This window comes from Rousettus aegyptiacus, unplaced genomic scaffold (assembly GCF_014176215.1).
Source record: "Rousettus aegyptiacus isolate mRouAeg1 unplaced genomic scaffold, mRouAeg1.p scaffold_m13_p_10, whole genome shotgun sequence".
In the NCBI taxonomy this organism is placed as follows: domain Eukaryota; kingdom Metazoa; phylum Chordata; class Mammalia; order Chiroptera; family Pteropodidae; genus Rousettus; species Rousettus aegyptiacus.
The window spans coordinates 10,054,807-10,563,922 of NW_023416285.1; the positions used below are offsets into that span (position 1 = coordinate 10,054,807).

The 509,116-nt window shown below is 37.1% G+C and overlaps 1 protein-coding gene and 3 pseudogenes across 6 annotated transcripts; 2 read left to right on the forward strand and 2 right to left on the reverse strand.

Moving 5' to 3' along the window:
* The first annotated feature begins 104,372 nt into the window (after positions 1-104,372).
* LOC118609101 lies at positions 104,373-104,491 on the forward strand (annotated as a pseudogene).
* A 49,582-nt stretch (positions 104,492-154,073) lies between these two features.
* On the forward strand, positions 154,074-475,659 carry SLIT2 (slit guidance ligand 2). 6 transcript variants are annotated; one of them, XM_016121248.2, is made up of 38 exons: positions 154,074-154,611; positions 157,321-157,392; positions 158,596-158,667; positions 169,468-169,539; positions 345,645-345,716; positions 357,062-357,133; positions 363,045-363,116; positions 365,673-365,836; positions 367,693-367,704; positions 368,594-368,732; positions 379,938-380,009; positions 380,496-380,567; positions 386,729-386,800; positions 390,088-390,231; positions 390,345-390,508; positions 391,491-391,514; positions 395,086-395,236; positions 399,178-399,252; positions 400,744-400,887; positions 403,779-403,922; positions 405,488-405,654; positions 406,556-406,688; positions 409,788-409,856; positions 412,511-412,582; positions 413,094-413,165; positions 414,649-414,720; positions 417,536-417,699; positions 429,342-429,466; positions 429,589-429,686; positions 430,977-431,116; positions 448,269-448,362; positions 453,426-453,563; positions 453,673-453,913; positions 455,465-455,595; positions 466,208-466,362; positions 472,247-472,538; positions 472,789-473,000; positions 474,174-475,659. In XM_016121248.2, exons 1-38 carry the CDS (start codon positions 154,433-154,435, stop codon positions 474,413-474,415), a joined length of 4,605 nt encoding a protein of 1,534 aa, XP_015976734.1. In that variant the 5' UTR covers positions 154,074-154,432; the 3' UTR covers positions 474,416-475,659. The 6 variants fall into 6 exon arrangements, with proteins under 6 accessions (XP_015976734.1, XP_015976736.1, XP_015976738.1 ...); XM_016121254.2 differs by lacking the exon at positions 154,074-154,611 and adding an exon at positions 154,633-155,020; XM_016121250.2 differs by lacking the exon at positions 391,491-391,514.
* LOC118608842 lies at positions 191,589-191,707 on the reverse strand (annotated as a pseudogene).
* On the reverse strand, positions 265,277-265,699 carry LOC118607832 (annotated as a pseudogene).
* Positions 475,660-509,116: the final 33,457 nt, after the last annotated feature.

The following is a 509,116-nucleotide window of genomic DNA, read 5'->3' on the forward strand; positions in this document are numbered from 1 at the left end:
AAGAGGAGATAACTATTATCTTGAGCTGTTGCCTTGTTACACATTTGTGTTCATGGCCCTGTCTATTGCTGACAGTGAGCCGTTCTTGCAAACAAATGATAGTAAGTCTGCATTTGTTGAATACTTTATACAATTCCTATGAGTACTGTTCCAAGAAATAACATGTTTAGGAAGCAAAATACTTGTTTTGATTAGTAATTTCAATGTATGAGTCTGTGTTGTGCTGTTAACCTTGATGGGAAATCTGAATGTTATGTTATTCAAATACTGCCCATTAACCTTCGCTTGCATCTGCAGTGTTTGGATATTAGCTATAGGCTACAATTCCTGGTAAACACTTTAACAGAATTAATGCAAGAAAAAAAATGTGAATGTTGTAGTGGAATACTTTGACATGAAATCAGAAATTGCTCTAAAGCCAGTTTTAATATTGCAAAGCGATATTAATTTCAACAGCAAATAAAAATCAGGGCAAGCAGACAAAAGCCTTTTTTTTATTGCTAAACAATGAATAAGCTCATTATATGAAGCATTATCTACCAATCTAAAGATGTTTTTGAATATGCTTTTAAAAATATGATCAAAATAAATTCAAAAGGAAATAATCTTTCCTATATCTGTAATATCCGTCACAAAACAAAGATCAAATTCTATTGAATAGAGTGGTTAATGCTTTGGTGTTTTAAAATTTCATTTTAGAAATGATAATTTATAAACATTAAATATTCTATATTGTCTTTCTATTTGTATTTATTTTATTTGGCATTTATTTTTGTGTTAGCTCTCCTTTAGCATTTTTTATTATGGACTACGTACATCAAGTTGAGAGCATTTGCACATATTATCGAAATATACTATCTTGTGACAATATATTAATAATAAACCGTGCACTTATTAATATATCAATTTTATTTTACAGAAAATGATAGTCAATGAAAATGTACTGCAGAAGGAGTTCCATCATTTGTATTTATGGTCATTCGTTATTACTAAAAACACATAGAGTGATACGAAAAATACAAAATAACATGATTTTGAGAATTCTTACAAATTCCCAGAAATTCCAAATTCTCATTCCCTTACAAAGACTAATATCTATCAGGAATTTGGAAATAGTATATTCAGGACAATAAGAGTCAAGCATTCTGAATTTTCAAGTTTCCCAAAATAACAAGCATATGAAACTTAGCCACACTTCGAGGCTATGGAACTGCTGTTTCTTCTGCCTGGAACATTTTTCCTAGGTATGTCCTTTGCTCACTCAGCTCATCAATGAGAACAAGTTTCTCTCGCACAAAATTGGCTGGACAACACCGGGGAGCACATGTTTGTATAGTGAGCAGTAAACTCCTCTGTCACACATTCCTTCTCTTTATTATAGTTGTTGTGTCTCTTGGGAATAAATCATGGTCTCTCAGTCACCTTTTTTCCCCCAATTTAAGCAATTTATTATATTGCCTGTGGCCCAGCATCTGATTGTTAGGACAGAATTTTTAAAAAGAGTCATTTGGTGTATGTCCCTGCACACACACACATACACACACACACACAAAACACCAAACTTTCCTGGTTTACTTGAGTCTCTGAGCCTTTTTAAAAAAAAAAAAAAATTTGTCTATTATGCTGTGTTATAGGCTCAACCGTGTCCTCCAAAGACTCATATTGAAGGGGGTTAAAGTCCTAACCCTCAGTACTTCAGAACAAGACTAAAGATAGCACCTTCAAAGAGGTAATTCAAATGAGATCTTTAGTATGGGCCCTAATCCAGTTTAACTTGTGTCCCTAGAAGTAAAGGAGGTTAGAACACAGACATGTAAAGAGAGAAGACCACATGAAGACACTAGGAGAAAACAGCCATCCACAAGCCGACAAGAGAGTTCTCAGAAGAAACCAACCTGCTAACACCTTGATCTGGGGCTTCTACACTCTAGGACTGTCAGGAAGTAAATTTCTATTGTTTAAGTCTCCCGGTATGTGGAACTTTGTTATGGGAGCACTAACAAAGTAATCCACGCTGTAAAATGCCTCTGACGTCTAAGTATATTCTCACATATTATGAGTTAGGAAACCCAGAGATTAAAATGGTTACTATAGCAGATAAAGATTTCCATTGGGAGCATAAGCAAGATCTGTTTTGCTTAGCAGGATGATCATTAGCGTTGTTCTCTAAGAGCGTCCAGTCCTCCTTATAGAAATGTGGGAGGGATGCATTGTGTGCTTCCTTAAAGGAAGAGGCAGCCATGTAACTTGTTTTGGCCGGTAGACTATCACAGAAGTGATACCACCCATCATTTCCAGGCTGAAGTTTTAATAGTCAATTGTGATCTGTAGAGTTTGCTCTTCTTCCTGCTCTGGCAACTGTAAAGCATAAACATGGAGGATCCCGCATTGTGAGTTCATTAGGGAGGGCGATGTAGAACGGAGCTGCCAAGCTGGTGTGTGATGGTCACAGGGAAGGGATCAGAAATAAGCTTGTGTTATTTTGCAGCATTGAGTTTAGGTGGCTATTTCATACTGCAAAACGACTTATCTTGACTTAGACACCTGATCCATTTTTGGCTACACTCTAGATATATAAGCAATTATTATAGTCTACAATTTTCAGGGTTTTTTCTTACTGTTTCTGAGTAAGAATTCCAAGAGCAATGAAGGAGCCGAATTCTGAACAAAGCATTCAGCGCATTGCTTTCAGGCTTCTTGTAGTCGTTTTGATAATTCTGAATACTGGCTGGACAAACAGATCCACAGAGCAATATATCTGTACAGTGATGGGAATTCCTGCAATACTGGCAAAATGTTCATGTCTTAGACATATAAATCAAACTCTCCTGCGTTTAACAGACGATTCCTTCAGGTTCCTCAACTGGCTCTCCGCAGCCTGGGTGCCCATTTCTGGTGGGTTAGAATCCACAAGGAAACCTTTCTCCACCCTACTTCCTCAAGGTAGGGTGCTTCAAAGGACAGAAGAGCCATAAACACTCCAGGGTATAATCACAATCCAAACACTCCCCCCTGAGAGCTGGGACAGACAGAATCTAGAGGCATCTCACCCAATTTCCTAGACTTTTACACATTCTGACTTAAAAATCCACACCAGTCTGGATGGATAGGTACGAATGCCATTTATTTATTTTTTATTTTATTTTTTTGCAGAAGAATATTCAGGAACCACTTCTTCCTTTCTCCCGTGTCCTCTGTCTTATCATTTGGAGGCTACAGAGGTATTAAAACCATCTTAAAAGAGTGTTTATGAATTAAGTTGTGACTAGTACTTAAATGATTAAATACATAAAAGAAATAACCGAATTCAGAGACCATGTCACCAGAGGGAACCGTGCTTATCGTCAATTACTGTTCATTTTCCATAAACATGGTTGTGAGCCAACCTTAGGGGGAAAAGTTGAAGTTGGTAAATGATGTATTTGGCATCTCCATCTGTTTCTTTCTTTACCCCTTCAGCACTTGTTCTGGATTCGTTATACTTCTTAGGGCACTGAAACCTCTATTAGATTTAAGATTTTATTTCCAGCCTAAATCCCTCAAACTCCCTCCCCCTTCAGAAACACGGTCCTGTGTTTCCATCATACTGGGGCATCATTATACAGCTAAAGTCAGGGTGCTATGGAATTCTTATTTTTGAAAGGAAGTCTAGTTTCCGGGCAAAGTCCAGCAGAGGCTTTGAGATAGTAAGTAGATTCCATAACTTCACATAGCTTCAGGTGAACAAAGCATATCATTTTAACAGGCTACTTGTTACACACAGATTGCAAGGATTAGTGTAGTGGATCATAAAGAACTTTTTGGGCTTAGAGCTATTGGAGCTTGTTTCTAATTGATATTGTAATTGACTCCACCACATGGTGTTTATTCTGCCCACCCTGTATTGAATTCATGCAGCTTGAGGAATCGACCTCAGCTCTAGGGGTGGGGCCTGCAGAGTCTAAACCCCAGGGATGAGTCTATTAGCATAAGAATCTATTCAGGAGTACACAAGTGACCTCATTTGGGGCAAGGGATGGGAGAAGACATTTGTTTGGGGCTTCTGGGAAAGAAGCTCCCTACTTTTTTAAGAAAGATCTTTTGGAAGTAACCCATGTTCTCTTCTCTAGAGCAGATAAGGAAGAAAGCGCCCTGAGCTATAACACTCCTCTTTGGATCACATCAGAAATCAGAAAACAGGAGGCAAAAGTGTCCTTGGCAACTTCATTAACACTGAACCAAACCCACCCGTGACCCATGTTTCTTCTGCATTTTCTTCCAATTACTAGAAATTTTTAAGTTCTCTTTATTGTTGAACAATTTGAGTTTTTTTTTTTTAACTTGCAATCAAAGCATTCCTTCACTGTTAAACTCTTTTAGAATATAGCTTTCCTGATACTTTTTAAAATATCCAAACATGCCTAATGCCCAGGTAATACATAGACTGATATTAAGGGTAGAAAATTTTCGAATGGCCAACTTCTGCTTCCATTGTTTAATGTTAAACAGGGTGTAGTTCTAGGAGATATTCTGTGCAAAGATATGCTAATTTTAAGGGTGTCATTATCCTGTGTTAAGATATGTTAATGGCCAGTCTCAGCTTCTGTAAACCTGCTTGCTTGCTAGAGGGGGTTTGGGGGCTTTTTAAACTATTCCTTCTAGAGGCTCGGGGCTGATTCTCTAGTGGGGAGTCAGTCACCGGTTGGCTAATAAAGGCTCATAACTAATCTCAATTGGCTCCGTGGGTCTTAAATTTGACCGTGCCACAACACTCTAAGAAAAGGGTTTATTATAATATAGTTTACTTTTAATTGTTTTTTGTTGGACAGTTATACTTTACAATTTTTTAAAATTTGTTTTACTACTATAAAAAACTATGTAGGGAATATCCTCACTTATGCATATTTGCATACATACACCCTCTTATTTTCATAGGCTCCAGTCTTAGAATCAGATCACTTGATGAAAGGATCTATCCCTATAAGACAGGTCCTCCAAAATATTTCATGGTCTCTTCTATGTTTCCATCCTTGCAGTTGGCTGGGGCCTAGTTTTGGCCAATGGGCCCTGGCTAATGGGATGTGTGGACTAAAGTATCACTTCCAGGTCAAAGGTTTAATTGCCAGGGTAAGAACTTAGGGTGTTTTGTTTTCTCTGTTTTAGTGATTCACTGGGCTTCTATATGAAGGATAGTAGACCAGAGAGACTTTGGACCTAGAACAGACTTACATGAGTGAGAAGCAAAAAATTCTGTAATTAGGAACAGACGTGGGACCTCTTTGCTACTGCAGAAATGCAGAAATGTTAGTGTAATGACTGCGCAGCTGGGTGGCAGGAGCTGAGGAAATTGGTATTAGAGTTTAGCAGGATTTGATCCATTTTATGGCACTGACAAAATAATTGGAAAAACTACTATATATTCAATGTACGTGTGGATTTCTGTGAAGAGGTTGGAAAATAGGACACCGATAGTGTACATTGATTGTTATTGGGTGCTACTGACAAGTTATTATAAGAAAAACTCAGGAAAGAATTGGCCAATTTGCAAGCAAAACTGAAAAGGGAAAAGATAAAGTTTAGACATTCAAAACTTTGCAGAGTTGGAAAAAGCACCTGCTTATTCCCTCCAAACAATAAAATGAGAGCAAAAACTGCCAGAGTCAGAAATGCCCAGTAACAGTTTTGACTCTTTCAATACTCTTAGGGCAAAGATCAGACTAAGGGTATGGAGACTTTATTTACATAAATTAACTTAATTCGAAGATTTGATTCTGGGGGAGGTCTTGCTACAGAAGCTCTTCAATCACAAAATGATCTATAGGAAATCCAAAGGGAGAGGGCTATAATTGAGAAAACGAGGAAATATAGCTGATATGAAAACTATGTCTCGAAATAAACTGTGTTCCTGGTTAATGGCCCAAGGGGCTGACTTGAATCAAATAGACAAGAAGCCTACTAAGATTTTTAGAAAGTTGTACTGCCAGCAAAACCCCAAGCAAAGACGGAAATAGTCCATGTTGTCAATGTAATAAACATCCAAAGCTGTAGAGGATTTTTAAGGAGTTTATTTGAGCCAAACTGATGACAATTACTGGGAAACAAAATCTCAACAGATGGAGAAGACGCTTTGGAGAATGGCAGGCAGTTTTGCAGGTTATTTTATATATTAGAATAAAAGGAGGAAACATGAAGAGGGTTACAAGAAATCCACTGGTGGTAGACTAAGGGAGCAGGACAAAAGCCAAGTGGGAGAAGTCTCTGAGATTGGATAAAAAGGCAAAATAGAGAAACACATATTTCTTTTAGATTGGTAGGTATAGGATAGTTAATAACTAACATTTATAGCACAAAGAGATGGGATGTAGTAGGCAGGAGGCAAGATAACAAAGAGGGGTCTGTGGTCTCTGTTCTGGTGCAATGGCTGTGCTCTGGGGGGTCTGGAAAAGTAGATGACTTTGACATTTCAGAGGTATGTTATCTTAGATGCAAAAAGACAACAGACGGGTTCATTTAAGGTATAAAGATTGACCCCTGTCAAAGAAGCTACAGACCTAGGACATGACTACCTGCTGTGACTCACTTTTCGTTACGACTTTTTATATTCAGACCATCCTATATGGTTACTTTGTCTCTGGGTTTGTGAAGCCCTCCATGCTGACCTCCCTGTGTAGCGTCCTTTTTATCCACAATGTTTATTCACGCTCTATAATTACATATGAAAGCGAAACTTTCTACACTAGGAAAGAGAAAGGTACAATGCCCCTAAGGATGTCTTTCCCCATAATCCACTCCTCAGAGGCTAAGGAAGAGAACAGAAAGGAAAGACTACCTAGGGGGCAGAGCCAGATGTCACCGGTGAATAAGGCATCTGGGAGCTCTTCCAGACTGCAGAAGGAGGAAGGAATCAAAGAACACTGCATAGCACCAGAGGAGGGTTCTAAACACCTTTCCAGTGAAGCAGAATTCTATGAGTTAGTGATGAGTATCTTCTGTTCTTCCCTTCTCTGAATGTGAATGTTTATTACTGTCATCCTGTCTTTGCTCCACTAATGGACACTGCCTGTGTGGTAGCGAGGGTTATATGAGGCGACCAAGATGAGTCACATTTAAGTCTGATATAAAAACGTATTGTCAGCACCCAGAGATCTTGGAACTGAGTTGGCTGGAGTACTGGAGAGAACACTTGGGTTAGAGTTGACTGTGTTCTTTACGTAAGAAAAGTACAAAGGTATATTTTGCACGCAGATGGGAAGACTCCGGCAAGGACCATAAAGCTCACCAAATATTTTATGAGTTTCCCTACACTGTCCCAGGCCCACTGCAGTGAGGGGAGGTCCTATAACTTGCTCCGCTCATGTGAGGAATGTATTTATTTCATTTCCGAGATAAAGGAGTTAATTGCTAGACTGAGATGAGATAGTTTTATCTTCTTATAAACTAAGAAGGCCTCACCTTTGACAAGGTAGAGCTGTAAGAGAACCAGTCACCACATAGACGACAGTTGCTATAAAAGGCATCACGAAGTCATCAGAATCTAGCGTAATTTTCACATAAGCTTAAAGCAATCTGTCATTAAGCCACTGAAGTTCAGACTTTGTTGTTCTTGTTTCCTCTCATTTATTTTTTTTAATTTAAAATAGCATTTACCATACCTAACCCTGTACCATAGAGTAACCCAGCACTATCTAACAAAAATATAATATGAGCCTCTTTAGTAGTCACATTAAAAAAAAGTAAAAACTCCTACCTCTAAGGAGAAGGCATTCTGGCATTGGTGTTTGTGAGCTGGTGGAGGGGTCTGTGGGGCTGGGGGAAAAAGTAAAAGCATTAGGTGAGTTTAATTTTAATATACTACTAACGCGACATCTCTAACATATAATCAACATACAAGTTATTAATGAGATGTTTTCTATGTTTTGTACAAGTCTTCAAAATCACATCTCAGTTTGAACTGGGCACATTTTCACTGCTCAATGGCCACACTTAGTTGGGGGCTACTATATTAGATAGCACAGGTATAGCTTATCAAATTAATGCAGCTCTATATTATGAATCAGTACATTTAGTAATGAAAAGAACACCGTTTTGTCCTGATGCCTAAGATTAGAGAATGTGATGGTTAATTTTACGTGTCAACTTGGAAGATATTTTTGGATGAGATTAACCTTCGAACTGGTAAACTTTCCATAAAGCAGATTTCCCTCCATGATGTGAGTGAGCCTCATCCAATCAGTTGAAGGCCTAAATAAAACAAAAAGACCAGGTTCCCTGAGCAAGAGAGAATTTTATAGCAGATCGCCTTCAGACATTCTCTGCGACACCAGCTCTCTGGTCCCTAGATCACCACACCGCTGACTGTGGACTTGCTAACGTCCATAATCATATGAGGGAGTATTCTCTCTCTGTTTCCCTCTCAGTTTCTATCTCTAATACGGAGATCAATTACATTAACTAAAGTTATCCATTCTGTTGCTGTACAAAACATCCAAACCTGTAGAAAATTTTTATGAGAGATTATTTGAGCCAAACGGGTGACATATGCTGAGGAGCAAGATTTCAAATGCTCCAGAGAATAACACTTTTGCAGCTTCTTTTGTGCATTTGAAATTAAGGGGGGGGATGTGGGGAAGACGACAGGAAAGAGAGAGAAAGCGAGGGGGGGACTGGGTCACAGGAGAGTTGACAAGATCATGTGCTCTCTTGAAGACAGTTATTTCAAAGGCGTGTTAACCTAGATGCACGGAAACAATGCACGGGGCTTGTTTAAGGGAAAGATGAGCCTTTTCCTGAAGAAGGTATATGCCTGGGACCTGACTACCCACTGCCTTCTGCCCCGTTAGGAATTTACGGTTAGATCAGTCTGTGAGGTCCCTTTCTGTAGAACCCCTTCTTTTCATCCACAATTCCCACCTTCTATGTTTTCTCCTATCACAGGACTAGGGAGTCAAAAACTATATTTGCCCAAAATACTTATATAACTAAGGACTTGGGTGCATGGGAAATTCCATTAATGAGTTGCGCTTGTACGATTTTTGGAAGAAAGAAGTGAGAAAAATTTTTCCTTCAAATAAAGTCCAACAGACCTGTGACCTTTCACTTGCTAAATTCTGCTTTCAGTGACAGTGTCTGGTAACTGAAGCGGCTGTCATGGTAGCAGGCATTCTAGTGGCACCAATGAACTTTTTCCTGTTCTCTGTATCACGGCTACGGCGATATGACCCTAAAGCTAAAAGTCCAGCTTTTCAATAATTTTCTAAGTACCTACTTCCATCCTGCTTGAGACACCTACAGAGTTTTCTGTTTCCCACAGATTTTTTTTGGAAAAGGGGTTCTGTCAAACATAGAATGTAACACATACTCCCATGCCAGGCTATATTATTAGCCAGAACTATTTTGGCTGCAAATTTTGGAAACCCAAATTAATTAGACTCCAAGGAATTTGTTGGATCACAAAGTTAAAAATGCCAAAGGAAAGATTGGGCTTTAGGTAAATCTGGGTCTAGGATCTCAAATACTGTCATCAGGACTCAGTTTTTCTTTCTTTCCATTTCAGTTGTATTATTCTCTTTTGAGTTCATATTAAGTCAATATCTCCTGAGATGGTAGTATGGTGACAGAAAGCAATTATACCTCCTCAACTAGAAAAAGGGACAAACTTTTCTTTTTCAAAGAAGTCCCAGAACTTAAGCTCACAGGGAATTGATATGAAAAAGGTCAAGTACTCATCCTCGAATCATATCCTGGGCAAGGGTACAGCACTTTGATTTGGTGATATTTCTATTTTGAAGAAGAGGGTAAAATCATCTTTAATAAAACATGTAGAATGACTTTGGGCAAGTAAATTATTTTCCAGTGAAAGTTAATATGTTCTTACTAGAAGCCGGCACTATGCATATGAAGCAGGTAATTGTTTTTAAGTCCATCTCCAGCCAATCGCTACATTTAAAATATATACACTATTTACTTATAAGTTAGAACGTGTGACTATATGTTTTGTTGTTGTTGTTGTTGTTTAATTTTAACATTAAATAATCTTATTGGAGAAAAACTTTCCTATACCAAATGTAGAAAACAGCATATGATGGGTGCATGAGAAACATTTGAGGCATAAACAAATGGATATACATTCATTGGTTCATTTATCAGATATATATATATATATATATATATATATATATATATATATATTCAAGTAAAAATATCCCACTACATTAAATCTTAAAACAACAGCAATTTATTTACTCATAATTCTGTCGGTAAAGATTCGGTCAGAGCTGATGTGGGACATCTCACCTCGGTTGTCAGTTGGGCTCACTCATGAATTTGTAGTCAGTTCTCAACTCGTAGGTAAGTTTCAAGAAATGTGAATTTTTCTGGCTTGTCCCAGAAGACCTTACTCACATACTTGGATTTTCTGTGGAGAAATAAGGGATGACTCTTTATCCTGCAGACTGGTACAGGCTTTCCCTTTCCGGTGAGTGGTTAGAAAGCATCAAAACAAGGACAGCTCTAATGCGCAAACACTTTCAACCCTCTGCCTCTATAATGTTTGCCACTCCCCCATTGGCTAATGTGAATCACAAGGAGCAGAGAAATAGACTTTGCCTCTTGATAAGAGCTAGAAAAATATTATGACCTTTTTATTTTTCAGTTTATCACAGTCCAACCTATAACCACAACGATTTGCATTTCTCCCATTTGCAAAGTAACTCGCCCTTTCCAAAGACTCAAGAAAAAAAAAAATCTCAAAACATTTTGGCCTCAAGCCCAAAATCTAGAGTCTCATGATATGTATGTGGTCTAAGATGGATATGGCTCCTAAAATTCCCCTCGCATTAATTCAGAGACATGCAAACTAAAAAGAGAAGTTATATACCCTGTACGTGGGCAGAATAACCACAATAGATACTGCCATTTAAAAAAAAAAAAAAAATAGAGGACTCTGGTCCATGGCAATTATGAAATTCAGCCAGTCACATGGTATCAGGTCACATGACCTTGGAGACAACATTCTTCTTGCTTGGCGCTGGCACTAGTTCCCTACAGGAATTCACGAGTCTACTTTTCTCCATGGTTCTCAGCTTTGCCTTTGGAGTCATTTTTCCTTTTAGAAAAAATAAAATATCCAAATAGCCTGTTCAGCTGCTTCCTAACTCTGGAAATTTGAGAATCCAAAAACATGTTCCAATTTTAATTCTTTCACTCTTTGTATAAGTGGTAATGCTTTCATTATTACTATCCTCTTTGAAATTCCATAGGTTTAATATGAATTCACAAAAGCCATATCTACATTTGCTAATGTCACATTAGCTAAGGCAAGTCACATGGCCAAATCCAGAATTAAAAAGTGGAGAAAGAGTTCCTGACTCTTGATGAAAGGAATTGCAAATTTTTATGAGCTTTTCATTAAATCTACCACAAAATAGCCTTAAAGATTTACTAGGAAATGCTTATACTTATTTACCACAAATAAAAATGCCATTTTGTGATATCAAACCCCTAATTTTTTATGATCATTGACTTTTCCCCAAACTTACTGCCAAATAGCATGTGAATTAAACTAAATCAAGTAAACGATGGGGGGAAAAATAGATTGGGGGTATGTTAAAAGTTTAGGCAGAAGAATCCTCTTCCCTAGACATAATCTCTAAATATCCTCAGAATAAGATTCCAGAGCATAGAAATCTGAAGTGAGCATTAATACTGATCTCAATTTTTGAGTCTAAAATGAAGAATTCTACGCATCTGCAAACTAATCCAAAGATATTCTTGCAAACTTTACCAGTATCATTAGAAGGTGATAAGTTACTCCTTGGGTAAAAGGGAATATTTATTTTTAAAAGTCTGTCTTGGTATTACAATGCACTTAATTTAGAATACTGAAATTCACTGTCATGAAGCAGAAAGAACAGTGAACATTTCTTCAAACCAATAAATGTTCTCGAGTCTATCTTTAAGGGTCAGTGTACTTATACAGTTTCTATAGAAACCACATTTCAATAACTTGATATCTGAAATAAAATCACCTTGAAGCAAACTAAAAATATTCTATGTATTTCATTATAGGATACAAGCTTTACAACAATCATTTCATGAAATAAAAAATATAAAATGCCTCATTTTTTCTTAAACTTGTTACTGAATCATATAGAATACAAGAGTTTTAAAAAGAGAGAGTGCTTGTTAAATATCACAATAACCTTCAATTCTATTCCTTCAAGACTTTTTGTATTTTCTACCTTAAAGTGTGAGGTGGGAGGGGAGGTGTGGGGCTAACAGGAATGGAGGAGTAGCTGGACATGAAAATTGATCTGCCTTCTGGAAATTCATATTCAAAGGAAGAAATCGAGATACAATAATTTGGAGGAAAAAAAAAAACTATAACATAAATATGCCAAATTTTACTGAGAACAGATTCACTTCAAAAACCAGGAACCTAATTCCTACTTACTCATTGTTAGGACCTGTACTAGGTTCTGGGAATGATGTTATAATACCACTATGAAACAGTATTATAAAAAAAATTAAATGGCTGATAAAAAAAATAAAGCTAGGAACAAAGGCCTGCATGCAAATGTTTATAGCAGCTTTATTCATAATTACTGAAACTTGGCAGCAACCAAGAGTTTCCTTCGGGAGGTAAACAGATAAATAAATTCTGGTGCATCCAGACAGTGGAATATTATTCAGCACTAAAAAGAAATGAGCTATAAAGTCATGAAAAGACACAAGGGCACTTTAAATGCATATTACTGAATGAAAGAAGCCAATCTGAAAAGACCGTATACTGTATGATTCCAACTATATGACATTCTAGAAAAGGTAAAACTATGGAGTCAGTAAATAGATTAACCAGGGGGTGGGGACAGATGGCCAGGGAAGAAAGAATAAGAGCAACACAGAGAATGTTTAGAGCAGTGAAAATAATCTTGATGATACCATAGTGATAAATGCACGCCATTTTATATTTGTCCAAACTCACAGAATGTACAACAAAAGTGAACCATAATGTAAACTATAGACTTTGAGCATTATGATATATCAATAGAAGTTACTCCCTTGTAACAAATATACCATTCTAATAGGGAATGATGGAGAGGCTATACATGTCTGGGGGCAGGGAAATTCCTGTACATTCTCCTCCATTGTCTGTGAATTTAACATTGCTCTGAAAAAATAAAGTCTAAGGAGGGAGGGAGCAGGGAAGGAAGGGGAGAGAGAAGAAGGAAATGTGAAGTGGGTAAAGGGGATCGATTACATGGCAGCTGAAGGAAACTGGACGCTGGGTGGTAATCACACAATAGAATATACAGATGTCAAATGATAACGCGCACCTGAAAATTATATAATTGTATTAACTGATGTTACTCCAATAAACTTAAAAATTCAAAAAAAAGAATTATGCTTACTTTGCAAATGTTTTTCCAAAAAAATAACCAGATATGAAACTGATTTTATTGGGGGAAAAAAGTGATTTCAATTAGGTGATAATTAAAATTTAAATGTCTGTCTTCTTTGAAAAAATAAAATATTTAAAACCTTCTGGTAAAATGTTTATTATCATTGAAACAAAAAAATTATTAAGACTATGAGGAACGAAGTTCTATTTCAATTTAGAGAATCTGGGAAGATGTGTGTAAGGATTAGGCATGTGTTGAACCTTTGGGTGTGCATACAAAAATGTGATATTCATAACCGGATATATTTCTTATAGTCTTCCTTGTCTATCTATAGTATATCTTTACATTTTCGACCACCTTAAGATGAGTTCTTCCATATCCACATAGCTTAACTACTAGGATAAAGAACTGATACCACCTGTGTTGACATGACAATCATTTCTTCCATGAAATTCTTCTCCAGGAAGATTAAACTGTAAATCAACAAATAACTTTATTATTTATTTGAGGAAATTCCTATAAACAAATTTTCTGGATAAAGCTTTCTCATGTGGGCAATTATTTCTTGTATTAATGCAATAGAATACTCACTTGGGTAAAGAGCTTACTTAACAATCAACAAAATCTCATCTAACATTAATTAATTTCCTCACCAATCCTATGCTATTATCTCATAAACTCTGTCCAATTGCAATCAGTACCTATAATGGTTAATTTTGTGTCAAGATGCCTGGGCTAAGGGACACTCGATTAGTAAACAATTATTTCTGAGTGTGTCTCTGAGACTTTTGAGAAAAGATAAGCATTTGAATCAGTAGACCAAGGAAAGATCGCCCTCACCAATATGCTTGGGCATCATCCAATCCACCGAGGCCTAAATAGAACCAAAAGGTGAATGAAGGTGAATTTTCTCTTTTTTCTTGAGCTGTACTGTCCTCTTCTCCTGCCCTCAGCCATTGGAGCTCCTGATTTTCTGGCCTCTGACTCTGGGACTTACATCTCCTTCTCAGGACTATGACCTCTTAATGAATTGTACCACTGGTCTTTCTGAGTTTCTCATTTATAGACAGGTTATCATGAAGTTGTCCCATTTCCATAATCACATGGGTCAATTCCTAGAATAAATTTTAAATAAATATATATTTCCTATTGGTTCTGTTTCTCTGGAGAAGGTAAAACAGTCTCTCACCCTGAAAGATCCACTTTAAGTTACTCGTTCCCAGACCCTGAAGCCTATAAATCTCTTCCTTTGAATTCCCAATTTGGGACATTACTAAGATTCCATCAGATTGGTGCTCACCCTAATTGGAGCAGGTTAATAATTCCAGCTTTGGTTAATCAACAGGTTACTCTAGTGGGCTTATGGAAGAATCCACTTCTAATAGTCTAGAGTGTCCACCAAAATCCTGTCAAGACACACTTGCCCTCGTGGCTCAATATCCTTGACTCAGAGACAGCCCATCCCTCTGAGAACCTGGAGCCTTCCACTCTTCATGACCAAGAGGTGTTCTCCCACATGAAGAAGGTCAAACAAACTTAGCTTTGCTTGATCAACAAGTTGTCCTGATGATCTGTCCTTTGCATATCTGACCATCAACAGTATGAGTATTTTTCTCATAGAGGACTACACGATTTCATATACCTTACTTGAGGTTCATCTATAGGCATATATTATTCCTAAAAATTTCCCACTGAGAATAGTAAATACCACATAAGATGAATGTCTGTCCAGAGGTTGCCAGTTATTAAGAAATAGAGACAGAATTTTAGTTAAAGTCTAGCTGACTCCAAAGCCACTATTGCTACTGCTAAATACTATTGGTTAAAACCTAATTATACAAAAGAACTGTGCCCCCAGAAAGATGGAATAAATGCACTTTTCCCCTTTCCTCTTGTTAAGCACAGCTATAACCCTGAGTGCTACATATAAAGCAATTATAAGAAGTCTCTGACAGGTGGAGAGAAGAAAATAGAATAGCTAGGGACCTTGGGATCCAAGGAACATTACAGCAGTGTGTATCCTGGGTTTTCTTCTTATCTCATACATCCCAGACATGGTGCAGGAGGAAGATAGCCTCAATAGATGATAGATGATTAAACAGATAGCTAGATGACTGATAGATGATATATAGAGATAGACAGATAGATGATTGATAGATGATATGTATGTATGTATGTGTATGTGTGTGTGTGTATACATATGTGTGTGTGTGTGTGTGTGTATATAGAGAGAGATGATACATATATACATACATACATCAATACACAGACACATAGACAGATGCATAGATAGACAGAGAGATAACTGTGGGATACATATTAAACATCAAGCACTTGTCTAGATGTGTGAGATTCTAAGATAAATAAAAATATATTCTTCAATATGGGCAATTCTCAAGTGGTTAGCAACCTCAGAAGGCAGACAAGTGAACAAATTGTCTTGTTTAATCAGATTTAACTAAGTATTGCTGGGCTAAAGCTAAAATCTCTTTAATCTTCACAATCCTATGAACTAGATTCTCTTATCTTCATTTTATGAAAAAGATAACTGAAGCACAGAAAACTCAAATAAAATGCTTAAAATTGCATAATGAGCAAGTAGCAGAACCAGGATTTGAACATAGTTTTGCATGACTCCCAAGTCAGAGGTTTTAATCTCATTCTATATAGCTTCCTATAAATGTTCACATAATCAGGGAACAGTAGGAAAATGCAATAATTGTATTTCTTGTTTAAAAAAAGGATTAGAAGTCACCATATTTATTTTCCATGACATCCAGCAAAGGGCCAGGTAAACATAGGTCTTTGATATTCACCGAATTGTCTACTTGAATTTAAAAGAGCCAAATAAAGTAAAAGGTATATTCTAGTTTCTAATTTTATTTGTTTAGTGTCTATAGAGTATCTTTAAAGCATAGCACATAGAGTAATTTATTTACATTCTCATCCTAACATGCTACCTACTACGTTTTTCTTTGGAATACATAATGTAGCTGATTGTCCTCTCTCACTGGCCCCAATTCACAAGTCCTCTATTCTTCCTAAATAATCTGTGATCTAATAGTTCAATATTCTGGTCACTTACATATGGTATTAATTGCTGTTTTGTGAACAAAATACATCCAATTGAACCTATTTGTATTTTATATGTGTTTTCAAATATCTCATGTCCCATTATGTCAACACATATTTTTTATTTTCCCCTTTCGGCATTTTTGAAATTAATAATAATGTGTTGGCAATTAGTTTAATTTAATATTTAAAATACCTGCTGGATTTTTTTTATGCTTTTTATGGTTTCAGAGAGAAGGGGTTAGCATATGTGCAATACGGGAAGGTTTTTATTTCTTCGCTCTTGCTCTCTTTTCTAAAAAAGTTTATTGCCACATCAAATTTATACCATATATTTCTGCGCTATAAAAATGCCTACTTTCCAAACAATTGCATATGTGGTTTTATAAGGTGCACCAAGGGTATTCCCCTTTCTGCATCATTTTGATAATCACTCTGCTTAATGCATGAAGGGGTTCTTTTGGATAATGGATGTCGGAATGTGTTGATAACTTTAACAGACAGTTGTTAAATTGAGCATACATTTAGATAGCAATTTGTACCCGCTCTAACTACAATACCTAGTGCGCTTGCTGAAGAAACTGACATATTTCAGGAAGGATGATCACTTGTAATTCATCAGATATTAAATGACAAGATTGGTTTAACACATTCTGTATATCTCATCCTGGTTGACACGCAACTATTTTACTTGTCCAAAAGTGCACATCAAAATGGCATCTACCACTGTGCTCACATTTCAGATCATCGAGGCCTACAATAATGAAACAAATATTGTTAAATGTGCATTATTACAGCATTTACTTTCATTTTCATCACCATCATTAAATTAGCTGAAAGCATGGGCTGGGATCATGACATGCTACTAAGTGCCTCATGCCTTTTAGGAAACTATACTAACATCTGCACATTGAGAAGTAACAACAATTAATTTGAACAACCCGCTGCATCAACATCCACCATTCAACCTGCTTGGACAAATATGCAATGGGCGTCCTTAAGCATAGAGTTATGCTGTCTGTTTTCTACCTTACAACATAGGGATACCCCTCCAAAGATGAAAGTGAGAAAAAGGCAAGAGTGCCGAAAGCCATGACATGTCAAATGATGCAGTCTATTGCTCATAAGATCGTGGGCAGCTTGGGGCATCAAAACCAACACCAACATTGCGTTCGCATGTTTGAAGAAACTGTCTCTGACACTTATCTTTATCGGAGGCTGTTTTGTCTTTGTTCACTCATATTTCATTGCTTAGAATTGTTTCCTCACTGCCCCCCTTTCTCTACCTGGTAAGAAACTACTCATTCTTTAAGTACTGTCCATGGAAAACAGTAAATGACTTAAAAGCACAAAATTATCCGACCTCTTCTTACAGCCCCAGTTCTTAGAGGATGGTGTATACAGCATGCAGATAGCAAACATTTGCTGAATGAATAATCCGAATCAGGAGGACATGCACTTGAATTCTGGCCCCAACTTTCACAAACTGTGAGAGACTGCGGAAGTGAGTTAAAATTTCTGAGCCTGAATCGCCTCATCTGTACAACCAAAGAACAAAATTTATCTTGATGCTTTATAATTTTATGAGATGTTCCATAAACACAGCCTAAACACAGCCTAAAAATGGGATTCATTTTCTTTTGGATTGTTCCTCCTCCATTTCTCTTCTTGTTTGTTCATTGTTTCTCTTCTTCCCTGTTTCCTCTTGAGTTTTCTTTCTTCCTTCAAATTCCCAGAATCAGAGTCAAGCTTACCTCACACCAAAATATGTGGTTGGCACCCCAGATATACAGTATAGTTGACCCTTGAACAACAACACAGGTTTGAACTGCATGTGGATTTTTTTTCTTCAATAAATATGGAGGATCCTCCTATTCATGGTTTCACATCCAGAGATTCAACCATTCTGAGATTGAAACTATTTTTGTATTCCCAACTACAGTTTCCAATGGCGGATTGCCAACCTGGATGAAAACTATTGGTTGGTGGAATTTGGGGATGTGAAGGGCCACTGTAGAGCCAAAAGTTATACTCGAATTTTAGATTGTTGGGCACACGTAGCTACTCTGCATTGTTCAAGGGCCAACCGTATATGGCCTTCATCACACCCTGGGCCTACCAACTGGTAACCCTTATTATCAGAGGTGGATTTTAGGTGAAAAAAATCCTTGCATGACACAATTTATTGAAAACTTAGTGGAGGACAAACCTGTAACAGTAATATAAACAATTTGATGTTATGAGTGCATATTTGCATATTTTATACATTTTAACACTCTAAAAAAAAAGGATTGTTTTCATAGCCAGTCTACGGGGAATCTGAATTATGTCAGTTTCCTTTAAGATAATTTTCCAGAATTATTATCATATAGAAAAGGAACTAGAAAGTATACAGCAAAGAAATGAAAAAAAAAAATTAAGGGATAGTTAGCATTGTGTTGGCATTTATTTAATAAATGTAGTATGCTATTTTTATGGATTTTGTTGTATTTGTGGCATGTCATTTCTTTTAAATTTCCAATTTGTTGCCTTTTTTTTGTCTTTCAAAAAAGTATTCATTTTCATACTTAGTTTTAATTTTTTATAAAGGATGCAAAATTACATAAGCTTGAGTCTGCCTGTAAAACCTGCATCTAATCTTAAACACTTTAAATTATTCATTTATTGTCTGTCTTTTTACCTAGATGGAAGTTTCATGTGTATAAGAGTCACATCTTTCCTGTTAGCTTCTGTATTTCAGCATCTATGCTTGAGTTCAAACCTCAGATGTCCAGAGATAATATTTTCCACCTCTTAACATGACTATGAGGTATCTTGTTACATGATAGTCCAATTGAGTAGCTCTCTCAAGCTCTACTTCACATGAGACGCCAAGAACGGACAAAAAATTCTAAAATACAATTGGTCTGTTGGGATGGTATTTACGCTTGCTTGCTAGGAATTAGTAGTTTGGGAGAGGTTGCTGCAAGATATCCAAGTATCTGCTACTCGAGGTTGTGTGGTACAGTTGGAAATGTCCCATGTACACTGAGACATAACTTCAAAGATGTTTCTCTGGCTGTGGATTCCTGGGAAACAATGCGAGCCGACAGACAGCATTGTGTAGAGTAATTAAGAACAGAGTGACTCGTTTTGAGATGGTCCTCAGGAAATTATTGCAAACTGGAAGGCACGCCCAAAAACGTTCCTCTGAACCTCTCTGTCTGCAGAGAGGCAACAGAGGACAGCATTACTGGCCGAGCTACTTGAGTCTGCACCAACTTCATTAAAGAGTAAAATATTCACACTCTCTTGCTAGAAGAAGTTACTCAGACTTAAACCTGAAAAGCCATTGCTAACCTTCGTAATGAACTTCTAAATAAGGTAGAAAGAATGAACACATTTTATAGATAAAGAAATCTGGATATACAGGTGATTTTGTTCAAGGTCAGAAGTCTGAAAAATAAAAATGTTATTTTTAATAAATTAAGTTTTTGTCATGGTTTCCTTACAACCCAATCCTCTGCCTGCTATAAGAGAGTATTTTTTTTCTGCCTAATGATATTTCTAGCAGAAATAAATACTTTATAAATCCATGCCTTTTGAAACTTGCCTTCAAGTAGAGTCAATCTTATTTTTAGAACATTTATGCATTCCTATTCTAAAAAATCACTTAAAGTTCTACTTATAAAGATCATATTTCTTCTTTACTGCCAAAAGATCACAAATGCCTACAAGGCAGAAAACTTCCTGTCGAACAAGGGAGATTAGATGAGGCTTTCAAGAAAAGATTAATTTGTCTATTGAAATACAGTTGGTTTTGCTTAAGCTGATGATTTTCTTAGCGACCATCGCAACGAAAACAATATGACTTACCGTCACCAGTTTAAATAAATGAACACTTTGGTACTACCAAAATGCATTAGGCACAGTTTTAAATAAAGCAACCATTTAGTACAAGCTTAGATAAAAAGCAAATGATCTATAAAATAATGTAACAGAAACAGAGAATATGGAGAATTGAAAGAGTGCTGCTACATTTTTGAAAGTCAAATTCTCAAATAAAATCATCAGAGCTTCTTCAAATTGCTGATATGGGCACTGCCTTGTAATTATCCATCCAATTACAAAGATTCCGTTGACCAAACCACATAAACAGAGGAGCATTTGTCCTTATTTAAGAGGCTACACGAACCACAAATTGCTCTGTAGGACTACTGAATATAGATAAGCTCAAAACTGCTTCATTTAGTCTTCATACACACACATCAAAATAGATGACCTTTGCATGTTTAAACATTTTAGACCCAATCTTGTTTCAGCGGGTTCTAGCTTACAATGTGATTATAATTACATAGATTCATAAAACCTCAAATATCTCCAGTTATCGCTTGAGATTTTTTTCTTCCCTGTTTTTTTTTTTCATGTACTTAACCAGTACTCAGATAATCACGTAAGTTATGAAATGTCTTTCCTGTTTCTCAATTTCATAAATCATTCAAGTCCCCTAAATTAAAACACCACCATGTCCACTAAACTTCCCACTCTTCCATTTTCTCTACCGCCACTATCCCCAACAGAATTGATTTCTCTTGAAAAATGAACTTTGGTTGATAGCCCCAACTGTTGTCCTTCCAACATCCCACTGAAATGCCGATAACCTGAACATTTGAATGCACATAAACAGAAATACTCACAAAAATATACAAAACTCATTTTGACTGACACAAAATACTCTCAAAATCTGAGCACTATTTTCACAAAATTTAAGACAGATGGCACCAAGTTAAGAAAAATCTATCACAGGCTGGCTCATGATGTACCTTTTTAAGCTAGAGTAGCCCTATCTACCTGAAAGAACATAAAAATAAACTGTATTACTCATGCATTTATTGTTTTTTTAGCTCACCTGTTCATAAAGAGGTCTGTAATATAACAAGAAAGATGATTTGACAGACTTCTGGGTGGGGAGAGAAGGCAGGCTGGCTTGATCTTTTAGTTCCTCATGAGAGAAACATAAAAACCGGGATGACATTTCTCCTGTCAGAAAAGTGTAAGGAGGATGATAATTCATCAGGAGCATGGGCTTTCAGAACTCAGTGGAGCAGAAGGGATGGAGGCAGAGAGAAAAGGGCTGAAGGTCACAGAGGGGAGGTACAAACTTGAAGAGGAAAGCCTCCATTTGGACCGCACTGATGGAGGGGAAGAGGCAGGATGTGAGGAACTGGTTCCCAGTAAGGATGGTTCTGTGGCATCCCTTAAACAACAGAGAGCATTATGAACAGGCCGAACAATTAAAACCTATTACAACATCATCAGTGAGAGGCAAGAATCCATGTTCTCCGTGAAAAGACCAGAAATCACAGGCCTAAAGAGGAATAACAGGATGGTATAAAAGGTAAGCGTGATAAAGTAATTAGGTGACACACGTAGACAAGGAGCTGATGTAATCAGGGAGTAAAGTGGGAAGGGTACGGTTCAGAAAAGTAAAATATCAAAATAGCAATTTACGTAGAAAATTAAATGGTGAAAATAGACACAGGAAAATTGAATCAGTGGGAGTGGTTTGTCTGTCAGCTGGGTGGGGGAGGGGAGAGAAGGATAGTGCGGATGAAATCCTGGAAGAGACGTCGACAGATGTGGGGAAAAGAAAAAAACTCCCGACACCAATATGCAGCCCCCACCCCCGCCCCAAAGAGAACCTGGACAGAGGACGAAGCCATGATATATTCAAAGACAAGTTCCTTGCAAGTCAGATATGTCCAAAGATGGTAGATAAAGATCGGACCATTTGAGTCAAGATGTAAAAAGAATAAGACATCTAGATATTTCATATGGAGAAATTCTAATTATAAAAATATAGAAAAAAAAAAGCCTATACTCGAATACGCAGAAAAGCAACAGAAAGATGTGTAAAAAGGGACAACACGGAGCTGTCCTCAGACTTTCTTACAACACTAAATACCAGAATATATGGAAGGAACATTCGCAAAACTGCAACGAGAGGAAAATTCTGTGATCCATTTTATAATCCCCTGCGAGTTTCTATTGGTATATAAAGTCAAAAGAAAGGAATTCTAAAATAATACAAAGTCTCAGAAAAGGTAACCACCCGCATGGCTGCACAAGGGAAAAAGAGCTGAGGACTTTCTCTAGCTAACACTGAAGTGAGCCAAAACCAAGGGATCCCTAACAGGAAAAGCATTTTTGTAAAACGGTTGGCAGTTAGCACAGAAACTGGTAAAGGATGATGTTGGATCTCTGTCATAAATAGTGCTAACACAAAGAAAACAGGCATCAGACATCATTGTTGACAGACAATGTAAAAGTAATTGATAGCAATAAATGATATCCAAATTCAATTATTATCATAACTACATGATAGAAGGCAGCAAAATGTGCTAAATTTTGTTTCATACAAAAGGTAGAAAAAACACTCTTTTCCTCTTTGCTTTAATAATCATAAAAATAAAATCTTAAAACATATTTTAAAAGACATAAAAATAACCCCTAGTATAAACCAACAATTTAAAATGGGATGTATATTTTCCAGATCTCTACAAAAGAAAAAAAGGCAAAGAATCACAGTCCATAGAGTTAAAGAATGAAAATAAAGAGAATACGATTATTTTAAAATGTTAAGTAAAATTAAAGAAACCATCAAAATTCACTCTAATAATAATGAAAAAGGATTAAAATTATTAATTAAAGGACAAGGATCTTCATGGATCCTTATCAAGGTAAAATATAAGAAATGAGCAAATGTCTCATCCAAAGTAATAGCGGCAAGCATTTATTGACTCCAGGCCTGTTGCAAACACTTAATAGGTTATTCATTCGTGCAGCCTCCACTTAAAACCTCTCAGACAGAACTACTTTTGTTCCCATTTTATGGATAAAGAAACGAAGATGTAAAGAGAATAACTTCTTGAGCTATACCCAAACTTTATAAGAAAGTTTAATTAAAAAGTGAACAAATATTTACCAAAGTCAAACAGAAATATAGGAGAGACAGCAATATTGATTTCAACAGTTCCAAGCATTGTCACATGATCGAAAATTAAGATGAACAATCTTTTTTTTTTTTTTTAACTCTAGATATCACAAAGTTTTTAGACATACTGGAAAAATCTTAGAACTACGATTATTGCAAGAGGCTTTAATATACCTCTCTTAACCTTTGACAAATCAAATAGTCAAGAAATAAACGTTAGGAATGTTTTGATGATTATAATGCGAACTATTACATCTAAGGAAGCCCTAGCTTTTCCTTGAGAATATCACATTTTTCTTAGAATATTTTGAAAAGGGAGAGTATCTTCTTTATGTTCCTGGGGCACTGTTTTTTTGTTTTGTTTTGTTTTGCATTTTATAGTTAACCATATGTATATACCGAAAAAATATCTACAATAACAGGAATTAAATGCTATACATTTTGATTTTGCTTGTCGGGGTTTGAGTAGATTTTAATAGTCTTCATTTCGTTTCATATTCTCTAAACTTTTAATATGTTCTTAAAGGACTTCTGTAATCAGAAAATATATCCATCTAATATTTACGCATCCAAAGACTGCTTATTGAACACTTAATTAAGTGTCTGAATCGGTACTAGTAAGTGGTGGCTGTCCCTGCGGGAAAATATTAACTAGCAAAGGAAAAGAATACAAGTTCCTTTATTGTCAGTAAAGGATTCATGAACTTGACTCTCTGAACACAGCTGTACAAACCAGCAGGCTGAGTGGAATAAGCTTTATAGGAAGGACAAACATCCCTAATCACCAATTCCCATGAAGATATCCCACTGCAATCACCACTGCCTGAGTAGGGTGAGAATTTCATCAGGTGCTTTGAGGAGCTCCATTTGCCATTCCCATGGGATTTTTTTGGTGCCCTCTTGGCCTCTCCCGACTGCTCTGTAGACTCTGGCTGTGTGCCTATCTGGTGACAGTAACTGTCAACAGCCTCACAATTCCCTGAGTGCTTACTGTGAAAGGTATAATAAAGGAGATCTTTGGGGTTGTTGCTGATGTCTGCGTTACCCCGGCAGGCCCAGGCTGAAGACCTTTATGAAATCTGTTTCTAAAACTAGGTGCTGGTAATGAACAGAGAAAAAAATGCACATACCCCTGCCTTCCTGGAATTCATATTTTAGAAGAGAAACAGACATTGGATAAGTCACGACCATTATGATGAATGAAACCAAAAAACAGGGGCTGGATGCCACAAGAATCTGTTTCCTTTCCCTGCTTTCCCCTTTTGCATTGCTTATTAAGCCAATATGGTGCTTGCTACCTTCTGTTTAGTTCTGTGACTCTCTGTGAGCACATCTGTTTTTCCAAATAGTCAGTTTCTTGCTTGCATCTGCATCGTGCCTGCCTCAAATTAAATGGTCAGTAATGTCTTGCTTAAGTGAATAAAGGGAAAGTCTTAGGTCTCTCAGTATACTTTCCTTTATCAATATTTTCCATTTGGACACAATTTCAAGACACCAGGAACCATGTTTATTGAATTACTTTAAATCTTGCACCAGACAATTCTTTACTTTTTTTTTTTTTTTGCTTATTATTACCTAACCTTGAGAAATAATGAAGTGCGAGTATTTAAACTTAGAGTAAAGTGAACCTTGTACTATCAAAAATATGTACTAGCTGTTAGTGACACATTGCACTGTACCAAAAAGATTGAAGTATTTACTGCTTTTGTTGTAAGAAGTTTGGGAGAGAAGGGTCCACGGCAAGTAGTTTCTGATCTGAAAGGGGACGGTATGACTGTACGGTGAAAAAGTCACACCGTTGTCAGTGATAAGGAACATATTCTGTTTCCTTGCGTATAACTTAAAGACCTAATGAACTTTTCAGCTCTCCCACGGGGTTACTCCCACCACCTACTCCACAGGTAAGAGGAAACACCCTCCTCCGGTCCACACACCTGGACGCTGAAAACGTGCTACCTTTGGAACAAACCGTGAGACATTAGGGTCACTGGAGAGTTTTGGTGCCACTTCTTTTTTGACTAAGAGTAAGAGCCTGTGTGTTCATTAACTACATCGTACTGCTGAAGAATCAGTCATGTTTTTCCCTCCAGTGCCTAATGTAAGGATTATGCAATGATGAGATATCTTGTGGAGACAAAGCTACGGAGGCTTGAGCTGATAAAATCCTCTAAGACTTTGACACTGATACCTATTATATCAGACAACAAGCAGAAAGCCTTTCCGGATCTTCTGTGGCACGTCTTCAGGCTTCCCCAACAGGTCCTCTGTAGCCTGCTCTGGTTTTATGTCTTCTGTCCTCTAACTCATTTTTCTAACTAACTCAGGGGACGTATGGTATATAGCTGCATCCTGAACATCCCCATATTCATGGGAGGGCTTCGAAAGTAATGCTTGGTGATAACTGTAGTTAAGGTTGAGTTTCCATCCTAGCAGGCTTTAAATTGGAAATCAGGTAAGGCTACATTTGAAAACCTTTTTAATCCCCTAACATACCATCCTTTTTTCAGTTGGATGAGAACAACCTAAATCATCGATAACCAGATCCTGGACCCAGAATACTTTCAAGACTAAAATAAAGTCTCTGGTCCTTGTATATGTGGATTATTCCCACACCGCCGGACTTACAGGAGGGTATGCAATCATCAGTACCAAGAAATACATCTATATAGATCTATATCTATCTATCTATCTATCTATCTATCTATCTATCTATCTATACATATATATATCTATATATATACATATATATATAAATACATCTATATAGATCTATATCTATCTATATATATACATATACCTATATATATACATATATATACACACACACATATATATATATTCCCACACCACCGGACTTACAGGAGGGTATGCAATCATCAGTACCAAGAAATACATCTATATAGATCTATATCTATCTATCTATCTATCTATATATATACATATATATATATACATGTGTATATATATACATGTATATATACATATATACATATATGTGTGTGTATATATATATAATTTATATATATATATTATATATATATATAATTTCATGATTCATTTCCATGTGTGCAATCAGAAATTTATCCTATACATCAACCTCAGCTATCACTACTGTGTGAGAGAGATGGTCAGCCTTTTCCCCTTGTCCACACTTATGATGCCTGCTTTTCAAAAGCCTGTAAAAGTTGAAAATCATAGCCAACATTTATTGAAGAACGGTCCAGGGCACATGCCAAGCACCATGCTTGAGTTATCTCATTTATCTTCATTTATCACACAGTATGAAAGAGATGGTATTATCCACTTTTTGGATGATGAAACTCAAGCTTGCTATAAGTATCAAACCCAAGTCTACACAACTATAAATGACATATAAAAAAGCATGTTAGAATTAGAAATAGTGGATCGGAGGAGAAAGTTACCACTTCTGGTTTGAATGTTACTGAAAGCTTAAGAATGGGGCTCATTTGTGAACTTGAGCTTGAAGTAAACGAGAAGTAGACAATTTACCATCTAGTAAAAGAATTGGCATGTACCCGACACTTGTTCATTCAAACGTATTCATTTATCAAACATGTATTTGTATTTACTATGTGCAAAACACTGCTCTTTGCATTGAAATCCAGCTTGTATTAACTGTTTATATTAACAGTCTAAATTAGTATCCTAAAAATGCTTATATTCTCTTGAGTGGAAGGAATGAAACAATGTGCAAATAAACACAGCTCATCGGCTCAACTGTGGGGACAATGAGTGATGGGTGGAGCAGGGCTTCCGTGTTTTATACGATTGTCAGAGAAAATATTTTATCATGAGAATAATGTAAATGGAACATTGGATGAGTTGAAAGGATTATTCTGGCTGTCTCTTAAGTGATAAGCCCAGTACTACAATTTGGTCCTAAAAAGATTAGAAAACATAACTCCTTCACGATGATGCATTCACGCAGGCCGGTCGCAACAGATCATGGAATCCTGATCAGCATCTTATTTTTAAAACAAACCTGGTAGTTGACAGAGAAACCCGTTAGATTCATTGCAAAACTCACAGAGAGTCTATGAATTATCACATAGTCCTGCCAGGAGGTCTAAGTTGGAAACAAAGGAGAAAAAAGTAAATCTAGTAAAAAAAAAAAATTAAAAAAAAAAGGAAAAAGGAAAAAGAAAATGACCTCAGCAACTGAAGTAAGAGGGCCGCACATAGACCCGTGCCTCTATTAACTTCAGCTGGGAGTCAGACAGCACCAAGTCTAGGAACTTGAGATATCACCAGGAAATTTCTAGCTCTACATCGAATTTGAGTCTTGTGCAGAGACAGTGAGGATCGTGCTGTTAGTAATAACCGTTCCCACTTGAAACCCCTTTGCAGAGCTCAACTCTCCTTTTGTAAACCAAATTTCAAGACCTCTGATCTGCACCTCCTACTTCACGTTTGCGCTTGCATTTTGGATGACTCAAATTAGATGTTCATTTTTACTCCCAGTTTCAGTAAGACCACGAGTGATCTCCCAAAGGCATCTGTTTTTGCTCCAGCTTCCCCTTACTAAAACTAACACTGTCATTTACCCAAATCTCCAAGACTAGACAATTTGTTATCTTCAACTACTCACTCTTCTTCAGATTCAGTATGTAATGTAAAAAGAAAAAAAATAATTCAATTAGTTCATTCTTTTAAAATGCTTTGCTAGGACCTCCATTCCTACTTTATTCAAGTTTTCATCCGTTTATATTTTAATACCAAGGAAGAGTCTTCTCTCCTCTAACTAAACCCAATCCTCCTTTATTCCAATCCATCTCTATTCCAATCCATCTGACACACTACTGCTGAACTCAACTCAGGAGGTGATTTGTGTTGTGACATTCCTTAATCAAGCACCTATAACAACTATTTCACCTAGCAAATTAAGTGAAATTCTATTATCTAGGTTTAGAGACCAACCTCGGCTTGATGGTTTTCAAGTGCCATCAAAGAAATCCAGAGCTGGACAGTAGTTAAAGCAGTGGAAAAAATATTTTATTGAGGAACTCTTTTAATAGGGGGAAAGAGACTTCAGGATGGAACTAGATACAAATCTAAAATCAGCAAAGACAAATGGGGATTTACATTCAAGAAGCAGTTTGGGGGTTTAGGGTGGGGGGATGGAGAATTACTAAGAAGAAATAGGGACAGGGGTGAGTGTGGGGGGTTTCTGATTTAACAGATCCAAAAAGATTCTTGCTGTAGGCAGGTTGGGACGATCAGATATTACCTTGGGGAAGATGGAGCATGCGGAATTTGATAAGATACTGAGAGAGATCAGATATCGAGGGTCGGGATACTGCATAAACAGACTTAGCAGAATTCTTGCAAAATGTGGGCAATGCAAAAACAGAAACAAAATCTCAAAGGTCAAGGCTTAGCTGAGAAGTAGGCTCAGAGGAGCCTGACTAAACTGTGGTCAAGAAGAACATCTTGTCAATATCTTATCCTACTCCATACAATTGCCAGAACTTAATTAAGTTCCCTTCTCTACACACCGTCCTCACATATAACACACTTACACCCACCCCTGCCTTTCCTTGTAAGAAACTCCAGCATGAATTGCCTACCCCTCCTCTTCACCCACCCAAATCTCATCTTCAGAGACCAGTGAAAAAACCTACATCTTCATGAAAACATTAGAAAGTCAACAGTCCCTCATGATTTTCTTACATCTTAAGATGTATTTCCCTCCCTTGATGACTTTCACTAAGCACAAACGTTATATCAAGCCCTGTGTCATACGCTGAGAGATAGCAAATAAATGCGACGAGATCTCTTTAAGTAGTGACTGCCTGGTGTCCTGCTACATCCAGTTTCTCCTTTTAGGATAAAATCTCTGAACTTTAACTAATTAGATGTGAAGAAAGAGACCTGTACAATCTCTAGGTTATATTGTAGAAAAGGGATGCGCCTTCTACTTTCCCTACCCCTCTTTGCTGTTTGAATGCAGCATAGACATGATGTTGAAGCTGGAAAACTCATCTTGGCCCGTGAGGTGGAAACCGTGTGAGGAAGGAATTGGTTTCTCGATTATTGTGCAACTCGTTTTCTCACGGATGTGAGGTAATGCATGTGAAAGAGAGCCTGGTGGCTTTCACAAAGCAAATGATAAAACAAGTGCATGACGGTGATTATGATGATAAAAACGAGGACGCCGATGTCTGTGGTGGTGACAACCATGATGTTGACCGTGATGCTTTCATTAACGACATACACTGGGGAGTTGGAGTCCTCATGACTTCTGGCTCTGAAAATAAGGCGGCAGGTTTAACAAGCAAAAGTAACCTAGATCATACTGAATCCTCCTTACCATTGGGGACAGAAAAATTAATGTCATGCTGCTTTAGCTTTTTGCTAACGTCATATATATATATATACACACACACACATTATATATATATGTATATATGTATAAAATTTTTTTTAAAACTAGAATCTAAAGAACTGGTAGATAAAGACTGCCCAGCAGGAGAAAAGAGGACAGGACAGAGCCAGATAAATCAACTTGATCTAAATTACAGGGAATTCCACGTTTGGGTATCAGCCTGAATGAATAAGCAAGGCCTGACGAGGTCAGAGACTAGAGGCTCCTTTAGTGAATCCTTCTGAGGCAAACTTGAAAGTCGTCAGGGTTTAAAATGAATGCCCGAAAAAAATAAGTAAATAAAATAAAATGAAAGGCAGAATGGAGGAGAAGACTTACAAGTTTGCTGCAGGGTATGAATCGCATCTTCTTTAATGTCTTTTGTGAGACTAAAGAAAGATGAGAATTTATTTTTAATTGCTATTAAGTGTTTAGACTGGGGTTGTTTAAACTTGACTCCATGCAGAAACTAGATCATAAGGGGCCACAATTTTTATTAAGATTGTAGTAGTTTAAAAATATGGATGTTTTAAAATGGCAATCTTTAGATTTTATGTTTCTGTCACCATATTTCAGTATAAAATAGCATTAAGCATGCCTATACGTTTTTCAAGATTTTCCTAAGTAAAAAGCAAATTGAATAACACTATTCTGAATAAAATGAGATAACTGAAGGATTTAGAAAGACCTATAATAGGATTTGACTTGTGTTTTATCAAGGTATTTTTACTTCAGTGTGAAAGAAGGAGATGGCATATACTAGAATTACACAGAATTACTGTAATTCTGAGTAATTATAAGATATTATACAGTAAGAAGCATAATTTATACACCTCTTAATCACCCCATCCAGCAACTATAATTGTGAAAGACACATAGATTCTCACTATATACGAACTGATTGGTCTGATATCTAAAACTGAAATACCGTCATGCATTTACATACTCACCTCACAGTTGAAAAACTCTGTACGGGTTATTGCGTTTTGCCCCTGCCTCCTTGAAAATACTGCTAATGTCAGTATTGTACCAGAGACCCCAAAAATGTCAAACATTCTGTTTTCTTAGTTTTCCTGACTCCTTCTTGAATGGTTTTGCATAAGTACAAACTGACTTACAGATAATTTATTATTTAAAAAAGTGTGTGTGTGTGTGCGTGTGTACATATGTATGTACTAGGAGCTGGGAGTGATTACACGCTCTTTATAAACAATACTGTCTTCATCCTCATAACAATATAATAAGGTAAGACAAATGATAAACCGATTTAATAAATTGGAAAATCGAAACGGAGAAAGGTGAAGTCATTTGCCCGAGGTCACACCATCAGAACATCACACGGCTGAGATTTGAACCATGATAGTCGATTTCACGATCCTTGTAACTGCTTTTTATTCTCTGCTGGAAATGGAACTAGAATCCCAGTCTTCCAGGAACTAATGCTGGGCACAAACATGTTAGCAGGTGTCTCAATTACATACAAGACCAAGCAGACAACATAGCCTAGTGAAGCAGATATGTGAAGAAAAAATGCTAGAAAGACCCGGGAGAAATACAAGGACGACTGTCAACCCGAGAGCCGGCGTCTGCCCCGAAGTGAAGACCAATCTGTTTTGAAGGCTGCGGGTTCACTTTTGCTAGATCTCCTAATGTTTCAATTTTTAAATAGCGGCTTGAAAAACCTTTAAACATTCTGGGGCCAAACAAAACACCTCCTCTTCTGTTGTATCAAGCACATAACGCAATGGTCTTTAATCTCCACCGTGCACACATTTGTCACACATTTTGCAAAACAAATATCATGGACAGGAAAAGAAGACTCAGGCCTGAATCCTGGCTCCAGGGTTTACTAACTCTGCCCTCAACATGCTATTTAACCTCTTTGAACCTCGGTTTCTTCATCTCCAGTTAGAAATCATACCAACCTCACTAAATTACTGTGACAATCAAATGAAACAATGCCTGTAACTCAATTAGCGGTGTCTCATACCTAAGACATGCATCCATAAAAGTTCATAGTTCTATAATTTGTATTGTTACCCCATGTTGCCTTCATTTAATTATTCATCATTTCCTTGATTAGCGTAAATTGTGGGTCAAAGATGGACTTACATCTAAGTTGCTAACTAGTTAATGCCATTCTTTGGGTCAAATAAAATACCACAGAATTTAAACACTCTTTTCCATGACCGATGCCAACAATTTTTTTCCTTTGTGCTTTATTACTTTAAACTTAAGGTGTTAATGTCTATTAAATGCAGATTTGCTTTAGAGACAACATTCTAAGGAAAATATTTAGTCACTTCTGCTAAGCTCTGTTTGGCTGACTTTGAGATTTTTTCCTGGGAAGAAAGGTTAGGTAAGACCAAGGAGTAAGGGCCTCGAAACCACTGGGCATGGGACAGAGAGTTGGCAGAAGAGGAGGTGAGCATAAAGGAAGCGAAAATCAACTTCTCTCCCATTTGCAAATGGTCGCTCTGTCACCAGTTGTAGTAGCCAGAACCTAACCAAGGACAGAGGAGCCACCTGGGCTTATGAAAAGGGTGGGGAATTTGTTACACCTGGACTGAAGAACTGAGAAGTCAAACAGGGGTCTGCGTGGCCACGGAGACCCTACAATAACCAAAGAAGCACCATTACTTCCCTGGGCAAGACGGGCAGAGGGGTTCCAGAGCTCAGGGCCAGTGGTGACCTGGAGGAAGCGAGAACCAGGTGAGCCTGCCTGGCCAGATACGGGCCACAGAGGAAATGCAGCTGAGGCCTAGAGGACACCTGAGGCAAGACAGAGAAGGAGAAATACCTTGGCTTCTCCCTCTTCCCTTTCTGCAATCCTTTCTGCAATCGGCTCCCAGGGCCTCAAACCCAACCAGAAAGCCTGAACATCCAGCCCGAGGAACTAGCATCCCTCATTCTTTGATTCGACCAGGAGCACCTGAAGTGCCAGATATGGTGGCTCTGAGGGCAAATAGGCTACAGGGCAATTTTTTTTTTTTTAATGGTTATTTAAGCTATTTGTGTGTGGTGGTAATGGTGGGACATCTGTTTAAATATGCACACTATTTTAATTAATGTAATTGTTTTGTGGGTGAGTCATCTTTTGAAAATATTACATGATAGCTTATGTTCTACTTTTACAACCTGCTTCATAAGTTGATATGTTGTCCTCTGTAATTGCCACATTTCGTATTTATACCTTTCTATTCATTCTAAAACCAATTCATGGAAAGTAGAAATATTTTATACTCCCGCCCCCCAAAATTAAAAGCATAGTCCATGTATGTCTCTTAGGTTCTGTCCTATAATAGGTAATTGTCGGTTTGTTATCACTACATAGCCCTAGTGTGAGCACCTTACACTACTGCATTTAAGGAAGAATTGCAAGGGAACGCAGTGATAACCTGAAAATTGGAGTAAAAAAAAAAAAAAAAAGACTGGCTCCAGTCAAAGCCCTGCTTCACACCAGCCAGACAATCCTTCAAAGACTTTCTTGTATTGTTCGAGCTTCCGTTTCTTCTTTTCTTAACATGGAATAATGATTTCTGCCTTATTGGGTTGAGTGAAAAAATAATTAAGACAATACCTGCCAAGTACCAGGCACAGAGTCTGGGTCAGGATCAGGACACAATAAATGCTCTGTCTTTTCCCCTTCCCTTTAAAAAGTCATTTTATATTCCTTTGGATTTGAAAGATTAATTTTTAATAGCTGTCTTCTCGGTTTCCAACCATGAGAAGTTCCCGTTGTGACAGAGAGAAAAATGCAACATAGTACCACGCTCTGGGGGCCCTTTCCCACGGTCTCCTGAGCTGATGCTTACACCGGTCCTCAAAACCTCTCATTTCTGTGCTTTCTGTCACTTATACCCTCAACCACTTTAAGTATCTTTCCTGCTGTCATTTAAATTATCTTATCACTTAGCTGTCTTGCTTCCCCTTAGTGAGACCATTTTCACAGAAAGAAAGCACCAAGCTTTTTCCCTGGCATGCCTCAATGACAACCACAGTAAAAAATGTGGGCGTTTTCCTGGGAAAGGAGTGAAGGAGCAAGGTGTCAGCACCAGTATTTTTTTTCCCCCTTTCTGGGAAAAAAAAAAAAAAAGTGCACAAATGCATTTTAACGTTTTTTTTTTTCTTTTGAAGACAAAGAGTTGTTTATAAACAAAAGAGCAGGCAAAGATGCATTTCCTTCGCTCTCTAGATTCTCTGGCAAAGAAAATCCTACAGGAACCATTTCTTCTATAAAATTACGGACTGTGGAACCCCAGTCCCTTCTCATCAGTGTCTGTCCATCATTTCCCAGGACTGAATGGCACAAGCCGTTTTCTCAGACAGTAAGTCGCGGGCTGATATTCTCTATTCCCAGCCTGCCTTCATTTCATGCAAGAGATATCCCACTGAGGACAGAGAACAGGCATTTGCAAGATCTTTCTTTTATTAAAACAAATCCGTTTCTAGAAATCGACCCTTTTCCATATTTGCGTGTTTTTCTCTTCCTTCTTTTTGAACGGTTTGTGTTTGTTTTGTTTCTGTCGTTTTTTTTTATTTTTGGTTTCGGATTTTGTTTTGTTTTTGGTTTTGAATTTTGAATTTTTCTTCAGTCCGCCTTGAGTGTAAAAATTATTGGGAGGGCTGCTTACAGGGCCCATTCCCAGTGATTTCATTGAGTACAGGGAGCCTAACAGAGACCGGAGGAGCAGATGCTGCCAGGGGCTCTCAGGTGTAAGGCCTTCGCCTACACGTTTGACTTCACCCCCAACACTTACTCCCATCGCCACTCCTCAGATCCACAAGCCTCATTATCGCTTCCTCATACAAGCTAAGCTTCCTCCAAAGCTGAGACTTCTGCCCATGCTACTCCCTCTGCTGGGAATGTATCTCCCTTGTAGTTTGGTACGCTGTCCCACCTTTTCATCAAATGCAACCTCCTCAGAGACGCTTTTCTGAGCACGCGATCTAAAATAATCCCTTCGCACACACCCGTGGTCCGATCTATCATTCTATTATATCATCTTCAGATCAGTCGTCTAGGGCCATCTTGTTCATTCATTCGTTTGGTGGCAGTTACTGGAATATAAATCCCTGGTAGCCAAGAGAGTATCTCTATTGTTCAACCCCTGTATTCCCAGGTGGCACGTGGCACACAGGAGATGCTCATTACATGGCCGTAGAATGAATGAATGAGCAAAGAATCACCTGTAGTGATTCTTTAGGCAGCAAATGTGATGCCATCTGTAGGCAGCAAATGTGAACTCATGGAGGCTGTCCCTGGGTCTTGTTCATTAAACTTCCCTAGGGCCCATCACAGAACTTCACATAACAATTAGCAACTAGCTATCTGCTATGCATCAGGTACCATGCTGGGTGAGAGAGACATACAATTCAGAAACTAAAGTAGAAACCTTACTCTAGCAGAACACATCTTGCTTAGGAGAAGCCAGGCAATTCAACAAGAGTTACATTACCCCATGTTGAGTGCTCTGCTGTAGAAAGCAGAGGGTCTTTTTAGATGTTGCAGCAGGAGAAGCTGATAGTCTGACAGCTGAGAGTTGGCAGGAAAAGATGGAATAAAGGGAGGGAAGGACAGAGGGAAGCGGAAAGGGAGAGAGGAAATAAAAGGGGAGTAAAAGAAAAAAGGAAGACAAGTCCCTCTGTGTACTCCCTACGTGGATGCAGGGTTGAAGGCTTCATTCCAGCTCAGAGTGCCTCTATGATAATGATCATTGCCCAGTTCACAGATGAGGAAAGTGAGGCTCTCACCAGTTAAATCCCTCACCCATGGGCCACAAGTCTACTCACAGAGCCAAGACCAGCACCAGACTTCCCAGATTTCTGTTCATTTTCTATATCTCATGACTTCCTGGCCATAAGGCCTCAGTACACAGTCTGGCTATTGTAAAGGTAAGGATTCCTGGGCTCAGAGCACTGCCGGGGCCCTCAGAGAGCATTCAGTTATAGAAAAGATCTCAAGATGAGTGCTTTTGCAAAAATGATATGACCAGGTAAAAGGCTCAGTTCTTGTACTGGTGCCCTTTTATTGGTACCAGTACAAAAGAAAATTCATCATGACCAGAGCAGGCATTGCCCTCGGGCAGAGTAAATGTCTGTAAGGAACTATTACAGGGGAGAGAAGACCGCTCTGCTCCTAATGCGACCTTACTCAACGCTGATCACCTTTGAAGGCTGCTGATCCCTCCTAACGTGACTGGGCGACTCCTTTAACCCATTAATCACAGCAAGCAACATTTCTTGGAACTTGAGTGAGCCAGGCACTCCTCGACACGCTTCACAGGCCACTGCAAGAGTTATCTTCTCAACGACCCTATGTGGTCAGTTCTCCAATTATCCTCATTCCTCAGGGAAGACGACTAATGCTTCAGAATATTATCTCTTAAAATTTACCAGCTGATAAACAGTAAATTTGAAATTCAAACACAAGTCTTTCTCAACCCAAAACCCATACCCCAAATCCCTTGCCTACTGCCACCCTGCTATAATAAATGAATGCTAAGGTAGATTTTAGCATGATTTGAGCATCTAGGTAAGGAGCAGAAGATATGTACCACTAAGTAGCAGAAAAGGCCAAGGATTTGTATTCTCTACACATTCCACATACTGGGCATTTTGACTGAGTGATTTTTAAAAAATATTACAAAGACCAACTTGGGTTCTAGATTTACTTACAATTTTAATTTCTGTGTTAATCATGATGGCCTCACATTGGAAATATTTTCCAAATAATAGTCTCTAAGATAAGATGATCGGTACAACCATCAGTCACAATTAATATTTACATTGGACTCTGCAGGCAACAAAGTCTTTCAGGGGTTTCCCTCCCTGGGAGTGGGTAGGAGGCGGCGGGGTGGGGGTACAGGGTGCGGGGGGAGTCGCTCATTTTGCAGTGAAGGGAACAGGAGTTGAGAGAAGCTGAGTGACCGCCCAGAGCATCATCTCTGAAGTCAGACTGTCATGAATTCAAACGACAGCCGAGCTATCCACGTTTCACAGGCAACTCAATTTCTTTGAATTTCAACTCTTTCAATGAAAAGCACATGACTGTGCAAGGTATTCTGTTGACTGAGTACTTGAGAAATGACCCATACACAGAAGTGTCAATTTATTTTAATATCTCTCTCTCTCTCTCTCTCTCTCACACACACACACACACACACACACACACACACACACGCATGCACACTCAGGACAGATCTAGGCTTCAAAGCCAGATCTTATACTTTACCATTGCTCCATTCTTTCTTTAAATCAAGAAACTTCCCAATATTCATTTTTATACAAAGGAAATGGTTCTGAAAAAAAAATGTATGCATGTGTGTGTGTGTGTATGTATGTGTGTATGTGTGTATATATATATATATATATATATATATATATGCCATATTTCTTTGTTACTTCTTTAATAGTTTCTCCATAAGTTTCAATTGGGAGAAAAGCTCTTATCTACAAATTTTAGCTTTTGAAAAACATTCATAGTTTCTTGGATCTTAGAGCTGACAGAGACCTCAAAGAAAAATCCAAACACCTCATCTTAACAGAACTAAAATCCAGAAAGATGGAGTGACTTGACTAGACTTCAGTTATGTGTTTTGAAATACATAATTAAATTGTGTAAAATTTCTAGGTTATTGTCACATGTATTAAATTTACCATTTTTTTTCTTTTTTTTTCTGGCATTACTTATAAAATTCAACTGTGATAAATATGCTTTGGTTTCATTATACCTCCACATATTAATGCATCTGAATGAAATTTTATATTCAGACCCTATTAGTGCACAATGTAAATTGAAAACAGACTCTAAATGGCCAGCTACTAAATTTTTTAAAAACATGATAGGCCCAGTGGAAGCAGGCAGCTGCGCTGACGTTCTTCCTAGGGCAAAGAAAAAAAAAAAAACAACTACTAAGAAAAAAACGCAGACACTTGGTTTGGTGTTCCTCCATCGCCAGATTTATTGACCTGCAAGAGAAGTCAGTGGCTGTTTTGCCCCAGTCAATACTAATTTCTAGGGTCAATAAATCCTGGTAATGAATGGAGAATGTGAGTCGATGTAGGCTCATTAGACGTGTTCACAAAATGTGCCATGTGTAAAATAAGAAAATAATAATCAATCAGCCTTATCAATGTTTAAATATTATTTCTGACAACTTTTCAAGTCATTTTTTTCTTTCTTTGTTTTTCTATTGGAAGCAACTTTAGATAGGGGAAAAAAAAAAAAAAGATCACCTTGAAAAGTTAAAGCCACTCCCATCATAATGGTTGCCTCTGACTTCCACTGGTCCACCCATTAACGTTCCTGTCCTGTCCCCAAGACGGGCCAGCAGTTTGTGGGAGGAGGATAATCACCTTCTCTGCAAAGGGACTTTGCTGCCATGGAGCCTGCTAACCTAGTGGCCTCTACCCTCTTCAGTCACAGTGGAGATGGCAAGTGGCCACCAAGAACAGATAACGGTGCCCCTGGGGTATTGATCCAAAGGAAACGAAAGCTGGATCCGGAACAGACCTCTGCACCCCGTGTTCACTGCAGCATAGTTCACAATGGCCAAGGGATGAAAACAACCCAAGGGCCCCAGGGCAGATGAATGGATAAAGGACATGCCGTGCATACACGGAGTGGAATATTAAACAGCCTTACAAAAGAAGGAAACCTCGTCATTTGCAACCACACAGATGAACCTGAAGGTCATTCTGCTAAGTAAAATAAACCAGACACAGAAAGACAAATGCTGCACAATATCATTTATAGGTTGAATCTAAAAAGTTCAAACTCATAGAAACAAAGAGCAGAATGGTGGTTGGCAGGGGTGTGGGGGGGTGGAATTGAAGAGATATTGGTCAGACGGTACACACTTTCAGTTATAAGATGAATAAGGTTCGGGGATCTAATGTACAGCATAATGGTGACAGTTAACCACTAATAGTTAATACTGTGTTGTATACTTAAAATTTGCTAAGAGGATAGTTATCAAATTAAATCTACCGTGCACATGCGCACACACACATACGCATACACAATGCTAACCATGCAGAGGTGATGGATAAGTTATTTAGCTTACGTGTGGTGATCTTTTCACAATGTATACATGTCTCAAAACATCAACTCATTTACCTTAAATATATACAATTTTATGTGTCAAAAACATCTTAACAAAATTTTTTTTTTTTTAAAGATAACAATGAACCTGTTTGGTATATATTCTCATGTAAAGGAGCACACACAAATCCTTTGTCAGCATATACCTAAGAGGTATGTAGAAAACTTGGTGGAAAACAAGAATTAAAGGATACTACATTTACTGAGAACTTACAAGTTCAAACACTATGAGCCAGGAGCCATGCTAGACATTTTTCATAGATTATTTCTAATCTTTAAAAACAATTTAGGGTACCTCTATTTTTCCCAATCAGAAAATTACATCTAAGCAAATTTAATAACTATTTTCAGAATTGCTATCCCATGGAATTCCAAAGTCCTGGTTCTTTTCATAATAACCTGCTGCTTTCTTATAGCAACGCTCAAGTTCAGAGACAGCAAAATCCTCGAAAAGGGGAAAGCATGCTGTAAGCTTAGTTGTATTCATCAACAGAAATAGCTATATCACCATGGGATTTTTATAGCTTTATCAATTTAACTTTTTAAATTACTAAAATACCATGTTGCTGACTACATTAAAAAATATTTTTTAAACAGTTGGATCTTTAAACATGTTGTCGGTTAACATCATTCTGAAATACAAACCTCTTTAATAAACAAACCAATGAAGTTCACATTTCATCCAAATCATTGAATAAATAAATGCCTAATGATATTTGAGGGATGGATGGAGATTAGCGAGGAGGAAAAGAAATCATTTTTGCTACGTCAGTTCCAGTAAACTATATAAAAGAATGCACTTATAAAAATTGGTGTGTCTCTTCAGACCAATCACGATCACGTTAAATAAATATGGCACGCATTTTGTGATAATGTTCAAAACCATGTTTCAAAGCGAGTTGTGAAGGATGATTTCCTGAGGCCTACACACAATATAAAACAGGTTTTGCGCACATGCTTCCAAAAAAGCTGACAAAACTAATGAGCTCAGCCACATGAAATGAGCCCAAAGAAGCTGCATTCAAGGTGCAGTGATGTCGCTAAATCATCTCAGCTAGTCAGCAAATGAGCTCAGCCATCCAAAACCCTGCACGTCTACTAAATGGTCTTTATCTTCTGTGCACAAGTGTTATTTCATGTGGTTCTAATGTAGGACTGGCTGGTGAGAAAGCAATCGTTCTGAGTGAGTTCTGTCTTACATTCATTCTCATTTATGAATCTGACCATTGCAAAAAAAGTGTACGAGAGAAAGAGGGGAGGAAAAAAAGTGTGAAAGAAAGAAAATCAGACACCAGATCACCAAACTGTTTTCTCAAGGAAGGAGGAGATCAGACAAGGATTTGTGAAGATAAGACGTGTGGGTTCATTTCCTCTTTTTTGCTTCATACACCCAGAGCTCTGTTTCAACACGTTAACTTACAGTGGGTTCCCTAGTGCTAACTCCGACCTTGAATTGTCCTGAGAAATGAGAAGGAAGCCAGGGAGGGTCACCTGCTCATATGAGCCATTTGGGACAGGTCGGGCTCCTAAGGGGGCTGACTTCTCTATTAACAAGGGCTTCTGGGTGGCCTTCTGAGTGTCTCTGAGGAGATCGTGTTGCAGTAATTCAGTCCTTTACTGTTTATGCTTTGGACCAACTCCCAAATTCAATAACCTGGTGAGAAAAAAATGCTACAACTTGTAGGCATGAGTGCTCGAATTCCAACCCTGTGGTGGCCAATTTTGGATACATGTTACTTTAACTGAGATTCTCATTCATTTTCAATTAGCTTCTCTGTGTCCATGTATCTATATCTCTAACTAAGGAGGTGCATGAAGCTGAATATACACACGTGGAGGGTTTTTCATTGATCTGGTATTTACATATGTAGTCATATACACTGATTAGTATCAGGATGCTGTAAAGCACAAACACATGCACATAATTACCATACTCGCTTTCTCTGATTGCAGCAAGGAATATGGTTCCTTTCCCGCCTCTGCCTCTTAACCTGCTATGTCCTTTCTGGCGGCCAATTCATAAGCTGTAAGGTTTTATGTCTAACCTTGGAATCTATTATCCATCCCTTGACCTGCTTTAGAATTTATATCTTAATTTCTCATGATCTTCCTGCTTTACTCTGCTATTCTTCATTTCATTAACAGCCAGTCAGACTTCATTCTGCCTTACAAATGCATTATATATTTCTAAAAGCTAAAGATAAGTTAAAGAAAGTATATTAAAATCTCTCCTATATCTGCGGTTAGTTTATCCCCACATAGAACAACGATCAAAAAAATGAGTCAGCTACAAAGCAATCTGATCTCATCGGATTCATCTTTTTTTTTTTTTTTTCATATTTGATTAGTCTGAGTTTCCTAAATTTTAGGAAATTTAATATGAAAAACACAAGAGAAAGTTCTTTGTAACAGCCCCAATCCAAATTGTTTTCTGTTCCATACACTACCTAGTAAATCTGAATTTCAGCCTTTTCAAGATACCACTTTTATTTAGAGAGTGAACATAGAGAACATATTAAATTAAGCAGGGCCCCAAAATGTGTTATGAATAATATAGCAGCACATATGTGAACTGAGTGCAAACGGGAACCTCTCTTCTTTCCATATTTATTTTTGTTGTTGTTACTGTTAAGTGTACTAGACCAAAAAGATGTTGTAAATCACAAAGATTCAACGAAATATTGGTTAATTTAGCAGTTTGGGATGTGCCCAAGAATTTGAATTGGACTTTTTTTTTTTTTTTTTTTTTTTTGGTCTAAGGAGTTGGGAGTAAATTAACCAAATCGGAACTACCGAATAATTTTTGAAGTCTTATAAAATCAACAATGTCAACTATGAACTTGGTCAAACAGGGTGCAACGTACTCAGTCACGTGAACAGGTAGATCTCTCCTCTGTCAGTTGCTGTGCCCGCACCCATGACACCCTGTGCTATGCTCAGCTGACGTGGCCTTCCACGTGCCACCATTTATGCTGTCTGACCTGATTCCTCCCTTCTGTGTTTTCCATTTAAATGTTTTACTGTCATTCTTTCGGTTGGAATAGTTAAAGAGCGGTATGCAGATGGAGTAGAAACAGCAGTTACAGAAAACCCTGAATTTTAATTCGAATTCAGCAACTTGTTCATCCAGTGGCTTGAGATAAGATTTTTAACTTCTAAGGGTCAAGGTTTTTCATCAGTATAAAGAAGATATTAATTTTCCAACTAGAATCTCTGAAGCAATGACTAGTAGCTTTTCTAGAACTCACTAGAGCTATATTCTTTGCAACTAGAAAGTGTTATGAGCTGAACTGTGTCCCCGCCAAAATACAAATGTATACCTCAGAATGTGACTGCTATATGGAGAGAGGGCCTTTGAAGGGGTGATTGGAGTAAAATGAGGTCAAACATGGAAACCCTAATCTGGTATGACTGGTGTCCTTATTAGAGGAAGAACTCAGGACACAGACAAGAGACAAAGGAACCACCATGTAAGAATGCAGCGAGAAGGCAGCTGTCTGAAACTTAAAGAGAGAGGCCTCAGAAGAAGGGAGGAAGCCTGCCGACACCTTGAACTTCCAGGCTCCAGAACCATGAGAAAATAAATTTGTTTTTTTAAGTCACTCAGTCTATGGAATTTTGTTACAGCAGCCCTACCAAACTAGTACTGAAAGGACAACCAAAAGCGAAATGATTATTCTCAGTATCGGCCCTACCTCTTTTAGCCATCATTCTATTCCGCAGCCACCTCGATCAACCGAAGCTCAGCCCAGAATTCAAATAAACAACAATAAAAAACATGCACACACACATGCGTATACTCCTCAGAGCAAAATAAATGTTACTCCCTCTCGTTATGTACAGGTAAGGATCATTCTTCTATCTGAATGTCCCAGTTAGAAGATGAGTTCAAACTATAGTCAAATTTTTAGTTATATCGCCAATCCGATTTTAAGAGCGGCTATTTAAGAACATGGTCGTGATTCTCTAGCAGTAGTACAAAACTACATGCCAGCTCTGATCTAGCCATTAGAAAATAAACAAACAGTTCATAGAAGAGATTCTGGTAACGACTGGGAAAAATTCCACAATGTATTTTGGAAGAATTCCAAACGGCCACAACTATTTCTTGCTTAAACCTTTTTGAGGAGGTAATTTCTACTATTTTTGTTAACAGTAATTTCTATTATTAATGGAGGTGCAGTAATTTCACATTTTTACACAAAGGACAATAATCTAAGAGGTCACTTTCTATCTGCCCTCCTATTCCCTTCCCAAATGTGAAGGTCTGTAAAACTGTCTTTAATTTCAATTTTTAAAAATATTTTTAATGTTTCATTTCTTTGAAAAAAAATGCAAGTAAAAATGTGCTCAAGAGACTAAGCAAATTAAGCTTTTTGGTAGATTCATAAGGCACCCGTGGGAAGCCTCTATTACTTAACCGTACATATTAATTGTTAAACACTTTCATGACACAGGAAATGACATGCCTGAGGTTCAATATTATAATCCTTGCCATGAGACTATCATAATTGAGAACTGTGAGCAATTCATGCGAATAAGGAAAGAAGAAATGCTTGTAAGTGACTCGCTCATTCATCCAACTTTCGGTGGGTAATTACTAAGTACTATTGTAGCGTAGACTGTTGTGGTGGGCGGGTGGATGGGTGGGTGTGTGTGGGTGTGTGGGTGTGTGTGTGTGTGAGAGAGAGAGAGAGAGAGAGAGAGAGAGAAACTGAGACTGAGACTGACTTGTGACTGACCAAACCCTTCCCCTGATGTGAGGGACCCAGGTCCGGCCTTTGAGAACACCAAATTAATTTAATCTTAATGAATGCTACAGGAATGAAAAAGTTGAGTCAATAATAGACCCCTGCTTATTCTAGAATTGGTTTTCAAGAAGAACGTAAACCTAAAACTGCTGGACATCTTGAACTTCAGGTGGGGATAGTATGCCTGAGAATTCTTCTCCCAAAGAAAAAAAAGAGCCAAGACTTGGAATTCACTGATACCTCTTTTATGTCCTCCTTGATCTAGCTAGAGCTGATGTTAACTTTCATTTAGCGAGCCAATACAGTAATTTAGTTTGTTCCTTTTTAAAAAAATATTTATCTTTTTATGACCGATATTTTAGATGAGCAGAACTTGTGGAGTAAAATTATAAAGCTATTTCTTTTTTTCCACCGTACCTTAAAAGTGAATCAATATGGAAACTCATTCCTTTGTGACTGGAAGATAATTCAGGTTATCTCATGACTTCTTTGATCATTCTTAGATAATAACAAGTTCATTTGAAGTGAACAAAGGCATTCTCTGTTCAGTAATATAATAATCAAAAACCCAAAATTGGTTAAAATTTATATGTTCTTTCCTCCTTCAGCTAGAGCCTTCTGCAGCCTGGAAGGCAGGGAGAGGAGCCGAAGTCTTCTCCCAACAGTGAGACACCTCTGTGCCCTCTGTGTATGGCAGGTGTGTACAGCTCTCTCTTGTGGAAATTTTCGTAGGTGACGCATAGCCCCTTCCATCCCTCTTACCTTTGCTTCCTTAATCCTGGTGATTTACTTTCTTGGAGCCTTTTATCAACCTCTTCTTTGTCACTACATCTAGCAATTCCTTCATCTCTCTCTGCCGCAGTCCATTTGCCCATCGAAGAAGTTCTGTTGGACAGGACCTAACATGACCCTAATATGTCCCCTACTGGCCCTCTCACGTGTGCTCTCATCTTGTCCACAGGAAACTCTACTGCATCCTTCACCATAACTCTGGGCATACGGGCTGATCCCAGTCTGCCGCCTCCCCTTTGGCATGTCCATTGGCAGCTACGCAGGCTTCCTCTTACTCCTTAGTATTCTCAGAATGGAGTTCTACACAAGACCTCTGTGGCCTCGACTACAGATATCTCTCAAGCTCTCCAAATGCTCTTATTAGGCTTGACATGAAGGCTCACAAGTAGGGTGACCAACCAATCATGTTTACCCAGGACCATCCAGGTTTTAGCACCAAAGCTCCCCCATATGTGAGGCAAACCTGGAGATATGGTCCCAGGAGAACAGGTACCCCTACTTTCCCCTTAGAAATGGTCATTAGGTCCTATAGCATAGCTCTCTCTAAAAAATATATTATATATATAATAATATTATATATAATTATAATATATATTATAGATATACACATACATGTATGTGTGTGTGTGTATAAATCTTTTTTCAGTCTTTTTACTCTAAATGTAGCAAAGGATTTAAGAGTTATACAATTGTTTCATAATCATCTTTTTCAAGTTCAAGGTGGTCACTGTCTTTGGCAAATGTCGCTTGAAATTCAGCAGAAACTTTTTTTTAACATATTCTGTTACAATTTTTTTCTTTTTTGATTTTATATATTTTTTCAACCTATTAAAATATATACAATTACTGTAGCTAGGTCCTGTAAGTTTTCCAAGTCAGTCGATACAGCATTAGGTACAAGTGTGACACCTGGCCAGCATCATCTGGCATCGCCTGGAAATCTGCTAGATATATAAATTCTTGGAACTCATCAAAGATCCACTGAATCAAAAACTCTTGGGTTGAGACCCAGCAGTCTGTATTTTAACAAGCCTTCCAAGTGAAATAAGATAAGCTAATGTATGAGAACCATTGGTCTATAATTTTGGTTCTCAGTTCTGTCTAATCATTAGAATCACCTGGGCAGCTTTTGACACCAAATTCTGGGGCTCAGAAACAGGTTTGCCCCACTATCTGAAAGTAGTTTATTCCTATAAATCCTTTCATAAACCGAAATGGTGTGGAGCTAAGAAGCAATTAGTACTGTTAATTTAAAAGGGAAAACCCTCTTTGGATTTCTTTTGGTTACTGTAAACAAGTACTAATGTAGGCCTTTTATAAAAGCAAAGTGACATAATGCAAACTTTCAAAAAACAATGGATATCTGTATTCAATTCCATCAGTATCTGTTGGGGCTCAGACACCAGCGGAATTTTAAAAGCTCCCCAGGTGTATCCAACAAGTAGCCAAAATTTTGAACCAATTGTCTACAATATTGCTTGTTAAATCTCTTCTTTGGAGGGTAGAATTTCAGCTGTTTCAGAGCAGTAGGACCCAAGGACTATATATATGGTTATTGGAGTCTTCACTTCAAGACACCAATTATGTATAACTATATGTAAACAAAGTGTTCTGGTTCATTCAATCTGTTTCCTCCATACTGAATTTCACTGTCTAGTCCATTTTTAAAATATTTATTTGCTTACATTTTGTGAAATTTCAAATTGAAGAGAATGCCATCAAAATCTGGAATTACACTTCATTTAAATTTGTGTGTGGCCTTTGCCTCTACTGCCCGTGGAGACGCAAAGATACGCGTCCGTGAGCAGTAAAATTTGAAAAGGAATTCACATATGTTTGCCTGATGCTATGACAATATGCTTTGAGGTTTAAAAGCGGATGCTATTTATTTCACTACACTGCAAATCTTGTAACAACCTGCAGTGTATATGTTACAAATGATATGTAGAAATATGATCATTTGCAAATAGACACATTCATGAGCAAATGGCCACATCAACCCAGGACCAGTTAAGGCTCTTCAAACCCATTAAGACTGTTAGTTCTGACCAGAGATAAGCAGAATAAACAAACCCTTGAAGGGCTGGAATCAATCCTGCTGCTTTTCAAAGCCCTCCAAAGGATGTGAGGAAGCCCAAAGGTTTCACTGTTTTCCTTTTTTATTGTTTTGCTTACTCTTCTCTTTCCCTGTTAGAGGAACTTAACATTTGCATTGCTAAGGAAGCTTTTTTTTTTTGCTGAGACCACCCCTCCTCTGGTTGTCTTTGGAAAAAAAAAAAAAAAGAATTTAAAAGATTCTTGCGATCTGGCCTGTGATAATTTAGCCTTGTATAAAGACATAAACCAAATTTTAGCTGGAGGCAATTTAGATTAAAACAAACTCAGAATAAAAGTATTTAAATTATTCAAACAAATGGGAAAGTTAACTGTATTCTTCAATCTAAGCATGTCTGAGAGACTTGGCCTGCCCTAAAATACAATTTAAAATATATCTAATAAGAAACGCTGAGTTAGCTTTGACTGAAAGATACATACCAGAGTAGAATGGGGATGGGAAGGGGGAGGGAGTCCTCCCGGGGCGGGGGGTGGGGAACTGATGTCTGTATTTCCCTTAGAACTACCAAATTTTGGTGGTTTTGATTTGCTTGTTTTAAGTATGTGAAGGTGTAGAAAGATGTCATAATGACTCTGCGTGATAGGGATATCTTTCAAATTAAAACTGATTTTAAATGAGTTCACAAGCTAAAAGGAGGATGTGTATTTGACGGGTTTAAAGAATTTAATCTAACACAGCATATAAAGCCCCCTGGTGATTCTTTATGACCCTCTTTTGCTTAGTTCCACAGATCTATACTATGGCTTTCCAAATAAGTCACTGAAGGGCTCAGGGCCATGGCTTATATTAATTTTCTTCATGAAACTTGACCAAGTCCATTCTCCACCATCGCTAGCACCGGGAAGAAACAATTGAGTAGAAACTTTATGCAAACTGAAATGCATTTATTTTATCAAAAGCAAAATAATTATTTGGCAGAATATTTCGCCCATACTGCTAAGTAATATTCCAAATGAGTAACTCACTGAAATGACACCATAAAATGACCCGAAAGGTAAAAGCCATTTCCAAATGTTAATATAGAGTTATGTGACTCCTCCTACGGCATCTTGAAGGGCAAGGCAGTTAGAGCAGAGAATGTGCAATAACTTTCAAGAATAAATGAAGGCATGTGGCCTGATCTTCTACCCTATGGGCTGGAAGTTAAAGCCCATAAATCTCATGCAGGATGAAAGAAAAAGAAGTAGTCTTTTTATTAGGAGGCAAATGGGAAAGAGTTGTCTCTCAGAATCCAGAAGCTCTGTGGAAATGCCCTTCAGAGCCAGACTGGGCCTAATGAGGCTATTTACATGAAACTCATGATGGAGCATGATATTTAATCACATCATTTTGACAAATAATTAGAAGATAAATCACTCAAACGACAGTGCTACTGTACCTTAAAAATACACTGCGAATACTGTTGACAGCATTTACAATTGCACCTATTCACTTAATTTTTCATTTAACAGAAAGGGAAGCAGAAGGCAGATTTGTGCACCAGCCAATCTGGCCTTCGCATTCTGGCAAGGGTTGAGCTTGGGCACACACCAATCTTGCATGAAATAGGACTCTGCTTCTCATTTATAGTGAGCATTGAAAAGTTATAAAATATAATATGTGGTTTGGGGTCTTTTCTTGTTAACTGATGGTAAATACTAGCCTTTGGGTTATGTGGGAAATACCAATACATGTTTATGGTCTTCAAAGGGATGCCCAAGAATTGCTGTGGAGGCACTCTGAAGATTTCTCATCCCCCTCCAAGGGGTTTCAGCGTTTAGAGAAAGCCTCTTTATGCATTCGGTCTTATTTAAAAGCATTTATCTTTGAATAAAAGCGAAATGAAAATACCAGAGAAATGGCCTAAGCCCCTGTCTGCTATTCTGGAATGTCCTGTTCCCTGGCATTTATAAAAGGAACTAGGAGAAGAATCAGGTAGAACATAAAACTTAATTTTAATTAAATCCTAAAGAGTTTAAATTAATGCTTTCATAGTGGCAAGGTCATTTCATGTTTCGTTTCAAGCCAAAACTAGACAGCACCAGATCTCTTCTTTACTTTTTGATTTCAAACCAAATTAATATACATATATGAATTTGTGTGTGCCTGTCAACAAGTTTATTTCATAAAATTGGTTTTGTACAGACTCAAGCGATAGCATAGGTGTGTGAAAGTGCATGTGATCTGATCTGGCTGTTGAAAGAAGTCTTGAAGGATTGTTCTGTATTATTAAATAAGCAAGAAATTCAGCAGCAGCAGTTTTCATGGTATTGCTGGTTATAACTTAAACTAGTTCTAGAGAAAGATCAAATTACACAAACCTTTCTTACTGATTATTATACTTTATTTTGAGGAGATCTAATATACCAGCCTCCTTTCCCTCTGGATATTGCTTTCCTAAAGAGTGATTCCCCTCCCCCCCCCCCAAGATTTTTACTAGTTAACTATCAATCATGTTATATCATGTTTGGCCAAGAAATTTAATGATTTTTCACACAGTCTTACACTCAAAAGACTATAAATGCTAAAATGATTAAACCTTATTATTTCCTGGTATGATTCAATGAGCATGATTTCTTTAGGATTCTAAATGCTGGTGATAAGATTGGGACCGGAAATGGAAACTGAGTCTTAAAAAGATTAGACAACTTGTCTCCCCTCAAGGACTGAACTGGATATCCAACACAAAGCAAGATAAGAACAGACACAGTATTGTGAAGGCTCGATTAGATCTAAAAATTCATCACGTATAATTTTTAGGGAGGAGGCAAAAGAACTAAACTGTTAAGTCAAGGGACATTCAGAGACTGCAATATGCTGATCAGCTCTGCAGTCAAGCCACAAAAACACCTGCAAAATGAGGGAAGATTTCTGCTGGGCTTGCTAAGGACCCATTCCCCACACCTGTGAGGGGGAAACAGGAAAAACAGTCTGTAGGTGACCACGCTAGTAAAATAAAGTCGTTAACTCCCTATGGCCAATGAGTGAAATAGGGAAGAGAAAGTAAGAGACCTACTGTTTAGAAAGAAAGGACTTTAAAGTGTGTGTGTGTGTTTAAATCAAGGACTATTTAAACTTTATTTTAAAAAAAGTTTCTGGATTCTGGTGCCCCTCAAAAAATTAAAAAGGAAGTAGGCTGGTTAAAGTTTGTTTTTGTTTTTCTGGCACATACCACTATCATGGCCCCATTATAGCAGAACTGCTATTTTCCTAGAATTTTACAATCAATTTTAAATTGACTGTTAAGTTTCGATGAGAAAAAAAAAAGTGAGTAATGTTGCTGAGTCACCAAACTTTTTGTTCCAATTTAGCATGGCTGTCCCCCCATCTGTTAGAATAGATTACAGAAGCATCTCTTGGTATCTATGCCACAGGAGTGGTCACTTTTTATTCAATCTGAAAACTACTAAGACTACTGAATTGTACTTTTTTTTTTTTTTTTTTTTTTTTAAATAATGGCGAACTAGTTGGAAGGAGGACTGGCTGGTTGAGGACCCCTCCAGTAACAACTGCTGCTTAAAATCCTCCAGCACATACTCGCCATACTATTTCAGATGCTTCCAATAAAGTAGAAGACGTTTGGATTAAAACCTATGCCTTTCCATGTTGAAGAGTCCAGAGTGGGATGGAGTGAGAGACATCGTTCGTGTTCACCATGAAGTCAAGCGTTAGTACCTAGAAGTGGCTGTCAGTGGTGGAGATTGGATGGGGGAGGACTCAGCTCATGAACAATATGGTGGCGTAAGATGTGAACAGGGAGGAAGGCAAAACTGAGCACAGAGAATATTAGTAAAGAGGGCAAAGACTACATTTACAAGAGGGGGAAGAGGGTCCAAAGACTGATAGGAGCAGAGAACCTGAGTTGCAGAAGGGACCTACAGGCATTGAGTACATTACCCAGCTGAAAAAAGTATTCCTTCTTCATCATATCAAGCAGAGGGTCAGCTTCCTCTTGATACCTCATATGACAGGGCAGCCTAAAATCACACAAGGCACCTTCTTTCTCTTTCTCTCTCTCACTCCCTTTGACCCTTGAAGAGCCCTAATTCTACTGAATCTCATTATCTCTCAGCAAATTCCTGCCAGTCTTCCAGAATTCAGCCCAAGTGCCAGCTCGTTGCTGAAGCCTCATCTGTCCTGTCAGTCTGACAGAGAGGTCTCTCTCCTATTTTTCCATCACATGTTGGACAAATGCATGTTTCTCACTCACGAAAGACAGTGAGCTCCATAAGAACAGAATCATACCCTCCTTGATTTTTCCCTTCCTCGGACTTAGCAAAGGGCCATGTCCACAGATGGAATTCAATAACTGTTTCCCAAATCGTGAGTCAGAGTCTGCCATGCTGTTACTTTCAATTACTGTGGCTCATGATTCCCTCAGAAGATATCCAAAATTAGTCTTGTCCTCCCACAATAGGTTTATTCTTCAATTGTACCCCACCCCCAATTTCCTTTCCTTAGCATAACTTCTTCAGTTTTTTTTAAGCCACTGGTTCTCCTAGTGAATGTCAGAATACCTGGATGATTTCTTAAAATGCTCATTGCTGGGTCCTCCCTCCCAAGCTCTGATTTAGTACATCTGGGATGGCGATCAAGAATCTGGACTTCCAGCAAGTTGCCAGGTGTTGATGCTACTGCTGGTCCAGGGTCACACTCTGAGAAGCACTACTTTCAAACATTCTTCATCTAGCTGGATTCATGGCTCCTTTATTCTCCTGCTATTCTCACTCTAGGATATCTCCTCTTAATCAGAACGGAACATAAAACTGGAAATGGAAATGGTCTAAGACTACATTTAGAGAAACAATGCCCTAGATCTTGCTTTGTTTAATTTGTTTTGTTTTTCAATTACACTTGACATTCAATACTATATTAGTTTCAGGCATATAGCATAGTGGTTAGACAGTTTCATAGCTTATCAAGTGATCATCCTGATTAGTCTAGTACCCATCTGGCACAATACATAGTTACTACGATATTAATTATATTCACTGTTTCGTACATAAACTTACATCAATCCAAATCACTTTAAGAGTATTTAATAACCTGAGCCAATAAACGATTCCCAAGTTTTATTGAACCCAGTGTTGAACAGACTTGTCAATGGGTTTTAGCATCCGCCCATTAACATTTTATAATAATTATAAGATGATAAATTATAAAAATGTTCAGAGGTGCTACTTGCAGTCAGTAATCATTCGGTTAATATTTATTAAATACCTTTTCTGCGTTGTATTAGGCCCTGAAGATTCAGCAGTGAATGAAGGTAATGTCTGTCCTGAAGAAGTTTAAGTTCTCCTTATTTGCCATATTAACCTGTAAAATAATTAGAAAAATGCTTTGTTACTGAATGTACTGTTTGCTCTACTTTTAGATTTTTATTTTTGGAGGAGGACAACTTTAATTTCTGACTTTCAATATTGTAGTTCTTGGTTTATAAATAAATAGCCTGATGATAATCAAACTGCTCTTACCCAAGCCTATCACCTACATTATCTTTTTTGAACCTCTATGTGATGATGGAATGGGACTGAAAAATGAACCAAACATTAAAAAATATATATATATATGTAAACATTAAATATACATATATATACATATATATGCATATATATGTATATATATAGAAAACGCTTTAAGATAAATTCCATTTCCTCTCAATCTATTTGGAAAACATATTTAGGGATAGAGAGAACACCTTTCCTCAGACACTTTGAAAATAATTGAAAAGTATTACTCAAAAGTTAAGAGGAAGGAACTGTAATGTGTTCATTTACTTGCTATATATTTTTTTCATATACACAAACATTTTATGTTGAACATAAAGTGTATTAATCAGCATGTTGAGTTCCACAGACTTCTTTGTACATACAATAGTAATATTAGCACAGAGTCTTGTTTAAGATAATATTTGGACAATTACATTGTCAGGAAATGTTTTTATCAAATAATGTCCTTCATACGGGATTTGATATCATACAATTTACAGAAGACTATAAAATTAGTAAAAAGTATATGATGCTTGAACGAACAAATTGATAAATGGACTACATCATAATCTCAAACACGTGAACATTACTGTTAAAATGTCAGAATTTTTGTAATTGCATTTAATCTTCTATAAATTAGTAAAAGCTAAAAATACAAGCAAAGATTTATATAAACTGAAATCTTAGTGCTGGGAAATACCTAATAGTAAATAGGCTGCCATAAGAAGAAATTCTTTAAAAAATCCTTTATGAAAGAAAACAAAAGGTTATTACCTTTGCTCATAGGTTAAAACAGCTCTTCAGGGTGCTGACTTTATGTTTGGAAAAACATACTGTGTTCTAAGGTTCTGTTTCCAGTTTCTGACCTAGCCTGACCACTAGGTCTCACCTCTAAGAATGACGGGAAGGACAAAACTGAGAATACTGAGAAGACACTCTGGGCTCTCGGTGGTGGTTTGGAATTGGTGCTGGGAGAGGATGTACTCTTTGAGGCAAGAGGCAACGAGGCTGGGTGTGGAGGGATGAAGAGGGAAGAACGCGTTGGAGTTGTGTTTACGCTTCTCCCCTCCATTGTCTAGACCAGAGTAGCCCACGCCTGGTCCAATCATGGGCTGAAGGAAAATGAATTACTAAACATGGGGTGGGGGATGAAAAGTTTGTGCCTGAAGACAAGAGAAAACAGAAGAAGTCACAAACCTGAATGCTTACAGGGTTCAGGCAATTACTATGAGTTAAGAAATAGACCTGTCAGGGATAAAATGAGAGGTGAGCGGGTAAGGTGAACTGCCTTTTCAAGAAAGGCAGGGGCTGTTTGGCATTAACAGGTAGTTGCCACTTTGTGAGCCTACGAATGCCAGATCTTCAACTATTTCAATGGAAGCCAGAAAATCTATTACAAATTTCCCAATATGTGAGTGTTGCTTCATTTTTTAACTCAGTGCAAGCCAAATGAAACACATCTGTGAGCGTCTGTGGTCTGTCTGGTCCACCTACACTCCATTCGCCACACAGACAGAATGACTTTCTTAACATACAAATCAGATGGCTTAAAATCCTCCCATGTCTTCCCCCGTCACCCGGAATAAAATTAAGCCTAACTAATTTCATGGCCTATATGATCTGTCTCATCCCTACACGTCCAGACGCATTTTCTCTGGGCCAGGACGCTGTCTTTGCTGACTCAGAGTCTTAGCTTTTCCTTCTGCAAGGAATGCTGTCACGCCATCTTTGTAAATGGGGTCCGACTGTTCTTTGCTCAGACCTCCTTTCTAATTTAGCCTTCCTCCCCTACCCCACAAGTTATTTTCAGGATTACATATATATTTTTTCCTTTTATTTTCTTTCAGATTATGTGACTATCTGCAATATTATTATTATTTTTTTATTACTGTTCCTAGAATAGAAGCTCTGTGAAAGAAGAGCTATGTCTTTGGCATGATTTATTATTATTATTTCAGTTCTAAATCTACCCTTCTAATTCTACTTCATGAGACTGGAACTTGGCAAACTACATTTCTCCATTGCCGACTGGGTTCCTCTTAGGTTTTGCTAATCAGGGGCACACGGGAGATACTGGGAGGCAGAAAGATGGAGAACCGACCCGCTTCTTCCTGTTTTCCTGCTGTTCTGGTGGCAGCAGCTGGTGCCAGTTTCCAGCTGTTTTTCCACATTTCCACAACCAGCTTCACAGAGCCTCATTGGAGATACCAGCACCGGCCACACAGCAGCCCTTCCAAAAAGGACACCCTGCCTCTGCAAGGCCCATCCTTGCTCCTAGGGCTGCATCTCCACCTGGCAACACTGTCTCCTGAGACGCCTGGGTCTCGTCCACATCTACCCGGCAGCCCTTGAAGCGTCTAGTTTCTCACAACCCAAGACTCTTCCCCTTGATCTCCCAACCCAAAGCCATCTACAAAAATTCTCTCAGTGTAAATCTTCTTTCCTTACTTGGCTCAGACCAGTACTGTAGGCATTTAATCAGTATTTAACATATTTATGAATGAAAGGATGTGACAAGCAGACAGCCTATTTGTCAGATGTGCCCTAAAGATCCTACTCACAATTTTTTTTGTGACAATGAACCATTCTGACACAACACAGCTGTGTCATTTGTTCCCTTTGAGCCCCTCGAATGACTTGGTAAGGTGCGATGTGTTCCATCCGTGTGTGCTGGACCTCCAGGGCCAGAATACAATCTTTACAGACTCTTAGACATTGAGAAGATTATGGCATCTTGATTGGGTAATTCAAAATAAAATATCTATATATAAGGAGATATTGGCATAAACATAGCTGTTTGTAAGATAAATGTATGACTAGCAATGAGCTTATTTTTCTCATACTGACTACCGCGATGCTTTTTAAAAATTCTTTTAATAACCGTATGCTTCCACAAAAATATACACTACTCGTTTCATCGTGTCCCTCTTTCCTGGATCCTAATCATGTGTTCTCTCTATTGCATAATGCAGAACTCGATTTATTAAGACTCTTAAAATCAGTATATAAAGAAAATGTTCAAAGGCATAAATTTCGGGAATGATTCAAGTACATACTGGACTCTCCCTTCATTTCTTGACCTTCTGGAGAACTTCAACTCATCCTTAGATCGGCTCCTCTGTAATTTCCTGAAGCCCTCACATTTATTAAGTATTCATTATGAGCTAATGCCCATGCCAGACACTTTATATATATTGTCTCATTTTAGCCTGACAAAATTACCATAAATTAGGAATTACCCTTATTTATGCACTGACAGACCTAATAGACTGTTGAGTCCCTGCCAGGTACTTCATAAAATATGATTGTGTCTCTCTTAACATTTTTAAGAGCATACAATGTGCCAGGAATTCTTCAAGTAATTTCCCATATATCAACTCATTTAATCATTAAAGCAATATTTCTTACCAAATTTTACAGATGAGAATGCTAATAAACAGAAAGTACCTCACTCAAATTCACCCAAAGAATAAAGAGCAGAAATAGGATTCAAAACCCATCGGTGTGGGTCCTCCTTTAACCACTAACATGTGTCATCCTGGACAATAATACGTAAATACCGTTACTGAATTTGCCAGATCTAAAATAGTTTAATGCTCTGTGAATAACTGTGCTCAGATAAAGCCTGCATCACCATGTTTAGCCCGTTATGGATTATCCACGATAATGGCCCCAAAATATTTAGACGTGAGCACTCCTTTCAGTGTCAATGATAGTGGTCCCACTTTTAATTTCTTAGTTGATGACATAAATGACAAAATTGTCGTGATTAAGCCAGCACTTTGCAGATCTTGCTGGAAATTTTTTAATGTCGTCCACGGTTCATAAGACAAAATCTGAAATTCATAGCTTAGCCCTGCCTGCTCAGCCCCAGCCTTCCACTCTAGTCTTGGTTTTAACTACTTTCCCCCAGTGATTACAGTTGAGCCACAGGAATCTTCTTTCAGGTCCTCCAGCAGCTCCAGAGCCTTCACATGTAAGCGCTATCCCTCTGCTAGAAATGTTCTTCCCCTCCCATCTATGAGGAAATTCCCACTCATGCTTTAGATCTCAAGTGTTACTTCACCCGAGAAGTCTTCCTTAATCTTCTGATCTTGGCCATGTCCCCTGAGAGACACCTCAGCCGTTCCCCAAACTTCTCCATCAGAGCGCTTACTATTGCATTCCACAATTCAGTGTGTATTTAGTTGTGAGGCACCTATGTCCCACAACGCACGGACATCTGAGAGCAGAGATCATGTCTGTTTCATTCACGCCTGTATCCCTATTACAGTGCTAAACCAGGAAGAAGGTCTTACATTTCTGCGATATAGATGGCTCTTTCGATCCTTACCTAAGAAAATGGACCAAAATTCTTATTGACTCTTCAGTTTTTGAAACAAAGACTAACATTAATGATAATGATAATACTTAACGTTTAATGAGAAGTTTCTACTTTCTAGACACTATTTTAAGAGCTTTGAGGTTTGAATTCAATTAATTCCCACAACACCATGAGGTTGGTACTGTGAGAATGCTCAATACAGCGATGCTTCACCTCAGCCGGGGGGTCAGATTTGATGAAGAATTGCTACTGTCCCCTTTGACCTGGACTAAGACCTGAGGCCGTCACTTACTTCAAAACAATCCTTAAAAATATTTTGCTTGCAGAAATACTGTCCTTGCAGTTAAATTTCCCAGGGGTTCCAAACCATAGGACAGTGGTCCCCAGTGTCTGAACGGTGATCACCAGGATGAGAAGTTATGGCTGCTAAGATCCACACATCAAACATATCCAAAACCCTGCCCAGACTCTCAATGAGTAGCACAATACAGACATAAGTGTCACGATTTTTTTGAATATGAGTGAATGTGTCATAATTAGCAAACCTCAAATTCACTTGAAACGGTTCCTTGGTTATTTGTGACTCTTATTTTCTCAACACTAAGGAAGGGCTACTATTGTTACTATTGATCAGGTTGGGACCTACTGCTCCAGATAATCTATGAAGGGTTACAGACCATTACAACAGTTGTATTTGAACATCTACACCCACACAGCTTAGATATAACAAATGCAATAAATCTACCTGCATGTCACAATTGGTCGATAGAAATTTAGATAAACTACATATCAATCTTACGACATCCTTGCCTAGGGCAGTTAGTTATCCTTCGGGACTCTTTCCACCCAGAAAAAGACATCTGGTCTCCTTAGATTAATAAAACATAAATGAAGACTTTGTGGAATCCTCAAGATAAAAATCACTTTCCCATGTTTTAGGTTCAAGATATTGTCATCATCATGCCCCTATATTTAGAAATTAAAATTAGGTTAATTACTACAGAATGGCTTATTTTTTTTAATTAAGAATCTCAAATTCTTTTTGATAAGAATGTATCAAAATCACAACTCGAAGTCACATACATGTTCCTCAAATGAGAATATGCTACAAAATGGACTATAATCCACTTGCTCTTTGGGGCACATACAAAACAATTTCACACTGAAAATAATCATGATTTATTTCCAGTAAAAAAAAAAAAATAGTAATGCCTTTGGGTTATATGCAAAGAAAGAACCATAGGCTTCCAGCTTTAACTCTGGAAAATTTAGAAAAAAGGGATTACAGGAAGGGAAGCGAGAAAGGTCATGAATGATAGGAAGATAACTATGTTGAAAAGGAAGTTTATCGATTTCTGAGGTCCAGAAGAAAACTGTCAAGGTTTATCTGACTTAACTCTTAAAAAACAATAGATGCAGATTCCTAATGCACCTTGAATTTTTGAACCAATGAATAATAACATTAATTATAACTAAAAGGAGAGATGGTAAACGATAAAGTAAATTAATAAATAGTATATGAGTGGAGAAAAGTAATGCAGAAAAGAAGGAGAAAGAAACATGGGCACGTTGCAATCACGCTGTTGGCACTGTAAGGACAGTTTTAACTAAAGTGATCCAGGAAGGTCTCAGGGATTGTGATGTTTGAGCAAAGACCTGAATGTGCTGAGAACTGAAGCCATGAGAATCTGACTTTCCTGTCAGTGAGAACAAGTTTGGAAAATTTATGACTTATAAATAAATACGGAGAAAAATTTGAATAATACACGTTTTTTTGTCCTCACATTAGTGGATTTCAGAATATGTGGGTTTCTCTCTTTTGTGCTTAGTACTGATATAATTATAAAAACTGAGAATGGAAATAGAGAAGGAAAAATTACACCTGCTTTCAACTAATTTGTTTTTTCATGTTATATTGCATATTTCATCTATTTAAGTATCAGTTTTTCAGCTGTAGCCCTAAAGAGCCCCTCTGGAAATGACGTAGTGCATCTCTGTGGGATATATTTCCTGCATTTAAAAAGTACACAATGAAAAAGTAACTCCATAGTATCTGTGTTCCATCAACCATAGCCTATTTTTGAACTACAACGCATGCATGCTCCAAAATTTAAAGTTGATTTTCTCTATATATAAACATCTCAACAGACTTTATTTTTAGATCTTTGTTTAGCTTAATTTAATTCCATTTAGAAGAATGGCATTTTGGTTTTTCAGAAAAGTTTGTATGTTTATGATTAACTATCAAATACATAACTATTTAAAATTCTATATGTGTATGTATGTGTGTGTGTGTGTATTTTTTTTTAATGGCCAAAAAATTCATTTCCATAAACTCAGTTTGAAGAAGATAAACTTTTAATTCTAAATTTACAAGCATCTACAATGTGCTTGGCATTTTATATAGAAAAAAAAAAAAGTCCGAGATGTTACATTGGTAATAAGTTAACTAAGCAAGCATGTTAAATTATTAAATTTGGAGAATACATTGTGCTTATTATGTTACTTACCCTTGCAGTGAACTAGAAAATGAATGTGGTCATTCCAGACTGGTTAAATTGGAAATATATTTTATACAGATGTGTCTAATGCAGTTTCCTGGCAGAGGAATAATGCACACAACTTATATTTATAAGTACACAAATCTGGTTTCATATTATAATGCCGTTCTGTAAAATCAGATTTCCCCTCTGCACTTTGGTTTTCACTTTCAGGATATATTTACCTCCTTTTATCATTTAAAGTATCTTTATTAAAACACTATTTTTTCAGACCCTTCATAGTTTGTTTCATTATGGGTAGGATGGGGGTTGGGTAGTAGAATAGGAGAAAATTTAAGAATAACAGTGAGCAACCTATTTAAAACCAAGGGATTCACCCTCCTTAATTAGTGGTAAATTGATTTTTACAAAATCCTATTTCCGCTGCCAACTTAGTTGAAATTCAGGTTCCTTTTTTTTTGTTGTTTTGGATCTTTTTTTTTTTTTTTAATGTTAACTAGTTGTACTTCCATCTGTTGAGATGGGTAGACAGTATTAAAATGCCCATTTCAGTTCTTTTGGCAATGTTCACCAGATGAATACAGCCCTCAAGACAATGAAAAATTGACCCAGACTAAATATTCATTAACATTTCTGATATCTTAGATTTTATGATTAGGTATGTGTACATATTATAATTGTTTAGCTAGTTTTTAGTGCATGCATTTCAAGGGAAATTTCAGCAAACTGGATTTAGAAGAGAAATAACAGACATTTTTGTTACATGTACTTTTCAGTTACTGAATAATAGTTATTACTCACTGCTGCATCATCCTTAATAGAATGGCTCCAAAATTTTTCCACTCGAAGACTTGGCGTTTTCATGTGAGACCAATACAAAGGTAGCACGGAAAGGCATAAGCAGGTTAGAATGAAATCATTGTGTGTCAGTGTAAAGGCCAAGGGACTGCTATTCTGCTGCTGAAGATGACCAACACTTATGTTCCTTCTCTGGGTACTCTGTGAAAAAGGATTAGTCGATTAGTAACCTTCTCCAACCAGGACACAGGAAGTCCAGGTGCCAGATAGATAATAGTAATTGCTAACTAACAGTGATGCTTAGCAGATATTCGATTCTGTTCAAAACATCCATGGAGACATTTGCTCCACGGTGACCCCATGTGCTGCTATCAGCTAGGCTACTAAGGTAAGAAGGGTTATTGTTGGCGATACAGCCACAACACAATTATTGGACCGATAAAACATGATGGCATTTTTTAATGTGTTAATCCTATAAACCAAAAGTAGAAATAAACTGTATGGGCTGTTTAAACTCAAGGGCATTTCCTAAGAGTGGCCATCTTTGATGGGACCAAATATCAATGACCAGTTGGCATAGACCAAATATGCTCATGAACAATTAAGACAGGACCGAATTCCTAGGATTTTTTTTTTTTTTTTTTTTTAGCATGGACCAGAAAGATACACACATCTGTGAACACTTTGGACAGAACCAAATGTCTGTCCATCAATTCATGTGTTGTTTTCTCTACAATAAGAGGTAAAAGAAGAACGATGTGGGGAAAACAAGGGATAGGAACTTTCTCACTTGATTAGAATTTGAATCTGATGGCTCTGAAGAGTTTTAGATGCCTAAAACTCTCCCTCTGATATATGTATCCCTAGGTTTTTCAGACTCCTTTGCTGTGCTTTCAAATTCCAGCTCCTCTGACAGAAGCACTGCCTCTTCTTCTCTTGGCTGTAGCTCACCACCCCGTATCTTCTGCTCTTGCCAGTACATCCCACGGACCCCCACTGTGGGGTCCCCTCACTCCGGCAGGGAGCCCTCCTAGAAAGGACATGTTCTGAGAGGACATCTTCTAAAAGGACTCCAGACAAACAGTCTCACCACCATGCAGAATGTATGTCAGGGTTAATTCTTAGAAGTCCCTTTTGCCAACTTGAAGTCGGAAAAAAACATCGCCTCTCCCACAGGAGATGAAACCCACAGTCCAGCTCTGTGTTAAGCAATTCTCCTCACACCCTCTCTCGAGGTCCATTCTCTCAATCGTCTTCCCTATGAATGGGCAGGTTCTCAACGTTTCTTTGGCGCTTCTGCATCTTTCTGTGGCAAGTGTCTGCCAAATGTCACATCTGTTGTACTCTTGAGTCTAACATTTTGTCACATCCTATGAACATATACATACTGAATGCCACAGTCCTTTTGTCCATTTAGTGAAGGACACACATACTAAATAGTTACTTAGAACTGACATTATTTAATTCCAGCTGTGATTCAATACTACAAGGAAGAAGTCTGGGTGACCAAGAGTGTGTTAATGAAAAACAAAAAAAATAGTCTTGGGCATCAGGAAAGTTAATTCTTTGGTAGTTGTTTTTAAGTTGAGCACTGAAAAATAACTACAAATTAACTAAGCAAAGGATGCAGAAGAAAAGAATGTTCCAAGAAGAGAAAAAGCACTTGCAAAACTCTAAAATTTAATAAACCTATATCAAAATGACCATCTCAATGACACAATAATTAACTATGTGACTTTATGCCAGAACTTCAATTAAAAGGGGAGGAAAAATCTCATAGCACTTGACAATTACATTCTATTCTAACATTTCCAAGTTATTTTATTACTTTGTTCACCTGTCAAATATGAATTGAAACTAAACTTTGTATAAACTTTGTATACATCAAAGGTGATACAAATATTTATATGCTTTATCTGCTCTGATACCCAGTGGGATCTATAATACCCAAGGTAACAAACCATAATGAAACAAGATTAAGAACTAAAGGATGAGAGCTTAAATAGAAGGGAATATCTTATTCATTCATTCATTCATTTTTAAAATGAAGTGTAACCAATATACAATAAACTGTACACATTTAATGTGTACAAATTAATAACCTTTGACAAATGCACACTCTCATGATATCATCAGCACAATGAACAAAATGAACGTATACATCATTCCTCAAGTTTCCTTTTGAACGTTATGGAATACAGTTATGACAACTATAATATCCTTGACTGCTAAATGTTACATCTGTGTCAATTCTGTATCAACTTCAATTGATTGATTTTTCTTCTCATTGGAAGGTATTATTTTTCTCCTTTTTTACGTGGTTGGTAATTTTTGATGCACGCCAGAAATCATGAATGTTAACTTTTTGGTTGCTGGATATTTCTAAAAGTGTTTCTGGTTTTTTTTTTTTCTGAGTTGCATTTCAGTTACTTGGAAACAGTCTGATTTTTTTTTTTCAAGTCTTGCTTTTGAGATGCATTAGTTGGACCACATCCACGCTGAGTTTAAGGCTAATTTTGCTTCACTGCTAAGGGAATCTTTTCTGTATTCTACCTCGTGCCCTGGGAGGCTCTCCGACTTGGCTTATGTGAGCAGGTATTATTCTCAGATATTTGTGAGTCCTGGACACTCTTACCTATTGTCCTTTGGGAGTGATTCTTTCCTTGGCCTCAGATAGCTGTCTCACATGCATGTGCTGGTTGGTACCTCAGTCTAAGCGCCAACGTTCAGCTTTTAATTGCCAAGGCACCCATTTCAAAAGTCATCCATCTTGAATAAACATGCCCTCTCCTCGCTGGAACCTATGAGTAATAAATCGTGCTCCTCAAAGTTCCCCGATGGTTTCGTGCTGAAGTTCATCCCATGATCATGATAAGAACCACGAGAGCAAGCCCAGACAGTCAGTGGGGTGCCCCGTGGGAGAAATGGCTGTGGGGCTCACTAAGAGTGATGTATGCCCTGGAGAGAGCCACCGGCATTCCTAAGCGAGGGCACTACCAGAAACAGGCTGAGGACCGACTGGGCGGTGCACAGATAAACACCTGAGGGGACCTCTCAGCAACCTCTGGCGTTCTCTATACGTGCTTCCCACTACCTCAGGTACCCTGTCTTGAAAATTCTGGCTTCCTTGTTCTTCCTGAGCTCTCAGCTCCATCCTGAATCTCAAAAGAGTTCACCAGCTCCATTTATACTTCTCTTTCCTGCAGCATGCCTGAAGACTGTGAAGGCAATAAATTGGGGGAAACTGTAAGACATAACTTGCTGTTTCCTGTCTCTAAGGGATTCCTGTCCTTTGTTACTGCTATCCAGTAAAGTGCTTTTTCATATCTCTTTATGTTTTATTGTTGTTTCAGCTAGGAGAGTAAATACAATCCCTATTACTTCATCTTGGCTGGGAAAAAATATCCTATTCATTCACTCTTCTACTAAATTTCTAATCTGGGGCATGGATCAATGTGCACAGGAGAAAAAGCAGTGAAGAAAGTAGACAAAAACTGCTGTCTTCAGGTGGCTCACATTTTACTTGGGAGAGCCGAGCACACACACATACGATAGATATTTATTACAGTGTGATAAGTATCGTGAAGAACAATAAGGTGGGGAAGGAAGGTAAGAAGACCTGATGGGAGATGCATTTCAAACAAGGAGGTCAGAGAAGGCCATACTAACGAGTCACACAGGCAAACGAGCAAACCGGGGGACCCCGGCAGGGGCTAAGCGTTTTAGGTGGAGGGAGCAAGTGCACAGGCTCCGAGGTGGGAGCATGTCCAAACGCCTGAGGAACAGAGTGGATGACTGGAACTGGACCGGACTGCGCAAGGGAAAGTGGTTTGCAAGATGAACTCCGACAGACGTGAGCGAGAACCAAGGATTCCAGCGCCTTGTCAGCTATCTTAAACATTGTGGACTTCCAGGGAGCGGAGGAGTGGGAGGATGAGCCACACACCTGGACATAATTATGCTGGCGGCTCAATTCCTGGTAGACTGAAGGGGACCCGTTATGCGGCTGGCTTTGGAAATGCAGGTGAGAGAGAATGATACAGTGGATCAGAAGAAAAGTCGAAGTACTGAAAAAGTGTAGCTTTCTGGAAATATTCTGAAAAGTAAAGCCAATCAGATATATGCTAATGGATTCGATATGAATGAGAGAAAAAGCAAAGGGACTCCAGAGTGTTAGGCCTGAGCCATGAGACACATAAGGATACATTCCACAAACAGAGGGAGAAGCCTGTCGCAGTGGGAATGATGAGAAGCCCGTGCGCATAGAGAAAGGCAAAGGGTAAGAAAGTCCACGGCATGTGTGCGAAAGGGCCAGGAGCTGTTATCTGAATGGCACAAAGGTCAGTTGTGGTGGGTCAGGTCACAGGAAGCCTCGAATGCCACCCGCAAAGGAGTTTGTAATTTGCAGAGTTTATGAGGGAAGCGAGGTAAAAATTTTTGAGGAACTTGAGTGAAAAACTGAAGGTTACCAGAAGCTTTGCCCCGCACTTCCAGATCTCTGCAGATACCACTGCAGAGCTAAAAGTCACAGCTAAAACGACGTCTATGGTAAGAGCCTCTCTGTGAGTTTCAGAAACCCGGAGTCGGCCAGTGTGGCATAGTTGTAAAATGCTGAGGAATGTGGCTGCGGGCCAAGTTGGTGTAATCAATGATGCAGTGACTCGTTTTGAGCAAAGGTGTCATACAGACTGTGATACACCAAGACTTAAGTCACAGATGGCAGATGACACGTCGAAGAACATACAAACATTAATAGACTCACAGCTCTGTGAGGGAAAGTAACAGAGAGTAGGGAAAGCCCTGGAGGAAGGACGGACGTGGTGGCTTAGTCCTGATTTCTCTGTGGCCAGCTACGGTCTAGGTAAGGCACACAGCCTCTCAGTGATGTAAATGTTTTATCACTAGAGTTTAAAAAATATCTCACCTACACTGAGAATTATGTGGATTCCACAAAAAGGCAAATGTCTCTTCCTACCTCTTCCTTCTTTATGTAATGGTTCATTTTATGTGAAAACTTGAGTGAGTCACCGGTGCCCAGAATAAACACTGTTTTGGGGTGTGTCAGCGAGGGTGTTACCAGGTGAGAATAGCATTTGAATCAGGGGACTCAGTAAGCAGGCTGCCCCGCCCAGTGGGGTGGATATCACCCAGGAGGCATCCTCCCACGCTGAGGACCTGCATAAGAGAGAGGCAGAGGCAGGAGGAATTTGTCCCTGTTTCCCCTGCCTCACAGACTCAAGGATGGAACTGGAACATCTCATCTAATCTGGTCCTGTCCTTGGGACTAGAATTTACATCATCTTCTCCCCTGGTTCTTGGGCCTTGGGATTTGGGCTGAATTACATCGCCAGCTTTCCTGGCTCTCCATATTGCAAAAAGCAGATCATGGGAGATCTTTCCTTCTTCCTTCCTTCCTTCTTCATTTCTCCTTCCTTCCTTCTTCCTTCCTTTCTTCCTTTTTCTATCTATCTATCATTTATCTATCTATCTGTCCACCTACCTACCTACCTATCATCTATCATCTATCTATCTATCTATCTATCTATCTATCTATCTATCTATCATCTATCTTTCTATCTACTATCCAGCTTCTTAGGAATTATGCATCTTAAGTAGTATTGACAATGTATACTCAGTGAAAATACACACATGGCCACTAATTTACTATCTTTTCATGGGCCAAGATATGAGCTATATCACCTGTCACGGCATGATTGCTCCTGGAGGTTGGAATACACAGGGACAGACTGGATGTTCTCTCAAAACGATTGTCTCACAGGGCGAAGGCAACGTTTGCACTATTTGAGTGGAAGAATATGGTGGCCACAGTCAGTGAAAACCAAACCTAAGGGTTTAAATTGTTTTCATAAACTAATTATATGGAGGAGAAAAAGGGACTAAGTCTATTCAGTAACTCATTTATTCTGAACATTCCATACTCTTTGCCACTTCTGTGCACTTATTTTTACTATTCCTCTGTGCTGTGTCTGCCGTTCTTTGCCCGGAAAACCCCTCATCTCCATTCGCCCTCCTATAAAAAGCCATTCACCCAGAGAATGGAGCTGTCTCCTGCACGGGACTGCCACATCGCTGAGAGATAGATACGTTTTGCTCCGTCCCTCTTTCCTAGATGGCACTTTCGTGGCACTGGAAGAATCCACCCTTCGGTCCTAGCACCATGCTGTGATTCTTACCTCACACATCTCTTTCCCACCCCCTGCTTATCCTGAGGGTTCCGAGATCCGATAACTTGATATTCCTCTGTCGTTTTATCTTTCTGGATTCCCAAGAACCCAGTGCAAGCCGAGTGTGTTCAGTAGAGATATCCTGATGGAAATCGCTTGGATATCCCTGAATATTTTGTTTGTCTTCTGCTAACACAGGGCTTCAGAGAGCCTAGATACTATGGAAACAGATTTACATAAATACTTCTATATGAAATGTGCTCTGCCAAAGCTCTCAACTACTTATAGAGTGAATGTCTTCAAACTAAAATCTCTTGAAATAATTGTGCTGGAAACCTGTGCAGTCAGGCCATGCTTTTTAAAAATGCTTTCTCTCGATTAGATACATTAACCACCTACATACTGTGGGAAATGTCACTTTGGTAGAGCCTGGTTGGCTTGATTTCCCTTGCTAGATCACATCTCATCTTAAATAGTTAGCTTCACCACTGTTTGCGATAGATAAGTCTGGGTAAGAGTTTTTACTTTTTTAAATGTTATTTTATTCTGTCATAGCCTAAAACATCCAGGAAGCATAAAAATCACCCGTGTGAGGCAGAAGAAAGCTTTCTGCTTTGACATTTTATGCTTTTAGACATATGCGTATCCAGATATATCTATTGATTCATTCAATAACAAATTGTATAACTATTTAATGCGCATGTACTATGTACTAGGCAAATTATTAAGGCAGAGAGGGAAGAATACAGTAGTGAACAGAAACCATATGGCACCTACCTTCATGGATTTATAACATGTATTTTTAAATAGGATGCAGTGGCACTCTAAAACTAATATACTCCGTAAGCATCTAATAGTGTGATTTTGATCCAGATTCCATAAGTTTCTGCTCCCAGTGATGTTCACTGGTTTAAACAGCCTCCTGAAGAGTGACAATTAAAATGAAATTGACACATAGCTTTCACTAATGGCAAAACCTAACGTGCTGAAATTTATTTCAGACGGAATTAGAAATATTAAATAATTAGAATTTTTTTTTTCTTGCCAGAAAATGAAAAATGGGGATAACGAGAGCTACCGCCCGGGCTAGAAAGCCAGGAGGGATGGCACCGCGGGCGAACTGCCCAGGAGCCACGCAAGCTGAGGATCCGGCTCACTGTTCTCGGCGGGAACAGTGATTCGATACTACTGTGTTTTCATTATCTCCCAAGCCCATGAGAATTTCCTTCAAAAGTTCAGATTTTTAAATCTCCAGAAAGGGTTGATGATTTAAAAAGAAATATGTAAGCAGGAGTGGGGGGGAGTATTTCTTAAACCACTGCTTCATTTCCAGGGAACAGAAAACTACCATTGATTTACTTGACAGGCTGCTTCCAGACAGTTTTCACCATCTCAGATGTAAGTAGTGGCAAAATATAAATAGGATATATAATAACTGAGGGGTGGGAGGGATTGCTTAGCCTCAAAGTTCTAACTGTGTTCACTGTTCTAGAATGAAACATCTCAACCTGTAGGGGGACAACAGAGTCTGCAGGGAGTGCCTGCAGGAGAAAGGACTCTCTGCCTGGATAATAGATCTTTATCAAACCAATAAAACTCCACAAGATTTTACACTAATGCCTTCAAGAGAGTAGCGAACACAGCTGAATACCAATTTCCAGGCAGGGAAGAAAGCAAGCATCTCATGTCTCTTTGGTGAACATGAAAAGAATCTACACATAACCACATTAGGAGTAGATATGAAAAGAATTAATAAATTGCTTAGCAGACACTCAAATATTTCCAGACTGAAAAGGTCAGCCAGTACTCCATTTTATTTCTATGCAAGCACCTCAAACAGGATTACTGCCTCAACTCTTTCTAGGATTTGAAACTACTCTTCAATGACCAAGCCAAATGTAGTTTTCCACCATGATTTCTTTCCAACTAATTTCCTTTCAGGGTCAAAATAACATTTTCCAAAATTAAGACAAAAGCAACACTTACTCTGTCAACACTAGCTCTTTGTCTTGACAAGAAACTAAAATTCCCTTAAACTTTAATTGGGTTTGTTTTCTCCCTATTGACATAACTTCCTACTAAAGGCCTGCAGTTGTCTCCTTACATTACAAAGTTAAGTTGTGTATGTTTGAATCTCTTTTGCAAAGTAAAAACGTACAAGGATAAAATGCCATTAGTGACCATGTAATAGCTAGGAAGAGCTAGCATTCTGTGCAGATCTTCAGAGATTATAATTTTTCACATATAATAGCTCACATCATTTTCTTGTATTTCTTCTCTATTTATTATTTATCCATATTTATACATTGTATTCCTTCTCCACATGTAGAAAAACTAAGGCTCAGAGATGCTCGATCTTTGTACATGTTGTTGAGACAGTAAGTACCAAAATTGGAGCTACCTTTCTCCTCTGCTTACATCTCAGGCCTCATGTAGTTTAGCATGATGCCCCTTCTTCCTCATCTCCAGAATAAGGCATCATTGCAAGCACAATCCCATAAAAGTAATTCCATAGGTAATAATTATTTATGCCAATTTCTAGACCTTTAAGTTAATCTTCCATCTCTTGAGTTCTCTTTCATTCTCCTCCGCTTCACAATCATTACCTACTCAGCAAACTGATATATTATTTTCTTCCATTACAGCCATTATCAAAATTCTTCCTAGGAAAGATTATGGGTTTTTAGTGATTTCTCAGACACAAATAATACAGTCCCATTCATTTAAAACTTGTACATCTCAATTGCCCAACCATTCCTCTCTCCCTGTGAGTCCTGTATCCGAAACGCCTGTGTTTTCTGCATAATATACATATCAAGATACTTTTACTATATCCATTTGAGAAATATTCTACTCAATTCTTATGAAGAAAGTTATGGTTTTAGCACTCACACATTATCGTTTTTCCCTCCTTCCGTATAAACACAACCTATGCATGTGATGTGCGCACACACTCACGCACACACATTCATGTCCACCTCTCTGTCCCTGCAGTATAAATGTAGTATATAAATATAGATTCTGGTGGAACTAATATTCATATCTACACTATTGATTAAGTAGTAAACTGTGATTACTTCTTGCTTTATGTTCTTCTTGCTTAGGAATAATAATGGCTTTATTTTGTCATTTACCACATTTAATCCTTTGTAACACAGCAGCAAAAATTCTTTTATACACTATATTTCATATGAGTGAACACATAACCTGACATTTTCATTATTTGTCTGTGTGTTTACTATTTATTTTTGATCAGACCTTCTGGAACCCCATTACGACAGCTCCAATTTGGTCTGACTGCTAATTACTGTATATTTGTTATCCTGAAATTTCCTCTTTTTTGTCCTGAGAATGGGTGCCTCGGACTTCCATTTCTGGAAATACTATAGACAATATATCCTAAAAATCCTCCATCTGAAAAAAGACCTAGAAGTATCACACACATATAATATAAACTTCAATTTAAATCCATAGTTGAGCTCATAATGAAATAAATTGAGATCAATACCTAGGAACATTACATTGAAAATGCAGAACACCAAAGACAATGAGATCTGAAAAGCAGCCAGAAAAGCAAACAACAAATTACTGCAAAAGAATAACGGCGGAGCCCGAAGATCACCAAGAGCAGTGGAACATACTCTAAATGATGAGAGAAAATCACTGTCAATCTAGAATTTTATGCCCTCTAATCTATTAAGCTGGCAAAAAGATATATTCAGAATTCTCCCTCCTCCACGTCCCCCACAAAAAAAAACTGAAATAGCCATCATCATAACTTAATTAAAAAATTAATGTATAACATGATAAGAAAAAGTATCCCACATTTGGAAGTAAAGCACAAGATGACTCTCTGGGCTGTTAAACGTAGGGCATGTGAGGGCATTTTCTAATCAGCTTCCCTAAGGGGTCAGCTGATTCTCTAGAATAAGTTAATACTGTTTGCAAAAATTAAGGTTCAGCCATTTTACAATCCTGTAAAACTGGTAAGACGGGATGAATTTTTGTTGTTGTTCTTTAAAGAAAACATCACAAAGGTTATGATTCATTGTCCTGAGGCATAGTAAATAACTCTGCATCTAACACAGCAGTCTGACCTCAGCATTCCTTTCGCCCTCAGAGTCCATGTACCCCACTTTCTAAAACTCTCTCTCGAACTGGCCATGTGATTCTGTTGTTTAATAAAACTTTGCCACATGCTCACTATTTTCTAGGAATTTTTTAAATTATTTTTTGAGCAATGCTTTGATAGGAGTGTACTTCAAAATGAAAGAAACTAAACCCAGAAAACAAACAAACAAAAAATTTATAAGAAAAAAAGTTATAAAATTAAATGCTTATATATGGGTAAATTTAAATAAGTATCCATCAATTTCGATTGCAACATAATACATAATTTGGAGGAAATTTTTAAAAATGGAACTAAAAATGAACAAGATTAAGAGTAAGTTGATCATAATTAATGTACTTTATGTTTCTTACATTATTCAGGAGTAGGCCAGAGGTATTAATTAACCAAAGATTTTATTATGCAAATTTATTATAATTAAGGGAACCATAAAAATAGAAAAAGTTGAAAAGGTCCAACTAGTTGAGAAAAATATTGAATTAATAAAAACTTTAACATTCATAGAAATAAAAAGTAATGATAGAGAAGCATTAAAATATGCTTCAGAGCCATTAGAAAGTATAATAATAGAAATAGATCAGTAATTAAAATAAAAATGAATAGACTGTTTTTTCTAGCGGCAAAGGCTGAATTTTCAAATGTGTTTCTATTTACAAAGTACGTGCTTAAAACATAAGGACACTGAAAGCACACAGAAAAGTCAAAGACTGAAAAAACGTATCAGATAAATGCTAACCGAAAGACAGCTGCTATACCTCTATTTGTCACAGATAAAATAGTTAAAGTACATTATTATGGATATGAGCATTTCTGAATGTATAATCACAAGGAAAATATTTTCAATATATACTCATCTAATATTATCAATATATATAAATAAAATATTGACAGGATCAACTTCATAATGGGAGATTTGAACATGAAAATCTGAATAATTAATAAATATATCAATAATATGTAAATTTGAGTCTCTTTCTTGTGAAATCAGAGTACTAATTGGAAATGGTGAAACAAACCATTTTTAAAAGGGAGAAAAATTCTTCACCAAATGTTACATGTGTAAACATTGTCCTCTGACAGGCGTTTATGCCAAACATCACGTGAATGTTTCACAAGACTTTACTGATATACTGATTTCTGTTTTGCATTGCAGTAGCGTAATCAGGCATAATAAGAATTACTTTTGCATTCACCATCTTCACATACACACGGACTGATAGGTACTGAGGACCACTACTATCAAGCCACATTTAAGAGATCTGAGAGAGGACCTGGAGTGTAGAGAGTGGGAAGGCTGAGTTGGCAGGAGCTGGCTGGCAGCTTCCAAGGCAGACAGAGATGGGGATTCGGTGCTTGCCTGTCTGTGCATTTTCGTGGTGGTGAGAGCTGGGTAGGCATCAGGTGGCAGAGATCCATGCCACCCTAAAGCCTCTGACAGGCTGGCCTACAGACACTGAGAGTCACGGTGCCCAAGGGCCGTGCTGCTGGAGGATACAGAAAAGACTCCTTGCTCCGATTTGGCAAAGGGGCAGATGGGGTGGACTGGACCACAGGGTACCTCAGAACCAAGAACAATGAAGTGAAGACTGAAGCCCTCTCTTATCTTCTAAACACCACAAGCACTCACGCTGAATGTAACATAAAAGGAGGTGAAAGGAGAGGTCAAGAGGCCCCCCCTAAACACAAAGCAGGTTAAATAGCTCCCCCTTCTAGCAAGCTAGAGCTGAGAGTATGATTTAATTTGATTTTTGAAAGCATTACCACATTTTTATTCGCCAGAGAATTGAAGAGTACAATTCATATTTAATACATACCATGAAAAGTTTTCCTGTAAAAGATTTTATTTCCAATGTGCATATGTTTGACATTCTCCAGAGGACTAGATTTGAGGCTTCCAGGTCTTATAAAAATCCTTTGTTCCAATTAAGATCGATTCCATGTTTTGCAATCTATGTTTTGCTAAATCTGTTTTTCTTTTTCTTTTTTTCTTCTTTTTTGGTCAAATCATGAAACTAATGCAGCCCATTCATCAATGGAAAGCATCTCTGATAAACATCAATTATCTTGATGCCCCTCAGTATTTGAAAAGGATCCCGCACATATCGGATGCTCTGTAAATCGTTATTGAACGAGCCCATGCCATCGCCAATTCCATTTCTCCTCTGATGAAACTGAGGCAACACAGTTAAATGAGTGTCGCAGATTTATAGATAACGTCCAAGTCAGAATTAAATTTCAGAGCTAATTCAAATGTCTTTTTCTTGGCACCAGACCACTACATTTCCGACTTTGGACCATGATCCATTAGCGGGTCTCAAAGTCAATGTAATTGGTCCGGATTGGCATTTAAAAATGAACTAGAAGAGAAGAAAGGCCAGAAGAGCATGCACGCCTCAGCCAGCACAGCACAGAGTAACAGAGACTGGATAACAAAACAAAGCGAGGCAAAACAAACGAAAGGAAATGTAGTGTGTGTGGCAAAGGAAGGCTGAGCAGCGTTTCGTAAAACTATTTAAGGTCAATAGGTAAAATGCCATCTTTGCTGTGAGGCTTGACCTAAGGTATTAAAAAGCCAGCAAAATAGGCCTTTTGTCTTTCCTAATGGCTCTTTCATATTCGCAACAAGAAAATATCAGCTTCTACTTGTCCTTTCTAACTCTGTCCTCTTTAATTCACTTAAACTTTTTTTTTAATTATGAAATTTTCTACATTTACAAATACAAAACAATAATGTTGCCTATGCACTAAGAGACATTTCCCCTGTCCTCCCATGCCCTCTCCTCCTCCTCCTCCCTTCCTTCCTTCCTCTATCCCACAAATTTCTCTCAAAACATTATAAATACAGCTAAGATTCCACCCCGTCCATATTATAACCTGCATTTTTTCCTAGAGGGAACCATTTTTTTGAAATTGGCTTGCATTGTCCCCGTATATCATTATGTGGTTTTACCACATATTTATTTACCGGTGATTCAATTAAGCATTGTTTTACATGTGGGAATCTCTTAGTTACACAGATTTTTCCCAGCCCGTTTTTTGAGATGTATCCACTGTTCACACGGAAGACTGTTACATTACTTTCACAAGTAGTATTACAATGAACATCTGTACACGTATTCTGTTGTGCACATGTGCTGTGAGACTTTCTCTACCTCAGATTTCTAGAAGTGAAATTGGTCTGCTGTAGTAGCTTATGGGCACCTTCAAAGTTCCTAAGTTTGAATAAAGTGATTGTACCAATTTATACTTGCACGAGAAGATATCATAGCTTTTGTGTGTTTACATATTTGACAACATTTAAAATGAACAGACATTAATTTTTACCATCTATTGGGTAACACATGATTCATTTAATTTGGATTTTATTCATGATTAGTAATGTTGAGCATCTTTCTATGTTCAAGAATGATTTATTGGCCTTTTTTTTTTCCTTTGCATATTACTTGCTGCTTCCTTTTATGTGGGGCTTGGGAGAGAACGGAAAAGAATGCTATTTTTCTTACTGATGAAATTTTTTATATATTGTGGTTACTAAACTGACCTACACACATTACAAGACTCCTCTGCAGTCTGTGGCATTTTTTAAACTTCATGATATGTTTCATTGTGTGGCAGCTTATTATCATTGTTGTTAGTTTAATGAAATCAAAATTATCAATCTATTACTTTATAAATTATAATTTATTTTTTCTTAGAAAATATTTCTCATTCTAATAACATAAAGATAGCTTCTGTATTGTATTCTAAAGGTTTTATCATTTTGATTCCCTCATCATCTTTAATTCATATAAAATATACTTCCGTTTCTGGAGCGATGTAAGAATTAGGTTTAATTTTCCATTGGGGTAGTCAATTGTCTTAGTGCTATATATAAATTGGCAATCCCTTCTGACATGATGTCCGATACTATTTTTAATTCATGTACCAAGCACTCATACAAATTTGGGTATTTTCAAACTATTTTGTTTATTTGTTTTGTTTTTCTTACACATATATAGCAATTTGCTTTAATTATTACGTTTTAATAATTTAGAAACTGGTGAACCGTATCTTTCCACCTCTTCCTTAGGGATTTCTTATCTATTTTTAGGCTCATATTCTTATATTTGAGCTTTATAATCAGTTTTTCAGGTTTCAAAAAAAACTCTGAGGTTTTGATTAAAATGCTTCATAGTTTGTATTTCATGAGTAATTCCAGATACAGGATAGCTGGGCCCTCTGCTCAGGGCTTACCAGGCAGAAATCGAGGTGTTAGTCAGAGCTGTGATCTCAGCAGAGGCTTGGGGCCATCAAGCAACCTCACTGGTTGTTGGCAGAATTTCATTTTATGTGGTTATATAACTGATCCCCCATTTTTCCCTCTATCAATTGGCTGGGGCTAGTTTCAACTCTTAGAAATTAACTTACTCTAAGCCAGCAGGAGACTCTCACATAAAAGCTCACCTGAGACAGGTGATATAGAGACAGAAATTGTAGATGTAGTAGAATTTGAAATAAGAAAGATGAAATTATTTGCAAACAATATGATTGTTAACATCAGAAATCCACCTAGAATGATTTGTCTTTATTTAGTTAATTCAAAGTAAACTGATCAGGGACTTCAGTTATATCTGTGAAATTCTTATCACTATTCTATGTTGTTACATAAGTATGGAAGTGATATTCCACGACATTCACAGAATCACTTAAAAGGAAAATTAAAACAAGATGAAACTCCTGGGGCCATTTAAAAATTCTGCTTACCACAGTTTCCTAACTTTATTTAGGAATTTTCTTACGAGGTTCCTAAGTGAAACTGGCATCTGTTTGGAGTATGAACTTAGTCCTAATCATTATTGTGTTGCAGAGTACTACCCTTTGTTTTAGCCTCTGGATATATACTTTAATATATGCATTAATGTTTAACATTTTCAAAGTACTCTTTTAGCTGCAATTAACCACTTCTTTCATTGGTACGCCGTTTAGTTTCCATTATATTTCGTTTCCATTATATTGCGTCCAAATGGGAAGGAATATCAGAAATATTATTCCAAAACTCTGTTTCATCAGTCACTGATACGCTCTGCGTCTTAGATGAACATACAATACATGTGTGATATACTGTCTAGGTAATGGGATTGGTAGTGGGAAGACGAGATTTTCGTTTCAAATTCACCATTGGCCACCATAATATTGATGTCTCTTAAATAACTTTCTAATTCCTGTTGAAAGGTAATTTCCAACGAATAATCTCATGTTTCTACATGCTGCAGAACTTCTGAGCAAAAAAGGCTTGGCAACCTTGGCTTAACGAAGTTTATTTAACAAATATGCTTTGGAAGTTATAGGTAGTATATTGCTCCAGAGAGATTTAGAGACTCATCTGGCCCAGAATCATTTGCCTCTGGGCCAGGACAGAGGTCTTTTCCTCTCCCTACTCAGAGAGGATTTCTTTACTTTCTAGAATAAAGGCCTCTCTCTGTAGGGAAGGAGGTGCAGCCTTCTCATTTAAGTCCTGAGTCTCATAGTTTGAGGGATTGGGGGTTCCTCTTATGTGGTACAATCCTAGCACACACAGAGATGAGCATCTTGCCCTTATCCTGTGGGGAGTAGGGGCATAAGGAGTAGGTGCTGAGATGTCCTGCGTAATGAATGGATGGACAAATGGTCTGTTCTTTAATCCAGAGATCCTGTGTTTGCTGTCAGAGCATGAATAAATACATAACTTAAGAATTACCAGGCCCTTTTGGTGCTAGAGATGCTGTTACAGTCGAATCTAACCCACAGAGTTTTCTTGATGAGACAGATGAGATTGTGTTTATGAATATAAATGAATTTTTTTACAAAGTAAGACTGATATGCAACTCAGAGATATGAAAAGGTGATTTTTTTTATATGGCAAGAAGCTAAACAACATCTAATGTGGTGGATGTCAACTGCCCAAATGTGTTTACTTTTATACTTTCTTTGCTTTTAGAATAATGCATATCCACTTAAACCATTATATGCCTATAGGATTGTTTTCTTAACAGAGTAAAACAGAAAGAAGTCCCTTAGTTCTCTTCAGTGTATGGTCTTGTCATGAAGGTCAAACCTACATGGTAGGAGCAGAAAAAGGGAAATTCCTGCAAACCTCAACAACGAAAACAAGTGAAGGAAAAAAAAAAAAAAAGCCTAAACGAAGTTAAGGTCAAAGTTTGCCATTTACTCCACAAGCCAAAGAGTTTCAGAAGAGAAGGGCATGGATAAAGAATAACTCATAATTTGAATATTGTTTTCTAGGATCTCGTCCCTACTTCTTTCCTACCCCCCCACACACACACACGCACGGATACCCCAAAACTGTGGTACTTTGATGCCATTTTACCAATTTCTTTAATTGCTTATGTTCATCAAATGACTATAAAGTTCTTAAAAATAGGGACTATGTCTCTCCTAATCACTCAGTACCCAATCCTGTGATTGGTCTTTTATAACTGCGGAAAGAAAGGAAGACAATGAAGAAGGAAAACAGAAAGAGAGAGAAAGGAAGAAAAGAACAAAAGAAGGTTCACTTTCAGTCACCGAGACCAAGATGCCAGCAGGAAAGGGAACCATAGATGTGAATACTGAAGTTCACACAAGAGCTCTTGAATTTTTAAAAAAGGACTTTCAAACATTATTCTGCTTATTTTCTCACTTGCTTTGCCTACACATCTCTTTCTCCTGAGATTATCCGTTTTCAAAGTTCTGTCTCTGAAGCCTGCCTTATGAAACACTGTTAGAGATGCACATTCTTTTCTTCTTTGTCATTTCAACAAAACTCTGTCACTTTAGGAGTAGAAATTTATTACTTACATATCCCATGTTCTCTTCAAAGTCTCGTTTGACATTGAAAATGTGAAAAAAAAAATGGCTAATTTGAAGGCTTAAAGATGCAGCAGAAATAGAACTACCGATAAGCATTTTGGAGTCTGAGCGATGGGTAAAACACATTTCTCGTGTTTCTAATATCACGCTACCCATCCACCACCTTTAACTCCCAGAACTGAGCACAATTTTTTAAAACATTCCTATTTGATAGTTATAGCTGAACTAAATCAAAGTGTAATACTTAGAGACATTAGCTTACATTTTTCTTTTTCTACTTTTTTCCTCCTGAACATCTTAGCCTAAATATATAGTTTTAGTCTGACATAAAGCTTATTTTGTTCCTTGTTATTACATAGGATTGAGCTTTGCAGTTTGGTTTGCTAAACCTATGGTTGAAAACTAAACATTTCTGGAAAAAAAAATGGATAAGAATATCTTATATTTATTGAACATAGCCAAGAAATTTATTTTTAATAAGTGAACCACAGATGGGATGCCATCTGTCAGCATATGGCATTGGCTCTTAAAGCAATGTTTACATCTGGGGTATATGACGCTTTCTTTGAGAGAACAAGAGGTATTATTGAACTAAACATGAAGAGGAATGATTTTAGGTTCATGAATATTGTAAGTTTGCTAAAGATAGAATCGGCATGTTTATATGCATACAGTTTTCATATATTTGGGTGGATAAAAAGAAAGAAAATCTGTCCATTGAAATTCTGATATGATAATAGAAAATAATTATAATTTTTAAACTATTGAATTTTTTTCTCCCATGACATGAAAATTATTGGTATGAAATAATCAGATTACCAGATTTGAGTTTTTTAATATATATTTGATCTTACTGCATAAAGTTTCCTGTAAGAATACTAAAATAGGATTTTAATTTATTGAAATCCAAACTATAAGCTTTATTTAACTCAAAAGCATATACAAAAGACATAATTTGTTCTATAAGTTTCAATAACTTTAAAAATGTTATCTGGTATATTTTTGTCTGTTTTACTATGTGTACACATTCTTATTTTTAATCATCTTTCTGTTTTAAAACTTAATTATAAATATATTATTTTTTACTATAAAAGAACTTAATTGATATTTTTTAATTACCATACATTGGTATGGGAATTGTATTAGGCTTATTTGCATTTAACTCTTTGATCACAAACAATTTGAATAAATTCTGATTAATATTAACTTCTTTCTATTGTTAGTTCAAAACTAATTCGAAGCAGACTTTCTCTGGTCTTCCACCTAATATAGCAAAGATTCTGTATCTACAATACATACAAAATTATGCAAATTGTAAAAATCCAGTGAGTAGAGGTTATGAGCAAATATTCAATAACAATAATAATGATAATGTAGACTACTATTCTAGAGAATTCTCTTTGGGGATTTACAAGCATTCTCTTGAATATTGAAAATAACCCTCCCAAATTATAATTTTACCCTAGTTAAAATTGAGAAAATGGGTTTAATGAAGTTAAATAATAGGGCTAAGATCCCAGAACATAATCAGCAGTATCTGCTTAAAAGTCCATATTCTTTCTACTATACAGCACTGCCTCCTTTCATGAGAAAATACTATTGGTAAGCAAACATGAAATATTTATTAATTGTTGAAAGGGATAAAAGACCAACTGTCGCAGTAATTACAATAAATTGGAATCATAATGAGGTAGTGATTTCTCAAGCTGTATTTTTTTTTTGTCAAAAATTAGAGAAATGACTATAATCAAATACTTCAGATCTGATTATTCATGCATAATGTATTTTGGAAATACTAATCAAGATCTCCAAAAGGTTCCTAATTTTTTATCTATTTTCCCATCTTCTAAAGGTTTTAATAATTTAAAATATTAAGGAAGTTAAGTTGATATAGTATTTCTCTGCAGCAGAAAGCATCTGGGAAGACAGATGTGATAAGACAAACCATCTATAACACAAACACTGTTGAATGTTATTATATAATACACATGTAACACTTTTCTTGATGTAATACGTATATTTAAAAGATGATTACATAAATACAGCAAAAAGGATGACACTTGATATCATAGACTTCTGAATCTCTGCTTTCCTGGAAAAGTTCCTTATTTAACTTTTCAGTCTCCCCAATTGTAAGATCAAGATTGTAACAGAAATATTCCGATAGATTGATGTGAATAATTTAATATATCTAAAATACTTAGATCATTACCTAGAATGTAATAAACATCCATTAAATGAGATGTTTTATTTAATAGAATTAAGAAAAAACAAAGAAAATGTTTTCATTGCTGTAATCAAAGGTATTATAGTAATACATGAGCAAGTAGGCAAAAATAAAAAAATTTATTTTTTCAATAATTATTTTATGGTGAATGTTTATATTCTTTTCCTTATATTTATAGTAACATCTATAATTATGACTGAATTTTTAAATTTATAAATTATAATCTAAAAAGCTACTCTGGAAAGAAAATATTTAGGGTAGAGTATTTTGATGGTCCAAAAGACAAAAACCTAAAATCATTAATTTTTTAAGCATAGTCTTTTTGATGAGAAGATGAAATCTCTATAGTAGGAAAATAAAACAAAAACCTCCCTTTCCATTACCTATAGGCTCAGCACATTCAGTTCCATCTTCAAAACAAAAGCTGAATATAGATACTAATTACCCTAAATCATAGTTTTTTAAAATCCAGAATACTAATGTCATCTCAAAATGAAATATTAAATGGTATCTGGGATATGTATGAGAGCATGCAGGCGCTTATGTTGTCAATGAGTTGGGAATTAACTATGCTTATAACAGCAGAGATTTGGAAAGTGTGAATAAATGATTCTTCTTCACTTACAAATGTACCTAACCCACACCACAGGATAATGGTAGGTGCAGTTTTAATATCGAATTTCCTTAAGACCTCTGAATAATTTCTCTGAATCAAGGGATACCTCTGGGAATTGGCTATATCCAAATCATAGAGGGTGTCTGCTAAAAATAGAGACTCCTTGGTCCCTTCTGTGTCAGTCAGAGAACGTGTCTCAGGAACATTTTTCTAGCGTAGACTGAATCTGATTATGATGTGTAGGGCACTCAGTGGTCAGATCAAGTCTGTGACCTTATAAGGTTATTTCTCTGTTTCCATAGGGGTTCTGTTGCAGAAAACAGAATCCATTCTATCTAGTTTGAACAGACAGAGGTTACTGGATGTTGAATGACTTTCAACATTCTTGGGAAGCAAAATAAAACAGACCAGGGGAGCAACTCTCAGAGTAACAATAAATTTAGAACAACATGGTGGTTTCTGCCTCTCCTAACATCATGAGCCGTGAGAGAAGCTGATAGATCAGGACGTGACAGCCCCCAGCTCCAGAACCATGCCACCTTTGCTGCGACCCACACAAGCCCGATGGATGCCCTGCCACCCACTCCTCTCAGCACTTCTCCTCAGTGCTGTATTCAGATCTTGGGTGATTGCTTTGGGTTAGTGGATCCTTAATCATATCCAGAAACTTCGTGAAATGAGACTGCGGAAATTTGAGTTTTCTAGCCTCCTGAATCCAAGAAGAAACACTGGAGAGAAGTGGGAAAAAACAACGAACTAGTCTAATTTATTGTAACTGCTACAATCTCTAAATTCTCTAATCAAATCCAATTATATTGGCTTGAAACAAGATAATTCAGAAACTGTTTAAATTTCATCCCATGAAGCAGTTAATCATTCTGCCATTCTGTCCATCTGTCTGTGTCTGTCTGTGTCTGTCTGTGTCTGTCTGTCTCTCTCTCTCTGATTGATAACTCCTTTCCCATTGAGGTAATTTCTTATTCCTCTGCACCATCAGATCATTTGGCCATCTGTATGTCCTCTTTGGAGAAAGGTCTATCCAGGTTCTCTGCCCGGGTTGGGCTGTTGGGTGAAACAGGTGAAGGGATTAAGAAGTACAAAGTGACAGCTACAGAATAGTCACAAACAGCATAAGGAACATAGTCATAATACTGCAACAACCATGTAGGGTGTTGGGGGTCCTAGACTTATCGGGGGACCATCCCATAAATTATATAAATGTCTAACCACTATGCTGTACATCTGAAACTAATATAACATTGAATGTCAACTGTAATTGAAAAAAAAATAAAAAAATAAAAAAAACACTTGACCCAGCTGCTCACTCCCATCCTCCAAATGGTTTTTCTTTATTTAGACTCTTGGATACCACACTTTCTTGTTTATCTTTCTACCCGACGAGCCAGTCCTTCTTAGTACCTTTGTCTATTCCTTCTCGTCAACTTGCATTCTTACTGTTAGCTTCCAGCTCCTGTTCGTCCTCTCTCTCCTACCTATATTCACTGTATAAGGGATCTTACCCAGTCTCCTGGCTTAACTGACATCTATATGCTGCAATCCATAAACTTTTAACTCCACCTAGCACCCTGCCTTGCGGTTTGGATCAATATTCAACAACCTACTTGATATCTCCAGTTGACTGATATTAGCATTTGAAAATTATTCTGTCTAAAACTAGGTTTCTGATATTCTCCCAAAGCCTGCCTTTCCTACAATATGGCCCATCTCAGTAAAAAAGCAATTCCATTTCTTTCCACTTGATTAGGGGGGAAAAAAACATGGAATCATCCATAACTCCTCTTTTTACTCACACACCTCATATCTGTCAGCAAGTCCTTGCGAGCATGGCTTTCAAAATATATCCCATATCAGACTACTTTTCCACACGTCTACCGATAACACTCTAGGCAAAGGTGTTATTTGTCAAGATGATCTCTTGCCTGGATTATGTTAGAACTCTCTAAATTGATTCACCTATTCCTTTATCCATCTTCAGTCTATGATTTACACAAATGCCAAGAATTATTTTTTTTAAATCAGATTAAAGCACATCATCCCTTTCCCCAAACTCTGCTGGTTCACAAAGAGAAAAGCCAACATCTTTATTTCAGCCTATAAGATCCTAATTTGTCTTTTCTCCACCAGATCTGATATCATCCCTTACCTCTTTATTGTTCATTCTGCGCCAAGCCCACAGACTGCCCTTCTTTCTTCAAACACAGCAAACATGCTCCCAGGTTAGGGCCTTGATATTCTGTCTGGACGGCTCTTTTTCAATCAAATAGCTACATAAAAGGACCTTCACTTCAGGTCTCCTTATTAGAGCATTCATTACTAGCTATTCTGTTGAACAGCAAACCCTCTGTCCAACACCACTGTACTCCATGTACCTCTTGACCATCTTTATTTTTCTCTATAACATTGACGTCTATCTGGTATGCTACATTTTTGCATATGTATGTACTAATTTGTTTATCACTGTCTGCCTCCCCTAGAATACAAGATTCATGAGATCAAAGATTCTGTTTGGGTCCCCGCTGTCTCCCCAGCACCAAGAATGGATCCTGAGCATAACAGGTGCTCAGTTACTACCTGTGGGATGGATGGATGAACAATTTCTGCAGTTTTCATTTGGGTTTCGATGTGTCCCCATTTTCAGCCCTTGTGGGTTGAACGGGCACCTGGGAACTAACTGCGTTAGTTCATCACATGGCCGTGGCTAGAGTGATTAGTTTAGTGGCAGACAGAATCTTGAGCTCATTCGTAAGAATAATCTGATATTTGTGCTGGTTCTATAAAGAAGGGCCTCTCTTTTCCTCTGAACTTGTGAATGAGCGTGCGAGCCTGAAGCTGCTGCTGCCAGAATCTACCGTCTGAAGCCTGAGAGAGAAACTAACACATAGGCAAGAACTGAGCCAGCCAAAGACATGGACAGAAATTTAGGACTGATCATATTTTTCAGTCTTGAATTCAACTGTGTTTAAAAGCACTGTAATCCTGGACTTTTCGAATACCGAACTAAATAAGTCTATATTTCTTAAAAGCCAGTTCTGGGTTGGTATATGTTCCAAATTGGGTCAGGTAGTCTCTATATGTGCTACTATGATATCATATAATTCCTATTTTATCAGCATTTAAAAAACATAGATGTATTTTCCTCTTCACTTCTCTGTTTTCCTCATCTACAAAATATAAATTTTAAAAGAAAGAAAGGTAAAATACTTATGCCCAGGGTCTGATCTGATCTAGTATCTGGTACACGATAGATAATAAAAACTTATTAAATAAATGCCGAAACTATCCAACTTCCCATAAAGAGCATTTATAATTAAAAAAAAAAAAACTCTTTACAATAAATATGTTTGTTAGAATAAAATACAGTGAAAAAATGGTAAATTGATGTTCTTTCCGTTTTTCCCCAGCCATGTACATGGCTCAATTATCAAGATATATTCTCTCTCCCTCTTTCTCTCTCTCTCTCTCTCTCTCTCTCTCTCTCTCTCTCTCTCACACACACACACACACACACACACACATAATCACAGGAATATATAGTCACATACTCAGAAAGGGCTAAGAGGAGAAAAGCCCGGGAAGCAAGGAGGGCACGCAGTAGGGAACGCTGACATGGCTGGGGAGTTGGCACTGAGAAAGCAACATTGCCACTGAGAATTAAAAAATAACAGAGCTAACTCAATTACTTAAGCGGCAGGGGCCATGAGAAGGGAAGAAACAGCTTGTTCAGAGGCAGCCAAATCCACTGGAGGAAGTGAATAAAAACACACGTGGCCCTTTTAGCACATATGAAAAATAGGGGGCGGAGTCAAAGCAGTGCTAGGCTCTGTGGGCCATATTAAGACCATCCTAAGAACAGCAAGAATCTCTTTAAGGAGACAGTCTAATGAAGGAATAATAGTTCTACTAGAGGCGAAGCTAGAGGTGAACTTTTTAATACTCCAAATGAGTGGACAGGTATACATGACAGACCACTTCTGGTGTATTGCTTCAGATATATTTGGCTTCAAGAAACAGAAACCATGAAATATATTATGTCACTCATAAAACAAGAGATCCAAAGAGAGAGTGAGCAATAAGATGGACCAATTCAGTGGTTTAAAAATTTGAGGTACAAAGGTTTGCTCTATCATTCTGCTCTGCTACTTTCAGCATTAGTTTCATCATTAAACTGGCAATAAAAAAAAAAAAAATGACTGCTGGCCTCGAATTCAGCAAAGACACTATGCAGCTGTTTTCTATTTGGAATCAACTATTATGGACTGAACTGTGTCCCTTGAAAATTCACATATTGAAGGCCCAACACCCAATGTGAGTGTATTTGGAGATCGAACTTTTATGAAAGTATTTAAGGTTATATGAGGTCATAAAGGTGGGGCCCTAATCTAATAAGGTTGGTGGTCTTATAAGATACAGAGCTCAAGCTCTCTTTCAGGGTTCACACAAAAGAAAGGCCATATGAGGACACAGCAAGAAGGTAGCCATCTACAAGCCAGGAAGAGAGTTCTTACTACAAATCAAATTTTCCACACTTCGAACATGGACTTCCAGCCTCCAGAAAAATGAGAAAATAAATTTCTGTTGTTCAAGCCATTGTTTTGTGGTATTTTGTTATGGCAGCCCAAGTTGACTAATATACCAACCTTCGAACAAACAACTGAAGAAAAATCAAGTTGTTTTGCCAGCTTTAAATTTAATGTCTACAGGCTTCAATTACTTCAGGAAACAAGTCTCATTACAAAGCTTCATTTGCCTAAAGGATTCCAGAAAGTGTGTTTTTTGATTCCCGTACTAAAATAAAGCATTTTACTTACTAGAGAAACATAAAAGTTGTATTCTACTTTTTTTTTTTAAGATGGTATTGATGTATTATTGTAAATGTGTTTTTTTGTGTGTGTGGAAGAAAGGAAAGAGAAAGAATTAATTAGATAAAACATATTAGCAGATCATTGGAGAAACCCAGGAAATAAATAATAGTAAAGAGTTTCCCTTCTGATTAAGATACAGAAGAACAAGGAAGACTATAGCCTCAGCATTAACAACAACAACAACAAGAACTTAATAAAATAGAAGAGCTGTTGATTCAAAGTGCCATAATTAATTAATATCAAAGAGGGATGAAATTTTCATGAGTGGACCAAGAAGTACAGATGCTTTGTCACCTAGAGACAAGTAAGTATCTGGAGAGAGTGCGAATGTGCACAGGACAGGCATACCTTAGGTAGAGTGACTTTACAAGGAGGAATCAGGTAAATTTTAAATGACTTCATAGGCGGCAAAAGAGATTGTCACCTCCAATGTAAAAATAAATGTTTCATCTTGACAATCTCTTCCTCCAGAAATGTTTACGAGGGAATGGCAGAAAAAGTAGCAAAACTAGCAATGGCTGTGGCCTGGAAAACAGTGTTCACAGAGTTTACAGTACTCAGATTCCAGGGCTTGCTAAAGTACAATACGACATGAACAAAAACCAATTCAGGCTAGAACCCAAACTATCACACCTTAAATTCTGAAAAGGTCTGGGATTAAGCCCTCAAGGCTGTTCTGAAAATAATTAAATCCTTTTAAAAAAAAAAGTCCGTCCAGATCTTGGTGGAATCTGATCAGTCAGCCCCTCATCATAACTGCCTGATGAAAGGTATTGTACTTTCTCAAAGCTAGAGATAGAGATATAACAATTTACTACCCATTATCCTCTTAGACATCCCACGTGCCAGGCTGCTAGGTGAAAAGATATGGAGAAGTATGAAAATATGGCCCATAATCGAGAGCAAAATTAATCAATAGAAGCAAAATCTCAGATGATTCAGGTGGCATAATTAGTCACTATAAAAGTTTTAAATAATTTATAGTAGAAGATGGAAAGATGGTTCAAGATATGAATGATTCTAGAAGAGTTATCAAACAGATAATGGAGATTTGAATAGACATTTTTGAACTGAAAAATACAGTATACGAAATAAAAATGTGTTAGATTGTTTTTAACAGCACGTAGAATAAAAGCAGAAGAAAAATAGGTGAACATAAAGATATGCCATAGTAATTATTCACACAAAAGCACATAAGGAATATGATAGGGAAAAAAAACTAAACAAGGTATCAGAGTCCAATGAGAAATAGTAAATTAGTACACATATGTCTAACATGAGTCCTAGAGTAAGATGATACAAAGAATTTGGGAGAAAATATTTAAAGAAATAATAGCCCAAACCTTAAAATTTGATGAAAAAATTAAACTTAGAAACCCAAAGAACACAGAAAACACCAAGGAAAATAAGAAAAAAAGAAGTTCATGCCTTGGCACAGTATAGTGAATGATTTATATTATGGTTGCTAGAGCTATTATTAATATAATATAGATACATATTTTTATAAACATATGTATTTTATAGATAAATGTACAAAATAATATGGCCTCAAAGCTAATACATAAAAAAACTGAAAGTATCAAAGAAGGCTGTGATGTTGGGTACATGACAAAATGCATTTGTCAAAATCCAGAGAATATTGCAACACAAAAGCACATGCAGGTTTAAAGAAACATCATCTAGAAAGCTGAGGGTTCCCAGGATAGAATGTAGAATGTAACAACAACAGCAAAAACCCTAATTATATTACAAATGTCTGAAATGACTTTACTGAAGTGAGTAAGGGGAAGAGGTGCTGACCTTATAACTCTGGAAATGAATGAAATCCCTAAGACTAAATCTGTAAGTCAAAAGGAACTGCACATTTGCATTATACTCTAGCTGATAAAGTCATTTCCCCGCAGGGGTACATATTAAGAATTCTGATACTGCCACATATGTACATTAGAATGAAACAATTAAGTGAGCATAAACAAATGTTGGGAGCCTCTTTTCTCACTGTTGGAGTAGGAGCTTACAAATAAGACACTACAACATTACATATGTAATGGATTAGAAATAGAGACATAAGTGAAAACTCATGTTTAGCTTACCATAGATGTAGATTGTTCCATATATAAATATTAATATAGATGTATACACGGGTTAGTACATACACACTTCACAGAGCATAGCGGTATCAACACCCAATAGAAACAAGTTTATCCAGTAACCAGATCTTGGATTCTAATCCCATTCTTTAAAAAAGAATTCCTTGGAGAAATGGCCAAAACTAACCTTGCATCAGAGACTATACCAAAGGAGCCTGGAGCATTTTGCAGTGCCGATAATTTTCTTTCTCTCTCTCTTTCTCTCTGTCTCTCTGTCTCTCTCTTTTCTTTCTTTCTTTCTCTCTCTCTCTCTTTCTCTCTCTCTCTTTCACACACACACGTACATGTATATGTATATATACACATTAAGTATTCAGAAGATTTGAATTTGAAATTTTGAAGTATTTATAAAACACTATACCCAAATTTGGGCAACACGTTCTTTTCGGATACACATGAAACAGTCACCAAGATAAAGTAAATGCTTGTTTATAAAGCAAATCTTATTAATTTTTAAACTCATATAATCTTAATATACACAGAAAAATGATTTGAAAAAATTTAACATCGGCTCAAGATAAAAAGAAAAAAAATTCTCAAAAAACTAAGAATGGAAGAAAATTTACTTAATCTCATAAAAGGTATCTCTAAAGTGCCTATAGCTCCTATCATAGTTAATGAAGAAAACTGAATAATCTCATCCAAAGATTAGGAATATACGAAATATCCATATTCATACTCTGTATTCTATACAATACTGGAGGTTCTACATAGTACAACAAAGAAATTAGTTAAATAGAAAAGCAAAAGACATGTAAGTAAAGAAATAAGACTGTTATAATTCACAGAAGACATGAGTGGGTATATAGAAAATGTGAAGGATTTATAAAAAGCTATTAGAACTTATAAACGAATTTATCAAGTTTGAAGTATACAAGAATGATATAAAAATCAATTGTTTTTATACACTGACAATAGACAAATGAAAACTGAAATATAAAATACTATTTACAATAGTATCAAAACTATAACATACTTAGCCAAAAATTTATTGAAAGGCAACTAAAATCTCTACAATGAAAACTACAAACGTTGCTGAGATAAATTTTAAAATATATAAGTGAACAGATATATCAACTTCATAGTTTAGAAAACTTAATGTTGTTAAGATGGAAATTCTCTGCAAATTGATCTATAAATTCATGCAACCTCTGTCAAGGCTTTTTTTTTTTTTTTTGGTAGAAATTGATGAGACAATTCTAACAATGACATGGATGCACAAGGAATTCAAAATAGCCACCGAAAATATAGAAAACAAAGAATAGTCAAGAGACTTGTATTACCAGATTTTATGACTTAAAGTTGCATTAAATTTAGAGAAGGTGGCATTGGTATAAATATAAAAATGAATGAAAACAATGTGCTATTGGACTTTCATTTACAGCAAAGGTACAGTAATAGAGACTAGATTTACTTTCCTACCGAAAACAATGAAAACTGGGGAAACCTATGAAACACTCATTTTAAATTCATGAGACATCAGGTAGTGAACTCTAAGAGACAGGAAAAACTGAATTAAGCCTCGCTGTTGCCCATTTACTTACTGGAGAAAGCTTCCAGACTACGGCACATTAAGGATGAACTCAGTAGAGCCCGGGAGTCTCCCTGAGCCGAAAAGACTAAGACTGGAGACAGAGAGGGATTCCGAGACAGCTAGAGTTTTCAGGACACTGTAAGGGAGAGAAAATGCTTGCACATGCAGAGGTTTCCAGAGATCTACAGAGGGTCACCCCTTAGTCGTCAGCTAAGTACTAATTATCAAATGTATATGAGGCCAGGAAAAGAAGAGCCCTAAAGTCTAGTGGGAACAATACCTGAAGTTTGCACGGAGCAGAGACTACAGTCATTCATCACAGAATGATGTGTCCATCAAGGGCAGACTGCACGTACAAACATGGTCTCATCGGATTATAATGGCGTTCACAAATTCCTATTGGACATAGTGACGGAGCCTAGTGATAACGTAGCTGTCCTAAGGTAAGGTCCTAGTGCAACCCATAGTCATGTGATTGTGGTGATGCTGCTGTAAACAAACCTATTGCGCTGCCAGTTGTACCAAAGTATAGCACATACAATTCTGTACAGTACAGAACACTTGATAATGATAATAAATGACTACAGTACTGGTTTATGTATTTATACACTTTTTTACTATTATTTTAGACTCTACTCTTTCTACTCATTGAAAAAAAAAAAAGTTTGTTGTAAAACAGTAGGCTATGGTACCCTGGCGGCAGCTCTATACAGCTCCTGTTTACATCTGTCGATTGCATCATTTTCTCTTGTACTTGATTTAGTCTCATTTTGTTTAGCACAGTAACATGCTGAACAGGCTTGTAGCCTAATAGCAATAGGCTAGACCATACAGCCGAGGTGTGTAGTAAGCTACACCATTGAGGTTTGTGTAAGCGTACTCTGTGATATTCGCCAATGAAGCAATCACCAAGGACAAATATCTCCGAGTGCTGTTAAGCAGTACATGACTGTAGTTCCAGTTCCCACCAGCCACACTGGAAAACCTCATAATTCATGGGACATTGGGTAAAGTACACAGAATAGTAAGGGGATCTCAGAAGTGGGACAAAATTAGCCCTAGAGTAAATGTCACTTAAAATCAAACCTGAAAGGATCGAACTGTTTTCAAATTATTTAAATGGATCTCAGGGAGGGGGGAAAAAAGGCCAAGAATATTAAACCAATATAAAAATAACCAGCATCCAAAAAAGGTAAACTTCGTGTTATCTGCCATTTAATAAAAAATTAACAGACATACAAAGAAGCAGGAAAATACAACACATGATGAGAAGAAAGATGAGTCCTTCCAAGCTGACCACTAAATACTACAAATTATTGATTTAGTTAACAAGGACATTAAAAGTTATTATAAACATATAATATATATATATATATTCCATATATACAAGAAGCCAAAAAAATTGAACATGGTTAAGTGGAAATAAGATCTAGATCTAGAAACAAAATCTAGAAACAAAAACTACTATGTTTAAGATTTCTTTAAAAACTACACTGAATGGGTTTGACAACAGATGAGACTTTATAGAAGAAATGATGAATGAATTTAAGGCAATAGTAATAGAAACTGTCCAAAATGAAATACAAAAAGAAAAATATTGAGAAAAAAAATGAAAAAAGGGTCAGTGAGCTGTAGGGCAACTTGAACCAGCCTTATATACATTAATTAAAGTCCCTGGAATAAAGTAGTGAGAGGCAAAAAAAAAGAAAAGGTTAAAATTGTCTAAATTTAATGAAAAATATGAACCCTCAGATCTATGAATCCCAGTGGAATATAACATAAGAAGCATAAACTAAACTACATCAAATTACCTAAAATTTATTACCTATAAAGCAGTGATAGAGAACTTTAAATTCAGCCAATGAAAAAAGATACAGAGAAAAATGAAGAATGACAAAACATCTTAACTTGAAAAAAAATTCAAGCAAGGTGATGGTGCAAGAAGTTTTAAATACTGAAATAAAAATAACTTTTAGTCTGGAAGTCTATGCCTAGTAAAAATATCTCTCAACAATAAAGACAAAGTAAAAATTTTCTCAGACACACAAAAGCTGAATTTACAACCAACAGATCTCCACTATACAAAACATGAAAGAAAATCCTTTAGAAAGACTATTATGTCAGATTAAAATATAAATTTATACAAAGAACTAAAGTGACTCACAAATGATAACCATGTGATTGCAAAATGATTTTTTCTGTGATTTAAATAGCTTTTAAAGATATTTAGCAGTTTAAAGCGAAGTGAATATCAATGTAGAGATATATACTAAAAGCACTAGAGCAAACACTCAAGATACAAAAAGTTATAGATATCAAAGCCACGAGTAAGATAAAATTAAATCACACAAATATATAATTAATGCCAAGGAAGGCAGGAAAAAAAAGGAGCATTAAGAACACATGTGACAAAAGGAAAATAAATTTATGCTCAAACATAATCGTCATCACCTTAAATATAAATGGTCTGAACAACTCTATTAAAAGGTGAAGTACTTCATATCAAATATAAAAGCAAGACCCAACTATAGGCTACATATTATTCACACACACAAAAAAAAAACTACTTTAAAAATAAAAACACAAACAGTTTAAGAGTAAAATCAACAAATTAGATAATTTAAACAAGATGGAAAATTCCTAGAAAGACATAAAAATGATTTGAAAAGAAATAATCTGAATAGATCTATGGCAAGCAAATATATTAACTTAATAATTTCAAAACTTTCAACGAAGAAAAGTCCAGGCTCAGATGGCTTTCTTGGTGAATTTTCTGAAATATTTAAAGAAGAATTGACTCAAATGCATCACTACTTCTTCCTACAAAATGAAAAGGGATCATTTCCCAATTTTTTGGCACTATGCACTGATACCAAAACCAAACAATAGCATCATAAGAAAAGAAAAATAGAACCAGTTTCCTTAGACAAAATACTAGCAAACCAAATCTGGCAACATATAAAAAAAAATACTGTGTATCATCAGAAAATGGGGTGTAATCCAGTAATAACAGTTGCAAATAACAAGTTAGCACGCATCCAGGTTCCCAGACTCCCCAGCATTCTGTTGCACAAGTGCATTCAGGAGCCTTATAAGAATAGTCCTGCTTCTGCTACCAAGTTCAAGAGAAGTAAGTATCCTTACCATCTGCTTTCTCCTTAAGATCAGGAGCAAGATAAGGATATATATCTTTGCCACTTCTATTCAACATTGCATGGGAGATTCCAGCTAAAAATATTAAACAAAAATTAAAATTAAAAGACATCCATATTGGAAAAGAAAAAGTAAAACTATCTCTCCTTGCAGGCGACAAATACTTATATACAGAAATATTAAGGAATCCACGCACAGTAAAAGAAAGCCATTAAAATACATGAGTATAGCCAGGTTGCCGAATACAAGATCGATGTACAAAAATCAACTGTGTTCCTATACATTAGCAATGGACAATGCAAAACTGCAAATATAAGAACAATTCTATTCACAATATAATCAATAATAGTAAAATACTTAGGAATAAATTTAACAAAAGAGCACAAGACTTGTACCTTGAAAACTAGAAAATACGAAAAGAAATTAAAGAAGACCCGAATAAATGGAAAGACAGCCTATAATAATCAGGGATCAGAAGACCTAATATTGTTAAGATGGCAAACTCCCAAAACTGATTTAGGAATTCAGTACAATCCTTGTCAAAATCCCATCTGGCTTCTTCGCAGAAAATGACAAGCTGATCGGAGAATTCATAACGAAATGCAAGGGGCCCGGAATAACCAAACAATGCTGGGAAGAAAGAACAAAGATGGTGGACTCACTCCTCCTGATTTCAAAGTTACTACAACGCTAAGAGTAATCAAGATATCGTGGTGTTTGCTTGAGGAGGACATATCGATAAATGGAACTAAATTTAAAGTGTAGAAATAAACCTTTAAGTTTATGGTCAATTTGTTTCCCACGATGGTGATGAAATAGTCAATGGAGAAAGAATAGTCCTTTCAAAAAGGTGCCCTAGAAAAAGGCAACAGAAGAATGGCAGCCCTGCAAACCTATAGCCAGAAAGGAAGGAAGTCAGAGGAATTCAACTTACATCTCGCCCTCTAGTACCAATAGGACACTATGATACCTCAAGCCTAACCACAGCAATCACCCAGAAGTCAAGCAGCACAGCTGGTGCATGTCATGAACAGCTTCCTCTGGACATCCAGAATGAGGAGGCAGAAACAGGGTAAATCAAGAGGAACAGATAGAGAAAATTGAGAGATTAGATGAGATATGGCCCACCCTGATAAACCAGGATATGCTTCCCCACCTCGACATCCTTAACCTTAGTTACATTTGTTAAGTCGTTTTTGCCATGTATAGTAACATATTCGTAGATTCTGGTGATTAAGGTACAGACATATTTGCAGGGCTATCATTTCCCTACCACTCTCTGTCAAATCATTTTTTCGAAATTATCTAAGTTAAACAATAATTGTGCCATGTGCAAAATAATTTGTAAATAAATGTTCATGGCGGCTTTATTCATGATAGCCAAAAGTGAAAATAACCCAAATGTCCATCAACTGATAAATTAATCAATAAAATGTAATATATCCATATAATGCAATATTATTAGACAATAAGAAAAAGCAAATTACTAATATATGCTGCGGTGTGGTTGAATCTGGAAAACATGCTAAGCAAAAGAAACTATTCACAAAGCTCCACATGTTACGTGATCATACGTCTATTCTATGAAATATCCAGAATGGGTAAATGGAGGCAGACAGTAGATTACTGGTTGCCTAGGACTCTGGGATGGGGAGTCTTGGGAAAGTGGAGAGTGACTCTTAATGTATAGAGAGTTTCTTTTTGGGGTGACAGCTTTCTTGCTGGCAGGCAGATTTCCTTTTCAACAGCAAGTAGACTGAATTTATGTGGGTAACAATTGATATGTGTTTCAATATATTGGGCCTGAGATGTCTTTGAGACATCTGATTGATGATGTAAATGTGAGCTTCACGTACGTGCTGGAGCTCTGAGGAGACATTCAACCTGGACATTCTGCTGGACTTCGGCTGTTTGTCCCTAGGTCTATCCTATGTCACTCTCTTCTCTCTGTATGTCCCAAAAAGGTTATCCTTTAAGAGAGTCACCAGCTGTGTGATCTCTGGTCTGGGTGGTGTTATCCTGAATGAGTTTGTCCAGTGGGAGGGATCAGAAGACCAGAAGATGAAAGGAAAGTTCACATCTGAGGTGGCTACCCAGGCTGCTTTACCATCTCTTTTTGGGTTTGGGTTTCTCTTGTCCTTATGGACACTTCTGTATATAGTCTTTTATTAAACTTTCTTTCATTGGTCCATTTGAATGTACCATCTGTTCCCTATCAGGATCCTGAGTGATTCAGTAATTAGCACAAGAAGTGGCCCCAGGAAACACCCTTAAAATAGGTTTCTGGGCCTGGAAGGTTAGCATATTTGAGAAGCTCACAGATAGCGCTTATTTCAGGAAATGGAACACTGATAATCTCTGGCAAGCTATACATTGTGATTAGTCAAATAATCATTGCTGGTGGCATAAGATGAAGTACAGACACAAGGAACACATCAGGAGATCAAGTGGCTGTGGCACTTAGTCTCTATGGCAACAATGGTTAATTCAAAGACTGTAGCAAGAGAAAAGAAAAAATTAAAGGTCCGTTTTAGAACACGAATGAAAAATCAGAAAGCTTCTATGGAAACTTAAGAGGGTCCCTTATCTCCAGTAGCCATAGAAAAGATAGGAATGAAATCTAAGGACTGAACGTAAGTCTAAGGGCTGAATTTAATTGCACAGTAGTAGGCCAACTAATGAAAAGAAAAACAGCTAAAATAAATGCACTTGTGGAAAAAGAAGAAGACCCTAAGACATTTGGGCAGACAAGCGAAAGGATAAGAATTTCTAATTTCCAAATTCCAGGTATACTCACATGAGATATGAAAGGTAGTAAGTTGAGATTAAGTACTCAATAAATGGTGTTCATACCAAAAAGCCGGTATGGGCGCTGGGTTTTCTGCAGCAGGAGAAAGAGACTCAAGGGGAACATCTCATGAACAGCTTTCTACCGCCTGTCTCTTTCGAACATGCGGCCTGAGTTGAAAACCAATGATGATAAAGGAGGAATCTGAAATTTCAGAGATGTGGGAATATCAGAGTAGATTTATTATTATGTGTAATCTGCTAAATTCCCTTCTATCGATCACCCTGAAAAGTCCTGCAGGACACTCTCCCTACCAAAGCATCTTTGAAAATCACTGTGGTGAATGTGTCCTGTAGGCCAACTGTGACCGGTGCTGGGAGATGCTTCAGTAGAAATGTCTTCATATTTCAGTGGGAATAATGGTATGCCAGTCGAGTCAAGCCCAGATCAAAGGCCATAACTATCACATTAATAAAGCAAGGGTTGAATTGGCAATAATGTTCTGATCGGCATTAACCTGTGTCAGTAACTTACTTATCATTAAGTTCCTCAGAATAAAATAGATGGGCAGCCTACTGAGGTATGGTTTAACATAAAAAGCAGAAAATTTCTAAGTCTAGTGTTAAAAATCTATCTTATGTTATCATAACGGGGATTAATAGCCTTTTATTGAGTTCTAAGACCTAAGACAATACATAGGCCTGGAGGCCACTCACTGATGGCGACATTGGTTCCCTTTGAGATAGGATCTGCAACACAGCCTTTAATGAACACTTAGTATATTCCCCAATCCTTCTCTATGTGACCTAGAGCCATGTACCAGGATAGCTGTGCACTGGCAAAAAGGGAATACTCTGAACTTCTTGGGGATTATTAAGCAAAGGCCCTGAACTCCTGCTAATCACTAGAGTCTACATGCGGCCTGGTACACTAAGACTGGGCATTTACTGAGGTCAGGTCATAGATGCAATCTTCTCTCAGTTCATCTCAGAGTGAGTCTAACAGGACCACTGGCTTTTCCAATGGGTCATTAGTGGGTTATTATATTAATATAAAGCAAGTGGAAGCTTCTAAAGCTACATACACTGCCAAAAGAACAAATTGAAAACCATGCCCCATTGTCCCTTGAGGTCCACTGTCAGCCCTCCTCCTCCCTGATTCATGTCCTGGGCTGCATCAACAAACTCTGTTAAGCCCTAGCTATTGGGATTCAGTCGATGGCAGGCACCAGCCAAAGATCAGATGGCAGAATAAGAGTGTTGTTGGGGTATTTATTCCTCCAGTTCCCTCTCTTCCAGACCACAGATTGACATTAGTTGAGGAAGATAAAGAACAGAAAATATGAAAAGCATTCAGAAATAGGCTCATATAATGAAAGGGTTTTTCCTTTTTTTCTGTTTATAGGAGATACAGTCATTTTAAGGTAAACAAATTATGTCATTCAGTATCCCAGGGAAAACGGATGTACCCTTCCAAAGGTTTTAGCTGAAGTTTAATGAAAGGACTACTTACAGAGCTGTGGGCAGAAATAACAAAACCAATAAGGGATGGGGCAGTGTCCAGACATCAGCAATAGTGGGGCGCCATTGCTATCCCTAGGGCCAAAGGAAAGGGAGCTATATAATTAGCACCCAGTGAGAGCTGATTCCACGGAAGAGGGGCCAAGCCACTGGGAGGTGTCTCTGCAGCACAGAAACTGACAGAGCCCGGATGCAGAAGGAAAGGGGTGCAAGGAGGAGAATGGAGGCTGAATATCTTAACCTCTCTCTATCACCTTTCCACGCCATGTTGTACCGCTTTGGCCAAATACAACTAAACACCAAAGGACTAAAGAATCAAATGATACAGTCTATAGAAGTCAGAATTCCAGAGCAGACACCAGCAGAGGGGAGAGAGCTGGTGAGCATGTGACTGGGATGGAGGAATAGGATGTGTGAGTAGGAGGGCAAACAGATAAAAATCGGCACACCAAGGAATCGTTTTCAACTGTTCTGTTAATGAGCAAAATTGAAAACAAAAGACTGAATGAAAGTATATTAAAAAAAATTAACATGTTTCAAAAAAATGCTTTGAGTCAAAAATCATCATAAAAGCAAGACTATAAAAAACATTCTGGGATTTAACATATTTATAACAGTTGCGAGAAGCTGGATTAAATGGTACAGCTTTGGTTCTTGTTTCCTCTTGATCCTGTATTAAATGTTACTTTTAAGGTTCGGAATAATGAATTCTACTGTGGATTCCCTTGTATCTCTGCAATAATGCCTTTGAAAAAGGTAATTACTATAAATAGCCTCATTTCTGCTAAAAATTATAATATGAATTTTTTATGTAAGAACAATAAATCAACCCAAACAGCTGCTTCACTATTATTCATCATAACAAAGTTATGATGTAGCCAATTGGAAAAAAATGCAATTTTCCTAAAGTGCTTCTTTGAATTATTCAAAGTTTCTGTTGCGGCTAATTAATTTAGTGCACATTACCAAAATGAATCTGAAAATAAACAAAATACTGGCCAAAATAGAAGTACAGATTCTAGGAGGATTCCATTGTTTGATACTGTGCTTTATACATCTGCCCTAAATAAGTAGAAGTTAATGTAGTAAACTGATATTCTTTAATGCATTCTACATATAGCCAAATACATATCAGCAATGATGATTTAATATGCATTCCATATAATACTCAATGTGGATAACTGTGCGATCCTTTTGGAGAAGGGTGTTTGTCCCTATCAAAAAATGAAGTGAGAAGTGGGTCTACATTAAACATACTATCATTTCAAATGCCGCTTTCTTTCATTTAGTTTTTACTTACAAGAGGAAGCCTGCTTCTCATATTAGGTTATTTACATCTCTGACATCTAACATTAGATTTCCTCTTGGTCAGATCATCACAAAAGACATTATGAGCAGTGATGAAGAAATTCATGTCAGAATGGAAGATAAATGTATTTTTAAAATCACACCCACTAAATCTGCAAAATTGCCATTCCTCAGGCTCTAGCCACATACCTCTTCTTCGAAACTTCTTTCTTAAGGCAACATTTAGCTCAGATCCATCTGGTTTATAAAAGCGGAGACAATGAAGACTGAGAATTCTAACCACGACTCTATCATTAATGCATTATGGAATCTTGGGTAATCTCTCAAACCTCACCTCTTTCACCTAAAAGAGGTTCTCAACTCAGTAGTAACTTCGCAGTCTTGTTCAAAAGAATAACGAGCATTTCGGCCAGGTATCTTGAAAACATTAAGAACCAGATACATATTTAATTACGAGATGGAACATTTATGACATTAAAGGATCGGCTGCAGAAAAAGAAAACAAAATAAATCATGTACTGGGAAGCAGAATCAGAGCAATTAGAAATTGTTCTCTTAGGCTAATTAGAAATTTGTGCGTAGGATTTAAAAAAAAAAAACTTTCTCATGGGAAGGGTCTATTCAGGCATCTGTAACAAAAACAGTATAGGCCAGGTGACTTAAAAAAAAATTATTTCTCACTATTCTGGAGGCTGTGAAGTCCAAGACCAAAATGCCAGCAGATGTGGTGCCTGGCGAGAGCCCACTTCATGATTTATAGACAACCATCTTCTCACTGCGTCCTCACGAGGCCTGGGGGAACAAGAGCACTCTTTGAGGTCCTCTTTATAAGAATTCTAATCCCATTTATCAGGTTTTCACCTACATTATCTAATTGTCTCCCAAAGGCCCTATCTTCAAATACAGTCCCTTGGGGGATTAGGTTTTAGCTTTTCAATTTTGGGGGGAAACAAATGTTTGAGCCATACCTATACTTGTTGTAAAAATAAATCAACTAAGCTAGGTTTACAATAGTCCTTTTCAGGACAACGGACTCCATGCCCCAACAAGATTTATGCTGAGGCAGAAATTTAACTAACATTGTATGAAATTCAAGAACATCTGTCTGTGCTAATTCAAGTAAATGTGCTGTAGACTGAGAAAACCTTTAGAATCTGCAGAGGCCTGAGAAAGAATCGGATGTGAAGTGCAAAACTACTTGCCATAGTTTCTTGTTACTTCTTCTGCATGGAAGGGTGAATGGAACAAATATAATAAAGATGAGTCTTACTCTATGGAAAGATGACAGTAACATTTCCAAACAAACAAACAAACAGATGACTCCCAGAAAATCAATGAAAACAAAGTTAGTTCTCTAAAAAGATCAATAAAATAAAGAAGCCTCTAAAAAGGCTAAATAGGAAAAGAATGAGGCTACGAATTACTAATTTTGGAAATGAAAAAAGGGACATCATTACACATCTTATGGACATTATAAAGATAGTAAAGGAATACTATAAATAACTCTATACCCACAAATGTGATAAGTGATCAGATGGACCAATTCCTTAAAACAAACTATTTCAAAATTCACACTAGAAGAAAAATACAATCTAAATAGGCCTCCATTTATAAATTAAATAGTTTATTAAAGAAACTTGATCCATATAAATAATCTTTCAGACCAGAAAGCAGCAGGCCCACGTGGACTTGCTGGTGAATTCAACCAAACATGAAAGAAAGAAATTATACCAATTTGCTAAATTTTCCTGCAGAGGACAGAAGCACAAAAAATACTTCCTAACTCATTATCTAAGGCTACCATTACCCTAACACTAAAACCACACAAAGCTTTACAAGAAAAGAAAAATATAGACCAATATCTCTCACGAATATAGATGCAAAAACCTCAACAAAATATCAATATTTTTAATCCAGTAATATGTAAAAAAGAATTATACACCACAATCAAGTGGGACTTATCCCAAGTATGCAACTCTGGTTCAACATTTGAAAATCAATCAACATAAACTATCACTTCAATGAAATAAAAAAGAAAAGTCACATAAACGTATCAATAGATAAAGGAAAAACATTTGATAAAATCCAACACCCTTTCATGATAAAAACTCTCAGTGAATTAGTAATAGAGGGGAACTTGAAGGTGATAAAGATCATCTAACCAACTCCCCCACAAAAAAAAAAAATCTACAACTAACATCACACTTAATGGTGACAAACTTGAAGCTTTTTCACTAAGATTAGGTATAAGGATAAGGAAAGAATATTCTTCTCATCACTCTTTTAGCACTGAACTGGAAGGTCTAGCTCATGCAATAAGACAGGGGGAAAAAGGTATATAGATTAGGAAAGAAGAAATAAAACTGCTTCATTTGCAAATGACATGATCATCTATGTAGGAAATCCAAAAGATCTGATTAAAAGAAAAAAGAAGAAAAAACAAATAGGCAATTGAGCAAGGTTGCAGGATACAAGGTAAATATACAAAAGTCAATTGCTTTCCTATATTCCAGCAATAAACCAATGGAATCTGAAATTAAAAACACTATACCATTCATACTAATACTGCCCAAAATAAAATAGTTAAGTATAAATCTAACAAAATAGGTTCAATGTCTATATAAGGAAAACTACAAAACTGTGATGAATGAAATCAAATCACAGAACACCCTTCACAAAAATTAACACCAAATGGATCACAGATCTAGATGTAAAATGCAAAACTCCTAGAAAATAACCGATCACCTTGGGCATGGCATCAGTTTTTAGATACAAGACCAAAGCCATGATCCGTAAAAGAAATAATTGGGAGACTTGAATAAAATTAAAAACAAAACAAAATTCTGCTCTTTGAAAAATAATGTGAATGGAATGAGAAGATAAGCCAAAGACTGAGAGAAAATATTTGCAAAGACATATAGGCTAAAGGACAGTTATTCGAAATATACAACGAACTCTTCAGACTTACCAATAAGAAAACAAACAACACAATTTAAAAATGAGCCGAAGATCTTAACAAATACTTCATCAAAGAAGACAATACAGGTGGCAAGTAAGTTTATGAAAAGATATTGCACAGTACATGGGGAAATGCAAATTAAAAAGGCAAAGAGATACCCCTGCAAACTTACCGAAGTGGCCAAAATCCAAAACACTGACCACATCAAGTGCTGATGAGGATGTGAACCAACAGGAAGGCTCATGAATGCATAGTGAGAATGCAAATGGTACAGCCACTTTGGAAGACAGTTTGGCAGGTTCTCAGAAAACTAAACGTACTCTTACCCTTTGGTCCCATAATCATGCTCCTTGGTATTTACTGAAAGCAGTTGAAAAATTTTGTCCATATAGAAACCTTTACATGGATGTTCATAGCTTTAATCGTAATTGCCAAACCTTGGAAGCAACCAAAGTGTCTTTCAGTAGATGAATAAATTGGAACATCCAGACAATGGAATATTATTCATCACTAAAAAGAAATGAGCTTCAGCCTTAACAGGACATAGAGGAAATTTAAACACATTCTTCTAAGTGAAAGAAGCCAATCTGAAAAGGCTACCTACTGTGTGATGTCAACTATTTCCCATTATGAGTAAAGCAAAACTAAAGATCAGGGAGGAATCAGTGGTTACCAGTGGTTTGAACAAATATTTTAATAAGAGAATATTCAGATTCTGCAAAATTGACTAATGGTTTGTGTGTGTGTGTGTTTTGTTTTTATTATTTAATTCCCATAGGTAGTCGCTGGTTGAAGAGATAGAAGAATTCTTTTTGTTTGTTTGTTTTTATTCTTATTATAATATACTTAAGAAGACAATATTAATTCCATTCAGGGCCAGTATCTCACTAAGTATATAATTTCATGTGAATAGATGGAATGGGAAAGTAGAAACACTTAACCAAATTTCTTTGAATGTTGATTTAAAAAAAAACACACACACACAAATGAATCTAACGTGCTCCTCTCTTGGATTTTATGAACACTCCTTGCTAAAACTCTCAATAGTTGCAGAGTAAGAACCAAGATACAAAGCAAAACTAGGAAAACCAGGCGAAGAACGATTAAAGAATACTTAAGATCGAAGTATAGAGGAGGGAAATTTGGATGAAAAACGGAATGTAGAGGAGGGCAGGTTGGAGAATTATAGTGACTAGAGTGGCATTTTATGAGATTATCGTAAAAGGAGTTGAAACTGATAGTATATTAGTTAATTACCACTGGGTAGCATATCATCTTAAAACTTGGTGGCTTAAAACAAGTATTTATTATCCTTCAAATTTCTGTGGGTTCAGTGGGAAGTTCCTCTCCTTTATACAGTATTGGTAGGGGTCACTCACTGAATCTAGATGCTCACCTGGGGCCCTAGGCCCTCTCTTCGTGTGCTGTTTGATCCTGAAGCACCTCTTCTGTGTCTTCTCCCTCCAGCAAGGTAGCTTAGAAATCTTTAAGCATGGTGCCTGGGTTCTAAGGCAGAATTTCAATTACACTAACGTGTAAGTGTGAATCAAGTCTTGGTTGCATCACACTTGCTAATGCCCTGTTGGCCTAGATGCAATGTGGGAGCAGGCTGGCTATGCAAGGATCTGAATGCTGGCAGGAACAGTCCCCTGGGTGCACTACAGCGACAATCTACCACATCCACTGAGGTCGAAATACTCTACTGGGCACCACAATGGGTACCACGAATATCGTTCAGGTATTTCCATGCTTCGGCAGGTTTTTTTAAATATACATAATTTATGATTTTTAAAATTAATTTTTAGAGTAGTTTAAGATGCATAGCGAAATTAAGCAGAAGATATAGAGATCCCTCCTATTCTCCCTGCTGACACATGCACAGCCTTCCCCGTTATCAATACAGCCCACCACCGGAGTGGTACCTTTGTTGCAATTAATGAAGCTACATTGACACATCGCTATCTCCTAAAGTGTATAGTTTACATTACGGTGCACTCCTGGAGTTGTACAGTCTGTGGGTTTGGACAAATGAATATTGACATGTATCCATCATTATGAGACCATACCTGGCTTTTTCACTGCCCTTAAAATCCTCTGTAAATTCTGTCCTTTACGTATATTGGAAGAAGAATGAAAACTGAAATAACTGTTCCATTCCCTTTGAATGTGTTCCTGGCTGACGATCTTATATTCTTTCAGGACATCACTTACTGAACCTGCCCACCTTGTCATCACATTAGGATTGGAGCAGTAAGCTCCTCCCTGCACCCTCAGCCAGCAACTATCTATGAGAATTAGGTAATAAAAACAAAATGCAAACAAAAATAAGCCGTTAATTGCTGTTTGAAAACTCTAAATATTATCTCATGGAAAGCTTTACTCAAAAATTATTTTTCTTTCTGGACCATTACACCACTATCATTTCTATATCCTTCCACAGCTACGTCATATAAATGGGAACTGAAAACAAATTCCCAAAGTGAAGTAAAGGCAAGGAAAGAGAGAGGGGATTTCTGGGTTTGGATATTTCGATTTTTCTTAAGATCGAAATGGTAAATAGAAAGTTGTTCATTTGGTAAGTGAGCAAAGGAGCATATAGTAACACAATGTTTTTAATAAGCAGATGTCGAACATTAATATAAAGGTTATGTCCTTATATCCGATTCCATTGTTGCAATGGTCATATATTTATTGTAATAAACTATCATCAAAGTTTTCACCAGATCTAACTAAATTTTTTAAATACAGTTTCTTTCAAGTTGTCAAATATTGAATGTGACTATGAATTGATTTGGCCAGAAAGGGAAGAAGATGAGATGAGGTATTGAGAATGAAAAGCAACATATTTCAACACACTTACTATAATCTATTGACTTAATTAAAATGCATGTTTTCCTTATATTACCATGAAAAGTGAGATCTGGAGTCCAAAAAACGTTCAGACTACACTGCTTTGTAAAGTGAATTTGACAACGTAGAAATGCACATGGAAAGTAGATAAACACCTGTGGAGTTCGCTAAAAATTTGGTGTCTGATTAATCTAATTTAACCATGTTGAAGATTGCTAAGCATGAAAGATTTAGGGGGGGAAAAAGAGTTTTAAATTACCTTGATTTAAGAAAGACATTTTATTTTGTCATACAGCATTATATATCATACAATACATACTAATTAATGAGGAAAATTGGAGTTGGCTATCATATATTCATTAGGCTGATACGCAACTGATTGACTAATAATGTTCACAAAATTTTCTCATCATTGACTTGAAGATAGAAAAGATAACTAACAGGATTTCAAAGAAGCTGACATTGAAATCTTAGTTGCACTTTTATCTATAATCTAAAGCATATCTTCAAACAATCTCAGAATTTCCTGTAACTGGATAAATTAGGCTTAATGATGATAATAAGATTTAAGAGAGAGATACAGGAAAAAATTACTTCAATGAGAAAGCTACAGAGAACAGTATCGAGACTAAATGGCAATACATCTGAATGAATTCAAGGCCATCTTTTCTTTGAATTTTTATACTTATTGTATGAAAGACCTAATCTATTATGTTATTAATCAAGAAGCTTTTCATGCACTTATCACTGAAGTCTTCGAGAATATTTTAACTCCATGGTGGCAGTAATAATTTTTTAAATTGTTATCTTATATTTGATATTATACTAATTTTAAAGAGTCAACATAATGTTCTGGTGATTATGGCCAGTGAGCAGTTGTCAAAAAAAAAAAAAAAAAGATGGACTTAAGGTACTGATAAGAAAATATAAAATAAATAGCTGATATTACAGGAATATAAAAACACAATGTGTTTTGCAAAAAAAAAAAAAAAAAGAGAGAGAGAGAGAGAGAGACACACACAGAGAACCAAAGATAAAACTTGCTGAGAACTGCAATACAGAAAAAGCACCCCTAATAAAATGTCTGAGGAAATACAGTTAAAGAGGTAAAAAAAAGGAGAACTAAAGTCCAGAGTTTATGAGTCAAGAGTGGAGACGGTACCATAAAATATTGACCGACATTGTAGCAGAGAATAAGAGAATAATGAGTAATCATCAGTGAAGTTTCTGAAACAAGAATGAGCCATAGTTAGAACAAATTTAGTGCAAGGCACATAGAAAAGTTCTAGAAGAAATTATGAACTCTTAGCTTCACTGATGAATGTTCTTTAATGAAGAGAAAGTAGAGATTATTATAGATTGTTAATATTAAAAGCATAATTAATAAAAACACTTTAAAACTGAACTTCCAGAGAAAATTTTTACAAATCACACCTCAATAAAAATAGGAGATAATGTATGTATATATGTGTGTATAAAACAATTAAATGGATGTGGTTTCATAGTGTAGCAGTTAGCACGTCTGCTTTACACGCAGAAGGTCCTGGGTTCATGCCCCTGGGGAGCCACGGTCCATGGTATAAGGCTATGCCACCCTGAACAAGCCCGATCCCATCTGATCTCAGAAGCTAAGTAGGGTTGGGCCTACTTAGTAGTTGGATGAGAGATCACCTAGGAAGACCAGGTGCCATAGGCATAAATAATAAACAAACAATTAAATACATCAAATATATGGAGAATTTAAAATAGCGTCCTAAAAAATGACAAACAAAAAACTTCTAATAAAACTGTTACTAAAAAGTTACAAAACAATTACAATGATAACAAGCCACATCAATCTAAGATGTGACCTTTACAGGATCAGAGGCAAATGCAACACTGAATGCATTTCTTATTAAACGAGATTGTTTGGAAGTAAATACACTAAGCATTCTATTTAAGAACTCAGAAAAGAAAAAGAAAGCAATTCTAGAGAAAGGAGCTGAAAGATGAGGTAGAAATTAAAAAATTTGAAATGAGAAAAACTAAATTAGAATTAATAAATAAATCCAAGAGTTGAACCTTTGAAAAATAAGAGTAAAATACACAAATTTCTAAGTAATCTAATCGAGTCAAAAGTAATGACATTATTATTTAGAAATAAAATATATATACAACTCCAAGACCAGGTAAGATTTTAAAAATTATAATACTATGAATAATTCTCTGCTACACATGACAATTTCAATGAAATGGATACTTTTTCTAGAAAAGTCGAAATTGCCAAAATTGACTTAATAAAAGTAGAAAAACTAAATAGACCAATAAGTTTATCATACATTGAAATATTCATAAAAGAACTATTCTCTGAAAAGGCATGAAGCTCAGATAAGAAACTGAGAAGAAACTGATCTGTTTAAACTGTTACAAGGCACAGGAGAAATGGAAAGTGTCACAATTCATGTTATCAAATTGCGTTACTGTTCAGATCCACTCCCCCGCTCAGCCCCAAGCAGTTATGATATGTAATCTGTTGCCTAAAGAATTTTTGAACCATTCTCTCTCCTCTTTTACAAAAACTCCATTGAAGAGATTAAGTTAAGTAATTTCAGGGTGGAGATTAACTTTGACTTGGAAGAAAAAAAGACATGTCTCAAGCTGGTGAGAAAGGAGAGATTTATGATTCCCTAAAACCTCAGAGACCTGCACTCTGCCCTTGATGGTCTAAGAAGCAGTAAAACCTCAGAGGAAAACGGCAGATTGGGACTCCAGGTCTGAATAATTGGTGGCATGGGAGCGACTGAGAAGCAGAGATGACTGATGACAAGGGTTTCTCCAGTGTCTTGGTACTTCGTAAGACCCTAGAAACTATACTACCTCGACAATGGGAAAGAGACCCAAGAGTAGCTGACATTGAATTCCTTGCCAACCCAGGGGTATAAGAGCTTGCAGTTGGAATTGACCTAAAGGTAATAAAAACTGTGATATTTCTTTCACGATTGAGTCTGTGCATCAAAATTGTACCCACTACACACACATTAAAAAAAAATTTTAAATACATTTCTGGTTATTTAAATCGAGAATAACAATAAATATAATAATAATACCTAAATCAGTCAGGGTCAATTCTACATATATAACAATGGTTAAATGTTAAAAAAATATTTGTAATTGATCAAATGCATGACTACATTTAAAAATTATGGTTCAAATTCTAGTTTCTTAAGAGAAATTTGAAAAATTCAGCATTCTTGAGTTTAAAAATTCTTGATTAAAAAAAGTTCCAATGAAATTAAAAAGGAAAAGCCACTCTTATGCTACATTCTTCTACATAGTTATCTTGTTTTAATTTCATAACAATCTTATTTTTCCTTTTAGACATAAAATCTTTACCCTCGAAAGATTAAATAACTGGCCCAAAGTCATATCGATGAAGTGATGAGGTTAGAATGTAGGTTATCGGTTTCCTTCTATAAATTGCCTGATCAAAAAGATAATAAATGATAAAGCAAAGAATTACTCTAACAAACCTGACTCAGTCTAATACTTCCTTCATTCGAAGTTGCAAGTGTCTGTCTCTCCTACGAAACTACACAGTCTCAGACTACGACCTTGCCTCCTTACTCATCTTCCTTTCCTCTTATATCAGTATTGTGCTTATAGCCTACTACAAACTCCAAGAATATGTTCTGCATGCATCAGTGAGCATTTTGAGTTGAACCTGTGGGCAGGAGTGACATTGAAAATGTTTAACTTACATGGCAGAGGCACCAGCTAATCAGAACAGGCATCAGCCAGAAACAACCACCATGATCTTATCAGCGTATTCTGATAATTATCAGCCCTGGCCAACAGTGGTGAACTCAATCCTAATTTCTCCCATTCACATCAAAGTGCCTTTGGAATCTCAGCTGTCATTCTGTTCAATTTAGCCCTGCCTGGCGGGCACCAGAGAAAGCTCGAGACCTTCCATAGAGCCTGCCTCCCCAGAAAGGGTGATTGCTCCCCGCTGGAGTATATGATTCAGATGTTTTCAATAGAATCTGTTTCCTAAGAATTCAGAATTTGTCAGGAGAGGAAGATAGTGAATAAAGGAATTAGTGTCTCTTCGGGTAGTTGGACATGTAAGTGATTTTCCGGATGTGCACAGGAAAACGGCATAAAGAGAGAGAGAGACTTGAAGCTAGCTGAGGGAGGACAGAAATGGAGAGCAGTCTGGATTTCTAACCCTAATTCGTGAGCTCCGGGTCTGTTCCCTACATGCAGCAGGCAGAGTTCAGACAGGGAAGCAGAAGCCCTAGGATATTGTGGAAATTAATAAACAGAAACTCGTCTAAAATGGAGTCAGGAGGCTAAAAGAGAGTACTGTCACTCACGTGCTACTCCACGCAGAGACGGCGCCTCGCATCTCAGCATCTCCGACAGGAAGCGACACGGCAGCACTGCCTCGGCAGGTGCAAGAAGGGTTCTGCTCGGCGGGGAAGAGCTCAGCCAATGGGCGACTGCGGCGACTCAGCCAATGAGAAGTCACTATACTTCAAACTTCCAGTTTCCTCTAATAGGCTCCCGGGTTACTACAGCCCCTAGCGCGCAAGCGCCGTTTCTCGGGTGGTTCGCCGTCAATTAGCACGTTTTGAAACGCAGTTCTTGGTTGTTTCTGAATATTCGATTTTGATGGAGAACTATCCGGCTGTTTATTAAAGGTCAAAAATATACGGGTATATATTAAGGAACTTATCGCTGGTTATTTGCTTACCTAGTTATGGCAACTGGCTAAGAAGGCTGCACAGGCTGCCTCCACATTTAATGCTCGAGCCCAACTTTCCCAGGGCAGAAGGTCTGGAAGGGATCACCAGCAGACCAGAACCCCAGAAGAACTGGTTGCAAGTCCACAGGGATGGACTGAAGCCTGTGTCCATTCTTCTTGGCGCTGACCTAACTGCTAATGAGTATATTGCAGAAGCTGGACCCTTCTTCAAGTTGCTGAACACACGCATGCTTGCGCATGCACGCACAAACACACACACCCACCTAGGTTCAGAAGTCAGAGAACTTGAAAGAAGATCCACCAGAAACGGAGGTAAGTCAGCAGATCAGCAACAGCATATGTATCCTACAAAATAGCTTCTGCCTTCCTTCCTCTCTCCAGCTCTGGAGAGAATCTTATGAAACATGCCATTAAAAGCATTCTGGGAAACGTAATCTGGCCTAGCCACATTGACACATTATAAAGCCATTCGTTACATTGTGGCGCTAATTCAGGTGAGTCTTCGTTGTTCGTAACAACAAATTCCTAAGTCATGCAGGAGAGAAATAGAACCTAGAAAATAGAAAATAGTTAACGAGCAGATGTATGGAGGCCCAAGAATAAAATGACAAATGACAATACAAAAATAATAACAAAATGGCTTATATTTAATGGTGTTTTATAGTTTAATTTGCAACAAAAGATATTCAAATAACTCCACAATACTAAGAACTACCAGAGGGCAGAATTTACTTGGTGGCCTGTATTAATATTTCCTAAATTGTCTTGAAAACAGAACAGATACTCATTTGTTGGGCGATAGAGGGCAGTTTGGTGGTTTTTTTTTTTTTTTCCTAAACACAGGAATCGAAGTAAGCGACTTTTCAAGATTCTTTCCAACTGCATGATTATATTATAAACCAAAATGCTTTCATTGCACGTATCTCCATGGCTTTAATTAGCTTATTCATATTAAGGATCCTTTTGGTCTAAGTAAACATCCATAGCTTGTTGGCTAGAGCAAATGTTTTCCATGAAATGCCACAGGGGGGAAAAAAACTTTCTAGAAGAATACCTGCTTCCAAAATTTGACTTGGAACAGATATGTAATACCTCTGCTGCTTATGAAAAGCATACATGGTCTGACCCTAAAAATAGATTCTTGATTTAGGTAAAATAATTCAAGGTTAAACTTGAAAAATGAATAAAAGCCAAGCATATCAAACTTCTCCCAACTGCCCTAGACAGTGCTTGTCATGGGATTTGAATGTAGGATGGATGTCTTTGTTGGGTACAGTTTGCGTCTGTTTTCTGAGATATTCTGCCTCCACTCTCGATTCTCAGTTCACAATCAACCACAGATCACATTAATTGCTACTAATTATATTTTAAAAATACCGTTTTGACAAACACTTATGCAGCCTTGCTCTGGCCTTAATTTGGTCTTCTCAGGAGAATGTACATGTACATATGTATATTGTAAAGCAAGAAAGGGAACACAATACAAAGAAACTAATTTGTGGACTTATTGCCACTGTGTTAATTATATTATGTCCATTGGGAAAATACAGATAGAAATAAAATAATTAAAAACACCAAAAATTGAACAATCACATTTTAGTGTCTATCTTTTCAAATATTCATATATTTTATGTTATTTATGTATATAGATATAGAGATAGTCATGATCCATATGTATATAGATATAGGTATTTATATATGTATAAATGTGTATGATATATGTGTATATTGTATATGTAATATAATATATACTTATATGTAATTTAATGAATCATATCAGTCAAGCCACTGTTTTGGAGTATGGAGCACGCAAAACTTTTCGGTGCCAAAGGATTTTGGAAAAGGAAATTGAGCACTCCTCTCGCTCTCCTCCAGCTACTCTCTTTCCTTCTCATTTAAGAAGATGGGGTGGATTAGTTAAATTCTACAATGTTTTACAGGGGCCTAGGTTCCAGAGACTCGTGAATTCACTGGGCATGTTGTGGAACCTGTAAGACTTGCTAGCTTCTCAGAGCTGGAGAAATAAAAACTCTCCCTGGCTCTTACCTGTTCTATCCTGAGAATTCTCTGCCTTCTGAATGTATGATGAAGTAAGAAAAGCCCCTAAACACCACCTGTGTCTGATCTAAGAAGGCCTGAGATGGGTGACTGGGACCATCTTTGCCTATTCATTGCCACAAACAAAGTCTTGGGTTCTTTCTGAAAAGAGAAAAGACTTCCTCTGCAGTTGGTGGTGAAATCTGACACTCAGGTATTGTTAAAGGAAGCAGAAGGGCTATGGCTTGTTTTGGTTCAAGACCATTTTCACGAATAGCAGCAACCATTTCCTGACCTCTGACTCTGCACACGTAGATTACTTCCCTATTTCTCACATCAACCATACAAGGTGGCGTTATGACTGGAATAAGCTAGTTTGGTAATTCAGAACTTTTTGTGGTAGATAATGTCCACAGTAGCAGTTTGGGATTGTGTGAGTTAGCAACTTTGTCACAATCTCTCAACCAAGTTATAAAGAAAGCACATCTTAGATCAAAATATGTGCCACACATTAAAAAGGTCAATAATTAAAGATTATTAGTACAAGCAGATACAGAACAGTTTTACAACCCATTTTGTAGGTTTGATGAATGCTGAGTCTGTCCTTTTAATTTCTCCAACCTCTAACCTGAAGGAATAAGTTCTTTAAGAAAGGTGATGACTAGAGCAAAGTTTCATTAACATTAAAGTCATCATCAATTAAAGAAACCTCCCAAACCAATTAGGGACCATGTGGACACTCACCCCCTAGGGCAAAGCCTCTCTAGATTCTTCTATCTTGTTTTATAAAGATGGAGAGCATTGGTAGTATTTTAAAAATATTTAAGTCAATCCACATATCTTGAAAAATTTAAATTTTACTATGTAAAGCCATTTCTAAGATTCATCATTCTAATTATCAAGCCACCAATTTTGCAAAGAACTTATTCCTGACATTCACCACGCTAATTAACAAAGTATATTCTATTGACTGAGCTACCAACAGAAGAATTCACTTAGCCACTTTTCAATCTGGATTCCTGGTGTGTATCATTTCTGAATATACTACTGATTGCTCCTATATTAAAATATTCAAAGATAAGTTACAGACATAACAAGCAGAAACCATGATCATCCCTATGTTATAGGTAAAGAATTTGAGGTCTTCAGGAGATTACATAAGTCAAGATCACAGAGTTAGTAAATAGTAGAGTTAAAATTCAAACCCAACAAATTTGACCCAGAGTCCATGCATTATTTGGTCACAGTTTTACGTTGGAATTAGGGACCAAAGTTTAATACTCAAATAGACCGATCCTTTGCTCCCTACAATTCTGGATAATGTTTTCCATAGGGACCACTCAGAGAAGAGCTGCTGGTTAAAGGAAAGACCTTGTAGACATCAAATAGTTCTTATGAAGCATTTGGATGGGCCAAATACAAAAGAATCAAAAACATAAGGATTAAATTTCCCTCGACATCCACTTAAGTTATAAAATTAAGAAACAGTGATTGGCAAAACAGTTTTGGAAATTTTGTAACATTTCTAAAGGCATTCAAGATGTTTGTCAGAACTTAAAACAGGCTAGGTTCTTCCATTCCCAATAAAAAATATAATAAATATATACGTATGTGGAGTGAAAATGTATATGTGTATACACGCATACACAATCATTTACTTTCTTAATTTTATAATTTTAAGTGGAAAATTTACACTCAATTTTTCCACTCTGGTGTGAGTCCCTTTCACCCCCCCCCCCCACAAAAATTAAGTTTCAAATTTGCTTCTATGAACACATTGTTCTCTTATCTTTTGTATGAATTTTTATCTGTGGTTATATCCCCTCTCATTGCAATGATGTCTTTTTCCCCTTAAAAGGTTTGTTTATTTTATTATTATTTTTAAATCAGTAGCTTGTTATTCTGTTTTTCTATCATTTATCTATTTTTCTAACTTTATCAATCCCATTATTTTACTATTTTTTCTAGCTTCTTAAGTTACATACTTTATCTTTTCTTTATTGTTTACTATAAAATAAGCTGAAGTCCATTTCCTTTCTTCTGAGTATAGTTTTAACCACTTCCTTCATGTTTAGGCATCAGTGATATTATTATCATTTTGATATAACTTAATATCTTGACATATATATGTAAACATGTGTATTTAAATGTATATATACATATATGTGATATTATCTCTTTGATTAAAAAAAAAATCCCTTTAAGAAACTCTTGCTTTGTTTCCAGATGTTCTTATTTGTGAAAGTGTGTTTATGCTTTTATTATTAGTGTCAATTTTATTGTATTTTAGGAAGAAAAAACATGGGTTATGCAACTTGTAATTTGGTAGATTTATTGTAAAAATATCTCAAGATCTAAAATGCAATTTTTCTTTGTAAATGTTTAATATATATTTTAATAGTGTGTATTTTCTATTTGCAGTATATTAAGTCAAGTTTATGCATTATGAAATTCAGCTTTTTTATTCATACTTTGCCTACTTTATCTGTTGGAGATCAAGAAAGAAGCTTCAAAGATTTTATTAAATTATAGTTTTGTCAAATTTTTTGTTGTAAGTACTTTTATAATCACAGATTATGCTATTCAACATGTAAACATTTTAAACTACTATAAGTCAGAGGTTTTGCCTTTATTTTATGAATATAATTCCTCTTTTACTAATTAAATCATTTTAGCCTTAAATTCAGGTTTTTTATATATAGTAGTATTACTTTCCTTTTATTTGAACTTATTCAAAACATACTTACCCACTTTTTTTTGTAAAATACTGTGTTTCATTCTTTTAGTGCATTCGTTACATATATAGTAAATACTTGAATGTTATTTTTGACCACGTCCAGACTTTTTAGGTTTCTTTTTTGGGGAGAAGTTTATAAATTGCAAAGAGAGGACAGAAGAGATGAAAAGTAACAGATTCCTCATCTGAGAACGGGCAGTAGGGATTTTTGGATTCCTGGGCTCTTTTGAAACGTGAAGTAGTAAATTCTGCACTTTGGTTTAAACAAATCTTAACTGTGTTTCTGAATTTGAAGTCAAATTAGTCTCAGCTGCACCCCAAATAATTCTGACTAATGAAGTCTTCTATAGCCTTGTAATAGACGTCTAGCTATTTATACCACCTGACTGTTTTCTCGTTCCTTTTCCTATCTCTTGCTATATCTCTAATGATCCTATTACTTTACGTTGTCTCCGAAGGAATAAAGATTTGATTTATTTTCATTCTATTAGTGGATGTCTATATATTTAAAAATTTGAACCTCAATTTCTCTTGCAATGTAAGGATTTATTTTAGAACGAGTCATTGAGTCCGCCTCATTGGATGAGCAATTCGTATGTTGTATTTCCTTTCCTTCACATCCCACAGTTCTCACATTTTGCAGAATCTTCTTGAGTTTTACAACCAGATGATAGGTATTAATTTAATTGTTACATTATGCATTTAACATCTGTATTATATCTATTTTAACAATTGTTTGGAAATCAACTCTCAAGTTTTACTGTTCCTATGGCCACAACTCTTACAGATCTGAGATCATTATATTCATTTGTTTCTCAGATGGCCTGAGTATTTTCTAATTTTTTTTTTCCAGAAAAGATATTCAGATTATTTATTTTATGACTCCTCAGAAGCATGTGAATATTTTTCTCTCTCTTATATATCATACTTGTTAGTATCAAATTTGGTTACATCAAAGAGGAAACCCCAAATGAAAAATGGCTTTAAATATATCAAAAGATATTTCTCACATGAACTCTGAGCATAGGAAGTCCAGGCCTCATCTGGTAGCACTGTCGATTTTGTTGGTGGTCTAGTTTTTATGCTTTTACCCTGAAGCATTCATCATATCCTTGATCCAAGATGCTTGCTCAAGTGCCAGTCATCACATCCACTTTCTAAACAGGAGAATGAAGAGAAAAGAGATTTTAAAAATGATGTCGCGCTTCCCTTTCTAGGAGAATTCCTGGAAGTTTACACACTTTCCGTCTCATCTCATTGGGCCAATAGGAAGAAAATAGTCACATGGGCACACGCAATTGCACGGTAGGTAAAGAAATGTGCCTGACTAAAAGTGAAGAAGAGAATGAAAATTTGAAGGTATAAACACATTTTGATCATATATATAACAGCAATATATTTAGTGAATATATACAATTTGGGGGTTGCAAGCATTCTAAAATTTCAGTATTGTGTCATTTAAGTAGAAGAAATTATCCATATTCTTTTTCTTTTGGAGGTAATATCATCTTCTCCATAGTGGATGCTTGTTGAATTTGTTATCAATCTTTGAAAAGATAATGAAAAATACATGTATGTATATATTCTTTTTTTATTCATTATTTAGTCTTCAGTGGTCCCTTTAAATGTTAAGATAATAGCCTTTTTTTTCTCTCAGAAAACTTTCTTCTATCATTTTCTTGGTTTTTATTTCTTTCATTTACACCAGGTTTACCCACTGACATTTGTATTATGAATATACTAGCTTTGTTAGAGCTCTATTCTCATTAACTTATCTATTCTCCCTTATCTTTTTTATTTACCTCTGCAAGAATTTCTTTAGCTTATTTCCTAAGTCCCTTATTGAGATTGTCACTTACATTTCCTCATTTGTATGAGGTTTGCTTTAAAAAAATTTAGTAGCGATGTTTTTTTCCCTAAGAAAAAGTTCCTAAATCGCATATTGTTCTATGCTGCTACTTGCAGTGTTTCTCAAATTTTATTGTGAATAAAACATAGAAGAACTTTTGGGTTTTCTTTCCTGTTTTATGTTTAAGTCAGTTTCACAGGATTCTATTTGTACTGATTCTTCTGCACTACCCTCTGTTAGACTACTGAGTCTTTTCATGTACCTGGTGATTTTTCTCTGTCTGCATATTCTTAAACAAGAGGTCAGTATTTGCCTAGTAGTATGTCTTGTGGTTTATTTTTCAGAGATTGTGTTTAAGTTTTCATCCCCTGTGAAAGAGGAGGAGACTGTTTATATTTTCTGTGGTTTGATTGTGCTAGACTAGAGATCCAGATGGTCGTAAGACATAGGAAAGGATATGTTTCTGCTTTTCCGGCAGGTCCTGTCCAGCCACTAAAGCAGGTGGCCGATTTCTGGCCCACTCTAGCCTGTAAGGTAGCCAAGAATTAGTTCTGAAATGCATTTTCAAACGGAAAGGTAAGAGTTACCTTTATATTAAGGAAAACTCGTCACCGTTGCAAGTGGTAGTGGTGGTTTGTCTATGTTTGTTGCATGTCAAGAGAGGTTTGAGGAAATCTGCGCTAGTCACTTGAGCGCAGAGAACTCTCACGTACAGCATTCACCTCCAGGTTATCCAGCTGGCCATCACCTCCGATCCTCACTATTCCAAACCTAGGCTTTTATTTTCCAAGTCTTGCAACGAGAAGACCTGCCCACCTACCTGATAGACGTTTTCTGTGCTTCTGTCTGCTTGATATTTTCCATTATATTTTTTCAAAGATTCTCAATCTTTGATGGAAACCCTGTGCTTCCAATGCCATGATATATTCTTATTTTTAGATTCCTTGTGTGATTTCAGTGATATTTGATGAGTGAGAAGTAAATGCATGAGCACAAATAACCATCTTGATAGTTAAAATCTGAAAATGTGCTTTTTGAGCCAAACTGTTGTAGAAAGGCTGATTTTCCAAACCATAAATATGGTTTGAAATGTTTCCATTGCCTGCAGTGTGTGTTCATGTAGGGTAAAATATTTTAATTATTTTAAGAGCAATAAACTAGTTTTATTTTTTACTGTTGGTGAACCTTACACATACACGAATATTATAAGGCTGAAAATATGCTAACTTAATCTAAAAACCAGATTGAGTGCAATTTAGGTAGGGCTAAATTGATAAACAGAATACGACTTTAATATTTCGGGTTTTGTATATGTGCTTGGTATTTTTTCCATGGTCTATCTACATAGTCGACGAACTAAGGCACTCAAAATGTCAGTGGTCTTCCAGACTCTAAGGCTCATGGGGCAAATTTTCATCTTTAAGTAAATGTTGGTAGTAGCTACTTGACAGATTTAAAACTCTTTTTTATCTGGTTACCTTGATTAACCATATCATAATATGTTGTTTTCTTTTTTTTTTTTTTTAAGAGAAAAATACTAAGTCTGCTCACAATCTTCCATAACAGGCCACTGTCATATGTAACATTCTCTTACAGAGGTAAAATTGGCCTGATCAATCTGCTGTCTTCACTGTAATCTGTGGAGCTGCTGAAATCTGCCAAACCTGGCCACCAGAATCCCATCTGTCGTCATTGGGTGGATTCATCTGGTTCTAGTTAGCAATAACGGATAGGATTCTTTAACCTAGAACTTTCAAAAAGTTAAAAATTACTTTTTAAAAAAAATCATCATGAAGAACTTAACCCTATATTTTAAAAAGAGCTACATAGATGGTTTGCTAAATTGTTAACCTAAAATAAAAATAAACACAAAATGATGCAATACACAATCGTTAAATACTATGCCTTTCTCCCATCACTGGTAAAAGTAATAGTGATGATGGTGATGATGCTAGAAGTTATTATGGTCCCCCCTCTAATGTGAAAACATATTTTTTCCTTCCAGAATTCATTCATTCTGTGTCCCTTAACACATCTAGATTTTTCTGTTTGAACATCTCTGACCTGTTCTGCTTGGGCATTTCTCCCTTATTCTTAGTCCGCTCCCTGGTCTCAGATATAATAAGTTGCCTGACCAAAGTCCAGGCCACAGAACCAATTCCTGGTGATTTTTGTAGGGGTGAGTGTAGATAGAAATCAGTCAAATTACAGAGAAGGGGTTCTGCAGGTGCTGCTAGGAAGAGGGTGACTGCCTTTGCAGTGAATCCCAGATGCCTGGAGCTAGCTGCAGAAGTATCTAGACGCCATAAGGAGGAAGACTGAATGAGAATGGAACCAGAAAGAAGGAAGTAGAGCGAAGAGCCAGACGCAAAGGAAACAAGTTTGAGCGACATCAGTTAGGCTTAGAACCAAGTCCTTTCTGAAGCCGTTCCTACTCCTGGACTTCTCCGCTCGTTGCCCCAGCTCATGGCTTGCTTCCTTCTCCCCGGCTCAGTCCTCCGCAGCAACAAATTTGCCTTGAAGAGGCCAAACTTCATTTTCACCCAGGCCGTTGCATCTGCTGTTCCCTCCACCTGGAATCATATCCCCCCCCCCCGCCCCCACCCCCGCACACACACATTCACACCCAGCTATTCTCATTATTCCGTCTTAACTCTCTTCAATTTCTCCTCTAATAAGCCCCACCTGACATTCTCCTAAAGACACGCTTTCTCTCTCTCGTCAGCCCTTTCATCTGCCTAAGTTTCCTCATTAAACCACATGTGCCACTTTATAATATAGCTGTTGTTTACGTGTCGGATTTCGGCCTCTCCCACGGAGGACTGAGCTTCTCGTGGGCTGCAGGTTTGAGTACGTTTTCGCCGCTGCGGCATGCCAGCATCAAGAACCTTGCCTATCGATAGTGGGCACTCAGCGATTATTGGCCGAATGATGAGTAAATGAATCAATAAATCCCTTTGCTGTTATTTTGGCTTAATTCAGCAGTAAATATTCTGTCACAGCCAAAAACATTGTAACCGTTAGAACATTATTGTTAACTTTTTTATGCTACATAAATTAAGGCTTAAATGGTTAAGTGAAAAATAAATAGAGGAAGAGATTTCAAAGTCAGGTTCTGCCTGGCTCAGGAACTCGTAAAAGCTAGTCTCCACTACTTTCCCAAGTGCTGAGTTTAGCCAGAAAGGCTTAAAAAATGTTTCTCCCACGATAATGTTTAGGTTTTTTTTTCTTCTAATGGATAATAAAATAATTTAATAAAACTCTCACATTATTTTATAGTCAATGATGAAAACAAATAGCTAATAAACTCTTGCCAAGCACAGATTCTGTCAGAGGTACGTTAAGTAGAAAGAATTGGGTTGCTACACATTTAAAGTTAATAGCAAGCTATGGATATATACTTAGTATGCAGTGGATATATACTTAGTAGGAATAGTATGAACGTACATCCATATTTTGCCTGAGACAGACCAGATTTACTCCTGTTGTTGGGAATAGAAATGAATAGCACCCCCTTATGCATCCATCTATCTACCCCTTCCTAGAGTTAGTTCATTGTAACCTTCTAAACAACCTCTTGGTATGGTTTTTGAAGATCTGGAATTGTCATTCTGCTTCATTCATAAAACGGAAACACTACATTTCTGAAGCATGCCAGCAATTCCTATAGACAGGGCATTCACAGTTAAATAGGCAAGCATATAAATAAACAATAACAGTGCACATGGGGAAAAAAAAAACTAGAAGAGAAGAGGAAGTTAGATCTCAAACTTTTTTAACTTATTTTCATTTCTACAGCTGGCATTCTTTTCCAAACCACCATCATCTTTCAAGGGGACCATCTCTATAAATTCCTAAGTAGGTCACCCACTTCTCATCCTTCTGTCAGCACACTGCCACCAAGATGAACATTGAAGACACAAACCGAATCTTATCCTCCCATTGTGAGGGTTAAATAAATGTCAAAACCCAGGTGGTCTTGAAAACAGAGCCTAAGGCAAAAGCTGATATACTAAGACTATATTGAGGAGTTCAATTCCAGGAAAGCCAGAGTGATGGAAATGGGGAGCAAAGCAGGAAAGGAGAAAGGAAATGAGAGGAGACATGTAACTGACCCCCAGCCTCTTCCGAGTATCATGTTGACTGCTCAATCTCATGGGACCAGCTGAAGGCTTGAAAGAGAAGACTAAAGAAGGAATTCTGTCTCCACAAGGTCTTTGGACTGGGGAATGCAACATCACCTCTTGTCTGGATCTCTGGACTACTGGCTTGCTCTGCAGATTACAGACTTTCCTGCCCCCCCCCCCCCACACACACCCCATCACACATAAATAAGCCTATTCTTTAAAATCAGTCTCTTTCTTCTCTCTCTTTCTTCTCTCTCTCTCTCTCTCTCTCTCCCCCCCGCCCCCTCCTGGATTATCTATCAATAAACACAACACAGTGATTCCAATTAAGGACGGAAAGAAGAAGAGGCAACTCTTCTATTTTAATTCTTTCTAGAACCATCACCTCTCCTTTTTCAAATGGTAATACTCCTTATAATTAATTCTGACAGAATCTCTCTATTCCTGGGATAATAACAATTCATTTGTCCTTGATCCAGTCATCAAATATTTACTTTTGGAGATGTGACTATGTTTTCGGATCACAGTAATTAGAACAGCCTTACAGTCTCAAAACAGAAAATGACATCTGTGGCAAGGTGTGTGGTCTGCCTACTTCTGGAGTTCTCTATTAGGAAGTCCACCAGTCCACAGATATTAAACATAGTCTTCAATATCAGATCCTTCTGTAACAAATACTGTAGGTTCCAGCTGCTTCACTCCTTTGGCCCATTTCTAGGAGGTGAGGAAGAGGATTTCTGATTTCGTTCTCTCAAAGAATCCCAAATGCCTGAAAGCTAGCCATTATTATGTGGAAGAAAGACGATCACATATTAGCATTTGAGGAGAAATACACAACATAGGCAATAGTTGAAGGGATCGGGTAGAAATGTTCCTAAATTGGTTTGGGGAGGCCTCACAAGAGGAGGTTACATTTGAACAGAAGGGGTTTCAAGTGAATATGTTAAAGGAAACACGAAAATACCTTAGATCCAGTTATTTCGTTACGTTGGGAGACGGGTGAGGTGACATCCAGTATGGGTACACTGGGGGCGGAGAGGGCAAAGACTGTTCGAAGACTACATCTCAGTAGGTATAAATTATTTACTATGGATTACGCTCACACCGTATGCATGAAGCTGCCTTCTTTACTCAGCTGCCCTGAAGTTTGGACATTCTTACTGTCACTTAGATGTTTAACTGATGAGTCAACTGAGGCTCAATTTGGGTAAGTATTTTCCCAAGTTTATAATTAAACCAGGTGTCACAGCCAGGATGCAGAATGACACCATTCAACCCTTGGGTCTTGACAGCGACCCCACAGTGTCTCCAGTAGCAGCCAATAGACAGAGACTTCCTGGGTGGAGTTCCTAAAAGATGAAAAAACAATGCAGGCAGCAGTACAGACTAGTGAGGTTCAGAGAAAGATGAAGGCACGGGATCTGGCAATCAAAACCAGCCACGTTGCCTCAGGCTGGGGCAGCACTAGAAACTCAAAGCTTTACCTTCCCAGGACACACCCTGAGGTGATTTGGCTTCTCAAGAGTGATAGCCAAGGAGGGCAGGCTTAGCCAGCACCCCTGATAGCTGTGGCACTAGGGTGCCTGTCAACTTCCCGTCAACTTCCCTGTCTAGATGAAACACAAAACCGCCTTGCTGGATGAGAGAAAAGTCCCCAAGAGGAACTCTTTTAAAATCTCTTGGATTTCAACAAAATTTTCCCATTGATAAATTTCAGCTGTTTTTCCAAATTGAGATCCAATTCTCACCGTTTAAATTTGTCCTTAGGGCTATAAAGTACATTTGGAAAGCAATATTAATTTGGGAGGAATTGCTTCTTGTGGGGCTAAAGAAATACCGTGTGGATCATTTTATTGTCTTGTCAGTACAACATTAAAACCTTGATGGTATATTTACTTTAAAATATTCTAGACTTTCCAGTTTTGGTGATTCCATAATTTGAATATGGGATTTTCTGATTTATGAATTAGTTTGTATAGGTTGAAGGGACATATTTAAACAGAGCAAACATTACCCCGTCTATTTATGGAATTTTTAAGTTCTTTAAAATGATATAAGTAATATTAGCTTTTCAATGACAGTTTAATGTTATTTTTTCTGATCTCAAATGTTAGTTCGGAAATCTCCTTGATCACAGCTATGACTAATTTATTTTTAATTATATAAACTCATTGCTTAACTTCCTCTAAATCTGGCAGTTTCTACCATTTAATGCAGTAATCTTTTTGTGAGGAAAAAATATTTACTCCAAAGTGAAAACAGGTTTCTCTGTGGGTGTTCTAATACATTTGTCACTTTCTTGTTCTAGAATATTTTGGCATTGAAAGTGTCTGTTTGACCTTCATAGAAGGTTTTGAAACAGTGAGTTTTAGCGTTATTTTTCAACATCTTTAAGTTAAACTTTAGAATTTTGCTTTCTGCACGTACTAATATAAGGAAACAGTATCAAGTTCAATTGTAAATACATATTTAGATTGTGAATGTATTTACACAGGTTAGTAGCTTATATATATGGAAATATAATAATGCTAGGCTCTGAAGGGACAGATTAGACTGAGTATATAGATTAGATATTAATATCTCCATTTTTTAAAATGAAGAGATTCAGACTCAGAGAGGTTAAGTGATATGTCCAGGTTCACACAGTTAGGGGTAAATAAAACCTGCTGTTTCATTCTACTACACATTTTCTTGATGCATTTTGGCATTTCTGAAAGAATTCCAGACATTGAGAGGAATATGAGGGGGAGAAAATAGGAATGGAACAGCGATGAAATATTTCTGTGGCTTTGAGACAATGAACAAATTATGCATCAGTCAACTATTTTCCTACTTCTTCCCACCCAGCTTAGAAAATTTGATCAAACCACAAAGTATCTTTTTTGTTCCAGTAATTTTACAAATTGTTCTAAGACATAAAGGACAAATAGAAAAGAAATAAAAGACTTGATCCCTGATCTGAGGCCATTTACAATGTAGATAGGGAACAAAAAAAAAAACCATAAAATAAGGAAAAAAATGATTTTATAAAGCTACATATGTGCAAATTAGCATGCAAATGTTCAAAGATAGTGATGTGATTAGCTTGGAGAAAACAGAAAAAGCAGAAACATTTGGGACTGGTAAAAATCATTGAATTCTGGACTTAAAAGTTTAAAAATTTGATCATGAAGTCTTCAAAAGCAGTGAATGAATGAAGACTCCTTAAGAGTTTATCCTTTGGGGGCCCGAAATGCAAAATGTCTTAAATCAAACACATGACCTCCCATCCCTTGAGTCCCCTCAGCCTTAGTTTCACAATCCAGGAACCTGAGTCACCCCTAACTGCTCTCTCTTCCTCCCCCTCCCTCCCCCGATACAGTTTATTCCCAGCTCTGGCAATTTTACTTCCTAGATATCTCTTGAATGCATTCACTTCTCTCCATTTCTGTCACCACAATCCTAATGCCAAGTTCCCATTGTCTTTCTCCTAAAGTAGATTATTAAAATGTCCCGATGTGTCTACTGTCAGCCAGTCAGGCCCATCTGCAATCCAATATCTCATCACATTAAATCTGACAAAGTGGCCAGCTGCTCACCGCTTCCGTAAACTGTCCTGTGAAGCCCTTTATCAGCTGTCCTCCATCCATCTATCTCTCCAACCTCACCTTGCTGTCTTCGTACTAGAATCACCGAACTGCCACCTCTGTTTGTACTCACCCTGACTCTCAACACATGGCCTAGGTTTTTAATGTTCTCTTCTTTTTGAACAAGCTGATATGAACTCATTCTCTTGCTTTCCTCTTTAACAGCACACCTGGCATCCTCCCCTGACTTACCTGACTAGGTTAGATCCCTGTTTTAAGCTCTCATGGCACCATTTATCTCCCCTCGAAGCACTTAACACCATTGCTAAATTATACCTTTTAATTCTCAAAATAACTCCATGAAGTTTTCTTAATTATTTTTATGTTCTATCAATGAGGAAGCTGAAGAATAAAGAGATTGAATAAATTGTTCAGGCTCATAGGGTTAATAAGATACAGAACCAGGAAATACACCTAAGCAGTCAGATGTCCAAGCCTGTTTATGCTATAGGTGCCTCTGCATATTTGTCAAATGGTCGGATGGAAAGACCACCAAACAGGCAAATGAATTAATGTTCGCAGATGGTTTTTATTATTATTATTATTTATGTATTTGAAAGAAATAAGAGGATGAAGAAAGGCTACCTATAGAGTTGCACTGACAATAAGGTGTTTTTTTTGGTTTTGCTTTAATTTTCAATTAAATTTGTTAGGGTGACATTGATTAATACAATTGAATAGGCTTCAAGCGTACGATTCTTTGCTACAGCATCTGTATATTGCATTGTGTGTTTACCACTTAAAGTCACAGGTGTTTCGATCATGGGTGAGACTGGTAATGGAAAAAGGTCTGAAGAGCATCTCTGCAAGACAGCGAGAAAACGACAGGTGACGGCTGATTTATCACGGTCAGAACTGAAAGAGAAGTCGACGGCAATGATAAGAGCAGGACCTGTGGAATTGGGAAAGTACTGCTGAGAGCCTTTTGTAAAGTCTGTGAGACCCCCCAGTTTCAGAGATTGCGTGTTATAGTCTTCAAATGAGTTTCACAAAACTTCCTCCATCATCTCCTTCCATGGCTAGAAATACCTATTCTAATTTGTAAATCCCTCTGAAACATATGATTTTCATACCTCATTACTGGGCTGATACACCATAGTATGGTTGTCTCAAGTAGACCTCATTCGTACTCTTTTATAGCAACTAGCTATTTATTGATCATTGAGGTTTCAGCAATTTCACTTTATTACGGATTTCTACTCCACGCAAAACCCAGCATTACTAATTATGCAGAATGCAGATTTAGAAAATAATTGCTGCAAGGATAAACGTCTCTGCCCATCACTTATTAGCAATTTTACAGTGCTTTTGACAGTAGCTATTTTTTTTTCCTGGATATTTTCTGAGCTGACATTTTTTCAAAGCATTGTAGGACTTTTGAGAGATTTCACTAAGACGAACAGCATGTTTAAATAATAATGTAAATTAAATACAAAAAATAGAGCATCTCTAAGAAAGTCATGTCAAAACAAAACTTTTCAGCACCACTTTAAAAGATTGTATAAAGTCTGTTCTTACAGTTTTATTTTTAAGCACACACCTGTCCTCTGAGAAACACGAGTGACTGTATAGATACGCCAATGAAATGGTTTAACTCGAGCCCTGGGCACAGAGTCAGAAGCTCTTGTATCACACAGAATCAGACAGTATCGGTTTGTTTTTGCCCTCCCCCCGCACCCTCCATTATTAACATAGCTATGACAATCAGAACTTCTATGACTTTGATGATTTCTCAAATAAGTTTAATGCCGAGGCTGTCCCTGTTGTACTCTATGGAAGTTCTGGAGAGGAAAATGATCTTGGAAAAAAAAAGAGGTTTTGGAAAAAAATCTTGTTGTAACAGATTTATTTGTTTGGTGTCTGTCGTTCCTGTTTGGTTTGGTAAGGAATGATAGATGAGAATGAGTCTGCGCTACTGCAAATATAAATTAATGGTGAAGTCCGTGAACTCTGCAGTCATGTTGACACTTTTCAGGAAGGTAACTTGATTCTGCTTTGTCTCTCTTTCCCCATATGTAGAACAGGGGAGAGTAATACCAACTACGTGGAGTTCTACACAGGTTTTATGGATTACAAAGTGGTTGGAAGAGTTCCTGGCATACAACAAGGACATAACCAATGTTTTTATCCTTATTTAACATTAATTTGTCACTTGTTCAAAGTCGTTCACGGCTTCTGTAATTTTCACATTGAACCAAATTTCCTTTCTGTGTTTCAAGGAAATTTATAATCAGTTCTTACCCTTCCCATCTAATCCTTTACTCTCTATGAATATAAGCCACCTGCCCTAAGAAGGCTGTCTCTTCACTGACCTCTAAATACCTCTTTAAAATTTTAGTGCATTTCCTTTATTCATTAATTAACTAATATCACCTTATTAAATCAATTAGCATCCCCCCTTGATGGATACAAGCATTGTGCCTATTTCTTTTTTATTTTATTAATAATATAGTGCACATAATTATAAATAAATAACATTTTCATCCCAATTTTATCATTTTATAATTTGCCAAATAATAATAATAATTTGAAACTTATGTGGAAGTTTAAACTGTAGAGAATTATTGTGAATAATTTGATTCAGAAGATGAATGGCAATTTATCGCCCACATAATAAAATATCCTCTAAAGTTATAATGATCCAAAAAGTGAATTATTGCACAAGAACCAAATCCAGTTAATGAAACAAAACAGATATAGGAATTATTATTAAAACCCACACCAAAGGCAAACTAAAAAGGAGAAAACACATTGTAGACAAGAATGACACATAAAAAGTACATATTATTAATGTATAAAAATCCCTAAAAGGCCAATAAAGAAAATCAAACACTAAATGGAAAATTTTAAATATAACATTTGAATATATCAAATTAGCATATTTTTTCTAGCAAAGCTGTTTATATATATTGATGGTAGAAATAAATTTAAATTGGCAAAAAGAAAAAACTGAAAAGAACTTTTTTATCAAAGATGTCAAGGATTCATAATTTTTGTTGCAGTAATCACATTTCTATGATTCTAACCTTAGTAAAAATAAAAGATGAAAATTAAATGCGTCCGTAAGTATGTGCACTATATCATTAAAATAGTAAAAAAAGAAAGTCTCAATTCCTGGTCCATCAATGTGAAAGATTAATTAATTAATATAGGGATTTTATTTTCAAATAATAGCTAATGAGAAGAAAAAAATGCTTGCAAATTAGAATTATACGACAAAAGCCAGGTAACTTACAAATACGAAAGCTTAAATGCCAACTTCAAACCCTATGTCACCCTCTCAAGAAACTAAACAGAAAGACCAAAGACAGTACAGGTGTAGGACATTTTAATCAGCAGTGGAACAGCATCATACGCAAATGTCAAGGAATTTTGACTAGCATGTTACAGATGGAGACAGATTGAAAGACAGACTCAGACTACCCTGTCCAAGAAAATGATGCAGAATGGCAGGAAGTATTAAAAAATTCTGGCATAACATCATAGCCATCCCTATTTCGAAGACAAGGTTTACAGTCAAGAGTTTTCTGCATGAGTAATGAAGACCTCTACTTGGGGTTCCTTTATTTGCACTGGATTAAACATAATCAGATGCAGCATCTGTGGCTTTTTGAAACACTTGAGGAAAGAACGCCAGGGACTGCATGTCTTTCTTTTGACTCATCTCTCAGCAGAAGACCGGCCCTGATGTAGTATATGAAAACAAACAAACTGTTTATCCTATTCAAGTCTCTGTTTCCTCACCTGTGAGTCAGGATTCATAACAGTGCCTACCTCCCGGAGAAGTGGATAAAGTAATATAATGCCAAGCAAATACAAACATGTGGGACTGTCTCACTGGGTCTTGGAGATCATTACAATTACACCCAACAATCTGGAAGTGTGAATTTTGAAAGTGCAGCAGACCATTAGCGAATTGGTATCTTAGGGCACATCGGGATGCAGATTCTCAAACCGAGATTTGCCTGCACCAAGAGCACCCTATGGGGAAATGAGAGCGGTACAACCAGGCAGAAGGAGAAGTTGAAATTCAATACATATGTAACAAGGGTTTCAGCCTATGCCATGTGAAGCTGTGAAGAGGGAAGTTCAAAAATCAGAGACCAGACATTGGATAGGTAAGTACTGTCCTTGGAGTGGGGTCTGTCTCTGGGGACCGGGAAGCTACTTTTGGTCCAGGGCAATTCCCAACAGAGGCCTCTACTCTGAGCCTCCTGCATCAAGAAATGCACCCACCAGCTGGAGCGCTCATACCTCAGTCCAACAGGAGGCTGGTCTGGGCCCCAGAGCACTCACTCCAGAAGATGCTTAGAGCCCTTTGGTCACTGCAGACCAGCTGTCCAAGGGAGAAGCTCATGACCCTACTGAAGATGAGATCTGCAGGCGGTTGTGGGGAGAGGAGGGGATTCCTAGCCTGATTTTTCATCCCCAACACGAGATAGCCTCTTGAATGTATTGTACACCCTCTCAAAGAAGCGTACCCAAACTCAGGAGGCAAAAAGTACAGAAGGGAGAACAGCCTTGGTTGTAACCGAGACTTGGAATACCTGAAGGTCAGGTGTCCAAAATTAAGGCGCAGAGCAAAGTGTCAGTAACTTCACAGGAAGAAACATGTGCACGCACGCGCACACACACACACACACACACACACAGGCAATTCCTCTGGACTCTTATCAGAAGTGCATTTGACAACACCCAGGTACATAAAACAAAGGAACGTAACACATTGAAAGAAAGAAAGAGAGCTGCTTCTTTGCTTGTTTCCAAAAATTGATGTCTTATGAAAGCAGAGAGCCATCCTAGGAAAAAAGACATCTTCCTCTTCCTTAAAATCATTAAGCTTCCCCTGGCCTGAGCTGGGGTAGAGGTGTCATTATGTTCAGGGTGTGATGAGAATTCTGCCACTGGAGGGTTCTAGGGGGGTCCCCCCACGGTGTGATCAGAGCAGAACTTAATGCAAGGCTATGAACTCGGAGGAAGAGGGACCTCGCTGGGTGACCTGGCTAGATAGAGCCTGGAGAAGCTAAACCCCCAGAGCTGTGTGGTTGCCCACACAGATAGACTTTAAACCCTCTCATTAATGAATCCCCTGTTGCATAGTGGCCTGAAAGAACTGAGTGAATCCCTACCTGCTTTGTTTTAGAATTGGAGGACATTATTTCATCTGTTGTATTGTCAGAATGAGTTTGGTGTTTAATATCAAATAGTAATTTGAATTGTAGGTCAACCTAGTGAATGGCAGTGTGTGATATTAGTTTTTAACTAAACTAATGGAAAACTAAACTAAATCAAAAAATATTGTAAAGTAAAGATGGATGGATATCTATACATAAGAGAAAACATTTGTCTTATTTTCTGTTTCATACCGCTACTGCACACACATACAAAATGGTTAGATGAATTTTTATAAATTTATTGAAATAGGTCATGTCGATTAAAAGTAGGACCATGAGAAAGAGAAAACAGCGATTTCTAGGGAACCCCTATAAGTAAGAAAGACCCCAGCTTCAAAAGGTGATTAGCAAATGAACTATTTCTTCTATTTGGATGGTGGTTTATTTGTATAATGTTAGGTAGGATAGCTATTTGTTAAATGTTTTCATAATCAAGATAAACAATTCTCAACAAAAGAGCCAATCCAATTTCATGGATGTTATATAAATTTCCCTAAACTAAAATTAAAGCCATTTTGCCTGAGTAAACACGATTTTAGACAAGTATCATTTATATCTAACTTTATTTATAATGTTATTTTTTTAAAGAATCTTGATGTGAAGAAGAAAACTGTAAATTTTTTTAAGTTGGATTCTCAGAATACCTAACTTTAAATAGAGATGAGAACATGTTTTGCAAAAGTAAATTTTCAGCAAGACACTTTGAGAGAGATTAGACAATAATGCCTTCAATGGTTTTTTGGTATTCCCCCCCCACCCCCTCCCCCCAAAACATCAGTTCTCCTTTTAATACATAAAATTAGCTTAGTACATAAGTGGATCATGGACACTAAAATTATCTACTCTGTATGTCTGCAAAAGTCTGAAAATATGACCGTAACCAAAGAAGTAGGAAATTTTAACCATATCCAGGGCGCCCTTCTAGGTGTTGGGAATATAGAATAAAGTGAATAAATCAGAAGTCCAGAGTTCATGAAGCTTACATTCTAGGTGGAAGAAATATACAACAAACGATCTTTAAAAAATTAAGAAATTTCTAGGGCTTGTATTTACAGAAAGTGAACCAATGTGTTTTGAGGACCTGTGGTAGGCAAAGCACTGTGATAATCTGATTCAAAAAGGTGAATCTACTTATTGACCTTTCACATAGACGGTAGCATGATGAACATGTTAGAAATTGCTTGCATGTTTAGGAGCACGGAACACTGCCAAAATTCAGATATACAGTATCAGGCAGCTTGGGAGGGAAGTTCTATGCCAATTTCATAACAATTGATTATATACACAATAAAGCATGAGTGATTTTCTAGGGAAATCTGTAAAACTATGAAATCCTGACCCACTTGTGGGAGCAAGTCACCGTTTATACATTTATTCTATGGCTGTATCCTGATATAAGAGAGTTCAGCCTTCATTATGTCACGGCCCAGTAATATACCACTGAAACTGGATGAAAGATGCTTGTCACAATGATCCAAACACACGCGAAGAAAAATTCCAGTGCTTCGAACTCCGTGCCAAGAAACCACACATTATAAGAAAGTGCTTGATTCCATAATATACCAATTTCTCTTACTAATCAGATATTCAAATGCCAGTTTAGTCAACATAAAGAACGAAGGGAAAGTTCTCAATGCAATAAAGTAATTTCTCTGAAGGGCTCTTACTCTGAACTTAATAAAAGTTCGGACAGTATAGTTTCCAAATGCGTAGTAAATTTCTCAGGCCGGTTCTTTTTCAAATTGAAGGATGGATGTTCCATCTTCAGCTCTCTTTCTTTCCTACAATGCTTTTGCATCACTGCTCGTTTTTAGAAAACCAGAATTGACCATGAAATTTGGGCGAAAAATAACATAGAAAGAGGCAGTTCAACATTGCTACCAGTTAGCCTTTTCTGACTTAATTGTGGAAATATGAGATGTTACCGAAAAATGATCAGCATTCTTAAAGTCATTGTATAAGAACTTACACCTTCAGTACTACAAACTTCATTGTTGTTCCCTTGGAAGGAGTCAATGGCACAAACCCCGCTGTCACTGTTCCATGATTTTTTTCATGTTCTCAGTCAGTAGTAACTCAAATGGATTTGAGTCCATGTCTTTCTACGCTGCTATGTATCAGTCTGTCTTTTAGGCAGGTAGTTCTTGTAGCATAAGTTCCCTTTCTGTTTTTCTATTCATATCCTTTTCATCAGTATCATGCTCAGCTTGACCTTCAAGTCATCCCATAAGCTTATTGGAGAGAGCTTGAGTTATTTCGTTAATTTCTACTCCGTGATTAATTTATACACTCTTAAATTCAATAAATATTTTCTGAGTGGCTACCATATTCAAGATGTTCTTCTAGGTTCTGGGGATATAGAATAAAATGAATCAACTGGAATTCCAGCTTGCATGAAGCTTACATTCTAGTGGGAAGATATATAAACAAATAAGTATAATTTATAGGACGTCAAATGATAAGTGCTCCAGAGAAAAATAAATCCAAGAAGGGAGAATGTATGCAGTAGTAGGTGAGAGGAGGTTTGCCATATTGAAAATAGTTACAGAAGGCATCAGAAATACTTGATATTTGAGCAAAGACTGTAAAGACGTGAAGGGATAGAGTATGCAGGTCTCTGGGCGAAGAAGTTTCTATACCCAGGTAACAAACACGAAGACTCAGCAGTAGGAGTATGCCTGGGGTGTTTAAGGAACTGCAAGAAATATTTAGCCTGAGTAACTTGGACAGTAGATTTTCTACTTACTGATAGAATGGATACTAGAGGAGGATAGGGTTTGGGGTGGGGATGGGCATCAGAATTTCAGGTTTAGAAGCATTTGTCTTGAAATATATATTAGAAATTCAAGTGGGGATATCAAATATCAAGTTGTGTGTGTCCATCTGCAGGTAAGTAAGAGAGATGTCTAGAGACACAGAAATGGGAGACCTCAGTGCGTGTGTGTAATACTTAAAAGTCATGTCATCATGTCATGAGATTAGATAAGTGAATATAATAAGAAAGAGAAATAGTTTCAGGATAAAACCCTAAGAACTCTAATGTGTAAATTGGGGATTTTTAACTGGATTCTGTGTATCCTGGGAAGATACCTAAGACTTTCTAAGGAGTTTGCAGACTGATAGTTTTCGGGAAGTCGATTCTCATGTTCTCAACATTGATACAAGTAGTCATGACTAGAATTAATTGGCCCGAAACCCTTCAGTTGTGCATTCTATGCATATCTTATCTCTCCTTTCAATATACTTTATCTTTATACACTTTACAAACAAATGATATACTTTTTCATGCATCGTGACCTCCCTGTGATGCATTGCTCAGGTGTTCATAACTCTGGACTTCAAAAAAGAGGGAATGTGAAAGTATTAATGTCTAACTGGGATCTAATAACTGAGGATGAGTTTTTCTGGATAGCACTATCTGGTTTCCAGTTCTTCTATTGCCACAAAATTGGATAAGACTCTAATGTAGTTATTACCCAAAATATTATTGAAAATGATTTGTGATGATGGATAATTTAATTTGGGGGCATCTAGCTTGAAAGAACTAAGTGACATAAGGAAACATATCCTCATCTAGTTCCTCAGGGAGTTCACATATACCAGTGAAAACAAGGACTAGACACGAAGCAGAGTAATAACACATAATATCCACTGATGGATACATGGATTAATAAAGGAAGAAAGCTTCATATGAGGCATAAAGAAATACAGATGGTTATATGGGAGAGGGAGAAAAAATGTGTGATTGGGAAAGAGAAGGCTTCTATGTTGCTGTGAATGTTCTCTGCCCTGAATAGTGGTTGCATGATTCTGCACTGGATAAAGTAGGATGCTGTCCATCTTCATTTGGTGAATTTTTCTAAAGGTGTATTTCACAATGGAATGGCTTAAAATTACACCAGGATAAAATTCTGTGATGGGAATCCAGTAGAAATAATAGTCTAAGGAGAAAGGGAATGGCTTGGAATTTCCTGCTGCTAAAGAAAACTATGTTTGCGTACTTTAAAATGCATCAATCTACTATAGTTTTAAGATTTCACTCGATACATTTATAAGTGCGATGTCATAGTTGTCAACTAAAAAAAAAAATGGAAAGGGAAGTATATGAATAAAAAATTCAAAGACCCTTGGCTTAGAGATCAGGGTTTTAAGGAAGTACAGCACAGATTCCTGACATTGAATTGCCAATAGTACAGAAGGAAAACTGGAAGCAATGTATGAAAGGTGTTTCTATGAGGAGAGTATGATCAACTCTGAGCAATACATAATACTGATGAGAATTTAGCTAAGATGAGGACAGAGAATTCATCACTGGATTTAGCAACGAGTGGCCATAGGTAATCTTGACAAGAGCTTTTTTGAGAGAGTTATTGAGGAAAAACTAACTGGACTGTGTTTGAGAGAAAATAGGAGGAGAACTGGAGACCGCATTCATAGACTAATCTTTCAAGGAGTTTTGCTTTACAGTGGGATAACTGGAGGTGATATAAGGTCAAACAAGATTTTTAGCTTCCTTTTATTGGTTTAGATGAGAGAAATTACAACAGGTTTGTGGCTGGTGGTGATGTTCCAGTTAAAAGGAAATAAAATGATAATGCTAGAAAGAGAGAGAGACTCTACTGGAGTTCTATTCTTGAGTAGATTCAAAGAGATGATATTTAGACTATAAGTGGAGGGATTGGCTTTGCTTAAAAGTAGATCTTTTATGGTAAAAACAAGGAAAACAGATTATGTGGGTGGGGCTGGAAGTTGGGTAGACATGGTTTCAGGGTCATGTGGCAGTTTTCTCTGATCATTTTTATTTATCTATTTTTTTAATGTAATTGGAACAAGATCATCATCTTAAGAGTGAGAAATGGCGGAAGTACATTGGGAGTTGAAGAAGGAAGAGAAACTGTGAGAAGTCATCTAGAAGAATGAGAAACTAAACAGAACATGAGCGTTTAGTAGGATCACTTGAGGTTAGTGGTCACAAATTTAAAGTGATGCCCCAGTAAACATGGTTTGTTTGTTTGTTTGTTTGTTTTCCCCACTAGCATGTTCACCTTTTTTCTCTAGCTACAGATAGAGCCATGGATTTAATCAGCGTCTGGCCTTGCTAAGTTAGTAGGGCACAATGAGAAAGTTGCAAGTGAGTGATTACAATGATGATCCTGAATTTCATGTCAGTAGTGAGAAAGATGAGGGTGTGAGGAAGGTCAGGACAGCAAAAAACTCGTGTAACCAAAGGATAATGCACTGGAGGTTCCAGCGAAATCAAAGTATTGCTGATACCCCCCTTCCCTGCCTTCTTTTATTTTTTGTTCTTTTTTCCCACCTCTAAATGGCCTTGAACAAGTTACTTAATCTCTCTGTGCTTCAATTTCCTTATCTTTAAAATAGAACTGACCTTATTATTGTGTCGTAAAGATAAACGATTTTTGTATTTCATTATAAAATATATGTAAAACGACTGGAAGTGTACTTGGCATCTAGTAAATATTCTATAAATGTTAACTACCAATCTTATGATAATCCTTTCTTAATACTTTTCCTTCTTCAAATGTTAGTTAAACTTCTACCATGTTCTGATACTGTGAAAGATACCAGGTTACAAGGGTAAATTGCATAGGTCCCCTGTCGCCAACGAACTCACAAATGTTGATAGTACAGAGAGAGGTAACTAACTAGGGTGCTCTGGGACCCTAAGGAAATAAACACCTAACAATGCCTGAGTCGATTTCTTATGGATGAGAAGGAATTAGCCAAATGCAGGATGTTTGATGGGGACAGGAAGGGAATGCCAGGAAGAGACAAGGGTGATATCTAAAGTAGTGAGTCTGAAGACAATGATGTTGGAAGGCATGAGAATCCTATCTGGTGAGCTGAGCATGTTCTCAAAATGGCAAATGATTTCTAGGGTTTTATATGTGAACAGCACATGCTTCAGAACTTATTAGTAACCTAATGAGTGAATTATTAAACACAGATGCAATCTGTCTTATAGCTAGAATTAGCTCGTTTCAAAGAGTTTTCTGAAATACTCGTATATGGTCTTACATTAAGAAATGTGGCTTCTTCTAGGAATTGCTTGACAGTTTCTGAGCGTCTACTGCATAAACATGTGGGTAGAATATTTCTGAACAACTCAGGGAAGACACTTTGGAATCAGTGCATCATAGTGTTACTTGATTTGGCTGCGGTATTCTTCTGCTGCTATTCCTACAAAAATTTATGTTGGTTTGGCTTTATGGGTATCAGTTTTGTTGCAGATGTTCAGCCAACTCTATGGCAGCTCATATTTATATGTTTGGGGATTGTGCTTTTCTAATAAGTAAACCTTAAAAGTTGTATGCACTAAAACTCAAATATCAATCATTCATAGTTCTATCACTAATATAGATGCATACTTAACTCCCATCGGGTCCTCGTAATTAACTTTTACTTGGTGATATGCTACTTCACAGTGAATATTACTCAAAAATGTTGCAACTTATTGTCAAGATAAGTTATAGAAAAAATGCTGTGTAATTTTTAAATTTATAGCATGTTTATAAACCACTCTTTGCTAGCAACAGGTTTCTGCAAACTTGATTATTATTTTCTCTTCAAATATATATATTTTTAGTTAACAGTTGGATGGAGATTTTATGATACTTAGAGTCTTGGTCCTTATGGTAGACAAAATAATGTCACCCCAAAGATGTCCATATCCTAATCATCGGAACCTGTGAATAGGTTTCTTTATATGTCAAAATTGACTTTGCAAATACGATTATTATAGGAATCCTATTATGGGGCTATTATTCTGGATTATCTGAGTGTATCCAATGTAACTGTAAAAGTTCTTATAAGGCAGGAGAGTTGAGTTACAGAAAGAGATACGACAATGGAAGAAGTCAGAAAGAGATTTTAAAATGAGACCCTACTAGCTTTGCATATAGAGGAAGAAACTACAAGCCAACAAATGCGAGTGGCCTCTGGAAACTTGAGAAGTCATAGAAACATTTTTCTAGAGCCTCTGGAAGGAATACAGCCCCATCTACAATTTGTTATAGGATTTCTGACCTCTAGAACAACAAGGTAATAAATCGTGTTTTTTAAGTGACCAAGTTTCCAAGTTTGTGATGATTTGCTACAGTAGCAAGAGGAAATTAATACAGTCCTACTTAGAGCACTGCCATCATTATAAAAATTGAGAACAGTCATGACAAGCATAATTGAAAGTAGCCAGCAGTGAGCACCTCTTTTGTACCTACTGGACACAGAGACAATTTGAAGACCACTTTGAACCCATCTCTGAGGCTCAGCAATGATCTGCTTTCTCTGGGAGATAATATCAGATCTAATTTTAGACTTTGATTCTTCAAATATAGTAAACACATGAGTAAAGAAATATGGAATTGTGGGTTAATAAATATTTACTCTAGTTACTCAGAACCTCGGTTCTCCCACGGCTGCCTCCAATACACGTGAACTGAAACGGCAGGGTTGAGAGCCCATATTCACATCTGTTCCTGACTATGTTTGTCCAACTGCATGAACTCTGTATCTAAACACGAATAGCTATTAATTGAATTGCACTATCCATGCCTTGTAGTCCCTTTTAAAAGTGAATAATACAGAGATACTGCATTTCCCCTATAGTTTTTAAAACAAGAAATGCAAGTGGAATACTGTTAAGTTGTTCAATGCTTCTCTCCACCAAAAGTTATAAGGGATATCTTTTATAACACTGGTAAAGTATCAGGTATAGAAATGAATTTCCTCTGGAGCAATTTTATGCTGTCTAGCAGTGTTCTAATCGATGCAAATCTTTAGATATCTTTAATAAATCATCCAACTTCATTCCTTAAACAAGAAATGCTGGTTTGGTTTGAATTTTTAATAGTTTAGAGGTCAAGAATTATCTAAATATTGCAAATAGCTTAAGCATCAGCCCACTAAGCATGTAGTAATGGAAATAACATCTGATTACCTGTTCCAAATGCTTCTATAAACACATCTTAAAAAGATTTTTAAAGTTTCTTCCAGTGGCTTTTCCCAAGTTATATATTTTAAAGGTGCACTAGAATAACATGTTTTACTTAAGAAGATGGGTTAAGATTTTTGCTTTTAGCGAACAATCTTTAAGGGTGGCATTATTCATATCAGTGTTACTTTTTCACAACACAGTAACAAGACTTCTTCAGAGATACATCAAATGAAGCTATTGCTTAATTAAAAGTGCTGGATAACTAGATTTTTGCTGGTGTCTTGGTCACACAGCAAGTAGGATTTGAACACAGGCCTATCTTATAGCAGAAGCTAGAGCTGAATCTACCAGTGAGACGTCTAGGTTTAGCCTTTCCTGCATTCCTCTGCCATGTTAGTTTTGCAAAAGAAAGTAATGTCAGAAACTTCAAAGTTATACAAACTGTATTGTCATGTATTACCACAATAACAAATTTTACCAAATTCTCCCAAAGCTGGTGGCTCGAAACAATTGTTTGTCCATGCTCACACATCTAGAGATCGACTGAGGATTGTTTGGCATGATTCCACTGGCCAAAGCAAGCCACGTTCTCCAGATAAATGAGCACCAACCATTTTCACTCTTTGTGTCAGTCAAGTTTGAAATTCCAAGGAGAGCACATCTGTTTGGCCTAGGTTGGTTCATGTGCCTACTCCTTGGGTTGTCTGATTGGGGCTCAGGAATGCAAACCCTGGTACATTTTCATTTTGTCTTTCCTGGCTGCCATCCAAGATAAAGCATCAGCTTTATTTTAAGGAAGATGCCCCTGGAGTTTGTAGGACTGGCAGCAGCGTTGTTAGGAGTTTTACAAGTAATTGGATCTCAGCTGTTTATATCCAGTGCGAAAAGATAACTTGTCTTCTAAGATTCTAGGCATCAATCTGAATAGTTGTGCGGCCATGGAATTGGAAAATGATGATTTATGTCAGATAATTAGAGATTTTCCCTAGAGCTGGTGATAATGGTCATCTTTTCTCCATTCCCATAGGCTGCACTGGGGAGGGAAATACCCTCAACAAATATCCGAATATCTTTGGGAAGAATTTAAGGAAGAACGGATTCAAGTAAGCAATGAACTAAGGTCAACTATACAGAGAAAATAGCACCATAAGTTTGGAATTGACTGAAATCTTCACTGTCATTCAGAGATTTACACAACAATTGTACTACAAAAATCACATGACTATATAATTCTAGATATTGGTAGTGGAACATAAATGGTGAAATTGAATAAACATGGCTGAGTTCCTCATAGCTGAGCAACATTTCCCAATTTAAAAAATCTATATCACATGTATGCATGTTTGGATATATATGCCCAAACATATTTACATATATAACATGTAAAATATAATATTAATCCTTTAAGTTGGCAAGTGGATGGGTACTGGATGCTAGAATTGCTTTTAATTTTACTTTAAATAATTTACATTAAAATTTTTAATTTTAAAATACATTGTGTAAATAGCAAAATAGTGTATCTTTTTAATTATATAATTTTAAATGTAGGAAAATAGCTTTTTGAAAACATCGTAACTTTCAATGTTTTAGCTCAGATGAAATTTAATATTTTGTGCATTTTAAGTATTATATTTTATTTTTAATCCTTTAGAATGTACAAGTTGAGATTGTCATAGGAATAGACAACACAAAAGTTAAAATGAGAAAGGAAAAAAAAGGAAATAGAAAATCTTCAAATGAGCTGTCTGCTTAAAATTTTAAAGAACTAGAAACAATGGAAGGCAACAGATTCTTCCTGAGCATGCTCCACATGAAATTTGCAAGTAAGGCCTTACATATTTTTTATTTAATAAAGATTTACTTATCAAAACAATAAAAATGAGCAAGAAAAATATTCCCATCAAATCAACAATTTATACAGGTGGATGAACTCCCCCAAATCTCATATTCTTTAAAAAAGCTAAAAATGTAAATATCAGTTTAAATCAATGAGAATAAAAAAGAGAATTAGACACATCACATTCACAACTCAGAAAAAAACAAATATCACTCTGCTCTCCTCCATTAAAGGATGAAGAAAAGTATATTTATAAAATGGGCAAATTGAAAGAAAAAGACAAATCTCTGGAGGATTACTATGTTTTTTCAGATCATGATTCTGGAAAATGGCTGTCACATCCTTTCTGACAGCATGAAAATTAGCAAAACAAAATCTGACTCAACTTAGTGACTGTGCTTTTTCATTGGACGTACATAGCAGAAAATTTAGAATTTAATTTTACGCTAAAAATATTTTAAGTTGTGAAAACTTGTAGAGATTGGCATTTATATTCTAAACAAATGGTAAAAACATATTGTTCCTACATTGACATGTTTCTCAACTGATCTTCAAGTCTAGCCTTGGCTAATGAAGGTATCTATGACTAGAAATGTAACACTTTTGGTTAAAGAAACACAAAATACTAGTTTCCAATAAAAGATGAAAATAATTCATAAGTGAAATTACTAGTTCTCAAAAAGGCTGAGTAAACATCAATCAATAAAGAGCATTCAACAAAGATAAATTAATACCAATATGTTATGCAAATTAGAAAAGAATACTATAATATGTTCAATATTAGCTGAGCATAACAATGCTTTTCATGGCACGAACAGAACAATAGTTACAGAAAGGAAAGCAAAAGATTGGGCTTATTAGAAATTATTTCCTAATTTATTGCAAGTGTAGATGATCATGTAAAATAGATTTAAAAAAAGAAAAACAAGCTTTAGTATCTGAGATTACTAGTTTAATAAGTAACAAAGTGAAATAAGAACTTGTAAATTTTAAAAAGTAAATATTAAATTTGTACGAGGGACAAATGTTATGTTGTGCAACTACTATTCATTATAATTATTGTTGAACACCTAGAAGTTGATTTCATTGTTTGTGCCTATTGTAAAACTTATGCATCCTGTCTTAAAAATTAAAAATACAATTTTTAGCATTAACTTAAGAGATTTTCTGTGGCTATGATAATGGTGTTAACATAATCGATAATTTAAAATGCACACAAGTCAGAATCCGAGCCAAAACCCCAGGAACGTGTACAGTGTATAGTTAGATTTTGTTGCTAGGATACATAGCCACAATTTACCGATAGCAGTGACATTCCTTAGCAAAATTCAGAGATCACATGCAGTTTTTTTTTCTTTGCCCAAAGATGGATCGAATAACTTGATAAAACAAATTGAAAATATTGACCTTATAAATACATTTGGACACTTGACGATAACCCCAACCAATTACTATTAAAGCAATCAGATTGATTAGGCTAGATATAAGATATTTCAGAAGAGTAAGGAAAAACTAACAGAAGATCCTCAAATAAAGAATAAAATGTGAGCTCAGGTAAAAATTTAAATTAATATTGAATATGTGTAATAAAGTTATTTTTTGGGAAGTTTTTGTTAGAAATAAGATTAGCAGAAATCTATAAAAAATTACATTTGACTATTTCTTTTTTTTAAAGTTTTGAAATAATAATTTAAAAATTTTTAATATTTACTTTTAAAATAGTAGGAACAACATATGAACTATGTAGAAAATGACATTGCAACAAAATATAGGACTTTAGAACAAACAAACAAAAATAAAGAAGAAAGAATATTACAAATAGACATTAATTTCTTTAGAGACCGTTTCCTGGCTGTTTTTTTTTTTTCAGACTTATTGAGAGAATTTCACATATCATAAAATCCACCAATTTAAAGCGGTCGGTTCAGTGATTTTTAGTATATTCACAGAGTTGTGCAACCATCACAATAATATAATTTTGTCATGTATTTTTTAAATAACAGCTTTAGTGAGATGTAATTCACAAACCATAAATTCATAGTTTTAAAGTGTATGTAATTCAAAGCTTTTAGAATTGTGCAGGCATGACCAATATCTAATTCTAGAACATGTCCTTTGAAAAGAAACTCCTTAGCAATGACCAGTTACCCTATTTCTTCCTCCTCTCCTGCCTGGCAGCATCCTTCTTCCCATGGAAACCACTAATCTCCTTTTTACCTCTACAGAATTAGCTTTTGTGGACAGGTCATATAAGTAGCAATGTGGCCTTTTATGTCTGGCTTCTTTCACTAAACATAACATGTTCAACTTGCTTTGTTCCTTTTAATAAAATACCATCGTATGGATGCACCACATTTTATTTACCCATTAACCCATTAATAAACATTCCGGTTTGTCTACTTTTAGGCTAGTATAAACAATGCTATTATGAACATTTATGTACAAGTTTTTGTGTGGACCTATGTTTCTAGTTCTCTTGGATATATACTTAAGGGTAGATTACTGAGTCATATAATAATTCGATTTTAACTTTTTTGGGAACTGCCAAAGTATTTTTTAAAAGAGTGATATCATTTTACATTCCCACAAGCTATATATGATGGTTTGAATGTCTTCATATCCTTGTCAACACTTGTTATTGTCTATCTTTTTGATGATGGCCACCTTCGTGTGTGTAACATGGTATGTCATTATGGTTTCGATTTGCATGCCCTGTATATCTAAAGACATTGGACATGTTTTCACATGCTTTATTAGCAATTCGCATAGCTTCTTAAAAGCAACGTCTATTCAAATCCTTTGCCCTTTTATAATTAGATTATTGTATCTTTTTATATTGACTCATTTCTTGCCATTTTAAGATTAAAATATAGACTTGACAGAATAGTAATTTGATAAAACTAGATAAATACTACTCTTTCTGGTTTGCTTTATAACATTCAACTTTAAAAAATCGAAAAGAAAAATATAAGTAACACAGTTTTACCTAAACATCACATGAAAAACATGGTAAAATTATAAAGAAATGATAGCAATTCATTATATAAAATGTTTTAAATATTTTTAATATCCATTAATTTATAGGATACTTTATATTCTTTGAACATGATATATGAAATCCATAGTTCATTTCTGAATTTAGGTATTGCTTTACAAAATTCGTTGACAATTTTAGTTACTACTGCCTCTGCAGAGCAAAATTTTTCAAAGTCGAAATTTATACAGACAAAAGCTACCTAAATACTATAAAGTAATGTAATTTGTCATTACTGTCAGTGCTTACAAATTATGTAAAAAATGTAATCATAACACTCTGGGAAAATTTTTCTTTCTAAATATATAGTACTTTATGAATTATATGTTTGTATTACCAAAATAAACATCTTCAACCCATCAGCAAAATACTCAACTATGATTTGTAATAATTAAAGCAATTGTTTTTGATATTTTTCCTTCTTTCAATCAAATGAAAACCATATTTTTAAACATTTTTTGATTTTCCTCTACTAATGTTCAGATTAAGATATGAGAATATCTCAATATATTTATTGTATAGTATATTTATTTGACAATTTGTTAACTTTATAATTTTTAAATTTTTAGACATGTCTATTCATTCTCTCACAGGCTGGCTTGGTTGTGCCCATCGTTAAAATTCTGTGAATGAATCATGATGCTATACATTTTACAATAAAATGAATCAGTGAAGAAAGGCTAAATATGAGTCTCTCCTGATCCTGGAAGACCCAAGCTTGGTTTGATGCCCATAATTATGTTGAGAAGAAGAGTCATGAGTGTGAGGAAGCAAAAAAAACACAGCCAATCTAAAAAGACTATCTAGAAAGGAAGTATGTACAGCTGTCATCAAATGTTAATATAGATTAAACGCCCCAGAACATTAGAAAAAATAAATATACAACTGGAGGAAACATAAGCCCAAATTGTAAATGTCTGACACTGTTAGAGGCTTAATAGTTAGTTCCTTTCTTTTAGAAAGCATGCAGCAGAGTTCAGAGCTATTCGGCCCCTAAGGAAGACATATTATTACTGTCTGACATCCACTACAGATGTGGCAAACAGGGCAGAGCAAAAGACCATGGAGAAAAGTAATAGAATTGAGGCTCTCCTGCCAGGGAGCAAAATTAGGGTCTAATCAAGGAGAAACTCTACCCCATTCTTGCCTCCCCAGGGAGAAGATCCTCACCACCTCTGCTTAGTGGGATTTCAGGATCGTTGTAGATCAGATTAGTCTCTACCAGGTATCAGTGCAGTTACTGTCTCCCTGTCCTTCTGCTATGTACTTAGAGAGCATGGAAAAGTAACTTTTTAGTTCATGAATGTCCAGGGCAAAAGAAATCATCATCAGATTTGATGTGGAGTCTACTCAGAGACCGTAGTCTTTGAGCTTGATGCCGTGTCAAATGGAACTTTTAGGTTGATTTCTTAGGGGAAGGGTCCAGTCTCCTTTGCATGTAGGAGGTAAAGTGAGTTCAATACCTAGTGACCTGAAGGACAGAAAGTGATAGTTCGCAATGTTGTTCACCAAATACTTCCAGCTTTCAGCCTCCTGGGCCCCTGAGGATTAAATATCTGTCTGACTTGTTGAGTGGATTTTGTGACCAGATCCGGCCAGTGCGTTACAAAGGGAATTAGAAATCACCTCCAGGATGGAGCTTTCCGTTGCTATGCAAGACTCAGTGATAACTGGCAATGTTCTGAGATAGTGGCTGCTCTGTCAGCCTTAGTCCAGACAGAGTCACCACGAAGCAAAGCTCACAGCCAACCCCCACCAGACAGGAAGATGAGCGAGAAATAACTTTTTGTCATTATGACCCATAAAGAGATGGGAATTGTTTATTGCATTAGAATCTTTATTGTATTATAAATCCCGATGGTTATAGTGACATTAAACACATTGGCTTCTTTAATAAAAAACATTCTTGACATTAAATGGTTAAACATTCATTGATTAAACTACTGAAGAAATATTATAAATCAAGGATATTATTGTAAATATGTTTTTTAAATTTTTTGGTCCTATGATGAACCTCACACCCTGAAAAATGTTATGCTTTTCCCTGGGAAAATCAGGTTAACATTTAAATTTGAGATCTTTCACTCCATTTATAGTATTTACAGTTACCACTAATGGCACAATGAGTTTAGAATAATGGAAGCTAATGTGGCTTTTTACTTCCAGTCTCTCCCTAGGACGTGTGGCAGTTTCTCTCAATCTTCTGGTTGCTTTCTCAAAAGAGCTGGGACTTAATTCTGCAAATACAAAGAGACAACATCGCCCTACAGATTTTAATAGTCAATTAGGCAAGTTTCAATTTATGAATCCATCTAATATATGATTATAATGGAGCTATGCTTTTTTAAAAACCTGTTTTTAAATACTATGAGTACTTGTTCATTTTCCTTTCCTTTAGTAGATAGGGTTAATAAGTTTTCATCTATAACCATAAATAAAAATAAATGTCTTTATTACAGTTTAAGAAAAGTAAAATAGCTATACTGTCATATATCTGTGTAAATTTTAATAATGTAAAATAAGGTTTTTGGAATAACAAGTAGATAATTATATAAAATATTGTCATTGTAAATTAATGAAAAGATACTGTCTAGGCAAAAAGTGTAAATATCAAAATATCATATACATGTATCAGAAATATTTATATCACATATATGGTATTATTCACGTGGCTCTTTTTGCTATTAATGGTATATTGACTTGTAGATCTCCCTCCATGACCTATTTCTCTCTCTCTCCATAAACTCCAAATTGGAGTAAGACATAGAGTTTTCCTTTTTTTTTTTTCTGTATTGAGCATTAAAGTAGCAAATACTAATACTAAGATGACCAAGAACTTGAGGGGAGAATAAAGACCATGTTAACTTGAAGTAGAAAACCCCCAAATTAGTCCTTACGGCCTCCCAATTTCCTACAAGGGTTGCCACCTTCTCGCAGAGTGGTTCTCAATGTTGGCTGCACATTAGATCATGCGGGAGTTTAAAAATCCTGATACTCAGCATACCCTGAATAAATTAAGTATAAATACTTTGGGAAATGTGGTAACGAATTTTATGTGTCAGCTTCACAGGGACATGAGGTGCCCAGATATTTGGTCAAACATTATTCTGAGTGTTTCTGTGAGGGTGATTTTGGGTGAGTTTAACGTTTAAATTGATAGACCGAGTAAAGCCAATTTGTCCTCCTTGAGGGGTGGGCAGGCCGCATCCCATCAGGTGAAGGTCTGAATAGAACCAAAAAGCTGACCCTCCCCTGAATGAGTAGCGATTCCTCCTGCCTTGCTGCTTTGAGCTGCAACATTTTGTTTTTTCCTGCCTGCAGACAAACTGAAACATCTGCTCTTGCTGGATCTTAAGTCTGCTGGCCTCCAGACTGGAACATACAGCATCGACTCTCCTGGGTTCCCAGTTTACTGACTGCAGATCTTGGGACTTGTGAGCCAATTCCTTGTAATAAATCTCTGTGGATGGATGGATGGACAAATGGACAGATGGACAGACGGACAATAGATAGACAGACACGAGACTTTATGTGGCCAAGGAAATGTGAAAAGTCATGTACGTCACATGTAAGTCATATTCAAGTGTCAGAGAGTAGATCTCCATATTCCCCTTTGGTCAACTGTGATGATCACAAATGTTTTAGAGACAGGATGCTCAGTGGGTCTGGTTCCCGGGATGAAGATGTTGTGGAAAAGCAATGAAGATGATGTGGAATGGAACACAATTGATCCAGAATGGACATGAAGCACGAGTGAGAAATGAGCGTTATTATTATGGGTTTTCTGTAAGAGCTTTCCAGAATTTTGTTAACACACACATACAGTGCCTGCCCTACCAACTCCAGGGCCATTCTGCTTCTGGGTTTATGATTATGTGAGGAAATATATTTTCTTATGAGCTAAGGCCTTTCGGTCATAGTTTTGTTGTTTGAATCTGTAATTATTCAAATCATGTACCAAGAAAACCTCCTTAAAGCCTACAAACCCTACTTATTGTTCATTTTCCTTTGTTCTTCCCTGGTATCACAGGAAAGCATTATCCTTCTAGCTTTTATCACACAGCTGTGCATATTTTTCTCATCACATGGATGAGGATGATTTCTAATATCTTATTTTTATATTGTCTACCCGCTAGCCAATAAGCTTCTGATAGGAAGACTGATGTCTTTTCGGTCTTTGTTTTCTTGGCATCTAGACCAGTATCGGGCACTTAATATAAGGGTCTAACATACATTTTTCTGAACTAAATCAAATGAAGAAGTGGTAATACTTTCACTTGTTTATAATTATCTTCAGTATTTCCTCTGCCCATGTTGAGAATCCTATGATATTGTCATAATCTTGCTTCAACCATCAAACATAATTTAGAAAGAATAAGAGAAAAGGAAAATATATTGCCTTTGCCTATAATTTTACTCTTTCTATTGTTTTTTCTTCCTTCCTGAGGCTCCTAGATTCCTTCTTTTATCATTTCCTTTTGTCTTAGAGAACTTCTTAAAGCCATTCCATAGGGTAGGTCTGCTGGCAAGACAAATTCTTCTAGCATTCTTTCATTTGAGAATGTCTTGATGCCCACTTCCATGATCTGATTGGCATCACTTGGTTGTTTTTCCTCATTCATGTTATATTTTTCCTGGTTCTTGGCATGATGAGTGATTTTCCTATTGCATCCTGGACATTTTGTTTGTTATATTAGGAGACTTCTGAAGCTATTTAAATATTCTATTTTACCTTGTAGTCACCATGTTTAGATTTAGCACGTAGGTTCTGGCTTACTTCTTTAGGCTTTAGTACCAGTCACTGCTACATTTTTGTGGCCTTCGCAATGCAGTTCTGGCCTGGTTCGCCATCCTGATGTTGCTGGAGCTCCTGCTCAGTTCCTACTGGTGCCGTTTGTGGGAGCTGAAGTAATCTCCTGGGTCATCTTCTGCCAGGGGCCAGAGGAGAGCCAAAAAAGGCTGAGCCTGAGTCTTAGGCCACTGAGTAGAGGGCAGGAAAATCTGAGCTCCAACGATGTTGCCCGGGTGTAGATCAGCTAGCCCGCCAGTGTCCCAGTGATTCTGCAGCAGTGGTTAGGTTGGCTTATGGGGACTTTAAAGATGCTGCTTTGGGTAGACCTCAGACAGCTGGTGTCCTGGGTATGCAGCAGAGCTTGGGGCTGTCCAATAGGCTTCTCTTCCACTTTCCCTTTCCTGGCACTGTATGAGACAGAAAGAAAACCCAGGAAACTGCTAGTGTTGTCATGTCTCAGGTCCTGTCATTTGCCAGTCCGCCTTCTTCTCTCTAGCTCTCCGAGTCTATTTGTCATTGTTCAATTATTCCTAGGGCATTTAGTTGTGCTCAGAGGGAAGAAGTGGGAATATGTGAGCTTATAACATTTTTGTTCCAGAAGTGGGAGTCGCCAAGTGCTCTGTATATTAACTTATTTAATCTGCACTACCTCGTTGAGGTAGGATAATGTATAGCCTCTTATTTCTCACATGTAATAGGGAAGAAAGAAAAATTAAAATTAATAAGATCTTGGCAAAGACTAAGAAAGAGGAATATATAGGTGAAACACGTGCACATAACTATGTGTGTGTGTGCACATGCATGCACTCAGACATACACGCAAAAAAGAGTCATGATGATGCTCCTGAATAGGCTTACAGTATAGCACCTACTTTAATCACAAAATAAAGCAAGTTGGAATGAATAAACAAGTCTTCAGAAGTTATTTTGATATACTTTTTTGAATGGCATTAGAAGTCATTTTATTTTTCATAATTTTTCATTACATTGCTTGGGAAAGCATACATGGGAATATTTTTCACTTGTGTTATAATCACAATGAAGAACACACAGATTAAGAGTTGATATTTCTTAGATAACAAGATACCCCGCTAGTTCGCAAGATGTAAAGTAATATTTCTGGGCCTTCAGACATTGTATTTATTGAAAAGTTAAACTTCTTTGTCTATACTTACATATTCTTCTTTATATAAATTTTCCCCTAAATTTACATATACTTGCTTTTTATTCATTTCTCATATGTTGTAGAACTTCCATGGTGCTTTGGTGGAAAATATTCCTTTTGTCTTATGTAACTAAGGAGAGTGTATTGTAAGTCATGAAAAATAAATGAAATCAACCCATTAATATGAAAAGGAAATAAAAAGGGTTGGCTCAAGTCAGATTATATTCATCCGCAATTCTCTGCTACATGTTTTTATGTTGTTTTTGGCATTCATCACTGCCAATTAAAATAATAAACCATAATGCAAATAGGAGCATTAATATATCATTTTAGTTTATGTAGTTATTTCTCATATATTGTTTTCATTTCATTATTGTGAATTTCTTTTAGTTCATGAATTAGAGAGAGGCCTAGTGCTTTGGACCTTGGCTGCTTGAATTAAGATCTTGGCTCTAGTCTTTCCTAGCTGAATGACCTTGAACAAGTTATTTAACCTTTCTTGGCTTTATTTCCCTCATCTCCAAGCTAATGTGGGCAAGTTATTCAACCTTTTGCCCCTCCACTTCCTCATCTATAAGATAATACAGTTTTCAATGGGGATTAAGTGAGGAAATAAAGTAAAACACTTGGAATAATACCGGCATAGAGTAGACACTTAATACGTATTACTTATTGCTATCTTCATTTCATACACGAGGACCATCTGGTTCAACAGAGAGGCACAAGCAACAATTGGATATGCAGCATATCTCGTACTAACTTAATTTGTATTAAAATGAAATGTATTTAAATTTTCTTTAAAAGTTTTCCGAATTGCGTTTCAGAGCTAAAGAAAGAGAGTGGAGGTGCTACTCAGGAAGACATTTACCGCATGTCACAGAGCAGCCACTTTGGAGCTCAGAGCTCTTGTCTTTACAACATCCCTTTGAATTTTAACATAATCATTTAGGAAACTATGACCTTGGTATATTGAATAACCACCTCTTTGGATTAAGGCCAAATTGGACCTGCTTCATGTTTTTGTATTGCCAGGGAGCTAAAAATAGGTTTTCATATTAAACTTATGATTGATTTGATGATAGAGAACACTTACTTTGGATCCTAATTAAATAAAGTGTTATTCCTCACCCACCAGAAAGGAATTCCGTAATTCTTATTAGTAGGTTCGTATGATAATAAATTGTGATCAATTGTTATATTTTTAATTACAGTTGTAAAATATTTGTAGAAATTGGTTTTCTTTCTTTAATGTATTAAGTGTCTACTTAATATCTTTGATTTTGCCTATTGGCCAGTAAAGCCTTAAATCCAACCATTGGACTAAGTCACTAATGTGACTCTTTGTATGAGAAAGTGGCTCTTGGGCCATCAGGGAGGTATTTACTTTGAATTATATTTTTCCAATAGCGGTTATGAACTTCCTCTGTCAATTAGATTTGATTTTTATCTAAAATATATAATATTTAGCTTTGGGATTTGCAGATATTTATTTTGAGTTTGTGTTAGACTACAGCAAATTTCTTTGTAATTTTAGCATGATATTATGACCCTGTAGCAGAAAGGTCAACCTTTTTTTTTGAAATTAGCAGAAAGAGCCTGCAGAAGGTGTCAGAAGTTCCTGTCTCTTTTTTCCCAAGTAACACAAAAAGATTTTTTAATATTTTTTCTTCAATGAAAAGTAAGAAGGCACATTTTTAGACTTAGTCAAAAGATTAGGCAATTTAAAACTATTTATAATGGTATTTCCTTTTCTTCAATGGTTAAATTCATGAAAATTTATTTTAACCTAATACAACTATTAACATTTTTGCAGTATATTTTCCCTTGGGCTTTTAAATGTTAATGAGTTTTTTAATCTGCATCATTGAGTATTAACTATTTCTTTTACCTTTTTTTTTTTTGTGCCTGCCCAAGTACTTACATATTTAATGTTCAAATGTCACTTCACCCTCACCTCCCAATACACTTTTAATTAGATGGAGGACAAATCATTGCATAGTGCACTCAAATTACAGAATTTGAGGAGGAGTTTATTATGATATTTATAAAATGGGATTTGGTGTGAGAGCAGAGTATGAATTCCTATTTTGCCACTTACTATCTGTATGAATGTGACCAATTTAATGAATTCCTGTGAGCCCCAGTTTTCTTAACTACAAGTGAAGGATAAAAATAATCTCTAATTCAAAGGATTATTGTGAGACTTAAAAGATCTAAGATATACAATGTAATGATCCAGTATTTGGAACACAGACATTACTTAATAAATATAGTTATATTATTAATGAGAACTGGGGAGAATTTATGGTTCAACTGCTCTCATTCCAAATTATATAAATGAGAAAAACGAAGGCCAGAAAATCTAAGCGATATATCTTCAAAGCTTCCCAAGAATTCGCACTTAGCAGCACATCCGGGTTGCAAACTTCTCATTTTAATGTTGCTAACCCTCCAACAAGCTTTTTTATTATGGCAGTGGAAAGTCAACTTCACCCCTTCAAAGGAAGGTTGTGGAACAGAATTATCATGAAGCTGATCCACATCCATCTGCACCCTCTCGTTCGTAGAAGACTGTAGGTCTACCCAGGGCTTGATCTTCCTTCTATTCGAATCTTACAGCCCCAGCCCCACCCTTCCCACAGTTTCCCAGGGCTCAGAATAAGAAGCTACTTGTCATAGCAATAGTTAATGGAAATATCTACTCTGGAATCACATTACAAATACATATTTTAGAACTGTCCATGTATTAATTGTGGTAGTATTGATAAAAATAATAATGTAAAATAATTATATAAAAAATAAGTTATTTAATGAGCACCTAGTTCTATGTCAGACACTGTGCTGTTAGCTCGAGAGAGATATCGTCTTAATCTTCACAATAATCATGAAAAGTATGTATTGTTATTTCCATGCTAGGTAATATTAAATTGGAAGTAAAACAAGGATAATAAATTTAACTGGCTGAGATATAATCATTAGAGCAGCTTGCTGAGAAGGGAGCTCTTGCCACTTCTCAAGGCCATGGCTTTGGAAAAGGAGCCTAAACTCTTGTTGCCTGTGTGGGGCTGCGCATGAAAATATTCTGGTGCCCCCTAGAGGTTATCGGGAGAGCGCCATTGTCAAATGCCATGCCAGGGAATGAGGAGAGGCTGAAGCCAACTCAGCAGACCCTGCTGGGGGTTTGGTTCTCCATCTTTTTGTGGCTCAAATAGAGCCACAGAGAAGCACTAGAGAATGGTGGCCTCAGGCTTCAGTGAATGTCAAAACCGCTTGGAGAGCTTGTTAGAACCCATATTTCTGGTCTCCACCTTTAGAGTTTCTGATTATGTGGATCTGAGGTGGGGTCTGAAAATTTGCATTTCTAACTAGAATACGTGGTGTTTCTGACGCTCCTGGTCCATGGACCACACCCTGAGAACCATTGCCTTAGAGAATCATCTCAAAGTTTACACCAGCTTTAGAAGCTGCTTAGATTTCAATATCCTCGGGGTGCTGGTGCTGTGACTCCTAGTTCTCCCCTGTTCTCTTCGAATGACAGTAAACTGTCTGCACAGAAAGATGTGAACATCTGTGTAAAAGTGATGGTTCCTGTGAACTATAGATCCCTTGACCCCTGGGAATTCCATAGGCTCCATAGATGGGGTCGAGTGGTAGGGGAACCAATTGAGGTTGGAGTTCAGAGAACTCGGGTTCTGGCTTCAGCTCTGCCATTTAATCAGTCCTAACTAAAGACCAACATCCTCACCTGAACACAAATAAAATAGTAACCATCTGCAATTCCACTGTGGTTTTAACTCTATCAAATAGCTTGGCACTTAAGAAGCAAGCTATTTTTAGTTAAATCTCACTCTCCAATAATGTTAGGGTTTCATATCTATATTTCCTATCTACAATTCCAATACAGAGATGTTGTAAGAAGAAAATTATGATTAACATGAATGTTCTTTGCAACAATGGAGAATCGTGAACACACAAGCAGTTACATCTACAGAATTATCCTGTTTCATGGATTTAGTCAATGCTAATACTGTTATTTACCTTTGTTTTCACTACTATTTACTTCTTTTTCATCAGTTTTCTTTTCTTTTCCTCCCCCCACATATCCCAAATTCACAAACTGCATTTCTTCAAAGAAGATGCTAATTGAGAGAATGCTTGCTTTTTTCATTTTTTTAAGTGTATGAGATTTTTTAAATGCCGAAATTGTTTTCTAAATTTTTTTAGTTAACCTGATCCCCCCCCCCCCCCAATGTAATAGGAGACTTGAATGTTGACTAGTGGATTCCACTTAAGTTTAGTCCAGGTCAGGATTTATGGAGACCTCATGTGGTGACGACATACACCACAGAAGCTTTGGTCGGGATAGATGTACCCAGGCAGGAACTTGACTCATCTGGGAACAACATACTCCAGAAAGAATTAACACCTAGAAGTTAATGGTACTGGAGCATGCAAGTCCTCCCAATGACATGCTGCAATAACACTCAAGAAATAATACAGTATATATATATTTTTAAATGAGAAACCTGGTCACTGACATATAAGTTTCTCTTTATCAACTGAAAAGTTGATGACACAAAGAAATTAATGTGCCACATCTCTCAGGGAACGATTGCAGTCTTCCTCTTTTTCTTTAATGAAATCCATTGGACATATCTTTTTTTTAATTTAAATTTGCATCAAATTAAAAAAAAATGTTTCTATAGGTCTGTTGCTATGAATGTTATTTTCAGCTCTTTTCTTGGTTTTACTCAGAATAGAAAGTGAGCCAGAGAGAGAATTGAACTTGAACTCATGTCTATGACTCACATGGCACATTGCACGTGCAATGATACAAATAGCATTATTTATGAATATTGGACTGCAGAATGTTTTTGCAATTAAAATAGAGAGCAATGATTCTATGTAGTGGATAAAGTTGAACATAAATACGTCTTGCTGCTGACAAGGTACGAAAATTGTGAAATTTAATGAATGTGGTGTTAAATATATTTTGACCACATAATTTACTAGCACCGACTAAAGAAAATTCACTGGGGATGGAAGGGGGTGGGGAGAGATGGAAGAATATTCATCGATGATGGTATTTGTTCTTTATCTCATTTTCTTACAAGAAAATGTGACTGTGACGTCCACTTTCTCCTTAAGAAAGTTACATAACAGACCTTTAAGCTAAAATTTAGAAGAACAAGTGTATTAATAAATGTTCAATATTTTGAAGTTTTTAAAAGAACAGAACAATATAAATCTGTATGGCATTAAAATGAGTAATCCTAACAGTTACCATTCAGTTATCTAACGGGTACCCTGTCTTTGGAAATGTCCTCCAAATGGCTTAAAGTTTTCCAGGATATTCAAATTAACATAGGTAGAGGTAGCTATTATGAAAAGACATTTAGGAAAACTTAATTTAGGAAAAAAAAGTTAATAGGAATATTGGAGAAATTTCAGATGGAGCCTATTCTTGTGTTAAATAAATCAGTCAATTTCGGGGCACCTACTATGTGTCAGGCATATCCTTAGATGCTAGTAATAAAACAAGGAATTGGACAGATCCTCTTGCTTTCAAATTGGTGACAGATAATTACAGAAGTAATTATCCCACTGTGAGATTGGTTGGGGTTTTGCACATATTCCTGTGAAAGCCGTATGAGGTGGAATGAGAAAAGAGGAGGTAAGGTGTTTCAATTCATGCGAAGTTGTCGACTGATTTAGTTGTCATTGCAAACCAATAGCGACACTGGTTTTGTTGAGGGGTGAGGTGGGGGGGGGGGTGGGAAGTGGTGGCAGTTGCCAGACACACATCACATTAAAGAGACAAAAAGAAACAAGGAAGTTCTCTTCCAAAACATAGTGAGTAAAAAATATCCCAAACTTCCCCGAAATAAAGGAAACCTTCTGGTACAATGTGCGTTGCTATGGATTTATTTTTTTTCTCTCCTTTCCCTCCTAAGTGAGTAAAACCACACGCACACGCACACGCACACACACATTCCAGCTCTTCGAGTTCTGTGAGCGTACTGTATACTCGATACACCAAATGGGTATGGCGTTGGCAAGCGTGTGACTATAAGGAAAGGGTTAAACGGAAGAGGGTGGCTCGGAGATGGGCAGGCTGGCGAGAAGGCTGAAAATCACTGTTTTCTAACTTGAAAAAACTCTGAACTTTTAAGCTCCCCAAAATACACACGTGTGTGTGTGTGTGTGTCTGTGAGCGCGGGCAGATCTATTTCGGTAGATTTTTTTTTTTTTAATCATAAACTCTTGCTGCGCTGCAAACACTGAGCAGCCCCTTTAGGATCGCGTGGCAAAAGCTGCAGCACAGCCACTGGCAGCGATATTTGTGAGCCGCGTTCACAGCCTCCCTCGCCTTATTCCTTCGCTGAGAACCACCATATCTGAGCCTGGGTCACCTCTGGGGCCCTGGAGCTCGGGGCGGGGGCCCGGGAATCTCCTTCCTCCTGCAAACTTTGCGGGGCGTGGGAGCGAGGGCGCGAGCAGGGGCGCGCGGGAACGCGCCGCCCGCCGCCGCCGCCGCCTGGCGCGGGCAGCCCCGGCCTCACCTCTCCCCCGCGAGGTGCGGGATCCCAGCGCGCCGCCAGTGGGCGGTGCCGGGCGGCGCGGGGCGGGGCCAAGGGGTGGGGGCTCCGCGGGGCTATAAAAGGCCCGCGCCGGCTTAACTTCTGACTTGGGGTTATTTATTTGGGGAGCGTGCGGACGGCGGAGGCTGTGGGCGGCGGCGGCGGAGGTGGCTGCCGCAGACAGTGGTTAAAAACAGGCGGCGGCGGGCGATGCGAGCGCCGTGGCTTTCGGGCGCAGGCGGGAGCTGCCGAGCCCTCCGGCCACGGCGGGGGTGCTGAGGAGAAAGGGGAGCGTCGGGGGGCCCGCAGCCGGCTCCAGGGGCTCGGGCCGGGTTTTTGTTCGGCTGCGCTCCGCGCCAGGCAGCCTAAGCGAACAACTCCAGTTACAACAACAACCCACCTTGCCGCAGCCGAGCGAGACTAGGGCTGCGGCGTCCGTCCTATTGTTTAGACACTTGCCAGGAGCTCGGGAGTCAGCAGAGACAGCGAGTCCCCGCTGCCCGTCGCCGCCTTCCCTCTCCCCCACTTCCCTCCCTGGAGAAGGAGAAGCGGAGAGCAGCCGGGAGAGGGGAAGGGGCTGCGAGGAGACGGGCTGCTCGGTGACTTCGGCAGCCGAGTCAGGTGCAGCGCCCGGAGCCGGGCGGCGTCGCTACGTCGGCGGAAGGACCCCCACCGCGGCCGTGGCGGACGCGATCCAAAGCCTGGGAAAAGTTGCTGCACTTTGAGAAGGACCCACTTGTGGGGCTCCGTCGAGGGGCGGCCAAGGGGCTGCGCCCGCCTCGGAGCCCGCTCTCGTTTCTTCCACCTTTGCCATCAGGTGTCTGCTGCGGAACTGCGCTGTATCCGGGAGACGACAGGGGCTGGCACACGCGCGCACGCGGGACTGCCATTCAGCCGCCTCGGAGTAACGGATCCCACGGGCCCGACTGCCATCTCGCCACCCTCCAGGACACCCTGGCCGGACCCAGAGTGCGGACACCTCCACCTCGGCCTTTCCACTCTTTGAGACCAGCCTACCTGCAGCCACCTCTCTGTCCTCGCAGGAGCTCTTGTCCTTAACTTGGCCTCTTGGATTTCCTCTGCCAGGGTTGTGACTGAAGGATATTTCTGCCGGCCGGGGCGGCCCCATTGCCCTTTTGTCTTTCCTGCGTGACCTCGGGGAAGGCCCCGGTGCGGAGCGTCGCCAAGGACGCCGAGCGGAAGGCGGGATTGGGGAGACAACCTTCCACGAAGTGCATGTGTGTTTGCAAACTGCCCTCGGCTGTCGGGAGACGGCAGGGTCCGGTCTGGGCTGCGGAGGAGCCTCGGGCCGGGGCGAAGCCGCGTGAGTGAGCCGCATTGGGCTGCGCGCCCGCCCCGTGCGCCCCCGCGCGCCATGCCCAGTCTCCCGGCGCGCTAGGCTCCTGGCCCGCAGGGCTCCTGCGCCTTCTACCCCACTTTGATCGAGGCTACCATTCTTCTTGAGTCCCCTCTTCTGCCTTGTACCCTCCCTGCTGGAATCGGATTTGCAGAGGGGGTCCGTGGAATCCGAGCAGCCCCTTTTCCCGGCGCAACTGGCTCCTGCATCTTCGCAGCTCCTGGAAGCGAGTCCCAGCTTTTTTTTTTTTTTTTTTTTTTTTTTTTTTTTTTTTTTTACCGCCAAGTTGATCTTTGCGACGCGTGGATCTTCTCTCCGCTGCTCTGGGGTCTCCTTGAAGCCTTGGTCAGGTCGATTGATCTTCAGGACCTAAAGTTGCCTAAAGAGCGCCTGGCCTGCTGGAGGAGGGTGGTGGGAAGGTGGGAGGCGTGTACTTGTGTCAGCTCGTCTGCCTTGAATATTATAACTGCTACTTCCATATTTTATGCACATTTACCCGGACACTCTGGGTCATTAGCCCTGCACCAGACACTGGGCCTCGGACACAGCGCGAGTCGCGCGGGGCAGCAAGCTTAAAAGAAACCCCCCTGCACTGGCCAGCAAGGAGGCGGCGGGGGAAGATGCGCGGCGCCGGCTGGCAGACGCTGTCCCTGTCGCTGGGGTTAGTGCTGGCGATCCTGAACGAGGTGGCGCCGCAGGCGTGCCCGGCGCAGTGCTCCTGCTCGGGTAGCACAGTGGACTGTCACGGGCTGGCGCTGCGCAGCGTGCCCAGGAATATCCCCCGCAACACCGAGAGACTGTGAGTATGGGGTCTTCTTACGCCGCACCCCCTCCCCCCCGCCCCTCTTAGGGTCCCGCACCCCTAGCTTGGAGACTGGAGGGACAGGTCCCTGTGCCTGGGTCAGCCTTCGCGAGCTCTCCTGCACGCGCAGCCTGGGACCGAAGTCACCAGGACGGCGAAGGACTGGAGGGCGCTGCCCAAGGAGGGGCCACTGTCCAAAGAGGGGCGGGCCCGCTGGCAGCGGCGCTTGGTCTCTTCCTCCCACTGTCGTCTTTGCCACACGCAGTTTGGTGCTGTCGGATTCTCTGGGGCTGGGGAGGCGGGGAGATGGGGGACAAGTACTCGCAGATGCCCAGGGCAAGGGAGACGCGACTTTGTTCTCCAGACTCCGTGAACAGAGTCACCTTGCGGTTGCCGAGACTCGCGGGTCAGTTTCAGGGCCGAGTCCCCACTCTTGCCGCGGGTTGGCGCGGGGGACTGGCGGGGTCGGGGGGGGTACTCGGAAGCGAGAAACCTCCGCTGCCCGGCTTTGTGTCGCCCTCCTGGGGACGGAGGGAGGGGAGAAGGGGTCGTGGGGCGTTTGGGTCCGCCCGGGGGGGAGCTCACGGACCCCGGAGGGCAGGACGCCCCGGAACGGCGCCAGCTCCGCTGTGGCGGCGCGCACCCCCACCTGCGCGACGCTTTCCCGCCCCCACGTCCCCCGGGAGGAGGAGGAGGCGGCGGTGGGCCGCAAGGGACCTGTCCGAGTTGGCGACTGCAGAGGAGGACCACGTCCCGTCATCTAGGCGAAGTTAGGGCCGCCTCTCCAACCGCACGCGGCCGAGTCGGATCTGACCGCTGCGGCGACCTCGCGGCCCTCGGCTGCCCGCTCCGGCCCTTCCCGCGGAGCCCCAGTGCCCCGGTCCACCTTTCTGGCAGTTTCCGCCTCCCCTCACGTGGCAGCGGCTCCCCTGCCTTCTCTTCGCGCTCGGTTGCCCGCAGACATCCCCGCCCCCCTGTCTCGGCGAGTCTCTAATGAAGAAGTAATCGCAAGGCTGGTGTTGACGGCCCACGCGCTCCTCGTTGGGCGCTTCCCGACTTCAGGGAAGTGGAGCATGGAGGCCATTCTCTTTGTGACCGCCGAGGCCGCCGCCCGGCGCTGCCCGAGCGCCTCGCGCGCTCCACTCGCCGTTGCGCGTGGCCCCGGCGGGGGCGGGACAAGGGCGGCGGGGGCGAGCGCCCCGGACGCGGCTCGCGGGCCTCCGCGCCCCGGGGCGTGAGGGTTGCGCGCCCGGGGAGAGGGCCCGCTCCGCACCGCACGCCTCCACCCGCCCGGCACGCAGCGCCTCGGTCGCGCTTCTTTAACCCCTTTTCCTCGCCCGCACTTTAAAAGGCCAGAACTGAGCCCCTTTTCCCTTTGCAACTGGCCCCCACCCCCAGCCTCAGTCCTACTCCGGCGGGAGCGCAAGTTGGGGGCCTTAGCAAGGGTGTCGTCAAAATGTGACCTACAAGATTTATCATGGATGAGGGGATTGATCAGGGACTCATGTTATGTCCAACAGTCAGTAAAAGACCCCCAAAACTGTAGGAACAACTTGATGGTACTTCGCTCGCCATGGAAAGTGGGTTGGGGAGGAAACAGTGCAGAATTCTGCTTTAGCAGCTATTTCATGCGATTCAGAACAGTTTAAAGTTTAAGCACTAACATGTCTTACTCAACAAAAAGGGACAAAATAGCAAGCGAGTTTGAGGTCCTTGGGGCGCGGGGGAGGGGGGAGCCCCTATAAGGGATCTATAAAGAGTTTTTAGAAAACAGTTTACTCGGTGCTGGCTTATGAAATTCTATCATTGACACGATAAACACATGAAATGCCGATTCCAAACACGATGTTTTAAAGTCCAGGTAAGAGAAAACGTACTTCCGTGAAGGAGAATGTTCAGACCGCAGCACAGCCTGGTTCTACTTGAAATGATTGGAACCAGGGCAAGTTTAGATCTTGACCTAAGATGCCAGACAAGGAACTGTGGCTCTAGAGGAAACATGGTGCTGAAATTTGAGCAAAAAAAAAAAAAAAAAAAAGTCAGGGCCTGAATACTATTTCCATTATTCCCCCCGCTTGTAGTTTTCACTTTACAGTCACAGCGGGGTTCCCGGAGCTGCAAATGAAGAGTTTAGTTTTCATACAAACATAGAATTGTTGGAAGGTAAATGCCTGTAAATGCCAGTCTTTGATGTGCCCTTCTTTTGATGGCACTCTTAACCTTTTTCTTCGCTTTAGGAAGTTGAGCCACCATGCCACCTAAGGATAGGGTTCTGAATTTTTAAAATTTCTTCCTGAATACTATTAGAATATTGTTCATTTAACTTCTCGAAGTGAACTTTTTTGGGGGTGTGCCTAACAATAATAGTAAAAATCAGAATACCTGTTAAATTAATATTCATGTCCTTATGAAAAAGTTGAAAGCACTCCTGCACACACACAAAAGAACTTTTTTGTGTGTGATAACATAATCACTTCATTTTCTTGTCATATGCCAGCAAGCACGGACTCTGCGAATTTGTTAAGAATCGTTTCTAAAAATTTCTTTCAAAGGTTACTCCCTTTTTCCTCTCTTTTACTTTGTCAACTACTTTAGAAATTGGAAGTAATTTTTAATCTTAAAGTTTTCATTCAGTTTATATTTTCTTTGTTTAACCAGACATTGATAGAAATAAAGTGGAACTTTCATTTTCTTGTTTTCTCTTAGAGATTTGAATGGAAATAACATCACACGGATCACGAAAACGGATTTTGCTGGTCTTAGACACCTAAGAGTTCTGTAAGTATTTTATTTTCTTGCGTTTTGAAAAATTGTCTTTTATTTATAAAGGTTGCATACTTTGAATCATTACTTGTCTCAGTTTCAAAACCTATCCCAATGACAGAAACATAAAAATTTAAGAGGTTTTGGTTTCTTTTCTTTTTTCTTTTTTCTTTTTTTTTCTTTTTTTCTTTCTTTCTTTTTTTTTTTGTTTATCACTACTATAAATTTTAATAAAAATATAGGCTTTTATTTTAAGGTTGGATACAGGCCATAGAAACAATGTTATAGAAATGATCTAAAATGTTTGCTATACCATATTCTAAGTGCCTTACGTGTATAAAAATGTAGAATAATTGCTTTCACAATATGAGTAAGTAATGTGAGACATTCAGTAAACTTAGGATTTTAGATTAACTAGAAATAATTTAAGTGGGTCTGCATTTTATTATTGCTAACATAGAAATGTTCAGCTTTTTCTAGAAAACTTAGATATAATTTCTAAAATTATAATCAAGCAGTCCAAGTTTTCACAGAAGTTTTGCTGGGAAAAGTTTCTCTATAAAAGTACACTAGTCATATTTTGAATTGTTTCTTGTATTTTATATCTCTGTAACTTTTATAAAATTGTTGCAATATGATTGGATTAAATTACTTATGAGTGAACCATCATTCGAGATTCAATGTAATGTAAAAGTGCTTTTACCCACAGACTTGTAAATATTTACATCACAATGAGCATATACTTTTGATTATTGTGTGTTCAGTATTAATCATTTAGAAGACACATTTTGACCATTATGAATTCTTTCTATTTTTGATGTATACCCATAAGTGAATCGAAGTATGTGCATGAGGAAATACTGTACATTGAGTCACTTCGATAAGACCTCTGTTGAAAATCAGTTTACCAGAAAGCATCCATCAAAGCTGTACTAACATGGGTCGTTCTTCAGGATACAGTATGGTTCAGAGTTTTTGACTAGTAAATTTCAGGAGAAACTGCATTAGTATTTTTAAAGAAAGTTTTGTGATGTGGTTTCTATTTCCCCTCCCTGATTTCTCTCTATTTTATCACTATTAAATTTAATATTGAATCTCAAACCAGAGCAATATGTAACTTTCTAAAGGGAAAGAGGTTGCAAGTTTTCAGTTGCTGAATTGAAATTTATTCAGACAGCGAGTAGTAACATTAAGACTCTGTTATACTTTGCATTTTAGTCAGCTTATGGAGAATAAGATTAGCACCATCGAAAAAGGAGCATTCCAGGATCTTAAAGAACTGGAGAGACTGTAAGTATTTTCAATTCCAAACTTATGACGACATAATTACTGCAAAAAATACTTGAATTTCAGGGACTGTGTCTTCAATTTCGTGTCTTACTTAGTCTTTGAAAGTTTACAGAAACAGGAGGTTGAAGAAGCGGTTTTCAGACTAATCTATAAAGAGACATTGTAGAATTTTTGGATGAATAATACTAACTCAAAATAAAGCGCAAAAATACAGACTTAACTTTCTGTAGACATTTACTTCCTTGATAACCATCATTGTTGACACTGAGATGTACATGGTTTTCTTATTGTTCATCTAGTCTGTTCCATTTACTTCTGTTGGAAGCAAGATGCAACTTCATTTGCACTTATGGTACATAAAGGAAAAATTTGGCTGCTAGTTATTTTCATTTCTATGCTGTTGCTATGTGTGTCCTTAGTGACATTTAAAGAAATATTTTAAATTGGTAGTGAGAAAGATTTGCTTTCTGATATATAACACTTGTGGTGAATATTGTTAATGACTGCCATTCACAATTTTATTTCATTATTTTTATAGAAGCTTTCTACATATTTCTGCTGGAAAAAATTAAAAATTAGTAGAAATAGAAGTAAGAATTATGTTATTGCAGAGTAGTCATTTTAACATTGATTCTTTTTTTTCCGGGAAGATCAAATGAGGACTTAAGACCGACCGATCCATCCATCTATCTATCTATCTATCTATCTATCTATCTATCTATCTATCTATCTATCTATCTCTGTATCTCTGTCTGTCTGTCTGTTTATCTGTCTATCATCTATCATATCTATCAGTCATCTATCATCTATTCACATATATATGTATTTTTTTCACACAAAATCTTAAGGATTGATATATATTACCTAAGGGCCGTTATTTTATGTCTACATTATATATCTACAAAAGACAAAATTTCTGTAATAAGTAGGATAAGTTACTTTGTAATTTGATGTATGAATTCCATGTCTCATATGTCTTGATAATTCAAGTTTAGTAGGTTTGCATTTTAAGGGAAAATGCAGCTCCATTAAAAGTAGCAATAATTATTTTAATACGTTTCCATGCGTGCTTTAATAGGTACTTTAGGTAAAAATAAAACATTTATTTAAAATAAGAAAAAAAGAACTTCATTTCAGGCTTAGCACATATTTACATTCACTGGGCCCAAGGGCGAAAGTTAATTCTGTATAATTGTCTCTCAACAGAAAAACACTTATCAGTTTCTAAGATATTTGTAAATACAGAAGGTACATTTTTATCACCTCAAGGAAATTAAACACAGAGATATCTAATTTATTTTACTATAAAATTTTGTCTATGATAAATCTTATAAGGGATTTCATTGTGGAATACAAAATAAATTTAATTAAACTTACTACTTTAAGCTAGTTTTGGGGGATAGGAATAAAAATAAGGTAAACATTGGTTAAACTCACAACTAAGTCCCTAAGTTCATAACCTATCTCTTAATATACAGAAATACTCTGAAAGTATGTATTCTTTGATCTCCTCCATAGGCTTCGTGACTGGCTAATAATTCCTAGCAAGTACCTTATAAAGAGAGGTACTTTTAAATCAAATATTTAAAAAGAAGTTATCAATATAATTTTAATGTTTGGTGAGGTGAATAGACAATATAAAATTATTTAAACATTAACACTTTTTCATCAATAGCTTGACTTAACTAGTCATCACATGGAAACAGAAGTGTTTTGATTCTCAAAAGACTTCCAAATTATTAAAAGAAACTTGACAACTTTTCATGCCGTCTCCATTTTGGTCATGTTATAGTTTACAATATTTTCAGAAACACTCCAACAAAAGAAACTTTCTTATTGTTTTCCAAGCCACTCTGGAGTATCAGTTGAACTTTCATCTTGAATAAATTAACTTCTCCTAAAAATTATTAACCAGATGCCTTATGATCTGAAATTCGATTAGAGTCCTAAGTAGGAACTAGTGTTTGACTTTGGCTTCTCCTGGGAATGTCACTCCCTCTCGGAAGAATTTTCTGTTCTACTAAGATGCGGTCAGATGTTGCAGAGTGGGAGGAGGTTTTGTGATTTTGAATGAAAACTAATATATATGCAGGACTTCTTTAAATCACCCCAGCTGTTGGCCAAGAGCAAATATTTCATATTTGTGAGGAAAAGCTGAGAAAATTCCTTTTGTTTACAACTGCCAAGTCCATCTGATGGAAGTGCATTGTTATCTGACAGCCAATTCATCTCCTTGAGACTCAGGAATTCAAAACCATTTCTTAGGAACATTGTAGATACACTTTTCAAATATTTATTTTTTTAAATACATTAAATGTCATGGCAGTCTTGCTTAAGAATGCATTCAAGTTATGGTGAAACAAACAATTTTAAGTTTTGTTCAGATAGTATTTAAAAAATTAAAAAAGTTACCTGGAGTGTTCCATAATCAGATTTCTATGGCCTGTGGTACGTATCCTTTTAGTTGGTGGTGTCATTAACATCACAAAAATCACCTTATTTTTTTTTTTTTCAAAAAGCTTCAAGAGGCAATGTAGGAGAAAGGAAGTAATCAGTGAATTAACTTTTAACTAATTATATGTTGTGTGAGCTTACATGGTTTTTAGCAATTTAGATGCGAATTTGTTAATTGAAACCAAATTATGAACAGGTGTATAAATGCAGGTTTATGTTGTAAATGCTATTCATGCAGTATTTATAGTAACCTCATTTTCATTCTTTGTGAGAAGGGCAAAACAAAACATTAATTTTGTTTGTGTGCAATTTATCGTTCTAAGTTTTTTTTTATTATTTTAAGAAGATAAACGTCAAAACAATTTCAAATGATACTTTGTGACTATTTCAAAATTGTTTTTTCTTTTTATTTCATGTTGATAGAATTTTAACTTCATCTACAGAGAGAAGACAAATCTGAAACCAGAAGATAAGATCTGTTCCTTTTTAGAAATGCAACTTTTGATCTATAAGAAACAGGGTCATGTTGTCAAGTTGAATTTAATTTTAGCATAGAATAAGAAAGTCATTGTTTGTAAGTCAAAGCATTATAGCTACAAGAGAAAGATTTTTTCCATGCCAAAGAATCAATGATATTCAGTGAAAACGTCAAGAAGTAGATGAATATTGAAATCTCCATTCCCTTTTTCCCTTCATCCCTCCTCCCTTCTTCCCTTCCCTATTTTCCTGCCTTGTCTCTCTTTCTCTCTCTTCTGTCTCCCCTTCCCTGTTCCCTCCTTCCCTGTCTCTCTCTCCCACTGTTCCCCTTACTCCCTTCTTTCTATTGCATAGAAAACAACATCAGACAGATTGTAGTCAGAATATGCTTATGAATCATTGTAAAAGAAATGTTTTAATCATGCTTACACACCATAAGCACACATTACTTCCTGTTTTGACAGTTTCTTACTATTCTCCCAGAGCTAATATATGCAGTGACAGATTTCCATGGATGCTCTGTATTGCCAGTAGTACCTGCTTATCTGGAATGAAAATGAAGCTTTGAGAAGGTGTCTCATGTAGATTGTATTTAGTGGGTTTTGTGTTGTTTAATGAAAATGTTCAAATGAAATCTAGTGTACTTAAGTAACTAGTTAATTCAATGGAAGTTAAGAGAAACTAACTACAAATGAGCTACAGTAAAGAAATGAAACATTTAGAAAATATACTTCTTTTTTATACCTCACAGATGATACTTGTTTATATCTGCAATAAAGTCTCCATGCAAAATTGTTAATTCAGGATACTTCTTGGCTGGTACATAATGTCTTAGAGGGTTAAAAAAAAAAATCACATGGGGAACCATAACTTTTGTATACTGGTGTAAAATTCTGTTGTTCACTTATAATTTATGAGATTATGCTGTAGTCATCAAAGTTCTATTTTATGGTTTATCAGGGAAACCCAGGCCACTTCAGCGTTTTATGAGTGAAAATCATCTGCTTTTATGAGTTTCTTGGTAATGCAAATGCAAGAGTCCAAGAATGGTTTTGAAATTTTTTAGGGTCTTAAAAAAATTTTTAAGGTAATTTTGTCCTAAATGCAATGCAAAATAAAATGCTTATATGCCTAGATTATGTTAATTATGTTAATGGGAACCAAAAATATACCATAGAAAAACTTGGATATTAGGCTTTTCCTTAACTTTGCAGCCATTTTTTTTTTTTTACCTTTTCAATAAAGAAATTGCGGAAGTGAAAAAGGCAAGGGTTTGTTCTTCTTTCCTTACCAATAACGTGTAAAGATGTGCTTTTAAAACAAATATTGCTTGAAACGTTCCAAGTTTTAGTCTCTCGGGATTTGAAATTAAAATTTTCCCACTAACTTTGTCGTTTTATATTTATTTTTACTTGAATAATGAGTCCTGAAAATATTATTTGAATGAAGCCATGTGAGGAATCCTGGAAAACAAACCTGTTCCCTTAGATGTTTTAAATTTCTTCCAAAATGATACAAGAATACCCATTTTAATCTCCAAAAAGCCTAAGTCCCTTTCTGGTAGAGCCTCAATTTGACTCAGCACTATACAGTGATGAAAAGATATGAGAACGGCACATTTCTTATTTTTTTAAGGTGGTGGCGAATTGGTTCTGTGTTCTCGCACCTTTCATTAGCATGTGGCAGCCAGTGTGAGGCCGAGGCTCCAGAAGTTTTATCATCCGTCCTTGTACCTGAGTTCAGGTGGAGGACATGTGGTGGAACAAGTCTAAAGGGAAGTGCCAACGTATCCTCTGTTCACCAAGGGTGTGGAGACTCTCTCTTCTGACCAGCCCCGGAAGGCTGTAGGCAGCACATGACACGTTCCTTTTCTTAAAGTAAGGGCAAACTCACATGCTCATCTCTCTGGAAAAGAGTGCCAGCTCCTCTCAAAAGAATTGTTCTCTGGCAGCTTTACACCCAAGTTCAAAATCCGAGGTGTGATATGCTCGGGAAAGGCTCTTTAAAAAAACATTATCAAACTTAGTAACAGAGGCTAAGTTATGTACACCGCATGAGATGAAAATGTTCAAGTACATGTCGCCTCATCTGCAATATCAATCGGATGTCAGTTCTTGCATGCTTATAAGTGAAACTGAACGATTTTAAGTCGCATTTACCGACTCTGGTCTCATAAGGCTTTAATGCACGTGCACTGTTAGTTTAAAACACTGAACCCATCTGAGACGTTTCTCATGCAGCGTTTTTTATGGGCCTTGAAATCGAACGGTGAGAAGGCCTGTTTGCTCTTTGCGGGCCGTTTTATAAATTCTGAAGCAGCAAGGCTGTTTATTTTTCCCACATCTGTTTTGGGCCCATCCTTTGTGACAGTGTTTGCTGGATGCTGTGTCTTTTATACCTCTCCTGAAACGAGTAGTTTAGTTTGCACTGTTACAATGTATTTGTGGAAGCAGTGAATGTCAAACATTTTACATTGAAATTCTGTCTTTCATTCCTGTTGGATACCTTTCTGCTTGAATTCTGCCTTCTAGATTGAATTTCACAACTTTACAAGGAGAGACCTGCCTGCACAGATTTTATATTGCTCTTATCTTTTTTCAAAAGTTTTTTTTGTTTTTTTTTTTTTGTTTGTTTTTTATCTCCTAGACTAGAAGGAATATTGCTAAGAACACTGTCAGATTGAAAGTTTGGGAACGATAGGGCTGGCTTGGTATTAAGACAGTTGGAATATCGCTTTAAGATAATATTTACAAAAAATTGTTTGATGGTCGTCTGTGCGGCATCCATCCACTCCGGCGTTTCTGGTCCTGGCAGAGGAGCTTGCAGTGTGGGGAAGCTGCACTCACCTCTGCTTAAGCTCGCAGTAATTTTATATGCTGTTCTCCTGTGTCCTGTGGAACAGGACACATACTCATCATGCTGTTGATTACGCCTTTTAAGCAGATATAAACTCCTCTCCCCTCTTTTAAAATCAGACACATCCGATAAGAATGACATCAGAAAACCCTTGGTTTTCAAATCTGGTGTGAGAGCTCATTCAGATTGCTTTATCTTTCAAAACTTCTGTTTCCTCATCCTTAGGACAGGTAATTATTATGTCTCTCATACTGGTGGTACATGATTTAAGTAAGATAATGTATATAGTTTCACAACATGCTTGGCACATAGTTGACGCTTAGTGAATTATGTATTTCTTTATGTATTTCAGTGTTTCCGATTTTTCAAAAGCTCAGTTTAAGAATTTTTATGATTAAGCTAATAAAATGTGTATATAATAAATATGACTTATATATTCGTATTTACTATCGTTTTCATTCTAATTTTTTTATCGTATTGCATATGATCAAGAGAAGTGAAGAAAGTATAAAATCCCTTTCAAGTTTTGTTTTAGAGTAAATCTTATAATCTCTCTAAATATGTAAATACCAAGAAGAAAGGGGAGCGAAGTGGAAGCAAGATTTTTACTAATAAATTTTGATCTGTCATAGAACATCAAAGATTAAATTATCATCGCTATCACTGATGAAAATATAAAATTCATTTATCTAATAGTAGCTAAATTTTAAAAATCTTTACTTTAAAAATGTCAGGATAAAAACATCTTAGAGGCAAGTGAAATTTACCAGAGAAGAAGGCATTTATGTGTGAGGAATAAGAGATTACAAATGATAGACGTTTTAAGGTGGCGTTTTACTTGTTACAGGCCAGGCTCACTGCTAAAATACCTTACATTTACAGTGACAGGTAAATATGAAGTGTACATTTTTCACTGGCTTTGGGAAAGTCGTTTTCACCTCACATTTTGGATTGGGGTGAAGGTGGCAAATCTTAATTGAATTGAGGTGAAAGTTGAAACAGTAAGAGACTAACCTCTACCAATGGGCAAGTCACCAGAGTAGCTGACGGATCATAATTTGAAACAATGCTTGTCAATAATGCTTAGGCTGCCTTGCAGATTGAGCTTGTTAAGAGTCAGCATTTCAGAGGCCAGCGATGTGTTGTTGCGTGATACAGAAATATAATTCACCCTACAGAAGGTCACACTCAGAAATAGCCCGTGGCACAAGAGGATCCTTCTCGTTTTTGTCCTAAGAAAAAGTGTCTCAGAGACACATATTACACACCTTTGTGAAACCGTGAATTACCATCCAGAGAATTCTGACTCGGGCCTGAGATCTTGTGGGCACATTCAGTCTAGCTGGGGATGACACAAGAGCTGATTGTCACTAAACCTGTATCATCTCTCCTTGGACATAATTGAGTATCCTTGGTTGGAACAATAGGTAACCGACCCACCTGGTCTTCTTAACGGAGCTATTTAGAGCTGGCTCCCCTAGATCCTCCTCCGAGACACCTCTGATTCACTGCATGCTGTTTTCCTGTTCTGGGACTATCTGATTTTGTCCTCTCTCATTCATTTACATTAGCATTATTATTATGACACCGTCATTTTCAAGCTGTTGAGAAATATTTTGTGGCATTAGGAGTATTTGTGCTACTTTTCTCTAGCTCTATTTAGAAATTGTTATGCATCTTAATAGTTTTTAAAGTAATTCTGAATTTAAAAAAAAAACCCTCTTTAAGGATTTAATTTCTGGTCACTGTACAAGAAGTTCTGATTTTAATTTTTTTTTCCTTGATTGAATATTTTGGAAGAGTTTTACTTTTCATTTTAATATTTGCATTTTTATTCTTAGTATTGATGGAAGAAAGAGAAGAACAGGTAAAATGAGTGTGTAAATACTCTTTTAAAGCATGGTCATACTGTTCTTCTTGGCATGTTACCACATCACTTTTCTGCTCTATTTTTGTATGATAGTATCTTGTCTTATACTCATGGTTGTTTTAGACATATTAAGATCATTCATATTAATTTTCACGAAATGCTAAATAACCTGAATTTAGAGAAAATTAAACATTTTCATTTTTTTTTTCAACTGTAGGTATTTTAAATGGATCTTTAAAACAGTGCGGTGAACTTGGTGTTTCATTTTCAGGTGGTTCATTCGTAGATATTTAAGAAATGGGCTATATAAACTATGTTTTTCTCAAGGAAAGATTGGCGAAAAGGAAATTTTCAGCATGTTACTTTGAATTATTCTTTAGGACTGTGCGTAGGGGGATGGTTCAGAAAGTATGTTCTGAGTCATCCCACCTGAATTCAAGTTCTGTCGCTACTTTCTATGAGCTGTGGGTCTCCCACCAAAACAGCAGTAAAGTAGTACCCACGCGTGAGGTTCTCCTGAATAATGAATGAAATAATTTTTATAAACCTCTCAGAACAGTGTCTTTCACGTAGTAAGATTGTGTGATATGTTGCTTTTGGAGTGAATTGAGAACCACTGGGAATACAAAAGTAATAATTAAGAAGAAGGCACTGCCCGAACCCAACCTGAAACATCTACAATCTCACACGTGTCTGAAATTACACTGATGTAGGCTCATTAACAAAGAAATCAAGTAGCAGCTGTCAATCATTTAATGTATCTGAATTGGTTTAAAGGTACTGAATTCCTTCCCACTTCTAGATGATGTTAAAAATGGTGGGGTTGATGGGAGGGAAAGGAGGTAATTGGCATATAGAGCACATGGAAGCAGCTGTGGTGGGGGCTTTGGCTTGCTGAAGAGTGACATAAAACTTAAGGCAGGTACCTCAGGGGGTGTGCCAGAGGAGAGCTGGCCAAATATAGAACAACATATGCTAAGGATTTATTGAACTATATCGAAATGCAAAAAGAGCTGTCCGTTCTTTATTGTGCATTTCCTAAAAACCTATGAGTGTCAGAGAAGAAGGGAGAGAATCCAAAGGCAGGGTCTTCATATTCAAAGAGGTATAGCCTCGTGGGAAATGGACAAGTACGTGAGTAAATATAATACAGCATCAGAGACTCTTTTTTTATCAAACGCCGTGGGGATGCAGGGACACAGCCAAGGAAGGAAGGAGAGTTTCACAGAGGATGTAATAAAGTACCATTCAGAGAAAAAGGGAAGCACTTCACATAGAGGGCTGGGGGCTTGAAGGAACATGCTTGTTGTGGCTGGAGAATCATGGATGGTGTTAGTCTGATGGTTTGAATCAGGTTCTGAAAGCCCGTCTCTGCCCTGGGATTGCTTGTTTGGGTAACGGGCAGCTTTCCAAGAGTGGTTGCTTCCCTAGAAAAAATTCTCATTACCACTGTTGTGAACATTTGCAGTCCACTTTTAGAGAGAAAAATACAAGGCCATAAGTAAATTATATTTATCAAAATTGTATAAAAGTAGACTCTGGAAGCAGTCCTTCCTCAGAATCATGCCAACAGAGAAAAATAAATAAATAAAAGCTTTTGTTTCACTTTAACTTTAACCTCGTTATGTGCTTTATTCATAAAATTTCATGTAAGTGGGAAATAAGTGTACCCTTTCACCAGTAATTTTATTATTTTCTCCCTAATTGTCTTGGCATACTTTTTTATGAGTATATATTTTATTAAGCTCTGAGAATGTTTCTGTAGATGACCAGCTTCATAATTTGAGTTATGTAACAAAGTTATGGCTGCTGTCTTTGCCTTGTGGCATTTTAGATTTGGAGGAAGTTTTGAAGTTCACCTGGCCTGACTTTTCACCTACCGCAGTATTTTTTTTTTTTTAACACCCTTTGCAGGAAAAAAAAAAAAAATGCTTAGGCTCTTCTTGAATATGTGCAGGAGAAGGAGTGAGAGTTTCTCAAGTCAGATCATTTTTTAAATGTCTTCAGTTCTTGGAAAGATCTTCCTTATGATCTACTTTCTTAAGAGTTATAATCTCTGCCATTTTTGCCTTCTGGAGACCGAGTAAGTGTAATTCTGCTTCCACCTGATGACTATTTAAATATATCAAGATTGATATGTCCTCTTCTTCCTGTCTCCTTAACATTTATCTTGAAATCTTAAGAAATATTTCCAGTTTCTTGAGTGTGACATTAGTTTCTGGACCTTCTAACTCTTTTCTAGAGCTATATAGCAGCTTATAAGTCACTTAAATGTGCATTTTTGCATCAGCTTGTCGTAATTTAAATTTGGGAAAGGCAGAGAGATAGACATTTATTTTTACTGAAATGTTAAATCATACTCCTAAAACAAATGGGATTAGGATATTAATACATCAGGGACAGAATTTAACAAGTACGCTTAGTCCGAAAGAACAGTCATGTACCATCAGCGAGCAAGTTGAGTTAGAGTTACAATCAAATTTTTTTCTAAAACATTTAAAACATTCCAATAGCAATTAAACATTTTAAAAACATAATTTAAACATCTTTGGGCACCATTTAGTTATATTCAGCCTTAAATTCAGTTAAGGGTCAGGAACTGTGGGTTGAGCTTTGAACTTTTCGGTTTCCTTCTGATTTTGCCTATCACACTGGCACTTTTTCACACTTTTCTTTTCCTGCAACTAAATGAAAAGCTAACAAAATTGTAATTTCCATCTTCCCATAGTACTTCGGCTGAAAATTTAGGTCACTTGAGACACCAGTGTACGAATTAGTTTAAGGCTCCATTTACTGTGATATTTCTGATGTGTGTTGAATTCTCGGCTCACCTAGACACTGGAGTGTGAGTCAAGATCCTTCATTGTGTATATTCTGGTTGACTGATGTTGCAGGGGATGTGAGTTTAGCGTTTAGGCCACAGGAATCATCTGAGTAAGCATAATGGAAAATTGCTTTAAAGAGTCATGTAACAAGGTGTAACCAACTTTTGATTCGCAATGCTTGAATTCTCTTGAATGTCACTTTATTCTTTCCTGAAATACAGAATAAGGCATGACGCTACCAAATCTCAGTCTCATTGTTGGATATTTTCTATGTAACATTCGCTTCTTTTTTTTTTTTTTTTCTGCCCCCCTCCAAAGGCGTTTAAACAGAAATCACCTTCAGCTGTTTCCTGAGTTGCTGTTTCTTGGGACTTCGAAGCTATACCGACTGTAAGTAGACAGAAATCGTTATTGCTGCTTTGGGTAGTGCCTTGTGTTTTATTAAATACATTTTGGATTTGTTTTCTTGTGTTTTCCTGGAATTTACTCACCAATAGATTAATGGATTAAGGGTTTGCTTTTTTTTGTCCTTATGGAAACTTACGATTGGTTTTCTGGTGTTTCCAGTCGTTTTATTTGGTTAGCGTTTACTGGTTTATATATGTGTTATTGTAATTGAATTATTATTTTTTGGTCATATGATGATGGGGGAGATTTAGCTAACTTCTTTATGGAAACTTTTAATTAAGCTCTGAAGGGAAAAACTACCACCGTACTTCCTCTTTGGAGGAAGTCGGAGGTATTTTCTTGTAAAGTTGGGGTTCTTAATGTCAACTTTTTCAATATTGTTTCTGTGCTCGAGTATGTTTATTAGTCTGGAAATATTATTATTAGGTATTTAAAGAGGGCTGTACATTTCCCCTTATGTGTTACTTTTAAGAGCATAATCCCAAACTCTGCAACATGAACGACGGTAAGGATTTCGTATCAAATACATCATTGATTGGTAACGGAAGTCTGGTGGGGAAAGAGCGTAATGTGAGTTTGAGGCAGGATCAGTTTTTCCTGCCTGAAATGCTTGTTCGCTGACCTAATGTGTAATAGTGAAAACACATTTTTAAAGGCTTTTAAATTAAATTTTCAGCCATGTGAATGATTTTGTGCAGATGGGAGATAAGCTGCGAAGTGTTGGGAAAGTAAATAGCAATGATTATGGATGTTCATGGATGTCGTGAAAAAAAAAAAAAAACGTTGAGCTGTGTAGAGTCAACTGCTCAGCACGGCCCCCGTGGACGGTGGGGAAGGCCCACGTGTTCCCGTTTGTAGGGGAAGCGAGCAGAGCACCGCTTTCCAAACTTGGCTTTGCAGCCCACTGGTTCGGTACTGATACCAGTTCCGAGGCAGGAGGACTGTCCTCCCACAGCTCCCCCGCCCCCATCCACACTGTAGCCAGGATCTCTTTTAGGTCCTCCTGATACCTTCGCTCACTGTGGAGAGACGTTTCCTAGTAGGCGAGGGTGTCGCCAGCTAACGCGCCAGATTTTTCCCTGGAGAGCGATGTTCCTGAGGCTGTTCCTCTAAGGGAAGCCAGGTCACCCAGCAGTATCTCTCTTTGTGTTCCCTGCTGCTTAATTGGCTCAATTTAACTAAATTAAAAAAAAAATCAAATAAAGAAACCCGGAGATTGCCTTTTATAACAAGAATTGTCTAGGGACTATTTTTGCCAAGGAACTAAGATGTAAGCTGTTATAAAGATTATAGTATGTGTACATATTGACACTTATATTTACATGTTAGCGCTTAGTTTCTAAGAAGGGCCACAGAGATGGGTTTAATAGAATTATACTTTCTGCTTTAATTTTTGGTGATTGGGGGGATTTTGAAGAATCGATTTCAAGGCTAGTATACAATGAGGACTGTTAAGCTACTTTGCTAATAGCATGCATGTAAAAACATTCCATATTGTCTAGAAAATTGTCCATTTTCTGTAAAGCCATGGAAATATAATTTAAACAAAATGACATCTAGCATTAAAATTATGAAGCTGCAGAGGTATGATAACTTTAATATTATCTCTGAGAAACAAGAGCGTTTGATTTTTAGTCTAGAAGTTCTCGCATTAATTTTCTTAGGAAGCTTCATGGAAAGTGGTGTAATCCAGTGCAGAGCCATCTATCCGCCAATTATATTTTAATTTTTTTGACAATATCACGTGGTGGACCACGGGATTTTCTTTTATGCTTTGATGTGATTTTATAACTTTATGCTGCTGCTGTATGCAAGGAGACTTCAATTCTTTAAGAAGTGAGTTAAAGAAACAGAACCCATGCAACTAAAAGGCGACGTTTTCTAGTTATTTAAAAGCATTTTTAGAAATGGGAAACGGGTAGCTGGAAAATGTGTTCGGGGTTACGATGCGCCTGTTTGGCTCACAGGATTTCTTCTGGGGAGTCACAGAAGATAAAGTTTTGTTTGTTAGATGGGACTGGTTTCAAGAGGGACTTTTGAATGCTTTGATATTCCTGAACTTAGAGCTTGATGGTTAGATGTTTAATATGAACTGGCATTTGACACCCGACATGGTCGCTGAAGGCACATGGAAACGCACAGGTGTAATTTTTTTCTGCATTCTCGCATCAGGAATCTTCTTTTGAGCTGAGGCACCATTGTCTCACCTGAATTAGATTTATTGGATTGATAGCCATGATCTTTCTCTCACGAGGATAATTATAATCTACATGTGGCCACATTTTTTTTTCCATGATGGTGATCACTAGTTAAATTAAACAGCCACCATTAAGAATCTTTTAGAAATAAAGGAACAAAAGCTGACTGCCTGGTTAGTATAATATCTAAGAGAAAGGATGCAAGTTCAAATTTTCTTCACATGGTACAGGTACCTAAGTAGCTCACCCGAAACAAATGTTCTAACAGATGGGAAAATGTGCACAGATCCACATACACAAATATCCTTTAACATGCTCATTTAAAAACGAATCTTTCGCAAGAAGGATAAGTGGCAGAACAAAGGATATAGGATTTTTGACAGGGAAATAACAGCGAAAATATGTTGGGACAGGGAGAATATATGTTTGTCGCATATACATATTAAACGATCCATAATTGTCCTACTAGATAATGTAGTAGAACCATGTACATCTAGAATTTATGAAAGAAACACATTTAGAATTTCTTCTTTTATAAATCAGTGTATAATGCTAATATCTTTCTTTTTCTAACTTTCTGCATCTTTTACCCTTATTTAATTCTCTTTTTTCCTGATACATAGTGAAAAAGCTTACTAGTTTAATATGTAGCTTATACACTGAATTTTGATTTTTATCATCGTCTGCTTAGATTAAAACTAGTCAAATGTACCGACTTTCTGCAGATTTTTCTGTGCTTTTGTAATGACTAATCACCATTTGACTCTTGACTGAAAATGAGATTCTAGGTAAAGAAGCACACATGCTAATTTTTGCACTCCAAGTGCCATATAAAAGAAAAAGAGGGTGCACTGTATATGAATTATGATTCGACACGGTCGGTTGCTGCTAGCGGCCAAATCTGCTTTTCCTTTGCTGTCTGCTCCAATTTCTCTTTGGATGCGTTGAGAAAGCACTACATGTTCAGGTCAAGATGTTTGCTCAGAAATAGTAGTACAGTTGCAGCTGTGTTTGTTGGAGCAGGAGGCTAGTTTAAATAGCATTACCATTTATCCAGTCCATTAACAGAACTCTGTAAAATAATACCAACTCTGCATAAACTACAGGATAGTGTAATAAAATTACGAGCACTTGTTGACAGATGGAAAGTGTAAGTAAAGGAAAAGTAAAGGGCCATAGGTCGAAGGTTAAAAGAGACAGTACATGGTTTTCTTACGTGGATCCTCCATCCCCCCTCCCCTTCGCTCCTCCAAAACTGAGGTTGCATTTTTATTGTCAGTGTAAGAATGGAGATAATTATTTTTAGAGCAATACGGAGCTGGTTATCTGACAGAGATTTCAGTGGCTTTTGAAATGGTTGATTATGATTGATCGAAATTTATGAATAGCAATTATATATATGAGTAGCATATACAAATCTTCCTGATAAATGTAGCCTTAAAGGTGACTTACCAGTGAGTGAATCCCACTTTTCAATCTGAGTTTGCAGCTACTGATCCAGGCTCATTAGAGAGGCATTTCATTGGTAGTACTGCAGTTAAGTATCTGGTTCTAAATATTTGTTTTGTGGTTTTCAGTTTATTTCTTTGAATATTATTATATTTACCCAGGCTTCTAACGTAAGCTGAAGTATCCAAAGCATGTAGCAAAAACTCATTTTTCACTTGTATCTACCAAAACAAAACAAAACTAAAAAAATAAATCCCTAAGTTTCAGTGATTCATTTTCTTTACTTCTTTGAATAAAAGTTCTTATTTCTGGTTCACAAGTGGCATTTATGATTCCCCAGTGAGCTCTGGAGCCATAGAATTATCTGATGTTGTAAGTAGCAATTTTAAATCCAAGGGCTCATATTATGGCCTGGTGACTCTACCTGAGGCAAATAGATTTTGACCGCTTAGTTTGATTGGTCAGGTCACAATTTATTTGCTGTCGCATACAATCTCAGATTCTCAAAGTTCTTTTAGATAATAATTGAGGCAGTTTTAGAGGAAAAGTTCATTTTTTTGTTGTTTTATGAAAGTAAAAATTAATTTGCGTAGCGTAACGGTGTAGTAGGCTATATTTCCTTTGCTTTTGCTTAGTCCCATAGAAGGAACCTTAGTTTTTTTGTTTTGCAATAGTTGTGAGAGTGATATATGGTCATATTTAAAAGGTTTAGACAGTTCAGAAAAATAGAATAGAGGAAGTAGAAATTATTCATTATTCCAAAACCTGGCTATGACCACTCATATACGTGTCAATTTATTAACTTACTTTTCTTTCTTTATAATTACGCATACGAATGCTGGCACACGTATATTATGAAAACATTTTTGTTTCATATCCCCCAGGTCTAGTATAAGGCTTGACCTTTAGAAGGCTCTCAGTAAGTGTTTGATGTATTGAATTAAATCTCCGTTGAGTTCAGGGTTTGTAACTTGAATGAGCAAATAGTAACACTGGGAAGGCATTATAAATAATGGAGAACCAAATTAAATTTAAAAGATAACTCGGCTAATTAAATGCTTAGTTCCCTTAGGTTTTCTAAACATGAAGGGTTTTGGTAAATACAACAAAATCCAAGTCACCTAAGCAAAAGACACCTCAGTTTCATATAATACTATACTTATATAAAAGTAACGTCTGAGTTTCTTGATGTCCATTTTGTCTCTTAAGATTCTTGTATTCAAGGATAAAAGCAGAATACAACACTGGAGACCAAGTCAAAAATCCCCCTTGAATTAATCTCTGCCAGCTCTGATTAAAGTGTGGGCGTCTGGAGGTGTCAGGTGCTGTAGTTTCCTGCTTCATTTTCCTCTTGGCCTGTTTGGCCCCCGCCACAATGAATCCGACAGCGGTTGTGCAGGGATTGCAGGTTACAGTTGCTACGGTTACCGTTGTCCAGCCAGATCGACATCATCACTCATCTGGTGAGCTGCCATGATAGCTACCGCTGTTCTCTCTTGCCGAGGCTGCAGAAGAGCTTTGTGGGCAGGGCCATGGAAGGGCTTCAGAGGTGGTGTGCCTGTGTTATCGTTTGGTGCAAGGATGCACTGTTGTTCATGTTGTTAATGCTAACACTTTGCTAAGGGGGAACGGATTGACTGTCTTTGCAAACAGAGAACCAATGAGAGAGAAAACTTAGTGTGAACTGTCAGTGTGTGCCACACCAAGTCCATTATGATTTATGAAGTAACTTATTAATTGGTTAGCTTTATTGGGCCCAGGGGACCCTGTTCTTGTCACTTAAAAAATAGAGATATACGAGGAGGTTTTAATTTAAAGAAATTACTACTATATAGCCAAAGATTTGTTTTTAAGGCAGTAGACAGAAGACTGGGTTTAAGGGTATCTAAACACACTTCACAGTAGCCGCTATGACTTGCTATGAAAAGGACAAGCCATTAAATAGGACTTACTTTTAATTTTGTTTTAAATCAATATATAATCCTACAGTTTAGAAGTTATAAATCCAATGAAGATTAAGACTGTATTTGAGATTTTTGCCAGGCCTTGTGTTGATAGTTTTTACTTCAGAGGGATCTCTAGTAGAAGACATGTTGGTGGAGAAACTCAGCACTTGGCAGGTTGCCGCTGTTGCCAGCCCAGTGTGGGAAATCCATCGCGTACTTTGTGGCATAGGAAAGTCAAACGCAAGGTCTTTCCTACTCAAGTGCACTTGTTCAGATGGTTGCTTTCCCGAATGTAAATGTTTCTGTCTCCACCAACCAATACTCGTGGTAGACCAACTTGAATGTGGAGAATACTGTGATAGATGCTGGCGAGAAAAAATGGCATATGTCATATTTGTGGGCCTTAGCCATTGCTAACGTCTGACCTGTAATATGTAAATTAAAGCATAGAGTGATAGTGTTTTCTGAAACATGAACATAATTATATGGTTTTCTGTCATCGAATTTGCATCATCAAGGAATATTTCAAGATTTAACTTTAAATCACAAAATTACCACTACAGTCTTAAGATTATAATTTAGTTACTGAGGTTTACATAAATATTAATCCTAGGAATAAGTGTCCATAGTGTTTTAGTTCTATTTAACTAATTTTAATGTATTTACATTATGTTTTAAGACACTAAAATAAATTTATATTATAAGGAGAGTGGCATAAAATACTAGTTTTAAATGCCTACTCAGATACTAATGGCTCTGCTGTCTTTGAAAATCAGTTGATGCTTCCAGAGTCAAGTTTCCTTATCTGTAGAATGTGAGTGATCATATTTACCTCCTAGGGATATTTCAAGTCATAATTTAGATTCTGGATTCAAAAGAACATTGTCAGCTTTCAAATATGACAGAAATTATATTTGTATGATTATCATCTTCTCATTGCAAAACAAGATAAGATTAATAGTCACACAGGTATCCTTGCTACTTGCCCAGTCAGCAAATCTCTTGGTTTTATTTCATTTCTCTTTTGCATTTATTCTGTAATAATATATACATATGCATAGCCACATTTTTTTTTTACCACTACAAATTAGCATAAAATGCTTTTTCACCATTTTATTCCTCCTTATTTGGCAGCACAAGGTATATTAAGGCCAGAATGTCCTTAATAAGATGGCTTACCCTCTCCCAGTTTATGATTCATATAAAATTCCTATATAAAATGAAACAGGAATAGAAACAAACTATGACTCAGGAACCAGTAATGTTAGTCCACGTATTTAGATTATTGTTTTAATGATGTTTTTTTTTTTCCTGAATAACACAGTAAAGGAAAAGTATGAATTAGAAAATGCTGAGTAAACGTCTTAAATGATAGGTAATCTATTGTGAAATTTACTCAGGAGATTATGTACATTGCTAAAGAGCATTTTTATCACTAAAATTTTAACTTTTAAAACAATGTAAGATTTTTAAATTCATCGAACTTGTAACATACAGAGGTGATTTGATCTGTGGAGCATTCTGTAAATTTTAATAGACTGCACATGTGATTTAAGTACATTTTAGACTAGACATTGAAAAAAACTGTACAAATCGCAAACCTTTTATCATGAATTTAAATAACATTTGATAATGAAAAAGTTTCGAGCCAGAAGTTATTTTCATTTTGTTTTGTTTGTATCATAATTCCGATAGTTTTCACAAGGACATAAGCTTTGCAGTCAGATAAACGTGTATGTCCTCTTCATTACCTGTTAACCGTAACCAAGTTAATTACTATCCCTGGTTTCTTTATAGAGGATTAACCTTAAAATATCTGATATATTGAGATATAAGAAACTTGGGGGAGGAGTTAAAAACAACTGAATTCTAGAGAAAGAAGCAATGAAAAGTAAAAAGGCATGTCGGCTTCGAGTGTACAATTCAACAATACGTCATCTGTATATTGCATTGTGTGTTCACCACCCCAAATTAAATCTCCTTCTGTCACCACAAATTTCTTTAAAAGCAAAAAAAAAGAAAAAAAAAAAAGGCATGTTGGCAATACCCGTGGTGTAGGGTGCAACGAGGCTGTGTGAAATGTTATTGAGAGAACATCTGTGCCTCTTGAAATGTCCCCCAAATGAATGTGTACAGCTAAGTATAGCAACTTGATTTAAGTGTTTTAAAAAAGAAAACCTTAAAGAAAAGAGAAATAAATAAGTCTGGAAACAGAATGGGAAAAGATAGCTTTGCCCTGTCATGATAGGTTTCTTCTCCTAGTGAAAGATTAAAGCTTGAAGTATGTGAATAGCTGAGAACGGCACACGGGAAGGTTGATTGCTTCCCCTTCAACAGTTCCAATTGATTGAAAAAAAAAAAAAAAGCCTAATTTAAAGTTCTGTTTGTTCTGTGTCTTAAACCATCAGAATTCTCTTTTAGGGCCGAAGGAATGCTCGGGAGGAAAAGGAATCCAAGGATAAAAAGTCATTGCAAGCCAACAATTGTTCCTAATCCTCACAAAATGCTGGAGAAATTAAATTTATTCTTTATCGCGCCAAGTGTTACCTAGGTCACTGGACGAATGGGAAAATTGGACTGGAAGTCGAGTAGGCACAAGCTTTGTTCGGTGTCTACATGCTTAACCTTAGACACGACAAGGCATCTTAGAGTGTTGTGGGAACTTGGTTCAGAGAATTAACACCAAGACTTTTATTACCCCGGATTTATAATAGGCTGAGCCGTCAGGAGATGAAAATGTTGTGTTTACATTTCGGTGTTAAATGATCATTTAATTAACACCTAAGGAAAAAAAAACTTGTGAAATTCTTAGCAGCTTTTATTGTTGGTTTCCTGGGAGGTTTTAATATCCAAGTTTCGTGGAGATTTCTTTTTGTGAGGAGAGACACAAAAGACATTATAAACTTTTTAAGGAAGACAAACAGTTTAACCTTGACCCTTTTTTTCTAAAATATTAATTAAAATTATATTTTAACTCTGGTGTGCTATTTAAAAGGTTTCTAGACTAATACATTAAAATAAATCTTAATTGAACACTTTATTTTTTGTAAACATTTAACATTAAATCTTATATAATTTACATTGTAAACTTTCTGCTGTAAAACATTTAAAATTGCCAACTAGTTTACCCAATACATTTGAATATTAATAATATATATTTTACATCTTTTAAACTATAGTTACATTGTTTTAAGAATCAGATTTAAAATAGGTAATCACAGGCCAGCAAATTCTGTGGGGGGAAAAAAAGGTACATTATTATATTATCCTCATCATTATTTAAGTCGAGGTGGTTACTGTCATAATGAAAGAGGTTTATACTGCATGTAGACAATAGGAAGGATGATGCCATTAGTATGAAAATTCAGATCTACTTCGTTAATTACTAAAAGGTTAGATGTTATTAAATACCTTAATTTATTCTTGATCTTTCATTGAAACAGTTAACCCAAAAAGGAATGAATGGTCTTGAGGCCAATTAATAACATTTGGGAAATATACTATGTACTGTCAAGGGCAGCTGCACACTTTATTTTTCTAAAAGTATTATTAGAATTTACATCTGTTAGTCCTCTCATTTTATCTGGATACACGACTTCATGTGAAACTTTTAAAAATCCTGTATTTACTAAATACTTGCTGTTAAAATCTTTTTAAAAATTTTCCAGAAATGAACATGCTGTTACAGTGTGGTTTTTCTAAGTGCACTATTTTTATTCATACTGAAACTTAAAAAGTTTATCCTTTTTATTAAAGTTTAAATTCAAATGCCTCAGGATAAAACCAGCTTTTCTGTATTATTCATGGTAAAAGAGTGCAAGGAAGATTGAATGTTATTAAAATCTCTTAATAGAAAGCCCTGCTTTGAACCAAGAATTAGACTCTCATTTACAAAATACTGCCGAGCATTATACAGGCACTTTGTACAATGTTATATGCTCTCCTTACTTCTATCAAGTTTCAGCTTTTCTCCAAAACTTTCCTCATTTTTTTTAAATGCACATTGATCTTTCTCACCCCAAAACTGCTCTTTACCCACATTCTAATAACAAAAGGTCTCAAATAGGAATATGGCTTTATAAACTTTATCTCCTTTACATAAGAATTGGCTTTTTGATTGAGGTAGTTGCAAGACACAAAATGCTCAAAAGTTTAAAAATATGAAAGAGAAACAGAATGAGAGAAGTAACAAAATTTGGTTATGTAACATATTGGGTACTTGGTATATTCTAAATGATATAGTTCCTTATATCAACCAATATTTTCAAAGCCGACACCGTGGTGTGTGTGTGGGGGGGGGGTGGGGGTTGGGAGTTAGGGATACTAAGAGCTATAGAAATAGAAACATTTGCCAATGTTCAAAATGCTTGGAGAATAAATAGGGAAATTAACATAGGTAAATGTGTTGCTTTACACTAAGAATGCCAATAATATGTTATTATACTAGAAAGTCATTGTTAAAATTTTACACATGAATTAATTGGAATCTCTAACCCGAAACTAAAAAGAGAGATTCCAAGATTTATTTTAGATAAAGTCTCCAGGTTTGCATCTTAAAAAAATAGGAATAACTTTTCAATATAAAAAATTATGCCGTAACAAATATCCTCGATAGTTATTCTATCAAAACCATTGTATGTATTCAGATTAGGAGAGAGGATATCTAGACATAATCTACTCTCTGTGGTGATTAGGTTAGTAAAACTTAACTTCCCTTTTGCATAAAACTCTTTTGCCTGACTTTCAAGACCCATTGCAATCTAGTTAATTTCATCACTGCAATCACAATGTATGTGTTACTTCCTAGGCAAGCTGGTTTCTCAATGCTTGGGAATTTCCAGCTCATTTCTGGACCCCTTTTTCTTTTTGCTTCCAATTTATAGTAGTTTATCCTCCTATAAACTTCACCTCCTCTAATCAAACCTTTCTCAACTGCTTCAATTCTCTCCAAATGATCGATCATCCATTTTAATGTACTAGGTACGAGTACAGATTGCTGTCTCAGACAGCTAGGGTTTGAATCTTTGTGTAACCTTGAGAACATCACTCAGTTACCTGCCCTGTGCCTCAGTTCCCCCTTGTGTAAAACGAGCGTGTAGAACTTACTTCATGGAAGTGTTGTGTAAATTGTTCACTAAATGACTCATTTAAGGCTTAGTATGATGCTCGACATATAGTAAGTGCTAAGTATTTCATTTTGTTTTTATTATTAAAACGACGGTTATTGTCTCCTATGATGTGCTGTTAAGTATTAGTCTCTAATCCTAATGTGTGAACTTTGCAATGACTCTTTTCTTACATTTGTCTTTGTTTTACGCGTAACATCTAGCCTAATGCAGGTTGGTTAATAAAGGCTTTCTGACTGAATGCCTGTCAGAAATTAAGCCTGAGAAAGACACGAACGGTTTGAATTTGGAATAAAATATACGTGTCATGAAAACAACACTGGACAGGAGTCAGAAGGCATACTGGTTATATTCCTAGCTCTTCTGGTTGCTAACTGCAGATTCTGAGCAAAAGTACTTGGCCTCTTTTTGAGAACCAGCTTCTTTGCTTATTAAAGTACATAGTAGGTCACATTTCCAAGATTTATCACAAGGGTCTCTAGGGGATGCTCACACAAAATTGAGGGAAGGAGAGGAAATCAGAATATATCACCTATTTGTTCTAGTTCTCTTTCAAAAATTTATAGAGAACGCTTCACAAGACTTGCACAAATGATAATGGTAGAATTATTCATGATAATAAACCAGGAATTAGGTAATTAGATTGTGGATAAATGAGTTTGAGATTGTTCTCTCTCCTATTAGCAATTTAGAAAATAAAGGCAGTTTCTTTACTAGACAAATATTGCCTGCTTACATTTTGCTTGGCTTTGCTATTAAATGTGAATTGTTTGAAGGCTTAGGTTAAAAAAAGTAATTAAAGGAGATTCGATGGTTACGCTTTATTAAGTGGTTATTCTGATGCTTGATAATCCCACAATGTAAGGTAAGTGGTGTACAACCGAAGTGGTTTCAGTAATCACCTACCTCTCAAACATCATTAACGGCAGGCAGCATGAAGAAATGAGTTAAAAACTAAACAAGGCAAATCAAGGAAAGATAATGGAGTTGGTTGATGCAGGTTTTATGCGCCTATTTGTGTTACTGTCTTTTGATTTAGACAGGTTGGAGAACAGATCATCATTTTCTGTAATTCTCTCTAGCACATGTATTGTGCACCCTGGACAATGTAATTTTCCTGACCTTTTGAGGAGAGTAGAATATATAGGACCTGAATACCCTGAAGGCAACTGGAATCTGGAATCTGTTTCTAAAAGATGAGCTCATGCTCTGAGTTGGTGTGGTTTTCTCTCTCTCTCTCCTTAAAGGGAGTGAATTCCACACCTAATGAATAGTTTCAAGGAAAGTTGTTAAATCAGGTACTCTAAGTGACCACCCTGGATTCTTCCTTTATTACACAGGAACGTGACAGAATGAGAAAGCAACATGGTTACATTTGATAAAAGGAAATACTTTTTTTTGCCTCTCCCCACCCACAATGTAATCCTCTGGAATTTCGTTGACGCTGGGAAATTACTGCAGTAAATAGTGTGGGGAAAAGCGAAGTTCTCTGGATAACACTTGTAGCTACAATAATTACATTAAAAATCACAAAGTATGTCAGTTATCATATTTCAGGGCAAGTGTTTTCACCTGAGAGAGTCTGAAAAGATATTTTTTTTTCCTTCATTCTCATGAGTCTTACAGCAAAGCATTATACAATGCAGGCAGTAAGACTATGAATCAACATTATTTCTTGTTCTTTTCTGAGTTATCAGATGCCATTCTGCTGCCCTGAGATGAGATACTAGTTCAAAATCAGGTGAAGAACTTGAACTACATATGAGAGAAGGGCTAAAAGGAAGTATAAATATAAACAGAATGTTATCAAAATGGACAAATGTTATTCTTCACCCTTCCCCATTCAAAAAAACATACACTAATTTAAAGAGAGGAGTGGGCTGAAAACAATAGAATCCAGATATTGCTTTATTTTCTAAATTAAGCGACCTGGTTTATTGACACTATTAAAGTGTAGATAAACGTGTTTGGCTAGAGATTTAGTTATTCTCAGATAAGTGTTATACCCACATCACCAGTATGGTGTCTATTGCAAGTTACTTTTGTCATATTATTATAAAATGATTCAGATTTAGACTTTTTGAAGTACAGCTCTTCTCCCCAGTTCTCAAGCATATGCTCTTTGAGTGCCTTGAATTTATTGCTGCACCGATTTCTTATCTTTATTATATTTCAAAGCAGTGATTCCTGAAGTGTGTTGTCCAGCGACACAAGAGAAATGTATTCTGTGGTCAGATGCGTTAGGAAATAATGAAAGTCATATCCCCTGTGGGGACTGCAGTGTGCACTTCCTATTAGTCCCCAAGGCATTGTGCAGTACAAAATGTGTTTAACTTTAAAAAAATGTTTTCTAAAAGTTATTGGACTATACAAGTCCTCCTCTTCCTCTGCTCCCCACACTTACACTAGTTAAGCCAGATGACAAGGACAACCTTTCACTGTTCCAAAGAATAACAACTTTTTGTGAATTCCGATTAAAAATTGGAAACCCTTTTAGACATGGGAGATTGAAGTTTAAAAGTTATTTTTAATTAATTAATTAATTTCTTTATTTTTGATGGTGACATTGGTTAATGAAATCTGATACCAATGTGGCCAATTAAATAAATTTTTTACAGTGCACTGGCTTGAAAAATCTGTTCTTTTCCACCCATCTTTGAAGATGAACTTGGCATTCTTCCGTTAATTCTAGGGACAGACAAATTTAGATCCTTCTGTAAGAATTTCCATAACTCAGAATCAGTATTTGCTTAGATACATGTGTGTGTTATGTAAAATCACTTCTTATATGCATACATACACAGCTGAGCAAATACTGGTGCTAAATTATTGAGATTTTTACAGAAAGATCTAAATTTCTCTAAAACGCACACAGAGACACTCAACTACTATTTTAAAAACCAAGACTGTTTTATCACCAATTCTCCCTTTCTTGTTCTGTTATGGTACCACCCAAAACCTGCCGTGCACAGCATCCATTAGCGACACAGGAAGGTCTGTGTCCTTTAACCTGGGTGTGAACTTGCAGGAGTCTTTCTCACTTTACAGAGAGAGTGTTGAAGTCAAATGGGTTTTATGTACAATTTGTAGATGGTTGATGGACTTTGAAATCAACAGAGTTTAATTCGTTTAGTATTTTTGACCAAAACCCATCTCTCTCTCTCTCTCTCTCTCTCTCTCTCTCTCTCTCACACACACACACACACACACACACACACACAATTTAGATATGATGGGTTAGAGACAGGAATAAAAAGAAAAAAGAATTAATAGTATTATGTAAATCTCCTAAGACAACTTTTCCATGCACCCGTTGGGTAGGTACTCCTCAGCAGGATACCTGTATGAATCATTGCTGAAAATTACCATCCTCTCCTCGTTCCCCCAGCATGTCGCTTTGACTGCCACTTCTTACTTAAATAGAGGGGAAACTATCAGAGCAGACAGGTCACGGCTAAAACCAAACTAGTATTAAGCCTAATACTAAATGGTTTTAATAGAAATATTAAATTATATCCAATGTTTACAAACATTTATTCTTTGGATTTTATTAAAAGCACAGAAATTATCCATTCGGTAATAGTTTAGGTTCCATCTGCATAAGGAAGGAAGCCAAGTACTGCAACTCTCTGTTTCCCTGGTTTCTTTTTCTCTTTAGGCTCCATCACCATCTAGCATACTGTATATTTTGCTCGTCTATATCGTTGTCCCAATTAAATGCAAGTTTCACGAAGGCAGAGTCTAGTAGTAGGTGCACACGAAATTGGTTGAATGAATGATTTACAGGCTTTGCAACAACTATCAGAATTTGAATCGTAGCTTCCAAGCTTCCTGGCTGTGTGACTTGGAGCACATTTTTTAACCCCTCTGCCTCAATGTCCTCTTCTTCAAGATGATGATGATTAGGGCATCAATGTCACGGAGTCATTGAGAGAATTAGGTGTGATACAACTGCCACAGAGTTCAATTGATGTTAAATGTAGGTTTTTTTTTTTTTGGTTTTTGGTGAATCAAACAATTCTCGAATTAATAGAGGAAAAAAATAACCAAACATCCCTTGCCATCTGTTAAAATCATTTGTTACTGCTTTCGGGTCTGTTCCATCCCATCCCACCCCCCGGCATGAGAGCGGGGAGCCTCACTGTGCAGAGCCGTATTCCTTCTAGGCTGCTGCTGCTTCCTTCTTTCGCCACGTTTCAGGAGTTCTCCATTTTCGTGGAGTTTTCTGTCCTCCCAGTCCTGCTTCAGAATTGTTGAAATCCCACTTGTTGCTAATCAGGCACTGCTTTACTTCCTGTCAACAGGGACCGCTGCCACTCAGACGATGCCACCACCCTACCTGGGGAGCGGGGTCCCTTCCCAGGTGTGGCTGTGCACTACCGAACAGCAGACACCTTGTAATGTGCACGTGTGCTCACGTACTTTTTAATGTGGTAATCCACACACTGCTAAGCCTGGGGAATGAAAAGCATGCTACTTTAAGTCTAATATAGTGTAGAAATGGTTTCATTTTTCTATTATGATTATTACTTTGTTAACAGAATCCCTCCCCTAGGTCGTACACTCTGTGAGGGCTGGGGCATATTCTTTCTATTCACCAGAGAGCAGTGTTCACGTAAACACACAGGTATTCACATGCTGACGGAAAAGTGTAGGCAGTACGGATTCAGGGTCAGCTTTCATGACAAATGAGCTCAGAAAGCATTCGAAGCTTTAATTTTTAAAATATCTTTGCATTTGTTCTCCCTCGATAGTGTTTAAGATTAAAGAGAGTAGCGATCTGTAAACTTGTTTAATCAATATATCTTATGTCAGTATAAGATAGGCGCTTATGCATAGGTGGCTTTTTGTACCAATTTCCTTATGGTGGTATTGAGTGTCTATGAAAGCCTGCAGAAAAGGCTACTTACTCTGTGACATCTTTTATAGTGTTATCAATTCTTCCTTGATATTTTTTTACATTTGTCTCTGGGTGTGGTTTTGTTTAATTTGTGAATAAAATAACCGTGCTACAAAATTACTACACAATCGAAATTTCTGAAATGATAGGAAGCAACTGAGGCAGCCACTTTAATCTCATCAAGTGTATCCTTCCTTATGTGCGTGTGTAAGGCACAGCGTAGCCCATTTAGTGTGTTTCTACAATTCTTCGCCATTCAAGGGCATGTACTTCTGACATTTTTATTGGGCTTTTGTGTCTGGTCACTGTATTAAATTCAGCAATTCAGTCCACTTAAATGATCTTCCCTGTATAAGGGGTGGAGAGGAATTCCCACTGCCCGCACATGAAGAGCCATTATGTCATCTTAGCACATCCAGCCCTGCAGAGACAGGGCGTCATGACAGCTCAGCTGGGGAGCTGGGGTGTCAGGGGCTGTATCGTGGAGGGCAAGGCAGTGAGGGGGAGTCAGTGATGAAGGCTGGGGTGTAGGGTGAGCGACCCTTGTGCTGATCTTGGTCTGAGAGATCATTTAGAAGACAGTGAAGTTTGCACCCACGGAGTGTGCTCGGCCCATAATCGTGATTCATTTGCAGTCTGTAGAAATCACTCAGGAGAGGGTACTGCGCATTGTTATTTTTCTTGCCCCAAATCAAAGTTCTCTCTCTCTCTCTCTCTAACATTTTTATTTTAATGGGAAAAGCACACAGACATTTCCTACATGTGGCTGGAGGCAGGCTATAGACCACTATGTAGAAACTCCAGTGCTTTAATACACCCTTCGTCCCATGCAGGGAGATATTTCCTGATTGGAGGAAGAGGTGGCGATGAGGATGGGCGTGTTGAAGTCAGCAGCGTAGCTCTCGCTGACTGAGTACGTGACGCAGAACCTCTGCCTTGCTCATGGCACCAGTTATGACTCACCTGGTCTTCAACAATGTGAAGGACCACGTGACGGATGAGGAAGCTGGGGCCCAAAGACCTGATGTAGTTTGCCCGAGTGGCAGGCCTGCATTTGAATACAGTGCAGTGCACTTTACCACATATGTTAACTGGACTGGGGACAGCAGTTTCATTTAATTAGGTAAAAATACTAAAAATTCATGGGCTATAATCTGCTTTAAATTCTCACCATGCTTTGCGCCTTGTTAGCTGCACCTACATAGATGCTTATAGGAAGCTTGACGCCTTCTCTTTCCCACCCCATCCTGCCGGTTTTCCAAGCTCGAAGCTTAGTGTCACCTTGACTCCTTTCCTCTCTCTCGTGACCGCTGTCAAGTTCTGTCGACGTGACCCTCCATGGACCACATCCATCCCCCTTCTCCTTCCCCCGTCTTTAGCTTACTTCCTAACTGGGCTCCCCTGCTCTGTGATTTCTTCACCCACACCATCATCTGCCCAACAGCCAGAGGTGTCTTCTTAAAGTACAGCAACGATTATGTGTTTCCCCTGTCAAAAAGCATTTTGTGTATTAGCATTGCAGTTCAGATTTAGCAAAACTTTTCCCCATATATTACATTCAAAGGGATACTGATAAATATATATCACCTCGATCTTAGAGATAAAATAACCATAGCCTAAAGTGGTTAAATGAATTATTTTCCTATAAACGTTCGCCCAGTGTCTGTTGTCTAAACTCCTACCTTGGCCTTCACTGTTCCCTCAGTGGCCCCATATTATCATTCTTATTTCTCGATATTTTCTTATTATACCATATACTTGAAAAATTACACAAGTTAAGTTAGCTACTTTTGACTCTCTGGACTTTTGCTTCTGATTATTTTCTGTCTTCTTCACCAGGCAACCTTCTATTCTCTACCCAAGACCCTGATCGTGCCCTCTCCACCGTGAAGGCCTACTTGATTTCACTGAAGAAAACGTGCCCCCATTTACTCAATGCCTCAGGCAAATCGCGTGCTCCATTTGGAGGTCTCACACACTAGCCTAGTACAGGCTATGCCTCTTTCCTGGTGTGTTTCTTCCTGCTCCTTTACTGCCTGACGGAATACCTCTCATTCCCTTTTTTGCTGATCATATGCGTTGTATCTCAAAAGAATGTTACAGCAGAGGTCATATTTTATTTACCCCACTTCCGTGTTAGGTCCTGGCCCATAGTTGGGACTGCTTTGTTGACTAAATAAACTTACAGTAAGATTGTATGTAATGAGCTCAAGTATATTTCCCTTCTCTAAGGCATTTTTTGGAGAATTTAGTTTGAGCCCGCTTGCCCTGCACCAATGCCTCACAGTCTTTCTGGTGCCTCCGTTAGTTTTACGTAGCAGCTGTATTGTATCTGAGTGTCCCTCTCTCCTTCTAGAATTCAAGCTTCTGGTGGCAGCATCTAAGTGTTTTTAATTTGTATGCTCCCCAAAGCACCTACCATTTCACTAAACATATAATAGAGGCTCAATAAATGCTTGTAAGAAAGATTTAGAAAGAAATTTCCTCCAAGTGAAATTTCTGTCGTTGGGACAGAAAAGTTCCTTCTGGGGGGGAAAAAAAAAAAAAAAAAAAAAAAAAACCTTCAGTAACAATGTATCTGATTTTTAAACAGTTCATATTTGAAAAACTGTGAGCATGGTTATATGTGCAGAATGATAAGTCAATGCAATGTCCAGGTAAACAATTGTTGCAGTTATTGTATTGCATCATGTTTATTATTGGGGCATGTTATGTTCATTTATTTTAGAACTTAAAAAACAATGGCATGTGAGCGAGCATGCTGTGGTAAAGAGAGCCAAGTTTTCGTGGACAGACAGGATAGGGTCCTCGGTGTGCTGGATCGGAATCCCTCCCCTAGCTTGGTTTCCTTATCTGGTAAGTGAAGGTAATATACTATATATCTTGTTGAGTTGCTGTGAAGATTGAGTTTGTGCTATTAGTAAAGTGCTTACACTTAATAAATTCTCAATAAGTATCATTAGTATGTTATTAGGAACACTGATACTCTATTGAATTTGTGTTCTTTAATCATGGGCTCGAAAATTAGAACATTTCACTTGAGTTTCTGAAATGCCAGGATGATGATATCTATACCCAAGATAATATTTCACGTCAGCCAGCTAATCGTGGATACTTATGGAAAAAGCTCTTGTTTTCTTTAATTTTTCAATAAAACTATTGAAGCATAGAAAATAAGTGGTTATAGTTAGTGGATTAGCTATATGCTTTCACTTGCAAATGACTATGACACTTGCCTGCATCTGCTTCAGTAATAAGGAAAGTTATTATATCACAGAGCAAGAAGTTCAGAAGCAGGTTAAACCATAGATTTTCATTTCTTTCTGTCTTTTCATTTTTCCATTCTCAGTATCAGCTCGTCCTAAAGCTTGGCTCCTGGTCTCAGAATGGCCATCATTTAGGACTTCAGGCCTCCTGTTTCATGTTCAGTGGAGGAGAGAGAAAGAAAGGAAATGAGAAAAAAAAGAAACGGAGGGAAGGAGGTAGGGGAGGCGATATCTCCCACCAAAATGGATTCCAAATGCCTTCCTTTAATCAATAGAACCAACTTGGGTGAGGTACATGACTGTAGACCAAGAGATGCCAAGCAAACAAAAAATGCCATGTGGTGATTGATTTAAACTAGTTAAGACGTCTCTCTGGACTTCTGGAAGGGTGGGTACCTGAACGAGATCAGGATTTATTGAGAAAGGGGGGAGAGAGCTGATCGATGTAGGAAAGTAATCAACAGTGTCTACTACGGTTAAAAACTTTAGTTTTTCATTTGATTTTACCATAGAAATTTGGAGAAGTTGCTATTACTGCAAGTGCATAAAACTGAGTCTCTTAGAATTGTTGATTTCTTAGTGCCTCATTTCCACATGTAGGGATAATAAAGCCTACCTATCAGGGTTTTGTGTTGTTTAAAAATAAAATCTGTGTAAGGCCCAGTGCCAGGCACATAATACAGGCTTCTTCTGAGTAGTTGCTATTGTTGTGTTTTCTTGGTCAGAATTATTTGTGTCTTTATCTCATCTCTACTTCAGTTTTCAACTCCCAGACTTTTACAATACAAATCCACAGTGTTGGCTTATCACCACCTCTCAGAAACATAACAGTTGATATTTTATTAACCGTTTAATCAAATAATCTATGATCCTCACGGAAACCCTGTGACGTGGATATTATTTATGCTATCTTACAGATCTCTTTATCTGCCTCCTCCTCTAAAGTATGAGCTTCATGAGGACAGAGACTCTGTTCTTCATTGCTGGATTCTGAGTGTCAAAATCGTGCATTTTCTTCCCACACATGGTAGACTGGTAGCTGGTCAATTAGTTCATTGAAGGAAAGGAAAGAGGAATGGAGGGAGGAGTTGCATGTGCCCTACGGAGTTTAAAACTCTCTTAGTGACATGGCACTTAGCATATAAGCCCACATTCCTAGTGGGCTGTGGGATCTGCATGCCCTGCTCCTCACTCTAACTTCACCCTGATTTCCTTACTCTCCTCTTTGTGTTCCTGGTGCATAGACAGAGGTATGCCTTGCTTTTCACTTCCACAGGACCTTTGCATAGCAGATTCTTAGTCTGTAGCTCAAATTTCTGCTGCCTTCCTATACCTAGTCATTGTCACATAATATTCCTTGTTTATTCTCTTTAGATCCTTCACATAAACAGTTCAAACATCACTTCCTTTGGGAAGCCTTCTGTGATCCTTCAGATTAATTCATCTTCTCTTTACACATCTGAACACTATAAGGATATTTTCCTTAACTGTTTTTTAATACTTGTGTATTTGTATTGTTGACATAAGCAACTTCGAAACCAGTAGAGAATTTTTGTAAGTGTTTATTTGCGCCAAAACTGATAACAATTGCTAGGAAGCAAGAAGTCAAATGCTCCAGAGAATGGCAGTTTTGCAGTTTATTTTATGCATTTGAAATTAAAGAGGGAATGTAAGGGAGATAACATGAAGGTGGACAAAACAGAGTGAGGTGTTGTAAGGTACTTAACAAGATCACGTGCTCTCTTGTAGGTGGTTATGCTTATTTCAAAGGCGTGTTAACTTAGATGCACAAGAAACAATGGACAGGGCTTGCTTATGGCAAAGATAAACCTTTTACTAAAAAGTTATATGCCTGGAATGTGACTACCCACCATAAACTTCACAGTTACGAATTTATGATCAGATCACTGTGTGAGGTTACTTTCCATAGAACCTCTTTATTGTCCACAGTATGATCATCTTATGCATGCATAAAATGTTTTTATTGTTTCCATAATGCCTGACCAATATCTGGCATATCTAGGTGCTCAGTAAATATATTTTGAGTGAATGGCACTACACATTGTCTTGCCAGCCTAATTTCATGTTTTTCTCACTAAATTACACTTACATTTTATAAAACAGAAATTAATGTTTTTTATCAGTCTCTTATTTTCTCATGTGTCTTTTCTCATAATAATTTAAATACAGGAAAGCTACTCTTTCTTTGCCTCAAATTCTTATTCCCATTTCTGTCTCTTATTTTAGGGCTCAGCTTAGACTATACTTTCATTGGGCTTTGCTTTACTCAAGGCTGGATTAGGTGTCCCTTGTCTGGGTGGCCCAGGAATCTGTTAAAATAGTCATCACTCATCTGTTTTTGTCATCTGTTTCTCCATTAAGCTGAAACATAGATTGAATCTAGTCTTAGGTGTTTGCCCATTGTCTAGCACAGCTGTTGGCCTGGTAGGCACCAGAGCTGTTTTTTGAAAGGAAGGAATACATGTCTTGCACTTATCTGATACTTTCTAGGGGTCTAAATCATTCCAGGAAAAGCATTCATTAAACAGTTGCAATTTAATCTGTCTTCACAGTGTCACATATATGTATTCTTTGAGAATTGCTCAAAATGATGTACTTTTTAGTGATCCTTATAATCGGGGTACATATTGGACATTTTATATAAGAGCATGGCTGATGAGAATGGGGCTCCAATCCAGCCTGCCCTCTGCTCATTATGCTGTGTCTGCCCCTAAGAGGCCTCCTTCATTTTTTTTTTCACAGAGATTCTATATGTAATAGCATGACCATAGATAAATTGGAAGAAAATGTGAGAATTTTCTATTTAAATTTCTATCTAAATCTTTATTTCAACTTTGAAAACTCTCTACTTTGTCAGTAACAAAAACTTATAAAAACATGAAAAGTTGTAAGTGGTGGGGGCATATACTCAAAAAATTGTCTCGATGATACATGATCAAAACATTTATGGAGAATTTTGGTTTAACTTGTAATCCCAATGTGATAGTAGTTCCCATGTTGATTTGCAGCTTTTTCTTGATGTCATTTTTCTTTTATTCTGTTTTATTTGGGTGAGGAAACCCTTGCTTGACCTCACAGATTGTGATGAGCTTGTCAGCTTACAGTCTTTTATTTTTTATTTTCTATGCCTACAGCACCTGGTCTTCCTAGGTGGTCTCCCATCCAGGTACTAAGCAGGCCCGACCCTGCTTAGCTTCTGAGATCAGGTGGGATCAGGCTTGTTCAGGGTGTCATGGCCACAGACTGATGCCATTTTTAAATGCCTTAAAAGGATGGATAAGCTTAGGGTAATGCCACCCTGAAGGTCTCATGCACCACTGTGTGTGTGTATGGGTGCGTGTGAATGCAGGGTATGCAGGTCCCAACAACCCACTAAGAATATGGGTTTATATGCTAAGTGCATATTAGTTATCTCTGTGCATGTGCTGGAGAAGAGAATGGACGGACTATAACTAGAGTTTGTCTTAAGACTTTGCCCAGATCCATCCCAATGCTTTCCTTTTGGGAAACACAAATACATGAATTGTAAGATTCATTATTAGCCAGTTTCCTTTTCAGATGCGTAGTCGACGTTAAGTCATCTTTTCCCCATTCATTGGCATCTCTAGATGTAAAGCAATGACTTCTTCTCTGCCTCTGGGCTCTGATACTAAGGAATAAATGGTAGGTTTCCAATCTCAGAAAGAGACAGATATGCTCGGAGTCAGAATATCATAAGTGGACCCATGGCCCAGTCCTTTTCTAAACGTGTGATTTGACCAAAATGATGAACCACTCTGAGCTTCAGTTTCTTTCTCTGTAAGATGAAGATAATATTAAACAATTCACAGATTTGTCCTCAGAAACAAATAAGAATATATGAATGTGGCTGGCATGGCACCAAAAAGACAGTGTTTATAGAAGTTTTGAATTTTGAACAGGCTTACTACAGAATCCTTTTTCATGTTTTTTAGCAGTAATGAAATCATAACTTTTTGAGCTCTCATGTAAAGATTACTTTTTAAATAAAAGTTTATTCCCTCTCTACTTAAACTGATTAGAGTCTGACTATTCTATCACATGCTTGGCTAATGGGCTCATCTGTTTTCTGAGGAAATGACAACCTGTGGCTTTTTTTTTTTTTTTTTTTTTTGGTCTGCCCTAAGCAGCCACAACATGCAATTGAGTAATGATACGGTGATGGAGCTTTTCATCAGTGCCCGGAATGACGTTGAGTCCCATGGGTGTTACAGGGCTCTAGAGGAGTAAAAAGTGCTTCTGACTGAGTGTATAGGAAGACAACATACAGATTCCATTTTAAGAGGATCTCTGTAGTTTCCAAAAGCGTGGCAGAAGGGTGAAAAAGGCGTTTATATAAAGAGAATGACATTAGTTGAAATAGTTAAAAGATGTTTATTGACTAAGAGAAATTTCATACATTTGTGGTTTTAGGTAGATATGATTTAAAAATTTTGAACAAAGCTTTAGAAACCCAAAGAAAGCCAATTTCCTAAACATTTTGATTAATTAAGGCACTAATGGTTATTAAGTAAGGTTAACCCTATAGTAACGTGAAATAGAATCGTGAAGGCAAAAGCACTACTGTTGTTTGAAGGGTTAGAATCATTTCTGGCCTTTTTCCTTATGCATACACTTTATCGTATGAAGAACGAGAGGCACAGGTGCATTAATGACCTTCATTTTTCATATTAGAGTGAAAGGATGATATACTTCCCATGCTGGGAAGGACCTCAGACACTTCGGTGAGAAAACACGTGCCAGAGATGTCACGTGAGCTGCCCCAGGTTGTTCAGCCTGTAGAGGGGGAGCCTCCCTGGTGGCTCACGGGTCCAGGCTCCCCAGGCGAAGGTCCTTCTGTGACTCTGTGCTGCCTGGTCTATACCTATTCCACGAATCCAGATCCTTTTTTTCTTTTTTCTTACTGTTTCATATTGTTTACATTTGTTATTTAAATGCACCTCCCTGAATTTCACAGAAATGTACATGATGCTTATCATCATCATCATCATCATCATTATTTTTTGTCTTTAGAAAGCACCCATGTGCTGGGCTCTGTATAAAGCCAGGCAAATATACAAAGGTCTTATCCTCCACCGTTTTGTTTCATGCATTTGAGCTTTATGTCCTGAGGCCATTGAAGTAAATGTTTGACTATCAGTTTTCCTCATAAATTCTCCATTCTCACTTACAGAATATTTTTGTTTGGTTTTGTTTTGAATTTTGTTTCAGTTTTTATTCTAAGGAAGAGGGAAAGGAAATTCACATGTTATTTATCCTTTGCAAAGAGGTATGTGTGGATTTTTAACTTATATATGCAGCATTTTTTCAAGAGGGAGGTATCATTCATATATATATATATATATGCACACACATACTCATACGTATATATTTATGTATATATACGTGTGTGTGTGTATATATTGACAGATGAGAAAGCTGAAGGTTGAGTTGCCTAGCTAGTAAAAGATAAAGCCATGATTGCTATTCATATCTTCTCAGATCTGTAAAATAGGCTATATCATATTAAAAAGTGATATCATAATATTGACATTGGCAAACCAAAAGACATTCAGAGAAAAACTGAGGTATTAAAAGCCCTCAATCCTGTATCATATGAGAATCAGCTGAAGAAATGAGATGTTTAGAAGAAAGTTATCTACTTAATAAACAATTTTAAAACATCTGAGGTGGTTATCCTCCCAAAGAGGAATTAAACGTTAAATAGCTCACAAAGGCCAAAGTAATATGGCATTAGGATAAATAGTTACTGTTTTCCCACAAAAGACTCTTGTAGAAGGCTTGGGCCAGATATCTGGTGTACTCTACTGTTGGAACATTGCACAAGAACCGTTGTAAATGTTTCTAATTTTAATGTTTCTGTCACTGACTTTCATTTCAAAGTGAATCTGATACAAACCGACAACATATAACATGGATTAACCGGAATCTCTCCGAGGCAAGGTGGATAAGTACCCCTTTTCCTGGAAAACTCCCCAAGGACCTTCTCTGAGCACTCTGTATGTAAAAACATCTTAATTTGATCACCTCTGGGGTAAATAATTTCCCATTTCCATGTCAATGGAAATGTATTAATTTAACTTAGAGCAAGGTCATGTTGTGAGATCAGCTCTCGACTTGTGCATGACTTTCGGGGGAAACCTTCACGCGGGTTGGTACATGGCAGAAGACACAACAGCTGACCTTAATAACTGTGACTCCAGCTCAGCATATTTTCCGTGCCCACTTCCATTAGACAGATCCGGGTTTTTACTTCCCTTGGTTTTAGTTGCCCATGGCCAGCCATGGTCTGAAAATGTTAGATGAAAATTCGCAGAAATAAACGGTTCACGAGTTTTAAATCGCATGCCATTCTGAGTGCATGATGAAATCTAGGGCCATCCAGCTCTGTCCCATCTGGGACATGAATCGTTCCTTTGTCCAGTGTTTCCTTGCTGTATACACGCCCCACATCCCTACCCATCAGTCACTCAGTAGCAGTCTTGCTTTTCAGGCTGATTTTCCTGTTATCACAGTGCTTGTGTTCACATATTTTACTTACTAATAGCCCCAAAGCACAAGAATAGCGATACTGGCAATTCAGATTTGCCAAGGCAAGCTGTAAAGTGCTCCCTTGTAGTGAAAAGGTATATATGTAAATATAGGAACAAAACATGGGTTGGGTACTAACTGCAGGTTTCAGCATCCACTTGGGGCCTTGGAATGTGCCCCTCATAGGTAAAGGGGGGCTACTCTATTGCCAGTTCAATCCAATCCTCACCCCATTTGCCTTGCAAGTTACTCGAGTTGCCTGAGAAACTAATCCGATAAAGTGAAATAGAACAAAATGAACATCTTAAATTATTTTCAAGATTTTAAGGAAATAACTGGAATCATTTTTTTCTGTGTATCCTTTTTCTTCTAAAGCTCTGAAATCTGTGTTCAGTTGAGGAGATGAAGTTATAAGTAACTCTAATTAAATGTACAGGCTTACTTTTTCTTAACAGGCCACCATAGAAAGGAAAGAACAGAGAATGGGGAAGACAACTGAGACCAAGGAAAGTAAAACAATGGATAAAAGAGGGGTGGGCGTGAAAATAAGTCGAGTTGGATTCATTGGCTATTAAGACAGCTGATGTGTCTTCTGCCCACATACCAACCTGAGATGTTAAATAAAGTGTTTGCAGAGTTATATGCTGAGATTAGCATGTTCTTTGATGTAGAATGCTCCAGAGAAAACTACATTTTCACTTTGTATGATAGTTCATGTCATACCTGAAATCTGTTCAGTCCAAGAAAATGTCTAGGAAATGGTAATACGTTCAAACTGATTGTTGTTCACTGACCTTTTATATACTGTGGATATTCCAGAAATATTAGAACACCAAATGAATGTCTATTAATTACCTCTCGTTATGCTTAAGAATAAACTGGTGATACAGTTTATATTATCTCACTTTGAACGTAGAGATGTTAGTTAACTTATTGCTTCTTTTATAATAATGAAAAATGCTTAAGATGTGGAGAGTAGAATGTTGCATTAGACAAAGAGAAGAAAACCAAAAGTAAACCAATGACCCGAACTGGAAACAAGTTTAAAAAATGTAATTTTTCAGTGGCACAAAAGTTACCATGGCATTACCTTTTCTTTTGTGTCCGCTGGTGATTTAATTTAGTAGTTGTAGAAAAAGTGTCTTTTGCTGTTTAAAAATTCTATTTACAGTGATTGATAAAGAAGTTTCTAAGTACAAGGGGCATTTGTAGAGAACCCGTGAAACTGACAAGTGATTGACATGTAAACAACCCCACTGCGCCCTTGTATTCCACTCTGTGATGCTAGACTATAGATACTAAGTAAGCCTCAGGAAGTTACCGCTATCCAATTTTTATTAAATGCTTGGCTTTGTGGATGTAAACAATATTGTGCATTAGCTGCCTAAATGCAAAGCTTTCTTTTGTGCTTTCACACCAGTCTTCCTCAGTGTGATAGAATATCTGTGAACTGAACAAATGGGAACTTTCTTTTGATATGTTTAACTGAATTTAAACTCTGAAAAGGCAAGCAAATTGCAGATTTCATCTGATTTAAGCTATCTGAAAGTGAATGAAGGGACGAGCATTTCTAAACTTGAAATTTTCTGTTTATGACTTATAAATGTCAGTGTGAAATTGTCCTTTCTTCTCTGCTAATGCAAAAATGACAGCTCGGCAGTGTACACACAGCATTGTTATGTGTAATCAGAAGCTTTTGTAATTGTCCTTGAAAGTGGTTTACTATTAATATATCTTGATTTTCAGAATGCTGCATTTTTTTCCTCTCTTGGATCAAGGCTTTCTTTTCCCACCTTTTTATAAGTAGGTTTCTTTTTGCCATTTTTAGTTTAAAGTCTGTTTTGTCTGGTATAAGTATAGCTACCTCTGCTGTGTGTGTGTGTGTGTTTACCATTTAAAGCACAAGCGAGTCTCTTATAGGTGTCATATTGTTAATAGTTTTTTTTTAAACCCATTTCACCATTCTGTGTCTTTTAATTGGAGACATTAATCCATTTATATTTAAAGTAATTATTGAAAGGTAGGGACTTAGAATTGTCATTTTGCTAATTGTTTTCTGGTTACTTTGTAGATCCATTATTTCTTGGTCCTTATCCTTGTCTTTGTGTGTGTGTGTGTGTGTGTGTGCGCGCGCGTGCGTGCGTTTTAATATCTTATTATCAGTATGCCTTCTTCATCATATTCTTTTGTGCAGATTTTCTCTTGTAGTTACCATGTGGCTTATGTAATCTTAAACTTATGACACCCTATTTTCAACTGATAACAACTTAATTTCAATAAAATTTGTGTACTTTACACTTCTTCCCTCCTCCCACATTGTAGGTTATTACTATTATAATTTTAATTTTTTTATATTGTGTAACTAATAACATATTACTCTATTTTTGGTTATTTTTGTTACATTCATTTTAAACTAGAGTTGTAAACTTTTAAACTTGAGTTGTAAGTGGATTATGCACCACTATTACCATATCGCAGAATCTAATGATGACTACATATTTATCATTACTGGTGAGATTAATGCTACCTTTTTGTTTTTTATAATGTTTATTAATGTTCTTTTACTCAATGAACTCCCGTTAGCATTTCTTAAAAGGCAGGTCTGATGGTAATGAATTCTCTTAGCCTTTGTTTGTTCCAGAAAGTCTTTATCCCTTCATTTCTGAAAGACACCTTCTCTGGGCATAGAATTCTTGGTTGATAGGTATCGTCTTTCAATATTTTGAATGTGTCATAGCATTCTCTTCTGACCTGAAAAGTTTCTGGGGTTGCCTTATATTTTACTTCTTTCTTTCCTCTTGCTGCTTTTAAAATTCTTCCTTTGTCTTTGACATTTGACAATTTAATTATGTTTCGGCGCAGCCCTGTTTGGGTTGTTTATTCATATCATGGATCTGGAAGTCCTTTTCTCTCCCCAGGCTTGGCAAGTTTTCAGCCATTACTGCTTTAAATATACTCTCTGTCCCTTTCTCTTACTCTTCTCCTTCTAAAATCCCACAGTGCAAATTGTTTCTTTTCCCTGTGTCCCATAATTCCTATAGGCTTTCATCATTCATTTCCATTTTTTTTTCTTTTTTTGCTTTTCTGACTGGGTAATTTCCAATTTCCTATCCTCCTGGTTGCTGATTCTTTCTTCTGCACAGTCAAATCAGCTTTCAAAACTATGGCGTTCTTCAGTTCAATTTTTTTTTAAATGATTGTATTTCCTTGTCAAACTTCTTATTTTGTTTCATGTTGTTTTCCTAATTTTAGTTGTCTGTTTTTCTTGTTGTTCACCAAACTTTCTTAAGAGGAGTATTCTGAATTATTTGTCTGCTAGTTCATATATTCTCATTTCCGTAGGGTCATTCATTAGAAATTTGTCAGTTTTCTTTGGTGGTATCGTACTTACCTGACTTTTTTTTTTTTTTTTTTTTTTTTTTTTTGGATACATGATTTCTTCTGTTGGTATCTGCACATTTGAATGATGGGGCTCTTTTTCCTGATTTTATAGCTTTACTTTGCCAGAGACAGTTTGTCACCAGTCAGCTCTGTTTGGGTTTCTGAGTGTGTACACTGAGAATGTGTTTAGACAGGCAGGACCTGCTAATATGGTCCACTCTGGGTGAGGCAGCTGTTCCAACTCTGAGGACAAGGATGGGGGATTTGCCGTTGGCTGAGAACAGTTGCATAGGACTGCTGGCTTGGTTACCTACCCAAGTGAAGCTATAGGATAGACTCTGCTGTTGCCTGGATTCTCTGGTCAGCTTACTAAATGTTGGGACTAGGTACTATAGTCAGTATTAAATGGGGTTACAAATTAGCTTCCTTGCCTTGGCAGGGGCATCAGGCCAGAGCTCAGGGCCTGTACAGCTTCTTGTTTGGGGACTCAAATGAGGACTGAATGTGCATTGAATTCCTGGTCAAGTGAGGCCACTGGTTTTCCTCTGCAGATGGGATAAGCCACGGGCTATTTTCTCTCTTCAAGTGACACAGTATGTCGAATGGTCTACACAGCTTCCTCTGTGCTCTGGTTAGGTTCCTGGCCAGACAGGCTGAAGGCTGTATTTAGTGACACGCAGGGCTACAAATTAGAGCCCCTGTCTGGGCACTGAGGGAGAGGCAGCTCTAAAACTGCTAAAACTCTGTTGTCTTAACTCAAGCTGACCCACAATCCAAGTTCGCTGACCAAACAGGGCCAGTGACTTTGCTCCGGGGCCTATAAGCTCTGCCCACCCACCTTTTGGCTCAAGTGTTGTCAGACCACACAGCTTCCAGAAGTTGTCACCAGTCCTTCTGGTTGGATGGAGCAGGAGAGCAACCTCCACAGTGGGTGGGGCTACGACTCAGCACCTTGACCCGGCATGGGCACACCAGGCTGCAGGGCTGGCAAAACCCCTCTGCGGATCCAAATCAGGCAGGTCTGCACCCCACCAAATTCCGTGGTCAGAGTGCAACCCCAACTTGATTCTGAAGATGAGCAAAGCTGCTGGTTGGGATCAATACTTCGGCACTGCAGGGATGAACTTGGCCTGACAAGATGTGTGTGCCAGTTGTGGCCAGCCCACCCCTCTTCTCCATCACGGTCAGATTTCCAGCATTGCAGATTCCACTGCAGATTCCACTGCGGTCCCCATGGTGTGAGATCAGAGTACAGGCTCCTACAAAGGAACCCACAGTGCTGGGGGAGACTGGTTTCCCCCGCTTGGCTCTCTTTTCCCACTGGGGGAACCAGAGGCTCAGGGGAGACCTCTCTGTGTGGTGAGGTGCTCTCCTGGGAAGAGGCGGTTCAGTCAGTGCTCCTCTGACCCTCCTAATCTGGTCTGTCTTGGTCCTTGAGATGCAGGGGGTGCTTCAGCCTCACCCCTGCACTCTAGGATTCTGTAAATGTTGTCTTGTTCTTGAATAGATGTCAGTAGTTGTTCTTATGAGGTGAAGCAATGTCAGGGATGAGCTGTGTTTCCATCTTGGTGACATCAGTCAAGATGTAGTTTTCTTTGTCACATGCATTTCTTACTGCACTTCTTAGTTCTCACTTTAAAAAAAAAAAAAACTTCATTATAGCCTGCTTTGATAAAATATTTTAAATAGTGAAAATAGATGAGCGGTATCATAAATTAGGACTCTTTAAAAATGGCTCACGTTTTTAGTGATAAATTTGAAATTAAAGAATGTATCTGAAGGGTAACTTTATGTTTTCTGATTTTTAAAGTTTGAAAGAAATTATCCTGTTTATAATCATTTTATATTTCTAAAATGTTCTAATGATTGCCTCAGAGTTTAGAGGCAAAATGTTCTTAATTTTTTTTTTCTTTCGACTTGAATGCTAAGAACTTGGATGCTTTAAATGAGCTATTTGCCAGCAGATGACAATTCATTCCAGATAAAAGAGAAACCAAGTACAGTAAAATCTGTGTTTGCCAACCAGCAAAATCTGGAAAATCACATTTTTGAGATTCCCCAGGGAAAATTGTCAATTTAATAAATAGAGCTAACTGAACTAGGGTATGAGAGAATCAGATTAAGGTTGCTTGAGATTCATTATGTATGTTTGTTGCTAATTTTAAAAACCGCATAGGGTGTTTACAGCCATGAACTATATACCTATGTAAAAATTGCCTTCCCATTCCTTTGCCAGACAGTGAAGAAATGAGAGGTTAAAAAAAAAAAAAAAAAAAAAACGGTCAATGTGAATTGACTCCAAGTCAACTGTAATCTACATCCTGTCTTCATGATATATCTCATAGCAAAAAATTTTATATCAGTATATTCCAAACGTTTGTAAATTATTTAGGACTCGGGACATGGTTTTCCATAGAAACAATGTTGTAAACATTGGTTCGGTTCCCAGGCCAGTGCATACCGCCTGTTTAGTCCATATGTGTCTAAGATACAATACCAGCGTTTGCTTGAGAGCTGGGTTCTAAAAGCATTTGTGCAGGAAGGAGCACAGGGATGGGTATTTTCTCTTTGTTTTCTGGAAAGAAAATGATTCTATGGGAATTTTCAGAGGAAACTATTTTCGGTTTTCTTTCTTTTCCTTTGCGTGTCTCATTCGGGGGCTCCAGGGCCCTCCTGTGACCCCGTGGTGGAGGCGGGGTTCGCACGTTTCCATCCGCGTGTCCCGTCGAAGGAAAGCAGTCAGCATAAACGGCCGCTGTACGCGATGGCATTTTTGACCCCTTTCTTTCTCTGGACATTTTGATAAGGCTTATTAACTTCAACTTTCTAAGTGACCAGAATTTAAGGAAAGTAACAAAATAACGTTAAAAAGATATTTATGAAGTATGAAAAAAAAAAGACAAGATATGAAAACCTATGAAAAAACTTCTTGATATGTTGCTGGATGTTTACGGTCCTAGGGCTTAGTTGTGTTTTGTTTTTTTAATTTCTGTTTTGTCTCCCTTCAAAATTCCTGATTTCTATTACAACATTTAGTTTTTTTATAGTAGCTCTTACAGTGATGGAGGCAGAGGCTTTGCTGAGGTGAGGCAGCTTCAGAGAGTATAATAAATTCTTCGTTTGCAAATTAAGGATTGCAATTTAATGCATTATTTTTCAATAATGTAAAATAGCTGTTATTCACAGTTATAATTTTATATTTCTTTCAGTCTGTGTAATATGTTTCCCCACTCTCCTGCATTCTTAAGGGAGTAGGAATTGTGTTGTTTGCTGTTTATTAATTTCCACTCTAGCCATACTAGTTGTTTTCAGACCTACTGGGGCAAGCAGGTTGAAGACAGCTCATCCAACAACTAAATCATAACAGCCGTTCTTAAGATACATAGCCATTTCTTATGAGAATTAAACCTCTGCCTTGCTCTGAGCAATAAGATCATGCACACTTAGAAAAAAGTTATTTCTAAAATATTTATGTATCAACAGTGATATTTCCAGGATATTATCTCAAACCGTACTTTTAGTGTGGTTGTAACTATTTCATTTTCTTGTGTGTTTAGTTCAAAAGATGACATGTTTCTTAGAAAACCAAAGAAAATAGCACATAAGAAATCATATATCTTATTTGAACATTTTAATTATTTCACTACATTAAAAATTCCTATTTTCCTCACTAACTATAATGATGATTTTCATGATTTCTTTTTATCTAGAAAAATGTATAATATGAAAAATAAAATCTATAAAAAAACATAAATTTCCCATGTGCTTGTAGGTCGTTAACTTTGTGTCTATTGTTCACTTTACTTTTTTTTTTTTTTTTTTAAGATCCATTCTGTGCTGGTCAAAATGTGGGCTTTTCAGACCCAATAGGGGGAGCCAATTCCATATCCTATGGAGGTTTCTTGGCATATTGCTGTTGCCCATTCGTCAAAGACAAACTACTTTCTCAGCCTTGGCTGTCTACCAGGCCCCGTATCAGAAAATCTTCATTAAAAATGATGCAGTAGTTTGTACTAATTATCTTTTAGTCTATCATACTAAATTTATTAATCTATTATTAATGGCCATGCCTACAGAAGTCTGAAATAAAAGTCACTATTTTCTAATGTATATTTTTATTCAGGGTAAAGAGAATTTTGTAATCTTTTCACAATAAAAGTCAATGTAGAAAATACAGAATATTTTAATGCTCACAAAAATCCTACATACACAATATGTTATGATTAGGTTAATAAAGATGAGAAATATTTTTTCTACTTTATAAACTAATCAAATTTATAAACAGTTAAAATCACATGACTCTAATATATGGATTTTTAAAAACCACATGTCTTGCTTTTTTTAAAATAAAGATTTTCAAGGAAGTTCAAGGACTACCATAATGAATCATTTAGTGTGGTATTGAATTTCCATAATTGTTTGGTTCTGTGTTCTATTCTCAAGGTAGAAAGTGTAATGGTTTTACTTATTTGAATTACTACTATAGGATATGTTGTGTCATAGACATTCTCAGAGATTATAAAAATTTTCAGTCTGATATTTGCATTTATCTTGACAAAAGACATGGAGTTATACAAGAACACTATTCACAATTTGGAATACATATTATTTCATAATTTCCTGCGTAATAATGGATTTAAAATCTTAATTTGCTAGCCAGCTACATATCTACATATCCTAAGTTACAATATATGATTGCTGTATTTGGATTGTCTCATATTTAGACACATGCACACATCCTTATTGTTCTCAATTACAATAAAACTTTGGTCTTTATTTCCTGTATATTTAGTGACTAATAGTGAGAGATGTATATTATGTGCTAAATACATAATTAATGATTGATTGCTTATTTAAAATTTCAAGTGCAATAAATATTCAGCTTTTTAAAAAAATTTTAGCAAGAGGAAATTTATATATTTTTTCCTCTATGAAACTCTTTTTTTAAAAAAAAATCTTAGCCTCTGTGATGCCTAAAATACAGTTGTACTTACTAACACTACAGTTAAAAAAAATTAGACTTTCTAATTAAGAGATTAATCTCATTAGCCTTTATATTCCTTCAGCATATAGTACAGTGTTTGCAACATAGTAGATACTTTGCAAAAGGTGGATCAATGAATGAATGAATGAAAGGGTGAACTTTTACTCGCTATGGGACCTGGAGGAGTATATGTACTTGTCTTCTCATATATGAAGTTAAATGCTCACTGCCCTGTTTGCTCAGAGGTTGTTGGGAGAATCAGATGAGTTATGCAAGAGCTTTAAAAATTATAATTATTTTATACTTGTGAACTTAAAAATAATGATAATGCTACACTTTTATAATTTGAAATATTGACTTTTTAGCTATATCGTCACAGTAATCTGAAGAAAGAGATAAGCACGTGGTTGCCTTTTTGAAAGTTTGAATATCTCCTTTTGCAGTGTTACAGCAAAGCATGCTTGTGGCCAAGTAGATTCATGTTTGCTGAAAGGAGATCCCTGTTTTATCCAATGACCCTTTTGTTCTTCTTGCCTCAGAATGTCATTTTGCCCCAGTGGCCCGCATTAATGGGGCATGCTAACTCTGTTGTGCCTACTACTTATGTGACATTAGTTCCAGACTCTGTGCTTTTAGTTTAAGTGCTACAGAGTTAAATACTCATGTTGTGAATTTTAATTCCCTAGTAGAGCTAAGGAAGAGAACTTCATTAAAACCTTTCACAGATAAGATTTCTTTCAAATTGATGAGAGTATTCCAATTAATGAGATATTAGTAAGGATGATGTATTTCCATTTGTAAATAAGAACTGAGATTTTTTTCAAAAAATCGTTAAAAGAAGACTATTTTAGAATAATCTTATCCCTCATGAGAAAAGTTGTCTTGACAACAGTACCATTTATAATTAGAAATGATGAATATTTTATTTCTCAAAGGAAAATTCTCTCTAAGTATGCTACACAGTGATTGGGCTAAATGTTCATCAGGCTCAATCATTTCTAATGCAAAAATACACTGAATAGCAACTTTTTGCCTCAATAATAATAAGGGTTTACATTTTAGCTAAAGGAAAGGATTTGCATATGCGTTTTTATATTAATATTCTGTGAGGTAAGAAAATGATATATTACTGACCTCATTTTACAGAAAGATTTAATATCTAATAAGTGGCAAAAAATAGAACTAGAGAAATGCAGATTAGCTTTTTTCTTTTCATCATTTTGCCAAAGGGTGCAGAAGCGTATGACACATTTCAGAATTGTGCTCTTGCTTATCTTGTAATCTATTTTTTTCATAACCTAGAATTTGTATCTTTTTAATTTGTAGTATTTTATTTTAAGCTATGTGAATGAAGACTTAGATAAAATTAAAATACCTACTACAAATGTCATTTTTTTTTTATTGAGTGTTCATGATTCAAGTAGATGACTATTCCAATGAAAAGACAAGACTAACTTCATTTGGTTCAGTTATTTGTTACGTCGTTAAACATTTATCGAGTGTCTTCTACCTGCCAAGCAATGTGGAAGGTTCATGTTAAATAGAACGCAGCCCCTAGGGAAGGGACGGAAGGGCACATCTGTATAGAGCAGTGGCCAGATTTTGGCGTGTTGAAATCGAAATTGCTGCGTGATGTCAAGGTTAGCGCATTAGCTTCCAGACAGAGGGTTTATGAAGGCTGTGTGGAGGCGGTGACACTTGAGGTGGGTCATGAAAAGGGGGTTGTATTTGTGGAGGGAATTTAAGATGGGGTGTAATAGCCACTCAAGGAAATGGCACAGATGATCCAACATGGCAAGCCAGCAAGAGAGAAGAGCAAGCGATTAGGGGACAAAATGGAGAGTTAAATGGGGCCTGACTCTAGAAGGCCTGCGTTTCTCAAGCAAACATTTATCACCCAGTAAGGTCTGTTATCGTGAATTCAATGGCTTATTGAATTACACAATTGTTTGTATCTGATTACATGTGATATGGCGCTTCCATGATATAAATCCACATTCTGTCGTCATCTGTGTTACTGTGTTAAAAATCTGTTCACTTACTGAAATCTTATCACTATATTACAATTAAAGTTTAATGTGAGATATGTTGTCATTAATTCAAATATAATAATTTCAACAACTTCAATGGACATATCTTTGTGGTAAATTTAAAATGAAAGTAGTGTTATATGGAATACGTTAGTTTTATACTGTGCAAGACCTACTTTTAATACGTTTGCTGCTTAATTTCTATTTATAAAATGTAGAATATAATTCAAAGATTTTCAGTGGCCGAACTTAAAGAGCACACCCTTATTTTATCCACATCCGTGAAAGTCAGCCATTTTGCTTATTACAAGGCATCGACACAAGGATTGAACTCAAGTGTAGAGGCTCTTCATATTAACATTTCATTTCTTTGTTTATTTTTTCGCCAAAGAGGAATTTCTTTATTAGCATTTCTCATTAAAACACATTTCATCTTGGAGAAGCTCTGAGGTCTTAAATTCGATATGTAATTATAACTGCGATAGATTTATTTTGAAGATAGTACATGAAAGGCAGCACATTTCATAGAAATGAACGACATTATATGAGATGCCTCTTTCTCTCTATTTTTCCTCCTCCGTACCACGCTGTACTAGGAATAGAAAATGCCAAGTTGTGTAGCCGTGAACATGGTACCCTCAATGAATCCATAGCCCACTAAACAGACAACCGTGCAAACAGTGGAACAGCAGTAATACTAAGTTAGAGGTCGGGCCGCAGTCTGTGTAGGCATATGTGTGTGACCCATTCTTTCTGTCTCTGTAGAGGCCTTATAGAAAAGTACTGTAGCATGGCTCTAAAGAGGTAGTTACATGCTCCTGAAGCTGAGGATTGAGAAAGAACATTCCAGCTAGATGGGGTGGTGGGAACACAGACACTGATCTACAAAAGAAAAAGAGAGGCAAGTTGAGGAGATGAACCTGGAAAGACTGGTTCCAGTGGCCTTAAGTGAGGTGCTACAGAGTTTGGATCCCCTCTCATTGACTGGGAAGAACACGGTAAATGTTTAAGCAAGGCTGAGGCCTATTGACACCTGTAAGCTAGAAAAATAATTAAAGTTAGTAGAGTGAGGGCATATGTTATTTCCCCCTGCAGTTCTAGCTATGAGGGTAGGGGAGGTGTCTTGTTCAACTTCCTGTTCCTATGACATGCAGCAGGACCGTGTATTTCCTAGTATAGTGTATTACTCGTTAATACTCACTACATGTTTATTCATTGAGTCAATGTCACTATTCTTCACTCTACTTTTAAAAGTCCAGCTAGATTTTTCCAAAGGTTGAACTAAGTGACAATGGGTAATACTATAGAATGTACTTGAGGAATATTTCAAAGAAGAATGTAAAGGCACCTGTTTGTGAAGGAAGAAGAGGAATTATGGCAGACTGTTACGAGCACCTCCCAGTATTCATGGCTTTGCGGAGTCCCTTTGGTTGAATCTGAGTTTGGTCATGTGACTGGCATTGGTTAAGGAGACACAGCAAGTGAGATGCAAGGAGAAGCCTGATAAAACTTTGCTTGTGTATTGGGGGTTTTTCCCTTGGAACGTTTGCAGTGAGAACCCTCTTGGAACAGCAACTGTGCCATGAGGCAGCTCAAGAAGTGATGCAGAATAGTCTACATGGAGGAAAACTGAGATCCCAAATAACAGCCCTGTCTTTGCTCCCAGCTACTCCCAGCTGTCAGGCCATTTCGTAACTGTGGGCTATCCCAATACCCCAGTTACACCAAAATCTGCCCTCTCAAACCACAAAATGTAGAGAGATAATGATTGGTTATCATTTTTAAGTCTCTAATTTTTGAAGTGCTTTGTTACATAGTAATGTGTAACTCAACAGGATTTGAGAATAGTTTTAACATATCTGAGCTGGATTAGTTGGTGGGTTGTGACACCTTCATTTAGTCAAGATCAGAAATATAAGAGGAGTAGCTCCTTTGCTAGTAGGTTAGACTGAACTTCTGAAAAAAGGAATATATATATTTACTGCATTTTAGCTCATAGCAGGTACTCGAAACTGTTCAATGAATGCAGTATTGAAAGAAAGCCATACTGCGGATAATGATGTGCCATTTGATCACTGTTAGACTAAGAACTTTCTAGGGACGACTTTTTTATTCTGGCTTTTTATTATCGTAAATTCCTGTGACCTAACACACTATAAACAATAACAAGAGATATAAGCACCATCACCTCCCGCCCCTCATGTTTAAAAGGAAGACAAAATATTTGTTAAATTGGAACTAGTTAGGTCCCAACATATGGAAAAACAAGTCAGGATCTATAGCACATGTTAAGAAACTGCAGTTAATGAACACATAAGCATAAGCCAGTCTTATCCTTTATATTACATTTAATCTAATGTATAGAATAACTTGTATGGGAAACCTCCAATTATACATACAGATTGTATACTTTGGTTAGAAAGTTTGGGGTACGATCTGAAAAGAGGTGGATGACATGTTTGGAATTACTGCTTTCCGAAGAAAATGTATAACTGAGAAGTCCTAAATAAGTATGATGCCCACATAGGATTACTTAAGTATGCTAGATTTTCAAACTGTAATTTCCTCCTACTGAGCTTTGTATAACTCTTATACCTTCATTGCTGCCAAAATTTCCTTTGGCTAAGAAACAAGTTCTAGAATCTTCAACCAGGAAGAAAAGAAAGAAAAAAGTAAAACGATGGAATCAGTTTTATCAGTAAAAGATGATGAAAGGATTTTTTTTTTTTTAAGCTTTTGAAACTAAAAGCAGCAGGGGGCAGTAGAACATTTCGAGTACAGGACAGAGGAAAGGGGACTGGTCAGTGAAGGACATGGGCATCTTTCAGGAAGTGTTTTTCATTTTCATTTTACTTAGTTTTTAATGCATAGTCTCTTTGGTCATACTCATTTTTCCTGTTCTCACTCACAACTCTGCCAGCTGAGGTTGAATAGTCTAGTCACATATAGTCAACATTAATAGGAAACGAAAACGACCCATCAGTAAATAGATTTTGCTTCCATTCAGTATATAATACTGTCTTGTTTTTTAACTTCCTTTCTCTCTGGTATAGAACTTTGAAAATTTCGATAAGCTGGATAAAAGAGCTCAAAGGAGGAAGCATGGGAATTACAAGTCCAATAACAAATCGACTGTTTAATTTTTCAATAGGTATGCAAGTTTCTTTTCTCTGCAGTATAAAGTCTTTATCCCACTGCATTTCCTCATGCTTCTTTGCTCTGGCACGTCAAAGCCACCCAGTCGTCATTCCTGCCTCCATGCCTTTGCTCATTCTGCATGTTTTACGTGGCATCCCCTTTCTTGTATATCCATGACTCCAACTTATAATCAGTTCTTCAAAACTTATTTCAGATTCCAGATTATTGGTAACCACTTCTGATATTTCCCCCAAAGTAGCTGCGCTTTTCAGTGTGTTCTCCGTAACAGGATCCATGCACTTAGTCTGTAGTACTCAGGTTTCTACTTTATTTTAACAATCATCATTTGAATACAATTTACATTTTCCTCATAGGATCGTCAACTCCTTGAGCGCAGAAATATATGTCTCCGACACATAGGTGGGACCTCTTATAGCTTTTCTGTTTTGCACATTTGAGTAATATTCGTTCAATCGATAAATATACTTATCCTTGAATTTACTTGTTCTACATTCCGGAATTCAAGACGGTAAAGGTGAAAGGACAGGAAACTTCCATTTATTAAATACTTAATTGCATACTAAGGACTCTTGACTTTTTGTGTAAGTTCTCTTTAAATCCTCATAGCAACTCTTTAAGAGAGGTGGTATTCTGTCCCTGAAGATGAGTACATAGAGCCCACGGGGCATGACCTGCCCCAGCTCACAGACATGGTGTAAGGCAGAACTGGGATTTGAAATCTCCTTATTCTCCAAAGTTCACATCGTTTTCACTACATGACAATCAGTCATTTATTATCTACTATGTGCCACACACTGTTTTATGAACTATTGATTCTACATTGGATAAAATACTATCCCTGTCTTTGAAAGACTCACATTCTCGCAGGGGACTGATTAAAGTAATTATTATGATTCTGAGCGACAGGTGCTTGAAGCGTATCCTGCGGGTCCATGGCTAGGGGACCATTTGCCTTGCCTGAGGAGGGACACACCCCTTAGACAGCCATAGATCAGATTTGAAAGGTGATGGGCCTTGGAAGATCAGCATTCGTCAGGCAAAGGTAGAAAGGTTTCGTGAGCAGAGGAAGGAGAGTGAGATCAGGAAACTGGAGGCCAGAGTCCAGAAACATCAGTTCACTGGGTGAGAGTGGAGTTTGGAGTTTGCGAAGGGTGCGGAAGATACAGTCATGTTATCTTAGGGTCTCTGGAGTACTCCAGGGCGCCAGTAGGTAACCCGATGTGTTAAATCGCATGAGTTGCAGAGGTTCACAGTCTGTGGATTCAATATGAAAGAAATGGTTTATACTGAATCTGTAAGGTCAGGCAGGAGAAATGAGAGGAAATGACGAGGCAAAGGGAGCAGGGACTTTGAAGTCAAATAGAAGAAGGTTTTCATTCCAACCTGACACTTTTTAGCTAGGTAATCCTGACCCATAACCCAGCTTCTTTGAGTTTTAGTTATTTCTTCTGTATAATGGGGAGATACCCTCCCTCAAAGACAAGTGATGGGGAATAGAAAATGAATGCAACACCTAATTGACAGTGGTGTTTAGTGAACACAAGCTTATCTATAGGTTTCACTTTTCTACATATCAGCGCACTTATAAAAATGTTGGTAAAGCTCTGTTAAGTTTCTAAAGCTATAGATTTTTATGTACTAATATATGAAGTTGGGTTAAGACTCATATATGCATACATACATATATGCATAAATATAAACATTTACTTTTATATAATTTAGTGAGGCCATATGGGCATTAAAGTTCACATGCTTTTCTTTTATTGCATTTACTAGCATGAAATAAAAATGATTTTGTCATTCTTCTTTGAGTCTTAGTTTGGTGAGTTTTGAGAATAAGTCCAGTTTTGTGCCATTCTTAAAGACATTTTCAGCTTCTAATATCAGATTCATCATTATTATCATTATTAATTCAAAATTATACGTGATATGATTCTTCTGGTTTATAACCCGTTACCTTGGTTTTCAAGTATGGACAGTTAACAATAGCACTGAGCCCGTAACTGAAACGATGTTTGCCAAAAGTCTGATTCTAGATATTTTTAAGTTAAAAGAATACACATTCTTATTATAATGAAGTTATTTTCAGGTATTTCGAAAACAATAATGAGAAGGTTTAATATGAGCACTAATTAAAGGCGTAAAGTCTTCATGTTGCAATTTCCTGGGCTAGAAACTTCTTGACATTCTCACATCCCTACTTTCAGTTTCTGAATAATCAGTGAACCCTCTTTCTGTTTATAACTAATCTTTTAATTTTGTTCTTGACCTCCCCTGGTTTCTTTTTTCATGAATTATTTTCATTTTTTCTATATTTTTAACTTAACTACTTTAAATTCACTTTTTTCCTCTGCCTGTAAATATGGTCAAGATTTTCCTGTCCTTAAACAGAAAAAAAAAAAAAAAAAAAAGAAAAAGAGAAGCAACAAATAAAATCTCTTTGTTCAATGCTTCCCTCCTTGTTAGAACTCCTTGTTAGCTTTCCTCTCCACAGCTAGACATTTTGGTATCAATATTTATTTGCTTTACTTACTTCCTAATTTCTCATTCCATTGCGATAACCTCTGCCCTTTGCCATACTGCTGAGCTCCATTTACTAAAATAATTGGTAATCTTCCTAATTTCTTCTTATCAAGCTCGATGATCCAGTCTTAGTCTTCATCTGCTACGTTCTATAGAATTTATCACCATGTTATCTTCATACATCAATATCTCCTCAAATTTCTTTCTTGCTTTATTTTTTCTTCTCATTCTATACACACTTTCTGGACAAGCTCAGCCATTTTTAAGTTTTAAACTACCATCGCCAACTGACAACCCTAAAATCTAGCTCTCCAGCCCAGAATTTCAGATTCATGCATGAAAATATTTGCTATCCATACAAACTTGGATGAAAAATTAGCAGCTAACACTTAACTAGCACAAAAAGTGATTTTTCTCTATGCTTCTTTTCCTCTTTTATCCCCATGAAGAATTTCTTCCATTCCCTCTATTTTCTTTTGCAGGCCCCTGAACTACCATTCTAGATCACCTAGGGCATAGACCTGGCTGTCAGACTCAGACTTTTCTCTCATTTCTGCATCCTTAACTTTAATCCCTGACAGTTTGACTCCTTAGTGTTTCTTAAATATTTCCCTTTTTTTCCTATCCTTTTTAACATTGCCCTAGATTTTTACATTGGTTTAAAACGGTCTTGCTGCCTAAAAACACACTTCTCATCAGTGAATTTGCCCCCGATTGCTACAAACCTGAGTCATTATATTGAATGCTCTTTCATGCTACTTGGCCTTATTCTCTAATTTAATTTCAGGTTAATTTCCACTTATAAACCTTCTAGCAAAAGGAATGTGTTTATTATTAGCTATATTCTCAGAATCTATCACAGTATAGGTAGCCCAGAAATGCCTGTGAAAAGAATCCAATATTTTATAGTAAAATAATCTTGATTAAAAAAAATGAATATACAGGAAAAGTTGGGAAATTAGAACACATTTTTGAGCTTTAAACTCTACACCCCATTTTAAAACCATGCCGTTATAACAAGATTATTCCTCAGATATTTATGTTTACAGGTAAAGATTTATAACAATAACTTTTAAAATATGAAATAGTATTACATATTCACTTATTTAGATGGCATGGGACTTGGTGTATTGTATGTGGGTATTCTAATTGTATTTTAAATATGAGTTACTTTGGAAACAAAATTTTAAAACTTTTACTGAATTTTTCTTAAAGTTATATTACATACTGTTACAGGCAATGAATAATACTAAGTAGGATGGTTTTCTTTGTTGTTTTTTTACCATTATAATTCAAAATAGACTTTTTAATATAATATTTAGTAAATTATGCAGAATATTGAGGCTTGGTTGCTTGCAAAATTAATGCAATTTTGTTTAAAGTACACTCTATTAAGTCACTAGTAATGTGTATCCAGTAAGTTATTTGAATTAGTATTCAGATGAAAACATACCAAGTTTCTCAGGGTCTTCAATATCAGTTTTATTTCTGTGAGCATTTTAGCTTTCGAATGCAAGGAATGCAACTTGAATTGTTTCCTGCAGTAAGCCACTGGTTATTTTCAGGCATACTGGAATCATGCTGTTTAGCCACAATGTGGTATTCTCTAAAAGCACATGAAATATTTCACGACCAAGATTAGCCAAAGAATTTAGTCTCCTTTTATGACCATGACAGTTAAGGTGTGCAACATGAGAAGTTTGTATTTTCAGAATTGTTTCTCAGAGTGTTATTTTAAAGAAAATGAAACTCTTTCTTACAGGATCAGATATTGGGTTTCCACTAACTGTGTTAAAGATGTGGTTTTGAGTTACAGTATGGAAAATTTAAGTTACTCACTTATTTAGGCATTTTAATGTGAACCAAGGAGAATTTAATAATTATAATTAAGGACTGTCATTTGTATATGATGGTGTGATTTTATTCTTTAAGGAATTTATACTAAGGATTTGATAATTTCATCTTCCTCAGAATGTCTTGGGGACTTTCCTTCTTGCCATCCTCTCTTTTTCTGCTCCCAGCACACACAGTTTGCTGTATGGGTTACTTGGTCACAAAGTTGGAGGAGGGGTGACAGGAGGAGAGATGGTTCTGGGATGGCTGCAGCAAAGGTGACTCTGGAACATTCTCTCCTCTCCTGAGGCAGCAGGACAGCAGCAGCTTCTTTCACTCAAAAAGAAAACTTAAGTCCAGAGAAGCAAAGTTTGTTGTTTCCTATCATGTTTTAGATATGTCAAAGTTGGCTCCATTTAAATTCTTGTAAGATAAATGTGTGCTTGTGGTGAAGATCTTTTAAAAGCATAGAGAGAAACAAAATACTTCTATAAAAACATTCTTAAGACTCCTAGAAACATCTTCTGGGAAAGAACGTTGCTATTTTATTGGTTTATTGAATTGACATTACTTTATAGAAATTCAATGGATGTCATTGTGATAAAACTTTAGAATGCATTGATGAGAAATAATATTTATATTACCAGACAAGCATTTCTTTTTATTATTAAATCGTATCGAGTTCATCAGGTGAAAGGTAAATTTCCTTTTATTCATCTCATACAGACTTCATAACTGTATATTGAAAAGTTATAAAACTTTTGTCAATATATGTTACATACTTTGAAAATAGAAATGTGTATCTCAGAGATTGTTTTAGATGATCATTTTTAATTAACGTTCTCCAAACATTTCAATGAGTAATTTCCATTCTTAAATTCTTATAATATTCTATGTTATAATTTTAGATAAAATTAATATGCATATTAAAGAACAAAATGTTTCTTAGAGTAGAACATAATAATTTTATCTCTTCAAGTGAGGAATTTACAACAGATTTTATTTGTTTTAATAATTAAGGCTATTATTCTAGTAATTTTCTTCATTTTTTCCATAAGAAATTGATGATGATTGTTGATGCTGCAATTTCAATAGAAGCATTATCATTCAGCTATTTAAAAAGTTTTTGGTCAATGCTAACTTTTAATCCAAGCTTTCTTGTCCTATGAGAATGTTTTCTCACATGGAAGATTGACAGAAAAGAAAAGAACTCTAACCCTAACCCTAACTATACGTCTTTTGGGTAGGAAGGATTTTCCTTTAACAGTGATGTTACTCAAGCGATTCCATTGCTATCATGCATTCCAACAGTAATTGTAACCATCAGCTCTCAAGCATGATAACCATTGGTATTTTTTCTTAATAGCTCATTGTGTGTGTGTGTGCGCGCGCGCGTGTGTGTGTGTGTGTGTGTGTCTGCTCACCTTCATAAAATTCTTAGCTGAAATATTTGCACTTTGTTCTAACTTTACAGTGAAAATAGACTGTGATTAATCTGAATGTAAAAAAAGTAATCCAGCAGTTTTGTCTGGGGGAATTTTTTTAATCTGCTAAATATAAACACACAGGTGAACTTGTGATAGCTAATCACTAATAACATGATAATTGTTATGAGAAATGGTGCTTAAAATCTGAAAAAAAAATTTAATGATTCCACTGTATTAATAAAATTATTCTGGAGTTATAGAAGAGCCCATCCCATTGATGATAATCAAATTTTATTCAGTGGAAATTAAATTATGCAACTTAGTTTAGAGATAAATATATATTATATATAAAACTGATAATTACATACACATGTGCACAAGCATACATGAACACACACACACACATGCACATTTGATTAATGAAATTTATACCTTTCTTATTTCCAGTTATAATTAAATTTAATTTTTAGCCTGAAAGCTTTTATGTTTTTATTGTTAAACATATATCTTAGTCTCTATATGATTGTGTTAGAATTTGACATGATTAAGAGATTTTTTAGTTCTGTGATTGGGATAGCATTTCTAAACTTGTTGTAGGATTCTTTTCTAAAACCATATTGATTTAGTTAATCACATTTCCCTGTAGTTTCTTGGCACAATATTTGGCTTTTTGTAAAAGTAGTCTTCTGATTGCTTTCTGCCTCCTATTTTTTTTCCTCTTTAAATTTATCCACATCACTGATTGTCTTAGAGCCCATGTTTTTACAGCTATTTTTATGGTCACAAAAATAAATATTTTATGTATTCTGACTACAAATAGAGTGCTATTCTTGGTTTCTAGATTTCAGATTGTTTCTTTGTTCTAGGACAATTAAAAGTGAAAATTAGATGATAAGCTTATTCCTGCCAACCCCAGGTCAGATATACGTGCTGATAGGTAGGATGACACAGTGAAAAATATCTGTCTCTAGTGTCAGAAAAACCTGAGTCTATATCCCAGCTCTTTATTTATTGGCTGTGTTACCTTGGGCAACTTATGAGTCTTGATATTTTCCTTCTGTAAAACAGAAATAACAGCATTCTCTCTCTTAAAATTAAATGAGATGTTAAAATGTGGTAAGGATTAGAAACACTAAATGATGGCAAAGTACAAACAACCTTTCTTCCCACTTGAGAAATAAATATTTTGCAGTTTTAGAGGTTAATATAAATACATACACACATTTACTCAACAGATGTCTATTTGAATAAATGTATAAGTAGACATTTACTGAGTTTTTACAATTTGCCAGGCTCTGTTCTAGATGTTGAGATACGTGATTTAACAAAATAAAGACTCCCATCCTGTGGAGCTTAATATTTTGTAAAGTAAATATTGCAAACTTTTCTTTAATGTCACTAAAGTTTTTTTTTTTTTAAACAAATCCAGCAGTCTTGGCTCTCTATTGTGTTGGCTTGCACTCTATGTATATTCCCATGAATGGAAGAAGAAAAAGTAGAACAGCATAAGAGCTTTTTTACTTCTTATATAAAAAGATGTTTATAAATCGATTTTAAAAAACACTATAAAGGAAATTGAGTAAATAATATTACCAGGAAATTCACAAAAGAAGAACTGCAGATGGCTGATAAATTCATGGAAAGCTGCCCAACTTCACTAGTAACATGGGAAATGTAAATCAAAGGATATCCGGTATTTTCCTCATAGAATTAGCAAGAGGGAAAATATTGATATTATCCAGTGTTGGTGAAGGTATGGGGGAAAAAGCACATTTCAACATAGTGTCGATTGTAACTTTTTCAGAAAGTGCTCTATATTGGCTAGTAAAATTACAATTAAAAATAAAGCGATTATGCCCCTGATTTAGCTGTTTCAATTTAGTAAACTATCTTCTAGAAATCAAGGTACTAATATGTACAACTTTGTATTCAATGCTGTGCTATATTACTATGTGTAATAACAAAAAATGGGGGGGAAAACTTCGAGTCCCTCAATAAAGGGATATTTCAACAACAATGGACTAATACATGAAATATGTTCCCAAGCCTGTGCTTCATTAATGTTTATAGGAGAAAAAATAGAAAAATCATAAATTTCCATTAATAATGGAGTAATTCAACAAATTATGATGAAGCCAGAATATGTAGCATTATATAAATACTAAAAATGATGATTTAGAGCTATCAGTATTGACCTAGATGGACATCTATGATTGGTTGTTAAGTGAGAAAAGCAAGTAGGTTTGTGATAAACTTATTACGATGACATTTTTGTCTTAATAATTCTACATGCATGGTTATTTCAAATTGGAGGATGTTTTATTAACATAGAGAAAGGAAAAGAAGAATGTACATGAAACTTTTGTTTGTTACTTCAGGTTGGGGGTTGTTGATGGGAGACGGGAAGTCACAGCACTTGACCTTCTGATTTGTGTGAGTGGTTACAATTAGCACTTATAATGTAATAAAGAAATGGTCTATTTAGAGTTTCATTAACATGGTCTATTTAGAGTTTCATTAGTACACTCTTTATCAATGTGGAGGTCAAGACAGAATCTACTGTAATGCATTCATTATAGTAGGTGTTTAGTAACTGTATATATAATACTTTGAGAGCTATTCTTTGCAAAGTACCTTTGTCTAGAAATGATTTTCCATCTTAGTTTGGATTTTTATTTTCTCGGTAATAGGAGTGAGCCAGGCAAAGATAGTAACAGAGTCCTCTGGCTCCAAAAATATAAACCAGACAAGGTATAATTAACTATATGCATTCATTCACTCAGTTATTCTAGTTTATTGCTTATGCGGCAAGCAAAGATTTATTCATGGGTCTTTCACCTACAAGGAGTTTACAGTTCTGCAGGTTATAAACATGTCATCAATTTCATGCCACTTAATTTTTTCTCTTCAGTATAGGTTAAGATTTCATTATGTACTTATTTTCAAATTTTACACAAAAATCAGAACTCCTGTAATCCTTAAATGCATAGTTAGTAAAGGAAGTGAAGTAAGGGCGGGATCTCGCTGAGGGACTAGCAGATGTGTAAGTGAACAATAACTAAGATAAAGAAGCCAATTTACATATATTATAAAAATGGCTATCATGGGCCTTATGCTTGTTGGAGCCCAGTATATTTGGGCTTCATATTCTAGTTTAAGCCTCATGTAGAATCATTTGCTAAGAAAAAATTTCCATCTAATAAAACTTCCATTCTTTAAGCCCAGAATTCTCAGTAGGAAAATGTATCAAAGCAGACATCTAGTTCCAGAATTCTCATTGTGAACGTATTGGTTTTTGTTATATGTACATTTTTATACATTCATCTTTAAATATAGAATAATCAAAAATATAAAATTATATATTTTATATACACTGTGTTTAATATAATATTTAATATAATTATTCAGTATAATAAAATAGGTTATTTCTATATATTTATATTTCCCTCTTATTATATATTCCTTTCGAATAAATTTACTGGTGCCAGAATGACCTCTATGATTTTATTTTACCTATTAGTATAGGTATTTTACCTATACCTCCTGGGTAGCATTATTCTCATATTTCTGGCATGACTTGGCCTTTTTCATTATTTTTAAGAATTCTTTCTATTTTCTAATTCATTGTTTTTAGTTTATTGTGAGCCGGGAAAGCAGATAACGAGTTTGCTGAATTACGTTTAAAGTAAGTATTAATAGACCCAGAAGGCGGGCCTGTCGTTTTCTCTTACGTGTAAAATATGTGGCCTTCACGAACAAAATGTTTGGAGTATTTTGACTGCAGAGGCCTTGTTATTTATTGTTCATTTGTTTTCCTCACTAGTTCTCACCCATATTCTGAAGAATTAAAGGTGTCGATGATCTGCCATGAATATGTGATGTAGGAGAGTTTAATATATTCTCGAGTTCAGTGAGGTGCTACAGTTCGTGAGGTTTTCACATATTTATCTCACAATAATAATGATGACACAGTAGGTCTAACGTACGCTGACAAAATGTTTCATCCTTGAGCCCAGTTTTGTACAGCAAAAAATTTGAGAGTCTTTAATTTCAAGTAGAATTTTGCGTACAACTTACGAACTTTTCTTGTCATCGCAAGGCACTGTGAGAGTCCGAGGTGCATGAGCTATCATTTCAGTCAGACCTGAGTTTGAATCGTTGTTCCTTTATTAGGTGATTTACAATGAGTTATTTAACCATTCAGTCTCCACATCTGAAATATGGGATGTCAATACTGCTCTTCCAAGTTTGTTGTGGAAAATAACACGAGTACGTCCAGCCTTAGGCCAGGCCCTGTTTCTGTCAGCAGTGGGTGGTTTAGCGTTCAGTTACATGCCAACGTTGTTCGTAATGAATTACTGCTGCAAAGGGTAAACCGTGATGCTGCCTGCAGAAACCTATTTTTCAAAATCATTCTTTTTCTGCTCATTAGAAGATAAAAAAAACAAATGTGAGACAATCCTAAAGAATGTACATTTCCATGTTGTGACTGATTCTTAACAAAAGGACAGAGACATTTGAATAAAGGATTTCTGTTGGATTTCTAGCTATAGAAATGAAACACTTTCCAAAATGCCGATATGTTATAATTTCATAATGTGTTCTCGGGGGAGATGGTGCATTTTTGCACATTCATCATAGCTCTAAAAGTGAGTAAGGATGAAAAGCATGTAGTGCTTGCCTTGTTCTTACATCAGAAGAATTTTTCCTTTTGTCCATTTTATGCTTGCTTCCAAAGACTTAAAATGAAAGCTTTGTTTCTGCAATAATGGCTTAGTGTAGGCTTACACTGTTGATCTCCTCAGTAGATGCAATGTAATCCACTTTGGTAATGTGAATTTTTAAACAATCATGGGCCTTTGCCATTAACCCTTCTCCACTAATGATAATGCTCTAGGAAAACTACAAAGGAACTCAAGGCTCAGCTTAACAGTAGACTTGGAGCTCACTTAGCTGAATTTGCATTTCTTATTTTAGTAGCAGTGAATTGCTGAGCATATGTTGAACTTCATCAATACCGAATGTAGAATAGGTGATTGTGAAACTAGTGTTCAAGTGCAAGCATTCAAATACAAACATGGAAAACTAGAAGAAAATAATGATGTAGTGAAGCAAAAGTGCTTTCGAATCCAAAATTTCCCTTGAAGGAGCTTTGGCTGCTGTTGCGTTTTTTTTGTAATATTTTTTAACTTGACCTGTTGCTTTGTTTCCTTCATTGTAGTGCAAATGTCTCAAATAAAGCTGTACATGAGTCATTTTTTTCCTCCTCCTCAGTTCAGGCTACTCGGATAATAGCGTACTTTGAGCACAAGCATGGGAACCTTTTGAATGTTTCCTGCACGTAAAGCCTTCAGAGCTTTGCTCAGCAGCTCCACACGTTTCTTTAGGAGAGCGAAATGGTAAATTAACTAAGAGCAATTTTCTTCCGTGACATATTTCCAAACTAACTTTGAAAACACATTTCCACTTAGTGTTTGCATTCCACTTTGGAGACTTAGAAAAGGTTTCCTGCATTCGGTTAAGTAATATAGAGGGTGGATGGCTAAATTTAAGATGTTCTTTAGAGATTTGTAGATATTTAAAGTTTTGCTTAAAGTAGAGAGGACTTTACAGCCATTCGTGTTGTAGCCGCAGTGCTGTGTGCCTCCAGGGCTATGGGTTTAATAAACAAAAGATCTGTCATTGAGCTTGGTGCACAGTAGGGAGTAGATGTAATTATATACTTTAAAAGGGAAAAGACTGTTGTTATTATTTTACATTTATTGAGTGCCAACATTTAGCAATGCACTGTACCTAACATAGAATTAGACACAGTCCTTGCCCAATGGACTATCTATTTAAATTAGACACAATCTAAATATTTCTCCTAAGTAGTTCCGGTGTTTTCCAATGTGTTACACAATGCATTGTGTAAGTACAGACATGTTATTGTATGTACAAATGTTATTTAAAACTATGACAGCTTTCAAAGACGGGTGGTGAAATGAGATGTGATTATTGGACTATAAAATTACTTATTTTTTTTAGGTCTTTTCCTTTATTATTATAGACCTAATTTGAAATGGGAAACAGGAGAGGTATAAAATTTAGAAAATGATGGATACATATTTTTGATTTTTACTTTGGAAAACATTTCAGTTTAACAGTAATACTGGCATTGACTTAACTAGGTTTGGAATTATATTTATTTGTGTTTTTTAAGCGTGTGTGTGTGTGTGAGAGAGAGATTTTTAAATTAATTTCAGGCCGAGATTCCATGAGGGCTGGAATCACATTGTCTAACACAGTACATTGCACTTATTAGGCATTCACTAAAAATTGTTGAAGGGATGAATTAAATGGGTTTGCGAATGGATTTCTGTATCAGTCATCATTTTGTCAGAACCTCTTTTCTTATTATGGAGCCTGAGAGGGCAGTGCTGTATTGGCTTTGAGTCAGTACTAAAAACAAAAACAAACCCCAAGACCTTTCCGGGAATACCTTTAAGGAGTTCTTGTTTGGAAGGTCTTATTTCTGATAAAGATGTTTCTTCTCTCTCAGCAAGGCTTAGGAGTGGAGTTTGGGCAGATCTTCAAGGGCTGTCAGAGCCCTCAGGGGTATTGCAATCCCGCACTAATGATCAAAAGGCCCTTTCACACCCGACGCCCGGTTTCGAGGGAGGTGGTTCCCGTATACAGCAGTCAGCTAATTGATCTGTGGTGTAGACACACGCAATTTGTTTCACTTCTAAGTCACACTGGCATTAGGGAAAATGTGTAGATATACACGGAGAAAAATACGTAAGTTTCCCTACGTATGTACGTGTCCTGTATGATGAGATCGTCTCGCACCAACCCCGCACTGGCTGCAGCACGTTCATTCCGTTCGCTCTTGGTCTCACACCGTGCACATCGGTTCTCAGTCGTAAGGCTGTAGCTGTTCTCTCCGTAAGCACAAGTGAGGACCCTGGATATCGCAGTGGGGTCATCCACCCCTGAGTTTGCGTCTCTGGCCTGCCGTTCACTCTCTGTACAATCTAAATCAAGTTACTAAGCTTTTTTCTAAGTCCCGCACTCCTTAAATGTTTAAAGGGGATAATAATATCACTGAGCTCTTAGATTCCATGTGAAAATAAATCTAAGCTATGTAAAGTACTTTGAACATAACTACTTTATTATTATGTTGTAATTATTATCATTATGGAAAATTACCTTAGTGTCATGGTCAAGCACAAATATCAGAAAATCTGTTGGATATATACTTAGTCTTTTAATTCAAAATGCAAAATATCGATATTGCAAAGCGATTTCGTAAGCAGCGGTTAGCGTTCTGATCTGCCAGTGATGTAAATGTAAAGCTGAGGAAAGAGGGAGATACCGCGTTTTACCCCCGCATCCACCCTGCCCGCTTCCTCGTGCCTGCTCGGCCCGCTCTCTGTGCTCATGAGGACCCCGTGCCTTCCACTGTCCTTCCTCTTCCGGTCCCCTCCTGCCCCGAGTTGCCTTCTAACCCAGCCGAACCCTAAGATTTTCCCTTTGAGCCTTGGCTTCTTACTCTCAAGAATGGATTCACTTTCTACTTTGCCAAACATCTGGCCTAATTTTTTGAAATATTTATTTTTCTCAAAATTTCTTCTGTTTCCTCTAGTCCTTCCCCCCCCCCACCTCCTGTTTCAGAACACAAAAGATTTCTAAAATATTCAAATTCAGTAATTACATCTTACCTTCGTATTTACACCTCTGTCAGTTGCTCCTGGCACATCCTGTTTTTCTCCCTCCTTTTCCTCGTAGTCTCTCCTTTTAACCTCAAATTCCCTTGACATACTTGTCTTCCATTCGCGTGTTACACACTCACTCTTGTCCCTCCCTCCCTCCCTCTTGGCTGAGATTGTGTTCCAGGGGTTCGCCTGTCATGCCACCTGCAAATCTGATGGTCTCTTCAGTCACCTTCTCCGCTGTCCCTGCTCCCTTTTCCTCATCTCTGTTTTTGTAAGTTAGTGGGAGAATTTTCTTCTTATGTTTTGAGCTTCCTTTCATTCTTTCCTCTTCCTTCACTAATGTGTAGGCCTTACATGTCAAATCTTACATTTATGTGCATGACACGCACATCTGCATACCCCACTCCAATGTGTATTTTCAGCTCCAAGCCTCTAATCTGTAACTGTGTGCTAGACACACCTATCTGTCTGTTTTTCAGGCAACTCCACTCACCTATCTAAGCACCAAACTTTTCACCTTTCCTCCAAACTAGTTTCTCTTCATGGTTTTCCTGTTGCCATTAATGAGCCCCAAGTTCTCCTGAGAAGCCCAGACTATAAACCACTGAGTCATTCGATAGTCGATTAATTGCCAAAATTCTGCTGAGTTTTCCTCCACATTGTCTTTTGTATCTGCTGCTTCCCTCGCTTTTTCTGTGCCTGGCCCATGCTACTTCTTGCCTCTGCCAAGAGCCAGAAATTCCTCCCTGGCCACACCATTTCTCATCTCTGTAGGAAATGAGAAGCCGTAAAGTCCATACACTTTTACCAGCCATTCAAGGCACCAACTCCCAGTGATGAGCTTCTGATCCAGTTGCCAAGAGACCCAAACACAAGGAGATGATTCTCTGACTCTAGGGTCCTGTTGGGCTGCAAAGATGAGATCCTTTTCTCAGAGAATCCATGAGAAATACTGTGTAATGCATTGTTCACCCATTCACTGTGAATCGGGGATGATTCACAGAGTGTGAATACAGGAGCATCCTCCTCAGCCCAGGCCGACTGGATTCCAGGCTTGTTTCCTGCTTTCCTCTCTCTCCAAAACCTCTTCTTCACAATGCGGCCCTTGGTGAGTGCAAGGTCCTCTGTGTCTATCATGTTGTCCATCTTTCTTTCTGCTTGTTTAATCCAACCACCACTTCTTCATAGTCTAGGTTTATGTCTCACTTCCGTAAAACCCTTCTGAAATAAAATCCTATAGTGTTTTTTTCAATAGTGATACTTTTTCTTTAAGAATGATCATACATTATTTTCCTTAGTCATTACGTTTTATGTCTTATGCCCCCCCCAAAAAAAAACTCTAGTAAAAGAAAGTCAATGTTGATGCCCCATTTCAATTAGCTTAGTGTCTAGCACAGAGCTTCTTGATTGTCTTTGATGATGAATTTTCAGGGCTACACAGACTAATGGTATTGAACATTCTGGTCCCTTTATTACCCCTTGTCAATATGGCATCACCTTCTAACCACCAGCTCTCACTGTGTTGGTAAGAGGGATCTTCTGTGTCAGTGGATTAGGTGGATAAGTACCATTTTAAAGATGCTTCAGAGTTTGCAAAGTACTTTCCTAGGAATATGTCATTAGATCCTCATAAAAATCCTGTGATGTAAGTACTTTTATTATCTCCATTTTGCAGATAAAAGATAACTAAATCTCTTTATTTTTAAAAGTGCTATTCTCTTTGTGAAAGTGGAAAGACTATGGAGATTAGAGCAGGAATCTTCTACATGGACAAAGATGCTAACAATTTAATTTTCCCAATCGATTTCAGCTGAAAAAAATATATATTGTGAACTTGGGTTCCCAGAGTATTTCAAGATCCTGATATCTTGCTTTCCAGGCAAAAAAATAACCTAGCCTTTTCAGTTCAATGTAAGTGAAGAGAGAAATATAGGTGGAGAAGAAAATGGATTCTGTCTTTGGATAAAGACATTAACATTTAAGGGATTAGAAACAATTGTTGGAATGAATGCTTATATGTATATACTTTCACATTTAAAATTAATAGAAAGTGAGAGCTTTAGCTTTAGTTATAAAAACTGAATAAACAGGATTCAAACACTTTTTTTCTTTACATGATGGCATATACACACAGATGTCAGTCTCAATTTTAGCTTTTATTCTGAGTTTTTCTGCAAAAGAAGCAGAGGAGGAAAAGAACACAGTATATATGTAGATATAGTACAAGAGTTCAGCCAAAATGGAATATGCCCTTAACATTGCACTGAGAAAAGAATATTCCATTTCAGTTCAGTCAGCCGTAGACCTTAGTTAGATATAGAAGAATATCTGGATAGACAGAGTCAGGATTATAAAGGAAAAACAGCAAGACGGAAACGTTTATAGGTTAAACTTAGTTGCTATGTCACTTCAAGTATTACCATAAGATAGTGTGTTGTTGATTTTTCCTCTTTAAGTCTTCTCATGTGTCTTGCACATTTTATTACTTGTAGCATGTGTTCAATATGTCCTTATGAAATCATTTACTTTATACTTAAAACAATATTTTTAATTCGTAAGTTCATAACATGATCCTTAAGGCACTTTGGAGAACTTTTGATTAACGACAACTACAAGTTTGCAAGGCAGAAGCATTAAATACTTAAAGAGGAGAGGAAACAATAAGATTGCGAGCTGTTGTGGGGAAAAATGAAAAGAAAGTCAAGAACATCAGGGTTGTGAAATGGAGCTTTCTAAAAACTGTCTAAGGTTGGCCTATCACCATGGCACAAGCAAACCAGTCCGAAGACCCAATTATGTGGCATTTGAGACCCCTGGAATCACTGGCTGGGCTGGACAGCACAAGTTTTGCTATCTGCAATGTCCCCGGTGCACTGGGACAATTTCTGTGAGGTAGCGGTAGCACTTATTGGTGAGGTGCTGCTCACGGCAATTCCCTGCTCTCTTTCTGTTGGCGTTAAAGCAGTGGCAGTGATGGTGGGACGGTCTTTTTACAAGCTCTTTTAAAATGGTGGAGAGATGGAACCAATGAAGGAAAAATGCAAGTATCCACTCCACCATTCATTCTTCAAATTATTACATCGATTTGCTAAAATGTGGCTTACCATCATTTGCCTTTGTATGAGTCTGGTCACATATTTCATCCTCAGCTTGATCAAGGTTTGTTATAAGCTTTAAAGAAAACATTTGCAGGGTTTTGTGTGTATGTATGTGTGTGTGTGAGAGAGAGAGAGAGAGAGATTTTGCTATAAAGAACATCACTCTTTCAAATTTTTCTATCAGATTAGGAAAATGGAGCATACCTCATTATTTAAGGCATTGCCTTTACATAATATTTACAAATATTTTGCCCTAAATTTTATTAAAGTTTATTTTAAGAAATAATTCTAAGTAGAACATCTGCTGTTTTTGTAACTTTGACATAAAAGACGCCATTCCTTCCTTGCACTGACGAGCATCTCTCATTTAAATATCAAAATGATAAATTCCTCTTTGAACTAGGTAACCAGCTCTTGGTTAACTAAGTCTTTTCCCTTATATTGGACCATCACTTTGTGCATGTTATGCGATCACTAAATATTTGCTTTATGGTGGAATATATAAATGAAGGGAAGAGTTCACCTTACTTAGTTTCTGCTTTGGCTCGGTTTGTGTGAAATGGCAGTGGCTTCTCGTAGATAAATGTACCTGTAATCTTCTTGCTCATCCTCATTTACTATGTTAATGTCCTTTTACGATTTTACTCTATCCGTGCTCTTCAAAAAATCTGTTTTGGAAGTAGCTGGAGTATAAATAGCAGCAAAAATAAACTGCATATTCTGACATTTAGAGTTGTAAGGATAACTCTGTGTTAAGGATGACTCAGCCTGCAAGTAAAGTTAATAGATAGATATCTGTCTAAATATATTTTAGAATAATTTTGGTCATCAAGCATCTCTTCTAACACGCTAGTGTTTCTTGTTTTGTTGCTGTTTTCCTTCCCATCAAAACAGTTCTCTTGCTACTCAAAAACGCAGAATGACTCAGTTTGGCTAATTTTATCGAACCAACGTTTTGAAGGGCACTTATGTCTCTTGAATTCTGTCACAGGCCCTAAATTTTTTTAATTGCACCAAACCTGCTATGGATTTTTATACCTTAGAAAGCAGAGCTACCCATCTTGCTTATTTCCTTTCTATCTTTGAGCTTTTATTCTTCCTGCATCTCTTAGCATTTGCATTCTTTTTTTTTTTTTCTTTTCTTTTCAACAATTTTACTTCTGTCTTGTCTTTCGAAGCCTGGCTTAGGTTTAACCTCTTTCGGTAAGACTTAATGAACTCTAAGTGACTCTTATTCCAAGTCTCCTTGGAATTATCTACTCAGTTTTTACTCTATTAATTTGCCCTTATTTGTATGACATGTTGAAAGCATTCTGAAGCCTTTTTTTTTTTTTTTCTTTGTAAGTACAGGAACGAGTTCTGGCTTTTTAGTTAGAAAATTTGCTAATTGTTTCTTACTCTGTGTTTTTCTTTCCCTTTTTATATTATCCTCAACCACACAGTTCAATGTTCGTTGAGATTAAAGAATGCCCATTAAATGATGTCGCCACCTAGATGCTCAGGTTAATGCATACAATATTGATTACATTTATTTTCACAAATATTTTAATAGGAATGAACATGAGAATTGTTTCCAGAAAGTTTAAATTTAAACTTAGAGATCTGCAGCATAATTGCTGATAATGTTAATACGTTCAGCCATTTCAAAAAACAGGTTTCTAAGGTAGTTTTTTGTTTCTTCTCCCATTATTCATATTATTCCCTGATTGATGGAGGCACATGGCTTTAATTATCAAGTATATGCTGAGGACATGCAGAACGACAGCTTCTTCCTGACTTTTCTAATGAAGCTAGTTCCTAATAGCAACATTTGCCAGATTATTTTATTGTATTATGACATTAAACATGGACCAGCAGAGGTCTGGCTAATTGGGAACGATACATTTTCCCCTCTAACTGCTTATTTATTTTCCAGGAAACTAATTTAGTTTGGTTCTAAAATGAAACCTCAGAATTCAGTACAAGCAAGTTTAATCATATAATATTGATAGCTAGGCTGAGTGAAATACTATGAATAAATAAGCAGAAATGCTGAAAAAATTTTAAATGAATAAATGAAGTTTTATTGCTTTCATTTAGTACCTTTAAGACTAGAACAAACATTGAATACTTGTTTTTCTTTTTTTAATGAATCGACAAGCATTATTTGTAATTAGTGGGTTTTTTTAAATAAGCTAAAGTGCTTTAAAATTAAAAGAAGTTTATTTTAGTTCACTGGAAAATAAACAAAACTCTTATGCTACGTGATAAAAATACAAACTTATTATAATTCAACTTTAAACAATAAATATTTTAAATATAATTCATACTTCTGTATAAAACTTAAAATTAAAACTATACAGCACTTGGTATGAACTTTCTTCCTAGCTAGCATCATCTATCTTATTTGAATTACAGCACTGATTTCTGTCAGAGCAGTTCCTTTGTTGCCTGTTTCATAGACATTGAATTTTTTTTTTAGATGTCAAAATTTTTAAATGAGTGATATTAGCCTGAAACTTGTTTACAAATTTGGACCTTTAAGTTTTAATCTTATGGCCACATGTTAATGTTGCAAACAGTCTCAGTGACTGCATGGAACACGATGCACTTGGCTTGTAGAGCCTATTTTACGTCATAGCGTTGTAGAATACGAGATCCATCAGGATTCAAGAGAGAGTGGTGGTCATCAAAGTGTGTTCCAGGGAACCTAAGGGTTCCTCGGTACTATCCCAGGGATTTCCAGAGACAGGAAGGGTGGTGATGTTCAAGTTGAAAGGCCTACTTCAATTGTTTGAAAGGTTTAAATGGAAATGCAGGGTTTAAATGAAAATACAGGACTCATCTGATAAATTTTGAACACTACTTGGAGTCCAGACTTCTTTTGTAGCTGAGGAACTCTCCAGACAACTGGAACAATTTGGTGAATGGCGCACAAAAATATTTTGCTAATCTTTGAATTTTAACCCAGTTCTATGAACTCTTAGATGATTTTTCTTTCAGTGCATGTAGAATAAAACCATTTAGGTAAACAAAAAAAATCTATTTTTAATATTAAACAAATAATTATTTTTCGAATTTAAAAAAGTAGAAAAATACTAAACTCAAATCTGCTATAAGGTTCAAAACATTTAGTTGATAAACTGCATTTTCTGTTTGCAGTTTATCTATTTTTTAAAAATCTTTATCCAGCTCTAATTGCCAGTTTTTTTTCCCCACAATAATTAAGATGGAATAAGGGGTACAGAGTCATATTTAAAAAAAATTAATTTGGAATATGCAAAATGTTAAGGAAAAATTTAAAGAAAAGAGTTAGTAGATATCACTAGGCACTCTACTAGGCACTATTGATTCAGAACAAAGAACATTTTAAAGACTCTAGAAGAAAGGAATTCACAATTCAACAGGAAAGCCACCTTAAAAATGGACTGTGAGAGAGTGATGATAATATTTTAATGGATAAAGACTTTGAGCTGGGTCTTAAACAAAAATGAAGAGTGTTCCAGAAAGAAGAGTGTGTGTAGGTAGGGAGAAGGGAGATAAGAAAGACAGAGACACAGAGAAATATTGTTTAATTGATTCATGATGATGTTGCTAGACCAAATTATGGAAACTAGAGAATAGGGCAGACTATGGGGATTAGGATGTGCTTGGTTCCAGATTATCTGCACCTGGACATATCCAGTAGACAGAAAATAGCTTAGCATTCAGGTGAGAGATTAAAGCTGGAGATACTCACTCATTTATTCCTTCATTCATTCAGTAAATATTGGATGATAACTGTGCTCAGGCAATATAATAGTCATGATGTTAGGGGAGGGAACACATGGATGAAAAGACATGGACTATTTAGTCAAGAAATGTACAGTCTATTACAAGGAATGATATGTAAATAAATTGTAATTTAATAATAGAATTATAGTGAACACTTATGTGAAATAAGAGATATAATTATGATGTTAAATCATGATAAAATCACTATACTTTATAATTGTATGTAACAAAATCATACTGCATTGTAATTCAGTAAGGAGAATTGCTTTAATGGGAATTTTTGCTAAATGTGGTTATCACATGGAGGAAAGAGCAGCTTATACTGTCTGAAAGGCTTCACAATGGACGAAGCATTTACACTCAGATTGATAGATTGTATCAGAAGTCACTTCTAGCATACTAGTAAAACCATGGGAGTAGATTTGATCTAAATAGACCAATGAAGCATAGATTTGGACTGAAAAATGGATTTTGCTCATGCTTCTCAAAGTTAGACTTTGAACCCTTCATTGAAAATGCCTTTTTGCTTCCTAAAGTGGTCTGAGCTGACCAGTAGTACTTGGGCAGTGAAGATAACCAGAAGTACGAATTGGTTGCCTGTGAAAATGTGGTTTTTTCAAGTTCTGTAGCCATTCTAATTTTATCGATTTTGTTTCTTCTTCACATCTTTCTTTTCCTTTTACCACTTAGGTTCTTGTTTTTTCCCCATTTAAACTTTACATTCAGCAAGGCTCTACAAACTTTCTGATTTTACACCTCTGTGACCACAACTTTAGCAATATTGGCTCTGCAAATCTAGTTAAATGGTCAGTTTATTTTGTGTGTGTGTGTGTGTGTGTGTGTTTTTCTCCACATCAACTGGTGTATAGATTTTTCTTTTCAACTAGTTTAGAATAAGTCAATATTCCAAGAGACAGCACAGCTCAATCAGATGAGTCTACCAAACTCCTCTCCTCATAGAATCTAATAGTGGTTTGAGGTCTCCAGATGCCATGGAAGTCTTAAATATAATCATGCAAAACATGAATAAAAATAATGTATTGATGATAATGATGTGGTTGATGTTAGATTAGCACTATTATGAATTATTCCTCTTTTATAATGTAGCGACAGTTGGGATTTTGAGAAACGAGTTATTCTTTTCATTTGAGTCTTATCCTGGAAGTCAGGGAGAGTAATAACTTGCCGATTCACAGCATGTTTGAAAGGAAAAACTAATTAATAGCTTTAAAGCACTTGGAAAGCATGAAGTGTTATATACATAATAATTATATAATCCCCAAAGATAGTTATTAATGTTTGTTAACATATACTCATTAACCATAATTTCTTACACTCAGTTTGGAGGCTACTTTGATTTGGGAAGGGTATTTTCTTTTTTTCTCCAAAAAAAAATGCCAGTGCACAAGGAACAGGTATGGTTTTGAGGATTAATTTGTACTAAAAAATAATCTTTCAAAAGTTAAGATGTCAAATCATGACCTATGGAGTTAGAATCATGCAGATCACATAGTCCAATTTTTGGCAAGGAAACAGAAGTCATTAAAGTATAGGTAAATTAATAAAGTCACAGAGCCAGAACTGGTTTCCTTTTCTAGTCGCAACTGTCTTTATAGTAAGCCAGTAAGAAAGTAAGCAAAAACAAGGACATAAAACTTGCTGTGCACAATTAAACTATTTGTAAGAAAATTCAGCTTTTTATGGGAGATGGTTGTATCACACCATGTTGTAAGTTAGTTCTGCATTTTCTCAAAAGACTGTTAGAGGCAGTTTTTGTTTAGTTGTTACTCAGTGTCTTTTGTGACACCAATCATGTTATTCAATGTCTAATTTTGTTAAAATTTCATATTGATTTCTTCATTTTCACATAAGATAGGACATTATGGAGAAAGGAAATTATGATCACAGGAAAAAAAAAAACAGTGCTGCTAGGAGACAAAAAAGAATATGTCAGAAGATAGCACTTTCTAAATATAAAGTTAATGAAATACATTTTAAAGCTATCGCTATGAAATGATATTTATTTACAAAAACATTATTATGGATTTGCAAGAGTAAATTAGTCAAGCAGCGGGCAAGATTATCGCATTCATTGAAAAAGAGAAATTAAATGTTCCATAACAAATTATAATTTACAAATCAATTATGATAAATACATTTATATTTTCAAATAGTAATTATGGCTAATTATAGCTAACATTCCTTGAATGCTATGATGCCTGTCACCATACCATGGATTTTTCATGGTTTGCTCATTAATTCTTTTCTCGTATGTATCTTTGGCATTAGATTTTTTTTCATGAGAGCTTGGTTGAAGTATAATTCATACACCATATAATTCAACTTTTAGAGTGTGTAATTTAGTGTTTTAATATATTCATAGAGTTGAGCAATCATCACCACTATCTAATTTAAGAACTTTTCATCATTCCCAAAAATAAACCCAAGACTATTAGCAGCCATCTCTCAACTCCACATCCCCATGCTCCTGCAAATCACTTTCAGTCTCCATGTATTTGTGATTCTGGACGTTTCTTATTAATGGAATCACATGGTGCGTGCCCTTTTTGACTGGCTTCTTTTGCTTGGCATATGTTTTCGAAGTTTCTTCATGGCTTATCATTATCAATATGTTATTAAATTTTACTGCAAAGTAATATTTCATTGTATAGATACACCACATTATTTATTCATCAGTTAATGGACATTTTAGTTGTTTGTACATTTTGGTTTTTATGAATAATGCTGCAATGAACGTTCATGTGCAGGTTTTGCGTGGACCATTGTTTTCAGTCCTCTTTTGTATGTACCTAGGAATACAGTTGCTGGGTCATGTGATAATTCTATGTTTCACATTTTGAGGACCTGCCAAACAGTTTTACAAATTATACCATGTTATAATCTAACGAGCAATGTATGAGGGTTCTGGTTTATCCACATTCTCGTCAACACTTGCTGCCATCCCTTTTTGGTTAGCTGTCCTACTTATTGTGAAGTGGTATGTCACTGTGGTTTTGACTTGCACTTCCCTAATGGCTAAAGAATGACATTGAGAATTTTTTACGTAATTATTGGTTATTTACCTATTTTTTGGAGAAATGTCTGTGCAGATCTTTTTCCATTTTTCAATTGGATTATGTGCGTTTTTATTATTGAGTTGTAAGTGTTGTTTCTTTATTACAGATACACGTCCATTATCAGATATATAATTTACAAATATTTTCTCCCATTCTGTGTGTTATCCTTTCATATCGATGGAATATTTTGTAAGATATATGTGGTTAATTTAGTTATAGTCTGATTTATCTTTTTTAGTTGTTGCTTGTATTTTTACTGTCATGTCTAAGAAACCATCACCTAATCCCAGGTCACAAGATTTACTTCTATGTAGGTGTTAAAATTTATACTTTTAGCTCTTACATATGAGTCTATGATCCATTAAGAGTTAATTTTGTTTATGCTGGGAGACAGCTTCATTTCCCTGGCTATGGATAGCAAGTTATCCTAACATCATTTGTTAAAAGGTTATATTTCACAACTTAATTGGCCTTGTGTCCTTGTTTAAATCAATTGCCCTAAAATGTAAAGGTTTATTTCTGGGCTTTCAATTCTGTGCAATTGATATAAATGTGTATCCTAAATACAATTTCACATTGTCTTGCTTTCTGTAGCTTTGTCGTCAGCTTGAAATCAAGAAGTGTAAATCTTCCAACTTTATTCTCTTTTTTCTCCAATATTATTTTAGATATTCTTGATTCATGGTGTATCTACATGAATTTTAGGATTAGCTTGTCAGTTTCTCCAAAAATGCATCTGGGGTTTTGATCAGGATTGTGTTGAATCAGTAAGATCAATTAGTAGAATATCAACATCTTAATAACATTAATTCTTCTGATCCACAGGCATGGAATGTCTCTTCTTTTACTTAGTTCTTTAGTTTCTTTTAGATGTTTCATTATTTTCAGTGCACAAACCTTGTAGTTCTATCATTAAATTTATTTCTGAGCATTTTGTTCTTTGTAATGCTATTGCAAGTCAATCGTTTTCTTAATTTCATTTCACATTGTTTATTGCTAGTGTATATAGAATTACAGTCGATTTTTATATATCGATCTTATACCTGCAACCTTGCTAAATTAATTTATTAGTTCTAATTGTGTGTGTGTATTCTGTAGCATTTTCTATATATATATAAGATATTTTCATCTGTAACTAGAAGCAGCTTTACTTCTTTTCTCTCCAATCTGGATTTTTGAATGTCATTTTTCATACCTAGTTGCCCTGTCAAACACCTTCAATACAATGTTCAAGAGGATTGATCAGAGCAGAGATTTTTATCTTGTTCATGATTAGTGGGGCTGCCGTTTTTAAGAACTCTCATGCTTGTGAAGCTGCAAGTTCCCATTATGATGCTGGGTAGAAGGAGCTAGGACTAGACAAGTTAAGATAGAACAAATCTTGCTACTTTTATTACAATTTTGGCTGTCTTTTCTTACGTATGTTCTTCTTGGGTTGCTGCAAGCCTTTGGTTAATTTACAGAGTTCTCCAAAAGTTAAATCTGATCATTTTCGCCATGACTTTTCTTTCTTTTATTTTCAGAGGTTCTGACTCTACCATTCTAGAAGTGGCATGAAGGTTTTTCATGGGACATACTTAAGACAGGGAAGGAAAATCAGTATAAAGTGAGGTCTCATATAAGAATTTTTTCCTATTTTTAAAAGATAGGAAAAATATTTTTCCCCAGGAATATTTTTTACAGTACAGTGGCTTTTAATTTTTTGAAAATGTCAATTTATTTAAGATTATGTATAAGTTTCCAATTACAAAATGACTTAATGACTTTTTATTCACAACAAAAAAGTAGAAGAGACTGTCGTATTCATATTGATTGAAAATGAAACTTTATAGTGTGGTAAACTTTATAGTGCGCTGTTAAATTCTTCTGGGGGAAGAAAAGAGAAACTTTCAGTGTATTGATAATTGACTGAGACACCATTTATGTTTTATTTTGTGAGCTGAGAGCTGAGAAGTTGGATGTGTGTTAACTTTCTGGTTGTGAGCACATTCTATTTTTAAACAATCAGTTTCTTTGGGTGGAGTAAACCTGAATATAAAATTTGGTTTCTTTCTTCTGATCCAGAGTATGCCCCTGATTCATTCTTTAAGCACTTGTTCTTAAATGATTACGTGTTTTTCACCTCCCTTTCTTCCCTGAGAACAGATTGACTTTGGAACACTCTGCAGTGTGCTTTGCCAGTCTCATTCCAGCCACTGAGGAACTTACTTTTGTTCTGCGTGAATCTGAACCAAGAGTATGGTCTGTTCTCAAAATGTGTTTGCTGACAGATGTTTCTCCATAGCCCTCTGTTGCTGCATAGGACAAAGAGAAAAGATGCTTTGGCCAACTGAAGTTGCCAAGAAATTGATTTTTCAATACATGTTTCAAGCTTTGAGCCACAGAGTTTTTTTGTTAATTTGTTTTGAGAAATAATACAGGTCCAGTACATAGTGTTGTATTGTTTTTATTTCATGTGTATAGGGAGTGATCATTCAGGAGAAGACATTATGGAAAATGGATTCATTAGAGAACTTGATAAGGAACTAGTTAAAAATATTTTGTCAATTGCATTTACCTTGGGCTGTTGCTTAATAGATAGCAAGAAATGGGTACTTGCTCCAAAGATTGGTGGCAATTGATCTAATTAGCTATAATTTTTGAAATATTATTCAGCTATTTTTTTCCAAGTTCATTGTGATTGTCTTGACAAACGAATGAGAGAATTCAGAAATTTATATATTGTATATAGAGGAAATAGTACTATGAAGCCATTAATTTGCTTGGGAGTTGCAATGAAATGACTAATAACGATGAGCTTAAGGCTACTTACTATATTTCAGGGGCTATTTATATTTAGGGAAGGAAAAACCACAGAAATCCCCTTTGAGGGAGAAAAAAAGAGTAGATCCAGGAGTAGTGTGTTCCAGAAAACAGGTAGAAAGAAACGCAAAAGCACAATTGTGGAGTTAGGAAGTTGATGGATATGCCTGTCACCTATCACCTTTGGATACTGTGTTCTTCCTGACTTCTTGTGCCTCAGTTTCCCTTTTGCAGTCCTGTGAGTTATTAGCTTCCTTCCCTCCCAGCTCACTCATCTCACTTGTAGTGTCAACTTGTTGTCAACTTGACACCCCTGCAATCGTCGATCCATTGTGGACTGTGCCATGCTGTAACTGATACCCTAGACTGAATTTATAACCTTGAGAAACTCTGTCGCTTATGATTATCATTTAGGCATTCATTCAGTAATCGCAATATTGACTCATCTCCCATTATGTGTTAGGGACCGACATAGCTGAGCACATTAGCCAGACAACTTCCTATCATGTAGAGGGTCGGGCTGCAAAAAAATAAACAAATGTAATGCAACGTCAAGGGGTGGTAAGAAAATGAAAACAGAAGAAGAAATTAAGAAAATGAAAACAGAAGACAAGAGTGACTGGCGATGTTGTGGACAGGAGTGGCCTTCAGAAGAAGTGATATTTGAGTTGAGAAAGTATGTGACTATCAGGAACGGAGTATTGGGGGCAGGGTGAACAAAAGTACAAAGGCTCTACTTCACGTAGGACTTCATTTCTCTTCTCAGATCTCCCAAGGTAGGGGCAGCGCTATTCTACATGGACAGCGTGGTCTTCATAACTGGCAGATGTAGAAAGAGATAGAAAACTGAGTTTGGCTAGACACATCCTTCGTGATATTTCTAGGATTGTGATTATCATGTCGAAAATCCATCCAAGTATATTCCAGCCGGATGGAGTGATGGCGTGTAACTTCTCACCCCGTGGCGACATTTAGGAACACTGAAGTTTGCACTTAGCTTAAGTATGTTCATCAGCGTAATGCGGTTTTTGCATTGCCTCTCCACCCACACTTTCTTCTTCTAATGAGCTGAAATTTGTTTCTCCTTTAAAATGCGAAGATGTGGATGAATATACAGGAGCCGTAAACACAACCGGGGAATAGTTTTCACATGTTCAAAGTGTGAAACGGACAGCCCGCATCCCATTAACTTTCCGCTCCTTACCCCCACCGCCTCCATTACTGTGGTCATTTGATCAACACCCACAGCCTCTTTAATTCAGAAGTGTTGATACCTTGTAGGACTTCCACTTTATTTTCTTCTGAACATGTTTAGTGCCTTGTAGAGTTTTGTTTGATGTCGGCTTCTGATAAAGCAGTTAAGGATTTTGCATGCATTTTCTCAGGGGTCTAATTGTCTCCGTATTTCTCTCATAAGAGTATTCAAAGTGTTTTATTAGGATTCTTTCAATAAACTACTGCAATAGGATGTATAGTTATTAGTGTTGCTTTGAAACACGGGGCAGGTTAACTAACATAGAATTTAAATAGTAGTCACTAGATTAACTGGGAAGTTACTTGTAGAGTCAGGACTGAAACTGATGACTTGACTTTTAATTCAGTTGTATCTCTAGAGCTCAGCAAAAACATGATAATGATACCTCTGCATAAATCAAGCCAGAATTGGAATACTAAATATTTTTAGACTAATGTATACCTGAGCGGGTAAGAAGCAAAGAGGCTGATCTCTACGGGCTGCAAATGGCTTCCTCATTCTTTTATCAGCTTGATCAAACTTTGGCCTTTTCTTCTTTGCTTCTCCTGGGTTAAAATGAACCAAAAAATTATAGAGGTACCAGTTGATTTATATTTTAAAAGGAAAAAAAAAAACAATGGCAGTTTTTTTTCTGTGATGAAAAGCCCTATGTTCAGAACAATTGCTTGAAAATTGCTTAATAAATTAGTTTTAAATCCAAGGGAAAAGCAAGAAAACCTGACAAATGTCACTCATCTGAATAGAGATGCTCATTTTGGATGAATTATTAGGTAATTTTTCAAGGATATCACTCACAAGTAAGGCCTTTGTGTGTGTGTGTGTGTGTGTGTGTGTGTGTGTATGTATTTAAATGATTTATTTTCAGTCTCTCATAAATTAAACAAATTTTCTCCTTCACATTGTCACCGCTCAACAGGGTTGCTCATAAGGATTTTTCTTCCTTCCTGTTAAAGTTACAGAGGATGAAAGTATTTTTAAATATCTGTTGAAGAGGTTTCGTGCTCTTCAGCCCACAATGGTCAATTTTACTCCATCAATATGTCGTTGGTCACCGTGACTCCCTCTCTGATGGCAAAAATTACTTCTACAGTATTAGAGTGAATTAAGCTCGGTGCTGCAATCTGTCCCTAAAAGATTCAGAACACGATCTTTTGATGTTAGCTCTGGGGCAGGATATTCCCAGCATCTCATTTAGTCAGAAATGGGGAGGGTGTATGTGAACATGATTTACATATCGCACTCCTGCGGAGTCTCCTGGTAAATAATTCAAGTGAGCAAAGCAGCCCTGCCTGCATCAAGACGAATTCGCATTATTTCCTGACACACACAGTGAAGTTTATTTTGGGATAATGGCTACATATGTTCAGGAAAATTGGGCTCATGAGCCCATTCTGAATCTTTTCCAGAAAAAAAAAAAAAAAAGGAGCGTATTATTCGAAGACACCAGGGAGGGGTTCTTCTGTTATTTATGTGACCCCTTTTTTATGAGAAAAATACCACAATCTACTGTTCCCCTCGATGAATAAAAGGATCGTTGTGGTTAATGAAATATTTTGACAAAATGGCATACAGTATACATTTCTTATGGTTTGCAAGTGTTTCCAATATTGAAAAGATAACCCACTCTTTAACATGACAATGCAACTGAACCTGATTTAATTGGGGGGGATAATGAGAGGAAAAAGGGTGTTCCTGAAAGGTAGTTCAGGATTCTACAATTTCTCAGGAGTCTACTCGCTCACTTATTTAAGAAACATTTGTTAAAAGCCATTGTATGCCAAGAGGAATCTTAGTGCCAGGGCCGTAAACAGTAATTGAGAACAGTCCCTGCTTTCCAGCCGCTCAGAGTTTAATAGCGACACAGGCGCACAAACAAGGGTTTCGGGAGAAAGAGGAGCTCTTCCTAAAGTACTTGGGCTGCTTGGCGGACTCTTCGGAGGAAATGTTTAAAAGGAATCTTAGCAAATGCATTCGTATGTAGTTTTCTTATGGACTCTGGGGCAAAGGGCATTTTTAGAAAGGGGTGACACGTGCAAAATTAAAGAGGCGCGAAATGGCTTTACCTTGTTTAGACATCGTGAGGGGTCGGGTATGGCTGGAACATAGATTGTTTTGAAGGCAGTGACAAGATCTCGACCTCTAGTCCAAAGACCAGGCCAGGGAGGTATCCTGAAATATTTTGTGTATCTGCCAAGGTCTTAGAGTGTTATCATTAAAAACTTGAGAATCAGTGTAAAAAGATCTAACTGAGGATCAGAAAGATCTTTCTGGTTCTTAGTGTGTTGTATATCGTCATCGTGTGTCTTTCTAGGGCCCCGTCGTACGTCTCTCTATGGTTTCAGTGGTGCCAAACCCATTGTCAAATCTCAGATTCTTGTAATTATCCTTGAGCATTAATTATTTGTACATAGCTCATTGCTAATCCCCTCTATCTGTATTCTGAATAACTTGTCCACCAGGCTGGCCTTTTCCCAAACCTTGTTTTCTCCTTTTTTCTTTCTCTTGCTTTCTTTGTCCCTCTCTTGCTACCTTCGTTCTTTCATATTCCTCCTCCAGTCTTGGGAGGAGAGGAGAAAATGAAAACCACAAAACCAAAAAAAAAAAAAAAAAAAAAAAAAATCCCTCAACACATTCAGTTGTGTGTTATAGTTAGTTATTCATCTATTATCATCTATCTGTATCTTGTTTGTCAAATAGTTACTGAAAATCTTCTCATGGTACTTCTCTTCTGAGTGCTTAGGATTTAATAATGAAGAAAAAGGTGCCTGACCTCATGGAGCTGAATATCTGGCCAGAGAGGAGAGACAATAAACAACAACTTAGTACGTAATTGTATAATATCTTAGCGCATAGTAACTCGAATGGGAAACAAAGAAAAAGCAAGGAGGCTTGAGAATGTTGGTTTCAGTTTTAAACAGTCCCGCTGAGAAGGTGAGATAAGGAAAACTACTTCAAGGTGGGGAGGGAGGTTGCGATCCAGATACCTGGGGATGGACAGAAAAGACGGCCAGGTTTTAGGGACGGTCAGCAATTGGACCCCAAATAGTGAGGGTCTCACACTTTGTAGATGTGTTTTCAAAGCGTATGGAAATAAAGAGTAAGGGGAGTCCTCGTCCTTCTGCTCAGAGGCATGGAGTTTGGCAAAGAGGAAGTAAAGGGATTGCTTTCCCTTTGTGTCCCCACGGAGAATGTGTCCTCTGCTGGTTTAGAGAACGGGATGAGATGATGCGCTTAGTGTCTGGACCTCCACGACTTCTTTTCCTTCAAGCAGACAGTTAACTCGCTGCTGAAGTTGCTTACACAGCTCCACCTATTGTTTGGTTTACTGTAACTTTGGGTGTTTCATGATCACATTTTCCTGTGCATGTTAATTGACTCGTTTTCTAACAGAGTGAAAGGAAATTTCCTGGAGGCATTTGTCATTCCTTATCCAATACGGACCTGGAGCAGGGCAGGAGGGAGTGCATACATCCATCTGCAAGTTAATCTAGTGGAACACACCTCTGAGAGCAGTCATTTGGGCCATTTGACAGCAGTAATTATAGTAAGAGGAGGGGGCCAGGCCTCCACTTTACAGTTACCATCTTGCCCTTCTAAAACTGTGGGAGTTTGAAAAACAGCATCAACAAAAAATTCACTCTTGTAAATAATTCTCTCTTTATTGATAGATATACTTTCTAAAGACGATTAATTACTATTAATTATATATTCCTTGCCCACACTAAATATTTGAAATCATTGTAGCTTCTTTTGGTGTAAGGTAGATTCTATAATTTGTACCTTTTACTCCTGATTTTTTTTTTTATCACTTACAAATGTACTGATTTTAGATAACTGTTTATTTGTCAAATAGGATGTTGTTAACTTTTTTTTTGTATAAAAGTGCATTTTTGTCCAGATGATTTACTTCATAGAATTTGTTCTTATTGCTGGGGGTCATAATCAAAGATAAATTTATTAGTAATGATATTAGGAGAAAGATCATAGAACATAGTTTATGTTCAGTGGGTTACATTCAGTTTCTGGGTTTCTTTGTAAAAATGGGCAGTAGGGCCATGATTTTTAGAAATGTGTACAATTTATGATTAGTAATGATTAATCACATTTCTAGGAAATTAGCATTTTCTCTTAAGTTTTTGTTCCACTGTGCCTTTAAATTATATGAACATCTGCTTAACGCTGTGTGCCAAAATCTATGGTTAATAACGTAGATCGCATGAGTACCTTTTCCTGATTAATAGAAATAAATAATAATAAAATTAATAAAAAATTTATTAAAAATAATAAAAATAATGGAAATGAAGGTACATTTTATAATATTTCATGATCAATAGCTCAGCGCTAACAGAACAATATAAAGAATTAATGTTGTTTATTTCAGTCCTGATATCAGGAATCAAGACCCATCACGTATGTTAACAGAGTTCTTCCATGTCATTTTCCCTTCTTAGATTCTCCACGTAGCTTTGGATTTTAGAAAGGGCGGGAATGGAATTTGACTCCTGCTGTATAAATCTGAGCTGTATTTTAGCATAAGGTTTTACTGAGGTTAGAATATCTAGCTCAAGCTTAATTTTAGGACCAAACTCTAAATTTGAATATGCTGCTTTAAAATAAAAATATTGATTTAATTTATCTATTTGTTCCTTTCTTAGCCTTTTAAAATAGATATCTTACAGTTATTTGAGTTGAGCCTGCCATTTATTCATTCATTCACTCATTCATTCATTCATTCATTCATCAAATGTTTATTAAGCACCTACATGTTTTAGCTGTTGGTGCAGATGCTGGATAAACAGACATGACCAACAAACAGCACAGCTGTGGATAGACAGCTTAATGATTAGAAGTTGAACTGTTTATGTTAGGAAACCAGTCAACCCTCCATGTCCGATAATGGCTTTCATCATCAAAATCATAATGCTTCTTCTACAATTTTGCACTGATATTCAGTCAGTAATCTATTTTTTCTTTTTTATGACCTAGTCCATGCAAAGTATCTTTTTAAAATATAGTCAAAACCACAAAGATAGAAATGTAAGGTCTTGTGCCATCGTGGCTCACTGTCTAGCAGCCCAGGGTAGACAAAAGTATGGAGACACATCTCTAATAAAAGTGACAGTGACATAAGAGCTAAAAAGAGAAAATAACCTACTATTAAGGAATTGGTGAGAAAGAGATTTCCTTCTGCTTAGGGCAATCTAGGAAGAATTCTTTGAGAAATTTTCTTAGCTATTACCTACCGTTTTGTGGTCTTCGATATGTTGATGATATTCTCCCCTCCCCTCCCCCCGCTACCCACTCTTTCATTGAAACACTACTAGCAAAAGTTCTGACATTGTCCGGTTATGCGAAGATTTCCATCTGTAGAATAGCCATCTGTTGCCGCTGAGTGAGGCAGCGAGAGAGGAGAGAGGATGCGTAGTTGGTAATTCCTTTTTCCTTCCCTTATGCAGCCAGACTCCTCGTGCGTGGTTTGTGTCCTTTGCCCTGCTCCCTCCTTGACACCGGGGGTGAGAGGGGGATTTTTACTCCATCCACTCTGGTGAACTATTTTCTGAATGGTTGCCCTCGACCCCCATCCAGCCAAATACAAGAACCTTTAATCATGCTGAATCTGCTTAACCTCTGTGGGTTAAGAGGTATGACTCGTAACCCTTGGCTTTCTTTAATTCTGTTCCCTTTTAGATTTTTTTCATTTCGCTTCATTTTCTTTATACATGAAAGCTAGTTTTCTTGTCCACGTGATACATTTTTGGAAGTCAATGAGCCATGGGTAATTTTATTTCCTGTAATGCCCACTTTGCTGAAAATAGAATAGATGCTTTATAAAAGCATGCAGGTTCATTTTTGGAGGGGTCGTATTAGTGGCACCCACCATTAATTATTGCTTTAGAGTGCATATGCGATGCGGATTGAATTTTACTAATTTTTATAAGAAATATCACTATGTTTTAAATAAAATAAATTTTACATCCACATCCCACGAGGAAGGTGGGAAATTAAATGTCAACCCCCAGGATCCTCCAAGAATTGAGGGTATTATGTAGTACCCAGAAAAAAAATGGCAAGGTCTCTACACTTGAGTTTATCTTGGTCGGTGCTGATGTATTTTTTCCCTAAATCCCTATGGGTCCTTGAAAACCTGTAGCAGTTTGGCTCTGTGCCTCACTCATGGCACAGGAATTTTTGCCAAGGGTAAACACTTCAGTGTCCAGGGCCAGCGTCCACCTGTACGCTTGGACCTTTTCCCTGTAGGGTTCCTGCACTGCATGGGGTACTTTAAGGACCTCTAGCCCTTTCCTCATCCAGAGTAAACTCTTCTTCCTGTGCGACTGCTCTCGATTCTTTTGTCCTGGCTTCATGGAGCCAACTACCTGGAAAAGGACATGTAAGAGTCAAGACGCCTCTAGACAAATTCTGTGTTTGCCCCATAACCCAGGATTTCTCAACCTCAACACTATTGACATTTGGACCAGAGAATTCTTTGTTGTGAGGGGTGGTCCTGTGTCTTAGGGTGTTTAGCAGCATCCCCGGCCTCTACAAATAGATGCCAGGAGCATCCCCCCAATTCTGACAATCAAAATTATCTCCAGTCATTGTCATATATCCTCTGGAGGAACAAAATCACCCCTGGTTATGAATCACTGTTATAATTAAAACCAACTGAGATATGAGAGACTCTCAATAAATTACATTGCAGCAAATGTATAGTCAGGAAATATTAATTCTCCTTTAGGAAAAATTTTAGAAAATGAGTAGGAATAGTAGCCAAATAGGGGGATGGTAATGAAAAGGAAGGGAGATGGCACTTTGTGTTAGCAAAACGTTATTCATACCTTACAGCACAATGGGAGACTGTATTGTATCCTCGAGCTGCTTATTAGGCAGACGAAGCAAGGTTTCAAGGCCGTGTGTGTCCAACCTAAGAATCCAAGTATGCTTTTCACAATATTATGTACTATTTCAGCTACACAGTCCACTTTGCCAACCATTTTAGTGCACACCTAAAAAGACTGCATTATTTGCCTTAATTTGTAATATTACATTTGTGGTGGGCGCTACAAATAAAAATTCTTCTCTAAAGATGAGTCGAAATGTGAAATGCCCATCAGTTCATTCAAATTTGTGTAACAGGTACATCAGGAAATCTTCAGGGCTGTGACTTCTGTAGACCCTCTGCATAAGGAACATCAGGCTTAGCTCAAAGGCCTTGTCATTTCCTATTTTGCTAGACTCTTTTCGGACAAGAACGTGAGAGGGTAGAGTGAGCAAAGGTGAGAATGCAGATGACTTAGAATGAATGACGTATAGAGACGAAGGAGGGTATGATGACTGCGAATCGGGCGATGCGGCAGATGTAACAAATGCAGAGGACAGTGAAGGGAAATGAATCTGGAGAGTCAGGGTTTGGCTCTGGGTTCTTTATATGCTGTGCTAATGAGCTTAGACTTTATTCTCTTAGCCACTGGGGAGCGACTGAAGGATATTAAGCAATAACATTTTATGAACAGATCTATGTTTTAGGAGAAAAAAAACAAACTAATACTGTTATAATTTGAACATCGGATTTGAGCAGGCACAAGTCTCTAAAGATGCTGTTGGTGTAATCCAATCAAGAAAATTGAGGTCCTGCACTCAAATTATGCCAGTGGTGACTTTTTTAAAAAAAAATTGATTAATGAATTAATTTTTGTTAAGTTTTTTTTTTTCTAATTTACAACTTCACAAACTTTAATGTGCATCAAAAACATCTTTTAAAATGCAGATTCTGATACAGTAGGCTGGGATGATGCCCAAGGTTCTGCATTTCTTACAGGCTTCCAGATGATTCCATTGTTTCTAGTTCATAGACAGTATTGTGGGTGGCCAGGTTCTAAATGACATCCACTGTTCTGAGTAATTGTAGGATAAGGTAATTGCATGTAGGGTTGAAGAATTCAGTTCCAGGTGACTAAAATATAAGTGCTTTGACCCTGTTGTTAGGAGTTGGTTTGTCTCCCTCTCCAGCCTTGACCTTTCTAGTTGGTTTCACTTTCTGGCTCTGCACAATGACCTTCCGAGTCTCTGGTAGCTCATCCTCCTGGGTTCATGTTAGGTGGAAATAAATTCATGGCCTATTTCCTAACAGTCCCAGTGAAAAGTCTCATAGCATTGCATTGGCTCCAATTAAGTCATATGTCTGCTTCTAAATAAATCACTGTGACAGGGAAGACTATGTTGTTCCAGTTAGCCTGGCCCGAGTTTGCCCATTTATAGAATCAGAAGTAGAGTCAATTACACCTAAAGAGCTTGAATTGATAATAAGGAAGCATGCCATTCCCAGAGGGAAAATCAGGACACTGAACCCAGAGTATGATTAGATTTTTACTATGTACAGTGATTGGATGTGTACCAGAAGTTTCCAAATGTTCTTGATTTCGTAAGAATTTTTTCATGGTGACCCAGTCCAAAAGAAATACCCAACAGTTAATTTATTTGGTAGTTAGGTCCAACAACTTAATAAGAATTTATGTTCTAACAACTTACTAGAAGTCTGTTTATTAAGTAGTTAAGTGCAAACAACTTAATATGATTTATGTCCTAACCATTAATAACTGTTTGATAAAATAATACATATAACTTGAAAGAAAAATAATATTTTGTCTCCTAAGGGCATGTGTGCACCTGTTGGATTCTACACTACTTCTTGGCCTCAGCTTAAGATTGGATTTTGCCACCCTCATTTCTAGTTCTACATTGATTTTTCTGTTGTAATTCCCCATTTTTCAGAACAGCAACCTCTAAATCCTAGCTTTACAAAGATACGATGTCATCGACAGGAATGTTGTATGACAATGACATTTCTTGGACCCGTGGATATCTTCAGCTAATTTGGGTGTAGTCTCCAACAGATGTTCAGTATCACTGTGTTTCTCTAGAAATTTTACAGTATCATAAGACCCCCCTGTGAATTCCCTAAGTCGTCTCAGGGCGTAGTTTGAGAACCATGGTCTTAGAAATTTTATATCTGAACTTCCAGTTCAGCATCTGTGTAGAAATGGAAAGTCAGATGTTGGCTCTATGAGTTGAGTTTAGGTGAGAGGCCATCCCAGCATAGAGACCTCTAGGGTGGTCTTTCTCTTCTCCTCAAGGGAAGAATGACATATGTCTACTCGGCTACCACACTGCTTCACAGTATACTGTTTTACTCTTTGATCTTATGAGTGCTGAACCTGTCTAACCAATGTCCTCCATGGAGTAGCTCATCTCAGTATTTCCATTTCATGTTTGTATTTGTGTATAAAACAAAGTGCAAAAATAGTAAATTGTTTAGTCTTCTGAACTCTGGATTTTTCAGGTAGTAAATCTTCTGAAGTTTTAGACTTTGTTTCTTTAAACTTAACTATGTGTAACAAAACGTAATAAATAAGGACTGAGCAGAGCAAGCTTTTGATCTGGAAGTGATTTTTTTTTTTTTATCTTAAAGTAGTTGATAAAGTACGATCTCATTGATTATGCTTTTCTCCTTGCACGCTTATTGTTTTAATGGTGTACTATCAACATCCTCTAACCTGACTTTTAAATAACTTAAATGTAGTCTGGAACCAGTAGATTTCCCAAAGCATGTGCAGGTTTCATTTTACTAGAGTCAATAATGTTTATATCTCCCCAGTTCATGTGTGAGGTGTCGTGGGCCCTCACAATACCACTGTAGCTGATCTCATAACATTACTCATCATCTCTTGAAGCTGTCACTTCTACTGACTGTGCAGTCACCTCTGTGACACATTCTTCCCGTAGTCCAGAAAATAAAATGTATTGAAAATATCAAGTACACTACTATTATGTGAATATTTAATTTGTTTAGTTAAAAAGTGAAGGATAAGAACAATTATTCACTTACTACAGAGATGCTGTGTTGTTTTTCTCTTTTAATATCCAAATAATTTCAACTTCATTTATAAAACAACATAATTTTAGACTGCTTATTTTCTGTCAGGTTCTCTTCCTAGCATCTTTTAATACTGAAAATCAAATATTTGAGTGTATTCACACAGCATTAGCAATTGTGTACAGTAGACTTTGAAACACAAGTTGATTGTACATGTTTATTTTTGAGGTTTAGTGTTCTTTGTTTCTTAAATGGCATAACCGTAGCTTGGCTATGACATGTAGTTTCGACGCTCAGATATTTTAGGACATGTGTTAATAATGAGTATCTGTGAGTACTTACCATGTCACATAAACAATGGTGATTTAACGAGGTGTTGAAAAATGCTCCCATCTAGGCAGTTGAGTTTGTTTATGATTACGAATGTCAACAGAATTCCATAAACGATGATGCAGTTTGTGTTTTGACGATTGTCTTCCTGATGCAGGAGGTGGGGGGGGGGTAGCTTGATATCTCTTCTTAGTTCTTGTCTCAGCATTTATCCATGATTGACATGTGACGGTCATATTCCTGGGTTCGATTTGTGTTTTTTATTGTGCAGATATTTGAATTTCTTTTATAGAACAAGAAAAACATTCTATCTATTGCTTGTTGAGTAGACTCTCAGTTTATGCTGATGAAATGTCAATGCTATATGCCTTTGTGGATGTGATTTTTTCCCTTCATACAGTCATTTTTCTCTTAGTATTCCAGTGATTGGTTGAATGACTGTGTTATAGCAGTGCTTAACGTGGCACTTACTGAACTTAAAATCATCACCATAGCTCATCACACAACACTACTCATCACCTGCTGGCCCTGTCACGCCTGCAGATTGTGCAGATAGAAGCCACCTCTCACCTCTAATTTTGTTAACATAACAGCTATAGTTTATATATTTTATGTCCATGTTTTAACTGGCATTTTGTTATCATTTCTCTGATGTTTATTATTAGGAATTAAGGTATTTTTTCTCTCAGTTTAACAGAAGCTAAAAAAGTAGAGCAGGTTGTTAATGCATGTTAAATATTTATCATCAAACCTAGAAACTTTGGACATATAAATATTTCAAATTGGGTAAACAGTACATAATATTTTGGCTTTTAGAAAGAAACAATTAACTTGGACCTTCAAATTTGCTAGTTCTCACAGCATATTAATTTCGTGGCAGATTTTGAATGTTTTGCCTTTTAAAAATATTTGATTCAGTCAAAAAATTTACAATAATACAGAAAAAAGTATTTTGTACTAATACTTTTATACATTCTGCTGTTGTATAATCGGGAAATGCCATTGAATGTAGCAGTGCAACAGGGAGAAGTATCAAAAGGGTCCTCAGAGCATATCTAGATCTGGGGTCTTGGTCATGGACCATTACTGGTCCTTGGCTTGTTAGGAACCAGGCCGCACAGCAGGAGGTGAGCGGCAGGTGAGTGAGCGCAGCTTCATCTGTATCTACAGCCGCTCCCCAGCATCAGCATCACTGCCTCAGCTCCACCTCAGATCATCGGGCATTAGATTCTCAAAGGAGCACTGGTCTCTGGTGCCAAAATGGTGTGGATCATTGTTCTAGATTAGATCCTGTTATTTTAATATATATATATATATTTTTATTTTTGGCTAGAAATGTTATAATAGGAAAGATAAGTTCGTATTAATTTGTATTAATTCAGCTTTGGGGTACATTTGTAGCATGTTTCCTAAAAGAGTATTAATACTTGTCATAAGTAAAAGATTAGGCCTTCATGAAAATTAAGGTTTTAAAGGTATAGGGGGCAAAAAAACCTTTACTTCAAAGCATGATAAAATTGGATAAAATTGTAAGATTAATGCATAACTCAATTATTTCATTCTGAACTTAAAGAAACGCTTTTAAATGGCATCCTTAAAAAGAAAGTATAACGGCCATAGTCTGAAGCTTCTTTGTGATATAATAAAACTTTTTACTATATGCAGACATGTTATCAAAATATTCTTTAAAATTACATAACCACAAAGGCAGAATCCAATACAAATAATGAAGAACATTTAATAATTTAAAAGAAGCAATGTTTTTGCTTAGAGCAGGAACATGCATCATTTAATACATTGTATACAAAGTATTTTACAGCCCTATTATCTACAGTGTTTCTTGCACTTGGAGAGCACAGGTGAGGCCATCAGAACCTTATGGGTCCTGAGCGCAGCTGTAGTGTCCCTCAAAAGAGACAGTGCAGCTGGCTTCCTAGTCGTTTTTATGCCAGACAAGGAAGTGACTTTGCTTGGAGAAGAGGATTACAGTCATATCCTTAAATGAGGAAACCGGAACCAGATTTCTTTTTAGAACTTGCAGTGGGGATTCTGAAGAAACATTGCACTGAACTCTGGCTTATTCTAAACTCAGGTTACTAAGATTTTGGTAACACTGCACAGTCAACGTTGGAAATAGATGGGACCACAGAATAATGTGTACTTTTAAAAAATACTCATGCTCCCTATATAGGGTAAAATGGTTAGTTATTCTATAGCCAGAACACAATGCAAAGAAAAGTAAGCACTGCATTAGCAGTTACTCAGATATCCTCTTGAATATTCCTTTAATTTTATAATGATTTTTTTTATTTGTTCTCAAATTAAATACCAGGCAGGCATTATTCTCTCATTTGTGAGTATTGCATAAAAGCGTTTAATGCTAAATTAAGATGGAAAGGTAGTTTTACCTTCCCCTTCTGGAAAAAAAAAATCAAATATTTATTAACTGCTTTCTATTGTTGTCCTTCCTCTTTAGAAAGTAATTTGTGGTCAGTGGAGCCCAGCGGGGAATCTCCTTTTCCTCCAGATGGCTGTGACATTTGAGAAAACCTTGGAGGATTAAAGGCACTCTAGTGAGCACTCACTGCAAAGTCCTGACACAGTCTGACAGTCCTAATCTGGGTCCTCAACTGATTGGATGACCAAGGGCACAAAATTCTCATCTGACTGTGCAATCACCGTGCACATTTTTAAGGGCATTAAAATGTTCCGAAGTTTTTGTGACTGTTTTAAACAAAACTACGTAATCCTTTTCTTCATAGCATGTGCTTGGAAGCGCTCATGAAGGTACCTTGTATGGCTTTAAAAAAAAAAAAAAGACTACCAAGGTTTTTGCATGAATGAACACAGCATGCTATAAATGTCTTTACTCTTTATTAAGTAGGGTTTGCAAACAATCTAAATGGTTAAATTGTAGAGGGAACTATAGAAATTGATCTCAGTGAGCAAAGCCTACCAAATCTAATTACATATTGTCACCATCTGCTGAAATATGATAACAGAATTAATACAATTACTGTCAGAATTTCAGATAAAAAAATCTAAAAAAAAAAAACTGCATGTGTAGCGTGTCTGTGTGTGTGTATGTGTGTGTGTGTGAGGGAGAGAGAGAGAGAAAATATAACAAAAGCAAGAAAGAATAGCATCTTATATGTTCTTTTTAACTTTTCCTCATTTTGTCAATTATTGTTTAAAATCATCAAAAAGATTTTGTCCTAATTTTCGAATCGATTAAAGTTATCCACTTTTGGTCAGGTGATTTTATTGGTTTGGATTTTTAATTATATTCACTCCAGCTTCCAAAATTACCATGGCAACAGGTGTGTAATTATCAACATTGCACATAGCTCCAATGTGTAATGCATTTCTTCTGGTTGAATGAATATTAAATCATACTGCTTAGCACCTACTCTGCTTGTAAATAGATAATGCTTTGACCATGGCCTGTAAAATTGATCTTGCTTCTATAGATTTCTTTTACTACAAAGCCATTGAATAAGGGTAATTTGTACCTTTGAGGGTTTCCTGAATTTATTAGAGCTTGACAGAAAGCTAGTTTTATTCATTTAATGAAAAAGAAAGTGATGTGTCTAATTACTGCTCACATTTCCTTCTGTAGAATTCTCTCCAGGAGAACATACTGCCATTATTTTTGGCGGCAAGGTGTGTGTTCATGACAGATGACTTTTTTTTTTAAGGATTTTCTTAAGAACATCTTGTTTTAAGTGCTGTTCTTCATAATAAAGGCAGGTGATCCTTGTATAAAGTACATATGAAATTAGATATTTGAATTAAAACAAATATAGTCTTCTAAAACATATCAACTCTAAGAAGGTAGTGTAATTTGTGCTTTTTAGTGAAGTCTAAACTTTACATTGTTAGTAGTGTCCCAGGTAGTCTTTTCAGACTGACTTCCACCTATAAATAGTCAAGGGAGTGAATGATTATCAGAAATTATCTTTTATATATCTCTGGTTGTTATCAAACTCAAAATTTTCCTTAAATAGCCAATGAAAGAGATAATTTACTTTTATTATTATTACTATTTTTGGTCATCCAATATTATAATTTATAAATGCAATGTAAGCATTTGACTCACAGGAGTGAGGCTTTTACAGAGCCAACATTGTAAGAAATCTATTTATGTCTAAAATACACAGATCAAGTAGTCCTATAAATAGTATTGTTAAGTAGGAAGCCAACTAGATGATTACAAAGCTATATGGATCTTTTCATCATTCAGTCTGTTTTTAATGGGTATTTTATTCTGGAGTGCCATTCAGGAACTTGAGATAATTAAATGAAATATAAGTAATTGATATTAGAACAAATGCTAGCATAAGAAGATATTTTTAAAACTTGGAATCTAGACACTCGGATTTCCAAGATAGATGATTCTACAAAAGATTAGAAATAGGATGTATGTGACCTTTTTCTATGCTACTCCTTCCTCTCCATCCTGGCCAAATATCGCAGAATATATCATTGAATTATCAATTTTAATTTAGTGTGTTTCCATTTCAAACTCGAATTTACCACTGGCACAAGATTAGATCACCTAGTTATATATTGGTGCATTGTAATACAGAGTCTAACACGCTGTATTCATGATATAGATTGACAACTAAGAAAGAGATAAATAATTTATTCACGGAAATAGGTTAACATTTCTGAAATGGTGTCCATCGCATTGAAAACCATTAAAAGAACATGGAGAATATACTGATTTTCTCTAGACTGGTTTCTCCAGTATTTTTCTCTTTATTATTTACTCTAGCTCATATTTAAACCGTGCGTGTGTGGGTTTTTTTTAAAGAAAGGATAAGCACACACTCAGTGTATTTCTGTAGGCTCCCCTTTAATGGATCCCTGCCAGTGTTAGCCATTGTTTCAGCTGCTTCTGGCTGCTCAACTGTGCCAGGTTGCCTGGAGACGCTCCTTCTTCACTGCGAAGCTCTCCAGCCACTTTCCATACCTCCCAGTCCAGGGCTTAAAGATTTAGGAAATCCAGCCACTGGTGTTTCTTTTCAAAATCTCCTTAGTCAACTAATGATCTTGTAAATGTAGAAAACAGAAAAATAGCTTCCCAGTCTACGGAGCGTGGATGTTGAAAACAAAACCAAAACTTTCAAAAAAATTGTGAAATTGCTGTTACGGGTTAAAACAGATGGGAAAATTTTTTTTCAGTTTAAAACTTTGTTAAATCAGTATTTTGTAATGTGTAATATTGTTTGGAAATACTTAAAATTAACATTTACCCTAGTCTCTCAGTCTAGAAATTTGGTTCTTTTCCCAGGAAGATTGCACCATATTCTATCACCCTTTAAACTGGGAAAGGCTGAAAGTCAGATACTCTGATTTGGAATTTTAATGCTGTTGTTGCATTTCAAAATAAGAATTATCATTAGGTAACATTATATAATCACTATTTTTTGCTCCCTCGGTTACATCCTTTTTAGTTTTGAGAGGCTTTTGGAATAGAAAATCGGTGTTATGTTTGTGATACTGATTCAGTTGCTCTTATTTGGCTTTGCTAGTAAGTCATTTTTTCCTTAAGTCACTTGAACAGCAAATTAAAACTGAAAATCATTTCAATATACCGTTTTCTACTATAGTCCAAATTTTTAACTCTTCCGAAGTATAATATGGTAATATTATATCAACATGCATGACTTAAATATATGCTACTACATAATACCTATATACCATTACTAGCTTTGAAAAACAGATTCTTTTTAAAAGTAGAACTAGGTAGCCTTCATAGTTTCCTTTTGTTACAAGTAAGAAATTATATGTTTGTGATATAGGACAAGAAAGAAAAAATGTACTCCGCATTGTGTGAAAGGCATGCTATCATCAAATATATGTTACCTAAATTTAAAATTAGTTGGACTTTGGTCTCCTAAAAATTTACTCTTCCCAGTTTATTTTCAAATTCTGATGGTCTTTAATTTTAATTATGTAATATTAATATAACCCTTTGACAACTCTCAGTAGGTATATCATATAGATTAAATCAGTTGTTAGATACTGAAACTTCTCTATTATATAATGTACATTTAAATTTATTTGAATAATTTTCCCTAACATATTTATTTAAAAAATTCTATTCGATACTTGGATTTTAGTTGTTGTAGAAGTACATTTTAAGGTTATTCATTATGTTAATTCTTGTTTTTAAAAACCCATGTGAGCCATGGTTGGTTACTATTTGAATTTATTCATTATGTTGTTTCTTAAAAATTTAAATCATTGGTCAAGAAAATCAGACATATTCCTCTATATTTTCATTCCTTCTTTATCTCTTAAGCCCAAGTGTCCCTCAGGATAGATCTTTGGATCTGCTTGTCATTTGCCAATGAAATTTTTTTTTTAGTCAAGAAAAGTTATATCTCAGATACGATAAAGTGATCAGACTGGTTTTGCTACATAGAGTTCTGGGAGCAAAGCAGAGGCGTACTGCTACCTGCTGAAGCACGTATCCATTCCATTTTTAATGCAGAACAGTTAATTGTGGACGACAGATTACCATAGTGAGTGGAAATCTGGTGTTTTCATTGTCATCAGGGTGGGAATCTGATTTTCATGTGAATTTAAATTGGTAAGGCTGGTGGATTATCAAAATAAGCTTAATGTGTTGAATTTGGAATAATTATCAAGGAAAAGATGAGAAGAAGATCTCAGGTACTTACTCTGTGTGAGACAATCTGTCTCCAAGGTGCTTTACATATTCTACCTCATTCAATCCTGGGAATGACCTTACGACTTAAGTGGCACTTGTCTTGTTTTACAAATTGAGGAAGTCATGCTTATTGAAGTTAATTACACTCAGATTCCTCCCAGTCATTTCTAATAACAGAGGACATAGGTTTGCACTAAACCTCTAACTTCTTCATTAATACAGGAAGAGATGATATATCTGATGGCCTGTGAAGTAATCACTGTCAGGGTACATAAACATGATCGTCAGGAAGTCAGATCGTGCAAATCAGTAGTGTTCTAAAGAATATATTCCCTATGTGAAAAACAACTACCACAACAGCTAGAGCGCAATTAAAGTTTCTGGAAAATTGGGCCACGTGTTTTGAGTTCTTAACACAAATAGATAGGGATCAATAGGTATTCCAATATCTTCATAGAAACCAGGAAAAATACTCTGAATCTTTGAGGACCATATGTGTCAAGCCCACAGTTAAGAGATGTGAATTCAGTTAAGACACGGTCTGTGGCCCTATGGGATTACTACTCATGAAAATCACAGTGATGGAAGTCATTATAATCTTCTGTGATCATTGTGGAGGCAGAGTATGATGTGCCCTGGGAGCATGGGAAGCTTCACTGTGGAGGTAACATTTCAGGAGGGTCAAGAAGGGATGTGTTTACCTGATCCAGAAAGGAGGAAGGGGATTTCAGGCTGGTTCAGAGGCACAGGTGGATTGGTGAGCAGCTCCACATAACCAACCGATGTTGTGTTTTGGTGAATCAGGAGAGGTTTCTGGTTAAGTCCATGGAGCCAGTGTCACAAAGGGTCTTTCGTGGCAGACCGAGGTACTCACATGCCACCTTGCTAGATAAAGAAGAGATCTATAAAGACATTAATTATAGACAGAGTGTTCCTATTCATATGGTAGGAGATTGCATTTGTGGTAATCAAGAAGATACAGTAAAGGGAGAGAGATAAGAGTCCACAGCAGCAAGGATAATGTTTTTCTTAGTCTAAGGAGAGTAGGCTCTGGGCAAGCAATGTTCTGGGCTTGAACCAAGCGTATGAATACAAGCAAAGATGAAGTACTGGGAAATCTTGAATTAATGTCGTTTATTGTATTTAAAAAAAAATCTTCAAGGCCTTGCTTTTAATTCTTTTGGATATATACTTAGAAGTGGAATTGCCTGATCATATTCTAATTCTATGTTTCACTTTTTGATGAACTGCCAAGCTCACTGGCTTTTGTAATGATGAAATGAGAGATGGCTTTCTAAGCACTAATAAAATCCATACATACTTCTCTCTCAAAAACAAAACAAAACAAAACAAAACAAAACAAACCAACCAAACAATACTCATGAAGCCAGTGCTTGCCAAGGCACTCACCTGTTTTTTTTTTTTTTTATGTTTTTGTTTTTGTTTTGTTTTTTGTATTGGTGGAGGCAGCTGTGACTTATCTGGCAGTTAGCTATCCTTGTGTTTAACAGACCTATAAAGACGTTAAGCAGGAAGTAGATTTATCATGGTGAGACAGAGACGGCTTACTAGAATGAGGAGGTGAAACAAGAAGATGCTCTCGAGAATGGGCCTGCGCTTCAGGGAGGGCGTGAAGGTGTAATTGGTGAGAAGAACGTTCAGTGACAGCACAGAGGAGAAATGCGAAGCGCTTAGGTGTGTGACAATGAGGACCGAAGGTTCTTCATCTTCTCTTCTAGCTCCCAGTCTTCTGATAATACTCTGCTCATCCCCTATCTTCACTTTAATCTGGCCCCGCTGGAAGGTACACATGGCTAGGAAAATGTTATGACCTCTCTCCTTTTAAATCCTCCTACTAAAACAAAAGTCAACAGATATTAATCGACTGCCTTTAGTTTTATTTCTTCTGTGTAGAGAGCTGAGGAGAGGATCCCTTATACATTAGAGAGAGTGTGAGATGTGTCTGACGGTGGGAGGGAAGGCATTTCACATGTTGACTTTATCTTCCTGTGGAACTTGTGAATGGTTTCACCCCCCACTCACCACCACCCCACTTCATTCCACGCAACTGCAGGGGAGGGCTTTACTATGAGGAGAGTCTCAAGAATCCAAATTATAGATATAAGCTTTCCTTTTGACAGGTTATTTTTTTTAAAGGAAAGGAGGAAGAAGAAAGAAAGAAGGAAAGAAAAAAGGAACTTTTGAATGGAATAATATTTATTTTTATTAATGTGGCTTCAGTGAAAGTAAATCCCCAAATTTTGAAAGTTCTATGACCTTGGGTAGGTTATTTAAACTGCTAGGACCTCAGGGCCCTCTTTTATAAAATAAGGATATTGCTTTTATTCTTGTTTTATAAAAAAGGCTTTTTCTACTCAGTATGAAAATAATTTGTAAATTTTAATGTTTATCAAATGGGTTGTTTTATACAGTGAATCCTTAAGGAAAATAACTTTGACTTCTTTATCATCTACTTTCTGAGCAACACAGTGCCTCAAAGTAGTAGAAAAGTAGTAGAAAAATCCCCCCCCCAAAAAAATGTTATAAAAACTGTAAATTAAAGTATATGTGATAGGTTAAAACCAGGATTTATAAAATAGAGAAGTTAGATTTGTTAATATAATTGCTGGAACTATTCATGGTATATATTGTGCCCTTTAAAACAATCACCGTTGCAAGGAATGGACTTTTTTTTTATGGGCACCATTTATTGATTGCTTACTGGGTGCCAGTCATTGTTCTAAACACATCAAATGTATGAACTCTAATTTTTACAGTCATTTGTGAGCTATATCCCTATTTTGTAAACAAAGCAGTTGAGGAATGGAAAATTTCAGGAACTTGCTTAACATTAAACAGCTCTTACTTGTTATGTAAAAATGAATTTATTCTCATTTTGTATCAAAGTTCTTAATAATTGTTAATCTGAGCTGATTCAAAAATAATAATAAACATGTTCAGTATTTGACAGTTACCTTAAGAGGCTATGCTTAATTTTTACAGTTTATTTATTTTAACCTCCAGGAGATTTATTAATATAAATGCTTAGGTGAGTCATTCACATTATGTCCAAAGGATCTGCAGGAACTTCCTGAAGAACATCATATCCTCTTCATCCAGATTCACTCCAGGTATATATGCTTTATATATTAGGTTTCATTATTAGTGTACTTCCTTCCTTCCCTCCTCCCTCTCATCTATTCCTCCCTCATTTCTTTCCCTTCTTCCATCTATCATCCATTCATCATTCATTGATCTTTCCATCCAACCATCTATCCATCTGTCTGTCCGTCCATCCCTTCATTCATGTGTCTATATACATCCAACCAGTCAACCAATTAATCAACAAATATGCATTGGACTCTCAATATATACAAAGTTGGCAGTTACATTCTTACATAAGAAGAATCTAAAAGATTTTTTAAAATAAATTTCAAAAACCACAGATAGTGAATTGCACACAATTTTGTTTAGTAAAACTAAGTCCATAATAAATATTTAGGGAAAATATTATTTACGTTATGTTTCTTTTTTATTAGAATTAAAGATATTTTCTCTTACAAGGGAGAGATGTCAGTTGTATCCAGCACTGAGTTGTTACATAGACTTGGGCTATGGTGGATGTACTTTCCTGTACTATACAAGTGAATATTTCTCCTTTTAATTTTTTACGAACTCCAAACCAAAAAGGATAATGTTTTCAGAAACATTGGGCCTTTATGGTCTGAATTAATTTGAACTGACATGTGGTAGTAGTAAGGTCATTGTTCAAAAGTGGGGGGAATGTTTTTAAAAAGGAAAAAAATCAATTAACTGTGTTTTTACCCTTAATTTTCCAAGTATTTAATATTTTAAAAAATAAAGCTCAAATTGGAGAACAGAGCATTTAAATTTCAGGGTCTTTCTATAGCTTGTGCAAGTCACTTGGTTAATGTCAATGGTAGTATTAAATCTAAATTTATAACAATGTTAGTAACTAAGTACCAGTGTATTAAAAACTGGTCTTTCGGTGGAATGTACATCACATTAAAACGCAATACTGAACTTTTAAAGCTCCTACAACAGAAAAACATTTTTGAATGAGAAATGGTAGATATCTTTAAACATTTTTATTAATAAATTTATTCAGAAACTTTTTTAAAAAAAAGAAACAACTCTTACTGCACCTGGTCTTCCTAGGTGGTCTCCCATCTAAGTACTAACCAGGCTCAACCCTGCTTAACTTCCCAGATCAGAGAAGATCAGGCTCGTTCAGGGTGGCATGGCCATAGACTAGGACTGTACTCTGTGAGATTAGATCAGAACAAAGACCGTACCGACTTCACTTGAAAATTTAAAAGATCTTATTAAAGCCAGTTCTATTCACCTAACTTAAAAAAACTTTGATGGGGCTTGGAGTCAGGGAGTGGAGGGTGGTTGAGAGCAGAGGGAGAATACCATGATAAGAACATGGAGCAAAATCTGGAGAGAATGAAATAAGTATATTGGGTACTTGAGAAATGGCAGATTTGGAATGCTTTTATTGGATCCTGAGAAAAATGCAAAAAAAAACCAAACAAACAAAAAAAACGAAACAACAATAACTGAAAAGCTTGTTTTTCTTGGTTTAATTTTCTAAGCTGATTTGCAAATTGTCATACTTTTGATGTGGGTTATATATATTTCAGTTAAATTAATTTTTGTATTCTGAGAATGCTATGTTTTAATTCTTTTAATTTTGTTCATAATCTGTATCTTTTCTCAGTCCCCAGCAGTGTGTATATTTTCTTAAAAAAATAGACTTTTTAAATATTTAAACTGTCTAAAATATATATTCATAAGTGTTTATTTTTCTCGAAACTTAATTTTAAAGGTTTTGATTTCCTGTTTTTTATAATTATTTTAACCACACACTTCTATTATATAACTTAAATATTACAGTGTTATTTTTTATAATATTAAAATGTTTTCTTTAAAATTTATTTTCCAGGAGGAATAAAAATATTTTAAAGAGAGATTTTAATGTTTATAAATCACTTTGGGACTCAGTCTGTAGGTTAAGTACACCTTCAAATACTGAAACAATAACAGCACTTATGTTCTATTAAACCATAATAAAAGCCATAAAATAAAAATAAACTGTAGAACTAGATTCTGCTTCAGATGTCTAATTAAAAATGTTATTAAATGAGTAATTTACAGTGACTCTCATGCAAAAAAAAATAAATATAGACTAAACAGTCATAACATTAAAATAAGAGAATACAAATATTTGCAATTTGTCATTTTCTTAATTTGAAACATGTGTATGATCTTTAACATTTATAACAAAAAATAAAGATATGATTAAGCCAGAATGCCATTTAGGAACCCAAACAAAGCAAAATAAAGATATATTTCATTAATCTGCAGTGATAATAATTTAAATGATAGTAGTATGTCTTCCTTACCATAATTATTTTTGCAGACAAGAATATGAACTTGAGGAGAATTCGCATCTACATTTGCTTACTTTTGTCTCTGTCCTTGAGTTTCACTTCTGTCCCCTGGTAATGAATAAAAACAGGACCACCTGTTTTCCACCGGGCTTTCTGTTTGGGTAAATTCTTATAACACAGCAATGTATTTCTGAAGTAAGTAGATGATAACAATACAAATAATAATAAACTACAGTCAATAAAACGAAAGGTCTTCCAGAAAGACGACCCCCCTTCAAAAAAAAAAGAAAAGAAAAGAAATCTACGAATAGCTACACAAACTTCCTGTGCAGAAGCTTTATGAATAAGGAAATCAGTTCACTTCAATAAGCATCCAGAAAGAGACTATTTAAACATAAAAGCTGATAGGAAAAAAAAAAAAAAACTAGGAAACGTGTATTTTCCTATAACAAATTATAAGAGAAAAGGTCATTATAGAATAATGTTTTTAATGGGCTAGAAATATTGCTGTCTTGAAAAAGATCCTGCGAATTGTGGAAGGTGGAGGAAAAACTGTTTTTGTTTGAAAAATTGCAAACATATTTTGAAGTAGTGTTTTCCAGTGTCTATTTTAAGTTAGCAACAGGGAAAGTTATTTTCTTGTATATGTGTCAAAAAAAATCAGATCAGAAAGGCCATCTTCAATTGATTTTTTAACTTGAAAGAAACAAGGAAGGCAAAGTTGGTCTTTGCTCTCGTCCATCAGGGTATTATGCCTGTCAGCTTGTGTGCAAATGATTTATTCTGAAAAGCAAGCTTTACACTCAGAGAAATACCAGGATGCAGCATTTGTGCCCCATGGAGTGTTTGCAAATGGAGTAATGCATCAAGGAAGCCAGCTTTCTGCGTTCTGTCTGACTGCACTTATGCAAGTATGTGTAAGCATTCATTTTCAATAATGGTTCAAATAATTGAAAAATACAGGGTCTGCATTTTAGGATGGCTGGACTATTCACTTACCAGTTCACCTCGAAGATGAAAAAAAAAAAAAAAAACATTTAATTGACCAGTTTCTTATTTTAGCAGATAACTAAGAATAAGAAATTCTAAAAAAAAAAAATCCAAGTCACATTAAGTTGTATAACCTAAAAATCAGACAGTAACCATCTTCTAATAGTTTGCTTTCTAGTTAAAATTTTTCTTTAATTGTAAAATTTTTATGCTTAATAACTTAACTTCCATTTTGTGTAATTATATTTAAAATTGTTTCATGTAAGACATTTTCCTGTTCTGAAGGTTATTTTGAGAAAAGCTCAAACTTCATTTTCTCTCTCTCAAATATGTAAATTCTCCAGTGCAAGCAAATAGCTCCTATGAGAAGCCAGGTGTTTTCAATGATCTAATAACTAATTGTAGGCTGTGAATTTTATAACCCAAATACTCTTAAATTAATTTTTAAAATAAACTTTCAGGGGTGGATTGAGGTACTAGGAGGTCACAAAATCAAACTGTTAACTGCAGTATATGGTGACGTTCCTCCAGTGTTACATGCCAATGCAAGAATTTCAGAGAGCTGTTCTCACTAGTGCATGAAGTTAACTCACCAATATAGCATGTTTCATCTCTACATATGCAGAAATGGTATATGTTCTCTATGAAGTAAAGCTGTACTCAGAGTGGTATTTCAAGTCCACCACAATTTATTCCCAGTTCCTTTCCAGCTCCAACTCTTACTGCTTCATACTTCTCAGTTGCCTAAACGTTTTGTTCTCCCGAGTGGTCATTCTCAAATCATATAACTAAACAGGTTCGTCGTAGATGCCAACTATTCATAACAGACATTTGTTTATCCTATAAATGTTTAACTGCTGGATGTTAACTCTAATTTTCTATTTCATATATGCTCTGTAATCTTTTACTTCCCCATATCAGTTATGAATGATTTATGTCACAAAATAAACAGTTTGCTGAGTCTTAAACTGTTGGTATGTATATAAAAAGGTCTATAAGTAGACAGGCAGTTCAAGGTTAGTATAACTCCTCAGCGATGACCATGTATAGTAGGCATCCCCAGCCCCCAGGCCGAGGACTGGTACTGGTCCATGGCCTGTTAGGAACTGGGCTGCACAGCAGGAGGGGAGTAGCTGGCAAGTGTGTGGAGTATTGTCTGTATCTGCAGCTGCTCCTCAACGCTAGCATCATGGCCTCAGCTCTACCTCAGATCATCAGGCATTAGATTCTCATAGGAGCACCAGTCCCTGATACCAAAAAGGTTGGGGACCACTGATCTATAGTATATTGGCTTTTGTCTTTATGATTGTCACCTCATGTTCACAGAATGGCTGCTAAATCTCCACCTTTATATTCATATTCCAGACAGGGGAAAGGGTAAAGAAGAAAGGGGCAAAAATTAGGATGGTGCTATCTTGTTGTGTGTGTGTGTGTGTGTGTGTGTGTGTGTCTCTCTCTCTCTCTCTCTCTCTCTCTCTCTCTCTCTCTCTCTCTCTCTCTCTCTCTCTTTCTCTCTCTCTCTCATAAAAGTATTTTCAGAAATTCTACCAGCAGTTTGGCTCACATTTCATTGGCCAAGACTCTTTCGTGGCTGTCCTTACCTGGAAGATGGCTAAGGGGAAGGAAATGCGAGTGGGGATTGGGTCATTGAATGAGTAATACCAAGCACACTTCCTTTCCCTGACCTTCATCCCTCCACTTGGAAGGCTCATTCAAGTGCCTTTCACCCACATCTTGTGTAGGGGCTGCCCATTTTCTCCAGTTCTGACTGAAGGCCTGTGAGCTGCCCTTGGTATTTACCTATGGAATATAACTTTTTAACCTTCATAAGAAAAGGCAAAATAATTGTAATTAGCTATGTGCAGATGTGTTTTAATCTTGAGGTTGAAGACTACATAAAGCAGGACTCTTTCAATTGCAAGTATTGAAAAATAATTTTAACTAGTTTGTTCCATAACTCATTGGCTCATTTAACATGGAAGCCTATGGGGTGGCTGGCTTTAGACATGTCTGAACCAGAAGCTAAAAAATGATGTGTCCGTTGTTAGCCCCTGCGTCTGTTCTCATCCTCAGCCTCATCCATCCTCCTTCCCTCTCCCTCTCTATGCCCCTGTTCTTTTTTCTTTTCCTTCTTCTTTTCCCCTCTTTCTTTATTCTACTTCCCTCTCTTTTACTCAATTCTTAAACAGGTTCTCAACACACTGTGTATAAGATTGCCATTCACAGGTCTTACCTTGCCTGGTTTTTCATTATGGCAGAATAATGGAGCCCCTCTTCCTCCCAAATGCATTTATCAAATGTTTCTAGGAAGAATATGATTAGCCTTGGTTGACCATAATTTCCACTCCTTGACAAATCACCATGGAAAAGAGTAGAATATTAAGATTGGCCAGGCCTAGGTCAGATGACCATTCTGGAGGCTGAGTGGTAGATGAGGACTGTAATTGATGGTCCCGCCACAATCGTTATGTGATGTTGGGGGAAAATGCTGTGCAGGCAAAATAATAGCTGTTAGTTTTCCTGTCATTTTTCACTGCATGTGCATGCCTCTGACAATGAAAGTAGGAGCTCAGGAGGTATTTGAAGGAGTGGATGAATAGGATACAAGAAGTACTGAGCTGACCTGTAAGCAAGAGCAGAAAACCACATAGTGTTGCAATGTTTCATAAGCTGTATTTAGATCATGAAATGCCATTTTGTATTTTGAAATCATATGAATCCCTAGTAAATAAGTAGTTCGATTTTTTTAAGTAAGAAAATACAGCCCAAAATCACATCCAAAAATGTTATCTCAGGAATTGCTCTTTTAAGAAAATATTTATTGAGTGCCGACTCTATGCCAAGGCATAAGTTGAAAGGTGTTTTATTCTTTTAGGGAAGGTCATTGAGATGTTTCTCATTAGGGCAGAATCAAGGAGCCCCTCTCTAACTTAATAAAAATGTTCATTTGATTGAGAAAATAACAGACAATACACAATTTCAAGTAGAGCATATCCAGAGAACCATTTGTCTCAAAGCTTCTTATAAAACTATGTAGTACTGTGTTCAGCTCTAGTATGTAGAGATAAGAAGCTGAAGAAATTAATGCAAATATATGTTTTAAACCAATTAAAGAAGCATTTGATACACTTTTAAGTCTCAGAAAATATCTGGAGCATAGTCTATAACTCCAAATAAAATACATTTATATCTGTACATATTATTTCTCTGTTAGCCTCTTGACTGATTCAGAAAAGTTCTGAGGTGAAAGATTTTATCATTTATTTCTCCTGATTTTTTTCTGTTTGCCTTGAGTAGCTCAGTTCATTAAAGGCTTGTGCTATGTTCACTGCCATTGCCCCCTACTCCAATTTTTGCCATCAGTGTTTGGGATGAAGAAAGGATGGGCTTTAAATATGGTTGCTTCTTTGTCACTGCTGGATTTAGTCATTATCTCTGTGGAAAGCAGGTTGATTCTGTCAGAGAAAACTTATGGCCGGATCCATTCAGTCCATTTTTACCATGAGGGGTAACAAACAAGGCTCGGGGTTTCTTTCAGTGGCCCGCCCTAAACACAGCATTTCTGTTGGTTTTATTTTCAAGATTGATTGGTTTGGAAAGGAAGACGTAACACTGCTCTATTTCATGCTTTCTCTCTTTTTTTCCATTCTTGGAAACTTGATAGTTATATACAATAAGAAGTCTTACTTGGCAATTCCCCCCCTCCTTGTTTTATGTAGTTCTCTAAACATGATTCTTGAAGCCGATGAATTCATGATGCTAAACTGAAATCTCTTATATCATCCAGCTCTGTATTGTTAATTTTTCATATTTTCAAAATAGTGCAATGAGATAGAAGAATAAATGGAGTGTAGAGGGTTGGGGAGAGAGAGATGCAAGAGAATTTCTAAGACTAGTAATTTAACATACTGACTCAGATTAAAGCTTCTCAATAGCCCCCAGGAAAAAGAAATTTCTAAACACAACTTTTGGCCTTTTTTTAAAAAAGATAATTGAAAATGATTATATGTGTTTGAGGTAAACCTCTACATTGTAGTGCTCAGAATAGACGCCACTAGAACAAGTTAATGAGGAGGTTTCACAGTAATGACTTTAATTTTAGTCAAGCAAAAAAAATCAATGCAAATAAATTCAACGTAAAATTTGAACACCTACTCTGCCCTGGGTCTTTGCTGGAATCTGGAAAACTTCCTTTAAGTAATTCCTATAATTGAGGCTTTTGGTTCAGTAGTAGGAGTTTAAAAAAGTAAAGCATGTTCATGCTAAAATTTGACAGGTGCTCTGAAAGCAGTAAATATGAGGAATTAATGGAAGTTCTACTTTTGAGATGTGCTATAAGGAAGTGTTTGATATCCTGACTGATTTTAGGAGAACTCCTGAGTAAGATGACAGAAATTATATATATATATATATTTTATCCTGTAATGGGGTGGATGTTTATTTATCACATTCAGACATACAAAAACAATATTCTATTTTTTTGGTCAATAATTGGACTCTGCCTGCAGTGATGGAGAGAGAAAACAACTTTGCTAAATAAAGCTATTTCAGCCACTTGGGCTTCGTATTGGTCTTTTTGAGATGAATTCAACTGCAGTTGACTAAATCCCCAGGCAATTCGAAGTTCCTGTTTCATGTCAGGAATGTGTCTTCTGTCAGTGAGTCCATACTCTTCTCTTTCTGTCAGAAGATGGTGCTGGGAGCAGGGAAAAATGCCAATGAGCCATAACAACAGAGGAGATACGTCTGGTCTATGTGCTGTCTTTGTCTCATCAATTTCTTCTGAGATCAGAGGTATTATTCAGTATTGTCTTGAGACAATGCCTTGTATTGTCCCCAAATATCTTCTGTCCTTGTCCACCAACGTATGGCCTTTTGGGTGGTGATAATGCTTATTTATGTAGGCTATTAAAGGTGAAAGTTTCTTTGCTTCTGGTGTCTGAGATCCCCATGGTCTATAGTAGGACTTAGGAAATAGAACATGCAAACAAAATCTAGCTGCCATGGGCCAAATCCAATCACACCCATTTGTTTATGCATTGTCTATGTCTGTTTTAGCTCTAAAACAACACAGGTGAGTAGTTGTGACACAGACTGCATGGCCCACAAAGCCTAAAGTGTGTATCAACTGGCACTTTACAGAAAAGTTTGCAGATCCCCGCTCTCTAGAGTCCTTGGGTCGACCCCTCTCTGCCTGCGGGTCCTCTTGACCTATTTGACCTTTTCGAGGGCACACAGGGAAGATTGGGTCTTCTGCACAGCAACCCAACCCAAACCAGACAGGATCAGGGAGCTGCGAACAGATGGGCCTCTGTCTACAAACTTCCGTGTTCGTCACCTGCTTCTCTGTTTTTGTAAAAAGGAAGCAAAGCCCCAACTTAATGTCAGCCTGTCCCTGTCGCCCATTGTATTTGGGGGTATTGGACGTGGCTGCATTTTAAGTTTCTACCCTTTGGCTCCAGGACTGGTGTCACATTAGAGACTCATGTGTCATTTTCAAGCCTACTGATGTCCCTTCCAAATCGCCAATCTTCTTTCCATGAAAGCCTTCTACTTTGTATGTGGGGGAGGCCTTTCCCTATATAAATGAATCTCAGAGTGTTTCCTGTGCCAGCAAAGCTGCTTCATGAGAACTTGCTAGAAATGAAAATTCTAGGGCCCTTCCTCAGACCACTGTATCACATTGTCTTGGAGAAGGGTGGCGACAGCAAGTTGTGTTTTGGCAAGTCGCCCAGGTGATGATTGTCATGTCATTGTCATGTCCGCCAGAGTTTAGAACTACCACCTTACATCATATTTGTAACTACAACTGGATGACCTGAGTCAGCCAGGTTTCGTTTCATTTTATTTTATTATTGTTATTTTGCTGCTGCTGTTGTTGCTGTTGTTGTTGAGGGAAGTCAGCTGACACCTTTATTGCCTGGGGGGTGGTGGCAGGGTCAGGAGCTCTTCTTAGTGGCAGGGCCGCTTCCTTTTCCCCATGACTGGCTTCTGGCTGCAGAGGACGGCGCTGGCCCTGCGGGTGGCGGTCACGCACAGATCGGGGCAGTCGGTACCTGTTTTTGCGTCCCGTGTGCCGGCTGCTGCTGCTGCTGCTGCAAGTGGCCCAGGCATTCTTGCTGGTGGTGGCCCGCACTTGGGAGGCGGCAGGCTGAGCACCGGCCCTCGGCTTCTGGATGACCACCGCGCCTTTGCCGTGGGCCGCCGGCCCCACACCCACCGTCTTGTGGCGAGTCAGACGTGGACGGCCTTGTGGGCCTTCGGGTTATTGGGGTCGGTGTTGTCCGTCTGCTTGTTCCTCTTGATCAGGTGGCTGGAGCAGTTCCGTGCGACCGTCCATGGCGGATGGGCGGGCACGGCGATAGCTCCTCTCATCAGAAAGGGTGCCAGGCTTCATTCTCGATGTGTGAGAGCTTTCAAAATGTGGCAAACTTATTTCTCTTTCTACAAGCGTAGGCTAAGGTAGGCTTCAAAAGTGCTGTTACAAAAATTAAATATTTCAATTGACTTCTTTTTCTTGAATTTCTGTGCTAATGAGTCTCATCTTTCCAGAGGCACTGGACATATTCGGCTAAACAGGGATAAACATGCAAGGAAGGAGAAGCATCTTAGGATAGTATAGGATTTCAAACTAAATACTCTTCTGTGTACTTATGGTACAAATTTGACTAGTTAGTGGAGTACATAACATTCCCGGGACCAGCAACACTATTCATAGACAGGAATCTGGCCTCTACGTGGGCCAGTGGCTCAATGGTTAGAGTCTGTCACTGCCCAGACATTTTCATTTAGACCCGCCATGGTCATCTCAAACTTAGTAGGTGTGAAAGGTGTAATGTATTATCTTTCCTTCCAAACCATCCTCCATTTCCTGAATTCATGACCTTGATGAGTAGCAATAGGACAGGGACTATAAGCATGGGTTTTGGAGTTGGACTGATCTGGACCCAAATACCAACTTGATCGTTTATTAACATAACATGGTGATCTCGAACAGTCAACCCTTTCTAAGTCTCCATTCTCCTGCAAAATGGAGGAAGTCTGAACTCTCATGAGTAATTTTGGAGATTTGGAGAAAACATATGTCCGACAAATGGTATTTATTATCCCAAACTCACCCCCTGCTCAGCATCCTTGAGTGACCAAGGCACTGGGTAGCACATGTATTTGTTCTCTTTCAGAAATATTTTTCGAATAGTACTGCTTTCCTTTCAACAAATTGCCGCTGACACTAAAGAGCATCTTCAATTATTTGGGGAATGACATGCTTTCTTATTTGTCCTTCCTACCTCCAGTTGGCTCACCCCTTAGAGCCGCCACTCTGGTTATGTGGACTCTGGCATGCACGAGAATACCGTCTCTAAGGAGATCCCTCCGGAAGTTAATTAGGCCTAATAAAAGTCTGTCTACACACTCACACACATACATACACTCTCACACTTACATAGTCACGCACATACCACACACATGCACAGTGACACACACACAACTCACGTACATGTACTTGCACAAACTCAGAGACCACCCTGTCACACACACCCACCAGACTCACATTCACACATTCCTTCGTATGCTTTTCCCAACAGCACAGCCAAGCATACCTCGCCAACATATATACGTTTCTGTAACTGTATTGAAGAAGGAACACCTTTTAAAACCCATGTGCAGGCGTCATAGGGACCTCTGTGCCGTCCTCTCTTATCTTTTCTTTAACAGCTTCCAGGGTGATTCTGTCAGATGCCACAGATTCCCCGTGCCGTGTGCCCGTAGCAGTAGGTGCTCCGTGCAAGCAGAGCCCTCTCACGCAGTGCCTACTCTGTTCCCTTGCTGCTCACCAAAGATTGAAAAATCCCCTGAGGTTGTCATTGGTATCCATCATCACACCGAACCAAAGGGAGATATGTGACAAATTCCTTCTCATCCACTGAATGGACAGCGGGTGTTCTGGGGCCGTTTTCCGCATCTGTGGATATGTATGGATTCAGCCCCACAATACTGTGTTCTTGCAAGGATTTCTTAATTTGCCTGATGATTGCACATTTACTTATTTAGTTACAAGGAGAAACTCAATAAAGCATGCCTAACTACTTCTTAGGTTTTATTAATGACTATTCCGTGTAATACATTTTTAGCGAAAAGAGAGATTTCATTTCCCCATCACTATTCTCATCACTCTGTCCCTTCGAGAGCTTAGAAGGTTCTGGTTCTAATTCTTCAGCCACTTTTAGAGTCACGGTACCCGACACTGGCAGGGCATTGTTCAGGCGTACCGCCCACCATGCCCGGTACTTCTGAAGCGTAATTTAATTTAGTCCTCAAACCAGTCCTGGGGATGGTATGATTTTTAGAAACATTGTACAGATGAAGAAAGAAGTATTTCGAGAGGAATTTGCTTGATATCAACTGATGTTTAAAGTGGAGAAGTTGACTTCAAACCTAGATTTATCTGCTTTCAGAATTAGTGATTTTTATATGGCCATGATGATGGGATATTCTTTTTTTGGCCTCATTAAATTTCATAAAGATTAAAGTGGAAAAAGAATCCAAAGAGAAAAGTGAAATACAGCTTAATGTAACCATACATTAGACTTTTAAAGAAGTTATGATTTTATATTACCTATAAAATATAAAAATGTATTTATATATTAATTTTCTAACTTCCAGACTTTATTTTATTTGTAAATGTAAACATATTTGCTAATTTTTATATTTTACTCTGTTCTGTAGCATAAATCCTGCTAATTTTGACTTTATACTAGAGGAAAACTTATTTTTTACTTTTATGATCCTCGTTGGTATATTTACATGTTTTCTCTCAATTTTATACTTGTACAAATACTGGATAGTATAAAGCAAGGCAAAGACAAGATGTTTAAGCCCATTCATAGCTTTAAGCATCATAATACCCATGTTGAAAGCAAGTATATTGACGTTGAGTAGTAATTTACCTCTAGAGTTTGAAAAGATCTCTTAGATTATATCTTTTATTATGAAATCCTATTTTGTTTCAAATGTGTCTATGATAGAATAAACACATCATTTTATAGACCTAATGGAAAGAAGTTGCCTTTAAAGGAACCACCAGATATATTGTAGGATGTATTGTAAGAATGTGTTCACATATTATTTTCCCATTGCTTACTCACTTTCTCGTAAATAATAGGTGTTAGATACTAAATGTCATTATATTTATGTGTGAAGGGCATTTCTAATCTCCAGTCACCTCTTTCAGCTAACACATATCTTTGACCTCTCTCCCCATGGTATTTTAAAGTTGGTAGGGAATCTATAATCACAATTAGTTTAGCAGCTTTCTGAAAAGGAGACCCAACGTTTCCTTGCTGTAAGGAAAACATGCACTTATTCTGACTCTGCTGTTCACTCAAGGAAACCACTTTTGCCATCGACTTTAACTCTGCTGTTGACTTCTGTTGGATTAGCTCCTAACATAAATCCCAACATCTGAAACACCTGTCTCATTAATGCATGTAATGTTTCATAAACAGTCTATTCCATTTGCTTCGAAGGAAACTTTTAAAGAGACTAAAGCGTTTCCCTTTTTATATATAAGTTTAACGATGATGAGTATTACAGTTTCGATGTCAGTCCTTCTATATTTTGTCTGCCCTTTAATATAGTGAATGTGTGTGTGTAGTTAATACACATGGGTAGAAGTATGTGTATTTAATAAAGTTAGCTCCTACAAAATTCCTTGAGGCTTCCTTTAGCATTAATTTATTCATTTGAAAAATATGTATTGAATTCTTTTGATGTGCTAGGCTGGTTTCTAGGAGCCACATCTATAAAAATGACTGAGTGTGACCCCGTTGCAGTTCCTCCAGGAGCTCAGAATCTACTGGGAGAAACAAATGATTGAATAGGAATCATAATACCATGTAGTAAGTGCTTCTCTGGAGTAACACATAGAAGAGGCCCAGTCCATTCTAGGAAAGGCTATAAGAGAAGTAGGGGTTCGCTGGGACCGATGGGGCGAGTGGTTTTGGCAGGGCGGGCAGTGAGCAGGGCTGGAAGAAAGAATATTAGTCAAAGCCTGTGAGGTTTGTCTCCTCGGAATTGTTCTCTATCAGCAATGTGTACAGTGGTTAAACTCACTCTGAAGTAAACTGCCTCGGTTTGCATCTTGGCTCTGCTGCATACAAAATGTGAGTAATTACCATCACTTCCCTGTGCCCCGGCTTCCCCAATGTGTAAAAGTGGGTTTTAGAATAATAGCTCATTATGAAGGTGCAGTGAGGATGTATATAATGATAAACACAGGGTGCCTAGCAGAACGGCAGCAGGTACACAGAGTGGACTTCTGTGAGTTTGCTGGGGCCTAATGTCAAAGCACCCCAGACCAGATGGTTCACACAGCAGACATTTATGCCTCCCGGTTCTGGAGGCTCGAAGGCCACAAGGAAGTCATTGGCAGGGCTGGTTATTTCCCAGGGCGGCAAGCGAAGGAAGGGTCTGCGCCCAGCCTCTCTCCTTGGCTTGTGGAAGGCCGTCTTCTCCCCAAACCTCTTCACATTGTCTTCCCTCTGTGCATGTCTCTGTGTCCAGATGTTTCCTTTTTGTAAAGACACCAGTCGTATCGGATTAGGGTCCCCTCTAATGACCTCATCTTAACTCATTACATCTGCATCAACCATAATTCAAAACAAGGTTACGTTCTGAGAGACTGAGGGTGGAACTCCAACATGAACAGGGTGGGGGGCACAGTTGAACCCATAACAGTGCCCCCCAAAAAGTCCTCATTTTTTTTATTATGCTATAAGTAGATGTTTGGACAAGGTCGGTGGGAAGAACAAGGAAACTTAAGTGGAAACAGCTATACCTTTGGCAGGTGAGAATCGTTGCTCAACACTAGAAAAGGCCTGTTTTGCCTTATTTTTCATAGTCAGGTGGAAAATGCCAGAGTCAGTGTTTTCACTGTGTCCTAGATAATGTTTTCACTTCCCAAGTTGAAGATAAATGTTTCCTTTCAGTTGCCTTTTACTCACATCATCATTATATATTTCTGAGCTATGATGGAGCTTGGGAGATCAGCAATTCAAACCTATCCACTTAGGAAGGAGGCGATGGCAGCCTTATCACTGCCCTCCGAGTCCTGACTCTCTGCCCCTCTGGCCTCTAGGCACCTGAGGCTAAGGGGACTTCAGTGGCACAGAAGATGCTTCTAGCCCTGACGGCAACCGAGTACCTTCAGCAACTTCTACTTTCCTAACCCGCTTATTATTCATGTGAAGAAAAAGACTGCTCCCTGAATAAAGTAAAATTGCACTTCAATCTACTGATTTCAGTTTCACTCTAACTACTTTGTTTTTGGACTTTTGATCTAGACCAGCATCTCTTCGCTATTTGAACTAGGCTCTTCTTAAACAGTTCAGTCCTTTTGATTGCCCCAGTCAATAGTTTCCCGCCGACCCTCTGGCTGATAAATAGAGTCTTTTGCTAATTGAAATCTCCGATCCCATTCCTATTTTTCTCTTCTTGTCCTACGTCCTGCTTTTTTCATTCTTTACTTTTTCTTTCTCTTTCTTCTCTCCCCTCTCCTGCCTTTCCTGTCCGTCCCTTCCCCAACCCACCTTTCTGTCCTTTGCTTCTCCAGCCCTTATTTTCCTGTTCCTTCTATAAACAGTAAATAGGGACATAGCTTCAGTTGTTACACTATTTTTGGATAGTAATACCTACAGAAATTCTTACATGGCTTTTAAGCTGTGACACTATAAACTCAGAGTTTATGTTCAATAGATCGATCACTTTTCTGTCAGCTCTAAAAACAAGAAATGTCAATAAGCCACAGAGTCGAAATTTGTTAACATTTTGGATGTCAATTTTCTTTTGTCAAATTTGAGATTTAGCCTTTTCTTTCTATTGCTATTTTTATTTTTTAGAGCATCATTGACATCCTAATAAGGAAGAATGGAGCAATGAAATATGAAAAAACTTTTAGAGCTAGTGTGTATGTGTTTAAGTAGATAATAAACAGTTAGTCCCAATTGGTGTGATCGAAAAATTTTAACTTGGAGAACCGAACCATCTATAGGTTGCTTATCATCTTTTTCCATTCAGATTTTACATGGATTAATAGGAGGACACATCCATCCACTGGATAAATGTTGAAAGAAGAGTCATATCATCCATTCTTTTGATGAGTTTCATTTTTCAACTTTTGTTTTTTCTCATTTTATATGACGGTAGAAAATGTGCAAAAGAAGACGGATGAATAACTAAAATATGCAGATTCCGTAACTATACACATACAGCTGTGCCTACGTTTCTTTTAGTGAATTTATTTTTTCTAGTATTTAAGTTTAGATCTGAAAAAAATGTTTACACTTAAAGTATTTTAATATTATTTAGTCGACTCTGAATGAAATAATGTTTCATGTAAGTTATAATACCGAAGTGCAGGAGGTGGTAGGACTAGGTTCTAGATTTAGTTTTGCACTAACTGGCTGCTCGACTCATGACGAGCCAGATAATCAATCTTGGCCTTGCCTTCCACATCAACAAAATGAAAATGTTAACTTCCAAAATCCCATCGGGCCCTTTAAATTTCACAAGTTTGCATTTTCATATTTTAATGACCCAGTCATTATAATTACAACATCTTCATATTAACCCAGAAAAGGGTCTAATTTTAGAGTTTAATTTTTTACTTCGGAAATTTCCGAGAGAGAGATGTGACAGTGGCAAGGATTAAAAGGTCACATATTATCATTTAACATATTCTATATCTCCGTCTCCAGCTTTTAGGTCTCAGGATCCTTATAAACTCTAAGATCTTACTGAGGACCACAAAGAGTTAGTGATAATGTGCTATATATATTTATATATATATACACACACACACACACACACATACACACACATACACACACATACACATAGTAGCTCACTTATTAGAAGACACTTGCATTCTTCTCTCTACTTCTGTATCCAAACTGTTGTGATATCACACAACCTATAGTCTTCTAGAGACTCCATTGTGTACTTGTGAGAGAATGAAAAAGCCAGGATATCTTGGTATTTTTATGAAAATACTTTTGACTTTGGGGACCCAGTATGCAGTATCCCTGTGACTCCCAGAGGTACCTGGAACAATCTTTTAGAACTACTATTCTACATTTTTTAACATGAGATAATATCGTTAGGAAAGTGTGACTTCAAAATTTAGAATTTTGATGTATTATTCAGTTATTCAGAATTTCAGTTTACCTACTAATACTGAAACGATGGTGAAAATCTTCTGTCTGTGCATCAGTTTTTTTATACTGCCCACGTATACGATCATTAAAATTATAAGTGCGAAACTCTCCAGATAATGTTCTCCCCTTTTATCTTATTTGAGAGACCTTATTTATTTCCATATTTCTGTCCCTCACGTAACCATAAACTCTAGAAGAGGAAGGAGTATTCAGTATCTTATCCATCCTATGTACTTAAGTGCTCAAAAAAATATACATTAAATGATGAAGGAAGGAAAAAGTGTACAAATGAATGCATTAACAACTCTTGAATAAGATTGCAAGTCTTTGCTTAAGGAAATTAGTTCTTAAAATTTCTAAATCATTCTCAGATGGAAAAAGATCAAGATTTAATTTACAGTGAGTTTATGAATACTTTATAGCCTCTTGGGTGAAATTCGAAGACACTCACGGAAAGTGAATGTATTTATTAAGAAATTTAAAATATAATAAAAAACCCTAAGAATGTATCATTGTACGCAGTTGCCTGAAATGGTGGAAATATTTATTTCTTTTTATCTTAAACAAGAGGTATTATTAGTACTATAAACTAACCATCATGAGTCCTATTCTTCCCGCCAGGCAGAATTATAACAAGGGGTACATAAAAAGAAAACAAAGACCTGGCACGCCACTTGGATGGAGTCAGATCACTTGAAGTTTGGTGCTGATTGCATGTAGCAGTCAGATTATAAACTCTTATTTAGCCTTTCTGGACTTTTATGTCCTTCCACAGAAAAAACTTTATAACAGCAGGGGCACTTTAAAATATAACAACTGCTTGTGAGGTGGCTTGTTCCCCACTATAGAAGGTTTCCAATCCACAAAGGTAGACCAGGTGTCTGGGATGTTAACAGCATATAGGGATCCCTGCAAGTTTGGTTGTTTCAAAGCCTGTAGGCACTATTGCTTCCTTTGAGGACAAAAGCCAGGGTATCCTCCTTCTACATTAGGGAACAAATGAATTGGGAGCAGAAACCAACTCATGGGCACTAAGGGCCTATAAACCTTAGATTGAAAGCAAAGGAGAACAATGTATCAGACCAGTGAAATCAGTAGGCAATTTTAAATGTTTTTTTTTTTTTCTTTCAAGTTTTGTGGATGAGGTAACACTGAAGGCTGTGCAAGGGGTATATGGAAAAGCTCTGTACCTTCTACTCATTTTTCCTTGAACTAAAACTGCTCTAAAAATAAAGTCAATTAAAAATTGCAAACACAAAAAGCTTTACACAAAGAAAACAAACAAACAAAAAAACTCCAAGGCTAGATGTCCTTACTGATGAATTCTACCAACCTTTATAGAAGAAATAATGTCAGATCAACATAGCCTTTTCTAGAAAATAGATGAATACTTCAAAACACATCCTATAATAACAAAATTGGACAATTTTGTTACTAAAAAAGAAAAAGAAAACCAAAAATGCAATTCAGTATCCGTCATCTATATAGATGCAAAATTGCTTTTCAAAAATTTAGTGAATTAGCGTAGCAATAAATAAAAAGGGTAATTCATCATGACTAAGTGGGGTTTATCCCAGAAATACCAGGTTGCTTTAACATTTGAAAAATCAATCATTGCAATTCAGCACGTTAATAGGCTTTTTAAAAAAGAATGCATTTAATAAAGTTCATGATTAAAAAAAAACTCAGTAACCTAAAATAGAAAGGAATTTCTGAAAATGATAAAAGACATCTTTGAAAAACCTATAGTTATAATCCTCAGAACTGGTAAGATGTTTTTTCTCCAAGTTCAGGAGCAAGGCAAGGATGTCTGCTCCACCACTCCTGTTCGAAATTGTTTAGAATATCCTAGCCAGCCAATCCAGGAAGTCTTAAAAGACTCATACAGCTTGGTAAGGAAGAAGCAGAACTCTCTAACGTTATTGTTTTTCTAAAAAAATCTTGAGGAATCATTAAAAAAAAAACTAATTGAACTAATAAGTGGTTTTCTCAGGGTCGTGACGTGTACATTAATATGCAATTATTCAGATTAGATTTTTAAATAATAGTCAAACAGCAGAAAAGAACTCGTTGTACATCAGCTATGACCATGGGTAGACGAATGTGGTATACACATGCGATAGAAAACTGCCACTCAGCAAAGGACTGAATGGTTGGTACCTGTAACCACTCTCAAAAGCATTATGCTAATTGAAGGAAGGTGGACATAAAAGACTCTACACTACGATTTCATTTATATGATATTTTACAAGAGGCGAAGTTGTAATGATAGAGATAGGTCAGTGGTCACCAGGATTGAGGGTGAGGGAAAGGATGACAGCAAATGGGTATGAAAGAGCTTTTCGGGGTAATGGAATAATTCTGCATCATGGTAGGCTTGGTGGTTACGTGGCTGCATACTTTTGTTAAAACTCTGAATCACATACTTAAAATTAATTTTATTTCTCATTAATTATACCTCTGTAACGCTGACTAAAAATAAGATATAAAAATCTATCTTCAGATAAATCTTAACAATTAAACTGACAGAAGTGTCACTAAGGGTATTTTTCAGTAATTAGTTCAGAGTTGTGGGCTGATAATGGATTTAAGCAAACCAAGAAAAGAGCTTAATATTATTTTAGAAAGTAACCATTGAAAGATAATCCTGGAATATAACTACATAAGGAGATCAGTAAATCCTAGCTGGAAGTGTAAATCTTCCATTAGTTAATGAACTCGGGCCAAGCAGAGGCACCGGTTTTAGAACAGTAGTGACACATTTCATATGTATATGCTCCCCATTTCTGAAAGGAAGTTGGAGTACATTCCTGTATAATCTGAAAGATCTTCAGGTCTGAGATATGTTCTGGCCATGGGAGCAAAGTAATATGTTCATGGGTATAAGACAGGTGTCACTGAAAATCGAAATGCTGTCCAAAATGCAGAAGAACTTCCCAAGTCATCATGGTCATTGTGCTGGCCTGCCAGCCTCTGTCACTCCTTCATAGTCATTGTGCTGGCCTGCTGGCCTCTGTCACTCGTACTTTCTGAGGTTCTCTTTTTGGAAACCCCACATTCTGACCCCCTTTGACAGGCTTTAATCAACAGGGCGAGTTGTTCTCCAAGACAGAGGATGCTCACTGAGGAGAGTTGTATCAGATCAATTCATTGCCCAGAGTGAGGAGCTGTTTTAGGGACAACAGGCCCTAGTCTTGACAGGTGTGATAGAATCATATGGGGCAAGTGCGATCATGGGAGTTATTATCAGAAGTGGTTTGGCCTACTGGCGTTTTAGAATATAAAATTACTTCAGTACATTATTTCATCTGATCTCTATAACATTTTAAACTTTTCTTTTTACAAATGAGTCTTTTCAACTCCTTGTCCAGTGAGCGGCTCTTAGTAGGAACTCAGTAAATATTTGTTCAGTGGATTCATGAAGAAGTGAATAAATGGATTAATGGAGGGCCGAATAAATCAGCGCAGTCCACAGAAGTTATATAATGTGGCCAAGGTCACAGAGCCTGGCACACATGAAAGGAAAGGCAGTATTAGTGAGTTTATTAGCATTATTAGTACAGGCTTTGCAAGTCTGATCTGGACCTTAACTTGCTAAGCCTCATTTTTTTTTTTTCATCTGTGAATGAAGACGATGACTGCACTTACCTTGCAGCATCTTAAGAAATATTAAGTGAGAAAATGTTTGCAAACCCAATGGCACATGCCAAGCACTTAGAAACTACTCAGTAAAAATTTAGAATCCCCGATTGTGATTTCTGTGATTCTTGTCATCATACCGTGCTTGTGAAATAATTGTTCTTTTTGTAGAACAAAAGAATAAAATTAATATAGTTATTATATTAGCAGAAATAAAACCATATGGTCTATGGTCCTTCTGCAGTTTTACTTATTACTAGGTATCGATTTGTGTCCTTTTGTGATTTTTTTTTGTCACGATTGAATAACATCTCGAATTTAGTGAAATCTAATTTATCCAGAAACTACTTATCACTTAATTTCAACTCTTTATAACACAGCCAAAATCCAAGAAGTAAAGAATAGAATTATTCAGAACAGTATTTTTACCTTGCCCCCCATAAATGCCGCAATGTGTATGATGTAGGTAGGTGTTTGAAAGCTCACCCATTTGTCTCATAGGAGAGTAATTCAGGCTTTACTCAAAGCCTGTTGGCCCTTACAAATAATTCTGTTAAACTGAATTATCCCACACAGAGCTAACTAACATTAGCCAATTAAAAGGAGGCAAGAAAACTGATTACAGTGAGAATAATTTTTCACAAACTGTACCTTCATTAAACTCAACAATACGATGTTTATGGCTTTATCTGAGACTTAATTTTATTTATACTAAACCTGTTTATTTGGTAAAGGGTTGCATTAACCAACATACTGTATCTTTACAAACTGTCCCAAACATAAATCTCTCAGAAAATATTCATTAAGCAACATTTGAAGTCCTATGAATTTAATTAAACTTACCGAAATATGAGCGGTGACGAGCCTCCAATAGAATCAACTAGAAGCATGCAAGAACTTCATTTTTCCATTTTTAAATATATCAAAAATCCATTCTCGGCCACTGATTAATTGAGAGTTATTATACACATCGTAAACCCCGTCTTTCCTAAACAGATATTGGGATAGATTGTACCGGGCATAATCTGGAAATGGGGAGTATAAATATTTAAGAGGATAATTTGGGATTTATCACCTACAAGGCCCAAAGTAATAGCTATCAGGCTGCGTGAGTGCTGCTTCGTGACCTCTTTGTAGGTAGACAGTTTTAAATACTTTAATTGAAGGAACTGAAAGGTAGTGTTTTCTGAATAGTAATCTCAGATAAACTCACAGAGTATGTTGTTGGCAATTATTACAGTTTTAGCTTCCCGGCCTCTTGTAAACTTTTCCTTTGGGGAAAAACGTGATTTTCGATGGAGGGAGGGCGTGCGTTCTGTGGTGGTCGTCAATGCTCTCTCAGCTCTCTACCTTAGAGGGTAGACTTTCCCGGCTGCTTTCTGCTGGGGTGGGCCCATGACTCCTGGTCAGTGAGATCTCATCTGCAGAGATGAGGTCTTCTGAACCAGATAATTTCATTGATGGTATGAGACCCACCAGAGTAGTTCTTAAACTCGTCTGTCTGTCTGCCTGTCTCAGGACCCTTTACACTCTTAAAAATTTTTAAGGATTGTAAAAAGATATAATTCATGTCATTTATATCTATATGATCTCTGTGTTATATCTGTACTTTTATATCTACATTACTGTAAAATTCCTTAAAACAGGAATGTTAAAAATGTTTAATTCATTTAAAATAGCAAAATAAACCCATTACATGTTAATGTTATGTGTGTGTGTGTGTGTGTGTGTATACATACACTAGTATAATATAATAAAATAAGGATATAGTCTATATTCTAAAAAATCAGTATCATTGTTTTGCATTTTTGCAAATCTTAATCTTTGGCTGAGGAGAAGAAGTTGGTTAAACGCTCCTATCAGCTTCTGCTCTCAATCTGTTTAAATATCACAGTGTCGTGTAGCCTTCGGAAAATTCCACTGCACGTGAACTAGTAAGAAAGCGAGAGTGCAGAAGCAAAATGCTAGGCAGAGCAGACGGGGAGGCAGAAGAGGTGTGGCAGCAGGAGACGGAATCGCTGTGCCGTTGCTGGTTCTGAGGTGTAGGGGCCCCTGTCCAGAGAGGGGCCTCCAGGAGCTGAGGGTGGCTCCCAGCTGATACCACAAGGAAATGAAGACTTCAGTCTTGGAACTACATGTAGTGAGTTCTGCTAACAACCTGAATAAGCCTGGAAGCTCATTCTCCCCTAGTGCCTCCGGGATGGAATTCATCTCTGTTCACACCTTGATTCCAGTCCTGAGAGACTCGATGTTCACTGGTTTTTAGACTTACAGGCTGTAACATAATAAGTTTGTGTTGTTTTAAGCCACCCCCCACTCAAAAAAAAAAAATCAAACATTGTAATTCATCATAGCAACAAACTAAAAAAGAAAAACCATATGCTCATCGCTATACATGTAGAAAAAAATGTTTGAGAAAATCCAACATCCTTTCCTGATAAAAACCTTCGCGAAGCTAGGAAGAGAAAGGAACTTCCTCAAGCTGATAAATGACATCTATGAAAAGCCCACAGACAACATTATACTCACTGGCGAAGGACTGAATACAAAGATTTTGTGGATATGATACCAAAAGCACAATCCTAAAAGACCAAATTGAAACCTGATTACAGTTTAAATCTTCTGGTCTTTAAATGATACTGTTAAGAGAATGATAAAACAAGCCATAGACTAGGAGAAATATGTAAATTTTATATCTGATAATGAACTTATATCCAAAATGTATAAAGAATTCACAGAATTCAAAAAGAAGGAAGCAACCCAAGGAAAGTCAATGACTCCTGAGCTAATTTTTAAAATATGTTTAGATTATTGACCAAAAAAACTAGGTTATTGACTGAAAAGAGAGAAGTAAATTCCTAGAGAAGCATTAAAAATATTGTGGAGATGTGAGCAAAATGAAAGTTTAAAAAATATGATTCGTTTATTATAGCTTGAACTTTAAATAGCTGTTCTTGATCTCTTTATCTTTAAAGTTTGTGTGTGTGTACACATGTGCGTGTGTGCACATGTGTATTTTTGTGTGTGCGTGTGGTGTGTAACTATTAATACTTATCTTTTAAGTGTATGATAATCAAATTAGATCATTTCTGTGAGTGTAATTTATAACTGAAAATTGCCACAGATGGTGTTATTATCCTCAGTAATATTAATTATTATTATGGGATATTATCATTAATGTATTATCATAATTATTATTATTAAAGACAAATTTTACATCATCAAAATAAAACAAAAAATAAGCAAATAGCATCTCAATATTATTATAAAAATAGTTTGAACTTGCCGATCCCCAGAAATCCCTGCATCCTGCTTCGAGGATCTCTATATTAGTCCTCTGTCTCTGACATGGCAGCTAGATAGAGCAGGTGACTCTGTAGAGGTGAACACAGCCTGTAGCAGAGTCTTCAGATGATATACATCGAGGCGTGTAGAGGCATAAAATGTATATGCAGCCTATTAGATTCCTGTCTGGCTTTTTGAATCTAGGAACAGATGTTGAGAAGGAGGAAAGGTATGAGCTCATGTTAGTGGGATGGTGGCTGTGGAATCACCCTGGGACCAGGGCAGGAAAGCCCGTGGTGCCTGTGGACTTGTCCACTTATCAGTGTTCAGCAATAGGGGCTTCCTTGCCAGACAGTTACGGATGTCTGATTTTTGATAAAACTTGAATATCTTGGTTCTTGCTTGGTTCTTACAATCTTGGTTCTACAGTCTTTCAGTAAATCCCCTTTGTGCCTTAAATTACTCAGAATTCTATTCTTGGCATCTGAGAACACCAGCTGGCTTTGTACAGTCAGATAAATGAAGTTTTGCTCTGTTAGAAGTTAGAATTCAGAATTCTTCAGAGGTCCCCAAACTTCTTTGGTCATTTTTTTTCAAGTGTATAACCCCAACATATCTTCCTGCCAGAAATGTAGATCACTTTTATAGACCAGACAAATCGGAATTCATTATTTTAAAATGTAACCTTACTATTTTAATTACGTACAAAGACCACTGTCTAAAAGAAATGCAAAATTTTCTAGGTAATATTTGAAGAGGAAAGCTGTAATGCATTGAATAATCAGTATTCTTGAGCTTCACCAATAAAGCATGTTTAAATTTAAAATACTAAAATGAATGTGGCACATACTCTGACAGAATTTTCAAGGCTAATCATTTTCAGTGGACTCCAGGAAAAATGACATGGAGATGTATTAGGATGCAAGTTGTATAGGCTTTGATATCTTCTGCTGAAAAGGTTCTAGGGCATAGATTGAGACGTTAAAACCGCCTAGCAGGTTATATTAAAAAGTCTTTTGAAAAATACATAACCAAGTTACTATAGCACTGCCAGCTTTCTTCTGCATCGAAGAGAGAACTAGTTTAGGTTTTTGTTCTATTCTTTATCTAGAAGTAGCACTTCTTTATTTGGCATTTTAAAATTAAAATTTATTAAAAGAAATTATAACTAAAACAACTTTGTCAATATTACCTTTGTCAATATTATTTTTATTTTTCAATCATAATGGTTGAACATTTTGAAAAAGATTTTGTTTTTGTTTATACTAAGTTAATTACCCTGTTCAAAAATACTTTAAAACAGTACTTTTATTTCATTGAAAATTACTAAAATTCATTACTTAATTATATACTACAAAAATTCTTAAAACGGTACCTGATTGCTTTCAAGTTAATTTTCAAGTTAATTGAAATAAAAACTCACATTCCCAGAATTCATAAACTTACATAATTTCGTTGCCAGAATTGTAATTTTATAGTTCCCATAAATGATCCATTTAAGAATGGAAAATACACTGTGCCTCAGGGGGTATTCAGACAAGTTGCTTTTATCACGAATCTGCTTCTAAAGGCCAAGAAGCCTTTTTGTAAAAACCATTAGAGTTGTTGCTGCAATTTTTTTCCATATAAATTAAACTACAGAACTTGTTATAAAACCCTGCATGAGGTTCTCCAGGCTTCTCTTGTTGGTGATACCCTGCTAGTTTTCTAGAGTACATCAGCCACAATGCACGTAACCTGTCTCAGAAGCATCACAGTATTCCTTATGTGCGAAATAACTCTTTTGAACAATAGGGTAAGTGTGTGAGAAGGAGATGTAACAGGCAAGGAAATACACGTAAACAGAGACCACCAAGAGAACCGGTAGTAATTTCATTGCACCGAGTGTTTGTTTAATTGGGGAAAAGATCACATTTGACATAGAAGGTACATTCTATACAGAAGGTGACTACCTTGTTCAGAGAAATTTCTTTTATGGCTCATGCCTTAGACTGAAGCTGGAATTTTTATGACGATTCATTTGTGGAAAATCTGAACATTAAAGTACACGGTTAAAATATGTTTTAATATGATTTCTGATTTATCGGCTGTGTAGTACCAATAGAATATTTGGGTAAAGTATTGGTGATTTGGTTATCTTTCTGAATTGTAGATTCTGATCATTCCTAAACTGGCACATTTAGTCAGAGTTGGTTTCCGAGTGTGGTTATTTAAAAAGGTAGACTCAGTAACTATTTCTTGGCATCTGTGTACTTCTTTCTTCCTTTATTTGTTTTGAAGACAACTGTCTTCTGAAAACATGTTCAAATCAGGTAGCATTGATGGGACTAGTGTGCTGACCCCTAGAGGAAGAAATAGGGTACTGAATCAGAGATGAAGATGCAGGATCATAAGGTATACCAGCTAGGTATACCAGCCACCACCCTCAGTTCAATGCAGACTACTAATAAGCCTGTGTTCTTCAGTTGAGAGTGATAATATGCCAGTTGTCAGCAAGAAAGATGTTGTCGTATATCTAATACTTAAGAGACACATATAAATGTTTGTTTGCTCACACTATTTGAATTTCCTCCGATTTCTTCTATTTTGAGAGTCTATGGAGCAAATTGAACTCTGAATATCTGAATAGGTTTTTTTTTGTTTGTTTGTTTGTTTTTTGCTTCTGGTCCTCTCATTATCCTGACCCTTGGGAAAAAGTTCTTGGGAAATTATTGGGAACAAGTACAGTGGGAAGCATTCACCAGAGTTATGTATGGGTATTATCTACTGGCGAGAGAAGTGTTAGCATTATTACCTGTAGTTAGAAAGTGTTTTCCAGTAAGTTAGTTTTGCTCTTGAATCTTGACAATCTTTAAAATCTTGATTTTTAAAATTATATTTTCACCCTCTTGGCTAATTTAGAGAAGCCGCCGTGGCTCGTTTGCCCTTGCCCCCTCCCTGCAATTCTACTTCATATAGCTGCCAACGCGTGCCTGCGTCCTTAGGAATGCAAAATAAATGACTATCATCACTTGAGTTATGAGCTTTCCAGGCTCTACAGTTCAGTCTTGCAAGCTTTCATCATGCTGTTTCTCCAAGAGTTTCCTACAGAAAAGATGAAGCCATCATCATTTTTTAGACTTTGAAAGTTTATGCTCATTACTGACAATTCATGGCTTGTCAAGCCGAACCAGGATTAGCCGTTTTGCCTTGCAAGCCACGTGCATTAACATTTGCTATACTGGTGATCACAGAAACGGAGGGCAGCACCCTTTATAGGGACAGCCAGCAGGGCCAAATCAATCACATCCCGCGGTGCTTGGATCTGCATGCAGATTGCCTTTGCACAGCACGACTTAATAAAAGATGTAGTGTCTTAGTTGTATTATTTTATTATAATTATGATGACTTTTTCTCAGCTGCATTAGCATCAGCCTCAGTCACATAATAAAAGAATTCTTGGGGACTGCAGTAGGAAGTGTGAGAACTGCCATCATTTGATTACTTCAGATGGTGTATTCACAATTCTTGGATAAAGTCAGGCATGTATAAAGGGTGTTCAATGAAAAAAACATGGAAAACTTTTGAAAATATTTAACTGCCAAGGAAGATAAAACTTCAGAATTTTTTATAGCATAAACTGTATTTCAAGATAGTATTTTATAATTTAAAAAATATATATATATATATGTCTCAATCTTTCTTTAGAAATAACACAACTTTATTAAAAGGTTTCTTTTAAGAAATTTGAAATTTTATGAAATCTCTATTTAGAATCTTTGTTAAATTACTCTTTCAAAATAAGAAGGTTTTACCCCCGTGGGTGTGTTCTGTAGCATTACACCTCTCCAAGCTATCTACTAATCTTGTGTATTTAGATGGGAGTTCTTTAAAGCCCTGTTTCTCTTATAAATAGAAGACTACTGTACACACATCCTGCTGTTCCTCAAACTGTAGGACCACGTGGAGAGATCCAAACCTTGCTAAAATACTTTAGCTTCCACCTTTTTTCATGCAACTCAAGATCTGAATCCATTGGAAGCTAACAAAGCCGGTGTGTGTTATGTCCCTCCTGACTGTCAGCCCACTGCATTTTGACAATTCAGCCAGAAGGCATTTTTGTAAAAACAGCTTTCAAGATCTATTCTTGAAAAGGCATTTGTAGTCTCATTATGCAATTCTATTATTTGTCATTTGGGAGTTCTGTAAATAAAACACTGAGGTCTAATACTGTAGTAGCTGATGGCAGTAATCTTGGACAGAGTAATTTCTTTTTCTTTATAGATCTTGATAGCTCAGAGCTGGTCATGAAATAATTATCTCAATCTTTGTTGTTGGTGGTGGTGGTGGTTGGGTTTTTGAACGATAAACCGTGATGGCTCAGAGACTGGTAGAAATATTGCTTTTTATTTGCATAACCACCTGTCCACCATCCCGAACATCTTTTACACTAAGATAAGCAATATGGAAATCTGTTTACCTTAAGTTTATGACCACGTGGCTCTTTTAATTACATAATTGCAATTTCTGCATATTCTATAAATATTAAAAAATGTTTTCAGTGGATATTTTGCTCGATAACATAACTACAAGGTAATTCCTGAGACTTGAAGGGTAAATAGATCTTTTTTGGCTCATCCCAGCATCAGGAGGCATGAACACAGAGATTTGGACGATGAAGAGAACATGTGCTTGGGCAAATGCAACAGACTTTGGGTGGCTGTTTTACCAGGTGCCTGTAGGGGGCAGCATTTCTGCAGGTAAAGAGGCATAGGCAGAAACCTGACTAAGGGCCTAGATTAAAAGATTTTAGATTTTATCCTGTATGCATTAGGGCCCTTTTAGGGATTTCTTTTGCCCCCAAGATATAAGTGATGTGATCCAATATACCTATTAGAGCATTCGAGCAACAGTATCTGGGCTAGCATTATTTTATTCTCATGCTCGGCCAGTTTAAATAATCATAGCATCGTTGGCCACATTGCTAATAAAAATGCTTATTGCCTTTGTAAATAGCTGCATGCTAGCTCTCAGCATAGATCATTAAACTTTAAAATTTTAACCAGTTAATTACTCTCATACAGACCAAACTTTATTGAAAATATGAATCCCATAAATTAAGCCCTGACCTTTTACCTTCATTAAAACCCAATTACAGAAATTTTTAGAAGCTAGCAATAATAATGCCTTTCTAAGAATGTTTGAAACAACCTTGACAGGAATTGTTTTGATTTTTAATGGCAAACAATATAATGTAATTAATATAAGTAAAAGAATATTTTTGAAAGATGAATCATAAGGATAAACTATCTATAGTAAATATTTAAAAGTATTCCCAAACTACATTTTATTATCCTTACATCCATATGCATACCATCGAAATATTTTGGCATAGAGAATATAATAATAAAAACAAAAGTGAATCATGGCTTTCTTCTACATTTAAATCCCTGACCTTGAATATAGTAGGAATTTAATGTTTATTTCCTATATGAATGCATACATTTAACAAATAGCATGTAGGCCTTATTACGTACACGATACTGTTCTCAGCACTTTTTAAGGTTATTAACTCATTTAATTAACAGGACGAATGAATGAATGAATGAATGAATGAATGAATACAAATAAAAGAGACATGCTCGCTAATCAGATAGCTCATGAACGTTGAAGTATTCTTCCCCATTCTTGAGAGCCTCTTGTCTGAATGTGCTGTGCTTTCTGTAGACCCCTCAACTAGTTGTAAAGGCAGGCGAGTGTTTTACATTTGCTTCTTTTCATTGTATGTGTTATGTCATTTTCATAGTAATCCTCTGCCTGTTATTACTACCAGTGAGGTTGATAGTTTGTGAAAGAAGTACAGATAAGAAAAGGAACTGTTTTCTTCTGAAACCTAGTCTTTTTATCTTCCTTAATTTTACATGTAACTTTGTTGTGGTAAGAATGCGACATGAGATGTACTCTCTTAAATTTTTGATTATCCAGTGCAGTGTTGTTGGCAACAGGTACAGGACCATACAGCACATCTCTAGAACCTACTCGTCTTGCTTAACTGGACCTTTTTGCCTATTGGTAAATCCCCAATACCTTTCCTCGTAGCCCTTGCCAACCACCACTCCATCTTCAAATCTGTGAATTTGACTATTTTAGATATTGCATATAAGTGGAATCATGCAGTATTTGTCTCTCTGTAGCGTAGTTTCCTACGTTGTTATAAATGTTAAATTATTATAAATTATATTGTTATAAATTATTAGGTTGTTATAAATCCATGTTGGTATAAATGTCAGGATTTCCCACTTTTTAAAGGCTGAATAATATTGCATATATGTATCTACCACATTGTATGTATCTACCACATTTTTTTTCTCCATTTGTCGCCAATTGACATTCAGGTTGTTTCCACATCTGCCTGTCATGCATAGTACTGAAGTAAACATGGGAATGCTTATATCTCTTTGAGATCCTGATTTCAGTGCTCTTCAGTAAGTACCCAGAGTGAGATTGCTGGATTATAAGGTAGTTCTATTTTTAGTTTTTGAGAAACTTCCATGCTATTTTTCACAGCAGCTGCATCATTTTTGCATTCTCACCAGCGGTGTATAAGAGTTGCAGTTTATTTCTCTATATTCTCACCAACACTTGTCTTTGTTTTTGGATAATAGCCATCCCGACAGGTGTGAGGCGATATCTCATTGTGGTTTTGATTTACATTACCTGGTGATTAGTGATGATGAACATTTTTTCGTAAATTGTTGGCCATTGTATGTTTTTTTTTTGGGGGGGGGGATATGTATTTTAGTCCTTAGCTCATTGGATTATTAGCTATTATAACTGGGTTATTTTTTTATATTGATTAATAGGAGTGCCTTTATATTTTAGAGATTAACTCCTTATCAAATACGTGGTTCGGATATGTTTTCTCCCATTCCATAGGCTGCCTTTTTACTCTATTGATTGTTTCCCTTCCATGCTAAAATATTTTAGTTCACCATAGTCCCACTTGTTTATTTTTATTTTGTTGACTGTGCTTTTGCTGTCACACCTATGAAATCATTGCCAAGACGAGTGTTACGAAGTTGTTCTGTTATGTTTTCTTCTAGGAATTTTATGGTTTCATGTTTTGTGTTCAAGTCTTTAATCCATTTTAAGTTGATTTAGTGTATGGTATAAATAAGAGTCCAATTTTACTCTTTTTTTTTTTTGCATATTAATATTCAGTTTTCCCAACATCATTTGTTGAAGAGACTGTTTTTTTTTCTGGTTGTGTCTTCTTGGTACTCTTGTTGAAGATCAGTTCACCATATACAGATGGTTTTATTTCTGGACTCTCTGTTCTGGTCCATTGTTCTATGTGTCTGTATTTATGTCAGTACCATATTGTTTTGATTACTGTAGCTTTTCGTACAATATACAAAATAATATGTTTTGAAATCAGGAAGTGTGATGCCTCCATTATTTTTCTTTTTTCTCAATATTTTTTGGCTACACTTAGTCTTTGTGATTCTATATGAATTGGTTAATTCTTATTTTTTATTTCTGTAATAAATACCATTGAAATTTTGATAGGGATTGCATTGAATCTGTAGATCGCTTTGGGTTGTATGAACATTTTAACAATTTAAGTCTTTCGATCTTTGAATGTGAGATGTCCACATTTGTTTGTTCCTTCTTATTCCTTCTATGTTGGTTATATCTCCAGCAGAGAGGCAGGGCCAGACAAAGACCAATTCAGAGCTCTCTAAACACATCTACACATCCTATGTGGCAGAGTTGAATATCATATATCCACCTGAAGCACCTCTATTTATCTTTCTCTTCTAAACTATAATTTTGTTTTGTTTTTCCATATTATAAGTTACTCAATTGTACTCCATTCTTTCTTAAAAGTCCTGTAATTAAATCCTGGTTTGATTTATGCATTAAGAAATCAATTATTTTATTTCTTCAACTCATATTTTTTTGATGACCAATTGCATGCTGGCAGATGACCCCAGGAATAGAGAATCTATTGGGTGAGACATCACTGTGTTCTAAGAATTATTTAAGTGCTGTGTGCAGGGACCTACCTAACTTTAGCCAATCACTTAAATAATCTAAGGCTCACTCTTTGTTTCCCATTGAAAAAATTAGAAGAATATTTGTCTTCTAACCTAGGAGTAGAGTTGTAGTGGTAATTAACTAGGATTACATATTAAAAAGAACCTTCCAAACCCTAAAGTGCTTTGTTGAATAAATGATTCAGTAGCTTACTGTTTCTTGAAGTAATTCATTCTCTTGTAAGAAGCTGGAAGTGCTTCTCCATGGCTTCTTGTAGTGAATGCTGCCTTGCTTTCATGGGTTCTTCTGGCTACATCTTCCTTTTTCCTCTACAATTTTGTAAGGCAGTTATCATGACTTATCTTTATCTTAATCTTTTTTTGTAAAGATGAATATTTTAATATCTATACCTCTTTTATGACATATTTTTAAATCTCTTCCCATTATTACTCTTCTCTGTATACTTCCAAATGCTTTTTTTTTAAAAAAAAAATAATAGACTTTATTTTTTAGAGTCATATTAGGTGGACAGAAAAACCGAACAGCAAGTACAGAGATATACCGTATTACCTATGGTTCTCCTGCACACAGTTGCAAGTTGTTATTATTGTTGTTGTTTTCACCTGTGGTTGTCAAAATTGGGCACATTATTCTAAATGTGAACAAGAACTAACTTTACATGGAGTTTAAGGCAAAGCAGCAGTCAAAGATGGCACCCAAATTCCTGGCTTATATAACTGTGTGAGTGGAACAGTCATTTATTCATATAGATCTCCAGGAAAATGAGCAGAATTGAATAGGGTAGTAGACGCTTCCAACTGTTGATATATTATGTTTGAGGCATCTGTGAGGTGCCCATGGAGACATGTCCCTGAGACACTTGACATGGAATCATGGACCTCCAAAGAAAAATCTCTTGGGCGAAAAGAGACTTCACAGAGTTATTAGCATGAATGTAGCTGAGAGCACTGAGAGGGATTAGCGGATCCCGGGGACAAGAGGACCTTGTAGAGAACCTAGGAAAGACTGAGAAAAAGAAAAATGTGAGAGGGTGACTGTTTCAAGAAAAATTAGGTTTTCCATGGTTTTGTTTTATTTTCTGAAGCGAGATCGAAGGAGAGAAAGGGTCTTTGCATTTCGTTTGTCACTGTTGGCTTTGACCATTCTAACGGAGCATTCACAACAGAGTCCAAAGTGCATTCAAAATCCATGAGACAGAATTAGAGACAGGTGGTACAAATGTGTTCGTACTTTGGGGTTTGAAAAGGAAAATAGAAAATGCAGTGTTTGAAAATAGCATCAAAAATCAAGAAGGGAGAGGTAACATTATGACTAGAATTTGGGAGGATGCCTGTGTACTTTAAGTTGGGCTACCTTTTATTATCTAGAATTCCTCGAGGGACTTTATTCTCTGTCATGCAACATTCTCTGATATTTTTACTGTTTTTGTTTTCTCTCCCAAATTCCTAATATAAATAACATGCTATTCATTTGTGTGTTGATTCTAGCTTTAAGTTCTGCTGTTTATACATATATTTCATTCTTCTACTCTGTGGATTCCTGTGTCAATTATCAATTGTGATGTTTGGAAATCTTGAAACTAGGTATATTTAATTATATTTTGTATAACATTTGGGATATATTTAAACTTTATTTATGTTTAGCTCTATCAAATATATTCACCCTTTGGATAATGCAAAATCCTAGTGGAATTATGAATTGATTTAGTTATAGTGTAAATTAATTGATGGTTTTACCATAGTAAACACACAAAATTATCACTGAATCAAAATACCAAGCATTAAATAAAGGATTAATTTTAAGAAACCACAAATGTACTTTGTGGCATATGTACACTTGTAAAAATGATAAGCAGCTTAATGTTAAGCTGACTAATGAAAACTATTCAACATGGTAAAAAAATTATTAAGGAACTTGTTTTGTAGATGAAATGTTCCACTGATAGAGAAGTTAAACTTTATTCTTTTTTATTATGGCTGGATTTTACAAGGACAGAAGTGAGTAGCATAAGTTTTCAATATTATGCCATTTAATTTAAGGAAAGTATCCTGTTCAAGTTATGGAAGAATTTTAATTGGGTTAATATTATCATGAGGATGCCTGCGCTGCAGTCTTAAGTCTGGAACCAGACAGTTGGTTTAAATCCTGATGTTGCCGTTTATGGACTGAGTGACTCTGTGCAAATCGCTAAGCTCTCTGACCCTCACTTTCTGCACCTATAAAATGGGTCTAATCATAGCACCAACCTCAAAAGTAGTTGTGAATTTTAATTAGATTAATGTATGTAAAGTTATCAGAACTGTAATTGAACAGTGCCTGTAATTGTTTGTTCTTATCATAATTCACGTATATCTACAGCCAGTTATTTTCAGAGTGCATGCCATTATATGAATATCAATGGGCGTGCCATTTTATCCTTACATAGTGCCAGTCTCACTGATAGGTAGCTCAAACTTAGGTTTAGAGGACTGAACTGTTTTGCCAAATGAAATTGTTAAATTGATGATGGAGTTAAGATTAGATACTATTTAAAAGTCTATGTGAAGTATGTCTCACATAGTATGTTCACAGTTAACATGCACTACTTCAGTCTAATCTCTTCCCTACTTTTATTGTTTAGGGCCTTAGTCAACCAGTGTTCCTTGAATATCTATTACACATCAGACATATTATGATCTTCATGCTTAAGACAGGTGCAGTTATTGCCATGAGGCAGCTTATACTCTGGAGGACAGGGGTTATATCAAACAAATAGATGCTACAAAGAAAAAGTTCGGTGATATGGGAATATAAAAGAGGGCATCTCTCTTGGTACTGAGTTGCAAAAGCTGTACTAATTGTACTAACTGAAGTGCCATCGTAAGCCGAGATTAAAGAATGAAAATTTTAGCTACATCTGGAGAAAAGTTTATAGCGAGTGTTCCAGGGAGAGAGCACGGAGTATGGGAGTTTCCATATGTGTGTGTAGAGTTTACATATGGCTATAGAGACATACAGGCATGACGTGATGCTGGAGGCAGAAGGAGGAGCCAGGTCTCGTGGAGCTCAGAGTTTCTGTTAAGGATGATGACTTGACACACCCTAAGTCGTTGTGTTTTGTTTTCTTACAACATGAAAAAGAAATTTTGAGGCTTATATTTTAATGGGGGTTTGTTTTGATGTTCTTTACTTTTGAACTATATGAATTTGATTTACTAGGCATATTATAAATTTTATCAATTTTATTTTGATGATTCCTCTGACTACTACGGGGAAAATTAAGTGATCAGGAGATGCAGGTGTGGAGAAAGCAGATAGGAGGCAATTTATTAATGCAGGGGAGAGATTATAGCATTTTGGCCTAGAAGGATGGCTGAAGGAATGAAAAAAGTAGATAGAATTCAGAATTTTTAAAAGACTTCTTAAAGGTGATTGATGGCTAGAAAAAGATGAGTAAACCATGGTTTTCAGGTTTCTGGTTTGAGTGTCTGAGATATAAAATATAGCATGAGGTGGAGGTTTAGATATGGGAACATTTGTAAGTTTAGCATTAATTTTAGTTTTTCTTTTCAAATCAGGTCTGGACTACTATGGAGTAAATAAAATGTTGAGATAAGTATATTATTCTGGAAGACAAAGCAAGATCTGGACCAGCAATATAAATCTATGTCATAAACATAGAGGCGGAAATTGAAGACATAGAAGCAGATTGGGTTATGAAGGAGGAAAGAGTGCAGAATAATAAAGAAGAGGACCTGGGAACACCAAGTGCTTTAAAACGCTAGCATTTAATTATCAGTTAAAGAAGGAAGGAAGTAATAAAGGAAGCCAAAGCGAAAAAAATGAGAATGAGTTACCTTAGAGATCTAGGAAAGAGAGTTTTGAAAAATGAAGGAGTGGATGCACTGGGTAAAGTACTGCTCATGGTTCCAATTAGATGAGGGCTAAGAATTTTCCATTAGATTTAGTGAAATGCATATTGAGGCCAAATTAACGGTAGTGAAAGCACATGAGCTAAAGTAGTGAAGATAGAAGAAGTGTCAAAATATTCTGGAAGCGAAGAAATGGAATACGAGTAAACAACTCATGTTTAGTATTTGACTTTGAAAAAAAAAATGAGCAACTGTGACTCAAATAGGAAAGGGCATTGAGAGAGTTTTTTGTTTGTTTTTGTTTTCGTTTTGAGATTTGCTCACTTATGGAAAGGCCCCAGTAGAGAGAGAACAATTAAAGATAGAGGAGAAAGTTTATAATAGACATCTTCAGAGTTTTAGGAAGATAAGAATGCAGAGCTCAAACAGGGCGGGGGCGGCGGGAAGTGCCATGGAAAAGAAGGTAGGTTTATGGATTCAGATCATGGCCATTAAGAGAGTTTCTGTTTAACACCTTTATATATCCTCGGTGAATAAGAGGCAGCAGCTTCTGTAGAACATTAGGAGAGCTGAAAGAGGGAGCTCAGAAGTTAGGTAAGAGTAGAGAATTTCCGAATGGAGAACCTGAGAATGCGTGAGCCGACTAGACAAACTTTCAGTTTGTCGTGCACTGGTAAATTCTGCTCCAAGGCCGTGACCATGAATTTTACATAGACACTAACAGAGTCTGGGATTGTCCCATGAGCACTCAACAGCTGAAAGGCCTGTACAGAGAAGATGGGCAGTTGAATTCACTCAGGGTGCGGATTTTAGGGCATGAGCAGCAAAAAAGGTCCATGGGGGCAAGTGAGTGTAGGTTACTGGTGAAGGTATGTTTGTAAGGATGCCCCACTGAATCCAGGCTGGATGGGCATCCGCTTTGTCATTATTATCTTCACCTATCTTCTTCTTCTGAATAAAGATGGAGTTGAAATCAGAAAGACCTGATAGAAAGGAAGAAAGTAGAATGGTTAGTAAAGGGTCAGTGATTCCCCCATCTCATCATGCCTCTGTCACCACAAGGGCACTCCATCAGAGGACATTGTCTCCCCATCCAGTTCTTGTGAAGATCTCTAGTTCATTGCATTGGTCAGAGCTAGCCATTTGTTGAAACAAGTTTTGCTAGCAAGCCAGAGTATTGTACCTCAAAAACAGGAACTGATCTGGCTGATTCTTTTGGTCCTTGATGGATGGACACAGTGAATGAATAAATAAAATGCTTGGAACTACATGGCCTGAAAGCTGTGGAACACAAAATTCAGATCAAACAACCAAAAGACTCCCAAATCTTAATCTACCACCAACACTATTATCAAGTTATTTTCATTGCACCTAAGAAAACTGAATTACTGTTATTGCTAAAGTCAGAAATAAACACCAGAGTTACATCATCAATGTAAATCTTGAATTTTTTTAAGTAGTGTGTTTGTTATTTGATATAAGAACAAAGACATGAAAATAATTATAATTCTGCTTCCTACTAAAAGTAACTTATACTTAAACATTTCATATTTATCTACACTCTTGGTTTTTTAATATTACTGTAGTACATTTTTAGTAATCTATGTTTAATTTTTAAACTGATTATATATTACCTATCTAACTAAAGAAAATTAAGAATTTAGCGTTATCATTATACCCAAGAAAGCTGTTTGTGTACAGTGAATAACTTGGGATGTTAGTTTAGCAAAGCATTGCCTAATTAATACAGCTTTTATTTCCTTCTTCACATACTTCTGTACTTTCTACCCTACACAAGTCACTTGAGCATCCAATATGATTGGATGCCATATTTATCATGTTTTGTAGACATCTACATATTTAAATTAGTTGAGCTTATTAAAAAATGAAGGCTAGTTACATTTTATATTTTGGGGTTGAATAAGATACAATTGGAACACTAAAAAAGAAACCATACTAATTTAAAAATATTGCTATGCCATATAATATTTCCTTAAGTTGATTCAGGAAATGCAAGTATATACCATTTAATTAAAAATTCATATTGATTAGATTGTAATTAACCTAGACATGTAATGATGCAATAATGTTCCTATTTTGACATCATGAATCTTTACTTAGTATTACATTTGAAAACACTAATGGCAATCCACACACCAATTTCCAGGAGTTTCCACTGGAAACGGTGTTACAAGAGGCCATTGAATTTTCCTTTTTTGAACTTTTGTTGTTGGGGCAATGGTTTCTGGATCGCTGTTCTGTTAGTATGATGAACTAATTGACCTAGCAAGGTTCCCTATAGAATAGCAGCTTCTGCTTAGTTCATCAGGAGTACAATTTGTTGTTTCATTTCCTCTTCTAGTCCCATTGGGGGAATTGAATTGTGAAAAGACTACCTACTGGGAGCATTCAGTGCTCATGGCTGAATAAGTAACTTACTTTATCTATCTATCTATCTATCTATCTATCTATCTATCTATCTATCTAGTACTATCTTAATTAGCAAAGAAGGAAGGACTTTCTTAGGTAAGAGAATTCTGTGGTTGTGATACAAATGAGTAAGTATTGTTAACAAAGCATTTGATTCACATTTGATTCATGACTCAGAATCGGAGCCCGTTGCAGGTGCAAAGCTTATATACAACTTTAATTTGCTATCTTAGCGCTGTGTGCAGTTTTAATAATTGTTAGTCACCCAACGCAGAAGTTGATGACAAGTCAATTGGTTTTGACTGATTTTAAACAATGAAAAAAAAACACAGTTATGAAGTTTGGAAGTTTATTCTTTGGACTATGCAAGGTTCATCAGGAGTACAACTTGAAGGTTTAATTTTCCTTCAGTAAAGATGAATTGCTTATCCGCAGCAGGGTCCTAAGGTGGACTAGAACAACTTGTCCTTAGGTTCTAAAAGAACCTTTAAAATATTCCAGCTGAATTTTTTTCATTATTATATACACTCTTAGGCATCAACAGAGATCTTGAGATCTAAATACGATGATGAATGATGTTGGATAATATCTTTATTTTACATCTTTTTAGAATTTAATGCTAGGTTCTACTGTATATTAGCAAATTCTTAGGTATTATAAGGAAATTTTCTAGGATTTGAGTTAAATATCCTCTAAATTAAAACTTCAAACCTTTTCTAGAATACCACTCAATAAGCTGTTTATCGTGAGAGCGGAGGTAGAGGAGTGCAGTGATTATTAATGTTGGCTCTGGAACAAGACAGCCTTGGTTCAGATTTCTGCTCTGTCCCTAGCTTTGTAACCCTGGGCAAACAACTTATTTCTCTGAATCTCGTAAGGTTAACTTAATAAAGATAATGAGGACAATACAAAGGAAGCTCTTGGAGAGTGCCTAGTACATAGGAATTGCTCAGTGGGTGTCAGCAGTTGACAGTCTAGCACAAAACCAGGTGTAAGTCATGTGCTCAGGAAAGAGTTCATAAATGAATTAATGAGTGAATGGACAAGAGGAAGTGTTGCCTACAAAACCTAGAATCATTATAAATCCATATCTGCCTTACACCTTTACTTCGCTCTTTATTAATCTACGATTATCAACAGGAACACATTAAGAACACTGTTATTAAACTCAAAATAGACTTCCATCTATTTTACATCTATAGCATTGATGTACTAATAGTACATGGTGGCCATAATGAAACTTTCATAAGATATGGTATTTGGAAACCAAACAAGTTAACATGTTATTTCTGTCTTTAGCTAATTCTTTAAAAAAAAAAAAAAACTCCAGTTGTGCTTTTTCTAATAAAGTAATATGTTGTTTAATCTCCCCAATGCATGAATAGTAAAATGATTCAGAAAGTACATTTTCATCAGATAAAAGAGTAATTAATATTTTGGTAAATATTACAGCAAGAATAATATTCACAAATATTTAATTTGCTGTTTTTGGTGCTCTTGCAATTAGTTCTGTTGTGACTAGATCTGCACAGTAACATGTTACGTGTGTCATTTCTGGGTTGGCTCAGTCCTTGTGTGATAGTGTGGTCTTCCTTGGCATAAGGAAATGATAACTTCTCAGTCTATAGTCTTAGGTCATTTAGATTTAAAATGAAAACAATTATATCTTATCCCTTAACTCAAATATACACTAAAATTAATTTCAGGTATATTAAAGATTGAACAATGAAAGGTCAAAAAATAATATTTCCCAAAAATGACATAGAATATTTTCAAAATCTTTGGTTAGGCACATTTGGTTAGACATATAAAGCACAAACCTTACATGAAATAATTGAGAAATTGAACTCTATTAAAATTAAAATCTTATCTATCAGAGACACTATTTCATGAATGGAAGTAACAGAAGTATTTGTAACATTTGTAACCAATGAAAAATTCATATGCAAATTATATATATTTAAAACTCCTATAAATCAGTAAGAAAAAGCAGACAACCCAATAAAACAAAAGAGAAGAGGGACAAAAATCTCGGATAGGTATTTCAAAATGATAATAAACAAAAGGCCAATAAACACATTAAAAATTATCAACATCCTTATTTATCAGAACAATAATAATTCAAACCATAGTGATACCATCACTTACCTATTATTGTGGTCATGGAAAACAGAAAAAATTGATAACACCAAATGTTGGCAAAAGCCATACAACCACTGATACTCTCAAAAACTGCCATTGAGGCCATAAATTGATACAACTAATTTGGAAAGCTGTTTCGTAATATCCACTAAAATGAAACATACCAATTCCCTGTGGTCCAGCAATTCTTCTAGGTAGGCAGATTTGTATTTGAATAACACATACCAGAATGTTCATAACAGCAATATTTTTAAAATCTCTATTGGAAACAACCTAGATGTCCATCAACAATGGGACACAAAAAAAATCAGAATATTCAGATAATGGATTACTAAAAGCAATAGAAATAAACCAGCTATGGCTGCATATCACCACATAGACTCTTACAAACATTGTGGAGCAAAAAATGCCAGGTACAAAAGGTAGAATATATGATTTCTTTTCTATAAATCTTATTTATATAAAGTCCAAAAATAGACAAAACTAATCTACTCATAAGATTCAAAAGTGTGTTTCCCTTCAGGGAGATAAATGACTGAGAAGTCATGGAACAGGGAGTTACTGGTAGTGTTTTGTCTGCTACATGAGTGTGTTTACTTTGTTAAACTTTACCAGGCTGTATTCTTATGACTTGTGGACTTTTAGATATATATGTTATATTGCTATGAAGTTCAACACCGAATCTGTAAGCAACTTATTTAAAATGCTACTTTGATGATTGCACTAGAAACAACTCCTTTCCTTACAATTCAGTTAAGTCATATTACTTTTAAAGTCAGATTTCTGTGTAGTCTAAATTTGTTCACATGCACTGTTCACATTCGCTATTTATTCTCATAAACATACAGGATTGCTGCTCAAGATTTCAAAGGGATGTGATGTTATTACATGCACACTAGTAGCTTGTTTTTTGATGAGAAAAGTTTTTAAAAGCTAAGACTGTCTTCAAAGTATTAGAATTTAATTCTCCAATCCATGTACCTCTCTAATTTCTATTTTAGGCTACATTTTTGTTTTCAGGGAAAACAAATGAAGAGATAATTGACAGACAGGCATGCTTAGATATGGTAGTGGTAAATCATCAGTCAGTGATCAAAATGCTTCTTTCTACAAGTCGTGAAGAAGAAACTTGGCCTAGAAACAGTCTGAAAATTTCTGTCTTTTGTTAGTTCTATTTGATTTTGAGCAAATAATATCTCCCCTTACACTGGCCATGCCATCTCCTCAGCTATCCTAATTCAGCATCACTGCTCGGAAGACAGTGGTAGAGAACGTGACTTCAGAATCTCAACATCTTAATCCCAGACAAGCCAGCCAGACATCAGGACATTCAGCTGTCAGGAACATGAAAGTATCTTCAGAAGGCCGAGAAATATAATGTAAAATCATTGTCTGCTCTTTTTTTTTTTTTTGGTTAAAGCAAGGCTCAATGGTCAATGATCTTAGCACAGTATGAGCTGCTCCATATTTTCAGGACTTGAAATAGCTGGAGAAAACTACAAATTTCTTTGCAAAGTTCAAGCTCCTACTTATGCAGTGAAAAATCAGCATAGTGGAGGAGAGCCAAACACCAAAGATTGTTATCTACTGCACTGTGAAAGGCCTGTTCTAGGGTCAAAAGCAAAAAAACAAAACAAAGCAGTTTGATTGACAGTGCTTGTGATAGATAAGTCTTTTCAAGCAGATGCTGAGATGGGGCTCCAGATAAAGAAAAGCTGAAGAAAACAGATAACAATTGTTCCTTATCTCCACCTGCATCAAAATGGGATATGATAAATGAAAGAAAACTATGAAGTTCCATATAAAGTACAGTCAGTTTTTTTTTTTTTTCTCACTTGTTCAACAAAGGTTTGTCAAACAGTTTTTAATCTCAGTGTTTAGCTGTGGACACAATATCCATATGACATAACCTAGCTCAAAGGACTTATAGCCAAATGGTAGGAGAAAGAAATCGGATAGAAACAATTACACTATAATGTAATAAAACATAATATACAAAAATAAAATTATTCCACCAGGAGAATGTGATCCCCACCTCCCTAGCTTATGCCAAACAACCCCTTTCAGGCCTCAATTTTGTATTACTATTTTTGTTTGAATGTCAGGACTTTTTTCACATCATTGTTTTGTTTTTGTTTTGTTTTTACAAAAAAGAACATATGACTCAGGCTTTCTTCTCTACTATTTATGACCAGATCTCAGCATAAGAATTGCTTTCCCCCAAAACTGATCCTGATCCCTTTTCCCCCACAGGCTAAAATTTCAGTTTATGGACCCTATGCTGTGCTTAGCTAAGATTTGCTAATCTCCTTCTGCCTGCCCCTGCCCCTGCCCCATGATATTGCACTTGGCTTTTGCCTTTTTCTAGTCCTACTAGATTATAAATTCCTACAGGAGCAAGGCTATTCCTATCTCATTCAATGTGAAAACCCAGCTTTTGATTCTGGAATTCCATTTATAGTTGTTGAGTAAATAATGAATGAGACTCAGTTTAAGAAGCTTGGGGGACGTGATAACTCAGTCTGCCTGGTAGAACCAAGAAAAACTGGGGAAGAAATAGCTTATATTGCTATGGTTCATGACATTGCTCTAAATGAGTTTTCCTATAGGCTTTTTATCCTATACAATACTTAATGAAGAAAGAAAAAATAATATCCACTTCTAAAGTATGGCTCCCAGGACTTCTTAAAGTTGGTCTGTGTCCCGTTGGAGAATCTGATAAATGTATGGGCCCTCCCATCCCCACCTCCCAAAGGCACCTGTGCTTATACACGTTTTCATTTAATTTCCAAGGTCCTATGGACCTACTAAAGCCCATCAAGACTTCCACTCAGAAAGCTCGATGTTTTGGAGCATTGTTGTTCTCATTTTTGTATTCTCAAACACAGCTGGTGGAGTCAATGCATTCAGTTTCTCTATAACTCTTCATTAATTAACAGTATTAGTAGGTGACAGTTGTACTTTGGTATATATTTCATTTAATCACGATAACCAACTTGTAAGATAGGTCTGCTGATCTTCCTTATACAGAGGACACTACACTTACGAGGTTAGTAACTTGGCAAAAGCTTCACAACCTGAAAGAGGTAGAGCTGGAATTGAAAACCAGGCAGTTTGGCTCCTGGGTCCCTGCTCAGAGCCATCATTCTGACTCCCTAGAATCTTGGTGCATTATGTCCTCTCGGTGTCTACTAGGATGTTGTGTGCTTATACCCATGTTATAGTCAAAGAAACAAGCTCGGCAAGGTAGAATGAATTATTTTAGGTCACTTACATGTTAGTTTGTGGCAGATCTATCTTAATGAATCTTCCTCCAAAAACCATGGCCTTTATACTACTTTGAACTTCAAAGAATCTGGCCCATGGTAGGCACTCATCTCCAAAAAGACAGACGGGAAAATGAAAATGGTAAGGTTGATTAAGCTGGTGTGCTCTAAGCTGTTTTGTTTTAGTGTATCACATGGAAAAAGGAAAAAGAAAATTGTAATATACAGATTTGTAAGCTTGTGCGGGGAAGTGGGGAGGGAAGCCATCAGCATAGGGAACGTGAGAGGGTAAAGAGAGTCGAACTTTCTACTTTAAAATAAGTTATGAAAAGTCATCGTTAATGATCTTTCATTTTATATTATTTTGGATGTGGGCTTCAGAAGATATCATTTTCAGTTATTTTGACTCAGACTGAATTTCTTTTCTCATGGTAAAGCATGTATGCACACATGTATGTATACATTTGTGTTTAACTCTTGAAAGGTGGTCATTTTCAGTTTAGATTCCTTGGTCAATAAAAAATTATAAACATACATTTTCTTCATTTTAAACATTATAAATAACAAATTTACTGATTTTTGAGTCTTGTTTCTATTATATATTAGATTTGTTCTGTAGCTGAATAAAACAATAAATATATCTTTTCTGTTCCTAACTCATATGTAATTTAATATGAGTTAATAATTTCATAGACAAACATTTTTTCCAACAATTCTCTTGCGTATCATTACTTTTAGTTTCAACTTCTATCAGAATTGCTGATTTGATATAAAAGAAAATTCAAATTAATTGTTTTCTATGCTATGGTAAAATCTTTCACATTTACACTGTAAACTAACAGAGTAGATAAACAAATACTATTTGGCATGCAAGCATTCTTTTATGTCAGAGTCTTGGGAACTGGTAAGTTACTTTATTAACGATGATTTTTTTTTTTTTAAATAAAGGCTTGAGACAGAACTCACATTACATAAAATGTTTTTAGTGTTTTTTAGTATATTCTTAGAGCTGTGCAATCATTACCACTATCTGATTTTAGAACAATTTTGTGACTCCAAAAGGAAACCTTGAGCCCATTGACAATCCCTGCCGACCCCCACTCCCCTAACTGCTGCTGTTTGCTTGCCCAACTAACCTAGCTTCTGCCTTTTTGGATTTGCTTATTCTTAACATTTCATACAAATGGAATTATAAAAAGTATGACCTTTGTGTCTGGCTTCTTTCACTTAGCATAATATTTCAAAGCTTTATCCATGTTATAGCAATAGTTATTCCTTTTATGGCCAAATAATATTCCATTTTATCCATTTACCACATTTTATTTATTTGTTCTTTAGTTGGTGAGCATTTGAATTATTTCCTTCCACCTTTGGCTATTTTAAATAACTCTGTTATGAAAGTTTGTAGATGTGTAGATTATTTTTTATCAAAATTTGGAAGTGTTCAGCCATTATTTCTTTATTCTTCCTGCCTCTTTCTTTTTCTCCTTCACTTATGTCACTCCTTTAATGAAGATTTTGGCGCATCAATGGTGTTTCATAGGTCTCAGAGACTGATTAATTTGACTAAATGTTTTTACATTTGAACACATAACATATTTGTGGCAACTACGGATGCTCTTGTCGAATGACTGAGACTAGAGGTAACAGTGTACTTAATTATGTATTCTGTTTTGGGTGACCATGATAATAATGAACCGATCGAGGGTAAGGATAATAAAGTTTGGATACGTTCAGGGACTGAATATCTACAGGTATGCAGCGGGGGCAAGAAATAACTCTTTAGAGATCACGAAAAACTGTGTCAATATTTAGAGTTCCGAGAAGTATAACTGGGTGGAAGAAGTGCTTACTACTAGGAGTGTTTCAGCTGTGATAGTAATAGCAGGTAATCATTTGGGGGGATCACTTACTAATTTTAGTATTTTCAAGTATTACCACATTTAATCCTTTACATAGATATAATTATAGAAACTTTATAAACATTTTAAGATCTTTAAAGCAATTTATAAGTAAGCGTACTTATCTGAAAGTCTTAATTTGCTTTATTATAGTTATTATATGCTTGCTTTATTAGCTATCACATCTCTTGGAGGAGAGCAGGATCGATGTAGTCTTCCCATTGAGCGTGAACATTTGAACTTTGATAATTCATATGTAGAGCGGTTCTGTATTCCCAGTTTACAGATGAGGAAACTGAGGCCAAGGGAAATTAACCATTTTGCTCGATGTAATTTTTAGTTATATTTGAATATATCAAAGATAAATGAAATTATTTCAAGAAAAGTAGATCATAAACACTTTGTGGGCAGGGATCTTGATTTATTCAATTCTCATTCTCAATTTTAGAAACACAGTAGACACTCTGTTAATAAAGACACAATATACATATCAGTCAATTTTCTATTCTATTCTGGCCCTGTTGTTCAGGTATTTGTGTCTTAAGCTTTGGAGAAAGAATAAGTATACGGTTTATGTTTTGAAAATTTATTATTGTCATTCCTTCTGCATTAGATTGCTAAGGCTGCCATAGTGGATTACTATGGACTAAGTGTCTTAAATAACACAAATTTATTTTCTCACCATTCTGGAGGCTAGAAATCTAAGATCAAGGTGTGAGCAGTTAGTTTCTGGTAACATCTCCATCCTTGGCTTGCAGAAAGCTGCCTTTGCACTGTGTCCTCACATAGCCTTTCCTCTGTGCTTACCTGGGAGGGAGGTGTGGAGGGAAAGAGAGAGAGAAAGAGAAAGAGAGAGAGAGAGAGAGAGAGAGAGAGAGATGAGGGGAGGGGAATGTGGTGTGTCTCCTTATAAGGCCACTAGTCCTATGGGATTAGGGCCCCACCTTCATGATCTCTCTAACCTTAATTACCTCCTTAAAGGCCCTATCACCAAATATAGTCATATAGTGCATTAGGGTTTTAACATGTAAATTGGGGGGCGGGTAAATTTCAGTATGTAATACCTTCTATTATACTTTATATAATGATTCTGAGATACTGAGGAAAATAGTCCCTTGAAAATATTTACAAATAAGGAAAAAATCATATCACCCCCTATTTAATGTTTAAAGTTAAAATTAATATTGAAGTATCATTTGTGTTACTAATCCTCATTCTGGCATGTTTTTTAAAGACTGTAAATCCTATTAATTGAATTGAACACGAGTTTTAAAACAATTAAAAGATTTAAGAATGAGCAAAATTGTTCGGATAACAAAAATACAATTCCTGTTCAACAAGTTTTTCATTCAGTCCTTAATTAAATTCACGTAAGACTTATTTGAAAATTTTTCCTTGTTCAGTTAAACAAGCAAAGTCTGATCTTGAATGTATCTGACTTGCCTTCTGTATTTTCCCAGCCACAGGAAATTTCTCTATGTCAATCATTTAAACTTCTAAAGAATCTTTTCTTCGCTCAGGAGCAGCAAATTCGAATACAGCTACATGCGCAAATGGAAACAGAATCAGCCTTGAGTTCAGATCTGAGCTTTCTTCTTTACTGATCGGGAAGACATGGAGGAAATTACTTCCCATTGTCTTTTATTACCTTGTCCATAGGATTGGGATAGTGGTATCCACCACACATGGTGAATGTGGAGATTTTTAAAATGTTATATAGATGAGGGCCTATTGCACGGAGAGAGTCATCCTCATTGCCATTGTACTTACAAGCTATGTTTCCTGTTAGTTGACGTATTTTTATCTATGGCCTCATGTTTTGGAGACAGTGCTCCCAACATCCGCTTTTGACATACTTTTTACCACTCTCATCCTCTATTAATAATGTGAGAGCTGTATTTTTACCTTCCCAGCTCGCTACCACTGCAATGTTTTATGTGTACTTTTCCCTCCATCTCTGTTACTCTTGTTCCAGATCTGCACGTGGTGAGCATCCTTATCCTCATCCCTCTGGTGTGCACTGAAGTCGCCTCCTCTAGTGATCTCCATAATCCAGTTGTCCTAAATGGCACGTACCTTATTTCCACCCCCAAGCTCAGTCACCATAACTCTTCATCCGTCACCTTGTTAAATTTGCCAGCACTTTTCACTGTGTGAAACGATCTTGAGTGTTTGTCGTTTCTCCTATACTAGAATGTACTGCTGTGAGAGACGGACATTTTCTGTCGTAACGCAATATTTTGCATATAGCAGGGTTTGACAATAGATATCCGTTGAAGTAGTAGTATATGAATGGACGAATCAATGTATGCATAGCCATGTAAATAACAGTTTCAACATCTTTTTGTCTGGCTCAGAAGCATATTTTATCCCTTGGGACGTTATTATTTTAATTCTCTGAAGTTATGCATAGTATATAAAATGTTCCAAAAAAGTTCTGGGACATGATGGGAACTGAGACAAGGAATTGAAATGTAGTAAATTTATGAAGTAGATTAAATACACATGGTTAACTAAGACTTGCTATCTATGATTTTTTAGACATATCCATGTAAGAAAATATTTTTCTCTGTTATGTTTTGCTAAAAATTTAGTAATGCAACATATTACCATAATTTTCCTTCAAAAAGTCTAGATATAGGTTGAAGGTAACAATTAGATCTACCAGCAGCTATATTGAATATTTAGTTTCCTTTTGATATATAATGTCATATTATTCTTTGACAGACAGCAGTGAAAGCCGGAAGGTGATTTTACTAACTCAAACCTGATATTATCGCATAGACTAAGACATCAAAGGCTTTTTCAATACTAATAAATTTCCTGGGAGAAGTAACTGCATATTTGTCATACGAACAGCTCCTCTAAGTTGCCTCATATTGAAATTGATTTTTAATTACTAATTTTCAATTTTAATAATGAAATCTTAATTGTAAAAGTCATTTTCTCTTATCTGTGGCTTGAGTAAATGGGAGGGAAAAAATAACACACAAGTGATGTCAAACTAAAAGGGAAAGAAACACATGTCAGAGAATGGTTTGCTGCTCAGGACACTATGCCCATTAACCCTCCTAAATAAAACAGAAACACGAATTCATGAAATCTCTTCATTGAAAGAATATCAGAGACTATTGCTTTCTGTTTCCCTTAAATGCATACCATGCTATTCTCCCCATTTTCATAGTTCAGTAGTTGCCCAGTAGATGGCACTATTGTGACTCAACATTGCTCCATCTTAATGAGGAAGTGTTATGAAATGCATCCAACTCCGAAACATTTGTTAAATAGTTCAGTGGGGTAACACTGGTGTGCTGCCTTGGAAAGCACACCCCTACAGTATCTAGAAAGTAAGTCAACCGTTAGAAGCCAATAACTGTGACGAGAACCCCCACCATTTGTGTGTATGTGTATTTTTGTATGTAATAATTTTTGTAGTTTTAAATTGAAATTACTTTATTTTATAAAGAATGTGAATACACGCAGCAACACAAACAAATGTTTGATTTCTCTCTCCTCTAACAAAATCTGAAACTTTTCACAAAGCTTCTAAGTCCTTACATTCTTACATATTTTCCAAATATACTACAGCCTCGCACGGGGTGAGAACATGCGAGTAACCAAAAGTGATATTTTTATATCTAGACAGCTGGACTTATTTCCATTCTGGCCAATTTAGCTTTGTCCTACCTGTGTGCACATTAACTTCCTAAAGTAGGCTTCTAGACCTACAAATATTTGAATCTCTCAAAGTTATAAGATGTTATCTATGGTTTTCTATGCTCTCAATATCCATAGTAATATACAATCAGACTTTGCCAGTAACTTAAAAGCAATTCTCTCATTTTCTGTCTTAAATATTTACGTGCACGTTTTTTATTTAAAACTGGGAACACATTTTCCTCTAGGAACACTATTTAATGATGATTATGTTCTCTGGGTAGTCTATAATGACATTTAAGCTGTGATCTGTGCCTTTGAGACAATAGAGCATAGTGGTTAGAAGCGAAAGGATTGGTGTCTAATAAACATCAGTGGATTTCAGTACCGGCCCAGCTAATTATTAACTTCCTATTTGTAATTGTTTGCTTATATTATTCACTTACTTCTATTACTAAGTATTGCTATCTAGTCACTGAGAGTCACTGAAAATTCTCAACTTCAAAGAGCATGTGGCCCTAATTGTTCCATTGAGAAACTGTGTAGGATAATGATTCCAGAACCAGACAGCAGTGGTCACCAACCCCAGCTTGTCACCTTGCTACCTGCATAACCTACAGCAGTTGACATAACCTCTCTGAAACTCTGTATTCCCTTCTCAAATGGGAGAAGATGTCACCTACCTGGCAGTATTGCTGTAAGGATAAGAACTAAACAAGATGTGCGTGTGTGTGTGTGTGTGTGTGCGCGCGCGCGCGCGCGCGCGCGTAGGTAAAGAAAGAAGAGAGAAAGAAGGAGTGGGGGGAGGGAAAGTAGAAGTTCAAAAATGGTGGCACTTTATGCTTTGTGCTGAGGTTAAGTGTTAAAACAGAAGATTGATTATCATGTGTTTTGTGACCTGACATATATTCAAATGTATTTTATACTATAACCATTATGTCAATGCTATTATAAAGGCCCATGTAAGTATATGCAAGCCAGACTTTAAAAATACACTTGACAAATAGATACCATGGTGAATGAGATTCCAGGCTAGGATAATGATTAGCATAAAGATTTTATTTAGCTTGAGGGAGGAGCAAATATTGCTACTCTCTGGACAAAGACAAAAAGGAAGTAACACAGCATTGTTTCAGGTTGAGGATGAAGTCAATCAAAGCAGAGAGCTGCTCAGCAGGTGGCAATTTGGTGTCAGAGAAGATGTTTAAAAATATCACTGTTTGCTGTTATGAAGAATGGCCCGATGCCAGGACTAATTTACAGGTCACATGTTGAGACTTGAAAGTCAAGGAGATGTCTTAGATTGGATTCCTCAGACACAAACTCTGACAGAAGATTTATGTGAAATAATCTGTGGGAAGTGTTTCTTAGCGGGGAGGAGGAACTGGAAACAGGAAGGATGACATATCAAGCAAAGTTTAGCAGAGAGTCACACTGGCTCAATTCCATAAGCGAGTGCTGGGGACATCATAGGTCAAACCAAGACACATTCTGATCAGAGACAAGGGAGCTGTAGCTCGGAGTCAGTTGTTGGTTAAAGACCAGGTGTTAAGGATCAGGGGACGTTGGTTCTCAGGTACTTCCTGTCCACTAGATGCACAGGCAGAGTGTGTTCTGACTTCCGAGGGCGGTCTGTTGGGAATGGGGCTCAGCTGTCAGTCATGGAGGCTGAAAGCATGTTGAGAGCTGGCGTAAACCAAAATGGTAAAGGGATGCACGCAGGGAGACACGGCAAGCCACTACCAGCTTCTGCTACAGGAAATGTGGCACTTTGTGTCTAAGTGTGGCAAAAAAGGTGTAAGTCATTGTTACTGCATTTACCTTCTTAAAAACTGGCTTTGGATACTTTTGTAATACTCTGTATATCCCTAGCAATAGCTCGTTTTGTGTTTTAAAGTATTTCATTCATGGTTTGCATTCATAAATAAAAATAAGAATCACGGGTATCTTTTAGATGTGTATAGTATCTAGAGTACTTACACACATAATTCCTTTTTGAACCTGTGACAGCTCTGTAAATTAGAGGAAAACATGAAACCTCACCCTTATTCCTGTATTTATATTGCTACATGACATCTGAATCACAAATAAAACTCAGAAAATGCCTCTCTCTGCCCAGCAATTTACCCATACCTCCAACCGAAGGACAGTTTTAGACAATTTGAAAATGCTTAGTCAAAATAATTTTGATTATTATGATCAGTATTATACATTAATGATCATAGAATACTGTGGGATTTTTTTTATGTTGTATATTTAGAAAATATGATCAGATCTACGAGTATTTCCTCTCTCAAAACATTGACGTCATTTATGTAACTCTGTAGGTACCAAATGAATTTCATTTCCTTAGGAACTTCAGGCCTATTAGAGAGATCCATATATTTTGATTGTTGAAGATGATGTAAACTTTGACTAAGAGTTTTCAGCTTAGACCATGGATGAGCCACACCCCATTAAGCAATTGGCAAAGCCCATGATTCAGCTAGAAACCCATCACTCAGTAGCAATGTCACCTCATGCACTTAACAGTAACTTTTAACCAACAGAGAACAAAGTTGAATTACAGGTGTGTTTTGCACACAATCCTTGCTAGACCTTAATTTTATATTATGTTTTTATCATTTCTACTTTCCTTAAGTCTTAGATTTTTCAGTTTGATCCAATCTCTCTCCATTTGTTAAAGACTTAATTGTTTAGTCCTCAGTCCCAAATTTATATATTGAAGTCCTAACCCCGCAATGTGACTAGTATTTGGAGATGGGGCCCTCAGGGGTAATTAGGTTTAGGTGAGGTCACGAGGGTGGGGCCCTTATGATGGGATTAGAAGAGAGACCAGCAAGTTTGCTCTCTCCTTGTGGGAGGGCTCAGTGAGAAGGTAGCCAGCTACAAGTCAGGCACAGAGCTCTCACCAGAGACCAGTCTGGTCTCTGATCTTGGACTTCCAACCTCCACGATTGTGGGAGAAAAGAATTCAATTCTGTGGTATTCAGTCTATTGTGTTTTGTCATGGCAACTGACTAACCACCCCATCCTTGGCCTTCCTGAACTAGTTAGTACCCAGAACTAGAACAGAAAGACTTAAAAAAAAAGTTAATCAGCCTCGAGCCCAGATAATTGAGCCCAGGTATTAAAATGGAGATTTACCTTCATTTCCATAAATTTGATGAAGAATCCTATCAATGCCACTATACTGTGGTATTTTTATCAGTCTTTTGCCTTTTCCAGGAAGTCAAGCAGGGCTTTCAACTCCAAAGTATATTTGAAAGTGACTTAAATCTGATCATTACATGCTGATTAGAATTCCCACTCTGGCTGGTAGAACATCTCGTAGTAACATTTAAAAACGTAAACATTTTATTTTTCCCCTGCAGCGCAGAGCGCAGATTCACGATGAGTTTCTCTGTCCCTCTCTTCACCATATGTCTCCTCAGTGTGGATTTCCTGTTGACATTAAAAGGGACAATACCTACTAAGGAGTTAGGATGAAAGCTTGAAATTTAATGATTAAAAAGCTTTACACTGAATGATTTTTAAAAAGCATGGATCATTTTTTTTTATAAAGTCATTTAAAATTCATTGTGAGTCATTCCGTTCACATTTTGTAGGAGGTTGTTGTATGTTGTAATGGAAGTATCAATATTCTCTTCTCCTCATCCTCCAAAAGGCTAAGAAGACTGTCCTAAATTTATCTCCACAATGTAATGAGAGGAGGGGGATCCCGCGAGAAGCTGATAAGAGTCTCATGATTCAATAACACACAACCTATCCAATCTAACTCTGATGTCAAGAGACTCTCCACATTCTGTAATTCCTGATGGGATGCTTCTTCTGGCTTCTGCCTTCCTCTTGTTCCCCATTTGACAGCTTAGGCGTGCTCCTGTAAGATTGTGTGGCACATCTATGCTTTGAGGTCATGTTCATTTTTTGTCAGATTATTCGACCTACACTTACCAGAGATCTGTAGGAATTGTTTCAGAGTGGTACATGGATGGAATGCTGTCAGCGTGTCTGCTTCCAACGTGCTTCTTCATGAGGAGACAGTCATATTTTAAAGATCATTTCCTGGCTCATTTTTGATCTTCCTTCATCCTACTTCATACCTCTTAATACATTTTAAATTGTTATTTTAGTGAAATAGCCCACATTTACATATCAATATATATCACAAAAATGTATTGCAAATTAGATGCTTTTCCAGTGTGAATTACAGTTAAGTTGCTGTAAGAAACTTCACAATATTTTCTAATCTGTCCAACTTTTAGTTGAGATGTCAATATGAGATCAGAAATTAACCCAGGCATGAAATAGTGTTGTTTGCATATTTACCATGGGCATAGCACTTTCTCTGTCTGCATATTTTAGGAAAAGGGGCACACATTAAAAAGAAAAATTAGTAGAGGAACTTCTATATCAGTGATACATTTTGCCCTATTTTATACATGGGAATGTTGGTTTCAACCATAGAAAACTGACAACATTTAATGATTTCAACCTGCCAAAAAACCCCATTGAATGATCTGCTCTAATAGTATGATACTATTTAAAATGTAATTGTTTATGCAATCATTGGGCTATTCGAATTTTGATACACGGTACTTTTTTATATACAACCTTCAGCTTCAAGGTTTCAGCCTCTAAAAAGTCTAGTTACAAGAGGATGGATAATTGAAAATGCTAAGACCATAAGGAAGAAATTTGATACAGAAGATTGCTGTTTACAATAAAGCCAATGAAAGCTCTATTCAGTAAATAACACACTAAATGATGTAAATATTGATGTTTCTGTATCTTAAATTAGAAATAATGAGTCTTAACTGTCAAATTCTGTGTATTGTTCTTATTGGTAAAGGAGTTTTGGAGATTCTCCCACTTAGATTTCTCCTCATCCATACAGATGTGAAAGCATTTGTTTTGTTTTATTTGTATAAAGGTCAATGTTTTTCTCTGTGTAGTTCATTTCTTTCATTCCTTTTGTGTGCTAGGCACTATTTTAAACACTAGGGACATTGGTGTGGACAGATTAGACGAGGTCCTGTACCTAGGAAGCTTATATTCTATCATAAATAGCTAAGTACACTAATAAGTAAGATGGGTTCAGTGTAATGGAAGACAGTGAACAGAAGGGGTTAGAAGAGGCTCCTTCAGATGCTCTGGCCAGGGCTGGCCTCTCAGAGGTGGAAATATTTGTGCAGGGACTCAAATGAGATGGGTCCAGAGTACTGCAGAGGTGACTCCACTTCTAAAGGATCCGAAAGGATGAGAAGACAGGATATTGAGGAAAGAAAAAGAAGGCCAGTGCGTATCAGGCAAGAGAGGCATAGGAAATGAGGATGGATATCGGTCTGAGTGAAGTGAGCATGCAGAATGTTCAGTTATCTGTCCAGTATTTTTTCTTCCATTTGAAGCTATTAACTTCAGCAATTCTATTTAAAATTAGTTGGTGGGAGGATGCTTTAGATAATATATATTTAACCTATTCACCTTGTTTTTGTTTCCTTTCCCTTAAGTTGCTTTATGCTTTCTGAAACATTATCCAGTCTCTACTACTGCTCCGACTTCTGGTTTACCCCATATTTCCTTTTTGTCTCTTTCCTTCCCTTCCAGCCCCCACCATAGGAGTGACTCACGATTTGTATATACTACAACAGAATTTTTAGTACAACCACAACAAATTTACATATAGATATAAAGGGAAACACTGAGATTAGGTAGGATCTTGATTTTGTTAAATTTTCTTTAAAAAATGACTTAATTGAGATGGAGGAGAAGTATTTAATAACAAGAGAGAGAGACTTGGGTCAGTGGAAACATAAATCAGTACTCTTAGTGAACATATCTCGGGTTCTCATTCTCTATTCTTTTTTGCAATATTCCTGAATATTTACCAAAGTGAAAAACTTATACAGTAGGTGTTCTTTATTTCTAGAATTTTAATTCTATAATTCTGACTAATTCAGAATTTGAGAAATACAGTATTTAACGTGTTTATACAAAATTGTCATTTAAAATTTAATTTGTATTTTAAAGTAGAAAACAAATGTGTTCTTCTGATTACAAATGGTCAAGTGATAGAATTCTCACTAGCTACAAGCGGTCTGCATTTTATTCTCAGTTCTTGTAATTTCATGGAGGATCTTTCTTTTAAGCCTTTAGTACTGGGATTACCAGTTAATGGACATAAAGTAAATATTTGTTTACTAAATAAATGAATGAAATAAAGAAGATAAAACTAATAAACATAGTGCAAAAATAAATTTTTAGCCATCATGCTATGTGTTAAAATTGATATTGTGAGTCAGGAAAGTTATAAGCTTAATATGTATTGACATTACTAATAAATAACGATCATAGGTTCATTTAAATGTTTGACTTTTAAGAATCATTTCTATTACATGTATTTTATAAAAATAATGCAATCTTGGCTCATGTGGTCAATTCGATATGCCACTTGTATGGTTAAAAGATTTATTGGTTCTGTTTCTTTGCTGCTTAATTTTTTTAGACTGATTTCAGGCAAAGGTAATATTTTGCATTGATTCATAGAATTAGTAAGTTAAATGTATAAATGAAACAGGTCATTCATTGTCAAGTTACCAGTAGTTATAATAGACGTAAGATCCACGCAACTGATGTTTTTATTGGCACTCTTTCCATAGACTACTGCCCCTTTCCAGGAATGTTAAATTGAATCAAGTGAGTACAAACTAACCATAAAACACTTTTATCTGCTCATCAATTTCAGAGCACCTTAACTTCATGAACATGACAAAGTCTCATTGTTCTCTGACAGTTCTTGCTTCTGAATTAGATTACCCATCATATCCATGGAATTCTAGAATAAAACCCTAGTAGAGAGATTTTTTGAAAAATAATTTGAGAAAATAAGTCATGAGGTTAAAAGGGTCAAAAGATCCATGAAATTTGACATAGCTTTAAAAATACTGTTATAGCAGCTTATATAATAAAGTTTCACATATATGGGTTTTTCAAATATTGTAGTGACTATTCACACATAATGCTTGAAAAGTTTAATTACTATTCACATCTATATTGTAAGTTGTAAAGTCATATTTCTTAATCATCAATGGCATGCTTTGTTCTACTTGAAAATCTGTACATTTCAGTATTACAGATTCATACAGTGGATTTCAGTATTTAAAATTTTCAAATTATTTAAGCAACAGTGTTTAATATTTTATAGAAGTTTCCTATTTCTAATTTCATTTCATACTATTTGTTGAATTTATTAAAATACTTAGAATGAGCAACCAAAATACAATAGTCTTTCATGATTCTGTAGAAATCAATTTTCTAGTTGAATTTGTTTTAATGTACTACTTGTTACTAAGAAACATTCTAAGTCAATGTACACATCCCTTTCTGGGCATGTATATATTTTTATAGTCAAAGAAGCACGTTTTAGGATGCTGTGAGATAACCCTCTCCTTTCAGAGATTTAGCAGGAGGTCGTTACCCTTCGTTTTCCATCCCAAAATATCTTGTAGTAGTTATTTTTGTTATCAGTTTTCATTTGCCCCAATTCAGAGTAACTCAAATTTTAAAGTAACAATGAATGAGAACTCTACTAAAGACAGATCTGCAAAGCCAGATAAATTATGTATTTCCCTTGTTCACATACTTATTTATTCTTGCTAAGTTCCTTAGTTGATGGATAAGATGTGATTTGCCCCCTGAAAACCCTTGTCTATTTCTCAAAGAATTGTGCTCGCTTATTTTCCACGAACGTTCTGTGTATTTTAAAAACTTCGAAGTTCATTATAATTGTTCCATGAAGTTTGAACTCTAGTTATTTCTAGATTGGTTTTGAACTTCAGACTTTATGCACTTGGGCAAACTATGTTTTTAATAATTGGTTTTCTTTTTATAGAAAATGGCTTTATTTTATCACAAAGTTTTATTCTTTGTTCTATTTATTTTTGTATATTTAAGTTTTTTGTTATTGTTTTGATGTTTCTTTAGTGTCATTTTTTTTTTAATCTGCGGCTCATATTTCTCTGAGCTTTCATCAAATTTTCTGTTCTGTTTTGTTTTTAAATAAATACTGCCCAAGCTTCTAGTGGCTTTTACTTATATAAATGATATAGTCTCTCTCTCCCTCTCTCCCTCTCTCTCAATCTCTCTCTCTCTCTCTCTCTCTCTGTGTGTGTGTATATATATGTATGTGTGTGTGTGTGTGCGCGCGCGCACGCGCGTATATATATATATATATGTGCGTATATATACATATATATATATATATAAGCAAACAAAATGTCCATTTAAAGACATACCATATTGGTTAGATACAATTAAAACGTATCATAAATCACTTTCTAAAGATATATTTGCTAAATCTTATCCATAATCAGTTTAACAGAAAAAAAAAACCCACCTCCAACAAACAGAAATTCCTTTAAATAGTTCAATTTTAAGTTTCTAGGAAATTCTTAGAGTTTTTTTAAAAATCAGAAATGATAATGGATTTTATATGGCTGCTTTATATCGAAAAGAAGCTCTTTAGCTAAAAGCTTAAAGTAATATATGGAGAAACTCAGATTTATTTCCAGCATTCTGCACTTGGCTTCCTCGTGTTTTTTTCACGTATCCCTTCCTCTGCCTGCCACTTCCTCCCACTCCAATCCTTTGCCTGGCCATGTGTTTTTCACGATTCTTCTGCACCATCTCTGACTCCTCAGTCTGAGCTTTGGTGCCGCCTTCAACGCTGCTCTGGAAACCTGTGTTTTCTCCTTTCACGCTAGTGTGCGAATGAGTGTTGTTGGTCAACGCTTCCTTCTCGACTGTAAGCTTCTTGAGAGGAGAGGTGCCGCCTGCTCGGTCCTTGTGTCCTCAGCGTCCGGTGTGATTCCTGAGCTGTGCCAGCTGACTGTGGCTCAGCCAACGTCGGACTGGACGCGGCAGCTCTGCGCCTGGAATGCGGAGGCAGGAGAGAAGGAAGGGATCTCACCAGGACTGTTGGCAGATGAGCACAGCGTGGACAGAAGCCTGCACCATGTAGGAAGTGGACTAGAAGGGGAAGATTTACAGAACGTACACGTGCACGAACACAAAGTCGAAGCTAGGAAAAGGATGCACGTGGTGACCGGTAGTCGGATTCTTTAGAGACTAGGAAGTTTAGTATAAGGGAAGATGGGAGAAGAAAAATAGTATTCCAGAGTAATCATATTTCACTTGATTTGGCAGTAGGTTATCCAATCAGAGATGATCCGGAGAAACTCCACTGGATAATGTGATATAAATGGGAAAGACGGCAAAGTTTGACAGATAGGGCCATAAGTATGCTGGTGATAACTAAAATTGTAAAGAACAGATAAATGGTGTAGTTTTACATTCCGCAAATTTATTGAAGAGGAGTAAAAAGAGAGAGAGGGAGCCTTAGACCATAACTGTGGAAGCGGAGCTGGGGCCTAGAGAACAGGAAATGAAACTTGGGCAGAAAGCCACTGATACAGAGTAAAGGATTATGTGGTATTTAATAAAGACAGTAATGAGATTAAAAATATAGGATGATAAATAGTGTACAGCAGGGGCCAGGCGTACACTATTTCAGTTAAACCTTTGCACCAGTCATCTGGGGAAGGCTTCACAAAGAGGTGGGCGACTGAGCGCTGTTGGTTCAGATGCGAACCCATAGCCTGCCAGGGGTGGTCACAGGACCTGAACCAACAGCATTCAGTTTTCATAACATCAGCGTTTCTGCTAAACCATGCCACTGCCACAGAAGGTGCCTCCTTAGAAAAATAGTATTCGTGCCCATGTTTTTATTATAAAACATAATTGTACGTGTATCTGTCCATGCACACATGCATGTGCTATTGCCTGTTAGATACCATTTCCCCGCGGCCTAAGGCCATAGGACAAATCGCAGTTTCACAGGATGCATCTCTATGTCCAGAGAAGCGGAAGGTATTTTGTGCAAAATTTATCATTGTGGATCCTAAAAGTTAAAAAACAAATGGCTCCCACACAGGGAAAGCTATGGATTTGCATTCTTCTCTTCAAGTGGAGCCTCTTAACACTATTGGATATTAACATAATCTCTAAAACTGTACCAATAAAGATTGGATATGATCAGCAAGGTATTGCTTTTTCTCTCCAGGACTTTTTTTTTTTTTTGCCCCCAACCACAAATAGGAAGTTAACTACTGTCATTCCCCTCAAGCAATGTTCTTTACCGCTTTCGACCTTGCTCGCATTCATTTCTCAAGCTTTTGACCTAAATTGATAGCTCGAAGGAGTTGGAGAAGGCAACGGGAAGGGAGAAAGGAAGAAAACCCGTTTTGAGGTCATTCCATGATCCGTGCTGTGCTAACTGCCTTCACGCTCATCTACTCCACACAGAAACCCTGCAAAGTCGGGTTTTTTTTTTAATATCCACTTATAGCACTAAAGAAAACCAAGGCTAGAAAAAGAAATAACTTGTGCAAAGTCTCACAGGGACTTGGGGGGAGAGAGAGTCAAACCCACGTTCGATTCCGAATGCCATGCTTTTAATCTCCGCACTTAACACACTCTCATTCAAATTCACTTTCAGCGTGCATTTTTGAAATTCCTGTTTTGACATGTAATCGTGATCAGAAGTAATTACTATCACGTGAAATATACACGTATGCAGAATACCATAACAAACATACGGAACAACTTAAAGTACATGCCCAGATATCCGCCACTAGGGCCGCAGACGGCACCCCGCCATCACACCACACGTGTCCCCCCTCATGCTTTTGTCCCTGTCACCCCTACCTCTTGCCCACCCAGAGGGAAATACTATCCTGATGCATGGCAATTCTTTGCTTTTTTTTCCCCCCTGGAAGTATCTTTTTGTTTGTTTTGTTTAGTCATTGTTACCTAAGTAGGAAAGCTTAGTCATTTTCAGGTCCGGAGAGCTGATGCTCATTAGGAAGGAATGCAGGAAGACGCTTCTGATGCGGTGTTTGCTCGTCTCACGTGGAAGGTCAGGAGTCTTAAAATGTGCACTCTGATGACTGTTTCTCAGCCTTTGAGTGCCACTACGTGGCCATAGCAGAAAATGCAGCGTTTTACAACTGGACCGTTCTCACTGCTAACAGCTAGACTCGCCTTTGGGTCCCTGGCCTAACTTCTACAAGGGCTTCGAGGACTTCATGTGACTCTGCGTACAGACAGGCATCTGTGCCGTTTTACTGTTCAATGGGAAACTGCTGCCACACTAACGTGGCCGTCTGTCTCTCTTCCCACCTAGGACCCGCCTTGAGCCCTTGTCACTGTAGTTGTCTCGTCAGTCGGGGATTCCCCTAGGTCTGTTGGCCAGAGACTGTTCCTCGCTCTTCCTTCCCCTTCCTGGAGCTCTGAGGCTTAGAAACTCATTGATTTGCTGTGCTTTTGTTATGAGTGGCCAGGTCCTTTAGTGGAACAGATGGACCTTTTGATTTTTATTCTTTTCAAGCTACTATGTGGGGATCAGGCTGTCTCTGAACACATGCAGTTTGTGGGCATTTACTGGACATGGGAGGTGATTTTTGTAATGGGAAGAAAGTAACCTAAAAGCACTTTTAACAGTTATCCTTGGTGAGAGTCGATTGGTTCCTGTTTCATAATCACAGTAGATTTTTTTTTTTGTAATGTGTCTCCTTAGGGTCCCATAGGAAACCCTAATTTTACTAAAGGTTTAAAAACAGATTCTAATTTAAATTATTATCCTATATTTTGAAAAGGCATAATCTCGCCTAATGGAAAATTTGATTCATTCACATATTCAGCAAATACTCATGGAGGGACCTATTAGATGCCAAAGTTATGGGCGTAGATGAGATAAGACGGTTTCTATGTTTCTGACACTTATATTCCATAGTGGGGAGCCTAGAAATAATGATTAAATAAGTGAATAAACTGAAAAAGAATAATAAGCGAGATTATTTCATATAACAATAAGAACTATGAAGAAAATCAAAGAGGTTTTGATTTTCTAAAGAATGAGTAGGAAGAGAGAAGCGTCATTTTAGATGCATGAGCCAGCAAAACCTTCTCTGAGAACAGGGCATTTGAGCTTAGTTGTCAATACAGAGTGAATCAAGAACTGAACAGCATTTGAGACAGACCAGAAAATGCAAAATCCCAGCAGGGTAAATGTATTTTTACGCATCTGAGAAACAGAAAGGTGATTAGTGAGTGAAGCAAGTAGTAAGGGTGAGGTTGGAGAGTGAGGAGGGCCCAGGTCCATTCCCTTTGAGCCAGGGATGGATTTTATTCTGCAGCCAGTGGCCATCACTGTAGGCTGATAAAGCCCAGTGGCCCCATGGCCCACTTTATGTTTTAAATCAATATCATTCTCATGTAGATATTTTGACGAAAAACTAAAATTAATGGGAAAGTTTATGAGTTTTTAGAATTGCGTAGGGCATAGGATGTTGGTTATACCATAATGAGGCAGGCACAAACCAAGCGATCAAGGAAGTATAATATGAGAATTATTATTCGAAAATTAGTATACATTTTTCAAGCTTTTTTTCTTGCTTCTTTCACATTAGCCTGTTGACACATACTCAGGTTGTTGAGATTCAGATAGTATTTCACAAGCTAGACTGCTGGAAAATTACATGTTCACCCTCTATTGTGTGGTTTTGGTCCCAACACATATCCATACTTATTATGCCCTTGACTTTCTTGAGGGATATTGCAAGACACTGCTGTGACACGTAGTCTTGTATTTATGTAGAAATGTCTTTGAGGACATTATGCACCGTCTCATTATGTGACCTCTCAAGCAGATGTGCTCTCTGCTGCGGCGTCAGGAGAAAAATGTGTTTGTCCTCAACAGATAGAATGCTTTTTATCTCAAAGACATGCCAGAGACGCAAAACTAAGTCTGGCTCTTTCTTGGGACAGGGTTTTCTGTGAATGAACGACCCTAAACTTAACATTCAACAGAAGTTATTTATGTCTACATCTTGCATCACACACATTTCTGTAAATTACCTAGATTCCTTTCTGTATCAAATAACAGACTATATAGATACCATTAAACTTGCTAAACACCCCCAGGCCTGTATTCTAATTATTTGAAAACAGCTGCTAACAGGTACTTAGCACTTTCTTTTTCGGCCTTTAATTTCTCTAGAGCAGCAGGCCATGGACAGGGCAGTACATCATATATTCCAACACTGCCTGCACCTAATCTGTACACGCCGTGGACACACGCTAACCCGTTCTTGTATGCCGAGACACTGTCCAGAGGAAATCCCACCTTCTGTACCTTAAACGGGCACTGTTGGTTACTACAGATGGTGACATATCACAGTCTAAGCACTCAGCACTCGAAATAGGTGAGGTCGGCAATCATAAAACCCGAATTGGCACTTTCTTCTGGTTTATAACATCTTTCTCAGACCTCCAGAGGGATCTCCAAGAAGGGCCTCCTCTCTAGTGCACATGTATTCTTTTCAAGATCATTTCCGAGAGAATGACTTTTTGTACTAACAGGAACAAAATAATGCAAAGGGGGAGACCCTGTTTAATCAGTGTGAGAAAGTCGGTGTTGTGTGCCAAGAACATCGTCATTCTTTGCAGGTGGAGAAGAGGTGGGCTGGGAAGACAGGATGCTCGGAGGCAGCATTGTGCTTCAGTGTTTAAAGCGAATATATGTGGGTTTTCTTTTTTCCTAAGACAAACCAGAGCAGCCCGCCTGGCAAAAGCAGAAATGGAAGGGCAGAGCGCATCTTTTGTGGAAGTCAGATAAATTTCATGCTCTTTAACATCGCCTCTGACTGCAGGCCTTTCACTGCAGTCTGGCTTCTTCCCCAGTGCGAACAAAAAAAGGAAAAGTGATTAAAGTTCCCTCAGTAATAGACAGCAGGAGGCAATGGTCTTGGCGTCTTCTACAGAGGGAGGGAGAGTCCTTGAACAAGACTTGTGAGAGTTCTTTGAAGAAAGGAAGTTTGAGACTCGCAGGGCTGGCAGAGGTCTGCTGTAACATTTGTTCCTTTCCTCTACTTCGTACGGCGTCTTTGACTTCTTGTAACAGCGTCACCCTCTTCATTATGAAGCCCGTGATAAAAGGAGGAGAGTGGAGGGCAGCTCCGGCTGGGGCCGGTGTTCGCAGCACTCCACTGCGATGAGAGTGTTCCAAACTTGGCTTTTGTAAGGCAATAAAATAGATACACATAACTAAACCCAGTGTGTAAGAGAGAGAGAGAGAGAGTGTGTGTGTGTGTGTGTGTGTGTGAGAGAGAGAGAGAGAGAGAGAGAGAGAGAATATGAATGCATGCATGAATGAATGAGCGAGTGAATGAATGAATGAGTGAACGAATGAATGACTAGCGGAGAGTATTTTTCCGTATGTTAGGTGGCCTGTGATTTTGGCTGACCAGAATTGCCTTTGCCTTGGTCCAATGAACTGGGTAGAGTACCTCGCTCCAGGACCAAACCCCCGGACCTTTCTTTTTCTTTAAAAAGGAAAAAAAAAAAAAAAGGTTTGCAATCAGTATTCAGACATTCTTATAACTAATAGGATTAGGGGTGTTACAAAGGGATTTGAACAAGATAATTAGTTTACTGCTTAGCCGACAGTGGAGCAAGCAAAATCCTTCTGAGAAAAGGCAGACAAAATAGGTCGGAAAATGTGTGGGAAATGAGGTAAGACCTCTCCACGAAGACCCCGACCAACTTGAATATCATAAAAGGACTGCAGAGCCTTCATTCGCGCTGCAGATTGTTGGCCTGTTTTTTTTTTTTTTCTTTTCCCCCAACTTGGCCACCAGAGGTGTGAAGGAAAGTGACTGACTTAATTTTAGAGTTAAGGGGTGCCGTTCCTGCACACGGAGCATTCTGTTCTAAGTGCGTAAACGCTGCCTTCGGCCTTCAGAGTATTTCTCACATGACATGCAGGGAATGTTTTGGAAAATCTGAAGAGCTCTTATCAGGCATTTAAAAATTATACAATTAGGAAGATTCTTTTAAAGATATGATTTTCTTGAATAGATTCGCTACTTTAATTGCAAAAAAAAATCTTGCAAACAGAAATGTGAGGGGCATGTTCTATATTTAATTAAAGTGCTAAAGTATTTGTGCTGTAATTTGGACAGTTTTCACTGTGGGAGGATATACTTAAGAGGAACCATTCGTATTTAAAAAAAATTATAAAAAATAATATTTTTTTAATCCTTTTATAGCCATATTACAGTCTCCCATCTCCTCCCCATTTCTTAAAAACTGGTGTTATCAACTATACTATTATTGTCTGTGAATCGAAGACACTTCCAGAAGAACAGGAAGAACACTATAGAGGTTATTAGCTTCTGAATATTACAGCAACCGCCATTCAGATCAAAGCCACCAGCGGTCATTAGCAAGCCTTTGGCTTGGCTATGTCACAGCCTTGACCTAAGACTGATCAAGGAAGCAGCGGACATTACTGCCTATTGAACTGATGACTGACTTCTAGAGTGGACTTTTTATTATCTATCTAGAGGTGAAAGGAGGCTACTTGATTAAAGGACTTGTTAGGTGAGGAAAACCATTAAACCCAATAATAACACATGTTAAAATGTGGCATAATAATTAACTTAAATAAAGCTCAAATGTGTGTTTTCACATTCTCAGAGTTTGCTTTGATTTTATTCTTTTTCTCCCATTTAGACAAATGCATACATTTGTATTCTTTTCATGTCACAATAAAATGTCATGTTTTCCTTTCCAAATACATGAAGCCATTTTTTTGCCATTGTATCCTCAGTCCTTGGTTTAGTTTTCGGGTGCAGTTTGAAATTAACCACATGTATATGCAGGGCCATTTCATGTGGTCAGACAACTTACTCTCTGAACAAAGCTGTCCAACTGGCCAGTGCATTTTTAATTCCAGAAGCAATGCCTTTGTAATTTATCCATCATCTATCGATAATTTGCCACCCTTGGAATAACCTCGTACTGGTCTTTCTACTTCCATTTTACCCCTTCTCCTTTGATTCTCCAAACAACAGCTCAGGTGGTCCTGTTAAAAGATTCGTTGGCCCACGTTGACCCCTTTGCAATCGACGGTCAACCTTGCAGTTGCTTCTAAGCAGCCTGGTGGCTTTATTGTCAGCCCGCCAGTCCCTATGGGATCTCGACTCCCACAGTCTCTCTGAGACTCCGTCTCCTGCAGCTCTGCCTTGTTCTCTCTGCTCAATACCACTTGCCCCCTTGCTGTCACCGCACTATGTCATGGATATTTCTACCTCAGGGCCTTTGCACTTGCTGTTCTCCCTGCCCGAATGTTCTTCCCTCACTCAGTCACATGGCTTGCTGACTCCTTCACGTGGCTTATAATTTTTTTCAGATTTTATCAATGCATGTATGACTATATAAAATTTTTATTTTTCAACTCCTTCATACTTCCCTGCTCTACTTTTCTCCATACGGTTTCTTATTATTTAATATGCTCTACTGTTTACCTGTCTGCTGTTGTCTGTCTGCTCTCACTAGAATGTTAGTTCCGTGAAGGTTAAGTCTTACTAATTGCTATTTCCCAGAAAGTGAAGTGGGAATAAAAGGCGCTTAATACATATTCATTGGATGGATTATTTTCTTTGCCATTTTCAAGGCTACTCTTTACTGAGGACTAACCATGCGTCAGGCTCAATGCAGAGGTACTGTTTCCATCTTACCCATAAGACACACAGAGGTTAAATGAATTGTTCTAAACCAGCATATTAGTTTGCTAGACCTGTCGTAACAATGTATGACAAATTAGGGGGCTTAAACAACAGAAATTTATTATCGCCGCATTTGGGGATGCTAGAGGTTCAAGATCAAGGTGCCAGCAGGATTGGATTCTTCTGAGAGCTGTGAGGGGGAGTCTCGCCTATGTCGTTCACCCTAGCTTCTGGTGCTGGCAATCCTTGGTGTCCCTTGGCTGAGAGAAGAATCACTCCCATCTCCGTCCTCATCTTCAGGTGGCATTCTCACTGAGTGCATCTGTCTCAGTGTCCAAATTTCCCCCTTTTTAAAGGACATTGGTCATAATAGATTAGAGCCCACCCTAACGACCTCATTTTAACGTGATTAGCATCTCCAAGTAAGCTCACATCCTGAAGTACAGGGGGTTAGGGCTTCAGTTGCATACATTTGTGTGGGGCACAGTTCAACCCATAGCAGCCATTCATTTCATTAGTAGAGGGGCTTTGATTCAAACTTGGATTCCAAAGCTCACAGGTACTAATATCTGAAGCCATATAATACTTATTAAATGCCTACTCTGCATTGTGGACTCTGCTAGGAACTATAGATAATTAGAGTTCAGCCCTAACCCTTGAGGAACTCACTACATAGCAAGAGGGAAGGCCATAGAGTTAAGGGCTATAACTTAAAAGCACCAAGCAAGCAGCTCACTTGCCATTTTTAATTATCTAGTGCTTTCCATCTAATAGGTTTATTTTGCCAAAGCCTTCTAATGAAATAGTTCCACCATTTAATTTAATTTTCAGTGGAGTTGCCAGAATTGCAATTAATTGATAAAAATTCCAACTATGAAATTTTGCTTTGGAAAGCAGTCTACCGTATCTTTATATACCATTAAATTCAATCATATGCTTGTCATCCTGGCAGAACATCTTGATATACTTGAAGAAACATGATGGGGGAAAGAAAAAAATATATATTGTCAGTACTACACTGTAGGGTTTCCAAATACAAATGTTAGCGTGATTGGTTCTACCAATCCATCATTAGGTTGCATCTCCCTGGAGTTGAAACTATATCTGGGCTTGGCAAGGATGCATTATCACCCTGCAGAGGGAGAACCATGTGTCAGTCTCCCAAAGAAGATATATAGTCTTGTGTACTATTAGGATTGGATATGCTTATGTTGCAGACTTTAAATCAATTTCTGAAACCTTTCTACAGACGTTGACTGCTACAGGTCTGTAAATAGCATAGTATATTGTGAACTTCAGCTGATGCACACGGCCTAAGAAAATGCCAAAATGTCGGGCAATGGATAACAACACAAAGAATAAAACAGGGATTGTGCAAAATTTGCAGAAATGATCTCATATGTTTAATGACATCCTCTAAACAATATTGTGTTGCCATTTTCTTAGATTGGCACAGATTCTTTGTAATTTTTAAATTATATATTTTTGCAGCCGTTATTACTTGAAATGGATCAAATTTACTTGTAAAGTGTGATCTATGCCGATATTGAGATCTTTCATTTCTTCAATGTCTAGCTAAAATACATTTGCTTATACTCTATTATTTGGGAGTGGGGTGGGCATAATTTTTAGCAGATTTACTACTGAAGGAGTTAGAATGCTCAGACAGGACTTTAAGGAGCATTTTAGCTTCTCTGCACATCTGAGCACAGATTTCCTTTGCAATTAAAATTGTGCCCACCCCTAACTAAAATATCTAATTCAGTGTTAACAAGACTTTTTACTCAGGGCCACAACGAGATTAATTGAAAGTGGCTGAAGCTTCCATATGAAAAAAAAATCTCTTCATAAATAGCATACTTTTAACTAATAGGCAGTGTGATTTAATGTGAACTTTAAATCCTCCTCAGACAGGAACTTGTGAAAACCAGTGATGGTCAGTGTGACAAAGGGGAATAGCTGTGTCCTGGTGCAATGTAGACTCTCTTCTTTGCCACCTGGATTTTATATCATTCACTGATGCTTTTTGTACTGATGCATTTTGTGCCCCATGCACAGGTGGCCATGGCCTTACATCAAGTCTTTATACCTCTTGCGAAGAATGTTTACTCTTTTGTTGAAATTTGCCTCAAATACACAATGCTGATACTGCCGACAGCATGGCTAGGTTGGTTTGCTTGATTCCAATAGGTATTTGCTGCAAAATAATAGCTCTAGTGGTAAGTGAGGATCATGCGCTCTCTCTTCTATACACACGTAGTCCCTCCCTCTCCTCCTTCCCCATCTCCCCTCCCTCCCCGCTCTCTCTCTCTTTCTCACACACACACACACACACACACACACAAATACCCACACACGAATACACACACATATATGTACACAATATACACATACACGCCTATAATCAGTACACTTTCTGTCTCTCTGCATAAGGATGTTATAGCCCTTGAGGGTAGCGTAGAAGAAATTTAACTTCTAAGTTAAAGAAAAAGCTTTTTTAAAGTGTGTCTTCCCTGCTCACATCACTGTCTGTGATGATTTCCTTGTAGATTATCAAATATTCCATCTACTGTACAAGAGCCCAGAACTTACTTTTTAACCATTTCATTTCCACTCTATAAGGACCATAAAGTGCTTTATTGAAAAAACCTTGTGATTATTATGCCTCAGGCATAATTTAGCTTAGTTAGAAAACCCAACTCATTTTTTTAAAAATTATTTTAATAAAACAAGATCATAATAACTTAACAACCAAGTAATGATTCAGTCACAGTATGTATAAATTGCTCTTCGGGAACAAAGGAAGAAAAATGAATGTTAAAGTTGTGAGTGTGGGGGAGAAAATGGTTCGGGAAAGACAGACTGGGTTCAGATGGGGTCTTAATGAGCTCATGGTTTCTCAAGAGTGGAAAAAAGGAGGTGTGTGGAGGGAAGAGGGGCAGCTAGACAGAGTAAGTAGTATGCACAGAGGCGCTAGGCCCAGTGATGGAGGTAGATCGTATTTGGGAACAGAGACCAGTTTCATGAAGGGCATGGAAATGGGTGACCATGTGACATTGAGAGGGGAGCATAATCACACACTGAAGAATTTGAAAGCTCTACAGCAAGGAACACAAGTGACTGTGTGTGTTAACAAATTAATTGGTTAGAAATATGGATGAGGCGTTAAAGGAGGCATAGACTGGAAGCAAAGATTTTGTGTTTGGCATCAGATTGATCTTGAGTGTGAGTGAGAAAGATTAGAGGGCTTCGCTGTGTTGCCAGTGAACTCCATGGAAGTTTACCTTCAATAGAAATGATGGCTAAAGTTTCAAGTCTACTTAATATTTTTCTAGGAAGCATTTAGACATGTGGATTGAGACGTTTTTTCAGTGTGAGAGAAGGCTGAGGAAAATAAGCGAAAGCGGAGATTTTGCTAATAACATATCGAAATAGAAAAAGGCCATTTTTTTTTCTTGCTCCAGTAGTTTAGAAGTGACTAGACTAAGTCACATGAATACCAATTTAGAGTTGAATAGAATTTTGTTTCTCATAGGTCATACCATGCCTGGGAAATCTCAAGTTCTTTATACCAATATATCAGGGAATGCAGTGACATTTTCAGCCTATTCTGTTCACATAATTTGTGCATGTGCACACACACAGCTTGGGTGATTAGAAAATTTTTTATTAAAAGATAAAGTATCGAATAGGGCACAAAGGATTCACTTTGGTCTTTTTAAAAGGGCTATCAAATTTTTGACTTATATTTTACTCTGTGCAGAGACAAATGCGATTTAATTTTTTGTGTGTGTGCGTGAGAGATTGCTGTCTTCTTGGAAAAGGCCTAAAATATTTCTCAAGGAATCTTGAAGACTAAAGTTTCAAGAGATTGGTGCTTTAGGGGACAAGGCATGGAAATGATACATTTTCTCATAAAGTTTAAATGCATTTTGGCCCAAGCAGATAACTTTTACCTCAAGGCGCTTGAGTGCATCATTCATTCATTCATTCATCATGAGTTTATTGAACCATGCAAAAGCATCAAGTCATCAGATATTGGAGAGCAGGAGTAAAGTTAAAAAGGGTAACTAAAAGTGCATTTTGGGACTAGACCATGAATGGCTTTCTAACCATGATTCGTAAGAAAGTACTGAGCACTTACGATGTACTAGGCCATCTTAGGTGCTGCAGAGTCTATATTCTAGAGGTCATCATGGAATATATGAGGATAACTGCAGGCTTGAAAGCAGATGAGATAGCTTAATACAGAGCATCGTTACATAACGGTTTTTCTGGAGAAGAGAAACAGAATGAGATTGAGATGGAGCACTCAGTGAGGCAGGAGAGAACTAGAAGACAGAGACAGACATTCAAGGAAGACAAAGGAGTCCCAAGCGTCAGATGCTAGGCTGAAGAGTCTTTTGGTCTGGCAGTGACACTGCTAGACTCTCAAGGACACAAGGGATACTAATTCAGCATAAGCTGGAAGAGGCCGGTGTTGATGCAAGACAGAGGACATTATCATTGGAGATGAGGACGAACCGGGCAAGGGTGACTGTAGGTACAGATACATGTATCAGTGTGGGGAGGGCAGGAAGGGAGAGTTCTCATGGAGAGCTTCCATTCCCCCGTGAATTAGAAGACAGAGTTATTTTCCTGTGTGCAGGAGGCTAAGCACAGGGTGGCAGATTTGAAGAGCATGGTCAAGGAAATCACTGCCACCACTTGCCATTGTGGTAAACGAGAAAGGACAAGGTAGGCTCAAGGAAGAAAGATGATGGGGGGCCCAGGTAAGGGCGAAGACCATAAATGAGTAATGATGTTATTATCTTGTTTTATTTTCATTCTCCTATTTTCCCTAAAAGTTGTCTTCCGGGGGAAAATAAAAGGTCTTCTTAACTGGTATTGAAGTTAACTGTCTCGCAGGTTTTACTGCAGTAGCAATGGCTTTCCTAGCAGGTGGAGTTCCTGGCCTCCCTCCTCCGGAGTCAGGCACTCCTATTTTAGAATCGTGGGATAAACTGTAACTTGGGAGGCTTCCTTAGCTGTAAATGGAGAAGATTTCGACCACGTCAGGATTTTTTGGTTTCGTTTTTTGTTTTTTTTTTGGTTTGTTTGTTTGTTTTTGTTTTGAATTATTGAAAATATAACAATGAGAGCCCAGGACCAGCGGCACTAACGCTTGCTACCGCCGCTGCCATTTTTATTGCCACTTTTAAACTAACACAGTACTTGCTTTTTCATTTTATTTTTGAAAGAAAAAAAAAATCTTTCAAGTCGCTCAGCTCGTGGGTTTCTCAGTCCTATACCTTTACCTTCCACCGCGTTCAGACACTTTTTGACTGCCAGGTCCACCTGCTCCACGAAGCGTCCTCTGATGCTACAGGGCCACTTGCCTCTGCACTTGCTTCCCGATGCCTGCGTCTCCGAAATCTACTCTGAGGCTTAACTGCATTCAGTCTAGGTATCCTGACCCATACTTTTTATATTCGCAATAGCGTCAGCCTCATTGCTTGGACATAAAATCACTGTCCTCTCCGTATCTAATGCAACAGAGGGAGCCGCAGAGAGGGGTGATTCAGAAGAGATCTGGAGACCCTGGTTGGCCCCAGCCAATAGTCATGTCAGCTTTCTCCGTCCTCCTCGCCTGGACATTAACGTGGAGGCCTCTGTACCCAACTGTGTTATTAAATCATTTGCTGTTAAAATGATACATTGTTTTCAGTAATTCGGTGGGCTTGAAGTCTACTCTTCTCAGAATCTTGTTTTGATATTCCTGTGTTACCTTAACAGGAGAGAGTCCTTATCCTGAACATCGTATTTTGAAGAATTCACTATTTATTTGTATTATTCTTCAGAGCTATTTAAAAACGGACATTTTAAAGAATGTTTTAAAATTAAATTTATTTTCCCCAATTAAGAACTGTAGGGATGCTCATCATAGAACATGTTAAAAAGAATTTATGTAGAATTAGAAGACTGAAAGGGACTCACGCCATCTCCCCTCTTTCAGACATTGTCATTTCTTCTATATTTTGGCTCTTGTTCTGTGAGCAGCAGCACACTTAACTACAGGGGAATATTATTATTATGAGGGTCTGTACTTTATACCTCAGCTAAAAATGTGTATGACCTCGTGGGTGAGTCCATGTATATTTTTTTCAGGAATAATTTGTAGTTTCCAAGCGTTCTCAGTTGTTTTCTCTGATAAAATATAAGAATCACTGCCATCATGAAATGGACTTTTCAATTCTATAAAATTAGGTTCAAACACAAGTCCAACCACTTACTAGTTTTGTAACCTTGGGCGAATGAAGTGACTGTCTGACCTCAGTTACCTTTAGAGTTCCCCAGGACGTCCAGTGGGCTAAATGAGGTGGAGAATGCAAAGCCCAGACCATGGTGGATGCGTCATACCTGCGATGGAGACGTCTTCCTTCTTCTGTAAAAGTGGTCGTTCCTCCTGTAGTATCCCTCCTGTTCATCCCCGCCAGAAGAGACAGGAACCAGCTGCTCAAGTCTCTGTGCACAGCTGCCTGTGTGCTTGACATACTTAAGCAAGCCCTCGCCAGCTCAGCTGCGGGTTAATTCCTCTGACCCTTCATAGGGCCAGTCGTCAGATGGGAATTTTCTCAGTGGTTTGCCCACTTAAGGCAGCATGTCCCTGGAGGCAAGCGATTGACGGGGAAAGCCGGTAATGTGAACAGCAGGGTTGAGCCATGAACTTGTGATTGTTTGTTTGTTTGTTTTGTTTTTCTGCAGTTGCCTGATTGTCTTTGCTTTGCATTCAGGAATCAACTCGGTGTGATGTTACGTGGTTCCCATCAGCCTTGGACACCACTCTTCCCCCAGAAATGGGGGGTGGGTGTGAGGAAGTGCGACTTTATGAGGGGGAGATAAAGAAGAGAGAGAGTGATGTAGCAACAGCGGGAGAAGTTTGGAGAAAGTGTTCAAAACTGTGTTCAGTATTTCCAGTCAGTCCGGAGCCGAGAAAAGCCTAAAATCAGTATGCGAGACTAGCCATCCAAATATCTCTTTCCGTACTATTAGAAATGAATCAGACAGCTTTTAAAAGCAAGCACTTTACAATTTTGAAATTGCAAATTAAGAATGGATAAAAGAAAGTATGCATTATTCTAAATGAATAGCTACATAGAAGGGCCCTCCGCATGTTTATCTGTTCAGATAGTTAACTAAATTTTAGATGTAAAATATTGCGGTGCAAAATTCAAGACCAGCTTTTCACATTATTACTGTGTGCATAGGGTGAATAGGTAACTTCATCAAAATAAATGATGTTCACAAAAATCCAATATACACCCAGCTACTCTTTAATGTATCAAATGAGATAACACAGATGAAAATATCTTATACATTTTACTTCGGGATCTGATTTATTGTTAATATTTTCCCCAGAACAAAGGCAGGAGAAAAGTTAGAGGTAGAACCTGGGAGTCCGTGATCTATGGGGACTGTGAGCAGGACAGGGAGAGAGGTGGCCCTGATGAATGCTTGCTCAAGGAAGGTGGCTTGCCGACAGTAAGGGTATCCGTTGGGAGGCCATCCTTTAAACAGACAGCATCGATTCTCCTTCCCTGTTAGCCACACATTATCTGTAAGATTCTGACTTCCTAGGACTATTAATAAAAAAAAGAAAAAACCCTAAGTTTCTTGGCAGCAACTTTCAAGTTGAACAGTTTTCCTTGTCAGGTGGAAGGCGACGCAGTCTATGAAGAGCCAGGGGACAGGGAGGGATCGGTGTATCCGGCGAGCAGATACAACCATCTTACCAAAGAAAGTTCCAGAGGTTCTCACTGAGTGCTGTCATGATCATTTGTGATGTGCATCATGAATCATTTGTGAGTTAGAACAGCCAAAGTAGCTTTATTTCAAAATATTCCATTTTTAAAAGTCTATCCAAGGTTATCGTTATTATAACATTGCTCTCATTTGGATCTCAATATCCTTTCTTCATTTGGGGAAAAAAAATATGGAGTTAGTAGGTAATAAATTCTCATAGGGTGGAGGCCGGGTCCTGTGTTTCATGGAAAGAAATGGGTCGCAAATTGTTGGCAGAAGCCAACAAGCAGGTGCCCTGCCCTTTCTGTAAGAGATGGGACATGGATTTTGAAGAGGGCATGAGCATCTTGGTTTGGGAAGGCATGACTAGGTTGAAAGAAACAGCTTTTAAAAATAAAAAATTAAACCCAAAAGAATCTCAACCCCTCTCTCCCACTCCTCCTTAGCTCTCTCCCTCTCCCTTCTTCCTCCTGCCCCGTGTGTGTGTGTGCAAGAGAGAGAGAATGAGAGGGACACACGTGCACACACACACACACCCTAATTAAAGCAGAAAATGAATTCAGAAACCATCACTTTGCAATAACAATAAAGTTAGAATTATTAAGGTTTTTGGCCATTTTACTCACTGGATATTTGAGGAGAAACAAGGGAGTAGGAAGCACTAGGGGAATCCACAGCTCTTCTTTGGTGGGAAGATGTTAATAAAGGGAAAGTTTAGTCCAAAGCAAATGGGAATTTTATAGGCTGGGACTTTACCAAGCTTTTTCCCATAACATTTGGACCCCAGAAAGTACATCGGTCAATCAATGTCTGTTTACATGCCTTGCCATCCATTGCCTTCAGAGAGACTTAAGAAATCTACCTATTTCCTAATCCTTCAGAAGTAGTCACTGATACTGATGTGCTAAGAATGCACTATTTTAATGGTACTGAAAATCCTGGCTGTGTTTATAAGAGACTGCACTTCTATGTGACCCAGCGGCCATAGTTGTTTAAGCATCCCAAAGTTTGAATCAGTTCCCTTCGGGAGTAACAGGAAAGGGATATTCCAACCTATTCTAGAAAGACTTTTAGTTTTGATTTATGTGTTGGATTGTACAGATTAATTGTCTTTCTTGAAAATTCAATTGCTTTTAATTATTATTAGTTATTATAAAAATAGCGATAGGCTCTCTGCCCAGGGACTGAAAGAAATCTCAGTAGGTGCATTTGGAAACTTATTTACTTTTTATTATTTATATTGGAAACTTTGTCCATAGGGAGTGGTTGAATATTTTCCTTCAGTCAGATGATTTTAAAAGTAGAGACAATGTATACATTTTATTCCATTGCATTGTTTTATAAGTTACAGAAACCTATTTTTAATTTTAACTTGCTTACAAAGAAGAAAATAGCACATCAATATTACAAGTATTAACTAGACTATTAAGAAATTTAAAATGAACAATAATTAGAAACTAGAAACATCACAGGGAAAACACAAGAGGTATGAAAGCTAGAGTATTTAAGTTTAAAAATAAAATGGTAGAATCTATTTAATTTATAACTGTTGCTAAACAAATTAAAATACACTCTGAAACCCACTGCTGTGATTTATTTCAGGAATGACAGCTCAGTGCTTTTGTCTGTATTCCTGAAAACATCATCTGAACTGTCTAACCTGCTAATAAGGGTATAGTCAGTAACTGAGAACCTGTAACCTTTATTTTTTTTCAGTGTCATTAACTCTAATTTTTCTCCACAGAGGAAAAGTGCCTTTGATAAAGTCTGAACTTAATCAAAATAGAGTTGGGTAACTCAGTCTTCATTGTATGTTCATGATACTTCTTTTTTCTCTAAAAGACTATTAGAGAAGCATGCCTACTTCATTCTCCCCATACAGAAAATTAAAATAATGTTGCTCACCCTCTTTAGTGATGCTGCAAAAATGAATATGAAATCCCATTAAACTGACCGAGCCAGGTAGATACCCCGTGGTGTTAGGCTACATTTCATTCAATGGGACATTAAAAACACAGCATCCCAAGTTAATTTTATGTATTAGAATTTTGTATTTTAAGCACATTTTTAGATATTTACAATTGGATTCCATTTTCCTCTACCTGAATTTCTTACGGTGCATCGCTCTAATATCAGAAATAAGAAATAACCATTGTATTAGAAGGGACCTGAAAGTGTCACTTTATTCCATCTTCTCACCTACTGTCACAGAACAAGGGGAAGAGACCGTGCCCTGTTTCAAAGATCTACTCTACAGAACAGCTTCTATCCACGTTTCTGATAAAGGAAAACTTTGAACCAGTGACTTTTTCTTGGTCTCACGCAGTTTAGACACTGTTTTCTTTGTAGCTGGTCCCCTTGTCCCCTGCTACTGCTGCTTTGAAAAGAAAGAAAGAAATATAAGTAAAGAAGATATATTGAGTTTTGTTAAGATGTACAAATTTTTCCAAGATCTTGTTGAAAGGAAACTATTCATCCTTTTAGGTTAATGTCTTATTAATATGCATATAAATGGCATGTGTGTTTCGGAATTATTTTATCAATAAATGTTTCTCAGAAAGATAGATACTAAGACTAAGAACTGTACTTGGATCTGAGCCTTGATCTGCTTGGGTTAATTTTCTATGTATAATAAGTAAGTATAGTTTGTGCATATATCACTTTATGCATTACTTTTGTAGCAAATTGATTTAAGTGCTTTTTTGGAACAGTCGTTGCGCAGAATTGATTTGGGGGCCAATAGATGGACTTACACAGCAAAACTGCCTAGGTTTATTCTGGCATCCAAAAGGACTTTAAGCAAATGGAAGAGTTGGTAGTGCTGGAGGGAGTACAGTCCTCCATCAACTTAAACTGAAATGCTGTGGCATATGTTATTAAAAGAGATTTAGTAAAGTATGGTGGGTCAAAATACCCATTGACAGCTGGCGAAAACACAAAGTATTTGAGTTTCATTGGAAATTCTGTCTCACTGGGATTGTATAATCTGACATGGTCAAAGTAGAATTGATGAGGTGTTCTGATTGCAAATTCTACATCACGAGGTAAAGGAACAGCTTTGCAAAGTGGATAGATGTGGATGGTGTATTAAATATGCATATTAAATGCATTGATACTTTCTCTCATGCAAACTCCTAGTGTCGTTCCAAACCCAGAACAAATGCAGCCCATGGCATTTTAGGTTTAGCTTCCTGAGGGTAGGGACTATGTTCTGTTCACTTCTGTACCTCAGTACCTGCTCAGATGAGTTCCTTTCATTTCTAAAGCTCTGTTTCCTCATCAGCGTATTGGAAATAGTATCTGCTTAATGTTGTTAATATTAAACGTGTGACAAATGTAAAGCATCAGAACAATGTCTTAGAGTAGAAGCACATCGCTACTGAGTCTATAAAAGAAGTCGCCCAGTCTAAGCTGTTCGGCTCTGGTTTTTTACTGTTTTGCACAGTTGCCAACATCTTGCTGTTTTGCCCGGCATCTCCTGTCATTTTTTTCCTTTCCATCCTTGTCCTCTCTTCTTTTGTTCCCCCCCCCCTCTCTATCACCCCTTCTTCCTCTCTGCCGCCTTCTTCTTTTTAAAAATGTTCTCCCTCTTTCGTTCTCAGTTCAACACAGTTCTGTCATTTCTTTGGTTTTCCTGATCTTGTTTAATCTCTCTGTACTACAGCAGCGTCTTCTCTGCCACAGTGAACGTGGTGCATTGGGAAAGCACAGTCCATGGTAAGAAGCACCAGATCCGAGTGTGGGCTGGGGCCTTTCTGCTGGCAGAGCAGGTGGTCAGGGGTGACAGAGACCCCGTGCTCAACCTGACTCTCCCCATCCATGAAGACCGACCTGCCCAGGGGAGCTCGCTGAGTTGAAAACCGGAAGTTGCTTTTCACATTTTATGTCTGGTTAATTCTCTTTTAGATATACTTCAGAAGTCATGATATTATGAAAATATGACTTCAATTCCCTCAAAATGTCTGTTAGCTGTATCATCAAGGGTGGTTTATGAATTAAGTGGAAACATTAGTTTAAGATTGCCTTTCAAAAATTATAAAATGGCTTTTTACATTCAGAACATTATGACATAACCGGATACGGGTTATGAACCTCTTATCCTTCTTTGTAATTCAGAAACTGTATATGATGAATTTAAATGTTCTGAATTGAAAATGTATCTTAAAAGAGCCCAGTGCTTACTGGGATTGTTTTAAGTTTTTATTGATAATGACAGCAGTGTAATTCACAGATACTATGTTTAACTATGAAAAAAGCCTTTTTTGTTTAATCTTAAATAGTATTTTGATAGAGATAATCGGTGTGCTAAAATTTTACCTACATTACTGTCTTTCAAAATCCTGTTTGTTGGTATATAGCTCCATATTAAATGATAATATGTAACATTTACTGAACATTATTAATATGTATGAGGTCCCATGCTAAATATTTCATATAATCTTCCCGACAGCTCTATAAAATGCATTCTAAATATTAGGCTTAAGGATTAGGAAATCGAAGTTTAAAGAATTAAAAAAAAAAAATTAACCCCAGGTCGTAGCGCTAATAAATGGCATATCTAGAATAAAACTCTTACGTGATCAAGGCAGAGACCAAGCCCACAAGAAGTCTGCCCTGTAGTGGGGGGGGACAGACAGAAGCACAGAGAACCGCACGCGACTAATGGCAGGTCTAGGGTTTATCAGGCGCCTTCTCTATGCCGAGCGCTGCACCGAGCATCGCACAAGCCTTAGCTCTCTCTTACCTTAGGAGCTAAGTGGTTTTATTGTTCCCATTTTACAAAGATGGAGGGGATGAAGGTTTAGAGAGGTGGGATGGCTTGCCCGAAGTGACAAAAGCGGTAAGCGGCAGAGCCCAGAAGTGGATTCACACCGTCCGATGTGAGCGGCTCGGCGCTTGAACACGCATCGTGCTCTCCTCTCTGTTCACAGCAAAACGCGATTGTCCTCACCTGGTGTGTGTCACGTTTAACTGCCCTTGAAATTCACGACTTTTCACCCATCATAACCAATCTCGCTTTCTACTCCCTTTGGAAGTAGCTACCTGGTAGGCAAGTCTCAAGAAGGAGAGCAAGCATCGATGGGGACTCTCTTCCTGCACCCTCCAACTTCGTCCCAATGTCGCATGAGTTCCTGGTGGTGTAACCCTTGCGATACTCTAAGGATACCAGATAATTTTATGCCCAAGAATGTACTGCATATAAACTAGTCTTTCTCTTAAAAGAATGCAAACACCCCTCTCTTATGTGAAACTCTTTTTTTTTTCCTTTCTTAATCCACACACAGCTATTTGGATCTTTAAACACATGAAAATAATTATCTTCCATGAAATTATTTTCATGGAAGAGAATTATTTTATAACATAAAGAGTTTCAGTAAATCAACTATACTTTTTAACGAATTAGGAATTTAAGCTGAGATGACTTTGGGTTGGTGTAATTATTTTCCATACACATATTTATTTGTTTTTTTAAGTTGACATCTGGGCAAATACTCATTTATCATTACTCAGTACTTTCCAAAGTAGTCCATGGAAGTCCAGATTTATGATATTCCTGGTCAGACTCTAAGAGAGGTTAAACCGTGGAGGAAAATAAAATTACCAGTAATTAAATTTACAGGCAGGTTTGCCATCTCAAGCAAATTTATTGCTTCATAGTGAAAGATAGTTTAGACACTTTCACATAAAGCAAATCCATTTTTACATGATATAGGTATTATACATTGCTGTTTCAATTTATATAATTAAAATGATATCATTGCACTCTGAGGTTAATGGGATGCTCAACTGGAAACCATACGTCGCAAGCAATAAAGTAGCAGCATTGCAGTATTGGCTCTTTTGTTAAAAGCCGATGTAGTGTTTCAGCTCCGTCAGGTTACTACTTTACCTTTTTAAAAACGAGACAAAGGCGTACCGATTAATAAAAGCATACTCTTAAAAGTTACCTTTTTTTTTTTTAAGAAGTAAGATTAAATGAGCAATAAAGAGTGCTTCGCATAAACATATTTGGCAATTACATTTATTCCGGCTCCTTTTTTTTTCCTGGAGACTGTTCCAGAGAGGCCTCAAGTGAGACTTCTAAAATCTTCATTTGACAAGTTATAATATAGATTTGTTTTTAAATTGAAAATCATTGTTTTTTTAAATCTGCAAGAAAAAAAATTTCCTAAATTACAGGTAGCGAGATATTAGTAATATGTCCATGCAACTAATATATATGTAATATACTATATATCCATATTTGCATATAGTGAGCTTTTCTCTTTTTCTGTATTTTTCTGTCTTTATTTCTGTCTCTCTGTGTCTCTTTGTTTCTGTCTCAGAATCACATGCACAGATATTTAGAATATAGTTTATTTAATATTTATTTAACTTTATATAAATATGGACTACATATGTGAAGAGAAAGCAGTGATAAGAAAATACATATAGTCCCACTTTGTAAAACAGTGTTATCCCAAGTTTGAAACAAATCAAGATTTGTTTCTGTAGTTTATACAACTTCTCTGACCATGATCGAAAGAATATTTATTACATAGTAGAACTGTTGTGGATATATGGAGGTCACGTTAGTGGAAGAACACTATAATCCAACATACAGAGTTGAACCCAAACAAGCAGTCTTTGAAGAGAGTGTGGTTTCTGAAAGGATTCATGATGGTCTAAAACAGTAACTATTCCTTGATGACCATGGACTAATAATTGGATTCCTGTTATATAGTATGAAATATTAAACCAAGTATAAAAGTGTCACAAAAGACTAATACTACTCCCCAGCAGAGGTAGCTGTCGATTCTGAAATTGCCTTACAAAGCCTATGGCATCTATCAACTGAGGAGTGGATAACCAAATGTGGTATATCCGTACAATGAAATACTACCTAGCAAGAAAAGTAAAATGCAGATATGTTATAACATGGAGAAAGGAAAGGGGAATGACTGCTAATGAGTATTAGCTTTCTTTGGGGGTAATGAAAATGTTACAAAATTAGATTATGCTGATTATTATAAAACTCCATAAATAATCTGAAAACCAAGGAATTGTACAGTTTAAGTGAGTAAACATTTTAGTATGCAAATTATGTCTCAGTAAACCTGTTAAAGCCTTTTGGAAACAATTTTTTCTTTGCAGGGCTCATTATATGTTAAGATTGAATGTTTAGCAATTTGATTTATCAATTCTTGGTTTCTAGTTTTTTTGTTTGTTTGTTTGTTTGTTTTACCTGAAGCTTATCTTCCATTAAATTCTTTTCATAATTATCAAGAATCACTTTTTAGTCGAAATCTGGAAATTCTAGTGGGAAATCCTTATGGTTGGCCATCTTAAAATAACACGAGTTTTTATGAAGTTAGAATTCAGTACACACACTGGCATTGACTTCTCATTAACAAATGTGCATTTAAGGATAACTGGGGAGGAGAAAACAAGCAAACATGGTGTTCCGAAGTAGCTAGATCTTGCGCTATCGTTCTTGCACAAAGATTCCTGAAACGTTCATGCTGTTTACCCCCAACAATGTCACCCTTACTACACCTGCGTGTCTTTGTCTTCCTGTGCTGGTCTCTTCTTTAGACATAGCTTTGCATTTCTTCTTATGAAACTATCCCCATCTCTTTTCATAAGACCCTTCTCAGTGCCACTCTCTCTCAAAAGCATTTCTTGATTTACATGCCGCCTTACTCATTATTTTGTTTCACATGCACATCATCATGAGTTTGTGTTTGCTCTCTTTTCATATATACACGCCTGGTCTTTCTTACCATATTGTAGTTATTTCGATGAGAAAATAGAATCACATTTTTGATATGTCTCAGCAAATGAATAGTGCAAATCCTGATACAAAGCTGTGTTCAGGAAACCATTATTTCCTGTTTGGCATCATGTTTTATTGACTAAGTTACAAAACTCACACACATCTCTGCACCTAGTATTGAAAGAATTAAAGGATTCTGGAGTCTGTCAGCTGAGACTGAGACTATAGTTTAGGCCAAATAAAGGCTTTCAATTACTATCTTCTGTTCAAAATGTGCGGTACTTACCTATATTAACACAATCATTCTAACTTTGCTATTTCCTCTATCTTACTGATGACAGTAAAGATATTTTGATCTCAAAAAGAATATTTTATCATATCTTTGGGAAACCCAAGGAATTAGTACATTATGGTCTTAATTTATCATAACAGAAGATGATATTTTTGTATAAGATATCCTAAGAAAGACATCAAGGAACTGTTAAATAAGTATTTTGCTTATGAACCTAAATGTCATTAAGTATGGTACTAAATTTACTAATCTGTTATTTTTAGTTATTTCTTATTGACCACAGCCAGGCACTGTTTTAGGCCCTGCAGCTGCAATGATGGATTACTCAGTATCTGTTCTCTGAGAACTTTCAGTTATAATCCTGTGTATCAGTAAAATATAACATGTTACAGGAGCTCGAGAAAGGGAGCCCACTCCAGTATTAGGATATTTCAGAGAAAAATTTGAGGAGAATGTTTAAACTCTGCTCTAAAGGAAGAGTAGGAGGAATAAGCAAGTGAAGGACAACATGGGAATATTCCAGGCAGAGGGAAATGGATATACAAGGGCTTGACAGGAAAAAAAAAAAAAAAAAAATCATGCATATCAGTTTGTGTGGATATATGTAAACTTAAGAAACTACATCATTTTTAACAATCAGACTTGTGAAAAACACACAGTGCTGGACATCCCCTCTAGAGATCTGGCCTAGTATTTCTGGAGTGGAGCTCAGAGGTCTGCTGTTTCAACACCTCCCCAGAGGACACTTGTAGGTGATCCTGGAACCACACTTTGAAACCACAGTTCTCGGGCGATCGACTGATAATGCCTGAGAGCCAGACCTCTGCAGAAGCCACGCCCCGTGTGTGTGTGTGTGGCAGGGCAGCAGTGGCTAAGTGTATGTGGTTTGGAAGACAGCAGAGCCAAGTTCGAATCTCTGCTGCACGAGCTCACCAGCCGCATGACTGTAGGGAAGTCCTGTAACCTCTGTAAACCTGCTTCTTGTTTCTAAATGGGAATAAAAAGTACATCCCAGTGTGATTATAGAAATAATTAAATAAATGAAAGTGTACTGCTTGGCAGCTAGTAATTGTCCAATACAGGTTAGTTTTGAGTATTATCTCATCAATTCTAAGTGCATACTTTTTCACACTTAAATATCTATGGAGTCTTACTATTGTCAATAAATTGTGTTAAAAACTGCTATTGACACTTTTTATTAAGAGCAAGAAAGCTCTATGTTATCAAAGCGTATTAGAGATTAGAAGAAAAATAGATATCTTATTACTACTGTGTTCAATAAAGCTTTTGGTTGCCGAGTACTAGAGTTGCTGCAGGTTCCCAGTGACAAAACAATTTTTAGTGGAGGAACAGCCTCGACGATCCCTAAAAAGAGACCATTTATCCATCTGACAATGCATGATAAAAAACCCTATTCTATATAGGATTATATTAAGACCCGGAAGAGAAAGGACATATGTAGAAGAGACAGCCCCGCTTATTGAGAAGCAGCAGTCAAGTTGGTGATTAAAAACATCATAAAAGAAACAGAGAACTGTCACAAAGAAGTGATTCTATCAGATTTTGTACTGTCAATAAATTCTTTTGAATGCATGCATGAGAGAGTAGAAGAGTGAGAAAAGAACACAGCTGACTTTCTCACTTTTAAAAATGAAATCTTGAGTACACTAAGCATCAGTTTTCAGCGGCAATAGCCTGCAAATTTGAAATTTGTCAGTGCGCACCATCTGAAATAAGATTTATGTGCGCAGTGCGCAGTTCAGTTCTCACCACGGCACAGGCTCGCTAATCTGTGTTTCTCTCTCTGATCTTGTTATTGAGAGCTAGTTTCTATCTCCGACGTTTTATGAAACATTGCTTTTCGCCTCTCCTGTGTTGCCTTGATGCCCATATATCTTAAAAACCCCCTCAGAAGTCCACTTTCCTTTTCTGATTCCCCCTCATTGTGTCTGTAGTATTAAATTTTGTTACTTATCAGAGCTCCAACCACAGGCTTAGACTTAACTCCTCTGTCTCTTATGCATATACGCCTAGCAAGTTGCCATGTTTTGTAAGTTTTTTCTTCAAAATTTATTTTTCTTTCCCTTCCATGACCCTTTGCTTACTGAAGGCCTATCATATGCCGGAAGTTCTGTGGGAACAAGATGAGTAAAATTCCTGCCTTCATTTATCATATCACCTAGCAAGATAGGCAGTGACTTAAGAAAAGAATTCAACTAAATTTTTTTGAAGTATTATAATAAATGTGTGTACGGGTCACCTTAAGAATATAGAATAGGGAACAACTGACTCACTGATCATAAATAATATTATTTTATAATTATTTTATCATGCATTAATTGTACAATATTTAATTAAAAACTAATTTGTATTAATAACAATATTGTTTGGACCAGGTCAAATGACCCTCAGAGACATTTATACTCTCTCATTTTACAAATGAGCAAATGGAGAATGATCTAAGTACCTTGCATAGTATCACATAGCTCGCAAGTCACTAAGATTTAGCAGTAAGCTCAGCTGGAGAATTGGAGAAAAACTGTGTTGAAGGAAGTACTCTTTGTGCTAAGTCTTGAACAATGTTTAACTCTCCATCTCGTGGTGATAGGAACTAGGTACTGAAGACAAAAAGGATTTTTAAAAGCTAAGAGATTTGAAAAGATAATTGTATAAAAGATGAATTACGAGCATGGACTGTGTGGATAAAGGTCTGAGGTGGAAATGGAAGCACAAAAAGTATCAAAGGGTGGCCTTGAAGTGAGAGAATGTTGAAGTTTTCAGGAACCTCCCAGAAGACCAACGTGGCTGGAGAAGAGTGGGCGAGGGGCATAGACGGGAATGAGGGCAAAGAGGGTACATTGACCAGCTTGTTTTTGGGACTCGTAGACCTTTGCAATGTTCTGTGCTTTCCCTTGTAATGATGTGGCATCAGCAAAGAGTTTTGGTTGGTGATGTGGCACGATATGGTTAGAAAAATGCAAGAGGAGAAGCACAGATGGTTAGAAGGCTGATGAGATGCCTCAGACGAGAGGGCATGGTGGCCTTGTCAGGGGAACAGAGGTACAGGTAGGTCAGATTCTGCATATTTTGATGAGAGAGTCGAGAGGGTTTTCTGTTTCATTAGAGGTGGAAGCTTGTAAGATAACTATGAAGAATCCAAAGATTTTGGACTAAACAATTACCGTAAGGATGGTGTCTCCTTAACTGAGATGAGACATACTTCCAAAGGCAGTGCTTTGATGAGATTTCAGTTTCAAAAATAAAACTTTGGAGCCACTGTAGAGGATGCATTGGAAAGAATCAACGATCAAGGCAGAGACCAGTTTTGAATCTCAGTCGTGTAAGAAATGGTATTGAATGTATAACAATGACCATTCCAGTGGAGAATGGAGAGAAGGGGCTTGATTAGAGACACTGATGAGGTAGTTTTAGGAATGAGATGGATGTAGCAGTTGTGGGAGAATCTAAAAGGGGAAAGTCCAGGGTTTCCTGTCTGATAACCACTTCTTCGACCTGGCTCTGGGAGGCCTTTTTCTGCCATTGGAATTTTGCTAGAGACTACATTGAATCCGTAGATCGTTTGGGTTAGTATGGACATTTGAAAACTATTAATTCTTTAAATCCATGAGCACAGAATACCATTCCACTTTTGTGTCCAAAATATCACGAAACCAGTCTAATCTCCATGTCTTCAATCCCAGCTTTTTAGTTATTACACTTGTCTTCTCTAAATATCTTTTTCACTTTTTGCATTTTGTTATTCCCTTCCACGGAGAATGTAAGTGGTTGCAAGCTCTCTCCAAGATGACAATCACCTTAACTTACAGTGAAGACCTTATATTTTGGACCTGAGCTCAAATCCCAAATTTATGACTTAATATTCTCCAAATAGAATTTCCTGGTTCACTGGAGACCCACCATCTTTCTCCACCGACATTGCTCAAAACGACTTCTCTGCCCATTGTCCTTGCTTGCTCCGAAATCCAATTTCCAGATTAATCTTCCTAAAAATCAACTCCAATCAAGCCATTTCCCTACTTCGAAACACATTTTTACACTCTATTGCCTACTGATATAATTACAGACTCTTTCCCTCGGCGTCTCCAGCTCTCTCACTCGGCAGTTCCGACTCATTCTTCTCGCTCCACACAGTTCACAGAATCCTGCATTTCCGTCATTTATGTTTCACGTTGCCTGCTGTACTTGTCCAGGAGCAAAGCAGGTACACTCATGGGCACATAGCAGTTCCTAGTAGAATAATTGTGACACATATAGAACTAACACTTCTGAAGTTCTTCCTACATGCCAGGTTCTTTTTAGTCATTCTAAAAGTACGAATTCACTGACTCCACCTAACGGTCCTGTGCGGTAGACACTACTCTTATTCCATTTTACAGGTGAAGAAACTGAGGCACAGAAAGGGGAAGTAATTTTCCCAAGGTCATGTGGTTAATGAATGACAGAGCTAGAATTTAATCTCAGATAGTCCAGGTCCGCAGGCTGTGCTCTTAATTTCTCTGGCATCCTGCCCCTCTCCTTGAATTCCTCCGCCCACACCCTACCACCCCATTCCTAACACTGAAGGCTGAGAATTTCTGAGCTCAATCGTTTTCATCAAAGTTCAGAAAGATCCCATTCTATTTTGAAAGTGGCCTGAATCAATCGAGCCTCCCACGACTCTTATTTCTCTGATCTAGATCATCTTTCTCAGATACCACTCATGTTTTACTTCCAACATACTATGTTTGTTGTCATCAAACTGTGATATATTTCACATCTCTCTAACTAGTTTGAAAAATTTCCAAAACAGACTCGATATCGACACTCCAAATTGCTCTTCTGACTTTCCAATTTTGTTAACAGCTCCCTAATCTAAGTTCAAAGTCACTTCTGTCTCCTCTCGTTCCTGCCTAATCCATCTCTGCATATGATCCACTTCTAAGTTTTGGTTCTTCATGCATCCCTGATACTACTCTTAATCTCCTCCACCTTTCCCATCTACCCAGTAAGAGAGTCATCATTTGTTAACTGGCCCAGGATAAGCAAGCAAGGTAGTAATGGTGGTTATATTGCTTGAGAGTCTCACTAGCCTATTCCCTACTAGTGTAGGAGTCTTGGGTGTGGTCTTCCCAGCTCGAATCTTGACCCCAGGTATTCATTCTAACTCTCATTGCCAGTTTAATTTGCATAAGGAAGAGCCTCTGTCCTGCATCTATCCTTCCCTTCCCTTCCCTTCCCATCGTCCGCTGACATAAGAACTCACTCCTTAATTGGTGCCAAAAAGTCTGCTCACCACACCACTGACTTCTCCTTTGACCTCATCTCCGATTGCTCCACTGCATTTGATATACCTCCTAAACAAAGCAGACCAAAAGCTACTCCCACAAAATGTTCTACGTTTTTCTACTTTAACATTCTTCCTTGTGCAATTTTTTTCACTAAACGTGCTGCCCCTCACCCTGCCCTCAACCTTTCATCCTGACACATTCCTATGACCTTTCTTTTTAGTCTGTTTTGTCACTTTTTAGACTCTCAATAGTTTGATTAATCTCTCATTCAGCCTTTTATTTGGTTACTTTGCCGGATTTAAAAATTCCTGATGCCAGGAAAAAGACCTTCCTTAAGTCAGAAATCCTTGCAACAGCCAATGTCCTGTAAATATATGTTGGCTTCAAACAACTGCTAACCCTTACTTGATTGTATGTAAAAAATATGAGTTATTGTTCTCACATAGTCTTACCCATCATTTTGCAAGTGACATAAATCAGAGGCTAGGATGAATTAAGAAAATGCCTTCTAAGTTCTAGGCCACATGAAGGACATGTTATGATCGCTTAAGTAGCCTCTGGTACCACTTGTAGAAATGCCCCCGAATCTTGAATCCGAATTTACCTGTATTTCCTATATGTTTACTTTGATAATCTGTCATTGTTTAGCACTAAAACCTGACATCTCTGAAGCTTTGTTTCTTTTCTTGTAAAACCAGGGCATATACCTACTTTACAAGATAGTTATGGGGATTAAAGAAAATATAGATCAAATTTGATAATGTTATTTCAAAAAATTAACTATTGCACACAGTAGGTTCTGATAACGTGTTGTTTATTCCTCTGTCATGGGTAAACATGACCCCTTAACCGAAGGGGCCTGGGATTTACAACTGAAGCTGCCTACTGTAATGGGCTGGGCACAAGAGCAGAGACCCTGTAGAATGGTCTGGGAAGCAGTGTACTCAGGAGAGCAGCCACACATAAACCACCGACCTCAGGGGAGTATGGAGGCTCTGAGGTGGACAGCTGCTCACTCTTTGATAGAAAAAAAAAAAAACTGGTGAAGTGTCGGCAGGAGGAAACCTCTCCATGTCCTAGAATTCTGCCTGTGGTAATCGGAAGGAATGGGGTTCTGACTGCATTTCAGCGACCCTCAGCGGTTCCTCTGTGATCCACCTAAAATGCCCCCTAGACTTTCCTCCCACCCACCATCTCCCCATTTGAGTCCATAACCCTGGGAAAACTGGGCCTGGAGACTGAGCAGAGCTGAGACTGCAGGTGAAGGTAGAAATGGCTCCCGCTGGCCGGAGAGGAATTCTGCAAAGCCTGGGCGGCGGGCAAGATCTGAAGAAAACATCTCTGCACTTTTTATTCATCTACACGGTCTCCAAGGCCATTTTTGTCTTAGAAGTGGGAAAAAATAAGTGATGAGAAAACATTGAATTGACAGCGACACAACAATAAAAATACTACTATGGGTTTTCAGGAAGCATTGTAGATAGGCATTTGCTGGAATTCAATCTTTCTTCCCTCTTTATTTCTTATGATTTCCTGATTTTACCTTTTCCCTGCTCAGTAGCCTGGACCCTGTTTCCAGCATCGAGGCTTTTGCATGTATATTGTTAGACCTTCTTAATTTGAGGCAATTAAACAAAGGAAGGAAGTCACTCAATCAATAACAAGCCGGAGAAATAAGCACTTTTTGAGGAAATGAAGTTTTATTATCCTTAGGAACATACTGAAACTTATGAAAGCAGTAACAGAGCGGCATGGCTCAGAAAAATAGGTCGCTGCCTTAACTTTTACGTAAGCACATACTGTAAATTTACTGCCGGAAATAGTGTATGCTTTTTTCTTTTTTCTTTTTTTTCTTTTTTTTGCTAAAGACCTTTACTCTTTAAATAGACTGACATTTACTTCTTTACAAATTGCTTAGCAAACATTTCTTTAAATTCGAACATTGTGGACATTGAGATGTAAATGCAAATCTCAGTTGTTTAAAACTTGGTGTTAATGAGGTCAGGACCACACACTAAATCTTTCTATCTGCCAATTATCTCTATTGCGTGCCCATAAATGCGTGAACAACACGCTGTGGTGGTAAGAGGCATTGGAGGAGAGGATGTGGATGAATCCATCCGATGTGCCTCCACGTAACTGGAAAATGGCTCTGCTTTCGTCAGCTCTTCATCCATGGTTAGTAGCTTCATCTTTCTTCATGAGCAACAGTTATCGTAGAGTTTTAATGACAATTTTAGCACCATCATCGTTATTTTTATAATTTATTTGGTATTCCAACTTCCTGCTGTGTGGCAGTATCACTTCAAACAGGATGAGCATTTTCTGTTTTCAGTGGCATTTCTTGATGTGTATTTATATCCTACTTGTTAAGGCTAATAATACTACGTGAGGAGATAGAATTTCATCTGAACTCTGAAGGAAAAATAATGATCCATTTCATGAGATGACTGATTTTTACTAACTTCTCAATTCAACTCAAAGAACGCCCCCCCCTTTGATTAAAATGTATTTCTCAATTAAATTAAAATGCAAATATAGACAGTCAGTGTTTATGGTTATAATAGAATTATTTAAAGAAGGTTTTAAATCAACCCGCCGTTAATATTTCATGCAGAAACTGTTGGTTTTATTGTTGGGCCATTTTCCATTTTCAAGATTACTTAAAGTGCTATGAAATCTTAATCATACTACCCAGGTTTTATCAGTTTTGCCCTCTCTTCTCCAGGACATTAAATGGACTGCTTTCCTATATACTTCATAAGTTGTGTTAGTGATGTTGGAGAAATACCAAGCATTAATATGTTAAAACCTCTTGAAATTGAGTTATGAACAATTTGCTATTTGTTGTAAATAAATATTTCATTACGTGAAATTGAGTCAACGCTTAAATTTAAGAGAACCATATTTTATAATTTATTATGAAATTAAAGATCTGGAAAAGTACTTTGAGAAACCACTTAGTCCAACCTTTTAATTTATATTAGAAATATAAAATATTTGTATTAGAAATTGCATCTAATGCTATGGATTTCATTATGATCCTTTTAGTATTTTTTTGAAAGGGTTCTATCACCTCTCAAACAAATTGATTGAAATATATTTGAAATACTTTATAGCTTGATCTTTTTCTTTTTTATTATTTTTAGTGATCTCAGTGAAAACCAAATTCAGGCAGTTCCAAGGAAGGCTTTTCGTGGAGCGGTTGACATTAAAAACTTGTAAGTATTTTTTCCCTAATGTAGCCTGTCTTTTTAAAGTTACTCAGTTTTAAAGTTAAATTTATATTAAATAAAGTGTCATAAAAGTGGTGAAAGCCCTATGTTTCTTTATGCTCGCTTAGGAGAGAGAGCTTGTAACAATGCTTTATATTGCTTTCACTGGAGAGATTTTCATTTAGGAGATGTCTTAAATCTGAACTTGTTATCAAATTCATTCTTCAAACCTTGTGATTAATCTTGTTAAATCTAAAGAAGTGATTTGATTAAAGGGTATTTACAATGTATTTTCTGCCCTTTTACTGTCAGCTTACTTCAATAACTCCCTTTTCAGTTGTTATCGGTGTTTATTGGATATGCAGAATATAAACTTTTTTTTTTCTGGGAAGAGTAGATAATATTTTCTTGTTAGAGATACCTGTAGCCTAGAGCTACAGCTTTTTAAAATAGCTTTTAGATCACCATTTTCATTAAATGCCAAAATGTGAGAACAAGAAAATTATACCTTTCCTTTTGTGTGAATATTTTTTTACATCCTTTTCCCCTCATATCTTTATAAAAGAATACATTTATAAGCTTCTTTAAAAAGAAAAAAAGAAACTATGTTTCTGTATTTTCCCTTGATAAATCTTTAGCCTGATGTCTTGTATAGAAGAAGCGTTTTTTGTAAGTGCACATAGCTATGAAGGGATGTATCAGACTTAAGATCTTAGTGACAATCCTGATATTGGTAATGGATATCTTTATAAATTTTAAAATACCGCATTAGCCTTTGAAATGATGGTTTTTGATTAGCTGTGAATGCTAAGGCATAATATGTTTTCCTTAGCCTTTATATTATTTTGAAATGGAGGGGGAGAAAAGCTCCTGAGTACTGAGATTATTATCAGTAATTTAATATTTTCTTAGCTAGTAACAAACGGGGCAGGGTCTTCTTTAAGAATTAACTTATATTCAGAATTTGCTGTGATGGGATCCAACATTTTTACCAATAGCAAAAGTGAGATACACGTCTTCTCCTGTCAAAGGCAACTGTTTACAGAGCTATAAGTTCTGGCCTCTGAGTTTTCTCTTCACTGTAAATGGCTTTTGTTTTAAATTTGTACATTCTAAATGTACAAGTCAAGATAGAAAAATATAGGCTTCTGGACCTAACTTTGTAGAGCCATTAAAATCTTGGCCCTAGGTTTTCATGAGTGTTTACATGTTCGCAGGCTTGTATTTGCTTTCTATTTATCGTCTCTAGCTAGGGCTTGGGGAAGTCTTTAGGTAGATTCAGTGATATACAGTGTTCAAAACTGCCCCTGTGTATTGTGTCTGGTCAGAACAATAGAAAGCTCTGATGTAGCAGCTACTCGAGCTGCCTGTATGTCATTGTCAAAGGACAGTAAAGGCCACAGTTTACCACCCTTTGGGAATGCTCTTACAATCTTACCATAGTATTATTTCTAAATCCTTAAAACAGGTGGCTTTTACCTCTTAGGAAAGATATTCAAGGAATCCGAGTCCATAAGTAATCCTTCCGCCATGTCGAAGGATACATTTGGGAATGGGATACCAGTCATAGTAGAATTCATCCTTATGTCCTATTCATTTATCTTTAAAAATGCGATTTTAAAAGTTTAGAAATAAAAAGAAAAGTGAAATGCTAGCCAGTATGCTGTGAGGAATGCAAAGTTGACTTAGCAGGATTTTAAAAAATATTTTTCCAACGTGCATCATTCTCCCAAAATTTAAAGGCAGTTACGTATACAGTGAGATGAGTTTAGGACTGGAGTCTCAAAATCTTTTGCTGTCTATTGGATTTAAGAGTCATGAAAAATCAGTAAACTTCATTAAGCCATAGTTTTCACTTTTGAAAAATGAAGAAAACAGTTGCTTGGGTTTGTTGTGGTTATTAGGGAAAGAAGATCTGTGAAAGATCATTTAAAACAGTAAAATGCTATGAAATAGAACTTATTATTTCTTTCTGCATGTCATCACTAATAAAGTGCTAGAAGCTAGTCCTGAAAAAGACAAAGTAAGAAGACAGGAAAGCAGGGTATAAGGCCATCTGTAATATTGGGAATGGATAAGGTAGACCGGGACCTATTATGGGTCATTTAGACATGGAGCTGCAAAATGGAAAAAGAAAATTCTAAATGAATATATACACAAGGCTCTGATTTACAAACAAAATATTAAGTGATATAGGTGCTAACTAAAGAAAGCAATGAAAGGGTGGCTTGAAATTATCAGGGAATGCTGCAGGAGAGAGTTCCTGAAAGGAAATATAAAGAAATCTCTGAGGAGGTTGGTTTGTGCTGTGTAATGGGGAATAGTGGTAAGAGAGGATTGAGGAAGTTGAATTTATTAAAAAGGCTCTACGAACTTAGAATTTACTCATGCTGTTTTTACTGCCTTCCGGGGAACAGTGGGAAAGACCATTAGAGCAAAATAGTAAGCCACAATTCATTTGAAGGCTTATTTAATTTATTAGGATTATAGCTACAATCTTATAAAATTTTTTCAGGGAAAAAGGCATTTTTTTTCTGTAATTAAAAAACAGTTCAAACTACATTGTTCAGAAAAAAATTGTTCGCTTTCGTGGGGCTTCGTATGAGTTTAGTTTTCTCATTAAAAGTTGAAAAGATATCTCGTAAAATATATTCAATCTAATAGTGAATTTTAATTCATATTGTTATGAACCGGTAACCATAAGTCATCAGATAATGACTCAATAAAAGTCCACAAATATTAGCATTATTACTATTATTAGCATTCAATATGGGAAGGAGAGGTATAGTGCTTGATTCTATTTATCATTCCAGTGCTGCATGCATTTACGGTTTTGATAATCCTGCATGGTGCCATGATGGCTACTGTTCCAAGTCATTCAGAGACTAAAATTGAAAAAAGGCTGGGCAGAAGGAATATGTGCTTTAGTTGCATCAAAACAATATTTTATAGAACACTAAAAGCCCAGTCTGATGCACTGTCTATAGGCTTATTGGATTTACCACGTTCAAGCCTTATTCAGAGCAAATTCCAGTTATCAGAAGATTTTCTTCACAGGAAGCACTTTTTAATCTTGTGGATTGGCTAAATATGCTCAAGGCAGCATCCTGACAATATGAAATTGATGCTGTGGAAATTTTGCAAATTAGCAGATCTTCTTCCTCCAGGCAAGCCATGCTAAAACTATACTAGACAGATGGGCATTTGTCTTGCTCTTAAACATCTCCAGGGAGGATTTCCCATAACTTTTTTGCCTTTCTTTATTAATTGCTTAACCACATTAAAACCCTTTATATTTTATTTTGTTACCTAATTTTCTCCAACTGCAATTGAAACCACTTTCTTATTCCTTCTATTTTTAGATGGCGAGATTTTAGAATAACAAGATCATGTTAAAATATCAATTAAATTATAGTGTTTATAATGTCACTGGCAGCACTTTTCCATAGGATTTCATCTGTGTTTTTAAACTCCCCAATCAAGTATGAATACTGATACTATATCATTACTCACTGATACCTCACCAAAATGATAATGTCTGTACTGCTTTTTTTTATAAACTTTGTATATTTCTTTCATATATTTAGCACTGAAACAGTAAAGTCTTCACTGCCTTATGATCAAATCTTCAACAAAAACATATTACATTGTGCCACTGTTTTTTTTTTTTAACAAGGATCTTTGAGGTATTTTCATGTAATTGAATAATTTAGGAGAATATTCAAATTAAACCTTGCTTTTTTGCTGAGACTTGCCAGCTTATTCTAAGCATGTACTTTATGAGTATAAAAATCCTCCAGAAGTCTCTTGTATTTATGAGAAAACATTCCTCATGATAGTTATCCCAGGATCTAAATGAACAAAATGTACTTAAAAATTAAGTAGATTGCTACTTGTTATTCACATCACAAAAGCAAACTCTAATACACTATACCATTAGTTTCCTTTGTTATTTCAAGATGGATTCTTCAAATAATTAAATTTCAACAAGTACTATTTTAAATATACCATGTAATATAAATCATACCTGCTTTTTTCGTAATTTCATTTTGCAATACATCCTCAAAATGTACTCCATGTTCTAGTCAAACTTTACTTTTTACTGTTCATAAATGAATACATTTCATTTCATTTGCTTGCATTATCTCAAATCTAATAACCCTACATCTGTTATGAGCTTTATCATTCTTTTCCAGGAAAATTGCCTCTTGTAAATAAAAAAACAAATTGGTTGGGCAAAGTATTTATATTTTTCCTTTGACACCGTACATTGATTTATAGACAAGGATTTAAGTCACAAAATGGCTCTCTTTGGGTATATAATGGTATCATTAGGGTAACAAATGTGTATAACCATGACTTTTTAGGAAGCAAATCACTCAATTTGGGTTGCAGTTATTAGCAATAAGAAGATTTGGCAAACAGGAAAAAGTTAATCTATGTTATTATTATATACTTTCCATGTAAATGCAAGACTTACTTTAGCTTTGTCGTATAATTTAATAATTTCAAAATATCTATTGTAATCAGCTAGTTTTCATGTTTATTATAATATTGCTTGTTATCCTTATATACTTATTACATACTTATCATAAAAGTAAAATCCTTTGACATCAAATTTAAATTATGACTTTTAGTGCCCCCAGCTCTTTCCTCGAGTGTTTTCAGTACATTGAGGCTGAAGAGACTTTGAAGGGAAGGTTGGTTCCTCTGTTCAAGAGGTCTGCGACCCTTAGTGTTGGCTTAAATATCTCAGGTCTTCAGTGGGACACAGAATCTTCTGGACAAACCTGTAGAAGTGACTCTTCATTTAGATAGATGGTAAATTAAGTTGAGTTTTATATTATGAGGGCCAGAGCTCTCCTTAGCACCCAGAAGGCTGTCTATGGACATAAGGGATGGCCAGCGGTTCTCTGGCTGCTTGAATGTGAAATGCATTAGGCAGATGCCACTCTCAGCACCTGGGATCTGTCCGTGGTCCTGTAATTTGCCTGATTTGCACTCGCTCTAAAAGCACACTGAATTGTGTGATAATCACCAACAACTATGGTCAAGCTTGCTGCCAGTAAACTCTCCAACTTTGCATTTTGCTTTGTGTCCCTGTTACCTTTAGCAGTTTTTCTTCAATGGTGACATTTTTTCATGTAAAAGTGAATCCATATAATACATCTCCATCGACACTTTCCAAAACAAAATAAAACAAAAACACAAGAACATCTGATTGCGTAATTGAGAAACCTATTCCATATATATAAAATAGGAATTGGCATGATTGGGTGGTGGCTGCCATGTCGTCCTTGAGATAGGACAGATCTTTCGGTTATTTGCTTCCCCAGCATCGAACAGCCTTGCTTTGCTCCCTCTGTACTATTACAATAGCCTGCTGATTGGATTTTGATCTCCAATTTATATTCTCATTAGATAATTTTAACATTGAAGACAGATCTATTTTCACAAAGCCTTGTTTTTTATTCCATAACCACCTTGTTCAAAATCATTCAGTTTATTAAAACAAACAAACAAACAAACACCCACTTTGATATAGGTACTATGGCAAAGCCTCAGGGATATAGCAGAATGGTGTCATATTCCTATAAGGTCAATGGGGTTATAGACTTTTTCCCTGAGAGAGCAGTGGCTTTTATTGAATGGCATAATGTCTGGTCTCTAGTGTTAACTAGTCCTGACTATTTTTAACATTCTTGCCTTCACCCAGGTTTCCAGCCACCTCTCCCACTGAGTCTGCCACAAGCTCTTTGCTTAAGCCCAGATGGCCTCTCTCTTGCAAACAGTTACTGTGGACATTGTAGAGCCTCTGCTTACAACTGTTCTTTGAACCACTTTCTATTATAGGAAATACCCATTTTTATTTTCTATCTTTCTAGATTCTGCATGTTTTTTAAGGATTGGGTTTTTTTCCCACTCTCACACATGACTACTTCAGCCTAGGGTAATCTCTTCCTTCTCTGATTTTTTTTGTTTTTAGCCCTCTTCATCTGCTGACTTCTTTCTTGAATCTTGTCTATCAGAAATTTAGCAGAACCCCCCATTTGCAGAATGCATAGCCCCTGAATCTATTTCCCTAGCCTATTTTGTATTGAGTTGGGGCTTCAGGTCTGCATAGATTTAAATTTGAACCAAGATTTCACAAACCTCTTACTACCAACTTTGAATAAATTATTGAAATTCTGTGAGCCTCATTTCTCATTTGTAAAATCAGGATGATAATACTTACCTTTTATTCAAGTTATTATGAAGAATAAAGATATGGTGTATATACAGACTCTGCTAGTTGCTATGCATTCAGTAAACACCTTTGTAAAACATATGATCCTTGTTCAAAATGTTCATGCTTAGAAAATGTTCTTGTGTTCAAAAGCTCATAATTTTATTTTCTACTTGTGATATATAGGATTAATACATTAAAAATGCTATCATGTTTTATTGGTCCAATAATTGTAGTGCCCGTGTTGCAATAATAACCATCCTCGCCTTGGTAGCATGGCTAGTAATGGCTCATGGAGTTAGGTAGATGAGTTGTCTTAGACCAAATGTCTCCGTGGATATTTTGAACAGAACCAGATGTCCGCTCATCATAACTGTTAGCAATTACTGTCAGTTTCAGTTTCTGTCACCTTTCATTAGATTACTTAGAGATACAGAAACATGAAAGTCAACTTAGTTAACTTCCCCCATTTTCTGTTACTGTCTCTCTCACAGCTGCCTTTTGCTTCTTCCCAATAAATTAGCAAGTGGATATAACTTTATACCATAGATTATGCCAATGAAAAAACAGAAAATCTTTATACTTATGAGAAAAACAAAATATTCCTCGAAAGACTGCAAAGGAGTTAAATTCTCAAATAATAGAAATTACTTTGCATCCCTCAGAATGGAACCCTATATTAGTTGTTTTCTTCACTAAAACACTGATATGCTTTTATGCTGACGTAAATGATATAGTTGCTGAAGCTTCTATCCGAGGTGTTCATTTATATGGGTTGATTTATATTATTCTTATACTTCTCTACATTATAACTTAAATCTTGAGTACTTCTTAAGCAGTTTTTATTTGTATAAGATTTGTATGTTTAGACACTAATAGTGACTTGCATTTTATACACACAAGGGAAGAAATAGAACAGATCTTGTCCATCTTAACATTTTCGTTTTCTCCTACTTGATTTATATGTTTTATCAGGTTGCTTTCCAAATAGCAAAATGTCATTATTCCCTTATATGGATCGAAATCAATTTCATGCATTTTAAGTCAACTACGTTTTTGGAGTTTGCCGTCTTACAATAGTAATATGAGCATGAACTAAACTTTTGTTTCTAGTACCTAAAGAAAAAAAACTGGAAAACTGGAACATAATCATACTAATTTTGTTGAGACATTGTGGGTACTTTCTTGGCTTAGAAATTATTAAAGATTTTTGATGTTCACTATCATTTCAGGGTTAAACATAGTTTGTGGTAGTCTAATTCTTACCAAAAAATTAATTAGTAACATGATTTTATTAGTTGGATGCTACAGTGACATATGAGTTTTCTGTGTAAGGACAAAACCAAGAAAAATTAATTCAGGGAGATAAGTTTTATATGTTTAACTCAAACATAGTATGGTATCCAAATTTTGAAAAATTAAAAAAGGAAATCCTTTTAAAAAACTTAAAAGTAACAGAATGCAGTGTCTCTAACTATATTTAATAATGCCAAGTAAGCAAATTTTTTTACCTTTTTGTCATTTAATATACTTATTTTAAAAACATTTTTAGCAACAATAAATATTGTCTCTCATACCTAGAATTCATCAAATCTGAAACTAGGCTAAATTATTTTTAGTGTTAAAGAAAACCAAGTTAGCTTTAGAAAATTTATATGTGTGAGGCACAGAGAGTAACATCTCTTAAGAAAGCACACCGCATTGTCTAAGACTAAATTTACCAGTACTAGGAAATATTAAAACAGTAATTCTAGAGTTATTTTGGAGCATCAGAAGAGAGGTAGTTATCATTGAAAATAGAATCATAGAAATCCGAGAGAGATCTGGAAGGTTATTCTTCTTAATATTGTCATTTTCATGAAATTAAAGATAAAGCAGTTGCTTCAAAACATACTTGCAAACTAGGACAGCGAAGGATCAGATGGAGAGTGGATCTGGAATTTGAACAGAAGGGCCGCAGGTGGGGAATAAGGAGAAGACAGCGCACAAATCTGTGCTAGGATATGTCAGCTGAAGGTCTGAAAGAAACCACTGGTGGTACTACCTACCCCATCCTTTCTCTCCAGAAAATAAGAAAAGCACTAGCTTTCTTCCCCCTTCCATACCCCCCACAGAAGTGTCCCCTGTACCGGAAAAGGATTCTATAGCTGTACCTAAGCTCCTACTGCCCTTGTCATCCAAGGATTAACAAATGTAACCTATGTCTGGCTGAATAGTTATCATGTTACTTTTTGGAGAAATAAAAAATAAAATAAAAAAATAATAATAATAAAAAAACTTTCTTCTTACCAATTCTTTAATGCAGAATAATTTCATGGCACAATTCAAAGTCACATCTACATGAGATCCACCTGTCACTAAATGTATGGCTGAGAATAGATTCTGTCCTGCATGCAGAAAGCAGAAGAGCCCAGGGTTTGAGAAGTAGTTAAGAAGGAGGTGAGCTGGACTAGAGAAATGACATGCAGAAAAGGAGTCCAGAAACCCTGAAATAAAGTATGCTTCTGCATAGCTTTGACACTGTTTATCCTAAACCATAAGCAGACAAATGGAGGTTTATGCAGAGAAATTTTCTCATGAGTAGTATCGTGGGCACAACACTTTCCTTTGAATAGAGCAAAATCCCCCAATTGATGGAAAAACAATTAATTTTGATTTCGATTGTCTGTTCATCAAAGTAACTTTTTCAAAAAATAGCGTTTTGCAGAAGATATATGGACTGAGATGTTCAGAGAACTTTTAAGGAAAACTTTGTCCTGTGAGGGACAAATATTCTTACTGTTTTAGCACCAATAAGGGATTAGATTTCTGCTAAGAATCAGAAGCGTGTAACCGGGAGCAGTGTTAAAAAGGGGTGAAATTACTGAAGTTTCTAGCAGCGTCTCAACTTCTGGTGGTAGCCGGAAGGTAATCTGCCTTTCAGTCTTTGTAGGACAAGATTTGCTTGAGTGCTTTCTGGCATGCTGGGGCCTCCCCTTTGTGTATAGTACGCATGATTTAAAAGAAGCTGTGTCAGCACTGATTTATACATTGACAGCTAAGGATATTAAGATATGGGCAAACATACAGCTCACCCTTTTACAGATTAACCTGGAGACTGCATTAGGCAAATTTGATAGCATTAAAAGATTTTGCCAATTTGGGAACAATTTCTCTTTTGTAGTGCGTCAAGTGTAACACTTCATGCCATTGTACTAATTTAAATGGCTTTGATAAATTGTTCAAGGGGTTAGAGAATAGTAGTGTAGATATATATTTAGCACTTTAAAATAAAAAAAAGGGTTATTAACTTAATTGTTAAATGAATTTAATCTGTAAAAATCAAAGGTGCTCAAGAATGTAAGTGTTTTCTTGGAACTGCAGCAGCTGTATTATACCAGGAGGCTTTAAAAGTCTTCTTAGAAAATAAAATTATACTTCTGCATTACTTCCCAATAAGTAGAAATGCTTTAGGCTATTACAGTAGCATGGATAGTCGCTATTATTTGGAGAAAGCTTTAGTTTATAAAAGTAATAAAATTATATCTTCTCCAGGGTACACCTTTTTTTTATATTGCACGTCCTAGATTGTTTTCATTTGGTAGTCCCATGTATGATTGTGTTCCCTAGAGATCTTCTCAAAAATGAGATGTATATTTCATGAGACATTCTCTATGTACATAATTTCTAAAGTAAGGAAGAGGCCCCTCTGGATTAAATCATTGCACCTTTATTCAGTAGTCTTATGAGAGAAAGAGCTATTCTATGGGAATGTTTAAACAGTTGTTTTGTTTTGTTTTTTAAAGTAACAGACCTCAGATGTGAATTAGCCCTTTTGATGAATCCCACACTTGAAACAAGGGTGAGATTCATTGGGATCATAGCCTAACCCCTGTGTATCTGCGTGTAGAGCTGACAGCTCATCTGACTGTTTCATGCAACATTCCATGTGTATTTCATGTGAAACATTAAATACTTTTTCTTTACCGGAATAACGATTGCACTAAGTTTCAAGCTAATTGATTTAAACAACTGCTTCATTTGTAAAAAACAAAACGAAACAAACAAAAATAACAATCAGATAGGCCAGATAGGATTTAGTGCTTAGCTCATCATTTTAATCAAGTAAATTCCTTAGCGTGAATAAAGAAATTTCAATTCCAAAAACAAACAGCAGGAAAAAGTAGACTTAACCAAGTTTGAAGCAGCTTTTTCTCATCTTTGAATCTGAACAAATGAGTACTTAAACTACAGAAGAGATTTATTTGTTTGAATTTTGTGTTATTTGCAAAGAGCTGTTGCAGATTTTAAACTTTTTACTGTAGATGTAGGTCGTGTTTCAACGACGTCGCTGCAGTACATATTTTGTAATATTTGGGACTGAAACCAGCATCTTTGAGAAAAGCAAATTTTAAAAAATGTGTTACTACTTTAAAAACTTATCTTCTGAGTAGTATAATTCGAGGAGTCCCTTAACCGAAAAGTATGCCGTATTTACAGTTGAGAGAATTCGCATGTAATGATAAACAATGCACACTGTGAGAATAGTGAAACTTAACGTAGAAAATCTGCTAGCTCCTTGGTTAGGAAAAGCAGGAAGATATGTGGGACATCATTTCTCTTTCTTGACTTGGAGTTCTCAAAGGAAAACTGCTTTGAAAAAGAGAAAACCTAAAAGTAGTCTCGCTCTTTCTTGCCAAGGATAGTGAAATTAACATGCAGCTGGGCTTCTCTGATAAATGGATTCTGTTAGGTCACTGAGGGGGTGCATGTGACATTAAGTGATTTACAGTCCTTTACCTTAATGAAATTGTTTCAGCAAGATGACGCTGAAAGCTCTTAATGGATAGCTTTTCTTGATGTAATGAAATTGCATTCCTATGGCATTTAATATAAGGTGCAGTTATTATTTACAGGAGCTTTCCAAGGGCTGCTATTTGCACAGACAGTTCGGAACAAAAAGAGATTTCAGTGGCGGCATTGAGGCCAGAATGGCTCGTGACATTCCTGAGCAGATGAGTGTGTTCGTGAGAGCATTTCAGTTAGTGCAGCCAGGGCTTCCTCGACCCTTCAGGAGACTTCCTCTCCCCTAACCCTGCTGGTCTTCGTCGGCCTTTTACATATATTCTTCTAATCTATTTAACAGGCAACTGGATTACAACCAGATCAGCTGTATTGAAGATGGGGCATTTAGGGCGCTCCGGGACCTGGAAGTGCTGTAAGTACCGCTTATTTCTCTCACTCTTTTAAAGGGAGCTTTGTGTCTGGGGAGTGTTAACGTGCAAGCGTATCCGCTAGTTTAAAACCTCGTGTCGAATGGTCTTCTAAAGAGATAGCTTAAATAGTCAGAGTGAAAAAAAGAGGAGTCGGTGTGTGTGTGTGTGTGTGTGTGTGTAAAACCTTGCGTATCATATCTGTATGTTTAGGTAAAATTTTCTATTTAAGAAGGATGCTCACATGTTCACATATATACTGTCCTTGAAGTGTTCCTCCTTATAATAAAATATTCTCATTCACAGGATTCGTGAGAATTCCTAGAATTGCTAAATATTAAGATAGCATCAGTCGTATAGGAAAAATGACAACAAAACATAAACCTCTTAGTAGCTGATGTGTCGGTGTATTTTGTAGTTGCCGTGCAATGGAAAGACATTTTCTCATTTTAAGATGTCACTTTTGACTAGATAACGTCATCTTTGTAAGGTTATTTCAAAATCTACTTTCTAATTTTAACGAGTTGCCCATTCGGTCCATTTTAAAGTCCTTATGACTGACTTAGTAAAGCACAACCCACAGATTAGAATTTTAATTGGCATCCTCTCTCTTTCCTTGCTTGGTGGACGTGGCTGACATAATTGTTTGGAGGTAACTAAGTTATCTCTTTGACTTAGTAAAATAATTTTAATGAAGTTATTAATTATAATGAAAATAGTTTTAATGAAAACTAGAGTTACTAAAGCCATTAAGCTGCCTAATTATTTCTGGAATTTTTACCAAAGATCCACATTTCCCAGCTTTTTAAATATACTTACAGATTCCTCCTCTGAATAAAATACTTTTTTATGCTGTAAGTTGTCTCTGACTCAGTTTACTCAGAAATACAAAGTTGAACTAAATGTTAAGAGTTTTTGAAATTTTAGTTTGTATGATAAAAGTTATTTAGAAATCATGAGATCATCCTGGAAAGAAAAAATATTCCATCGTTTTGTAAGTTGAGTTTGAGGAATGGGATGTAATACTGAAAAAAAAGTTTAAAGTTTCAACTGGAATGGTTTATTTTAGCAATATTTTCCTTTTTTTTTCCTTTCTTTTTTTTTAGGGGCAAAAATTTATTAGAAAAGCGGTAACACTCCACAGACAGAGCAGTGGTCTCCTCTCAGGCAGAGAGCAAGAGGGACTAGCAATGTTTCCTATATGATTTTGGTTTTAATTGTGAATAATTGACTAGAATTTCTAGCTGCATTATGTGCTCTTATTAATCATTTTTAAACACTTATGTAAGAATAAGTTGAGATAAATCATGTTATAAGAATAGCTACCCTTTTGTAGCCACATGAGAAATCCCCTTTTTTCTGTCTTGATAAGTCTAACTTTTTCCATAGGAAAAATATTTGAAAAAATATTATCACACACATTATAGTTATACGGCCACTTTTCAAACTGTGTTCCAGACCATTTTTAATATATTTGAAAAAATATTATAGTTATACGGCCACTTTTCAAACTGTGTTCCAGACCATTTTTAATATATGAAGCTGACTGATGCTGTTTCAGTGTCGGAATAATTCAGACACAACTATTTCATGAGAGTAGTTGGATGTCAAAACCGTAGTCAATGCCACCAAACTCTGTGCGCGAGGAGACTTCCGCAAGTGTTATGTGACTGAATGGAGTTGATCAAGCCCCGAATCACTGTTCCTGAGTCAATGCTCCTAACTAGGAATATGAATAATGCCAATCATTTTATGGAAATTTTGCTGAGCGTTTCGAATCAAGTAAAATTCAATAAAGTACTCTGTTATTAAGTAAATGAGCTTAAATACTTATTAGATATCGAATAATTTGTATATATAATGAGTGTATGTTAAGTACTCTCTATATCTATATATAGATATAGTAACATAGTAACTCATATCTATATCTATATATAGATATAGATATATATAGTAATATAAATATATATAGATATAGTAACATAGTAACTCATATCTATATCTATATATAGATATAGATATATATAGTAATATAAATATATATAGATATAGTAACATAGTAACTCATATCTATATCTATATAGATATATATATAGAGAGAGAAATCTATGTGCAAAGAAAAACGCAGTAACTATTCATTTGCTTATTATAAACTAATATTTTGCAGCAGCAGTAAAGTCATAAAAACACCATCACTTCATACATTTTGTTTATCATGATAACAAAATATCTAAAAGGTGTCTTTAGCAAGACCCACTATCATAAACATACCAAAGAGTGACATTTTATGGTTCACGGAATCAAAATAAAAAATCTAAACTGTTGAAAACTCTTCTGAGGACCTGAAAGAAGTCTCAAAGGGATATATAAGGGTCAGAGTTTGATTAATAAAAAATTTAAATTAGTACGAGATGCAAGAAAATATGAATTTTTTTCAAAATGTAAATATTTTTATATTAAAATTTTATAAAGTCAAGCAGACATTCTCTTAATATGTGTTAATTTTTAAATCCTCATAATTCATTCAACCTTTAGAGAAATTAATTGATCAAGAATTTAATGCAAAATTGGATACATTCCTGAAAGGACAGGGATTCATTCGGCTCAGATCGTCTGTCAAGGAAATCCGAACTTCATCTATTATGAATGTTTGGTCAGGAGCTGTTTTTTCATAGAGTTCTCTTCCTAAGGGTTTGGGAAAGAAAGTTCTCCATTTTGCTTATTTTGTACCATTTATAACTCTAGGATGTATTGTCTCATAATGTGGAAATGATGAAGGAACATTAATTTGCACATCACCTTCAATTTCAGATTCCGGATGATTTCGATTTTTAAAAAATTTGATTTCATCAGCTATTTGTGAATGTATGACGATACTGAGGCCAAACAGAAGATGGGAGTAAATCATTCTCGGCCACTGATGACAATTTATTAGTTTAGGAAATATATTAAGGTACAGAGAATGAATAGAGTTTAAGAAGGAAAAGTTAAGGTAGATGAGAGCGAAGAGGAAGTTTATCACTTGTATATTCATGGCCTTATTATGGAATTCTGATTAATAAGATTTAGAACTTTTTTCTTTTCTTGATATGAAGATATCAAAAATAACATTGGACACCAAATCTAAATCAATGTTTTCTTTTTCTTTGGACTCTAGACTGAGAAATGAAATATATATCCCTTGAGTTGCTAGTTTTTGGTAGTTTATTTTTTTTCTTTTCTATTAAATGGGCATAATTTAATTTAATTGAAACACAGTAACTCATATCCATTAAATATCAGACTCTCTACCAACTCCTATGCTTGGCACTAAGGGAATAAGAAAAATAAAATCGAGATCTAGGTCTGAGAAGGCCTCTGTGATACCGAGACCAACAGTTTGTATTTCTACACTCCGATGTTCTTTGTACAAGGTTACCTCTCATTACAAAGAGAAAATCTTAAGGTTGAACATAGAAATAGACTTTCATATGGAAAAACGTGTTCACAAATAAAGAAGTATAATATATAAATTCTCATTGTTTCAGAACAGGAATTGATCATGACCGTGACATACACGTGTCATTACATCTAATTAACACGCATTTGTTATTCGATTTTAAATCATTTAATTTCATTGGTTCCCCATATTGCTCCGTTACCAAGTATTAGTATCAATACTGCTTTGCCAGTGTCAATGCTGAATAAAAATACTAAGATGATTTATTTCTTCAGTTGCACTGTACAAATTGACATTTTGAGAAAAGACTTCAAATTGATAGCCACCAGCTCCAGCATTAAATGAAACTCTTTTGTGTGGAATCATAAGAAATTATAGTTCAAAATTAATGTGAGTCTGCTGCATGTGAATAACTTAAAAAAATATTATCCCCAAAGTCACATTTTAGAATGCTATGTACTTTGAAGATTTTTCACTATATAAAGTCAGCATAAATTTTTAGGGTGGGAAAAGGGGTCATTTGAAAGCAAATCCCTTTGAGAAGTGAAACCTTTTAGTGCAAACATCAGGATATATTTTAATGGTGTTTGAAAAAACTCTCATTTCACTTGAGTACAGGGAAAATGCTACAGGCTTTTAGATAACATGAGCTAAACCTATTCAATGCTTTATAGGTCCTTCATAAAGTGTTTTTTCCCCCCATGTGACTTAATTCAAATCCCTTGGATTAGTTCTTATATCACTCGATGCAAAACCAGAGAGTAAAGAGAGTCAGTGCGTGTTCTAGATATGTGGCTGTTGTGCCCTACTTTACTAAGTTTAAATTAATCCCTCCACCCCTGACCACCCCACACCCCACACCCCAGCCTCAACAACTGCAGCCACCAGCTGGCCTAACGTGGCCTCACAAATGGACCTTACTCAGCCCAAACCGACTTGGACCACACACTCATTGAAATATTTGAGTGAGTTCCCAGTATTTAAAAATTAGGAGGATTGACCTAAAAATTTCCATCTCTAGCTTCTCTTGAGAAAATCCGATTGTTTGGCAGCCTTCCATTATAGCTCAGCAACAGTCAGTCGGAGCGGAATATTAGCTGCCACAAAGGGGAACATCATTGCTAGCTTGCTAAGGTCTTCCTCGGTACCAGCTGCCTGTCTAATCTTCTCTGTCTCTCTTTCCCATTGTCTTCCTGTATATATTTGCCTGCTTTTCTCATGTGTGTTCCCTGCCTGGCCTCTGTAGGCAAGTGAATTTGCAAGCGCTTAATTCAATCCTTTCTCCAATGCCAGAGTTGTCCACCTGGGCCATTGATCCCATCTTTCCCGCCTCCCTCAGCAACTTGTCCTGTTTAGTCACCACCCTACCGTGGCTTCTATATACTGCAAACATTTTCTATCTCCACACTATACTCACACACCCCTGGGATGGGTGTCTTCTCACTTTCTTGTGACAGCCAGACTTCTCTGAAGGGAGAAAAAAAAATTCTTCTCAATCTTTATTAACTCTTAAGTTTTTGTAACTCATGTAATTCATCTTGGTAGTTGGACTATATGTTTTTTTAGGATAGGTTTGATAAGCCTGATTTATTTTTATAATATTCCTATCATCATAAAAATAAGAGCCATTCAGGACATATTAGATGAATTAATCAGGAGGAGGAGGAGGAGGAAGAGGAGAAGAAATAGTAATAATAATGTAATGTGTTAGGGGAGAAGTAGGAAAAAACTGAACCAAACAAGAATTATACTTATTTTCACCGTGTCCCATTTGACCATCCATCTTTCTGACTCTACCCTCAAGAAGCCATGATCACTAACATGTATCACTAAAAAAAAGGACAGAATTTGTGACTTCAACTAAAAACTGTTAGAATATGTTCAGCTCTTAGTCAACTGCTACAGCATGTCACTTTGTTCACACCCAATGCAAGTACCAAATACGGATATTGTTCTTACTGAAATTTCAACAGTGGCTGATGTCTACAGTAAAGAAGAATTAGCAGGAGTCTGTTTCAGGACCCGACAACCAATTCTGTGCTATTGCTATGAGATTTCAGTTGGAGATTTCAAATATGTCCATTTACTCATGGATATGAATTATACATCGTACCCCTCTAAGGAAATATAACTGCTTAATTTTTCAATTGTGACTGTCTCGTGTTCGTTTCTTAACCAGTATCAGAAACAGACACGCGTGTGTGCCCACGGTGCATATCACAACATGTAAACCGTTAAAGATGCTGTGTCTAAAGCTATAAATTTGTAATCTTTAATAAAACAATGTGTGGCAATACGTTCAAGCATAAAATTTATTTATCATCTTGTTTATAATATAGCACATTCTTTACACTGTCTCTACCAGGTAGTCGTTTTGTATAAACATAAACCCTAGAAGTTTTCTCTTTATTTTTTGTATACAGGATGATTAATAAATTTCATATCTAAAATTTCTAATTTTTTTTTTTATTCTACAGCACTCTCAACAATAACAACATCACCAGACTTTCTGTGGCAAGTTTCAACCATATGCCTAAACTTAGGACTTTGTAAGTAGACACAGTATATACGTAAAGGTCAATTTAATCAATTAACGGTTCCCTTTAAGTACTATTTTTAGTAAGCAAAGACCAAGACTACTAGTAGGAAACACTACTTTTTTTTTTTAAGTTTTGGATATTTGAGTAAATTAACTATTCTGAAAACTTGAAAGCTTTCTTTAAATGGTATGTCTTCTGGGAAGTTTGAGGGGAACATTTATTTTGAGCTGTTGTGGAGGTCACATTTCATTAAGAAATGGAAGACTCCTTGATTGGCTGTCAGAAATGATAAATGGTAAATCTTTATGATTTTATTACTGTACGTCACACAAACCTAATAAAGCTAAACTGGCTCTCCAACATTCTTTGTAACGTAAAATTACAGCATAACCCTCTAGTGCTTCTATAATTAAGGTTGTGTCAGCATTTCTCTTTAAAAATATCTTTTCAAAGGTTACAGATGGACCTTAAAATATTTTAGGTGAATAAAATGGTTCTCTAATAAAGTATTTACTACAGCTATGGTTTTTTTTTTAATTCTTGGAGAAGAATAAATCCTTAAAACCAGGATAGGGATATTTAGTTAAAATAAATCTCATTTGAACTGGGTTTCAAAATCACCTTGACCTATAAAATATATATATATATGTATATATATACATATATATATATATATACATTATATACAGTATGTGAAAAACTCTGGGAAACATAACCAAAGCACTGGATTTCTTGAAAACTTATGTGTGTGTGTTTTTTTTACGTGGGGTACATGTATTTTGATTGGGTTTTCAAAATACTTATTATTTTACAACAGTTTATTACGGGAAAAATTACATTTTCTTTTTAATAAAAAAGTCAGTTGAATTGTGAGATTTTTTATCATTTAGTTAATACCAATCTTAATGCCATTTTTCTCACTAAAATGTAACTATGTATGCAATAATCCATCATAATAATTTCCTTGGAATATGATTTAGCAAAATAAAAAAAATTTAAAAGTATATAGCTATAACTAAATGTTTTCTTAGGGTCATCAGATTGAGACTAATCTGACCAAATTAACAGCCAGCCTCACTGAAACTATATTTGATGAAATTTGTTTCTCATTAACTTTAGTTAATTTTTTAAAAAACAAATTGATCAAGCTTTCATTTCTTGCAAAAATAAAGCCAATAAGACTCTAAAATCATTCATCATCTGCATTTTTGATACTGTGCCTTATTTTCTTATAAAATAAGAAAATACAGTTTGTCTTACTAACCAGGTTTTTAAATTTTAAGTTATATTGTTATTTCAAATTTGCATGCATGTAACTGAATCTTGTAACGTGCTTGGCTTAGATGGAAATATTTAGAGGACAATTAAGTAGAATGTGCTATGTGACTTCCAAAGAATGCCACTCTGAACTCCATGCAGACGGAGACAAAGGTCATTTAACTTTCCCGAAATGGAGCTTTTTGTTCTAGTTTAGTTTTGATGCCGTCTAGTTTTGATTCAAGATCGTTCCATATCTACAAGCTTAAGGAGCATGTAAGGCAGTCATGTAACTTTAAATTCCCTTGCTTTGGTTATTTCATTATTCTATATTATCACTGCTACTTAAAAATTCCATTTTTATGGTCCAATTATCTTTCTGGACTGAGTTCCATGTTTTAATATCCATTACTGTTATTGGGTTAGAATTGAGTACATCAGCTAAAAATGGCCAAAATGGTATTACTATGTCATAGATGATTCTGGGAATGATGCTTTGATTTATAGCTTTGGATGTCCTTTTCTTTAGTTTGAGAAAACATAAAAGCCAGTTTGAAGTCATTTACCTAATTTAGTGGATACATTTGTCTGATATTTTATTAATGGAGAAGTGCTATTTGCCGCTTGGACGGGATCCACGACCTGATGTGGATCTCTGCCAACACAGAGGGGTCTCACTTAATTCCTTCACTCCCTCCCATTTATGTCTTTTAATTTTAGTGTCTACTCTTTGGGCATAGGTCCTCAAGAGCCAATAGCTGCTAATCCCTTTTTTTCTGATTTTAAACAAAAAGAAGGAAATCAGTAGAGAGATGGGCAAGAAGTGTATTATTGAGCAAAAAATGAAAGTGACCTAAAAAGATTTGTAAGTCATTTCAGCAGAGGCTAAAAACGCCAGGACTAACTAAGAATTCAAACTGGGAGCCACAACTTTTATTAACGTGCCCTCTAGCCTACCCCGCCTTTTACCTCCTCATACCCCCATGAAAATTAGCTGTTAGCATGCCTGGACTGCAGAGAATTTGCCTTGGACTTATTTGTTTCTCTCTATCCTTTAGAATGAACACAGGCAAAAGATTTTTTGGTTGTATCAAAGCTTCTTTATATTTGCTTAGCTCAGAGATAAAAGAAGAAAGACTTTATTCTGTGTTTTAAACCATTTTAATTTTTAGAGTAGATTGGAAGTTGCTAAGCTTGATCTACTTATAGGTTAAGAAATAAAGCTATATATTATTACTAAAGCATTTTCCAAGTTTTGGAATAACTATGTTCTGTCTTCTCGCTTTCAACTCCTTTCCTCTCCTTCAGTCGCCTCCATTCCAACAACCTGTATTGCGACTGCCACCTGGCCTGGCTGTCTGACTGGCTGCGTCAAAGGCCCCGAGTGGGCCTCTACACCCAGTGCATGGGCCCCTCCCACCTGAGGGGCCATAATGTAGCTGAGGTTCAAAAACGAGAATTTGTCTGCAGCGGTAAGGGAGCAAGAACCCTTGTGTTGTTGTGTTTTTGGATGCTGTCATATAAGAAAACCGGAAAATGCACACACTTTACAGGTTTCAGCGACATCATCTAACGTATGTGATTGTGCACTGACCACTGTATGGAAATCCTCTGTTTTAACAATGATAATGATGTGTTCTAAGACATTCGTGCACGGTTGGTAATTACCGATTACTTGTACTGAAGGTATAATGAAAGCCTTTTCAGTTTTCACTCCAGGGGAAATATAGGAAATCCCTAGATTTTAGTTCTATTTGCTACTCATTATTTTCCCTTTAAGTAATCATTTATATCTACTTTTATGTTAACAATTGGAAGTATGATTAATTAATCCTGCATCTCTGCTGGGAAATTCAAAAAGTAACTCGATGGTAGTTGCAGAGTGACGAAATGCTTTTTGCGTATACATATGTACTAGTGGTTCAGTTCTACTTAAAAGAGATAAATGACTAGCTTTAGTAACAAAAATCTGAAAACTGAAATGAGACATTGGCTAGTAGGTGACATGTACTTAGTTATTTCTTTGTGCTTATGCACAAATCTAAGTATTTTACACATATTTATCTCATCTCACCTCCCTCATAACTGTAGAAAAATGTAATAGTATCTTTTTAACCATTTTTAAAGTTTTTATTTTTTTTAATTATAGTTGACATTTAATATTGTTTTGTATTAGTTTCAGGTGTACAGCATAGTGGTTAGACATTTGTATAATTTACAAAGCATTCCCCTGATAAGTCTAGACCCATCTGACACTGTTCAATGATATACAATATTATTTGTATAGTCAATATTATTACAATATTATTGACTATATTTCCTATGCCGTACTTTACATCCCCGTGACTACTTTGTGACTACCGATTGTACTTCTTACTCCCTTCGACTTTTTCATCCAGCTCCTCTAACCCGCCTCCCATCTGGCAACCCAGTTGTTCTGTGTATCTATGAGTCTGTGTCGGTTTTGTTTGCTCATTTATTTCGTTCTTTAAATTCTACATGTAAGTGAAGTTATATTATCTTTATATTAAGAGATTAAAAAGCTGAGAAAAAGATGCTAAGTAACCATGTCCAAGGTTATATAGTTGAATCTAAGAATTTCAACCTAGGTAGTCTGATTCGAGAGAGAGAGAGAGAGAGAGAGAGAGAGAGAGAGAGAGAGAGATTTAGATGTATTTATAAAATTGTATGTAAATGTATTTATCCATATTAAAATATAATTTACTCCTTTTTTCATATTTTTATTTGTTTTTAAAAAATTTTATTTAATTAGTTTCAAGTGCACAGTACGCTGGTTAGACATTTATATAGTTTATAAAACGATCCCCCTAATTGCTCTTTCTCTCCTCTGGCTCCCCACCTAGCCATTACATTAATGCTAACTGGATTAAAGGCTTAAATGTAAGACCCGAAACCATAAAACTTCCAGAAGACAACATAGACAGTAAAGTCTCTGATATTGCTAACAGTCATTTATTTTCAGATGTAATTTACTTTATAAATATAGGGTTGGTTCTGCCTCAGAAGGATCTGTTCAAATTACAATAAAAGACATTTTAAAAAGTGTATGTAATGCATCATAAATAGTTAACAGTTTCTTAAAAGAGAAATGAGACAATATGCTAATGTAGGGTTCTAAGTTATTGTTATCTTTTAGTCCTTTTATGTATATTCCTACACTTTTTATAACTGAAACAAAATTGTTTTATGATGTCATGGAATGTTCTCAATAGGTCTGATTGCTTTATAAAAAAAAAAATAATGAAATGACTAACCATTCGTTATAACCACTTTTTTCTCTCTTCGCTTCTCCTTCCCTGTTTTCTAGACGAGGAAGAAGGCAAGTTCACGCTTCTTTTTTAGATTGAGACTATTTTTGTGAACCTTGAGAGCTTGTTCATGGGGTTTGGGTCAGGAACTAGCCTGCAGCCTCTTCCTGGCGTCTGCCCAGGTTCTCCCCTGCAGAGGAGAGAGGGCTGTCCCTAAGCCAGTAACCATGCTTGTTCTCATTTGAACAGTAAAATCTCATTTCAGAATAGCTCTGTTTCCAAATAAGGAGTAATGAAATTATATACCTGCAGGTAACCACTTGTGCTAACGTTTTAGGCCATGCAAAGGTAAAAACAAAAACAACATATCGACTAAATTACAGAATGACATGTTATAAATTATTATAATAACTTCAAAGAAATGGTACTTTTGAACCTATCCAGACATTAAACAGCAAGATCTAATATTTCTCCACGCTTATTGGCACATGATTACTTATTTAGACTCGAGGGAAATTTTATTGTTTTTTTTTTTTTGATTTTTGAGATAAAGTAAGTTAAGCTATATAAGTTCAATAAAGACCAAGTTCTATTTAAGCTTATTAGGAATGGAATACCGATTAGTCTGAAGTTGGCTGCTTTTTTTGGAACTCAGAATACTTTTGAATAGAAATCTCGCATCTAATCTGAATTTAGCCTTTCTCACGATTATTTCAAGTCTTGAAAATCATCTTTATAATGACTTTTTAAAACCTAATTTGCTTCATCTGAGTGTTAACCCCAAAATATAAATTCATGCTCCCATAACTATATTTTAGAAAGACAGGCCCATTTTATCTTCAGGTATTGAGAGAAATGTATTTTTGTTCATTGATATGCTTCGTTATTGAGATAAGCTTGCATGCTTTACAACTATTGCTTTGGGAGGGAAAATGTAATTGCCGTGTGTTTCTTTTCCAGGTCACCAGTCATTTATGGCTCCTTCCTGCAGCGTTTTGCACTGTCCAACTGCTTGTACCTGTAGCAACAATATCGTAGATTGTCGTGGGAAAGGTCTCACTGAGATCCCCACGAATCTGCCTGAGACCATCACAGAAATGTATGTGCCCTGAAATCCCCTTTATCCCTCCATCTCCCCAGTGACCCAAACCATGACTTTCCTGAGGAGATTCCCAGGTTATCAAAGGCAGATCTGATCAATTAGCTTAGACAGATGGTCCTTTCAAACTGGTATTGAACCTTACTCTGTTTAATTAAATATCGTGTTGAGGTGTCTGAGATTTGTCTTTTTTTAAATACAGGTAGAATGAAAAGGAGTGTATTTTAAGGATAAATAGTGCCTTTCCTTCCCTTGAGAAGGGGTCATTAGGCTATTTAGGAAAAACTAAGAATGGCTATACCTAGTCTGAACCTTTGGGCCTATAGCTCTACCCCTGTCTATTTCTAGGCTGGAGTAGGAGAAATAAAAGAAGGGCTCAGATGGGATAATAAATCATAGAAAAAAGATAACTAGACAGTGTTCTGTCGCCTCCAGAACTCATGTTTTATAATGCAGTTTCACTGTTTTGTTTGAACTGTTGTATAGTCCGCCACAGAGTATACAAAAGAATATTATAAAGAAAACATTTGAGATATTTAAATTAATGAGCACTTTAGCCTATCTGAGTCAATGTTAAATCCATCAAAAGTTAAATTCTCTTAACAAAGTATTTTATACCTGTTTTGTATGCAACTGCTTTGTACATTTGTCTTTGCCAGACGTAAGTCATGTGGATAAAACAAGGTCATGTAAGATGTGAAATGGACTGCTTTTACCATCTTGAGAAATAAGCATTAGGGAAAATCTTTACTTCAATATCCATTAACTTAGAAAGCGCCTTTTAACCACCCAGCCTATCATATTATTGTTTTAAAGATCAATTCTAAATTTTAACTAAATAAGTGTCTTTGGGCATTTTTAGTTCAAATAATAAAATAGGACCAACTTCTTAAGATATAAATTTACAGAGTAGGCACAAAAAATATGTTATTTTTTTAAAACTATTTATTGTTCATTTTATTTTTATTAAATTTATTGGGGGAACATTGGTTAATAACATTATATAAATTTCAGGAGTATAACTTTATAAATGACCTCTGTATACTTTATTATATACTCAGCACCCAAAGTCTAATCTCCTTCCATTTTTTCACCAATTAACTGCTCTAATTTATTTTAAATGAGAATAACCTTAATTCACAAGACTGACTGACATTATTTTAAAGTATTTAATGTATGCTTTAAAATGTGCCTAGAGTTTTACAGTATGAGACAGGATTCTCTGTAGGAACTCTAGAATCTGTGGAGATTTGACACACACATGGAATGATGTCTGCACATAATAATATTATTCTCATCAAATTTTTACTTGATAGAACACTGCCTTGCCCATAAAAGGCATTTTTATTTTTTTAGCTGAACCTCGAAAGAAAAATAATATATGGTTTGAGAAGAGGTCGATGATATTCTATGAAAGAAAAAAGCAGGAACCAAGGGTAGAGGTGACAGTGAGCATTATGTTTCAGCGATTATACATTTGAACCTAGCTGGAGTACTAGGTACATGTTGAGGCATCATGGAAAATAATGTCTGAATAAAGGCACCTCTATATAATTTTAAAGCCACAGATTGTTGTAGAACTTTCATCTTGGTCAGAAGATATGTGATTAACTAGATAGTAAAAAGACATGTTAAGTTTTAGAGTAGGGGAATAGTATATTCATCTATCTAAACACCAGCATTTATTAAGTGAGCACATGCTACATAAAGGCAGAATGAATTCTCCAGAGATCTACCATCAAGTGACTAACAAATTTGACATGCAAATTAAAAGCTACTATGAAATGAGGTACAAGATAGTAACATGTTGCAAAACAGAAACAAATAAAATTGAAAGTATTTATTCTGAGGGCATAAAGTGGAAGGCAAGTTATTGTGGTGGTTAATTAGAGTCAGAAAACTTTAATTAGAACTGCTGGTCTACCTACCATTTACTATCTGTGAGACCATGGGTAAGTTACTTATCTTTTAGGAGAATGTCTTCTCATTTGAAAATAAGGGTTATTGTCAGTTTGAAATGAAATAATTAACATATGTAGAGCTTTATGTGCTTAGCATATAGTAATTATTCAAAAAATGATACCTCAATCATTGAAGCCTTCTTGTAGGAGGTCACAAATGAAGTAGGCAACAAATGAAGTACCTTGAAGGACAGGTAGACTAGAAACGCAGAAATAGAAAAGGGCTTTCAATGTTAATAGAACATGATAAGCATAGGCAATAAGATTGGAAATACAAGACACTACTAAACAGGAACTACTAAACTCAGTTTGGTATTTCAAACCTGAGAGATTGCAGGAAAATAAATTGGGAAGGATAGGCTGGACCCAATTCATGGAGGGCCTTTGGTAGTCTAGAATCCTAGTCTTGCTTTGGAATGCATTTGAATATAGGAGTGTTCATCAGTATCTTCAAGAATGAATCTGAAAGCTGTGGCCAGCGATTGACAAGAGGCGAGAATACCAGGCACGAGGCCTCTTAGGAAGCTTGTATGCCTGTTGGGAGGAGACTTCATAAGAGCTGCAGCTAATAAGTAGCTGTAGGAATGATGACGTGGAAGCCGATATGATAGCTAATAGAGAAGCAGAATTAATGGGATTTGAAATTTGATGAGATGAGGGAATGATGAACCAAAGATGATGCCAGAGTTTCAAGTACGAGGGATGGGAAGATGACGGTTCTGTCATTGTTTATCAGAAGCTGAGGAGCAGCATCAAACCTGGGAAGGACGATGGTAGTGAGCAAAATTTGTGGAATACCGAAATATGGTGAGATACCTACAGGTACTAACATAGTACAGACTATAAGGATTTGGAGCAAGACGAGGACTTGAACAAAGGTTTTGGAGTAATTAATATTATAAAATTTAAAGTAAATGGTTAAATCCATAAAATTGCCAGTCGAAAGGAGAGCCAGAGAAGAGAAACCTCAGGGGAATAAGTAAAAGCAGCAGAGGGCTGTGATAGGTAAGGGAGGAAGGGCTCCTGGGAAAAACCTTCTTCTGAGTCAGATATTCTGGCTGAAGAACCAGATCGAGGTCTGAAAACAGGTCTTGAAATTTGACCAGCATATTGTTCTTACAGGATTCAAAATAGAGTGATAGGTAAGTAAGCCGCTTTTCAGAGCGTTAAGAAAGGGAGAGCATGATGACTACTGGAGAGAGCAGTTTGCAAAGTTTGGCCGAGAAAGGGTGTTTTGAAAATGACAATCACTATACAGAGCAGACTTGGATTTATTCTAAGATGCAGAGAGCTGCAGTCAGACAATCAGAGAAAGAATGGGATTAGAGAGAGATGAGAGTGTGACAGTTAGATAAGAAATATGTGGGGACAAGATTGTCCTGGACACAGGAGGAGATTGATCAAATCCTGATTCTCTAGGAAAGAACAAAACGCTGTTGTAGTTCGACAAAAGGAGAGAGTGTGTTTATTGTAGATGTAACAGACTGAAAGTAATGTGAGACTTTTAAAATGTTAATCTCATGTAGTCTGTTTTATTTTTTACAGTAGAGCCTTTCTTCTATTTCATATGCTCTATAGATTTTGTATAATGGTGGAATTTAGTTACATAAAAGTTATAGTAAATAATATGTCCCATTGTATTTGCCTATATTGAAGACGTGGTGTGTGCAGTATAACAATAAATTAAATGTGTAAGTCCAAAAATACATGAAATTCTAGGTGAATATTACTTCTCTGATTATTACATGATCAACTTTATCAGTAGAGTATCTAGTAATAAATCATATTGATCGTCAATGCCAACAAAACACCTACCCCCATTACCTTTCAGTATAGTGGCATAATTTACTAGATTAGTAGTTTATATTTTTTTATTACTTTTAATTTTTATTAAGATAAATAACATCAGTAAGATTCATAAAGTTTGGAAATAAAGCTATGCAATATTTTAAAATTTTTTCTTATAGATTCCAGATTTTTAAAACATGAACCAAAAATTATAAACTCCCTCCATATTTTTCAAATATTTTTTTATCTGGATTTTATCAGAAATTATCATTAGAATTGCTTTATTAGAAGTTACCAGACATTTCATTCCATAATCTTGAGTTGATTTCTTACTGTGTGCTATGTCTTTATTCCAGTACTTGTTTCGTAATATAAACCTGACAAAGAAAAGAATGTATGTGCTGTATCTTGGAGTGATCAACTGCCTACATATATCTAGGTAGAAAAACTTGACTCATCATTTTCCCTTTTATGCTTTGTGCTTGCATCTAATTATGCACTACAGGTATTGGCTTAGTCAGTAGTTTATTAAGATATAGGAGGGAAACATTCTTTTAAAGTCAGAATTGGAATAATTTGGAGAAGGAAGAATAGAAAGAGGATAACATTTACCTAATACCTGCGGTGTTAGATGCTACACACACATTACATCATTTGATCTTCTCATCGAGTTTGAGGGATGTATCTATACAATTTAAATAAAATCGGAAAACTAGTGCAGAGGCATTTGTTAGATAAAGGTTGGTGGTTTTCTCCAAGAGGCCTTGTTATCCTGATGATTTTACCATGGTCCAAGATTTGCCTCCCTCTTTGTAGGTTAGCAATATGATTTTGACTGTATCTAATTATTACATTTCACTTTAAAATAAATACACACACATACATGAATTTATTTTTTTTACCATCTGTCTTCCCTACTAAAGTAGAAGCTCTAATGCAGGCAGGAACTGGTTCTGTTCTAACCACCATTGAATATCTAGCAACAAATCTAGCACCTGTCACACAGTAGGCACTTGTTAAATATAAAATAAATATCTAATGAATGGATAATTTAAAAAATAAACATTTAGAGCAGTTTTATCTCTGAAATGAGAGAGCTAGATTAAACAAGATTGAAAAATAAAACCTTAAGGAACAGTTCATGCTCTCCCTGTCAAAAAGAAAATAGTGCTTTTTAAATATAAAATGAGTAAGAGAAAAATTAATGAAAAGAATGTTTAATGGAGTGGGCTAAAATGCGGCTATAATACTGAACATTCATTTGTTCAATACTAGCTTGTATTCTACTCTCTATATTATCTGAGAGCTCCTTTCTCTCTGTTCTAGGCTGATCAGAATCTAATAGTCCCCTTCTTCTTTTGATATAATACTTAATTCAGTCTTCTTACAGATGTCATATTTCTTCTGGAATGAAGCCTATAGACATTTGCCTCAAATCCCTGAAAGGCTGATAACTTCATTTTGCTATTAAAAACAATGAGGCTCAAAACAGTTAAGAAATCTTGTTTTGTTTTTTTTTTGTTTTGTTTTGTTTTAAAAAGGAGGGTCTTCAATTGTGAAGTGGCTAAATTGGCCTCAGTCTTAAATTTATTTGACTCAAAAGCTTATGTTCATTCCTTGATCCAACTGCCAAAGAAAGATAGACATGTCATCACGCATTGGGATAGTGTAGGAGGGATGACTGGAAAAATCAGGGGCTGACTGATCCTCAGAAAAACAGGACACGAGAAACTTTAAGCAAGTTACATCTGAAAAGAACATGGAGGAGCATAAAGACAAGGCATTAAGGTATAGGAATGTTTACAGAATTGAACATTGTTTCATATTACTTTATATCTATAACTATTCTATCATCATCTTTCCTATTTTCTGTTCGGTTGTCTCATGTCCTCTTAAATGTTGTCTGCATAGAGCTTATCACAGTTTAACTAACTTGATACCTTGGTATTTTGATTAATGCCAAGTATTCTGTTGGACTACAAGCTTGATGAGGGCAGAGCCATGTCCATTTTCCTCATCGTTTCTGCCCCAGCACTTAGTGTAATGCGGGCGAGGAGGGCAGTACTGGGGCAGGAAGAAGGGGTCTAGAAAAACAGGACAAAGGATATGAACTAATAAAGATACAGGGGGGAACTAGGATGTGTAATATAAGGTAAAATTCAGTTGAAAAGAAAGAAGCCGATGCTCTCCCGGGCCTTTCCAAGCACTTTGCCACCTTGGACCCTGCTGGTGGTTTCCATTCAGATAGAATGCCTGAGGCACGTCTGCACGTGATCTGACCCGTGGCAACAAAATCACTAACAGCAAATTGATTCTTTATATATCAAACCCTCAGAATTAATTTCTTAAATTACATTTTGAGGTATAAAATTTCAAATATGCTGTGATGGATTGCTGTAAAGTGGACATTTAGTTCCCTTCAATCCAGTTATAGATTTCCTGTGGCATATCACCTGTTCAAACGGTTATACAAAACTTCCATAAATCATGGAGAACAGTTAGTAAGAACATCGGTTGTAACAATTTAGAATGTCTCATTTACTCTCGTCTCCTACTGTCTTTTCTTCTGGTTGGCTCTTTTAGGGCTCGGAAACTGGGAGCCATGCAATTCTTTCTTTGATTTGTTTGAGGGGAGATGATCAGGGAAAAGTTTAAATTATGAGAAGGGAAAGGATGGTAACAATGTCATGAGAACACTGAGTGTTGTTTCGGTGTTTTCTGAGATGGATTCCAAATTCTCAGAAATTATAATAGTTGGGTTTTTTTTGGTTGCACTGTTCAGATAGGTAAAGGAAAGTCACTTTATTGTGTGAACTCACTGGACTGCTCTTCTTCTCTCAGTACGTAAAGGAAGCTCTTTCAAAGGGACTCGGGATGGGATGGAGGCTGGGTTTGCGCTTAGGGAGTGCTTCTCTTCGTTTTATTTCCTCTGAATCATTCGCATGCATAATTAGAAAGAAGTGAGAGTAAGACTAGTTCTTGAATGCTATCTCTGATTACAACCTTTATTTATGTTATGATGCTGAGTATAACTTTTAAAATACATCTTTTTCCTCTATTTTTTGTTTCGACAAACACTCTTCCCATTATGCTTATACCCTTTTTGCATGTTATTTACGTATTAATCTCCTCCAAAATTTTAAACCAGTAATTCTATTAAATTCTATGTATTACACACACACACACACACACACACACACACACACACACACAAATCCTTTTTACCTTTTTCATCTATCCCCTTGAGTGCCAACTCTACAGTTGAAAGGACACAGTTTCAGCCTTCAAAATGTTTACACTGCAGAGAATGAAGTTTTACACAAATAAAAATTTTTAAAACTATATAATAAGTAATAAAATACATATATGCACAGGGATCCCAGAGAAAGAAATGCCTTGGTTCACCTGGGAGAATCAAGGAATCTTCATGTATGAGGATGTGTTTTGCAGGCAGAAAAATTGGGGGCTTTTTAGACATGTGCAAAATCCCAGAAAAGTAGAATATCTTGGAGAAATTACAACTTTTTTCAAATGCTAGAACGTAAAGCAAAAGCCTATTCTTGAATAATCACCTATCCTGATGACAATAGGGTATAGGAGAAAATTTGAGCAGGGTAGTAGCATGATTAGATTTGTTAGAAAATCACTCTATCATAGAAAAGAGAGTAGTATGTAGAAAAGTGAGAACTACAGTTCTCACTGAGAAAGTGATAGCAACAGTCTCTCTAAGGCATGATGAAGGCAAGCTTCTCAGCAAATAGTGATGGGAGGCTATTCCAAGGAGTGACCCTTGTGATGTTGTGGTATTTCCATAAAACCTTCGACAGGAAAAAAATGAGTACCCATCAAGTAGGGTATAATCAAAGTATTATTCATTCAGTTTTAGAAATTAAGTTATAGATTTATGATTATAGAAACGACTAGAATGATTACGTTTAACATTTATGTAATTCAAATTCTGTGAATAATCACAGTGTTATCTAAACTTTAGGAGAAACATAATGGATAACTTGGACAATAATTCAGTGCAGGGGTGGGAGACAATGCAAATTGCTACCCACTCATTGAGTAATACTGTTAGATAAGCGATGTGTAAGATAATTTGCATAATGTTTTTAAAACTAAAATTATTACCAAATAGGGGACTTACTTTAGTGCCTGACTCATAGTAAGTGTCCACAAGGTTTTAGTTATTAATGAAAAACAAAACACTAGATTTTCTGTTTTTCTTTCTTGGATTGCTAAAAGAAATTCAAATATGAAAACAGTGTTATTAACATTATGAAGCTGTACTCTGTAACCATGAAATCATGAGCCATTTGCCTCTAAATTTTCCTCTAAATCTAAACCAGGTGATTGTGTGTATTGAGTGTGTCTTTGCATTTAATATGAACCCATCTGAATGGACGCATGAAAATTTTAATATTCAAAAGATCACTGCTTGAAATATGAAATCAATAGGAACACACACACACTAACACATACACCGACATGCACACAAAATACATACACATTTTTGTCTTGCTTTAAATACTTAAAGACCTAATGGGAAAAGAGTTATTTCTACTATGAAAACATCAATTGAATTTATACTCAGGGGAATGTACCCTGGAATGACATCAAAAAAATAAAATAAGGTTAAGGAAATGGATAATTTTCAGGAATAATTTATCCCAAGGAAGGAATGGCTGATAATCAATTAGTGTGGGCACAGTCCTCAGGCAAAAATGCTAGCTGTATGCAGAGTATGTTCCTCTCAAGGCCAATATTCACTTAGCTGCTGAAGGTATTTATTAAACTCAAGTTCTAGAGACTGCAGCTACGTAACAGAAATAATCTAGTCTACAGTAGTCTTGGGTCATTTTATGTGGGGATATATGAATGATTTCAATGGCATACATTTCATACTAAAGTTAGAAATAATATGCCAGAAATAGAAAGTCCTTCTTTTAGAATTAGTATGTAATAGGAAAGAAAATCCCTAACAAAGGAGTATTTTCAAATGCTGGACCGACGTTACCTGTGATGAGAATGTTTGGCTACACTGGGCAGTCCAAGATGCAGAAGCTAGAGTCATTCCGCGCTCCCCTGTCCCCTTCACCCGAGTAAATCTATGATCTATTCTCTGGCAGCTGTTTTTGCCATTTACATTAAAAGCAGATGGGGAAAATGCAAAGAACTGTCAGTTTTATTACCGTGTATAATCGGCATCTGGGCTGTATGTTACAGACACAGTCAGTCCAATCTTATACTTTACTGGTGCTGTAAAAACTTTTTTGTTTCTAAGACAGTTTCAAAATTAGAGAAAATGCTATATTTTAACCATGTTGATCATGAAAATTGCAATCATATATATTTTTCAGCCTCCATGTGAATGATATATGTGTATATGTGTTTAATATATAGTTACTGAGTTATCTGAAAATCTGTACTGCTAATTTATTTTAAAATAGTTTAGAATCACATATATTTATTTCATACTAGAGAGGAAATCAGATTTATTCATTTATATAATCTCTGTGTGTATATGCATGTCTAATAAGTGCTATGGATATTTTATAATATAATCCTATATACTGTGTGAGTACATATATACACATGTATATTCCCATATTTTTATTCTTTCATCACTTTTTGTTCAAGAAGAAAACATTTTTTTCTACATCTCATAATTTCTACCAAAACATTTATAGTAGCCTTTATTTTCCTCATTTTTCAGAAAGAGAAACTGAGACAGAGAAGCAAAGTAACTTTGCGAGGTCCACAGAGCTAATCAGTGGCAGATCCAGAATTTAATCCAAATCTCTATAACCTCTTACTTTTAACCATGAAACTATACATTTTTATCTTTATGTGTAAACACATGCAAAACGTGGTTCTGTGAAAGGACTCTGGTATCAGAAAAGACCAAAATTTAGGTCATTTGACTTAACATCCTAGGGATATTTTGTTTCGATTTGACGTTCATTAAACAATATCATATGTTAAAGTATTACCAACATTAAATAAAAATGAACCAGTGAATATGACACAATGTAATGAATATATATTCTCAACATTTATTATTTATTAATATGTATGTAGATACATACATATATTTGTAGATATGTATATATTCATGTGTATATATATGTATATACATACATACATATGTATATATGTGTATATGCGTGTGTGTGCGTGTGTGTGTGTGTATGTGTGTAAATTCAGACTGGAAAACAGAGCTCATGCCAGGTATTTCAGTCGAGGGATTTAATATGAGGAATAAATTAAACACTTGTAGACGACACAGAGGTTAGAAGCTGCGTTCTTCCCTGCAGCTCCCCCCACCCCGCCCCCTCACGACAGGCCTGCAGTGACCTAAGAAGAAAGCGATGTTGTGCTAAGGCAGGAGGTGTCCCCAGCCAGAGCTGAAACACGGAAGGAGAGGAGACCCTGCCGAGGACGTCCCCTGAGGCACAGAGGGAGACTATCCTGGCTTCTCCTCCCTTCCTACCCTCAGTGTCCCATTGGCCAAGTTTCACAAAAGCGAGTTGGCAGATGGTTCACAGAGTCATCTCTCTGGAATATAGAGCCGGAGAGGGGCAGGGGCTGGGAGCTGTGTATTTAATAGGATGTTTATATGGATAGATATGAGGCTGAGAAGCACCATTTTTGGATGGACTAAAATATTTACCAAAAACACTTAGTGAAATCTGTTTCTTTGTGTCTTTCATAACCAGGTGGGGGAAATCTGTCTTTCTCTGACAGTAGAACCATAGAGTAAAAAAGGTGGGACAGTTATTTTCAACTGTCTGATTTTAGTGCATCATAAAAATACTTCGGTCGTGTTCGAATGCACTTTGCCTCAGTGGTTTTCACATGAAATATTCACGTAATGAATCAACAGAGTCCAGTCTTCCTGAATAGAACTATAGCCCTTAACAGATTTAGAATTTAAGATTTTTCTTTCTAAGAAGCTTCAAAGTTTTCTGAGTATAACAACTTTTTTTTTTTTAACTATAATACACTTTCTATGGAGAGCATAAAAGGTTTGTAAAACTTAATATTCAACAATAATTTCCTTTGTGAAAGAGTTATAATTATCTCTAAAACATGTCACACATCTATTCAGCATCACTGTGCATCTCTCTTACTGAAATTGAGGTTATTTAAAATGTACTCCCAGATTAGTTTCTTAAAGATACTTTCTTTTTTATAAAAAGTCCAGATTTAAATATTAATGACCTGTAATATCTAAAAATCGGGATTTTTAAATTGTTTTTATAATTGCCTGGTTTTTATTCCTGATCTTGCTCTACAAGGCACAGCACAATCAATTTCAGTAGTCATTTTTGAAAAAAAACGATTTCTCTTGAAGAGCATCGGCTTTGAGTTTTGACGTGAATTCTAGACTTGAATTAAATGTATCTGAGAGCTCATGTTTCCATTTAAATATTGAATTTTTTCATTGCAGACGTCTGGAACAGAACTCAATCAAGGTCATCCCTCCTGGAGCTTTCTCACCATATAAAAAGCTTAGAAGAATGTGAGTGAATAATATTCTGAAATATGTGTAATTTTTTAAATTATGCAGGTCATGACCAAGCAAAGACACTCATTTGAGTATGAATATTCAGATGTTTGACAGCTTAAATACTGAGTGATGTGACTATTTGATTGCTAGTTCTATAATATTGTAATGTTTATTGCTAAACTATGTAATATTCTTAAGTTCTCTGTAATATATCATATTGTGAATGTGTATGGTTAATACAGTATGCAGACAAATCTTAGATGTTCAATTTTCAAAAATAAGACATGACATCTTTTGTAATAATTTAAGAATATAGCCAATCGATTTAAAAGGTTTTTTTTTTTTAAATTTAGGATCCTTCAGATGTTTTATGTTGTAAATTGTGTACGAGTATCAATAGATGCGAAATCAACATGTAAAGGCGATAAATAGCTTTCTCCTGCAGTAGATCTCACTGACGTTCTATTTCATCTAATCTAACCCTATTTCTGATCTTAGAGACCTGAGCAATAATCAGATCTCTGAACTAGCTCCAGATGCTTTCCAAGGACTGCGCTCTCTGAACTCGCTGTAAGTATTGGCCATATCACAGAAGGGAAGCAGAGCACAGAACTAATCATGGCTCTTAAAAATAAATGGATCTAAAACAAATACTACTTTATGGGTTTTGATTATGCATTATTGATAATATTAATATTATTGATAATATTAATTGATAATAATAATTAATAACATTAATTATTATTAATCACTCATTGTTTTTATTGAGGAACGCTACCTGTCACTAAAATCAGCCATTCTTAGAGGTATCTATTTTAGGACTTGATAATTTTGCTGTTTAGAGAGCAAGAGTAAGACCCCCTTTCTTGACAATTTTGTTTCTGAAATAAAGGGAAATGTTTATTTGGGAGTGCTCTGGCCAACGTTGTATTTATAATCCTTAAGCCAGTAGCCACGTTCTCTGGGGACAATATCAGTCCCCTTTAGAATGACCTTGCGTGAAATCGTGCAGAGAGCAGTGGAGGATGGCCAGGGAGAAGCCCCTCAACTCTCTGCTTTATCATTTCCCTAAAAGAACCAGCTTTAATCTCTCAAAGTACAAAGATAAGAAAGTTTGATGGCTTTTAAATATCAAAAGGACTTTCAGGGAGATCTGCGTAAATTAAAGTGGTTCTAAAATAAATGAGTAAAAGCTGTTATTATCTCTTTAAACTTGTAAAAAATCTTCAGAAGTTCATCAAGTAATCTTTATTTCAAATTTAAAAGTTTGAAAATAGAAACTGGCATGTTATTTTAAATTGTCGATGCTTAGAAAAGGGCTCCGATCGATGCAAATTACTGCAGAGCTCATATGAACTTCAAAAGTTCATTGTAGCCAGTGAGGATCCTGGGATACACATGTGTGGGAACCAGATAGACACCTGGGGTCTATATAACAATTGACACTCACTGGTACTGAGGGGAAAATGAGATGGACTCGCTCATGTGGGCACATGGGCGTTCAGGTTGCTATGCTGGTCTGCGCAGAAAACCACAATTTTCTTGAAGAAAGGAAATACGAAACCATCACTCCATCTGCAATACCTGCTTGGGTTCATTTCTGTTTGTTTTGTTTTGCTTTTTGTTTTTCTAGAGGAAGTCCCAGGCCAGGGGAACAATACTTGGCAGAAAATGTAGACTGTGGTCATGTATTGCACTCAGGGTGAGCTGTCAGATTCTAAAATAACAAAGTTTATGTAAGACTCAGTGAAATCACCCAAGTTCTCCATAAAGTACTGTGTATACCATTCTGAGGAGTAAAGCTATCCAAAGTAAATACAGACACCCTTTCAGCCATACAAAAAGGACGAAATGAAAGTCACATTACCAATTCCTAGTTCTTAAAGTATCTGTGCCTCAAAGATAACCATTAAGTGTCAACAGAGAGAGAAGTAGTTGGAGAATTCTTATTTATACCAGCTCGCTGCAGTTCACTATTGAGTTCTCTTGCCTTAATAATGTTAATTGACGTTTTTTGGTTGTGAGAATTAAATGATAAAAATAAATAAATAAATGGAACATTATTATTTATCACAATAATGACATTATAGTTATTTTTAAATATAGTTACAATTAATGATCGTATTATAAATTATGATGTACTAATCTATACAGGTATAATAAACTGATGGCAAACAGTAAAATAACCTACTTGCTGAATCGGGATCCTAATCTTCACTGTCAGAGCTCTCATGTACACAGCTCTTTTGGAAAACTATAAGAAAGCATTATCTGTCCTTATGAAAATACATTTTAATCAGGGAGTTAAGTAACTGTGTAATTTTTAGTTCATAACGTAGCGGGACATGGAAGAATAGGAACTGTTTTCTGGAAGTGGAATGCCACATAATATCCTGTAATGCTATTAAACACATAGAACAGGGAAGAGTGAAACAGATGTGCTATCTTAGAGACAGTCCATGTGTTGTAACTGGTATCATGTTCCTTGTTGTGCTCAGATTTCGAATTGGTCTTCCAAAGATTAATTTATTTACCCCGCCCCCAAAGTAAACAATTACCCAGATTTGCAATAGCCCTTTTCTTCATTTAACCACAGTCATAATCTGTTGGGACCCTGTAACATTATAGGCTCCATTCAAGATTCTGAGGATGCTTGAGTGAGCAAAGAGCCCTCTGTCATGCAGGTGACCAGTGATCCTGGTTGGTGACCAGCTGGTTTCTGGTCAAAAGAGATAGTATATCTGATGATTAAAAAAAAAAGTACTCTTAAGGAAAATAAGATAGAAAGGATAAGGAAAGCCAGGGGAGACGAGAGCTAAAATTTTAAATAGGATGATCAGCGAAAGCCTTCGAAGAAGGTGATGCTGGACCAAGACCCGAAGATGCGAACAGTGGGAGTGAGCTGTGCAGAGATGCGGAGAAAGAGCTTCCAAGGCAGAGGGAAGCGCTAAATACTACGGCCCTGAGGCAGGAGTGTGCAGAGTATTTCAAAGAAGAGCAAGAAAAAAATCAGAGTGACTGGAGGAGAGCAGAGAGGTGAAACGGAAATCATGAAGGAGTTGCAGTTATGACCGTGGTAAGGTCTAGGGTCCAACCACGAGGGCAGAGCGGTGAAATATGGTGAAAGACAGATCCACAGGGAAGGTTTAGTGTGGGAACCTGTGTCAATGAGCGAGGAGTTCACATTTCCCAGAAAAGAGTGAGGCGACTTGGGAACGTGTAGATAACTGCAAGAGCCATGCCGATAAGCGACACTTCTTTTTCTGAACCAAGTCTTTACTTACGCACATTGCTCTCACATGCCTTCCAAGAACCGTACTCAAGTATATAGCCAGTTTAATGTAACCACTGCATTTGCTAAAGAAGTTAAAAGTATTGAAAGGTGGTGTGATACCGAATATGTCTGTGCATCTTATTAAATGAAAAAACAATCTTAAATGATTTAATTACCATAATAATATATTTTAGAAAAAATAACCTGATATGTTGAACGTTTTTAAGGTCTTTTCTATTAAATATTTGCATTAGCATTTATTTATCTCTGTTAACATCAATATTTATCAAACTACACATTATTACTATGTATCATTGTATTATTATACATGAACATATTTAATTATAAAATTTACTATATTATAAATTATTAACAAAATATCATTTAGAATATGTGCATCTATTGAATCGTTTTTATTCTCAGGGCTTTTTTATGGCTTTTATTCTATAATATTTAATAATAATCTCTTAAGAATTCAGCATACTAGTATATTAAGCATGATCTAAAAACATTTTTTTGCTTTTCTTAATATACTGGTTGGAAACGTCCTTTCACATAAATGAGAAGTTGTAGCAGTGCAGCATGGGGCTAATCATATAACATTTATGAGAAACCTTTGCTTTCTCTTTACTTTCTATAAAATTGCTTACCATTTTAATTCTCAGTTATACATTGTTTTTAATATATAAGTATAGCTCTCTGATACTTATTTGGATAATAAAAGCCTGCCCATAGCACCTTTTTCGTGATAGCCATCTCATAGGTTTCTATTTTGGACATTCATTTCTTTAGTAGGCGTTCTGGCTTCCAGCAAGGGCAGAGAAATTCAAAGCCTGGCTACTGGCGATTGCTGCATCCTCTTACCCTAAAATTGAAACTCATGAGGGTGAAACTGGGCTTAGACTTTTCAGTCTTCCTTCTAGTAGCAGGTACAAGAGTGACCTTATTCTCTATCAGCATAATTGTACACTGTATAGAGTATGCTGAGTATTAGTCATGTATAAGACACTAGAGAAACTACTCAATTTGTCATTCTTGATATTTGCATGATATTATCCAAATCCCTCATGTGTTTATTTTCTTTTTGTTGGAATTTATTTTCATCTATCAATTTCTTTTTAAATTTTCTTTCCCTCTTATGAGTATAGCACAAATTTTCATTGGCCTTCTTGTACTTTATATCTTTATGCGATGATGATGCCTTTCTCTCATTTTTATAGGCTTTGGCACTATTCTCTTTCATCCAACTTCTTTGTCCTGGTCTATGGAATTTTGATATTTTAACTCCTTTTTTCTTGCTATCATTTTGATCTCACCATGTGTAAGAAAAATGTACACATCCCTAGTGCCGCTATACCTTTTTGTAGAGAGAGCTCATTCCCATCATATTCACTAAGCATTTCTTCATTATATGTTTATGACTTTTAGTTCATGTACCTAATATTACCTATCCAGATGGAGTTTCTGCATTCTGTGTGATCTCCTCCTTTCCCCCCTACCCTCTCCCCAGGTATCCAAGCGGTCTCATTTCCAATAAATATCAATTTTTTAACACGACCTTAGACAGAATGATTTGTTGGCAAAAAATATTTCCACAATACAAATATGACACACATCCTAGCTAGTCCTCCTGTTATGCTAGTTGAGCAAACCTTTAAAGTGGAAGTCCCAAATGAACAACCTACTAAATTATCTGCCCCTTGATTCTTATTTAGGTCTTCCACAATTTATAAGCATCCTATTTCCTTTTTAATGGGTTCCAAATTGTTCAGCATGCAAAATTGTTCTTTTGGGTTGGTCTTTCAAGTCGTACTTTATTCACCTCAGTCAAATCAGTGCCTGGGACATTGGCAAATGATAAACATTCCAAAAATTAAAGTTGGATTCAGTTTATTAAGGCACCAAGCTTAGAACCTAGCAAAGTTCCTGGCACAGAGTAAGTGTACAATATCTCTTGTTGAATGAACTGATCGACAGGATTGAATTGAATTGATGCCATCTTCATCTGCTCATTTGTGTTCCTGAAGCCTCCTCTTTCCTTATGCCTGACCTTGAAACATATATTTATTCTTGCTTTACCCTCCCTTAGTTCCCTTACCTCCTTGACCCAGACCATACAGAATTCTTTTCTATGTTTGATTAATATATATTAATATATATTAATATATATTAATCAAACATATATATACATATATAATATATATACATATATATTTCTTCTGTAATTGATTGACCTTTTTAAAAAATCTATAATCTATATAAATTAATTTTTATGTTATTCTATATATCACTGGAATCTATACAAACAGAATGTCTCTTTGCACAGTATAGCACCAAGCTTTACTCCCCTGAGAATTTTCTTCATATTTTATAATATAGTCCACCTCTCACTGACATCTTAATAGGGAATGGCCTTTTTTTTTTACTCTTATTTATCTCTCTTATATTGTTATTTTCCTCTTTTCTAAACAGAAATCGTGTACTGCTACCAAACATATTTAGATTCTCATTTTAACTTTTTATTCAGATATTATGACATCTATTTATTTCTTTCCCAATTTTTTTCTGGTTTTCAAAAATAATATATACTCATTGTAAAGAATATAAAACATATGTGTGTATATGCGCATGTGTGTATATACATGTGTGTGTGTGTGTGTGTGTGTATATGTACTCCGCCCACAAATTAACTATGGATGGCAAATCACTTGCCATCCATAGATTTTCTACTTTTTTCCTGCAGAAAAATTTTTTTCTAAACAAAATTAAAATCCCTTCATTTCACCCTTTTGGTTCCCTTATTCCTTAATTTGTGCCTCTGCTAATATATTTCTTCATTTCATTCATCAAACAAAGTTTAGTCATCAATCCAAAACCTGTGCTAGGCGCCAGGTGTGCTAAGAAGATTAAGTCATGATCCTTGTACTTAATGCCTCATCAGAAGTGGGTACCATGAGGATGCATTTCTGTTCATATTTCTTTGGGGGATATACATTTTAAAAATTCTTCTGTATTGCTATTAATGATTACTATCTTCACAGATCTTCCATTTTTCAGACATACACATTATATGTTTAAAATCTCAATACCTTTTGCTGTTTACCAATATAATAAGCCCAAAACTCATCCCTTTAATAAGCAATGGATTCCACATCTAGTGTTTGCTTTTGTTATATACAATATGCATTCATCATATATGAACCGTGTGTGTGTGTGTCTACAAAAACATGACAATTTAGCAGTGGACATTTCTATCAGAGGGCAATGAATTATGAATCATGGTCATTTTATTAAATTTTCTTTGTTTCTCTATATTTTCCAAACTTTCTGTCATAAGTGTACATCTTTATGGAATGCTTGCTAATCCACTGTATGCCTGAATACGGATATATGTTGGATGAGTTTCTTATGCTGATTTGGTATCTGATTTTTTTTTAATTTAAATTATGTTTTTTAGTGTTCTCTATGGAAATAAAATCACGGAACTACCAAAAAGTTTATTCGAAGGATTGTTTTCCTTACAGCTTCTGTAAGTACTTGATTGTTTCTCATCCATTGACCCAAATATTATATTTTAGTCAGTGTACCATCTCATATTTTCATGGAGGCTTCAGGAAAATTTGACCCAAAATGACATAGTTTATTGAAATGGAAAAGATTAACCTAGTGGAGCTAAAATTGTTGATGGTTATTTATTTGAAGACACAATGCTTCAAAGTTGTCCCCCAGCCTTTCTCTCTCCCCTGTCATGAGTGTTTACATCCTGTCTGCTCTGTCTTTTAAAGCTTTTACAATCCCTGTCCTTTGCGAAACTTCTGTGGTTTGATTTAATAACAGTTGGAAAGGAGAGAGACATAGTGATATGTTTATCCACTTTGGTGCAAAGAATTTGCAGGAGCGACAGTTCTGGAATAACTTCCTCTGCACAAAGGTGGTGTACAGTAGGCCAGAACACAGCAGTAACACTCAAACTCATCCCTACTAAGAGAATTATCTGTAAATCCCTGGATTATGTCTTTAAAGACCACTTTGCTTAGACAGTAGCTACTTCTCCTTTGTCTCAAAATGAGTATTTACTATACATTTTTATAAGAATAACACTTGACCCCAGGTGTTATTTTTCAATGCTTATGTGAAAAAGAAATTGGAAAAATATATGCTCATGTTAAGGTTGTTGCTGTTGGATTATCAAATTCTGTTCAGATCACCAAACAATAAAAGTATGCTTCTTAGGGCACACATTGGCCTGCCCACTGCAGGTGCAGATATGAGTACGATGTAGTTACTTCTCTCAGCTTGTCCATAGTCTAGTTTAAAAATTTTAAATTTACAATGTCATCTTCCCTTTTGGGTATATGCATCTTTTTGGCATTGGGGCTCATACCGTTTATTTGATAAAAAATTATTCCTAATCTCACAAACTTCCCAAATGTAGATATTTTTTCTTACTTGGGAAACGTCTGTCCATATGCTCAAAAACATGGATAATTACATCCCGTTATCCATGTTTTAAGTTTCTTTATCATCCAGAATCATATTTATATCACAACCCAGTTTTCATGCACATGCACACGAAAATGAAGCAAATTGTTAACAAAACAGCATTTACCCTTATCATGTGCAGTATTCTCCATTTTGCTCCATTTCTCTCTCCCACAGACCAAAGAGTCATGATAAATATTGATCTTTGTTACCTAATGACTTTATTTAGGTTTTAAATTATTTTTCAACCCTTGCAACAGATAGCAAATATTGTTTCTGATCTTTAATAGAATGATTCTATGCACTTTTCCTAAGGCTAATGTTTTATCTCTGTATAAAGGCCCATTTATGATCATTTCCTTATATCTAGGTGAGAACTTGGTTAAGCACCTTAGATCTGCTTGAACAGGTGAGGTATTAGAGAAGAGAGGTATAGGTAAATAGAAGGAACAAAATGAATTAGTGTCCAATAATTTTTTCTCCCAATTTTTGGACCACATCAATTTAAAGTAAATACAAAACGCTTATAACTGCAACTTCTTCCACTGTCTTCTGGGCTCCCCACCTTTTCCTTGTCCTGACATCCTACACTTTAACTCCTCTCTTCCGGTAGCTGACAATTTAGGGAACAAAGCCAGTGGGACTTGTGTTGTGGCCCCAAGTGGGGAGGAATGGGATTAATCACTCCATACTTCAAACCAGGCCTCTATGCTTTGAGGAAAGTATTATGTAGACCACAGAGAAGGCAAAAACTTTAGCTTCTGAAGGCGGATTAAAAAAAAAAAATTGCAGCACAGAAAATACCGCGAGGAAGTCATAGCATTGCATGTGCATGAAACACCTAAGAAAAGCAAGCAATTAAAACAAATCCCTTGTATTAATTAGAGATTCTTGTGGTCAAAAGGCAAAACATTTTTCAAGTGTCAGGTAATAAGGCATACAAACCCAAACTACATAGTACATGGTTTTTTGTTTTGTTTTGTTTCGGCGAGCTACTAAATATTTGTTAAAAGTCCTAAGTATCAAAGCACTGAGCTAAATGGTGATGGAGAGAAAGATATTTAAAAAAATGTCTTGCCCACAGAAGGTTAAACTGTCTTTGGGCAAAGTGAGCTTAACAAGATTAAGTAGCACCGAATACCTTCCTTTGGAATCTAGAGGAAAGGGTACTTCATTTGGACAGAAGTCAGGTTTTGGAAAAGTCGGGCCTTCCGTGAGGCCCTGATAGCCCATAAGGTTGAGTAAAGTGGAGAGAAGGACAAGTATATCCCCAAAGGTGAGCTCAGCATGAAGAAAAGCTCAGATGCAACCACATATATCTATGAGAATGACGTTTGCCAAAGTATGATCCGCAAACCAAAATATTGATGTAGAATATTGATAGAGTATAGAAGAAAAAAATGAGTTTGTGGGATATAGTGTTAAACCAGGCTACACGAATGTTTATAATGCAGGATGAGGGCCTTTAATATGGTAATGTATGGTGTCAATCTTCAAGAGGGTTATAAAGTATTCATTCAACAACAGATCTTTAGTGAGCACCTAATATGTGCTGAGTATGTGAGAAAGGTCAAGGAACAAAATAGACGAATATCTCTGCTGTCTGGAGCTTATACCCCTGGGGATGGGACATGCAAATGACAGTCAGCAAGAACATAATAAATAAGGAAATTGTATACAATACAGATATGTGTTGCTAGGGAAAAAGAAAAAGTAGATTACAGTAAAGAATTTGAGAGTGATAGGGGATGGGGAGGGACAGAGGCTGACAGTAGTGAGGAGCATGGTCGGAGGAGGCTGAATTACGAAGGTGAGATTTGAGTGGACTCAAAGAAGCAGAATAATTTACCAGGTAGACGTCGGGGAGGACATTACAAGCAGAAAAGAGTCTGGCAAGGAGGCCTGTGTGGCTAGAGCGGAAGCAGCGAATCTATGTTTTAGAAGGTTCGCTCTGTCTTCTGTCTTGAGAATAGCCTGAACTTTTTCATAGTGCAGCTCTAAGGACTAATGTTTTATGGCATTTTTTATGATCTCTTTGACAACCAAGGCTGGATCTACTGTTCTACCTCTGCATCTTCCAGAAAATGTGTTTAATAAGTTCTTAAGTAAATTCATGGGTACTAGATTGAGACATTCCTTAGACAGTGCAACCCTCCTTTTAACTGGTATAACCCCAAATCTTCAGCCTGTGATACATAAATTATTTCAGTTAAAATATTAGTGTTGAGGATTAAAAAAATGTATTTTTTGATTGGGTTTTCTCAAGAAGGACAGAATCTTGCGGGTGAGTCAGGAGATGCTGCACTTTAATTCTACAACTATTTGATCAAACAGACTGTTGAATGCCAACAAGATAAACTGCCTTCGGGTAGATGCTTTCCAGGACCTGCACAACTTGAACCTTCTCTCCTTATATGACAACAAGCTTCAGACCATTGCCAAGGGGACCTTTTCGCCTCTACGGGCCATTCAAACGATGTATGTATAACAGGATTTGGATCAAAGTAGATGACTGTTGTTTTCGCTCTGAACTCAAGAATTCAGTTCATAGCATATCACGTATAAAAGTGTTCTGTGTGTGTTTCTGAAAGGCATTTGGCCCAGAACCCCTTTATTTGTGACTGCCATCTCAAGTGGCTGGCGGATTATCTCCACACCAACCCGATCGAGACCAGTGGTGCCCGCTGCACCAGCCCCCGGCGTCTGGCAAACAAAAGAATCGGACAGATCAAAAGCAAGAAATTTCGTTGTTCAGGTAATTTCTTACTTCACGTGACATGTCCCCTGTGTCACCAAAAACAGTGGTTACATGAGACCTAGAGACAGCTGGTCTTCAGCTGAATTACCAAGCGTTATAGAATCATATTTCTTTTTCTTCTGTTCATAAAGAAAAAAATAAAAAGTATAAACACAATTCATATAGCCTTCATATGTAACATTTTTTAACACGATGTAAAGCAGAATGAATAGGCTACCAGCCAAGAAAAAAGCATGTCTGGATACTTCATACTGTATTCCCAGGGTTCAGCCTTAATAGGGGCCTTTTAGCTAACTCAGAATGCCTTTAAGCCTGTTCAGTCTCATGTTTGTTGTATTAGTCTTCACTTAGAGACTTAAGATAATTAATCATGTTTCCATTTCTTGAGAAAGTGAACTGAGGCTTGGTTGCATGATTTGCTCAGGCTCAGAAGTAGAGGTAAATCTGATCCCTCACTTCTCACATAGAATGCAGTGTTTCTTCATTTTGCATTCTCTTATTTCAAATAGGACTGTGAGAATACTTTTTTTTTCCAAAAGGCCATTTTTTTTTTACCATTTTGAAAATATTACATTTATGTATAAAAAGCTAAATATAAATGCATTGTATTAATAGTAACTAGAAAGCTTACTTCATTGAAGCTTACTGTTTGCTTTGGTCTAATCTTTTCTATTCTCTTGTAATAAAATATATTTTATATGTTTTGGGTAGTATACTACCTAACTCTTTTAGGTGTATTTCACATTTGGCAGTTAATTCATACTAAAAAGCTAATATCGAGATAAAGCTGGTTATTGTCCATGGTTCTAGATGCATTTACTACTCACTGTCCATTATTGTACTTTGGCCACTGCTGTGAATATACATTTTTCACTAAATTATCTGTAGTAACTTAGTCCATTCTTGATCTAATATAACTCATATCTCTGCTTGCTGACATTCAGGTGCATATTCTATTTTTTTCTCTTTTTTTATTTAGCTAAAGAACAGTATTTCATTCCAGGTAGGTTTTGCTTGGTAGTAGGACTAACTGCAGACACCCTTTCCTCACCTTATAAAATATAGCTTCTAAAATTTTGATATGCATGCTTTTGAAAGTATAGTGCGTACTCTGTAGATAGATTCACTTCTGCATAGATCACTTGTAGCTGTTTTCCTGAACACTTGACCTTTGCATGCAGCTTCTGATGTTAAATGTATATGTTATTAAACTCCCACCTTTTTTAACTTTTTCTCTCACTTTGGCCTAGTATCTAAATTTCTCACAGTAGCTAAAATGTTCAAACCTATGGCTTTCTACTTAAATCATTTTCTCTCCTTACCTTGTATATCTGATCTTTAAACCTGTTTTTAAAATATGGCTTATTGAGCTGGTTTTAAAGACAGACCTTTCTGTCATCAAGGAGCTAGTTCTATGTGAAATCAGTTACGAACACACAGAATTGTGTTTTCAATTATGAGATTTACTTTTTAAAAATAGATTTTACACTAAAAAAAGTGTTTCTTTTTGTTTGACTTTGCTTTCTGTTGCTTCATTTGTGTGTGTGTGTGTGTGTGCGCGCGCGCGCGCGCGCGTGAAAAAACAGCAACTTCCTGCTGATGTACATGCAGTTGCACTGTGGGACTTTATGTTCTTGCATACCTGGAGTCATAATAAAACTCCCCCAAAACAATATTGACATCAATCCTGAAAGCATCAGAAGTTCATGAGCACTAAGTGCTTTAAGTCGTTTAGGCAGGTGATGAAATCTTAGAAAAGTAATTGAAATGTTTTACCACTATAATCTTCACACTATCAAGGCTGATATTTCTAGAACTAGCTCTTTGAAATATATATCTTTATGTACTTTTTCCTTGCCTGCCAATTGTGTAAAATGACTCTTGACTTGTTTGCTTTAAACTATTATATAAAAATATATGTTAGTACTAATTGATTGGCCACATTTACCATCTGCTGGATATATCCTAGTCTCTAATATATTTTAACAGCTATAAATTGAAAGGCATTTATATAGTATTAGTGTCCAAAAATCTATACCTATTTTCTAGAGGACTCTGGGTTTGGTCTCTATTTTAAGGAGATATGTGTTGCTTGCCATTATTGAATTATAATTTGAACAATTTTATGCAGTTAACAAATTTTGTTTTATTATTCCGAGCGTGATTGATTAATAATATTTTATATGTTACACCAGCTGCATAAGAAGTAACCAATTAAAAAGAACAGTTGATTGGCTTTCATTGGCAATCTTTAAAATTCATTATTTTCCTCCAGTTATTAAGTAGAAAGTCATCTGGTAGCTATTACTTACCCAAAAAAAGTTATATTCTAAACACCAGCACAACTGTAGGATAAAACATTAATATTATTTAAATCCCCAAATTATAGCAGTTAATATAATTGTTGCCGAATTATTTAATCTATTACATTTAAATATACTTACTAACGATTTAAAAATTAATGTCTTCAGTTCACCAAATAAAGAACAAAAGTCAGATTGTTTTCATAAATTCTGGTACAGTTTGCCCCCTTATTAACAGCAGCCAAAATAAGTTTTGGAAAACACCTTTTATATCAGATATCATGGCTTACTTGTCAATTTCTGATAATCCAATTTATATTATTTAAATCAATAATTATAGAAGTCAGGACTCAGGAGAATTCTTTGGTCCTTTTCTCCCTTTCCCTCCACCCAAGATTTTAATTAATATTTGAGCCTATCTAAAGGGGTGTCATGAAATAAGCATCATTGTCATTGCATTGAATGCAGATTATTTTAAATATAAGATATCCCTCTAGTGTTTCTGTTATTTAGACTTTGTTCCAAATATTTCCTCATTTTACTTTTAAAACAAAAGCTCAAACCACAATACTACAGATTTTCAATAAATAATCATGGCATTAATTTCAAACGTAATGAAATTATTATATCCGGTTTTGCAAACTTCTTACGAGATTCCGATTTCATTTTAGCTGACATTATTTGTAAATTGGAAAGGTTATTAAAAAGCATGTAAGCCACAACCTAAAGATTTATCCAAACGTGCTGATGATAGTCCTTGAAGAGCTCAATGATTAGGTTTTCACTTAATTTTACGTGGTTACTTGCCTACCACTATGCTATATAGCATTCTAGACATAACAGTGACAACTCCATCGAAAATCTGTCTTGCAGAGTTTATCTTTTAAAGGAATTGACAAGAACTTAATCTGTGCTATGCATCTTGTATGCCATTGCTTTTCCTGTAAGACCACCATTAATAAAAGTTTACAAAGCATGACAATTTTTATCATACCATGCCATTCCCTGATAATTGTCACAGTAAGGAAAGGAGAAAGAGACCTTAGTTTATATAGAGATATATATATACATATATGTGCCTATATTAATCTTAATTGGGATTACTGTCTTTTTTTCCTTCTTGGTGATCTTTACTTTTGCAGGAGTTCACCATTTTGGCTGTAAGTAAAAGTGTCTGATCTGAAACGTAATGTTCTCCCTTTTCAATCCTGATGTACCTTCTTCTAGTCTCGATCTTTTGCGCCTTATTATTATTATTATTTCTCAAGAAGAAAGCACAGATCTTTTGAGCTTCTCTGTTTGTCCTCGTAGCTCACCTCCAACTTCTTCCCGGATGTCGTTCCCAAAAGCTGTTGTTCCGTCCTGCAGTTCCGAGGGAACGGTGGCGGCGTCCTTCAGTGTAGCCCCTTCTTTGTGTTTCCAGGAAATCTTCGGTAGTAGCACTCTGACTATGGTCCTAAGCATTCTACGGAAAGAATGCATGTCATGTGAACAGTACCACACTTCCAGAACGTCTGTAGCTTTTTTCCTGCTTCCCTTCATCTTTCCTCTCCGTCTTACCCTTGGCCTAGTGGATGGTGTAGTGATTATGTAGCGAGATTTTCTGTTGTGCTTGATCTAACCATGTGGTTGCCAGGTATGAGGAAAACATGGTTCCGTCAAGCACCATGGAACGTCACGCAGCTTTCTACAGCATGACAAGCTGCTGAGGCTTAAATCAGGATTTACTTGTCTCTCTTTATAAAATCCAAATGAAAAAAAGAGGGCTTTTTAGGCATTTCTGAAGATTACGTGAGTGGGAGAGAATAATAAAAGACCATAGAAAATTTAAAAACCTGAGTGCATCTATTTGCCTTGAAAGCCCTAATTTAAAATGATACATAGGAATATGTTTATTACCGGATACATTTTAAATTCCTGACTCTGAGAAAAAATAATCTTTTTCACAATTAATAGCCATTGTGTGATTAGCTGTCAAATAGGCTAGAATGGCTCATAACTGGATCAGCAGAAAGTACAGCTGTGAAAAGCTCATCTCTCTTACTGTTTTCCTGTCCTGTGAATCTAGTTACTCTTTTTTTTTCCAGCAAATTCCAAGCCCTTGTTTTAACCCTCTCCTGACATCCATTGACCAAATTTCCCCAAGTTGCCTCCCTGCTACATAATCTATAGTTATCTTCCTTTTTTTTTCCTTCTGACAAATGAACAAACATTCTAACCTGTAGACTCAGTATTTTTATTTTCCATCTTTTTGGCTTGAATCCTCAATAGGTACAGAAGATTATCGATCAAAATTAAGTGGGGACTGCTTTGCAGATTTGGCTTGCCCCGAAAAGTGCCGCTGTGAAGGGACCACAGTTGATTGCTCCAATCAAAAACTCACCAAAATCCCAGACCATGTTCCCCAGTACACTGCAGAACTGTAAGTTCATCTCCCAGCAAAATCCAGGTTGGGAGGGAGGAAACAAACACATCTAAGCATTGGAATTTTAGTCTCGCCCTTTTATTCTCAATAATCGCAGTAATTTTAATTAACACACAATGACATAACTCTTCTCTGTAGAAGAATATGTCAGAAGCTATCTTCCTTCACCTTCCTGGCCCAAGATGCAACTATAAAAATTATTTTACCTGAAACTTACTGGATCTCATTAACTATTGTCACCATAATAAAAATAAATAAATTTTAAAAAATTATTTTTCCTCTCAAAAATTCAGTTAACATTTAATAATACTAATAATAATAGCATTCATTTGGTATTTATTTCTTCAGCATTATTTATGCTTAAACCTATTTCTAAGCACTTAATAGATTTTTAACATGTTTAGTCTTTATAGAAACCAAATAAAATAGTCTGTGAATCACCATTTTTAATCTCTGTTAATTATAAATTCAATCTGAGAATCTTTTTAATCTGCTTTGCTACCTCACAGACACACTGCTGGAAGGATTCGCTGATTATTAAGTATTAAAGCACAAAAGATAGTTTTTTTCTGAACAATGTATAGCATGGCAGAAAATACTGAAAAGGCAGAGTGTGATCAATTCATACTTTTAACCCTAACACAGGGCCTAGCACGGACTAGGTCCTAAAATACGTTTGTTGAATCATTTCTATACTGTGCCCATTTATGTTTTGCCTTTACTGACTTTATTTATAAAAGTAAGACATTTAATGTTAGTGTTTTAAAAATCCAAGAAAAACCCAATAAGATCTAATCATTTTCTGCATGTCTTAGTGATGTTTATTCATAGCACCATCTGGCATTTGTCATTAACCGCTTTGCATAGTTGGTTGTCTTTCTGTGCATGTATAATCCTTTTGTCTTCAACTAGATTATGGCCCCTTGACAACAGGGATTGTATTTTATAGTTTATCTCCCACTATGCCTATACGCATGCCTGGTAATTAATGAATTTTAAGCAATTTGAATAATTGAAAATAATGGAATGCTTTCAAAGAGATGACAGAAACTAACTTCTCTATTTATAGTGATGCTTTTTTTATTATTATTATTCCTGTTAATTCATGAAGCTATTTCATAGCTCTAGGACTTTTAGCAATGCATGGAGACTGTGCAATAAAAGCCCTAAACTCCATTTCTATAGTCATATAGAAGTTATGCTTATTTCCAGTAATACTACAAATAATAATTCAAATCATCTCTTCCAACATGATAATACCTTAAGAATGCTTACTTATTAATCAAGAATTGTATTAGAAACTAGCATCTAATTTATTTTCAACAGAGGATATGTGTGTGTGTTTTAAGAAATTATGAATTTTTTAACATCCATTTAAAAATCAGCACTTGGAAGAAAATACTTGATAAAGGATTTATATATAGAATGTATAAAGAAATCTTACAACTCAACAATAAAATAAAAAGTAAAAATGTACTTGACCCATTTAAAAAGTAGTCAAATTACTTGTATGAACATTCTTCCAAAGATATACAAATGGCCAATAAACACATGAAAAATTTCTCAATATGATTAGGCATTAGGGAAACAAATAAAAATTACGATGAGATAACACTTCAATCCCACTAGAAACTTCATAAAACCAAAGAAACAAACAAATCAATACAGGTGAAACTGGATTCCTTATACATTGCCAGTGGGAATGTAAAATAACACAGGCCCCTCAAAAAGTTAAACATAGATTTACCATGTGACCCAGAAATTTCACAGCTATATATATTCATAAAAAAGAATTGTACACCAATGTTCATAGCAGCATTATTCATGATAATCAAAAGGTGGAAGCTTCAAGTGTATAATTCAACAGTAAGGCATATGTGTGTGTGTGTGTGTGTGTGTGTGTGCGTGTGTGTGTCTATATATATATGTATGTGTGTGTGTGTGTTTGTATATATGTGTATACACACACACACATATACAGAGAGAGAGAGATTGATATTGTGTATTGCGTATTCATCTCCCATAGTTAGATTTCTTTCCGTCACCACATATTTGACCCCTTTTATACCATCTACCTCTCCCCTCCCCCCTCCTCCCCCACCCTTTGGTGAACACTAGTCTGTTGTCCATGTCCATGAGTCTCTGGTTTTTTGTCCTGTTTGTTTGTTGTTTTTAGGTTTATATCCCACATATAAGTAATATCATGTGTTTTTTTCAGATTTTTCTGACTTATTTTGCTTAGCATGATTATCTCAAAGTCCATTCATGTTGTCACAAATGGCAGCATTTTATCTCTTCTTATGGCTGAGTAATATTCCATTGTATATACGGTGACATTGGTTAATGCCGTTTCATTAACCAATGTCACCATAATAAAAATAAATAAATTTTAAAAAATAAAAAATGTAAAAGGAGGAAGTAAGAGATGGATTGATATGAAAAGATGTTCAGGATATATATTCCTTCATGATGGTAAAATGCATGTAACATAAAAGTTACCATTTTCACATATATTTGGGACATGTATGATCTGATTCAGTATGTTTAAATTTGTATATATGTTTATACATTTTAATAGTCTGAGAATATATAATAAACTTGTAATATTCTGACTTAAAAAAAGTAGAAGCAACCCAAATATTCATCAACTAATAACTGGATAAGCAAAATGTGATATGTCCATACCATGGAATATTATTTGGCCATAAAAAGAAATTAAATGCTGGTATATATAGATAGATATAGATATAGATATATAGATATAGACATGCTGATATAATATGCTGAGATATATATACACATATATACACACATATATATGTATATATATATATGTACGCACGCACGCGCGCACACACACACACACACTAAACATCAATGAATCTTGTAAAGATTTTGAAAAGTGAAGAAAGCCAGCCACAAAAGACCATATTTTGCGTGATTCCGTTTGTGTGAAATGTCCAGAATAGGAAACTCCATAGAGGCAGAAGGTAAATTAGTGGTTGCCAAGGACTGAGGCAGCAGATTGAGAGTGAGTCCTGATGGATATGAGGTTTTCGGGGGAGCTTGATGAATATGTTCTGGAATTAGATAGCAAGGATGGGTGCATAATTTTGTAAATATACTAAAAAACTCTGAATTGTACAATTTAAATGGGTGAACTTCATGGCATGTAAATTGAATACCAATTAGGTTTTCACTTGCAGAGCAAGTGAGTAGGAAAAAAATGGCCTAAAATGCTTTCTGGGGGAGGGGTAACAGCAAAAAAAAGTTTAAGAAACTTTGTTCTACAGATTACTCAATAAGCCGCTTTCGATTATCAAATGTTGGTTTTCTTTACTATGTGCTTCTTAATATATTTTATTTTGATCATTAAATTTTGAGTAAAATGAGAAAAACATTTCAATACAGTTGGCCTTCTGTATCCTCAGGTTCCTCATCTGTGAATTCAAACAACCTCAGGTCGAAAATATTAAAAAAACAGAAAATGTTACCTATTGCTGACGTGCACTGTGTGATTAAGCTTAAGATGGTTAGATCTGTACCGGCATGTACAGCCATTTTTCCCTGTCATTATCCCTTAAACAATGCAGTATAACAACTATTTATGAAGTATTTACATTGTATTAGGTATTCCATGTAATCTAGAGATGATTTAAAATATACAGGAGAGTGTGTGTAGGTTATATGTAAATACTACACCATTTTATATAAAGGATGTGAGAATCCATGGATTTTGGTACCCAAAGGGGACTTGGAACCAGTCCCCCATGGATATTGAAGGATAACTGTATTTACCACAAATATTTTGCTTTATGTGTCCTATGTTTTGCTTTAGGATAATCATTAAATAATATAATTCTTCATGAGAAGTAAAATTTAATCCCTTCCTGACTCTCGGTAATGAAATTCTTCTGTTTTTTATCTTTTTTTCCTAGGCGACTCAATAATAATGAATTCACAGTGTTGGAAGCTACCGGAATCTTCAAGAAACTTCCCCAATTACGTAAAATGTAAGCCGTGCATTAGCTATCTTTTTAAATTTCCATGGTGTTTTGTTAACGTTTTTCCCATTCCTGTGCAATTTATTTAGATTTCTTTGGAAATCGGAAAATATAAAAGAACCGTAGAAATGTCCATGCAATGACTACCAATGGCAAGAATTTAGGCTACTCTCTGAGGGGAACCAGAGGAATTGGCTTTTTTCTGTGTGTTTACTAGTGGAGGCCTGGCTTCTCGCTTTAAGTCAGCTGATCTGTCCTGTGGCCACAGCAGGAATCCAGCATCTAGGCACCTCGGTGAGGGGTCCAGGAATGTTTCGTAACTTCCTTTACTGTTTCCCTAACGATGCCGTTACTCCTCCTTCAGCACATCCATGTCAACTACTTGACTTTTTGCTTCATTAAACTTTCATTAGAAAATTAATGATTGCAAAACTGGCTCGATGACTCATCTGTGTTATTACATGTCCACAACTTGTATTTTAAAATAAGTTTGTAAGCTCAGCATTTTCAACAACACTGAAGACAGGACTTCACCCCCTTGAGGGGGAGGGAGGGAGCGACAAGACAGAGGCCAAGGGTGTAAGACCAGTGGAGCACCCTCCACGTATGAGGGAACCTCGGCCAGAGGAAAGGAGCATTCTTCTATGACATCTGTACTTTTAGATGGGAAACTGGCCCACAGTCACATAGACTGTAAGGGGCAGAGAAGACGGAAACTCCTTCTGTGCACTCGACTTTGATATTATAATATTGCCTTGCAAAGAATTTCTAATTGCTTAAATGTCCTTTGTCACTGATACTCACCGCTTTTTCTTTTTAGCTATAAGAAGCCTTTCACTTCAATATGTATTTATTGAGCAGCTAGTATGTCCAATGCTCTGAGAAAAATACAATGTTACATAAAAACGATCCTTTTTATATGAGCATTCCTAGTCTGGAAAAGTGTTACCTCAAGCGGATATTATTCCTCTCTGGGCAAACGTTGTATTTTGTAATACTGACAGTTAAGTTGGTTATTTTGACACATTATTCCATGAGAAGTTTAACTGGGAACAAACTCATTCAAATATATTTTTGAGACTATCTAAACACTAACACATGTTAGTCCATCTTTCTTTTAACTCAGTCACATCCTTTTAGTCATTAATTCATTCAACAGTTTAATCAGGGATATTTCTTTGAGAAGTTCCTTATTAAGTCCTGTGGTAAACAAAAGTTTATGCAACTTAGCAGCTGACCTCAAGAATTTTATGCTCCTAGGGACCCTTCCAGATCATTCTGACAATGATCAGGCTGCCATTTTTTGCCATAGCCTTTAGTATGTCACTTTGGCTCGATGGATTCAGGATATGGGATCTCTTCAGAGCCTTAGGAGTGCTGGGCAGTGAGGAGCTAGCAGATTGTGGAAGAAAGTGATCAAATATGTTGCACCAAGCCTTCATTGTCAGAAGGAAATTGTTTAAAAGCTTTTTTTTTTTTTTTTTAACAATTTTTATTTAGAAACTTTAGCAACAATAAGATCACAGACATTGAAGAGGGAGCTTTTGAAGGAGCATCTGGTGTGAATGAAATACTTCTCACAAGTAACCGTTTGGAAAATGTGCAGCATAAGATGTTCAAGGGATTGGAAAGCCTCAAAACTTTGTAAGTGTTCTCATTTGCATTGTGATCCTTCCACCACAGGATTGTAGTTCACTGTTCATTATAATCCTGGAGAGAGGATATAGATCCTACTCTTCCTCCCTCCCTCCCTCCCTCCCTCCCCATCCCCCCCCCACACACACACATACACACACACACATACATTTTGTGGATGCAGACACTCTCTTATTCTAATACTCCTGATTTCAGTATGTTACTTGCAAAAGATCAAGTCTCTCCTGGCTGTAGATTCCTCAACAAAAAAAGATCATATTTGACAAAAGGGGTGACCTAAAAATTGGAAGAGACACAAACCAAATGTTAAGCCTTTGAAAGATATGAGGGGAACTACTTGTCACTAAGCAGCAGCCCTTGGTGACTGCAGTGGAGAAGCCCAGGCTCCACTGTCTCCCCTAAACCCTCAGCCTCTCCACACCCCACACAGCCACAGCCAGGGGGAGTGAGAGCTGGGGAGTCTCTGGTCTGCTCTTTACCAGATGCAAAGGGAGAGGGCCTTCCCCCGGCTGGTGAGGATGTGTTACAGGCATCCCAAATGCAAACCCCACTAACAAACCTCTGCTGGAGGGAGAAGTGTGCTTCTTGGGGAATAGTCTGGATCCTAACCCTCCAGCAGGACCAGCCTGCCACGTACCGACCAGCCCCCAGGGGCTAACCTGGACATGTTATTTAAGTGTTCCCTCAGCTTTCTCATGAAGGAGATGCTGAGGAGTGTGTAGAAGGGAGGCAGAGAAGATAAGCCGCAGGTGGCTGCATCTCCTCCCCACCTCCTCCCCAAGCTCTCTCAGGTAACTCATGAAAACACAAATCCTGCAGCAAGCAGAAGGCTCCCTCCTTAGATGAAAGTCAGGGGACTGCATGTTACTGGAACCTTCTCCTCGGGCTGCCATAACAAGAAATTGCGGATTGGATGACCTAAACAACAGAATTCGTTTTCTGAGTTCTGGAGGCTAGAAGCCTACGATCAGCGGTCTGAGATGGCTGGGTTCTGGTGAGAATCCTTGGCCTTAGCTTGTAGACGGCTACCTCTCTGCTGTCATTACATGGCTTTTCCTCTGTGTGTTCTAGTGTCCCTTCCTCTTCTTATAAGGACACGTTATATCAGATTAGGTCCCTACCTGTGGGACCTCGTTTAACCTTATTTACCTCCCTAAAGGCCCTTTTTCCAAGGAGAGCCCTTGGGAGTTATGGCTTCAATGTAGGAACCTTTTTGAAAGTCACAATTCAGTCTATAACACCACCCCAAATTGTTTATCGAACTATTTCTTTGACTAGTCCCATTCACAGGACTCTCCTTTACCTCCTTTACCTCCATTATTTTTCTAGCAATATTTTTGTGCCCTTTATGTTTTGGCACCTGAGGCAGACACCCACTGGCTCTCTAATTAATCCCACTGTGTCACCACAAGCATAAGAGAGCATTTAGAGCCAAGCTCAGGGCTCAGGGTAGTGAAAAGCCTGAATGGGTTTACCTGGACACATCTAGTCCTCTCAGTGCTATCATTCAGCTCAGAGCTACAAAGATTTTGACAGGACATCCTGTTGCCCTTAAACTTCTTAAACCTTAGGGACTAGTAAACCTCTTAGTAACCTATATGCATATTTCTATGGGTCTTCAAATCCTCGATTGCCAGCAAAATGTGGTGCATATGTATGCTTACAGATGTTTCTAGTGACAGAAAGCAAAGCTTTCTTCAACTTCTCCCAGGGGTCTGTGACTCCAATGAGACCAAGTGCTCTTTATTATTTATGGCAGAGGACTATGCTGATAGAAATACTTTTCTGTTGTGCATTTATTTGTTCCCTAATGTAAAATGATGTCTTAATAGGAGGGCATCATCTTTTCTTCTTCTTATCTGTGACTTAGCAAAACGCAAAAGTTGGTATTTCTTATTTATGATAAGTTGGCATTTCTTATTTATGATAAGTCTAGAATTATAAAGGATTACTTGGTTGTTAATTTATTTTTGCTCTTTTTTTTCCACCCTGCAATCTTGTAGTAGGGGGGTCAACTCATGTTTAGAAAAATTAATGAAAACTGACTTTTCAGTAATGTGAGTAAGATTTGTAGCAGCCATTCATTTTGACGTGGATTTTTTAGAAGCCTTTTTTTCCTTTTCCAAGCCTCACAAATAAGCAGTTCAGACAAGAATTGAGAATTGCACCACAACTTGAGCAGTGATGACTAAATGACCACAGTGTTAATACTGTTAATGGCAATGACCGCCCCCCCCCAAAAGGGGTATTTTTTTCAAGAGAAACCCACTTCAACTTTATCATAAGCAATTGGGATATGTTTACTATTGCCTCTTTTTAAGTTCTGAACTTTAAACAATGAAGATTTTTCATAAATAAAGTAATCTGTGCATCTCTGTGGATGCTCAGTCCAGTTTACTCCCAGCTAGTGTTGACAGTGTGAGTTCCTGAGATGCCCTTTGTTCTGCTGTAGTTATTATTTCTTTTCTGCCATATTCTTTTCTGTCTAACCCCAAACGCAATACTACGGTGAATACACAAATCATAGGACTCTAAGGGCATAGAGAGCTGTAGGTGGACTTAGAACATTATATAACCATGCAAATGTAATTACAGCATCAAAGGAAAACATCTACCCTCATCAAATGGGGCTGTAGGTCCACGCAGAGGCTCGCCATGCTTTTCGTAACTTGAGTCTAATCATTGACAAATCTAAACATTTTATTTTTGCATGAGGTTCTTGGCACATAGCGGTAGCAATTCCTAATGACAAGAGAACATTCAGGACACAGTAATGAAAGCTACACATTCGCTAAGAGGGGCTGTTTTGGTCCTCAGATAGGCAGAATTGATTGCCTGATGCTTTACCTCTATAGCCATGTTCTCTTTTATTCCCTCAGGATGTTGAGAAGTAATCGCATAAGCTGTGTGGGGAATGACAGCTTCATAGGACTCAGTTCTGTGCGTTTGCTTTCTTTATATGATAATCAAATTACTACAATTGCACCGGGGGCATTTGATACTCTCCATTCTTTATCTACTCTGTAAGTATGGAAAAATAGTCTTCGTTTGTGTATTATGTGAGCCACCGTACTATATTTATTTTTTCATTGATAACATTTGAATGCATTATTAGGCATTTCAAAAAAATATAGTCAAGTATTCAGGTTTTCTTTTTTGTAAAAAAGACAAATTTGTTCACCTTAGATTTTAATTTTTCTAAAACTATCACCTTCCTGTTGTACATTAAAATTTAACAAAAAAAAAATCATAGTATTTTTAGTCCACGTTTTTAATAATAATGTGCTATGGCTTAATTGATAAATTTTAATTGTATTATAACAGAGTGTGTTGCAAATAAAAGAAATGTTACAGATTTTCCCCAGCCTTCTTACACTGGAGTCTTTCCCGTATAAGTATCATAAAAACAGAGCTGATAAGGTTATTGCCAACACGCTGTGCTCTAAAGGATCATTCACAGTGGCAGGAGCTGCGTTAGGATGACGAAACCAACAATAAAAGCTGTTCACTAGAGGGCATTTACTGCGACATTAGGAAAATACTGAAGAAATAGGTTGAGCCTGTCCAGGAGAATATTTTATGTCCAAGAATAAAGGATATTTGTAGGTCTATAGACAGAATTTAGGAAAAAAAAAAAAAATATATATATATATATATCCCTCTTCACACAATGTATTTAAGGCTTCTTGTATGTCTAAAAGGTATATAGAAAGCAATCTTTGAAATAATAAATCTTATAACCGATTTGATTTTCTAGTAATGGTGACATTTAAATATACTAATCTAACTCAAAAGGTAGTTAGAAAGAAAAAAAAAACATGCGACGTAGCTGAAGTCACTGAAGAAATTGTTTGAAGGAAGCATCCATCCATCAGGAAAGTGCTTAATCCTCTTTCCGCATAAAATGTAACATTTTACATGGAGTGACTAATTCGTGCATATTAAAGATGGCATGTTTATAAATAATGGGGTTGTCAATAGGTTTGTGCTGAAGTAGGGAGATGCCAGAAGTATGGAGATTTGTAGAAGTAAATTCATTTTTATAACTGGCGTTTAATCAACTCAGCTGTCAGTTTAGATGGGAAACCTGGTCTCTAGAGCAAATAAGAGATGGAAATCTTAGAATGACAAATTAATGAAATCGCTGTTGTCAGGTTAAACTCAATCATACAAGGTAATCAGCCTTCATCTTTCTGTTAACTTACTGCATTATCGGTGTAAGGAAGTCTGACAATAAGTCAGATCTCAGACAAGTTTAAATTATCTCTAAATGAGATATCTCCCAGGACCCACTGCATAAACTCTAAATTGCTACCTTCAGTTTATTTTTCCCATGAAATTATTTGAAGAATTCTTATGTGACAGTGTTGCTGTTACTTTATGTTTCACACGTAAATATTTTAGAAAAAAATGCATACCACATGTCGTGTGTGCCTGAATGTTAAGTAGAGCTGGGGGTGGGGAATACAAAGAATAAGAGGGAGCCATTGCCGCAGAAATGGCGTGGAGAAATGGTAGCATGGGGCTTCGAAAAGTAAGAACGTGAAACCGTGAACTCAACTCTGCATTGTTTGCATGTGGCGTTTAGAAATCTCTTGGCCAATCCCTTTAACTGTAATTGCTACCTGGCTTGGTTGGGAGAATGGCTCAGAAAGAAGAGAATTGTAACCGGAAATCCTCGATGTCAGAAACCATACTTCCTCAAAGAAATCCCCATCCAAGATGTGGCCATTCAAGACTTCACGTGTGATGACGGTAAGACAGCCTTGCCACATCTTCGGTTACCAGGCATCCAGGTGACCGTTCCGATGCCACAGGCACAACTCAACAGCGCACTAGTCCAAAGATAGCTCTTGAGCATCTTTAGCTTTGTTTTGTGGTTTTGCTATGTCGCATTTTAGCAATAGGACGCTTACTTTCTCATATTGCTCTTTCACATCCAAGTCTACTTTGTGTGTCTGAATGTTTTAGGTTTTCCAGTTTCCAACTGGTGGTCAGTGCTATGTTTATAGCTTCCTTTTAACATTTCCTTATTATCCTGAGCACCTCTTTTAGTAACTACCATTTCCAAATGAGAAAAAGCAATTGACTGCTAAAATAGTAATGCTAGTAAATCTAACAAAAAATAATAATTTCCACTTTTTAATGCACTCTATATATCATCCCATACGATTCGCATAATAGCCCTGTAAGGTAGGTAGAGCTGGTTCTGATATCATTGCCCGTGACTGGAGAGCTCATCTGGGTGCTGTATTTTAAAATGAGGAACCCATACAATTTTTGCTAAACGTTTTAAATTACTCTGTCCCTTTATGTCTCTTCATGTCTGTCTCCTTACAGTTTCTCTGTAATTCGGTGTACATTTAGAGATGCTAATTAAACTTATAATTTGCATAAATAACTAAACAAATAAAATAAGGACTCTAATTGTATTGATAATACAAACCAGAGATCACCTTCTGGAATTCTGCCTTAGGCCATCTGAAAACAGTACTAGATAAACCAGACGGTGTCAATTTGTCAACACTTCATGCCCTATACATCAGCAATTGTATGGTTCAAGATGTGTGCTTGTTACCTTAATTTAAAGGCAAAAAATCACCCCTACATCTTGAAAGCCACGAATCTGGGTTTTCCTGTTTCTTTTGCAACTTAGGAAATGACGACAACAGTTGCTCCCCGCTGTCTCGCTGTCCTACGGAATGCACCTGCCTAGACACAGTGGTCCGATGTAGCAACAAGGGCTTGAAGGTCTTGCCCAAAGGAATTCCAAGAGATGTCACTGAACTGTAAGTAAAGCTTGTCTCTTCCTTTTCTGAACAGTTAGTATTTCACGTACCAATGGACACAGACACCAAACAAATATTTTTGGAGTCCTGTTTGCCAAATACATGCTATGAGCCATTCATTTGTATCACGTAAAACCCTAAACAAATAATGTAGAAGCTAGTTCAGATACCCTTGGAAATGCAGGTCGTGTGTTTCTCTTTTTTTCACTGCAGGATTTATCAGTGCTTTTATTATGCTAAGGTACACTGTGAAGCTCCGAGAGAGGGTGATAAAATATAAGGCAGCTCTGTACTTATTAGTCTTTTTTTTCGTAAATTATCTTGCAAGACTAATGTCCCATCAAACACACTTTGGAAAATGTGTTCAGTTTATCTACAGTGTCTGGGACATTCCATATGGTTAATTATTTTTTACCACAATGTCCCTTGGGAGAATATCTCATCATATGGGATACATAACTATTTGGGAGATGGAAGAAGCTAGCATAGTCCTTACCCTTAAAAGGAGATACTGACCTTTGAATGGGAATCAGAGTCCTTTAGATTGTAAAGGATGTGAGGCCAATTATCCCAAATGTTTTCATAACTGATATTTAACTGCAACTTACCCTAGCCATAATATCTGGATACTAAGCACTCCCCTTCTCTTCCTTAGCTGTCTCATGCTATGTATACATGGAATGGAATAAATCAGATAATAGCTGCTTAAATAATAATGTGCACATGCTCCAATCCATTCCTTTATCTTGATACGAATGTGCCACATTTGAGTCATTTTGCCTCGTTTATTTTTTGTCTGTATGGAATCGTGTATCAAAAACCATTTAAGTCCAAATCTAATTCATACAAATGTGGACCTGCAATTCCTTCCAAATGAGCAGCTTCGATAACCTTTTGGCAACACAGAACATTCTTAATGAGATTTAAGAAGATGCCACGTTGGTTATCAAATTACGTGCAGTTCTGTGAATCCTAAGTTGGTCCTGAATTGAACACTTAGACAAAAAAAAAAAAAAAAAAAAGATGTGATCTTAGCACATGTTCACAGAAGGTCCCTTTTAAATTTGCATTGTTGTAAAGTGTTCAGTTTCTCTCTCATCAGTCATTAAGTAACTATAAGCACTACTTCGTGTGTGCATGTGTGTAATTAAATACTTAATTCTTACTTTAATGTGTATTTATTTCAGAAGATTACCCTCCATCCAGTGTTGAGAAGCTGGATGCCTGTAGAGTATTCTGTATGCAAAACACTGATGCTAACACTCAGCATAACATTCAAATCATCTGGGAGGGACAACCCCGTCTTCTGCCCCTTCAACTGGCTCGTCGTGCCTTAGCCTTTTTACTTGATTCCCATTAAATAATTTTAAACATTCTTTACTTATCAAAGTATATCTGAGAACCTGCTTGAGTCTATGCTATCTATATGTTTCTTCTTTCAGTCAAATCTTCATTTCCCTACAAATTTTTAAAAAGCCAATTTTTTTCTAAAGAAAATAGGCTGCAGAGATGAGGAAAATAACTCATCTCTTGTGAATTCTAGTTTTACCTCCCAGAGAGCTTATTCTTAGAACCATACCAAGTCAACAGGGTCCTTCTCTGCAGAATTATATGTGCATGTATTAGAAAAAAATTTCATGGGCTTATTATATTAAATTATTAAAGAATTTGGCAAAAATAAGAATGTATTGGTGGGCAGTTTAGGACAAATGGTATGTATTATTTTTAATCAGTTCCATATAATTTCTCTCTTAGGTTGTTTTACATATAAACAATCTTTCTGTTATGATATTTTCTGGAATTAAAGGAGAGTGCTGAGTGTATGGGGTTGTGCTGCCCTCTAGGGGCACCAAGGAATATTTAGCTAGAGGAAAGAACGGAGGCAGGAGAGAGGGATGGGAAGAGTCGGAAGATTTGAGTAGGCACAAGGAGTCATAACATACGCCCAACTCTTCGTCAGGTATTTATTACATGTTTTTGTAATGTGTGACTTTTCCGTAACTTTTTTTTCATTTTGAAATAGTCGAAAGAAATTGTTATCTTAGGCAATTTCTCAGTTACTTCTGCATCCAGCAAAAATACTAAACTCAACCCTGGATCTTGAGGCTGACCACAACAGGGGGGCAGTCATGTGCCCAGTGTGCCAGGACCGATTGTGGGCACTTCTGTAGCCAGATGATCCCAGTTACTGAAGGACATTCTTACCCCTCTCCATCTACATTCTGGGAAAGGATAGCCTTGGGAGGGGATGGAATTTATTACCTTTGTGTGCATGTGGCATTATGGATATAACTGTAGGCATTCTCGTACTTTCTTGTCTTGCCAGTTAGCTCATAGCCCATTTTCTGATTATTCTGCTGACTCTAATCAGAAATGGAAAATTTACTTACATGTGGTTATTTGATTATTACTTTTACTTATATGAGCTACATTGGTGCACTGGATAAATGTGCTTTTCTATGAAACCTCTGAAAATTAATATCCCCATGTCAATTGACAGTGGTAAAAACTACTTTTAAGGTATTATTAACTGAAATCTAATTATGTTTAATTCCCAAATATCTCCTTTAAACCATCCATCGTTGTTTACTAAGTATATTGATATGCGTTCAGGCAATGAAGAGTGGCTTGCCCTCAGTAACAAGGTTCTGCCAGTAGCAAATGCCTTTCATGGGACTGCCTCCACACAAACACAAGCAAACTGGAGTTTGACTAAAATTGTGGTTAGTTGAATGAACCTTCTTGCTGACGCAAAAAAAAAAAAAAAAAAAAAAAAAAAAAAAAAAAAAAAAGGTTGGATACATGCTTGCCTTCTTAGATAAACCACAAAGAACTGGACTCACCAGTCTCTCCTTGATTTTATAATTTAGCCTGAGTGATCCAGAAAAGAATTCTACTGGATTGGACAACTGTTTGTTTTGTTTTGTTTTGTTTTCCTCTTTTCTTCTCTTCAACAGCATCCCCAGCTAAAAACACAACATCTCAAAGTTAAAATTGGCAAGTGCTTCCTTGCCTCAATTAAGAATGAAATATTGTTCAACTACTTTATGATACAGTACTGCTACTTTGAAAACGCTATTATTGTTTCCTTGTTTTTAGGTATCTGGATGGGAACCAATTTACACTGGTTCCTAAGGAACTCTCTAACTACAAACACTTAACACTCATGTAAGTAATGTATTATAGGTGTCTGTCTTTGATGTCTTCTTCTATTTAATGAAAATGGGGATAGCAAGTGGCAGACGATGTAGTGAACCTCTCAGCTAATAGGAATCGTTGACGGTTTGTTGCTTCCCTCCCTGCGCATCGTAATTCTGGATCACCAGCTACATCCTACTGTGCATCAGTCAAGCAGTGATGTGTCTTTGAAAACGGTCCCCCTGAATGCAAAGTGCAAATACAATTACATGTTCATGTCAGAGAATTACAGAATTGCAGCAAATCGTGTACTTCTACTGATGCTGAATATGGGCTATTTTATGACAAGCCAAGGAGAGATAGAAAACAGTATTTTTATTCTTAACTTTAAGCAGAAGATGGTACATGGTAATAGTCTTACCGAAAGTATATTATAGATCTAATTAGTTACGTTTGATTTTCTTATATAATAAATAAATTGTGAATTAAGTTATGGGCCTTGAGTATTAAAATTCATTGTGTAAAATCCATATTTACTTATATATTATTTAAGTAAACTTGACAAAGATGTTGACATTCAGTATAAATTTCAAAACATTGATTTTTTTTTTTTTTTAGTTTGGTTTGATGTCCTCCTAAAATAACATCATTTTTTCATTAATGTATGTAAACAAATTTATTTTTTACCAATTTTAAGTTTTATATACAAGTACATTTAAGCATACAAATATTTTATTCTAGTTATGTGCATAGTATTTTAAAAAATATATAACCTTAGTACATATAATGTCACATTTAGAGTAGACTTGTTGGTAATTGATAAAACTCATAAAACAAAATGTAGCAATGATAGTGAATATAAAGGAAAATACTTCATCATTCATTTCAGTCTATCTGATTTTAGAGTAAATATGACTGGCTTAGAAGGCAGATTTCTAGTACGCCTATAATAAAGAAGTTTATTCCTAATTAGTGAATTCAAGAAACTAGGTAGTAGAAAATGTTACATTTCTCAAGCAAACTTTATAATAAACTAGATAGGTAGAAGTTAGTTAAAATTATGTTGATTATTTTCAGTGTTTCTTAAAAGTATGAGAAAATCAAACACTTTTGTAGAGAAAGTATAGGACTGTTTAAATGACAAATGATTAAATTAACAAAAAAAAAGAGACTATCCTCTAAGATGTCTTGTTCCGCTTCTAGTCATTTATTTAATAGCAGCAAGAAGTGATTACATACATTTTGTTTTGTTAAATAAAGCATTAAATTGCTCTAATTTCCAAAGGGTCATTTAATCAGAATTAGGTCATTTGTGGGACAGCTTGTGATTATTTAAAAACAATCTGGAAATGAAAAATGAGAATTGGTAGATCTACAAATGGTTTACCAAAGAGTCATTATACAATCATAGGCAAGTAACTTTTGCTAGTATATATTTACTTTTTAAATTTAGGTATAGTACTTCGGCAGTTAAGAAGATGAATATTAAAGCTTCTATAACATTCCTACCATTTTTACAATTTTATTGGTCCATTTTACTGATGTTTTGGTACTTTAATAAAGGAAGGAATAATCAGCTTTTCTGACCTTTTATCAATTCATATATTTTGCTTCAGAATAATTTAGCAAATATAAGTACACACACATAAATGAACATAAATTACGACCTATAATTTTCCATTTATTCATGACTTTATAAATTTGGCATTTTGCTTTAGAAAAATATTAGTGAATAGATGCATATTCCCTAACGTGTGTCACATGGTCATATATATATATTTTCTAAATTTTTAAAAAACATTTTCTAAAGTAAAATGCAAAAATTGTATATACTATATATACATGTTATATATTATTATATTGCATTATATATTATATGTATATACCATTATTTTATATATATATATGTATAACATAAACTACATATATAAGAAAAACAAGATCCAGTTCCCTGAATATAAATTACAACCCAAATACAAAGTACTCATAAATAGCCAATTAGCATTGGTAAAAAATCCACATCTCTCATTTACTTACCATTCGTTAAACAGATATTTACTTAGGACCTACTATGTGCTAGTGACGTTGTCAAGGGCAAAATTTTTAATTATGCCACTTTTTTAATTATGGCATTGCTAATGTCATTAAATGAGGGATTCTTTCAGTTATCAAATGTGGCTGTGTGTATTAGTGAGCTTATGTATTCATGAAGATAGAGTGTTTGTAACTGATGGAACCTTCAAAAACAAAGGCTCATGTCTCACCCAAAACGTGTGCCCGTGGTAAATGGCCTGCACATATCTTCACTCTGGGACCGGCAACAGGTGCTGGGCCTGGGGAACATCACAGTCTCTCAGAGAGAAAAGGAAGAAGAAAATGGGAAAAGTGAGCTCACTCTCAAGCCTTTATTCTGAACCAAAACAGCTCCAGGGCCCACACTTCACTGGCCCAGGCAAGGCATGTGGTCACTTCTAATTCCCACAGCCCGGGGCAACACGGTAGTTCTGAGTAACATCACAGTCTGCCCCAGAAGGTTGCTCCATGTTTCGTTATTTTTAAATAAAAGATGACTGCTAACGAGGCTGCTGTAACTGTGAACTAAAAGACCTTCTTTCGCTATGAATCACTGACATTTCAACTTCTGCAGTGACAGTAGACTTCATTTTCTTCTTTTTCTCTTTTAGAGACTTAAGTAACAACCGGATAAGCACTCTTTCTAACCAGAGTTTCAGCAACATGACCCAGCTCCTCACCTTGTGAGTACGAAAGTATAGTACCGAGCTTTTATTAATTCACTGGACAAAATGTGTTTTCTGTGTCTTAGACCTTCCTGTTAAACAAGGCAGATGAAGTCTCTGCCCTCAAGGAACGTACATACTTTTTGGGAGAAAAAGACAAAACCTCAATAAGCCAACAAATACAGACATTATATGAGAGTGTTGGGTTCTGTAAAAGAAACAAGAATAATGTATGTTTGTGGTGGGGTTAGGAGAGAGCCTTAAGCAGACTTCTGGGGAAAGTCACTTAAGGAAGGCATAGTTGAGGCCTCGGCATCCAGCAGGAGTAGAAAACATTCTGGACCGAGTTTACGAAACGAACGTGTTGAGTTAGTGAAACAACACAAATACTTTTTAAAATATTATGCATCGATATTCTCAACTTATAAGATGTTAAAATAACCCCTTTAAAACTGCTTTATTTTTAAAAATGGCATTTGGCCACTTTGTGATATTTGAGTAAAACAAATTGGCTTGTGTGTGCTTTCAGAATTCTTAGTTACAACCGTCTGCGATGTATTCCTCCTCAAACCTTCTATGGATTGAAGTCTCTTCGATTACTGTAAGCATCTAATGTTCAACAAAATACTTTTTTTCCCCCCCTCAAGGATCGAGTTTTTGGTTTCTATTTAATGATTTAACTGCTTTGTCAATTCTTGAGTATTTTTGGATATATACTTTAGGGTTCACTGCAAATTTGGAAATAGGAGAATTATATCTTATTGCATCATTGTTCAAGAGCTGTAATTCAGAGAATATAATCTTCTCTTCTGTAATACTTGTTGAAGTCATTTATTTGATACTATATAATATTCAGGTGTATGTTTTATATAGATTTAACTAATTTTGAAAGAAATGGAGGGAGTTTTAATTTCCGTGCAGATTATATAATAAATAAACTTTATATGAAATAAAACAGGCTCCTCAATCCCAATAGCCTCCCCTAGAATTTACCGTTAAACAGTTTGTTCTCTTCTGCCCCTCGTTTGTATGCATTTGTGTTTATATGATGACATACGTATGCCCCTGGCTTTGTAAATTTTTAAAACCGTAAAGAGGATTTGGTCTCGCTCTGCCACCTCTTTACTATCATTTATTTGTTCTACTTCCAAATTTTTGCTACTCTGTGCAGCAGTTCTAAAGAGCATCCTACACATTTTGTCTTGGTGCAAATGTGCTAGCGATTTGTGGTGGGAAGTTACTGTCAAAAATATTGAAAGAATACCAAAATAACCATCAAGTTGTCCTTTAAACAAGATTTTGCCAATTTACGAATTTATTTTTTCCACCAACTATTTAATACAGTACCTGTTTTGAAACACTCCTGCAAATATTGAATATTATTAATGCTTTCGGTTTTGTCATGTGACAGATGGAACATTATTTCCCATGTCTATTAATTTGCAATTCCAATTACTAGAGCATTTGAGTATATTTTATTTGTTTACTGAGCATTTGTGTTGTTTAATCTATGAGTCTGATCATATCATTTCCCATTTCCTATTGGATACTTTGTCTTTTTATTATTAGCATAAATATCTTTATGCATGTATTATTTGACTCAAAGTTTGAAAGTCTTTTCACAAAGGAATTATTCCTTGTATCTTATATATGTTGCAAATATTTCCCATTCTGTTCCTTATATGTAATCTTTTATATTATGAATATATTTTAGATAGTCAAAAATTTGTCACTCCTTTTAATTATGGTTTCTAAGTTTTATATAGTGGTTTTGAAAGCTTTCTCTGTCACATTTATAAAAAGAAGAAAAAAGCTCTTCTCTATTTTCTTTTACTACATTTGTTTTATTTTTGCATTTAACTCTTTGATCTAGAATATATTTTATGCATATGATGTGAGGTAGCAACTAACTTTTTGTTTTCTGAAATAGATCCCCACTTGTACCAAAACTATTTATTGACTAGAACATCTTGGCTACACTGATTTAAAATGCTTATTATAAACTGAAGTTTCATACATGCATATGAATTTTTCTGAACTCTCTGAATTATAGGAAATTTAATTTTACTTTTTCTTGCTCTCAGCTCTTTACATGGAAATGACATTTCTGTTGTGCCCGAGGGTGCTTTCAATGATCTTTCTGCGTTATCGCATCTGTGAGTACCTAGTCCATGTTGTGGGTTTAGTGTCGATCTGTCCTCGGCCAGTGGGTTTGAAACACGTCATCCTCTGCCACCCCCTTTATTGTCACATCGTAAGATGTGATTAGTTCTATCTTTAAAAATAAAGATTGTCAATATAGATATGGTGGCCTCAACAAGATAGCCCGAATTTATTCTTCTGGCCATTCCTTCCCATTACTTGAATTTTCTGTGCTTAGCTAAAAGTGTCTCTTCTTACAAATGTGGTTTCTCCAACTTCCTAGTAGTCTATGCCTTATCTCTCAGTGTTCTCTGAGAGATATTGGTTCTGCCCAAATCCTGCTTTTTTTAGGTCACATCCCAAGTATCACCTCTTCCATGAAGTCTATCCTGATTTGCTCGAACTGGATTCATTTATTGAGCAGATTTACTCAGCATCAACTATGGCACCATGCAAAAGTAGATTAGACAGGGTTCAAGACTTTATAGTGTGGTAGAGGGAAATAGTCAAACTCTCATCTTGGGTGCTATATATATATATATATTTTTTTAATTTATATTTATATTCTCTCTCTCATGTAGCCTGCTTGTATCTCCAAATTGCCTGGAAGTATGATAAAACAATTTAAAAATATGTGATAAATTGGGTCCAAAAAATCTCAGTTGGGTCAAATTCCATTATTACATGATTTGTAGTTCTATTATTAAGACCATGGCAGAACTAGAAGGAAGTTCAGGGGACAATCCTAGAACCCAGAGCCTCTTACATCAGGCTGACTTGGTGTCACCTGGGGGCAGTTATGTGCGTTGGCTTAAATTCGGTGTCAGTTGGCTCTCAGTTTTCCCAAGGAGCTTGCCTTACCTATTCGCTCTTGGCTTTGCCTTCCCCTTTAAAACCCACCTAACCCCAAGAAGAAAAGACATTTAGAAAAATTGGGAAAGGCGGATGGGCAGAGGATAGCAGCTCATAGTCTGTCAATCATGCCGGACATGAATTTGCCTTATGGGGGCTGTGTGATCAATGCAGGGTTTTGCACGTCTGACTGGTGCTTACAGTTAATATTCCTTCTACTAAACTATTAGGTTCCAGGAGATGAGACTTCCATCTTTTCATACTTGAGCCCCAGCACCTACCTCAAAGTCAATGTCAGAGCCACTCCTCTAAAAACTCCAGGGATGTCATTTGCCCGAGATACATTGTTAATTAAACCAGAAGTTCAGGGCTGAGAGACTGTGGTACCATCTGGCAGAGACTGCAGCATAAAGAAGGATGTGGCCATCTATCCACCCATGTTAGGGCAATGGATCACAAAAGGCTGCATGGGAAAGGTGTTGCTTGAGCTAAGTAGAGCTCCCCTTTATCTGACCAATCCCACTAACAGTGAGAGTAATTTGAATCTTCTTTGTCATGTGTCCTGTTTGGTCATGTATTCCATTTATGCATTTGTCTTTTACTCCTCAGGTTATAAAAAGCCCTGTCCTATTCACATTTTCCACTGTGTCCCCTGACATAGCAAGGACCAAGTAAATGTCAGTAAAAATGAGATCAAATTACTCAAAGACATAATTTTGCTCATTTTTAATTTAGAAGAAGGGTTAGAATCTGGCATATATATGGGCATAAAATTTACTACACTCCAGTTCTTGGTTAGAGTTGGGCATTAAAACAACTAAACTACTATAATATAAAGTATTACTGTTTTACAAACTTATTTTGGGGGTGTTCTGATTGAGGATTAAGGCTGGTATTGCCTTGACTATAGACCTAAAAACACTACTAATCTGACGTTAGTTATAAATCAGAATTAATCAGTTTTTAAATATCATTTTATGTATTTTATGTATTTTGTGCTCAGATATGGCAGTTTTATGAACCCATTGGTTAACTTCTTTGACCTCAGTTTCTTAATCTGTAAAATGGGCTAATAATATCGCCCTCAGAGAGTTGCTAGTTTGCATAAAATGAGGTAATTCACATAAATAAATGGCTTAGCACAGTTCTTGCATGTTGTAATGATGCAATAAATGTTAACTAGCATCTTGAGTACTTTTCCTATTGCTACTACTGCTTGTGTGAATAGGAACCAAAGTTCTAAAATGAAAGACTTTATAAAGGGACAGACATCCAACAACACTCTAAATCAGCTCAGGGAACTAACTACATGCATCTTTATGACCTCACACACTTTCTTAGCTTCGCGCCTTTGTACTTTGGATTTTTTTCACTCTGAAAAAGTCTTCCCAGCCTTTTCCACCTACGTGACTCTCAATACTTACACATTTTTAGCCAACAGTCCCCTAGGAAAGTTACCCTCTTTTCACAGTCATCTTGTAAATTCTTCTGGTAGAGCACTTCTAAATGAAATCCATTCGCACATATGAGTATATATTAATCTGCTTTGCAGAGGAGTCTTCCTGTGTAGCAGTTAAAAATAATGTGGTTTTCATGTTTGGGTCCCAAGAATCTGCCACAGTGATTGACTTCTCATTAAATAGTTGGTGAATGAAGGAAGTATTAACCTGCACTGAGAGTGCGCTTACACCCAGTATAAACGTGTTCCTGCAAATATAAGACAACCTTTTTAATTCTGATAAGTGTGAACACTAGTGCCAACTCACTTAATCTCAGTTGCACTAATTCAGGAAAATGGGTAATCCCCATGTCTCCATTTTCTTTGAAATTGTTTTCACTAATAAATCCATAGGGATGTTCTACAGAGCATCTTTTGGAGTTATGTTTCCCTTAGGAAATAACAATAATCTCATACGTGTGTGTGTCTGTATGTGTGTGTGCTGTGCACACGATGTCCTTTTCGGTGGTGTTTTCCAGAGCAATCGGAGCCAACCCTCTCTACTGCGACTGTAATATGCAGTGGTTATCCGACTGGGTGAAGTCGGAATATAAAGAACCGGGAATCGCTCGTTGTGCTGGTCCCGGAGAAATGGCAGATAAACTGTTACTCACAACTCCCTCCAAAAAATTTACATGTCAAGGTAAGGCTTTTAATTATTCGTATTTCTATCAATAAAAATTCACTGTATTAATTTCAAAAGAAAAAATAATAATTTGCCACTGGACTTCAAAGGTGTAGCCGAAAAGCACCGGTAACTAATTGCTGTTTCCACCTGTGCTTGGACGAGACAGGGTGCTTAGTTACCTGAGTAAGGAATTACTCAGGAGCCCAAGTAATGAATTGGGCTTTTCAAATAAATTGCAGAAATAGTCTACTGGAAATGCCTACCTTTTCTTTAAAACGCATGAAGAATAGAGTACACAATTTCTAGAAATTCCTCTTATAGCCTCTAACAAGTGAAATATTTTGCTTTTGCCTCGTCTGAACATGTGCCCTGCTCTTAGGGCTGCCAGGGCCCTGCGGCTTCCTGCTGCCAGGTAAGGAGATGTGAGCCCCCCTGCGTGCCGGGCCAAACCTTCCGACCTACCTCGTGTCCCGCCATCTTCCTGTGTTAGCGTGGGTCTTTCTTCTTTGTTCATTTCCTCTTTTTAACCCTCTTTGTTTTTTGTACTTGTGAATTCGAAGTAGTGTCTTAGGAACAAATATTTTCTTCTCTTAATATATGGCTAGCATAGAAAATGTAAAGAATAGGAAAATATAAACCATGAGAAACATTTTATTTCTGCAAGAACTAAAATGATTATCATTAATCACAACACCTAGAGATAACCCCTATTAAATTTGTTTTGTCTGTCTATCCACAGTCACTAATCAAATACATGAATTTAGGTTACTTACCAAAAGTGGGATAGAAGGTTACTATTATTCTTAATTTGTAGATTTTCAAGAGGGCCATTCATGTTTATGAAACATTTTATGAAATAAACTAAATCCTAGGTATCATGGAGCATAGCCAAGTTTATGCTATGGCCTGGCCTTCCAAGGCTTGCAAACCTAGCTGAAAACATAAGCTTTCAACGTTTGGACATTTACATAGGGAAAACGCATTTAAGGAGGTAATGTCGTGAAGTGGAACCATGGCCTGAGTGCTGAAGCCCAGCCTGTATTAGCCTGGGCTGAATGCCAGCCTTACTTTTCAATAGTTATGTAACTTTAGTTTAATAGTTTAGCCAGTCTGTGCCTCAGTTTCCTCATATGTAAGCACCCACAATGATAGACAATAAAAGGGTTTGGTTGGATGAGTTTTTATATGTGGAATCAAAAAAAAAAAAAAAGCTGATTTATAGAAACAAAGAATAGAAAGGTAGTTAGTTACCAGTGAATGTTAAATGTTATTTTAAATTTAAATGTAGATAGAACAGTTGCTGCAACAGGACCTAGGAGAAAGGGAAATGGGGAGCTGTAGATTAAAGGGTTCAAACTTTCAGTTACAAGAAAAAGCTCTGAGGATGGAATGTACAGCATGGTGGCTTAAGTTCATAATACGGTTTCGCGTACTTGAAATTTGCTAAGAGTAGATCTTGAATGTTTTCACGACACACAGAAGGTAGCTGTGGGAGATGATAGATGTGTTAATCTTGGCGATCATTCCACTAAATATATATATATATATATATATATATATATATATATATATATATATATATATATATCAAATCATCGCTTTAAATATATACCATTGTATTTGTCAACTATTCCTCGATAAAGGTGGAAAAGAAGATTAGTAAAATTAATATATGTAAAACATGTTACCTTACACATTAGAGCACCCAACCTAGGTTAACTATTAATTTTATTATTATAACTTTTCAAAACCCAACAAAAATGATGTGGGATTCTCTACGATTTATTGGTTAAAGAAAGAATTTTCAAAAACTGTATTCCCTCCAAACATTTTGAACCTGGCATCTAATGCTTTTTTCCATAACTATAAATGGTAGCAAAATGTCATTTGTGGTGCATTGCAAAGTTTGACATTTTAAAACAAAACTCTTCTATTATTTTTTTAAATGTATTTGGCAGAATCTAAATATTAACAGCTAATTTTAAAAGAGACAAAAACAAGATCTTCTTTAATATTTTACACTGTCCTTTTTCCTTGAACTCCTGTTTTTCTCCTTGAATTCCTATTTCCAGTACCTCAGAGAATTGTGTCATTCTTTGTTACAAAAAATGTATGTATCATTTAAATTTTTTAAATTTCCTGCCACTAAAAATCTGTGTGTTTTAAAATTTTTCTTTGAATTGAATTATTTTCATTAATTCACAAAGATTGATTGGGACACCATTCATAGTGAACAGCATAATTTTTTATCCACATTTTAACATTTTTACTAAAAATTGAAAGTAGAATTTTATTGGAAATGCCTCTCTGGGATAATGTGCATTGATTGCAAGAGGCTTTGCAAATAACCAGTATTTTAAAGTATTCTTTTATGACCTAAGATGTTTTCTTAGGGCGGAGCCTCACGGTGAACGTCTGGTGGTAAACTGAGAGAGACACCAGTCTTTATAAAGTCATGTGATTGTTCAAAGGAAGGAGAAACTGGTAAAAAAGTTTAGTCAAAAAAGTTAAGCACGGTAGTAGGCAGGATGGTTTTAGAAAGATTGTGTGGGGAAGTTGAGAAACTGCACATTGATTCTATTACACGTCTCTGTGCCCAAGGATGCACTTACATCATTTTGAAAAATGCTAGTGATTATCTATATCTCTAAAAGGTCAGAGCTCTCTGGAGTTTTTTCAAAATATTTTATGATAACGCAAATTTGAGAAAAGCCGGATACTTATATTCCATTCTTAGGGCATCTTACTTCACATTAATTTATTAAATGTTCCCAGAGTCCAAACGCATGCATGCGTACGTGCACACTCTCATACACAAATGTCTTTTTAACTCAAGATTTGTCGAAGTCTGTCCTGCCTTATAGGACTTTCTGCAGTGATGGGGACTGTCGGTATCTGCAGTCTCCCCTCTGGAAGCCACCAGCCACGTGTTGTTGTTGAGCACTCAAAATTTGTCAAATGCAACTTGGGAACTGAATTTTAAATTTTATGTAAATTTCGATGTAAGTAGAACAGTCGCTACCAGGGCTCAGAGGAATCACGTGGAGGTCCAGTGCTGCAGACGTGCCCCCGCCAGCTGTTTGGACAAGCGGGCAAGTGTGAGGACGGTGCTGCAGGTGGGCAGAAGCGCAGGTGCAGAGTGCGCTGGAGGGAAGGGCAGGATGGGCCAGGAAGTGGGTGTGCTGACACTTGCTAATTGACAGATGGTGGCAGGCCCTAGCTCTCTCAGCTCAGTGGCGGCAATTTAGCTTAATATTCTCTGAGTTACCAAATCAATAGATTACATCTGTTTCAAGGTGTACCCTAAACCGGATAGCAAGCCACATGGGTGTAACCCGGTGGGCAAGCAGTATAGATGTTCGGAACTCAACAAATATAATGTAGTTGCATTTAGCAAACTTTAGTATTTACTCAGTTTCTCTATACCTTAATATAATTTTAGAGCGATGGCAGGTACTGAAACTCTTAATGACCTTTGTCAGCATTCGTCTCAGCATTTGTCAAATTATTGTGAGATTTCATTATCTTAAGACTCTGCTAGTTTAAGATTAATAATTCAGACTGGATCTCTACCAATATTACTACTACTACTACTAATAATAATAATATAATAATATAAAAATAATAATAATGATGACATAAAAAGAACAACAACTAATTTGTGTTAAGCAGTTTGCATTGTGTTGAGAATTTTACAAATACTTATCTCTCTTAATTTTTGCATAATTCTCTTAGTAGGCACTGTTATTTCCCCACTTGAGAGATGAAAATATTGTAATTTAGGGAAATTAAGTAATTAATTCAAAATCCCTCAGCTGCCAAGTGAAGGAGCCAGAAGTAGAACCCTGACTCTCTGACCATACAGCTTGCCTCTCAAGTTTACTTTCTGATTTTCAATAAAAATATTCTTAAAACAAATTATCAGTATAAATGATTGCCACCCTACTATTGAAACATACTTAAGAAATGAAAGACATGTACCTCTCTCACACACTTTACTAGACATATTTTCTTATAATAAATGGCTTGGTATAAGGCAGGTTATCCTAATCTATTAATTAAAATAATTCACTCCAGGAAATCTGAGTACTGTGTTTCAGAGCTTACATACCTTATGAACTTAAAAGCAATAAAATGAAGCTTCTTTAAATATTTTATAATTTGTGTTTTTTATATTTTAATGTAACTTTTCCCATAATCATGCCAGTTTAATGTGTTTTATTTTATGTGTTTTATTTTTGAAATTACATATTTACAAATCTTAGGATTTATATACTCCTAAAATTTGTAAATATGTAATTTCAAATGACAGCAGGAAGATGAATATTATTTATTTGAAGACATGTTTACATAACTATATTTAAATACAATTTAAAGGTTTTCTCTGTTAGGAAAGGCTGTGCTATTACTTTGAGTAATTAATTCTTTCAAAACAATTTTCAGTCTATATTTTTCAAAGTATTTTTTTATAGTGTAATCTCATAGTTTCAGTAGACAACAGAAATAAATGAACCGATGAAACAGATTATCAGAGCATATTTAATTAACACCCAGATTAGAACATTCTTGAGTGGGAAGCAGGTGTTAGTGACTTGTCTTTATAAGCCACATGTCCCATCCTCGTCTTTTAATATCAGATGAAATGAGAATGATTAAGCATTCCACAATAAAGCAGAGGTTTTTGTCCCATCCAGGTTTTCATTGAGAAAGTCAGCATGGAATGCAGAATAGCACTAATTTCTAATGTTCTCAATTCGGGAAGATTTAGCTATTCAAACAACTCACTTTTTTCAATTTAATTTGACAAACATTTATTAAACACTTAAATGTTCAAGGAAAGAGCTGTCTAATGGAAATGAACTATATATTCATTCTTTCATCCAACAAATATTATGTGACTTCCTGTTAAGCACCAGGCACAATTCCAAAGTGCTAAGAACACAACAATAAACAAGGCAGAAAACGCACAACCCTGTCCTCATAGTGCTGATAGTCTACCGATAGATATATTTGAGTAGATAATTCCGAATCAATATGGAGGTTTGGTGATTGAAAAAAAAATAGATATATGATATTAATAATATTCACACCAAACAATTATGTAATTGCAGCCGAGACCCCCAGGTCTGTCAGACCATCAGAAGGTTCTTACAGTGAGTCAAGTGGAACTGAGAATGGAACACAGAAAAGGAGGAGGCGCCCCAATGGGCACGCGTGGAGAGGCAGGGACATGGTCTCCGGGTACTCAGTTACTTCTCTGGGAAGGGCCAGCCAAAACGGTCAAAGGCCTCTTTTAGATATCCCAAGATGTTCGCCGGTTTACCGCCACATGGTTGATCTCTACCTCTGATTTCATATGTTAAAAATATTCTGGATTCTGCAATCCCTGAGGAAAATTCCACAGCTTTCAGCAATGTTTCAACATTGTTACATTGTCATTTGCCTCAGCAAGATCAACATCTTCTTTTTTTGGGGGGGGGGGTGTTCTTAACAAGCTTGAGGTGTTTTGTTTTATGTCTCAAATTTATTGGTTGGCATTACCTTTAGTTATTAAGTAAAGTATTGAGACAATTAGATAATTTACCTTGAATTAGAAAGAATGAAAAATTCACTAGTTAGATAAGCTTTAAAGTAGTATTTGAATTTTTTTTTATTTTTTTACATTTTCAGATTTAGCATCACTATCACGTAATTATAATTTTGAAATAACTTTAGCTTTTTGGAATTAAGATTTGCGCACCAGCTAAAGCAAATATTCAAACTTGTATATAGTTATGTTCCAAAACGTTATCTTTAAAAAACAAATGACGATTATTTTTTTATTATACTTCTTAAATCTTAAAACACTTAAATTTTAGCTGACATTTATTTTAATACATCATGAGAACCAATAATTAGTATTCTGTTCTTAAATATTTTATATCTATATTTCTATGATTCAATAATTCCATACAATAATTGTTGCTATTTTCTATTTAAATGTGACTCAAGAAATTCATTTACTGGCCTAAGGTCACATTTGTATGTAGAAAGTGGCCAATCCAGGTGATCCCAGAGGCGTGCCATCCAGCCTTCGTGGTTTTGTTTAACCATTTATATAATGCAGATTTATACCCTCAGTCACCTGGTGACCATCTCCATTCCTCTAGAGAAATCATAAGGACACCAGCATCTTCCATCTTGCCAATTTCAATGGCTTCTCTTCTCTCTTTTCATCTTAAATACTGGTACCCACTGTTCCTTCTCGTACATTCTGTTTGCCTCTTTCTTCATCTCTATGTTGATGCCTCTTACTGACTCTTTAATATTGACATGTGTGATGTTCTCTCCATATTAAACGAATTGCTTTCAACTCCATGGCTTTAGCTATCTAGCCGTGACTACTCTTATGAACTTCAGATTTACATTTCCACTCACTGAGTGAATTCTTCCCTCTTAATGGCATGCAGAAACTTAAAACACATTTTTCAAAACATACATTTCTGTTACCCACATCCTCTCATGACTATGTTCTGTACTTGATACAGATATGTCTCTACTACTGAACTACTGAAGTTTTTCTAGAAACTTGAACATTTCATGGCTTTGAACTCTCAAAACTTAGCCTGGTGTCTGTAGTCGATCCTCAATAAATATTTGATAAATGAATGTAACTATGATGGAATGTTAAAATATGTGACTGATAGTCATGCTTAAGAAATGTAATAACGTCATATTAAGTAGAATACATAATCTTTGGTTTTAAATAAAAACCTCCTCTTAGTTAATTATGCCCAACCTCAAATATTTCCTATGCTTTTTTCCGAGTTGTCTTCGATATACTATACCTCTGACTTTTTACAAGAGCAGTGCTAGAAGATTTTATTATTTGACTTGTGTTTCCAAGGGATGCCAGAAAGAAGGCAGACTCTGGGGTAGAGTTAGAAATTTGTGTCTGGAGCTTTTAGTCATAAATCAAAGTGAGAAACAATTCTCAATGGGTGGCAATGTTGGTGTCAGGTGCATAGCTAGTGATTTGAGTCAAGTAAGCAAGTCTGTCTACAAGCTTTAATGGATTTGAGGTCCGGCGGTTCTTCCATTAAAGATTAAAGTAACTGACAAAGACAAATTGTTAACCAAACTTTCTTCTCATTTTCCCTTTGAATTATTAAGCTAAACACACCTCTAGTCCAGATAGCTGATGCTAGAAGGCTCGCTTAAATCAAGACCAAATCTTAAATCAGTCTAGTTAGCCTACACTGGCTTCTTCCATTTCAGTGGCAGTAATGGAAACCTATAGTGCTAGAGCTAGATTTCTCTTCTCCTCTGTGACACACATTTTATGAGGGCCAATATTTTGGCAATTGTTTAGCATTTCTTGGAACCAGTCAGCTTTGGGAAGGAAGAAAGATGGAAGATCGGCGAAGTTATATCAGCAAGCAAGCTATATAGTTCCTTACCAAGTAGCAATGCAAGAGAAAAAGAGACTCTCTCCTCCTCAGTGGCATACAGTTATTTCTAGTGGTTTCCATACCATATTTACAAATCAAAGTTGCACTCCTTAAAAGTGCAAAACCATTAACTCTTGGTGGGTATTGTTACCCACTGGGTAATTATCTTTTGGTACCCTCTTCTGTTCCCCCAAGGTTTTGATAATTATAGCCCCTACAGCTTCCCCAAATGTCATCAATTCCTGGTATAGACAGAAAGTACTTGGTGAACTTGTGGTGAATGAATAAATGGCAAGCTCTAATTCACCTTTACCTGTGTTAAATTTGGGTAAATGTGGGTGTTTCTCCTTTTAGGTGAATCAGTTATGTCTCCCCAACTTCCACCCATCACCTCACCTTCTTCGAAGTCGAGGAAAGAGTGTCCAAATTCACTGTGGCTTCTATGCTTTCTCTCACTATATTATGTATTCAACATCCATTAGTATCTCATTTAATACTGAAAACAACCCATTGAGATGACTGCTATTATTCTTCTAACTCCACATACTTAAGTAACAAATCTAGGTTACTAACTTGGGGTGATGGACTTCAGATTTTCTCTCTGAGATTGCTATGCATTGTGCTAATTCCTATTTCTGAACATCTTCTTTTCATCTGGGACTGATCAAGTGTGCAAAATCCTACAAGTGCTGGTTTGCTTCTAGAGAGCTGTGCTATGTCTTATACCATTTCGTTATGACTTTCTTAAGCATGTCCACTTAACTCTGATACCATTACCTTATTATCAAAACAGAGGAATTATATAGTTCCCCTTGAATAAGAACTTTGCAGGAAGGGATCTCAAAGAAAGTGTCCTGGGTGAAAAATGAATCACAAATTGAAGACAAGCGGGTGACGGAAGATAGTTTCAGAAGAGAAGCAAAATATGGGTGGGAGGTGAATGAGAGAACCAGATACAGGGGATAGGTAACCCTAGAACAACATGGGTTTGAACCACACCCACGTTGTTCTAGGGTTACCTATGCCTGGAATTTTTCCTATAGATCCCTGTACTGTTTTCATCCGTGGTTGGGAGTCTGAGGATGTAGAGGGCAGACTGCATTGATCTGTGCCATTTTAAATAGGGGACGTGAGTGTCTGCAGATTGTGGTATTATCTGAGAGTCCTGCAACCAATCCCCTGAGGTTGCCGAAGGACAATTTAAGTTTTGGAGGAGTCAGAATTTATATGCAAATTTTCAACTGTTGGGAATCTGCACCCCTAATGATACCGAGTTGTTCAAAAGTCAGCTGTAGTTCTGAAGGGTTAGAATATAGAAATAAGTAGATTCAGATAAACCAGGTAGATGTAAAAACCACGTTATAAGAAGGATGTTCAATTAGATGTAATTACAATCTAGATAAAGTAGCAAAAGGGATTGTAGTATTCTGAGACATTTGGACATATCAGGATGCTGCTGTTTGGAATTTATATAACTTACAAATATCTTTTGAATTACCATTCACTCAGACTTGAGTACTAGAAATAATAAATTATCATCAAAGAATGGACTGTAAAAGGATTCGAATAAAGGAAAAGCAAACAGTAGCTGTAGTAGTCAACTGTATCAGCCTGACGGAATTAGAACTCAGTGTTTTGCTGTATATTCAATCCTGATGTCACCAAGACAACGTAGGTTTAAGCAGTTGTCAGAAGAGGCCCATGTACCTGGGAAAGCTTTTTATTATTATTATTTTGCTTTATTTCGTTTAGCTAAATTGAATATATACAAGGAGGCAATGATCTCCCTTTGTATTCTTATAAGAAATCACAGACACTGAAAATAATTGAACAGAATTAGCTCTATTTGGTCCTGGAAGAAAGTGGAAAAATTAGATAGTGCTTATTAATCAGATATGGTTCAGCAGATATTTATTACATAAATCTTGACTATGTGTTACACTGATAGGAACTATTTTAGCCCGGCAATTTTGTTATCTGCATACTCTATTAAATTCCTCAAAATCTATGATGTATCTAGTTTTTTTTTTCATAAAACAATTTCTAGTTTCTCATTCAAATAATCAAACATAATTTTCAAAAAATGTCACATTCCATAGAATAAACTTAGAAACTGTCAGCCCTGAACCCCTCTGTTCAAACCGCAGTCTCACAATGTTGGAAGCACAGAAACAGACAAAAGAGTTTTTCTCAAGGTCTTGGGAAGTGGCCAGATGAGTGTTTACAGTCCTTGCATTTGCTGACACGCTGGTTTGCTGCTGTCCGTTCTTAGCTGCTTTATCCTACGCCTTTGATCAAAATTAGATTCTTGTTGTCTTCTAGCCGAGCTAAGGGACCCATTACCAGTGAGGTATTTCCTTTTCTATTGTTGATTCTAAGTGTGATAACTTTAGCAAATACGAAGTCATTTATTGTGGAGTATTGCGTTAATTTAACTTAACTGCATTAACTGTCACCATTCATTTCTCCAGCGAATAGCTAGGTTTTTGCCCTTAATTGATAAATAAATTGAGAGGGGGTGAGAAATTAAATTTCTATGAGGATCGCTTCTGCATTAATCCCAGCAATTTTGCAGCTGTAATTTGATATAGAGACTGAATTATTTATTCTGGTACCAAGAAAAAGGGAAGGGGACATTACCAAGGCCTCCCTGAGTGACACAATCTTTCCCATTAACATAATCATCCCCAGAACTGTCATCTATTTCAAATGGCTAAAGAAAGAGGAATCTCTATGTAGATATATTTCAGTTTTTTTTTTGTTAATAGAAAAGACTGAACATTACAGATCACTATCCTCATTTTGATTTTTACTGCAAAACCATTATATGAATATGTCGGGTACTTCCCGGGGTGGGGAAATACTTAGATAAGAAGAGTTTTCATGGCCACCACATTAACTCACATTCCCTTTCATACATGAGTTTCAGTAGACTAAAAACCCAGAAATATAAACTCTAATCTATAAAAAATTTGATGAAAGGTAGTTAGTTATATGAGCAGAAGTCAAACAAGCATTTGGGTGGAGGCATCTTAGAAGGTCAGAGCAGTGATGATGGAGGGAGAATATGCCAAACCATTGACGGGTAACTTTGCCAGAAGTTAAGTTTGACGAAACACGCAATTGGAATTATCACCGCTGTTTCAATGAGACTAAAGTACCACGGAGAGACTGGTGATAACAGCACCATAATTAATGCTTGTGTTATGAAATATTTGTATTTTATATGTAAAGATGTCACTCTGGCAGAGTGTCCTCATGAGACAGCTGCTAAAAGGCAGTCTAGTGAGCTCTCACAATGCAAAAAGCAGCATCAGTGGAACATAACATTGTTGAGAACGGTATAATCTCTACATTGTTAGCCATTTACGGAATAAATATATGCAACTAAAGGAAAATGGATGCAATCGAATCTGTTTTTAAGCCAAACCTTTTATGGATCATGAGTTTTTTTAAAATGCGCATCCCAAAAAGTAGTATTGCAAATGGAGGTTGTTTCAATGGTATGTCCTTCTGGGAGAGGAAGATAGAGAAATTCGCCAATCACATGCCTGTGCTAATGTGCTAACACACGGACCCAAACGAATATGACGGGGAACATAATGGGATTACGTTTGTGGTTTATTTCTATATGCATAAAAATGGCACCATTTTGTATCTCCCTCAAGAAAATTACACTACTGACCTAATATCATCAGGGCAGTTGCATACTATTATATATTTAACCAGTAAATGTATATTTTAGCTGATGAATTTTTACTTATTTATAAAACTCACCCACTCATCTCCCAGCACACACACACACACACACACACACACACGTCCTCGTCGGGATGGTTGACATGTATTTCCATGACAGCTGGCTGAGTTTAGGGTGTAGGCGGTGGCCATGGAACTCATCCACAAGCTAGCTGACCCATGAGGGGACTGACTCTGTGACACTGGCATTATTAACATCTGATGCTAAGCACCTAAAGTCATCACCCAGAGCCCCACTCTGATGTTGATGTCCCCCCATGCCAGTCAACGTGACAGCCTCATGTTGGGTTCTCGAACACAATATGATGATCTTGATTCCTGGTTTTGTCATGGAAGAGAAGCACATACAGATATGTGACCAATAATAATTTTCACATAAAATTTACTGTTACAGTAAGGCGTTGGAATTACTTTAACAGAATTAAACATAGGAAGCCTCATTTTCTCATTCTGTCGATGAATTTGTAGGTCCCGTGGATGTCAGTATTCTCGCTAAATGCAACCCCTGCCTATCAAACCCGTGCAAGAACGACGGCACCTGTAACAACGACCCAGTGGACTTCTACCGCTGCACCTGCCCGTATGGCTTCAAGGTAAGTAAGAGCTGTTGTGGGTGCTATGATGTGAAACCATTGCTTCCCTTGGTGGGCGCATGTTATTTTATTGTGCCGACAACTTCTTTACACTCGGCTCTACTTGGCCACTCCTTTTCCAGGGGCAGGACTGCGATGTGCCAATTCATGCATGCATCAGTAACCCGTGTAAACATGGAGGAACGTGCCACTTGAAAGAAGGAGAAAAAGATGGATTCTGGTAGGTCATTAGTCTGTGGTCTTCTGTGTCTGAAATAATGGAGCAAATATAACTAAGCACACATGCCTTCCCCTTTCCAAATCCAGGGACATTATTTTAAAGAGAATGCCAGGAATCTCTTCATAAAGACAGTATGTATTAGTTTCTCTCTGAGATATTGCAATGTAAAAACAAATGGAGTTGTTGTAGTATTCATAGCTCAGGATGCTACAAAATCAGGAAATTTAAACACACACATGCACACATTAGGATTAATCAAGTCAGGTTAGGTCAAGACAAAATAATGGCTCTATTATGCTAATTAATAGCCAACTAGCCTCCTACTGCAAGTCATATATTCATCTGTTGTTTGTGTATTGCTTTAAAGACAGTGTGTAATGATAAGATGTAGGTCCCAGTGAAAGAGAAAATTAATGATTCATTTCCAACCCACAATATAAGTAGACAAACATGCTGTGAACATTTTTAATCTGGAGTTATTTAATCATACAGTACAATTACTTCAGATGTACTTCATGAATTATGAATAGACTTCTTATAATGACACTAATAATTTCACATAAGAATGCTAATGTACTACTAAAGCTTGTTAGAAATATCACTTTGTATAATAAATATGCTTCATTTCTGCATTCTGTTATGAAATTTTCTCTTTTACATTAGGACTTTTCAAGGATTATTCTGATGCCTATCAAGATTAAGTGTACCATGTTTTATGCCAGTGAAAAAATTTGCATTTGTTGAGACTTAAAGAGAACATTCACATTTTATAATTGCAAGGAAGACTAAATTTTATTGTCAGATTTCTTTTTTTGTTTTGAGACATAAAGAAAATTACACATAAGGTAGTAGTATTGTAATGTTTTAAAATCAGAACCAGTTTCTCCTCACTTACAAGCAAAGAGGCATGAATTATTTTAGTAGAGTACAATCTAAGATTAAGATTACAGGGGCTGTAGAGTGAACTTTGCTTGTGTTTTAGACCAGCGGATATATTGTATTTATTGCCATATAAGATTATGGAGGCATTTGCCATCTTGTAGCTAGTATAAATTTATTTCTCAAATTCTTTCTGATTTGGGGGATATTACCTTAAATTGATGCTTACAACATGTCATTTAAAAGCATTTTGAAAATCAAATTCTTAGAGTTCAAGTTCTCTAATTGATGAGTGTTTAGTTTTTTTATTTTTAGTTTTTTCAATATTGAGACCATATGGTTTTAAAATGCAGGGAGTTTTTTGTTTTGTTTTGTTTCGTTTTTGCCTTTTTTTTCCCCCTTGGCATTCAGGTGTATTTGTGCTGATGGATTTGAAGGAGAAAATTGTGAAGTCAATGTCGATGACTGTGAAGACAATGACTGTGAAAATAATTCTACCTGTGTTGATGGAATCAATAACTACACGTGCCTTTGCCCACCTGAGTACACAGGTAGGAAGAATAGAAAATGCTCTGCCATCAATCTGTGTATCCGAAAGCATCATCCTGCTGCATATGTTTAGTAAACCATTGTATTATTTGAAAACTGATAGGTGTTTTGGACATTATGTGTAATGTAAGTAATTTAAAGATGATTTCAGCCCAACCCAATTAAAGACCTGCCACGCTCAGTCAGAAAGTCGTGCCATCCGGCAAAAATGAGTTATCACACTGAAGCTAGCAGTCTAACAACTGAATGGCATTTCCATACAAATGGCTTTTCCTGTGCAAACCAACCCACCAATACATGGATGAAAAGGGGCATTTCTTTATGTAGTCAAAACACAACTAAGTGTCTGAAATTATTTGTATCTATACTTGCTCCTTCACTAATGAGTGTTTTCCTCTATTAACTCATGTCCTTCAAATCTAATACAAATAAGAAAATATTGAATATTTTGAATAATCTTATGAGACCATCACCTTTTTTCTGACATTTTTTCTCTGGGATGTTACATCTCATAAGACTATCCAACCTGTTTAATTTCTTCTGGATAAGCCAATTTGCTATGCAGTCAACATCAAGTTTATGACTTGCTTATTATGTCAGAATATCTGTTTTGATTTATTTTCATGGCTGTGAATAAGAAATATTTTAGTTACAATCTTTTTTTTAAATAAGTCACTTAGTTTTAATATTGATCAAGAAAAGAAAAATGCTATACACTTTATTTATTAGAAAAAAATGGAGAAGTAGAGTCAATTGTGTTAATCTAAGTTATCATTTTCATCTCGCTGGGCATTTTTCATTAATTGCATTTATTTCCAGACAATTTAATACATAGATAAGGGTATCAGAGGGTAAAATAACTATATAGATGACTGAGGCTAACATCTCTAAACATGAAAGAGGAAATCATATCAGTATTATTAAGTGTCCCAGGGATTTATTGGAAAAGCATAGAAATGTAAGCTTTTATAGAACACCTAAGCTTTGCATACACACACACACACACACACACACACACACACAGTCCTTGAGCTCCTTGGTGAGCAGAATTTGAGCATCCTTTGATATGTTGCATTAATAAAAAGTAGCAAGTAAACCCAGCATGCACAGATTCTGAAGCCCCTGGAGCTCACCTGAGAATTGAGTTTTATTTGTTATTGGATGGGCTGATTTAGACTTGCGCAAGGAGCCCAGTGTTTGCACTGAAGTCTGTTACCTAGATTTACCTACATGCAGTCATTCTCTTTTCCCACCACTTGTTCTAATCATTATGGAAAGGGCTTAATTCACTTAATTCACTCTTTAAAACAATCTACTCTGACCCAGACAAACTGGACCCAAGCATTTCAAACACACTTGGGCTAGCCGGTGAGACCCTGAGCACAGAAACCAGGATTTTACCTCTATGCTCTTATTGTTGACAACCAAGACTTGAGGACACTGCAGTATTCAGGCTCTTACGTGCCTTTCCAATGATCATTTACAGACGGTGGCAGATTCTTCTGAGTTGGTTTGAAGTGGTCCTCCTGCTTTGGCTTTAGATTCGCTATACTTTATTCCTCGTCCATTGCTTTTGAGTCTTTGTCTTGTCTTCTCACCCTTTATTTTCCAAGCTTCCTTCCTACACCTGATCCTCTTGAACACATGATTTCTCCACCTTAATGATTTGGGTCAGAGCGACTTCCTCTGAGAAGTATTATGAAGCCTCATCTCCCTATGTCAGATCTCTTTCTTCGAAACATCAAAAAAAAAAAAAAAAAAAAACCCTCAGAACTTAGCAAAACCACTTTTTAGCCAAAATGTGACATCTATAAAAGCTATCATGTGGGAACCTGCCAAGACTATTTGTCAAGAGCCATTCGATTCTTAACAAGAACTGAGACTCTTTTAGTCTTTTTAAGCATAGCTATTGCGAATATCAGTTTGCCTCAGTTTTGGCAAAGTATAAACGAAAATACTGAACTCAACAGAAACTTTATAGCATACAAAACAGGAAGATATTACCACTATAACTTTGGGCCAAGTCTTGTGGGGAATGAAGAGTTCGACGATTTGGCATTAGAACAAATATCTAAATGAAGCACGTTTGTAACTCATCTATTAACTGGAGTATTTTTGTCCATATGTGAAGTGAACTCATTTACAAAATATCAAACAACCATCTGCAGATTTTGAAATCAGTGGCACATAGTGGCCTTTAATTATAGGAAAGTATAAATTGGACTCTAGAGTTTTATATCCTGCTTTATCCAAGTCTACAGTTAGGGAGGAATTTTCCTATAATGTGGCTGTATTGTTTTAGGTTTAAGTTTGGAATCTGATTAATGAGCATAAGATCTGGGAACAGAAACCCTGCTATGCTTAGGGAATATAATAATGTTGTCATTGTTTAAAAATCATTCAAGTCACAAGTTGCTTTCTGTTTGAAGATTTTTTTCTTTTTTTAACTCTATACCCCAAAGGCATACAATGAGAAAGTGAACTCTTCAGTCAGAGCAAATAAAACTTCACGGAAAAATCTCGTAAATTATTATGGGAAAAGGTTTTACATTTGGCATCCATGGCAACAGTCAGAATGGATATACTGTTGTTAATGAAGAAAATTCAAGGAACTGAAAGCAGTCTGACAGAGAAGTCATGATGTGATGGGCAGGCTATAAAACATGGCTACTAATGTTCAAAATAAAATGAACCATCATTGGGAAATTTATTAAATTTATTCCACTGTAACCAACCCATCACAGTAAATAGTTATTGATTTATTAGAGGACAAAACTCTCTGCCCTTTTCTGCTGTAGGGATTGACAACATAAATTTTAAGGGCCAATATTATTTTTCTGTTATCTGACACTTGCAATACCCTTCCCATCTTAGTTATCAAAACTGAATTTTGCCAAAATTTAATCCATTACCTGTCCTTCTAGTTGTATCATATATGACTGTTGACTGCTAGTATTCTTCAGACAAGGTTAATTTTTTTAAAGTTTCATTCACCGTGATTCTAAGTTAAAATCACTATGCTAAGGATTGAGCAGGTAGGACTTTGGAACTGCTACATAAATAATTTAAAATTTTACTCGAGGGTTTTAATTTTGGCTTGAAAGATTCTGGGTTTTTTTTTTATCATTATTGTATCTTTTCTGAAAACGAGGCATTTCTTGAAGGTTAATTTTCAAGGAATTCCTCAAATTACATAAGCTCCAAACCTTATAAAAATGAAAGTTTTAAATATGGCACCCCTGACATGTTGAAAACTTGATGCCTTTTCCTAAGCTCTGGTATCAACTTAGATGTTGAATTGAAAAGTGTTTTTGTATGTTTCCTAAGAGTCAGAATCCCAAATCTGCTCCGTCAAGACTGATCTTAATTAACCCTATTCTCATGGGACCACGTACAAAGATGATATGAAATTGATCATGGTGTAAACCAGGCTTCATAAAATTACATAAATTCAGTCAATGAAAGCGCCCTTATGAGTTAGGCATGTAAATGCTTATAATATATTTTGCGGGGTTGGTGGGGGGAGAATTAATTTTTAAATTAATTGAGAACATTTTAATTTTTCCGTTTTGTACCATTATCTCTTTGCTTTCCAAATCTCCAGTGCCCACATGCAAACCACTAAGGGCACATCTTAAAAAGTAAGGCTGCTGGTTAAGCCACCTGTTAGAGGCAGCTCTCTCGCCCCCCGTGATGGTGTTTACCTATTGCCTCCTTTCCTCCATGTTTGTGCGTCTGGCCGGGCCGTAGGTAAGAACCCCAAGCCTTGCTTCAGTTTGCTCTCTCACCCTCGGCTTCTCCGTTGTTAAATGCTGTGCTTTAGCTTCACGTGCTCTGCTGTTGTATCGCAATGTAAAAAGTCTTTTGTCTCTTCTGTCTTTGTCGCTGCCAGCCGCTAATCTGAATGAGGTGGAAAAAGGTTAGTTGCCTTTTAAGTCTATTATGATTTTCGTTTTCGTTTCCCTCTTTCTTTTAAAGCTGCATAGATTTCATTATGTGTACATGGTAAAAGGAATGCTCACAAAATCTGAGATCTGGAATCGATATGTTGAGTCGGTCATTCAGATCCTCGATGTATGAATTAGCTGTGCCAAACGCTATAAAAAAGGGCATCGGAAATGTGCATTACCAAATTCTAGAAGGCTGTGAAAGAAACCCTCTGAGTGAGAATAAGGGGTGGCTAAAAAACAAAAAAAGAGAATACTTTCTACTTTCTGCTTGTCTTGTATGCTTTTACTTTTTTAAAGATATCATGAACATGAACTATTTTTACAACGAAAAATATAGGTCATTTAGGACATTAGATAGGCTATAGACAGAAAATGTGTTCCATAGTAGGACTTTTCCAATACTTTTAAACTAAAATCTTTAGTAATTTGAAACATGAAAAACATTAAAGGTGTCTACATTTATTAAAACATTTTATAAAATAAATATTACAAAGCCCAAGAGCTTGATTTATGAAATGACATCGTCAGACTCATATTATAGCACATACATCATGAGTGCTAGGCAGCATTCTTAAAGCACAGGAAGAGATACATCTAATCATTGATGTCAGTATGGTCCATGTGGCTCTTCAAATGTGTAGGGCCCAGGAAAGCATGTCCTAGAAGCAATTAGGGCAGTAGGCCCGTCTGAGGAATTGTGATGGAGTCTGTGCCATTTTATCTGAAAGATTCAAGACTATTACTAATAACATCAAATTTTCACTCATTCCGCTGACCAAAAGTCTTCAAGGACCAAATGCCAGCACCGCATTCTAAAAGGAGCACTGTGCCTGCTTGTCTTGACAGTTCCACTTATGTGCGAAGCATTAACAGTAGGATTATACGACCGACATGGAATACATCACATAGGAGCTCTCTCTTTCTCCTCTTGCTAAGGATTTCATTTCTTTCTGTAACATTGTTCAGGTGATTTACTGTTTGGTCACTTAATCTTACTCTGTACAGAATTAAGTTGAAAAAGATGAAAAACGTTTTCATATTTTACAATGTAAAAATACAGCTACGGCCCATGCAGATCTCTGTGGGTTAATAATGCATGTGACACCATTCTTGGCCAGATGTCATGTCTTCTTTTTACAAGTACTAAAGCAATTGGTGGCCTGTGGCAGGGATGTCTAAGGTCTGAGTCTGTCTCAGAAACACAATAGCAATTATTCTGTCACAGGAATATGCCCTTAAATCGCTCTGTGTGCTCTGGGGAGCAAGCTTGGCAGTACGATCGTGTTTTGAGCCACCATGTGGTTTTACACGTTGATTAAATTTCATGATTATGTTTATAAAAGATATCTTTTATTTCCAAGAATCTGCTGCTGGCTGAATTTGCTTTTAAAAGCAGTCTAACCATTCTGTTTTTTAATCCAAAATTTAACTAGAAATGAAATTTCAGTTTCTTTACAGCACCAAGGGTAACTTTTTAAATAAATTGAAGCTTCATAATTAGCTCCCATATTGTTAAATTAAAAGAACCCTGTAGATATAAACGATAAAGATTTGAGCAGTAGCTTGTCTAAAACAATGAGAAAGCACCTACCCAAGGATATACACCCTGTAAATAGGAGTCCAGCAGATGCAAACCGACGTCTAACTGACCCCAAGGCATGCACTCTGATTGGGGGCCTTCCACCAGAACCAGTCCCTGCTTATCTGCTGCCACCTTCCACGCGTGGACTCTTTTCACTTCCCACAGTGGCTCTAATTAGTCATTTACGCCAAACAGGCTTGTCTTCTGCTGTCTCTTCAACTTGCTATACACAATGGTCCCTTATGCGCCCTTAGAAAGATTAAATTCAGGTGTAGACAAGCAGTCTATTTCATCTATATGTGAAAAAAAAATCGTATTAGGCCAATTGTACAGGCCTAATCAATGACCGTACAATGAAATAATTAATTCCCCCGATGAACTAAGGTGGCTTCCGTCACTGAGGGCAGGTGGGGTACTGACACATTTGTGCAACTAATGGGAAAAGCTCAGGTTTCTCATCCTAGTACTATTATTTATCGACTCTGGGACCTCTCTCTCAGTCTTTTCTTTTTTTCCCCCCGTGAAACAAAGATAATGACATCTGTTCCACTTCACATAGATATTTCAGAATAACATGGAAAAATGTATAGGCAAACACTTTAAAATGTTGTATGTCTGTACACCATAAATGTCAGGGGCTGCTCTGTAAGTTTTGCATCGTTTAATTACAATCATCATCGCTACAGTGACCTGGTTTAGATGATTTGATGCGATTCTTGATGGCATGATAACTCTAACGGGAACTTTGATAGAGAAAATTCCACAGGATGAAATTATATGTGTGAAGAAAATTTCTCTCCCCATATTTTTCAATATCTTTAAATTATTTTTTTTTTCATGCTCACTTCAAGTGGAAAGACTTTATTTAGGGATAAGTCTTTGGTTCTTTTACCTTCATACTCTAAATGTAAGGAAATAGTAAATGCTGACGATCACTTAGATTTGGCTATATTTGGGGGGTTTTGTGTATATTTTTAATTTTCATGATCTCTTTATAACAGTGACTCCACTGTTATTAATTCCGCCTTGAGATATATGAGGTTTTTATATCAAAGTCAATATAGTTGCAACCATACCTACAGTCTGTTTTAATTCGAGAGAATTGGCGGCCTAATGCTACTGTGTGGTTTGTGTTAACTTTCCAACCTTTCAAAGCCACCTTAAATGCCTTCAAATCTCAGAAAATGTTTTAAAGATTCTCTTTTTTTTCCCCCTTTGGCTAATAGGCAGGGCCCATTGAGCCTAGAACAACAGCTTAGCATAACCAAGCCTCATTCAATCTAATTTGGATTTATTTGTTTTGAAAACGAACTTAAATGTTTTTGTAGTTTCAATAGCTGTTGGAATTGACTCCATTATTTAGTTCCAATGTTCCGGAAAAAAAACACCTCCTTTTTTGTTTATGGGGGTGGCTTTTCCATTTTAAAAATTCAAAAGGTATTTATTGAGAAAATACCTTATGCAAGACATTGCACTAAGCATTGGAAGTGATGCAGAAATGCATAAAACATCACCCCCGTCTCCCAGGCAAAACCTTCGGCTTCTGCTCTGCACTGCGGGTTCAGATGAGGTCAGTTATTTCACCAGTACAAAGCCACCGTTTCTCATACCCCAAGAAAGTTAACAACATTACACAGTTACTTTACGAGTTTGTAAAGAGAAACACTCTTTTCTGAATGTGAAGACTAATCCAACTTGGCAAACAACATTATGGGGCCCCTCATTTCATATGGTTTAGAACAAAAGTGAGAACATAAAATGGTTTTAATTGTTGGACACATCTTAATATCCACATCTGTATCATATTTTCTTGAGGCTTCCTGTTTTGAGTCATCATTAACTTTACCTCACGAGGTTATTCTGTGGCCCTGTCCCTCTTCTGCACGTGTCCTATGATGCGCACTTTGGGCACCAAAAGGACATGTATCAGTGGCTAACATATCTTGAGGAATCCACAGCCCATCAAGTTTAGTTCCATAGCTTTCTATACTAATAACAGGATTTAATTAAGTTTAGAGAAATGAGTGTGATCTGGATGATTGTTTATCGACCACATTGTGAAGATCGGTTATTTCTAATTGATAGAACAAATTTTAGGACAGTGAACACAAATAAGAAAGCCTCAATATTAACAAGAGTCTTTGGGAAGAGTTCATTCTTTTCAGAAGAACTAGAAACACATGGTTCCTAAGTAGCCTTTTACTTTCTGATGGAAATAAAGCCAACTGTTACCATCACCACTGAGAAAGGATACTGAATATTTAGATTGGAGGCTGGACATCTTCCCACGTGAATGTGCCCTGGTGTTTGGGGTTCAAAACTTGAGCAGAGTATGTAACAAATAGTTCCGGCCTGGCTCAGCAAAAGAGGAGAAAACAGAAATACTTTTCTTTAAGGTCCAATTCAATTAACCTTTCCTGGGACGACTCCCATAATCCCATCAGCTGTGTGCACCTTCTACTGTAGTTCATCTCACTGCCGCATTGCAAGATCTGCGAGAGGAGACAGAATGTTTCTCTTCACATGGATAAAGAACACAGGGGAAAGGCACAATTTTTTTTTTTGATAGGAATCGGATGGAATTTTTAAAACTCGATAATTAAAATCATCCAGGTCTATTTATCTTTATCTTTCTCAAACATGCCACTTTAGTGCTTACACTCACACATCCTAGGTTCCTGGGTTCATCCTCTCTCTCCATTTCTAATTGGGATCGTCGTTATTTGACAGATGACATTGTAGGAATATCTGAGTCAACAGGATACCTATCCAGTCCCTCCTGCATGGATGTACTTCAGGCTGGGAAGCCAGAACACAAATCTGCTGCCAATCTTCCTTATATTCTCTCTGCTTCCTTACGCTGTCCCTTATGCCATCTGGGTCTCCATCGTTAACATTTAAAAAGTATTTTTCTTTGAGAAGCAATCAGTTAAATGTTATCTTTCATATTTTTCAACAGCCATCAGATATCTAGTTTATGCCAGATAATTTGCTAGTTAATGCAACAGAAAAGAAGAGGTGCGAACATAAATAAAAATATCTATCCCCTGCCCTCAAGTGGTGTGCTCTTAAGAAATTAAATCTCATTTATTTCATCCAATAGGTTGCTTTTGGTTACCTTCCTATTCTTTGCCAATTCAAATAGAGTAAAACTAGTACCAATTCTTCAGGTTTTTTCTTGAGCTAAGTAAGAGCCCAAAATGCAAATATTGAAGAATGATGCGTTTTACCCTCCAAAATTCTATGTCCTGGGGATTCTATCAGGAATTCAACCAGACTTCCTCCCTTGTTACAAGTATATTTTAAAATGTCATAATAGATTAAGTTAAACACTAGAATTCTGGTCCAGTTATTCAGATTGCTGTCATAAGTTCCCTTTCCATTATTATCAATATCAATAATCCTTCTATATTAAAAAAAATGGTACAATTTATGAATAGGAGCAAGAACAGGTTGCAGTATCATCTCCAGAACCCTTCCCACCCCCTTCACATACCCAGGAACCCAGAATGGACCCTTTGAAAATGTTTGTTTGTTTGTTTCATGGAAATAAGAAATCTGGCTACATTAGTAGTAACTAGCAACAGCAAGTCCAGGTCCCTGTATCTAAAATTATTTTTGTTGTAAATATACATGCCCAAGCTGGATCTACAGGGCTGACTTCTGGAAAGATTGAAATGAGATACTTATTAATTCAGATCTAATCTTTCCTATTTCTCTATAAATGTAAAACAAATGAATATTTTAAACAGAGTGCTTTGAATTAGAAAATTTCAGAAGTCCTAATCCACAGACAAAATGCGCAACCTCTTTGCCACTAAGCATGCTCTGAGGACTGAGTAAGCCTGGCCAAGACAAGCTGTTGCCCAAATTTCTTGGTAGATAGAAAGCAATTAATCATCCAATAGCTCTTCAAAAGCTGCCTCTCTGATCAGCACAGTTTATGAAGAAAATGGAACTCTTTAGAGGTAATAATAAATTTGGGGACTATGTAGTTTAGTTTTCGGTAATCAATAAAAGTAATAATGAGTCGTCAAGCCAGTTTCTATATGGAACTTAAGCGGTACTGGAAAATTGGACATCTATCTTATTTCTCTAAATTTTCCAGATTGTAACAGTTGGGATAAGGACTTTGTCATGCTCACCTTTTGAATATTTGCTGGGTAGAGCTGAAAATATTTTTCCTCAACTTTGAATTATGAAAATTATTAAATGAAAGCACCTTTTTATTTTGGTCAAATAAAAAATTCTCACTAAAGTATTTACAAATGGATCCTATTATAAGTGGTTAATTTCCTTTTACACTATTCTTATTAGTTTTAGAAAATATTTAATGTTAACTACCATGGACTATATAATATCTTCATTATTCCTTGATTTTCCAAAGAATCACTGTAGTTAAGAATTTTCAACGATACTGTTAAATCAGTTTTTTTTTCTTTTTTCTTTTTTAAAGAAAAAACTTGCTTAAGAAATTTGAACGTGTGTGCCAGAATAGTAAATCATATTAGTGACAAGATTGAGCTCAGGTATCCTCTACTTAGGATGTGTTTTGATGTATTTGATGTAATTTAGTAAAACTTCCAAGACTGTTATTTATATAACTAAAAATAGTATGGATATTAGTAGTCATTTTTAAGTACAGCTGCTGTTCAAAGTTCAAGCCAATCTCCAAATTCATGGGAAAGTTAGTAGAACAAGGTACTGGACTCACTTTTCTCCCCCTCTCTAAGACATAGAAGTTTGTGGTTATCTTGCCGCTGTCACCTTAACATCATAATGGGAGGAAAATCTTCATCACTGTCTGAGTAACCCATCCTGCAAAACCCTAACTGTTAACACGAGCTCTCCTTGGAGGGAGGACCGTGGGTTGATTGGTTCAAGTTAACCAAGACTCACAGCGATTTCCATGCAGAGAGGCGTCTGGCCCCAGCAGCAAACATCCGGCCAGCCGACCCCACTGCGCTCTGTTCAGTTCTTGGTTCTTTCGAAGCGCTGAGGTCCTGGGCATGGGCCACTCCCTTTTCTTGAGCATCACTTGTGACAGATTCTGTTAGAGAAGCTCAGAGACTAGAAAGGAAATTTCAGGCACCGGAGTAGACAGACACATGGAATGAATTAAGAAAGGAAAGAGACATAAAAACAATAAGTAAACAAACAAACAAACAAAATAAAAAGGGGGAACAAAAGATAAAAAATAGTCCAGAAGTTGAAAGTTTTATCCCCTGCCCTAAACCTGCAATAATTTAGAATTGACCATCAGCATCGTTTTGTGAGTGTTAGTGTAACGAAGTACCACAGACCGGGGGCCTTAAACAACAGGAATGTATCGTCTCACAGTTCTAGACGTTAGAAGTCTCACAGCAGAGTGTGGACAGTGTTGGTTCCTTTAGGACTGCGAGGGCGGGATCTGCTGCAGGCTGCTCTCCTTGGCCTGTGGACTGTTGCCTTGGCCCCGTGTCTCTTCCTGTCACCTGTCCTCCATGCCAGATGTCCCCTTTTTACAAGAACATCAGCCATATTGGATTAGGGCCCGCATTCATGACTTAATTTTAAGTCGATTACCTCTATAAAGAGGTCTCTCCAAATATGGCCACATTCTGAGGTGCCAGAGGTCTCCAATGTATCTTTTTTTTGGGGGGAGTGTCACAATTCAACTCATAACACCGCATTTCTATATTTAAAACTCTTGATCTTTGCTCTGGAAAACCTGCTTCTCTTTCAGTGTTCTCTATGTCGCTATAAGGCACTTCCAAACATACGCACTGGAAATCTGATATGGAAGTCCCAGACAACCCTCTCCCTCAACCACCCATCATCCAGTTCTTCACAAATTTCCATCTGTTTTGCTTCCTAAGCATCTCCCATGGCCACCCATATCTCCCCTACCACCACCTGCGTGCGAGCCAAGTCACTACTCATGTCCATCTGCCTCTTCTGGAGCCGGAATGTTCTTTTCAAAGTGCAGATGTCATCTGGCTGTCCCCCAACTTAGCATCCATCAATGGCACCCATTGCTCATAGAGTAAATGTATTCTGCCACGCGGCCCTTGCGGGCCTCTGCGGCCTCCTCTGGCACGGCGCTTTGCCGGGCTCACTCCCAGTCCCTCAGGGCTCATATTCTCCATGTCACCTCCTGCACAGAGCCCCTGCCGGTGCTTTCCCTCCCCTTCCATCACCCTCACATCCAAGTCTCACTTCAGAAAAACATCTCTCATAGTCCCTCTTCTAGAGCATCATGACACGTTTCCATGCAGCATTCATCACGCAAGCCATTTAATAGTTACTTGTGAAATTATTGGATTAATATTTTTCTCCTCTCATGTATAAGCTCTATGAGAATAAGAATATCTTTTTTGTTATATTTTCGTTCATTACTATACTCCTAGCATCAACACAGGTCCTCATGCATAGTTGGCACTAAAAATACGTAGTAATGTTAAAAATCTGATTTGCTATCAGAATCATTAGAAAAAAGTCATATGCAGATCAGTCCTTGGAAATCGCGGAAGAAGTTTGTAGAACAGTTTTGTTTCAGTAAGTGTGGTAAAAAGAAATGTAAAGGAAGTTAATATACCAGAAATACAAATGAAGATAAAAGGAAGGGCCCCTTGTGTTTAAGAAGGAAGGAACATTGAAATTGGATTCACAGATCTAAACTGAAGCAGGAGGTAAGGCCAGCTCCAGGTACAATTCCCATCAAAGTACATGGAATTTTCTGCCTCACTGCAATGATATTCACAATATTGGTACCTCGAGGGGCTCAGAGCATGTGCTGACACTTTGCTTTTACCAATGAATGTACAATAATGTTGTTTTGTACAACTACTCGTAACTTGCTATTTGCATTTTCTGTCTCTTTACAAGCATTTTTTAGAAGACTTTTTAGAGCCACAGTTGACCTTGCATGACTTCCATCCCAGAACCTCATTTCTCCGATGAGGAATTCGGGCCCAGAACAATAAAACAGTTCGCTTCTCTGCAACCAGTCCACTGTTGCATACTGAATAAGTCACAGAAGGCTTTTCCAAGCAATAACTCAGCAACCCAAATGTCATCGCACCCAATAAACATCGTTTCTCCCTAGGATTTCTCCCATTAACCCTCGTTCACTCTCCACTCCAAACCGAGCATTAACTCTGATGATTTCAGCTTTGACTTCTCCACCTACGAGGTGACCATAAAACTTACCATCCAAATCAGGGCACCTGGGTTAGGGCATGGGGACACTATTGATAATGACTTTGGGATAACAGGTGTAAATCAGGACTATCCTGAGGAAGCCAGTATGTATGGTCCCATTACCACTATATCCGATGCTTCAGAAAAAAACGCACTTACTGATGTTCAGTAAACAATGAATTAATTGTAGGTACCTCTCCCTCAGAAGTGGGCTTTGCAGAATTACACCCTCTTAGTGAAATTGGCATCAGTTCTGCCTTGCGCCCTCACAGCTCATGCTGGTATAACTGTAGGACTTGGCCATTTCCAGTCCCTCTCTCCACTGTCATTCCCTAACAGACACAATCAGGAAGTGCTCCAAGAAGTAGACACCACTTTCTTACTAACAAGACACCTCTGATTAGGACTCGTGGTGCTTCTTCTTCATAAGTTATAGAGGATCATTCACTGACCTCTGTTGTCCCAAAGAGGTGACAGTAGGCTCCCTGGTTGACCACTCTCTGTCTCTTCTAGAAAATACAGACATCCGAAACACACACACACACACACACACACCTTTTTAATTTCTCATCAACCAAAAGAGCTGAAAACTGGAAGCATAAAGAAAATTAATGTATTCACCTGATCAAAAGTGAAACCACACATGCCAGGCAACCATTGTGTTCCATGCTATTGTTTTGACATTGAGGACTTTTAAGGATTCAGGGGCCGAAAGCAAATAAATAGGATTTCCTGGGATTTATTGGAGTGGGTTGAAGTGAAATTGTGGAGTCAAGGTTTGTCTAGACCCCTATCATTTGAGGAGTGTGTGGGCACTGAAATTTAAACTTCTTGCCCTTAACCACTCCAGTGGGCTGACTTAGCCTCGTCAAAAGTGTGAAGACCTGCATGGAGGATAATAGGTTACAGTAGTAACTATGTAAGTACGTGTAGCATGAAAAGAACATTTCTACCTTTTCTTTCTGTCACCTCATACTTTATCTTCTTAGGAAAAAGAGACAGTGCTGATGAAATGATCTCAGGCAGGCCCTGAACCATAAGCAAATTCAGGTGCCTTATTTTCCATGTTTCCCCACTTTTTTCACTAACTCAAGACTTGCTCTGAAATTTTTCAACAGTGACTAAAAAAATATGAGGACACTACTGTTAGTATATTTTATTTATATTCTTCCTCGAAAACCAACATAGCTTTCAAATGTTCAGTTGCTCTTTACGGGTTAAGAACTAGATGTCAAATCTTAAGGCTTGATCTGTTTCCCATCTTCTATTGAGCTCCTAGGTCCCAACACTTTGAGACACTATTTGAAATTTAAAAGCTTCCTTCTGCCAAATACAGCAGAATCCACTAGAATTAGAATAAATCAAAGAAATAGTTCAATGAAAACTTTTATTTTAATATTTGGTCAGGGGGAATTTTAAATAACGTTTAAAGGAAAGAATATAAGCTAGCTATTATTAATGATGAGCGACTAATTATTACGTAAAAATTAAACCGAAAGATGTTGAAAGGCTAAAATGAAACCCAAGTTAAATATAAGTCAACAAGAGAGAGTTCTTGCCTTAGGAAGCATGAACATTTTTTTCCATAACTGCTATTTTTGTATGCCTGCACACCATACTCTAGAAAGATATAAGGGCGTATATGCCAGCACGCTGCTCTCAGTGATCTTACAGTCATAGAAAGGAAACGAGATAAACACAGGTGTTATTTAATGCATCCAAAACAGTGCAACCCTACAACTTTACCTTATATGGTTCTCATAAACATTAAATGATTGCATATTTGTACAACGTTTAAAAGTGTCTGACACACAGTAGCAAGTACTCTCTGTTTAAGTCAATAAATAAATGCATACAATATATGTTGCAGAAGATAGGCGTGAGCAAACATGACATATGAAAATTGTAGATAGGTTACAAGTGGTTAATAAAATCCAGAAAAAGTGTCATAAAGAAGGGGACATGGAATGGATGAGAAAATTGGCAACAGAACTTATTATAAAGTTACCGAAGCAAAATGAAACACCATCAGCCCAGGCATAGATCTGAGATAAACTCATAAAACAGTGAATAGTCGCAGGTGCCAAGAGTATAGGCTGGAAGACTGGGCTTTAAAAGTGAGTTAAGCAGTAATGGGATGCAGAGAATGCTTTCGTACTATTGTTAGATTTATAATATTTGGTGATACTTAAAGGGAGACGAATCCTTTTTGAACTAATCAACCAGTCTTACCAGAGTCACATGTGTAGGTATGTAATGATCACAAAGAACTAGCATACACAGTTTTAGCCATGATTAGTATTGCTGCTATGCTATTCTTATAAGATAGATTCCTTGGAAGATAAGACGTACTTGACATTGATGTAGCTTTCTTCATTCAAGTATACGTGCTTAGCCTTAAAGCTATGAATACAGAGTTGACAATCTGCTTAGCCAATAGTGTCTTAGAACAATCTCCTTTCCCACTTCTTTCCATATCAAGTTTATGGAGAAATGCCTGTTGGAGACTAAAGGGTGAACTCTATTTCCTTCTCTTTGAGCTGAAGTTCTCTCTCTGTGTTCTGCCTCCAGCTCAGATTTCTCTCCTGGTAGATGGGGAGCCAACTGAGGGCAGAGGCCATTACGTCCCTCCTCATAGGCCCAGCATGGAGCACAGAGCATCATATAGAAGGACCTTATGGACTGTGGTTTAGATTGACTTAAGTGGATTGGACTGGTTTGAATTGGGTCAGATGAAAGTGAATAAGAAATAAAACAAGTCCCCCTTTCTTATCATTTTAAAAACAATTTCTTATCTGACTATAGAGTGAAAAAGACATAAAATGATATTTATTATACATCTCAACGGTCCTTCTCTATCTTCAATTTTTACAAACTGCCTGGGATATAAACTACTCCAAACAGCTTGACTCCAAACAGATAGATTTGATTATAAACTGAAAGTGATATTTCATCCTGGTAAGCTGATAAATCATAATGAACAAACTCCATGAAGGTGCATTACTTAACTGAAAGTGAAAGGCTTTTTAAAAACCCTGTTTCAAAAATAGCTCATCATGAATATGTCATTAAAACTTTTTGTATCACAGACTCACAAACCCAGAAAGCCTCTTATAGAAGAAATAGATGAGACTTTTACTGCAATTAGTTTAAGATACAGAAAAATGAAAGAAAGCTTATTCTACATCAAATTAATGTAATACTTAGATGAGTAAATTTATATATTTGCATCATGGAAAAAGATCTTCGAAGTGTAAATAATATGCCACATTTAGTTGTTAAGCAATAGTTTCTATCAATTAGCAAAGTATTACTAAAAAGATAGTCTTGTAGCAAAGTGATGTACTACAAACTTGTGATTTTTTAACACGCTATTTAAAGCCACACACTTTGAACAAATAAAAGTTCTAATAATTTTTTTGGAAATGAACAGTGGCATATAGATGTGTCACTAAAACAATTGAAAAGTTATTTAGAAGTAAGGTAGAAAAGAAAGACTTTTTCTTTTATATTTTTCCAGTCCCCTCATATCTCACACAACGATTGGGAAAGTCTTCTCATTGAAAAACATATTTGGCCTAATATATCTGAAAATAAAAATATAACAATGTTGTTTATATTGGAAGAAATTTCCTAAGAGAGTCAGACATGTAATTCAACATAGTGTATCTAGAATCCGTATGATTATGCTTTTACCTCTCATGTATTGATAATAATTATTCTTTATGAGCTAGCTAATACTCAGGGGAAAAGTGTATGTTTTTTGTCTAGATTGATTCTCTTTTTGATTTTTTCTGTCTGTCTTCATGGGTGTAGCTAAGGAGTATTCTCTTGAGCTGTCGTAATAAGTCATTAGGAGAAAAATAGTGTATTTGAGACTTATAAAACTTTGGAGACTATGAAGATTTGAGGATTACTTTTTCAAACATAAAACAGGATAAGCCAGACATAAAGGGGTACATAGCGAGTGATTCTACTCATGCTTAGCTCAGAATCAAGCACAACTAGTCTATGGTCCTGTCAGGATAGTGGTTACTTACCCTGGGCACTAGGCTTCAGGGATTTTGTTGGGTGAATGGTGTATTTCTGGAGCTGGATGCTGGTTAGATGAGTGGGTTCAGTTTGTGAATATTTCATTAGCTATTCATTTTCCTTTGGGTATACAACATACCTCAAAAAGAAGTCCGAAATAAAATAAATAGAACAATAGAAATGAAAACCATTCAGATTTCCTTTCCCTAATCCCAACAGTACTCATATTGTCCTCAGTCATAAGACTGTTTAACAGAAGCAGAATTTTGAATCTTCTGCTTCTACCTTGTGTGATTTTCTTTTTCCCGTCACGAGCTGGGCTAACGTCTGAGGTCCAGGCCACAGCCTGCTGGTGGGAAGCCCATTCACCTTTCCCTGTGAACTAACGCTGTTCTGCCATGTTAACAGGTGAGTTGTGTGAGGAGAAACTGGACTTCTGTGCCCAGGACCTGAACCCTTGCCAGCATGACTCCAAATGCATCCTTACACCAAAGGGATTCAAGTAAGTCAGAGGCCACCTTGGTGCTCACAGTTGGGGGAAGGGGACTTTTCTTTCAGGAACCCCTGTTTTCTACCTGCTTGCTGTTCAGGACCTGGGTTCACACCATTAGTCAAGATTAAAGGGACAGATTGTCTACTGTCAATGGCATTGGTATCAATGCCTCTTGTATCAATGGCATTTGTATCAGTGTTCATCTGCAGCATGGACTTCTATTTTTCAGTCCACTAAAGACACAGATAAATAAAAGAGAGTGTTTTCTTTTGCTCCATGACTCTTCCTGGAAAATCATGAATGAAATAAAGTAGGCTTTGACTGTATTTACCTAAATATATTTCAAGGCCAAATAAATTTGTAATATCTGCTAGGTGTTTTATTATCTGAATGGAAGTCTATGGTAAAATAGGGAGTTTAATGTAATGTGACAAAATTTGTTGATCTGCAGCAATACTTTAGCTATCTAAGGCGAAGAAGAGAGTGAGCCCATACGTCCCAGGCTGCCACAGGACAGTCCTAGTTTATGCCCGTTGTCTCAGCGTAATTCCTAATAGTCCCCCCTTCACCTTACACATGTCTTGTGTGGGATGATAAAGCACTCTAGATAGAGGGTTTCCTCAAATAAACTCGGAACTTCAAAATCAGTTTTTATGTCCTCCTCAGCAGTCTTTCTAAAATATGTTTGGTATCAAATTAAATTATTCCTTCACCACAATCCTGAAATAGTTTAAGGGTCTGTCAATGGCAACTACTCTCCTCAGAGATGGCAGTAGTTTACAGATCATCTTGTCCAAATTCCTCCTTTTAAAACTGAAGAAACCATGGCGCAGGGAGGTCTGTGGCTTTCCAAAGATCTCAAGGTCATTCAGAGACAGAGCTGGCATTTAGCTATGTCCTCCCGGCTGCTTGCCTCTAACAGAGGTTACCTCTAAGAAGTTCTGTAGTTTATTAGCACTGCAGTTGGTTGGTTATGGAAGGTAAGCTGGATTCTCAGGACTGACACAATCAGGTTGAAGAGCTGAGCTGTGTTTATGTTGGACAGTTAACAAGTACCATTTGTTCGTTATGCAGTATGTATTGAGCACCTGCCATGGGTCCGTAGCAATACTATCATCTTATGTTTTTATTGTGCTTTGTAGCTTGATTGACATAGGATTCAGAGAATTAAAAACGATTCAGGTCAGGAACAATTTCATAGGAGGAGATGGGATTTGAACTGAGGCTCTAACATACTGAAACTTGTCAACAGATCATCAGATGTTCCAAATTGGATGGGAGGTGAGGTAAATATTGCCAGGCCCCCAATGCCCCACTTCCTTTAAAGATCAATCTGGATAAAATATTTATTCTCAACTTTTATTCAGAGAATTTTTTTGATGCAATTTGGTTTAAAATCCATCATTTTAGAATATACAGGTACAGTTGCAGCACCTGCCTATTCCAGAGCAATTAGAGGGATCATTTTATAAACTATATAAATGTCTGACCAATGTACTGTACACTTGAAACAAATAAAATAAAACTTTTTAAAATGTACAAAATAAGCAACAAAAGAAAAAGAAAACAATACCTTTGATTGTACTTTTTATTGTATTTTGGTTTACAACCCATTACGAAAACCAAAAGTATACTGAAATCTTTATTTTATACAAAATTCTATATTGCATTTGTTCCTCTAAACATTGTACATAAATTATTTGAACTCCTAATGTCTTTGATCTGCCCACAATCAAATTTGCCAAACTGAAAATCTATCACTTTCATAACTAACTTTATCATTTCTCAGAGAAATGAGTCAGTAAAGAACGTGGGGTTTTTTTTGCAACTGCTACTCAGGTTTCACAGGGCTTTGTGCATTGTAATTATAACATAAAGTATTATTAAGACAGTGGAAATCATTAAAAAACAAAGGCGTTCACTTTCAAAAAGACAGATCTTCGATTCAATATTTTCTATTACTATCAATTAGATTGCACACTCTTAAAAGTGCATCTCACTCAATTATAGGTTAACTAATCTGGGAACATGTTTTCAGCAATAATTTGTCAGTTTGTCTTACGGTTATATGTAGCATATCAGAAAACAGGTTATGTCATAGCATTGCTATTACTCCCATATTATAAATAATCGCGTATTGTGGAAAAGAGAGTTTCAAAAAAAAAAAAAAAACTTAAAAACCAAAACTATATGAAGCTGCTAAAGAAAAACTTCTTCTGACAAATGTTGTTTGGACAAGTTACAGTCTTTCTTTAAATTCATTTTCTTATTACCGAGCTAAGAGAGTTGGTTTTACTTCTCGTGCTTTATTATATACCTCATAAATCTCCTAAATTGCTTTGAGATATTTTTAGAGCACAATATGCCATAAGCAGTATTTTCAAGCATGCATCTTACTTAGTCAGCTTTTGGGCTTGTAAACAGTATATTTTATAGTCTTTGCTTTCTTCCTCACTCCTTGTCAGATAATGGAGTTGAGGGAATATGATAGGTTTTATTGTTAATGCAAACTTTAAGAAATTCCTAATTAAATATGTTTTTCCTGTTGTAAAACTAGGTCCGAGGATCAAAAGAAAGACCTAAATAAATAAATAAATAAATAAATAAATAAATAAATAAATAAATAAATAAATAAATAAATTGGCCATAGCATGACTCCAAGTTCTAATGGGCATGAAAATGGTATTTGTAGAGAAGAAATATAAAATAGCTCTTAGACAGCCACTGCGGTGAATCTACTGTTCTCTTATCTTTTACTTTGATTTCTTTTCTCAGATAAATAATTCAGAGTGTTTCAAAGCACTTCTTCTTTCTTTTAATGCTCGGCAGTTTAGTGGCTCTGCTCACATTAACGTCGATGGAAGCTCTCTTCTCGAGGCTCGCCCGTCTACTTGAGAATGTCTGTGGCCACTTAGGCTCCATTTAACTTCGGACTTGTTGTTTACTTTGTTATGATTTAGCATGAAAACCACTGGCTCTAGGGCAAGCATACTTATGCCATGAGCTCATTTTATTTCTTAATTCATACATGCAGAGCTGAAAGGCTGCGTGTTACTCCATTTATTTTAATTCATTAGCTCTCCAGTAACTCTTAAATCCCTATTTTGCATTTTCAGACAAAACCCCTGGCATTCAGTAATGTCCATATTCACTTGGGTGTTTTTAATTATCCTCATTCACTTAAACGCTAATGGCTTTGAAATAGAAAAGTGGATAATTACTGCAGATTAAACCATAAAGACTTTTATAGGATTATACTTAATGGAATTATTTAAAAATACCTACCATTTATTGATCATGCATTATATATCAAACACTATGCTAATCTTTTTACAGATAGTGTTTTTCTTTAATCTTTTAACAAACCTACAAGATGGAGACTATTTTATTCTATGCATTTTACAGATGAGGAATTGAACACTTAGATTAAGTAAGTAACTTAGTCAGGATGACATACACTAAAGGATGAAGTCGGGATACAAACCCAGTTCTCTCTGCAAAGTCCAGATTCTGTAAATCTACACCTTAGTTCCCCGGTTTGTCCTTTCAAGTCAGCAAACCTGTTCTTAAACCTAAAATACAAATGCTCATGGAAGCCCAATGTGTCAAACTAACATGTCACAGCAGGGAGTGTTGGGGGCTGAGGGCGGGCAGAGGGAAGCTGCCGGGAATAGCCGCCATGGCCATATCTACACTGTTTCCAGGGTCCCCAAAGCATAATTTGAAAACCACTACACTGGCCACACTGTTTTAGCTCGGGCAACTGTAAAGTCCTGGGTCCTCGGTGTCATAGCGAGAGATTCCAGGGGTTGGCACTCGAGAATGACAGGTTTTATAGAGCACACAGGGATTCTCCAACGGCATGGTGCAGTGGTTAGAAGTTCAGGCTCTCTGGTGTGATTGTTTGGGTTCAGTTCTTGGCTGTGGCACTTACAAGTTGAATGTCCTTGGGTAAGGTACAATTTGTCCTTCAGTTTCCTTGTCTATAGAGTAGAGGAATGGTCTCACCAATGGCACAGGGCTGTGGAGAGGATTCAATGAATCCACATAAGCCAAAGTGCTTAGAGTAGGGTCTGACACAGAGGAAGTGCTCGAAGAACAAATGCCAGCTATGTGTTCATCCCTGGTTATTCACCGTCAGTGCCACAGAGACCCCTTTTGCCCTCACTCCACCAGAAAAAACAGACCAAAAAACTGTCTTAAGAGATCGGCCCTGGGAATTGTTTATCAGCTCTCCTGCCCCGCTGTTAGGTCAGGTCTGTTCTGCTGTAACGATTATCTGGATTCATTATGAATTAGGGTATCTGATGTTAACATATGTTTTTCATAAGAATATATTTCATTCCAATATATCTATTCTTTATTAGAAAGTTTTAAAAACTTTTATTTTTTTAAATATGCTTAATATTGTTAGTAAGTTTGACAACATAGTACTTTTATCATCTCAACTGCTCAAATGAATTAGACAGAGCCAAAAATAGAGGATGCTATGAGCAAATAAAGTGGAGAAAGAAGGGAAGAAAGGAGAGAGGGAAGAGGAGGGAGAATGGAGAGGGAGAGGAAGGAAAGCAAGAGAAAGCAGGGACAGAGAAAATGAGGGAGAGAAGGAGGGAGGGAGGGAGAGAGGGAAGAAGAAGGAAGGGAGGGAAGGAAGGCAGGAAGGAAAGGAGGAAAGGAAAGGGAAGGGAAGGGAAGGAAAGAGAAGGGAGGGGAAAGGGAAAGAGAAAGGAAAGGAAGAAGGAAGGAAAGAGGAGGAGAGGAAAGCAAGCAAGATAGAAGGGAGGGAGGGAAGTACCCTGTTAAAACAATTCTAGTCTCATTTGGATCGTTGATACTATCATCAGAAAGATAAAATTACCCTTCCTCTGATAGATCACAGTGAGAAACTGTGGGATACTTTGCAGACCAATGTTGTTCTCTAGGCATCCATTAACTTGGGCGTGCTAGGCGCCCGTTCTAAATAAGTTTTTTAGATTTTTAGATAGTACTATTTTTTTTTCTAAATGAAATGCAACTATTTTACTTATTTTGGCTCGGTGGGTCTGAAACCGTTTACCTGCTTGTTCCAACAGATGTGACTGCACACCAGGGTACATCGGCGAGCACTGCGATGTTGATTTTGACGACTGCCAAGATAACAAGTGTAAAAATGGAGCCCACTGCACAGACGCAGTGAATGGCTATACATGCGTCTGCCCCGAAGGCTACAGGTAAGAGAAGAAATACACATTTGTATGCAGAGTTAAGTCTCACGCGACTCAATTTACATGGGCAATTCAGTACAATTTAATCAACGCATGTATTCTATTTATTCCTTAGTGGCTTGTTCTGTGAATTTTCACCACCCATGGTCCTCCCTCGTACCAGCCCGTGTGATAATTTTGATTGTCAGAATGGAGCTCAGTGCATCATCAGAATAAACGAGCCAATATGCCAGTGTTTGCCCGGCTACCAGGGAGAGAAGTGTGAAAAATTGGTCAGTGTGAATTTTGTAAACAAAGAATCTTATCTTCAGATTCCTTCAGCCAAGGTTCGGCCCCAAACGAACATCACACTTCAGGTAAGAGTTCTCCCACCAGCAAGAGCTGATCTCATTTAAGCCAATTCAGCTTCAAAGCATAAACATCCGTGGTAGTTTGTGAGTGATGTCTGTTTCTTAAATAGACAGTTACAGGCCGCATAACACAATGAGAGAAAATGCTCCTTGTGTGAAAAGCTTAATCTTCTCTTCTGCATTTGTATTTCTCAAAAGTAAATAGGAACCAGGTATTTTTATTCATTACTTGATTGTTTTTAACACACACACACAGAGCAACAAAATGCATCTCTTTGTTTTATGCTTGGGTGAAGGCGATTCATTTGTTTATTTTTATAAATACGGTTCAGGCTGCACACAGGGGGAAGCTTCTCTTAGGAAAACTAAATTTAAGAAGAGTACAGGTGAGACAGAACCCACGCTGGCAAAATATTCACCAAGTATCTTTTAACTTTTCAACAAACACCTTTAAGAATCGACACAAAATTAACGAACTCGGTTTTATTTTAAATCTTTACACCTTTGAGCAATGATTAGCAAGGTTAGACTAGTTTAGGGTACATGGAACAAATGGGGGCTGTACATTTGTTTTATCTGGTAAGCAAAATATTTTGATTTGTTTTCAATTCAAATGGCTTCAGCCTGTTTTTGTAGACGCCACTCTTTATTTGATTTACCCTGGCACTTCAATGAGGAGCAGGGGTGCTTTATACATCGTGAAAAATGTGACTCTGGAAGGCAGACACATTCTCTAGAAAACTGGTCCCTCTATTTCCCAGTATCTGCCACTCTGGATTGTTTTACGTACCCAGTGGCGTTCAGGTTTAAGTCCTAACGTTGATGAAACTGGTCTTTCAAAGGTCCCAGAAAGCCAGAAAACAAGATAAAAACAGAAATTTCCTCCCCTTTTCATGCCATAACTATAAATAATATGAAATATGCAAATCTTGCTCAGTGCCGTCGCATTTCACAAATGCCGTAAATGAAGCCCACTGCAGCAGCAAAAAGATCCAGTAAGTGGAACTGCCAGAAAAGGAAGTTCTAAGTATACGCAATGGTGTTTGCTTAAGTATTTGTTATTGTTCTTTTTAATGGAACAGAAATCTGATCCTTCTATCCCTGATTTGTTTTTATCACCCTCTGCTGAGAAAATATAGTTTGAAATTGAAGGGGGAGAGCTCAATTTACTTTAAATGCTTTGAACTTTAATGATGTGGAAAATATTTTTCAACTTTAATTTCCTGAAGTATAAATCATGTATATAAATTCCTCGTTTTTGCATATTTCATAGGACATGCATCTTTAAGCTTCATCACTGCCAATACAGAAAGAATAAAAATACGCTTATGAAATTTAAAAACTTTTAAGAATTCTTTAGGAACTTATTTGCAGCAAAGTAATTTAGAATAGATCATCTTTCAAGTCATCATTTAAACGTGCGTTAGTATTTTGTCATAGCCATAAGGAAAAAATTAACCATAGCAACAACTCCTCGCCAAACAGTGTTGTTTCTTTTTGATGAAATATGTCTGGATGACTATATGTCCTGCTAATGTCAAGGGTACTTCCTACTAGATTGCCACAGATGAAGACAGCGGAATCCTCCTGTATAAGGGGGACAAAGACCATATCGCTGTGGAACTCTACCGGGGACGTGTTCGCGCTAGCTATGACACCGGCTCCCACCCGGCTTCTGCCATTTACAGGTGAAGATCTCTCAGTTACTGGTAAAGGTGAAAACGATTGTTTCATGAAGAACTGCTTCTCCTCTATTATTTTGTATTTCGGAGGGAAGGGAATACGTTGGCTGCGGCACGCTCTGTGATGTGTGTCAGAGGCCTGGCAGGAGCAGATGGCATACGCAAGCTGGGTAATTGGAGGAGAGATTTATAAGAGGATGCCAGGTTTCCCCCGCTCGGTGAAAGTGAGCATGCCTATGAAACCTTTTGTAAACCGAAAAGGCATAAGGCGAAGAAGCGGTTAACCTGACAATGCATCTCGCTAACAGATGCACAAAAATAAATGGAGGCAGAGCACAGATGCTCACAGACACAGTTCAGAGCTGGGGCGGACGGATGCTGGGATGTTGGGTGTAGTTTCCAGGGAAGGAGCTTGATGGCGCCACTCTCTCTGCTCTGGGCGCAAAAAAATGCCGAACTCTATTTTCACTTTTCTGCGTTTTTCGGAAAAGCAGAAATCTTCTCTGGATTTCTTTTGGTTAGGGAAAAACAGGTACCGATGTAGATCTTTTGAAAACACAAAGTTGCGATAAAGTGAACTTTCAAAAAGTGGGGGCAACCTGTGTTTACAAAGATTGGTAGAAATAGCATATCAGCCTGGCGCTTGTAAGGAGGGACATTACTACGACCCACACGCTGGAAAGAGTGAGGGGAGGCAGTGGGTTTGGAAACCCAGGCTCAGAAGGAGAGTTGTGGAGAGGACTGCGTGACAGGAGCTGTGACCTTCCGTGCAGGGATGCATTCTGCCCTCAAGCCAGAAGCCAGGGTTTTAGATACCGACCTCACTCGCCTTCCTCCCCACCATCTCCTGCCCCTTCCTCCCTTTGGCCAGATTAGATGCCAGAACACAGTGGATCCAGGGATCCCAGTAATGCAGCTCTCCCGTGAGCCTCCAGGGCTCAGGGCAGGGCGACTTGAGGAGGGTAGCTCTAGAGGAACAGCTGCAAGAGACACTCAACACAGTGAGTTACTATTCATGTGACCTACTGTGTGCCAAGCACTGTTGTAAACATTCAGAAATAAAGCTTACATATAATTAACCAGTGGACACATACAACATGTGATCAGTCATCTTATTCATTCTGGAAGTTTTTTGATTATATAACATATTGACGGTATATTGGAGATGTGGAAGGGATCATATTCATGGGGCATAAACTTTGCTAAAAGTGTGTTTTTTACACGACTAACCTTCAGAGCCCCTCTATTGGGTCTCAACACCAACTGTCTATTATCTTGCAGAAAATTTACCCAGTTAATTTCTTCACATGTAAAATAGAACAAGGTCTCAAATTTAGAGCAGGCTCATAAGTCATATACAGTCAGTTTTTCCAGGTAGATAACGTCACAGAACTAAGCAGACCAACAGAAAGAATATAATATGTTCTCATTCTGTTACTCTTGAAAAAAATGTAACTTTTCAGAGAAGTATCCCTCTATTACAAATAGCCTTGATGTTGGTAATAAAATAGGAGTGGTTATGACTGCAGTGAAGCCAAAGCAAATCACTGTCCAGACAGGACTGGGCTGCATCTGCTTAGTTCTCTCTGAATGCTGCCCTATGAAAATGTGGGTTTACCAGAACTCCAGATTTTTCAAGCAAAGACAAAAATCTAGATTTTTTTAAAATATAAAGTTTTCTCTCCTTTAAATATTGATTTACATTTTTTTTAAGTACCACATGTAGTAAACAAAATACATCTATTGGCCAAACAAGCTTGCCAACAAATCTGGGCATTGATTGGGACATAAAGTGGAGATACTGACCTCTATATTATTGCTATTATTCATATATATAGCAATTTTTTTCAAAAGCGTTCGCATCCTATTCAATCGTTCATAACAATTCCAGCAAAGTCGATGCCAATTGCAGCCATGAATGGAATCCAATAAATCCTTTTGGTGGTGAGCTAACCCACTTGGGAATATTTACAGCATGGAAACAAACACATAATTATTGGTTTCCAAGTAGAACACAATTGTTATTTCGTCTCCAAATGGTGATGAATTAGTGCCAACATTTTAGATATTGCTAGGCCTTAAATTATATAGCCTCTATTTGATTCAGCTCATAAAAAGATGTCAGAATATTGATTTTGAGGTTCATTTTTCTTTCTGATTTTTTTTTTTTTTTTGGTTTTATGCAATGAAACAGCAGAGAACTCTCAGAAACCATAAGAAAGCTTCTTGAGGTTGGCTTATTAAAGCTAGTGTTCACTTAAAATATTTCTAATATTTTAGTATACATAAAAATAAAAGTTGTAGAAACCCAAATGATTATATCCAAATGATAACTGCAAAGAGCTTATTTTTAGTTTTTGTTCATTACCTTTTTTTGCCTAACAAACAATAGAGCATGCCCTGTGACAATTTATAAAGAAGAATAATACCACGTACCGCACTTTTCATTATGAACCAGAAGTCTACTTCTAGTGAAAGTTTCTGTTTGCCACTCATCTAATAGATATATATTTTTCAAGGTCCAGGGAAAACATAGCTTTCATTTAATTCTGACTTTATTTTGTGACACAACAACTAAGAAAAGTTATTACATTATTTTTAAGTAAAAGAAAAGAAGCGACACTTTCCTAAATCCAGATAGATGACTGAGTAATTGATCAATTGATATGGTCTGTATATAAAAATATAATATATTAATATTCTAAATAGTAATAGAGAAATGCTTTTGTGAAGTGGAAATTATAAAGAACAATTAAAATTATTTTAACACACTAGGAGAATCTACTAAGGAATAATCATAGTAGCTAAAATGTGTGTTCAGATTTAGACTTGGCCAATCACTATTATATAAATGTAGGGAAGGTACTTAATCTTTCTGTGCATCAGAATCCATATCTGTAAATAATAGTACAGACCCGACCCCCATAAGGTCCCTGTGCAGATTAAATTCTGAACTCAGTTCTGACCTCACTCCTCACTGAATTGTCTTCATTCTCATCTCTCTTTTAGCACTACAGGAAATTTTTGTCTGGTATCTCTGGAGTATAGCAGAGAAGTTAAAAGTGTATCCTCTATCCTTATACATTAACACTAGAAGTGCAGACTGTTTACAATTTATATGAAGGGCAGTTTGAAAATATCTATCAAAATTGCAAATACATTTACTCTCTGACCTGTGATATCAAGCACAAAGGTAGTCTATTGTGGCATTAGTTATAAAAATGAATGGAAACAATTCAAATTTTCTATCTAAATAACCACGGTACATCTACATGATGGAATTTACTGTTAAAAAGAATGGGAAGAAAGGAAGAGAAAGTATGAGAGAGTTCTCTGTGCCTGACATTGAAAGATTTCCAAGGTATATTGCTCAGTTCAAAAAAAAAAAAATTATAAAGCAGACCAATGTCAAAGGAAGGTCAATAAATATATGCATTTTTATTTACATATATTTGCATAAAGACAAACCTAGAGATAGAGAGGGAAGAGGGGTGGTAGAAACAAGACTAGTATGAGAACATTATTTTATATCATTTTGATTTTTGAACCATTTGGATGTATTTTTTACTCAAAACAAAAATTGGAGTAATAAAAAAGATCAGGTGTTCTAAAAGCAGTCAGCCTTGATTCAGATGCCAGCTCTGCCATCTATTAAATGTGTGTCTTAAGAAACTGGGTAAGCTCTCTGGGCCTCACCTGGTAAAGGGGTTTAATAAATCATAGCTTGTTCCATCTTTGTGGGATTGTGATAAGAATTTTATGATTCAATATATGTAAAATATTTAGAACAATGCATTGCTATTAATAAACGATGATAGCTGTTAGGATTATAAGTTCAGAGTGTCCAAAACTGAGTTGATTTCCTTTGTTTCACCTCATGTGTGTCCTTGTTACATTTCTAATTTCATCAAGAGGCATCATCATCTTCCTGGGCATCATTGGCGTCATGCAGTTGCTCTTAATCTTTTTCTTCCCTTCACCTTCAATTTGTCCCAAGTCTTAACTCTGTCCTACTAATTTCCTGGCATTTATCAAATGCTTCTGACCTTGCTCAGGACTTAGCAGAATGTGAACTCTGATGAAAGCGATTCCTTCTCCATCGTTATAGCAAAACCCATCAATAACACTGTTGCCATCAGCTTTCTCGTTAGTTGCTTAATGAATATTTTCTCTGTTTGAATTAAATTTTAAAATCTTGATGTGTGCCCACTTTACATAACATTATTAAAAGTGCACCACACTAATGTTTTTAAAGGAAGTATTTTTACTTATTTTTATCTCAATTTGTTCAGTTGAAGTCAGTTTAATTGCATGATTTTTTATATTGTATAAGATTGACTTCGGTAAACCTTGTTTTCCAAATTTTGCATTATTTAATGTGCTATTGGAATATCACATACAGGAATAATTAATTATGTCAAGTGTGCCTTTTCAGTTACCTGGTTACTTTTCAACATTGATGGAAGTAGATTTTACTTTAATAAAATAAAGCCTGATAAAATTAGGGCAAAATAATCACTAAGTTATTGTTTCTGTAGGATTATTTTTTGGTTTAAAAAGTTTCATTTTAGATGTCAGTTATTGTCTCAAATGAATCTATAGGAGAACCATTTTCTCATAGAATTACATCTAGAGGGAAGAGCTAACATAGCTGTAAGAGTGTTTAAGAAAACCCAAGATGTAGTAATATTCATTTTTCCATGGAACTAAAGTGGCATGCACATTTTCTCATTGTACTTTTTACATCCGACAGAAGATTGTGATTTCTCATAGACATGCTTACTGCTAACAGGGCCAGACATACAGGCAGTGGTATGGAACATTATTTTCGAATAGTGTGCATCTGAATTACTTTGAAGGGCATGTTATAATAATTGTTACCAGGCTCTACATCTAGTCTCTAGGATTCAGAGCTCAGATGAGCCCCCAAATTTTCATTTCTACAAGTTCCAAGGTAACGCCCCAGTCCAAGGACCACAGTTACAGAATCATGTTTATAAAAGGAGTAGATCTGAGCTCTGCTCCGAGGGCCCTTGGTGTGCATCTCTTCTCACATCCAAGTTCCCCGACATCACGCTTGATGTTGGCCTTGAAACCAGCCATGTTGAGAGCCTTTCTGCCGTAGAACTCAGTAAAATTCTAAGTTGTTTCTATGTCGGAGAGCCAGTTGTTGAACATTTGCCAGCACCCTGCTGTCAAAGTGATTGAATCAGCAACCACAGAGGTGACACAAGCTGCCTAGCAAGCGAATGAATGTAGAGTGTCACACACGTGCCTAATTGTTACAGTGCTTAGAGAATGGCATAAAAGGCGCTTGGCAATAGTGGAGTGAGGAATGAACGAACGAACAAATGAACGAGTGAATGAATGAATGAATGACATCCTCAACTTAAAGCTAACATCAACAGTCATCCCTCAGACAGGAATGGAGTAACACATTTTTTTCTCAAGCAAACCAATAACTGATCGCCCTTCAAAGTGACTTTATCTTCATCTAGATAGAAACTTTTTAAAAAATTGTTACTAAAAATGGTATGCATCCTTCTTTACATTCAAATTAATGTCATTTTTCAAACCAGACAGCTCCTTTGGAAACATAGCCAGCTACTATTTAAAAACTAGGCAGTCAGATGAGCACAGTCAGAGGCACAGGATGGTACCGCGCATTACGGTTTCAGTGTTTAAGGGACCAATTCACGGTTAGGGGACTTTCCCATGCTGACTCAGGCTCAGTTCACTGCATAGCCTCTGGGTTATACACCTTACAGGCTTAGATCTAAAAATATAATAATAATAATTATTATTATTATTATTATTATTATAAAAATCTCCTTGGAGAAACAGAGTGGACAGAATCTATGTGACCTTCTCATTTCCCAGATAAACCCTAGGCCATCCTTGATATGCCGTATGGGAAGGCACCGCTGTTTACCGGCTTTGTAACTTTGAGCAAGTTACTTCACCTCTTTGTGCCCACATTTCTGCATCTGAGCGATCATATCCATTTTTCACATGTGTTTGGGAGAATTGGAAGTAACGAATGTAAAGCACATAGTGTAGTGCTAGGCACAGAGTGAGTGCACAATAATTGGTCACGATTATTAAGCTCACTGGTTACTCTTGCCAGTTGATGGTTTATGGATATTCTTCATGCTCAGATATCCAGATGCTAAAGAAGAAATACCTGTGTGCAAATGTTATTATCTTACATGTGACTTACTGTACATTCAAATGTAGGGACCCTTTTCTATTTCAATGCATTTTATTTAAATTAGATAATTTACTTCCAAAGTACTGATTAAAATATAACTTTACTTGTAAACTATTTTATAAAATGTCCTTGTGAAAACTCTTTATGTATATAAATAAATACCTTTAATTCCATTTGCCTTCCCTTTCTTTTGATTAAAAAGAAAGTCAAGGAATTGTTTTTACCATCCCAACTCACAAAATATTGTCATCCTAGAGATATCAAAGTGAGATGGCCAGTTGAATTTGTCTGGCTTTTAATTCCTATTTCATTGCACAGAAGACACCACCAGATAGTTTAAATTCTTAAGTCAAAAAGCTGGAGCTTACATAAGCAAAATGAACAATTAGTCTTTATGAAATCACTGAAATTCCTTAAGATTTATGATTGAGATAAAAATATAAAAATGTCATTGTTAATGCGCTCTGCATAAAGTAAGAATGTCCAACACAAGTTAGAGCCCCTCTTCTTTTAAGCCCCAAGTTTTTAAACTCTTTTTCTGTAGCAAACCACAAGACATAGTTGAATAACCACTTTGTTTTTGTACATCTACTTAGAAATTCAAGAAAATAAAATCTCAGGTAATAGATGAGTGTAGTAAAACTAAATTACATAATAATGGTAATAAATACAATTTATGTTCCCCGTGGAAAGGCTCGATGTTAAATGGTGCACTCTTGACTTTTGTGAGTCATCAAATATATAGTTCCCTAGAGAGTAGTAAAAGCGAGTTTATCGATACTTATCAGAACCCAGGAGGATGTTATGCATTTTGAGCTATAGGTAGAAGATGACTATGATGGACAGTAAAATCAAGGATGGCTGAGTTTTATCCTGTAACAACTGCTTTTATTTTAAAATATGTGGGCAGAGCATTCATAGACTTTCCCCAGTTTATCTCATGCTTTACAAGACAGCATGTGATACCATGTTAGAATCCTTAGCTCTCATACATTCTCTGCAGGCCCCATACACACAATATCATCTTAAAAGCAAAAAATCTAAAAATATTAATTTCAAAATACTTATCTGTTTCAAGGCCAGGATGAGGCCTCACTCAATTTTAGGGAAATGTAAATGGAGTTAAACTCAGTGGTAATTGTTGCCAAGTTCTGAAATGATCAGATTCAACACTAACAGCTTTTGGGAGGAGAAAAACCTAGACGGTCTGAATCCAAATCTAAGTTTCATATCTGTGTACTTTAGATGCATTCGTATAACCTTCAAGCTTTCATAAGATTATTACATTTTTTTACAGTTCCTTGATTTTTAATAAATGTACCAAGTTTTGCAACAATCAAATAAAATTATTTTTTATAGAACTTTATTCCTTGGCAATTAGAGAGAGACATTGTCTATTAAAGGCTTATGAGAGGTGAAGATACATGTTGTCTGTAAAGTACTAGGTACTTTTCAGTTTTTTTATTTATCGTGAAAGTGATGCATCATAATTAAAGGCACACACTTTAGAACCGGTCAGCCTGGCTTCAAATCTGTTTAGTCACTGGCTGTGCCTCCTTGAGGACTTTAACAGCCCAGTTCTTATGGTCGTTATGAGTCTCACTTGTAATGTTCTTAGAACAGTACCTGGCTGAAGATTTATCTCCCAGCATTATCCTTCAGAATCTGGTCACTGAAACATCCCAATTTTTAAATAAAATGTATCTTTTGGATGTCCTGCCTGAAAAATGCCTGAAGCTTCTTGGCTGTAATCCAGTTAGTATTATCGAAAAAAGAAAAATCTATATGTGTTATTCTTAATACATCTCCCATATATTTTATTTATTTGGCATGCATTTATTGAGCAGCTACTGTTAACCAGACACTCTGCTAGATGCATTAAAGAGTACAGAAATACCTGATACATGGCTTCCTGCTTTAAATTAGCTTACCCAGTTGTACTGCATCAAACACCGTCATCGATGATGACATACCTAGATCGATTGACTAAGACTGATGTGTGACCAAGAACCCACTACCCCTATATAAGGGTCTTTCCTTTGCAATTGTAAAGAAAACATAATATTTATGACTTAATTAAGGCCATAAACATAATATTTATGACTTAATTAAGGCCAGTGTTCATAGAACATTATATAAAACCACTTAGAGGGTTGTACATATCACAAAGGAAAAGCAACTGGCCACTACCTTCTCTATGTATCTTTAATGTTTTAGCTAAAACTTTTAGTAACTTGAACCGGATATATCCCCAAAGAAGTTATTACGTTTCTGCCAGTCACCGGTGTTTTCTTACGATTATAACTGAAAATAAAACTGGACTAATTTCTTCCTGAAGAAGATTCTCAAATAGTATTGGATTATTTATACGATGGTGGTGGGGTGGGGGTGGGGGTGGGGGGGGTGATGGTGGTGATGGTGGTGATGGTGGTGATGGCGATGCTGGCGATGGTGATGGTGATGATGATACTAATATCTAACATTTACTTTTGCATCTTCTATATGCCGGATGCTTTGCTCTGCATTTAAAAATATCATTTCAAGTAGACCTCAAGTTAACCATAACCACGAGGGAGGGATAAATAAGTATTAGTATTTACTAAAGATAAAACTAAAGTTTACCAGCAATTAAGTAATGTATCTAAAGTCAAGCATTTAATAAATTCAGGACCATGATTCAAATACAGGGTTACCTGACACCAAAATATATATGTTTATAATCACTAGTTGATATTACTACTCAACATATCACCTTAGAAAACATATATATACAGTCATATATAAGATCACTAACAGTTGCTAAGTAACTTTATTTAGAGAGTAATTTTCTTGTATATTGTTCTTTCTGTTGATTTTAATGGTATCAGGTATCAGGATAATTAAATTTATAGAAGGCAAAACTATTGATTGGCATATAATATAATGAAATGTAATAAACATACAATAAAAAAACATTTATTTTTTAAATGATATTTGAGACAGGTTATCAACAATCCCTACACATATGGACTCTTGTAACCACTTAAAACAAGAAAACCTCAAATATTTCACGGTTCTGCAGAATGCTTTATACTGTCAAATGAAAAAAAGACTTTCTATTCTACGTAGGCAAAAAATAGAATAAGATTAGACTTCTGTGGTGAGAACCATGAAGAAATGTCAGTACATTTTTCTGTTTTTTCCAGACTTGACCTATTTGCAAATTTAAAAATAGTACCCAGAAACTTAAACAAATGCCTTTGGTAAGGAATATTAGGTATTCACAATCTTCCTATCAATCATATGCTCCCATATTTTCATTTTTGATCCTTTTTTTTTTTTTTGATCTTTACAGTCAGGATACTAATATATTAGCTCTTGAATATTCCGTATTGACTATTAGCCCCAACTTGCATTATGCCATATTCTGCCTCTCATCGTGAAAGGTAAGCATATTCCTGACACTTCACTGTGTCTGGATCCTGTTTCCTTCACTGGTCCTGTCTCCATCTTTGCCTGCTGTAACGCTCCTGTTAGATGTACAGCCGCACTTTAAACCCATATAGTGCCAACTTCATCTTATTTTAGATCCTCATTTTTCATTTACCTCAGTTTCTTAATCTTTTTGTTTTTATCCCTTTTATGAATTTCCATAATCTGCTTTCTTACTTTTTTTTTTTTTGAATAATTGTTAGACTTGGCCTAGAAAGTGATAGAAGAGAAACAGGGAAATGATTGTCCTCACCAGACTCCCTGCATATGACTGTGCTAAGCTTTCTATGTAATATGATTTTCCCACCTCTCCACTGAACATAGACATCTTCACAGTTACAGCGTTCGATGGGTGGTCCTCTCAAAAATTCAAGAGAAGTAAGAGTATATTATCAATTAACAAATTTTAGAAAGTGCAATGATCCTACCAAGTTGGTTCTTCCTGTATTTGAGTGTATATTTGATTTAATCAGTCTCAATGCACAGTGTCAAAGAGAGCAGAAGCCAGTGACTTACCAATATTGATGTCTGTGTAAGATATTTGGCCTGGGTGTAGGTTCCTTTTCTTTTCAATACAATTTGGAATAACAGTATCTCAGTAAACGGAACTTTTGTAGCATTTAAAAGCAAATGCATCAAGTATCCTTTGTAATTTCTATGTATTGGGTGAATGTGACTGGGTAATGATAAAATGTGCCCATTTGCACTTCTCCCAATGGGAAAACAAGCTCATTTTCTATCTGTTCCTAAAAAATAGAAATTGTAGGTCCTTGAAAATATCTTTTATTTTTAAATCAACTACTATTTTTTAATCTTTATTACTGTTAGATAGGACTATCTTTTCCCAAGATTCTCTAATTGGAGTTTGTATTATCACTATTTTTCTTTAATAAAAATGGAAGTATTAGCTACATTTGTTTGTTTGTTTGTTTATAGCGTGGAGACGATAAATGATGGGAACTTTCACATTGTGGAACTTCTTGCCCTGGATCAGAGCCTCTCCCTCTCCGTGGATGGAGGGAGCCCCAAAATCATCACCAACCTATCAAAGCAGTCCACTCTGAATTTCGACTCCCCACTCTACGTAGGAGGTAAGCTGTTTTCTACACCCAATGGGTCCCCAAACCCCGTGACTGTCATCACAGACTAATTCTGAAGTTGTCAATGCCCCGTGCTATGGTCATTGACCAACAGTGACCAGTCATTGACGATGGGCAGCACGGATAGACAAGAAGGAACCCTTGATAGGTGTTAAGAGCCCGTTTTGTAGTCCCAGGTCTTGCTTTAACTAAATTCGTGGTTGAGGTGGAGAAGGGCATTATTCATATTTATTTGTTTCTATTACATGATCGATGACATACACATATAATTTCATCTTATTACTTGATCTGGTCTATGGAAAGAGAAGGCTCATTTGAGATCAAATTGGACAGTGAGGAAAATGATCAAACGAGAGGCATGCATGACCCCACACCTCTGCCCACGCCCCAGCTCCCTGGAGGGGGCAGACTCTACCAGCCTCAGTCAGGTGTTTCCGTGATGAAATGTCTGTACCACCAGTGGCTAACATGTAAATGACAGGACAGTTATGAATGAACAAATGAATGGACAAATTAAATGTACAAATTATATTCAGGTAACAAAAAGTACTTCTATTTAGCCAAGACCTTGAGGTGAGTAAACAAAGAGAGAGCATTAGGAAGGCATGTTAGGGCTTGGAAAGATGGAATAAAGACTCTGGACACTTTTAAATTTTTAAGCAACAAGAAGGCAGATGAATAAATAGATGAGGAAATAAATATGAGCCAAATTCTGAAAGAGCCCCAAGATGCGGAGTAGAGCCACCAAGGAGAGAGCTTGCACTAGTACCTTTATCTGGAGGAGACACAGAATTTCAGATTTTAGGCTAAGGAACAAGAAAGCATGTGATGTTGAATTGAGTTGCATTGAATTAAATCACATTTCATTGTGGTGAATTGACTGATAAAATTAACTCATTTTAGAGGCAAATAAGCTAAAGCTTATAAACAGGTCAGTGTAACTGATTTCTTCACCACAACCAGTATTTTCATGAAGTTTCCATCATCTCCTTCAAAATAATACCTTTGGCGGCTACATGATTTTCTTGACTCCTCAAAGCCTTCCTTGATGGCATTTTTGGAATTTTCCTGAACATGCAGATCAGCTTTGTTTTTAATGATTTCTCCAATAGAAAATCTTAACCATTTTGATAGAGTTTTGATTTTTTAGAGAAACAGTTAAAAGTCTTTGGCTCAATTCTATAAATATTTATTGAGCACGTCTCATATGCTAAAAACTAAGTTAAAAGATGCATGAAGGATACAAAATTGAATACACACACACACACGTGCCCAGGAGAGTGGGGAAGGCAGACATATCTTCAAGGAATCAAATGCATTACATATGAAGTCTGTGTAGCAAATTGACTGATGTAGCTGCTTCATGGGAATCACAACCATGAGATTCATTGACAGACAGAGCCTTCCATTTTCACTGTGCTTTAGTTAACAGCAGTTGCTTTGGGATGGGTGAAGCAAGTCACAGATACACCTATGGTTTGAGAGAAATTATATTTACTAAGCACATGCCGTGTGCTCAATGCAATGCTCCTTTTGCAATCTTAATCTTCAGAGACTTCAGAATGTAGATGTGATTTTTTGTTTAACAGTCCTGAAGCAACAGTCTCACGAACTTCGTGAAACTCATCCAAGTTCACAAAGCTATGAAGTGATAGACACCTCATTTGAGTACAGATCTGTCTGACCCCAGAGCCCCCTGAATTGCCACTCACCTTAACCTGGAGCAGAAAGGGAAGCAATCTAAGTTTTGTGGGGTTTTTTTGTTTCTGGATTTGTCCTTCACTTTATTTCATTATGCTTTCTTTAGAAGCCATTTCTTTACATCTTTTAAAATCCCTTTAGAATGCAGTGAGACAGGTCCCATTTCCTTCCAATTCAGACTGTCTCAAGGGTAATGCAGATTAAAGAAATACAAGGCAATTGTAAGACCACGGCTCCAAATTCTGTATGGCAAAGGCAGAAGAACCTGCATTAGCAAAGGAGAATGAGGCAAACAAGTTATTTTTGTCCATGTTTGAAGACAGGGACACACCTCAAGGAGGACACGGGGAGGTGGTGCCTCATATGCCTCCGGAAGCATTTTCTAGCAAAGCAAAGAAGCAGCTTTACCTGCCCTTTGGTTATTGACTACCCATGATGTAGGCTCTACTAAATCCAAGGCAAGCTAATCCTTACGCTTTCCTACGTGGTAGTACAACCAGGATATATAGTATTACTTAATAGGATTTTTAAAAAGTGATTTCCATGTATTTATCACCATGAATAAACCTGCAGTAAACAAAGGGGAACATATATCTTTATAAATATTTTCAAATTTTTCAGGTAGATACCCAGAAGAGGGGTTGCTGGGTCATATGGTAATTCTATTCTTAATTTTGGGAGGAACCTCCATATTGTTTTCCATAGTGGCTGTACCAATTTACATTCCCACCAGCAGTGTATGAGGGTTCCTTTTCTCCACATCCTCTCCAACACATTATTTCCTATCTCGTTGATAATAGCCATTATAACAGGTTTGAGGTGATACCTCGTTGTGATTTTCATTTGCATTTCCCTAATAGCTAGTGAAGGTGGACGTCTTTTCATATGTCTGTTGGTTGTCTGTATTTCATTTTGGGAAAAGTTCAGGTCCTCTGCCCAGGTTTTAGATTCTTTGTTTTGTTGTTGTTGAGTTGGATACATTCATATATATTTTTAATATTAGCCCCTTGTTGAAGTGTTATTTGCAAATATCTTCTCCCATTGGGTCAGTTGCCTTTTTGTTTTATTGATGGTTTCTTTTGCTGTGTAGAAGCTTTTTGATTTATGTAGTCCTGTTCATTTATTTTTACTTTTACTTCTCTTACCTTAACACCAAGGTCCATGAGTTTAGTACCTATATGTTTCTCTGCAATTTATTGTTTCATGTCTTACATTTAGGTCTTTAATCTATTTTGAGTAATTTTTGCATATGGTAACAAATAACAGTCTAGTTTTATTCTTTTACATATGCTTTCCAATTCTCCAGTACCACTTATTGAAGAGACTTTTTCCCCCTCTATTGTATATTTTTGGCTCCTTTGTTAAAAAATTGTTTGCCCATATACATGTGGGTTTATTTCTAAGCTTTTGATTTTGTTCCTTTGGTCTGTGTATCTGTTATTCTGCCAATAGCGTGCTGCTTTGATAACTGTCACCTTACAGTATAATTTAAAGTCAGAGAGTGTGCTACCTTTGAGAGATGATTGGATAAAGATGTGGTATATATACAATGGAATACTACTCAGCTGTAAGATAAAACTCTGCCTTTTGTAACAACATGGATGGATCTTGAGAATATCATGTTAAGTGAAATAAGTCAGATGGAAAAAGTTAAGAACCATTTGATTTCACTCATATGTGGGATATAAAACAGAAAGCAACAAATGAACAAATAAGACAAACAAACAAAAACTCATACAGAAACAGTATGGAGGTTACCAGAGGGAAAGAGGGGGGAGGGGGAGGTAGAAGAGGGTAAAGTGGGTCAAATATGTGATGACAGAAGGAAACTTGACTTTGGTGAACAGATGATGCATTATACAGATGATGTATTAGAATTAAAACATAGAATCTTATTAATCAATGTCACCCAAAAAAATTTAATAAAAATTTTTATATTTTAAGACCTGCATATAAAGACCCTGCATGTGTCACAGATCTTCTAATGCAGCCATTGGACAGGGGACCTCAGTCTTGACACTCAGTTCCTTTACTGTCATTTTTAAACATGTAGAGTTTGTTAAGGTCCTACTAAATTATCAGTTGGTTGGTTGGTTGATTGATTGATTGATTAAATTCTAGCTATGGCCCATGGCACAGAGAAAAGGCTAAAAGAGAGAGAGAAAAAAAACAGTAGGAATCTACTTCTGTTTATCAATTAGGACCTAGTTCTCTAGTCAGAAATGTGCCAAGCATATGAAAAGATTGACTCAGAATAGTTCTTGATTATCTTATTGCAAATAAATATATGGGCGATATATCTACATTTGTATCAAATATAATCAAAACTGGACCTTTTACAATTGTTAGCTTTGGGGATAATAAGCACATTTCCTAACCATTTATCTCCACTGTGGGGCATCACCAGTCTGTGTTAAAGTCCACACATTTATGATGGATGAAAGATTAAATTAGAAGAACTTATTTCAGAGCCAAGAATTTCCTGCCTCTGGTCCTCTCCTGGAAATGGTACATCTCATCCTTCTGACCCTGTTCTACAAAGCAACCCAGTTTCCAAGGCCAGATGGGCATGGACCAAAAGCCAGAACTCATAGAACTTCAAAGCCAAGACTCCTGATTCAGTACCTGTCAAAGTGTGACCATGGACCACCTGCTTCAGAATCTCCCGAGCTGCATGTTAACGCTTAGATTTCTGCACGCCATTCCATCAGAATCTCATGGTGGAGAGAGCCCGGGGCCTGGGGAGCTGCCTTGTAAACATGCACTTCTGGTGGTCCTTAGGTGTGACAAGCTTGGAAGCACCTGTTCTGGTCCATCCACTCATAGATGAGAACCAAGCCCAGGGACACACAGAACAACAATAAAGCCTTCGACATCTAGCCTAGTGCTTTGTGAACCTAACTATTTAACTTTGGTGCCTGCTGGAACTCAAACAGCTCCTTAGAAGGGGAAAGATGATGATGCCAAGAGTCAGGGTCCAGGGAGCGCTGAGGTTCTTGGTCTTCATAACCACTGAACTCCCTGGAGAATGCAAGCGGGGTCCCCTCCAGGCAGATGTTTAGAGACCAGGCACGCGGAGGGCCTGAGTAGCAGAGAGGAAAAGCCAGCTGCCCTGCAGGCCTCCTCCTTCCTCCATTCCCCCCCCCCCCCCCCCCGCAGTGGCCTGGACAGTTGCCTTGTGTCAGGTCCCACACAGGAGCTATTTCAGGGTCTGGCTTAGGTCGTGGAAAGGTTCCTCAGTTTTGCCAAATGAGGGTCACTAGTGGAATGTATGTCTACAAAGATTACAAATCCCGTTTTTGGAGGAATTTCTTTTGTCTTCCCTATTTCTTGGAATGTGAAGCCTTCTACTAATTAGCAGGGGGTGGGCGAGAACATGTGAATGAGGTGTTGTGCTGATAGGAAACAGGGCAGAGTTTTTCATTCAGGGACCGACTTCCATGACTGAGCCATGGATGTTGCCAGGGGTGGGCCGAATTAGGTGCTTCCTTGCGTGTGGCAGGGTCGGGGAGGAAGGTCACTGCTCTCACCCTGACACGTGAGGGACTGAACCGAGACTGGAGATTGCAGAGTTGTCTTTCATCTGCCGAATTCAAACTGGATCTTACTGGGTAACACTGAGCACAGCGCTGAGCTCCCTGGGCCCTTCATCTTCAAGGGGCGAGATTGGTCAGGGGATTACTGGCCTGTGTCATGGCACTCTAGACCTCCCGGGGCGTGTCCCAGTCTTGCCTTAGTGCAGTAACTCCACTTTTGCATTTTATAAATGTATGCCTCTGTGGAAGGTTTGGTTCGAAACAAATTTTAAAAATTAATGCTCAACCACCAGTGAACTAAGTTCTTTATTCTAGTTATTCATTGGAACTTCCCAGAGCATCTTCTAAAAAACAAAAATAGGGAAACACATCTCTTCTCCCTCTCCCGCCTTGTCCAGATACCCCGATCCAGGAAGTCCGAGCTGAGGTCCCAAGCATCAGTGGTTCTTCTAAGGTCCTGTGCGATTCTAATATGCAGCCAGGTCGAGCCCCTCAGGACTGGATGCTCATGATATGTGTTTCTCCTAAAGAAGTGTCACACGGACTGCCACCCTGCTGGAAGGGTGAAGAGGGTCTGGGTGTCAAATAGCTGAGGCGTCCCCAAAGAGCCTGACCTCTGACTCGCTGTCCCTCCCCAGGCATGCCTGGGAAAAACAACGTGGCTGCAGCCTTGCGCCAGGCCCCGGGGCAGAACGGCACCAGCTTCCATGGCTGCATCCGGAACCTCTACATCAACAGCGAGCTGCAGGACTTCCGCAAGATGCCCATGCAGACCGGCATCCTGCCTGGCTGCGAGCCATGCCACAAGAAGGTGTGTGCCCATGGCACGTGCCAGGCCAGCAGTCAGTCGGGCTTCACCTGCGAGTGCGAGGAAGGATGGACGGGGCCCCTGTGCGACCAGAGAACCAATGACCCCTGCCAGGGAAACAAGTAAGTTTGGGTACTTGATAGATAAACACAGGTACCCCAACCCTCAAAGCAAATGCTAAGGAAGGAGAGAGGGAGGGAGGGAAGGAGGGAAGAAAGAGGAAGAGAAGGAGAGAAGAAGGATGGAGGAGGAGAGAGGGAGGGAGGAAGAAAGAAGCCCATTAGCACTTTCTCCCTCAATTTCCTCAGTCATCCTCCCTCCATACTTACCCTCTCTGCTCACGTGGTTTCATTCCTGTGCTCCTCCTCCTAGATGCATGCATGGCATCTGCCTGCCCATCAATGCCTTCTCCTACAGCTGTAAGTGCCTGGAGGGCCATGGGGGCGTCCTCTGTGATGAGGAGGAGGCCCTGTTTAACCCCTGCCAGGCGATCAAATGCAAGCACGGGAAATGCAGGCTCTCGGGACTGGCGCAGCCGTACTGTGAATGCAGCAGCGGGTACACGGGGGCCAGCTGCGATCGGGGTAAGCCAGCCCAGCCGGGCACACCCCTCTCTTGGAAAAGCAAGAGGGGGCTCCACCTTTGAAAAGAGAGGGAGAGAAAGGGAGACAGAATGAGAGAGGTGGGAGCGACATGACAAACGCCAGGTCTTTGCAGGGCTCTTAGTTGCTGCTGTCAATTTATTTCCCGGAGTTGTGAAGGCACCAGACGTGAAATGTCCTAAGCCTCCACCGCAGGCTTTTCCACGGCCTTCAGATATCTGTGAAAACGCTCCATTTTACCTTACCTAGAAGTACATTTACCTCCTTTTTACCTTTATCCACTGTTCTCATCTAAATATGTTGTTAATTTGTCTTCTGGCACACAAAGGACAGAGCTAATAATTCTGCTCTAGTTTTAGGATAAAGTCACCTTTGACCTTAGAGTCGAATTTATTCCAACAAATTCTGCAGGTGAGAGGATGCGAACGGGCTGACTCGTTAGCCCATCTTTCTCTCTCTCCTGCGTCTGAGGGATCAGAATGCCCCTTGCCGCGAGCTGGCACAGGTTTCGTTGAGTGTGTCCGAGGGACAGACAAGAGGAGCGTACCCATGGATGCTTTCAGTAGATGTCTCTTTTTGAACTAGTTCACGCTAGGGTAATTTATGAAGTTACTGGAATGTTACTTGTATTAAGTAACAGATTGAATGATATTAAACTTCAAGTCTAATACATTCAATCGCATACTCTCTGAAACTGCTCCCTGCGGTAAACAAAGCCAGCTGTGTGGAGTGTAAAAACAGAAGATGGGTATTTTTTTTTCTTTTGCAATAAATGAAAAGATTGAGGAATCCAATTTTCTTGTCAGTCCAATGGCGTAGTATTTATAGTTCCCATATATAGTAGTCGCTCTGCTGAAAATAAAGGCCAAAAAGCAGCATTTTTCAAAGAGCAGACGGCTGTGCCACCAGCCCATAACAGGCGACACATAAGCGTAACACTGCGAAGGGCGGTTACAAACAGGAAGCACAAGCAACGCCTCCTGAAGCCAGTTGTGGCTTCTCCATCGATCGCTCTGCACCCCCCACCCCACCCTCCCATCCCCACCCCCCATCCCCCATCCCCACCCCCACCCCCCCATCCCCACCCCCCATCCCCACCCCCGGGCCTTATCCCGACCAGTCTTAAAACGCTTGTGCTTTTTTGTTCTTCTCCAGAAATCTCTTGCCAAGGGGAACGGGTGAGAGATTACTACCAAAAGCAGCAGGGCTACGCCGCCTGCCAAACCACCAAGAAGGTGTCGCGGCTGGAGTGCCGAGGGGGCTGCGCCGGCGGCCAGTGCTGCGGGCCGCTGCGCAGCAAGCGGCGGAAATACTCGTTCGAGTGCACGGACGGCTCCTCCTTCGTGGAGGAGGTGGAGAAGGTGGTCAAGTGCGGCTGTGCGCCGTGCGCCTCCTAACCCCGCCCCGGGCCGCCACGGAGCCACGCTTCACGGCGGAGATATCTGAAATATATTGTAAAATACAGAACAGACTTATTTTTATTATGAGAAATAAAGACTTTTTTTTTTTTTCTGCATTTGGAAGAAAAAAAAAAAAAATGCTTGAACTACAGCTTCCCCGACACTGGAGAAGTATGAAGGATGATATTCCTGGAGGCATTAGGACAACCGTGGTGACCGCTGCGACTCGGGTTCATCTTTCGTGACATGCCGAAGCACAGGGACGGGCAGGGACGAGCTGCTGCGCGCCGTGCGAACTGGCCCAGAGCCGCGCGCGCGCGCCCTCGTCGCCATCCCTGTGGCGCGCGAGGACAGACCAAGCACACGTGTGTGAGTGAGGATGCGAGGCAGAGGAATGGAGCCCATGGATTCGGACAGAACGAACGGATGAGAGAGATTTTGTGCAAAAGATAAAGTGTCCCGAAGACCTGGGTCCCATTCACGAGAGAAGATGAGAGTGCTAAAATTTTATCTTCTTTTTAAATGTCAGCATGTTAACAGAAGAAGCACACAAAAGTGTTTATCTACCGTTTTCCAGTATTAATTTTTTTGTAATATAAATGATAAAGGAGATGATAAAGAACCAATAGATTATCGATAAATAAATTAGTAATAATATGAATTTTTGTTTCTATGAGTTCTAAACAACCCTATACAGTATTCAGTTTCAATGAGAAATATTTATTGTATCAAAGACCATTGTACTTAACATTTTAGGCCATCCTTTTGCTGTTTCTTGATGCTTTAATATATATTAATTTATAATTGTCCTGATATTTTTGTACATTTTTCAAACTTAAAAAAATCAGGATTTTTTTTTTTTTTTTTTTTTTTTGGCAATAGTACTAATATAGGGTGTTATCTGGGGATGAATATGTGTTGTTCTGTTTGTTTACTTTGACATCTGACCACTGGTGTCACTGACCTACTGGCCTCACTCAGGACACCTGCAGAGAATATGTAAAGTCTATGCCCGGGACAGTCATTGTACAAAAAGAAGTGGCCCCTCTGCAGCCTGTCCCCACAAAACAGAAATGGTGTGTAGTGATCGACACTAGAAAGTAGATCTTTGACAAATTAATATTTCCTTGACCTTTTTTGGCCCTTTTTTGGGGGAGGGGAGGGGAGTGGCGAGAGAAAAGACTGTAATGTCAAGAACTGTGATTTTTTTTCCCCAAATAATAAAGCTCCTTTATTACCTATTAATGTTCCCAGTTCACATGTTTGCTGCAAAATTACAGTGTCGAGTCAATAATGATTTTTAGTGGACTTGCTCTTCCCTCGTTAAAATCCCAGGGTCCCCTGTAAGGATGCAGATGTTTCTTTCCAAAAACATTTTTTTTACAAAGAAAATTAGATGTACATGTATAATTCAGTGCGCTTTGTCTTTCTCCAGACTAATATCAGTTACACTACTGATGTTTGTAAATTAAACAGATATTTACTTCATTAACAGTTTGGTGATTTTCTTAGAAATTGCACAATATTTAGAGTCCCCTCCTTAAGAATTCCTTAATCAAAGTGATACGGAAAGAATGGAGAAGAGATACTATACTTTTTGTTGTCAGAAATTGGTTTGATGTTAGCATATTGTCACATCTGGGGACTTTGGAATGACCGCGTGACAGAGATGGATAAACGAACACATTCTGTGCAAGGAAAAAGGTGCATATTCAATTAAATTCTTCCCCTAAAAAATATAGGGTCAAGTGTAACTAAACCATAAAAAGGTATTTATTTTTATTTCATTCTTTTTTTTCCCCCTCTCTCAGTTAGAACCAGATGGAAAACAACTAAAAATAAAAGGTGCCTTTCTCCACAGGTACTCTCGGGCCAGAGCCAGTGATACCGAGCTACTACCCAGAACAGAGGAACATTGACTGGTTGGAGTATTAATACTCACCCACCATGCTAAGATTTCTTCATCTCCCTGTAAGAAAGGCGTGCATGTGCACACACGTCTCACTCACAGACACAAATGTCCAAACATTTACCCACTCTTATTTTAAATGTCTCCATTTTAATTATATAAATATTATATAGTCCTTGTAAAACATTTTATTTTTATTCCCATCAGTTGCTTCTTTTTTTTTTTTCAAGAGTTGTGGATCATTCATTAAGCAAAGAAACCTCTGCGAGGATGACGTGATTTAGATTTGTGTCTATAGGTAGGGGTTACCTTAATAGCCACTCTTGGTTGAGGGCTTGTAATACGAGGCACTGTGCCAAGGGTTTTATATGAAATACCTTATTCGGTTCTCACTACAGACCTATGGGATTCCTGTGCTTCCGATTTTACACAGGCATAAACAGCTCAAAAACAGAGTAGCCAAAATGTCCCCAGGCCCCTCAGACATCCATGCTCAAGAGATACAGGTGGCAGCTCAGTAACTCGTACCCACTGAGCATATTTGAGCCTGGAGACTTAGGTCCACAGCACAATTATTCTCTCTACATACAAATTACGTTGATTTAAGCAATCTAGAGTAGCGATTGTTTTTATTTTTGTTTTTGTTTTTCAAGGGGGAAAAAAAGCAAAGTTTTAGTAGTTTACTGATTCTTTTCTTTCTCTTCTCTGCTTATAAAGGCACAAAGTAGAATCACATTTGCCTGGGATTTGGACTGAGTTAGCAAGTTTCTCAGGGGATCGTTTGCCTCATGATAGGACTACTTTCCAAACATGAGCTTCTCTGAGCAAAGTCAATAGCCAAATACTACTAGCAAATGAGACAAGGGCAGTTCTTCATTGTAATAAAAGGCTCCTTACTTAGCCTTGACCGTAAGTTTATTTTATTCTAGGGCTTCTCCAACAGACTCCAGTACATTAAAACAAAAAACATTTTGCACATTTCGTGCTCAAAGCTACTACAAAGAATAATGTGTATTTTTAACCTGAAAATATAGGAGCGATTTTTTTTAAAAAGAGTGATTGCTAATGTGTTTACCTTTAAATTCTCACATGAGTGAAGGAAGCACCATCAGGACATGGCACGGGGATTTGACATGTGTTCAATTTAAGATGTGTTCATGGAATAATAACTATCTCAATCTTTGGGATTGTTTTCAGCACAGATTTCCTGAAATTATTTCTAAGCAATAATAGACCAACCCCAAATTTAGAATTGCTCCGAGCATTTTCTTTGTTGGAGGGCTTGATTTGTCAGCAGCAATCCTCTCCGGAGAAATGATTGAAAGGCTATTGAAATCGATTCAGGACTTAAAGATTTTGAGTGTTATGGTGTCGGCTTCCTCATAGAGTGACCGTTATTTCAAAAGAAATGCTTGTGAAAATATATAAGCTATAAGAAGTATATGAAACTTTATATAAAGTATATAAAGCTATATAAAATACATAAGCTATTTTCATTCTTAATTCTCTGTGTACTCAAAATTCATTTAAAACCAGATTTTTGTTTCCTATAATGTGCAAGAAATTGTGCTAAACTGTGATACATCTCTTCTGCAATTTTAGAGCATATATTCTATGTGGTTGGAGTTGAAGTTAAAGTAGGTAATAGATTTTTAGACAAACGGTCAAACTAATATTTAATTTCAGGTTGTGATAATGGCCCTGAAGGAAATTATGAGATAGTAGAAAAAAGCATAACAGTGAAATCCAATCACATACATATTGGGAAGTTAGAGAATGCCTCGGCAGGGAAGTGACATTTAAGCCGAGTCCTGAAGGATAAAGTAGGATCTAGGATGGAGGTGGCTGGAAATCTATATAGGAGTCGAGGGCGGGTGTTCACGCAGAAAGAGAAGGCTGTATGGAGGCCTGAGAAGGAAAAGAAATCTTATATGGTCAGGGGAGCAAAAGAAATAAGTATGGCCAGAGTAAGGCATATATTTATTTCATGTGTAGAAATAGTGGCCATTTTCTGGCTGTATAAACTCACGTCATGTAGTCCATATTTTTCTTTTGAGCATGTTTTCAGTGAACTTTTTAAATGTCCAAAAAATGAATCTCTGTTTCAAACTAGCAACTAGTTGCGGCTAATGCAGTTCTTTAAGTTCTGCATGAAAGACCTCTGAAGACTCAGAAAATAGCATTAAAAATTAAGAATAATATTTTTGGAATAAACTCAAAAGCTGTCGAGGCTGGATTGAAAGAAGTACCTGCTGGCCAACCCTCGCTCTGAAACTCAGGTGCATTCCTTCATACACCAAGGCCAGATGTATAAATGGAAAAAGGAAAACCATCAAATATCTATGCATTAAGGATATCACTTTGTGAGAATGACAAAGAATTTTGCCTTCAACTCAAGAGGTAATATACATCTTCATCTACTAGGATGTTCCAATCTGATCAATGAGAACAAAACTGCAAGAAATAATAGGGAAAAGCAGTACTATTTCACGGACTCTTGAGAGAGAGCTCTATAAACATGCTATTGTAGATGTGGATTGAGCCTGAAAGAGCCATGGTAGAAGCACATGCTTAAAATGATGGAAAGAAGGAAGTACTTTGTCAATTCAGAAAATCAGAGAACAATTACATTATACTGACTCATTATTAAGCTAATAAAATTGTGCAGAAGCATGGTGATGGAAATATACAGGTTATATTTGGAGGCGAGGGTTAAGAAGTTCAGAATTTTGTTGGTAGGCGAAAGAAGTCTGAGAAGAATAGTTTGTCCAGACCTGTAGCATGGAATTTTAGATTGCAGAATTGTTAATGAATTGATCAGGCAACTATTTCTTAACTCTAAAAGGAAAAGTAAGAGCCAGGAGTAAAAAATGGCAAATGAATTTGAAGTGACTGTAAAGACTGTATTGTTATAGTGGAAGAATTAAGAAGTCATGATGACATTGGACATGTTTGGCAAAGAGGAAGGGAAAATCAAGTACCCCTCTGTTTTGAGTTTGCCTGCTTGTTTCTGAAGCACAAGAATTGAAATCTAGGTTTAGCTGCAGCATGGTGACTGCACAGAGCTGGAAACAGCTTGAGGATCAGAGTCCCTGACCTGGGAAGCCCTGCCTCTCTGCCCTCAACCCAGCGTCCACTACATTGAAGGAAAACTCTGCATTCCTCTCCATCATGCCTTTAATATTTTTAAATATCGTTAATTAAATGTTTTTAATCAACTTCCTCTGTAGGATAAAATCCAAACTCTTTAATATAGTATTCCAAATCACTCCCAATGTGACCTTCTCAAGCCTTTAATATGTGCTCATAGATTGCAAAGTGACAGGAAAGAATATTTTAAAACAAATTCTGGGCTGGGATATCTCAAACCATAGAAGTAAGTTTCAGCCATATAGAAGTGGTACTTGAAGCCAAGACAATGGATGAGTTAATATAGGGACACAATAGAAGACTTAATTTTCGACAATGCTCATATTTCCAGAATGGAGTGGTCCCAGAATGGAGATGAAGAAAGAGCAGTTTGAAGAGAGTGATGAGGTAGTAAGTAGCTGGTTGGCCATGCTCATGGTCATGATGACGGATTGCCTTCTCAGTAACTCTAATAGCAAAAGAAGGGGAGAGTCAGGATGGTGAGTGGAAGAGTGGGCGAGATTACTGGGTTCTCGTTCAGTGAGTAAGTACTGTAGTGTCAGCTTGTGAATGGGCAGGGCAAACACTCAAGGTACATCCTAGAAAGACTAGACCAAGCTGAAGAACAAGACCCAACTGGATTATCAAATTCTTGGGCTGGTTGAGTGATGGGAGGTAAAAAGTGGGGCCCAGATACAGTGGGGTTGAGGAAACAGGATGCCCAAGAGTGAGAAGCCACAAAAATCACCCAATGAAGTAAAGAGAGTAAAATGTATACGCAAGAATTCTTTTCCAAATGTATTTCTCCATCACCTTCCACTTCCTCCCACAAAGGAGAAATGAAGGACACTTAATGGGCTAACTGTGTCCAGAGGGATACAATTCAGCCCAGTGGTGGCATTGCCATCGTGCGTTTGGAACTAGCTTTGTCTCTGTGTCAGCATGTGGGGCGTTGAATTTCTAAAACAAAATCAAACCTCAAAAAAAACCTTAAAAAAACAAGGAGGTGGAAGAAACTGCCACAGAGACAATTGTCTAAAAATCTTGCTGTCATTAATCTTACTCTCCCTGCTTGAAGTGGCTAGAATTATTTTCAGTTTGTTCACATAGATTGTGGCAGAGAGATTAAGTGACTTGCCCAAGGTCACACAATCCAGATCTCCTGACTCCAACCGTAATGCAATATCGATTTCACTGGAATTGATAGGCAGCGTCTGAGAAGGGCCTCGTGAGGTACTGCCGGGGAAATGTGTCTCTCTCAAGGGGAGTTATTTTTTTTTTGAAAAATGCCCATATATAGTACTTTCCCAGTAAAAAAAAAAAAAATGCATTAAAATCTTCTATGTATCTCTTATTTGGTAAAGGAAGATAAACAATACTTTTAACTGGAATTTCCTTCCAGGAACTGAGTGAGCCTGGAGGGATGGAATGGGTTTTCCGTGGCTGCTTCTCCGGTCACCGTTCAGGTCCAGTGTGCCTTGATTGAGTGAGTCGACTGGGAGCAATTGAATTCTTTTGCTGAGATGGTCACAAGGACAGGATCGAACATGCCCTAGCGCAGTTATATCAGCCGCAAAGTAACAGCCTTGGACTCATTCCAGGTATCAAGGCATCCTTTGTAAGGGTAAAAAAAAAAAAAAAAGTCATGGAAAAAAGAAAACTTGAGAGGAACTTCTCTTTGAATTAGATTGTCTGATAACCTCTCTGTCCACAATCCCAGAAAGGGGAAAGATGCACATCTGAGAATTGCCTGATCTTGCAGCTACCAGGTCCTACTTGGTTTCTGCTCACAATATTTGCCATTCAATCACCTTGACCACCAGTTCTTACTTTCAATTACATCTCCACATTGATTTTTTTCATTTCTATTATTCCTGCGTTAGCTACAATTCTTCTCTTCTGATGCCTGTCAACACCTTTTCGGAGCTGTGAAATGAGCAGGAACACATCTCTGAATGACACACACAATGCTCTGTTTGATTAGGAAATAAGTCCCTTATCGTCTGGCAGAAAAAGCATGGTGGCCTCACCCAAAAATGAAGCGACAATCTGTCTTTCATTTAACCTCATTTTCCCTTATTTCCCCTTTCTTCTAAATGCTCCCATATTTTAGAACAATAGCACATGATTGTACCGATAGAAAAGATAGTCTGAGAATAAAGAGTTGGAGTGTAGCATTCACATCACAACTGCGATCACATCGTACACTCAAAAGGCCAAGCATACAAAGTGGGGAGAGGCCCAGGCAAGTTCATTGCAGTGTGACCTAGAGCTGTGCTTTTAGGCTGATACACACACACACACACACACACACACACACACACACACACACAGCTTCCTAGAACAAATTAATTCTAAAGTCAGAATAAATTAAGAAAAAAACCCCATGATATCTTGACATCTGAGCTTTCAGCGCCAGCTACATTTGCAGATAGATTTTCTGAAGGGCCCGATTCAGAGACAGATGACATATACGCTCATAAGCTGAGGGACACAAGCAGGATTCCAGAAACCGAGTCTCCCCTCATGTAGAAGTAAAGGTATAAATTAAGTTACTCAGGGACTTGGCCGAGATACAAATCTAGAGGAATAATAGCTGCAGCTTTGCATGCTCTTATTTTCTTTACTTGAATCCTCTCTCTTCTAAGAGCAGAATTGCCATACACAGAGAAGCAGTTTCAATTATGACTATTATGGCACGAGATGGAACCCAACCAGTGGGTTCGTGTTAAGAAAAAGGCCACATCTGGAAGGACATCCTTGGCCTAAGAACATCAGGGGGTTACTTCTCTGGGTTCCTTTCTCTCACCCCGGCAAGCATCTCCCACCTTTCACACTACAGTGTAATGGAAGTGTGTACTGCCCCCGATCACCGGTATATAGTGCTTGCCCTAGTCTCTCTCATATGGACACTACGGCGTATCTGCCAAAACCTAAAGACTTATCCTGCCAGCAGCTAGGACCTCTGCCAGCAGGCAGCCCTCAATTATCAGACCATTCTGGACTTGCCTGGTTTAAGAGAAGCATCATGTCCAAGGTTACACACTTTCCAAGGAAGTCTACACTCACTGGCAGGGATACAGAGATATAAGTGCCTGATCTCTTCTCCCCAAGGTGGGACATTTCTGAAGGGTCATCCCAGCCTTAGAGCACCCCATTGGGTCAGCTGAAACCTATTTATTTGAAGACTGTTTCGCAGCTCAACTTCTCCCTCCGCGCAAGCCCGCTTCCTTTCTTCCTTCCCCAGGTGGTGATCCCAAGAGCACTCCCTCAGGAACCTTTGTGCCTGCAGTGTGTCAGCATTCTGGGCATCACGACCTGGAATACTCTCATCTCCACGTCAGGTGGAGAACAGGAGACGAAGGGCAGCAATGAGATGCCCTTTCGAGGTGCAGGACGTGGCGAGTTTCCACCTCCCGATGGAATCGGGGGATTGGGGTGGCATTTCTAAAACGAGAGGAAACGGCAGAGTGTCTGGCTACTCAGAAGAGCCAGCCGCTGCGGCCTAAGCCCCCGTGTGGCTAGTCCTCTAGAAACTGGCAGGAAGTCCCTTCACATCTGTCCTTCACCTTGGTCATAGGTCTCACGCTTAACCCTCAACAAGAGGTCCTTCAGGCTTGGAACCCCAATACTTGCCCTTCGTGGTCTCCCTTCAAGGTCCTGAAGTCTCTTCATTCAGCTTCTCAAACATAAAAAAAAAAAAAAAAAAATGAGAGAGAGAGAGAGAGAGAGATTATCTCCACCTGCTCATTGCAAAATACAGCTTCAGCTCCCCAAAGTTCCTGACCCTGGCAAATGCCTCCTGTGATTCAGGGTGTTTCATTCTTCCAAGAGCAAGAAAGTAACTATTTGGCGTCTTAGCTCAGGCAACTAAAGCAAAATACCAAAGGCCGGGTGGCTTAAACAACAGAAATGTATTTCTCACAGTTACGGAGGCTGGGAAGCCCAAGATCTAGGCTCTGGTCCATTTGGTTTCTGCTGAGAGCTCTTACTGGCTTGTAGATGACCATCTTCTATGTCCTCCCATGGCCTTTCCCTGGTGCACAACTGCTGGGGACCGGGGGGGAGGAGGAAAGAGAAAGAGACAGAGAGCCCTTCTTCTTACGAGGCCTCCACCCATCACGAGGGCTCCACTGTCATGACTTCATCTCATACCAATTACTTCCCAAAGGCACCACTTCCAAGTACCATCACCTTTGATCTTGGGGCTCACAGTATCAATGTTGAGGAGACACAAACAATTCAGTCGAACAATTCTGGCATCTGGCATCAAGACAGAGACAGAAATCAATTTCTCTCTGGCCGACGCAGGCTACTTTGTGTTGGGAACGAGCAGAGCAAGAAATGAGGCAGGACAGGAGAGATGCTGTGTGCGTAACTCTCTGACTGACCAAGCAGTTCCAAGAAGGAGTAGTGTTTTAGTTATCCGCTGTTGTACGGCAAATCACCCCCGAACTTAACAGCTTGAAGAAATCAATAATCACTTTCATCTCTCACAGTTTCTATTGGACAGGATATCTGGGGAGAGCTAGACTGTCCCTCATAGGCTGGGGATGCCATCATCTGCCTGAGGGCCAGAGGCCCCAGTTTTCCTCCACATGGGCCTCTCACAGAGCTGCTTGAGTGTCCTCCTTGTGTGGTAGCCGGCTTCCCCCAGAGCAGGCAATCCCAAACGTTACAATGGAAGCTGCCTCTTAACAGCTAGCCTTGAAAGTCGCACACTGTCACTCCTGTAGTATTCAGAACAGATTCGGCTCTGATTCAATCTACAAGGAAACTTCAAAGGGCATGAATGCTAGAGGTGAAGGTCGCTGGGGCCATCTTGGAACCTGACTCCCATAAACAGTATGTAAGACAAGAGTTATCCATTTGCATGGAAAATGGCAAAAAAAAAAAAAAGCATTGACTCTGAACCAAACTCTAAAGTAAAGAGCCCTGTGCCTGGTATTTTCCATGAAGCTATAACTCCAGGCCATTACTACTGAATCCAAATGCATTTCTTGCTCTTAACTGCTCAGATACTAGTTTTTTCCGGTGGACTGTGTGCTGCTCAATATTTATGGACTTTTGTATCCCCAAAGAGTAGGGAGATACCCATAAAGAGTTGTTAAGGAAAGTTTAAATGACCAAATGTACTAAGTGCTGGATATAAAATACTGAACAAAAGAGAGGTGGCCTCTACTCTCAGCAAACTTACCTTTAGTGGAGAAGTCAAAATATCAAGTAAACTAACAAATAATTATATAATTCAAAATTATAATTATTTCTGTAAGGGCTCTTGGAATAGAAAATAATAGGAAGGAGCCCATTTGTGCAAGCTAGTCAGAAAATGTTTCAGTGTGCAGGTGACATTTGAGTTGAGATCTAGGATGATGAGCTCAACTAATAAGGAAAAGCATTCTATGGAGAAAATAAGTCAAACCTCCAGAGAGCTGTGGAGAGAAAAATGTGTTTGGGCAACAGAAAGGAGGCTAAGGCACTAACAGGGGCGAAGCGACATTAACTGGTATTGCAAAGGGGAGCTGGGGCCGCCTGCTTGGTCGTGAAGGGCTTTATAAGGGAGGGAATTTAAAAATGTACTCAAAATCAAATACGAAGTCATCGAATATTTTTTTTAAAGAGAGATTGGATATTAACTAAAAGTGTAATCACTCTCCAACTGTTCACCTTTTAAGAGAGGTGGTTGAAATCCTTTCCCCTCCCCAAATTCCCTTCCCTCCTCGACAGTCTTGCCCTTCATCCCCTTTCCATCCCCCTCCACCCTTAGAGCCATTTCCTCCCCTTAACAAATAGCATCCTTTGATAAAGTCACACGTCCTCACTGTCCTTCTGTAATAATGTGGTGATGGTCACAGAGTAAAGCTTGTCCTTCTGGGGGAAAAAGACGGCACCAGACCCAGGTCCTGGTAGAGCGTTTTCTACTTCTCCAAAAGGACCCCATTGGCCCCGCCAACTACACAGCAAGCAACAGGTGATGCTTAAATGTCACAATATTGGGGAGGATTTCCTCCTCTTTTCTTCTCCACACCCAGGCTTTCCTGCCCCTGAAGTCAATGCCAGCACAATTTGTTCAAAAAAGGTTAATATGCTAGATCAGAGGTCTGCAATTTTTTTTCTGTAAATAGCAAGATATTAAATATTTTTAGCCTTGTGGCCAAGTGATCTCTTCTGCAACCGCTCAACTCTGCCATCGTTGCTAGGTAAATGATAGCCACAGGTAATATTTAAATGAATGAGAGGCTGTATTCCAATGAAACTTGATTTATAGACCCTGAATTTTATATTTTATATAATTGTCATTTTCATGTGTCATGAAATATTATTCTTCTTTTGATTTTTTTCAAACATTTAAAAATCTCAAAGCCATTCTTAGCGCACAGGCTGTGTAAAAAGCAGGCAGCAAGCCAAATTAGGCCCACAGGCCGTAATTTACAGTCGCTCCCCCCACTAGATAATTGGGATACAATATAACTAAGCTGTTGTTCTCTGTTCTGGAAAAAATAATAGTTACATTCAAGACACAGTCACATGATCAAATGATTTCCCCCATAAAATGGTAAGTACCATAACCACGACATGGACGAAGAACTGGATGTTTAGAGAAAGAATGACTGAGAAACCCAGGTGAACGGAACTGGGTGTCTGAATGACCACACAGAGCAGAGCTGACCAAGCGGGCATAGGTCCCTCACTTCAGCACTGTTACAGGAGAGAGAAGCAAGTTTCTTTGTCTCTTAAGCCGCTATATTCTGGGGTCCTACGTATCAGCACTTTTCCTTAACTTCACCAGGCGACTCCTCCTTGGGGGCATTGAGGATAGTGAGACAATCCGTGTGAAGTGCTCAAAATATCGCCAAGCATCCGATCAAGTTCTAGTAAATAATTAGTTATTATTATAATTACTGTTTGTTAAGGTACCTTCTTCTTGGCATTATCCAAACCATTTATGAACCATTTAAACTCAGAGTGAGGGAGAAATGAAAGCTACCCTCCACCCCCTCCACCCCCAAAAAAGAAAGAATCAGAGGTATTGATGTAAGAATTACAGGAACTGGATTCAATCACAAGAAACTAGATTCTGAGTAAATCAAAACACCCAACGTCCATGGCATGTAATAATGATAATAACACCTACCATGATTGAGGGCCTACTATGTGCTAAGCCTACAATAGGAGGTTCATCTGTTACTTTTTTCATTCTTACAGCATTCGTATGGAATAAGCATTCATGTCTTCATTTTCCTGTTGAGAAACAAAGAGCCTGGGAATAATGGAGCATTTGGGAAAAAGAAAGAAAAGAAACTCTACCTCAATCAGGATTCTCACTAAACTTTCACATGGTTGGAAATATAACTGACTTTTAAGAGGATATGACAAATGACAAACACGCAGGGAGTTTCTGAGCCATCTGAGAAATGTTAAGTAACGTGCAACATTTTAATTCCATTTCGTCTGGCTCCTCAACGGCTCACTCTTAAGGGATTCTAATCATTAATCACCCAAAGACTGTGTCTCCATTCAGGCTGCCTTTTCTGGGAAAGTGATATATCTTGAATTTTAAAGTCACAGTAATGGTCCCCAAATGAGGCCAGAGTACTGATTTTTATCATTACCCACACAATCAACGTATGTAGACCTACAGGACAGTAGCAGTTTTCTCTCCTGGGGTTTGAGTTTGTATAAATATGCATGCAAACAGAATATGGGAAAAGTTTCTACAAATCACTGCATGGGTTCTATATTTTCATTAAGAAGATATCTTGGGAGATGAGGCGGCTTTCAACTTTATGGAGTAAATTCCCTGATATTCAGAACTCAGGAAGCACTTTCTCAGAAAGAAAAGAAAGAGAGAATTTACACCACATGGATCAGTTCCCAGCTAATCCTCCCCTCTCCCAGGCCACCATCAACCATCCCTACCCCCACTCTCCTTCTTCTCCTTGGCCTTGGACCAACCCAGGACAAACCGAGCAGCTGCCAAAGGAAGTGATCACTCCAGGTTGCAAACTTCTTCATTTCCAAGATGAATTAATATCAAAAAGGAGAAAAGTCACAGTCTCAACTAGAGAGAAACAAGGAGGTTCTAGGGGCTTCTTGCACCTCAGAGCTGTGGCCATGACAAGGATTCCTTTCCTGACCTAACTTTAGTCAGGCTCCTCTCAGCTCTTTCCAACTGGGTCTTGTTCTTTGCCTGCTGAGCTCAGTTTTAGCGAAGGATCCCCCTAAGTCAGTTTATCAAGAATCCCTTCCACCCTTGATCGCCGATATTGCTCGTCTTCCCACACCCTTTATCTCTAATCAAATTCCTCTTATCCTCCCGCTCCTTAATACCTAAGAATGCTTCTCTGGATAATTTTCCATCCAGATCCTCATTCTTCCCATTCGTGATAAATCTCTACTTGTTCCTCTTGTATTCAGAGCTGAGTTAAATCTCTCTCCCCTATTGCAATAGTCTTGAAATAAAGTCTTCCTTGCAATTTCTAACAAGTGTCCAGTCAAATTTTTTTTTTGTATCCTTGAAACTAAGGCTGGAAATATCTGTGTATTTTATGCAACTATGGTGAGTCGTATATTTTGTATAGACTTTCTAGATATGTATCCTAGATAAACACTCTCAGATCCGGATTTTCAAACAACTTGGGTAGATGAACTGAGCTTGCTTCTTCTCTCTTACTGATCTTCTGTTACCCTCTGCTAGTTGTCAATGCTTTGGTAAATTATCTTTTGTTAAGTGGAACACAGGGTGGATGATGAGCAAAGTTTAGCGATACACCACAAGAGAAATTGAAATAAAATTTATTACTCATAGGTCCTGAAGGAAGTACACAGCATGCCTCAAGGGGCCCCATGGGAGGTCAAGGCCAGGTGCAGGCAGAGAGAGAGAGGCAGGACTTGGGGCACATGCTTTTATTAGGGTCTATGGGTGAAGAACTCAGAGGTTCCTGGTCTAAGTCCAGTTTGGTCAGTTCAGACTAAACAGATCCTGGGAGGCAGGGGAGGGAGACTATTGCTCACACAAACTGTTGGAGAAGTCCTACCAGGAACTTACATTTGCTTGCTGTAACTCTGAGAGTTGTTATCTAGGGTGTGCAATTATAAACAACAGACTAACAAAAACAATATTATCCTAATTTTGAACTATAACATGTAAATTGTTAAAGAGAAACCCACAAGCTCAAAATGGTGTCTGTCAACCGTGCTAAAGCCCATGATACCAAACCTAGATTTAAGACCTGACTTAATTGCTATTTCGTCCTCTCCCAGAAACATAATCTTTATCAACCAGCCTGCAATTTGCTGGTCAACTCCAGTGAGGGGATCTGCGATGGGCCCCCTCCATCTCTCCCGGAAAGAAGAGACAATCTGCATGATAAAAACACTTGCCCTTCCCTTCCTCCCCAAAAGGTGTCCCCGCCTAAAAATAATTCTTTTCTTTGTCAATAGCTCCCTTGCCCCACCCTTTTTCTTATAAAAACCTTCCATTTTGTACAATCCCTTAGAGCACCCTTGTAGTTTTGGTATGGGAAGCTGCCCCATTCATGAATTGCTTAACAAAGCCAATTAGATATTCAAATTTACTCGGTTGAATTTTGTTGTTTTTTAATAGAAGATAAAAAGGTAGAAAAGGAAACAGTGTAAACAATGATTTTTTTTTTATAATGGGCCTATTTTATACCAACACATATTTTTCATTTTTTCTTTGCCTAATATTTATATTTTTATAATTAAAAATAAGAATAATATTCTGTGAATTAGAGTCTGTGGAATTAAAATCTGTTCGGAGGGCACTTTGCTACAGATACTCAGGCTCACAAGAGAAAGTTACATTACAGAACTGGCCTTTTGTTTCTTTCTCTCCCTTCTCCCAGTATTTTCCACACTGCTTTCCTCCTCTCTGCCTCCCTCTCTTTCTCTTGCTCCCTCTTCATAAAATACAGCAAATGTTTCTCTGTCTGAAATAAAACTGTTCCCACCACACCCAAGTCCTTTCTCTGCCTGGCTCAGCTTCTAAACCCATCTCTTTCCATTCTAAAACGCAGTGCCCTTCAAAAGATGAATTCTGTCGAATAAGTGTTTCTCTGTTTCATTGTACAGGGATCATAACCCACTCCCTCTCTATCTCACTGCTATTATTTTGTATGTGAATATTAACAGGGATATTGTGTGTGAAAGTAGTTTGGAAACTGTAGATCACAATGGATATAAAAATTAGCTATTTCTTATAATTCTCGGTTACCCTTATTTTAGTACTTGTTATACTGCATGAGTTGAGTTAGAACTGAAAGTGTACCTGTCTTTCTTCTGTTCCAGACCACGAGTTCTGTGTGGGCCAAGGGTATCTTCTTCACTGTGATATACCCCATGCCTTGCTTGGTGTAGCTATTCAAAATATTTGTGGAATGTAGGAATCAAGATATTCAACAACAACAAAAAAATGCAAATTAAATCAGAGTATTATTTCCTTGGTGAGAAATGGGATTGAGAAGCAAGTCAGAAGCCACTCAGCCAGGGTTTAAATCTCAGCTGAAAGTGTGACTTTGGGCAAGTAATTCGAGATCTCTTTATTTCAGTTTTCACATTTGCAAAGTTACCTTATCCAGGTCATTGTGAGATTTTTTTTTCATTAAAACTCCTGAAGTTCTCCAGACAGTTCCTCGAACCTGAGTGTGTCTTCAGTAAGTGGTGGTTTTTATTTTATAATTATGTTTAAGGTCAGAGACACAGAGATTCCGACGTGCTCTGACATGCCCTCACTGTCCCCCTTCCTTCCGTAGCCTAGAAGTCTTCTTCCTCAGAAACCAGAAGCATGAAAGGGAAATACAAGATCGATACGTAACTTTCCAGCAGCTTCGACCACTTTCCACTTTGCATTGCTGTCATTAATATACACCATCCTCTCCTCTCCTACTAGAGGGTCAGTGTATGCAGGCGGGTTTTAGACCTGACTTCCGTTTATGTTGCCAGAAACATGTAGCACAGAGCTTCATCCCTACTGCACTTTTCAAGACTGTGTGATAAATGAAGAAAGTGACAATGATATGGCTGAGCCAAGGGAAAGGAGAAGCAGTTTTGGAGCCAGGTAGGTAGGAGATACTGAGCGGGCATCCACAGGTTGATACAGGTCAGTACTTTTCAAACTGTGGCTCTGGAGGTGGCAAACGGGGTGGAGGTGGAGTGAAGATTGGGTTCCAGCCCACCACCCACGCTCCCCATTTTAAGTGAGGTCAGACTCATCTTCTCTTTCCCTTTATAGAGGCTTCATATGTGTATAAGAGTCTTCTGCTTTAAAAAAAAAAAAAAAAAAAGGAAGAATGATAATTATCATTTCTTTCCTATTCAGGTGCTGCTCAGTTAGATAATGTATTTGGGATTCACTTCGAGGCCTCTTGCTACCTGTGTTGACTTCAGAATATGGTGTTTGCTGTAATGGTCTGGATTTAAGGGTGATGTGTGTTTCCAAGGAGAAACATATCTGATAAATTCATCATAAACATATCTGATAAATTCATCATAAACCTTCCATCGCAGCCAAAGTGTAATTTTCAAAAAAGTAAATCCGAGTGTCTCAGATAAATATAAAATGAATGTATGACCAAGATTTTATTTAACGCGTTAGTTGTTGAGCGAACCTATGAGGTATTGAAATCAGCACATTACGAGTGTCTGACAGCCATGGGTGGCTTGCAGCTCTCATCCTGGACGGTGCAGGTGGAAAACGTTTTCATCATTACAGAAAATCCTGCTGGAGCGTATCGCTCTAGACAAGTGTAGGTGCTGGGAATAGCAAGCTAGAACCTGAGCAGACCAAGGGCGCAAGGTATAGCTCAATGGCAAAGAGGACTGATTAGGCCGATAGGCTATGTGAAAACTCTCAATCAAGAAGAGCAGGAGAGCAGGAGAAACAGAAGGATGCCTGGATAGAAGGACAAAAGAAAGATTCTAAAGGTGCATGGAATTTGCTTGTGACTCTACGAGCAGAAACTAAGAAACTAACTTTTTTTCCACCTTTTTCTAGAAGGACTCACTTTGGCCAACAGGCAGCTGGTCTCTTCCACATCAAGCAACAGCCCTGGGCCTGATCTAGGAATTTCAGAACAGGGTTGTGAAATGAGATTTTTTGTTTGTTTGTTTATCTGGATTCCATACAACTCTGCTTGTATACAGTTTATAATTTGGGGCATGTTAGGTTTATCCTCATTGATATGATGATTTATCAGTCTCAGTTTCTAAAACGGACTTGAGGTAGGTTACTAAATTACATCTACAGCAAAAGTGGATAGAAAACACTAGATTTGCAGTCAAGCCGCTCTGGTTTTCCTCTTCTGTAATATTAAAGAATAGTATTTTCTTTACTGTGTAATTGTTAGAAATACATAATGCACATAAAGTCCCCCAAATATGCCTGGTACATAGTACAAACCCAATAAATAATAGCTCTTCCGATGTGATTTTTCGAATTAGATAAACTAGTGAGAGCAAGGTGAAATGAGGTTTGAGAGAGAGTCCCAAGTATGTAAGACATGAGCGTCTTACAGCTTTGAAAAGTGGAAGAGAGGCTGGCACGTGAAATTCTGAGACCCCTGGTGCCTCAGCAGTGGGAAACATGACCACAGCCCATGTCCAGAACAGAACAGATCAGTTGTTTGAAGAAACCCAAAACTTCCTGACACTGAAGCTTGAGAAATATTTTAGGAAAAGGACAATGGTTTAGAAAGTGGGTCACATTCTCAACCAAAGCCCTCAAATGAGTAACAAATGTTCTAGAACCACCTCTTATTGTGGTAATTTCCCTCAGGGGCATATGACCAAAACCAAATTTGGAGGAGAGAAAACACCACATTCTATAAAAATCAACAAAATGAAATCCAAGTAAACAGCGTTCTGATTGTTTAACCTGACCCATGAACAACATTCGAAGAGCCACAGGGATGAATGAACATATCCTCTACGCCTTAGCTCCCCAAAACGGGGTGCAGACACCCCAAGATGTGTTCAAAAGCAATCCAAGGGCCAACGGGAGAAAATAACACAATTTTCAGGTACATTTATTTTTATTCCATCCTATTCCATTTCTATTTGTTTTACAACATATATATATATTTTCCTAAATATTTTGTGCATACAATCGAGTAATAAATGAATATAGCTATATTTGCCAAATATGCTCAAAAATGTTTAATATATGACCAAAAAACTTTGGAGACCGCTACTTTAGTTAATCACCCCTGAACACTAAATTTCTTTCTTGTCACAATGCATGTTTAATAGTCATTGAAGAGCAGGTTACTAAGGTGGGTACTGTGACCAGAGCCTATAAGGCTTTCATATTTCAAGTTTTCCTTGTCTTTGGAGTCACCATGATAAATGGAAAAGGCACCAATAATTGAATAAAATACAACGTTAATGTTCAAATACCACCAAGGTCAAATATAGCTGAGCTTCTAGCTGGAGGGAATGATAATGCCGTCCATTTCTGTTTTCCTCAGGGGGCAGATGGCATTTAAAGGAATGTGGGCATGGCCCTAGCCTGGGCGTTTGTCGCTTAGGATGGGTCACTTACCTCTCATTAAGGGTTCTCTTTAAGGGGTCAACTACTTTGTTTCCAAATGCGGAGCCTCTAGTTTATTCATCCCTAAGGCAGCTGCTCCCCAGAGAGACCGGTTTGGCGGAATTTTCTAGCATGGTTCCCTTAAGGCGATCACATAAATATCAAGACTATGCTAAGATCTTTAAATTCTATGTCTTAGGAAAACAAAACATCCACACCAGTTAAAAATTAAGCACTATGATAAGGGGATGTTCAACTCCCCTCCTCACCCTAGGTGAAGTCCCCTAACCTAGCGAAAGGAACACTGATTCGGAGGCTGTCTGAGGACACCACTGCTCTGAAATGCACCGTGAGCCATTGTAATAATGGTCGGCGGCAGGTGGTTTCTGCTGTACGGTGTCTGACTTTCAACCCCCAAGTGACCTTGGGCAAGTCAATTTACCCCTCAGTGCCTCAGTTTCCTCATCTGTAAATAGCTTCCACCTTGTAGGGATGCTGCGAGGGTAAACGACTTACACTTTATGGTGCGCTTAGGTACTTAACATTAGCTAACATAAGCAGTTATTAAACAGTCAATAGACAGTAGCTACGATTATCAGTGATTCTGTCTCATTCCCTATGTGGAGTGTTTTTGCTGAAAATAATTTTTTTTTGGGGGGGGGGGCAATAGCCGCTCTCTTCTCAGAAGGGAGCTTCCAAATGCAACCAGAACACACTTGAGAGCATCCTCACCCAGCGCTTTGGTTGCTGTATGGGAACCACCTCCGCTCACTGGTTTCCTCCTGGATCATAAACCTAAACCACCCGCTTCTTTTCCAGAATTTCTGCTCAGTTCGGTTGCCCTGCTGACCACACGGACATCTGCTTCTCCTAGTCTCCCCCGTGCTTCCAGCTCCAGTGGCTGCCACGTGGGCCGTTAAGGATGACTCAGCGCAGGCGCGCTCTTTCCGCTCTTTCCGGCTCCAGCTCCAGGGACCACAATCCCTAAGCAACACAGCCGCGCTCTCTTCCTCCCCAGACCTCACCCCCAACTTTCCACTGTGCTTCCCACGATGACGGTGGCTCCACTCTGCCCATCTGGACTCTATGGCTATCTCTACCTTCTGGGTTCTTCTCGGAATTGATTGGAAAACCCATTTTACTTCACTCTTTTGCAATTTTTCCTTCGCTCAGTTTGACTGTGTTTAGAGCCAGTTATTTGAAAATGCTTCTAAATAACCCTTCGTCTTTTTCTCTTTGGAACAGTGGTAGGAAATACTTGCAATATCAAATAAGCATTAAACTGAACAGCCATTGGCGTGTCGGTGCTGGCATGGAGCTTTGCATGTCGGAAAACCACTGGGTGTTCCCACCGAGGTCAAGGGCTCGACCACAGTGATTCCGTGAGGTGCCTTCATCTTGCAGAGCTCTTCAAATGTGGGGAGAAACTTTAATGCATATCGCTTTTTCTTTAATGCTATAATCATAGTTCCTACATCAATATCTCACCACTCTGGATTCTTAAACCTGCATATTCTAACAAGGTAATTAATAACTATCCAGAAGCCATGCGAAAGGCACTTGAGATTCAAATCCAGGTTACTAGCTGAAGAAAGACTGCGGTAGTTTTTCTCCTTATTGAGCCTTCGTTCTGTGTCTGTTGAATGGGGATAGAAATGTCTCTGTTACAGGACATGGGAAGGATTAATGACCCGATGAGCAAGGTGCCCAGAACCACAACTGGGAAGGAGCCCTAGTCCTGAGAATGACAGTGTTGTATATCATTAATGGCAGGCATATGAGAGGTGCTTAATGAAGAGTTATGATTATTTTCAATCTTTTAGAACAGTATACTTTATTTTCCTGGGATGAGTCTGTACTTTCTTCTATTTTGATTGGGAATTTATGAGCTCAGGGTGCTGAAACTGGTTAGCTCATGCTGACCAAAAGCTATGATCAGCAGTTATAGATGTCTGAACTTGAAATCCAGAAAATAAATTATTTTAGGATGCATGGTGGAGCAAATCTTTCACAGGATGAAGCCCATAGGTGAAAAATTACACAAGTTAGTGGTGATGAGCGGGCGTTTTTAAGAAGTGGCATTTTGGAGTCTCTGTCTGACCCCGAGCAAGCCTTTGAACTGCTCCGAGATTTTGGTTCATCATCTGAGAAGGGTGATAGCACAGCGTGCCTTCCCCAGGGTTGTCGAGATAATATGTAAAGTTCCTAGCACTGTCCCAAGACACAGTAGGCTCCCCACAAATGATCATTTTCAACTCTCCCTTTGTGGGAACCACCATTCTATTCCCATATCCACTCACAAATGCACACATGCCTGGGAAGGAGCCTTAGTCCTGAGAATGACAGCGTTGTATATCATTAATGGCAGGCAATTAGGTCGGACAGCAATCTGGAGTCTGAGAGATGTAGTACCTGCTCCCATGCAGATAACTAATCTCACAGCGATGTCCTAATTTCCTAAACAGGAGGCCACTCTCAAAATGCCCTCAGAAAGTGCGTTGCATTTTTCCCTCCCACCTGTGTTTTGAACTTTTAACATGGACTTTGTTCTATCTGAGTTTCCCCCGGCATCGGCTGCCCACCACCTCGCATATTATCCTGATGGGCTCCTGAGATCCGCGTGCAGCTTTTTCTGTGTCCATCAACATCTAAACTTCCCCCCTTCTCTCCTTGAGAGTAAAGTGCTTCTAAGAGCTGGGGGAGGAGAATGCTGGGGAAAAGCCTCAGAATTTTCCTGGCTGAATATGGTATTTGCTTCAATCTTTGATCTCAGATGCAGTAAAGTGTCAGCCAGACCAAAGTCATTTTATATATAGGCCTGCATAAGCAAAGTGGAGGGACTTCATGGTTAATTGATTAAATCGTTCCAAAGAAGGTACAAGATCAAAGGACTGCTTGCTGGTTTTATATTTCTCCGGGGTCCCACAGGCCGTGTGGGTGACACAAATGACCTTGGGCGTGAGAGTATTCAAAGGCTGATGTTTGTTTGTTTTATTCCAAAACATGATTTGTATTTCCCAGGGCTGCCTGGTGACAGGTTGCATTGTGGTCCCAGTCTGTGTTTAGGGGGGGGACTCAATGGGAACAGCAACCATCGGCAGGAGGGCATGACCCTGTCATGTTGCCACCAGCACCTCTTTCTGCCAAACCCCAAGGAAACAGACTCCATTATATTACTGGAAGGCAAAGACCACAGTCTCCTCTCTCTCTCTCCTCCCCCTGCCCCCCCCGCCCCCCGTTTTTAATTTCCAGTAAAAGTCAAGGAGAGGTTCACAAAATACAGAGTCAGTCTTTGGAACTGAGACAAAAAGGAGACCAGGAAACTTCTCATTGCCCCAACTGTCCTGATAACAGGGACAGGAATCTGCTGGGCAAACATTTTTGTAAAGGTCCTCCAGTTACAGGAAGCTTAACCAAGAAGGAAGAAGACATGGGAGAGAAACTGTTGTCCACAGAACCATCATAAACCATGCTGGTGCATTAGCAATAGAATAATAGCTACTATTTATCAAGCAGCTGCTCTTTGCCAGGCACTAGCTCTAAGTGCAGCACACCCTTTACGAAGTCTCATTTGTCCTCCTTCATAAGGGACATAATCAAGGCCAGAGTGTGGAACTGCCTCCCTGAGATCACATTGTTTGAGCTCAGGTTTGAATCCATGCTGCTCTGGCTCCGAAGTCCACAGCTCCTCAATCACCCTGTGATGGGCTGTATTGTGTCCACCCGAAATTTCTATGTCAAAGTCCTAACCGCACCCCCCGCCCCCACCTGGCAAGATCTCAGAATGTGACTGCATTTGAGAATAGGGTAGTTAAGAGGTGATTAAGTTAAAACGAGCTCATTAGGGTGGACCCTACTCTAAAATGAATGGTGTCCTTATATAAAGGAGAAATTTGAACATGGACTGTTACAGAGGAGAGACTGTGTGAAGGCAGAGTAATCATGAGACTAAGGGGTAGAAGGGGAAAGGTGCATGGTGAATAAGGAAGGTCAATAAGCGATAGAGCTGTCAAAAAAAGAGGATGCTCAGATCAGAGAGTGGAAGAAGAGGAGACTTAAAGGTTAGTGCAGTGGCTTGAACAGCATCCTCCGCCCCATCCACGTGTACCTGGACCTCAGAACGTCAGCTTATTTGGAAACAGTCTTTGCAGACTTCATTAGTTAAGAGGAGGTCATACTGGACTGGGACGCCACCTAAAGCCAATGAGTGGTGTCGTTATACAAAGAGGAGAAGACACAGAGAGACGTAGAGAAGTAGGCCATGTGGACATGAAAGTAGAGACTGAGCGCTGGGTCTACAAGGCAAGGAAGGCCAAGGATTGCAGCGACCTTACCAGAATCTAGAAAGAGGCAAGGAAATAGTCTTTCTCAGAGCCTTCAGAGGGAGTGTGGTCCTCTGAAACCTTGATTCTAGCCTCCATAACTTTATGACAATAATTTTTTGTTGTTGTTTAAAGCCACCAGTCTGTGATAATCTGTTACAGCAATCCTGGGAAACTAATCAGTTAGGCTAGCACGGGGTAAGATTCTCACTATAGAGTCAGGAACAGCAGGGTTCACGTCACAGCTCTGAGGCTTCCTAGCTAGGAGACTTTGAGTTGCCAGTTTTATTTCTTTTAACTTTAATTCTTTAGCTGTAATATGGATATATATTACTATCACAATGGCTTCTATGAAAATTAAGATAAAACATGTAATGCATTTAGCACGGCATCTGACACAGAGTAAACACTCGATCCATGTCTCTTATAATCATCATATTAGCATTCATTATTTTTAATAATAATATATTGACTACTCTCACTATGATAGATGATACAGACGATATAAAAATTAATGATATTTTTTACTCTTAAATTACTGTCTAAGCTTGAGCTGTTGTAACAAAAATACTACAGGTTGGGTAACTTAATCAACAGACATTAATTTATCACAATTCTGGAGCCTGGAAATCCAGGGTCAACATGCCAGTCGACTTGATTGCTGGTAAGTGCCCATTTCCTGGCTTGTAAACAGCTGCTCATATGCCTTTCCTCCATGTGTGCATGTGAGAAGATAGGGGAGAAGGGGAACGTGAGGTTTTTCTACTCTTATAAGGGCGCTAACCCCATCCTGGGTGACCCACCCTCATGACCTCATTTATTTCTCATTACCTCCCCCAAACCCCACCCCTAAATACCATCACATTCGGAGCTAAGACTTCAGCAAAGGAATTTAGACATAGGAACACAAATATTCAGTCCATAATAGTTGCTAAAACTAATATATATATATATATATATATATATATATATATATGTCATCTACACTTACACAGAGTAATTACAGTGAAAACCTCAATATACTGCTACCTATTGATCTTTTACTATAAGAGTTAGATTTTCTAAAATAGAACACGCAAAATGATATTTCTTTTCACTTTGTGCAGGAGGTAGACATATTGGGGACCTGTTGTCTTGGAAGATACAGGATTATTTGCCTATCAGACTAGTCACACTGACAGAATCAGCAAGTCGAGACACAGCGGAGTGCATCGGGTGAAGAGAAGCCATGTTTGGCAAGCCAATGCTACCCACTTCAGCTTCTTTTTTGATCAGTGTCTTGGGATAATCGTTCAACTCTTTCCAGAATGTGCTTTTGTAGGTAAAATCTTAAACTGAACATTTTAACAAGTGGTTAAAAACTGAATTTTCATATCTGTTAAGTCATTGCCTCTTCCCAGCCGGGACACACAGGGAGGCAGCTCTCCTGTCAAAGCCTCACTGGTGAATTCCTCAGGGTTGATCTTACAGCTCATAGAGCTATTCATCATCTTAGCGAGCATCCTCAGAGGGAGCCCCGACGATTTACATGCTCCAGATAAATTATGATGCCTCTCATGATGTTATCATTTCAGCTCACAGATTCGAGCACTTTCTGGGAGAGGACTTTTTTTCACCCTTTCTTAAATGATGAACAACTCCCAGACAGATTATATTGTAGTTGTCAAGGAAAATGATATAGGTATGTTTTCTTAAAGATAAACAACTCAGCCACCACAGCTAGTCAGCTTAGCAACCGGAAAACATTGTCCACTGAGAGTTCACTATTTATCCCACCTGGAAAAAATCAGATTTGCTTAGTCTTTTATTCTTTTTCTGTTTAATGGTGAATTTTCTCCTGTAGTTTTACCAGGCTCTTCCATCTCTAACAGGGACTAACTTAAATAAAGTAAAAAGTCAGCTTCTCTAGCCCAATAAATCATCAAGGTATCAATGCTCAGCTTTGACCTCATTTGATGAGTGGATCGGGCCTTACATTCTGCCCTGTCCTTGATGGAATGGCTATTTTCATCTCCTTAAGCCTGTCTTGTAAGATTCATTGGCTTCTGTGGGTGGTACATCCTACCAATGTCTTTTGGTACTAGACCATAAACTTCTCAGATGAGTGCATTAGCCAAAATAATGACTTCCCTTGAAAGATGTCCAGATCCTAATCCCTGGGACCTGTAAATGTGCTATGTTACACGGGGACTTAAGGTTGCAGACGGAATTAAGTTTGCTAATCAGCTGACCGTGAAATGGGAAGACTATTCTTGAATATCCAGGTAGGCCCAATGCAATCATTGGAAGAGGGAGGCAGTCTGTTTAGAGTGATGTGATGTGATGTGATGTGATGTGAGAAAAATCTGACTAGTCATCGCTGGCTTTGAAGATTGATGGGGCGGCCACAAGCCAAGGAAAGTAGGTGGATTCTAGAAGCTGAAAATGGCAAGAAAATGGACTTTTCTCTAGAGCCTTCAGAAGAGAATGCAGTCCTGCCAACACCTTGATTGTACCCCAGTGAGATCTATTTGGACTTTTGACCACTGGGATGGTGAGATAATAAATTTGTGTTGTTTGAAGTCACTGTTTGCAGTGATTTGTTAAAGCAACAATAGGACAGTAATAAAAGGAGACACAATATTTTAATTATGTTTCTCTTTTAAATATCTTTTCTCTAGCCCAGTGCTGTCACACGACGGCTTCTTAATCAATGTTTGGTGAATGAATGAATTGTATCCAAATGCCACAACGCGAACTTTCAATCGCTTTCAAATTTTCCGATCCCTCTAGAGCACCATGGGGTCCTTGGTTCCTCTGTAGATGCTTCTAGTTCTCCCTTTCACTAGAACAACAGTTGACTACCATCCCTTGAGCTCCCATGAGCCAGTCTGCCCGCTTTGGCAGCTTCTGTCCCTAGAGTTTCTTAGATAATCCATCATTATTTCAAAAGAAATGGCAGTGCCCTTCTCATTTCTGTAGTCTCATTTCTACCCTTCACTTCATCCTTAGTGTTCGAACCTTCTAAAATGCCTGGAGTTTCCAAGTACATTTTATGTCATGTCTCCATGACACATGTTGTTTGGGGGTGAGTTTGGAGGGTTTTTTGTTTGTTTGTTTTTTGACTTTGTTTTTGTGATAGATATATTCTTGTTCTCTTGGTTCAGGTGACAAACCCATATCGTTCGTGAAATCATATTGTACTTCCAGGACACTTCCTTGACTTCTTAGATACATATAATTATTCAAATCTTTGTATTGGCTCTGCTTTTAAAACTTCTTTACTCTTGCTTTTGATGCAACCAGTGCTCACGGTAAAACTTTGCTTCCTCCTTTTCTTTCCCTTCATTTTAGTGGCTACAATCTCCTGACCAGTATCAGTATCTTTTACACAGCAGGCTTTCAAGCCCTAGGTAGTGAGTTCATGAATAAGTGGTATTTAGGAATCTGGTCTCTGGCATTGTAAAGTGAGGAGGTATGTACCTCTATATTAGGAACAGCAGAAATAATTTTCACTTAGGAAAAAAAAAAAAACTTCTGTTATCATGCCTGGATATAGAAAGACAAAACATTTAACTTTATTTTTTGATAGTATAATGTTTTTTTTTTCTGATACAAATCACCAATATGTTGTTAGAAGGAATTTTATTTAACTATTTTGAGTGAGGAAGTTGAAGTGGAATTACTTAGTGTATGGTATTCATTTTAGGGTAGACGTTTTATGTGATTAAGATTTTATAGTATGTGTTCTAATTCAGTGTAAAGGAAAGCAAAATGAAAAACAAAAGGATTCCTAAAGCTAGTAAATTGTGTTTAATGGAATTGGTTAAAATTATTGGTTTTTTAAACAGCAGATTCTGAGAAAAATATTGCCTCCATAGTTTTTTTTCCCCCCTCATTATCCGTTGAAATCTCTTTGAAATGAGCATAGATTGAGAGGAGGAGGTTAAGGCCAAGTTTACAGAATTGAATCAACTGACTTGATGATTATTTTGTCTGTCCTCATGATTGATTTCTCTGTGTCGTTCAGAATTAATCAGGAGAAAACTCAGGTAATCAGATCAGCTGAACCCAAGTCTGGTTCGATGACCATATGTGACACGACTCAGGAGTTATTTTCTTCACATGCCATGTCCACTGATCATCAACCAAAAGAGGAATCACTGGATTTTCCCCATGGAGCAGAGAAGGAGACTGAGTTTAAGTTGTATTAGACCATGAAGGAAACAGTAACTATGGTCTTTGCAAATGGTACATAGAGACTGTTTTCAGGATATTGTGGGTCCATCACTTAAACAAGTGCTTATGACTGCATTGTTTTCAGTGATATAAACATTTGTATGGATTTTAATTATTTTGTGAGCAACTCTTAAAAGAGAAGAGTCACAAATCACATTAAGAGAAAGTGTTCTTACTAATATCACTTAAAATCAATTGTGTATTATAGAAGTTTACAAAGATGTAAGCCCTTGGCAGACAGGCACTAAGAATATTGTATTGAGCAAATAAACACAGAGAGCACCCAGTTAAACCTGAATTTCAGATAAAGTACATTTTTTTTTTTTAGTACAGTTAGGTCCCACATGTTACATGGAACATGCTTATGTTGAAAAAAAAAAGTGGATTCAATAGTTAAATCTAACTGGACATCTTTATTTTATCTGGCAAATGTGACAGGTACTCTCTGGAATATGTTATTTTTAGTGCCTTTGAACAACTTGCAGTTTTAGCAGCAAGTATGTGAACCCAACTAAATGTTCTTTTAATGACCATCTTTAATTACCTGATTAGTAGAGTTATAACTTAAAGGATAATAAATAAAGATGAAGACTCCAACGTGTTTACTGAAAAGTTAGTAAGGATAGTTTGGAAAGAGGATGACACTAAGTAATGACTCTGGGAATTGTGCTGGAGAAATTTATGACAGTTGCACAGTACTTTGCATTCCGCTTGATGTATTAGATGGGATTGCTGCCATGCAATAAGAAGAAAAATATACCTCTTGGATATTTTGGTAGCTAACATGATAGAGTGAACTTGTTCAAGGAAGTGTGGGAGTAGAGGAAGAAGCTTAGGGTTGGAGTTCATCAGAATAGCAATTACCCAAGTGGGTCAATTTTTTTTTTAAGGAAATAGATGTTGATAATTGAAGTCTAGGAGGAAACCACCTGGTTCATTCAAAATGACCTTCAAAATGCAAATACCCAAGTGATTTATGTCATTTTTAAACTCTGTATCTCCAGTTAATAGCTATTCTCTAGATTATTTGAGGGGGGAAAAAAAACAGCTGGCTCTTATAATTATAATTATGGGATTTGAATGGATAAAAAGAAGACACTCTGTTCTTTTAAACATTTCTTATGCATCTTCATAAACAATGCCCCACCCCCACCCTCATCTACAGCGATCGCATCATTACCCTACTTTTAATCACCAGGTTTGTCTATATAATTCTGAAAAGAGCCCAGCCAAAGAGACAGATATGTAGCCAGTCATCTGGATATTCTATCTACAGGATTCCAAATATCATTTAAAAAAAAAAATCTGGATCTTTGACCACAATCAAGTAAGTGGTATCTTTTTTCACTAAGAATACTTGGCCTTGTACAGACAAAGAAATAAATTTGTAGGATGAAAAAGGTGCCTAAAAATACTCTCCGAGGATTCTCTTACGTCTAAACAATAATGTCTAAACAAGGGTTTCTAAAAAGCAACACTAGTAACATTTTGGATCAAATTACTTTCTTTTTGTTTTGTTTTTGGAGACTGTCCTGAACATTGTTCATTCAATGTTTAGCAGCATCACTGGCCTCTACCCACTTTACCTCCTAGTCATGACAACGTAAAGGGTCTCCAGACATCGTCAAATGTCCTCTGGAGAACCACCGATCTAAATTGTCCAATAGTGATAGTTTTATCCCTATACCAACAGGCATAGGATGTGGCAGTAAAAGCTGAGTTTGGTCTAGGAAGGTAATAGAGTAATGTTGTAGGGCAGTGGAGAAGGGAAGGGTAAGAGCAGTAGACTGGTAACAGCCATCAATCAATCAATCAATCTCTCTCTCTCTCATTCAGCATCCTTCATTCATTCATTTGTTCAACAAATATGTATTGAGGAAATGTTCTGAAGACTGGAGATTCAGTAGCAAAGGAAACACAAATTCTCTGCCCTGAAGGAGCTTCTATTCAAATGGAGTATGGGGGATAATGAATAAGAATGATAGCTAACTAAAGTTATGAGGTGTTAGCAATGAGAAGTAGTGCAGGAAAAAGAGTGATGGGGAGGATATTAGTCAGGGTCTCATTAGGAAAATAGAAAACACCAGCAATTTTAATAGCAAGAATGTTATGTAGAGAGTGGGTTGACAAGGTATTGGATGATGACAAAGGCTACAAAAGTAGACACCGAGGCCACACAGAGTAGGTAACTACAGGAAGCTGTTGCTACCCTTAAGGCTGGGGGAGCAAAGGGAACAGGCCTGAGCAACTAGAACCTGGAAACTTAGAAAAGATGTTGGTGGAGGTAGGATCCAGACCACTGAGGAAGTGGCCCCTGCCAACTTCTGCTGGTGCCCATAGGGCTGTGATTAAGTTTTGGAGATGACTGACCAATGGGGGACAGTATCTCCTAGTGACATGGTAAGGCTGCTTCTGAAAGTATGCACCAAATCCGTTCATTGAAACTAGCTGCTGAGCTGGCCTGATACTGACGGGAACAACAAGACAACAAAACTGGGTAAGTCACCCACCTTGGCTACCTTCCAGTCTTGTTATAGCGCCCCCTGTTGGCAAGGTTTAATAGGAAGCCATCTGGAGTAGGGGAAATGCAGTCTGCAGAGTCCCAGCCTCTGCGTGGCAAAGGAGAGTATGGAAAAGAGGGTGGAAGCTGAAAAACAGCCTCAGGACAAGCGTAAGGGGGCCACTGTTTCACTACAGGAGGTCTTTGGACCCTACTCGATCCTGATTTAGAGAATGTCTTGGTCATTTTTCTCTGTACGTGGTTCTGCTTCAGAAGAGTTATTCACCATGCTATAAACTTCAAGGCATCATCAGACCATTACCTATCTTATTCCAAAATGTTTATGGAATGATTGATCAAATGAATAAATGAAACGATGCCTTTAACATAAGAAAAGCTTTTGTTGCTTTTCTGAATTACTTCATTTAATCTCGAAGTCAAATTTTATACTATTAAGTTTCATATTGAAAACAAATATCCTGGAAATTAAGCAACTATAGCTGAAATATTGATTGTCCACAACCTGACACAATTTTAGCATTAGTAACTTTTTCAGCTTGTGTTCTCCTGATTACCAGCCGTGTATGTGTGTGTGTGTGTGTGTGTGTGTGTGTGTGTGTATGTATGTGTCATATTTAGTCTAACTGAAAAAAAATATTAACCTAGGCACCCACTAAGTGCAAATCTCTGCATCAGATGCTATGTGGGACCTGACAGAATTAAACCCTGCCCCAAAGGACTCAAATATTGATTTCAATGTAGGCCATCTGGCTCATATCACTATTTTTAAAAGGTCTTTTCTTTGATTAAGGGAGGCCTCTCGAATCTTATTCTTTTCTATTTTTAAAGATATTAACAAATGCACCTCACTTCTGCCTCTAGCTTCATCTCTTCAAAAAAATAGATTTCCTCTCAAAAGTAACTTTTCGGTAGTAATTGTTTAAAGAGAAAAGCTGCCAGGGCACCATTGCTCAATGTTCTGTAAAACTCCTTTCTAATTACTACCTAGAGAGAGACTTGGCATCTGGAAAATAGCATTCGATGAGTATACATTTATTTCCTTCATTGTTATCTCAAAGAGGGGCATGAGTTCATTACTCTGATGACGCTCATTCATAAGTATGAATAGAATGGGGCTGTGGGCTACGGGGTGATCATCTCCCGACATAGTTCAAAAGTCTGGCTTCTCAGATGAGCTGAACATGGAGTCCACCCCTGAAAGGGCACAGGAAGAAGGGTGAGGGGGTGCACGCATGCCAACTTTGGTGGTTCAAGGTGATCTTCCTCAGCTTTCTCCAAACGTACACGACATTCTGTTAAATTTGCCTCTTTTCCTTTGGAGACGCTCTCTACCAAACAGTCATACTTGCATCCCCAGTTTCTTAAAGACGTTTTTAAGGCCCATGGATACCTTGCTCAACATCTATGGTCTTTATTATTCCTCCCTCTTGACTTTTAGGGAAAAATGCCTACGCATTCTTTGGATTGCTTCGTTATTGACATTCCCAGGATCTCCATTTATCAAAGATCCTGCTGCTTTTTAAATTCAGAATTTTGCCTCCGAAAAGGTTTTAAAAAATAATAGCATAATATTATTCATGTCTCACATGAGGCTTAATCGTAAGCCTACCTTAATCAGGCCATCATTGAGTGACCATTATAGACCACATTTAATATTTTATACTTAATAGTGTTAAATATAACCTAAAGGGGAAAATAGTGATAAAATTTAAATCCTGGGCCCCCAAGCACGTTTTCTTATAGAGACCCTTTACTTTGAGGTAAAAGTCTCCAGCAGATGGAATTTCTCTTGACATTTGCAAGCCCTGCTAGTGACCTTGAGTGCAATAATCATGAAAATGCAAATGGTTTGTTATATGTAGTCAAAAACAGTTTTTCCAAGCAGCTCAGCAGATGTATTATGTTATAGTCATTCCCCTCCACTTATTATTTGGTCAAGATAAACATTCCCAGTCAATGTCGATTGCATTTAACCTGGGTATATTTTTCGTGCGTGTTCCAATGCTGATTCTATTTTCTGCTTTTAACCATACAAAGATATGACTATAAAGGAAATTTTGCTAGCGATTGAATTAAAAAACGTGTTCAGTTCTCCATTAATAAAATCTCTGTCTTGTTCGACATCATCAGTAAATAGCCTTTATATTTTTCTTCTCTTCAATTTGCCTGCTAACAATAGAAAACAAACTGGGATTGAAGTGTGCGAAGCTGATAAGAGACAGTTGGTCAGCGCCATCTAGTGGCTAAAACTTAAAATTTGACCAAAGTTTTTGGGTCATCCTTTCTATCATACTAGAGAAATAAATGCTGGTGCTATTTTATTTATTTATTTTGAAACATTTTTATTATATTAAAGTGTTTAATTAAAACTGTAATATCAAATACATACATTAAATTAAAATTTATTTTAATTTTGCTATTTATATCTCAACAATACTTCAGATAAGATTCTCTATGGGAAGCAAACAGTGAAAGCAAGAATTGGCAATTATCTGGTAATCTTCCCAGTGAAGACAGCTAATTAAGAACGTTTCATCCTAACTGTACTTGACCTTAATTAGAAAACATATAGATATCATTGATGAAGCTAACTTGGTCATTTACCTTCATTCTGCTCTTTGGACCTACTCAATTTATTGCCAGCACTGATCTTTTTTTTTTTTTTTTTTGAAACCAATATGGGAGCCAGAGGCCAAACTTAGCCAGTGCTTCTCAACAAGGAACAAGCATTTTAGAGATTCTAGGTTGAGACTTCGAGGTTGGGGTTACAGATTAACCTTTTTATAGACCTTTGATACTGCTTTTCAAGACTGCTATATTCAATGACTGGAATTTACTTCACGGCATGGAGAAATTGGGTATATTATTTTCTAAAGAAACATAAACAACGGTATATTGTTAACATATAGAAATGTGTATTTTAGGGAATTGGCTGATGCAACTATGGAGACTAGCAAGCCTAAAATCTGCAAGGCGGACTAGTGGGCTAGAGGCCCAAGGGAGAGCTGATGGTGCAGTTCAAGTCCAAAGGCTGGCTATGGCAGGATTTTGTCTTGCTCAGGTGAGGTCATTCTTCTATTCTACTTGGGCCTTCAGCTGATCGTTTGAGGGCCACCCACCTTACGGAGGACAACCTGCTTTACTCAAAGTCCACAATATAAATGTTAATCTCATCCAAAAACTCCCTTACCGAATCATCCAGAATATTGTCTGACCACATACCTAGGCACTGTGGCCCGGCCCAGTTGATAGATACATAAAATGAATCATCACATCAGGAGAAGTATGCAGAGGGGAAGAACATGAAAGATATGGGAAAGGTTTTAAAACCCACTTGCCATCCACCTAAATAAAATCATTGCTTTTTGTCAGAGGTTCTAAACAGCCTCCCTATCTGCCGCCAACATTTCAAGCACCATTGAATCTGCTGGATCACGTGGCCCAAGTAGCAGAACTGCTTGCACTGCAGCCTGGACCTACTGCAGAGCCTTCTCTTGTTCTGAGCCCCCCTCAACCCTAGTAGCTTTTGGGCTCACTCAGTAAATGCACCACAGCAACACAACCATATGACAAATAAGTAGCCTCCGAAATCTAAAGAGGCCCACTAGGCATTGTATGTCTTTTTTGGTTGTAGGAGAGGCCAGATGCAACAACTAATCCTTCACCTTAAAAGGGATATCTTGGCATGCTCTACACCAATGAACCCCTAAAAATTTCCTGCAGGTGGAAGTCCCTTCGTTCCATTAGATTTATTTCCCACACTCTGACAAATGCACGTCTTACCAAGAAATCTAGAGTAGTTGCTACTTCTTGTTCATTAGGTCCAGTCAGCATCATGGTTATGGACCAGTGTGATATCTTGAGGAAGGGAAAGGTGCTTACAGACTAAATCATGACATAGGGCTGGAGATGCAAAATGCCACTGATAGAGGACAGGGGAAGTGTGTTGCTGGCCTGTGGGAGCTGCAATAAGAGTCACGACCTGGTTAAGTATATGATAATCCACTGCCATTTCCCAAGATCCATCTGGTTTTTTGGCACAAGCCAGGTAGGTGAACTGAATTAGCCTATGGTGGGAAACACCACTCTACATAAGTCTTTGACGATGGTATTAATCTCTGATGTTCCTCCAAGAATGTGATATTGCTTTTGATTTATTTTCCTAGGTAAATGTGGTTCTTTTGGCTTCTCCTTGACCTTTTCTACCGTAAGTACTCTCATTGCACAGGTCATAGAACCGATGTGAAAAATCTGCCAAGTGTGTCTATTCCAGTGATGTATTCCAGAACTGGAGAAAGAGCCAATGATGACTTTGGGAGTTCACTGGGGCCACTACAGGACAGCTCTGCGCGAGAAGCCCATTGACCACCTGACCTCCACAAGCCCCTCCTCTGACTAGGGGACCCCAGGGACTTTTGGATCTCCTGGGATCAGTGTCAGCTCAGAGCTGGTGTCCAGTAGTCTTCATAAAGTATGACTTTTTCTTTCCTACAAAACATAGTCACCCTGGTAAAAGTCATAGGTCTTTTTGGGGAGGACTTGGAAAAAGACTAACAGTTAAGATTTGGGGAGCGTGGTAGAGTCTTTTGTAAAGAGGATTCATGCTCCCCTTTTTCAAGGGGTTTTGGGAGTCGATGAAGGAGCTATTAGTCTTTTGATATCAGTTATTCAAATTAGACTTCTGTTCACTTGACCTATAAACTCTTTCACTGATACATAGCAGGTAAGAATTTAGCAAACTGCCCATCTGTTTCCCTGGTAGGGTCATCACGATGATCAATAGTCACTACCATAGGTCTCTGTGAGGCAGACTGTCCTAATTATTGCTTTGCCTCCACTGCCCAATATGCTAACCACATCCACCTTGTCTTTGGTGATTAAGTGTGACCACATGACCCAAGCCACACTGAGATCTCCTTATCCCCACTGTATTTAGGGATCCAAATTTAGTAGCAGCTGTTTCCACTATAATCTCTGACGTACAAAGAGTGACCACACAGCTCTTCAAGGATGCTGGGGCTCCTTTCACTTCTTCCAGTTGGGATGAAAA

Coding starts and splice junctions, on each gene's coding strand:
- SLIT2 (XM_016121248.2), top strand. CDS start 154,433: ATGCGCGGCGCCGGCTGGCAGACGCTGTCCCTGTCGCTGGGGTTAGTG. Junction 400,888..403,778: donor TTGGAAAGCCTCAAAACTTT/GTAAGTGTTCTC, acceptor TTATTCCCTCAG/GATGTTGAGAAGTAATCGCA. Junction 405,655..406,555: donor AGACTTCACGTGTGATGACG/GTAAGACAGCCT, acceptor TTTGCAACTTAG/GAAATGACGACAACAGTTGC.